Source organism: Podarcis gaigeae (genome assembly GCF_964106915.1).
Source record: "Podarcis gaigeae genome assembly, chromosome: 17".
Taxonomy (NCBI): domain Eukaryota; kingdom Metazoa; phylum Chordata; class Lepidosauria; order Squamata; family Lacertidae; genus Podarcis; species Podarcis gaigeae.
Window position 1 is genome coordinate 39,658,957 of NC_139694.1, and position 569,879 is coordinate 40,228,835.

At 46.6% G+C, this 569,879-nt stretch overlaps 17 protein-coding genes and 4 long non-coding RNA genes across 52 annotated transcripts in view; 10 read left to right on the forward strand and 11 right to left on the reverse strand.

The window, feature by feature from the left end:
• Window positions 1–3,613: 3,613 nt before the first annotated feature.
• On the forward strand, window positions 3,614–55,603 carry PPP1R3F (protein phosphatase 1 regulatory subunit 3F; the record flags this gene model as incomplete). Its single annotated transcript, XM_083718833.1, has 4 exons — window positions 3,614–4,653; window positions 32,567–32,622; window positions 36,810–36,886; window positions 47,431–55,603. 4 exons carry the CDS (start codon window positions 3,614–3,616, stop codon window positions 48,532–48,534), a joined length of 2,277 nt encoding a protein of 758 aa, XP_083574959.1. The 3' UTR covers window positions 48,535–55,603.
• A 4,312-nt stretch (window positions 55,604–59,915) lies between these two features.
• On the forward strand, window positions 59,916–82,620 carry GPR173 (G protein-coupled receptor 173). Of its 2 annotated transcripts, XM_083719541.1 has the most exons (3): window positions 74,709–74,939; window positions 75,058–75,652; window positions 78,747–82,620. In XM_083719541.1, exon 3 carries the CDS (start codon window positions 78,837–78,839, stop codon window positions 79,947–79,949), a length of 1,113 nt encoding a protein of 370 aa, XP_083575667.1. In that variant the 5' UTR covers window positions 74,709–74,939; window positions 75,058–75,652; window positions 78,747–78,836; the 3' UTR covers window positions 79,950–82,620. The 2 variants fall into 2 exon arrangements, with proteins under 2 accessions (XP_083575666.1, XP_083575667.1); XM_083719540.1 differs by lacking the exons at window positions 74,709–74,939; window positions 75,058–75,652 and adding an exon at window positions 59,916–60,210.
• A 7,661-nt stretch (window positions 82,621–90,281) lies between these two features.
• TSPYL2 (TSPY like 2) lies at window positions 90,282–95,932 on the forward strand. The gene is made up of 7 exons (XM_083719396.1): window positions 90,282–90,985; window positions 91,630–91,707; window positions 91,876–91,987; window positions 92,081–92,220; window positions 92,301–92,380; window positions 93,586–93,692; window positions 94,761–95,932. Exons 1-7 carry the CDS (start codon window positions 90,326–90,328, stop codon window positions 94,871–94,873), a joined length of 1,290 nt encoding a protein of 429 aa, XP_083575522.1. The 5' UTR covers window positions 90,282–90,325; the 3' UTR covers window positions 94,874–95,932.
• Window positions 95,933–97,124: 1,192 nt separating this feature from the next.
• Window positions 97,125–98,216, reverse strand: LOC310835378. The gene is made up of 2 exons (XR_014559616.1): window positions 98,124–98,216; window positions 97,125–98,035 (listed from the first exon to the last, which is right to left on the reverse strand). It is a non-coding gene; the product is annotated as an uncharacterized lncRNA (long non-coding RNA).
• Window positions 98,197–104,084, forward strand: HSD17B10 (hydroxysteroid 17-beta dehydrogenase 10). 2 transcript variants are annotated; one of them, XM_083719802.1, is made up of 5 exons: window positions 98,197–98,353; window positions 98,714–99,043; window positions 101,259–101,387; window positions 103,141–103,249; window positions 103,690–104,084. In XM_083719802.1, the coding sequence occupies exons 1-5, from the start codon at window positions 98,327–98,329 to the stop codon at window positions 103,878–103,880; spliced, it is 786 nt and encodes a 261-aa protein (XP_083575928.1). In that variant the 5' UTR covers window positions 98,197–98,326; the 3' UTR covers window positions 103,881–104,084. The 2 variants fall into 2 exon arrangements, with proteins under 2 accessions (XP_083575928.1, XP_083575929.1); XM_083719803.1 differs by having other exon boundaries at window positions 98,316–98,353; window positions 103,141–103,280; window positions 103,690–103,932.
• Window positions 104,085–105,344: 1,260 nt separating this feature from the next.
• RIBC1 (RIB43A domain with coiled-coils 1) lies at window positions 105,345–117,374 on the reverse strand. Of its 5 annotated transcripts, none has more exons than XM_083719482.1 (8): window positions 117,242–117,374; window positions 116,076–116,200; window positions 114,537–114,618; window positions 109,133–109,477; window positions 107,577–107,695; window positions 107,079–107,345; window positions 106,033–106,199; window positions 105,345–105,691 (listed from the first exon to the last, which is right to left on the reverse strand). In XM_083719482.1, exons 2-8 carry the CDS (start codon window positions 116,190–116,192, stop codon window positions 105,610–105,612), a joined length of 1,179 nt encoding a protein of 392 aa, XP_083575608.1. In that variant the 5' UTR covers window positions 116,193–116,200; window positions 117,242–117,374; the 3' UTR covers window positions 105,345–105,609. The 5 variants fall into 5 exon arrangements, with proteins under 5 accessions (XP_083575608.1, XP_083575609.1, XP_083575607.1 ...); XM_083719483.1 differs by having other exon boundaries at window positions 107,118–107,345; window positions 116,076–116,206; window positions 117,242–117,366; XM_083719481.1 differs by having other exon boundaries at window positions 116,076–116,206; window positions 117,242–117,366.
• An 88-nt stretch (window positions 117,375–117,462) lies between these two features.
• SMC1A (structural maintenance of chromosomes 1A) lies at window positions 117,463–152,537 on the forward strand. Its single transcript, XM_083718455.1, has 25 exons — window positions 117,463–117,763; window positions 118,544–118,732; window positions 119,166–119,278; window positions 120,508–120,711; window positions 121,986–122,224; window positions 129,579–129,837; window positions 131,164–131,304; window positions 135,955–136,037; window positions 136,248–136,455; window positions 136,563–136,748; window positions 137,165–137,344; window positions 137,914–138,060; window positions 142,106–142,243; window positions 142,565–142,681; window positions 144,523–144,629; window positions 144,748–144,889; window positions 145,023–145,168; window positions 145,550–145,703; window positions 145,795–145,905; window positions 147,089–147,236; window positions 147,349–147,503; window positions 149,113–149,264; window positions 149,470–149,539; window positions 149,664–149,774; window positions 151,951–152,537. The coding sequence occupies exons 1-25, from the start codon at window positions 117,655–117,657 to the stop codon at window positions 152,032–152,034; spliced, it is 3,693 nt and encodes a 1,230-aa protein (XP_083574581.1). The 5' UTR covers window positions 117,463–117,654; the 3' UTR covers window positions 152,035–152,537.
• Window positions 152,538–164,868: 12,331 nt separating this feature from the next.
• On the forward strand, window positions 164,869–330,096 carry IQSEC2 (IQ motif and Sec7 domain ArfGEF 2). 10 transcript variants are annotated; one of them, XM_083718311.1, is made up of 17 exons: window positions 165,025–165,672; window positions 189,504–189,533; window positions 239,987–240,082; window positions 290,992–291,286; window positions 292,477–292,875; window positions 294,622–295,496; window positions 301,971–302,132; window positions 302,432–302,554; window positions 305,434–305,600; window positions 309,555–309,694; window positions 309,802–309,927; window positions 310,598–310,697; window positions 311,056–311,217; window positions 320,476–320,649; window positions 324,582–324,631; window positions 325,084–326,175; window positions 326,324–330,096. In XM_083718311.1, exons 1-16 carry the CDS (start codon window positions 165,056–165,058, stop codon window positions 326,146–326,148), a joined length of 4,581 nt encoding a protein of 1,526 aa, XP_083574437.1. In that variant the 5' UTR covers window positions 165,025–165,055; the 3' UTR covers window positions 326,149–326,175; window positions 326,324–330,096. The 10 variants fall into 10 exon arrangements, with proteins under 10 accessions (XP_083574439.1, XP_083574437.1, XP_083574440.1 ...); XM_083718314.1 differs by having other exon boundaries at window positions 165,026–165,672; window positions 325,084–330,096; XM_083718320.1 differs by lacking the exon at window positions 325,084–326,175 and having other exon boundaries at window positions 165,030–165,672.
• Window positions 196,685–201,324, reverse strand: LOC310835304. Its single transcript, XR_014559530.1, has 2 exons — window positions 200,398–201,324; window positions 196,685–196,912 (listed from the first exon to the last, which is right to left on the reverse strand). It is a non-coding gene; the product is annotated as an uncharacterized lncRNA (long non-coding RNA).
• Window positions 330,097–330,546: 450 nt separating the features above from the next.
• LOC310834736 (dynamin-1-like protein) lies at window positions 330,547–364,574 on the reverse strand. 4 transcript variants are annotated; one of them, XR_014559350.1, is made up of 18 exons: window positions 364,389–364,574; window positions 364,052–364,187; window positions 359,140–359,290; window positions 358,061–358,107; window positions 354,461–354,532; window positions 354,275–354,361; window positions 351,315–351,477; window positions 350,911–351,031; window positions 350,564–350,695; window positions 350,066–350,272; window positions 349,838–349,958; window positions 343,924–344,079; window positions 333,545–333,634; window positions 333,347–333,445; window positions 333,064–333,254; window positions 332,465–332,574; window positions 331,756–331,915; window positions 330,547–331,437 (listed from the first exon to the last, which is right to left on the reverse strand). XR_014559350.1 is itself a non-coding variant. In XM_083718922.1 (18 exons), the coding sequence occupies exons 1-18, from the start codon at window positions 364,415–364,417 to the stop codon at window positions 331,381–331,383; spliced, it is 2,082 nt and encodes a 693-aa protein (XP_083575048.1). In that variant the 5' UTR covers window positions 364,418–364,569; the 3' UTR covers window positions 330,547–331,380. The 4 variants fall into 4 exon arrangements, 3 of the variants coding, with proteins under 3 accessions (XP_083575048.1, XP_083575049.1, XP_083575050.1); XM_083718922.1 differs by having other exon boundaries at window positions 333,111–333,254; window positions 364,389–364,569; XM_083718923.1 differs by having other exon boundaries at window positions 333,111–333,254; window positions 364,385–364,425.
• A 26,668-nt stretch (window positions 364,575–391,242) lies between these two features.
• On the forward strand, window positions 391,243–413,067 carry LOC310834825 (ceramide kinase-like). Of its 3 annotated transcripts, none has more exons than XM_083719226.1 (13): window positions 391,243–391,465; window positions 398,598–398,699; window positions 399,544–399,669; window positions 400,216–400,344; window positions 400,454–400,517; window positions 402,991–403,136; window positions 403,514–403,588; window positions 404,010–404,162; window positions 404,928–405,033; window positions 405,112–405,194; window positions 408,222–408,421; window positions 409,615–409,808; window positions 410,152–413,067. In XM_083719226.1, the coding sequence occupies exons 1-13, from the start codon at window positions 391,348–391,350 to the stop codon at window positions 410,240–410,242; spliced, it is 1,587 nt and encodes a 528-aa protein (XP_083575352.1). In that variant the 5' UTR covers window positions 391,243–391,347; the 3' UTR covers window positions 410,243–413,067. The 3 variants fall into 3 exon arrangements, with proteins under 3 accessions (XP_083575352.1, XP_083575354.1, XP_083575353.1); XM_083719228.1 differs by lacking the exon at window positions 391,243–391,465 and adding an exon at window positions 394,023–394,832; XM_083719227.1 differs by lacking the exon at window positions 391,243–391,465 and adding an exon at window positions 395,882–395,951.
• G6PD (glucose-6-phosphate dehydrogenase) lies at window positions 410,721–433,948 on the reverse strand. The gene is made up of 13 exons (XM_083719194.1): window positions 433,857–433,948; window positions 433,185–433,330; window positions 421,526–421,563; window positions 421,332–421,440; window positions 420,879–421,096; window positions 417,720–417,878; window positions 417,264–417,389; window positions 416,671–416,764; window positions 415,650–415,836; window positions 415,258–415,493; window positions 414,601–414,677; window positions 414,042–414,134; window positions 410,721–411,307 (listed from the first exon to the last, which is right to left on the reverse strand). The coding sequence occupies exons 1-13, from the start codon at window positions 433,915–433,917 to the stop codon at window positions 411,217–411,219; spliced, it is 1,635 nt and encodes a 544-aa protein (XP_083575320.1). The 5' UTR covers window positions 433,918–433,948; the 3' UTR covers window positions 410,721–411,216.
• Window positions 418,343–420,196, reverse strand: LOC310835320. The gene is made up of 2 exons (XR_014559548.1): window positions 418,786–420,196; window positions 418,343–418,748 (listed from the first exon to the last, which is right to left on the reverse strand). It is a non-coding gene; the product is annotated as an uncharacterized lncRNA (long non-coding RNA).
• Window positions 433,949–438,980: 5,032 nt separating the features above from the next.
• IKBKG (inhibitor of nuclear factor kappa B kinase regulatory subunit gamma) lies at window positions 438,981–456,424 on the forward strand. 8 transcript variants are annotated; one of them, XM_083719121.1, is made up of 15 exons: window positions 438,981–439,310; window positions 439,778–440,005; window positions 442,443–442,651; window positions 442,848–442,946; window positions 443,142–443,315; window positions 448,010–448,071; window positions 450,318–450,380; window positions 451,653–451,764; window positions 451,878–451,996; window positions 452,877–453,029; window positions 453,121–453,217; window positions 454,332–454,481; window positions 454,617–454,759; window positions 455,188–455,246; window positions 455,653–456,424. In XM_083719121.1, exons 2-15 carry the CDS (start codon window positions 439,822–439,824, stop codon window positions 455,808–455,810), a joined length of 1,782 nt encoding a protein of 593 aa, XP_083575247.1. In that variant the 5' UTR covers window positions 438,981–439,310; window positions 439,778–439,821; the 3' UTR covers window positions 455,811–456,424. The 8 variants fall into 8 exon arrangements, with proteins under 8 accessions (XP_083575247.1, XP_083575246.1, XP_083575244.1 ...); XM_083719120.1 differs by having other exon boundaries at window positions 439,811–440,005; XM_083719118.1 differs by having other exon boundaries at window positions 438,989–439,310; window positions 439,811–440,005; window positions 451,881–451,996.
• An 85-nt stretch (window positions 456,425–456,509) lies between these two features.
• LOC310834899 (selenide, water dikinase 2-like) lies at window positions 456,510–465,479 on the reverse strand. Its single transcript, XM_083719403.1, has 8 exons — window positions 465,179–465,479; window positions 463,923–464,026; window positions 463,669–463,776; window positions 462,704–462,858; window positions 461,580–461,670; window positions 460,236–460,335; window positions 457,337–457,549; window positions 456,510–457,242 (listed from the first exon to the last, which is right to left on the reverse strand). Exons 1-8 carry the CDS (start codon window positions 465,462–465,464, stop codon window positions 457,013–457,015), a joined length of 1,287 nt encoding a protein of 428 aa, XP_083575529.1. The 5' UTR covers window positions 465,465–465,479; the 3' UTR covers window positions 456,510–457,012.
• LOC310835291 lies at window positions 460,342–462,349 on the forward strand. The gene is made up of 2 exons (XR_014559515.1): window positions 460,342–461,121; window positions 462,026–462,349. It is a non-coding gene; the product is annotated as an uncharacterized lncRNA (long non-coding RNA).
• A 105-nt stretch (window positions 465,480–465,584) lies between the features above and the next one.
• Window positions 465,585–507,536, forward strand: SHFL (shiftless antiviral inhibitor of ribosomal frameshifting). Of its 4 annotated transcripts, XM_083719694.1 has the most exons (11): window positions 465,585–465,925; window positions 482,717–482,821; window positions 483,322–483,405; window positions 493,192–493,333; window positions 496,081–496,130; window positions 499,401–499,445; window positions 500,432–500,464; window positions 502,764–502,919; window positions 503,833–503,936; window positions 505,256–505,404; window positions 505,876–507,536. In XM_083719694.1, exons 4-11 carry the CDS (start codon window positions 493,264–493,266, stop codon window positions 506,082–506,084), a joined length of 816 nt encoding a protein of 271 aa, XP_083575820.1. In that variant the 5' UTR covers window positions 465,585–465,925; window positions 482,717–482,821; window positions 483,322–483,405; window positions 493,192–493,263; the 3' UTR covers window positions 506,085–507,536. The 4 variants fall into 4 exon arrangements, with proteins under 4 accessions (XP_083575820.1, XP_083575821.1, XP_083575818.1 ...); XM_083719695.1 differs by lacking the exon at window positions 465,585–465,925 and having other exon boundaries at window positions 480,550–482,821; window positions 493,192–493,236; XM_083719692.1 differs by lacking the exons at window positions 465,585–465,925; window positions 482,717–482,821; window positions 483,322–483,405 and adding an exon at window positions 485,177–485,331.
• A 1,189-nt stretch (window positions 507,537–508,725) lies between these two features.
• Window positions 508,726–534,301, reverse strand: ANGPTL6 (angiopoietin like 6). Its single transcript, XM_083719345.1, has 6 exons — window positions 533,819–534,301; window positions 519,486–520,053; window positions 517,213–517,378; window positions 514,651–514,841; window positions 513,309–513,579; window positions 508,726–512,148 (listed from the first exon to the last, which is right to left on the reverse strand). The coding sequence occupies exons 1-6, from the start codon at window positions 533,827–533,829 to the stop codon at window positions 511,955–511,957; spliced, it is 1,401 nt and encodes a 466-aa protein (XP_083575471.1). The 5' UTR covers window positions 533,830–534,301; the 3' UTR covers window positions 508,726–511,954.
• An 11,005-nt stretch (window positions 534,302–545,306) lies between these two features.
• Window positions 545,307–546,245, reverse strand: LOC310835456 (olfactory receptor 12D2-like; the record flags this gene model as incomplete). Its single annotated transcript, XM_083720088.1, has 1 exon — window positions 545,307–546,245. One exon carries the CDS (start codon window positions 546,243–546,245, stop codon window positions 545,307–545,309), a length of 939 nt encoding a protein of 312 aa, XP_083576214.1.
• A 9,597-nt stretch (window positions 546,246–555,842) lies between these two features.
• LOC310835457 (olfactory receptor 5C1-like) lies at window positions 555,843–556,778 on the reverse strand (the record flags this gene model as incomplete). Its single annotated transcript, XM_083720089.1, has 1 exon — window positions 555,843–556,778. One exon carries the CDS (start codon window positions 556,776–556,778, stop codon window positions 555,843–555,845), a length of 936 nt encoding a protein of 311 aa, XP_083576215.1.
• A 10,175-nt stretch (window positions 556,779–566,953) lies between these two features.
• The window catches only part of LOC310835023 (olfactory receptor 1f45-like), a 3,098-nt gene continuing 172 nt past the window's right edge, over window positions 566,954–569,879 (reverse strand). The window contains exons 1-2 of one of the 2 annotated variants that reach the window (XM_083719675.1): window positions 569,004–569,879; window positions 566,954–567,186 (exon numbers count right to left, since the gene is read on the reverse strand). The exon at window positions 569,004–569,879 is cut by the window's right edge and continues 172 nt beyond it. In XM_083719675.1, the coding sequence (XP_083575801.1) occupies window positions 569,017–569,879 (863 nt within the window). In that variant the 3' untranslated portion in view covers window positions 566,954–567,186; window positions 569,004–569,016. Of the gene's footprint in view, window positions 567,209–569,003 lie in introns of both variants that reach the window. The other variant, XM_083719676.1, reaches the window with a different exon arrangement.

Here is a 569,879-nt window from a genome sequence, read left to right on the forward strand (position 1 = left end):
TAAAGCACTGGGTGAATATGCTCCCATGGCAGAGATCCCGTGAGGAGCCTCACTGCAGCATTTTGCACCCGCTGGAGTTTATGTGACAGTTTCAAGGGCAGCCCTGCATAGAGCGAATTACAGTAGTCAAGCCTGGAGGTGACCGTCGCATGGCTCACTGTGGCCAGATCGGGGCGGGAAAAGTAAGGGACCAACTACTTGATGTGGTGAAGACCAAACTGCGGGAGGCAGTGGAAGACAGGAGAGCCTGGTGTGCTCTGGTCCAGGGGGTCACGAAGAGTCGGACTAAACAACAACAAATGGTATATTTCCAAGGTGTCCTTCATTAATCCTTTTAGCTCTCTGGACTCATTTCCTTCCAAATCTCCATATTCTCTCCTTTGAACACAAAGACATTTTCTATCAACAGAATGGCCCCCATCATTCCATAAGATATTGGCTTCAATCAGCATCTTGCTTTTTTTGCATGGAACACACTACCTTTATTATTTCCTGTATGGCAGTGTAACCACAAGATCACTTACTGCCTTCCTTGCTATTTCTATTAGCATATTTAAAGTTGAGAGTTATAATCTCTGTTGTGCAGATACAATCACATCTGGACTGTTTGATTTTTCAGCCTCCTAGCAGACACCTATTTTGTGCTTAGCCTCTTAGTTAGGTGGGTTGGATTTGTCCTTTTTATAAGCAAACAGTTTAAGTTCTTCTTTTATTGCTGTTCCTATATTTGGTTTTTATTTTATTTATTTATTTATATCCCATTTGATTGTAAAAAAGAAAACTCCTCTGAGCTGTTTATAATTTTCCTGTACCCTACTTTGTAAGTCGTTTGAGTCATTTTTGTGTAAAAGGCAATGAATAAACTTAATAAATGAATAAATAACTCTCACAAATAAGAAAATACCGGATTGATTCTCAATTTGCTTAGAGAATAATCAGTGAGATCTACTGCTGAGATTACTATCTAAACCTGATAGTGGCATAGCTGATATGTCTACTACATTTAGAATCTCAGTATTGCACCTTTCCTTGTTTCTGCATCTAGAACTTGTATCAGCATCTGCCACTAAATTTTCCCACTACCCAGATGCCCTCCACATTCTGCTCCTCTTGTTGATACAAGAAGTATTGTACAAGTAGATTATAAGCTATGCCTTATATTTCTGCCCATTTCCCAGGATACTCTGACCTTTGCTTCTGCAGCTTAGCAATGTTTCCTGCTCTCTTAAAAGATGCTTATCCATTCTCCCTTGCTGCTACATATTTTATGCCTAGAACTCCCTTCTTGAGTGCATACACCTCTCATATTTCAATTCTTGTTTTCGTGATACTTGTATTTAGAATCAACTCTCCTCCAATAAAACTAAGCCTATGTGGGAGCATGTGATGTCATTTGTTCACATTCATCCCTGGTTAAATTTATTTATTCCCCACAATCTTTCCTTCTGTTGTTGCCCCATCCACACTGGTTTACTATGTGTTTGCAGCCATTTGTACTCCCATTTAATTTGTATAGTCCACAAGACATTAACCATCCCCAGGCTCCAAACTGCTCCATTCAGGATCACAGGTTATTGTTTTGGTGATTTGGATGGGTGGGTCAATTGTTACTAGTCCTCTTTCCATGCCCTCTACTTCCCCAATTCTTTAATTTATATTCTGTCTGTGCTTGTAACTATTTTAAATACACTCCTAAGTAAAGCTATCAACATCCAGTAGCTCCCAAATATCTCTAGGTATGTGTATGTCCTAGTATTTTGGGGTCTTGCTTCACCATTGAAGATGAAGCTGGAAGCCACAACCCTAAAATGTTCCTCCTCTGTTATTCCAAGGATTTTGCTCTCCCCACCCCCAGTTATTTTTGTAAGTATTACATACTTTTAGGACGTACTAGTCCCAGAAGATAGATCCATCCCAGAATAGTGCTGAAAATATGCAAGATACTTCTACACACAAACTTTTGAATAGGTCTCTAATTAGTTATTGCTAGGAGAAAGATTTCCAAAGATTTCATATGCTAATCCCTATAAATTAAATATTTTGGCTACTGGGTTTTTACTTCCTCTTCAATAACAAAGATTATAAAACTGAATTGAAATTAAGTTACTTTTCTCCATCTTAATCTGAATAAACGGCCCTAAATAGCCTCCGCCCAGTATACCTGAAGGAGCGTCTCCACCCCCATTGTTCAGCCCGCACACTGAGGTCCAGCTCCGAGGGCCTTCTGGCAGTTCCCTCCCTGCAAGAAGTGAGTTTACAGGGAACCAGGCAGAGGGCCTTCTCGGTAGTGGCGCCCTCCCTGTGGAACACCCTCCCATCAGATGTCAAGGAAATGAGCAACTATCTGACTTTTAGAAGACATGTGAAGGCAGCCCTGTTTAGGGAAGTTTTTTAATGTTTGGTGTTTTATCATGTTTTTAATATTCTGTTGGGAGCTGCCCGGAGTGGCTGGGGAAACCCAGCCAGATGGGAGGGGTATAAATAAATTGCTGTTGTTGTTGTTATTATTATTATAAATAACTACAAATGCATTTTCAACTGTTCATCTTGAAAATACATTTGTTGCATAGTACTTAATTCCTATCAGCAAGGTTGCTGTCATTTTAGAAATGTGTGCTGAATCCTAGAATGTACCTGTCACATGAACAGTTGGGATGGAAGACTTCAGGTCAGCCTTACTGGAGAACTGGATCTGACAGCTTTGCTACCATGTACAGATTTTCGAAATTCTGAAAATTCAGTATTTTGGCTGCGCTGCATAGTGCGACAATAGAAATATATGCGTGTATGGAGGGCATATTGAGTTTAAAAATGTGATAATTCGTGGGCACTGGGTTGTATTCAACTAACCCCCTTTCCTCCCCTCCAATTCTGCTTCGGAGGGTTGGGGCGCCCCTGGAGAGGAGAGGGGGACACGTTCGCTTACTGGGGGCTAAGTGCTTGCCGGTGCAGCTGAGCCTCGGTTTCGGAGCTTAATGTTGGAGGACGTTTTCGGGTCGGGCCAGCTGCCAGGCACCATCTCCATCTCCGCGGCTTACGTGCCGGGCTGAAGAGGCCCGGGAAACCCGCGCCCTGCCCCGCCGGCCCCTTCCTCTCCATCACCGCTTCTTTCCGCGGCCATTTGCTCGCCAGCCGCGTCAAGGCGCACGGCGCGCGCGGCGGAGCGAAGGGACAGCGGCGCCCAGGACCCGCTCACGGCCGGCCGGCCGGCGGGCAAGGGGGACCCGCGGGCGGACGCCGCGCACCTGCCGCCGCGCCGCGCGCGCTGGGGCTTCCCTTCCTCGGGGCCGCCTGAGGAAGAAGGCGCCCTTTCTCCGCGCTTCGGCGCGCTCTGGAGCGGGGGCGCGGCGCGAAGAAGAGGCCCGCCGCCTGCCCTCCGGTCGCCGCGTCGCCGGCCTCCTCTCTTCAGAGGAACCTCTGCGTCCACGGCCGCCGCCTCGTCGCTTCTGAGGGAGGGAAGGAGAGCAAGGCCTGCCTCGCCGTTCCATTGGCGCCGGCGCCGCTCTGCCCGCCCGCCCGCGCGCCCCGCCCCCGCCTCCGTCCCGCCGCCGCCGCCGCCTGGGCGAGAGCAGCCGCTTCTGTCTGCGCCGCCGGCCTCCCTCCGCCGCTCGCCATGGCCCGCGCGGGGGCCGCCTCCTCCCCCGCGCCGCCGCCCCCGCTGCCCGCCTTGCCCCTGGCTCGGGAGGCGGCGGCGGCGGCCGAGGAGGAGGACGAGGAGGAGGAGGAGGAGGAAGACCCCCCGTCCCGGACCCTGGTGCCCCGCTCCTCCCCGGTGCCCAGGCCCCAGGCCGCCGGCGGGGGAAGCAGCTCCTCCTCGGGCGACGAGGACGAGGAGCAGCAGCAGCAGCAGCAGCCCGAGCTGCGCCAGCCCCCTCGCTTGCCAGGGCCTCTCTGCCCGCCGCCCGCGGGCCCGGCTGGCCCGCTCTCCCCGCATGGCCAAGGGCAGCAGCGTGTCCCCGCCACCGCTGCCATGGAGGAGCCCTCCCAGAATGCTGCAGGCCGGCACGTGCTGTTCGCTGATGCCCTGGGCCTGCCCTTGGCCCGCTGGCGGCGCTATCAGCCCTGGCCACCCCCATCTCCTGAATCGCCCCCTGAGGTGGTGCCCCCCTTGGCCTCTTCCCAGCCACCCTCCCCTCCTGCCCCCTACTTTCTGCCATCTTTTGTGTTGCAACCGGCGGGGCAAGGTGAGGAGGAGAAGCTGGGGCGCCTGCGCCAGGCCAAGGTGGAGCTGGAAGAGTTGCTGCCCCCAGAGCCAGGGGAGCCCCGGGTGTTGCGTGGCACCGTGCGGGTGCTCAACGTTTCTTACCACAAGGCTGTGCACGTGCGGGCCAGCCGAGACCGCTGGCAGAGTCACCGGGACTACCCTGCCCTCTATATTCCAGGGGGTTCACCAGACGGGGGCCTGACGGACCGCTTTGCTTTCCGCCTGGAATTTGGCGATGAGGATGAGGAAGAGGAAGAGGAAGGAGGGCCCCGGCTTGACTTTGTGGTGCGGTACCAGACCGAGGAGGGCATCTACTGGGCCAACAATGACGGCAGGAACTACAGTGTGGTACTGAAGGGGGCTGCACCTTCCCAGGGTGTGCCAAAGAGGTCTGGCAAAGAGGGCGAATCACGAAGACTCAAGAGCTGCATGAGGCCAATCAAAATCAGGTAATGCCCCTCAGTGTTCTATGTGCCCATTTCCAAAAGCTGTTGGCACCTGTACCCAATCCATGGCCTGGGGCTTTCTGCTCTCACATCCCTCATGAATCCACTAGATACTACTCTGCTCAAAAGAGGGGGTTGGAACCAAAGTTTCTTGCTTCCTTAGCCCAGTGAGAAATCGCTCAGCCCCTTTCAGGATAGAACGTCTTCCCCAGCAGTATTGTTTCCCAGTTTGCTTGGACCCTATGTGCAGTAACCTCTAATATTTGCGAATTGGAGATGCTCTTTTAGGTCACAAATTTCCTTTTGAAGAGAGGGACTAGCTACAGTTTTGTTTTTGTTTTTTGTTTTTTGCTAAAAGGAAACATAAAATATATGGTGTATTAATTTAAGCACTAAGTAGGCTTGTCTCAAAGGCTCTCCTCCTACCTCTGAACTGCTTTTAATGGGTCCCTTTTTCCTCTTTGTCTCTCACTTGTACCAATGATTCTTTAGTGAAATAAGGGCATCCCTAGGGGAGGTGCAAATAGTTGTCAGAGAAGGTGTCAGCTTGGTTTTGGCCCCTCCCAGATAATGCCTTAGGGTATTTTCACACATGGCCCTAAAAACACCATTGAGTTCATATTTTAATGTTAATGTGTAGAATGTGGAAGAGAACCATTTTAAGGCAAACATGTATACTAGTTACTGTTGGTTTTGCATACTGATTACAGAAAAGCAAAGTCTTTTCAAGGCAGTTCAGCACTTAGATGTGGCAGGCATGATCACTGCACACACTGGTGTTTGTCACTTGTAGATAACATACAGATGTTTAAAGTCATCTGTACAGATGTTTAATCGGTACACATTAATTTGTCAATCTTGGTTGGTCCATGTTTTTAGGCCTTGTTCTTGCTTTGATGTTAAATCTATGTGTGACTTATACCACTTCAGACTGAAGATGGAGGCTCATATGAACCATCACCACCCAACTGTTCTTCCCTGTACACATGTCATTGTTTGCTGATAACCCAAAATCTGCTACCTAAGGTGATCAGCCATTTGGTAGGCTGAAGCCAATTGCTTCACATAACAGATTTTGTTGGTATCATTAAGGGATACTGTAGTGACTTTTGAGTTATATTTTTAGTACCACTATACCAGAAGGGCATTGCTTGGATTTTACTGTAGGAAATGATGGTGTGTGCATGCACAGGTGTCGCCCCACTTACATGGGGTTACATTCCGGGTCCCCCCCCATAAGTGAAATCATGTAAAGTGGGAAGCAGTCTCTAAATGCCGATTTCCTCCTCTCCAGCTCTCTCTCCCATTCTCTCCAATCCAGACCAAAATATTTTGGGGCTGGAGGATGCATGAGAAAGTGGCTGTTGCTGTTGCGCTACCCCTCACGTTAGCTGTTAGGTGAGGAGGCTGAGCAGCGTAAACAAAGCCCCACTGCTGCTTCGGGTCTCTTTGGGGCTTCCTCCGCCCTCTCTGACATCCTCGTTGGGCTCTGGGGAGAGTCTCCTTGCAAGCCACAAGGACTTTCTAGCTCTCTCCTACCATTTTCCAGTGTGATTCTATTTATTTATTTATTTATTTATTTATTTATTTATTTATTTATTTCCTGGCACCGTGTGTATACACAGTTGCGCATGAGTAGAATGTGTGTAAGTGGGGAGATGCCTGTAACTTCAAGTTTAGCCTTTAGTGGCTTGTGTGAAAGCCAACTTACCTGAAGAACCCAGAGCCAGCACTACCCCACTTTGTTAAGTACTGTAACAAAGTAGACTATGACAGACATTGTGATCACCACCACTGCTAAGTATACAAACAGAATGATAAACAGTTCTGTGTTCCCCCTCCATTTCCTTCCTTTGTTGACTTAGTTTTCATGAAGAACCCAGAGAACTTCAGGTTTTTGTTTGTGGTAGACAGGCAGAAACTACTGAGGCATTTCAGGGCTACTGTCCATTTAATTACACGTTTCCTGTATTTCATTACTTCCCGTTGATCAACAGAAAGCAATAAAGCAGGACTTGCAAATGGGATACTTTATTAACATTAGACAGAACCTTTGCTGACTGGGACAGATTTGTGAGCAAATGTGGTGCAAGAATACTGTCCATGGGAAAGGCCATTGCAGGATATTAAAACATTGCATTAAATGTGATGTGTAGCCTTTGTCTTAATTCCGTTTTTAAGCTAATAATCAAAATTTTAATTGGACCAAAGGGCTCCAATCTGGAAGCAACCCCTCACACACTCTGATTCTCAAAAAAATAAAAAATAAAACCTTCCTACTACTATGTAACATTGATTTGGTCTGTGGTGTTTCAGAAGGCACTTCCACTTTGCCAAAGCCTTCAGACGCAGGATAGAGTAGCAAGCTGGAAGAAGATAGTGCTCTTGTACCTTTAATAGTTGTAGAGAAGAGGAGATTTCAGCAGATGTTCCTTGAATGACAAGCTATACCCGCTGAAATCACAGGAGTGTGAAAGTGTAGAATTCCTATCCTATTTTTTTCATTTGGCTCTGCTATAACAGGAGGAGGAAGAAGATGGCTGGTTAAGCAGATAGGGAAACCACAAGGGGTGGGGGAAGCAACAACTCTAGAATTGAAGTGACAGCCAGCCTGTTCCCTCAGTTGTGGGCCTGGAGAGGGAGCAAAACGCTCCCACTACAGGGGCCAAAAACAGTTCCCTTGACTTGAAGCAAGGTTTCTCTGTGAGTAACTATCTGCTCATGACTAAGGGTCTGCTCACAAGCAAGTCAAGGTAGCAGGGACTGGGTGTGACTGGCTGGGGAGAAGAACATGGGAGTAGCCAGATTTTTTTGCAGGCTTTTGTTAGGGCGGGACAGAACCTCAGTTAAGTATTTTTATTGATTTTTATTGATTGGTGGGCAGCTTCCCCCCCCCCTGGCTATGCCCATGGAGAAGAAGGGAGACCGAGCAAGACATTCTGCAACTAGAGAGAGGTGGAACCCCTTTCCTGCTGGCTCGGGCCAAAGAGGCTTCAACCATCTCCTTGCTCCCTCACATTGTCCTATTAGCACTTTGGGAACAGTACAGAAATGCAGAGGCTTCTTGGAAATCTTCAGGGTTATTGTGATGTGTGAGGTCTAACCATTTTGATCTGTTGTATGTTCCCCGGATAATGACAAGGGACTTGCCTATTATTATTTTTTTTGTCCTAGTTATATCTGGGAAAGCACAAGCAGTTGTTTTTCTTGCCTTGGGATAGGTTCAAAATGTTTGTGTTCCCTTGAGCTATGTCTTCTAAAAAGTGATGGTAATACCATGGTACCTCGGGTTACATACGCTTCAGGTTACATAGGCTTCAAGTTACAGACTCCGCTAACCCAGAAATAGTACCTCGGGTTAAGAACTTTGCTTCAGGATGAGAACAGAAATCATGCGGCGGTGGCAGCTGGAGGCCCTATTAGCTAAAGTGGTGCTTCAGGTTAAGAACAGTTTCAGGTTAAGAATGGACCCCCGGAACGAATTAAGTTCTTAACCCGAGGTACCGCTGTAATTAAATAATACTTATTTCTAAAAGTATGGAAAAGGATGAACATGTGGTATCCATCTTGAGCGTTAGGATAGAAGAAGTGATTATTTGTCCAAGTGGTATCTAGAAATACAGGATTTTGGTGACCACATAAAGCATGGGAGCTTGAAGAAGAAGAAGAAGAAGAAGAAGAAGAAGAAGAAGAAGAAGAAGAAGAAGAAGAAGAAGAAATTGATTAATTTTTGCATTTTATTCAGTGCTCGCATTATATGTGACATTTCACAAAGCATAAGGGTCCCTGCACTGAGGAGTTTTCAATCTGAAATTCAGTATAGGGGAAACAACAAGGGGAGGGAAGTGGAAGCATCTAACATGCCATTGTTTCAGTTGTACATGCTTTGACTTAGTTACAGAACTAAGGAATTGTGCCAAATGCTTCATGGAAAAGATAGATTTTGAGAATGAATTTAGGAGACATAAAAGGCCTCATACAGGTGTTCCGGGATGCAGGTCCAAGCATATGGGACAGGAAGGGAGAGTTTTGTTGTTGCAAGAATTTGTAGCAAGCACTTTGACTACTTTAAAAGCACTATGTGAAAGACTAACTTCTATTATTAAACATTTTAAAGCATTGGCAACTTGATTGATGTTTTGCATATCCCATTGGTATTTATGTAGTTGGCTTGGAGGGAAAGAGTGTTGAGATTATTGAGAGTAGGATGGATGAAGGGCAAGGGTTCATAATGTTTTCTTTTTATAATTACAAAAGTATTTTTCTTCTAATAAAATAAAAAACAAAATTATAAATATTTTTATCAAAATATTTAAAATGAATATTAAAATATGCATGTGCAGAGGGGAGAAGTAAAGACAAAATGCTTGAAACTTGTTTATTTGCAGCCTCAGGTGGAAGCATGTAATCTTTGTAGTCGCTTGACTCTACTGATGATAGTATATAAAGTGAGCAGATGGTATCAGTGGAAATCCCCACCACCCTTCACCTGTAGGATTGTATTCTATTTGTAACTTGCTTTCTCAGGTGATATTTCTTAACTAGGGCGGAAACGATCACAGAACCATGCTCTGTTCTGTGTCTCATGTTGTAGACTGAATCTGGGTGAAGACAGATAACATTTTAACAATGGTCACAGCAACCTCTTCACTAGCGGGGTGTAACTTACCTTAAGTGCAAATATACCATTAAGTTGAATGCTGGATTATTCTCCCTTCCCCTCATGCTTCAGGCAGCTATCTACTTTTCATGTTTTTATGTTCATCTTTCACATGGACTCTCCTTTCTTGGAGGTTTTTAAGCAGTGGTTGGAGGGGCATCAGCCATGGATGCTTTAGCTAAGATTCCTGCATTGCAGAGGATTGGACTAGATGACCCTTGGGGTCCCTTCTAACTCTGCAATTCTATGATTCTATTCCTCTCCCCACCTCCCAAATAATCTAACAACGTTTCAGATTTGCTCTGTAGATGAAGGAGAGGTTTATTGGTGAGGTCATGGACATTTGTTAATAATTTTCCCCTGTTGCAAACTAAAGTATTATGAAAACTTGCAGAACCATTTTTAAGTTTGTCTCAGGATGGAAAAATATACTTGTGTTTTGAGGCTTCTGTTTTTGAAGGCGCCTCAGAAGTGGAACGGCTTCCGCTGTGTGTTTTTCAATTTTCTCAATTGAATTTGCAGACAGCCTTTTGCACCTTGGTTTTTTAATGTTTTGGAACTCGAATGGTCTTCCAGAACAGATTATGTTCGAGAACCGAGGTACCGCTGTACCAGTTATCTTTGAAGGGGACAAACCAATGATTAATGCTCCTGTGCATGCCTCATTGAAATGAGCAGGGACTGCTTTTGATCAGCTCCCATTCATTTCAATGGGGCTTGGATCGAAAAAGCTTCTGTTGGATTATGTCTTAAAATTTCAAGCAAAGGGCAGGGACAAAACAATAGCAGCGCAGAAAGGCAGGCAGAGAGAGAAAAGCACGCACATCCATGAATTCTGCCAAACTCTGTAAGCATCTGAATCTCTTCCACATCCTCCCATTTTGTTGATAAGATAAGGATCAGTTTATCAGTCCCCACTTGCTTTGTTGGGTGTTCTGGGCCTTTTCTTGGAATTACTGTATGTTCAATTAAGTTACATAGCACCCAAACCCAGAGCTTGGGAATTTGTCATTATGATTGTATGGGCTTTGCACTAACAAGTAAAGAGCAAAACTCTGCAGCAGGGTAACCCCAGTTCTACAGCAAACAAAGCTGAATACTGAGACACGTATAAATTCTACAGAATTCCCATATATTTGCTTATTTGGCCAAAAGTATTCTGCTTCCGCTACATGGAAGGAAGAAGAATTTGGCAGGATACTGTCCTTTTCCCTGACAAGTACCGTATTTTTCGCCCTATGGGACACACTTTTTCCCCTCCAAAAATGAAGGGGAAATGTGTGTGCGTCCTATGGGGCGAATGCAGGCTTTCGCTGAAGCCTGGAGAGTGAGAGGGGTCGGTGTGCTTCCTAGGCTTGCAGATAGCAGCCTGCATCCCGAAGCCTGGGGTGAGCTGAGCAGCGCGCCCTGGGCTTCGGGCAGATATCTGCAAGCCTGGGGAGCCTGGCGGGAGTTCCCGCCGGGCTCCCAAGGCTTGCAGATAGCAGCCTGTTCTGGGGCCTGGGGTCGGGGGAAGCTCGGGCTTCCCCCACCCCAGCCCTGCGCCTGGGGGGAAAATATTTTTTTTTCTTTATTCCCCCCCCAAAAAAACACCTAGGTGCGCCCTATGGGCCGGTGCGCCCTATAGGGCGAAAAATACGGTAACTATTATTTCTCCCTATGGCTTTTGAGCTTTCATCAGACATTGGCAGCACAGCTTCAGGTTTCTATTTGCAGCGGTAAGGGTTAGAAACTTGATTTTAAAAAATAAAGCAGAGGTTTGGAAGATGCTGAATTCTGAGCTTTTCCTGCCTTTCTGTGCTATACCCATAGTTCACACATGGCTATAGGACATATGGAAGTTGTGTTTGATGATGCACTCTAGATAGCTGCACCTGTTGAGGAAGGCAGAAGTAGTTCAGTAACCCCTTAAATCTTGCTTTCCCTTGGGGATGCGTGAAACTACTGCTAACTAAGTTGGTCTTAATGCTTCAGAAAGATTTAAATGACAAGAGACTGGTAGTTTCTCCAGTAAAGCATTCAAGGTTTCAAAGACCCACATTAACTTGAATGTGGCAGTTAGTTTCTAAGAGATTGTTACTGAGGCTCAAGCATGCCTGGAAGCCATATTTTTTTCTGATCAGTAAACCCTGTCTACCCATCCCCCTTCCTAGACATTTAGAGTTGTGACTGAAATATATGCTGCACATGCAGTGTTAGAAACTCAGCTATATAAGCTAATCACCAAATGACACCTTAAACCAGTGGTTGGTCAGGGGTGCTGTCCCTCTTCCCCTCCCTCCTCTGATATCCTCTCATGGACCTACAGTGCCTTTGTCTTTAGGCAAAAGGCTGTCCACTTGCCCTGTTTTTTTCTACAGCTACATCCAAGTAAGGGTGGAGGGGTAGTATTGGAAGGGGCAGGCAACCTATAGAACTTTCGTTCTCCTTTGCATTTTTCCATTATGGGCCATTATGGATACACTTTGATGGAGTTCTTAGTCTGGGCATATAAAATCTAATTTATTTCTACTCTGTAAATTAATTAAAGGTAAAGGTAAAGATAAAGGACCCCTGACAGTTAAGTCCAGTCGCGAACGACTCTGGGGTTGCGGCGCTCATCTCGCTTTACTGGCCGGGGAGCCGACGTTTGTCCACAGACAGTTTTTCCGGGTCATGTGGCCAGCATGTCTAAGCCACTTCTGGTGAAACCAGAGCAGTGCATGGAAACGCCGTTTACCTTCCAGCTGGAGGGGTACCTGTTTACCTACTTGCGCTTAGATGTGCTTTCGAACTGCTAGGTTGGCAGGAGCTGGGACCGAGCAACAGGAGTTCACCCCATCGCAGGGATTCGAACCACCATCCTTCTGATCGGCAAGCCCTAGGCTCAGTGGTTTAGACCACAGCACCACCCGCCTCCCATAAATTAATTAGAAACCTGCAAATTCAAAAACTTGCAATGTTTTTTAATATAGAAGGCTAGATTCAACTAACTGGTTGTATTAGTGTTATGGAAACCTCACTTGGTCTAACATGCTGTCAGGGGCTCAGGAGCAGAGGCACAGGAGAGGGAGGAAATGGAGAGCGAGGGGGAGGAATCCGAAGGGAGTGTAGGCGGTGACAGTGATCAGAGGGATTCCATGAGCCTCTCCAGCGGATCGGAAGATTCACAGAAGGGAGCGCTGATGGCCAGGGCAAGGGGGGTGCCAAGGGGGAAACCCCAGAAGGAAGGGGCCAGCGGGGACTCCCAGAGCAGCAGTTGGAAATCAGGACTAGCTTCCCCACCAGAGCGCAGTGGGGGGGAGGAGTCCCAGGCATCGGGACCAGTGTTTTCACCACCAGCGAGAGGAGATGAGTCAGGATTGGCCACGCCTCCATCGGAGAGCGGGGAAACGGTCAAGAGGAAAGTTACCGGCTGGGCGCGGGCGCCAAGTTCAAATGTACAGGCGAGCGGCACAGCAGGTAGCCCAGATAGGGAGCCAGGTCCTAAAGCCCGCCGGAAGGAGGGGCAAGACTCAGGGGGGTCAGCGTCAGAAGAGTCCAGAAAGGAGGAGACCCCAGGGGGCAGAAGGACCCAGAGGAGGAAAGAACAACGGAAGAGGTGGAGTAAGGCTAGAGTCTTAAACTGGTGTCTAAGAGGCGGAGACTCAGATGGAGCTTCGCCGGTCTAGGTTCTAAGACGTAGAGTTGCACGCTGCGGTTTGGAAATGGAAACTAATCTTCAATAAAGACTTTTATACGTTATTACTGACTAGCGTTGGTCCTCTGTGAGCTGGGACCTGGAGGCAACTCTGACAGTAAGCTCCATCTCATTAAAAAAAAAAAAAACCTCGCAACGTGAGTGGACGCAGCAAGGGGCGAAGATTGGTGCTTCGCGAGCTCACGAAGGCAGGACAAGATGACTACCGAAGAACAAATAGCAACCCTGCGAAACGCAGTGACACAACTTAACGCGGAGATACTAGCAGCCAGGAAGAGGGAAGACGAAGCAGCTGCTGTCTGCCAGGATCTGCGAACCAGGTTGGAAGTGTTGACTAAACAGGGGCTACCGGGACCCAGACCAGAGGGGATTGGGCTGGGAAAGAGAGGAGGGAGCCTTGTGTCTCATTTCGATGGGAATCTGCAGCAGTATCCTAACTTCAGAGCAGACGTGGTTTTTGCCCTAGAGTTGCTGGAGAAGGACTTTAGAGATGAGCAGGAGAAAGTAGGCTTCATACTAACGCATCTCCACGGAGACGCTAAATCGTGGCTGCGGAATCTGTACCGGGATAAAGACCCAGCCCTCAAAAATGCGAAAGCCTTCCTTAAGGCGATGGATGCATGCTTTTTATCAGAGATTGATGTAGATATCGCCAGGAAAGAGATACGTGGATTGAAGCAAGGCAGAGCCACTGTAAGGCAATATCACTCCCGCTTTTTTGCTTTGGTCAACGCGCTGGGATGGGAAAAAGAGTCAGCTGCCGTCAGGGACCTGTTCTGGGAGGGGTTGAACGGGGCTGTGAAAGACGAAATTGCGAGGGGGGAGCGACCCCAAACCACTAAAGACGTGATCCAGAGAGCGCTGACGATTGGGGTGAGGCTGGAGGAACGTTCCTGGAGCAAGGACGAAGGGCGTTGGGGACGCACGCCAGCAAGAGCACCTCCTTTCTTTCCCAGGGAGACAGCGCGCGCTCAATCCACGCCCCCATTGGGAGGGGGAGAGGAGCCGATGGAGTTAGGTGGTGCCAAGGCTCAGTCAGCAGCCAGAGCCCTAACGCCGGGAGCAGTCAAACCGAAGCCTCCTAGAGGGAACAGGAAGTGTTACATCTGCGACAGTGCTCAGCACATGGCGAAAGAGTGTCCCCAGAGGATTCACAAGGACACTGCAGCCTCAGCGACAGTTACAGAAGTAGTTCAGCAGAGTGCACCACAGCAGGGAAACGACGAAGTCTGGCTGGAAGTGGAGCCACTGGGGCCCAGCCAGACAAGTCAGTGAAGCAGTCCCCAGGGATCTTACAGCCCACAGACCCCCTCTCACCCAAACCAGTGGTGCAACTCACGGCATCGCTTCAGCTGCCCACTGGACTCACCATGGAAGTCCCTATTACCATTGACTCTGGCAGCAATGCAGACTTTATAGGAGTGGATTTTCTCAAGCAACATAACGTAGCGCTCCTACTGGCCACGATGCCCCCTGAACGTCGTCACGGTAGACGGCAGAGAGCTACTGGGAGGACAAGTGCTGCAGCAAACACCGCCAATGGTGATGCGAATTGGAAATCACCGCGAAGTCATCAGCTTCAACGTCACCCACCTGTCGGACACGCCCATAGTGTTGGGCATGACTTGGCTGGACAGGCACAGCCCGGCATTAGCATGGTACCAGCGTCAACTGACCTTCGGCCCCTCCTACTGCGCAGAACACTGCATCCTCGCTAACCAAGAAGATGAGGGGCACGAGGATGGACCACAGCTGCACTTAGGCATGTTGCAAGCGGTACCCAACAAGTACAAAGAGTTTTTGGAGCTCTTCTGCGAGAAGGAAGCGGACAAGCTGCCTCCCCACAGGCCATACGACTGCAAGATTGACCTCCTGCCGGGGGCGACGCTGCCGACGGGGAAACTGTATTCCATGTCTGAGGATGAAATGCAGGAACTCAGGGAGTTCATAGATCACAACTTGAAGCGGGGATTCATCCGAGAATCCAAAGCAGTGGGGGGCAGTCCCGTGTTTTTTGTGAAGAAGCGGGACACGCCCCAAAAGAGGCTGGTAGTTGATTTCAGAATTTTGAATTCGAAAACCAAGCCCACAGCCTTCCCCATGCCCAAGATCGATGACCTGCTGGCGACGGTGAGGAAGGGTCACATCTTTACCAAGTTGGATCTACGCGGAGCGTACAATCTCATACGCGTGCGGGAGGGCGACGAGTGGAAGACGGCCATGTTTATGCCGCTAGGCACCTATGAATATAGAGTTATGCCTTTTGGATTACAAAATGGTTCCCACTGTTTTCAAGCCTTCATGCACCACGTCTTAGCGGGTCTCCTCTACAAGAAGTGCGTCTGCTTCCTGGACGACATCCTGATCTTCTCGGCGTCGCAGGAGGCCCACGAGAGAGATGTCAGGGAAGTCCTGCAGAGGCTGAGAGAGCACAGGCTTTATACCAAGCTGGAGAAGTGCCAGTTCGACATGACGGAGGTGGATTTCCTGGGCTACAAGCTGTCCGACAAGGGACTCGCCATGGACAGCGCCAAGGTCCGCTCGGTGCTGGACTGGAAAAGCCCGCGCAATCGGAAGGAGGTCCAGAAGTTTGTCGGCTTTGCCAACTTTTATCGCAAGTTTATCAAGGGTTTTGCTATGCAGACGGCGGCCATCACCGACACCCTCAGCTCCAAGAAGAAGAAGTTCATCTGGACGGAGCAGCCGGAGCAGTCCTTTCAGAAGCTCAAGCGTCTCTTCGCGTCCGAAGAACAACTACTACATGTGAACCCCAGCAAACCCATGAGGGTTGAGACGGATGCCTCAGACAGAGCCGTGGGGGCGGTCCTGTTGCAGCGAGACCACCAAGGGGACTGGAGGCCGTGCGCTTTCTACTCCAGGAAACTCAGCAAGTCGGAGCAGAACTACACCATCTTGGACAGATTGTTGCTGGCCATTCATGCAGCATTCAAGGCGTGGCAGCACTTCTTCATCGGAGCCAAACACACAGTGCAGGTCCGCACGGACCATAAGAACTTGGAGTACTGGCGCACGGCGAGGTTCCTAAACCAGAGACACATCCGCTGGGCAGAGTTCTTTGCAGATTTCGACTTCAGGATAGAATACATCCCGGGAGACAACAACATCATGGCGGATGCGCTATCCAGGAAGCCGCAGTATCTCGAGGAAGAGGCACCGGCGGTGGCCAAGCACATTTTCGCACCGAAAGCGTGGGCATGCGCCTCAGCTACGGTGGACCTGGACGCAGTACGTCGCGCGCTGCAGGCAGACTCCTTCGCACGAGCCAAGATGGAGGTGCGCAGCGGCACAGCGAAGGACGACGAGTTCCAGATACGCGACGGACTGCTCATCCACAAAGGGGCCCTCTACGTGCCGGGAGACGACCTCCGCGCGAGAGTACTGCAACAGTTACACGACACGCCCAGCGCTGGGCACTTCGGCAAAGAGAAGACGGTGGAATTAGTAGCCAGAGACTTTTGGTGGCCCAAGATGCGGGGAGAAGTCGCGGATTACGTCAATAGGTGCGACACCTGCCAAAGGACCAAGCCAGTACACAGGCCGCCGGCGGGACTGTTGGAACCGCTACAGACACCGCTCGAACCGTGGGAGAGGGTGGCCCTGGACTTTGTCACTGATCTGCCCAGCTCGAGGGGCAAAACAGCAGTACTCGTGGTAGTGGACTTGTTCACCAAGATGGCCCACTTCATTCCTTGCGCGAAGGTGGCCACAGCGGAGCAGACCGCCAAGCTGTTCATAGACCACGTGTTCAAGGTCCACGGCCTACCACGGTCTATCCTGTCCGACCGGGGGCGCCAGTTCATCTCCAGCTTCTGGCAGAAGCTGATGGGCATCCTGAACGTCAAGGTCAGCCTAGCGTCGGCAAGACACCCGCAGACCAACGGACAAGCGGAGAGGGTCAACGCCATCATGCAGCAGTACCTGAGATGCTACGCGAACCAGCAGCCCTCGACCTGGGTGGACTACCTACCACTTGCCGAGTTCGCCTACAACAACACGAAACACGTGTCCACGGGGGTGACACCGTTTTTCGCCAACAATGGGCAGCATCCCAGAAGCTTCCCGGGTTTAGAGAAAGTGAGGGAGGGGGAGCCGCAGGGAGCAGAGGCCTTGGCAGCAGAGTTACAGGAGGTCCACGAGCAACTCTGAAGGCAGTTAGAGCTAGCTAAACACGCGTACAAAATGCAAGCGGACAGACACAGGAGAGTTGGGGAGGACATCCGGGTGGGGGACTGGGTCTGGTTAGCAGCCCAGGCAGTGCCGGCCAGATCGTTAGCTAAGAAGAAGCTCGGGCACAAGCAGCTAGGCCCTTACCAAGTCGAGGCGCAGATCAACCCAGTGGCCTTCCGGTTGACACTCCCGGAGGGATCCAGAATGCACCCGGTCTTTCATAGATCGGTGCTCACGCCCTACAAAGCACCTCACAGGTTCCAGGCGCCAGGGACAGCTCCTAGCCCGCTCAGAGACGCACCCACGAAGGGGGGCTCGCCGAGGGCGGAGCCGCTCAACGAGGTCACAAAGATTTTGGACTCGAGATGGGGGGAAGAGGGGGTTGAATATCTCCTCGCCAGGGAAGGTACCCCGGCCAGCGCCAACAGCTGGGTACCGTACTATGCCGTGGAGGAGCACTACCTGAAAGACGAGTTCCACGCACTGTTCCTACACAGGCCCATGCCGGCAGATTATTTCGACGAATATCTTTTCACACCCACACTCTCAGCCAGCACGTTTCAGGGGTTCTCTTCAGCTGAGGACACGACACTAGAGACTAGCTCTCCAGAGGGATCGCTCTCGGGGTTTGGCACAGGGGGCTCCTATTGGTGGGAGGATCAACCTGAGGTGGGGTGGCGCAGAGAACTGCCGAGAGGGCCGTTGCACGCAGCATCACCCCAGGCGACAGGGGAAGAGGGGGTCATGGGCGAGTTGGGGGAAGATCCCGGGTTCGAACACACCGCCCAGAAGATGGAAGCGGAGGAGATCGCCGTCGACGAGACCATGGAGGACTTCCCGGACTTATCAGGCTGGCTGCACGCCACGGGGGACGAACTGTATCCTGCACTCACCCCCACAACACTGGAGCACCCAGAACCCGCACCTGAAGAGGGGGAGGGGGGAAGGGGGTGCTTCGAGGGGGGGATGGATGTCAGGGGCTCAGGAGCAGAGGCACAGGAGAGGGAGGAAATGGAGAGCGAGGGGGAGGAATCCGAGGGGAGCGTAGGCGGTGACAATGGTCAGAGGGATTCCATGAGCCTCTCCAGCGAATCGGAAGATTCACAGAAGGGAGCGCCGATGGCCAGGGCAAGGGGGGTGCCAAGGGGGAAACCCCAGAAGGAAGGGGCCAGCGGGGACTCCCAGAGCAGCAGTTGGAAATCAGGACCAGCTTCCCCACCAGAGCGCAGTGGGGGGGAGGAGTCCCAGGCATCGGGACCAGTGTTTTCACCACCAGCGAGAGGAGATGAGTCAGGATTGGCCACGCCTCCATCGGAGAGCGGGGAAACGGTCAAGAGGAAAGTTACCGGCTGGGCGCGCGCGCCAAGTTCAAATGTACAGGCGAGCGGCACAGCAGGTAGCCCGGATAGGGAGCCAGGTCCTAAAGCCCGCCGGAAGGAGGGGCAAGACTCAGGGGGGTCAGCGTCAGAAGAGTCCAGAAAGGAGGAGACCCCAGGGGGCAGAAGGACCCAGAGGAGGAAAGAACAACGGAAGAGGTGGAGTAAGGCTAGAGTCTTAAACTGGTGTCTAAGAGGCGGAGACTCAGATGGAGCTTCGCCGGTCTAGGTTCTAAGACGTAGAGTTGCACGCTGCGGTTTGGAAATGGAAACTAATCTTCAATAAAGACTTTTATACGTTATTACTGACTAGCGTTGGTCCTCTGTGAGCTGGGACCTGGAGGCAACTCTGACACATGCATAAGCCAGGTTACAGGCTGGGGATCCATTTAGATCTCATATAACTGTTACACTGGTTGCCAGTTCGTTTCTGGGCCCAATTCAAGGTGGGCATGTGACTGTTTTAAAGTTCTAAACAACTCAGACACCAAATAGCTGAAAGACTGCCTCCTTCCCTACAGACCCTCTCAGGTGTAAAGATCAGCAGAGGGGCTCCTCTTGGTAGTTCCTGTGCCCTCAGAAGTTTGGGGGTGGTGCTGATTTGGGAGACGACATTCTCTGTGGCAGCTCCTAGATTCTGGTCCTCCCTCCCCACAGAAATGTGTTTGGCATCTTAATTACACAAGGGATGAATGCCTAATATGCTCTTCTTTACCCTGACTTTTGGCATTTGAGTAGCATATTTTTAGGGCCCACCCTTCTGTGATTAAAAGTTGTTTTATACTGTTTTTAACACTGTGTTTTAATTTTGCAACCTGCCTTGGAACCTAGCATCTCACTTTCTGTGTAACCAACATAGTATAAACTCCATGGAATAAACTTAAATCTTAAGAAGAGCTACTTGTGAGTGTCACCTTCATGTACGAGGAATGTAATGTGTAAGACATAAATCCATGGATCTGCTTTGACAATTTTCATGAACTCTAAAGCTGATGTACCTTCAAGATGGCCTAAGTTGCTGCAGCAAATATCTAAAAGTTGCAGGTATACATATTACATTGTTTATGTTGAAGATACTTCTTTCTTGAATGAAAAAAAGCAGCCTGAAATAATATCTGTACAGGCCAACACCCAGAATTATCTCAGGCTTTATAACAGCCCCTAGAGGAAAGTATGGTCTCTAGCTTAAAGCAAGCAGTGTTTGGGCATCTGAATTCCTGAGTTCTGTTCCAAAACAAGAGAGAGTTCTACACAAGTTGTGACCTACCAAGTTTATCAGCCATTGGTGGTAACTTGCCCGGTGCTGGGTCCGCCCTGCCCCCCGGCTGTTCCAAGTGATCTGCAAAACCAGGAATTCCAATGAACCCCTGGAAATCTGCCATACTTGGTTGGTGGGTTGTATTTGATCTGTTTGTTGAAATGTATTTTGCAAAATCTGTGAATCTTGTCCCCCAGTTTGAGGAAGACTGAGAAGAGAAGGGGATGTAAACATTTAATCTGTGTCAAACTTACTTTTTCCATTGGGTAATAAGACGCAAGTTACTAACTTATCACTGCCACTCACACATGTCTGCTCTCACTGTCTAGAAATCCTCACAGACAGGCAGGTGACACATTTGTTCTTTACCTTGTCTGTGTTCCTGACCTCAACCTTTCTCCTCTGTCATCTTCAGAAAGGTTTTGATTCCCCAAGTGGTGATTTGCCACAGTTATTTGTCTACACCGGTGTGAGTGAAGCTCTTTGTTCATTCATATGAAACTCCTCCTACCCTAAGACCCTGTACAAAGTCTTTTCTCTAGATTCCTCTATCCAAGGATGGACTGTTATCTGCAAGAAGAAGAGCCTTAGCTGTCCATCCACATAGTCTTCACTTCCTAGAGAAGGTTGCTTGACTCAGTCTTTTCTGCACTTAGGGGGATAGTCCGCTTCAGAAGAAATTTGGGCTGCCAGGAAAAACTGCTTTATGCCTGTTGCTAAAGTGATCTTGTATTACTGAGTTTCAATTTTTTTTCTACCAATCGTTTTAATTATTACTGTGGCGGATCCATCTAACCACCCCCAATTTAAAGAGAGTGCACCCACCTCACTGTACGCCAGTTATACAAAGTTTTTCAATTTACCACAGACTATCATATGAGGGACTTGTGTGAGGGGAAACTTAATGATTTAGAGTCTCAGGCAGGAGTTGATCAAACAAACAGGAAAAGTTTATTAAACAAAGAGAAGTTTGTGAAACAAAATGGGTCAGGAAATGTGTTCTTTCAAGTAGAAGTTAACTTATTACTAAAATGAGGTAAAAAGATATCACAGGCTTAAACATAATACTATAGGCACAGCTCTTCTTCAGTTGCTAAAAACCAGGTAGATGTTCTAAAATACGTGGTAAGATGCTTAAATCAGTCTCTGTTGCTTAGCTATGACAGGTGGCTCCATGAAATATTTTTACAGTGGTGCCTCGCAAGACGAAATTAATTCGTTCCGCAAGTCTTTTCGTCTTGCGAGTTTTTCGTCTTGCGAAGCACGGTTTCCCATAGGAATGCATTAAAAATCAATTAATGCGTTCCTATGGAAACCGCCTTCAGACCAGGTCCGGGGACAGTCTGTCCTCCGACCTCTTCTGAAGGCCGGCGGGGGGCGAAAGTCTTTGTTTCCCCCCCGCCTGCCTTCCCAGGACAGCGGAGACTTCTCCGCTGTCCCGGGGCGATCTTAAAATGCTGGCAGGCGGCAGCGAAGCCTTCGCTGCCTTCCCCCAGCATTTTAAAAACCCCGGGACAGTGGAGGACTTCTCCGCTGTCCGGGGCAATCTTAAAATGCTGGCGGGCAGCAGCGCTGCCGCCCGCCAGCATTTTAAAATCGCCCCGGGACAGCGGAGGAATTCTCTGCTGTCCCGGGGCGATTTAAAAGCCCCCGGGAAGGCAGGCGGGGGGACAAAGACTTTTGCCCCCTGCCCGCCTTCAGAAGAGGTCCTGGACCTCTTCTGAAGGCCGGGGGGGGCAAAAGTCTTTGTCCCCCCTGCCTGCCTTCCCGGGAGAGCGGAGAAACGCAGCGCTGCGTTTCTCCGCTCTCCCGGGAAGGCAGGCATGGGGGAGCAAAGAGTTTTGCCCCCCGCCCGCCTTCAGAAGAGGTCCTGGACCTCTTCTGAAGGCGGGCGGGGGGCAAAAATCTTTGCTCCCCCCCGCCTGCCTTCAAAAGCCATCCGGGATAGCGGGAAGCGCTTCCCTGCTATCCCGGACTGCTTTTAAAATGCTGGCGGTGGGGAGCAAAGCGTTTCGGCCCCCGCCGGCCTTCCTGGACCTCTTCTGAAGGCCGGAGGGGGGGGGGAAGGCTTTGCTCCCCACGCTAGCATTTAAAAGAGGTCCCCGGAGATTTCCCTATGGGCTTTCTTCTTGCGAAGCAAGCCCATAGGGAAATTCGTTTTGCGAAGCGCCTCCAAAACGGAAAACCCTTTCGTCTAGCGGGTTTTTCGTCTTGCGAGGCGTTCGTCTTGCGGGGCACCACTGTATTATGACACAGCTTCCTTCACAGATTAATACGCTGCTTCATGAGTAAGAGGCACTTTTCCTCAGGTACCCGCTCACTTAACAATCCCACTCCTGAGGTATTCCAAAATGGTTTAACGGACCCGGGGGATTACCTCCCCCCTTGTTACTGGCTTGGGAGTCTTCTGTGCCTCGGAGAACTCTCCCCCCGCTAGACTGAGACCAGCTTCTGCCTCTCCCGGCTCCCTCAGCCCTCCCAGGACATGCCTGTCTGTATGTCTTTCCCAGACCCTCAAGATGGCCTCCCTAGCTAAGCTGCGAGGCTCTGTCCTCAGGGGAATGTTGACCCAAATCTGAGCCAGGTCTCCCTCAGTCCAAACCTATCCTACTCCCCCCTATCTTGCTGCCTAACTCTCATCTCAAATCCAGCCCTATCCGTCTCCCTCAGAAGCTGCCCCTTTCATTCTCCCTCCGAAAATGCTTTCCTCCCCGCTCTGTGGCGAGCTGCCTTGGTAGCCAGTCAGAGAGAGGCTCCAGCCCTCTGGTGGAATTTCAAGGGGACTGCATCACCAGACTCTGTCCGTCACAATTACTATTTTTGATTTTTTGATTTTATATTATTTTTGAGGCATTGAAGGGTTGAAGAATGAGGTAGAAATGTAGTAAATTATAAAATAATAACAAGAACTTCAGCTGTTTTAATCATCTGATGTGATTAATTGACCAAAGACTTTTCCATCGGTTAAAACTTTCGCAGGCCACTGCTCCTTTGGTTCCATAAACTCATTACCAGTGACCCCTACCTATAAAAAAACTATTCAGAATAGGAAGATAATGACAATTAATTGCACACTTGTTCAAAATCCAATTAAAACAACTTAGTTTAGTTAATTCAACAAAATTGATGAACTTGATGAACTCTGTTGATACCAACTTTTCAAAGTCTGATAGTCATTTACCGGTACACCTCTTTCCCCCCTTGCTGACGACTTGCTTCTTGGTTCCCCCCTAGGTAATCCAACCACCCTTCAGGTCGTGGTACTGCCCACTATGTGTTAAAACATGCCCCTGATTAACTGCAGCTAACTTCTGAAATAATGTTAATTGTTTTTAATGCAAATAATTTTAAAAAACCTCGGGTGGCAGAAACCATCTTAGAAGAGACATCTGTAGCATCACTTCTCTGACACACATGGGATGGTGCTTGCTATGGTACTTGCACGTTTTCCCATTTTATTGTTGTTGTTTAGTCGTTTAGTCGTGTCCGACTCTTTGTGACCCCCTGGACCAGAGCACGCCAGGCACTCCTGTCTTCCACTGCCTCACGCAGTTTGGTCAGACTCATGTTTGTGGCTTCGAGAACACTGTCCAACCATCTTGTCCTCTGTCGTCCCCTTCTCCTTGTGCCCTCCATCTTTTCTAGGGAGTCTTCTCTTCTCATGAGGTGGCCAAAGTATTGGAGCCTCAGCTTCAGGATCTGTCCTTCCAGTGAGCACTTAGGGCTGATTTCCTTCAGATTGGATACGTTTGATCTTCTTGCAGTCCATGGGACTCTCAAGAGTCTCCTCCAGCACCATAATTCAAAAGCATCAATTCTTTGGCGATCAGCCTTCTTTATGGTCCAGCTCTCCCTTCCATACATCCCTACTGGGAAAACCATAGCTTTTACTATACGGACCTTTGTTGGCAAGGTGATGTCTCTGCTTTTTAAGATGCTGTCTAGGATTGCCATCGCCTTTCTCCCAAGGAGCAGGCGTCTTTTAATTTCGTGACTGTTGTCACCATCTGCAGTGATCATGGAGCCCAAGAAAGTAAAATCTCTCACTGCCTCCATTTCTTCCCCTTCTATTTGCCAGGAGGTGCTGGGCCCAGTGGCCATGATCTTCGTTTTTTTGATGTTGAGCTTCAGACCATATTTTGCGCTCTCCTCTTTCACCCTCATTAAAAGGTTCTTTAATTCCTCATCACTTTCTGCCATCAAGGTTGTGTCATCTGCATATCTGAGGTTGTTGATATTTCTTCCGGCAATCTTAATTCCGGCTTGGGATTCATCCAGCCCAGCCTTTCGCATGATGAATTCTGCATATAAGTTAAATAAGCAGGGAGACAATATACAGCCTTGCCGTACTCCTTTCCCAATCAATTGTTCCATGTCCAGTTCTAACTGTAGCTTCTTGTCCCACATAGAGATTTCTCAGGAGACAGATGAGGTGATCAGACAATCCCATTTCTTTAAGAACTTGCCATAGTTTGCTGTGGTCGACACAGTCAAAGGCTTTTGCATAGTCAATGAAGCAGAAGTAGATCTATTTCTGGAACTCTCTAGCTTTCTCCATAATCCAGCACATGTTTGCAATTTGGTCTCTGGTTCCTCTGCCCCTTCGAAATCCAGCTTGCACTTCTGGGAGTTCTCCGTCCACATACTGCTTAAGCCTGCCTTGTAGAATTTTAAGCATAACCTAAAACTCACAAGATGAATTGTTTATTGTCCTGGTGACATCTCACAAGGGCAGGGCTTCCCTAGACTAGGCCTAGCTCAACGCTAGACAAACAAACAAACAAACAAAATGTGCCCCAGCTTATCTCATTTCACAGTACTCTCCCACCCATCTCACCATGTGATGATTCTGACTCCCAATGCATTTCTGCTTGTGTACATTTATTAACATTACTAACAACCCAAAAGTGCAGTAGCAGGGTATTACACCATACTATAGAGAGAGAAATGGTGACAACCCGGTCTAAACAAGGCATCCATATTTCCCAAGCTGCTGTGGATGGTGAATGCTGAGCATCTAAGTCCAAAGCATAAAATAAAATCCCACCAGATGACATAAAAGCATTATGTCATCTGGTGGGATCATTATGGGTCCTCCATCTCCCTGGAAACATTCAGTTTATGTGTGATTTTTTTCTGCAATAGCCAAAGTCCATGAGTTCTTAAGGCATTTATCAAACTCCATTATTAACAATTAAAAATGGACTGGCAAGTGGGTAGAGCTTGTACCATACAATTGCCTTCAAAGTATGGCATGTTTCTTTTCTTTGCCTCAAGCTGTTCTATTTGGATCCCTTCTGAAACTAGTAGGCAGTTCCTGAGCTTACTGCAGGAAAACAAAGCATTTTTATACCACTTTGAACTTGCAGTGAAAGCTGTATAAAAACAGGGCAAGTAAATACAGTCGTACCTTGAAAGTTGAATGGAATCCATTCCAGAGGTCCATTTGACTTCTAAAATGTTCGGAAACTAAAGCGCAGCTTCTGATTGGCTGCAGGAAGCTCCTGCAGCCAATCAGAAGCTGCGGAAGCCCTGCCGGACATTCAGCTTCCAAAAATAGTTCACAAACCGGAACAGTTACTTCTGGGTTTGCAGTGTTTGGGAGCCAAAATGTTTGAGAACTAAGCTGTTCGAAAACCAAGGTGCAACTGTAAGGAGAGAGAGAAAGAGACTGTTCTTCAAAGGATCTCAAAGGAAGGCATATTGGAATGTGCACGGAATCCTGTGATGCAAACCACCCTAGCAAACCCCAGAATAACAGTTTTTTTGTAAGAATTTGTGGATGCAGCAGGTATTATAGGTATCTGCTGGTTCTGGCACACCAAAACTCAACCAGACCTATTTTCCTGAAAGCAGGCCAGTCGGTCCAGCGAATATGAATTCAATTCCACTCCCCCCCCCAATGAAGTAGGATTTCCATGGACGTAGTGTGTATTGGGTGTTAGGAGAGGGGTAGTACTTCTGGCGGGGGACATATGGTGCTCCTGGGGAAGTTTGCCCACTTTTGTCCTCGCCCTGCACTCACCTGTGGCTCGTTGAAGCTCCCAGCACACATCAGCGGCTACACCCCAAGAATGGCTTCGACTGGCCGGCTATACCAGGTGAGGGTAACCAATGGGTCTCAAATTCTCATGAGCTAAGGACTTCTCCTGCATGTGAGGACAAGCTCTGGCAGATTGAGTGAACAAGAGCAATAGTGGGTCCAGTGGTCAAGAAGGCGATTTCTGCACGTGCTCTAGAGGGAAGTGAGGGCCAGATGGGGCTCATCAAACTGGGAAGGTAGTCCATCTAGGAGAAGGAAAACTCTGATCCTAAATGGTCTTGTTGTCTGGGCAGCCCTGGGCCTCTATACACACTGTCCAGGCTTGTGCCTCTGGGATGTCACTTTGTTGCTGCTGACGCAGTGGTTTGACTTCACCCCCGGAGGCACACTCCATTGTCTCTCAAGACAGATGAATATCAACAACTGTACCTTTTTGGTACATTCCACAGGTAGGGGTGGGGGTGGGTTTTAAGGACATTGCTGCAGGTTATTGCTCACTGAACTTCTCTTGCAATTAGTGAGATCATGCTCAAGAGATTATTTTAATAATCTGATTAAAAACAACTACACCACAATCACTGTTGGTTCAACAGACAAGATGGTACCAGAAGACTGGAAACCTGAATAGTTACTGCTTCAGCAGGCAGAGCCCACTGTAAGGTGGAGTGGAGGTGTCTGCAAGGTGAGGATGAAGAACAGTTTTTACAAAAATGGGTTTGGAAAACTTTACAGGGATATTAAATATTCTAGGGATTTAGTGACAGAAAGCCAGTGTGGTGTAGCCATTAGAGTGCTGGACTAAGTTTTGGAAGTCCAGGGTTCAAATCCACACTTTGCCATGAAGTTCACTAATTCGGCCAGTCACTGCCTCTCAATCTGGCTTACCTCACAGGGTTGTTGTAAGGATAAAATGGGGAAGAGGAGAACTATGCATTGCCACCTTGAGCTCCTTGGAGGATAAAGGTAAAGGTAAAGGGACCCCTGACCATTAGGTCCAGTCGTGGCCAACTCTGGGGTTGCGGTGCTCATCTCGCTTTATTGGCCGAGGGAGCCGGCGTGCAGCTTTCGGGTCATGTGGCCAGCATGACTAAGCCGCTTCTGGCGAACCAGAGCAGTGCACGGAAACGCCGTTTACCTTCCCACCAGAGTGGTACCTATTTATCTACTTGCACTTTGACGTGCTTTCAAACTGCTAGGTTGGCAGGAGCAGGGACCGAGCAACGGGAGCTCACCCCATCACGGGGATTCGAACCACCAACCTTCTCATCAGCAAGTCCTAGGCTCTGTGGTTTAACCCACAGCGCCACCCATGTCCCTCCTTGGAGGATAGGGGGGATATAAATTATATCCCCCCTCCTCCTCTTTCGCCTAAGGCTGCTGCTGTACTGAGTTGGGTCTTCTACCTTTGTGCCCCTAGGAAAGGATGTTGCCACTGCAGTTGTTCCCTGAGATGCTCCAATTTTCTGCTTTTGTCTGTGGAGACATTCTAGGAACTGGGGCCCTGGTCTGCTGCTTCCCCAGACAGATGAAACCATAGACTGCTTACACATTTCCACTCTCATGATCTAACGAGCAGAAACTGCCACAGCTGTTTAACTGAGCCCTTAAATCCTTCCCCTCCCACACCTTGCAGGTAGACAAAAACTGAAGGTCTTAACTGGTTTCTAAAGACACAACTTTTCATCCGATTGTTTGCTCAGATCACTCCCCCCATGTTGTACCACAAGCCCCTGCATGAAACTAGAGAGTACCATATGGGAGTAGACAGTTGAAATTAAGGCTCTGCTTTCACTTTTCTAAGAACTTGGTTTGGTTTCTGCAGCTGGGTTTTCAGAGTTTCATTTGCAGGTATTATGTACTGAGTTGAATAGGATCCAAACTGCAGCAGTCTGATTGGTCCTAGAACAATAGGATCCAAAATGCAGCAGTCTGATTGGTCCTAGAACAATAGGATTCAGAATGCAGCAGTCTGATTGGTCCTAGAACAATAGGATTCAGAATGCAGCAGTCTGATTGGTCCTAGAACAATAGGATTTAGAATGCAGCAGTCTGATTGGTCCTAAAACAATGCAGCAGTATGATTGGTTGGCAGGAACCACCCAATCATGCTCCAGATAGAAGTGAATCCACAACCGGATTGGCTTACAGTAGAATTCCGGAATTAGCCAATCATGTGCAGCCCATTGTGTAAATAATGTATATAAAGCAGATACTTTGAGAGGACTTTCATTCATTCCTCCTCACCACTATGAGCAGAATAAAGAGCATGAAATCACTTTGCAACTTTGAGTATATTTCACAGTTGATATGACAGTTAAAACAGTTTATAAAAATGCAGCGAAAGAAAGAGCAGAGAGTGAGGGGAGAACTTGTCTCCCCACTTTAAATATATTGCCATTGTGGACATTTTATGCCATGCTGTTTTGAGTGCTGCGTAGATCATATCCACAGGGCTGAGGGTAGGTTCCCTTTTCTATTGGCCTTTGAACTAAGCCTCATCCAGACAGGTGATTTGCATGCTTTTGGTCTGATGCTATTATGTTTTTATAGAGTTTGGAGTGTCCCAAGGATAGAAAGGAAGGGCCCAGTTCGATGTAGATGATGAGTGTGTATGTGTCTCCATGTACTGGTTTTACATTTAGAGCTGCTGCATGATTAATTAGGTCATCACGTGTTCCTAGTGTCCTCTTTGCTCAGGATTGGGATTGGCAATTACAACTCAACATGGTTATATGCTGCTGCCTTATGGAAATCTAAATATTGTGGGAAATGGTTTACCCATGGGACTTCTGGGAGAGACGAATGGTGATTCGGTTGTCTCTCTGTTAGCTGCAGTAGACAGAAGATAATTGCATGGTGATTGACACATAGTCTGGCTATTAAACCACTCTGGAGATGAGGGGTTAATGTCTTGGACAGGAGTTAGGACAAAATAGCAAGCTGAGTAGTAGTAGTAGTGGTGGTTGTGGTTGTTAATACCACACACATCTGGCTGGATTGCCCCAGCCACTCTGGGCGACTTCCAACACATAAAAACGTAATAAAACTATCAAGCATTAAAGACTTCCTGATGGAGTAATGCCATCATGCCCAAACGTCACATAATCCCCTTACAGGCTCTCTTTTTAAAACATCCTTGGGACAAAGAAACTGTAATGAGAGACACCCACCCACTGAGGAAAATCTACAATTTGAAAATCTGTGAGTACTACCTTCTGTTGTTGAGAAAATAGAAAGGAATCAAATTGTCAATGTGTCTAAAGCAATGTGGAAGGCTTGATTTATGCTGGATAAGGAAGATTTAAAGGAACAATAGGAATTCTTTACTCTTCTCTACTTCCAGTTGGCCACGTGACCCGGAAGTGTCTCTGGACAGCGCTGGCCCCCGGCCTCTAAAGTGAGAGGGGCACACAACCCTAGAGTCGGACACGACTGGCCCGTACGGGCAGGGGTACCTTTACCTTTACCTTACTTCCAGTTGGTGAAATTGAAAGTTAGGTGGCCATCATTAGCTGTGAAAAAGGAATCTTTTTGTTTTGAGATAATGCATCTGCAGCTGTGATTTTAAGGGGAAAACATTAAAGTGGATTGAGTGGCTAATAGAACATTTAAAAGCATCCTGTATGACAAAGGTACTTTTGGATCAACCAGTGACCATTGGTATTGTTAAATAGTTGATGGCTGAACAATTAAAAATGATCAGATCAATGTTTGATCAAGGTGAAGAAAATGAACCAGAGGAATATGAAGTAGAAAATGGAAATGGGGAATACCTCAGCACCGCCTCCCCCGGAATATCCAAAAAGAATTCACCAACACCACAAAGATAAAACTCTGCCACACCAAATTCAGGTACCTGGGGGTACAAATAACCAGAAACCTCAACAAACTAAATCTCCACAATTACAAGATCCTGTGGTGACAAATCAACAAAAACTTGAGGAAATGAAACAACACCAACTTAACTCTTAGAAAAAAATAGCCATGATCAAAATGATCTCCCTCCCAAAATTAACCTACTTATTCCAAACCCTCCCAATCTGGGTTCCCCCAACCCAACTCTGGAAGTGCAGAAGAAACTACACTAGTTTATTTTCTCACACAAAAAGCCAAGAATAAACCCCAAATACCTGCACCTTCCCTCCTCAGAAGGAGGATGGGGAATCCCCAGCATATTACATTGCCAACCAAGTATGCCACGTAATCCAATATATTCTAGAAGACAAGACGAAACAAAACAATGGGTCCACTTGGAGAGCGACATCGTCAAAAATACCCCCACAACAGCATACCCATTTCTCTAAAACAAACTAAAGAAAATCCAAAAAACATTCAACAGGTTCACACAGCAAACTCTCCCCAGCCCTACTAACTCCCCTGGCTCATCACCCACTATTCCAACATGCAGCACAAAACCTCCAGATAAAAACCTGGCAAACCAAAGGCCTACACTGTCTAAAAGACTTCTACAAAAACAACAAACCCATACCAACACAAGAAATACAAGACAAAGTAGGGGACACCCAAATACCCTGGCTAACACACCACCAACTACACGCCTTCTTAAACAATCCAGCAGTAAAAGCAGCAGCCACTAGGCCCTTGACCACCTTCAAAAACCTCCTGACAGCAGAGGGACACGGCAAAGGAATGGCATCTACAATATCCAAAATACTGCTCCAAAATCCCACAAACTTCCTTGACACAATCAAAGAACAATGGGAGCATGACATAGGCTATGAAATCAACCCCACCCAATGAACTGGAATGTGGTCTAAACCTCCCTTTAAATCCATCTCAGCCAAAAGAAGGGAACTCTGAAACTCACCTACAGATGGTACCTAACACCACAGAAACTGGTGCTAATATGCCCAGGAACCGCACCAAAATGTTGAAGAGGCTGCACCTCCACAGACCCATATCTCCACATGTGATGGAAATGCCCCCAAATCTAACCCTTCTAGGCATCAAACCTACAAGAGATATGCAAAATAACTAAACAGAATTCACCCCAGAACTGGCCCTACTGAACATTTTCCAAGATCATAATGACCACTCACATTATACAGAGCTTATAACCCACCTACTCTCAGCAGCCTGAAGCCTCAGTAGCCAAACACTGGAGAGTCCTGTCTGGAGTAAACATGGACCACTGGTACCAAATGGGAAACAGCCTTACTGGAAAAGCTAAGCAACAGACTGAAACTGACAGGGGGACAAATAGAAGAGGACTCTTTCACCCCAGTATGGCTTCCCTTTATCTCATACACAGCCCAACAAGACGACAACAAGAATCCAATCAATTTCGCTAATTTGACCCAACAAACCCTCCCCCCTCACTTCACAAATGCGAACAAATCTCAACAAACCATCCACGCCATGGACTCCTCCAATCCCTCTCATCCCTGATGCTATGATAGTATGATGGTTATGATACTCCCTCTGGAAGAAGATTGTGGGGGAAATAAAATGGAAGATCCTAGAGGAGGAGATTGGGATACTATCCTAGACATTAAAGGAAATGGAATACAGCAGGAGATGGAACTGAATATACAGAACTGGACACGAACTAGTGAATATATAATGGGGGTAGACAAATACTGGCCCACTGTGTGATCACAGAGGAGAGACTCTAAAATAGACATGGACAAAAGAATGTAGTATTACTTAATATGAAGTAATGGTGCTAGGAATTAATGGAGGTAAAGTTAAAAGAAAAAATATGGTTAAAATTTATAAATAGGAAACCTACCTTGGACTTTTCATAGGAAAAATAAATCAATCTTTCTGAGAATCCTTAGCCTAAAAGATAATTGTTAAATAGAAAATGGAGAAGATGGATGTTTATATGGACCAAAGGTTTTTAAGTAATCAGTTTTATTTTTTTAATAACCGGCAGATGGAAAATCAGAAGTTCTTCTTTTGTGTCTTTCCCCCTCTTCTTTTAAATTTTATTCTTCTTTCTCTCTCCTTCTCCTTTCTTTATTTTTATTCTCCTTTCCTTCCTTTCTTCTCTTTATACTTATTTGATTTGTATCTTCTGTAGTAATTTTACTGTATTATGGGAAAATCTTAATAAAATACCTTAAACAGGAAAAAAGGAAATGGTTTATCCATTTGTCTGTTTGTTCTCTATGCATTCAGACACCTCTTGAGAGATCATTGCTAGGCTTGGCATGAGGGTTCCAGAGATTGGGGTGGGGGGGACAGTCTTTGTCAGTGTTGGGACACTGGGTACCAAGATGGCAGACAGAAATGTCATTTTGGAATGACTTCACCCATTTGGGGGATATAAGTTCATCTGTCTCTCACAATATCATGCCAAAGTCAGCATAAAGGTTCCTGATGTGAGGTCAGTGAGTTTTATTGTTATTTGGATGGTGTACCATTTTGATTAAGATGGCAGACTAACACATGACTTTACCTGAATTTTGGCGTGACTCATAAATTACACAATCCATTTAAAAATCACAATATATTTTGGGTTTCTAAAAATTCCCAGGTAGTTCCAGAAGTTACCCACCAGTATATTAATAAAGTATGTTCACAAGAAAACTTTTAAAGCTACACTGAACTCAGGTTGCAGCACCAACGTTGCTCTAGTAAAATCAGTTATTTGTGTCATGTTGGTTCCCACTGGTTCTTGGGGCCAACTTAGCAATGGATGTAACTTAGAACTGCACTCACTTGTCTGTCTTCTTTCTCGTTACAGGTCAAGTGAAAATGAGCTGCGAATAGAGGACATAGCTCAGACAGTCTGCACTGAAGGTAAGTCTTCCCTGGATGTTTCTGGTCTGGCAATCTAAAGCAGGTCAGAAAATGGTGCTGGGAATGGGGTGTGCAACTCCATAGGATAAAAGGTAAAGGTAAAAAGGAAAGGACCTCTGGACGGTTAAGTCCAGTCAAAGGTGACTATGGGGTGCGCCGCTCATCTCGCTTCAGGCCGAGGGAGCCGGCATTTGTCGACAGGCAACTTTCCAGGTCATGTGGCCAGTATGACTAAACTGCTCCTGGTGCAACGGGACACTGTGACAGAAACCAGAGTGCACAGAAACGCTGTTTACCTTCCTGCTGCAGCTGTACCTCTTTACTTCCCCTGGTGTGCTTTCGAACTGCTAGGTTGGCAGGAGCTGGGACAGAGCAACAGGAGCTGTCTTGCGGATTCAAACTGCTGATCAGCAAGCCCAAGAGGCTCAGTGGTTTAGACCATAGGATATATAAAATTGCCTTGTTCTGAGTCACAGTATTGGTTCATCTAACCCAGTGCTGTCTACTCTGATTGGAAGCAGGTCCTTTCCCTTTCTTCTATCTATTATCTTTTTAACTAGAGATGCCAGACCTGGGATCTTCTGCAGTGAAGGCATGTGTTCTTACTCTGAGCTAAGGCCCCTGCCCATAAGAGAAGGAGATGGATGTGATCAGGTGAAGCACCATTATCTTGCTGCTTCTCCAGTTAATATTGTATTCTCTTGAAGCCACAAGTGGCATGCAGGCCATGAACAGAAGAAGCCTAGGTCAGACCCAGGTATCCCTCTCATTCATCATCCTGTCTGTAGACATTGGCCAGCCAGATACCACAGGGACATTCCCAAGCAGGGCTTGATGGCCATCATTACCTGTAGCCACCAGTGAGCCTTTCCTGCTTGTAATTATTTTTAATGCTGCGGATAATCAGTATAATTCAACTAGGTTTAACTCTGAGTAGACCTAACTTACTCATGCTCATTAATTTCAGTGGTCCTACTCTGAGTTTAATACCACCCAATATTGCTCTGGTTTCTCTTCAGTTTGTATAAATATTCTGAAATGGTCAGTCCTGCAGGTTAATTACATAATTTCCTGTCATATGGAAATATTTCCTTTCCTTGCAAACACGTTCAGTTCTCCTCAGTTACTTCAGTGTTAGTGTGTGGTTCCCCACCCTCCTTTACTCACTCCAACCTAACTTCTCTGTGGTGAATCCATTTTCTGGATATTTAAAGCACTTTGCACTGTCAGAGTTGCTGATATTGGATAGCTAAATAAAATAAAATAAAATAGAACACTTCACATATGCTGTCTTGGAACAAAAATCCCACAAGGTGTGCCAGTATTATGGTTCCATAGAGCTGAACTGTATTTTATACTTGACATGGGGCTGCTGCCAAAAATGGCAACCCTGTGTCAATGTTCTCCATGAAGCATAGGATCATTGTGTAGTGTCTTGACATCATCATTTCAATTCATTGGCTGCCCCAGTAGGGGTGAGAAAACACATGATGTTATCACAAGAATTCATAATATCGTAGAATTGTGGAGTTTGAAGGGACTTTGAGGGTCATCATGTCCAATCCTCTGCTATGCAGGAATCTCAGCTAAAACATCTGTAACAGATGGCCATCCAATCTCTGCTTAAAAACCTCCAAGGAAGGAGAGTCCACAATCTCCTGAGTGAATCTGTTCCACTGCTGAACAGCTCTTACTTCATGTAGAGAAATTCATGCAGAGGTACTGCTGGAGATGTCTAGAGTCTCCTGTTCTGAGACTAAGATAGTTAACAGTTTGAGCCTACTTAAAAAGCTCAGAGCTGAATTTGGGATTTTTGTGGTAGCCACTAGGTAAAGGTAAAGGTACCCCTGCCCATACGGGCCAGTCTTGACAGACTCTGGGGTTGTGCGCCCATCTCACTCAAGGGGCCAGGGGCCAGCGCTGTCCGGAGACACTTCCGGGTCACGTGGCCAGCGTGACATCGCTGCTCTGGCAAGCCAGAGCTGCACACGGAAACGCCGTTTACTTTCCCGCTGGTAAGCGGTCCCTATTTATCTGCTTGCACCCGGAGGTGCTTTCGAACTGCTAGGTTGGCAGGCGCTGGGACCGAGCAGCGGGAGCGCACCCCGCCGCAGGGATTCGAACCGCCGACCTTTCGATCGGCAAGTCCTAGGCGCTGAGGCTTTAACCCACAGCGCCACCTGCGTCCACTACTCTATGCTAATTCCCAAGGAATCAAATGCCACTACTCTATGCTAATTCCCAAGGAATCAAATGCTTAATATACATGAGAGATATTTATTGTATATCCAAACAGACATATATGACATTAACAGCTTTTTCTCTGAACTCCAAGTGATCCTTTAAATTTCTGGCTTGTGTATGCTGTCTCATTAAAGAGAAATTTTTAATCCTTCATTCACTGTTGGCTGTGGCCCTCAAACATCTTATTACTAGACTAGCCCTGTGGACGCTGATGGGACTCCTCCAAAGTGAGTGCCTGGAGGCTAGTAGCTATGATATAGTATCTGACTGGAGAACCTCTGGGAAATACTTAAGGTTTCCTATTTCTAGGCTCACATGTAGAGGGATTTTGTGTTATGCCATGCCCTTCATGGCAGCCACACCCCTGTGGCAAGCATTTTGTGAGCAGTGCCCATTGCATTTTCTCAACATTCAGAATGTGCCCATTGGTCCAAAAAGGACAGCAGTCCCTGATTTAAATATTTTACTTAAATGTTTTATTTCATTTTTTAATATGAATTTGTGTTCAAAGACCTTCTGGTATGGTACAGATTTTAAAAATCTACACCATGAAATAAATAGAAATGAGATTCTAGTGCAGTCTGTTAATCAAGTTATTGCCCAGCCCATTAATTGCATCTGTGCAAGGCCCATTGAACCAATTAATCTATTTAAAGAATTTATAAGCCACTCATTATTTAAAAATATCATGGCAGTGTACAATAAATCATTAAATACAAAGTTCAGACAATAAGGATACATTCAAACCAGCATGAGTAATTTCCAAAATGCTGCCCTAAAAAAGCCAGGGTGAATAAAAATGACTTAAGGAGGTACTTAAAAGAACCAGTGGCTGGCACTGCCCTCGTTTCCAGGGGGAGCTTAGTCCAAAGTTACCACAGCAAAAGATATGCCTCAGATCTAAACAAATTTTGGGGTGTGTTGCACCCATAAGAGGGCCTCACTTGATGACCTATGGGGTATGAGCAGGATGACATAGAATGATGTGAGGTTGTACAGCAGCAGCACGTGGCGGTTTATACCAAAGGCTCTGCTCTTGGGAAAGGCAAATTCTGTGAGAAGAAACACCAAATATTGGGACCTGCAAAGGGCAGACCCTGCATTCTCTCAGGAGCTTGTAGACTGAATAATTGAAAATAGATCATAACATTGTAAGCTGTATAATCATTGCCAGGGTGATGGCTCATCCCCTGCCCTCCAAGCTGCTGTTGCTCTTGCTTGTTTTCAGTTTTCATTTTAATAGAGATGTTCTGCCCTAGAGCAGTTCTAAGAAAAAGAGCAGTTCAAAAATTAAAAATCCATCCTTCCTTCTTTCATTATGACTGATGGAAACAAAATCAGAGTAAGAGGTGTGGCAGTATATGGTACCTTGTGAAACATCACTACATACACATAAAAAGCCACCACCTGGCTGCACAATGCGCTTTAGCTGGGTAACATGCAGTTTTATATTGGATTTACTTCCCTTATCTGATTAGCCTGATAGTCTAAATTTAATGAGGAAAAACTGGGGGCTGCCAGTTGGATGAGGAAGATATTACATGCATAATATACACACAAGTAGCTTCAAATCCATATTAAACTCCTGTGTGGATGAGCCCTAACATAGCTACGCCTCTGTAAATTGTTATACTTTTAAGTATGTCTTTGCAACCAAAAGGGCCAGAAACCTATGGGTTTTAAAAATATATAAATATAAAAGATGAAATTGTCAAGAAACTGAACTCTGTGCCCAGGAGCAAATTCTATACTCTCAGAAGTGTAGAAGTACCCAGATTGTGGCCAGCAGTTCTGAGGCTGGGAGTTGCACATATTACTGAAAAATGTTGCCTTGCCTTTCCTTTCCTTTCCTTTCCTTTCCTTTCCTTTCCTCTCCTCTCCTCTCCTCTCCTCTCCTCTCCTCTCCTCTCCTCTCCTCTCCTCTCCTCTCCTCTCCTCTGCAGAAAAGAAAACTGATAGAGGCTTGGCCAGTGAATCCCTAAACCTTCCTGTTCTGCAGCCCCCACTCTCAATGCCACAGGTAAGGAGTCACAAATCACTCTGGAGAGCCAATGCTCAAGTGCAGGGGTGGGGAACCTGTGACCCTCCAGATGTTGTTGCTGGACTTCAGTTCCCATTGGTCCCAGCCAGCATGGCTAAAGGACAGGGCTTGTGGAATTTGTGGTCAGGCTACATGTGGATGGCTGCAGGTTCCCCCTCCCTGTTCTAGCATTGGGCTGAGCCTTTGAGGAGCTTCCTTTCTGCTCCCTCCTCTTGATTAAAGCTTGTGTCCAGTTATTCAGATTCATTTACAGTTTGCTCTGTCCAAACTTATCTGCCAAGATAAGAAACAAGCTCCATGACTTATTCATCACTGCAACAGTGTTGTGAGTTGAAACCAGTAAATGCAGTAATACAGTGGTACCTTGGTTTTTCCGAATGTAATCTGTTCTGGAAGACCGTTTGAGTTTTCGAAACGTTCGAAAACCAAAAACTCAAAATGGTAGCCTCAAAACGGAAATCTCAATACGGAAAACTCAGTACGAAGGCCACATTTCCGGTTCAACTTCCGAGGCGTGTTCAAAAACCGAAGCATTTACTTCCAGGTTTACGGCGTTCGAGTTCCAAAATGTTTGTTAACGGAGATGTTAAAAAACTGAGGTACCACTGTACTTAAATACTAAATTCAATACAGTGGTACCTTGGGTTACATACGCTTCAGGTTACATATGCTTCAGGTTACAGACTCTGCTAACCCAGAAATAGTACCTCGGATTAAGAACTTTGCTTCAGGATGAGAACAGAAATTGTGCTCTGGCGGCGCGGTGGCAGTGGGAGGCCCCATTAGCTAAAGTGGTGCTTTAGGTTAAGAACAGTTTCAGGTTAAGAATGGACTCCAGAACGAATTAAGTACTTAACCCGAGGTACCACTGTATATTCTTCTTTATAACCAATGCGGTGATGTGCAGTTGAGGCTGAAGGCAAATGAAAGTCCAATTTGGAAGAGTCCTCTGTGTGGTCCTGTCCTGGTGGAAACGGGCTGGTTTGTAGCAGGTTTGTAGCAGAAGTGCGGTTTGGCTAGCTCTTAAAATGTTCCTAAGGACCTGCTTCTCCAGATACAGTGCTTAGTTCTTAAAGAGCACTATCACCTGCCTTGTGACAGTTACTGTTCCACTCATGCCATGTTGATGTTATCTTTGCATTTTGACAGTGCTAACATATCTAGCTAAAAAAATTTGATTTCCTCATTGGAATCCACACCTTCCTTTTCCATAATGTAATATTTTATTTATATACCTATTTTTACCTCACATTTTATCTTATCTTATATTTTGTTTGTTTGAAAGTTTCATATCCTACCTTTCAATCAAATGACCTACAAAACAGCTTATAACACATTAAAATTATACAACAATTACCTAGCAGCCTTTTTTATCTGTGGCTGCTGATGGAGCCCATAGTGGCCTTCGCCTTGTTTCTGGAGTTCCAGGCCAACTTTTCCTACAAATTGGCACAGATTAATCACATGTATAACAGAAGGACGGAAGAGGGAAGACATGGGAGAAGGCTCTCTGGCTTATTCCATATCATGCAAGTCTTGCTAAACCAGGGGTGGTGAGCTCTTGAGCCAGATGTGGCCCATAAAGTGATCTGCTGGCCCTCTGCCAAAACCATTGTGGGGGAAGTCCTCGTCTCCTTCTGGTGCAGTGCCATTACAACAGGAAAAAGCAAGGAGAACTAAGATTGGAGCTTTCCTCTGTTTTTCTACCTCATGTTGCTTGTCATCCGCACAGCAGTGCTGGGGTAGGAGGAGAAGAAAATCAAGGTGAAGGAGAGCCCTTTCCCCTTGGAATCACACTGGCAACGCTGCAGTGGGAAAAAACTGGCCCGGCTGTGTGTCTGCCCACCAACCACCTTGGCATGCAGCCTTGGGGGGGGGGGCAATCTTCAGCCCTTGGGCTGAAAAGGGTTAGTTGCCCCTAACTAGCCCATTCTAGTGCTAACTAGCCCATTCTGAATAAGTTGGAGTTTGTACAGTAAGTTGTTAATGTTTCTGAAAACAATATAAATAAATTACAGCTCCCCAAAAGGTCCCAGTGGCTGCTGCCAAGGCAAAAAGTGTAGGCACAACAGCAAACCAAAATAAAGTCCCTAAACCGGTTGTGGGAATACTGTTGTATATTTCTATGCTATAAGAAATGGGATGTGGGCATCTAGGACTTTAAAAAAAATTACATTTGTATTAATTACATAAAAAGGACATATGATATTTTTATATCCAGAATAATCAATTTTTCAGTATTTTGACATATATATAAAATATATTTAGTACCCTATTTGAAATATTAAACTTGTTGCTGGACATTTTCTTCAGGTTTAGCTCTATTCTGTTCAATAAAACAGGTCTAAGGTTACAGTTCTGCACATACTTACCTAAGGATAAATACCACTGAATTCATCAGGACTTATGTCTGAGTAAACATGCATAAGACTGCATTGTAAGTTTTATTTTAAAAAAGATTGGTAGTGTGTGCTTAGCTCTGGACACTTGAAGGACTGCCTCATGACCTGTCAGATTGTCATCAGGGCCTCTGAGGGGAGAGGACCTTTTCAGTGGCTGCCAACAGGCTTAGATTCTCTTGCCTGAGAGATCCACCTGCATTCCTCCCTCTTGACCTTGCAGATGGTAAGGACTCCTGTATTTCAGAAGCCCTTTAATAATATGGCAGGTTAAACTACCTGTTGTCTGTTGCCACTGGTATTTGTTGTGTGCTTGCTGCTTCTGTTTTAGGTGGTTACACTGCTCTCTTGTGTTTTAGTATTATAGAGAACTTAAAAAAAAATCTAGGTGTTTTGATTTTATTAGGTGCCTTGGTATTTTGCAGAGAAGGGTGAGAGAAAAATGCTTTTAAATTATTGGTTTTCAGCCAGTGAGCCATGGCACCCTGGGGTGACTTGAGGAACATTCAGGGGATCTCCAGGAGGGCATCCTTTCATTAACTTGCAACCCATACCTTCTTCCTGCATTGTCTCCCTCTCTTTCTTTCTGAGGAACATTCAGGGGAGCTGGCAGCTTTAACTTCCAGCCCATTATCTTCCCAAAATAAAACAGTAGCAAAAAATTGGGGAAAAACTTTTGCATGACTGTCTATCTTCTTAGTATCAAACTTTATTTTGGTCGCAAACCAGCATAAAATAAAGCATACAGATTTTTTATCTTCTTAAAATCTCTTCCCCCATCCAAAACCAAAAACCAAAAGTCCTTCCAGCTTCAGTAACCAACAGTTCCTTAGCTTTACAGGGAAGGCTTGAGAAATGCAAGAAAATAGCTAAGTAGCTTGATGGTGTGTGTGCTCTATAAGGAGGGTTTTAAAAATAACCCTGAAAGTGTGGAGTGTTTTCTGTGTTTCTCTCTCCTTCTACCCCCAACATCCCTCCCCCCTTCTTCTCTACTTCTCCCTTCAGGCAACCCCCCTCTGCCTTAACAGTCACCCAGCTTTATGGGGACAGGGAGAATTTTTATTTTTATGACTTCAAAAACTGGACAAATTGGGGGCCAAAGAGGACAGGGGACTCTGTGTCCCCAAAATGGGACTCTCCTGTAATTATAAGGGACAGGTGGCAATCCTACTTTAATGTGACCTCTGTGTTCCCCTTTATTTAATAGAATTATTTTTTTAAAGAGAAAGGGTTCTCTCATTATCGAGATCACTATTTTTAATAGGTTTAATCATTTTTATTAAATACAGAAGGCACATACCTGTATGAACACACACTCCCCTGAAACATAAATGAAGAAGATCACAGGAATACTTAAAACAATAACTGACAGCAGAGGTGGATAACCCCAGTATGGGGGCCTGATGAGCCACTCACAAGCACATGTCTTGTCCCCAAGATTCTACCATTTTTGGTAGTGGTGGCAAAAAGAAATAAATCACAGCATTGGGGAGGCCCAGGATTATTAAACTGCCCAGTCCAGCCCCTGATGGGAATACAAATTGTCTTCTCTTGAGTAATCAGATCAGTGCTTTGAACAGAGAGGGGCCTCTGTATATTGTCTGATATGCCTGGAGTGTGGGGTGGCCACACCCATGGCTGGCATGCAGTCCATGAGGAGGAGGAGAAGAAAAGGTTAGCCACCCCTGATTTAACAACAACAATCTTTATTACGGTCCAGAGACCCAACAAAACATTACAAATCAATACACAGCTCATACAGCCTACCTCCAGGTTAATCAAACATTTTGTTTAGAATATAGGGCTCATTTGTTCTTTCAACCACCGATAAAAACTTTGCCACTGCCAACGTTCTAGCTTTTGTCCAGTCTTCCAGTAGGAACCTGACATAGTGAGCCTCTGATTTTCCCAGGAAAGTCACCAGCAAGGGTAGTATCAGTTCAGCCCTGGCCTGCTCATACTTCGCACAATGCAACAAAATATGATTTATGGAATCGATGTCTTGAGCACACGAGTAAAGTCTGTTCTGATAGGGAACTCCTCTCAACCTACCATCCAGCACTGCAGAGGGGAAGAAATTTAGTCTGGCTTTGGTGAAAAGCCTTCGATACTTAGCTACTGTCAGGTTTTTGATGTAAGATGTTACCGTATTTTTCGCCCCATAGGACGCACTTTTTCCCCTCCAAAAATGAAGGGGAAATGTTTGTGCGTCCTATGGGGCGAATGCAGGCTTTCGCTGAGGCCTGGAGAGCGAGAGGCATCGGTGCGCACCGACCCCTCTCGCTCTCCAGGCTTCAGGAAGCTATCCGCAAGCCTTGCAAGCCCGGCGGGAGTTCCCACGGGCTCACAAGGCTTGCGGGCAGTAGCCTGCAGCCCCGGCGAGTGTCCGCAAGCCTCGCGCACCCGGCGGGAGGTTCCGCCGGGCGCGCGAGGCTTGGGGTGGCAGCCTGCCGCCCAAAGCATGCGGAGCCCTCCAGAGGGTGCCCCGTGCTTCGGACAGGTGTGCGCAAGGCTTGGGGCGGCAGCCGTGGCTGGGGGGGGAAAATAATTTTTTTTTATTCATTTTCCCCCCAAAAAACGAGGTGCGTCCTATAGGACGAAAAATACGGTAACTGAAAGACATACCCATATTGAACTCCTGCTGCCAGCGGACTACAGACTGCGTGTGATCGAGATCGCAAGTCACTGTGTGCATTGTCCCATAATCTTTGCTTTAAAACCTTTTGGGCGCCTTCATAACCCAGGTAATACAGTTGGGGGGGGGGGAGAGACCAATAGAGGTGGCTTTTTTAGTGATGGTTTTCTGCCATTTGCTGACAAATTCCTCATTGGTCAAATGTTGGTACAGACCCTTCCCTAGATTAAACACTGAAATCCTGAGCCAATGTTTTAGGGCAGCCCACCACGCTCTAGCTGAAATTGGGCATTCACCAGCTTCCAACAGAAGTACGGAGTTGGGGACCTGCAGCAGACATCGTATAAATTTTGCCTGAAAGCCATCTAGCTTTGGCAGGTCCCCATTATGCTAGACATTTGCTGCATACAGGAGTTGGGAAACGGGCTTTGCGTTGAAAACCCTTAAGGCTGCTGGAACATATTTGCCACCCCTTTGTGAAGAAGAATCTATGTATGGCTAGCTTTGTAATCTCCGCCTTTTGAAGGGAGGTTTGCCAATGGTGCTTCCAAGATCCTGTATGATGGAATGTGAGCCCTAGGTAACTGAAGTATTTTACCTGTTCAAGGTTATGGCCATCCAGCACCCATCTTTTCTTAACTGCAGTATACTTAATAACTAGACTCCATTATTTGGTTCACAATGATTAGATGCAGTAGGAAACTGATTTAAAGAAGCCATGACGTCATCACCAAAGCTGTGCATGGACACACACTGGCCGCCTGTGGGCAACATGCTAAGCCATGGTTTAACATTCTGGGAATAAACCTTGGTGCACCTTGTGCTCCCACATGCCTTCCTCCCTCTCTTCCACCACTGCAGCCACAAGGGGGTGTTTGGAAGCTTTTGCTTAAACTTCATAGCCATTTTCTCTCTTTTTCAAAATTTTATTTATGCATTTTCAAAATTTCAATACATACAACTTACAGTTATCTTTAATTATCCCATATCCCCTGACTTCCCCACCCATCCCTCCATGGCTTCCTATTTGTTTCTTGTTGAGCTGCATATTCTTTAATACCACCCAATTTAATTCTATACAATATTCTAATTGTTTTTAACTGCTGCTTATAGGTCTAGCCCTACATGGAAGTTTATTTGACTATTATATTTCTTTAAATATTCTCCAAAGTGTTTCCACTCCTCACTTATATGTGACTCATCTTGATTTCTTATCTTCCCTGTCATAATTGCTCACTCCACACATTCGATTAACTTATTTTGCCAGTCCTCTTTTGTAGGGATTCCTTTGTCCTTCCACTTTTGTGCATAGATTATTCTAGCTGCTGTAGCTGCGTAGAGAAAAAAACAAAGTTCCCTCTTAGGAATTTCACCATCTGTTATACCCAGTAGGAAAATCTCTATTCTGGGGGGAAATGTCAGCCTTAACATCTTTTTAAATTCTACATAAATCATTTCCCAATATTCTTTAGCTTGTTTACATGACCACCACATATGCATGAAGGTCCCCTGTATCTTTTGGCATTTCCAACATAGTTTTGATTATTTTTTATACATTGCTCAGAAACCCGTTCATAGCCATTTTCTCAACATGGTTGGTTCAGTTTTCTTTCCAGCAGCTTGCAAATGTTGTTCTTGTAGCAACCAGAATATTTTCTTACACCTGTTTTTCAGAGATTTATAACTGTCCAGTATGTTAAATAGCTCTGAATATCTATTTTTGTAGCACTCTCTTAATTCAAACCATCCACCAATTGGGATCCCTGTATTAATAAAAAATTCCAAACGTCCTCTTTCAATTTTACATTGCATATATGTTTCGCATTTCTATACATGAACTCTTTCTCCCATCACCCTCTCAATGCCATGCAAGATGATTTTTGAACACATTTTTGCCTCAGCCTTGAATTTTTTTCAGGGAATTAAGTTTCTATAAATGTTGTATCTTCTTTTATGAGAATTCAATAAATGCTGCATTTGGTAAAGGTAAAGGTAAAGGTACCCCTGCCCGTACGGGCCAGTCTTGACAGACTCTGGGGTTGTGCGCCCATCTCACTCAAGAGGCCAGGGGCCAGCGCTGTCCGGAGACACTTCCGGGTCACGTGGCCAGCGTGACATCGCTGCTCTGGCGAGCCAGAGCCGCACACGGAAACGCCGTTTACCTTCCTGCTGGTAAGCGGTCCCTATTTATCTACTTGCACCCGGAGGTGCTTTCGAACTGCTGGGTTGGCAGGCGCTGGGACCGAGCAGCGGGAGCGCACCCCGCCGCAGGGATTCGAACCGCCGACCTTTCGATCGGCAAGTCCTAGGCGCTGAGGCTTTAACCCACAGCGCCACCTGCGTCCCTGCTGCATTTGGAGATATTGATAAAAGGAGATAAACTTAAATGTCATATTTATTATTAAAGGACTATGGTTTTAAACATACCACCATGTACAATTCATTCAAACAATTTATACCTCACTCTTTAGAAGTTTTTCTGACAATTTTAGAACCAAAATTCCTCAAAAAGAAAAATAATATTCTTCCTAAATTTTAGAAGTATTGATTTGGTAAATCAAATACAATGGACTAGGGCAGCCTTACTCAACCTGTGAGTTTCCAGATGTTGTTGAACTACAACTCCCATCACCCCTAGCTAGCAAGGCCAGAGCTCAGGGATGATGGGAGTTGTAGTCCAACAACATCTGGGGATCCACAGGTTGAGAACCGCTGGACTAGGGGGAGCAAGGGACTTAACTGCAGCAAATCACAAATCTGCTCTGCAAGGCAACACTCTTCCTGCTTTGAATGGGAAACCCAGCCTGTCCCACACTTTCTCTGGAACAGTCCGGTTGGTAAGGCCAATGACTTCTCATCCTCCTAGGATTTCTGCTCTTGCCTTCCCCACATTCTCCTCCACTTTTCTTTTTTGTGTGGCAAATATTGTTTAATAACACTTGTACTAGCACTCAAAGTGCTCAGGGTGGTGTGCACCTGGACTATACCTCCAAACAGTCCTTCACTTGAGTGGCTGGCTCCACGTCTGGGAAACCATCCCTGGCCCATGCTGACTGGGGATCATTGGAGTTCTAGTTCAGCAACATCTGGAGGCCCACAGCTTGTCTAGTTCAATGGATATGCTCCATCCACTACACACTTCAAGTATATTTATCTGAGAGCCGATAAACTGAAACTCAATCCAGATAAGACAAAGGCACTGTCAGTAAGAGGTTCTCTAGACTGGATGGATGGGTGATCCCCTGCTCTGGACGGAGTTACACTCCCTCTGAAAGAGCAGGTACATAGCTCGGGGGTTCTGCTGGATCCTTTGCTGTCACTTGAGGCTCAGGGAGTCTCAGTGGTGCAGAGTGCCTTCCATCAGCTTCAGCTGGTGGCCTAGCTACGCCCCTATCTGGACAGGGATGACTCTGTTGCCTGCTTTGTTAACCTCTAGGTTAGATTACAGCAATGCATTATAGGTAGGGCTGCCTCTGAAGATTGTATATCTTTAGGTACCAGGCGAAAATGTTCCTCTTCAACCAAGCCTTTGACTGATTAATATTCTGCAGCTTTTTAAATGTGTTGGTGTTTTTTTTTTGAGGGGGGGAAGCTATTGGTTTGTTGTTTTCATTTTAATTATTTGTTTGTGCTTTTAACTTGTATTTTTATCTTGTGAACTGCCCTGAGATCGTTCGGTAAAGGGCTGTATATAAATCAAGTAAATAAATAAAATACGTCTGGATCCATTGCTGTTGCTTGAGGCCCAGGTGGCCTCAGTGGAACGGAGTGCTTTCCATCCGCTTCAAATGGTGGCCCTGCTGTGCCCCTTTCTGGACAGGGACAGCCTATGTTGTCTATGCTCCAGTAGTTTGTTATAGTTTCTGGGCCCAGTTCAAAGTGCTGGTTTTCCAGCAGCTCTGGATCACAGTACAGTGGTACCTCGGGTTAAGAACTTAATTTGTTCTGGAGGTCCGTTCTTAACCTGAAACTGTACTTAACCTGAAGCACCACTTTAGCTAATGGGGCCTCCTGCTGGTGCCGCGCCGCCGCTGCCCAATTTCTGTTCTCATCCTGAAGCAAAGTTCTTAACCCAAGGTACTATTTCTGGGCTAGCGGACTCTGTAACCTGAAGCGTATGTAACCCGAGTTACCACTGTACCTCAAGGACTGCCTCTCCCCATCAACGGAGGCCCTTCTTGGTGTGCCCCCTCCATGTGAGGTCTGGAGGGTGGCAACACAAGAAGGGGCCTTTTCTCTGGTGGCTCCTTGTTTGCAGAATGCTTTCTCCAGGAAGGCTCATCTCGTGCTTTCACTACATATCTTTAGGGGCTAGGCAAAAACATTTTTCTATAATCAGGCTTTTGGCTGATTAAACATTCTATGGTCTTTTAAATTTGATTGTGAGAGAGGGTTTATTGGTTTGTTTATGCTTTTGATATATTTTGCTTTCCAATTTTGTATTTTTATGTTGTGAACCACGCTGTGATCTTTGGATAAATGGCAGTATACAAATTTTAAAAACAACAACAGCCACAACAACAACATAATTACTGCCACTCCATGTTCCTTCTGGAAGAAGGTTAGGATGTAAATTTAATTAATAAATAAATGCAATAATAACTCAAAGGGGTTTTTTTTTACAATCAAGCAGTGTATAAATTTTATGAAATTGATAATACATAAATGATAATTTAGTAACAAATTAATTAATTAGAAAAATAGCCTCCTTAAAAACCAACTTGCCCATTTGCATTAGATACAAACTGGAAGGAAAATGTGGCCAAGTCCCAAGTGCTGGCAAAGTCCAGGCTCCCCAGTTGGAGAAGCAGCAAGGAACCCAGAACAGAGGGGGCAGCAAGTAGGCCACGGAAGGCCTGGTCGCTTGCCTCAGGGATGAGCTGCACATGTGAGAGAATGTGGGGAGTGGCATGAGGTGACTCTGCAACTCACCTGAGCCCAGGACCAGGAGGATTCTGGTCTGGTGCAAGTGTCCTCTGAGTGAGCAGCTGTGGTGGCAGAAGTGGCGCCTGATCCGCAGGGCTCCTGGCAGACATTTTGCCCTTACTTTCTTTTAGGTGTAAACTGTATCATTAGACTAAAACGCCATGAAGATTTCCCCCAATCTATGTTCATGAAACATTTTGCCAAGCAAATGTACTCGTGGAGTCCCTAGCCCTGGAACTGTTTGAGATTTGATTAATACAGTATCTGTTGGAACAATTGGTCTGGAGTTGAAAATGGAGGGTAGACAAGGTGGCTATTTTTCATTTTCTGGTCTGCAACTGCTTGCATAAAGTGTTCTACGCTGCAAAGTGTAATACACTGGTGGCATTTCTTAACATTTAGTATGAGCAAAAAAGAGACGTCCCTTGCAATCATGATGATGACCCTTGATGTTAGCAAGGTTTCCCAGCAGCTCCACAAATGGTTGTGTTTATTGCTTTGAATATAAAATCACATTCTGCCATTTTCTCTATGTATCTTTTCTTCTTCCTCACTTTACCTAGATTCCAGAACTCACAATCACCACCAACTCCCCAGAAAAGAAGGAACCTTCTAAAGACAATCTTGTGGATTTCACCGATTCCCCACAGGCACTTGCTTTCAAGGTCCATTCCTCATCTCATGAGGAGCTGAAAGTGCCCTGGGGCTTGGTACTGGGAACCGAAACCCTTCCCGTAGGGCAGTGGGATGTGCCTGAGTTCAGCAAGTGTGACCTCACTACAGAGGGCTCTTTCATGGAGGAATGCATGGAGGAGCAATTGAGAAGGTACCAAGATTTGCCCTACCGCTTGGAGGAAGATGCCATAGACCGGGAGCTGGAGCAGCTTTATCTGTCCCACCTGAGCCGGCTCCGAGCAGAGGAGCTCGGAGGAAGAGAGGAGTGGGCTGAGGAAGGTTCAGGCAATCCTAGCAGCCCTGCACCATCTCTCATTGCCTTGCGGCAGAGTGTCTTGACTGACCGTGACCTGATAGTCAACTGGACAGGCCCCGAGAGAGCACTGAACAGCTCCCTGGCAGAGGAGATCATGCTGCACTATGCCAAGCAGCGTGGTGATGACTCCAGGGACAGTGAGGAGGAAGGATGCACGCCAGGGTATGCAACAATGGCACCATCTGAGTTGGTAGGACCAGGTCGTGATAGTCCACCTGTCCTACTAGAAGGCTGCTTTCTAAACCACCTGGAAGAGGGAAATGTCCAACGTGGCTTATCTAAGGACTCTGACTCTTCTGTCAGCTTGAGAGTGGTGTCACCCAACACCTCACGACCTGCCACTCAGGAGGCCATGGTGATGCCTCTGGTAGTCCCAGCCCGGACACTAGTGCCCCTTCCACAGCGGCCCACAGATCTGCTGTCCAGCCCTCTTGGTGCCCATGGACAGAAAAAGAGTCAGGGCTTCTTGATAGGGCAAGGTAGCCTTTGGTTGGGTGAGGGGCTTAATGTCCACAAGCCTCCTGAAGCCAGGCCTGGTTCTCATAGTGAACTTGAAAAGATCTTGACACGGTCCCTGCGGTTTCTCAGCCTCTTTGTCTTCCTGCCTGTGGTCTTCAGCAGCTGCATGCCCCTCATAGCCATTATGCTTTACCTCCTCCTGGACTGGTTCTCATAGTTTGGCATCTCTCTCTATGAGGTGTTGGAAGGCCCATAAGAGGACTGTCTGTAGCTTGGCTCCATTCCTGTTTTCTTCTGAACAACAATGGTTTGACTGAGAGAAAGAGAGGACAAGTCAAGTCCTCCTGAGAAATCATGGCATGTCTTAGTTGCGGCTGCTTATAATTTTCCAAAGTTTAGTGCACTTTTCTTTTTGTTTTGTGAAATCATTTGAGGATGATTTTTAAATGCATTATTTACAACCACCCATGAGAAAATTCCGAGGGCTAGCTCTAAAAGATGGGCATGGTTGGACACCCCATGAGTAGCAAAGAGCCTCCCATCTCCACAACATATTGTTTTCCCTTGGCATGAAACTCCCAAGAAGGGCAAAAGTAATGTGAGAAAATTCTTGGGTTGCCCACCCCTGCCACTTGAAAGATAAAGGGACCAACTAAGGCTGCCTTGCCCAAAGGCCTGTCAAATGCTAGATCCATTACTGTGTGGTAATGTTTCTAATTTTTGTCAGATATGAATTTGCAGGAGGCATCTATTTGCAGGAGGAAAGCATTGCATTTTTCTTCCCTGGAAATAAATTTCCTTGTTGGGGTTGGCAGACTTTAATCTGAATTTTTAAGCCTTCTCCTTTATGGTGTTTGGCTTTCAAAGATTGAAATACTAAGCATACATACCTGGCAGGAGTAAGTCCCATTATTTAACAGGAGAAAGTATACAATTGCACTTTTATACTTAAGAGATGCACTATGAACAGGTTTCAACTTGTTCCTTGTTTTGTGGGGGGGGGGTTATTGAAAAGAGATAAAACTAGAGTCTTTGGAAAAAGGAAGAAGCATTCACATTTTTAAAGTCTAATTTAAATTTACCCATGTCAGATTTTTTTAAAGGGCCTTTTCTTATTTAAATCATTTTTAAAATGAATTCAGTGTCTGCTTACTCTGAGCATAATACTACAGAGTATGGCAACTAGATTTCTGGGCAGGCTAAATCTTGGAGGAATCATTGGTTAAGTACCATTCAGAGTCCTTTTAGTAGAAAATAATAATAATAATAATAATAATAATAATAATAATAATAATAATAATATTGTCCCTTTAAGCCTTGCCCTTGGCCACCCATATGTGAGAAAAGAAAATGGTGAATGGAGCAGAAATAAGCTAACTGCCTCAGTTTCTAGAATGCTTTTTTCAAGGGCTAAAAATAAAACAAACATACAATATATGAAGAAAATATTTGAGTTGAAGTTACTCCACTCTTGCTTAATCCTGAACCATAGAGGAAGTTTTTATGGCTCTTCCAGAAAGTATATATGCTTGGACTTTTGACAGATTATGGCACCCAGTACAGCAATTTTATTACTTCAGTTTAAAAATAACAAGAAAATGTCCAAACTTGCCCTCAAAAAAAACCCTAGAATATTTGTATTCTTGGGAGGGAGGAAGATTGTAAATATTATTTTTCAAAATACCTTAGCATAGTCCAGCAGGACATTCTCCTGTGCAAATGCCAGTGAAATTTAAAAAAGCTTTTGTATTCTTCTTTTTCATTTCACTGAAGTTTCTGCAGGTGAACCTGGATTGAGCCCTCAGTTCCCATAAACTGGCATTCCTTTTTTCAAAAAGGCAAACATCAAGATGCTTTCCATTCCAAACAAGATGGTAACCTTTTCGGTGTTCTGTCCACCAAACCCTTGCAGAATTCAGCTGCTGCCATTCCAGATGGCTAGTCTAAAAGGTGGTGCAGACACATTTCCTTCATGCCACAAGCCCGAGCCACACCCGTTTCTTAATGAGATCCTCCAGACTGCTGATTTAATCTCTGCTTTAAGGACTCCTTTCTGCTCATGGATCTACCCGTGCTTCTCTGCCACCAGCAGGGTCCAGTATAGAGGACTACAGGAAAGCTGCCCTAAACAAATGGCCCACTATTTATTTTTGTACCTGGTGGGAAATACTGACCTTTTCTACCATAGAGCTAACCCTAAAATAGAGAGTTTATTTATTAACCACTAGCAGTGCAAGTCCAGAGTGCTGGGGGTTGAAGATGAAAATAATTTATTATTGTATATCAGTGTATGTGTCTGCAGCAAAACAGTAGATTGAAAACACTGTCTTCATGTGCAATAGGCTAAACTGGCATTGAACCTGCCATGAAAAGACAAGCCACTTTCATGCTGCTAAACATGCTTCATTACTTCCTCTTGAATGTTGTACTCTCAACAGCTGCTGTGATGTAGTTTGTGAGGCCTTGTGGAGGAAGAGGGAGGTCTTTGTGTGGGTTCTGAGGCCACTTCCCTCTGCTGATCCAAACTTGGCCATGCTTTCTCATCCAATGGCAAATATTCTCATGTAGGGAATGTAGGTATTTTTGGAAGGTGGAATGTTGCTTGTGCTTCGTGAATGGAGATTGGAGTCCAGTCCTGATTTTACAGTCATCATTGGAAAAATCTGTATTCACCAAACAGAAGCTAAGTTCAGAATGTAACTAACAGCTACAGCGCTGTGTGTGTGTGTGTGTGTGTGTGTGTGCGCGCGCATATATATCTTTGTTGAATTGTCCAGTGGTTATGGTCTTTGTCCTTCCCAGGGGCGTAGGAAGGGGAGGCAGTGGGGGACGGTCTGCCCCAGGTGCCCTCACTGAGGGGGGTGACACTTGGCGCGCCACCCGCCTGCCCATGAGTCCCAAGCCTACCCCAAGCTGTTGGGGTGAGGCGGGGAGCTGCACCGCTTTGCCAGCAGCATTCCACCCTTCCCCCTTCATTTTGACAGCTTGGGGGAGGCTTGGGAGTAGCGGCCGGGCAGCGTGCCAAATGTCTGCCATGGGCAGCTCACTCTGCCCCCACAAGCGGTTTGCTCCGTCCCCAGCTGCAGGGCACACGCGCCGCTCTGGGCACCCAAGCGGCTATCCTGCGCCTGGGAGGGCACCCTCCGTGCCACGCCCCCCTCAGGAGCACACCTGCCCTAGGCAGCGTGGGCATATGCTCCACCACTAGTCCTTCCAACACTGGTTTCTCTCCTCCTTAGCCAATCTGTCTGCTTCCCCTAATGGAGACCTACAATATGTCTGAAGACACCAGTTCCCCTTCACAACAGTATTTGAAGTCTTTTGAGCCACCCACCTGGCTGTAATGCATGTGTCACTTCCATTCCACACATCTGCAGAAGCATTAGGTAAAGCCAGAGGCATTTCTGCAATGAGGCAAGGTGAGGTGGCTGCTTCAGGTGGCAGATTTTTGGGCAGCGTTGAGGGTTGTACAGTGGGAGGCAGACAGATTTGAGCTTATAGTGTATAATCCAACAGGTAGAACTCCACAGAAGGGTATCACTTCAGGAGAACTTCCCTGTGGAATGTTTCCCGTGTTAATTTATAGTGAGGGAGGAAGTACCTTTGAATTTTTCTGCATTAGACACCAAAACGTCTTGCAACTGTCTGGGTGAAAACTAAGGCTGGTTCTCATGTGACAGTGCAAAGCATGCTAGGCTGCCTCATTTTTTAAAACCATTTTTAGGCCAGGTTCTTACTCAGAACTGCATCTGGGTTGTTCCATTTTAGACTTCAGTTACATGTAGGACTTACATGATTGAATGCCCCTCTGTCTAAAACTGCACATAGAAAACTAGCACATAATAACATTTTTCCTTACATGCCAGTTTCCTTGTGCAGAGATTTTTAAAAAATTTGTTTGAAGAAATGCTTGGTTATAAATGTTCTCCCTTGCAGCCTGATGTAGGTGCAGCTTAGGGGCTGGTTTACTACCTCAGTAAGAACCTGGGTCTGAGTGTGTTAACAACAGCAAAAAAGTGTGGAATCAGCATTCATACATGGAACTGCTGCCTCACTTCACTTCTGCCAGTTCCCATGTGCTGTCTATAACCCCTCATCAACTAAGTAGTCACTTTCCAAGAGTCAGTGGTTTCTGCTCTCTGAACGGCATTAATAATAATCAACCCAGCAGGAACTGTATAAAGTTTCAGATAACCTTTACCATGCATATCAAGAATGCCCTGGAAAGTGTGCATATTAAAACAGGTTAACTTGTTATTAATAGGCACCCTTGTGCCTGTCTGTAATGTGTGAACAAGCTGTAACTGGCATTGACCTCTTCTGGATCCTTAAATGTACAGGTTAGAAACAACAAGCACAGAAAAGCAAGCCTCAAATTATTGAGGGAGGCAGTTCCTTCTGTGTGTGTTCAAGGGATCATTTCATCCTCACAACAACCCTCTGAAGGTAGAGGCCAGTACTTGCCCAAGGCCATCCAGTGAGTAGGGGTTAATTTGGGCTTCTCAAGTGGAAATCCAACAATAATAGATTCTTAAGATTTGGAAACGACCCCAAGGGTCATCTAGTTCAGCCCCCTGCAATGCAGGAATCTCAGCTGAAGCATCCATGACAGATGGCCATCCAACCTCTGCTTAAAACCCTCCAAGGCAGAAGAGTCCACCACCTCTTGTGGGAGTCTGTTCCACTGCCAAACAGCTCTTACTGTCATAAAGTTTTTTTCCAAATGTTAGTCACAATCTCCTTTCTTGTAACTTGAAGCCATTGCCTCGAGTCCTACCCACAAAAGCAGGAGAAAACAAGCATGCTCCCTTTTCCATGTGACAGATATTGGGAAATGGCTATCTCCTCTCAGTCTCCTCTTGCCCAGCCTAAACATACCCAACTCCCTCAACCATTCCTCATAAGGCTTTGTTTCCAGACCGCACGTTCCAGTTTGTCAACATCGTTCTTAAATTATGGTGCCCAGAATTGGACACAGCATTCCAGGTGTGGTCTGACCAAGGCAGAATAGAGTGGTACTATGACTTCCCTTGATTTGGACACTATACTTCTGTTGATACAGCCTAGAATAGCATTAGCTTTTTTTGCTGCTGCATCACACTGTTGCCTCATGTTAAGCTTGTGGTGCAGTAAGACCTCTAGATCCTTTTTGCATGCACTGCTAGTAAGTCCATCCTATATTTGTGCATCTGGTTCTTCCTGCCTAAGTGCAGAACCTTACATTTGTCCCTAATGAAATTCATTTTGTTAGCTTGCGCCCAGTTCTCCAGTCTGTTAAGGTCATTTTGAATTCTGATTTTGCCTTCTGCGGCACTAGCTACCCCTCCCAGTTTGGTGTTATCTGCAAATTTGAATTTGCAGATTTCAGTTCCTTATCCAAGTCATTTATAAGGATGTTGAACAACAACCAGCTCAGGACAGAACCCTATGGCACCCCACTTGTCACTTTTTTTCAGGATGACAACAGTATTACTGTTGCTTTGGCTCCCTTTGCTAGAAGAAAGTTTTCTCATCCAGCTAGGGAGAATAATGTGGTGACATAGAGATGGAAAAGGTACACACATACAACATGTTTCTGAAGGCACATGAAACTACCACCTTCTTGAAGCTAAGCGGATCTTAGGTCTGGTCAGTGGCTGGATGAGTGACCACCTGGAAATTACATCTATGCCCTTTTGGCTTCCATGGTGGAAGAAAGGTGGAGTATAAATGTAAGAAGATAATCAATCCATATTGGATGAGCTAGGAAGAACTGATAATATTTGTTGTCCCCTGTCAGTAGGATTGCAGGGAAGTGTGTCAGGGCCTGGATGTTGTGCTTATTTTGAGATGCGGCTCACACTAAGGCATTGTGAGAGCTGCTAGTCTGGTGGATGATAGTGTAAATTGGAAAGTCCAAATCTCACCTCAGCTACTATAATTAGTTATTAAATTCATATACCACCCTTCATCCATAGATCTCAGGGTGGTTCCCAATATAAAAATATAAGATTAAAAACACAAAATACCCAATAAAACAAAACACAGACACACAAACACATTACTGAGATTATATACATGAAGTTCTTTGAGCATGCAGAAAAGGCAGGATTTTAAAACTATGGCCCCAATCTATTTAAAACTAGTTGCCCTTATTGAAATTGAACCACAACTAACTTGACCCATTTATTTCCATGGGGCTTGCAAGTAACTAGTGAATTTAATCATGGTCTAAGTATTAAGAGCTAGAGCAATTGTGTATGCTGGGAAGACTAGTCCAAATCTCATTTTAGCTGTAAATTTGCTAGATGGCCTTAGGCAAGTCATAACCTCTCAACCTTAGCCCTCTATCTGGTATATGGGGATAATAATTTGGCCCTGCAAGGTTGTTGTAAGAATTGCTGAGATTATGTAAGCGATTACTTTAAACACCCATCTGAATGATTATATAAATACTACATTAAGATGAGGTATAAATAAAATTGTAATTATTTTCTTGGTTCTCAAATTTTATTGCAAAGCAAGACTGGCACTAATATTACCACGTTAGATAGTGTTCATTTGGCTTCTGGGTTGTTTTAAAATTGTTGTTAGGTTATACCTTTCTGCCAAGAGTCTGATCTAATAGGGTAAGAGGGTACTTTCCTGGTCACCTTGTGGCTGGTTTGTCAGTCTGTGCTGACTTCTTCCCATGGTGGAGCAATGAGTCCTGCACATCAGTCTGCCATTATTGTAAGTTGCCCGTTGCATATGTAAAATGTATTGTGAAGAGTTGCCCTCAATGTGTGAAAGCTAGCAATAGGTACTTACAGGACTGATTTGCTGTGATCAGATTCAATCCATGCAGTGAGAAAATGGTTGCACTGTTTGAATTAAGACTTAGAAATGAACTCTTGTTCATGGGTCCTTGAGCCTGAGCTAGCAGAAGACTCAAGAGAAGTGGCAATGTTATTGCCTCGAAACAGTGTTGCATAGTGACACACATTAATTGATAAAACCCCAGCATTCTTCCCTCAACTTTCCATCCCAGAGCCTTATTTCTTTCAAGTATTTTCTCAACCACAAACTTCTGCTGTGGGAGCAGATCTCTGTAGAGACCAAGAACATGGAGGATGGCTGGGTGTTGTTTTTTCTGTTGAGTACCTGTTGCCCTTTGTCACTAGCTATGGAGCAAAGGAAAGCATGGACCATGTTTTTTCAGGGGTGTGTGTGTGAGAGAGAGAGAGTGTGTGTGTGTGTGTGTACTGTATGTACATCAACTGAGCTGTGCCTGAATTGAAAGCACTAATAAAAACATCCTGACCACAGCATGTGTCTCTGGCAATTTTTTGGGTTCATATGGGTGTTTGCTGAACTGCCATCCGTACTGTGACCTTATGCAAGCTTCGGTGCCAACTTAAAGGCATACATTCTTCTTCAGGTAGAGGAGAAATGCTCCAGATTTGTAGCTGCTGCCTCCCTCACTGCCCTGTTTCCTTGCATCAGTGACCCAATTAGCAAGTTGGAGAGAAAGTATTATCTTCAAGAATGATAATAGATTTGCATTGAATTTATGCCAGTTTAACCAACATGAGTCTCTCATGAGACTTTTTTTGTTGCTAAAGATTCCCAGCCTCCCTCACAGGGCTAGAGTTCACTGGGGAAGACTGCCCAGTCAAGGTTTGAGAGTCTAGCATAGACATAAAGGAACATGTCTCCTGAAGTCAATGATGTTCTATCAGCCCAGTCATCTGTGCGTGAAAGTACCATGATGCTGTTTTAAATTGTACCTCTTATTGTCACCAAAATTGGGAGGACAAAGCCATTCTATCAACAGGTGTGGGGAACCTCACTGATATCAAAAAGCCATGGCAATCTATTGCCTGAGAGATTTCCATGCACATCCTTAAGAACATAAGATCCCTGCTGGGTCAGACCAAAAGCTGCCTATATACATTAGCTTAGAAACCTGTTTCCCACAGTGGGCAGAAACCCACAAGCAGGACATCAGGGCAACTTGTGTTCACCAGCAAGTGACCTTCATAAGTGTTCTGCCTCATACTGGCGGTAGTGCATAGCCACCAATAGCTCTATCCTCCATGGTATGATCCTGCTTTAAAGCCACCCATGTTGGCAGCCATCACTGCTACATCTTGTGGTATAAAAGTTTAGCACTTTGGAAGTTATTTTGAGCACCAGGAGTCAGTTACAGAATAAGTGAAACAATGTGGACAAGAGTGCCTTTGAGCATGTGTAGGGTGCTTTTATCAGTTTTATATGATGTAGAACTTGAACTTCCAAGTCAGTCCCTGTGGCTTTCAAATAGCATGTTTTGGCACCTGTCATTTCACTCTGAAAGAGGCTTCATCCACTCCAACTGAGACTAAAGAAGAAATCTTAAAACTAGCATTTTAGTGAGATTTTTTGTTTGATCTGTTTTCAAGAAAAAGCTGCAAGTATAGGAGAATTTTAGGGTGAGAGCTGTATAATCAGAGTGGAGGTCCTTCAATTTTATTGTACAGAAGACACCTGTTATGGTCTCCTGGTTCTTTGCAGCCCAGCATATTTTCTTACTTTGCAATAGGCCATTAGCAAACAGCAGCTCTTTAGACCAAATCCTGCTCCCTGACTGATGCCACCTGCTTCCTCCCAAAATTCCCAGTGGCACAGTTTAAGTGCTGAACTCGTGTCTGGTTCTGGTAATGAACTAAATCTGGGCCAGTCAACTGAAGTGCAGTATCTCTGGCTTATCTAGACAGAGCAAGCCCTTCTGGGTCAGAACATAGGCCTCTCCAGCTTCCGCTTTCCCACAGTAGTCAGCTAAAGGTTTCTGGAAAACCCACACTATAAACGCAATAGCTGTCTTTCACTGTTGTTCCCCAGAAATTGGACACTAATTATTCTTTCTGACAATTCAACATGGTAGTACCTGGATCCTCTTATTAACTCTGCTATTCCTGATGTTATAGAGGCTTTGTTGTCCTTTGCACACCAGGTAAAGATCATTTCTGTTAATCTTACTAAAATCTGAGAGAGATTTTATTCAGTGCTTCCCATTTTATTCATAATGTTACAGTAGTAATGCATTTTACCTTAACTGTCTTATTCTTGTTAGTAAACTAGAGAATATTTTATATTGAACAGTGGTATATACATTTATTAAATAAAAAAATTCCTAGCAGGATCAGCCAAAGACATCTCACTGCCTGAGGCAGGTCAGCAAACGGCTCCCCGCCATTACACACCCATGGCTAAAGTGCATAATACCCAAGGCCAGCTGAATTATTTCGGCACCTGATGCAGTCAAAATACTATATAATATTTGAATTTTTTTTTAGAGAGGTACATGTACAAATGTACATATAAAACCATAACAAATATGAAAAGAACATGTTGGCTGTATAAAACAAATTGTCAATAAATGGAAAGAGATCTACTGTTGTTAATTCTCATTATTGGAAGTAACCACATTGCTGCTTGGGATGCTGGTGGCCTAGGGGGACTAAGAGATTTAGTAATATAATTAATGAATGGAAACCATGTAACATCAAAATTATCCCATTTTGCTTTACCCTCAATAACTTGTGTATGTTGAGTCAAGGGTTCAAATTACACTATGTCCCAAATGTTTTGTACTATCCCTCCTTTGTGGACACAAAACCCCTCCTTCCAATGTCTAGCTGTAGCCAGTAACATCACTAATAATTCTCTATATACTCAGGTCCTGCTATCCAAACTCTGAATTCTCAGGAAATTGTTTGTTAGGTGAGCATTCGCATAACGGGGCAATGATTTCTAGTGGTTCCTATGGGGAAATTTCAAATGCATTCCCAAACACAGAATTCTGACCCCAAAATGGCAAAATCCCACTCCAACTAACCAACCAACCATCTAGGAAATCCTGTTGAAACCTTGCAAAAGGCAAAAAGGAAGGAATGCTTTCTTATTTGTCAGGTAGATCCCCCTCTCTCCCACCATGGTTTCTGGTGAAACAGCTGCTGCAGACCAGCAAAACACAAAAATAAAGGCTTAGTTAAGGCTGCTTGTTTGTTTACTGTACTACAGACAAGTCTGGCTGTTTGGATATTTCTATCTGGTGTACTAATTCTTGTGTTTGGATAAGTGACTAGGAGCGTTTGGATCTTGGTACCTGTGTGCATTGAATTCCATTATTATTACCACTTCCAATGGAGTGCTAGAATAAGATCTAAACAGAGGGTTTGGTTGGTAATTTCGCCAAATTAAAAAAACCAACCACGTTTGGACATTTTTCAGCTGTAGGGCAATCCCACCACATGTGAAGCACCCATCCTCTTTCACCGCACCCCCTATTATCTATTAACAAATTAAATAACTTAACGATGGGCTGCACTTTCCCGACACCCAGTCGCCTCACTCTGCCTCAAGGGGGGAATGAGGCTTGCGAGGGGCCGGGCTCCAGAGTGGATTGCGGCTCGGCTCAGTCCCACCTTTCTCCTTTGCCAAGTGCTTCTCTAGCCACCCCCCCCCCCCCGATGCACAACCCCCGTGTCGCTCGTGTGAGCTCGGCCTGGCGCCGTGTCATTTGAAGATCTTAATTGCAGAAGTTTTCACGAAGGTGCGCAGTCCAAGTGTCCCGGGTCACGGGGGGGCCGTGGAGAAGGGGGCTCGTGTGCGCGCGCGCGCGCAGCTCCGCTCCCACGCCCCCCCCCGATGATCTCCAGCCTGGAAAGAGGGGGGGCTGCGAAGAGAAGTCGGCGATCCGGGCGAGGCTGCCCGCTGCCTTACCCCGACCCCGTTCCCGCGCCCCCCCCCCCGGCCTTGGCGCGCTTGGTCTCTCCCATCAGCTGGTCCTGATGTAGTGAGGGGGGAAGAGCCCCCGCCCGCCAAACCCCTCCCTCCGCTGCCGGGGCCGAAGCCGTCCGGAAATCCCCGAGCCCGCTCCCTCCTCCGCCCGCCTCTCGGCGCCGGGCGCGCGCGCGCTTCCCGCTGCTGCCCATTGTCCTCCCGGCCGGCTCGTCCCGCGTCGCTTCCGCCGCCCCGCCGCCCGCCCGCCCGCCTCCCCGGGAGACCCCGGGCCCAGCCGTCTTCCGGCGGACGGGAGCGAGATGGCTTGAGTGGCGCGGCTGCTGGCCGGAGAACCGCCCGCCCGCCCGCCCGCCCGCGCCATGGACGGAGGCAGAGCAGAGCGCCGGGACCCGCCGGGACTGGCGGGGCAGAGCCGGCGCGGAGGTGGTGCGATCCAGCGCCTCGGCTTGCCCTGATGCCGCGCTCCGGGAGGAGTCTGGCGAGGTTCTGAGTTCTGCGGTCGGAATGGATCCGTCCGGATAATTCTTCTTCTTCTTCTTCCTCTTCTTCCTCTTCTTCGCGGCGTTCCAGCTGCCTGCTGCCTTTCGGGGTGGAAATGGACTGATCGGGGGGGGGGGGGTCTGGGGGGAGGGAGAGCTGGCAGCCTGATTGACTGGAGAGCGGCGGGGATTTCCGGGGGGCGGCGGGGGGAGATGAAGTAACCTTGGTCCAGACCTGGCAAACCGGGATCCATCCAGCCGGATGCCTCCTTCCGTCTCCGCCAAGCCGCCTCCCCAGCGAGGGCTGCCGCTGCTGCCCTTCTGCTAAGCCTCCACCCCACGGCGAGCAGCGGCCGAGGCTCCGATCTCCCTTCCCGGGCTGACTCCAGAGGACAATAGCGGGGCCAGGATCCGGGCCTGCCGGAAGAGAGCGAGCGGGAGGGGGCCACCCCTTCGCGATGACAGCCTCGCCATCCCCATCCCTGCCTGGCAGGAGGAAGCAGGACTGGCCCTGTCGCCAAGGCAACAGCTCCGGCATCCCCAGCCCGCCTCGCCGGATAGGGCGTGAGCCCTGAGCAACCCGGACGGGGAGGCGGATTGGGACGCGTCGCCCCGCCAGCTGCTTGAGGTGTCCTCTCCCCGCTGATTTCTCAGACCAGAGGAGCCAGGTGAGCAGGCCCGCCACCAGCACCCGCATGCTTCCCACGGGTGATGTAGGGCTGGGATCTGTGCCCCCCCCCCCAAGTCCAGTCCCTCTTCCCTGGCATTGCTTTGTCTGCTTAACTCTCCATCCATCCAGATACAAACACATATACCCTGCTGATCTCATTCATCTGGCTGCCTGTTAGTCACCATGGCAAGCCCCCTACTCTCCCTCTCCCCCCACCTCTGCCGCTTCTGAATTTGACTCTTGCTTTTCAGATGGAGCCACCACCTGTTTCATTTCTGCCTCTGTGTGTGTGTGTGTGTGTGTGTGGAGGTGGAGGGAGGGTGCTTTTAACACCCCATGTGCTCATGACCAAGCTGGGTGTGGGAGTCTTATTTCCATTTTGCAAGAGCTACAGGCACCCCACCTTCTCCTTGCCTGTTTGTTCCTTTTGTCTGCTCCGCCCTGTTGCTCCTGAACCCCCTCCTTCCATGGTAGCTCCCCCCCCCTGCTTATATGGAGCTCTTTGAAGATAGGCAAAGAGGTGGAGAAAAATCTTTAGCAGACGTAATGCTCAAGCAACCCCCCCCCCATTTGTTATTCAGGGAGCATTCATATATGAGAGGGTTGACCCTTTCTGTCAAGGGAGACCACTTTTGTAACAACCCAGCCTCCAACACAGCACCAGCTTTTTAATACTAATTTTCACCACTGAAATTTGCATCGAGTTTGTATCCAATGAGATACAAAAATATGGAGCAGATTATGGGCAGAGATTATGGGTCTCTTTGTTCCAACTCACCAGGCCTTCTCTCAGTTTGACAAGCAGTTAAGGGGCAACTCTTAGTTCATTTCGGTGGACTGTTCTGTAAATAAAAAGTACATTATTCCCAAATCTGGAGAAAAACTTTGATGTGGGGCTCACTTCCTTTTCTCCTCCCCCTACAGCAGGTACCTTGGTGTAAATTAGTAGTAAACTAATTGTAAATCAGAAGTATTTCAGTTGGAACCATTTGTTTCTAAATCCCTGTCACTTAATGTAAAATAGAATTGACTTTTAGACAAAAAGAACCATATTTCCTCTCACCCAAGTAGAAGCCAGATATAAAATCAGAGGTTATGGCATTTGAGGTTATGGGTCTGGTTTGTTTGCATTCAACTTTGTGCTAGTGCTGGTCAGGTGAAAATATGTTGTGAATGGTTTGAATTTCTGTTGGAGCCAATTTACTAATCCCAGTAATTGTGCTTGTGTGAATGCATAAACAGACACCTTGACAGCAAAATCAGACAGCAAACCTTTATACAAGTTACTTATTTAGGCCTCAAAGACTAAAAATAAAATAAAATGATCTAGTAACTTTAATGGGTATGTTTGCAAGGTAGATATTGTTACTAGTAAATTAGGAGGACATTACTTGAGACAATAAAGTTACCCTGGCTGAAGGTGATATAAATGAAATGTTATTTCACTGACGTCAGGGGTGCTTACTATCCCTGCCACTCTTCCTTTTGAAAGTAAGCAGTGAGCCAGGTATGAATCAAAAGTTTAGCAACTGAAATAATGATAGGATTTTTGTTTTACACTTTTGTGTAAAATCTTAGTAAATCAATTGTAAGGCTATAGTAACTCACTGGAGTCAATTGGTGTGATTTCCTAGAGTGAATCAGTTCAAATTTCTGAAAACTAAAAGGTGTCTAATCCCACTGTTGACTTAATTTTAATAATAATGAGTCAGTACACATGCGTGTGGAAAATTGGTGACAGAATATCCATATGTGTTTTAATGTGATATATTACCTGAATGAGTATTCATTGGATTGTGTGTAGCAAGTGTGTTTCACTGGAAGTGCTAGTTTGTCACTGTGTGTGTGAATGAATGTGTGTATGAGAGTTCTAATATAACAGAGGCAGGCTTGGCGATAATTTTCTGTGGTGTTGAATGGCTGTATTGTGCAGTCTTTATTAAGACTGTTTATTCAGAAATACCACTGACTGCAATGGGACTTGCCCTCTACTAAATAGGTTTAGGAGTTCAGTCTTTGTGCATGCTTGCCTGCCAGCATCTGAGTTTGAGGATGTGTTTGTGCATTGTCTGGGCCTGACTGAATACAGGTATCTGTGTCAAATCACACAGATGTGCATGACCATAGCGGGATCTTGATATTTTTGTGAATGGATGTGATTCCGTGGATAGTGTGTGCTTAGGTCTATAAGTATACTTATTCATAATTAATTTCCCATTATTTTCTCTTTATTTACTCATAAACCCTATGGACTAACTACGTTAGTGAGTTAGATGACACAAGACTCTTTGTTTCCTGCTTGCCCCCCCCCCCCCCGCCACCATCCCATGACTGTAAATGTGACTGTGTTTTCTCAATAAAGTGATATATCTTCCAATTAAATTGGACAGTGGTATGCACAGGTCAATCAGATAATGAACATCACTGAAATAATTTGTGTGTCTGGCAAGATATAAGTGCATTGTGCTAAGAAACAGATGGCCGTGAGACCCTTCCCTTATTCTTATCTGTAAGTTTTTACAGGCGTGCAGTTGTGGGCTTGTCAGGTTCTCTGTGGTTGTGTGTATGACTCAGTGAGCTATCATGCGTGTTGTCAAAATGTGTGTGTTCATGACAGTGTGTATGTGTATGTCCCCAAGCATATCTGCTGTGCATGTTGATTGTACTATGAGTGTGTCAGGATGTGCTACTTACCAGTGTTGGAGAGGAACTCCCTTCACAATTCCCACAATAAGCAGCAGGTGTCAGTCTTGGAGCAGCCTTTGCTTGGCTTGACACTGGCCCCACCTTCTTTGACAGGCCTCAGGCTGATGGTGTCATCTGTGTAGAGGGAGTCCTCAGATATACTGCTGAAATTCTGGCATATAAAATCAGGAAGCTAAAGGGGAGGCATATAGCCTAAGGATCAGCAACTGGCCTAAAATCCAGGCCCTTCAACTGCTCGGCTCCCCAGAGCCAGCCTACGGGCAGGAGAGGTGTGAAGACAGTGGTTGCTGTGGCTACAGGAGGAGGGTCCCTGGCGCACTTCATAGCCCTCAGTAGCCCTCATGTAAAGTGAGTTACTGAGCAGCAGTTTAATGAAGCCTTTACCACAAGCCAGAACTATCTATCTCCCCTCTGACATAAAGCCCATGTAATTCATATCAAAGATTGTGAGATCCTTGACATTTCCCTTAAAAGGATCTAAGGCAGCAGGTCTGAAAAAGAGTGCCAGTCAGAGCAGGCGGCACTTGGCAAGAGGGGCCAGTGGTCTGCTTTTTAACAAAGTGTTCATATGAAATGGAGTTGGTCCCCACCACCCAACAGCTTGAATTTAGTTGGAATGACCCAAGTGGAGACAGAGAAAGAGGCCTTTGTCACATGTGGAGAATATCTTTTTGATCCCTCTGGGCCACAAGTTGGATACAAAGCATGTAAAATCAATTTATTCATATGAACATTCACTGCTAGGGTTTGTAGGCCAGGTGAGGGGGAGGGAGAGAGAAGCACCATTGACACGTGTATGTATTTGTGCGTGCATATGTGGAAATTGTGTGTGCTCACAACTATTACAAGCAGGAGTGTGTAAGCCCACAGTGGATGCGCACAAGATAACCCACATGCTTTGTTTCCAAGTATACATTACATACACATTGTGTGTTTCTGGGTGTATATTTGTTTAGAAAGTACATGTGTGTGAGTTTGTGTATGTTCTGCTGAATCATAGAATCTGGAATTGTAGAGTTGGAGGGGCCCCCAAGGGTCATCTAGTCCAACCCCCTGCAGGACAGGAATCTCTACTGGACTCCCTCGGGAGGTGGTGGACTCTCCTTCCTTGGAGGGTTTTAAGCAGAGGTGGGATGGCCATCTGTCACAGATGCTTTAGCTGAGATTCCTGCATTGCAGGGGGTTGGACTAGATGAAACTTGGGGTCCCTTTCAATTCTGCAATTCTATGATCCATAACCGACGGCCCTCTAACCTCTGCTTGAAAACCTCCAATTAAGGATGGTACCTCACCTTCCAAGGGAGTCAGTCCCACTGCAGAACCACTCTTTCCCTTCCTGATGTTTAGCTGGAATCTCCTTTCGTGTAACTTGAAGCCATTGGTTCAAATCCTACCCTCCAGAGCAGGAGAAAACCAGCTTGTTCCATCTTCCATGTGGCAGCCCTTGAGCTATTGGAAGATGGCTATCATATCTAAGTCTCCTCTTGTCCAGGCTAAACGTATCCAGCAAACTCAACCGTTTCTCATACAACCTGGTTTCCTGGCTCTTGATTATCTTACTTGCTGTCCTCTGCACACATTCCAGTTTGTCGACATACTGTACTTCATTGTGGTGCAACATGTGCGTAAATTTTTGAATTGACAGAGTGACAATTTTCATAAATTTATGTATGTAAAATTGCATAAATACATTGTACGTCAGGTGTGGGGAACTTTTATCCCTTCAGATGTTGCTTAACTACATCTCCCATCAGCACCAGCAAGCATGGCAAATGGCATGGGATTTGTAGAGGACCACAATTGTATTGGAGAGCTGGAGGTTTGCTTCACCTGTTGTGCTTATTCATGTGGTGGGGGCACACACAGTATTATTACTCATTGCAATGTATTATATTGAGAGCTGGTATGTGCGTGTGTATCTTTCATTACATGGAAGAAAAACCTTTCAACATGAACAAAAATGGACAGGCTTAACACAGACTGGCTGGGCTGAGTGCTCTGCAGACGGCTGGAGCAATGGGCTACCCAGACCTACTGTTAAGATCTAGAAAGCCTTTGCCGAGCTATCTTGCTTAGTAGCAGGGGTAACTTGACCTGAGGGCTGTTGCTGAGGGAGGGAATTTTCTTGTTGTTGTTGTTGTTGTTGTTGTTGTTACATTTGTATACCGCCCTATACCTGCAGGTCTCAGGGTGGTTACAACATAAAAACACAAAAGAAAAACACAAAAGAAAAAAGAAAAATAACCCCAATAAACCCCCCCCCCCCACGTTTTAAAAGTGTGTTGGATGTCAATCAGCCAAAGGCCTGGTTAAAGAGGAACATTTTTGCCTGGCACCTAAAGATATATAATGAAGGCACCAGCCACATCTCCTGGGGAAGTAAGAAAAGACTTCTCCCAGACTGAGCTGGAGTTTCCCCACCTCCCTTTCCCCTTCAAAAGCAGTACCACTTCCTGAATATTGCCTGTAGTTGAGGCAGAGTAGCATCACCGTAGACAGGTGGGAAAAGGTTTCCCCACTGCCCAGGATAGCAACAGCTGAGTCACCTCACTATCTTTCCCTACACAATCTATTTTTTTCTTTAGAAGTGAATGGAGCCAGGGGTGTTAGGGGAGGGGTAGTACCTCTGGTGGGGGCCACATCATGCTCCTCCTGGGGTAGTTTATACACCATTGGTCTCCACCCTGCACTCAGCTCTCACCTATGGCTCCTTGAAGCTGTCAGCATGTGGCAGAAACTCTTTGGTTCTGGTTAAATCCCAGAAACTCTTTGGTTCTGGTTAAACCAGGTGAGGGTAGCCAATGGTCTCAAACCCTCAGTGAGTCAGGAACGTCCCCCTGTATGAGAAGACAAGCTCTGGTGGATCATGCAAATGAGTGATTCTGCACATTCTGTAGAGGGAAGGGGAGACAGATGGGGCTTGTCCACCCAGGAAAGGAGCCCACCTAGGAGTAGAAAAACTCTGGTCCTAAACCCATGCTGCCTTGTGAGATAGCTTTGGGAGAAGAAAAGGCTAAGGAGTGAACCCTACACAAATCTGGAGTTGATAAGATGCTTGGATGGTGCCTTGTACATCTCCTTCCATAGGTGCCAACTCTATAGGGTTGAGGTGTCTTCAGCCCCCCCCCCATGTCTGTTGGGATGGGGCTGAGCCCACCCAATCTTAAGGGGTCAGAGGAGGCTGAGTGCAGAGGTGCGCTCCATGCTTGGCCTCCTCCTGATACAACAGGCAGCCTCTGGTCCGGCTGCACCACCTTATTCCCTAAGTGATGCCCATCCCCTGTAGGGAAGACCCACATCAGTGCCTCTGCTGCTTGCCCAGTGCCATTCTCATGATGGAGTGGCCAGGATGGTCTGGAGCATCCCAGGGGCTTTTCACCAGGGCAATGGGAGGCCCACAAAGCCTCCTTCCTAGCAACGGGTCTCCCAATGGGTCCCCACCTCTGCTGCACCTCCTGATCCAGCCTCAGGAGCCAGGTGAGTGGGGACTGTGAGTCGCATCCTGCCTCCACCTTCTTTGCCGAGCTCACTTCCTCTGCAGGGCCAGCTGCAGTGAGGCCAAGGAGCCAAGAGCCCAGCAGTGTGCCAGGCCTCCCCCCAATGCAAGAGTCACACGTGTGAGGTTGTCATTGTGTGTGTGACACGCGAGATGAGCCCCCCCCCCCCAATGCTAGGCACAACTTGGCACCTCTGCCTCCTTCCAACAACTTTTGCAGCCAGGCTGCTGCCAAACGCTTTCCTTTCCTTTCCTTTGGACCACATCAGCAAGGCTGAGAAGGAGGTCTTGCCTTGGCTGCCCAGGACCTCCCTACACACTGCCCAGGCTTGCCCCCTGGACAGGTCACTTTGGTGCTGCCAACACAGTGCCTTGACTTCACCCCTAGAGGCACACTCCATTGTGTCTCAATACAGACTGATGCCAACAACAAGAATGGTTCCAATTCACTTTTTCTGGTGGGAGTTCAAAATGTGCCCCAGAAACACTCAGGGGACCAATTAAATGTTATGGTGTGTGTGTTTTTCTCACTGGAAAGGCAGATACTTGACAAGCATCTTACAATTTAAGAAGACTTCATCAGAGTAGGAACAGGGCAGCCGCCTGATACCAAGTCAAATCCGTGACTCATCTAGTCCATTATTGTCTACACTGACTGGCAGCAGCTCTCCAGGGTTTCAGGCAAGAGCCTCTCTCAGCCCAGCCGGGAGATGCCAAGCATAATGCATGTGCTCTACAACTGAGCTATGGCTATTCCCCCAAAGGCGTATCTGACTATGGGACTGAATGCTCCAGGGTATGCAGATGTGGCATTTCTGTGTGTCAGGGGGAAGCCAATGTTCCTAAGTGATAAGGACACTCACAGCAACTTTACAGAAGCAGGCAAATGCAGCCCACACTACTCCAACCCCCGTTCCTGACAGCTTCTCTGCCCTCTAGCACTTTCTTACTACTCTTCCCAGCCCCCACTACCACCGGAGGCAGACTGACTGCCAGGACAAGTGGCTGTTGGGCATGGTGCTGGTGGATTCTCTGGGACAGCTCAGTTGGTAGAGCATTAGATTTAGGGCTGTGGGTTCATGCCCCATGATGGGCAAATGATTCCTGCATTGCAAGGGGTTGGACTGGATGATCCTGGTGGTCCGTTCCAGCCCTACAATTCTATGATTCTACACCAGACCCTCAGCTTATCATCATCATCATTTTATTTCTATGCCATCTTTCCACAGTTAAAGCAATGCTCAAGGTGCCTTGCAATATGAAAAGATTTACATAATTTACAAATAAAGCAGTCATAAAAAAGCAAAGTAGTCATAAAAGTCATGCTGGCCACGTGACCTGGAAGCCGTACGCCGGCTCCCTCGGCCAATAAAGCGAGATGAGCACCGCAACCCCAGAGTCGGTCATGACTGGACCTAATGGTCAGGGGTCCCTTTACCTTTAGCTAGTCATAAAAATAAATAAAACACATTAAAAACTACATAACCAAACTGAAGAATTTCCACATAAAAATAAAGATACAAAAAGTTAATATCAGTAGTATCAGTTAATATCAGTAACAACAGCAAAAACTTCCAACAAAACTTCTCCCAAAATACTCCAGTCCTTGCTGGGCAGCAGCCACAGTCCTGATGAGGCCCACCAGGCCCCGCCTGGGCCAGGTGGAGAGAGGCAGGAACAGGGCCCTCAGGCACTCGGCAGGTGAGCTTAGAAGAGGAAGGGTAGGAAGAGGAAGCAGGAAGCCCCCCTTCTCTCACAGGCTCTCTCTGCTCCGTCTTATCATTTCAACCACGGACAGGCCAATTTTGTGACCTTGATAAAAAAACAGGCATTAGACGGACAATGGAGGAAATAGCCAAAGTGCTGCTGCTGCTCCTCCTTTCACTGGCTTGGTTTGGATATATTGGCTCTCTGTGTTGTGACCTGCTTTTCTCTCTTCACTGAAGATAAGGCAGAAGCACACTAGATCTGCCCCAAGTCCCAAGTGGCTGCCTCACCATATTTTATTGTTAATGCTTGTTTCTAATTTTTGCTTTTGTTTTTAAAACAAGACTTACTCCATGCCTATCCTCCATGTATGTTATACTTCCTCTAGTCTCACACCATATTTCTGATAAAGGACCATGGCTGCCCATCTTCAGCAATACTGCAGCACCAGGTGTCCCCAGAGCATCCCTGCTTCTTTTAATATTACTACTTCTTTTCGTGGCAGAACTCTTGTGCCCTTAAATCTGCAGAAATGTAGCAGCTGAAGCTTTCCCCCTTTGTGAGCCAGGAAATGTTTCACCAGTATATTTCTGCATGTCAGGCAGCTGTCAGGAGCCCTACCAGAAAACAACCACCGGAAGGCCATTGCTCCTCCTCCCCCCAACAAACCTTGACTCCCTCTCCAGTGGTCCAACTCTGGCCATGAAGCTGGCGGCAGCAGCACCTGCTACTCAGCCTTCCAGATCAAGCTGCTGGTATTTACCGTATTTTTCGCCCTATAGGACGCACTTTCCCCCCTCCTGTGGGGCGAATGCAGGCTTTCGCTGAAGCCTGGAGAGCGAGAGGGGTCGGTGCGCACCGACCCCTCTCGCTCTCCAGGCTTCGCGCAGCTCTCCGCAAGTTGCGGGAGCCGGGTGCTGGGCTCCCGCAGCTTGCGGTGAGTTGCCTGCATGCTGAAGCCTGGGCGCGCTGAGCTCAGCACGCCCAGGCTTCGCACAGCTCTCCACAAGGCATGGGAGCCCGGCGCCGGGCTCCCACGACTTGCGGAGAGTTGCCTGTTCTGGGGGCTGGGGTCGGGGGTCGGTGGAAGCTCGGGCTTCCCCCACCCCAGCCCCATGCCTGGGGGGGTAAATTTTTTTTCCTTTATTTCCCCCCCAAAAAAACTCTGTGTGCCTTATGGGACGGTGCGTCCTATAGGGCGAAAAATACGGTACTCACCTCCTTGGGCAGAGCAGACTTCAATTGGAAATAAGGCCATGCTTGTAACCCCCCTCTTCTCCCCAAGGAAAAATCACTGCCTGAACCTCTCCCCCTTCCCACTTTTACATATCCCTGAAAGCTGCTCTATGGTTTTTCCTGAGCTGGAGGGTTACATATTAGTAAAACATCTATTAACAGTTTGCTAATGTTTAATATCTCATATTTTACTTATATAATGGCTGTGACTCAAAATGCATAGCAACATTTACTATCTGGGCAGGCAGTTTTGGAAGGAAAGTCTGTGCTCTGGCATTTTGTGCAGAAACCAATCCTGGTACACAAACTACATTTGACATGAAATATGTCCTTTGCATCTAATGTCCCTGGATTTTTTAATTTAAAAATATGCAGATAGAACCAACTGGGAGGGGCTGATAATTAATGGGCCAGAGAAGGGGGAAATTTAAACCCTTTTCTTCCTTTGCTGGTCTCAAACAGAATTCATCTTTTAAAGTTAATATGTACTTAGGGTGGCGGCAAGGGATTCCCAACAAAGCAAATACCAGCTTTGGAAGAGGGACTTTTCTCAGGAACACATGTTTGTGGGGAGCATTATATTTTTCCATCTGATCCCATTAACCATTCCTTCCAGTTGATACTATTTGCTTTTTTAAAAAGGTGTCACATGTGGTTTGGCCCCTAGGGCATATATGAAGGGGACCAGTTAAAGGCAGTAGAGGCAGCGACTGTTTTAGGCGCATCTCATAGGTGTGTAACCATGCTCACGTGCATTGCACCGAACCCGGACGTGACTCCAAAACATTACAAAAAGGGGCAAGGTGGGGCAGGGGCGGAATGGAGTATTTGCAGGCTTTTTCAGTGATGTTTCCAATATACATGATTTCACTTAAATGGGTCCTGTACCTGATAGGGGATTGGAGCTGCCCTTCCTGCGCCCCCATCGCTGAGCTTGGGGTGCAACAGAGGCACCAAGGGAGCCAATGCTGTGCACCCACTGAGCCCAGTTGGAGCAAGGCTGGAGGGAGGAGGGCAATTTCACTCCACCACACCTGTCTGTAGCTAAGGGACAGGTTCTGATCTAGTTCTCATGGTGATGGTAAGCCTGTATCTGGATTATGCAACTTCTGACTATAGGTGGGGAACATGTGATGTCATGTTCTTCCACAGAAAAACAATTCCCCAGCATGTCAGGGAAGAGGCAAGAGCCATTTCCTGTGTCAACATTTTCCCTCTTTTAATAGAATCCTAGAATTGTAGAGTCGGAAGTAGGGCTGGGCGACGTATCAAGACATTGTACAAAATCAGCTCAAAGTCTACATCATGGTAATGGATTCATAATATTTGACATGGTGATATATTCCAAATCATGATGTGTATGTGTGCTATGTAAAAAACTGTGATGTGGTTAAAACCGTGAAGCCTGTTGTCGCTTCTCTCATAATTCCTGCCACCCCTGTTCCTCTGTACTGGATAATAACAGTTGCAACAATATATTAAAGGTAAGTAAAAATGTATCAGTTTTAGACTGCTAAGTAGTAGCAGTTGCCAAGACATTACCCCCATTTGCCTCTATAGTGGTACCTCAGGTTAAGTACTTAATTCGTTCCGGAGGTCCATTCTTAACCTGAAACTGTACTTAACCTGAAGCACCACTTTAGCTAATGGGGCCTCCTGCTGCTGCCGCGCTGCTGGAGCACGATTTCTGTTCTCATCCTGAAGCAAAGTTCTTAACCCGAGGTACTATTTCTGGGTTAGCGGAGTCTGTAACTTGAAGCGTATGTAACCTGAAGCGTATGTAACCCGAGGTACCACTGTATATAGTTATGATATACAGTCAAACTTCGGTTGTTGGATGTAATCCGTTCCGGAAGACTGTTCAGCTTCTGAAACGTTTGACAACCAAGGCTCGGCTTCCGCCTGGTTTCAAGAGCTTCCTGCACTCAAACGGAAGCTGCATCAGACGTTCAGCTTCCAAAAAACATTGAAAACCTGGAGCATTTACTTCTGGGTTTTCGACGTTTGGGAGCTAAAACGTTTGAAAACGGAACCATTCAGGAACCGACGTTTGACTGTATCAGTTTATCGCGATGCTTAACTGGGGATAAAAACCAGGCATTTCTCAGCCCTAGTTGGAAGGGACCCTGAGAGTCTTCTAGTCCAACCCTGCAATCCTCAACTAAAGCATCCATGTTGTATGGAAGAACATTCCGTCATGCCAGTCCCCACTTATAGTCTGAAGTGGCACAGCCCTATCATAGATTTCCCACTTCCGTGAGTAGAAACGTTTTTCTCTTTTTCTCTTTACTGGGCTGGTAGTTTGTTTGTATTATTGCCCCAAAGCCACATTTATGGCATTTGGAAAACACACGGGCTTGGGGCCTAACTCGGTTTTCACAAGACGCTAGAGCAATTCTGTTCCCACCAGGGATAGTGAGAGGAATGTGACTTCCACAGATTCCCCTCTTGTGCCCTTCAAAAATCTGCTCTGGGTGGGATTGAGGGATCTTGTGAAGCAGTATGAGATGAAGCACACTCTCCTTCTGCTGTCAGGTTCCTCCACTGAATCTCACCAGTCCCTAGGCATAACTCTTCCATTTATGGATGCCTAGTTAGGATCCTAAGTCAGTTTTGTCAGTCAAAGTACTAGATATGAGCAGATGGGTATGCCAGTGTGCCAGTCTGCCTGACAGTCTTCTATTTTCTAAACAGGAAGTCCTCCATCTTTGCCCCAGGTGAGGAAGAGGTCCCCTGGCTCTATTCTAATCTGTGCTGCAGCTTGAACCTTTATAGGTTTACTGAGTAAAATTGGGTTTACATCCACGTATGGATGGGACTGTTGTGTTAGTAATTCAAGGATATAACGGGGTGCATGCCATTGTATGGCACTGGGGGTTTGTAGGTTGTGTACACACTTGGGTGTTAGTAGTGTACATGGGTTGCACAGAAATGATTTTTCCATGTGAGCTTTTGGGCACTTTCATCCACACATGACCACTTCCAGTTTAAATCAGTCTTGATATTTCCTGCCTGCACTAGGGGGATGCATTCATTCTATGCATTGTTGACCCCTCTCCCCAATTACTACTTCCCTGACCTCCAGAAGTTCCAGAAACCTGAGGTGCATCATAGGCACATGCCCAGGTATTTCCTTTTTTTAAAAAAAAAATAGTTTTGTCCATGGATTAGCACAATAACAAATGTCCACCAAAGTTTTAAGCATTTTCCACAGTGGGCAAAATAGCCTATTTTAAACAACTGCTTTTGAAATGGTTTGTTTTTTTAAATTTTTTACCAGAGTCAACAGCCTTAGAAGGAATGCCTCTGTAGGGCAAACAATGGCCGGGCAGGTGGGGGGCACAGGTGCCTCTGATCTCCAAACACAAAAAGTTGTGGGGCAGCTCAGAGAAAAGCCTGCCTTGTCCCACCCTCCAGTCTCTGCTTCTCAATTTGTATTGTATTATTTTATGTACTGTGACTTTCCATTGTTTTATTGATTATAGTTTAGAAATTATTTATTATAATTGTTAAGAGTGGATTTCTGTTTAATTTTTATATGCTGATATTTAAGATTATTCTATACTATTTCAGTGGATTGTTGAATATTACTTTATTTTATGTAAGCTGCTTATTTTAAAGTTATGTTTTATTATCACATTTTTGTATTGGATTAGATTGTTATAAGGCCTACATTCTGTGTTTCTTCAGCTTGTAAACCGCCTTGGGTATAGAAAAATAGAAAGACGGTATACAAATTAAAAGTGATGATGATGATGATAAAAGTACATTCCACACATGGTCAAGTCAGGATGGGAAGACTGATTTTGGGGAGAAGGATTTAAATACAGTGTTTTTCTATTTCTTTCCTCTTTCCTCTTCTTCCTCTTGTACCTGCAAAGGCCATTTTATTTTTAATACAGCTGTTTTGTGCAAAGGCAGTTCTGCAACAAAACAGCTGTTTTTTAAATAAAAACAAATTATGGTGAGTTTGCCTTCGTCAACAATGGCTTGAGCTAGGCACACCGCATCCTTTCATTTATGCTGATGAAAACAAAATGACTATTTTGCGCTCAGGTGATGAGGGCTGTGGTGATAGATGGCACCAGCAAAACATCACCAAACCTATAAACCCAGTGTATCCAGTCTTAGGCAACATGCAATTTTATGTTGGAATTCCTTTCCATAGAACATTATCTGCAGATAGGGGAAATCAGAATTAAATGGGGTTGGGGTTTAGTGTTGACTGCTATGCAGATCAGGGATGCATCAAATCCACTTTAAACTGCTGTGTGTCGTCTTAATCTTTGGCGATCACTTGTAGCTGAGTAAGATTGTCTTCCATGAACATGGTCTTAACAGTTACAGATAGGTAGCCGTGTTGGTCTGCCATAGTCAAAACAAAAAAATTCCTTCCAGTAGCACCTTAAAGACCAACTAAGTTAGTTCTTGGTATGAGCTTTCGTGTGCATGCACACTTCTTCAGAAGTGTACATGCATGGTCTTAACAGTGAGTCCGTAAGTGGCTGTGGAGACCAATTCTGGATCCACACATCCTTCCACAGTGGGGACATAGGTTTCCGAGTGGGAGTTGATCATGGTGAGGATTTGCCAAACGTGCCTTCCTCTTAGCATGTTTCTCTTTTCATCCCGAGTTTGAGTGTCTTCAAAGTCCATGACACCTTTGGTGAAGGCTGTTCTCCAACTGGAGCACTTACAGGCCAGTGTTTCCCAGTTGTCGGTCTTTACGCTATATTTTTTTAGCTTTGCCTTGAGAGAGTCATTAAACCCCTTTTGTTGACCACCAACATTATGCTTTCCATTTTTAAATTCAGAATAGAGTAGTTGCTTTGGAAGATGATAATCAGGCATCCGCACAACATGACCAGTCCAATGAAGTTGATGTTGAACAATAATTGCTTCGGCACTGGTGATCTTTGCTTCTTCCAGTATACTGTCATTAGTTCGCTTGTCTTCCCAAGTGATTTGCAAAATAAAATTGAGATACCATTGATGGAATCTTTTGAGGAGTTTATCAGTGGTCCATGTTTCACAAGCATACAGTAAGGTTGGTAGTACACTAGCATTGTAAACAAGCATTTTTGTTTCCCTGTGAATGTCCCGGTCCTTAAACACCTGCAATTCAATCAGGAGAAAGCTGCACTCGCAGAGCTCAGGCAAGGCCCTTGTGGAAAGATAACTGCCCAGGTAGGAGAAGGGATCAACACTTTCCAGCGTTACACCATTGAGTTGGATTTGTGGCACTACAGAGGGGTTGTTTTCTGCCTGTTGGTGCAGCACTGTGGGTTTTTTGGGATGTTGAGCTTTTCGTAAGCTTCTGCTTACGTTATCTGCGATTGTTGCTGTAATATTATCATGGAGGAGCCGAATGATATTCACAAATTTATCTGGGCAGCCAATTTTCAGAAGCAAAATCCACAGGGCATTACAATTTACTGTGTCAAAGGCCTTAGTCAGGTCAATAAACACCATATACAGGGGGTTGGTTTTGTCCTCTGCATTTTTATTGAAGTTGAGCAGTGAAAATCATGTCCACTATCACTCTGGAAGGTCAAAAAGCATTTTGGGATTCAGGAAGGGTAGTCTTGGATATTGTTAGGAGATGGTTTGCTAAGATCCTTGCAAGAATTTTGCTGGCCGCAGCTAATAAAGAGATGCCTTGAAAGTTTCCACAATCTGTTCTGTCACCTTTTTTAAAAGAGATTGATAATTTTGGCATCCCTAAAATCTGCTGGGATCTCCTCTCTCTCCCAGATTTTTCCGATGAGCTTGTGAAGTTGTTGTGTAAGTTCAATTTCGCCCACTTTGAAGACTTCGGCAGGTATCCCTTTCTGGTCTGCTGGCTTTGATGTTTTTCATTTGGTTAATAGCTGTACAAAACTCGCCCAGATTTGGAGATACTGCTGTGTACACACACCCTTAAAGCAGGAGCAATTCTAAAAATTGAATTTTCTCTAGACAATTTGTAGGATCAAAATAAAGGAAAACAAAACTAAAGGTCGCCTTCAATTTCTATGAAAGCATATGAGAAATAATATGAATGAAACATGGAAGTGTCATAATTTCAGAAAAGTGCAAGCATGCTATTCAAGCCCATTTAAGAATGTAGTTGTCTAAAGTAGGTGTCTAAAAATAAGCAGGGATGGGGACTGACAAACCTCTCTGTGCAGGGGCTCATCACCACTAAATCCAATTTCTGATGGCCATGGCAATTGGAGCAGGCCCAGACCCCTCATCCGCCCAAGCACATGTGGAGGGATGTCATATAGGGAGTAGATTTGGGGCAAGGTGACAGGTGAGTTGTACACATGCACCTAAAGTTTTGCAAGGTCATTTCACTGACAGGGCTTCTGTACCCTGATTTGTATCGCCTGTCACGGCATAAGAGGGATAAGGGAAATCACATTCTCCTTTCCCTGGGATCCTTCAAGACACAGGTGCTCTCCTGGGCTTTGCACCTCGGAATAGTTTTAAGTATCAGAACTTTGTTGCAGTTTAGTAAAAGTGCTTGAACATTCTCCCACAGAACCACACTTTCCATGGTTCACTAAGGAGAGGAAACAACAGTGAAACCAGTCTACGTCTGCTGTGTAGAGATAGCTTATTTGTACCTTAGTATGATTGTTGACTGTATCCTGGTATTTTTGCATGAGTGTGTGAGAGAGTTGGATTTCCACCTGTTCATTTGCTGAGGTAACAGCTGACCTGTAGCAAGTGGCAGGTAATAGTGTTTATCATATTTTTCAAAAATAATAATATAAATATCACAATATATTTAGCACAATATCAAGAGAACGCTGAACATACGGATATTTCACATTAAAAAATCATGTATAATTTCTTTATTTATACAAATAAAGTTAAGGATAAGTAAATTAAGAAATAAGAAAGCTACATATTTACTTTTTACTTCCATTTTCTAATAGTCAGTACTGTAAAGGGGTTTCACCCTTTCACAAATCTGAGATTCTTCTTCTACAATCTCTAAGTCTCATTGTATCACTAAGTTTAAATAACTGTGCTAGTTGCAGAAACATCCTGTAACTAAAAGAGTTTCCCCCCAGTGTCCCCCCCCCCAAAAAAAATTCCCACTGAAAAGCTGGGTTGGTGGAGGGGAAGTCCTCAGAGCATCTTTACACATCTCTACTCATCTGGGCAACCCCAGAGGACTGGGTTCAAGTGCTTTAAGCACATCTGATCAGACATCTGGGGAAGGAGCGGAATGCTAAATTTATATTGGCCCCTTGGCAGGAAAATAGTGCATGACTGGTTTACCAAGCTGTTATTATTATTATTGTTGTTGTTGTTGTTATTACTCTGGTAAGTTACTACATACTACACAGCCACCTGTTTTTACTTGATGCCTGCTGTGGAGGGGAAGGGTGGCTAAGGAGAAAGTGTGTGTGTGGCTAGAGCATGAGACTCTTAATCTCAAGAACAAGGGTTCGAGCCCATGGCTGGGTGAAAGATTTCTGCACTTCAGGGGGTTGGACTAGATGATCCTCATGGTCTCTTCCAACTCTACAGTTCTGTGATATTTGTGTGTGTGTGTGTGTGTGTGTGTGTGTGTGTGTGTAAAATTCAACATCTACAAAATCTGCTTACTGATTTCACTAAGTATACATAGGATTGCTAGCTTTGTAAAATGAGCTTCTTCTGGTGAAAGACCTTATTGGGTAGGATAACAAGGTAGCAAAATTCTTAGGTGCACTGAGAGTGTAGTTACTATTGACTAACAAAATTGCTTTGTCATTTTGAGCTGAAATTGTCTTCATCCACAAACTGTAAACTCATCAACTATTTATATATATAAAAATTTAACTTGCAGTGCTAAATTTAGAAAGATTACTCTCTCCCAGGCAAGTGCAATAAACATGAGATCATTCTTAGAGCACTTTCCTTCTATGACTCTCTGACTGTTGTATGTGACTCAAAATGTACCAAGCAGCTTTGTAGAAACAATCTCTCCCTTGGCCTGTGTCAAAATTAAGCAAAGTTTTCCAAATCTGTGTATTTTTTCATATCAGTTTAACTGTCATGGCTTCTTCCAAAGAATCCTGGGAATTCTGTTAGGGATCCCAATTACACAGGTCTCCTCTTGATATGGCCTATGTGTGTGGACCTGCTAGAACTGGTGGCAATTTCTCTCCCCCCCCCCTTTGTCCCAGGCTTTTCATTTTGCATCACCACCAGCCCATAGAGAACATTGAAGTGACCATGACTTTGGGTCAATATTAAAAAATATTTGACTGACTGATTGACACTGGGTGTGTTTAATGAATTGTAGAATTGTGGAGTTGGAAGGGTCCCAGGGGTCATCTAGTCCAACCCCCTGCAATGCAGGAATCTCAACTAAAGTATCCATGACAGATGACCATCCAACCTCTTAAAAACCTACAAGGAGGGAAAGGTTACAATCTTTTGAGGGAGCCTCAGCTATGTGTTTTGAGGACTATTTGGCTCTTTGGAATAGTTGGCCATTTCACTCTAGACTGGTGGATGGGACTTGAGACTCTCCAACTCCCATCAGCTCCAGTGGTCAAGGAGGATGGGAGTTGGGACTAGCTACAGATGGAGGGGCACAGGTTCCCCATCACTTCCCTAGAGGGTGCTAACTACAGTCAAACCAACTTCAGCTGATATAACAGTATTACTATGCAAACAGTTGCCATAGTTCTTATCTTAATTATTCACAAAAGAGCCTTGTGAGTTAAGACACAATTCTTCTCAACTTATAGATGGAGACTGGGAAGACAGGGACTTGTCCCAAGACCATCAAATTGGGTGCTATCCCTGACATGTCCAAAGCTGGCTCAGTGAAGTAGGAAAAGGAAAAGGATTAATTATTTCTTGTCTAAGATGATGTGTTTCTCCAGATTGAGCGATGGCACATTGTCAGGAACCAGCTAGTTAGGAAATGAGTATTGTTTCATCTACCTCATAGGAGTGTTGTAACAATAAAGAGGAAGCTCATGTATGATAAGCTCCTCAAAGGGAGGGGAGGACAAGAACATAATATACATAACCAAGCAGGCAGACCAGTAAGCTGCTTACTGTAACAATTCAACATGAGCCCTCAAATCCACCACAGGGGGTGTTCTAGAGTTCACCTGGCTCTCTAGTTTGTGTAGACATCCCTCCACTTAGCCCGACAAAAATCCTTGTGTCAGTCATAGATGTTTGTCCTTTCCTTCCAGGAGGCGGGGCAAGGGAATCTCTCCTTTGAATTTCAAAACACCTGTAGTTATTTCAGAGAATTTGGGACAGGTTTGGGACCTCATATAGAACATAGTATTTAAAAAGAAAAAAAGGGAAAGGGAAAAAAGTTTGTGTTACTACCATGAACTAATGCTTCCTTACTCCCCTTTCCTCCAACCTTTTCCCCACAGACAATGCCCCCCTTTAGCACTGGGGTCATGGGCCATCACCGGGCACGTCGCCGCTGAGCCACTTCCCCCCTTTCCTTTCCCCACCTAAAGATGGCCAGTGCCAACGAGACTGAAGAAGCCCATGGCTCAGCGCCCCACGCAGCCTCCACCTATGCCAAGCTGCTGCTCTTGGGCCTCATCATCTGTGTGAGTCTGGCAGGGAACCTGTCCCTCTCGCTGCTGGTCTTGAAAGAGCGTGGCCTCCACAAAGCACCCTACTACTTCCTGCTGGACCTGTGCCTGGCTGATGTGATCCGCTCAGCTGTCTGCTTCCCCTTTGTCCTCGTCTCAATCCGCCACGGCTCTGCTTGGACTTACAGTGTGTTGAGCTGCAAGATTGTGGCTTTCATGGCTGTCCTCTTCTGTTTCCATGCTGCCTTCCTCCTCTTCTGCATCAGTGTCACACGCTACATGGCTGTGGCCCATCACCGCTTCTATGCTAAACGCATGACCTTCTGGACATGCGTGGCTGTCATATGCATGGTGTGGACTTTGTCCGTGGCCATGGCCTTCCCACCCGTCTTCGATGTTGGGACCTACAAGTTCATCCGTGAGGAGGACCAGTGCATCTTTGAGCACCGCTACTTCAAAGCCAATGACACCCTGGGCTTCATGCTCATGCTAGCTGTGCTGATCTTTGCAACCCACGTGGTTTACATCAAGCTCCTTCTCTTTGAGTACCGCCATCGCAAGATGAAGCCTGTCCAGATGGTCCCAGCTATCAGCCAAAACTGGACGTTCCATGGGCCGGGAGCCACTGGGCAAGCTGCAGCCAACTGGATTGCTGGCTTTGGCCGTGGCCCCATGCCTCCTACCTTGTTGGGCATCCGGCAGAATGCTCATGCTGCCAACCGGCGCTTGCTGGGCATGGAAGAATTCAAGGCTGAGAAGAGGCTAGGCAGGATGTTCTACGTCATCACTTTGCTCTTTTTGGTTCTCTGGTCACCCTACATTGTGGCCTGCTACTGGAGGGTATTTGTCAAAGCCTGTAGCATCCCCCACCGCTACCTCTCCACAGCTGTTTGGATGAGCTTTGCCCAAGCTGCTGTCAACCCCATAGTTTGCTTTGTACTCAACAAGGACCTCAAGAAGGGCTTGATCACCCACATTCCCTGCTGGAGGACAGAGCCTGAACTGCCCAGAGAGCCTTATTGTGTGATGTGAGGAGTGCCAAGGGTTGGCTAGAAGGCATCTGCCTGTGCCAAACTGAATTTGAGTTTCATTTCTTTCTTATTTATATATCACACAAGATGCCAAAAGATGGGTCGTTCTGCTTCCCCTGCAATTTTGGCCATGGTTCCCCAGAGTACTTGGTGTCACAATAGACTATGAGCGCTTCAGTTATCCCAGGGCGAAATATCCAAAACCACTCATTAACTACAATGAGATCAGAGCTGGATTCTGGTCTCAGCTCCCCTGGGGTAAATCCAAAGCTATACGATGACAGTAACTGGTCCCCAGTAGTGTTCCAGCCAGTGCTTAGAAAGGGTACAAAATATCCTGTGCATCATGGAGTTTTCCTCTTTTTATAGCCCACAAACTCTATCCAGTTGCTTCAGTCAGACACTGCAAAACTCCATAGAACCAACACCAGAAACTTCTGTGTCCATTATTTCAAAGTGTTTGATCTAGCAGCTCTAAAGGTGTGTCTGGCATCACTGAAAAGAGACCAGATTTTTGTATTTGGATCTCCCAGAGTGAAGCCAAAGCCATCCCACTCACTGGAGCAAAACCACTTCATGCTCAGCAGGGCTGATTTGGCTTTACAGCTGGAGGGTGTTGATGGAAGCAGGGCTCTGATGATGGAATCTGCTTCTGTAGAAGATTAACTCTCCCATTCAGTTATTCATTCCATCAATTAAATAAATTCCACACGGTCTCAGAGTCTGAGGCTAAGTTGAGGGGGGCCCCACAGGGACAGGAAGGCTAGAGGGGCGGGAGAGGAAAGGAGGCAGTAGACACAGCTGTTTAAGGGAATGCCATGGAGCTAGCCTTGACTTGGCTCCTTGTCGGTCAGAAGCTGTAACCAGGGAGCCTTGGAAACCCCACCTCAGTTGCCATGGCAGCAACCAATCCAAGGCCCTGCAGACCATGTCACCCTGGAACAATGCAAGCAGGAAGATGCGGGTGGGGTGTGGGGGAGGAGGAAGCCACCAAGAAATCCTAACGCATTCCCTGAAGAGTGGGAGAAGGCAGAGACATCAACATGCAAGGCAGACAGTGGAGAGCATCCAGGGCTGCAGAAAGGGTAGGGTAACCACAGGAGAATCATATGCAATGATGTCAATATGGCACATGCCCTGCTAAAATGGAAAGCAAAAACCCTACTGTTGCATGGCATATGTGCCACTATGCTCCCGCCACCCGTTTATTCTCACACATTCAGATCACACTGCACATTGCTTCCTCCTTGCCATGTCACATCATAGAACTGTTTGCACTGTTCTTGTGAGACAATACCAGATCATGTATGGAAAGCTCACCCTTCCCAGAGTTGCTGTCTCGTACCTCTGGGTTTATTCCAGTGGACAAGTTGTCTGTGCTTTGGGTCATTGACAGAAAGAGGACAAATAGCCCTATGGCTCAGAAAAAGGCCTGGTTGTTCTAGTGTCTCTAAGAAGGGAGTCAAGCCTCGAAAAAGGGGGTGTGGGAGGAAGTGTTGCCGTCTCTGAGAGAAGAGGGGTACACTGGGTAGAGTGAGTGGGAGAGAGAGGACTCCAGTTCTGGGTTGCAGTGGTTGGCTTGTTTATTTATCTATTTATTAAAGAAAAAGGGAAATGTGGGGGTTGGAACTCCTGGCTCTTTTTTCATCTGAACAGATGAATGGGGCCTGAAGTTTAAAGAATCTGGGAGTCCTGAACTTGCTGGGTTCACCCTTAGTTGTGATACCCATCGGTCCCATTTTGGCTTTATCCCTCAGGCAGGTACTCCCAAAATCCAAGAAAATGAATTACCAGACATATTGCTTGAGGAGTGAAGGTGGGGAGACATGGGACATCCTAATTCAATGGGACTTTTGTTAATGCTGAGGTGCTCCTCGTGGGATGGGGAGGGGAGGGGAGAAAGGATTCTTGAGGAAAGAGGTGGTTGAGAAATGAGGCCTAGAAGAAGCACTGCTGGGAGTAACGTCAGAGAAAAATGGAGGAGGATGAGTGGAGGGATAAGTCAGGGAAAGTATTAGGAGCAGAGCACAGTTTGGGAGGTGGGAGTAGGGATGGGAGGGTGGGGGCATCTCGAACCAGGTGAGGATGCAGGGATTGGGGCTGTCTCCCACTTGTTCCCCTTCAAAGGACCCAGATGCTGACTTTTGCCTCTGAAGACAAGACTGTTCGTCTTATCCTCCAGTCCTGCACCCACTGAACGGCCTTAAATCACTGGCCAGCATTATGGCCACCCTGCAGAAAACTGTATTTGAAAAAATATGGGAAATGAACACAGATTATTTCCAGGATGCTTTTTCTGGAAAGAGACTTGAAAGAAGTTGAGATGTTTTTGTTTTTAAAAAGGAAATCGAATAAAGAAATTGCAACTTTAGTGGGAGAGGGAGGGTTGGGTGGGGGGCACAGGACAGATGGATGGAGGTGTGTCCCCTGCAACATACGCTTCTGAACTTCTTTCAGATGGGGGCAGCTTGGGGGGGTGGGTAGGGAATGACTGGATTGAGGGGTGGAAATTGATTTTTGGGGTGGGGACTCTGTTCTATCCTGCCCCACCACCCCCTTTTTGTGTCAAATTGATTTCCATTCCCTCCTTTTTCTGGGGATTTTCTCATTTTCTTTTCCTTTCCTTTGTTTTTTTATATAAATATATAAAAAACATGGAATGAAATGCAAAATTCCTGGGTGATTCTTTTTGAGTCAGAAGCAAAAAAAAAAAAAAAAAAGTGAATACAAACATTCTGCTGAGGGCTAACATGACATGGAAGATCCACGATCAGAATTCCCAGCAGTGTTCTTAGGCTTATAGCAGCCCTGCATGTGTTATACTTTCCCCTGCATTGCACTACTTCTTTGATAGAAATTGCCCCCCCCCCAAGGTACTATTAGGTATGGAGGGAGAAAAGACAGGTATGTTGTGGGTACTTGCCCTCCCTTCCCCTGCTTCTAACAACTGGTGGGGGATGGGGGGTGTAATTTCCCTCAGGGGACCTGCACAGGAAAAATGCTTAATTCCTCTCTCCCTGTGCTGTGGCCCCAATTATGTTATGTGAGTTGAACCTGGAAAATATTATCACAGTTCTTGGAAACTTCATTTTTGACCAATGGAAAGTTAAAGAGCACGAGGATTATAGTTGCCACCTTTACTGTGTTCAGATGGTGCTTTTGAAAGAGCAGAATGCCTTTTCCAACAGTGAAAGTTCAAGACTGCAAAGTGAAAGTCTTCTTTTGTGCAGAGTGCCTTCCTCTATGATGGGAAGCACTTTAAAAACGTAGACAGAATGCCTTGGAGTATAAGCAGCGTGTCCCCTTCAGCTGTGGGGAAATAATGGAATCACCAATCTCACAATTTGGCCAGGATGAAATGTTGACAAATTGACAATCCTAATGGGAATTCTCAGCTGTAATCCCAGATGGGATTTAATGCAATAAACAACTTTGCACATGGGAGCCCACTTGCATCTGCTTTCAGTGTTAGGGCCCAATATAGGGGCAAATGATATTAACGCATTTGCATGTAGATGCACTGGCCAGTGAGACAAAAGATGTCTCTCACTCTTACTTTTCCCATACCTCCAATCTAGCCTTTATGATTCTGGATGCAACACAAAATTACCACTAGGAAGGCCTGAGCCCCAACTCTTAAATAATAAAAAATAATAAACCCATAATGGCAAAGGCAGCAAAAACTGAACATTTGAAAAGCTTTTGTAAATAAAAAGGTCTTGATCACCTGGCAGAAGCCATCTAAACCTGGCTGGCAATGATTTCTTAACGGGCCCAGCAACAGAGGCTCCACCACTAGCACAGCCCAACACTAGTAATAGGGGTGGTTAGTCTCTCTTCTACCCCGGAAGAGGCTTTGGCTGAGCCCTCCCCTCAGGCTCCTCAGCCACTCACTACTATTTGTCTGTGTCTCCCACTTGGCAACAAGTGGCGGAAGGGTGTAATAAAGAGGCAGGGCCAAGCCTCTCTTGCTGGTCCAAATGCACAAGAGGTGGCTAGGTGTGTGACAGGGAGAAAAGCCAGAGGAACAGGGTGGTATTGTTATAAAGGCTTTTGGCCCATGACTTGTGATTGCCTATCCCTAGTGTATAAATATGGTCTTCTCTAGAAAAGCTATTCTACATGGGCACTTCCATACTGCTATTTTTGATCACATGCCAGCAAATTCTAAATGTGCAATTACAGTCGAGTAGGGAATCTTATGCAACAAGTCCACTCCCCCAAAAGATTGGACATTTTGTGTTAAGTTGATGGGGAAATGCACTAGGATGAGCAGGATAACACTTGATGTAATGTCAAATGGGGATGAATGTTCACCTCACAAACAGAAGGTACACAGAAGAGCGACAACCTATAGCTGAGGGAACAAGGGTGTCTCACATCCCGTGGATCTCCTTAATATCTTTACTCAAACAGAGGCAGCCATGTTTCTTCTGGCACTTAAGCCCCAACTCTGAAAGCTAGAGTTGCTTTGCTGTACTGTACTTTGTTTTACCAACCCAATCAGGAAACACATGCTCTGGCAGATAGCCAGTTAAGCCAGTCCCAGAAAAGGTGCATTGCTTTTGTCTGGTCTCCAGAGCTGCTAGACTCCATCCTAACATGCTCTGCTCACATTCCACCAGATTTTCTCTGTCTGCCAACCTGACTCCATCCACAGCACCTATCTTGAAATAATAAGCTGGCTAACCTGACACAAAACAAAGAAAAGTTGACATGGAATTTAGAGAGACTGCAGTCATTCTTAAAATTTATTTATTTCCCAACCAACCAATCAAAATGTATATACAATTTGATAGTAAAGAAACCTCCAAGCAGTTTACCAAAATGTGTTGGTGCTGCACTATAAATGCAACAGGTTTCCCCACAACTGTAGGGACCTTGCCATCCCCTGCTGCATTTTGAGGTGACCAGGGAAAAGCTACAATGCTCTTAACTGTGTGGCATTTCAGAACTGCTGTATTGGTGAGAGGGATACGCCACTTTCCATTCTTGAGAAGGAAGGTAGGACATAAATGTAATTTAGCACAGGAAACTTGGTTTTTATTTCTTCTAACCTTGAAAAACCCCTCAAGGTATAAATAAAACCAGTAGCTTAAAATATTCATTATTTTTTAAAGTTACGAATTTAAATGCAGGTCAACTTTACATATCTGGGTCAGCCTGCTGAAACAGATTTTTTTTGGCAGGTGCCCCAAACAGTACAGCAAAGACACTTGCTTGATGTCAAGGTGCAAATTGTGGGGGGTGTTCATCATAGGAGAAAACATGCCAATGTAAGCCACGTTTTAGCAAAGACAAAAATATCTTTATAAAAAACATTATCAGCAGGAGAGGCTATTTGGACAATGGTGTGCTAAAGGAAGAAAAGGAGACTGCAGAGCTGAATGAATTCCTTGCATCTGGTTTGGAGTGTCAGCTTGCAGGATCTTGGAGCTCACCTTCACAGGAAGGGAGCCTGAGGATTTGAGGCAAACAGCAGCGACAAGAGATGAAATTCTAGTCCCTATGGGGAAAGGCTAATCTGAGGCCTATACCATCTGGTATCCTATTGGCTTGGCAGTCACCCACTTGGCTTTAAACTGCCTTAACCCGTTTCCTGTGTTCCCTAGGCAACCCCCCCCCCCATATTTTAATGTGAACATTTGTTTCAGGCAGGGATCAATATCACAATGACTTATCTTTAGGCAATTAGCATATGTAAATGAAAACTACCAACCACCAGGATAGCTGACAATTAATTTAGAGCCTGTACAGAAGACTTCTATTTCAGAGCTGCCTGGGCTTCAGTCGTGAGGAATCCCAGTTGACAAGGACAAAGCTTTGGTTGCACAACCTCCCTATCATCCAACTGCTTCTTTGGCTTTCCACAAATCAACCCTGGGAGAAGAATCCTTGCTTCCCAAAGCTGGACTATAGAATTGTAGAGCTGAAAGGGACCCAGGGGTCATGCTGCAATGCACCCATGGCAGACAGCCACCCAACCTCTGCTTAAAAGTCCGCAACCTCTCGTGGGAGGCTGTTCCACTGCTGAACAGCTCTTACTGTCAGAAAGTTTTTCTGAATGTTTAGTTGGAATATCCTTTCTTGTAACTTGAATCCATTGGTTCAAGTCCCATCCCCTGGACACTAGACTTCTGTTGATGCAGCCCAGAAGAGCATTAGCTTTTTTGGCTACTGCATCACCCTGTTGACTCATGTTAAGCTTGTGGTGCACTAAGACCCCTAGATCCTTTTCACATGTACTGCTAGTAAGCCAGGTGTCCTCCATCCTTTATTTGTGCATCTGGTTCTTCCTGAAGAACCTAACATTTGAGCTAATTTCCTGCAAGACATTGCAGAAATCTCATGAGATGCCACATAAATCTTCTGAGTTCACCAAGATCTTGCCAGAAATCAGGGCTGATGCCAGTGCTGCTTCTCTGTCAGTGCCAGAGGTGCCAGGGGCCCCACAGGGCACCACCTTAGGGACTTCTGCCTCATGGCCCTGGCAAGTGGATCACAGGTCTAAATTGTAAAAGTGCCATTCAAGAGTGCCATACAGCAAATATGCCACAGCCTCACAAGTTTTTGGATGGCATTACCTGGAAGCAGGTCAGGAATGTTGTGTGAGAGTGAAGCAGGAATGGAGACCTGTCTCTAGACCACAAGCCAAGCCTGTTGACGTCCTGCTCCTATCCAGGCATGGCACAAACTCAAACTGCCAAGGCACTCACCTACCCACCAAACGGTCAGCTATGATTCAGAAAGAACACTGACACCCCTAGATACTATCACTAGTCCCTGGCTTTTTTAGTGGAAGCTCTCTTTATACTGCCCTACAATTCTGTCTTCCCCCAACATTTAGCTTAAAAGGCCAAAGTTGTGCTGTGCCAGTTTCTGTGAGGGGCTGAGATGCAAATGAGGTACAGGAGTCTATTATTTTTAACATATTTAAGTATTGTCAGACAATGTTCTTCATCCAGCATAATGGAGTAGCCAGTACTTACTTCTAAGCTAGATGAAAAACAAATCTCTACATAGAAATTGTGGACAAATCCTAAAATGAGTTAAGGTGTGAAAAGGTTCACGTGAAATTACTACCAGTATTTGGATTTCAAAGGTAACCCTAATCGTTGAAAATGTAATCTACATTAAAAAGTAACTTATTCTCAGTTGTAGCTGAAAAGGCCATAATCAAGTTCTCCGTTTAACATATTATTTGCATGTACAGAATGACATTTTTGAGTGTCTCAAGTGCTTTGCATATTACCTCAGTAACTCCTTGGAGACACCACGATAAAATCTGAGGGCTCTGGGGGAGTCGGAAGGGACATTTTAAATGTGGTGAACTCACTCCTGCTCTTCTTGTCCTTGTTCTTTGCAACATAATACTTCCTTTACCACTAGAAGCAATCTCTAAGAGAAATAGCTTCCATCTTCTTCTCTACAGGTCCAGCACCCCCAACAGGCATACTATAAAATGAAAACCTGCTTCCATAGCCTGTGCTCACATTGCCACCTTGTGGAACCTGCTCCCACAGAAGCCTTCCTTTTCCTATTATGCCACTCCAGCTGCAACAAACTCTCTTCATTCCTTTTCTACACAAACATCACTGTAAGACTGCACCATACATGTACTCTTAGGGGAAAACTCTTTGCCACATAGGATATTTTCAGCTTCCTCAACAGGTGCCTTATTATACTACATTTATTTTTATTTCTAAGCCCAGGTAAAAAATGAAGGGCTATTCCAAAAATGCCTCTTGATCCTCTTCATCAAGTTGCCTCATCAGGACAGATTTTTCTTGCATTCAGACAGATACTGATCTCTGTTGCCAGGTACTGTCTCCTATCAGCAGTAGCTCTCCCGGTCCTCAGGAAAAACTATCTCACTGCTGCCTAAGATCCTTTTATCTGGAGTTGATGGAGATTTAATGCTATGACCCTAACCCTACTTACTGGAAGTAAGCACCATTGAATTGATTAGTACTTAAAGGTAAAGGTACCCCTGACCGTTAGGTCCAGTCACGGACAACTCTGGGATTGTGTGCTCATCTCACTCTATAGGCCGAGGGAGCCAGCGTTTATCCGCATACAGCCATGTGGACAGCATGACTAAGCCGCTTCTGGCGAACCAGAGCAGCGCACAGAAACGCCGTTTACCTTCCCACCAGAGCGGTACCTATTTATCTACTCACACTTTGACGTGCTTTCAAACTGCTATGTGGGCAGGAGCTGGGACCGAACAACGGGAGCTCACCCTGTTGTGGGGATTCGAACTGTCAACCTTCTGATCGGCAAGGCCTAGGCTCTGTGATTTAGACCACAGCGCCTTAGTTATGAGTAAAAAGGGATCACTCCTTTGTATTATTTTGTAATTTGTTTCTTAAAAGAATGACACCGGCATATATACTTGCACCAGGAATGTTCAGAATTATGAGATAATGCTGCCATTCTAGTGTATTATAGCACATATAGATGCAGCCGAGAGCATGCCATGCACTGCTTTTGTGTTCTGTCTACTGACCCAGAGAATAAACAGCAGTGAGGAACTGGAAGAAATTTCAGCCTTATTTTACGGTCACTCCCACTCAGTCCAAGTGTTCTACAAATTCCTGCCCTAAATCCAACTGAGTGTAAAAAAATCTTTTGGAAAGAGCCTCAGCACATTGGTGGAGCACATGCATTTGGTTTTAGATTCAATCCTTGCCACCTCCAGCAAGGGCATAGATCAGGGGTAGGCAACTTAAGGCCCATGGGCCGGATGCGGCCCAATCGCCTTCTCAATCTGGCCTGCTTTGGTCCGGGAATCAGCGTGTTTTTACATGAGTAGAATGTGTCCTTTTATTTAAAATGCATCTCTGGGTTATTTGTGGGGCAAAGGAATTAGTTTATCTTTCCCCCCCCAAAAAAAATATATATAGTCCAGCCCACCACAAGGTCTGAGGGATGGTGGACCGGCCCACGGCTGAAAAAGGTTGCTGACCCCTGGCATAGATGGTGAACACCTCTACATATGATCTGGGAGAACTACTGTGAGACGCCTGGGTAGCTCAGTTGCTTAGACTGTGGTGCTGATAATGGCAAAGTTGCAGGTTAATTCCCCATATGGGACAGCTGCATATTCTTGCATTGCAGAGGGTTGGACTAGAATCCTCCGGTTCCCTTCCAACTTTACAATTCTATGATCACTCTATGATCTATGACCACTAAACTACATGGGTATTTGTCTGTGACCCATTTTTTAGACCGAATCAGACAAGTATCACTGTAGTTTATTCTAACAATGGTTCTTCCAGATTCTGTGCAGAAGCGCTTTCCATGGATGTGCTCCCCCAAAGAGCCAAGGCTGTTCCTGAAAGAAATGTGTTTACACTCTACTGAGTTCCAGTGCAGCCTCCTCATGTCAGTTTCTGTCCTGGATACTGTCTTTTGTTTTCTTATGTCTTCTCCCTTTTATTTCCAAGTCTGGAAGGAACTGCAACATTCTGCCAGGGTTTCTGCCAATTGTTTTCTGCATCAGGCATCGAAATGTCCAGAAACTGCCTTCCTTCTGTCCTCCCAACCGGAAATGCAGTTCGTCACTTTCCCCTCTGCTCGGGGACACGACGCCCTTCCAGCACTTTGAGTTATATTTGCCCTTTTAATGTCCTTTCACGCATCCTGGAGAGGCCCTTTCCGAGCCCTTCGCAACCTCCCCCCCCCCGCACCTTATTATTATATTTCTATTAATTAGACCTGTAGACCTCCGGGCGCTCCACAGCAAAACATTCCGAAACCACCCGGTGCCGCCAGCAAGCGCGGCGGCCGCTTCCCTCCGAGGCCTTTCCGTCTCCCTCGCGCGGGGCTTCTGTGAGGCGGAGGGACATCGGGGACGCAAACCAAATGGCCTCTCGAGCCGGATCTCGAATTTCCCGCCCTCCGCCCGCGAAGGTCGCCTTTCGCGCGCCCTTCGGTTCCCGCCGCTTCTCTCGCGGGAACTCCGCCTCGCGTCCCTCGGAGCACAACCGCGCCCGATTAGCCCTGGTGCGCATGCGCCTCCCACGCCAGAGGGGAGAACCGAGATGCTTCGTACTTCGCCGGACATGGCCGAAACGCGGCCCGTAGAAAAGACCTCGCCGGGGATTGGGCGAGCGAAAGACTCGTTGACCTATCAGTGGGGCAGGCGGGAGGTGGGACCCCAGCCAGCCAGTCAGCTCCGGGGCCGGGCGCGTGAGGGGAAAGCGCTGTCGTCACTGGCCCGCCCCCGCTCGCCAGGGACCAACCAGCGGCAGCTGCGCAGGCTTCTCGCGCTCCGGCCGTTGGCGAAGCCCGTTTCTGGGACGCCCCTCCCCCCTTCCCGCTGGTCCCGGCGGTTGGGCTCGCGCGACGCCCCGGGAGCGAGCGGAGCCGGCCATGAGCGGCGAGGGCGGGGCCTGGGACCCGGCGGCCGCCAAGCAGCGGCGTCTGGACCCGGCGCGCCAGTCGCAGAAGGAAACCGAGGCCGCCCAGGCGCTGGCCGACATGACGGCCTGGAGCGGCGGGAGCCTCGGCGGCGCCGGCCGGCAGGGGGCGCGCGAGGCCGCCGCCGCGCCGGAGGACGCGGCCGGCCAGCAGGAGGCGCGCCAAGCTGCCGCCGCCCTCCTCCCCCCGAGCTCCCCCGCCGGGGACTCGGGCGCGGAAGGGACCCCGGGAGCCGCCGGCGACGAGGCCAAGGGCAGCCCCGGGGCGGGCGACGGCCGCGAGAGCCGGAGGAAGAGGAAGGAGGCCCGCGAGAGGCGGAGGCCCGTCGAGGCGGAGGATGAGTGCTCCATCATCTCGGTGGGGGAGGACGACGACGACGACGAGGAGGAGGAGGAGGAGGAAGGCGAGCCCGGAGGGAGGCCGCCGCCGCCGCGCAAAACGGAGCAGTACCTGGAAGCGCTGGAGGCCGTGCAGTTGGAGCTGGAGGCGGTGAACCAGCAGGCCGGTCGCGCCTTCGCCCAGCTCAAGGCCAAGTTCGGCCACATGCGCCGCCCGCACCTGGAGCGGAGAAACCTCATCATCCGAAATATCCCCGGCTTCTGGGTCACGGCCGTATCCTGCCGCCGGGAAGAATAAAAAGCAAAATGAGGATTGTGCTGTTTGTACTGGGTAGGGTGGGCAGGAGCGGGAGAAATCGGGGCTGGGCCGAAGGGGACATGGACGCGTTTGAAGCTGCCCTACGCTTAGTAGGGTGACTGCTCTGTCCAGCCCAAAGAGGACTGCCGAGGCTTCTCCGAGGTTTTAGGCAGACGGGTTTTGAAAGTTAAGGCCCTCTGTATCGCTGTCCCAGAGCCTTGGGAAAGCAGTTCTCTCTTGTTGGGCTATTATGGGCGCTGGATCTTGTCTTGGCCAGCAAGAAGCAAATTGCTTCCAGAGGCTTCAATAAGCCTTTCCGGATTTCCTCTTGTCCTTCTGCTTTGGCAGGAAATGACAAGCTTTAGCAGACTACTAGGAATTGCAATTTTATATGCAAATTTTCAGGAAAGTAGTTGAGTGGAGTTCGTTTTCTTGATGTGGCAAGACCCTTGAGGAAGAGAGTTCCTCAAAAATATATAGTTATCTCTTCCATATGATGGATGTGAGAAGTGCAGTCTCAGATTTTCCTGCTATTTATTAACTATATTTGCATATACCCCTTCCTACCAGAATCTTGGACTGCAGTATGTCGGTTTCCTTCCTTAACTTTAATTTTACAGTTTCTCAACCATCCCCAACTTTCAGCCATGATCAATGACCGGGATGAAGACACCCTGAGCTATATGACCAATCTGCAGGTGACTTCAGCAAAGCTGGTGCATGGGGGCATTGATAGATAGTCAAGTTATGGAGGGAAGGAATCCAATTGCAGCCTGGAAACCTGGGTTCTTTCTGTTTGAAGGACAGTGCCGTGGGTCAAAGGTTTCAGGCTAGCCTTATGATTCTGACATTCTTTGATATGCCAGGTTGAGGATTTCACCCATGCAAAATCAGGCTGCAAGATCAAGTTCTACTTCAACAGCAACCCCTACTTCCAGAATGAGGTCATTGTGAAGGAGTTCCAGTGTGGTTCATCTGGTATGCAGCAGGGACAATATTTATGGGAACAGAACCCCAGATATGATGTGCTGTTGCTCACATCTTCTCCATTTGTGTCTCCATCCTTTCCAGGAAGACTAGTGTCCCACTCTACACCTATCCGCTGGTGGCGTAGCCAGGATCCAATAGCACATGGCCGGAAGAATTTTGGCCGCAGTTTCTTCACTTGGTTCTGTGACCACAGCTTCCCAGCAGGGGACCGTATTGCCGAGGTGGATAGTATACCCTGTCCTAAATTGCTCCTTGCATCCTTATATCCACACTCTTTAAACTCTTTTCTGCTTTCTTATAGATAATTAAAGAGGACCTCTGGCCTAATCCGCTGCAGTACTACTTGATGGGGGAAGGTGGTGAAAATGGTGAAGAAGACAGGTGAGGATGATTTGGTTGGTTGTTTTGCTGGCCTTATTCCCACTGTGTTTTCCAGGGGGGAAATGAATTGGGAAAAGATTCCTATGCAAATAAGGGTAATTAGCATCTAAAATTGTCTGATGCCTGAGTGATCTAATTCAGTAAGTAAGCAAGGTTTATTGTACTAGCCAAAGGCCATGACAAACCATACAAACACTATCATGGAAAGAAATATCTGTATAACTATATAAAAAACAGCCACTTCCTGAACTATCAGAATAAAATGCAGATGCACACATAGATTGGGGACTCCACACAGAATCTAATTTACAGTGGTACCTCCGGTTATGAACTTAATCCATTCTTGAGGTCCGTTCGTAACCGGAAACCACTCGTAACATGAGGCACGCTTCCGCTAATGGCGCCTCCCGCTGCTGCTGCGCTGCCGGAGTGTGATTTCCGCTCGGATCCTGGGTCAAAGTTTGCAACAAGGGGCATCTACTTCCAGGTTAGCGGAGCACGTAACCCAAAGAATTTGTATGGGGGACGTTGACAACACTGTAGTGTTTTTATTATGTTTATTTTGTTTAGTAAACAGAAATGAAAACTTGGAAACTGCCAAGGTGGCCTAATATTTTTTTGCATCCATTTATAATTACTAATGAACATATGAAACAGAAAAGTAAAGTACTGATAATGGTTTCCTGTGAATGCACCAGTCCTACCTCCTTTACTCTTCCTTGCTAGCATATGACAGAAACAAGTCATGATCCCTGGCTTTTACATCAGAACCAGGTATCATGGGTTTATTTTACTCCAAACTGCTCATATTTTGTTTGAGTGAAACAAACCATGATCTCACGTTTGGACATAGTGCTAAGCCAGGGATTGTAGTTTGTTTCACTTCTGTGCTAGTACAGAGGAGTAAGGTAGAAGAGGTTGGTTACATGGCTCATGAATGATAAACCATTTAATTATGTTTTACCATGACATGCAGTCTGGGCCACTGGGTCTATTGGGTTGTGGTAGGAGTGGTTCTGTGGGCAAGAATAGAAAGCTGCTGTTGTGTGTGTATGTGAACTCTGTCAAGTTTTGTGGCAGCAGAAACTGCATGAAGTCGCAGGGAGGCTGACTTATGAAGAGAGGGATTTGTAATTTGTAGCTGGGAGGCCAGCTGAAAATGATGGATAAATGCTGACACATTCCCTCCTTCCCTTGATGTTTAGTGAGACAGAGAATGGTGATGACTTTGTGGTGATTGTAGATGATGATGGTGAAGAAGAGGATGCAACGGATGTGCATGAGATCATGGATGAGGAGGAGGGTGGGCGAGGTAAGTAGTGGTGGAATAGGGCTGCCCCCCCAAAAAATTGTGGCAGCTTCTGGACATCAAAGAGAGTATGCTAAATGAAAAATCGTCCTGGCAAGTCAGGGCTCGGGGCAGGGAGGAGGGAGATGTTGATCCAGAAGGGAATAATAATAATAATAATAATAATAATAATAATAATAATAATAATTTTTTATTTATACCCCGCCCTCCCCAGCCAAGGCCGGGCTCAGAGCGGCTTACAAGCAATAATAAAAACAAGATGAATGATTACAACTTAAAAACAAAAATAAAATACAACATTAAAATAATGGAACATTAAAATATTAAAATGTAGCCTCATCGCAGGAGGAGAAGGAAAAGAAAGAGAGAGAGAGAGAGAGAGAGAGAGAGGGAGGGAATCAAATTGGCTCCAAGCCAAAGGCCAGGCGGAACAACTCTGTCTTACAGGCCCTGCGGAAAGATTTCAGATCCTGCAGGGCCCTGGTCTCATGAGGCAGAGCGTTCCACCAGGCCGGAGCCAGAGTTGAAAAGGCCCTGGCTCTGGTTGAAGCCAATCTAACTTCTTTAGGGCCTGGGACCACTAGGGTGTTGTTATTTATGGACCTTGAGGCTCTCTGTGGGGCATACCAGGAGAGGCGGTCCCGTAGGTACGAGGGTCCTAGGCCGTGAAGGGCTTTAAAGGTCAAAAGCAGCACCTTAAATCTGACCCTGTACTCCACCGGGAGCCAGTGCAGCTTGAAAAGCACTGGGTGAATATGCTTCCATGGCAGAGACCCCGTGAGGAGCCTCGCTGCAGCATTCTGTACCTGCTGGAGTTTCTGGGACAGCTTCAAGGGCAGCCCCGCATAGAGCTAATTACAGTAGTCAAGCCTGGAGATGACCGTCACATGGATCACTGTGGCCAGGTCGGGGCGGGAAAGGTAAGGGAATAGATGGCAAGCTTACCTCAGAAGCCAGGGAATGGGATTGAGGAACAATGGAAAATCAGAAACGGGAAGAAAAGGGCAGGGCAGTTCTGGTTGGTAGGCTAGGATAAGAAGTATCTTGATGTATCCCACTTTGCTGATACAGGTGAAGCTGTGGAAGAGGTCCTGAGTGGCCAAGAAGAGGGTGTTACCGGTCCCAGCTCCTCTCTCCGTGAGGAGCCAGATGGGAAAGATTCTGAGGCAGAAGACGATGGCTAGATCATTATGGAAAGACTGTCTGGTTGGACTTCCTCATGGTGACCTCAGTGGCACTTTGACCAATTGCACTTGGACATGGCAGGATATGGTGGTGGGAAGTTTCAGGAGCAGTCACATTGGTTATTTTGTACCTTTATTTATTGCAGCGACTGCATTTCCCTTCCTGCCCTGGGAGTGTGTATGTTGCCACACACCAGCACTCCCCCATCCCCATTGTCTGATGCTTAGCATCTCTTCCTACCTGCCTGCATGGGGGCTATATGCATACTTGCCCTGTCCCCTGTTGGCTACTCAGGGTATAGCCTGCCCAGTGGCCTTTTCAAAACAGCTCAGGGTTCCTTTCTTCCATTCAGCATTATTACGCTGCTGACTTTCACACCTTCCCTGCACTTCTCCCTGTGAGGATTCTACTCATCCTGTAAACACTTCAGCTTTAGAATGCCCTCTATAGGCCAGTTAGTGCCTCCTGCAGTTGAAACATAGCCCTTACCCTGCTTCCTCCCCAAAGAGTAAGACCCAACATTTTTGGAAGTCTTCTGACAATAGTACTTTGCCAATTCTCAATGGGTTTAAAATGGTCCCTGCTGATTCAGATGCAGGCCTTGCACCTGAAGGCTTTGCCGAAGCAATAACAGCTCCCTAGTTGCACAATGTTCTGCTTGGGGTTGTTGTGTATGAGGGAAAAGAATGGCTGGCTGGGAGGAGGACTGAAGCGCTCTGCTTTTGTGCCCAGGGATTTCCCAAATGTTCTGGGGTACTGTGGTGGTGTGGGAATATTTCTTGCAGCAGCATGGCACTATAGACATGTATGTGATGTCACCCCACCCCTTAACTATGTATTTATGCATAGTTTCCTAGCAATGTTTCTAAAGCATCATACCTGGTTGGACCCCTTCCTTATCCTTATCCCCATGGAGGCTGCTCTATGCAATGCTACTGATATTTGTAGAAAGGCAACTGTTTTCCTTGGCTGAGTTTTTTGTATATTTCGTATCAGGACTTTGTACGTTTGTTTTTTTTACTACAAAAAAGGCACTTAATATACAGAGAGCTTTCCAACTTGGTATGCGGCTCCTTTCTTCCACCAATGCTTGTTGGAGGTCCACAGCCACAGCTATTCGCAGAAAATGTGTAGAACACAGTTATGTAAATAGGCATGTTCCATCTACATACTTCAGTCTGCACTATACATTAGAGTTCTTTGCAGTGCTTTCTTGAAAAGAGGAGTAGTGTTGAGCAGTAGGAGAGTGAATAAGTGTGGGAAGGTGATTGCTGAAATTTGAAAAATGGGCTGATAAGGTATTGGTTGTAAAAGCTGCACCTCAAAGGGGTGATGAGTGCAGGTTCAGCATGTCCAGCCACAATATTTTCAGAATAAGTCCCTAAAGAGCCCCCTCCACACTCATGGGACTTTGATTTAAGAACTTTAATAGGGAAATGTTGCCAGTGTGCAATGAAGTACTCTGGCTTACAAGAGAGGTTAAATAGAAGATAAAAATGTTTCTTTGTATGTGTTTGAAGCAAGAGGAAGAACAAGCAAGTCATAGATCCTCAGTATGGAGAAGACTGAGAAATCCTATTGGATAACAGAAGGCAGAACTGCTCAACACCTACTTTGCCTTAGTCTTCACCCAAAAGGAAGGCAGTGCCCAACCTGGTAATAACAGAATAAATGATAGAATAAATAAAGAAGGGAGCTGCAGCCTTAAAAAGGAAAAGAGGTGGTAAGGGAGCCTGATGAGCTGCACCCAAGGGTACGAAAGGAGCTTACAGAGCTCCTACAGAGCTTTTGTAATTGAGAATTCTTGCAGAGCAGGTGAGGTCCCTGCAGACTGGAGGCAGGCAAAAAGTGGAAGACAGACCCTGGTAACTACTGACCAGTCAAACTTGACTTTGATACCAGGAAAGGTCCTTGAACAGGGGAGCATTTGGAAAAGGATGCTGTAATACCCAAGAGCCAGCATGGTTTCTGAAAACAAGATATGCCAGATTAATCTCTTTTCTGTTTCTGAGTTACAAGCATGATGGCTATTTCTCAACAACTAAACTAAGATGTACAAACATTAAACTGCCAAATACCAGCAACACTGGCAGTTGTTAAAGCCTGTCAGTAGTGGAATCATGTTTTGGTTTATTAAGAGTGCATTGATGGGGGGGGGAGGCTTTTTTGCTTGCTGCTTCTTTTTAAATTGCATCCAATAAAGCATCTCAACGTGATTTCTCAATGCAGTACAAACCACATACAAAACTATTGCATACATAAAAGACTTTAAAAAATCAAATTCAGATACCGACTTGGAAAAAAATCTTCATTTAGAAGGTTCAGTTGAATGAGGAAAGTCTTCAGCAGGTGCCAAAAATGCAACAGACAGTGCCTAACCTATCTGATAAGCAAAGCGAAGTAGTTCCAGAGGCCTGGTTCTGACATCATGCAGAATGGAACTCCTGATGGGATGATATCTGCAGATTTTCTTCTGCAGAATGTAGTGATCAGCTGGATGTATAAGGGATAAACAATGTTTTGGGTAACCTGGTCACAAACTGTATGGACATTTGGTATACCAGCACCAATTCCTTGAACTTCGCTCAGTAGCTAATGCAGCCAGTGCAATGCTTTCAGTAGTGGCATAATATTATGGTGATATTCTGCCCAACTCTGCAGTTGAGCCATCTCATTTTGCACTAGTGGCACCTTCCAGGTCAAACTCAAGGGCAGCTCCACATAGAGCTCCACTTGCAGTAGTCCAATCTGGAAAGTAGTGCATGGGCGACAGACAGTGGCCAGGGCCAGTAGCTGTCTTGCCAAGGGTGGTAAAAGGTTGAGTCACAGAGGTCACCTGGGCCTCTAGCACCAGAGATGGATCCAGGAACAGCGCCCTCCCCCAACCTCCTGCCCAGATCCTAAACCCGCTTGTTCAGGGGGGGTTTGAAACCGTATAAAGTCAGCCCATCAGGCTGAGTTACTTTTAGACTAGCCATGCTACTTCTTAAGACGCAAGACATATTCGCGTGGAGATGCAGCCGCCTCCTTTTGCACTCTGAGTGGCTCGGCGCAGGAAGGAGGGGTCCTGCCTTTGTTTCTTTCTTAGAAGGTTGGAGTTCATTCTTGCTGGAGAACAATGGCTTGGCTACAAGGCAGCAACTTGAGCGACGGAATATTTCCTGGAAAAAATACGAGATGACTGGCAGTTTAGAAATCTTAACTCTTGTATTCCGAAACAAAAGCAATCCTCTCTCGGCCCCTCCTTACCCTTAGAGGAAGTGAGCAGCCTCCTCCCCGGCGGACACTCGGCCTTCCTCAGCCGCAGCTTCCCTCGCTCGCCCAGGTGACTCGGCCGCGCCAGCCCCGGACCCCCGCCCCCCCCCCGCGGCGGAAACAGGCGCCTCCTCGAAGGGCGGAAGCCGCGCGCAGCCCGCCCTCCCGGAGGCCCCTCCCCGGCGAAGGGGAGAAAGATGGCGGCGGCGCTGAGGAGCGTGAAGGTGAGGAGGCGGCGGCGGAGACCGGGCGGGGCGGGGCGGGCGCCCAACCCCGAGAGCGAGGCCGGGGCCGGGAGAGAAGCCGAGGGCAATGCTGGGGAAGCAGCTGCCGCGAGGGAGGCGCCACGAGGGAGCTTCTCCTGGGGGAGGAACGGGGTGGTCTTCCCTTTGCTTCCAACAGCTTTATGACTGCCCCCCGTCCCCCCCCCCCCGTGATGGGCACTGCTGGCCCCTTTTCCAAACCCAGGGAAGCCTGGGCAGCGCCGGGGGGGCCTGAGCCTGGAAGGCATCGAACACTTTAGAACCTCTCGGCGCTCCTGCTTCACCTGAAGGATATTTTCCTCTTTCTTCTCTTGCCTCCAGGGCATGGTTGGCCTGGTGACCGGTGGGGCTTCAGGCCTAGGCCGGGCCACGGCAGAGCGGCTGGTGCAACAGGGAGGCAGCGCTGTGCTTGTGGATCTGCCCAAGTCCGATGGGGAGAGCGTGGCCAAATCGCTGGGAGAGAGATGCATCTTTGCTCCGGCTGATGTAACATCAGAGTCAGATGTGAAGGCTGCCCTAGCACTGGCACGGGAAAAGTTTGGCCGCGTGGATGTGGCAGTGAACTGTGCTGGGATTGCAGTGGCTGTCAAGACCTATAATATTAAGAAGGACCTTCCTCACAACTTGGAAGACTTCCAGAGAGTTATTAATGTGAGCATTAAGAAAACCCTAGTCCACTCTTGTTATTGGTTTGTCATCAAGTGTTCTTGCTCCAACCATTTTCCTAACAATTCTTGCCTCACAAAAACAGCAAAAAAATTGAGATACCTTACTGAGCAAGTGGGATCTGTAACAAAATGTTTGTTGTGTGGAGTGTTCCTCTTCAAGGTGTCTGTCAGCCAGCCATACTCTGCTCCTTTTCAAGTTACAGTGGTACCTCCGGTTACATACGCTTTAGGTTACATATGCTTCAGGTTACAGACTCCGCTAACCCAGAAATAGTGCTTTAGGTTAAGAACTTTGCTTCAGGATGAGAACAGAAATCATGCTCCGGCGGTGCGGCGGCAGCGGGAGTCCCCATTAGCTAAAGTGGTGCTTCAGGTTAAGAACAGTTTCAGGTTAAGTATGGACCTCTGGAATGAATTAAGTACTTAACCCAAGGTACCACTGAACTCCTTTTCATCCTCCTTTTTCCATTTCCATTTCAACTCTCCCCCCACCCACTACTCCCTCAACTATTTCTCATAAGGTTTGGTTTGCAGACCCTTAATAATCTTGGTCACCCTTCTTTGCACCCAGTATTCTTAAATTGTGGTGCCCAGAACTGGACACAGGACTCTAGGTGTGGTCTGACCAAAGCAGAACAGAGTGGTACTATTACTGCCCTTGATCTGGACACTACTGTTGATGCAGCCTATAATAGCATTAGCTTTTTTGCTGCTGCATTCCCTTCTTACATCTCAGCTCCTCTGTAATAATAATAATAATAATAATAAATTTTATTTATATCCCACCCTGCCCAGCTCCTTTTGCAGCCACACTGGTTTCTTTTGGTGCCTCCCAATTTTCGTTCTTGTTGGAATTGTTAGCATTTGTGCCTATAGTTTACCTTTAAGAAACATCCAACCATTCAGACTCCCTGCTATTTGAGTATTTCTGACCATGTGATCTCATGGTGTTTTTGAAATCAGCCTTAAAGTCCAAAGTGCACATGTCTGACTGCACTCAGCTTTCCCTTGCCTTTGTATCATGAAACCAAGTAAATGATTGCTTCCTCCCAAGTTTCCTAGTACTTCCATTTCATCAGTCAGTTACTCCCTGTTGGTGAGGACAAGGTCCAAGATAGATGATCCTCTTGTTGCTGCTTCTACCTTCTGGGACATGAAATTGTAAGTGAGGCAGTGGAGGAATTTGTTACATTCTTGGCAGAGCTTGATATCCAACAGATATTGAGGTCTTCTATGACTATTATCTCTTTCTTTTTTGAATGTTTGGTAATCTGCTCTAGGAAGGAATCGTGCAAATCTTCAGTTTCGCTTGGAGGTCTATAGCACACCCACAATAAGGTTACTGTTGTTTCCCTCTCCTACAGTTTTTACTCATATAATCTTTTACATATAACACTATTCATCCCTTCCTGTTTGGTCTATTCCTTTTAAACAAGTTGTACCCCTCAGTTTCCACGTTCTAGTCAAGAGTCCGACCCCACCAGGTTTCAGTAATGTCCACTATATTGTATTAAGAACTCAAATACATTTTGCTTGTTTCCCATACTCTGTACTTTGGTATAGAGACAAGCAGAACAAGTCATTCCTTCCAGCTACTTCCTTCTTGTAGTTCCCTGCCCTTTAGCAGGTTTCTGTTGCAGGACCTCAGTTTCCTGCGCGTGAGTGAAGCTATTATCGCCATTGTCTTCCTGCCCCTCAGGATTTGGATTAAAGCTTTCCTGATCAGGTTCATGAGACTCTGAGCAAAGAGCTTCTTGCCAACCGCTATGAGGTGCCACCCATTTCTTGCCTGAAGTCCTTTCTCAAGGAAGCAGAGACCTTGCCTGACAACACCATGCATACAAGCCACTGTTTTATTTCCAGGATTTCCCTCTTTTCCTGGGCCATGACATTCAACAGGGAGTGATGGAAAAACCACCTGTGCTCCAAGGCCCTTCAGATTCCTGCCCAGATTATAATAGTCGCTTGCTGTATGTCAAAGGCTGTGTTGGGCAGTATTGTTTGTAACCCCATCAGAAGGAAGGATTGAGTTTAATATTAATATTTGACTTAATGATTTTGAGTGACAAGAGGGTGTTTGCTAGGCCCAGAGTTCTAATGTGATGAAGTAAAGGTGATGAATTTCACTATTGGTTTGAAAGGGGTAAGGAAGGGCCAAGCTTTGCGGTGCGTAACTTCCACCTCCCTGTGTTCCTCAGGTGAATATTGCTGGAACATTCAACGTAATCCGTCTGACTGCAGGTGAGATGGGACGGAATGAGCCTGACTCAGATGGGCACAGAGGGGTAATCATCAACACTGCCAGTGTGGCTGCCTTTGAGGGGCAGGTAAGTCTCAAGCCTCCCCTGCCAGCTGTATGAGACAAAGGGAATCCCCTGTCTTACAACACGAAAGAATCTGATCAACAAAAGGCAACGCGTGGGCTAATAATGTATTGGCAATATTTATTAAACACTACCAATTGTTTCTTAATTCATAAACAAAAGCCATATAATACGTGCAAGAAGTCACAGGAAGAACTGTTCTGTTTGCTGTTTGTTGTTGCTGTGCTTACAGCACCACCCGGCTCGTTCATTCTCAACCAAACTTTGATATAGATATGAACTGTGGAAAGGCTTTCTGCCTCAGCTTCAGTGTTTCTTTGTGGTTACACACCATTCTAAGCTTGTTGATGGAATATTTATTTGACTTCTGTTAGTTCATGACTTCTTGCACGTATTAGCCCACATGCTGCCTTTTGCTGATCACATCCACTGCCAGCTGGCCTGGTTGGCAACACCCAGCTGACACTACCTTAAAGCAGTATACACACAGGTGTCCTATGCTTAGTGCCATTCTTACAGAAGAGCGGGACCATAAAGGTCTTTGTTGGATTGCAACTCCCACCAGCCCCAGCCAGTATGGGCAGTGGTCAGGGAGTATGTCTGGAAGACCTGAAGTTCCCCACTTCTTCTGCACAACATCAGTAGAATAGTCTAGGGTTAATAATTGCTCTGCTTTGTCCCAGAAACATGGAGACTGTAAGTTACTGAGCAGAGGAAAACATCTTGTATCTCAAGCTCGATAAAACAGATCATCAACATATTAAAATTAATAATAATTCTATGCCACCCATGCTCCAAGTTGGGCAGATGTTTTATTGATAGGATTAGCACCAGGTACTCCCACTATGTGTGCCCCAGCTTCTACTGCACTGTACAAGGGATGCACCTGACAGACCACAATGCTTTGCTGGCATTTCTGGGAGCACTGTTGCCTTACTTGGGTTGTGTGTACATATGTGCCCGTTCTGAATGTGTAATGGCAGGGGAGTACAGTAAAATGGAATATTCATTTCATAAGGTTAAAAAAAAATCACAGGTTTGCTCTTGGTTCACAAGATGACAAGAGACTTTGTATTGAGAGGCAGGGTTTAGGCATCAAAGCTGAATTAACTCAAAGATGACCAGCCTCTAGCTTTGAGGCAGCCAGTGATTCAGAAAACTACTACCCAGCAGTAGAGAGAGTGAGAGACTTACAGGTTTGCCTATGAAACTCGGGCAGGCTTGTGTTCTGTCTTGTTCTCCTATACCACACTGGTCTGCAGACTAAAGGTGTGCCAAGGCTGAGGCAAGGGGCTATATATGTTTTTCAGCAAGGAATAGAGTAAGGATTGTCTTGTACCAAAGACACTGGCCATTGTTATGTTACCTTCAGAGTTTCCCCACAGCTTTATAAAAGGTAACATAACAATGGCCAATGTGCTCCTGGATGTTGCTGAACCATAACCCCCATCATCCCTGGCCATTGGCTGTGCATTCTGGGTGAGGCTGATAGGAGCTGTAATTCAGCAACATCTGGAGAGCCGAAGTTTCCCCACACTTGCTTAAAGGAGTTTGGATGGAGGGCTGGGAGGAAATTTCCCCCCAAACCTGTTTAAGGACTTCCAGTGACTTGCTTTCTACCCCCTCACCTTCCTATACCTCTGGCAGGCTTGTGGCAGTGCTATGCAATCTCCACACCCTCCACATATGCATTTCAGAGAACACTTGTGACTTTAAGAAAGGTTTAGAGCGCCATTGTTTTTTTTCCCCTCCCCAGGTTGGCCAGGCTGCCTATTCCGCTTCCAAAGGAGGCATTGTGGGAATGACACTGCCCATCGCTCGGGATCTTGCACCTTTGGGGATCCGAGTAGTTACCATTGCACCAGGTAGCACTCCTTCCTTGAATCTGGGCTTTGGGTAAGGAAGGTGCTCTTGGAGGGTGTTCAAGGCTGCAATGGCAGGATTGTATACTCCACAGAACTTGGTACAGAATTCATTAGTGGGTGTAGTGCTATCTGCATATGTTTATGCAAATTTGCTTTTCCATGTCTTATCCAGAATATCTTGCATATTTAGTCATAGGCATAGGGCTGTATGTGGCACTGAACTTCTGGAATCCTTATTGAACCACCTGTCACATTTCTGATTTCAGCAGGTGCTGACCATGCACTTTTGAACCTATCTTTGCAGCTGTAAGTCCTAGAAACTCATTTTAAAACAAAAACTAAGCTTCTTAGGAAGCTAAATTCTGCACCCCGCAATGCATTCTGTGCTCCAAAAGAACAGAGACTGGGGCAACCCTGAGTGTGCTTTTGTTTTTTTCCAGGTCTCTTTGCAACACCTCTTCTGGCATCACTTCCTGAGAAAGTGAGGACATTCCTGGCACGGCAGGTGCCCTTCCCAAGTCGTCTTGGTGCTCCGGAGGAGTATGCCCACCTGGTGCAATGCATAGTGGAGAACCCCATGCTCAATGGTGAGGTGATCCGGCTTGATGGGGCTATCCGAATGCAGCCCTGAACTGTAAGCTTGGCACTGGAAGAGCGAGAGGGTTTGCTTCCCCATCACAAGTCAGGGATTGTTTCTCTGCCCACTGGACCATAATCATGGTACTTTTGAATCTGCTGATGATTACAGCTGCCTCTGCTATGCTTCCTCAGCTGGAATCTAGGTCAGCAAAAGCAAATGATTGACATCTGGACTATAATAAATGAATTAATTGTATGCTCCTCTTCTCTTGCTGTATGAGTCTTCTCATCCCTTGCTAGTGGGACAATCTAGAAAACCCTAATAAGTCCCTGTTCCAAATTTGCAATGCAATCCAGGAGCCCTGTCTCTGTTTTACTACCAAAGACACCTGTGATTCTGTTTGGTGTTGATCTTCTTTGTCTCTTTTACTCAGTCTATGATGAGGATAACATGCATGTGCAACACACACACACAAATCTGAGAGTGAAGGAAAGCAAAGTCTTACTAAATCAAATTGTGCAAATAAAGTAGGCAACTTATTTCTAAAGCTTTCAAATTATTTAGAGCTCTTAGGGGGGAAATAGTAATAGTAGTGTGGAGTAGCAAAGCAAGTCAGGAAGTATGAAAGGAAGAGTGGTAGTTAGAGGGGAGTATGTTAGTGTGGGGCAGTGAAGTCCTATACCCTGGCTATGACCACGACCAGTTTATACTGCCTGTTCTCTGGTTTTTTAATTATAAAACTTGGATACCAGACTTCTGTAGCCAGGAAAAGCTGTGTATCATAAAATCATAGAGTTGGAAGAGACCACAAGGGCCATCGAGTCCAACCCCCTGCCAAGCAGGAAACACCATCAGATCACTCCTGACATATGGTTGTCAAGCCTCTGCTTAAAGACCTCCAAAGAAGGAGACTCCATCACACTCCTTGGCAGCAAATTCCACTGTCGAACAGCTCTTCTAGATCAAGGGAAGTAATAGTGCCACCGTATTCTGCTCTGGTCAGACCTCATCTGGAGTACTGTGTCCAGTTCTGGGCACCACAGTTCAAGAAGGACACTGACAAACTGGAACGTGTCCAGAGGAGGGCAACCAAAATGGTCAAAGGCCTGGAAACGATGCCTTATGAGGAACGGCTAAGGGAGCTGGGCATGTTTAGCCTGGAGAAGAGGAGGTTAAGGGGTGATATGATAGCGATGTTCAAATATATAAAAGGATGTCACACAGAGGAGGGAGAAAGCTTGTTTTCTGCTGCTCCAGAGAAGCGGACACGGAGCAATGGATCCAAACTACAAGAAAGAAGATTCCACCTAAACATTAGGAAGAACTTCCTGACAGTAAGAGCTGTTCGACAGCTGTTCGACTCTTTCAACTCTATGATTCTATGATTCTTACTGTCAGGAAGTTCTTCCTAATGTTTAGGTGGAATCTTCTTTCTTGTAGTTTAATTCTAATTCTAATTCTCTTCTCCGAGGACCCATTCACACATTAGGGAAGCCGATTCACTCTACACGGAACTTAACAATCATATGGTAAGACATTTATGCAAAGTAGCTTGCCATGTGGTTGAGCAACATTTTACACTGGTATAGACATCCACGTGGAGTGGTCTTCAGGCAATAACATGGAAACTATGGTCTAACAAACATCAGTTGCTTTGTCCTTGTAATTCTACATTACAGCCAGCAGATGACTCCCTTTGTAAATACTGAACAAAAAATACTTTACTGAACGCAAAGCCTTCATTCCAACCAGATTTGGAACTGGGTTTGTTATGCTTCAGTCAGCGGCTGCTAGTGTTAAACTGCAAGTGGTACTGGGCTGTGGGTACATTGGAGTAGACCTCTTTCTCCATATACTGTAAGCTGTAAAACAAAGAACAGAAGTGTGTTCAGTGGAAATGTTTGTCACTTCATTAGTGCCAAGGAAGAGTCAGCCTTGGCGTCTGTTTTCAGTAGCAGGACGTAACCTAGGAAGAAAAGATGAAAATGCCTCTGAATATGTGCCTAATGCATCTCCCTCACCTCTGGATCACAACAAAGAGTAGTAAGGATTAGGGGGAAGAAAGGCATTGAGCGTAGGTGGTGGTGCTTCTAGACAAAGCTCAGCCTGTCCTTCAGGGTACCTGCAATTCTCTACCTGAGGAGGCTGCCTCATTTCCACCTTCCGGGGGCAGGGAAGAACCTTTCATCCTTGGCCTACTCACTTTGACTTCTGTGCATCCGCCAGATCCTGGTTGTAGGCATCCAGGCTCTTCCTCAGCTGCTGGCGGAAATTCTGCTCCTGCTGCTCCATCTCCATGGCGGCACGGCCAGCCAACTCCCGCTGCCGGTCCCATTCAGCCTCCCTCTGCTGCTCTTCTTCCCGCAGCCTCTAATAGAGTGGGAGAGAATAGGCTCAGGCATAATGCGGCTGATAGAAGTGAAAACTGTTTCATCCCTGGGTAAAATCTCTACTCTTGCTACAAACTCACAAGCCACTGTTCTCTCAACCGTTACCTAACCCCCTCAAATGTTAATATGGAGTTGGTACTGTCCTCCCTTACAGGGCTGCTGTAAGGTGTTCTTGAGTTAATCAATGTAAAAGCTGAACTGTGATTTATATTTTGTATTTTGAACTGTGATTTATATTTTATATATAGAGAGAGAGGGAAACAGAACCTTTGTAACATTCCAGGATGGAAAGATAAAGACTGATCTTTCATCTGGGAAAGAAACACCATCCAAAATTTTGTAAACCCCCCCCCCCCAGCATAACAGAGGAATTCAACATAGAACCAAGTGGGGTGGGTGTGCACAGAACAAGGTCTGCTTGCACAACAGGACTTCCCATCTCCTTCCCCTGTGTGCCCCCTAAACCTACTTTGGGGGTTCCTCCAACTCTCCAGAGCAGATTTAGGGGGTGATGGGGTCCCACCGCATGTGCGGCCCTCATTCCATGCATGCAGTAACTTAGTTGAATCCCACAATAAGGAAAATGCTCTTAAAATGCATAGATAAGGGCTGTGCTTAGGCCAATGTACCTGCTGCTCTCTTCTCTCCTACATAATGGACCATTCTAATGCTTACAAGGGAAAGCATTCCATGTTACTTAGCTCCACTGTGCTCTGGACAGTGCCACCTAGTGTACACACACCTTGCATATTATGCAAAGACCTACCTACACATCTGTATTGCCCATGTCAGCACATTCCCACCATTTTCTGGACATCCTCTTAGTTGAATTAGTTACGAAGGAACTTGTGTAACTCACAAGCTTTCTTGCTGCTGCATCAGCTATGCCGCCACTTGCCTGCTTCTCCTTACACTGCTCCTGCTGTGCTTTCCGCACAGCCTCCACTTCTGCAGAGGTCATCCCCTTCCAGCGGTCCGTGATCACACGGTGTGGGCCCACAAGGCTTTTGGCGATGTCAGGGTTTTCTGTCAGGAGGTCACCTGTCAGGTGGTTGTAGATTTCTGCATAGTTATTATCCTGCTCACGCTGCTGGACCAGACGCTGCTGCTCAGCAACCTCTGCAGCCTGTTTTGGGAAAGGAGTAGATGGGGGTGCTGTTGCATCTAAAGCCTTGTGCTCATGTCTTTCTATCCCAGCCTTTCCCAACTTGGTACTCTCCACATGTGTTCACTACAACGTCCACTAGCCCTGGTCAGCATGCCCAGTGATCAGGGATGATGGAAGTTGGGAGTCCAAAACATCTGGAGGTTGAAGAACGATGCAGATGAATAGCTAATTAATATAAGAAGATGGTACCTGGGCTCGATTAAAGTCAGCTATTGCCATGGCTTTGGCCTTGCGACACTCTTCCTCCAAACGTGCCAGTTCCAGGGCTCGTAGGTCCAGCTCTATCCTCTTTTTGTCCTCCAGGCTGTCTACAAGGAAAGCAGGTGTTCTGGCATGCAGTCAAGCTATGTACACACACACCTGATCCTCCCATAAGGCAAAGTGAGGCAGTAGATTTGGAATGGCATAAGAGTAGCAGAATGGGAGACAGACACTAACTGTTTCAGTAGGGCTTGTGATGCTGGTAGTAAGTTAAGTGATGACTTCCTTCTCCAGTTCCAACAGTGGAAGACTGGTCAAGGAGAAACATGGTCACTGCTTACATTAGCACCTGTTGTTGACTAGACATGCCAGTGCTCTAACTTAACAGTGTACCACTGAGCTCAGAACATGAGAAGGCCATGTCAAAGCAGGTGATCAGCCCTATAGTAGGACAGGCAATTCCCAATCATTCCAAGATACTGCATGCACCAGCCTGCCCTGCTTCCTTGTGGTGCCAAAAATAGCACGGGGATCCGTGGTCGTATATGTGCCGATTGTGCCGGTCTGTGCTCACTTTTGAACAGTACTAGCACACACCTGGCCAAGAAACATACACCAGAGAGTTAGTTGGCTACTATGCCTCTATCTAGAGTAGGGGTTCTTAACATGGGACCCATGGATTGGCATCAGGGAGGGGGGGTCTGTGTCAGGCACAATAAAGATAAGAAAGAAAATGTTTCCAGTGCAATGAGATAAATTGTTCGCAAAATTGTGTGTGTGTGTTGATTTCTACCTACACCCTACAACATAGTAAATAAAGATGTTGTAAATAGGCAAGCAGGTTTCCCAGGACTGGGTGAAGATGAAAAGTGTTCACCCAAGCCTGGGAAAACTCCCGCCTCCAGCAGGACCACTGGGTCCAAGGGAGGCATTGTCGCCATCATGCAACAGCACCCAACCTGGCGGTAAGTGTCATTACATACCCACCGTGCCCTTATTTTTATTCAGTGCCCCCCCCCCACATTGCACCTGAGGCTGCTATCACCCCTCTGAATCGTTCCAGTGCCCCCCAGGGGTGGTATCACCCACTTTGGGAAAGACTGCTCTTAAAGATTCACCTCCAACTTATCAGTCCAGTTGGGTAAATCTTTTTTTTTTTAAAAAAAACAAAAATAGCAAAGTAAAGCATGGAAATGCTTGTAAAAAAGGCAGGAGAATTCTTTCATTTCCAACTTCTGAGTAATACAAACGGTCTTAAGAAGAGCTTAAGGGAAACAAATAAAGCTTGCAGTTCTACATTTTCACCCAGAACTGAGGCCAAGTACGTTGCAGGGAAACTGGGTGTGCAGAATGATTTCCTCCACCTGAGGCACTTGAGTGTCTTGGGCAGGGCCAATGCTGGGACTAGCTAGATGTTATTCTCCACATTCCTTTGTCAACCACAGCAGCTGCCTGGCCTCCTCCCACACAACACCAGCTTCGCACTCCTGTGTCCCCAAGCAAAGGATCTCGAGGGCATTTCACACACGCCATCCTGAACATACCAGCATATTTACGGTCAGCAAGGTCCTTCTCCCTTTCACTTCTCTGCTCCTCCAGGATGCGTTTGTTCTGCTCCTTTAGAAGTTTTTGCCGAGCGTTTGCATTCAGGTCCTCACCAGCAAAGCGCTGCATGCTAGAAGGGCCACAGCGAGGGTCATCATCACTCACGCGGGCTGGGTGGCCTTTGCGTGCCGCCCCTGGGTCATGGATGTCCCACTCCCGGCGCATGGAGGGCTGTTGCTCCCGCTCGCGAAAATCCAAGACAGCCTGGTGAAGCTGCTTTTTCCGTTGGCGCTCCTCTTCTTCCAGCATTTGTGCAATCTTGTCACACTGCACCCGATCTGCATCTGCATAAGAACAGCACAGGATGCTGTTAGTCGTTGCTGTCTGCCTCAAGAAAAAGAACTGACTGACAAACCTGGAGATATATAGGGAACAGACAAGGATGTCCATTATCACCATTATGGTTTACCGTATTGGCCCAAATATTAGACGCACCCGCAAATGAGACACACCTTTAAAATTCAAGGCTTATTTGCAGATGCAGGCCGCCTCCCGGCATTACCGCCTCCTGGCACTACCTCAGCAAGCCAGCACCAGGAGGAGGCTTGGGAGCGGCAGGCAAGCTGCGCGCCCTTGCCTCATGCTCCTGGGCTGCTTCCGGGGGGGGGGGGCCGTGCAGTAAGGTCGCAAATATAAGCCGCACTTTAACTTTTCATGGCCGGAATTTGGAAAAATACAATCGGCTTATATTCAGGCCAATACGGTATATTGATTTTGGAAATGTGCAGAAAGCAAAGAAATTGGAGTTCGAGTTGGGCATCAGATATACAAACTTAGGGCTTTTGCAGATGATGTGGTATTATTTGTTGATAATCCTTTGGATAAAATGAAGATAGTATTAAGGGAGATAAAACTATTTGGAGACCTGGTTCCTTTCTATATAAACAAAGACAAAACTGAAATCCTAGCAAAAAATCTGACACATCAAGAGAAAGAGGGTCCCGTCTTGGGAGGGACTGCTGTCTCCCCTCCTCTGAGGACTGCTGCTACCGCTACAGCAACAAAGAGGATAGCAGAGAGTTCTGCAGGGACCAGGTCCCTGGGCAGGCAGGCACAGTGGGAAGAGCTACTGCTCCAGTTGAGCATCAGCCTGCTGCTGGGGCAGCGTTACAAAGCCTGCTTGCCCTGCATTCCACCTACCTTGGGGACTGCCATCTCCCCCCACTCGGAGGACTCCTGCTGCTGCTGCTGCTGCTGAGAGGGGGGTGGATGGCTGCTGGGGCAGTTGCTGGGGGGGGGGGTCATCCCTTTGAGTGTCACACTTTGAGGGTGGGATGAAGGCGTGGGCCAGCCCCCTTGTGTTAAAGTCATCATTTTAATGGGGATGGGGTTTTTATTTGTATTGGGGTTGTTTTAAAGTGTTTTTACTTGTATTGTACTGTATTTTTTTCCAGTTGCTTATTTTGTTTTAAGGGGGGGGCAGGGCTGCCTGGGAGTGGGCCCAAGTTAACAGAATGGCTGGGGCAGGTTCCACTGGGTAGATGTACACCCAATCTCAGTGATCACTGATAGGAGGAGGAGTTATGCTAGGACCAGACCATGTCATTACTGGGGAGGCAGGTTTAGTCATTGTTTGAAGGCTATCCCTGCCTCTGGGTCAGGTCATGACCAGAAGGATACCGGAATCAACGAGGGAGATCCACATGACCTTAAGGTGTTGCTGTGCAATGCCAGGTCAATGATCCACAAGACTATGGCCATCCATGACTTGATCGTGGATAGAGGAATTGACTTTGCATTTGTAACAGAGACTTGGTTGGACATGGCAGGTGGGCCTGTTCCTGCCGCTGCTTGTCTGCCAGGTTTCTCATACAGACAGCAACCCAGGTCATGTGGGCGGGGAGGGGGGCTTGCAGTGATTTTTGGAAGTAATTAGCTGACACCAGGCATCCTATTGGGAAGACCCAGTTTTCTGAGTGCATGTTCTAGCCACAGACATGCCTTAGACCTGGTGTTCACCTCTGTGAAATGTGGGTGATTTGACACTAAGTAAAAGTGAAAAAATAGAAATGTCATGGTCGAATCACTTCCTGGTGCAACTAGACTTCTCTGCGAACCTTCCCTTCCGCAGGGAGGTAAGACTGATTTAGATGAACCCTGCCACTTAATGGATTTGAACAGGAGTGCTAGGGGATGTTTTATCCCATGTTGATGGCCTCTCAGCCATCTCAGCCTGGTGGCCCACTGGAATGCGGAGTTAATCAGGGCTATCGACTGTTTGGCTCTGAAGTGCTCTCTCCGATTACATGGAGCCTGGACAGCCCTGTGGTTTTCCCCAGAGCTGAGGGTGATGAAACAATCGTGGAGATGTCTAGAGTGCTGGTGGTGGAAACTCTTCTGAATCAGACCAAACACGGGTTAGAGCTCAACATATTTAGAACATCAGTTTGTGTAAATTTACCAAAACTTTACCAAAAATTTACCTGTGTGACACAGAATCAATTTGATGCACCATCAGAAAATCCAGTGTCATGTTAAAAGAAACACGCACTGAGTTCCAACATAGGAAGACAGTCATGTTCAGGCTACATTTCTGCAGGTATACCAAAATTGATGCCAGTGAGTTTAACACCTGACAGTACAATAATTCATCATTCAGATATTAACTATCTTGTTAGCTAAAAGCAGGCCCAAACTTTCCAATGAAATACTTATAAGTTTTATGTTGATTAAAATCATTCTTCATTTTAAATATTTTATTTTTTCCTGTTTTTTGTGTGTACTACAAATACAATATGTGCAGTGTGCATAGGAATTCATTCATATGTTTTTCCAAATATAGTCCAGCCCCTCACAAGGACTGAGGGATAGTGAACCGGCCCCCGGCTGAAAAAGGTTGAGGACCGCTGGTCTAGAGGGGCTGGGAACTGGGGGCACTGTTATACAGTGGTTCCGCTAGTACCTCCTGGGTCGTGCCCAGGAAGTGGTGTTAGGGGATGAATGTTCAGACTCCTGGGCTCTCACTTGTGAGGTCCCTCAGGGCTCTGTCCTCCCCCCCCCCCCATGCTTTTCATCATCTATATGAAAACGCTGGGAGAGATCATCAGGGAATTTGGGTGGGTGTTCACCAGTATGCAGATGTCAAGATACTGTCAGTGGCTCCTGGCTAGTTGCCCAGGAAAGTATAAAAACAAGGGAAAGTATCTAACAGTCCTTTTTTATTTCAATCTTTACAGAGAGAGGCTACCCAGCCTCTTGGATAATGGTGTTGTCCCAAGTGAATCTCCACACACCCCATCTCTCCCACTTCCTCATTCGTCAACATCATCACCTCTTCTCTGGGTGCTGCTACGTGTCCTCTGTCTTTGAGTTCTTTGCTCTCCTACCTGTAAGTCTCACCGGGTTCTGGGAGATGGAGGGTCTGGAATGTTTTCTAATGACAGCGTGTCAGCCAGGTGTTGCTCTGGCTCTCCCATGATTTCCCAACTTTCCCCCTCATCTGCCTCTGAGCTGCTACCTCCCTCAAACCCCTGTTGTAAATCGATACTGTCTTCCTCTTTCTCCTCCCTAGAAGGGTCAGGATAGGTAGGCGATCTCCACTATTCCTCCTTTTCCCAGTCCCTGACAGCAGATGATACCCAGCTCTACCTCTCTTTCAAATCAGAATAAGTGAAGGTGGTGAATGTCCTGTGTGAATGCCTGGAGGCAGTTGGAGGATGGATGGCAGCTAACAGATTGAATCCTGACAATACAGAAGTACTGTTTGGGGGGGCAGGGAGTGGGCGGGGGGATTCCTGGGTCCTGAATGGGGTAACTGTGCCCCTGAAGGGCCAGGTGTGTAGCCTGGGAGTCATTTTGGACTAACAACTGTCCATGGAGGCGTAGGTCAATTCTGTGTCCAGGGCAGCTGTCTACCACCCTACCTGCCTGCAGACTGTCTCGCCAGAGTGGTGCATATCCTGCTTGGACTACTGCAATGTGCTCTACATGGGGCTACCTTTGAAGGTGACCTGGAAACTACAACTAATCCAGAATGTGGCCGCCCTGACCATATAACACCAGTCCTGAAGGACCAACATTGCCTCCCAGTATGTTTCCAAGCATAATTCAAAGTGTTGGTGCTGATCTTTAAATTACAACTAATATAGAATGTGGCAGCTAGGCTGGTGACTGGGAGTGGCCACCAGGACCATATAACACTGGTCCTAAAGGATCTTCACTGGCTCCCAGTACGTTTCCAAGCAAAATTAAAAATATTGGTCCTGTATACCTGAAGGAGCGTCTCCACCCCCATCATTCAGCTTGGACACTGAGTTCCTCTGAGGGTCTTCTGCTGCTTCCCTCACTCCAAGAAGTAAAGTTACAGGGAACCAGGCAGAGGGCCTTCTCGGCAGTGGCACCCTCTCTGTGGAATGCCCTGTCATCTGTTGTTAAGGAAATGAACAACTATCTGACTTTTAGAAACCTCTGAAGGCAGCCCTGTATCAGGAGGTTTTGAATATTTGAGGTTTTACTATGTTTTTATATGTACTGTAAGCTGCCCAGTGTGGCAGTGGTATAAATAATAAAATGATGATGATGATTAAATGGACATTAGAGTGGAGAAAAGGGTGAAATATTGAGTATTGGGTTAACAAATAAAACACATCACTTTTTCAGAATAACTGTTAAAGTATGGAACAAGGTAAAACAAGACTTAGCAAGATGGGGAAGGATGAAAATCTCACTATTAGGAAGAGTTTCAGCTATTAAGACAAATGTATTACTGAATATGCTGTTTATAGTTTAGATTACAGTGGTACCTCGGGTTACATATGCTTCAGGTTACATACGCTTCAGGTTACAGACTCCGCTAATCCAGAAATAGTACCTTGGGTTAAGAACTTTGCTTCAGGGTGAGAACAGAAATCGTGCTCTGGCGGTGCAGCAGCAGCAGGAGGCCGCATTAGCTAAAGTGGTGCTTCAGGTTAAGAACAGTTTCAGATTAAGAACAGACATCCGGAATGAATTAAGTACTTAACCCAAGGTACCACTGTATACCGATTATTGGTAATGTGAGGTAATTCAAATAATGGCAAAGAGGGTTATCAAAATTTATCTGGCGGGGGAAAAACCAAGGATTAAATTTAAAATATTAACAGATCTTAAAGAAAGATGTAGTTTCAAGCTGCCAGATTTAAAATTAAACTATGAAGCTGCCTGTTTGATATGATCAAAAGAGTGGATATATTTTTAAAAATGCAAACCCTGCTGAGGTTGATGCATTTCATTCTGCCCGACCTCCTGCACTTTCTTTCATTTGAATTTAACTGTTGGGGAAACTGACTTGCTCATGCCCCAGACCAATGCCCGGAGACAAGTGAGATAAATGACCTCACAGAGAAATGGAGCAGAAACACTTACCGAAAGCTTCATCACGTCGTTTCTCTGCAATTTCTCTGAGTTTTCGCTCTTCCACCTGGGTCTTCAAACCTTCCACATCCACCTTAAAAGTGACATTACAAGTTAATTGCTGCATCGGATGTGGCTGTTTCAGAAGCAAACAGAATGCAGGATTTTGCATGCTGCCCTCTCAAATAAAGACAACAAAGATCATGCAGGAACCTGAAAGATGCAATGGCATAAGCTCTCCTATTTCATGTCAGCTAGTTTAGAATATAGCTTTGAAGCTGCTGACCAGAGCTATTTGGCTTCTATCTTTCTGTACCAGCTTTGCTGATTTCTGGTTCATTACTGGGCTCAAGTCAAAATGCTGTTTTTACATTTAAAGCCCCAAATGGCTTAGGATAAAGAAGGACCACCCGCTACCACATTAGTCTGCCTGTTCTCACAGCTCCTTTGGTAGGACCTGTTACATGTCCTACCACCAACTGATGCAACAGAATAGGGTTTGGTTTTACCTAATTTTCTGTTGCTTTTGGTTATTTTTTTATCTGCTATCCTGGCTTTTTGTGTGTGGTTATGCTTCAATATTTTTACTTGCTTTATTTTTTGCTGTAAGCTGCCTTCAGTGCCTCTGTCCCCTTTGCTATCAATTATCCTATCTTTCTAACAGATCTGATGCTTTTAAGGCTTAAGGTTTAAGCTTTTGGCCTGCATATATAGAATATACGACCATTGAGCATCTAGACCATGAAATATAGGTCTCCTGAGGAGTGATCAGGAGTAATCTATTACGTGAAACACTGAGATGAACACTTGTCATCTGTAAATGATGCCTGTAATAATGGAATTACAGAAAATGAACAGTCCTTGCTTTCACTCATAATACTTCAACCCCTGAAGTTGGAACCTTATTCACGAGATTTTTTGCTGAGAGTTTATTCTTGTATTTATGAATCACTTCCTATGAATCAATTATTTATTGCATTTATATCCCACCTCTTTCTCTAAGGAGCTCAAGGTGGTTCATGGTTCTCCCCCATCTCAACTAAGCCCCACAACAAACCTGTGAGTTAGGTTAGGCTAAGAGGCAGTGAGTAGCCAAGGTCCCTAAGTGAGCTTCATGGCCAAGTGGGGATTTGAACCAGTTCCTAGTCTGACACTAACCACTGTACCACACTGGCTCTCTCAAAGTGATTAATGTATAGTCCAGATGCCCTTAATATTTTTGGACTACAACTCCCATTATCTCCAGCCAGCATAGCAATTAGGGATGAAGGGAGTTGAAGTTCAAAACATCTAGAAGGCAGCATGTTAACTGCCCAAAGCCTAGCCCACATCCCCAATAAATGACCTCTTGCTGTGTCTCACTGAACAAGCTGACAAGCTGAAAGCTGAGTAAATTTAGAAAGGAGTGTTCAGGTTAAGATGTCTGTGCACAGGGATTACTTCCTACAGGTATCTCAGTTCTGAGGGATAGTTAAGGAGTCCTTCCCAGAACTTTGAAATCAAGGCAGTCCTCCTCCAAAAGCATGGCTCTATAAGCCCTCCATGTCTCACCCCCATCGTGCGATAGCGAGCATTAAAGATGCGGCTCTGTCTTTGCTTCTCCCGGTTCCTGCGGGCTTCAATGGCAGCTGCCTCTTTTATATCTGGCTGGATGTCCACTTTATACATCTTTGCACCTGTAACTGAGGAAGAGAGATTTAAGTTTTTAAGTTTTTAAAGCAGACCCAGCTCCATCCCATTGCTAACTAATCTTATCTGAGTGGTGGGAATAGATACCTAGGCCTGTCTCTCTATTCTGGAACAATTTGCAGATAGGTCTTGGGTAAGCATGGAATAAGCTTTTCTCCATCAGATCTGCCTAGTTCAGCGCTGGGAAACCTTTTCAGCCAGGCGGGCCAGATTATTATCTGTCCCCACCTCATGGACCAAGCTTGACAGGTGGGTTGCTCTGTCCACCTGTCAAAGTACTTGGGAAGCGTTTCCCAAGCGCACGGCAGTCAGCTAGTTGCGTTGAAACTTCAGTGCGAAGCACTTTGCAAGGCCTCTGCTCAGTGCTTCTCAAGCATTGAGCATATGACTGGCAAAGCTGATTGTGGCAGGGATTGCCTGCATGATCAAGTTCCCCATGGAAGACCATATCTCTACTTCCCACATTTTGTGGTTTGGAGGAAACCAGTGGCGTAGCGTGGGGGGTGCAGGGGGGGCTGGCCACACCGGGTGCAACATCTGGGGGTTAGGGTTAGGGGGCGCAAATCCACGGGTTAGGGGGTGCAAATTACTTGCCTTGCCCCGGGTGCTGACAACCCACACTACGCCACTGGAGGAAACAACCTTATAAGCCAGAGGTTTCCTAAAGGTGATCTGGTGATTGCTGTCTTCTCCAGTGTTCTAACACAAGACTGCCTTTATTTCAATCCCCCAACAAAGCAAAATGTTGAAAACAATTCACTTTCCCCTTCCTCCCTGGTGGGGAATGGAGGGACTATTTGGGGTCCACTTTAGGTACCAATAAGGGACGCGGGTGGCGGTGTGGTCTAAACCACTAAGCCTAGGGCTTGCTGATCGGAAGGTTGGCGATTTGATCCCAGAATGTCCTGCTTTTCCTTAGGATGTCTCTATTTTGATCAGTGAAGTGCTGGAGGGTATGCGGCGTGTGTGCGCATGTCATATCATATCAAGTCGCGCCCTGGACCTCCCAACCGCTGTCCCGCTCTCACCTTCTCCCTCCGGAAGTTTGCGGCCTCCTGGTTGCCATGCCAACAAGCCAGCCTGTTCTGAATTCCGCGTCGATTTATGCAAATTGAGAAGCGGAGGAACCTATCAGCCAAAAGAAAAGGGCCGGCAGGGCGGGAGCGCCCTGGGAAGAGGGAGGAGCCACGTATGCAAACCCCGACGGGCCACAGCGCCCTATCAGCTGCCGGCTTTCCGAAGGAGGCGGGACGCGCGGATTTGGAGCGGGCTGGGCGCCGAGTCCTCGCGAGGTTTCCGCGCTCGCGTTCTGGTGGTGGCGGAGGGGCCTGGCGAGGTCCGGCGCGGGGCCTTGAGGTTCTGGCCGGGGCGGCGTTGGCCCGTGTCCCTGCCGGGCCCGGAGATCCCTCGCGTCTCTGCCCCGCCCTCCCCCGCAGCCGAAATGGGCTTCCTCAAGCTGATCGAGATCGAGAATTTCAAATCGTACAAGGGGCGGCAAATCATCGGGCCCTTCCGGCGCTTCACGGCCATCATCGGGCCCAACGGATCCGGTGCGCGGGCGGGGCGGGGCGGCGGAGGAGCGGGGTCGGGGCTGGGCTGGGGCGGCGGCGGCGGCGGCGCCCTTCCGTCCCGCGAGGGGAAGGCCTGGCGAGTCGCCGTCCGGGGAGGGATGCCTCCGCCTTGGGGGCGCCAACTTGGCTCGCGCGTTTCTGTCAGCTGTGAAGGACTAGTCTCTCGGATACGCCGCTTTGAGAGAGTTTTTCACATTTGGGGCGAAATGTTGGGGGGTCGCTTTTTCTTTTGTCTGTTTGGAACCAGGTGTCGCCTGCTGACAGGCGCACCTGCAGGACCCCCCCCCCCCCCGTCATGCAGTTGCTGAGAAGACAAACCCGACCAACTGGGGTTTTTTCTTCAAAATAATGGTGCAGGTAGAGGGAAGGCATTAATGAGAAGCAACTTGGTTATGAAAGTTTGGGGTTTAAATAGCTGGGAAGGCACTCCCCCCAAACTGTGTGAAAATTGAGAAGGGACAGCGTTAAGCGGCAGGGCTGAGGACATTCTTAGTGGTGATATTTGTCAGGAAAGGGGAGTGCTTTTTTTTAGAGAGAGGTTCAAATCATGGGGTGCCCATCCCAGATCAGAAGAGGCATTCAAAGCAAGAAATAAATTTGTATATGCTCAGAGGCAATCTTCACAGGTTACAGGGTTGTGGCATGTGCTACAATGGTTTTAGGGCCCAGGAAGTGAAAGCTCATATGACACCCTGAGGGAAAGCCATATGGCACTTTTGCTAAAATGCATCATGGTTTATTTTGTTGTCCTCCATCCAGGCAAGTCAAACCTCATGGATGCCATCAGCTTTGTGCTTGGCGAGAAAACCAGCAATCTGAGAGTAAAGACGTTGCGAGACCTGATCCATGGAGCCCCTGTAGGGAAGCCAGCTGCCAATCGGGCATTTGTCAGCATGGTTTACTCTGAAGATGGTGCTGAAGATCGTACCTTTGCAAGGGTCATAGTAGGTGAGCTTTGGGGGCAGGGTGAGGAAATGGTTGGGTGTGTGTCCTGCTGTAGTATTGGAGTCTCTGGTAAGCAATGTTGCTGGGTGGCTTGAGCAAAGAAGCCTGGGCTACTCTGAAAGGGGTCATGTGGGGGGGATGTCCTGAAGTGAGTCCCATTGTGTTCAGCGGGGCTTATTTCCTTGAAAGTGTGAATAATAGTGCAGCCTTTAGAACTTATTTCTGAATCGCCTATCGGGCCTAAATCTGCTAGTGCATTCTTCCAAAGAAATCCCATCCTGCTTTTCACATTTACTTGTTTTCTGTGGATGTCCTTTGTAATACATTCTTCCAACCCTATTATCATCTTCAGAATTGGGGAGTAGGGTTGAGGAGCTTCTGGAACTTGGAAGTCTTGGGTTTCTAGTGTTGACTGAATGAGATGTCTGTCTTCTAGGAAGCTCATCAGAGTACAAAATAAACAATAAAGTGGTACAGCTGAGCGAATACAGTGAGGAGCTGGAGAAACTGGGCATTCTAATCAAAGCTAGGAACTTTCTAGTCTTCCAGGTAAGCCCTCCTCCCCCTTTATAATCTCCCCAAACAGACATGCTATAGTAGAACATACATTTATTGGCATTTTCCCACCCAGAGTCCACATTGACAGTCAAACATGAGCAGACTTTCTCGTAACACTTTCAGAGTTGCTGACACTTGAGCAAAGGTTCATTTAAGAACATAAGACCTGCAAGATCAGGTCAGTGGTCTAACTGACTCTGTGTCTTGTTCTCACAGTGGCCAATCAAATATCTTTGGGAAGCCCACAAGCAGGAATTAGGTGCAACAGTACACTTAATTGGGATTTCCAGCAACTGGTATTCAATGTTACACTACCTTCAGCAGGTAGTATACAGCCACCATGGCTAGTGGTTGTGCTTTGTGGGATATGGTATGGGCTCCACATGGATTCTGGGACGGGCTCATGTAATCCTACTAGGAGGAGAGCAGAGATGTGAGATTCAAGCTAATAGGATCCAGTGATGACCTTTAATTTAACAAATAATTATTTTAACAAACCTTTCTGCTGTGAGGAAGGGCTCTAGCTCTGCAGTGGAGCAGTACATACTTGTTGGTTGGTTGGTTGGTTTGTTAGTTACATTTATATACCACCTTTTCTCCAAGGAGCTCAAGGTGGCATACGTACTTCTCCTCCTTCCCATTTTATTTTCACAACAGCAACTTACCTGTGAGGTACGTTAGGCTGAGAGTGAGTAACAGGCCCATGTCTCTCAGTGAACTTCATGGCTGAGTGGGGAACCTGGTCTCCCAGGTTCTAGTTCAGCTCTCTAACCAACAGGTTCCTGTTCAGTTCACAGCATCTCAAGGTATGACTGGGAAGGACTCCTGTTTGAAACCCTGGAGACCCACTACTAGTCGGTGTAAACAGTGGATGACTCTGTCCAAGGCTGCTTCTTATCTTCCTATATTCCTCCTTCTAATAGTGCTATTCTAGTACTACCCTAAAGTACAAATGCAGACTCCATTGCCTCTAGCCTATTGTTTTGCCTCTAGCCTATTGAGGTGGGAAGCTGGCAGCAGTGTGGTTCTGAAAAGACAGATAAAAAAATCAGACCTACACAGGGTCTAGCTGTGCCACAGACTCCCACTGCTTGTGTCATTGGTGGCACCTGTGTCTCTGGTTTGTCACATATTATTCAATCCATGCCAGAAGAATGGAGATGACTAGATAAGATGAATCCCTTGGCTTGTTCTGATGCTGCCTGTTTTCACTGCCCCAGGGTGCGGTGGAGTCTATTGCCATGAAGAACCCCAAGGAGCGCACAGCACTCTTTGAGGAGATCAGTCGCTCGGGGGAGCTGGCTCAGGAGTATGACAAGCGCAAGAAGGAGATGGTCAAGGCAGAAGAAGATACTCAGTTCAATTACCATCGGAAAAAGAACATTGCCGCAGAGCGTAAGGAGGCTAAACAGGAGAAAGAAGAGGTAAAAACTGAAAGCTGCCATTGGTCTGTGCTTTCCTTATGGGTCCAGAATGTTGTCACACTATCCCTTGGCACTTCAGTCATGGAAACAATTTATTTTTCTGCAGTTTGAGTGGAAATCCAATCTGTTTTCGACCACCTTTTCCACATCCTTATTCTTCCTCGTTTCATCTCCTCAGCCACCAACACTGCCCTCAACTTCTGCTGATTTTTTAAAAAAATCCAGTTCCAAAAAGCAAAATCATTCCTTCCACTCCTCAGTCCCCTGGGCTCATAAAATGTCATGGTCAAAGTGGGCCAGTTCTGGTTATGATAATATCAACACCATCTCTTTCCCCCTATCTGGGTGAAGCTGCTTATTGGTCCTCAGTTGGGTGGGAGTTGCCTCTTAGGTACTGTATTGCTGTGATTGGTGGCATGGTTGTGCCTTCCATGTGTTCTGGCACCAGCACAACAGTTTAAGTGTGTGGGATTTCCCCATTCTAGCTCTAGGTGAGGTCTGTCATTTCTTTTGAGAATGGATAGGACCTGGCATGCCCTTCTTGCTATGTCTTCCTCTTTCTGTTATGAATCCTTAACCCTCAGTTCCCTGTTTTGTTATCTAAACAATTTTTTTGCCCATAAATATGACCTTATACTCACTTCCTTTTCCTGATTAAAATTCTAGTTTAAATAATAATAATTTTATTCTTTATACCCAGCCACTCTGAGGAATTGATCTTTTATTTTCAAGCATCTTCATTCTCCTCCCCTCCTTATTTTCTCTCCTTATCTCTTCTCTTTGTTTGATGCCTCATTCTTTTTGTCCTTCTGTGACATTATTTTCTACTTAAATATAAAATTGGCCTTACAGCTGTCTTCATCTTCCCCTCACCTCCTTTGGCTTCAGGGTGCCCTGCCTTATTACATTCATATTTTGCCCTCCTTGCTCTCCTTTTAAGTACTTTTTAAAAATACAGTACTTCTGAATTCCTAGATTCCCTGAGAGGGACTGCGTTTAGTGGGACACAATCCCAGGTAAGTAAAGATAGGATTGCAGCCTAACAGTGCAATCCTAACTATGTCTGTTGAGAAGTAAGTCCTGTTGAATTCAATGAGGCTTACTGCCTGGTTAAGTAGAGATAAAATTGAAGCCCAAAAAGTGTGGTGATGTTGCTGTTAAGGAAAGTGGGTTTAGTTTGAGACTCTGTTCAGTGCTTGGGATTAGAAGTCCTTTAGGCTTGCAGCATGCTTTGCCACAGCTTATGCCTTCTGTTCTCCTTTTTTGGGGGACAGGCAGATCGGTACCAGCGCCTGAAAGACGAGGTTGTGCGAGCTCAAGTCCAGCTGCAACTCTTCAAGTTGTACCACAATGAAGCTGAAATAGAAAAACTGAACAAGGAGCTGGGCTCCAAAAACAAAGAGATTGATAAGGATAAGAAGCGGATGGACAAAGTGGAGGATGAGCTCAAGGACAAGAAGAAGGAGCTGGGCAAAGTGATGAGAGAGCAGCAGCAAATCGAGAAGGAGATCAAGTAAGCTGATAGGTTTTAGTATAGTGGGAAGCAAAGAATCAGATTTCAGAATTCTGGGATCTACTATAAAAGCAAAACCTGGAGATTTGGTTCTACCAACCCAGATCCAATCACCATGAGGTCTCCTGCATATACAGAATCTGTGTTAACACAAATCAGGTGTACCAACAAACCCTAAAATTGTACCGGACAACTGGTCAATAGTTGCTTAGTTAACAATGTGGTTTTGCGTGTGGGGACTTTGAGGCTAAGGCCAGGGCTAACTAATCCCAAATAAAATCTTTCCTTGATATCCCTGTCCTAAAGCAAATTGATTTAGAGTGTTGTCAAAATTTTTATGTACAACAATAGATAGAAAGAATATCTCAAGCAAGATAATTTTAGTGATACTACAATTAATCTACTCCAGAGATCTTCAGACAGTGTTTGGGGAGAAACTTAGGGCTTCCTTGGAAGCTTATCAGGAGCACCTTGATAAGAAGAGCATTAATGCTGGATGCATTATCCCCAAATTATAGAACTGTTTTATCTACTTCTACAACAGGGGTGGAGAGACTGTGGCCTTCAGATGCTGCTGGACTTGAACTTTGATCACCTTTACCATTTGCTGTGCTTTCTTGGGCTGATGGGAGTTGTAGTCCAGGAACATCTGGAGGGCCACAAGTTTCCCCATCTTGACTTTATAGCATGCTGATCTAGAATTGGAGTTTGTCTTGGGCTTTCATGGAAACTGGGTATGCAGGACTGCCGCTAGGTCCCAGCTCACAGAGGACCAACGCCCAGTGGATATTATATACAAAAGTCTTTATTGAAGTTTAGTTTCCATTTCCAAGCTCTGGGCGCGCAGGCCCACGTCTTAACGCTAGACCGGCTAAGTCCCCTCTGACTCACTGCTCCACCCACACCAGTTTAAGATTCTAGCCTGGCTCCACCTCTTGCGCTGCTCTTTCCTGCGTTGGGTCCTTCTGCCCTCTGGGGTTCCCTCCTTCCTGGACTCCTCTGACGCGGAGCCTCCTGAGTCTTGCCCCTCCCTCCGGCGGGCTTTAGGACCTGGCTCCCTTCCCGGGCTCCCCGCTGTGCCGCGCTCCTGTACATTTGAACTTGGCGCGCGCGCCCAGCCGGTGACTTTCCTTCTGACCGTTTCCCCGCTTCCTGATGTGGGTGTTGCCAAACCTGACTCCTCTCCTCCCTCTGGTGGTGAGGACACTGGTCCCGACTCCTGGGACTCCCCCTCCCCACTGCGCTCTGGTGGAGACGCTGGCCCTGATCTCCAGCTGCTGTTCAGAGACTCCCCGCTGGCCCCTCCCTCTTGAGGTTTCTCCCTTGGAATCTCCCTTGCTCTGGCCACCGGCGCTCCCTTCTGTGAGTCCTCCGATTCGCTAGAGAGGCTTGTGGAATAACTCTGGCCACTGTCACTGCCTGCGCCCCCCTCGTACTCCTCCTCCTCACTCTCCATTTGCTCCCCCTCCTGTGTCTCTCCTTCTGAACCCCTGACATCCATCCCCCCCTCGAAGCCCCCCCTTCCCCCCTCCCCCTCTTCCGGTGCGGGTTCCGGGTGCTCCATTGTTGTAGGGGTGAGTCCAGGATACAGCTCGTCCCCTGAGGCTTGCAACCATCGAGATAAGTCCGGGAAGTCCCCCATGGGCTCGTCGACGACGACCTCCTCCGCTTCCATCTCCTGCGCGGTGTGCTCGAAATCTGCGCTCGACCCCAAATCACCCAAGAGCCCTCCTCCCCCTGTTGTTTGATGGGGGTCCACCTCCCAGGGCCCCTTCGGCATGTCTCTGCGCCAGCCCACCTCGGGTTGGTCCTCCCACCAATAAGATCCCCCCGTGCCAAAACCTGAAAGTGATCCCTCCGGAGAGCTGCCTCCCTGAGCCGAGTCCTCAGCTGACGAGAAACCCCGGAAAGTGCTGGCCGAGAGTGTGGGTGTGAACAAACAATCCTCGAAAAAGCCCGCCGGCATAGGCTTGTGCGGGAAAAGTGTGTGGAATTCTTCCTTGAGCAACTGCTCTTCCACTGCGTAATCCGGCACCCACCTGTTGGCGCTGGCCGGGGTGTCCTCCGTGGCGAGAAGATATTCAATCCCGTCCTCCCCCCACCTTGAGTCTAAAATCTCAGTGGCTTCATTAAGTGGCTCCCCTTTCGGCGACCCCCCTTTTTTGGGCGCTTCTCTGAGCGGGTCTGGCGCCTTCCCCGGTGCTTGAAACCTGTGGGGCTCTCTGTAGGGCGTGAGCACTGATCTATGAAAGACCGGGTGCCTTCTGGAACCCTCCGGGAGTGTCAACCGGAAGGCCACTGGGTTGATCTGCGCCTCTACTTGGTAAGGCCCTAGCTGCTTGTGCCCTAGTTTCTTCTTGGCTAACGATCTGGCTGGAACTGCTTGTGCTGCCAACCAGACCCAGTCTCCCACCTGGATGTCCTCCCCAACCCTCCTGTGTCGATCTGCCTGCACTTTGTAAGCCTGTTTTGCCAACTCTAACTGCCTCCTGAGCTGCTCGTGGATCTCCTGCAACTCCGCTGCCACTTCCTCTGCTCCCTGTGGCTCCCCCTCCCGCACTGTGTCCAGACCCGGGAAGGTTCTGGGATGCCTCCCGTAGTTGGCAAAAAATGGGGTCACCCCCGTGGACCCGTGCTTCGTGTTGTTGTAGGCAAACTCGGCCAACGGTAGATAGTCCACCCAGGTCGATGGCTGCTGGTTCGCGTAGCATCTCAGGTACTGCTGCATGATGGCGTTGACCCTTTCCGCCTGCCCGTTAGTTTGCGGGTGTCTCGCCGACGCCAGGCTGACCTTGACGTTCAGGAATCCCATCAGCTTTTGCCAGAAGTTGGAGATGAACTGGCGCCCCCGGTCGGACAAAATAGACCGTGGTAGGCCGTGCACCTTGAACACGTGGTCTATGAACATCTTAGCGGTCTGCTCGGCCGTGGCCACCTTCGCGCACGGAATGAAGTGGGCCATCTTGGTGAACAGGTCCACTACCACGAGCACTGCCGTCTTGCCCCTTGAGCTGGGTAGATCTGTGACAAAGTCCAGGGCTACCCTCTCCCACGGTACGAACGGTGTCTGTAGCGGTTCCAACAGGCCCGCCGGCGGCTGGTGCACAGGCTTAGCCCTTTGGCAGGTGTCGCACCTATTGACATAGTCCGCGACATCCCCCCGCATCTTAGGCCACCAAAAGTCTCTGGCTACTAAGTCCACCGTCTTCTCCTTGCCGAAGTGCCCCGCGCTGGGCGCGTCGTGCAGCTGTTGCAGGACCTTCGCGCGGAGGCTGTCTCCTGGTACGTAGAGGACTCCCTTGCGTAGGAGCAGGCCGTCTCGCACTTGGAATTCGTCGCCCCTCGCCTTGCCACTGCACACCTCCTCCATCTTGGCTCGGGCGAACGAGTCTGTTCGCAGCGCGCGGCGCACCGCGTCCAGGTCCACCGTGGCTGACGCGCATGCCCACGCCTGTGGTGTGAAAATGTGCTTGGCCGCCGCCGGTGCCTCTGCCTCCAGATACTGCGGTTTTCTGGACAGCGCGTCCGCCAAGACGTTGCTGTTTCCTGGGATGTACTCAATTCTGAAGTCGAAATCTGCAAAGAACTCCGCCCAGCGGATGTGTCGCTGGTTCAGGAACCTCGCCGTGCGCCAGTACTCCAAGTTCTTATGGTCTGTGCGGACCTGCACCGTGTGCTTGGCTCCGACGAGGAAGTGCCGCCACGCCTTGAAGGCTGCATGTATGGCCAGCAACTCCCTGTCCCAAATGGTGTAGTTCTGCTCCGCTTTGCTGAGTTTTCTGGAGTAGAAAGCGCACGGCCTCCAGTCCCCCTGGTGGTCTTGCTGCAACAGAACGGCTCCCACGGCCCTGTCTGAGGCGTCCGTCTCCACTCTCATGGGCCTGCTGGGATTTACGTGCAGTAGGTTCTCTTCGGAAGCGAAGAGCTGCTTGAGCTTCTGAAAGGACTGCTCTGCCTGCTCCGTCCAGATGAACCTCTTCTTCTTGGAACTGAGGGTGTCGGTGATGGCCGCTGTCTGCATGGCGAAACCCTTGATGAACTTGCGATAAAAGTTGGCAAAACCGACAAACCTCTGTACTTCCTTCCTATTGCGTGGGCTCTTCCAATCCAGTACTGCACGTACCTTGGCACCGTCCATAGCCAGTCCCTTGTCGGACAGTTTGTAGCCCAAGAAATCCACCTCCGTCTTGTCGAACTGGCACTTCTCCAGCTTGGCGTACAGCCTGTGCTCCCGCAGCCTCTGCAGAACTTCCCTAACATCTCTCTCGTGAGCCTCCGGCGATTCCGAGAAGATTAGGATGTCATCCAGGAAGCAGACGCACTTCTTGTAGAGGAGACCCGCCAAGACATGATGCATGAAGGCTTGAAAGCAGTGGGAACCATTTTTTAATCCAAAAGGCATAACTCTGTATTCATAAGTGCCCAGCGGCGTAAACATGGTTGTTTTCCACTCGTCGCCTTCCCGTACGCGAATGAGATTGTACGCTCCGCGCAGATCCAACTTGGTAAAGATGCGACCCTTCCTCACCGTCGCCAGCAGGTCATCGATCTTGGGCATAGGGAATGCTGAGGGCTTGGTCTTGAGGTTCAAGAAGCGGAAATCAACGACCAGCCTCTTTTGGGGCGTGTCCCGCTTCTTTACAAAGAACACGGGACTGCCTCCTGCCGCCTTGGACTCCCGGATGAATCCCCGCTTCAGGTTGTGATCTATGAACTCCCTGAGCTCTTGCAATTCATCCTCAGACATGGAGTACAGTTTCCCCGTCGGGAGCGTCGCCCCGGGCAGGAGGTCGATCTTGCAGTCGTAGGGTCTGTGGGGTGGCAGCTTATCCGCCTCTTTCTCGCAGAAGACCTCCAAAAACTCCTTGTATTTGTTAGGCACCGCTTGCAACATGCCCAAGTTCAGCTGTGGTCCATCCTCGTGCCCCTCATCTTCCAAGTCCGCCAGGATGCAGTGTTCTGCGCAGTAAGAGGAGCCGAAGGTCAGTTGCCGCTGGTACCAAGCTAATGCCGGGCTGTGCCTATCCAGCCAACTCATTCCCAACACTATGGGCGTGTCTGACAGGCGGGTGACGTTGAAGCTGATGACCTCACGGTGGTTTCCAATGCGCATCACCATTGGCGGCGTCTGCTGTAGCACTTGCCCTCCCAGTAGCTCCCTGCCGTCCACTGTGACGACTTTCAGAGGTACCGCCGCTGGCAGAAGGGCTATGCCATGTTGCTGGAGGAACTGCATGTCTATAAAATCTGCATTGCTCCCCGAGTCTACGGTGATGGGAATTTCCACCAGTAGCCCATTGGGGAGCTGAAGGGATGCGGTGAGCTGCACTACTGGTTTGGGTGGGAGGGGGTCGGTGGGCTGTAAGATCCCTGGGGATTGCTTCACTGACTTGTCTGGCTGGTCCCCAGAGACGCCATCTCCAGCCAGACAGTGGAGTTTTCCTGCTGCGACTCCCTCTGCTGAATTGCGTCTGTTACGGTCGCTGCGGCTGCAGTATGCTTGTGAAACCGCTGGGGACACTCTTTTGCCATATGCTGAGCACTGTCGCAGATGTAGCACTTCCTGGTTCCTCTAGGAGGCTTCATCTTGACTGCTCCCGGAGTTAGGGCTCCGACTGTGGAGTGAGCCTTAGCACCACCTATCTCCATCGGCTCCTCTCCCCCTCCCAGCGGAGGCATGGATCGAGCGCGCGCCGCCTCCTTGGGGAAGGGAGGCAGTCCTTTCGCTGGCGTGCGTCCCAAATGCCCTTCCTCCCTGCCCCAAGGGCGTCCTTCCAACCGAACCCCAATGGAGAGTGCCCGTTCCACCACTTCCTTGGTGGTTTGGGGTCTTCCCCCCCTTGCGATCTCATCTTTCACAGCTCCGCTCAACCCCTCCCAGAACAGGTCTCTGACGGCAGGCGATTCTTTCTCCCAGGCTAGTACATTCACCAATCCGAAAAAACGTGCATGATATTGCCTCACAGTGGCTTTACCTTGTCTTAGTCCGTGAATCTCCCTCCTAGCGATATCCACATCAATCTCAGATAAAAAACACGCATCCATCACTTTAATGAAGGCAGCCGCATTTTGGAGGGCTGGATCCTTGTCTCTCCATAGATTGCGCAGCCACGATTTTGCCTCCCCCCGCAAATGCGAAATAATAAATCCCACTTTCTCTCCCTCATTTTTAAAGTCTTTGTCAAGCAGCTGCAATGTATAAATCACATCTGCTCTGAAGTTAGGATACTCCTGCAGGTCCCCATTGAAGTGAGATACCAGGCTCCCTCCTCTGTTTCCCAGCCCAATCCCTTCTGGTCTGGTGGCTGGTAGCCTCTGTGTACTTAGCACTTCTAACCTGGTTCGCAGATCCTGGCAGGCAGCAGCTGCTTCCTGTTCTTTCTTTCTGGAAGCCGCAATTTCTGCAGTCAACTGCGTCACTGCGTTTTGCAAACTCGCTATCCTCTCTTCGGTAGTCATTTCCCTGTTTTTCGTGAGCTCGCGAAGCACCAATCTTCACCCCTCGCTGCTTTCCCGCACTCCACGAGGTTGCAAAATTGGTGAAAATAGAGAGGGGACTTACTGTCAGGACTGCCGCTAGGTCCCAGCTCACAGAGGACCAACGCCCAGTGGATATTATATACAAAAGTCTTTATTGAAGTTTAGTTTCCATTTCCAAGCTCTGGGCGCGCAGGCCCACGTCTTAACGCTAGACCGGCTAAGTCCCCTCTGACTCACTGCTCCACCCACACCAGTTTAAGATTCTAGCCTGGCTCCACCTCTTGCGCTGCTCTTTCCTGCGTTGGGTCCTTCTGCCCTCTGGGGTTCCCTCCTTCCTGGACTCCTCTGACGCGGAGCCTCCTGAGTCTTGCCCCTCCCTCCGGCGGGCTTTAGGACCTGGCTCCCTTCCCGGGCTCCCCGCTGTGCCGCGCTCCTGTACATTTGAACTTGGCGCGCGCGCCCAGCCGGTGACTTTCCTTCTGACCGTTTCCCCGCTTCCTGATGTGGGTGTTGCCAAACCTGACTCCTCTCCTCCCTCTGGTGGTGAGGACACTGGTCCCGACTCCTGGGACTCCCCCTCCCCACTGCGCTCTGGTGGAGACGCTGGCCCTGATCTCCAGCTGCTGTTCAGAGACTCCCCGCTGGCCCCTCCCTCTTGAGGTTTCTCCCTTGGAATCTCCCTTGCTCTGGCCACCGGCGCTCCCTTCTGTGAGTCCTCCGATTCGCCAGAGAGGCTTGTGGAATAACTCTGGCCACTGTCACTGCCTGCGCCCCCCTCGTACTCCTCCTCCTCACTCTCCATTTGCTCCCCCTCCTGTGTCTCTCCTTCTGAACCCCTGACAGCCATACATAACAAAAGCATGGTGTTTTGCAGGGAAAAGGATTCTGAGCTGAACCAGAAGCGCCCACAGTACATCAAGGCCAAGGAAAATACGTCCCACAAGATAAAAAAGCTGGAAGCTGCCAAGAAGTCCTTGCAGAATGCCCAGAAGCAGTATAAAAAGCGCAAGGGTGATATGGATGAGCTGGAGAAGGAGATGCTATCTGTGGAGAAGGCCCGGCAGGAGTTTGAGGAACGCATGGAAGAAGAGAGCCAGAGCCAAGGCCGGGACCTCACACTGGAGGAGAACCAGGTATGGTCAAGGGAGTAGCTGAGATGGGATCTGTGGCTCCAAACAGTGTTGGAAGGAGGAGACTGTTAGTTTGCCTTTCTTGGTGCAGAAAGTATTGATCTGATGTGTAGAGGTCTTTCCTATTCTAATTAATTCAAGAGGGTTCTGCAAGCTTCTCTGTGTGAAATAAACTGGTGCAAGCTGGAAGTTTCTAGCTGACACATAAGTGTCTATTCTATTCATGATGTTTGGGTTATTCCTTCAGAGAAGCTGAGTACAGCTGGCTTAAACTGGTCCTGTTATCTCTTTCTGTCAAGGTCATGCTGCCTATAATCAGAGGCCAGAAGGAGCTTGGGTTTCACTTTCTAGCTCTTTTCTTCTGGTCTGGTGTTCTGTATATAGTATGCTCAGTGTTAAGGTTTTAATCTTATTATAAGTTATTATAAATCTACTGCAACTAGATTCTTTATAGACAGTGCCAACCCTGAATGTATTGGATTTGTGACCGTTATGCCCATTTGCCTTCAGTAGCAGTAAAGCTTTGCTGGATGAAGTATTAATTGCCTCTGATCTATTTTTGAGGAATCCTGCAACGTGTTTAAGTTTTTACTCTGCTAACTATATGTTGGAATCTGCTCTGGATCAATATGAGTAGTATTCATGTCAGAGACTTCATGTGACTTTGGAAGATAGAAGGAGCTACCTTATACTGAACTCCTGCCCTAAGCAATTTTTAAAATATTTATGCAATTTATGTTCCACCCTGCTATAGCAAAAAATACTCATGGTGTCTAAAATGCAATATAGTCAAATAACAAAATAAATTGTATCAGTAAGTTAGAAGTGATTTAAAAGCAGCAGTTTTTTTTAAAAGCACATGAACTCATAGCTCCCACCCTCAATTCCTGCTGAAATAAAAATAGCATTTAAAGTAAGGTTATCAGACGTCTCCGTTTCCCAGATTTACAAATTAGTCCCCTGACAAAATCCATCTATTCAGTAGGAAGTTGAAAAGTGTCCCTGGATTCATTGAAAAAAATCTAGTAACCTTAATTTAAAGTGCACCTAAAAGAGGGCAATGAAGGGGCCAGGCATTCCTCTTGGGGGAAACTGAGAGAGAAAGTTCCCAGGTGGGTTTTTACAGGAAGAGGTGGTTCCATTTGAGAACAGACCTCCGGAATGAATTAAGTACTTAACCCGAGGTACCACTGTAAAAGGATTGTGGCCCAACTTACAATCCCGGGTAGCTGTTCTGGGGGAAGCTGTCCCAAAGGCAACCACCTCTGTGTCCTGGGCAACTGTCTCCAAAATGTTCCGCTCTCTTTGCTTCCTACTTTTATCAAACAGGTGAAGAAATACCACCGGCTGAAGGAAGAGGCCAGCAAGCGAGCAGCCACACTGGCCCAGGAGCTGGAGAAATTCAACCGTGACCAGAAGGCAGATCAGGACCGCCTTGATCTGGAGGAGAGGAAGAAAGTAGAAACTGAGGTGAGTTGTTTTCCCTGTTGGAACAGGCCTTCCCCATTTCTCTCCTATTTCCAGGACTTGGCCTGCATTGCCACCCACTCAGGAAGTGCATTGCCCCATCCTTTTAAGTAAAAACAGAAACTCACCTGCACCTAGAATAACTAGATTTTGTCCTGAATCTGCATGTTTATAACAGTTAGACAAACTGAGTGAAGTTGCTTAACTCCTATCTTACTTTGCATTTATCTTTTACTGATCAGCTTAGGTTTGCTCTGCTTCTGTGTTATGTGCTGTCGCTTTTTTATGCACCCCCACATAATTGCACCTAGTCCTCAAATTTTTGCATAAATGAGTTCTCCTACATTCCTTCCCATTCTCCCCATCACTTTTCCCGTCCTTTCCTTCCCTTTTCATCAGTCATCTGACTCCCCCACCCCTGCCTTTTTGTCATCCCATCGCCAAAAGCCGTGTCAAAGAAGAGAGAGGACTTTAAGCACAAAATGTGTGAGGAGCCATAACAGCAGCTTGTATATAGATAGGCATCATATATTGATTGAAACATTGGTGACCATATATTGCATCATATATTGCTTGAAACTGGTGACACTGTATTCCTAATTCCACAAGGCTTTATACAGCTGGATCTGATCCAGTTCCGTAGTACAGATCAAACTGGCCTTGAGCCTTTGGAAGGAGCCAGTAGTGGGAAAGGGAGCACAAGCTAGGGCTGGGCGATAAATCAATGAAATGTCCAAAACCGGTTTCAAGTCCATATTGTGATATCAGTTTCATAGTTTTTCACCTGGAAGTATATTGCGAATCATGGGGTGGGTGGGTGCTATGCAAAAATTACAATGTGGGAAAAGCCATGAAGCCACCAAGGCTCCTCTTGATTCCTGCATCCTGTTAACTGCTGGCTCAGCTCTCTTCTGCCTCCTGCAGGGGGCAGTGAATCGCAAGAGCAGGCGCTGGCAAAAAATCACAATGTGAGAAAAACCGTGAAGCCAGCCAATGCCTCTGTGTAGCTCCATCCTTATTTCAGGCATCATGATATCGGTATTTCATTTTATTTCACTTTTTATTTGAATACCAGCTTTCTGTATTGCTATACACAAGGCAGTTTACAGCAACAAAATATACAACAAAGAATACACACCTTCTAATTCTGTATTTTTCGCCCTATAGGACACACTTTTCCCCCTCCAAAAATGAAGGGGAAATGTGTGTGCGTCCTATGGGGCGAATGCAGGCTTTCGCTGAAGCCTGGTGCACACCGTCTCCTCTCGCTCTCCAGGCTTCAGGAAGCTATCCGCAAGCCGTGGAAGAGCTTCACGCAGCTCTCCCACGGCTTGTGGAGAGCTGCCTGTTCTGGGGTCTGGGGTCGGGGGAAGCTCGGGCTTCCCTCGCCTCAGCCCCGCGCCTGGGGGGGGGGAATAATTTTTTTCTTTATTTCCCCCCCCCCAAAAAAAATAGGTGCACCCTATGGGCCGAAAAATACGGTAATCTGATCCAATACAAAAAGTTATAATAAAACATAACTTTAAAATGGAACAACTTATATCCAAAAAGTAAAATTCAATCCATTAGATTGTAATCTGTTAGTAAAAGTAAATAATAGTAAATTAATCTATTAGAATAGTACACAATAAAATTAACTCTCAAAACATCATATCATGATGTTTAGCTGGTGATATATCACAATGTTGAAAACCAAATATTGTCCAGCCCTGATGTAAGTGCAGCCCTCTCCAAGATGGCAGCAGCAAGGCCAGCTCCACTGGGTTCTCCCATCTCCCACAAGCACCATTCTCCGTCCTGCCTTCCTTCAGGGAGAAGCCCTGGCTTTCTTCATGTGCTCCAGTGGCAGAAGGGGGAGTGGACCCAATGTCAGCCACTGACTGACTGAGTCCGGCAGCAAGAGTGTCAGTGGCACAGCCGTCTCCTAGACTGTTGGGCAGTGGAACCAGCCAAAGCAGGCAGTGCCTACAAAGTGAATGGTTTGCACAGGAATGGCTGGGAGACAGATACAAGGTGAAATGTATTGATTGTTGTGCTGCGAGAGGGAGGAAAGAGAACTGTTATTCCAGTTGGTGATGGGCAGGGAAGTTCAGCCTGTGGACTGCATCACCCTGCAGGGACTGCAGGGAAAGGGGTGGGATAATAATCATAGAGTTGGAAGGGACCCCCAGGGTACTCTAGTCCAATCCCCTTCACCTCATCCATGATAATAGCCATCCAGCCTCAGCTTAAAAACCTCCAAGGAAGGAGAGTCCACAACCTCCCCAGGGAGACCATTCCACTGTTGAACAGCTCTTGCTGTCCGAAAGTTCCAGATTGTCAGTATCCTTTTTAAATTGTGGCGCCCAGAACTGGACACAGTATTCCAGGTACGGTCTGATCAAGGCAGAATAGAGCGGGACCATTACCGTATTTACTCGAGTCTAATGTGCCATCGAATCTAATGCACACCTCAGTTGGCAAAACCTTGAAACAAAAAAAAAGTATTTGCTGGCGAATGTAATGCACGTAGACAAGAGGTGCACTCTTTGCAACAGACAAGCTGAAAGTTTTGAGGTGCTGCAGGCTTGGCAGGGGAGAGGAGCCAAGCAAGGCGGCAGGGCTGTGCAGATGACAGGGAGCTGTCCTCCTCCTCCTCCTCCTCCACCTGCAGTAGCTTCTTGAGGGGGGCACAGCTGTGCGCCCCTCAATGGAGCAGTTTAAAGGACCCCACACCTTGCCTCTGGCTCGCACTAGCCAGTGGCTAGGTGCAAGGTCCTTTAAACTGCTCCATTGAGGGGTGCACAGCTGAACACTCCTCAATGGAGAGATGGGATGGAGCCCACACCCTGATGCCGGCTAGCGCAAGCTGGCAGCAAAGTGTGTTTTTACTCAAGTCTAATGCACCATCGAATTCAATGTGCATCCAATTTTTCACAGCCTAATTTGGCAAAAAAAGGTGCACTTTAGACTCAAGTAAATATGGTACTTCCATTGTTCTGGACACTAGGCTTCTCTTGAGGTAGCCTAGAATAGCATTAGTTTTTTTTGCTGCTGCATCACACTGTTGACTCATGTTAAGATTGTGGTCCACCAAGACTCCAAGATCCTTTTCACATGTACTTCTGGCAAGTCAAGTGTCCCCCATCTCCAGGTAAAGGAGTTTGAATAGCTTACTCCATGACAGTGTGGGACACCTCCAGCCCCCAGGCCAATCTCAGGCCATTTCCCCCAAATTACACCCACTCAGCCATCAATTGACATCATGGTGATGTCAGCTGATGGGCAGGGAGACATGGTTTATTCCTGTCTTGGCTGCATGCCCTGTTCCTGGCAGGGAACAGGATTGTGCAGCCAAGGCAGTAGGGTTTAATATCCATGAGATCAAATCCTGCTCAAAAGCCCCTTTTGAAGCAGCTCATGTTGTTCTCCCATGGGCAAGTGGCAGCAGCAGTGGGAAAGAAAACACTTCACCACCAGCCAACTGCCTGCTTGCAGGAAAATCACATGAGTGCTGAAAGCAGTGCTTTTGGAACCCAGTGCTAAGCAGGATTGTTCTCCCTTCATGTGAGCTGACGCTAGATGATGTATCAATATATCACCCAGGACTGGTATGAGGGGCAGACTGTGATGGCGGCTTCACTCGGTATATTGCATGTGAAGCCACTGCTGCTCCTGAGTCCCTCTGCCCTGAGGGAAAAACAAGGTTTAGCTGGGTGCTGGAGGTAGAGGGACTCAGGAGTGGCGACAGTTTCACCACCGATATACCACTGAGTGAAGCTGCCATTGCACTCTGCCTGCATACTTCAGCGGTGAGGTGCAATACAGCTTGTTCCTCCCTCTGCTTGTTTAAACTGCTTGGCTGAGGAGCCTTCTGCTGCCGTTGCCATTTTACAGAGCCCCTGACCTTCCCCTGGCTGACACAAGTCAGCAGCGGGGTGGGAGCTCCTTTAAAGTGCTCCTGCTCCCCAGCTGAGGGAGCCCCAATCCTTCTCCTGCTGATGGGAATTTGGACGACACCAGGTCAGGGAAGACTGCTGTCAGAAGATCTTCTGAACTCTCTTAGGAATTAATTGGTTGAGCAAGTTCCCAGGAAAGAGGTATGTCAAGTCTTGGGAGACTTTTTACCCTTCAGCTGTTGCTGAACTACAACTCTCATCACCTTTTTTTGTTGGGGCTGATGCAGTTCTGGAGGGCCAAAAGTTCCCCACACCTGCTGTAAGGGAAGCTTGAAGGTTTGTATTTCCTGCTTCCATGAAACAAGTGGATTCCAGAGACGTACAGCCTTTCCATACCCAAGATCAATCTTTCACCCTTACTTGGAATGCAGGATATGCTTTTTATGTTTTCCTCTTCATATAACCAGAGTAGTTTGATCCTCCCACAGCTTTTTTACCTTGTCTCCCCTTTGCTCTCTGTCTGTCAGTCTCTTTATTTCCCTAGGAGAGGGCTTCATTGCCTCTTAGGTGATCTAGCTTAAGTAAGTGTTTGCAGATAACTAATTTAAGACCAATAGATTAAGCGACCTTGTCAGTTGGTAATGTTGCTTGTTAAAGTGGTTCTCATTCAAGGGGGTCGGAGACTGGCCTTTGGCATTGGTTGAATAGGGCCCTGGCTTTGAGCTAAGCTCCACTGGTGCTTGCTTACATTTGGCTTATTCATTTTGTTTTGTAGGCCAAGATAAAGCAGAAATTGCGGGAGATTGAAGAAAACCAAAAACGTATTGAGAAGCTGGAGGAGTACATTGCTACTAGCAAGTAAGGGCAAGGAAGGGGCCACGTGATATTGGGGGGGGGGGTGTGCCTTAGCAGACTCTGGTGGGGAAAGGATAAGGAAGCTGGGCTCTCTTTGGGGATTGCTTAGGAGGCCCACTCTACAAGTCATCATATTAGCCCCTCCCAGCACAGTGCAACCAAGCCTGATGCAGGCATGGAGTGATCAGGGAGTTCTTACTGCTCATTCTTTAGGCAGTCCTTGGAGGAGCAAAAGAAGCTGGAGGGGGAGCTGACGGAGGAGGTAGAGCTGGCCAAGCGCCGGATCGATGAGATTAACAAGGAGCTGAACCAGGTGATGGAGCAGCTGGGGGATGCTCGCATTGACCGGCAGGAGAACAGCCGGCAGCAGCGCAAGGCTGAGATCATGGAAAGCATCAAGCGCCTCTACCCTGGCTCTGTGGTAAGTGGAGAAGAACAATAGCAAGCTCCTCAAGGCAGAGGGTGGGTGGGGTAGAATTGGAGGCCAGGGCCCCTCCTTGCCTCATTCCATTTCCTTGTTTCCCACAGTACGGGCGCCTAATTGACCTCTGCCAGCCGACCCAGAAGAAATATCAGATCGCTGTAACCAAGGTCCTGGGCAAGAACATGGATGCCATCATCGTTGATTCAGAGAAGACTGGCCGGGACTGTATCCAGTACATTAAGGAGCAGCGAGGAGAGCCTGAGACCTTCCTGCCCCTTGACTACCTTGAGGTGAGGCCTAACAAGGCCTGGGCATGGTGGTGGATTACTGCAGAGATAGATAAATCTCCATGTTTGTGCTAGCCTGCCGATGATCAGGTGGTATCTTTTTTCCTACCCTGCCACCTGTTCAGCTCCCAACACTTTCTAAAGGTAGCTCCCTCAGACTGATTCTGAGGTAGGATTTGCACAGAGCTCTTGCCCAAGGGACTCGGTTTCCCCCCCTTTTGCTCCTTCCCATGTAGCCACCTCGCTTCAACGATAAGCTGCTTTTAAAACAAAGGTATACATGTAAAGTTATAACGGTGATGGGGAAGGACTGCCTCGACTTCAGTGGCTGGAGTAACTTTGAGTGATCTGCAGACTGACATAAGCTTGTCACTGTGCATCTTTGCCTCCCCCCGAGCCAAAACGCCTATATATTGCAGGTGAAACCGACAGACGAGAAGCTCCGCGAGCTGAAGGGAGCCAAGTTGGTGATTGACGTAATTCGCTACGAGCCGCCTCACATCAAGAAGGCCCTGCAGTATGCTTGTGGGAATGCCCTTGTGTGTGACAATGTGGAGGATGCCCGTCGCATTGCCTTTGGAGGGCACCAGCGTCACAAGGTCTGAGAAATCTTGCGAGCCGCTCTTAAGTTTCTTGCCTCTCAGCCTCCTCCAGAACTACAAACACAGTCCCACTCAAGATTCTACAGCAAGGAACCTTGAATTTCTGTTAACTGCATAGATGTATTACAGACTAAGAAAACGTGCTGGTATTTCCTTTATTTGGTTTCTGCTTTTTCTAAAAGGATACCAAAGCCCCAGCTTCTTGTTAATGAAAAGCTTCCTCTGGTCTCATCTTTGGTTTTGGAAAGTTTACCAAAGCTTGTTCATTCACAACTGTCTTTACAGCCAGGAGGGCTAGATACTTTTAATGAAAATTTAAAGATGAGATTTTACAGGATGCTAAATTGTGCACTCAGTTCCCAGTTTGGTGTTTGCACAGAACTGCAGAACACCCTTGGCCCTGTCTTTGCTGTAACTCAAAAAGTGCTGCTTCCTTCTGCATATTATGTACTGTAGCATATTGTTACTGTAGCCATCACTAGCCCTGGGTGACTGATAGCCAAGACCTGAGGTGGCTGCTGCTTCTTGGTGTGACTTGCTGTGTTCCCTTCTTCGTCCTTTTCCAGACTGTAGCCCTGGATGGGACCCTCTTCCAGAAGTCTGGGGTGATCTCAGGAGGTGCCAGTGACCTGAAAGCCAAGGCCAGGCGCTGGGATGAAAAGGCTGTGGACAAGCTGAAAGAGAAGAAAGAGAGGCTGACAGAGGAGCTAAAGGTTGGGATGGCTTTTAGTTGCCAAGTTCTGCTACAAGCTCTAGATAGCATCAATAGAGAAATGTTGACTGGGAAGAATTTGGGGCATCATTGAAGGTCCCAAGCTAAAAATGCGCCAAGGCTCATTTGGGATGCTCAGGGGGTCTAACAGGAATAGGGAGCACAACACCAAAAAAAAGGGACACTACAGTCCTACACACATAATTACAGGGTACCTATCCAATCTCAGCGATTTGGTCTCCATCAGAACTCATAGCAGTTCAGATAGAGACTGAGCTGACTGATGGAAGAACAAGGTGAGAAGTAATGGGGTGTTTTGCCAGGCAAGAGTGGGATGTTGAGGAGAACAAGACAAGAGGCGTCATTTTGGCTGAAGGGGTTGTGCTTAACAAGCTTTCCTTATGTTGCTCACCAGAAATCCTTCTTCCTAAAGCTCCTTCTTGTTTCTGGTTTTGTTGGATTTACTGGCTTTCCATGAATGCCTCTCCCCAAATGTGGATAATCTGGCAGTATTTAACTTGTTTATATTTTTAACAGGATTTATATACCACTTAATTGTAAATAAGACCTCTAAGCTGTTTACAAAGAATACAAAATACATATTAAAATTGTCAGCAAAAAGCAAAGTTAAAATCAAGTTTCAAGAAAATTAAAGTACAAATAAAATCAACAGTTAAAATATACAGTGTAAGCTAAAATTCCAGTTAAAATACTTGTTAACTTTTCATGGAGATACATCAAACCACTGAGCACTTTAAAAGCAGTAATTTTCAAGACTGGGAGAAGTGACAGTCAAGGCAGTGAGTACTTCCTTGTTCCTTACAAGTTTATGGTTTGGAAAGAGACTTTCAGACAGGAATTGAAAATGATTGAATGTTCCTCTCTACAAAAATGGCTCCCTGAATTTATAAAACTAGCACATAAAAGTGCAGTCTAGGCTATGGAAGGTTGTTTTCTGTCTGTAAAAGTATTCAGTTGTAAAAATGCCCAGTTGTAGTTTGAAGTGGAGCAACTCAGGCAGATGATTACCACCTCTTAGGCTGTCTTCCTCTATACCCTTCCTAAAAAGTAAGTCCCACTGAACTCATTGGGGACTTTGTGAAAACAGGCTTAGGATTACCGTATTTTTTGCCCTATAGGACACACTTTTTCCCCTCCAAAAATGAAGGGGAAATCTGTGTGCGTCCTATGGGGCGAATACAGGCTTTCGCTGAAGCTTGGGGAGCGAGAGGGGTCGGTGCGCACTGATCCCTCTCGCTCTCCAGGCTTCAGGAAGCTATCAGCAAGCCTGGGGAGCATGCGGGAGTTCCCGCAGGGCTCCCTAGGCTGCGGATAGCAGCCTGCCGCCCGGCGCGCGAGGTGCCCTAAAGCAGAGCGCCCCTTGCGCCGGGCAGACATTAGCCAGCCCCACAAGCTCAGGGAACAGCAGGGAGGCGCAGCGCCGCCATCCCACTGTTCCCCGACCTGGTTTTGGGGGAGAAATAAAGGGGGGAAAATTCCCTTTATTTCCGCCCCAAGAAACTAGGTGCGTCCTATGGGACAAAAAATACGGTATACTGCATGTGCATCACTGGCTGCATTTGCATGTGATATAACGTTTAGCATTACAAGGACGAGTCACAGTGAGCATCAGACTCATGCTCTCCCTGCTGCCGCCCCCATTATGACTGCAAGGAGTTCAGAAGCTTTTGCTTCTTTTACATTAACCACTGCTTATCTTGACATCCAAATCTGGGGAAAGTATGGTTAGTCTCATCCAACCAAGTGGAAACAAGCCAATTTCAAAACCAATTTACAAAGTTAAGATTAACTGCAGTTTAGTTCAAAGTAATGATACAAACTATGGTTAATCTAAAACAAAAGTGGAAGCTTCCATTCTCCCTTTGGCCATACTGGAGTAGGAAAGGTGGAAGCACTTGAGCTGTAACTCATCTACATAACATGAAACTACGTTTTAGCATGGCACGCAAACTGGGCCACTAGCTCTTCGCAATTGTGTGTGTTCAGTTAAATAATTTTTATTAATTTTCAATTACAAAAAATCCAATATATGCCATATTGTATCAGTGCCAATTCACAATTCCAATTCAAATATAATTAAAAAGCCAATTACATAATCATATTGTTTTTACTCCTGCATGCTAGATTTCAGGGTACGGCATTTTTGTTTTCATTCTGCTTCCGAAGGTTTGTTTAATCCAATTCCATTCAATCTTAATCACAATCCCTTACCCACAGCTACAATGTTTTTAACATTTATATTAAAACATTTAGTATTCGTATTAAAACATTTAGTGATTTATATTCCTGCAAGAAAAGTTCTGTAATCCTTAATAGTACCTGTGCATGAAGTTTGTTTTATATTTATATCAATTTACTTTGTCAATATTGTTTCTTCTTAGTGTCCTTCATGACCTGCACCGCTCAGCCACTTCTAGTCTTTCTCTCCCCCTTTGTCTCAAAAAGCAAGGCTGTTATTGCAATTCTGTCATATGCCGTATTTATTTCGTTACAAGAATAGAGATAGTCTGGCAAAGCGTCGACAAGCCTCTGGTTTCTCTCTCCTTTCATCTTTTCACAATAACGATCTGGTGTCCCACCAAAGCCTGGCAAGCCTTCAAAGACCCCTCTAAGGCAGCGATACAATGAAAAATAAATCCTTCCGAATGGTTCAAATCCATACCCATTTCATGTACAGTTCTATTTTGCATTGTCTTCCATTGACAAACTCCCATTTTCTTTAATCTTCTCCTGCCTTCCATTAATTTTTTAACAATCAGTGTGGGTTTGCCAAATCATTTATGTAGCAAACAAGATGTATATAAAAAGGGTAAAGACTCCCCCCCCCATACCGTCGTTTACAATGAAAGAAATTTTTCTTTCTATTTCAGATCTCTATGTCTTTCTAGCCATTTCATTTTAGCAGGTGATAATCTTGTCCCATCTATCCCAGCACGTGTCTGTAAATTAGTTCAAATTCTACTCTAATAAACAGAAGAACCTTTGCACCTTAATTGCTGTTGAAGGGTTATACTGATAAGCAAAGTACTTTGGCACTCAGCTCCTCCTGCCTCCTGGATTCCATGCTGGAGGGAGAAGCAGGTATCAAGGCAATCTGCAAGTGAAGCTCACTCTCCCCCCGCCCCCCCCCCGGTCCTGGGGGGAGTTTGCAAGGACAGTTACCCTCAAATGATCCTTGTTTACGCTTCGCTAACGATCTCCACTAACGTGGGAGTGGCATCCATTAAGGCAAACTGGAACCGAAAGCAGCAAGCATGTGTGTTCAGTATAATTTGTCTGCAATTACTCCCCCAATGGACACCTTAGTTACACAATTTGTATTACTGTTTTTCCTATGCTGGTGGACTGTCCCCATTGCTCATCAAGCATTTTTGGGATCATCAGGCATTTTTGGGAATAACTGACTTAAATTGATTCCTTCAGTCCTTAGCTAGGGGGTGCCATTGCGCAGTCAAGTTTACTTTTTAAAAAAAGATTTTCCAAACAAATAGTGATAGCTTTACTAGGGATGAAAAGCTATTCTGTGCATATGTGCCACACATGCATAACTTGGTTCCAGGTGTATCCATCATGAGACTTGTTCACCAAAATGATTGAAGTGGACACATTCCAGAGGAGCAGCTGTACTTAGTATATTTTAGCAAAACTGAAGAGCAGTGGTACAATAAATACTAACTAGCTTTCAGATGCAGTTGATGAAATAGACACTTGTCTACAGAGAAACATGCCTCAGCAAACTCTTTTTTTCTTCTTCTTGTATTACAGGGCACCATCATTTTTGCTTGAAATTACACTGTTCACGCAGTGCATAAATGCATCTTTTCAGGGGACTGGGTCTAGCTACCTGTCGGGGAGTTGTTTTCAGCTTTCTGAGACAGCATTGGAGCTCCTCCTTTATGCCTTATGAATTTATTCCTGGAATTTAGCTGCTTCACATTGGCTGCAGCATAACAACAAAATTGTTTTTTCATTCCATTTTTCTTTTTGCACCCGACTCCCCCTACATCTCCTTTTCTCATTTCCAGGAGCAAATGAAAGCCAAGCGGAAGGAGGCAGAGCTGCGCCAAGTCCAGTCCCAGGCCCATGGCTTGCAAATGCGTCTGAAATACTCCCAGAGTGACTTGGAGCAAACCAAGACCCGTCATCTTGCTCTCAATCTCCAGGTATGACGGCTTGTTGGGACCATGCATCCTTCAGGCCTCCAACTTCCAAGGTAGCTCTCTGAGTTTTATAGGGGATGCTACCTCTTGCCTTAGAGCTAAGGCAGTAGGTGCAGCAGAAGATGCTTGGGGATGTTCATTTGGAGGGCTGTCCTGCGCAACCATCAAAGACTACCAAGATTGGGCATGCAAGTTCACCCCTCTACTGGATATAAACACTGAAGCCCCAGTCTTGCCATGATCAATTTGCTTGAGAGAGATTCCTACCATCAGTCCCTCAGTTCCTTCTGAATTATATCCCTAATAGAATGCTATACCCAACAGGAAAAGTCCAAGCTGGAAAGTGAATTGGCCAACTTCGGGCCCCGCATCAATGACATCAAACGCATCATCCAGGGGAGGGAGCGTGAGATGAAGGAGCTCAAGGAGAAGATGAACCAGGTATGATGGATCAAGACAAAGGGCTAGACCTTGTTGTTAATGCTTGTTACTTTTATTTATTTACTTATTTATTTATTTATTTATCATTATTACTACTATTACTTTTATTATAAATTATTATTATATATTTCTATCCTACCCTCAATCCCAAAAGAGCCTAAGGTGGTTGTGTAACTTCTTAAGGAAAATCTATACAATGACTAATGTATCTGCAGCGGTCTTTGTCAACATAGTGCACCTGCAGGCTGCACTGATAAGATTTGTAGTCCCAAAACATCTGGGGAGCACAAGGTCAATATTGTCTGCTGAACAACTACATATCTAAGCAATATAAAAATCATCTCCACAAGAAGCTGCTGAATCTCAAACAACATCCAGTTTCCAAATGCCTCAGCAAAGAAAAAATCTTCAGCTCATGCCTAAATACAACATGGGGGACAAATGCCCTTATCTGAGGGAGGCAGTGTCCGCAGAGAATGCTCTGTTTTGGGTCACTGTCTTATGAGCTGTACTCATTTGTGATGCCACCAGCAGGGGCTTCCTGCATTTCTTAAAGCACAGTGAGTGGATTTCAAGACTAATAGGGCAATACCTTGGAATGGTCTTGTTGGCTCAAAGGTGGTGAGTGTTGCTTTTACGACCAATGACACAGTCTCACCTTACTGCCCTGCTTAAAAGGCTGAGAGCCACATTTTACATCAGCTGCAGCTTCCGGACCATTTTTAAGGGGAGCTCGATGTAGAGTGCATTACAGGAGTCACTAGTTAACACTCCCAAATCAGTCTCTTAAGCTTAAGCCAAGAAATAGTATTCTCTATGAAATTGAATATCAATATATGTATCAACAAAAGACTGAGTTAAGCATTTGAAAAATCCATTGAAATAAAACATTATAAGTTCATCTTAGATTGGGTAGTTCGCAAGTATCTGTGGCTTTGCACAAGGTTTTGTATTTTTCTTAGAAGATTGATATAGAATGTATAATTACTTTGGTAATTATTGTGTGTATATTAGTTGCCAACATGTTGCATGAGTCGTACTACTCCTACTCCTATACTAGGCTGAGCTAGCTGAAAGGGAGGTTCCAGAATGGGAACTAGCCTGGAAGGGGCAGGACAGAAAAGTCTGAGAAAGGGGGGTTATCAGAAGGCTACAGCAATGGCAGGTGTTGGGAAAAGAGTGAGGTAGGTGACCTGGTCTTGACATTCATCTTCTGTTCTGGTGGCTTTGAAGCTGTGTTCCAGGAACTCAGAAAGTGGAACACAGGTATGCCTAGTAATAAAAAAACTCTGGGTCTTAGAAATTTATCTGGATTCCTTATTCATGGATGACAAAAAGCTAGCCTGCCCACCAATACAGATCTTTTGCAAAGCACAAACTGGGCAGTGGCGTTCAGATGTCTTTTAGGGTGCACTGTTGGCTAATGTGGGGATTGGCCATAACTGTAGTAGACCACATGCATTGCCTACAGGAGGTTCCAAGTTCAATCTCTGGTCTCTTCAGTCAAAAGGACCAGGTATCAAATGCTGTGTAGGCTCTCAGACCCTGCAGAGCCACTTCTAAGCCACAGCCAGCCAGAATAGGCAGTAGTGGGCTAATATGAACAAATAGTCTGACCTAGGATAAGGCAGGCTGCTAGTATTGGAGCCCAGTCAGCCTTTCCAGCACAGGCTGCCTTGACTGTGTGCCCCAGAATCATCACACAGAGGCTGTGTGACATTCCAATCAGTGTGGAAAAAGTTTCCTGAATGTGGAAATTTGGTGTTAAAAAACCCACTCAAAACTACTCTGCTCCATCTCATCCTGCTCCTCTCACTTTAGTTTCTTCCCATCTTTGCCAGGTGGAAGATGAGGTATTTGAGGAGTTCTGCCGGGAGATTGGGGTAAGGAACATCAGGGAGTTTGAGGAAGAGAAGGTGAAACGCCAGAACGAGATTGCCAAGAAAAGGTAACCAGCCCAACTTTGTGCCCTCATGAAGTCTCCCAGGTTGAAGAATGCGGAAGCCGTGTGAATGCATGGATGGGTTTGGATCTGAGACCCAATTTTAACCAATGTCCCTCTGCAGGTTAGAGTTTGAAAACCAGAAGACCCGTCTGGGCATCCAGCTGGACTTTGAGAAGAACCAGCTGAAGGAGGATCAGGACAAAGTGCACATGTGGGAGCAGACGGTCAAGAAAGATGAAGCTGAGATAGAAAAACTCAAGAAGGTGCCAGGGTGGGCCGGTGGTGGCTAGGAGGGTTTGGTCCAGCAGTTACCTGTGGCTTGAAGGTGGGGAAGAAGGCAGTAGAGTCTATGGTCGAGCTCATAGTCTCTCTGTTTCTCTCTGCCCCCCACTTAAGGAGGAACAGCGGCACATGAAGATCATTGATGAGACCATGGCACAGCTGCAGGACCTGAAGAACCAGCACTTGGCCAAGAAATCTGAGGTGAACGACAAGAACCATGAGATGGAGGAGATTCGGAAGAAGCTGGGCGGGGCCAACAAGTGAGTCTTGGCTTTTGGGGGCAGAGGCTAGGGAATGTAGGAAGGGAGGACTTTGGAGGGATGCTTGATAACCTTTCCCCTTTCTCTAAGGTGGGAAGTTTGTAAAATGGCTGGAGGTGAATCCTGTGCTAGATCTGACCAAATACAGTAGCGTCCTCCTCCTAGGGGCAGCCAGCCAGAAGCCTCTGGGACAACTCCCCTATGGGTTGTCCCTAGCATCTAGTCCTTGGAGGTCCACTTTCTCTGGACAGGAAGGTTCTGTTTAACTGTTGTAGTTGATAGCTGTTGATGGCAAAAATGTCTCTATATTTCTCTTCTTTTTTTATTTGATTCAATTTAATATTTATACTAAATATTATCAATATTGACTTTTGCTCTCAGGGAGATGACTCACTTGCAGAAGGAAGTGACAGCCATTGAGACCAAGCTGGAGCAGAAGCGCAGTGACCGCCACAATCTGCTGCAAGCCTGCAAGATGCAGGACATCAAACTGCCCCTCTCTAAAGGCACCATGGATGATATCAGTCAGGAGGAGGTAAGCAGAGTCTCCCACGTATAGCAGAGGGTGGGTATGAGGCCCAAGCAGGAGAGTGAGATGGTTCTCTTTTGTTTTGATTCGGGTGCAGGGTGGCTCCCAGGGGGAGGAGGCAGCCAGCAGCTCACAGAGGACTTCCAACATGTATGCGCGAGAAGCTCTCATTGAGATTGATTACAGTGACCTCTCTGAGGACCTGAAGGTGAGCTTCCCCTTGGGTCTGCTCTTCCTGGGGAATAGCTGGGGGGGGGGGGAGGTGGCCTTTTGTCCCCAGGCTAGTGGCAAGTCCACAAAGCAAAAATATACATGTGTTCAGGTCACTTATATATTCTTTTACTTATTTAAAATATTTATGCCCTGTCATTCTGTCAAATGATCTACGAGGTGGCTTCAATCCAAAATAAAAGCTGCATTTAAAACCAGCATAATAACAGAACTGCAGGGCAGAATGAACATTAATAAATTAAAAATGAGTAAGAAAATGCTGGAACATTGTTTATTTGTTAGCTTCCCCCGATCCCTACAAAAACGTAAACCAAAAGCTTTAAAGTACTTCCACAAGTCCCTTAATGAGGAAGCCTGGGGAGTTGCTCTCAGGAAGGAATTCCAGATTCTAGGTGCACATAAATAACATCGGCAGCACTGGTAATGGGGGAATTCAAAGCAGCATCTTCAAAGTTGCATCTGAGTGAATGGGCTGGTTCACGTAGGTGACAGCCAGTGCCCAACCCCTTTAGGCCTTTACATTCCTGATTCTGCTTGATAGAGGGTTCTCCACTTGTCAATCTTCCCCTGATTCTTCAGGGATAAAATGGGGCTGTCTTCCCTATGTTCTTTGTCATTCACATGTCATCATCCCTTTTGTCTCCGCTGAACCATGGATGATCCATGTGCCTCATAAACGTAAGTTTGGAACTTCTGTTTAGAAATTATTATTTTTTTATCTTTTAACTTTGCAACCTGACTTTCTCTTTACCTGACCCTTTTGTTCTTAAAGAAGTCTTTAAGAAAATTGGAATCTGGAGTTGATTGTGTACTCTGACCTCTCAAGGATCGCTCCTGCATATGCCATAACAATTGTCCGTGCCATAGATTGAGTTAATGGGCAGGGGAAAGGGATCCTGATTGGACTGTGCCCCAGGGATGATGGCAGAGAGTTTGCTAGAAGGGCTTTTCTCTCCCATATAATTAGCCCCAAAGGTCCTGAGGATTCTCACCCCAGACTTCGGTTGGCTAGAGAGGGTAGTGGCATAGGTGCATCACTAAGGCAGATGCATCTGGGTTCTCTGGAAATTTCTGGGTTTGTGGGGGGGTGGGGATGATGACTATTAGAGTCTCTGGCTGCCTGAACCGCCTCCCATCATTCTCACCTACAGGATTCCCAGGCTGAAGATGAGATCAAGCAGGAGATGAACCAGCTGCAACAGAAGCTGAATGAGCAGCAGAGCATTTTGCAGCGGATTGCTGCTCCTAATATGAAGGCAATGGAGAAGCTGGAGAGTGTGCGGGACAAGTTCCAGGAGACCTCTGATGGTACTGGACCCCCCCTCCTGACCTCTCTTTAGAGTGCTGGGGGCCTGGGCCGAGGGCTTCTGCTGGAGGGCTGGGAAGACCCATGCTTACACTTCTTCCTTTGCTCTGGTAGAATTCGAGGCTGCCCGGAAACGTGCCAAGAAAGCCAAGCAGGCATTTGAACAGATAAAAAAGGAGCGCTTTGACCGCTTCAACTGCTGCTTTGAGTCAGTGGCCACCAACATCGATGAGATCTACAAAGCCCTGTCACGAAATAGCAGTGCCCAGGTGAGGACACCCCTGGCCTACCATGGACAGCTAACAATGTTATAAACGGTTCTTGTGTGTGATCCATGTTTTGACAAACATTAAAGCCAGGGAACCTAAATTCTGCGTCCGGTATGAATTGGATAAATGGAGGAAATTTGCACAGTGTCTTATTTTTATATTGTCCTTCCTGCTAATATTTACTCTTTAGCACCATTTATTCTGTGCTTTTTATTCATGTGGAGAGGCAATAAGCTATTCCCCTGCCTTCAGAGATCTCAGCAGGCAGCACCCACTTACATCCAAGCATATCTTCTGACCCATGGGAGCTAGCAACTTGCTGTTCTATCTTTTCTCATTTTTCAAACAATTTTAAATAGAGCAGGAAGTGAAATTCAACAGCTAGAGCCGCATTCAGCGCTTTTTATGTATCTCCACAGAATTGTACCATACAGACAGACAAATACTATGATGTTCAAATATTTTAGGGATTATTATGGGTGCCATGTCTTTAAAATTGGATGAACCCTATAAAGAGTGTGTGTGTTTTCCTCCCATGATCGACCAAAGGTTGTTTTATTGTAAATGGAAGCCAATTTACTACAAATTGGAAATCAAAATTCCATTAACCATGGAAATCAGATTTTGAGAGTTCACTGCCAACAGATTATAGAAATTGTGTTCATGCAAATTTGTTTTCTAGTTGCAAACAGAATTGTCTTCTAAAACATCAATCTAAACCCCAGAAGACTGATTACAGCCTAGCTACTGTTCTTTTTATTCATATGCAAAATATGCTATTTATTTATGTGTTGGGCTTTGAAATGCTCTCCCATATTGTCATCAGACAAATTGTACCAACTGGCATTCGCTTGAGCCTTCTAGTGCCATGCTTTGTGGAGTGAGGCTCCTGTGTGTGTATTCCATGTTGCAGGGGGAACTGTGCATGCTGCCTCAGTCAAAGCAGCTGCAGGAGCACACTTGTTTGTTGCTTGCTTGCTTGCCTGCCTGCTTGCTTGCTTTCTGAGTAGTGGGGGACCTAATAAAGCCCTCATTGCCCCTAAATAGATGATGGACTCTGTTGTCAGCCAGCTCCTCAGTGGTGGCTTTTTGCAACTATATTTGATTATTTTTAATAATGTGCCACGTTTCTTGGCTTGCTGAGTTATATTAGAAGTATCCAAATCAGTTTGAATTCCAGAATACTGTTGTTGCCCAGAAGCCTCTGAGGTAGCTCTCAACCCACCCCTCTTGGGTGTATCGACTAGCAAAGCCCTAATACATCCATCTTTCCATCTTCCCTTACAGAAGTTTATTTTCATAGGGTCTCGCTCTGTTTCATCATACTGTGAAATTGATCTGAGCAGCTGTCTTACAGCACATTAGATCATCAGTCCACTTAGCCCATCCATCACTGTCAATGCTGACTGGCAGTGGCTCTCCGATTTCAGAAAGCCTGGAATTTTCCCCAGCCCTGCCTGGAGATGCCAGGGGTTGACCTGGGAGTTTTTCAATGCAAAACATGTGCACTACCCCCTGAGCTCTGGCCTTCCCCATTAAAGATGGTTCTGAGGTATTGACCACTGGTGTGAAGATTTCTGATTGTCTCCCTTCATCTCTTTTTCTCTAGGCCTTCCTAGGCCCCGAGAACCCAGAGGAGCCTTACTTGGATGGCATAAACTACAATTGTGTAGCCCCTGGCAAGCGCTTCCGGCCCATGGACAACCTGTCTGGTGGGGAGAAGACAGTGGCAGCCTTAGCTCTACTTTTTGCCATCCACAGGTAAGGTCAGCCTTTTACTAAGGGGGCGGGGAGGGACACTGCACACTGCAAAGGTTCACAGTCTCATGTTCTCTCCAGCATCTGCAGTGGATGGGTAGGAAAGGCCTCTGCCAGAGACGCTGAAGAGCTGCTGGTCTTGGTGGACCAGCGGTCCATCTCTGTACAAGGTGGCTTCATATTGCTGGCTCTCTCTCTTTATCCACAGCTACAAACCTGCTCCATTTTTTGTCTTGGATGAGATCGATGCTGCTTTGGACAACACCAACATTGGGAAGGTTGGTATGAGGCTAAATCAGATGGGGCAGCTGGACATTACTGGATCAGATTTGAAGAAAAGCAAAGGGAGGGTTGGGCTGATCAGTTCTCCTTTTCACCCTTCTCCCTCTGGCATCCCCACAGGTGGCCAATTACATCAAGGAGCAATCTACGTGCAACTTCCAGGCCATTGTTATTTCCTTGAAGGAGGAATTCTACACCAAGGCCGAGAGTCTCATTGGTGTCTACCCTGAGGTATGGAAGTGTAACAGAGAATTATATTTCAGTGCTGCTGACACCTATCCACTGCCTGCCTGTATTAATGACAGTAATGTGTTTGTACCCCCCTCTGACATCCATTCCTTTTTAAACCTTGTACAATCTAGAGATACGAAGGCATCAAAATGAGGTGACCTTGCCATGAAGGAAGGTGAAATAGGGTTGGGCGATGTATGGATTTCAGATTGGGATATATCAGCAGCTAAATTCTGCGGTAGGGATGCAGGTGGCGCTGTGGGTTAAACCACAGAGGCTAGGGCTTGCCGATCAGAAGGTTGGCGATTCGAATCCCCGCGACGTGGTGAGCTCCCGTTGCTCGGTCCCAGCTCCTGCCAACCTAGCAGTTCGAAAGTACGTCAGAGTGCAAGTAGATAAATAGGTACCTCTCCAGCGGGAAGGTAAATGGCATTTCCATGCACTGCTCTGTTTCACCAGAAGCGGCTTAGTCATGCTGGCCACATGACCCGGAAGCTGTACGCCGGCTCCCTCGGCCAATAAAGCAAGATGAGCGCTGCAACCCCAGAGTTGTCCATGACTGGACCTAATGGTCAGAGGTCCCTTTACCTTTACCTTTTTAAATTCTGCGGTATACTGATACAGTTGTACCTCGGAAGTTGGAACAGAATCCATTCCGGAAGTCCATTTGACTTCCAAAACATTTGGAAACCAAGGTGCAGCTTCCTGCAGCCAATTGGAACCCACGGAACCTGCGTTGGATGTTCGGGTTCCGGAGAACGTTCGCAAACCGGAACATTCACTTCTGGGTTTGCAGCGTTTGGGAGCCAAAACGTTTGACTTGCAAGGCGTTCAGCTACTGAGGTACGACTGTATATCACAATGTCTGAAATGTATCTGGTCGCTTCTTCCTCCCCACCTTAGGGGAGGAAGAAGCAGTCAGACACATCACCCAGGCTTTCAGCTGAGCAAGCCCCTTTATGTACCACTCTGGCTCCACGCAAGCTGGAGGGTAGGGTCACAGGGGCTTCCTTAAACTGCTCAGCTGGGAGGTGGGAAGGCTCTCACCCCCCAGCTGAGCAAGGCCCAGTACTGCTCTGGCTCATCCATGCTGGAGTGTCTCAGGGGCTCCTTTAAACTGCTCAGGTCGGAGCAGAAAGCTTCCTGCCTCCCAGCTGAGTAAGTCCATCTGTCTGCATGTTTGCCTCCACACGAGCAAGCGGTCGCTCTCTTACTCCTGACCACCGCTGCCAGCACAGCAGAGACAGGCGGACTGTTCTGGCAGTGGCTGCGATGGGGACTGCGATGTGTTGCCAACTCAAAAACTCTGAAACCGGTATTGCAATCTGAACGTAGTATCAGTTTCAGACAATAAGTTGAAAAATCGCCCAGCTCTAGCCCAGAGAAGGGGGTGTTTGGGGCACCAGTAAAGGCAGCAGCTTAGGAGGCAAACACTTTTTGGGGAAATTCTCTGGCAGGCGCCTCCTTTCAGGGCCTGGGGGTGCTAGTCTGCATAGAAGCCCTCCAGGGAAGACTTCAGACATAAGTCTGTGGGGACAGTCAGGTTGCAGTTGCTCAGTGACAAGTGAAAGGTCGCTCTTTTTATGTGCTCAGAGGTGCTGTTATTTTATTACCTCATATCTGCTTTAGCTTTTTGTTTCAGAAGAGAGATTACCAAAAAATGGAGGGGTGATAACCAAATGGATGTTTGGAAATATTACAAAGTTTAAAAAGAAACAGAGGCGTACCTAGGATCCCTTGCACCCTTGGCAAGGGGGCTGTATTGGGGTGGGGAGGACGTTCCAATAAAAATCACTTTACTGCAATAGTCACATTAGAAATTACTACATTTTACACAAAAATCATACATAAATCATACATAAAATCATATGCTTCATAGTCTGATAGGTGGTTTTTGCAGGGGGTCCGTCTGGGCCTGTGCCCCCAGCAGGGGATGGTTTCACCAACCCCTAGATGCTCCTCTGAAAAGAAAGAAAAGGGTGGGATTAGAAGACTAAGATAACCTGCCGTACAGTTGGTTTCCCCACTCCCCTTCTCCTAAAAATCCTGCTCTCTCCTTGTCCAAGGACAAGAGTGACTCATGGGAGCCTGTTTGCCCTCAGGAGGGCTGCTCTGTTGGGGTGATCTATGAGAGTAAAGAAGCAGCTGTCACATGACTTTCCCTTTCCTCTCACAGCAAGGAGACTGTGTCATCAGCAAAGTCCTGACCTTTGACCTCACCAAGTATCCGGATGCCAATCCAAACCCTAATGAGCAGTAAAAGCAGAAGAAAGAAGCTGGACACCAAGGCTCACTGTTTTTTTTAAAAAACCTTCCTCCGTTGCTCCCCTTTCTGCCCTCCAAAGGCCTTAACTGTTGTCTGCCCTTTATTTATCCTACAGAATGTTTAGCGGGTTTGGGAAGGGGAAGTGTTGATGGACTGGGGTATTACTGATGACTGTAGGATAGCATTTTTGTGTGCTTAATAGCAGATTGTTCCTCCAACTGTAGCTGTAGAGCAACAACACCCTGTTTTTAAACTAAGAAGTCAGCATCTCTTATTGCTGGGGATGGGAAGAAAAAAGGAGGAATGTTGTTCCTCCCTTGTACCTTAATTTGCTTTTAAAACTCTTTATAGGACCAAAATCATGGTGGGTTCAGGAGGATTCCTCCTGTGCCAAGCTCTCACCTGTTAAGGTGTGGCTTCAGATCTTGCTTTTTTCTAGCCTGATATCATGTGTATATGTGTTTGTGTGTGATTGAAATTAAAAGATGTTACTTCCATCCTCTAGTAGTATTCTTGTAGCAGATCATGTGGGAGGGGAAGGTTAGTCAGGTTGGGATGGTGGTGGGAGAATGCACATTCATTCCTTCTATCAAGGTGTGCCAAGGTTGGGCCAGTGTCACCAAGCCTCTTGAACATTATTCTACACACACATCCCCACCCCATAAATCCTGGATCTTGCATGAGTGCTGACAAATATGTCAGGGATGGACGCAATTTACTAACAGGGTCCTTATGCATACAGTTCAGGGGAGGGTGTTTGGTTTTTTCCAAGGCAAAGACATATCTGATACCAATTTGTTGTTTGCTAGCAACTGAATTGCATTGTAATTTTGTAAGGGGCAGTCAAACTGTTATAATGACACTCCAGATGTTCTGATTTGACCTAGAGCCGTTGCTGGCCTTGATGGACCTGTTAATTCAAGGGATTATAATAAAAACCATGTATATGCCATTTCTTTAAAAAACCAAATCTTAAAATTCTGTGCCCAATCAAGCAAATTCTCTACCAATGAAAGCTGAATTCTACAGTACATATAGTTTGAGCTGCGTGTATCTATTTTTACATGATTCTGGATAGTTCTTCATAGAATTGTAGAGTTGGAAAGAACCCGAAGTATCATTTTGTCCAGAGCTTTCCAAACTTTTCATGTTGGTGACACACCTTTTAGACAAGCATCATTTCGTGACACAGTGATTCAGTTTTACTAGCAAAGCGGAGGTTCAACTAACCCCTTTTCAGTCCCAGGTGGAGCACAGGGAGCATTCGTGTGATATAGCTACACACTGCAGCCGATACACTAATGTGTCACGACACAGTTTGGAAAGCACTGATCTAGTCCCAACACCCTGCAATGCAGGAATTTCAACTAAAGTATCCATGATGGATGGTCATGCAGCCTCTGCTTAGAAACCTCCAAGGAAGGGGAGTCAACAACCACCTGTGGGAGTCTGTTCCACTGTCAAACAGCTCTTACTGCTGGAAAGTTCTTCCTGATGTTTAGTCGGAATCTCCTTTCTTGTAACTTGAAGCCATTGCCTTGAGTCCTGCCCTCCAGAGCAGGAGAAAACAAGTTTGTTCCCTCTTCCATGTGACAGCCTTTAAGATATTTAAAAATATATCTCCTCTCGGTCTCCACTTTTCCAGGCTAAAGATGCCCAGCTCCTTCAACCGCTCCTCATAAGGCTTGGTTTGCAGACCCTTGATCATTGTGATCTCCCTCCTTTGCACATGTTCCAGTTGTCAATATCCTTAAATTGTGACACCCACAACTGGACACAGTATTCCAGGTGTGGTCTGATCAAGGCAGACTATTTCCCTTGACCTGAACACTAGACTTCTGTTGATGAAGCCTAGAATAGCATTAGCTTTTTCCCCTGCTGCATCACACTGTTGACTCATGTTAAGCTTGTGGTCCACCAAGACCCCTAGATCTTTTTCACATGTACTTCTGGCAAGCCAGGTGTCCCCCATCTTATATTTGTGCAGCTGATTCTTCTTGCTCAAGTGTAGAACCTGACATTTGTCCCTTTTGAGATTCATTTTGTTCGTCTGGGCTCAGTTCTCCAATCTGTCAAGGTAATTTTGAATTCTGATTCTGTCTTCTGCAACATTAGCTACCTATTTAGCTTAATTGATCCTGACTGCTGATGATGGGAAGTTATGGGGCTCTGTGGCGCACGCCTTGCTTTGCACCACTGGAATGCTGTGGCTTTTATGAGCGGCACATTCTTCACTTGCATCTATCTAGTCATAGAGAATAGAAGATGCTCTTTTAAAAAATGAATAAACATTAAAATCCTTAGCTGAATTTTGCTCTTGGTACCATTGTGTGTGCTTCTGTAAAGAACTATATACATAGTTCTGGGTATTGCTCACCAACCTACTCTTGGATGCTTTAGTTGAGATTCCTGTGTTGTAGGGGGTTGGACTAGATGACCCTTGGGCTCCCTCTGCAATGCTATGATTCTACTCCAACTTGGTGCCTTCTAGATGCTTTGGACCACAACTCTTGTTGGCCAGGTGGGCTGGAGCTGACGGATGCTAGAGTCGAACATCATCAGTTGGAGAACTACAAAATTGTAGTTGCCCTATTTCCTCCTTTGGTCTAAAAACCACTTTGAAGTCACATTTTGAGGGAGCTACTGATCTAGAGCAGGGGGTGGGGAGCCTGTGGACCTCCAGATATTGGACTCCAGTTTCCATCAGCTCCAGCCAGCATGGCCAATGGTCAGAGTTGTAGTCCAGCAACACCTGGAGAAGCCTTGGGTTTCCTATTTCTGATCTATAGTGACACAAAAAGTAGGCACTTGGATAGGCTTATATTTTTAAAATTCCTTACTTAGTTAATATGGAAAGAATCAAGTTTCCAAGCTGAGGGGCTGAGCATGGAAACTCGTAGACAATGCTTGGTGACATCTCAGAAGCCAGAAGGGCAGCTGAGTTGGATCCTGGTGGGCAAGGAACGGGGCTTCAGTCCTTTCCCTCGCTCCTTCCCTTTCCCTAAACGGAAGCAAAGATCTAATCAGTGCTTTTCTTCTAGAAAAAAGGCGCCAGCATTGCATATCCTTGAGTACCCCCAGAAAACACACACGCAATGTAATTAATATTCTGCTGTTTCAATATTTGTCCTGAAATTTGAATATCTGATGTGACCAAACAACATTCTTTCAAAGGTGATACGTTCCTGTGGTGGCGGTGGCTGCTTTGCACAATTGTTTGCCTCATTTGACCACACTGCTGCTGCTGCTCAATCCAGCTGTCTGTGGTTTTGTTATGGAAGTTCATGACATCATGTGGGCTTATAGTATTGTGACATCAACAGGATCATAGATTGTTATAACCAATGGGATCAAAAGACAATAAAAGCAACAACAATAAATGGAAAAGGGCCAGGAATGGTTCAGAAAATGTTAATGGATTATCTCACTATCATCCCTGACCATTGCCTATGCTGGCTGGGACTGGAGGGGGGGGGTTGTAGCCCAAAATGTCTGAAGGGCACCAGGTTGGGGAAGACTATACATGAGTGTGAAAAACTGAGTACAGAAAGGACAAATCACACAATCCATTATCTTGGCTTAGCCCTAGGCTGGTTGAAGAATTTAGGTGGACTTGGTGCCCAATTTCCACTGAAAATATGGGTCCTATATGACATTAGATTGCCTTTATACTGCTAGGATAGTCTCCAAGCCAAGACTAGGTTCTGTTTTCCAGTGGCAACTAAGCCTTGGAGACCGTAGGGACTGAAGCCAACACATTCTAACTGAATAGATAATTGCTCACAAGGCCTTACTTTGTGGGTGTAGTTATGACCCTATCAAATGTTCCTGGGAACAGGTCAAAGGATGGTATTCAAAGCAGTTTGGTGAGTCTTGGAAGATAACACATGGGAGGCAATGTGAGGTGAGATCTCTACATACGACACAGGGCAGCTAGGAAGTAAGGCTCCTTTGCAGGAGTAATGGATTGCCTCAAGAAGAGTTTGCTGGTGTTGACTGTGAGAACAGAAACGGGTCCTGAGGATCGGTGACACTATGGGCACTTTGCAGCCTGCTGAAACTTAGCACCAGTGGAGTACACTTTGATGCCATAGAAACCACTGATGTCAACCCCGTGATTAAATGTTGGGGTTTTCTGTCAAGAAGATGGCAGGTGAGGGCAAAGCAGGCTTGCTCTATGCACTGCAGATTCTCCTACATCCCACAGAAAACCAGGAGTCATTTGCTTTTCACAGGCTTGGAGGACATTTTGTTCTGTCAAGGGTTGCCGTTTCCCATCAAGGGCTGCAGTCAAGGGCTGCACCTCCACTCCCACCCCCTTCAGCAGCATGAAATGAAGCCACGGACTGTCGTTTCCCCACTCCTGGCTGGGTCGACAGCGATACAGAGGCAGAACATCTGCTGTCTTATCTATGCTGAGACCTCTGGCTTTGTGGCTCTGCAGTGGGAGTGGTAATGAACCCTGGGGCTGGGCGGGCGGCATAGGAGCCGTGGGTGCTTCAGCCCTAACCCTAACCAATAATAAAATATTTGAGAGGGCCACCCCTCCCCCCAAGTTGATGGGCATTCCCATTCAAATGGTGTGCATGCATGGATTAAGCAGGGCAGGGCTTACCTGGCCTCTCACAATATTTTATTCAAGTTGGCACCCTTGGCAGATGGGAGAGGTGGGAGTGAGGAGCTATGGGTTTCTTCTATCCACCCACCCTCTGAATCCTTGTCATGGGGGAATTCTGGTGTGTGGCTTACAGTATTTGTACAGCAGAAGCAGGGAGGTGCCGGAAGCCCAGTGCATCTGGTCTGGTTCTCACCCAGGTGGGAAACCTGCCTGCAGATTGTATAGCATGGACTGCAGGTGATTTAATGCTGCATTTTAAAAAAGTCATTGTTCCTTAAAAAACCTCAGTAACTAGCAGAGTGGAGAGGAGGCCAGGCTGCAACAGCCCACATGTCGACTGACCTCCTCAATGAGACCCAAGGGCGTAGCGTGGGGGGTGCAGGGGGGGCCGGCCGCACCGGGCGCAACATCTGGGGGTTAGGGAAATCCATGGGTTAGGGGGCGCACATCCACGGGTTAGGGGGCGCAAATCCATGGGTTAGGGGGCGCAAACTACTTGCCTTGCCCCGGGTGCTGATAACCCACGCTACGCCACTGATGAGACCTGAACCCCAGTCAGCTGCAGGATAATTATAATGTTATATAGAATCCCTCCGCCCCATTTTCTTGCCTTCTTAATTTAATCCACATCCTTTTGCTTTATGGCTTCAGGGTTTTTGAACTGAGACAACAGCACTTTTGCCCGTGTAGCCAACTCATAAATATTTTTTACAGAACCACAAGGAGAGCCTGGGAGTCAAGAACTACTTGCTCCTATTAAGGAAATGAGGTGGGATTAATTAAAATAAGAGCTGGGTGGTGAGAAGAGGGAGAAGTCTGCATGTTGACACTTAGCTGGGCACAAATTCTGTCCCCTCACAGCACTTAGAGGGCATGGCAAGGAGATGCTCCTAGTGCAGGTTGCCCTGGAAACTTCTTGCTGCAGTTTTTTCAGGAAGCTTGTATTCTCTAAGGTTTGGAATGAGACGACTTGATGCCGCTTATGTCATGGAAGAGCTCAACCTGCACCCCCCCCCCCCAATAAAGGCAGCAAGAGGAATCTGCTGCCCTTGCTCTGTGCCTGCTTGGTGCTGGGAATCAACAACAGAAAGGCGGTGGCTGGTAGTAGCATTCAAGAAGAAGAAAGGTGACTTTTAAAATCCAGTGGGCTCAAATAGAAGTCCTCTCTGCCTCAATCTACTCTCTCTCTTTCTCTCTCTTATTTTGGGTGGGACTTGATTGTCTTGTGGCTTCCCACCCTTCTATTTTCGCACAGCTGATATTTTAAAAAATCTCCACGTTTCTTGTTTCCATAACAACAAAACTGCTCTGCTACTAAGTGGGCTCATTCCCCAAAGAAGGGGGATGGGGTGTGTGAGGGAATTTGACCTTTGGACACAATCAGAGGCAAGGCACAAAGTAGTTCTGGTACAGTGTTCAGGATGTCGTGGTCAAGGTATTTTGGTAACTAAGGTAGATGAGCCAAAGAGCAACCTCCTCTTCAGTAAGTTAGCACGGGTCCAAGTCACCAGCGAATTCTCCTGCAAAATCTCAGTTGAAGTGAATGAGAACTCTTCCTGCAGCTAAATTAATTTCAGTCTTGGGGCCTTTTCAGGAGAGCTTCTAGTACGGGGGGAATAACTGTGTGAGTCTGTTGCAGCAAAAATAACTTCAGAGTTTTGTGTCACCTTAAAGATGAACAAATTTATTATAGCAAAAGTTTATTGGACTCCAGTTCAATACAGCTATGCCATAATAATACTTGTTCATATTTAAGGTGTCACAAGATTTGGTGCAAGCAAGAGTTTTTGGTGGATTAGGCCCCTCAAGGCAGTCTTTCGGTCAGCCAGCTAGACTTCATGTCACCTAAGATGCTGCCTTGGCTCATCATAGACACCATCTTTTAATGTCTGTGTAATGGGTTTTTACACTTTGTAAATGGCTTGTCTGCCTTTTTTTAACATTAAGCAACACATACATTATTATTTTTAAAAATCTCCTTCTCTTTAAGGGCATTTGGCATCAAAGCCCACCAGAATCCTCCACCAGACTCTGTCTCCATTACTCATTGATTTATAGCAAGGGGTTCCAATCTTGGTGCAGTGTGTGTGTGTGTGTGTGTGCGCGCGTGCCTGCGTGCGCGCGCGCACACACACACACACACACACTGTGAGTGTACCTCCTGGTACTGATTATGGGTTAGCTAGGCCCTGAGTCATTGCAAAACCCCACTCACCTCCCTAGCCTGAGAATTTGGCTCCCTCTGAGCTCTGTTTTCCTCTCTTGCCATTTTTTTACTGTTTAACCATGACTGGTATGTGTGTATGTGAGTGCACATTGTTTAAGAAAAGGGTGGGGAGAGGCAGATCTTGGGCTTCATTAAAAAGGCAGTGGAATGCAGCTACATCTGACTCCTGGGGCAAAGTCCAACAGGTAGCTAAACATAATTTTGTTGTGAGAACTTTCTGATAGATTACTCCACATGTTGCTGTGTATCCATTTAAAGCACACAAACACCCTGAATCCTGGGAACTGTTGTATACCCATCACAGAGCTACAATTCCCAGCACCCTTAAGAAACTATTGTTCACCAGATTTTTCTTTGTTTCTTGGGGGGGGGAGGGTTATACACTTTGAATGTATAATATGCAGGCTGTCAGTGTCATTTACCTGTTGCACTTTAGAACCCCACATATTCTGGAACATCTAATTTTTTATCTTCTCCCCTCTTGCTAGAAAGAAATGCAGCCTTGCTAAAGAAACACTGGAAATATATAAACTTATGCAGAGGCTGTGCCTGAGCTACCACTGAGAGAAAGCTATGGGGGAAGTTGTCAACTCCATAGATGACTCTGGGGTTGTGGCGTTCATCTCACTTTCAGTCCAAGGGAGCTGGTGTTTGTCCGCAGACAGCTTTCTGGGTCATGTAGCCAGCAGGACTAAACCGCTTCTGGTGCAACAGAACACTGTGACAAGTGCCAGAGCACACAGAAACGCCATTTACCTTCCCGCGTAGTGGTACCTATTTATCTACTTGCACTGGTATGCTTTTGTACTGCTGGGTTGGCAGGAGCTGGGACAGAGCAATGAGAGCTCATCCTGTCGCAGGGATTCAAACCGCTGACCTTCTGATCAGCAAGCCCAAGGGGCTCAGTGGTGTAGACCACAGCACCACCCGCATCCCTACCATAAATAATAATTTATATATAGTATACAATATATGACTCCCTGCAATCTGAATTGCTGCACTCCACGCCGAAGTACATGGTGAAAACCAAGCCATAGTGATTATTGGGCCCATGGATCCTCAAAATACTGTGAGGCAGAGTTTTTAAATTATTATTATTATTATTATTATTATTATTATTATTATTATTATTATTTTGCAAGATGATCAAGGGTCTGGAAACCAAGCCTTATGCAGAATGGTCAAAGGAGTTGGGTATGTTTAGCCTGGAAAAGATATGATAGCCACCTTCAAATATCAAAAGGGCTATCACACAGAAGATGTTTTCTCCTGCTCTGGAGGGTGGGACTCAAACCAGTGGATTTGAGTTACAAGAAAGGAGATTCTGACTAAACAGCAGGAAGAACTTGGAGGTTTTTAAGCAGAGGTTGGATGACCGTCTGTCATGGATGCTTCAGTTAAGATTCCTGTATTGCCGGGGGCTGGACTAGATGACCCTCAGGGTCCCTTCCAACTCTACACTTTCATGATTCTTAGAGGATTATTTGTAACAGGAAAACTGATTTGCAGGGTTATTTTTAAAAAAACAAAACCCTGAGGTGTATTGGTGTGACTTGCTGCACTTTGCTTGCTCTGAGTTGCCGGCTGTGAGGCCAGTTTAGTTCGTGTGCTGCCAATGGTTTGTGCAAGCCTGCCTCTGAGAAGGGGCCCTAAGATAAGTGGCCCTGAGCTTGCAGGCACCATTGAGAACAGGAGGGTTATTGGTGAGCTTCTACTGCATTTCCGTGAACTGGAGCTGGGCACTTGTACCCCCACTCCACCCCTGGGTGATGGTGATCTATGTGAATTAGCGAAATAGAGTTGCCATTTGGATTTCCCATCTCAAGCAACAAAATGTCTGGCCCCACCTGCAGCCTCTCGTGCCGTAGCCCAAATTGCTTGCAATTTAGACCTGTGTGTTCATTTTCAGTGACTCTCCCAAACCACATTGTATTCTGCAGAGTATCCAGTGATGTCAATGCTGTGCAAAAATAAACTATAGATCTTTTAAATTGTTATTTTTAAGCTGAGCTCATTCATTAAGCATGCCCAGAGACCCCTCAGCAGGGCAAAGCCACCTTCTCTTTGCCAACAGGCCCTGCAGAATGCTAGTCTTGCTTCAGTTATCTCTGTTGCTGAAGCTCCTGTCCTATGTGCTCATCCCTTTGGGGATGCAGGGCAAACTGTAGGAAGGAGCTGGATAAATTTCCCAGTTCTTCCAGAGCTGGCAGAAGACTCTCACTGGCTCTCTTAGCATGCTCTTCCTTAGTGATGCACTAAAAAAAGCTGGTTCAGCTTGTCATTCAGGTCTGCATTTGTCTGGGAGATTACGTTTTTCCTGATGCTTCTTGGTGCTGCTGCACGAAAGCAGGGAACGCTGAGTGGGCTTTGATCCTGCTGTCTCCCTTGGGGATGGAGGGGAACATCTGTCTGGCTGCATTGACAAATCTGGGGGATCAAACTGGCAGCTTCAAATGGTTTCTCTTCTTGCCTACCTTATTTGATAGCAAAGGAACCAGAAGTCTTTGATTCTAGCAAAACTATGTTAGTTCTAATAAAGATTGCAATACCCAACCTGATTCCACTGTGTTTGCGCACTTCATCAGATCAGCTCACCAGTGGGGGTGGGGTGGGGGCTCCCCTGTGGATGAGACAAAAACTGCCAGCCCCCCCCCCAATCCCACATGCATTTCAAAAACCATATTTTCTGTGTTGGTTGGCATCCTTGCAGAATTCATGTGTTAGCTGGCTTATTCCATTATCCTGCTATTGAATTATTTCCAAAGTAGAACTTGGTATATGCAAACCTCCATTCATTTAAATGTTAATATGGTATGGGGGCGGGTTGCTGATCCTATTTATATTGTTCCCCTCTTTAACCTTCCTTCCTTGAATTGAATTTTAGTTTTGAAGGCTTCATGGGACAGGAGCCTATATTTTTCTTATGCTATAAAAGTTACATAAATGTAATCTCTGTGTGTGTGTGTGTGTGTGTGTGTGCGCGCGCGCGCGCACGCAATATTATTATATTAGAAGTTAATAGGGAGCTGTCTTATATCACAGCAGACCACTGGCCCTTCTAACACAATGTTGTTTATGCCAACAATTCCTAAACTCTTTCCCCCACAAACCACTTGAAAATTTATGAGGATTCTGACAAACCTCTTTGTTGTTTTTCTTCCTGCTGCAGCAAATGTATTGCACTGTGCTAGATGCTGCATGGTTTTTACATGCACACCACAGACCAACTGAATGAAACTCATGGACCACCAATGGTCTGTGGACCAGCCTGAGAACCTCTACAGTGACCGGTAGTAGCTCTCCAGAGGTTCAGATGGAAGTCTTTCCCAGCCATACCTGAAGATGTCCCAGGTCGAACCGGGGGGGCATTCTGCATGCACTGCCACTAAGCTGTGACCAAGGGAAGCCTGCTATCTGAGGGAGGCAAAACCCCTAACTGACAGTTCTCCTGCCTATTTTGCATTGGCCCGAAGACATAGAATCATAGAATCATAGAGTTGGAAGAGACCACAAGGGCCATCGAGTCCAACCCCCTGCCAAGCAGGAAACACCATCAGAGCACTCCTGACATATGGTTGTCAAGCCTCTGCTTCAAGACCTCCAAAGAAGGAGACTCCACCACACTCCTTGGCAGCAAATTCCACTGTCAAACAGCTCTTACTGTCAGGAAGTTCTTCCTAATGTTTAGGTGGAATCTTCTTTCTTGTAGTTTGGATCCATTGCTCCGTGTCCGCTTCTCTGGAGCAGCAGAAAACAACCTTTCTCCCTCCTCTATGTGACATCCTTTTATATATTTGAACATGGCTATCATATCACCCCTTAACCTCCTCTTCTCCAGGCTAAACATGCCCAGCTCCCTTAGCCGTTCCTCATAAGGCATCGTTTCCAGGCCTTTGACCATTTTGGTTGCCCTCCTCTGGACACGTTCCAGTTTGTCAGTGTCCTTCTTGAACTGTGGTGCCCAGAACTGGACACAGTACTCCAGGTGAGGTCTGACCAGAGCAGAATACAGTGGCACTATTACTTCCCTTGATCTAGATGCTATACTCCTAGTGATGCAGCCCAGAATTGCATTGGCTTTTTTAGCTGCCGCGTCACACTGTTGGCTCATGTCAAGTTTGTGGTCAACCAAGACTCCTAGATCCTTTTCACATGTACTGCTCTCAAGCCAGGTGTCACCCATCTTGTATTTGTGCCTCTTGGTTTTTTTGCCCAAGTGCAATACTTTACATTTCTCCCTATTAAAATTCATCTTGTTTGTTTTGGCCCAGTTCTCTAATCTGTCAAGGTCGTTTTGAAGTGTGATCCTGTCCTCTGGGGTGTTAGCCACCCCTCCCAGTTTGGTGTCATCTGCAAATTTGATCAGGATGCCCTTGAGTCCATCATCCAAGTCGTTGATAAATATGTTGAATAAGACCGGGCCCAAGACAGAACCCTGTGACATAAAACTTCCTACCTTCCCTTCCTACCTGGTGGAGGAAGCCTCATGTTCTTCCCACCCACCCCACCGAGTGTAAGGGCAAACACACCCTTGAAATGCCCCTGGAGAAGAAAGCTGTGCAGGGGGCAGAGGAAGATTTAGGCTGGGGAGAAGAGTTGAAACAATGCATTCCTGCTCTTTGCTGCTCAGCTCTTGCTGATACCCCCAGGAAGCAGCTTTTCTTCTCTCTCTCTCTCTCTCTCTCTCTCTCTCTCTCTCTCTCTCTCTCTTTTAAAGACTACTTGGGGTAGTGTTATCTATATTTGTGTGCATGCACACAGGACAGTTAAGCCTATGAGTTGGTGCCAGGAAGCTCAAATCTCACTTCAGCTGCAACCTAACTAGGTCCTGTGAGGTAAACAACGATTCTCTCAGACTTGAGTTTCCATCTTTGTTACTGGTCTATGTTACAAGTATGTTGGAGAGGATGTCTGTGACAAATGTATGTGAAGAACTTTGGACACCTAAAAGTTGCTGTATAAATGCTAAGTTATGAATTTATCTACCTATTCCTTTAGGTCTGCAATAAAGGTGTTATACATCTCAGCATTGTCTGAAAATTATTTATTGGCCTTTAGTTCTGCATCTATCATATGGGTGTTGCTGTGGAAATGGAAGGGGCACAACACACTAAACATACTCAGAACAAGGCCACTGCCCTGCCTTGTGTGAAAGGGACTAATGTGGCTCACAGCCACGTCCGCCCCATTTTTACAGACTGCCTCCTCTCTTCCATACTTAACTGTGTGCAGTACTGTATCCAAATGGTGGCCAAGCGCCACAGTCGCCTTTGACTGGACTTCACCGTCCAGGGCCCCTCTACCTTTTTACCTAGTGCACACATAAACTGGTGCTGAAAAGGCCTTCACGGATTATGAAGTGCATTGCGACGGGCAATGCAAACCTATATATGTCTATTCGTGAGTAAGCGCCGTTGCTTTCCGGGGCGCTTCTTCCCAAATAAAGGGGGTCTATCGCTGTGCCTTTGCAACTCGCGTCCTGCTGGAAGCGAGGGGCTCCTACTGCATCAGGGCTGCGTTTCAGCACCTGGGGCGTCCATTTAGGGGGGCAAGTCTAAAATTGCGCGATCATCTAAGACTGCGAAGCCTCACATGCCACCAGCCCCGTGGCAAAGAACCACATCCCCGAGCTGCTTCCTGAAGGCGCCGCGCGCGGGGCAGAGGGGCCTGGGGGAACTTGCTTGCCCGGAGCGCCCCAGCCGAACTCCGCGCAACCTCCCCCCCCTCCCGGGGCGCGCGCGGAGGGAGCAGGGGCAGCGGGAGCCCTTCCCGGCCGCTCGGGCCTCCTGCAGCGGCGGCGGCGGCGGCGGCGGGCCGGGCTGGGGTCGGCCAGGCCGGGACGCGCGGCGGCCGCCCTCCGGCTTCGCCCCTCCCGCGGGGCTGGAGCTCGCCCTGGGCTCGCCGGGCGGCGCGCTCGCTCGCTCGCTCGCTCGCTGGCTCGCAGTGCGCAGTGCCTCTGCAGCGGCGGCGGCGGCGGCGGCTCGTGGTCGCGCTCTTTCCGCGGGGCTCCCGCCGGAGGATGGTGTCCGTAGCCCGGCAGCCCTCGGCGGGCCGCGGGGCGGGTCCGTAGCTGGTGCGGGGTGGTGCCCTCTGCCGCGATCGGGAGCCGGAGGCGGCGGGCGCCGGGCGCCGCGCCAAGCGCCCGCGCGCCCCTCTTCCTCTCGCTCTCCATGGACGGGGGAGCGGGGGGCGGCCCGGGGGCGCCGGGCGCCGAGAGCCCCAACCGGGCCGTGGAGTACCTGCTGGAGCTCAACAACATCATCGAGAACCAGCAGAAGCTGCTGGAGACGCAGCGGCGCCGGATCGAGGAGCTGGAGGGGCAGCTGGAGCAGCTGAGCCAGGAGAACCGGGACCTGCGCGACGGCGAGAGGGACCGAGAGCGGCTCCGCGAGCGCGAGCGCGACGGGCAGTACCACCCCAAGGAGAGAGAGAGCCACTACCAGAACCGCGCCGACCGCGAGAGCCAGTACCAGAGCCGAGCGGACCGGGACGGGCAGAACCCCTATCCGAACCGGGACAAGGAGCGCGAGCTACAGCACTATGGAAACCGGGACGGCGGGCAGTACCCGAACCGGGAGAGCCACTACCGGGAAGCCTGCCAGCTGCACCGAGAGCGGCCCCCGCAGTGCCACCCCGCGCGCGAGAAGGAGCACGAGTACCCCCGGCCCCCCCGGGAGCGGGAGAGGGGGCAGCTGAGCCGGGGGGCGTCGCGGAGCTCCAGCCCGGGAGCCGGAGGGGGGCACAGCACCAGCGCCAGCACCAGCCCGGCCACCACGCTGCAGAGAAAGTAAGGAGCTGCTCGGCCCCCGGCAGCCCCGCCGGCCCCCAGGGCCACTCTCATTGCACAAGCAGCCGCTTGGGGAGGCCATAGGAATTGGTGGGTGCCGGGCAAGCAGTCATGGAGGCCGGCTCCCTTTATTGCATTGCAGGGGGTCCTGGGGTGCATTTTTGCTTTTTAGGATTGTGAAGTGTGGTGGTTTGGGGAGCATAGATATGTCCTGGGACTGCCCTCCTGAAACCGCTCTGCATTTCTCTGCTGCCTCTGATCTAGGCCTCGTGAGTCTTGTTGCAGTCACAGTTATTTCCCAACACCACCACATGCATCCCAATCTGCACCCATCCCTTGCTAGCCCAGCAGTGTCCATCCTTAGAGTTAGGTCTCATTCACCCTCCTTCTTGAACCCTCATTCCCTGTTGTGTGCACTGGACTCTGTCTGGGATCGCTCTCCCCTGCTTAGCCTGTCTGGAATGCCCATCAGTGCATTCCAGCCAGAACCATAGGTGTAGCCGAGGGGAGCTGGGGGTTCTGCTCCCCCCAACAAAAGCCTGCCCTGTAAGAAAAATCCAAGCTACGCCCATGACTGGAACCTGCTGACCCTATACTTGAGCTGGGTTTCTTCCCTTCCTGTTTTACACCAGCCTCAATTTCTTTGCTCCTTGCCAGCTTTTCCTTATTCCAGAATTCACCTCTCTGTACAGAGCAATACTGCTCTGTGCTACTGCCAGTAGATTTGCTGTGTTACTCTCACCTGCCACCCTGGGTCCTTTTCCTTCCACCATCCTTTAGGAGAATTGCTTTCCAGTTGCTCTGCAGGGGGGAGGGGTCTTATAACTGCAATGGACTGCTGAATGTGCTCTCCTGCCAGTCCGGCATCTTTCTCACTCTGTAATATACCAAATGGCTCTCCCCAGCCCACTTTTTGGGGATTTAACTGTGCAGTGGATCCTAACTTAATCTCAATGAAAAACTGGTTCTTTTGTATTTGTGCTCCTAGATGATTCCCTCCACATATTTCAGGACTCCCACCATTGCAAACACAAATTCAGGGCTAAAGTCCTACTTATATTTATTTGCGTAATTGCCCCCCCCCCCCAGCAAACTTCTGAATCCTAAGGTGAATTTCCTCTGTCCTGTGTAAGGGAAAAGAGCTGCCTCTGAAAGTGACAGGATTTTCCTGTTAATCCCAATAGCCAGTCTCTAACAGAGGGTCCCTTTAGAGGTTTGGCGTGATGTTAGGCAGGGCCTTTGGCTTCTGCTTAATAGGGATGTGCATGCGGTGTACATACACTAGGGATGGGGAACTTGAAACCCTTGAGATGCCCAGTCCCCATGCCAGAGTTCAGAATCGGTGGAAGTTGGAGTCTAGCAACATCTGGGGGGCACAGGTTTCCCATCCCTGATACACACACACATGTATAAAAGCCCCCTTCCCTCTAAGAACCAGCCCATTGGCATAGTTTTCACTAGTGGGGTGGTTGACAGGAAAGAGCTGCTGCTGCTTAGGACAGGGACTGGATCCTCCCAGCCCCCGGATCTTGCTGAAATGTGGCTTAAGGGTTGCATCCCCAAAAGTAGTGTTGCTACCGAGTGTACCATTGCTAGGATGAGCGGTGAGGGTCTGAACTGATGCTTGAGGGATGTGCATGTGTGGGTGTGAAATGATTTCGCATGGGTTGCCCAGTGTTATGTACTGAGTATTGAGTTCAGGGACTGAGAAAAGAATATTGGGGGGATGAGGTACCTGCTGATTTGTGGAGTGTGTAGGAACCATGCCTTCTAAGTGCCTAGGGGAGAAAGAGTAGGATTAAATGACTTGGAGTGACAAATATAGGAACCAGGACTGCTGGGTTCCTGGTACATCAACTCTGGAAGAGAACAGGATCCGTGTCCCCCTGCCCCCTTGGCTCACATCACCTTCTTGCTCCAAGAATAGGGAGATGGTGGTTCTCTCTGTGTTACTGGAGTTCAACTCCCCTCCCCAGCTAGCATGGCCAATTGTCAGGAATGATGGGGGAGTCAAAAAAATCTATGGCGAGCCACGGATTGCCCATCCCTGTTCCAGATGCACTTGGTAAGAACCATGTTGAAAGAATTGCACACTTGGCACCTGGGGCTTAAAAGTTTCCATCTGCTCCTCAGTGGTAAAGCACATTCTTTGTGTGCAGTCAGAGGACCCCAGGCACAACCTTTGGCAGGTCCAGGTCAGGCTGGGAAAGACCCCTTGGTGGAAACCTAGCTGCAGCTAGTCGGGGTCTGAGCTGGATAGACCAATGACAGTTTCCCACGTTAGCTTACGAAAATGCATGTCGTAACATATTTGATACTCTGTATGGTGTTATAAGGGGACGCAGGTGGCGCTGTGGGTTAAAGCCTCAGCACCTAGGACTTGCCGATTGAAAGGTCGGCGGTTCGAATCCCTGCGGCGGGGTGCGCTCCCGCTGCTCGGTCCCAGCGCCTGCCAACCTAGCAGTTCGAAAGCACCTCCGGGTGCAAGTAGATAAATAGGGACCGCTTACCAGCGGGAAGGTAAACGGCGTTTCCGTGTGCAGCTCTGGCTCGCCAGAGCAGCGATGTCACGCTGGCCACGTGACCCGGAAGTGTCTCCGGACAGCGCTGGCCCCTGGCCTCTTAAGTGAGATGGGCGCACAACCCCAGAGTCTGTCAAGACTGGCCCGTACGGGCAGGGGTACCTTTACCTTTACCTTATGGTGTTATAAGACTCTTTCTTGTCAACAGTCCTTACAATTGCCATGTAAGGTAGGTCAGAAGTATTTTTCATGTACTGAAGACTTGGGGGGAGGGGAGATTGAGAGAACTGACTTTCCTAAGGAGCCTGCAAAACAGGCGAGATTTGAAGCCAGCATTTCTCCGCCCTTTGAACATTGGTGCAGGAGTTGTTCTGAAGCAGACTGTTTGAAGAGGCACACCTGTTTATTTCAGCCCTCAGGCCCATGTCCTCTTTGCTAAGGCTCCCCCTCCTCTCTCCCCCTCCCCACATTGTTACTAGTGCATCTGATCTGCTCCAACAGCACCCCCTGCTTTGATGCTGATGCCTTCTGTTTGGGGGTATATGGGGGTGTTTGAACTAAATCACTGTACCTGGGAAGTTGATCTCCAGGACAGGATATGTTCTAGTTGCCCACGAGTTGTGGCTGAAGAGATTAGGATGCAGTTAGCCCTGAAAGCTTGGGGATCTGCTTTGGAAATGGCAGCAGGAGAGGCTGTGTGGGGTGGGAATTGACGAATCCAGCCGTGTGTTCTTTCTCTCTCCCTCCTCATCCCCGCCTCCTTCTCCTGGATAGAAATTAGCAAAGTGGTTTGATGCTGCAAATGACTTAAAACCAGCACAAATGTGTCTTGCCATTCCCACCCACTCACTACCGACACCAGGGAGGCGGTTTTTGAGAGCCTGGAGAGGTGGGTGGGTTCTCTGAGCCTCTTCTCCTTGCTGGTAAAAAAACCAGAAGTGGCTAGAGGCACCTGCTCTGGCCTACAGCCTTTACTCTGTTTTTTGCATTTGAGCTGGAAACTGAGCACCGCTCCCTTCACGCCCCTGCCTCTAAGGTCGCTAGTAGCTGGAGCTGGTGCAGCATAGTGGCTGAGTAGGATGTGTGATCTGTGTATCCAAAAGCCTTTAATTCAGTTCTCATCACTGAGTGGTCTTAAGCAAACTGTCATACCTCAGCCCTCCCTCTGTAATACGGGGATGATATTAACACTGGCCTACCTTAACAAGGTTGTTGTACAGAGTAGTGAGAGATGGTGTGCAAATGCTTTGATCACTCAACAAAGCAGTATAGGAATATACTTCTTTCCCGGCACTTGGAAGAGAGCAGTGGTCTTCCAATGCCGCCCATTTGTCAGCCCCAGAAGATGGTGGTAGCCCAGCCAATTTTTTCACCTCTTCCACCTGAGGGAGATTGGAAGGAAAAGTATTTTCCCATCAGTCCATCGCGGTTTGCTGCATGGGATGAAAACATGTGGTTGTTGAAAGCTTCTCTGGGATTGATTTTTCTCACTCCACTGCCAGCCATCAATTGGAAAAACGGTTGCGGTCCACTCTGGAGGCAATTGTAAGTCTGTGCTTGGGAAGCCAGGGAACTAACTGTTCTCGATATAAAGTCTGCCCTGCTTGTTTCTTAGCATAGGTGCATAAGCAGAGCTACAAAAGCCGTTTGTCTCATACTGTGAGACAGAAATGTCTAGGCATGTGAGTAAAAGCGAGAAGGGAGCAATAGCTAGCCTGCCCAATGGCCCCTCCCAATTGTGTGCATGGCTCATCAGATATTTCTGGGGAATGCTGAAGAGTATGTTTGCATTACGTAATTCTGGTGAGCTGCAGAACCACTAGCCCCAGAGTCAGTGCTGTGAGAGAGGCAGGGAGAGTTAGGAATGATTTAAGGCCAGATTTTCTGGGAGACTCTGGCCAGATCTCAGGCAAGGAGCCTACAGTTCTGGCTAGTGCTGCAGCTATGTTGATCTGCGTCAGTCTGTGGGATCTGCTCTGCACTCCCAACCACAGGTGCAGCAGGCTTCTGGCCAAAACTGGATGTTGGTAGCAGGTTGATGCTCTTCCTTGCACATCTCCCTTGTTCCCTTTCTTCTGTCCCTCTAGGTGAGAAGACAGTGTTGTGATGCAGACAAGATCATTCATTGATATTAGGATTGCAACTAATGTAATCAAGATGGCACCCTGACTCGCAGCATTCCTACAAATCAAGGTTAGGAACTGGTTGTCACATGATTGCCGTTCCTGTGAGGACCACCATGTGGCCAGCCAGACATATTTAAGTCTCAACAACAGGCTGGTGTGTAGGACCAGCTGCAGGTTGCTAAGAAAAGGGACAAGTTTCATATTGCACTAAATGTATTCCTGTTGCCAGGAGTGGCAGCCGTTCATTTAAAATAATAATAATAACTTTTTATTAGATTTCCAATATTTGCCCAATATTACCACACTTTTGCCAATTATACAGATTTGAATCAAAATAATTCAATTAATTCAAAATTTATACAATTTAATAAAAGTAGTTTCCTGCACTCCTTGATCAATGTTTTTGTCCAGTTCTTATATTGCTGCAGTTCATATTTTTCATTAACTTCTAATTACATTTCAGTTGGTATATTAATCATTAAGATAACGGCTGCATTTTTAATGATTACTATTCGTGTTATTATCTAACTTTTCATAGGATTTCAAATGAGGTGCTCTAATTATTTTCCTTTTCTCTGCCTGTGTCAGCCTCAATATGTCCAGTCCTTGGCCTTTGCTGCCCTCCAACTGCTGTTGTCTCTCATCTTAACTGGGGTGCGGCAATAATCCTGGAGAATTCTGAAAATATTTCACTAGCTCCCTCCCATTGTGCTCTCATCTTGCTCGGTGTTTTCGGACAGCAACATACTCCAACAGTCCACCTTTCTCACTACTCAGTCTCGAAGTTTCTACAGCCTGAGAAAGAGGGGTCCAACTTCTGCCACAGGGGATCTTGGAGTACTTCATTTTAATTAATAACCACCAACGTCTCTGTGCCTCACGTGTTTGCGGCCCCAAATTCCTTTCATCTTTACAACTGCATTTTGGCCAAAGTTCACTTGAGTTAGATCTCTTCTCTGTTGTTTTTAAGGGGGGATGGTAGAGAAGGTATCCACTCTAATTTCCAGCATTCCTTCCATCTCTTTAAACCACACACAGCTAACTGTTCTTTTAATCACAAGTTTTATTCCATACTGCAAACCAACCTCATTTTACATCTTTAAAATTTTGCGTCTGGAGAAGTTTGCCAAATAATTAATAAAGAAGCTCAAAGTAAACAGGAAACCAGAGGCTCCCCTCTCCGCCATCCACCGCCCACACCGAATAAAATCTTTTCTCAGTTGCAAAGCTCAGATCAATGCAGCTGGATAATTCCGCAGTTCTGATGACAATATCTTCTCTTGGAGTGTGTCTGACTTTAAAGCCAATTAGAAATGCAATTAACAGGAGAACCTCTGCTTCTTAATGCCGGCGTAGGAGGGTTTCACCAGGCAAAGTGCCTTTTGCACTCAGTGCCTCCCTGCCCCCTGCATTACATGCCAGAACGAGAGCCAGGTACTGAGACTGTGAGTGAAGCCTGCTCCACCCTTCCCTGGGAGGAATGTCCAAAAACGATTTACCCTCTATCATTCTTGTTTTCCTTCGCCTTTGATCCCTGCGGTGTCGTGGGGGGCTGCCTCCATTAAGGCAGATAGGCACCAGAAACCCCTTTGTACTGTATCCAGGGGAACTTACCCATCTCCTGACAACATTATGTTCTGTATATCCCCAGCTCTTGCCGATAGCAAACTATGACACTGAAGGGAGGAAGAAACAGGGATATCATAGACATGAGTAAGTGCTATACCATAGAAAAAGTGGATGTGTAGTGGCTGCTTTTGGCAGCAGTCACACCTGTAGCGTAATATCTAATGTGGCCTTAGGTGAGATCATGTCCCAGAAACCAATTGTAACATTAGGGAGGAATCTAGATTGTACTCTTACTTCATGCAGGGAGCCACATATATCAGAAGCAGTGTAAAAAACTGCACTTTTGTGCAGCTTCCGGAGAGGTAAGCACTGCTTGAATGCTACTGCTCTAGTGTACTCTGTCAGAATGATGTTCTGTCTGTTCTTCCTGAGAGATAGTGTCAGCCCTGTCTGCATCCATGGAAATATGCCACAGGTAACATTAACAACCCTCCCAGGCCTAGCAGCACTGTGTTCTGAGGGATCCAGGCAGAGGCTTCAGTGGTGTTTGCCAGGCCAAGAAGACCTTACAGAATGCCCCCTTTCCCCCTTCCTCTGCCCCCCTTCCCCAGCCATCACCATCATTGATTGCATTTCTATCCCACTTTTTTCTCCAGGGAGCTCAAAGTGGTGTAGATGGTTCTCCCCCTCCTCATTTAATCCCCACAACAACCCTGTGAGGTAGGTTAGGTTGAGATACAGTGACTGGCCCAAGGTCACCCAGTGAACTTCATGGTTGAGGGGGGATTTGAACTCTTGTCTTTCCCGGGTCCTAGTTCTAACCACTATACCACCCTGGCTATCAATAATTAATTTCTAAAAGTTCTGTGCCGGTTCAGTTTCCTAGATCAAGGAGGAAGAAAACAGGTGAATGTTGCTGAGTATATAGTCCTCAGCATGTAAATTCTGTGGCCTTTCTTAGTTATCTGCACAAGGGTCCTAACTAGGCTCTTTCACACATGCATGTTCACCCAGAGGTGGCTGGAGCATCAAGTGATGCTTTGCATGAATGAGTAAGCACAGACCAGACCCACAGAAAGAGCCATCCTCACACCTTGGAATTACCTTAAGCATAGTGCTTGTCTCTGGAGCCTTCTGGCTCACACTTGCAGATATGAGTGTGCTTTTTTGTTGGTAGGATCTTGCTGGGGTGTAGGAACTTTTCTCTTTGGCTCTTGGGGAGTTATCATTGCCTTCGCTTGTTGCAGAACTGTGGCAGGATAGTGCTTCACATACATTTCCCCAATGTTCTTACTGCCACTTGTCTCACAAACACAGACTCCAGTAGCTGCACATCAAAGCTTCCTCTAGGGCATTAGTATCGGGTTGCAGTGTAGGTCATTTCACCCTGTGCTGCAGCTCTGTGCATGAAGGCAGTGTTGCACACTCTTGGGAGCTTGCTCAGCAGCTGTTCCCCCATCTGTCTCTCCATCAAGCAGCTGCTTTCTGCATCTTAATAAAACAATACATCTCTTTGCAAACAGCCCCACCCTTTCCCAAACCACTTGGAGATAGTGCCTGCTTCTTTTAAAAACTTGTCTGTAGGTTTACCTGGAAATAAGTCCTACTGGTTTACTTCTGAGTAAGGAAGCGAAGCATGCATTGGAAATCATCTGAAAGAGAAAACCAGCCCTAAGGAGCTGTTTAGGAAGACTGGAGAAGAAATGTGGGTTGTCTCAAATTTGGGCCTCTTTTTTTAACACTTGAAATTATTCCAAGAGGGGGAAGCGGTGAGAGGAAAAGTCTGAGATTGAAGCTGTGTGGCAGGCAAAGAGGAGGATTACTGTGTGATGATAAGGGTTTGGGGCTTTTAAGTTGTACACAGGATCTTCATTTGAGTCAGGGCCCGCAGCCGAACTGTTTTCAGCAACAGGGCAGCCTTTGCAAATTGGGTGCCCTTCAGATGATTTGGACGGCAACTACCATCATCCCATCAGTTACTAATGGCTCTCTTTGTACAGCCCCAATGGGAAGACCCTTGAGGGGAAAGATTTGGTACTCTCCAGTTGGGGCAACTGCTAACATTAGAAGTTCTTATGTCCTGAGAGGTAAATTACAAGGCCTAGTTCTCATTGAGGTGGTGAACCTATTGGGACTGTCTCACTTCAGACTGTTGGTGTGGACTTGCATGATGGAATGACCCTCCACCCACACAGAAATTCTATTTATAAAATAAATCTGTCAAGGAGAAGGCTTCTAAGCTAGCTTTCGCTTTGACATGCCTGTTTTCTACGTGGAGGGATTTTTCGAAAATGACAAATAAATATGGAGCAGCATTTTATCAGTCCAGTTCAGCAGTCTAAAGTGGTACAGCCCAGACATTGATTTACCACTCCTAAGCTTAACACTCTCCAACACATAGCAGTAAGGATGCTCATTAAATTGTAAGTTTTCATATTTCATTTCAGGCAACAGTCCTCTTCTTTCTTCAGACATTCAGAAAGGTGCTTTCACTGAAAGCTTAACAATATATACATGTATTTAATAGAAAAAACTACTCTTGTGTAAGTTATTTTTACACTTCTTACAGGATTTGTAACATGGGTCATTTGCAAGAGGGTCCACAACTAGTCCAGGGGGGGCTGACAATATTTTTTCTGCTCATCAGGTGAGGTTCACTCATGAGCAGACTGTTAAAAGGGACAAGAGTAATTGCCTTAGCATTGGCGAGGTTTACAATATGATCCTAAGTGTGTTTTCTCAGAAGTCATCTCAGAAGTGCAGCCAAGTGTGTAGGTTTTGGTGTTAGTTAATATTTGTATGTAAAAGTTACTTTTAAGGATTTTATTTCTTTGCCCCATCAGCCCTGAAATCCATTCCCAGAGTGTTTCATCTAGGCAACATCCCAGTGCTGATGGCAAGTTCTCTTCTTGTACCTTTCAGAGCTTATCAAGACTTCCTTTTGTGCTACATTTCTAAGCCCTTTTAAGCTCTATGTTTGAGCCCCCCCCCCCAACCTGGCACTTTCCCCGAGGAAACCTGTATTTTACCACTGAATTGGAGCAAACAGCAGTTCATGGAAAACCCAATTGCTGTTTGCTCTGATTCAGCAGTAAAACATAAGTTTTCCCAGGGGGAAAGCTCTGGGACAAAAACAAAAAACAAAACCACATGCTGGGACATGGAGCTTTAAAGTGCGAAGTTATGCCTGGAAAGCATGGTGCAAAAGGAAGTCTTGATGAGTCCTCATACACAAACTGAGTATCAGCCCTTAGTTATAAATAAGGTTAAAGAGGTTGACATGGTCTAAATTCCATTGAGTAAGTGGGGCTTACTTCAGGCACATGGGTATAGGATTGTAATCTAAATTGATCTCTGCTTTTATGCTGTGAACTGCCCTGAATACTACAAATGAAGAGTGGATTACAATAATAATAATAATAATAATAATAATAATAATAATAATAATAATAATATATTGCATTGCCACTGAGCCGGAATTTGAGTGACTAGTGGAGTTATGGACAGGGTGAATAATCTGGGCTGCTGGAACCTCGCTGGCCTGGTTATCACTGGGGTGGTAAATCTGTGTCTGTGCTGGACCACTTTAGACTGCAGCTGGAGGCTCACTTAGTGGGATGGCCAATGGCCTCTGCAGCACCTGCTGCTCTTTCTCCAGGCCAAGGTCTCTTGCCAGCCCTGATTACAGGATCTTCCCTTGGAAGAATCCCCCCACCACTCCAAGGAAAGCGCAGACTTTGCCTCATCACCAAAGGCAAACATGAAATTATATGTTTTGTTAATAAAGCATAAGTAAACTAAGTAGGCATATAATTAGACACAGAAAATAATATGCAACAAATTTATCACATTTATATTTTCCTTGAAGGAAACCAAGGCAGTGCATATGCTTCCCTGCCCCCCATTTCATCCTCACAACTTTGTGAGGTAGGTTAGAGGATTAGCTACTTATACACCAACATTTAAAGCACATGACTTACTTCAAAGAATCCTGGGAACCGGTTTACCCCCAGAGCTATAATTCCCAGCACCCTCAATAATGTGCTTTGAATGTATGTTGTATATTCAGCCAGCATCACCCAGTGAACATCACAGCTAAATGAAGATTTAAACCTTGGTCTCTCCAGACCTAAACCGACACCCTAAGCCACTACACTGCACCTCACTGACAGCTGGCTTATCTTAAATTCAATTGTATTTGTAAGTGGTAAACTTACCTTGGCCTCAAATGCCTTTGCTAAAGCCAAAGTTTGGGTTCCTGTTTGTAGAAGAGTTAGCCTGCAATGGATGTGGTCAGCTCCATCCTTATTTCAGACATTGTGATATATCGATATATCACAATGTTTAGCTGGTGATACAGTATATCACGATCTTGGGAACCAGATATCGCCTGGCCCTATGGAAGAGGACCATGGCTGCTGATCCCACTGCTGAGTTTGTCATACCCACTGCCACTGTTCCCTGATCTCCGTGTGTTAAATGGGTTGTGGAATGTATAAAAAGAGCCTATTTGTGTCTACAACTGTATGTGTACAGAGCCTGCGTGTAGGGAAACCTGTGGCCCTCCAGCCACCATTGGACTTCAGTGCCTCTCAGCTTCAGCCAGTGTGGCCAGTGCTGGTGGGATGATGGGGGCTGAGATCCAGCAACAACTGGAAGGCGACAAGCTTCCCATCACTGGGGTGCATCTTCCACACACTCAGGAAGTCTGATTGTGCGTAGATGTGTTGCAGGGCCTTTTATGCTGAAGATAATGGAGTTCAGGGATTGGAGGTAGCAGATGCACCAACGTCAGCGGCAAGATCAGTGAGCCTGGTTCCCCTGCCACATTTTGAGTGTATGCATCTGTGTGGGTGGGAAATGTCTGAAGAGTGCATCTTTTTTTAAAAATATATATATATATTTCCATATGTAGTAATGTAATGAAACAAGTTAACTAAGACTAAGGAGCTGGCTGGTGATGAAAACAACAGCTGTATGGGACTGAGGTGGCAGGAAGTAGTCATACTAGATTACAATGTCCGGTTTTGTTGAGGTCAGCATAGCATTCCAAACCCTGACTTCTGAGGGAAAATGTGGTAGGATTTGTTGGCAGTTTCCTGTATGCCACATGTGACATTGTCAAGGGTGGCTTCTCGGTTTGAAGGCACTCCTTACATGGGAAACGATGCAGGTAGATTGCTTGGACTTCCTCTGTGTCTGCCCACTAGGATGGGGAACTGGTGGCCTTCAAGATGTTGTTGCTCTCAAACTCCCAGCAGCCTCAGCCAGCATGGTCAGTCCTCAGGGATGGTGGGAGCTGTGGTCCAGCTTCATCTGGAGGGCCACAGGTTCCTCATCCTTACAACTCATGCACTATCCAGGATGGAGTGTGTGTGTGCTTTTGTAACTGTTGCTGGCCAACTGCTGTATCCCATTCCCCTCCCTTGCTGCTGCTATGTGGTAGCTTTTGAATTCTCCCTGTCATTTTCAATCAGAGTGTATCTCTGTTGCAGCTGGATGACTGGCTGCGATGGGGACAGTAAGGTTTGATTTGCAGCAGGGGAGTGCTGGGCCGCAGCGGGATGGGACTGCGATGCGGTTGGCGGAGCCCCTGGTGTATACAGAGAGCAATCAACACTGACATGAGCAACCTTATAATAGCATCAACTGGCACCCCTTGGCTCCCATACATTCAACCACTTATACAAGTTAGACTCCTGTTTTCATACCAAATACACACTGAGAATATGGGGGAAGCCCACCTTTTCCAAGAAGACAACCTGGCTGTGGCTGATGGGAGTTGCCTTTGTCATTTATATACACAACCTCACTGTCATGCTGCACTTATAAGGTCTACAGCTTTCATACTTGTTCCTGGGCTGAGCTTGCTGTTAACACTGCTAGGATCAGTTTCTCACTCAGAACACTGGAGCTCTACCCTTCATGCACCTCGATTCATTCAGGCTTTATTGGCATAACTGAGATAAGGAAATCATAAAAGAGGAAAAAAAAACCCATCCATAAAACATTGGTAATCCAGACATTTTAAACACATAAAACATATAGAAGACTCAGTAACCACTATTAAGTACAATTAAGTAGTTTTAAAATTGCTTTTAAAATATTGGCTAAATATCCTGAAACAATTGCAGCAGTTTTGGGAATATCATCTCAACAGATATTGAATTACAAATTATTTGCAAGTACCGGTAGATACTTTGAGCATCAAATGTGTGAAGGAGCAGCCACTTCACAGGGCATGTTCTTAAGGATGTGTTACTGGGATCCAGTGTGCTAATCCTGATTTAGGGGGCCAGCTGGATTGGGAGCAACCTATTCAGGTGAATTTTCTCGTTTAGGAGGTGCTGGATCCAACCCTGACTCAGTTGGTGCACAGACTGGCAGCTTTGGGGACAGTGAATAAGGCTGTGACTTTTTAGGGAGGGTTTGACTATTGAACAGAGCTCCAGATTGGGCAGCTGGTTGACTGGCTCTGGGCACTATTTTTTTTTTTTAATCTACTCTATTATTTTTTTTAAGCAGCCAGTCCCCCTCTGTGACAGAGTTTGGAGGGTTGCCAGGAAACCCCAGTTTGCTGAGACCAAGATGCTGCTGCTTGCTCCCTGGGGCTGTGTGAAATGTCATCAGTTCTGACCAGCCTGATGAGTGCAGCTCCAACAGCCTGTACGTTTATGTATGTGTGTATTTGTTGTTTGCGGGCAGCCAAAGCCAGAAAGTCTGCTGCCTCCATCTAGCACAGAGGGTTAATTTAGCCCTTGCATATTACATCTATATTTGTCTCTCCCCCCTGCCCCCAACTGCGAGATATTCCTCATCCTGCAATGAGAGCTTTGAGAGAAAAGGACTGTTATCACACAAGAGCCCTCATCTGCCACTTTCAGGAGCAAAAACATTTTGATCGGTTGATTTGAGTTTAGCTATATGCTGCTTTTCCACAATTAGCTGTGCCCAAAGTGGCTTACAGCAAACATGGAAAACATTAGAAGACAAATATGCCATATACAGAGCATGTCGGTAAATTAAAAAATGACAAAAAGCAGCAATTTAACAAACAGCACAAATTCAATATTGCACACACACAAAACAATCTAAGTTTAAGTTTATAAAGCTAAACAAGAGTTAACTGGCAATCAAGTTCCTGGTAGTGTTCTTCTTGCATTCCATGGAGCCTGGCTTAAATACATACAGCTGCTCCCATATCCTTACTCCAGAGGAGGCTGACAGCAGCAAAAGGCAAATGGTGAGGGTGGCAAAGGTGGTCAGTCTCCCCCCCAGCTTCCTGGAAGTACCAATTGCTGGTGCAGGTCTGAATGCCTTATTTTGTCTACCTGGGTGTTGCAATCCTCCCTCTGCTTGAGCATGAAGGAAGCAGCAGAGTCCCAGGGAAAGGAAGGAAGAACAGGAGCCTATATTTGGAGGGGGGCAGGTGAGCCTTTATTTTTAGAGCCCATAACTGGCAATGCTGTGTTTTGTTTTCCTCCCCCGCTTCCTACACAGGGCACACTTTGTCAATTTTCTCCCTGACAGAGCCCCTAGCAGAGATCAGTGTCTGGCTGCATAATCAGCCCGTGGAGTGGAAGTGAACATGGCCCTTGGGGAACAGATAAGGCAGGCTGTAGCCTCGCGTGCCCTTTTTGGCACTGTTGCAGCATCCAGCAGATCATTGCAGCGCCAGGCCGGATCACTGGCTTCCCTGCCAGCACCCCCTTGTTCCTTAATGACATTTCCTACGCAGCTGCTCCCAAGGCAGATCTGGGTAAGGAGCTGCAGTTGAGTTCCCCTTGGTTAACAAGTTGGCGAGTTCTTTTTGCGTCCTTGTGGAGGCTGGAAGCCAGAAGCAGATGGTGCTGCTGGTATGTGTCAGGACGGCAGGCCTTTGCTGGGTAGTTGAGGGGGGCAGCGAGAGCTTCTTCCCCTGCCACTCCAGCACCTGTTCCTAGGAAATCAGCCTCCTGTAACCCCGTCAGTTGGGTCCAGAGACTCAGCAGGAGCAGCTTAGTGGCTCTTTCCATAAACAAGATCTGTGTGTGGATAAGGAGCAAGAGGAAGGCTTGGTACCACTTGCTGATTTCCTGATTTGGGATTCGGAGTGTCCATTAATTTGCTCCAAATCCAGGAGGAAAGCCCCTGCTATTCAGTTGTTGTCTTAGAAATTATTCTGTTCCCAAAAGAAACTGGCACAATTGTTCTTAGACTGAAAACCATCTCTCTGCCCTGCTCCTTTCTCTGTGTCATATATGAGGGGTGAGCTTTCAGACATGCTGCCCCTCCTCTGCGCCATCTGATGTGCCGTCCTCCGTCAAGAGCTGCACCAGCCTGTTCTGCTGGCTCAAAATAAGCCAAGGGGAAAAGAAAATAGTAAATGTGCTGTTTTAAACTTCTGTGGCTTGCAAGTTGATTAATCAAACCATTTTTGTGTGTGCAAGTAATTTGTCGGGAACTCCATAGTAAGTGTGGTGAAAGACCTAAGGGAGCAGGAAGGGCCCCCTGAAACAGGGCTGTTCTTCTGCTTGCCAGTAGAAGCTCTTGCACCTTAGGCCAAGAGCAGAATATTCTCCAATCAAAGGACTGGGGGTGGAGAAAGACAGACAGACAGACAGACAGACAGACAGACAACTATGTCACGTGACTTGTTTTGGTTCTTCAAATGAATCTTTGGTTCAAACTCAAACCTGCAGTCAGACAGAGGGAAAGGACCAAGTTAGATGGTAAGCAAGCGCCTCACTTTGCAGTGCAGCCAGCAAAGTCTTGTTTGGTGGGGCTGTTTTGCATTAGCCCAGGACTGCGAGTGAGAATCTCAGCTGCTGATGGGCTGCCTGCTAGCTCTTCTTCCTCCTCCTGCTTCTCTTGTGTGAAGCAAGCGTCAAAGAAGCCTCTGGGGCTGAAAGAAAACTGTCCTCCATCTGCTCAGAGGAACTGACTAGGCAGGGGCAGAGTGGATGGGGGCATTGTCTAGCTGCATCCCAAAGAAAGAGGAGACTGCCTGAATTATCCCATGTCACACAAAAATGCATCACCAAGGGCAACTGCTCCACAATAAGGAGTATAAACAAGCAAACAAATAAATTCAAGTAGTAGTCTTTTTCTTTACAGTCACTCATGTATTTGGTAGAAGCAACATCAACTCGTGAGTCAAAACCCAGATGCTGTTCTGCTACAATCAGCGTTTCTTCTCATAAAGGGGCTTAATCATTGAGCTGATAAGATAAAACAGAATTACAGTCAATCTCCATTGCCATACAGAATGGTTGAATTTCAGTGAGAATGCATTCATTATAGATTACCTGTTGTTCTTTAGTCGTTTAGTTGTGTCCGACTCTTTGTGACCCCCTGGACCAGAGCACGCCAGGCACTCCTGTCTTCCACTGCCTCCCGCAGTTTGGTCAAACTCATGCTGGTAGCTTTGAGAACACTGTCCAACCATCTTGTCCTCTGTCGTCCCCTTCTCCTTGTGCCCTCAATATTTCCCAGCATCCGGGCCTTTTCCAGGGAGTCTTCTCTTCTCATGAGGTGGCCAAAGTATTGGAGCCTCAGCTTCAGGATCTGTCCTTCCAGTGAGCACTTAGGGCTGATTTCCTTCAGAATGGAGAGGTTTGATCTTCTTGCAGTCCATGGGACTCTCAAGAGTCTCCTCCAGCACCAGAATTCAAAAGCATCAATTCTTCGGCGATCAGCCTTCTTTATGGTCCAGCTCTCACTTCCATACATCACTACTGGGAAAACCATAGCTTTTACTATACGGACCTTTGTTGGCAAGGTGATGTCTCTGCTTTTTAAGATGCTAGGATTATCATCACTTTTCTCCCAAGAAGCAGGCGTCTTTTAATTTTGTAATGTTGTCACCATCTGCAGTGATCATGGAGCCCAAGAAAGTATTGTAAATTCTCTCACTGCCTCCATTTCCTCCCCTTCTATTTGCCAGGAGGTGATGGGCCCAGTGGCCATGATCTTCATTTTTTTGATGTTGAGCTTCAAACCACATTTTGCACTCTCCTCTTTCACCCTCATTAAGAGGTTCTTTAGTTCCAAGTGATCCACCTGGAGCAGGAACCGGCAAGCCACTCCAGTATCCCTGCCAAGAAAACTCCATGGACAAAAACAACAGATTACCTCTACAATGAATCTAAACAATATACAATCAATAGTTTAGAAAAATGAGCAAATCTATAAAGATAGAACAAAATGAAAAAATTACTAATTTAATCATAAAAGGTATGTAGAACTAATACCAACCATCACTTGTATGGAAAACCAGGAGAACATCCCTGTCCCTATAGGCATATCTCCCAAGGGAAGAACAGAAAGAGGTTCTTCAGCCTTCTATTTGTTACCCTTCCTTGGGCAATGCTGACCGGGCTCACATATTTAAAGGTAAAGTAGGGAACTGCCCACAAGCTCAGCTGAAATCAATCAAACAAATCCTGGAAACTCTATGGATGAATTCAAACTCTGTGGAGCTAATGTAAATGTGTAAATATACTTGGATTCCATTTGGGCAAGTCGTCTGGTGATGTTACTCCCAGTCAACTGCGTCTAGCAATTCTGTTTTATTACAAAAAACCCAAAAATCATCACATGTATGAGTATGTTGAATAAAATGTTCCACTAATGGGGCTTTTTAATTTTACCTTGGATGTGCGAATGATGTTATAAGATGCGGGTTTTCAGCTGGCGAGACATGGCACCAATATATACCAAATGACAAACATTCTATCAAATAGATCACATTCTTGGTGCCTCAATTTGTAAATCCTGTAGATTTTTCAGCCAGTTTAATGATTATCCCATCCTGTGATAAACTCCTCAAAGCTGTTTTCTGTGCCTTAGACATATTGTTAAGGATTCCTTTAATTGAGAAATCTCCTGCAAAATGATGTTTTGCAAAGTCTGGATAGTGGGGTCCAGTACCGGTGGTGTGAAATGGGACTTCAGTCGAAAATGGCTGACCGTGTGAGAAGATTCATTCCCAAAATATGCCTTACGCTTTATTAAACTTAAAAGTTTATATAAATTCACTCACATCTGAAAAGAATTATATTGGGGGGTGGGGACAAACAAGAAGCCCAAGTTCAATACTTCAATTTCAATAGCCGAAAGTCGCCTGGAGAACAGATTTAGTACTGCTGCTTGCAGCAGGTCTTTGGCAGACAGGAGTGAAAGTTTATATTGTGAGGTGCTACTGCTCCACCCTTAAAGGCTCTTTGCCTTGTGCTACTATATCCCCACCCTGTGCGTTGTTTGTTGAGCTATCCCGTGGCCTAGCTCCAGATGATGTCTTAGCCTGGCTGAGTGTCTGGTGCTTCTGAGTAACCAGCTACTCAGTAACCTCTCTCTGAAGGAAACGTTTTCAGATCGTTTTCCATATGGTGGATGTTACTGGGATAAGAAAATTGAGGAGGGGGGATGATATCAGCCTGCAGTGAGTTTCACTTTTTATGTAAAGGGGAAAAAGTGTCTCTTCAGATTATTTTTTGTGGTTGGAGTGGGGTGGCATGAGACTTGCATAGGGGTGCAGTTCTCTTTCTCATCGACAACAAGGCGGGTTGTGACTTCTCTGTGCTGGTACACTGGCTTTGCAATTTAGCGTTGCATTGCCTGGTTAACCTCTGGGTCTCTTTGAGGGAGACTTGGCCAGCAAATTTCTAAAAGGAAAACTGCAGGCTCTCAATCAGACACACTGCCACACCCTGCCCCACTGTGGTGAAAATGTCTCTAAGCGCATGCATTAGAAGCTGATTGTGATTACTTGATGGCGATAAATGCTCTGCGCACAGCCAGAGGTTACTACTTCCCATTTCCACAACAGAGCCAAGGCACTAGACATAGGGTCTAATGCTATGCTCTAGTGAGTCCTGACTCAGCTTAAATTCTTACCTTTGTTCATAGCTGGAATAATTAGCTCTTTAATTTTCATGGCTTGGCTTTTGAGAGGCTGATTTTTTAAATAAAAAAAATGATGAAACTAGAAACAAATGTTCCCTGACCCTTTAAGAGCTCTAATATACTTGGGTTTCTTGTTTTTGGCAAATCGGTATGCATGTCTTCCCCTAACAATGCAGGGATTCAAAAACTTCACCCTCTGAACCTCTCTTGGAGGAGGCACATGACGAAGGGCCTCAGATGATGATTGCAGGGTCCAGAATGCGGGAAGGCATCCTTGAGGTATTGCGGTCCTGAGCTATTTAAGCCTTCATAGGTCAAAACCAGCACTTTGAATTGCACCTGGAAACTAACTGGCAGCCACTCCAGTTGGACCAGGATCAGTATAATATACCCAAACAGTCTTGTCCCAATGAGCAACCTGGCCACCGAATGCTGCACTAGCTTGAAGCTTCCAAACTGTCTACAGAGACAGCCCTACGTATAACACATTGCAGTAATCCAACCTAAAGGTTACCAGAGTTTTCATTAAGAAAGAGAAACCCCCTAATGGGATGAGATGTTAAAGGCCTGTGATCTCCCATTTTTTAAAAAAGCAAGTGGGTGAGGAGAGATGAATTGGATCAGGACTTCAGTATTAGGGAAAGGGTCTTCTACTACATTACTTCCCCAGTGTAAATCATGCCCAGGTTCCCTTGGCTTCACAGGAGAAACGCTGGGGAAAAGGTGTAGCAGTGGAAAGAGTTAATAGCCCTCAGCACTATAGCCTTGATCTGTTCTGCCTCCTTGGAAGCTGCTTTAATAAAAGTAAAAGAGATGGCAGATCCACTCCTGGATCTTATCAAGTTTGGTCCATACTCTCTTAACATTTCTCCAATGAAAATAGGGATCTCCTATTCTATTATTATTATTATTATTATTAATAATAATAATAACAATAACAATAATAATTTTATTTATACCATGCCTATCTGACTGGGTTGTCCCAGGCAGCTTCCAACATATATAAAAACATAATACAATATTTTAAAACTTCCCTATACAGGGTTGCCTTCAGATGTCTTCTAAAGGTTGTATTATCGCATAACTCCCATACCCTCAGATGAAAATAGTGATGTCCTACCATACACTTCAACATTTCTCCAATGGATGTTCTGAGGAAAAACGGGACATTCTGGGATCGAATCAGAAACAGACGGCTTCTGTAAATCTGGGATTGTCCCTGGAAAGTAGGGACCCTTGGAGGATCTATTAGACACCAGCCCTTTTTGGTGCAGTTGGGGGAAATGTACAGGCCGTCTTCCGTTGAAGTATGAAGTAAACCTTGCTCCCACCTTTCAGTTTTCTACCAGTTAGATGTACTGGGAAGGTTGATATGGCATTTGTCTTTATTTTGTTAAAATTATAACTATGTAAAAGTACAAGGCTACTTGTATTTAGGCTTTTAATAATGATAGCTGAACTTCTCAGAGCTTGATTTGGTACCAGTTTGGTATTTGTCAGCTTTATCTGAGCATTCTGAAAGCACTTGTCTTTTTTCAGAGAGTTCTTTCCCAGATTATAACACTGTCACATGCAGATGTATGTACAGTGGTACCTCAGGTTACATATGCTTCAGGTTACACACTCCGCTAACCCTGAAATAGTGCTTCAGGTTAAGAACTTTGCTTCAGGATAAGAACAGAAATTGGACTCTGGCGGCGCGGCAGCAGCAGGAGGCCCCATTAGCTAAAGTGGTGCTTCAGGTTAAGAACAGTTTCAGGTTAAGAACGGACCTCCGGAATGAATTAAGTACTTAACCTGAGGTACCACTGTATTGGTTTCACCTGCCCTGCATCCAGCCCATAGTACCAGCCATTGTGAAGAGCACTTGGAAATTCAACCCCTTGCCCCAGCCCTGCCCCAATGCCAAACACATGCAAGAACAAGAGAGGTGGGGAACCTGTTGCTGGATTACAACTCCCATCATCTCTGACTACATTGTCTGAGGCTAATGGGAGCTGGAATTCAACAATATCTGGAGGGCCACAACTAAGGCTTTTTTTCCAGGTGAAACTCGCTGGAACTCAGTTTTGGCACCTCCACTGCCGTTATAAGAGCACAAGGGTGAGCTCATAGTGAGCTCCAACTCTTATTTCCCCCCCTAGAAAAATAGCACAGGCCACAAATTCCCTGGGTTGAGATCTGGACGGGATGAGACACTGACTGTATATGCTGAAATTGCAAGAAATAATCAAGACACTTGATTGAGCACAACAGAGAAAAAAGCAAGTGGAAGGCTGCTTGATTGGGTAGTCTGTGACCATGAAATTCACAGCAATCAACTTGCGTTTCATTGACAGTAAGCAGTTATTATTAAATAATTATTATTTACTCGGAATGTGTGCCTGCAAATCAACTGGCTTTGGAGCTTGAGTAGCTGTATGCAACTAGTCAAACCCAGAGTAAGTAGAGCCACTGAAATCGAGGAACTTCTGTTATTCATGTCCATTAATTTCAGTGGGTCTTGCTCAAAGTATTGAATGCAACCAGGTGAGGGTTTCATTATGGGTGGTAGGATATGCACATTTGCCCATGGGTGCCTGCTTTGCTGAATGTTGACCACACAGAATCAGAAATTTGGAGCTGGAAATGCGCAGTGCTCCAAGTTGGGCAAATTTGCTGAACCAACTAATGACATCACTAGCTTTTCCTTTCCACAGTGGCTAAAATCTGACCCCCACTTCTTAACCTTACATGAGTAACTTTAGTCCGTACTCCCTTAAGGTAAAGGTAAAGGACCCCTGGACGGTTAAGTCCAGTCAAAGGCAACTATGGGGTGTGGCACTCATCTCGCTTCAGGCTGAGGGAGCCGGCGTTTGTCCACAGACAGCTTTCTGGGTCATGTGGCCAGCAGGACTAAACTGCTTCTCGTGCAACAGGACACCATGGCAAGTGCCAGAGCGCACAGAAATGCCATTTACCTTCCCGCCGGAGCGGTACCTATTTATCTACTTGCGCTGGCGAGCTTTCAAATTGCTAGGTTGGCAGAAGCTGGGACAGAGCAACAGGAGCTCACCCCGTCACACAGATTTGAACTGCTGACTTTCTGATCAGCAAGCCCAAGAGGTCAGTAGTTTAGACCACAGCGCCACCGGTGTCCCTAGGTACAGGCACTGGTGGAGGAAGGGGGGGAGCACACTGCCCCTGGCAGCACAATCCCAGTGGGGTGCCATCGCGGCTGCCCCTCTCTGTGCTGGGCGCCATGCCCTGCAGGCGGCATGCCCCGCCCCCAGGACATGCGCCAGCCCTGCCCCCGCCTGCCCTCCGCCCCCTGGTGCTGGAGCATGAAGCTCTGCCACTGGGCACAGGCCCATTCGAGAGGAGAGTGAAAAGGTTATGCACCATAATATGGTACTTCTCCCATGGAGGTTCCTTTGTGTGCCACTGACTCCTAATTCCCATATAACATTTATCACTTTGCCAGTTCTATAAAGATACTCTATTGACCCAAATGTGTTTGGTTTGCTGGTAAAAATATACTCCTCTTACACCTCTTAATGGCTGCTGGAGTCATCAGGTAGGCCAGAAGTCCAGGCAGCAGAGGGATCACACATTAGGATTTTGAGGTGAAGGAACCATGGAATTAAAGTAGCTACGGATTGGGATTGGGTGTAGAGAATGAGGTTGTGCCAAAATTTCAAGTTCAGTTATGTAGCAAAATTTCCATGGAGCTATTTTTTAAAAACTGTTTCTTGAGGTGTGGGGAGGACATGACATTTCCCCCCAAAATATCATTATTTTTTGGTGTGATTACCTTCTACTGTGAAATTGTGATCCTTTCCCCCCACCCTTGACAAACTGTACGATGCATGGCAGTTGCCTTTTTGAAGGAGGCGAAATGTTTGCCTCTGTGTACAAAACAGGGGCCTGTGTGTGTGTGTGTGCGGCGTTTGTGTGTGTGGTTTCACAGAAACAGTGGCCTAGCGTGGGGAGGGGCTGGGGAAGCCATGCCCCCCGGCACACTTTTTTGAGGGGGCACAACCAGGTGTCCCCACAACAGGCTCCGTCATCGAAGCTGGAGCCAGAGAGAGAGAGAGAGGTTGCAGCCTTCTGGGCTGGGAGGGGGGCAGTGATGCCTCCCTCTCCTTATGGCCCGCGAAGGGACACCTGCGTGGGCCCCACCCCTGGGCCAGCCGGGGGGGCGGGGAGGGTGCTGCCACCACCAGCCACCAAGGAGGGAGGAAGAGGGCATCTCCCAGGGGCAGAAGTGTGTGTGGGGGGGAGCCTGTGGCAGCATCACTGCCCCCCTCCTCCGCTAGGCTCTGGCTCAGGCGTGCGCCCCCCCTGCCGCTTTGCCAGGCTGGGATCCAGCAGTCTGACCCAGGGCCGGATTTAGGTTTGATGAGGCCCTAAGGAGCTCCTGAAGGCAATGGGGCCCTTTATGTGTCCAGCTGTCCTTTGTCAACAACAATTGTCACTGTTTTTTGTGTTGAATATATGCTATATGGTAATTTATGGACCTAAAGCCATTTGCACGTAACCAAACATGTATTTTATCAAAATAATTGTTGAACTGAATACAAGTAAGAAGAAGTATATAAATAGTGATTGGGGGGGCCACAAGAGAGTGGGGCCCTAAGCTATGGCTTGTTTAGCTTATACGTAAATCCGGCACCTTTCAGAGCCAGGCAGGGCTGCCAGGCAGCATGTGTGCCTTTCAGATCAGCCCCATCAGTGACGAGGGCAGGGCTGGTGCAGGCTCCCTCCGCACACCAATGTGCCCCGGTGCTCTGCACCCCAGTGTGCCTGCCCCAGGTGCTGGTAGCACATGCTATGCTGCTGCTAAGAAAACCACAACCAACTTTTTCCAGCTCATTACGGATGGGCTTTGAGGGGAAGCTGCAGAAGTTGGTTATCCCCATTATTCACCCCTAATCTGTTCCAAAAGGACTCCAATTTTATTATTTAAATAATAGTAGTTATATTTATGCATTTTCAAATTTAAAGTTGCACACATTTATAAACATGGATTTATGTATCCAGTCTGTATGGGCTCCCCAATCTATCCTTCAGTGACATTCTAGTTCATATTCTTCGGATTTCTGCATCCCCAATAGACTTTCCACCCTTTTTCTTCCTCTCTATTCATTTACAGTATCTTGTCCTTTGCTGGTCCTAAGTTCATCCCACCTGGAAAGTAACTTTTAAAATATTTTCCAAAACAATTCTTCTCACTCCTTATTTTTTCCTTGTCCCAGTTTCTTATTTTGGCCATTAAACCTGCTAATTCCACACATTCTATTAGTTTATGCAACCATTGGTCCTTTGTCGGAGTTGCCTCCTCCTTCCAGTACTTTGCATAAACTATTCTTGAGCCGCTAACAAAATAGATTTTAAACGTTCTCTGGAATCTCTTCCCCTATTATTGCTAAAAGGAAGGCTTCTGGCTTCTTAGGAAAAGTGAGTAATTTTTTTTTTAAATTTCTCATAAACCATTCCCCAAAATTTCTTTGCCAGAAGGACTCCAATTTTAATATTAAAGAAAAACAGACCCACTCCCACCCCAGCAAATCCACCTTTGTCGTTGTGTGTCTCCTTGAAGTCTGGGTGTGACCATTTTCTAATACAAAACTCTTTTCTTCTGAACCCTCACCCTCACCCTCACCCTCACCCTCACCACAACACTTTACCTTCACGGTGACCTGAATCATAATCTTGCACTGACCATTTTTGTCTCTTTGTTTTGCAGGTCGGATGGGGAAAATTCAAGAACTGTCAGGTCAGTTGCACTGTTTCTTTTAAGAAAAAGAAAAACATATTCCCTATCTCCCCTCCCCCACCTTTCCCTCTCTTCCCGTTATGTCCACCCACCCACCCTTACTGCTCCCATCCCACCCAGAGACCTTCGTGGTTTCTTATGTGTGGTCTCCCTGGATAAATTTCTGAGTTTGGGTCTCTTCCTCCATGGAGAAAGAGTTAATACCTGGATGTGGCTTGGACTGAACACACACTTGTGGGAACCAATGGACAGGGCAGAGAAAGGCGCCCTTGCCCAGCGAGAGGGGTGGCATTTCCTTAGATCACAGATAGAATGGCACACAGCAGGATGCGGAATGGCTAAGGGAGCATGCTTTGATTTAAATCAGATTCCTGTAGTCTTAAAATACCAGGCACTGATGTATTACTTCTTGAGTAAGGTTAATAATAATGAAAACAATGCTATTGATAATAATATACCCATTATTAGTAAAACATATAAATACTCAACAAGCACCTATTGCTTTTCATTGAACAAGTAAATAACCTTGATCTCTGCCCACTGGCTTAGGAATTAAAGCAGACATGATGCATGGAAAATGAAGGAGGGATAAGAGATGATGATGATGATGATGATGATGATGATGATGATGATGATTATTATTATTATTATACCCCACCCATCTGGCTGGGTTTCCCCAGCCACTCTGGGTGGCTTAAAGCATATCTAAAAACATAGGAAAAACATCAAGTGTTAAAAACCTCCCAATGCAGAGATCAAGGAGATAGTCCTGGCCGGGGGGTACAGTTTGTAATCCAGCAAACCAAACACAAGCTGCCACCCATATATTAGGTGCTCAGTCAGGTGCTTGACAATTGCTGTTTTTATACTTTCCTAGGCAAATCAAGAAACACAGTAAATTCAGTGAGGCCCTGGGAGGCCCCTGTGGTTTTGGCAAGACCTGGGCAAGAGAGCTACAGTGCCCCTTCCCCCCAATACACATATCTCTGAGAAGCCTGGTATGGGCGGCAAGAGGGTGGTTGCAGCAGTGCTGGACTGGCCAGCCTGGGATTTACTGCTCCTTTCCCAGCACTATCAGGGATTGCCGCCGCTGCCACAGTCTTGGGGCGGGGAGTGCAGAAAATAAGTACAGAAAATAAAAAGGGAGGCCTAGGCTGGCCCAACTCTGTAGAGAAGGAACTGTTGCTTTTCCTCTGTGCCACTGCCAGCCTGTCTCTGCCACATGCTCTGTCTCCTTGGGGTGTTGCTCAGTTCTATTTGGCTGATTTCCCCCATGTGCCCCATGCCAGGCCACCAGGGCATGTACTGTGTGCAAGAGGAAATCATGCCCAAGGGATACTGTGGCATCATCAGGGTCCTGAGAGATGCAGGGTATCCGTGGTTTGTTTTGGGAGCTCTGGCTGGCCATAGGCCCTCTGGTCAGCGCATGGGCCCAGTCAGATGCTCCACTATGCTAACCAACGAAGCTGGGCTTTGTATGGCGGATGGACTGTGTTCAGCTTTGTGGGCCACATGTTGTGTGGGCTTGGACCATCTCTTGGGTGGAGGGTAGAGTGGCATGGTTGTATCTCTGGCATAGGCAGTGGGAAATTTTCTATTCAGTGCAATCTAGCCCAGTTAAAAAATGACATGGAACGAAGCAACTTGGGGCTCTGACATGTGTGGGGTGCAAAGCACTCATCTGTTTTAGTCCCAGTTGTAGAACAGGTGAGTGGGAAGTAGCTGGTGACTATGACAGAGCTAAGAAAAGATTATAACATGTAGCCTTTACCTCTTGTTCCCATTCAAAAGCTGCCATTGGGCCACAAGATCTTTTTAAAAATTTGTTTCATTTATTACATTTCTACCCCGTCTAAGTAACGTGGAATTGGCCTACATAGATTTCCTGCAGCTTCCTCATTTTGTCCTCACAACACCCCTATGAAATAGATTAGACTGAAAAATAGCCCTTGGGGCAAGCCACCCCAAGAACTCTGTGGCTAATTGGTGGGCTGAAGCCAGGATCTCTATCCGCTACACCCCTCTGCCATGTTGGGCTGCTTTACCTTTGCATCATTAAGGGCAACCCCTTTTTGCCTGGGCTTGGTCACCCCTGATATGGTCACATTCAGTTGCAAATTGGATGTGCCAGGAAAGTGGCATTGGTCCTGGGATCTGTGTTGTCTCCTCCTGTAGCAAAAATATTAGGAATGCTGACTCCAACTCCCGGGTACTAGAGACCAAGATGGCAGAGGGGAGAGGAAGAGGGAAGCACAATATGCAGAATAGGAATGCTGTGGTCTGTGGGCATCCCACAGTCTCTCACTGTTATTTGCACTTCCAGTGACATGGAATTTGTTTTTACCATAAAGGTGGGGTTGCCATATTTCAAAAAGTGAAAATCCAGACACAAATGTTGTTGAGCTTTTCTTGGCAAAGTAACATTCTCCCCATGGTTTTCAGATTATGTCTATATTTTCCCAGCTGCAGATTGGCCTTGTAAGAGCTATTTTGTGTTGGCTATTTTGCTGACAAAAGGGTCAGCTACAGGTGGATTTCTGCACAACAGTGACAATTGCAGTTGTGAGTCTCTCAAAATACTGTGGACAACCTTTTGAGCCCTTAGTATGGAAGCAAAATGGTCTTCCTGTACTCAAAATACCAAGATCAGATTCTTCACTTTGCTGCTGACTTAGTCATGCGGATAACTTCATCACTCTAATACTATATCTGCACTTTGGGAGTGTGGGAGTCTCTATATATCGAGACTGTCAGTTCTTTGGGGCAAAGACTGTGCTTCGTTGTGTATCTTGTGTCACTTCTCCCACAGTATCTGAGGTCCCTGATTGGTGAGGCTCTCCCAAGTAGTTGAACGACGAATAGTATTAATGAATAAACTGGTAAGCTTTCAACTGTTCTCTTGTAAAAGCAAAATACACCTGGAAAGTCTAGTGCCAAGGTATATACAGATATTGATACAGATAAAATCAACTATATCCACACTAAAATGTGTGTGTTGTGTTCATGCATGCACACGAGCAGTAATTACTTTCTGATTTAACTAGGGAAAATATTTCTTTCTATTCCAAGCTTAGTTAAGGGAATTAAATCCTATGGATTGGAGCCAGGGCAGGGAAGTTACTGCTTGAGTGCTTGGCTTCTGTTGTCAACTTTTAGGATGTGCCTGAGTTGTGTTCCTATTTCCTCCATGAAGTTGGATGAGCAGCTGGGTAGGGGTGGGGCAAAGTTGTGGGTGGGAAGTAAAGCCAAGATGACTTGAGACTGCTTTCTTTAGGGAGTAAAATGACGACTGTTCTGTCCCCAGAGTTCTCCACTTCAGAGTCCTAAAGCACTTCATGGGTAAGAGCTAGCAGCAAGGAAACCTCCCTGGTTTTTCTTTAATTATATTTAGGGTGTGCTCAAATATAATATTCTTCCCTTGGGGAGGCTTACTGTGATTAACGTTTAGGAATTGCTCCTGGTAAGAATTAGGATTATGTATTTTAATTTCTGGTCATTGGGAATGGTGCCTGGTAAGTTGAGGAAGCCAGATTTCCAGATTTTCCAGCAGCTGCTAGGAATAGAGGGCTTCAGGAGCAGTTGTAAGGCATGGGTGTCTAAGCTTTTTGGCCCCGGGGGCTCCATGCCAGTTGTGAACATGGCCACCAAAAGCTGGTACCTTCACACACACATCTCCCATACACCAAAGCATGTGCATATGTACACAACATATTCTGGGAATACACATACATTGTATGGGTTTATCTACACCACATACTTTAAATCTGGCTTAATAGTCATTCCCAAGAACTGAGGGAATTGCAACTGGGGGGAGAGGGCAGGGATGGATGGGGCTATGCTAGACAACTCTGACAGAATCCCCAGCTCCTTTACCAAATTCCAGTTCCCAGGATTCTTTGGGAGTAGGCCATGACTGCTAAAAGTCGTATAAAATAAATTTAGCGCAGCTAGACTCTTAACAACTGTGAGTCTTGTAAAGAAGTCCCTGCCCCCCCAAACTCCACAATACTTACTAGCCTGCAAAAATACTTATTAGCCTGCTGGGGGCTAGCTGAGGAGATGGAGAGCTATGTCCCCATTGCAGCTGCTGTTTGTAATACTGTGCTGGTGTGGAAGCTGAGGCTTCCCTCTTCTGGCAGCCCTTTTGGCTTCTGTGCTTGAAGAGGGACAGAGCATTCTCACTCACATCCATAGAACTCAGTGGAGTCACCTGCATGAAGTTCTTTATCGCCTGTGGCAACTGGACAAGTGCTTAAATACAAGGCTGGTACAAAATTTCTATGTGGGAGGTGAGAGATAATTCAACCCTGACAGTGGAGAACTTGCCCAAAGCTACACCTTTCATGGCTAACCTCCTAAATAAAGTCAGGTTGAAGTCTAACCTCCTAATAAAGGCAGAATATCACCAACCTGTTGCTCCACTATTGAACGAATTGCTCTGGTTGCCAGTTACCTACTGGGATAAATTCAAGGTGCTGGTTTTGGTGTATACTTCTTCTTCTTCTTCTTTAGCGATCACTTGTAGCCGAGTAAGATTGTCTTCCATAAACACAGTTTTAACAATGGGTCCATAAGTGACTGTGGGGGCCAGTTCTGGATTCACACGTCCTTCCACAGTGGGGACATTGGAGGGGAGTTGATCACAGTGTGGATTTGCCAAACGTGCCTTCCTCTTAGCATGTTTCTCTCTTTCATCCTGAGTTTGAGTGTCTTCAAAGCCCATGACACCTTTGGTCAAGGCTGTTCTCCAACTGGAGCACTCGCAGGCCAGTGTTTCCCAGTTGTCAGTGTTTATACTACATTTTTTTAGATTTGCCTTGAGACAGTCTTTGAACCCCTTTTGTTGACCACCAGCATTACGCTTTCCATTTTTAAGTTCGTAATAGAGTAGTTGCTTTGGAAGACAATCATTAGGCATTCGAATAACATGACCAGTCCAACGAAGTTGGCTGTTGAAGAATCATTTCTTCAACACTGGTGATCTTTGCTTCCTCCAGTACACTGATATTAGTTTGCCTGTCTTCCCAAGTGATGTGTAAATTTTTTCAGAGACACTGTTGATGGAATCTTTCGAGGAGCTGGAGCTGGCATTTATAAGTGGTCCATGTTTCACAAGCATATAGTAAGGTTGGTAGTACAATAGCTTTGTAAACAAGCATTTTGGTTTCCCTGTGAATGTCCCAATCCTCAAACACTCTGCACTTCAACTGGGAGAAAGCCACACTTGCAGAGCTCAGGCGATGCTGGATTTTGACATCAATGTTGCCCCTTGTGGAAAGATAACTGCCTAGGTAGGAGAAGTGATCAACATTTTCCAATGTTTGTTGGTGCAGCACTTTGGTTTTTTGGATGTTGAGTGATAGGCCAAGCTTTTCGTAAGCTTCTGTAAAGATATTTAGGATGGTTTGGAAATCATCCTCTGAGCGTGTGCACACTATGTTGTCATCAGCATACTGAAGCTCTATGACAGAAGTTACGGTAACCTTACTCTTTGCTTTCAGCCTGCTCAGATTGAAGAGCTTTCTTTCCATCTGTTCGATATATGATATCTACTCCGGTGGGGAGTTTCCCTTTGACAAAGTGTAGGATCATGGCAATGAAAATAATGAACAGAGTTGGGGCACCTGATCCCACTGTGAATGGTTATCTACGATTGTTATCTGCGATTGTTGTGGTCATATTATCATGGAGGAGCTGAATGATGTTCACAAATTTATCTGGGCAGCCAATTTTCAGAAGGACAGTCCACAGGGCATTACAGCCATACGCAGAACCAGGATACCTGAAAGAGAATCTCATCCTGCATATGTCCAGGCCTTCACTGTGCTCTTCAGGTGAAGGCCTCCTGCAGGTACCATGTTATCAGGAGGTCCATTGTGCACAATGTAGGAATCAGACCTTTAGTGTTGTGGCACCTGCCCTTTGGAATTCCCTCTCCTTGAACATTAGACAGGCTCTGTCTCTGTTGTCTTTTAGGCACCTTTAAAACTTTCTGGATGGTCAAATGGCAACTGTTGCAATCCATGTGTAGTTTGTAGCTCCCCCCAACCCCCCCGTAACTTTTCAGATCCAAATGTTCCAGCGTTTTATTTAAATCCTCTTTTCTTTGTGCTGCAGTGCTAGGGTGTCCTGGCAGTGTGCCAACTTAAATTCACTTCTTGACAGGGCTTTTTTCAGCTGGAACTTGCTGGAACTGAGTTCCGGCACCTCTCAGGTGGGCGCCATTGCCATTATGAGAGAACAAGGGAGGTGTTCCTGGTGAGTTCTGGCACCTCTTTTTATAGAAAATAGCTCTGCTTCTTGGTGTTGTGGCCACTCCCATGTACTTCCTGTTGGTGTAATTTGGTGGAAATGAGCAAAGGTTTAGCATATCTTTATACTTTAGAAAAGTGGGGAGAGAAGTTTGCCCTTGGGCGCCATGGAACAGTGCTGCCGGGAGAGCAGGCTCTCTCTCTTTTGCTACTGGACTGACTGGCATTTGGTGGAGCTGGCTGGTGGTGGTGGCAAGTAGGTGCATGCATGTACGTGAGCGGAGTAAGGAGTAAGTGAGGACAGTGGTTATTTCCCCCTTTCCTTCTGCATTCGCTCTTGGGGCTGCAAATACATCTTTCGCCAACTGTGGGGTAAAGGGAAGGAAGAGGACTAGCAAGAAAGGGGAGAGTGACTCCTGAGGGAGCAAGAGGCTCCAGTGGCATCCGGAGTAAAGAGAGACATCCACAGCCCTCTTACGTTTTTGGTGGCAGCTGTTGGTGGTGAGTAGGCGACCTGATTCCTGATTGTATTCCCTGCCCTAAAAGTCAGGATCTCTCTGGAGTCTCCACCTCTTGCTTTTAATATTTGTGTGTCTCTTTTTCTTCCTTAAACAACAAGTTTACACATAAGCAGAGTTTTATAGGGAGAGCCAGATGCCCTGGAGTCATAGTGCAACTAACTTCTGCTGATTTAAAAAGGGGGGGTTGAGGGCAGCTGGGGGGGGACTGGAAGTGTCAAAGGGGGCCAGTGTGGAGTCAATAAGGTGGGAGGACTGAAGGACATTTTTTAAATGGGCAAAGCAGCAGACAGTCTAGAACAGGTCTGCACAACATTTGGCCCGTGGGCCACTTGCAGCCCACCAAAGAATTTCAGGCAACCCATGAAAAATGCAGAGGATGTAAAAGAAAGTAAAGATGTAATGAGTGCTTTGTCTCTCCCCCACTTAAGCCACCTTCCACTAGTCACTACTGTGCCCGTCATGCAACTTGGTGAATGGGTTGCCACTGTGCACTCCCTGTTTGTCACATGACCAGCGACAACCAAACATTGTCAGTCTGTCTCTAGTGATTTTCATCAGGGAAAAGGTGGACGCCATTCTTCTAATCTGGATCCCTTATGGCTACTTTCTGTAAAGAAAAAGACACAGGGAATCCCAAGCATAAGATTCAGACATGCCATTAAAATACCATCTAACCCTCTTTTCCATCTCCGTCTCCTTTGTTTGTAGGGAATGTGGCAAAAAGTGTTGGGACTGCAGTTATGGCAGGGGAGGTATCCCTTCACATCTTGCTCTGTAATGTTTTATTGACAGCAGGATTACAAATTGCTCCCCTCGTGCTGCATTGGTCCACTGAGCTGTTTCCATCTTTGGTTGCTTTATTGCAATGCTGCAGTCAGCCCATGTCCCAATGCGACAGCAGGCGAGCATGAATGGATTGACACATTGCTACATCTCACAGGAAGAAAAGTTCAGGTGATGTGGCAGAGCATTGTGGGAAAACTGCAATGTGGCAGGACCGTATTTTCATAGGGTGTGCTAAAGAAAAGGCAGATTTTTCATCCTTATCTGCTGCAGAAAATGGTGTGAGAATGCTGTGCTGTCCACGCCACATCCCATAATGTGCCATTGTTTGGCATGCTGCTTTCTAAAAAGGTAAATCTTATGCAGATCGTACCTCATTAAAGAAATGAAAAACATTCTATGATTCTATGATTTCTGTAGTTAGTCTGTTTTGCTAGGTATTTTATGGGAGCAATTCTACAAATTGAAATGTTACTCTAAAGGAGCAACAGCTACCTCAGAGCCCAAAATTCTGCATTGAGAAACCACAGAGCACTGCAATGCCTCCGCACAGCTCCTGTTCACAATCCACAGCTCTGGCACAAAAGGGTTTGTGCTGATGAACTCCCCTTATGGGTTACGTTTCCCATACCGCCACCCTTGGTGGAACACATAGTCTGCTGCCTCACCTTTGGCTCATAACAGACCTGCTTTTGATTATGACTGGGCATCACTGCTAAGCAAGAACAATCCTTCTGATCTCTCCAATAGCACAGTGGAAGTTTGATGGCAGACGAGCTTTTCTATAGGGCTGTTGTATCATGGCAGCAGTAGGGTAATATGGTGACTACTCTGGAACGGTGTGATATGACTTGTTTGGCCTGATGTTCTTTCTGATGAATTTGTGGGAAAGCCGGGGAAAGCATTTTGTGCTGTGATGGTGTTCGGTGAGAACACTGCTGTACAATGTGACTTTACTGCAGAGCAGGAAGCTCTGGGGTGATTCCTGGTGTTGGTGCTCAAAGGATTGAGCCCAGTACACTGAGGCAGGAGGAGAAAGGAATCAGTTTGTCTTGGCTGTTGCTGCACCAACACCCACTGAGTGCCAGCAGAACATGTTTGAACAGCAGTTTAATGGGCTGCCAACACGCCCAGGCCGGCTTCATTAGCTAAAAGCCTGTCCTTGCTGGGAGCTTTGCCAAAGTTTAGCAGGCGTTTGGCAGACCACATCCCCGCAGGGGTCGGAGGCAGTGTCTCTGGATAGCTGGGACCAGAGTTGGAGCTTCCCAGTGGTGCATGGATGGTGGCAAAATCCAGCAAGGCCAGTAAACGGCTCCAGCCTAGTGGTAAGGCCTTAGGCCATATTGGATACCCTCATCTGCCCTTACTGACTGCTTTCCCATCCCTCCGGAAGATGAGCAAGGAGAAGTGGGGCATTGGGTCACAGAGATCTTAGTACTGTCCACACTAACAGGGCCTCAGGGTTTCAGGCAGGGGACATTCCCAGCCCTGCCTGGAGATGCTGGGCTTGAGCCTGGGACCTTCTGCATGCAGAGCAGATGCCCTGCCCTTGAGCTGCAGCCCTTCCCAGCCGTGAAGGAACTATTGTGGGACTGTATCAGTGGCATGCTTTGGGGGCAGGACCAGTGTTTTGACATGCAGAGCCGACATGGGTGTTGCTCCTGATGGAGGAGCGCAAAATGCAGCCCTCACCCCATTCTCCCCTTCATTCTTCTTTGTGCCTTCCTCCTCCTTGGCATGGCCCTCAGCTCCTTGCTCTCTCCAGCACCCCATATTTTGTATATACAGTGGTACCTCGGGTTAAGTACGTAATTCGTTCCGGAGGTCCGTACTTAACCTGAAACTGCTCTTAACCTGAAGCACCACTTTAGCTAATGGGGCCTCCTGCTGTTGCTGCGCCGCCGGTGCCCGATTTCTGTTCTCAATCTGAAGCAAAGTTCTTAACCTGAAGCACTATTTCTGGGTTAGCGGAGTGTGTAACCTGAAGCGTATGTAACCTGAGGTACCACTGTATTAGTGTGTGAGAGGTGGTGGTGGGGAAGTGCTGAAGTTTCTCCCAAGGACATACCATTCCTGTGACGCTTGCTGGGGGAGGGGAGGGAGCTGTTTCCAGCACCTTGCTATCACCGTCCCCCCCCCCCACCTGCTGTCAGCAATGCAGAGCCCCAAGGAGCTGCCTTCACATGCCACTGTCTCCGCGGCAGAATTGGTGGCTGCGACTGACTGGGGAGACAAGAAGCTCTTGGTTGTTTAGGAGAGAAGTGGGGTCTTGCCACCAGCCACATATTTCACTCCAAATAGGGACCTCTCTTCCCGCCCCCCCCATTTTTTAAAAACGTCATCACTCCAAACTCAGGGGCCCATCTTGTCATAGTTGGGGGGGATTGAGAGCTGGGAGCCAGGACTCCCTGGATTGCACCCTCAGTCAGAAGCGCGGCTGGTGTTGCTAAGTGAGCTCTTTGGCATGCCAACCGCAAGGCTAATGTAGCGGCAGGTTGCTAGGATATATTCAGGGTGGAGGGGAGGGGGTGTTGGGAGATGACAGTTCGGAGGAGGGGGAGTGACAGCATGCAGGGCCGCTGCCAGGAAGTGTTGCCACAGCAACCAGAAGCATACACAGCACCAACTTCCCAACAGCTGTTTCCATGGTAAGGACCATATTTCTGCCTCCGGTGGCAAAGATCAGCCCCACTCCACCCTGGTGTGGGGGCAACTGATGTTACAGGACGCCCTCAGCCAGGCCCGAGATGCACCTGTTTCTGGGGAGGAGCACATGACTGTTGAATGTGACTATTTGGAATGCCAAACTTAATCCTGCAATTATGACCAAGAACTGCAAGAGATTCAGAGAAGCCTGAGCAGGGTTTTATGGCAGGGAATGCACCTTTTCCCTCTCAACAGCTCTTGGGGAAAAAACAGCAAGCTTTTGAATAAGCACGATCTGAGCAAGGTAAAGGGTGTTCCACCCCCTGGAGACAGATTGCCCTCTCTGCTTGGTGTTGCCATTTCCCTGCTCCATCGCTCCCCCCTCCCCCCCAAGGGCCGACTTCTGTTACGTTAGCTCTAAAATAAGTACACATATCACAGAAATGGAAGGCCTCCCTGTCTCCGGGCTGTTAAAAAAAGCAAAACAAGAAGTTGCCCCATATTAGGGAAGGGAGCTTGCCATGTTTGCTCTGTTCCAGTTGCTTAGCCTCTCTGGGAGTTCCCACTCTGTACCCCAAGCTTTTCAGCTGAACCTGCCTATCCTACAGCCTCCCCCCCCCACTCCGCTCCATAAATAGGAAGGCAAGACTGAATCTAAGGTACCTGTGCAGTGGCCAATTAGCACTGATTGTGGGTTGCCAGCTGCCCATCAGGGTGGCAGAAGACTCCATGCTGGCATCTGAAAGGGCATGGCTCTTCCAGGATAGCTAGACTGCTGGGGAGATGCATGCTCTTGGCTCCTGCCTAAGCTCTGCTTCACTTCTTGCTGCTCCTCGGTCTTCTCTTCTCTTCTCTTCCCTGGCTCCCAAACTTTCACCTGCCTGGTTGCACATCAAGAGATAGCAGCAGCGGCGGCAGCAGCAATGATGTTTCCTAAAAAGGACAGGTAGGAAGCAGGTGTTTGAATGGGTGCCAAGCTGAGTAAAGCCATGGAGACCCTACAGTAATGGATTCTTAGATACAAATGGAGCTGGCAGCAGGGAGTTCTCTTAAGGTGGAAGGCAGGCAAACTGAGGTTTTGCTGCAGAATATCCCACATTCAGCAAATTCTAGTAAGCCACAGTCAGAGAGCGGTTACATAAACAAGGTGTCCCGTGCCAGAGGTGCCTGTTCCATTCAAGGAGTATTGCAGTGAAGTGGTCCAGACGAGAAAAGATGAGCTGCAGGAAGCCACCCACTCCAACTGTCACCTGGTGGAAGATCCCTGTGCCCCCTTTGCATCGGGTTCGGCAGAAGCATCAAATCACCCAAAGGCAGGGGCCAAACTGGTTAGCAAGGCAACTGGGAAAGGCAAGGCAGGTTAGCTAACAGAAGTGGGTACAAGTGGGACCAAACTCAGAGGAAGCATATAGCAGAAAAAGATGGAAGAGCCACGAGCAATGAAATGTGTGTGTCTTCGTTGAACAGAAGCCTAGTTTTCACTGAGGTAATAAAAGCTAATTCTGGACTGTACCATTAAAAACTGCAGGTAGAGGAGGCTAACATGATGGAATTCTTCTCTGTGGAACAATGTACCCTGCATGTGACACACTGGTTAAGGGGAGTCCGTGGTTGTTTGCTTGCTTGCTTGATTGTATAGTGGAACATATAGTGGTGCGGCAATAAAACTGCTAGCATATTTGCAGGGTCTAGTATGGTTTCAAATTGGATGAGGGGCCATGTGTTGCAGGGGGTTGGACTAGATGACCCTCAGGGTGACTTCCACCGCCTTGCCCCATGATTGCGGGGCCCAGGGCCATATGACATCACTATGCCCCATGGGATGTGCACATGCCACCACAGAACTTTTTGGGGGGGTCCAGCCCCTTCATTGAAAATGTTGGGGGGGCCTCAGCCCTCACAGACCTGCAGAGATGGCACCCCTGTGATTTGACAAGAAAGGAAAATTTATATAGGTGCAGGAAGGTGAGGAATAGAAGCAGCTAAGGAGCCATTGAGCTGCTTAGGCCCAAGAAGGCCCTTGATTTCCACAGAGTCAGACTTTACCTCAATGCCAGGTAGTCTACAGGTTGAGCTCACTCCACTATCCAGGTGCTGGTCCAAGACCAGCACAGCCTCTCTTGACTCAGACAGTATTTTACTCCAAATCTCTTAATGTCCACCCTTCCCCATGGCTTCATGTAAATTTCAAACAGCAATATAAACCTGTGTAGCCAAGCTATGTCATAAGGCCAAACTATGGTGACTCAGTGCTATTGTCTGGACATGATCCTGCACGTGGGAACAGTACCACAAAATTACGGTGCCCTCCATCTCCCAAACCATGGAATCAGTCAAGAGCATGGGTAGGCAAACTAAGGCCCAGGGGCCGGATCGGGCCCAATCGCCTTCTAAATCCGGCCTACGGACAGTCCGGGAATCAGCGTGTTTTTACATGAGTAGAATGTGTGCTTTTATTTAAAATGCATCTCTGTGTTATTTGTGGGGCATAGGAATTCGTTCATCCCCCCCCCAATATAGTCCAGTCCCCCACAAGGTCTGAGGGACAGTGGACCAGCTCCCTGCTGAAAAAGTTGGCTGACCCTTTGGTCAAGAATGATGCTGTGGTCAATGGTGCCAAAAGCTGCTGAGAGTTCAAAGAGGATCAACAAAGTTGTATTCCCCTGGTCTTTTCCCCATACCTTTCTCAGTAAAGATCTTCAATCATGGCAACCAAGGCTAATTTGGTCCCAAATCCAGACCTGAACCTAGACTGGCATGGATCTTGTAATCAAGTTTCTTCCAAGAGCATCTAAAGCTCAGTGAACACCACTAACAATCACCTTCCCTGAAAAGGGGATGTTAGTATTGGGCTGGTAGTTGCTTAAAACCTCTGGGTCCCATGTGGGTTTCCTGAGGAGTGGGCACTCTCACTTCTCTTTCAAGGCATAAGGCCCTGCCCCATCTGCACCCGGGCACCCTCCCCTCCTTTCTCCTAGCTGCCTGAAATAGGATGTGGTTGGGGGCATGTAGTAGGCCCATTGTCCAAAGCATCTTGCGGAGATCCTCTGGGTTCACTCTGCACCAACAGCTGATGAAGTGAGCAGTTGGGGCTGCAGGATGTAGGGTTTCATGGGACGTTGGGAGAGTGCTTTCCCCCAATAATAGAAGGATTTTGAGTCTCCAGGTGGGCTGTGGGAGTCTCTGAAGGACAGCAGAATGTGTGTGTGTGTGCCAAAATCAGGGTGATGGCCACTTCCTAGAATCTTTTTAATGATAGTATCCTCTCATTTCCCCTCAAATGTTCCAAAATCTGATTCATCGCAACCCAGTTAAATAATTCAACTGAATATTTGAGAGTTGTACATTGAACACTGGGATATCTCTCCGGAATAAAATAAGTGCACACAAGCATCTTTGTACAAGCTGTGTGTGCACATGTGTGTGTGCACAGGCACATCCACTACAAAGTTGGGAGTGCTCAGGATTGCTCTATACACAACATGACTTCAAAGTGCCCACAGTAGCTAAATCAGGTTAAATGTCCACAGAAGGTCTGAATTTGCATAATTCATTCATTTAAATTACATAATTTGAGGGTTGTGGAATAACTGTTGCCATATCGCTTGCTTGCAGGGCTTCTTAGTGAAAAGTAAAGGTATAAATATTTGTATAGGACTAGCAGAAGGTGAGTTTTTCAAGCGTGAGATTGGGGTACCCTGTGAGGAACAAATCTGGATAGGGAAATGCAGACAAGAGTAGGGGATATTGGTTGGGGTTGGGGGTTGGGTTTTTTGAGCCCTGGTTTCTATGGAGATGAGAGGCTGGTGCCCTCCAAAGTCAGCATCATTTCTAAAATAATCCTGCCTGCTCCCCACTCCCCCCAGCTTGTTTCCTGGTTTTAATTAGTAGCTAGTGTGTGAGTCACAGAGAACTGGAGGGAAAGGGTGTAATCAGGGGAGACAATGGGTCTGGGGCGCTCCCTCCTCACACAGAGCCTGAGTACGTGAGGGGGTGTGCAAGTGGGTGCGACATCCGACATCAAGCCAATGTCGTGGTGGAATATGGGAAGTGTGTGAGTGTGGTGCATGCGTGCACGTGGGTGTAGCCAAGGGGGGGGGAGCAGGGGGACAGCTTCCACCCTAAATCAATCAAAATCAGTACAAGTCAATACAAATCTGAGAGCCTGCCCCCCCCCCGGAAAAGCCTGCCCTCCCCTAACAAAACTCCTGGCTACACCCATGTGCATGGACCTCTGGGGGGATGAGAGTGTAGTACATGCAGGGGAGAGAGAAAAAGGTTGCTATTGTCTTTCATAGAATCATAGAATTGTAGAGTTGGAAGGGACCCCAAGTCCAAGCCCTGCAATGCAAGAATATCAACTGAAACATGATTGGCAGATGGCCATCCAACCTCTGCTTTAAAAGCTCCAACGAAGGAGAGTTCATTGCCTCCCAAGGGAGTCGGCTCCACTGTTCAGCAGCTCTTACTGTCAGAAAGTTCTTCCTGATGTTTAGTCAAAATCTCATTTCTTCTAACTTGAAGCCATTGCTTCAGGTCCTACCCTCTGGAGCAGGAGAAAACAAGCTTGGTCCATCTTCCATGTGAGAGCCCATTTGATATTTGAAGATGACTGTCATATCTCACCTGTCTCCTCTTTTCTAGGCTACACATACCCAGCTCCCTCAACAGTTCCTTATAAGGCTTGGTTTACAGATCCTTGCTCATCTTGGTTGCTCTCTTCCATACATCTCTCAGATTGTGAATATCTTTCTTAAATTGTGGTGCCCAGAACTGGACACAGTATACCAGGTGTGGTCTGATCAAGGCAGATTAGAGTGGTACTATTATTTCCCTTGACCTGGACACTAGAGTTCTGTTGATGCAGCCTAAAATAGCATTAGCCTTTTTTGATGCTGCATCACACTGTTGCCTCATGCTAAGTCTGTGGTCCACTAAGATCTCTAGGCACTTTCCACATGTACTACTGGAAAGCCAGGTGTCCCTCATCTTATATTTGTGCAGCTGGTTGTTCAATGTGTCCCTATTGAAATCCATCGTGTTATCTTGGGCCCAGTTCTCCAACCTGTTACGGTCATATTGAATACGGATTTTGTCTTCTGCGGTATTAGCTACCACTCCCAGTTTGGTGTCACCTGCAAATTTGATTAGTATCCCCTCAAATTCATTCATCTAACTCATTTATAAATATGTTGAACAACAATGAGCCCAGGACAGAACTCTGAGGCAGGACCCCACTTGTCTCTTTCTTCCAGGATGATGAGGAACTCTTTGAGTTAGCTACAAATCCATCTAACAGTTACCTCGTCCAGGCCACATTTTACCAGCCTTGCTGAAATCAAGATACACTAAGTCCACAGCATTCTACTGATCCACCAAGCTTGTAACTTATCAAAAAAATAAATGAGATTCGACTAGCATGATTTGTTTTGAAGAAACCCATGCTGGGTCTTAGTGATCACAGAATCCTTTTCTAAGTGCTCACAAGCCAACTGTTGAATTATCTGTTCTAGGACCTTTTGTGGTATTGACAGCAAGCTGACCAGTCTTTATTTACCTGGGTCTTCTTTGTCCCTCTTTTTGAATATGAGGACAATATTTGCCAACTTCCAGGCTGCAGGGACCTCACCTGTTCTCCACAAATTCTCTGAAGCTCCTTTAGTACCCTTGGAAGCAGCTCATCAAGCTCTGGAGATTTGAATTCATTTAAAGTAGCCTGGTGTTCCCTTTCCACCTCTTCTCCTATCTTGGGCTGTAGCTCCCTCCTTATATCATTTATTCTGTTATCACCAGGTTGGGAACTGTTTTCCTTTTGGATGAAGACAGAGGCAAAGTAGGTTTGATCAGTTACTCCTTCTGTCTGTCGCTCAAAGCATTTCTCCATCTTCTCCATGCAGAGGACCTGTTACTTGCTTGCTCTTTCTCTTGCTTTGAACATAGCCAAAGAAAGCTTTTTGTTCTTTTGAACCTTTGGCCTGCCAGACCTTCACCCTGCAGCTGTTGGCTACTCATGTATACTCCTCCTTTGTGATTTCCCCTTTCTTCCATTTATTATACATAGCCTTCTTAACTCTCAGTTCATCTGTAAGCTCCTTATCTTACTTTTCTTTCTTGTTGAAACTGTCTGCCTTTGAGCCTTCAATATTTCACCTATCTGAAACTTCCATCCATCTTGGACTCCCTTCTCTTTGAGTAGGTATGACTATGGGATCTTACTTAGTAGAATCATAGAATCATAGAGTTGGAAGAGACCACAAGGGCCATCGAGTCCAACCCCCTGCCAAGCAGGAACAGCATCAGAGCACTCCTGACATATGGTTGTCAAGCCTCTGCTTAAAGACCTCCAAAGAAGGAGACTCCACCACACTCCTTGGCAGCAAATTCCACTGTCGAACAGCTCTTACTGTCAGGAAGTTTTTCCTAATGTTTAGGTGGAATCTTCTTTCTTGTAGTTTGGATCCATTGCTCCGTGTCCGCTTCTCTGGAGCAGCAGAAAACAACCTTTCTCCCTCCTCTATGTGACATCCTTTTATATATTTGAACATGGCTATCATATCACCCCTTAACCTCCTCTTCTCCAGGCTAAACATGCCCAGCTCCCTTAGCCGTTCCTCATAAGGCATCGTTTCCAGGCCTTTGACCATTTGGGTTGCCCTCCTCTGGACACGTTCCAGTTTGTCAGTGTCCTTCTTGAACTGTGGTGCCCAGAACTGGACACAGTACTCCAGGTGAGGTCTGACCAGAGCAGAATACAGTGGCACTATTACCTCCCTTGATCTAGATGCTATACTCCTATTGATGCAGCCCAGAATTGCATTGGCTTTTTTAGCTGCCGCGTCACACTGTTGGCTCATGTCAAGTTTGTGATCAACCAAGACTCCTTTTCACATGTACTGCTCTCAAGCCAGGTGTCACCCATCTTGTATTTGTGCCTCTCATTTTTTTTGCCCAAGTGCAATACTTTACATTTCTCCCTGTTAAAATTCATCTTGTTTGTTTTGGCCCAGTTCTCTAATCTGTCAAGGTCGTTTTGAAGTGTGATCCTGTCCTCTGGGGTGTTAGCCACCCCTCCCAGTTTGGTGTCATCTGCAAATTTGATCAGGATGCCCTTGAGTCCATCATCCAAGTCGTTGATAAAGATGTTGAATAAGACCAGGCCCAAGACAGAACCCTGTGGCACCCCACTAGTCACTCTTCTCCAGGATGAAGAGGAACCATTGATGAGCACCCTTTGGGTTCAGTCAGTCAGCCAGTTACAAATCCACTGAGTGGTAGCATAGTCAAGACCGCATTTTACCAGCTTCTTTACAAGAATATCATGGGGCACCTTGTCAAATGCCTTGCTGAAATCAAGGTAGGCTACATCCACTGCATTCCCTTCATCTACCAGGCTTGTAATTCTGTCAAAAAATGAGATCAGGTTCGTCTGACATGACTTATTTTTCAGAAATCCATGCTGACTATTGGTGATCACAGCATTCCTTTCTAGGTGCTCACAGACTGTTTGCTTAATGATCTGTTCCAGAATCTTCCCTGGTATTGATGTCAGACTGACTGGGCGGTAGGGAAACATTTGCCTTCCTCCAGTCTGCCGGGACTTCGCCTGTTCTCCAGGAATTCTCAAAGATGACTGCCAGTGGTTCTGAGATCACATCTGCCAGTTCTTTTAATACTCGTGGATGCAGTTCATCTGGCCCTGGAAACTTGAATACATCTAAACTAGCCAAGTATTCTTGTACTATCTCCTTAGTTATTCTGGGCTGTGTTTCCTCTGCTGAATCATTGGCTCCAAATTCTTCAGGTCGGGCATTGTTTTCTTTATCAGAGAAGACTGAGGCAAAGAAGGCTTTCAGGAGTTCAGCCCTTTCTGTGTAGCCTGTTTGCATTTCACCATCTTCTCCTCTGAGTGACCCCACAGTTTCTTTGTTCTTCCTTTTGCTACGAACATACCCATAAAAGCCTTTTTTGTTGCTTTTAACCTCACTAGCAAGCCTGAGTTCATTCTGTGCTTTAGCTTTTCTGACTTTGTGTCTACACGTGCTGGCTATTTGTTTGAATTCCTCTTTGGTGGTTTCCCCCCTTTTCCATTTTTTGTTACCATCCTTTTTTAATCTTAATTCAGTTAAAAATTCTTTAGATAGCCATCCTGGCTTCTGTAGGCACCTTCCATGTTTCTGTCTCATTGGTATTGCCTGAAGTTGTGCTTTTACTATCTCCCTCTTAACAAACTCCCAGCCATCATGAACTCCCTTTCCTTTTAGTGTTACTGTCCATGGGATCTCACCCAGCACTTCCCTAAGTTTTATGAAGTCTTCTTTCTTAAAGTCAAGAAATTGAGTCCTAGTATGCTTGGCTGCTCCTTTCCGCTGTATAGTAAACTTCAGAAGAGCATGATCACTCGCGCCTAATGATCCTTCCACTTCTACCCCACTAACCAGGTCATCAACATTGGTTAGGACCAGATCTAAAATTGCTGTTCCTCTTGTTGCTTCTCCCACTTTCTGGACAATGAAGTTGTCTGCAAGGCCAGTGGGGAATCTGTTTGACCTTATACTCTTGGCTGAGTTTGACATCTAACAAATATCCGGGTAATTGAAGTCCCCCATTACTACTATCTCCCTTCCTTTTGCATGCTTGGCCATCTGTTCCGGGAAGGCATCATCTATGTCCTCCGTTTGGCTTGGGGATCTATAGTAAACTCCCACAATGAGGTCACTGTTATTCTTCTCTCCCTTAATTTTGACCCAAATGCTCTCACTTTGGCTTTGAGGTTCTAAATCTTGGATCTCTTCACAGGTATACACATCCCTGACATATAACGCCACTCCTCCTCCTTTCTTGTCTGGTCTGTTTCTCTGAAATAGATTGTAGTAGTTCTTTAAGCTTTTTGAAATCAGCCTTCTTAAAGTCCAAAGTGCATGTCTGACTACACTCAGCTTTCCCTTGGCTTAGTTTCCAGTTGGGACACGAGATGATTGCTACATGTTGTTATTTGCTTTCTCCAGCACATGATCTTGGAGGCTCTGTCCAGCTTGTCATGGCTGTTGCCCTTCATGTGAGGACCACATTTCACTCTGAAGGTACATAGTTCAGTAGCTGAGCACAGGCCGTGCATGCCAACAGGCCCAGGTTCAATCTTTGACATCCCTGTCTTGAAGGATTTTAGTGAGCAGGGCAGAGTCTGGAAACCCACCTGCCGAAGAAGATAATACTGAGCTGGGTAATTGACTCAGTATGAAGATGTACATTTTGCAAATGCCAGATAAATTACATGTGCATCTTCCTAATAAAGCTGATGTACATGTAATCTTTTAAAAGTGGTGTTTATTTATGCATCTTAAGTTGTGTAGCTTCACAATATTCACAGCAGTCTTTAGTGAGCATGATTTTGCCTAGACTTGTGTAAGAGTGTGTATCTTTGATTATATTATATTATATGTGTATGTGTTGTGACATATTTTGTGTATTTTTAAATGTGTCATATTCTGTATTGGCTTGCTTGCCTGAGGTGGGTGTTTTTGCGCAGGCGTGCTCAGAATTCACCAGTGAACCTCATCACTACAACATCTCTGGGGAAATGGGTGGATCAGGTTTCTCTATAGGGATGGCAAAATGGACCTGGAGAAAAGTTGCTGTACATTTTAAACACATATTAAGTCATCAGGTTAAATCCTATGAACTGGCTCTATGCCTCTGTTTGCAGAAGGACTGCCAGTTATGGTAAAACTGTGTCATTTCTGACACTTCAAGGTTTCATGCAAATTTGCCCATGCATAACCTCACGCCTTGGCAGGAATCATCAGGGATAGCTGCATTAGCTTGCTCCTGTTGGCTGCACAAGGGCTTGACCCTGGGACCACGGACTGATCTGGAACTTGGTTTGCTCAGAGCCTGCTTTAGATACAGAGGGATACACAACACCAGAAGCCATGATTGGCAGGCAGTATATAAAGATTCTTGATCAGCCAGTCATGGTACAAGTACAGGAAGCCTGGTCTTTTGCCCTTGCCCAGTCAAGAGAAGTATATTCTAGCTGCTGCATTTCAGCCCAATTCCAGCTGTTGACATCAGGGCCCTGGGTTGGAGGACACACTCCCTGGGTCTGGATTGAGGTATAGCTGTGCACAAGCTTCAGTCTGGCTCTGCACTAACAAATGGTATGCAGTATTATATTGAGCAAGAGCAAATAATGAAACCCAACTTCACTGGGGAAACGTGAGTGGTTTAATGGACCCTTGTGGTGGCAGGAGAGGAAGGGGGGCTGTAGTTGTTGACGAACACAAGAAAGCATGTGCTAATGGCAGTTTTTTTCTTTAACATTAAGAGAGGTTTCTCCCATCTCCACATTTTCTCTGCTCTCCTAATTCCTCTATAATGCTGGGGTTTGTGAAAATCTGAGCATTCCCCTATGTGAGTCGGTTGAGACCTTACTTTTCAGGGCTAGCCTACATAAACGGTTGTGGACAATGAGCAGCATGCTTGCATACTAAGCATTAATATGAGAGGAGCTGCTTAAGAAAAATAGCAGCAGTGACTTCAAGGGGGGTGGGAGGAATGACTGTTCAATGTGTCCAGCTCAGTGAAGTTGCCACTGAAGTTGCTCCAGTAACATGAATGCAATTGAGAAAAGAGGATTATAAATCTTATAAATTGTTATAAGGGGAAAAAACCCTGCTCTTTTCCCCTTATAAGGTACCCAAGTGCCCATATAGAGTCCTCTTTTTAGGTTCTCTGTCGGTAGGAGAAAATAACAGAGGCCAACCAGAGAATATTGAGAAGCAAGGCAGCTAGTAAGCCTGATCTATGTTAAAGCTGTTGCAGTAGGGTGCTCCCCACACACACACACGAGGGGGGGGGGAGACCTCGACCACAGGCACACAAGCCCTTATATAAACTTTTTAAATTCCCCACCTTCAAACTCCAGACCACCCCCAGAAACATCATACATACCCTACATCACAGAAGGGGTGGTCTAAAACAGAATCCTGAGTGTGTTGTTTATCTCCTGTCTGGCAAGTTATCTGGATTGCATTATCTGAGTTTTGGCCACTCTTTTGTTATTACTACTACGTAATTCCTGAATCTAGGTCACAGGACACGGCCTCACACCCTGTTCATATCTTGAATGTGCCCTTAAGACAGGATTTGTGAGGAAAGACAATGGGGAAGTTTCCCACTTTGACCTTGAAGAGAAATATTTGAGGTCAGTTTGTTCAGGACCTTTTCTGTGGGATTCAGACATGTGGTTCATATATACAGTTAGGAACTATATATATATATATATATGACCTTAAATTTCTTATAACAAAATCAACCTGGGCCAGGTCCATCCCTTGGTGGCAAATTGAACTAAAATAAATGATTGCTTAATAGGGGGCTGAGCACAGCCATTGGGGTTCTTGCGGGACACTTCTCCTGGGGTCATGTCAGAGCTGAGCCTGCAATGATAGCCTTGGGGTTACATTCTGCTGACCATGCTTACTGAGCTTTGTTGTGGGTGCTTGTTAGGCTGAAAGAAAGAGAATGGGAGGCTGCCTGCTTCTCACCCATTTAACACAGCTGAATCTCCCTTCCTCAGCATACTCATGGCCACTGGCAGCAAAGGAACTTTTGCTACCTGATTTGGAGCCCCCCACCAGCTAGGGCCAAATCTCTCTGAGTAATTGAAACCCACCAAGGCCTAACTTTATGGATCCATCCCCTCCATGGTGCTGCCAGAAACAGCTCACTTTGCTATGCTGCATGGTGGGGCTGAACAGCACTTGTGTACAGACCTCTCTCTGCAGCCAGGGATATCCTACACATTTCAGGAAATTGCAGTTGCTCCCTTCTTGGCTGCGCTCTCTCTCTCTCTCTCTCTCTCTCTCTCTCTCTCTCTCTCTGTGTGTGTGTGTGTGTGTGTGTGTGTGTGTGAGAGAGAGAGAGAGAGAGAGAGAGAGAGAGATTTGATTCTTCACTATTTTTAGGTAAGGGCAGGGGTCTCTCTACTGAAGATGACGCTTTCCTTTCTTGCCTCTTCCTAAAATTTGTGCCTCACTGCCCTCAGTCATATGCACATGGACAAACTTTGCAAATAAGATACAAATAGCTGGGGCAAGTTGCAGTACAGTGGTACCTCGGGTTAAGAACTTAATTCGTTCTGGAGGTCTGTTCTTAACCTGAAACTGTTCTTAACCTGAAGCACCACTTTAGCTAATGGGGACTCCCACTGCCTCCGTGCCACTGCTGCATGATTTCTGTTCTCATCCTGAAGCAAGGTTCTTAACCCGAGGTAATATTTCTGGGTTAGTGGAGTCTGTAACCTGAAGCGTATGTAACCCAAGGTACCACTGTACTAGGCATTTCTCACTCAAGTTGCATCTAAATCCGTTTTCTTCTCATTTTTCACTTTTATCACTCATGAAAAAAGAGCTTCCTATTTCTAGGCTGTAGAAACTCAAGTTTTGTTACCAACAGCCAAATGGTGAGTTGTGATAACAAAGATGTTGGCTGTCAAAAGCTGTTACTGGTTTGGTTTTTTTTTTGCCAGTACCGTACTGTGCCTTCACCCAATGAATGAGACACGGGTATAACAGCCATGTGATTATACAAGATGCAGCTTTTACATTAAAATAACCTACAGGATACAGAGTTGAGTGGAAATCTCTACCACATACAGGACCCATTTAATAATTCCTTAAGATACATCCTTGGGAAGAAAGAGAGCAATTTTGGCTTTTGCACCTATGCTATAATAGGGAACAAAAATATTCTGACATAGAAATACATGGATGGTCATTAATATTTTTTTATCCATTTATATAAAAAATATGAATATACCACCCATTATACAAAATATCAGGCATGCAACAAAATTTACAAAAGAGATAAAATACCATTAGAAACAATACAGAGTGATCATAAAAATGATTGGCATATCCTAAGATCTGAAACCATTGAATAGGCCTGTCAACATGAAGAAGGCTTCAGGAGTCTCCCGAAGGTTAGAAGTGAGGGTGCCTGATGCCTCTGCTGGAAAAGCATTCTACTGCATGGTGCCAGTGGGCAGCTGAAGTCATTTGGGCTTCTGAAACATGGGGGACAACTAACAGGGTTCGGAAGATCTCAGTGATTGAGCTGGCATCCAAGGGCTCAAGCAGTCCTTAAGATAACTTGGGCCCAAGTTCTTCAGGGCTTTGCATAGCAACACAAGAACTTTGGGGCTGTCCCAGGAGCATGCAGCTTATTGAATGGAATGCTCCTTTGATGGCTGCATATGATGCATCATAGAGAAAAATTTCCATGCAATTCACTTGTAGACTCCAAAACAGGCGTTAGCAAACTTTTTCAGCAGGGGGACGGTCCAGTCTCCCTCAGACCTTGGGGGGGGGCAGACTATATTCTTTTGTGGGGAGGAAATGAAAGAATTCCTATGCCCCACAAATAACCCAGAGATGCATTTTAAATAAAAGGACACATTCTACTCATGTAAAAACACACTGATTCCTGGACTGTCCACGGGCCGGATCCGGCCCCTGGGCCTTAGTTTGCCTACCCATGCTCCAAAACATAACTTTATTGCTAACCTCTTTATTGCTAAATTTCCTAAACTTTTCTTAAAATATGCTAAAGATGCAGGATGGCAATGGCTTTGCTGAACAAACTATGCAATGGAAACCCCAATGACATTCTTACTGGTGAGGTCTGTTTTGTTCTTGATCGATGTTGAATGTAATGTTGGACACCATCCCAGAGCAGTTGATGCATCTGGGTCTCTCTGACCTAAACTACTGCACAGCTAGATATCAAGCTTTGAACTATGCTGAAAAGGAAGAGGGGGAAGATTAATATCATGCACATGAATTCTCCCTGTTCATGCATTCATATAATAATACATTGGCAACACTTGAGCCACAGGTAAGGCTCTGAATTTTCATAAATTGCTCCCGTACAAATGGCCTAATAATACTGATTCTGAATGCAAAATGTAAAATGGTAGGGAGAGCTATAAGATGTGCTGATGTGCTCTGGATTAGTTCCTGCAAAATAAATGTATAAAAATATCTAGTGGATAAAATAAAGCATGGGCATAAACCAACTGCTCCCTGCCAGTAGGGACCCCCACAAGCATTCTCCTGAACCGCTGTTCTATTGAGCCTTACCTTCCTCTCTATCAACCCCCATCCAAGTAGGCAGAAGTCCACTAGATGGGTACAAATTGGATGTGCAGGGCCCTGCAGAGTGGGATGATTTTAAATCAGCAAGGTAATAAGGGCTGATTTGATCAGTGATTTAATTCCAACCTCAGACTTCACATATTCAGACCCTATTTTAGCGGGACATCACGCATTTCAGAAGCCCACCCCAATTTCTGATTGGCTCTGTGAATGTCCCGCTTTCCCCCACTTAGCCGGTGGTGGCAACTGGCACAAACATATTTTTTTGCAAGCAGAACCAGGAAGTCTGCACCTTTTCCTATCTCTCTGAGGTGCCTGCATGGTGCTCATCATCCACCACAGAGGCTGCTACCTCGACTTCTCCAAGTGTTGGCCGGGCTGGTGCCCAGCAAGCTGCCCATGAACAGGGGGGAAAGACTCCCTGAGGGGGTTTCTGCTGGGACTTCCTTAGCGAGTCTCTCTCTCCCTCTCCCCTTCCCGGCTTTGGGGTCTGTCATATACTCTGCATACCTCAGTGCTAGGATCCTCACCCCACCCAAGTGTATTACCCGTTGATTGCAATTAAGCGGACTTTATTTTGCAATATTAGAAAGATCTAAGAAAAGAAAGAGCTTGCTAATAAAAAGGATCCCCTAAGCTCTCTCAGTCCTAATTAAAAGTTCTTTGTCTAAGGCCAATGGGCATTTGGAGAGCTAGTGTGGAGATTAACCAAATGGGTACCTTAGAATGTAAGTTAAAACACACTGCTCTTGAGTAAGGTCATGGGGAAAACCCCTCTCCATTTTCGGGTGCGTGCGTGTGCGGGTGCCCGAAGCGCCGCGTCTCTCCCAGGAGAGAGCCCCTGCAGTGTGGTGCCCAATGCTCCCCACCTGCCCTAGCTACGCCTCTGGGTGTGTCCCGTTTTATACATCTTGAAATCTTAGCAGGCTGAAGAATCCCTAGTAAAGAAAGTGGGAGGAAAGAGTGGAGGAAATGGCTGAAGCACTTGGCACCCCACTTCCCCCCTAAAAGCTTTGCTCCTTTCCTTTGATCACCACACCCCTTGGATTTTCATATTGTATTTCTTTTTGCCATTGTGCAACCCCCAAACCCAGGAGATAATTATACATCCTTTAGAAGGCATCTGAAGGCAGCCCTGTATAGGGAAATTTTTAAATGTTTAATGCTTTATTATGTTTTTAATGTTGGAAGCTGCCCAGAGTATAAATAATAAAATTATTGCTGTTGTTGTGTATTATTATTGAATAGGATGTCCCTATTTTCCTTGGAGAAATGTTGGAGGGTATGCATGTTTCCTGAAAAAACCATGCATACTAATTGGTAGCTTTAACAATTAAAACATGTCTGTTTGTAACTGAGCCTGTACACTACTCAGTAGCATAATCTGAAACGTCTTGTAGTGCAACCTCATGCCTTTTGCGCTAGAGAATTTTTATTTGCTTAGGGGAGCAATTGTGAAAATAAGGATTTCTTTAGTGACATAGAGCAGGGTTATTAAGAGAGCGTTCCACATTATCAGTGGTGGCTGGCTACAGGGCAGCACACCTAGCTGGGGCTCAGTTGAGAGACTTGTGTCCATGCAACTAGGTTTGTTAGTGCAATGGTGTAAAATGACTGTTGAAAATAGCTAAGCAAAACAGGAATGAAAGGCTCCAACAAAGGAGGAAGTGGGACATTGAGACCAATTACTGAAAGACCAAAAGCTCTTTAACAAGGTGCAAGCTTTTGTGCATGGGGAAGACTGAGTGTGGTGAACATTGACAGATCATGGGATTGTACCAGGTCCTTCATCATTTTTAATAGCACACTGCCCAGAAAAGCTGCTGTTCTGGAAATGGCTCCTTTAGGTGGCTTGTGTTGCTCCAGTACAAAAAGCCAAGTCAGACAACCAAGCTGCCTCCAAGTGTCATCTGTATCAATCACCTAAATGATGAGAAAGAAAGAAAGAAAGAAAGAAAGAAAGAAAGAAGGAAGGAAGGAAGGAAGGAAGGAAGGAAGGAAGGAAGGAAGGAAAGAAAGAAAGAAAGAAAGAAAGATTGACTTCTGAAGTGCAAAAAGGGAACTAAAGCAATTGCCTGGGCTCAGTGTCTGCAATACATTTGCAAAGTCAATCTTGTCAGAAGATCCCAATCTGATCCTTGTGGCAAATTAGAGTTACCTGCAGATGACCTGTCAGAAAAGATTTTGATACTTGTAAGAAAAGTGGTTCTGCTTATCTCTGTCTTTTTCTTTCTGGCCATCAAATATAATTTGCACAGGCATGTTTGGCTAGGCAGGCTAGTAAAAAATGTCCATAGGCTAGCAACTTTTTTTGGACTTAATTTTCAAGACTAGTAACATTATCATGCCATTCTCACTGTATTCAGTTTTACGCCCACAGACATCATCTGCATAATAGACTATAAATGCCATACTTCACTCATTTCTCCATCTCCAAAACGCACACTTTATGTTCTTGCATAATGGGTGCATCCATCATGGACATCTTTCTGTGCAGCTCTTGTTCATTTGCAATGCCGTTTTATGCATGAGTACTTCCAAGTAGACTGTATGCAACAGGGTCTCCAAGACCTGCCTAGGAGCCCCTCTCGTGGAATCTACACATGCTTATTTTTGTACACACATGTGCAGACATGCATTTGAATGCCAAGCTATTTATTCACCAACAGCTCCATTTCAAAAGCCAGCTCAGGTTGCTTAGTAACAATGTTATAGTTTGCTGCTCGCTTACAAAGCTTCATGTACTTTAAAAGTGAGGGAATTAATAGCTGAGGACATTCTAAACCTTGCGTTGCCTGTCTTAAAAACACGTTTTTAAAACCCGTCTTCCAAAGCAAGGAAGCACAACATTCCAACATAGCAAATACTTTGCCTGGATGGCCATTTTGCACAAGAAATATAAAGTGCCCCCTTCAGACATGCCATTTAGAAAGAGCCAGGAGCAGGCCTGAGTTTATTACATCTGACTATTCTTTAGAAGCAACTATACATGTACAGTATCTGGCAAACTTGCCAGTTCACAAACTGAATGGCAATTGTTACATGCACTAGGAATGCATAGGAAAGAGTTGTTGTGAAGAGGGGGGAGGGGTGGGGGTGGTTTCAGCTCTTGCATTGCCTTTCTCCTGTCCTTAACCCTTCCTGCCTACCTCGATTCTGCCCCTTCCCTGTCCATCATCCACTCACGCTGTCAGCACCCACACTCTGTTGTCTTCACTCCCACCTCATCTCCGTGCAGTAGCATTATTCATCTTTGAAATGTTCAGTGCACAACAGCTCAGAGTATGACAAAAGGGACAGTGTTGGGAACTGGCTATTATAGAGGATGTATAGAGCTATTTTGCAAAACGCTTGACCATCTTTGTATTTACCCTCACACCAAGATCATTGCTGTTCTCATTTTACAGATGGGGAACTGAGTCTGGCAGAGAGTGACTTGCCCACGGCCATACATAAAGGCCATAGCAGTCGGGCTCACAAGATTCAGCATCCGCTGGGCACACTTAAGCCTCTTGTTTTGTGTCCTGTTCTTAGTGGATCCCGTGAGAGCAGCCCTTCCTCTTCTGCCTGATCTTCTTCCAAATATTCAAAAACTCTCAACAGATCCCCCTTTAATCTGTCCTCTGGGCTAAACATGCCAGTTTCCTCCAGCCTTTCCTCCTGCGATTTGTCTTCTAGACATTTGTCAACCTCACATCTCTTCTCTGAATCCTTTCCAGTTGATCAGCATCCCTTTTGAATTGTGATGCTGAGAAATGAACACTGTTCTTCAAAGGAGATCTTACCTGAGCCCAACTTTGAGCTACTTCCTGAGATTCGGATACATACAATTTTTGCTTCAGTATTATTCTGTGGACTTGTGCACCTTCCTGTTCATTGGTCTAAAGTTACCTTTGCAAAAACAAGTTAACCTAATTGTTTCTGTTGGGAATATTTGATCAGAATGGTGTGTGATTTTACTGATTAATGTTCAAAATTGTGAGGTTTGGGCTATGCAGCATACTTGTCTCCTTTTCATATTGTCCCCTGGTTCAAAATGGTTTGGTAGACTTTAGAAATATATATTTTAATCTAGTAAAATGTGTTCCACACCCGTAGCCCTAGTTATTTTGAAGTGTTAAATTACCAGGGAAAGGTACCCTATCCTAAAAGGCTTACAACTTTCAGGATGTATTAGAGCAGTGGTTCCCAATTAGCTAATTACTGAGGACCCCCTATTTTTCAAAAGCAAGCCACAGACCCCCCCTACTTTTGAAAATTTTGATAACTCTATGGTAGTTACCTCTGCAAAGCATTTTTTAAAACATAATGTTAGGTAGCTCCTAATAAGTAAAGGATTTTAGGTATACTAAAAAAGCAGACTAGGGCTGAGCAGTATCTGGTTTTTAACATTGTGATATATCAGCAGCTAAACATTGCAATGTAGGGACGCGGGCAGCACTGTGGTCTAAACCACTGAGCCTAGGGCTTGTCGATTGGAAGGTTGGCGGTTTGAATCCCTGCAACGGGGTGAGCTCCCGTTGCTCGGTCCCAACTCCTGCCAACCTAGCAGTTCGAAAGCATGCCAGTTCAAGTAGATAAATAGGTACCACTATGGCAGGAAGGTAAACAGTGTTTCTGTGCGCTGCTCTGGTTTCGCCAGAAGCGGCTTAGTCATGCTGGCCACATGACCTGGAAAAACTGTCTGTGGATTAATGTCAGCTCCCTCGGCCAGTAAAGCGAGATGGGCGCCATAACCCCAGAGTCGTTCACGACTGGTCTTAACTGTCAGGGGTCCTTTACCTTTACCTTTTAAACACTGCAATATATATATCACAATGTCTGAAATCAGGCATGGGGATGCGGGAAGGAGCAGCCACAGAGATCGGATGGGTGGGGGAGAGGAAGTGGAGTCACCTCCACCACATGGTTTGAGTGGGAAGGGATGGGGGTGCATCAACCCACCATCTGTGGGGCAGCCAGCTGTGACAGCCAGCAAAGATGCACATCCACTGTGGCTGCTGCTGCTTTCCTGCTGACTGAGAAAAGCTGCTCTGCCCCAGTGCCAGGGGAAGTGAGGGCAATCAGCTGCCCTGGTCTCCCTCATCAGCGTGAGAGAAGGCAGCTCAGATCAGCAGGTTGAGATCATCGTGCGATATCAGCGGTGCCTTGGAATTGATTGCCCTGCTCTCCCTTGTGCCAAGAGTGATATATTGCTGCGTGTTGTCAAAATTGTTATTGCGGTGTGATTTCAAAACCAGTTTTGCCCAATATATTGAAAAATTGCACAGCGCTAAAACAGAACATAAAATTTGTGACATTACCATGGAAAATGACAAAAAAAATTGTTGGGGGGAGGCAAGGGATGGGGCCTCAGGCTCCCTGGCTGCATTCCATGGATCCCCGGGGGTCCCTGGACCCCTAATTGAGAACCACTGTATTAGGGAATATTTCCCCCTCTATAATCCTTCTTAGTTGTTCATATGGTCAAGTGAGATTTTGCTTCAAGTCTTATCTATGCGAGGAGCCCTGAGAAGGAGAGTACAGAAGGAGGCCCTGTCTCTGCTGGCATCACAGCTAGGGAATGCTCTCCTTAGAGAGCTTCATATTGAGTCCTTCCCTTGCTTTGAGAATGTTAGATAAAACTCACCTGTTCCGCCTGGGATTTGATGTGTCTTGAGAAGGTTTGAGTGTTGTTGCTCTTAACTTGGGCGGGGGATAGAATTGGTTCTTTGAATTGTTTTATTATGATGATTGTTGTTTTGTAATTTGTAATTTTATTGTGGTTCTACATTGCTTCAATTATTTGTGGAGAAGTGACTAATAAATGTAGTCAGTCAGTAAATAAACTGCTTTCTGCAAAAAACAACAGTATCTAGTTGTCAAAAATATCAGCAAATTCCAGATGAATTGAACTTGACTTTGAAGTCACCAACCATACACAGTGCCATAGCTTTTGAAGTGGCTTTTTTCCTGCCCATACGACAAGTGTTTCACTTTTCTTTTCTTTTTCTTTTGAGACTGTCCCCCCAATTCTACACATCCCCAGGGTGTTGGGATACACATATACACACGCCCAACCTCAGACTAATCATCTGGTGGGCAAATGAATAGATTTCTGGATGCAGCAGCATACACACTTCTTCTGTTGTTGCACATGAGAATCTGTGTATCGGGGCAAATGGACAATAAACATGACAAGTGGGACTGTTAACCAAATGTTGGCATGTGGAGGGCTGCTGCTCAGGGTTCCGTTTCCCCTTCCCTTTGTCAGTCAGCATTCCCTGTCTACTGAGTACACCTAGTCCTCATTGGGCTGCTTTTGGGGTCACTACTTAGAATTAGTTTCGTAAATATTTTTCTTTCTTTCTGCAAATCTTGGACTTCCATTTTATGCATTTTGCCAACCCAAGGACTTGCTCATGCAAAAGTGTTTGCTCCCCTACTGTTTACAGTTTTCCCTGTCCCAATGGCTAGCATTCTGTAGTAACTGAGCATGCTCAGTCCTCCTTGGACCACTCTCAGTTCCATCCCTTAGTGTAAGACAGGAAAGGACCTATCCAGATGGTGACATGGTTCTCGCTTTACTTCTTTGATCTATGCGTCTGTTACAAAGAAAAACTGTATTTTGCAAACTTCAGGATTACCCCAGTATCTGCCTCTTGTGCGTGGCTGTTGCTGTTTTCACTGCATAACCGACAGCACTCAAATAACATACCGGTAATCAGAATATAGCATATGACACACAGCCCAAGGGCTGCTATCGGCAACATTTGACACCCCCCAAGCCCCGGTGCTGCCTTCCCAAAACTGGGTAAGAAAGGTGCTGGGCTTTGGGATGGAGGTGTGTGTGGGGGGGGAGCTCTCACAGGGCCCTAGAGTCCTTCAACCTCCTTTCTAAAGCCTAGTTAGCATTTCCCCTGCTTTGGGAAGAAGTGGGAGGGCTCTAGGACCTGGCCAGAGCCTTGCACCTCCTTCCCAAAGCCCAATGCCTCATTTATCTGTCTATGGGAAGGCAGCATAAGAGCTGTGTGGGTGTCAAATCCCACCAGAATGGCAAGGCAGTGTGTGGCCTGAGGGTTCTGTGTCAAAATACTCTTGTGTTCTGCTTAGTATGGAAAGTTGGACTGCCCTGGCATATGAGATAATGATTTATGTGGAAGAGCTGCTGTTCCCTTCTCTGCACCTTTGAAGCCCACTGTCTTGTGATGCAGCAGAGCCTACCTGAAAGAGAGAGAGAGAGAGAGACCACCTGTCCTCAGGCTACTGCTTGTTTACTAGAATGGCAGATCATTCCTAAGGTCTCAGCACTCATGACCACCACCATCAAAGTGTTTCAGAAAGCACTGATCTACAGTTAGAGAGCTGGGCCTTAAGGACAGACTCTCCAAGTGTCCCTATTTTCCAGGGACAACTCTGATTTGGAGAAGCCTTCCCAGATTCTGATTTGATCCCAGAATGTCCCGCTTTTCCTTAGGATGTCTCTATTTTCATCAGAGAAATGTACTTTAATCACCCCCCATGTCCCTCCAATCCAGGCATAGGCAAACTCCCCCCCGCCCCGATGTTTGGGACTACAATTCCCATTATTCCTAGCCAACAGGACCAGTGGTCAGGGAAGATGGGAATTGTATTCCTAAACATCTGGGGGGGGCAGAGTTTGCCTATACCTGCTCTATTCATTGTAAAAAGCAACATAGGCTTTTGAACAACCCTTCCCTACATTGGCTCCCAGTACGTTTCTGAGCACAATTCAAAGTGCTGGTGCTGACCTTTAAAGCCCTAAACGGCCTCGGCCCAGTATACCTGAAGGAGCGTCTCCACCCCCATCGTTCTGCCCGGACGCTGAGGTCCAGCACCAAGGGCCTTTAGGTGGTTCCCTCACTGCGAGAAGCAAAGCTATAGGGAACCAGGCAGAGGGCCTTCTCGGTAGTGGCGCCCACCCTGTGGAACGCCCTTCCAGCAGATGTCAAAGCAATAAATAACTACCTGACATTCAGAAGACATCTTAAGGCAGCCCTGTTCAGGGAAGTTTTTAATCTGTGATATTTTAGTGTATTTTTTGGTTTCTATGGAAGCCGCCCAGAGTGGCTGGGGAGGCCCAGCCAGATGGGCGGGGTACAAATAATAATAAAATAAATAAATAAATAAATAAATAAATAAATAAATATAAATAAATAAATATTATTCCCTTATTACTCACCTCAGCACCAAAACACAGGCAAATGGGAGAACATTGCATTTTACAAGAGGGCAGCAGAGAAGGAAGAGAATTTGCCTTGTTTTGCCGTCCCCGTCCGTCCCCCTCCCCCGCTGAAGCAGCTGACTGAAGGAGGGAGTCCGTTGGGAATGAGTGTGGCCCAACTTGGAAAGCTGTAAGCAAGGGTTGGCATTGAGATTGGCATGGCAGGGCATCTGCTGAGGGCCCACTGGCAAGAGCCCCCAGTGATGAGGTAGACTCATGGAAAAGGAGGGTGTCTTCCCAAAACCCTCCCAAACCTGGAGCCAACACTGCTTCTGGGAACCAGCTGAATCTTTGCTCTGCCAGTTGCCTTTCCCTCAAACTCCCTTCTCAAGAGGAAAGGTCGGCACCCCTGACATGGATGTTGCTGACGGTTGTTCCACTTGCTTTAGCCTGTGATTCACCCTCCTATAGTGTATACACCTGGCAAAGCAGACATTTGTGTGATCATCAGGAGAGCCTTCTTGGAACTGACCAAGGGCCTGTCTGGTCCAGCATTCTGTTCCCACAGTGACCAAGCAGGTTCTTTGGGAAGCCTGCTAGCAGGCTATGAGGACACAAAAGCATTTTCTACTGGAGACAGCATTTTGGTGCCATGGCTAGTAACCATTGATAGTGGTATCCTTCATTAATTTCTCCACTCCCCACTTTAAAGCAATCCAAATTGGTGGCCATCACTAGATTTTGTGGGAATGAATTCCATAGTTCAACTATATGCTGTATGAAAGAGTAGTTTCTTTTGTGTGTCCCCATTCAGTGACATTGGATGCCCCAACTTCTAGCATTCTGAGAGAGGGAGAAAAACTTACTTGTATCCCATTTTTCCCCACAAGGGATGGTGTGTATGTGGGGGTACATGGAAGCCATTTGCTGTAAATTTCATGTAGAAAATTAATCTTGTGTGAAGCAGCCCTCAAGGACAGGATTCTGGGCAAAAGCATTGGATCTGGTCCAATATGTTTGCTTGTATACTTTCTCTATCTATTGCCTCTGGGTATTCAAATGATATTTAAGTAAATTAATTAATGACAGTATGTTAGCTTTAAAAAAGCAACCCTGAGACTATCATGTGCTGTAACTTTTTTAAAAAAGAACAGTAAGGAAAGCATTTAAAATCATTAAAAGCACAAATGTAACATATGCAGGTAAATAAATGCTGCAAAATATATTGTGCTTTTAAAAAAGCATATGTGCTAGTAAACGGTATAAAGCAAAGTATTTGAGAGATGCTCAGTATAAACTATATGTTTGTGTTTAAGCAGTATTAATTATCCAATGTTCGTTCTAAAATTGGCTGCCTGCAAGAGCAAAAATAGCTGTGGATTCCATGAGTATTCCGGTTATATAATGAAAATTCTACTTGTGCAATAGTGGGTGTGCCTGTATTCAAAGCAGGTTTAAATTTTGCGACAGCCTTGCAAATAAGCCTGCAAAAGTTAATTTCCCACAGAAATATTTCCTAGCCTGCTTGTCCAGACGTGTCTATTGACTTACATAAGACTAGAGCCTCTGCATCAGGCCAGTGGCCCATGTAATCCAGCATCTTGCTCTCCCAGTGGCCAACCAGATGCCTCTGGGAAGCCTGCCAGCCTCCCTCTGGGGAGCACAACAAGGGCTCTCCCATCCTGTGGGTTCCAGCAAGCGGTCTTCAGAAGCGTAGTGCCTCTGACTGTAGAGGCAGATTGCAGCTATCGTGGCTAGTGAGAGTGAACACTGATAGCCTTCCTGTCCATGAATTCGGCTAACCCCCTTTTAGATCTCTCTAGGTTGCCTCTTCTGGAAGTGAATTCCATAGTTTAACTTTGCACTGTGTGAAGACGGACTTCCTTTTGTCTGTCCTGATTCTTATAACGTTCAGTTTCTTTGACTATTCAAGAGTTCTAGTATTATGAGTGAGGAGAGAAGAAAAATCTCTATCCATTTTCTCTATGCCATGCACATTTTTATGCTCTTCTCTCATGACGCCTCTCGCTCGCCTTTTTTCTAGAGCTAAAAAGCCTCCAAGTGCTGTAATTGGAAGGGTTTCTCCTATGGACTGGCATCTGACCACCGAAGAGTCCATTTGCAGCTCCCCCTGCCCACTCAGCTTGAATAGGGGCTGGAATCTGGACGGCATCATGAGCTGCCAGCACTCAGACGTGAATAGGGAGCAACTACAGGCTGGTATCTAAAACCATCAGCCAGCCCCAGGGTCCATCTGCAGCTTTATCTTTTTTTTTAAAAAAAGATGAAATCAGCCATCAGCTTGCAATGACTGTCCATTTTTATGAAGGTGCCATGCTGTAAAAATTATGTAAGTGGGACCTACAACAAAATGTTGCAGTGCAGGATTCCAGCCAGTCAGACATGTCCTCTTCCAGGATTATTTTATTCCACACTTACTTACTTTGCCAAACATTTATTAGGCATTACAAATATAGGCCATCATAAAACATCTATATATAATTTTTTTAAAATACATACAAATAGCCATGTAAAAATATGTAGTAATGAGAAATTCATTAGAGTTTCTTCCCGCTAAATAGTGCCATTCACCACTCTGAGAACTACTATTGATAAAAACTCAGCCACCATGCAGTTACTACCGGGTTAACGTCAGACAGATAGAACCTGATGTTTTCATTGTGCCGTGATGTTTGTTGTTGTTGTTTAGTCGTTTAGTCGTGTCTGCCTCTTTGTGACCCCCTGGACCAGAGCACGCCAGGCCCTCCTGTCTTCCACCGCCTCCCGCAGTTTGGTCAAACTCATGCTGGTAGCTTCGAGAACACTGTCCCACCATCTCGTCCTCTGTCATCCCCTTCTCCTTGTGTCCTCCATCTTTCCCATCATCAGGGTCTTTTTCAGGGAGTCTTCTCTTCTCATGAGGTGGCCAAAGTCTTGGAGCCTCAGCTTCAGGATCTGTCCTTCCAGTGAGCACTCAGGGCTGATTTCCTTCAGAATGGAGAGGTTTGATCTTCTTGCAGTCCATGGGACTCTCAAGAGTCTCCTCCAGCGCCAGAATTCAAAAGCATCAATTCTTCGGCGATCAGCCTTCTTTATGGTCCAGCTCTCCCTTCCATACATCCCTACTGGGAAAACCATAGCTTTTACTATACGGACCTTTGTTGGCAAGGTGATGTCTCTGCTTTTTAAGATGCTGTCTAGGTTTGTCATTGCTTTTCTCCCAAGAAGCAGGCATCTTTTAATTTCGTGGCTGCTGTCACCATCTGCAGGGATCATGGAGCCCAATAAAGTAAAATCTCTCACGGCCTCCATTTCTTCCCCTTCTATTTGCCAGAAGGTGATGGGACCAGTGGCCATGGTCTTCGTTTTTGTGATGTTGAGCTTCAGACCATATTTTGTGCTCTCCTCTTTCACCCTCATTAAAAGGTTCTGTAATTCCTCCTCACTTTCTGCCATCAAGGTTGTGTCATCTGCATATCTGAGGTTGTTGATATTTCTTCCAGCAATCTTAATTCCGGCTAGGGATTCATCCAGCCCAGCCTTTCGCATGATGAATTCTGCATATAAGTTAAATAAGCAGGGAGACAATATACAGCCTTGTCGTACTCCTTAGCCAATTTTGTTCCATATCCAGTTCTAACTGTAGCTTCTTGTCCCACATAGAGATTTCTCAGGAGACAGATTTGGTGATCAGGCACTCCCATTTCTTTAAGAACTTGCCATAGTTTGCTGTGGTCGACACAGTCGAAGGCTTTTGCATAGTCAATGAAGCAGAAGTAGATGTCTTTCTGGAACTCTCTAGCTTTCTCCATAATCCAGCGCATGTTTGCAATTTGGTCTCTGGTTCCTCTGCCTCTTCTAAATCCAGCTTGCACTTCTGGGAGTTCTCGGTCCACATACTGCTTGAGCCTTCCTTGTACAATTTTAAGTATACGTGATTTTAAGCCGTGATGTTAGACTACCCAAAAATGGGATAGTATGCGTTTGCGTAGCTCTTTGTGCAGCGGTCAGTAGAAAAGAATATGTTCTATTGTATCCAGCACATTCAAAAAACATCTGCAATGTTTATTGTTTCTGGGGATGTTTAAATATCTGCCCTTGACAAAAGCTGAGGCGAAAACGTTCAGTTGAGCTAACATAAAGGCCTTGTGTTGGACTGGAATTATTTATTTTGAAATATAAGTGACCCTGTTATCTGTTGTATTTATACCATTAAACTTGGGGGAGCAAATTTTATTTACAGCTGATTTGATGTTTTGTTTTTCAAATGTCCCTTAATCTGGTTTGAATATTACGATAAATGCATTGCTAACTTGAATTATACAAGAGTTCCAAGTCAATATCAATAGATCTGATTTTGCTATGTAAGCATTGGAACCATTTGGATTTATAAGAGTCCTTAAGTAAGTCAGAAAGCAGACTCAAGGGCTGGCAATGAGAATGACAATGCAAGCAGTGTTTTCCAGTGCTAGCCCACACCCAATATTCCATCGTGTGTATACCTAGTTCCGCACACATCGTCTCATACTTGATTGAACTTGAGAGTCCCAGGATACGTCTCAAGAAACTTGAGTGTATCTTATCTAAATCACTATTGTATGCTTGTATCCATATTGGGATCCCAAAAAGTAGGTGGGATGACACTTTAGCTTGAAAACTTTGAATAGCAGCTAGTATAAATTGGTTACCTTTCTGAAAATAAAAGCGAGTTGCTGCTGAAGAGGTACACTTTGCCTGCTTTATAGCACTTGTGTGATGGTTTGACCAACCTGAGTTGCTCTGGAATAAAATTCTGAGATATCTGTGCATCTTCACTTGCTTCATTACACACATATTTTCTGCCCCCAACCCAACCATCATCCAGCATTCATGCCTCTGAGCATACTCGGTCCTCACTGAGCAGTTTTTAGGTTCTCCCCTCTGAATCCCCACCCTCACAAGACTTTTTTTTACTTCCACAAACTTTGGGGTTCCCTCACTCTGCTGATACCACCCTCTTGCGTGCAGATGATGCCCTTGTCAGCTGCCTGAGGATCCACTCTCTCAGAATACCAGCCATGATGGCTGTGCTTTACCCTCACGGCTGAAAGCGGCGTTCCTCTGAATGCAGTTGCTGGGAGTCTCTAGTAGCGAGAGCCCTGTTACACTCAGATCCTCCCTGCGGGCTTTCCATAGGCATCTGGTTGGCCACTGAGAACAGGATGCTGGCCTGTAGTGGGCCATTGGCCTGATCCAGGAGGGCTCTTCTTATGATCATCTGAATGAGTTTGATGCTAGTATACAAAACATCACCTCACTTTCTGGTGGCCCCACTTTCTGTTTCTTCTCTGAACCCGTCTGCTTATAGTTCATTTTTACATAAATTGTGAAACGCTGCTACCTCCCAATGTAACGTTCACCTTTGGCCAGTCTCCATTGGGCCACTGAGGCTGGGGGATCCTCTTCCCAGGCTCTTGTGGGGCGGTGTGAGGAGGCACCTCTCTTTGGGCAGCAGGGGGAGGAAAGTTCAGAGACCAGAGGCAGCAGCTGCAGCTGCCCTGAGGACTCTCAAGGAGAGGAGGCTGAGGGAACACTCCACATGGGAGGGTGTTCAAAAAGTGTTATGGGGCTGCTGGCTGTGTAGGCAAGGGGTAACACAACTAGGCTTCTGAGCCCCACAAGAGTGCCACAGAAAGAGTGTAGTTGGTCAAGGGATCTGTGGACTCAAAAAGGTTGAAAACCTCTGGTGTACAAGGTAGAAGGTTGGACTAGGGCCTGAGAGACCTGGGTCTGCAAATACCTACTCCAGTCATGACACTTACTGGGTGACTTCAAGCTTATCACTTTCTCTGGGCCTTACCTGTCTCACAGGGTTGTTGTGAGATAAAAATTAGATGGGAGAGTATTATTATGAGAATGATGTGTGCGATAGAAAGGGGTTAAAGATACCAGTTGTAGGGAGGGAGGGAGGGAGGGAGGGAGGTGAGTCGAGACTTGGCAGAGTCAAAGGGAATGTATGGTTTTATTATGGTTTGTTGGAAAAGAATATGTAAGGAAAACAATAAAAAATTACTTTTAAAAAAAAGAAAATTAGATGGGAGGGGAGAGACCTTTGTCCATGACCCTGAGTACCTTGGAGAAGGTGGGGAATAAGTGTAGTGAATAAATAAATAAATAACCAGTCTCCGGCACCCTATGCTTGCACTAATATTTCACACTTTTTTGAAAAAAAAACACCTGAGAGTTTTCTTTTTTATTTTGGCTGGTGGTGGCAGAAGTTGCACATCCCCCAACTGTACATCTGTGGCGTGGGAGCTACCTCCATTCTACCTAATTCTAGACGTTTCAGGAATCCTGTCACTCTCTGGTGCACCTGGACACTGAGAAATGCAGAAATGGCCCCCTGGAAATTTCTTCCTTTCTATAGAGGTTTTTCCAAACATGAGAATTCATGAGAATTACCAAAAGTAGCTCAAGAGGTGGTGTGTGTGTGTGTGTGTGTGTGTGTGTGCGCGCGCGCGCTCCAGGCTCATAACCTCTTGTGCAGGTGACGGCAGGTCCTCCTCTCGTGATTCTCCCCGCAGCTTGCACAGTTCCCTCCTTCTCGTCGAGGCAGCCGTGGTCTGTGCACTGCTTGAGTGTGCTGCTGTACTCGGTGCACCTCCTCCCTGTCAGATCCAGAGTCATCGGTGAGGTCTTCATGGTGGACCCTTGGTTGGGGTGACAGGCTCAGCTGTGCCTCTTGCGTCGACCTCTCGGCAGTTTCTGTTGCCAGGGCCTCCTCCAGGGCGACCTGGAACGTTAGGTCCTTCTTAGCGTAGAGGCGCCGTTGCAGCTTCTCATCCTTCAGGCCGACGAGGCGGTCACGAAGCATGTTCTCCAATTCTGAGAAGTTGCAGAACCGGGCAGCTTGGCAGAGAGAAGTCACAAACCCAGTTATGGTTTCCCCAGGGGCTTGCCGCTTTGCGTAGAAGGCATTTCGACGAGCCACCACTGAGGGCTGCGGCGAAAAGTGCCCCTTCAGCCGTTCCATTATTGTTTTGTATGGAACAGTAGCGACGTCTTCAGGCGCAAGGAGAGCCCGGGCGATTTCAAACGTCTCCTCTCCGCAGACGCTGAAGAATATCGCCCTCTTCTTGGCGTCTTCTGCATTGGTGACCCCTTTGGCTTCTAGGAGGAAGGTGAAACGGGAGGCGTACGCTTCCCAGTCTCCAGATGCTGGGTTGAACGGCGAGAAGCTGCTGTCGGTTGCCATTCTGAGTTCCTTGGGTCCCGGGGCTGAAGCCTGGATACACGGTGCGAGGCAGCGGTGCGGCAGGTGGCGGTGCTGCGGTGCTGTGTGTGGCAGTCAGCTCAGCGGGATCCCACCTTCGTCGCCAGTGAAATATACTCAGAGTCGCAAAGTGATTTCATGCTCTTTATTCAGCTCATAGTGGTGAGGAGGGAATGAAAGTCCCCTCAAAGTATCTGCTTTATATACATTATTTACACAATGGGCTGCACATGATTGGCTAATTCCGGAATTCTACTGTAAGCCAATCAGGTTGTGGATTCACTTCTATCTGGAGCTGGATTGGGTGGCTCCTGCCGACCAATCATACTGCTGCATTGTTCTAGGACCAATCAGACTGCTGCATTCTGAATCCTATTGTTCTAGGACCAATCAGACTGCTGCATTTTGGATCCTATTGTTCTAGGACCAATCAGACTGCTGCAGTTTGGATCCTATTCAACTCAGTACATAACAGTGTTTAAATATCAGGCTGGTGGAGAAGCAGGGGTTCATTTCAGTAGCTCACTTTTGGTTTTTTACTTTTCTGTATATAGTTGCTTGTGCGGAATATTCAGAAGCATTGCAGGCAACCCTGCCACTCATGCCTAACAAGTAACATCAATTGTGTTTGATTTTTTTTGGGGGGGGTCAGCCGATGTAATATAAGGTACAACAGTCTTCACTGTTCTGCTTCTAGTTGACTTTCAAAATATGTCTTTCCTGGTCTTAGCAACTTGAGGAGGGGTTGGCTCCGTGCCCTTGCATACCGTCAACCTTCACACACACCTCTGAAATCACCTGAATGCTCCTACAGCCAATGGCTCTGTGACAATTCAGGATCTTTTAGAGCCAATGCTGCCTCAGTCCCTAAAAAGAGCCACTCCTAGGCTCTGGGCTCATTTCCAACATAACGGAGGACAAACCTGAAGTACACAGTCGACCTGACCATATGGCTCCTGCTACCTCCAGCATATTGAAACCTGTAACTCAATTGTAAAGTCTTGCTAGGGCACTGAAGCTGTGCCAACTGGCTCTCTGTTGCCGTGACTCTCATAATTAAGGTTGCCAGATGCTGCTCCAAATTGAGCTCCTATGCTTTTAAGAGCTGCATTGCAGGGAGAGGCGGATTCTCTCATTCTTTACGCTGCTGCAGTAAAAGAAGACGAAGCAGCTACCGAATCTCTCTGTGTGATGCTGCAATTATTAAAGGGAGCATCCTGCAGGACTAGGTGCTGACAACTCTGCTTCTATTTATAAATGATAAACTGAAGCAGATCAATAATCGTAAGGCATCTTGTAAAAACTAAGACTGCAAATCCAGATCTGGTATTGCAGAGTCAGTCTGGAGGATGCTCCACAGCACTCTTTTTTTAGTGCCTCAGATCCACACAACTACATCTTAGGATAGGTGCAGATGCAGTGAGGAGGGTGCTGTGTCTGTCTCTTCAGGGCAAACATAATTTTTCTGTACCTGCTTCTGGCATATTAATGAGCATGTGTCTCCTTTGGGAGACTGTTGTGAGGCTAAATTTAGGAAGGGCAGGAGGCAAATGTAATTATAGTGTGTCTGTGTTAACATTCTTATGTTAATGAATGTATCACCTTAATACTTTGCATAAGTGTATCAAAATGCGACAGACATGGGACCATTGGTGCTGGTGGCATGTCCTGATCTGTGGTGTTACAGTGGGGGTGGGGTGGGGGGAGGTGACGGCAACTACAGAGCAGCCTCTGCTCACATAAACCAAGATTAATGCTACACAGAGGGCAACAGGATGTTGGCAACACTTGGAAGAAATACAGGCTGGCATTTTGGTGCCAACAGCATTATGTGGTTGCGCAAAAACAACAACAAAAACCCTTGCATGCAAGAGGAGCCCTGATCCCACAGTAAAGACCTGTCTGAAAGCACCAAGAGTCCAACAGCGAATAAGCCAGGCTTCAGTCTATTGATCTAAATGGCCTAATCCTAAACCCAGTTATCTGAGAGTGGTAGGCCCCACCAAGCACAACAGGGCTTACTTCTGAGCAATATGCATAGCATTGCTCTGTAAATGCACAGTATCTCTTGTTGCTCTACTCTGACTACCTTCGTAAACAAATCAGCATTGAGATAACACCTTCCTTGGCTCATACTGAGCGTTTGCTGGGCATTTATGGGTGCCAGATGCATGCTAGGTGCTGCACAAAGCATACATGTGATGCAATCCCTGTGCATGGGGGAGAGACCAAGGTTTGAGCAACATGCTCCGGAAGGGGATAGGAGAAGGTCAGGAGACAAATAAGAGATGATGTGATGACCAAAACTGTGAGCTGCAAGTCCCCAAGTTCCTTGTTGGAATCTCACCTCTGTAATTCTGTCACCAAGAAGGCAGCTTTAGGCAAGCACCTGTTTGTATGTGCCCCTCCCATCACAGGGTCAGTACAACCATTTTATGCTTGTAAGGGGGGGGGGGTGTCTTGTGACTATAGCTATGCCAAGGAGAAGGACTTGTTCTCTGAAGAAAATTGTGGCTTGCATGTGTGGAAGCGGAAGAAAAGTGAATCAAAGTATTATATTCCCAGAACAGCTGCATGAATGTGCTCCCCACCCGCCTCCTTAGTCTGGCTCTCCATCTGCCTGGTTGCGCCCTTGGTTTCCCCTTGGTTGGGGGAGCTATGGCCTTCAGCTGCACTCCATCACCCTGGACAATTGCGCATGCTGCCTGGGGCTGATGGGAGCTGGTGCCTCAGGACATTGGAAGGGCACAGGTTCCCTGTCTTTGACATAAGGAGAGCCAGCCCTTGTGGGATGAATGACCAGAGTTCACACTTACAGCGGACTGAGGGCTCATCCCTGGGACTTGCCTCAGTCTTGATGCTCAACCCTGGGCTAGGTAAAGTAGTGAGTACTTTCAAGAGTGTACAGAGTGCCTGTTGCTGCTAAGCAAAATCAGCTGGGGTTAGAACTAGAGGAGCTCCAAAGCTGCAGCTGCCTAGGTGAAGCCAAGGAAATGTGAACAGCAAGAGTCTAGTGGTCGGGGTGTTTCTGTGCAGTAAACACTGCCCTCTAGTGCGTATTCCCTCAAAGGATGGGAACGCTGTGCTGAATGAAGCAAGGTGGTCATTTGCTTTCCCCCCTTTGGGATCAAAGGGCACTGAGCATTCCTAAGCAGAGATGGGGAGACTGAGAGTCCTGCCTCCCCGTGCAAAGGACAAGACACCGCTTCCTTCTCAAAGGTGGGTCCTCACCACCTCTACACCAGCCCTCGCCAATCTGGTGCTCTTCAAGATGTTGTTGGACTGCAATTTCCATCAGCTCCAGCCAACGCACCATCATGGGGTGTTCTGTGCTGGTAGGAATTGTAGTCAAACAAACAACGGGAGGCCACCAGGTTGACAAAGACTGCTCCATATCTTCTTTTCCTAGCAAAATAATATAGGTGGTTTGTAGCATTTCACTCAGTTTTTAAAATACATATTTGTATATGTTTTTGAACTGTGAACTGGGTCAGAATTGGCCTGAATATAAGCCTCACTTTCCCCCCAAATTCCAACGGTGAATGGTTAAAAGTGCGGCTTAAATTCGCAACCTTACAAAAATGGGCTTTTATGATATCGCTGCTGAAACAGACATACAGTAAAACGGAACAAAAAAATGTTTCATTGCCGAATTGCGAGCTTGAGGCTGTTCATTAACCATTTATGGGTGTGAGTGTCTGCAGAATTGTAGCAACTGAATAGAAATTTGTGATTTTAGCAATTGTACGGTAACTTTTGCTTGCAAGTTCAAAGGCTTAAATTGGCTCAGAGTTACAATTCCACCAACCTCAGCGATTTTCAGCCTGTAACCCTATTTTAAGGGAGCGGCTTATATTCTGGGATTGTCCTTTTTTTCTCCCCCCCCCCCCTTTGAATTTTACAGGTGCGACTTATTTGCAGGTGCGGCTTATATTCAAGCCAATATGATATGTCCTGATCTGTGCATTTATTTGGGACATGCAGATCAGATTGGTTTGTATTGGAATTCATGTAGACTGAATTTCTCAAACATCTTCCTTCCATCCCCTAACCTCCAATGTAGAGGCAAAGAAAACACCAGGTATGTTCAAGTTGTGCTCAGTGAATTCATGGTTATGAAAATGCCAAATGAACTGTCATTGCTCTGTGGTCTGTTACACCCTGACAAAAGAAATTGAAAGTGATAGTAATCAAGACCACAAATTCTTCCCTATGAGCCAGGAAGCAGCTTTGTACATGTACATAGAACAAATACACATACTTTCTAATTGCATGCCATCTCACCCCTTAGATCAGAAGTTCTCAAACTTTTTTCTCTGGGCCAGATTAAAAATTTGCTTGTGCCACACTGATTTTTTAAATTGATAATAAGTACTTCGGAAAACAAGGTACGCGGGTGGCGCTGTGGGTAAAACCTCAGCGCCTAGGACTTGCCGATCGCATGGTCGGCGGTTCGAATCCCCGCGGCGGGGTACGCTCCCGTCGTTCGGTCCCAGCGCCTGCCAACCTAGCAGTTCGAAAGCACCCCCAGGTGCAAGTAGATAAATAGGGACCGCTTCTAGCGGGAAGGTAAACAGCGTTCCGTGTGCTGCGCTGGCTCGCCAGATGCAGCTTGTCACGCTGGCCACGTGACCCGGAAGTGTCTGCGGACAGCGCTGGCTCCCGACCTATAGAGTGAGATGAGCGCACAACCCTAGAGTCTGGCAAGACTGGCCCATACGGGCAGGGGTACCTTTACCTTACTTTGGAAAACAAAAAGAAACAACTCTTAGCAGTGCTTGATATACAACCTAGAACACAACTACTTTATAATATGATCAGGGGACATCCAGAAAGTGTTAAAAATGCAGCTACATAAGAACATGAATCATTCCCAAAATATAATAATGATTGTCCTTGAATCTTCCCACCACACTTACCATCCGCTCCTGCTAGCAGCTAGAATAATATGATGCGCCACAGCCTTGGAGAACCACTGCCCTAGATGTTAAAATATTTGGAACTGAATAACTGGTGTACATTAAAACACTTTGAGATGTAATTGAGATCTTTCCTGCTGACCAAAAGAGACCCCCATATTTTACTATGAGTGGCTTGATACAAGCTAGTAAAGCAAAACCTCAGCCTCTCACAATGGATAGGATTGGGAAACCTTATTACTGAGTGGGTGGGATGGTTGTATACTGTGTATGTGTGCATGTGCATACACAGATTTGCCTATTTACGACTTTGGTCCTTGTAAACAAAACAACAGAGTAGATGCATCAGGTAAAAATAACAGTTAAGCGGGAGGGAATGATATAACTCTCAGATCACATGGGCAGAGGGGGGGGAGTATGTTACTTGCCATTAGTTATGCTATGTGCACGAAGCAATTGGTGTTGTCAGTACTTGCAAAGAATCTAGCAAAGGCGAATTCTGTTCTTAAGTTTATCTAGATTGGGTAATAGTGGAGAGCTAGGATGAGAGGTATGATGGTAAATTATTAAGTGCAGGAGCTCAATAGGACAGCCCTCATAGCCGTGGCTCCAAGAAGAGGCAAAGAGTGCAGGCAGCTGAGGTTCAGCTTGTAAAACATAGTGGGCATTAGGAAAAATTCTTCAGCCAGCTGAAATGCAATCTTTAGCTTTTAATTACAAAAGGAAATGAAAGCAGTGTCAGCCTCTGCTAGATTTCCTCCCTCATTCTTTGACTTCCTCTATTCTAAGCTGTTAAATCAAAAAACAAATACACTTGAAAGCCTCCTTATCACCTCATTCACTTGCCAGAAAAGAAGGCTTTGATACTTTGGTGCTCAGGCCGATAATCTTCCTGCTCTTAAAAGTCATGGAGCTGCACTCTGTCCCCCATTCTGATTCCATTACACCACTGGCCTATATTACTCCCCCCCCCCCCACACTTTCTGGAATAGGAATCAGTTTTAACTGATGAGGGGTGGGGTTGCCAGCTTTTCAATCTGCCTCTGCTGCTGTACCTTTAACAGTCACTAAATTTGCGCATCCGCATATTGCAAAAAAGTTCTCTTGTTGATTTCTGCGGATCAAGCAAGCCAGATTTTTGTGTTGGCAATGCTGAGCTGGAGAAGACAGAAGTTCTTATTTCTGTGCCTTTCTTGGTTCCCTTCCTACCACAGGTTGTGGATAGGTTTTCTGAGCAAGTTCAAACAGTGATAGAAAGAGAAACTGACAAACGAGTGGCATGTGTCAGTTGATGTATTTGGGGGTGTTTCTTTTCTATACAAATGGCCACAGTATGAATTACTGTAAGCTGGGAAGGTACAGGGGTGTTTGGACTCTTTGATGGGCTGTGGCTGCATTCACTAACACCCATTGCCAAGGTGCCAACTTGAACAAATTTTTTTTGGGGGGGGGCAGGTAAGCCCAGCCCTGCATAACTGATCACATGATGCGGTGCACGCACACCATTTGCATGGCAATACCCATCACCTTTGGGAGGTCCCAGTCCCCTCAAATATTTTATGGGGGGGGCAAAGACCCCTTGGCCCCTAGGAGTTGGCTCCTATGCCCATTGCAATGGGGGCAGGGAAATAGCAGGTTCCAAGTCCTTTCATTCTTGTTTGGTTTCTCCTGCTGTTTTGCTAAATTGTAGCGATTTGCGGGTGGCACTGTGGGTTAAACCACAGAGCCTAGGACTTGCCGATCAGAAGGTCAGCGGTTCGAATTCCCGCGACGGGGTGAGCTCCCGTTGCTCAGTCCCAGTTCCTGCCAAGCTAGCAGTTTGAAAACACGTCAAAGTGCAAGTAGATAAATAGGTACCACTCCGGCGGGAAGGTAAACGGCGTTTCTGTGCGCTGCTCTGGTTCGCCAGAAGCGGCTTAGTCATGCTGGCCACATGACCCAGAAGCTGTACACCGGCTCCCTTGGCCAGTAAAGGAAGATGAGTGCCACAACCCCAGAGTTGGCCACGACTGGATTTACCTTTACCTAGCGATTTGCTGCTGGGTCAAGCATTACACTTCCCGTATTATTTTATGTACTTTTCTCTTTTGATGAGTCTGTTCATTTCAAACAAAATTGCTATAGGCTGAAAAATGATTTTCTAAAATGGTCTAATGAGATTGAGTACTGTAGTTCCTTCAGAGGGAAGCGCCGTCTGGGTCACTTTGCGTCTCTTCCCCCTCCGCCCGCACCAGCTCCACACCAGCTCTCAAAGATCCTGCCAACAAACAACCAGCATTTAACATGTTAACTCAAATGCTCTCCCTCCCCCCCCCCCCCGCTGCCCAGCCCGGGATTTCCGTGGAAGGCGGTCAGCTGACGGAGGGGGAGAAAAGGAAGAGCGACGCCTCGCTTCTGGGGGGAGATCACCGCCCCCCCCCCCCGCTGGAAGAAGTGGGTGTGTTGCGCGTGGAAGGAGAGAAGTTTGCGGGAAGAGGAGAGGAGGAGGCGGAGATGGAGCGCGACGTGTGAGTGGAGCTGGGGGGGGGGGCGGGGACTCTGCCCCGGAATACCTGCAAAAGGGAGAAAGGAGCGGGGAGGCAGAGGAGGGCGAGGCTGCTCGGGGCCGGCCACTTTCCGGGGGGCTGGCAGAGGGTAGTGCCCCCCCCCCCGAGCGTGCATGATGCGCTGGCTTGGTGCTTCCCCCAGAAATGCGGGGCTTCTCTCCAGGCCAGGAGTCGCGGCGCTGCTTCTTCGCAGAAACCGGGAGCGGGGAAAGGGCGGATCCATGGAGCTCTTTCAAAGCCCAAACACGAAACAGGAAAGCAAGGCAGGAAGAAGAAGAAGAATACAATTACTTTATTAATGAGCTTCTAAACCCCTGTCTCAAGGCAGTTGGCTGGGGAGGATCAGGCCTCTTGCAGCCGTCTGCTAAGCAGAGGACTTTCTCTCCTGGGGCTTGTTGGCCCGGCCTGCTGGAATCGCAACCCCTCCCTCTTTCTTCATGGCTGATTCAAGTGTCCCATGGCAGGGCTTTTTTCTTGAATTCCTGTTGAGAGCCATGTACAGACCCCACCCCCACCCCCGCCTATTTCCCCATCCTTCTCATTCCCTCGCTTGAGTTCTTCAGTGTTTTATAATGTGCAGTAAAATATGTACACAGGAAGCAAAACTTATTTATGTTGTTTGTCCCGGGTGTTCTTAACTCTGTGCCTGTGGAGGAAGTAGTGGTAGAAAGAGAAAAGAGAAGACTGGTTGGGAAATAAAGTGACTGGAGCAGGAGCAGGGACTGGTTTTGTGCAGAAGCAGCATGTCTCTGGACAAAGAACGGAAGACCCATCCTTTCAAGTTTTTGTTTGCAAGCAGCAGGAGCAGTGGCATAGCAGGGGTTGCTGGTGTCCAGGGCAGGGCAAATGTTGTGCCCCCCGGGGACTGGGCAGCTGGGGTGGCTCCGGAAGACGGCAGGAGCTCAGCAGGGAGCCTGCTGTGGGGGCGCCTGGTTGCACCCGTCTCATAATTTTGTGCCCGGGGCCACCGGCCCCTAGCCCCCCTCCCACTACGCCGCTGAGCCACACTTGGAATCAAGAGCAGCAGGTTAGTCATAGGGTTGCCATATTTGGAAGAGCAAAATGAGGATGCTATGACGGCCATTCAAAGCAAATAAATGCAATTTGTCTCAAATTTTACCCCTGAAAAAGAGGACGTGTCCTGGAAAAAGAGGACAAGCCTAGGACAGGCCCGGGTCTTGTTCAGAAAGAAAGTGCTTAGGACCTCTAAGTCCCTTTACTTCTCCTGTCAGTGACTGGGCACTCAGGCCTGCCTTGAAGTCTCACATCTTGGGCTTTGCTTTGTAATCTGCACTGTGTCAGGACTGGTTGGGGTTACTGAGTGTTGAGGCGAAGACAGTCTGGACATGCTCAGTGGCACATATGTTACTTTTGCCCTGGCAAGCCACTCCTTGAGATGACTCAATAGGAGGGTCAAAGCCTGCCTGCTCCAAAGGGGGAGGCGTGGAAGTGGGACTGCATCTTCCAGGGTGGGGTAACTTTTGCACCCTGTTGCAGCATTTCCTATAGGCGTCAAGAGCAGCCATTTCTTATCTGGGAGAAAGTAAAGGTGTGCTGGGGAAAGGGGTTGCTGTGCCTTCTGCTCACAGCCTTTGCCAGTTGTATACCCTTTTATTTTGTATCTGGGGACTTTAGTGGGTGCCACTGAGAACCAACGCTATCCTGATCACCCACCCTTTTACATGCTTAATCATAGCCACTCTGGAATTCCAGGTTTTGGAGGGGTGGGGAATGCAATAGAGAGCCCAGAAAGAGGCTTTTAGACAATTAGGCAGATATTCCAGGACTGAAATCTGGGGCTGAAAACAGGATATGAGGCAAAGTCTTGCTTAGGATGAAACAGCACAAAACATGTTGAAATGGACCCGCCTTGAGCTCTGGTGGCAGCTGCCCTTCCCTCCCAACTTTTCTCCTTTACCTGCTTCCTCATCTGGGGTGGGGTGGGGTGGGGGGTGTTAATCTTCACCCGTTTCTCCAAGTTGGTTGCCTCCTCCATGTTTTGATGAGAAAACAACAGGGCTTTTGAGGGGAGGGGGGAGGGGCTATTATAGGAAGAAATGTGGACCCGGGTTTCTCATCCTCTTCAGTGTCACTCTCTTGAGGGGAGGGTGGTTGGGAGAGGCAGAAACTTGCTGCTCTCATCCTGATCCCTCTGGGTTGCCTCTCTTTGCTCTGAGCTCTGCAGTCCCAAGGGTCCTTCCTGCTCCTCCTGTGCAGCTTCCCTAGCAGATCCTTCCTTCTGACCTTATGTGACCCAGGCAGCTCAGTGTGCATGCTTACCCACATGTGCATACTCTCCAGTCTTCCCTGCCTCCCATCAGGTACACCCCCAAGTGCTCACCTTCGGAGCCTTTCAAGTGAGACTTGCTTTTGCCCCAGAAGCTTCCCCTCCTGCAGCTGGAGGGGAAGGGGGAAACTAAGAGAGGCGGGGGATTGGCAGAGACCCACAAGGCTGCCAAGAGAGTTCCATGCCATGTTGCACATGCAGCTGTAGTCAACCAAAGACCTGCACATCAGTTTTCCTGGAGGGTGAAGGACCCCTTCGAAACATCCCTCCATGTGTATTGCAGCCTAGCCCTGCTGACGCTTCACCCTCAGCCCTGGTGCCCTGCACTTCTGACCAGGATCCCTCTGCTCCACTCCTCCTGAGGAACAAGTACCTCAGCTTGCTGTCAGCATTGTTGGCTCTCTCTAGGCTAGTTCCCTGCTTTTTCTGTCTCGCCTACTGTAGCTTTTGTCTCCTTGATCCCTGAATACCTCCCCACCCAAGTGCTTTCTTGCTCTTTCATGCCAGGCGGCCCTCAGTTCTGTGACCCGCCAAGTGTTCTGCTGCCTGTCTCTTCCTGCACCTGTAGCTGCTCTGGCCTCTAATCCTTGTCCCCAGGGAACTGCTGCTCTCTGTTTCTCTTTCTCTTTCCCTCCCTCTCCCCCCCTTTCCATGGCCCAGTGTGTGGCTGAGTCTCTTCGTTTGGCCAGGGGGTGTTGCTATGTTTTTTTCTGTTTGTTCAGTGCTGTCCTTCTTTTTCTTGACTTTGTGTTTTTTCTTCTCTTCCTTCCCCTCTCTCTGCCCATCCATCCACCCACTTCTTCTGGCACATTCCTTCCATCTGTGTCCACACATATCTCTTCCTTCATTTATTTCCCTACACACATCTCCCTTCCTCTCTCTGTCTCTCTCTCTCTCTGTTGCTCCGTCTCTCTGCTGCCTCCTATAGGTCGTCCACGTGTCCCACTCTGCACCAGTACTGCTGTTCTGCTCAGTCGCTTCTCCACTCGCAGCTAGCTTCCCCTGCCAGGCACACAGGCTGCAGGTAAGCCACTCACACCCACTACCCGCAACTTGCTCACTCCAAGCCATTCCCATGTCTCAACATGCTATGCTTATCCACAAAATCCAGCATTTCCCAGACTTCCTGGTTCCCATGACAGCCCTGAGGGTGGGGTTGCTTGTAGCTCCCTAGGATGTAGAAGGCTGGGGGGGGGGTCATAGCACAGTGGTGGAGCCCCTGCTTGGTATGCAGCAGCTCCCAGGCCCTGGCATTTCCAGGTAGGGCTGGAAATGCCAACTTCCTGGCCACTTTAGACAATCCTAAGCTTGATGGGCCAATGCTGTTGCTCAGTACAAGGCAGCTTCCTTTGTTCTTAACATCAGGCGGAATGGGCTGGATTTCTGGGGTCTTTCCCCAGCAATAGCAGAATGTTCTGGTCACCAAGTGGGAAAAGAGCCAAGATTATGGGGGTACTGCTCTCAGCTGTAGATAGTTCCTTCAGCTGCAGCGAAGTGAGATGCCTTTGGTAGTTCCCCTCTTCTGCTCTGCTGTCACTGCTGCCAGGGGGCTCTGGAGGCTGGCCTTAGGCCCACAGGGAGTTAGCAGGTGCCCAACAAGACAATTGGTGTTGGCCTTGTGAACCTGTGGGGCTTTTGTCCCCATAAAAGGAAATACTGGATTTCATTTCCTCCATGCTTGCAACATCCCTTTGCATTTGCCTTACCTGTGTTTCTCAAACTTGGGTCCCCAGCTGTTGTTGGACTAAAACTCCCATCATCCCTAGCAAGCAGGACCAGTGGTCAGGGATGGTGGAAGTTGTAGTTCAACAATAGCTGACGACCCAAGTTTGAGAAACACTGCACCCCTGCCGCAGCTCACTCCACCCTAGACCCTGCTGATCTCCGTTAACATCTTAACACAAACTACCTTCTCCCTCACATCACGCTGCAGCCTCAGGTTACAAAATAAGGACACTCTCATCTCTGTTTATGCCATGGAGATAAATAAGCTGGGGTGTGGGCCCATTTTGTGCTCTGGGGCTAGTTTTGACAAGGGGGCTTCAGCTCACGCAGAGACTGTGTGTGTGTGGACGCATGCAAGTGTTTGCAAGAGCCTAGAGCAAGTGTGTCAGACAGAAGCTGTGTGAGCAAGACTGAATGTGCAAATGAGTGATCATAAAATGACAGGGTCCTTAGCGAGCGTGTTGAGGAGTTTCAGCAAGCCTGCCCAGAGCTGCTGTCTCTCTGTCTGTCTTTTTTTCTTTTGCTGATCTTCAACAGCAGTTTGATATACAGACATTAAGTAGATGTAACTTTTCCTTGTATGGAGATAAGAAGAGACGGCCAGCTTTTGAACTGTCCCCCTTCTTGCTGTGGCTTGATCTGCAGCAATTAGCATGGCAGGTGGGAACATGGATCTCTGTGCCATGAGAAACGCCACCTGCTAAATCCTGGAGTTCAAAGTGAAACCACAAAGAGATAAGTTGGGGGCTGGGTAGATGGGGGAATGTTTCACGTACTTAATGTCTACCTGTTAGACTGCTGTGAAAAGCAGAGGTTCCCTGCCAGAAAAGAAATTGGCAGCGTTATGACTTTTTGTGGGGGCAGGTGTAACTCTTGAACAATTCTACTTCCTACATCCGTAACAATTTCTCTGTATCAAATAGCCATAGCTAAATGCAAAAGAGGACAGGCTCCTACAGCTATCACTGTTTAGAAGACGGGATTCCAGCAGGTGCTGAAATTGCCTTTTCTACACAACTCTGATGGGTGCAAGGGTCCCCTCTTCTCTGGCCTTTGGCCATGCTGATAGGAAAGCTGCCTTTTCCACGTAACTTTAAGGGGGAAGAAGATCCATGTCCTCCTTTTTACACATCACAGCTAGCAGAGCTTTCCTGGTTGCTAACACCCTCCCCCCCCCCCCCCCCGGTGCTTTTAACAGCTGTGTGACAAAGGAGAGATTCAGCTTTCTTCACCTGCTGAATTTCTATTTATCATACAACTATTAATTATACAATAGCTGGGCAAGCAAAAGTAATAGAGGAATAGAAACAGACAGCTCATGTGCATACCGAGTGGTTGTGACGTACTCTGTGCATACATCTGCCAGACCTGCAGAGTTTGTGGCCCATCACAGCCTTTAATGAGAGCTCCACCTCTCTTTTAAATCAGAACCACTGAAGGCGGTGAAGGACCTGTGTGAGTATCTGGAGGTGGTTGGTGGATGGATGGCGGCTAACAGATTGAGGTTGAATCCTGACAAGACAGAAGTACTGTTTTGGGGGGACAGAGGGCGGGCAGGTGTGGAGGCCTCCCTGGCCCTGAATGGGGTAACTGTGCCCCTGAAGGACCAGGTGTGCAGCCTGGGAGTCATTCTGGACTCGCAGCTGTCCAGGTCAATTCTGTGTCCAGGGCAGCTGTCTATTAGCTCCATCTGGTACACTGGCTGAGACCCTACCTGCCCGCAGACTGTCTTGCCAGACCTTTAAAGCCCTAAACGGCCTCAGTCCTATATACTTGAAGGAGCATCTCCACCCCCATTGTTCAGCCCGGACACTGAGATCCAGCTCCAAGGGCCTTCTGGCGGTGCCTGCTCTGCAAGAAGTGAAGTTACAGGGAACCAGGCAAAGGTCCTTCTTGGTAGTGGTGCCTGCCCTATGGAACAACCTCCCATCAGATGTCAAGGAGATAATTATACAACCTTTAGAAGACATCTGAAGGCAGCCCTGTATAGGGAAGCTTTTTAATCTTTAATGTTTTATTATGTTTTTATATATGTTGGAGTCAGATGGGAGGGGTACAAATTTTATCATCATCATCATTATTATTACATATATCTCACTATGGCTGATAATCCTTATGAGGCTCTAAACAATGTCTTTTGAGCCCCCATGTATGCCAAGTGGTCCACATTCATGCAGAGCTGGTCTAAACTGTAGGCTTGTTTGGACATAATACATGTATTTTGGTCCTTGTTCATAGTGCTTCACCTCCCCAGTATGAGCTAAGATAGAGAAACTTAATGACTGAACCAGCACAGATGACTAGTAACAATTCCCGTCATTTCAGCAACTTTTCATGTTTCTTTGCAAGATAGTCTATCTCAGGAAAGGCAGTAGTGCTTGTTTTGGGGCAAAAAAAGTTTTGTGAAAACTACCCTAACGTCATATGTAAATATGGTGATGATTGTAAGTTTTGTGATGGAGAATCTGTGGCCCTCTAGATGTCTCTAGGCTATAGCTCCCGTCATTTCTGTTTACTGGCTATGCTGGCTGAGGCTGATGGGAACTCAAGTTCAACAACTTCTAGAAGGCCACAGATTAACCACTCCAGGTGTACAGGAAAATTCAGCACTGCACATGAATTACAATTGCCAAACACAACTGTACAATTCATTTCACTTGTGTTCACGTGGACAAGGCAGTGCTAATTGCTTCTGCATTTTTTAAGCAGTTGGCTTAACCATGCAGTTCAGTTAAGTTATGTATATGGCTTTATGTATTCTGTTTCTGCTACACAGAAGGTATCCCAGGTCTCTCTGCGTTCTAGAGAGGAAAGAATCATTTTTATAATAATAATAATTATTATTATTATTATTATTATTATTATTATTATTATTAATACCCCGCCCATCTGGCTGGGTCTCCCCAGCCACTCTGGGCGGCTTCCATAGAAACCAAAAATACAGTAAAATATCACACGTTAAAAACTTCCCTGAACAGGGCTGCCTTAAGATGTCTTCTGAATGTCAGGTAGTTGTTTATCGCTTTGACATCTTGTGGGAGGGCATTCCACAGGGCGGGCGCCACTACTGAGAAGGCCCTCTGCCTGGTTCCCTGTAGCTTTGCTTCTCGCAATGAGGGAACCGCCAGAAGGCCCTCGGCGCTGGACCTCAGTGTCCGGACAGAATGATGGGGGTGGAGACGCTCCTTCAGGTATACTGGACCGAGGCCGTTTAGGGCTTTAAAGGTCAGCACCAACACTTTGAAGTGTGCTCGGAAACGTACTGGGAGCCAATGTAGGTCTTTCAAGACCGGTGTTATATGGTCTCGGCGGCCGCCCCCAGTCACCAGTCTAGCTGCCGCATTCTGGATTAGTTGTAGTTTCCGGGTCACCTTCAAAGGTAGCCCCACATAGAGTGCATTGCAGTAGTCCAAGCGGGAGATAACCAGAGCATGCCCCACTCTGGCGAGACAGTCCACAGGCAGATAGGGTCTCAGCCTACGTACCAGATGGAGCTGGTAAACAGCTGCCCTGGACACTGATTTGACCTGTGCCTCCATGGACAGCTGTGAGTCCAAAATGACTCCCAGGCTGTGCCCCTGGTCCTTCAGGGGCACAGTTACCCCATTCAGGACCAGGGAATCTTCCACACCTACCCGCCTCCTATCCCCCAAAAACAGTACTTCTGTCTTGTCAGGATTCAACCTCAATCTGTTAGCCGCCATCCATCCTCCAACCGCCTCCAGACACTCACACAGGACCTTCACCGCACTTATGGTGGACAGAGGATAGCATTCTCATAGGCAAGTCTGTGGCCCTCCAGATGTTCTTGGACTACAACTCCAGATGTTCTTGGACTACAACTCCTTGACCATTAGCCAGGCTGACTGGGGCTGATGGAGTCCAAGTACACCTGGAGGGCCACAGGTTCCCCATTCTTGGTTTAGGAATAGAGAGTTGAACCAGACCTTCTGAGAGGCAAAGTGAGTTGGCTGCTTCAGGTGGGAGGGGCCACTGGCTCAGCAGTAAGAGCAAGTGCAGAAGTTCTCTGGTTCAGACCCTGTCATCTCCAGTTGAGCAACCTCAAGTTGCAAGGCTTGAAAGAACTGGCAAGCCACTGAGAACTGGAGAAGATCACACCGAGCTGGATGGACCCAGTGGTCTGACTCGGTATGGCAGCTGCGTATGCTTATATGAATTCCATTAAGGGCTGCAGAGCCCTTGGGCAGGAAAGTGTCCCAAGATTGTTCCCATGTCAGTATGTGGACAAGAATGCCCAGGGGCGAGTGGGGGCAGCTCCAACGCCAAAGTGGCTTGGGCTGATCCTGCTTTGTAAAGCTCTTTTCTCATCTTAACCTTCAAGTTAAATTACCATTCATTTAGCCTTCGTTTTATGAACAAACACTTATATAAAACACAGGGGATTATGGGAGCTGCAGTGCAGGGAAACTCTGGGGTGCTATTGAATGTCTTGTCTGTCACAGGATTGTGGAGTAAAGGTTGAGACTTTTTGTCCCTAAGCCATAATCAATTTGTGTAAGATGACACGCTGGACGTGGTAATATTTGGTGCAGACAGAATCATGGGATCAGTTTCCACAGAGTTCATGTATCCAAGAAACAGTCAAGCATTATGAGCATTCACAAACTTTTGTCTTGATTTGGCTCCAGCTACTATTTGGAACAAAAATTGCAAATACAGTAAATTATGAGGAAAATGCAGGGCCTGGTAACTCTGGGATACCATTGCCTTGACTTGACCATACAAGGTTGTGTAGTGGAGTTTTGAATATGATTCTCCCTCACTCACTTTCTGAGTAGAATGTCTTACACAAAATTTTAAAAGGACAGTATCAAAAGAATAGTGCAGAAGAGAGTCACCAGCTTTATTTTTCTGGCAGGGGCTCCTGTGTTGTCTGACATTCATTGGGTGAAGCTTTCTCCCATCGCTGCATCTGCCTGCCAATAAAAAATTCACCTGCTGAATTTCTGTTTCTTGTGCTGCTAGGAGGAAAAAATAAACGGCAGCCTGATCTATGTTCACTGATGCCCAGAAATAACCCTGTGGAAGGACTCAGGACTGCTTGCCTTTGCTCTTGTGAACAGAATGAGAGGAGTGGGGAGAGGAGAGAATGAATGAATAAATGGATGGATGATAATGAATATTAATAAGACAGTGTAAACAAAGTGTGATGGTGCAGTAGTATTTGAATGAATCGTGTAAGAGAAAAGTGGAATTAAGTTGGCAGGCAGGATAGTTAAACGAGGATTTATTTTGGGTTGTCAGGCTGCAACCCAGAAATCCATGCTGTACCCTTAAGCAAGGCAACCGGTTCCTTTCCCTGTCCTGTGTCACACACTTGGAGGCTAGGTTCATTACAATATTGGGGGAGGGCAAGAGAACTGAGGGGGGAAGTGGCAGAAGAAAACACAGCTGTGTCCACCCCCCATTTCCTCTGTTGCATTAAAGGTACAATGCAGAGTTCCAGGATGTGACCTGGAGTCAGCAGTCAGCTTGGTCAGGGATGATGACAGTTGTAGTATAACACCATTTGGAGGATGAAGAATGATGGAAGAATTGTAGGTGCATTCTCTTTTGTGACTTGGAGAATTCTGTTAAAGAAATAGGGCTTTTTCCGGGTTTTGGTTTAGCAATCTTTAAATGGGTTGTGGGGAGAAATGAAAAGCCAAAGGTTTGTTAAGTTTCCCTGCTTGCCTTCCAGCTTGAAAGATGCATCACATCACCATCTCCACTCCAGCCATCACCCTGCTGTCCCCCCCCCCCCGGCAATGGAGGGTTTGTCTGCAGGATTATAATCCTTCTCTGTCTGTCTGTCTGTCTGTCTGTCTGTCTGTCCCCTTCCCATTTTCTAGGGATGATGACGAGGCTGAGGACGTCCACCAGTTTTGTTGCCCTGCCTCTGAGTGCAGCAGCCCCTCCTCTAGGTAACCTGGAGGGGGTGCCACCATCCCCCTTCCACGTCTTGCACTTCTAACCTGGACCCTGAGACCTCACTACACCAGCTTCAAACCCTGCCCCCCCCCGCACCCCAGCGATGGGCTCAGAGGCCGTTCCAGAGACACCCTTTCCCTCCTGCGTAGATCAAAGGAGGGCTTCATGGCAAACAGTTCCTGCCTTTACTCAGCTTTGAAGCAGGCAGGTTCATCTCATTTGTCATCTCTGAGTTTGGTCTTTGCAGTCTCTGTTCTCTTGCTCTTTGCATCCTTTTGTATTTTGATATTTTGGTTCTTTGGTTGTGTGAGCTTTCTTACTAGCTCCTATGCCCTTAATAATCAGCCCAGCATACAGAAATTTAGCAGGGGAAGTATTTGTCATCTCCATGACAAAGGGGGGGGGGGAATGTCACTTAAAAAAATTATTTGCAACAAGAGCAGGGGCCGTAAACAATAGCAACAAAAGTACTTCTCCATTTGAACTTGTCTATCAACCACCACAACGGGGGGGGGGGGTGTTGCTTTGACCTCTACTTTTGTGTCAGTGACACTCCCTCACTGTTCCAGACTTTGGTTTTGAGCTTTGAATTGGCTTTTTGAAACCCCAGATTGCCAACATTTCTGCAACTGACCCTGTCTTAAACAGCTACCTGATAGGCAGAAACATACCGGGGACTCCTACATTTCTCTCTGGTGGGGGCTGCTTGCAGGAGCCTGGCTGATACAAAGGTGGCAACCCAGTTTCACTCTAGCTTCCCCCCCCCCCTTTCTGGTCATCTTTAACCCTCTTAGGTTTTGGTGTAGCTAATCTCTACTGTCCATATCTTGACTTTAGATCTCCTTTTATCACTCAAACTTGCTTCTGCCATTCTCTTGTAACATTGCTAAAGAAAGAAAGAAAAGAGGACATGCTCCTGCTGCCAACGCTTCCCAGTGGCCATGCTTGCTTTGCTTCCTAAATCTAGACATGGTTGAGTTGCCAGTTTCTACAGTGCCCCTTCTCTGCCTCTAACAGCAGCTGGCAGGCAGAAGTTAAGCTGGTGAGACTTTTCTTGGTGGGGGTAAGGAGACGGGAAAAGCTTCACTTACTATTTATGGCTGGCATAAAAGGCACTGGAGCAGGGCTGTTTCAAAAGCTGGCAACCCTACTGATTTGTGAGGGAGTTGGCTGTGCTAAGGGGCTTGGTCCCAGAGGAGGCAGCGATGGCCACCAACTTGGATGGCCTTCAAAGAGGATTGGACAAATGCATGGAGGAGGAGAAGGCTGTCAGTGGCCACTCGCCTCTGTGACTTTGCTCTGCGTCCACAGCTGGAGGCAGAGAGGCTTCTGAATATCAGTTGCTGGAAACCACAGGAAGGGAGAGTTGCCCTTGGGCTCGTTTCCCACATGCATCTCGTTGGCCAGTGTGAGAACAGAAGGCAGGACTAGATGAGCCATTGGTCCCTCTTGTGTCTTACTGGTGTGGAAGGTGCCTTTCACAGTCCTTAAGGGGCTGCATAGGAGGCTGACACTTGAAGGACAGAGTCTTGCTTTGAAAATGAAGCTGGATAGAATTTTATTTGACCTTTAACCTGTAACTAAATCTTGAGTTGACCTTTCAGCTCCTGTGTCATTTTTGACGCCCTTTGTAAAAGCTGACCTGTATTCTGATGTTTAGTATTTGTTGTTGGTTGTTTGGTCTGTAAGAAACATGGTTCAGGCACCAATCCTGACCACACTTCATTCATTCAAGAAAGTGCTCATTTACTTGGGGGATGGGACAGGTTCTGAACTCATAATTTCACTTTCTTCAGTGTGTCCTTGCATCATGGCTGTGGTGGTCTTCTAATCTCTTCACACATTACATTTTAAAATTGTGAAAAGCAAATGTTACAGCTGCTGCATCAGGCAGGCACACTGGGAGGCTCTGGCTCTGGCTTCCTGCTGAGTCTACGCTGTACACTTTTACTGCCACATAATGGGGAGACTGCCCCACCCCTAGTCTTGTCTCTGGAACGGACTCTGCCAAATATCCCTAACCTCCCCCAACCTTTTGCTCCAATCTCAGTTTACACATTTTTCTATGCAGACGCATAAGCCTTAAATATTACCCCCCCCTTTTCTGCTTTTTCACCACCCCCACGGGGAAGAGCATTTCCAAACAACCTTTGCTGCGCCTCTCAACTCTAAATACAGTTCTTGCACTGGCCTCTAGGGGTCCCCCTACATGCACCTTTTCTGCCTGCCGCTGCTCCGTCTCAGCCTTCCTTGCAATTTCAGGATGCTACCCGAAAGAACATGGAAACCAACCAAAAAGAAAACCCTCTTTGGAATCAGCTTCAATTGTTTGTTCCCTGTGGGACTCTGTCCAAACTGGGCACCAGCCTCTACCCTGCAAGACTATGTGCCCTTGGGACCATCTCTCTTTTCCTTTCTCTCTGTTTCTCCTTCCGGGCTTCAGGACCTGCTAGCCAACCCCCCAGGGAGCCACCCGGGAAGCAGCAGCTCTCTGCTTAATCAAGCAAACTTCCGGCGTCACAGACCCTGGGTGTGGGCCGGGAATCCTGGACACTGGAGGATTTTGCAGGCTGTGAAGTGTGCAGACTCTGCCTTCTTGTGCTGTGGGAGGGGGCACTCTCTGTTTTGCTTGTGCTGTCTCCTGGGTTGGCACCATGCATAAGATCTTGTATTCCCATCTGGGCCACCTGTGGATTTCATTGGAAGAAATAAATGGCTAGGTGGAGGCAGGGCAGGCGAAGAAAGCTCACGGGGTATTATCTACAAGGAGACGTTTTGCCAAATCTGCTCTACTACTGCTGAGATTTTGATACTCAGTGTGAGAAATGTTTCCGACTTTCCCCATCTTGTCAATGTGAAAAATGAGTGTGCAAGTGGTGGAGTGTTGGCTGAGCCAGGGCCACGTGTGTGCAAGTTCCACTCGTGGTTCCTGGAGTGTCCACAAGAGAAAGCTGTGTTAATGGCACATGCATTCTCCAGTTCAGTGAATTAGACAAACTGGTGGCTGGGGTGGTGGGACATATAGAATTCTGCCTGATAATAATCCCTGTGTGCTTTTCTGGGGGAAAGTGTCTTCAAGGGATGGCCTCTGGTGCAGACATCTGGGGAAAGTCAGTGACAAGGCCCAGGCTTTGCCTGCCAAAGGTCCCAGGTTCTTTCCATTTAAATGGATTTGGGTGGCAACTGTGGCGTTGCGTCCTTTTTTGGTGCCCAGGGTACACGCGCACGGGCAGGGCAAGCAGGGCTTTCGCCGCCAGCGGTGCCAGGCACGCATGCGCAGGGCACAGAGGGTTCACGGAGAGCTCACACACCAGCTCAGCCCTGGCTGCTGAAGGAGGAGGAGGAGCCCGATTGGCCAACGCAGCCCTTGGTGAGCAAATCCCCCCCCCCCCCCGATTCAGCAAAGGGACTGGGGACGCGGTGGACTCTGGGACGTCAGGCAGGGCAGACTGGTGATCCCTGTGGGGGGGGCACCTGGCTCACACCCCCTAAAAATTGTGTGTCTGGGGCTGTGCCCCCCCGGGGTCCCACACTAGCCCCTGGGTGGCAGGGCTGTGAAATACCTTTGCCTGAGTGATGAGCCTTTGAGCCTCCAGGTGCTGCTGGACGTTGCTCCCATCAGCTCCAGCCAGCATGGCCAATGGTCAGGGTTGATGGGAGCTGTAGTCCAGCAGCATCAAGGAGTCTATGGGTTTCCCATTCCTGGAGTAGACTGAGCTTCTTGATGGACCACTGGCTTGACCAAACCAGGTTCATGCATACATCTGTTCTCCTACACATCAATGGTTGGGCAGAGCGGCTTTTTCAAAGGCAGCAGCCACCTCTCCTTTGTGCAAAGGACTCTGGGAAAGCCATGACTTTAATCCGATTCTGCCGCTGGGGCAAAGCAAAGAGGTAAGCAGTAGTAGTTTAATCCTCATTGGTGTGGCAGTGTGAATTACAGCTGCTGTTTGCAAAGTAGGTGCTGATTCCTGTGTTACCATGGCAACATGCTTACCATCACAAAAATTGGCGTGTGGTGGGGAGGGATCTACATTTCTGCACAGCTGGGAAAGTACAATCATGGTTAGTTCCCGTGCCAGCACTTTACCTTCATCTTGGTAGTTCAACCACATGGAAGCACGTTATTTGATGACAACTGTGTCACCGTCGTAATATATGAATCAGGTGACCAGAAAGCTCAGATTATGCTTTTGGACTCCAGAGAACTGCTACAGCTGAGCATCCACAGAACACGACAGTTCTGTGTAGGAAATAATGTGTGATGATAGCACATGTCTACATTTTGCTGTGCTATGGCAAAATACATGTGTCCTGTGGTCATGTGGGATATTCTTACATGTGGCTTGCATGTTATTTCCTGCATGGACTTGATTTCTGTTTTCTGGAATTCATCATGTTTGAAGCAGTCCTGACCCTACACAGAGTCTGTACATTTGCATCTTAATTGGCTTGCTCTGCTATATGTTGACTGTACAGTGTTTGTGCCTTTTCCTAGCTGGGTTTTGTAAAACAAAACAAAAAACAAGATCTACTTTTTTCTTGCTGCCCTAAAACCCCAATCTATTAACTATGGTTAAGTACAGTAAACGAGAGCAGGTCATGGGACCTTGCACTTCTTGACCCCCCTCATCTGGCCGTCTTATTCATAGTTATTTCTGCATTGACTGTAAAAATGGCTGTCCCTAACTAAGGTTTCTGCCTTAAACAGAGTTTGCCTACTAGTTTCAAATGCTGATTAAGATGGGAACTCTGGTTTGCATTATCCATGGTTAATGCTGCTGTGATAAGGGTGTGAGCCCAGTCTTGATCTCCCAATAGTCATGATATCAGGAATGATATCCCTGTCCCTGCTCTCTATCACATACTAACACTCAAAACTACATGTTATGAGGAATTTATGGCTTCTGCAATTCTACATCTCCACAATAAAAATTCATTAAGCAAGAAGCAGGACATGTCATCATACTGAATATTCCCACTCCCTTGGAAGTATTACAGGGGACACAATGGATGGAGATGTTCATCTACAACAGCATTCCTCATAAGGTGAAGGCTAAAAAAGAGGTTTGCTTGCTCATACAAAACCGTTAACGAGGTGGGGCAGAAGAAAAAAGCATTGGGCTCTGTGCTGGGTGAAGAAGCAGTTCCATTCAAATGCTCCTTATTTCTACCCACTTGACCAATATGTTTTTACACACACACACACATACTGCCCACAACCATGGGGGCTAGATGCTTGCTTGTTTATTTTTTTAAATGAAAGCTCAGATTCTCAGGATTCCACCAGTATTGGATTCTGGTAAGCCATAAAGTGCGTTCTGCTGTGCAACTGCGGGCCTTGGCACATTTTAAAAACCACTTTCCCCTTCCACAGAACTATGGCAATCTTCTGCAAATTGTTGAAACTGCACTGAACTCCTCCCCACCCTCCTGTACCATTGGTGTGAATAAGGAATGTAGCTAGCACTACCTGCCATACAGCAGCTGTGCAAAACAGGAGCAAACTTGATGAGTTGCACCATTTCAGGTGTGCCGCACCAGTTTACAAGTATGCAAAATGGGTGTGTTCTGCAATGAGGTTTCTTCATGTTAACCTGCCTTTGTCCTCATTCCCCTCCCTTGCCCCTGAGGGTTTTCCTACTCCCTGTTGGATCTTGAGTGCACAGTATGAGACTTTGCACTGCTCCTACATGCAAAACAAGCGTGCCTTGCACACCAAGGGAAGGCTGTGTCTTATGAAGCGGCCATAATTACTTTAACACACTGACCAGTTGCTTGGTCCCAGACTAGCTGAATAGCCATTAGCCAGCCAGTTATGAAAATGGGCTTGGACATACTGTATTGTGCAAACAGGTGCTGCTGGGGGGAGAGACTGGGGAGGAAAGCTCCTCTCCTGCCCCTGCCCCCACCTGCCTGTGGAGCATGCCAGGAATACATGCTGACCCCCCTCTGGGGCAATTCCCTCCCACCACCTGTTTTGGTCCCCTTTGCTCAGCTCCTCAGTTTCCCTGCCAGGTATAGGCTGTCCCATATTGATGTGTGCTGCTTGAAGAAGCCCATTGCTCCATGTCTTCCCACCCCAACTTGTTTCTGTAAATAAGAAACAAAAGAGGCTTTATAACAAATACTCTTGTGTACAAAAATGATTTTGGTCAATAAATCTAAGGCTTCTGTCTTCTCTGAACCAAACAATAAAGAAAAGAACAATTAAATGGATCCTGCAGACTGCTGTTGCCTCTCCTCCCTTCTTCTCTCAAATCTCGCATTCTCTGCAAGGCTGAGTCGGAGCTGGGCTGCTGCTTCTGAGACATTTGGTAGGGGGGGAGCTGGAGGATCGGAAGGCAGGGACTGTACTAAAGGAGGGGAATGGAGCAGGTGGCTTCCCTCTGTTTTGCTGTCCCAAAGCTACTTTTCCACAGGCTTTTATTTTTGCCCTTATTAGGGAGCGGGTAGCAGCTTCCTGTCCAAATGTTAGCTTCTTCATATTTCTCTCCCCTCCCCAGTGCCACGTTTGGGGCTTTGAACAGATCTCTTCACCTGCATTTGTGGGGCATCTCCTGGACTACTTTGTCACAGAACTATAGGTGTATAAAATATAAACTGGTAACCACAGCGTGTCCATCTAAGCCCATGATCTCAGTAGACAGAGAGAGAGAGATGGCAATAAAAACTTCTGCTTTATTCTAGAGGTAGCATTTGAGGGCTGGGTGAGGGTTATCTTTATATGCCTAGTACATTTTGGGAAGGTACAGTCATTGCATTCATTTAGACCAGGGATTCAAAAATACTTCCTTACGGCTTTTCTGCACGATAAGTTTTTTGCCACATAAATGTGACTTTCATTTCTCACTTGTTGCGGGCATGTGGGAAGAGGAGTTGACTATTCCATATGAACTGCATCCACAAGAGAGAAGCCTCAGAATTGGCCAAAAATATTGCACCATTTCAGTATAAGAAAAAGCATGCAACGGGGAGCAACTTTCAATCAAGACAAGTGGCCAGTAACTGTTGACTTATCTAGCTCATTATCTAAAACCCATAATTCAGGAAAATATATTTTTCCAATGTCAAATTCTGCTGACAACAGGACACAGCCAAATATGCTTAGGGGGCGTGGTGCTGGTCCCCCCCTGCCCATTTCATTGTAATCCTTATAGCATGTGACAGGGAGATGCAAAGACTAATGTGTCATGTCAGAATGTTAAATGCAGATTAAACCTTCATACACCAAAGATTGGTCTACGGCAGGTGTAAGTTTAATACATCTTGGTTACTTATGGTGGTTTCCCTGTGCTGGCTGTTGTTGGATCTCATTGATTGCATGCTGTACAGTTATAATTAGCAATGTTTGCACTCTCGCCAGACCCCTATCTAGGAACATCCATAGGGCACCAGGTGGGGGCTACCTTAGGGACACAGCAGCCGCCGGTTTTGAGAGTGGGGTGCACAAGTGACATGGAAACCCCTGCTCACCGAAGCTGCAGCTGGGAGCATCCTCAATGGGCTGTACTCCACTCATTCAGACAGGCCACTTGGATGAGCAAGTGGGATCCCCATCTGAACCAGCTCTGAATCCTCAGAGAGATTGCCCAGGGCCACAGAGCATGTCCTGAACTCTTGGTCCTCCAGACCAACTTCATTGGTGGATTCATATCTGTCTGAATTTTAGATTGGAGCATTCTGGAAGAAGAAGGACAGGCTGATGCCAAAGAGCCAATTATGAGTTCAGTCCCAGGCCAGGATCTCATGCCACGAAATGCCTTTGTATGAAATTGGGTTTTACTGTGAGGCAGAGATTTGGCAGGCAAAGCAGCGGCTGCATGGGCAAGGTGGAGCTGGATTGCCCCACAGCCTTGGTATGTTCCTGTGTTGCTTTTGTTCTCCCAGCAGTTGAGCCCTGAAATACACTTTGCTCTGTAGGAGGCAGTGTGTGGGGTAGAAGAGAAATGGTTGGTCCCCTGAGCTCTGCAAAGCGAAATATCTCTAGGGGTGTGTGCTTACCTCCCACCCAGGGGTCCTTTGCTGCTGAGCCACTTCCACAGTTTACTATAGGTAAGCACATACTAAGTTTTTGGAGCTGAGACATTTTTCAGACTTTGTCCAAGCAAGTCTGGATGGTGGATTGTTTGGCTGGCAGAAATCTCCTGGGATCAGATATCAAAGGAAAGGGAGAGGTAAGAAGGTTTGCGAAAGGGTTGTCTCCCATTTGACATTCGCTACCCACCAGTCAATTTTACATTGGTTGGAAGGAGATGAAGTAAACTGGGGAGACGGGATTCATGGCTTCCCTAGCAATCCACCCTATGCAGAAGCATCTGTGGTCATGGGGCTGCAGCCAGGCAGCCCTCCATCGTGCCTCTCAGCCCAGTTCCAGTGGAGAAACACTCCTCTCCCACACCATTGTTCTTTACTTTTTAATTGCCATTTGTGCATGATTAAGTGCTTGCAGCCCCCACCCTCAGACCCAGGCTTCTTCCAGTCCCAGCCACGAAGAGATGTCAGTAAGGACGGGGCTCCTGTATTGCTTCAGGAATGGCGCAGAACCAGAGTTGGCGTAGATGCAGCTTGCCAGGAGAAAACCTCCCCCAGCTGAGATTCTACAGAAAGTTGGAAGGTGCAGGAATTCTACACACACATCCTCCAGCATCTCTTTTTCTTGAGTCTCTCCCCAGGTTTAAAGCTGCATACAGCACCACATACACGTGTGACTGTTCCCTTGGAGAAGCCGGCAACCCCAACCCACTCCAGCTCCAGGGGGCCATCTGCTTTCCTGACTTCGTGATGCCTGCAGCTGGGGTTGCAATATTTCTTTCTATGGCCAGGCTTCTGTGCCATTAAGAGCTGCTAGACATCCAGAATTCTAACACTTGCAACTTTCTGCACCGCTGTCTCAATATGCCTGGCAAAGCTGTACCTATTAGACGTCTGTCTGTTGAGCAGCTCTTGGATGCCCTGCTGGGAAGATGAAAACTGGCAGCTTTGCTCCAGTTCTTGTAAATATTTCCTCACAACAGCGAGAACCTAACTCGCTGGAAATTCTATGTTAACACCTGACTGTGTTCTCTTCTTTAGATTTGCTCACTGCTGCATCTGGATGAGATCACCAAGCTGCCTGTTCATTGTTATTATTGTTTAATTGTACATATCTTAAACTTACCCAGCATTCAGCTTGCATCTTTGCAGGCTTAACACTAGATGGCAGCAAAATTTGAGTTCTGATCTGCCTTCCTCCTACTTGGGGGCACTTCGGGGATTGCATGGCGGTCCACCCCGCCCCCCGCCCTGCTCCAGTGGTTAAGGCAAGGCCAGTGTGGTTTCAGGGAGAGATGGGCAAATGCGGGTGCTGAGGAGTGGGGTTGGGGTGAGCAGAGACTCAGCTTTTTCTCGGGTGGGGCTGGAAATTGGACTTTTGAATCCTGGCTTTTGTTCACAATGTTGGGCAGTGAGCTTGTGGTTCAATCACGGAGACACAGACTCAGGACTTCTTCTCTCTGCCCCAGGATTCAGTGTATTCACTCTGTTGGATTTTGCTCTTATTAAGTGCAAAGTAACACATGAGTTGGATGTTGCTCAGTGGGTCATCTAGTTGAACCCCTACCTTTTCTACCAAGTTAAAGTGCGTCACCCAGGGGTGACCGATTCTAAAGAAGTGGCAGGTTTGGCCCCTCTAATTCTGCTTCTAGAAAATTGGAAGAGAGAGTTGGTTGAGGGAGGAGCTTGTGCCAGTGCTCCCTTATGCTGTTCTCAGAGTTGGAAATCACTGTGTTTAAATAATTGTGCAACCCAGAACTTTGGACTCCAAAATAGGTACACACACACACACAGAGAGAGAGAGCGGAAATACAACTATACACAGGTATTCATAATTTGCCGTTCTGATTTCAGTTGAGAATATTTGAAATCAAATGCTTTATACTTTTTGGCATCACTTGACATTGTTTTGTTTTCAGTAGCCATCAAATATGAAATCTCTTCAGCTGTTATTTCTCAGATACTAAGTACTATTATATGTCAACTAACAAATTTTATTAAAATATCAACTGTCAAATATTAAATATTGAAATAAAATAGCACAGACAGCCAAGTCCACAAATCAAATATTCAGAGACTATCCTTTGAATATGCAGGATTGAAATTCACAGAGGATAATATATAGAGGAATGTTGGGAGCAAATTGATTTCAGCTCTAGTGTTCTTCATCCTGAAACACAGACCAGGTCACACATCACATGAAATCTGTTTAAAATAAACTGTGATTATCATAGAATCGTAGAGTTGGAAGGGACCCTCAGGGTCATCTAGTTCGGCCCCCTGCAATGCAGGAATCTCAACTCAAGCATCCATGACAGGTGGCCACCCAACCTCTGCTTAAACACCTCCAAGGAAGGGGAGTCAACAACCTCCTGTGGGAGTCTGTTCCACTGTCAAACAGCTCTTACTGCTGGAAAGTTCTTCCTGATGTTTAGTCGGAATCTCCTTTCTTGTAACTTGAAGCCATTGCCTTGAGTCCTACCCTCCAGAGCAGGAGAAAACAAGCTTCTTCCCTCTTGTGTGACAGCCTTTAAGATATTTGAAGATGGCTATCATATCTCCTCCTAGTCTCCTCTTTGCTAGGTTAAACATTCCCAACTCCCTCAACCATTCCTCATAAGGCTTGGTTTCCAGACCCTAGATCATCCTGTTTGCCCTTCTCTGCACATGTTCCATCTTGTCAATATCCTCCTTAAATTGCACTGCCCAGAACTGGACACAGGACTCCAGGTGTGTTCTGACCAAGGCAGAAGAGAGTGCAGTGGCGTGTGGTCCGTGGACTAGGGAGACGAGGCTAGTCCCCTAAATGTTCCCCTGGCACCTCCTTCCCAAAGCCTGGAAAGCTGCTGCCTGGCCTGGGGAGGGAGGCATGATGCTCCCACATGCAACATCACACCTGTGTCACGCCCCACCCCATCACCTTACAAGCTGGTGCCTCCGATCCTAAGCGTTCCCCTATGAAAAATTTCACAGCACACCACTGATAGAGCAGGACTTTTAATTCCCTTGATCTGGAAACTAGGCTTCTCTTGATGAAGCCTAGAATAGCATTATCTTTTTTGTTGGTGCATCACACTTTCGACTCATGTTCAGCTTGTGGTCCACCAAGACCCCTAGATACTTTTCACATGTACTACTGGCAAGCCAGGTGCCCCCCATCTTATATTTGTGCAGCTGGTTATTCCTTCCTATGTGAAGAACCTTACATTTGTCCCTCTTGAAATTCATTGTGTTAGTTTGGGCCCAGTTCTTCAATCAGTTCTGGAATCTCGATTCTGCATTTTGTAGCATTCGCTACCCCTCCCAGTTCGGTGTCATTAGCAAATTTGATGACCATCCCCTCAATTCCTGCATCCAAGTCATTTATAAAGACGAACAGCAATGGCCCCAGGCCCCACCTGTCACTTTTTCCAGGAAGATTAGGAACCGTTAGTGAGCACCCAATTTGTCCATCACATGATATTTCAGTTTGAAATAAACAGCGGTTTTAATGTGAATGAGCAGCATGCTGTTGCACATAGCTCAACAGTTCCCTCAGTGCTCCTGTGCTGTCGCTGCTCCATGGCCTGACTTGTGGTGTCATCTAAACCTGGGCTCATGATTTGTTTTCTTAAAACAAAACATGAGAAGTGAGTCAAAGAACAAGCATTGGTTACTTTGAAGGAAATAAACCACACGTGCTTCTGGGGACATCGGGAGGGCTATCCTCGTTTTTGTGACAGATAGGTAGCCGTGTTGGTCTGCCATAGTCAAAACAAAAAAAATTCCTTCCAGTAGCACCTTAAAGACCAACTAAGTTAGTTCTTGGTATGAGCTTTCGTGTGCATGCACACTTCTTCAGATACACACGACATTCCTCTGGCCCCAGGCTCAGACTGGTGTGCATGCACACGAAAGCTCATGCCAAGAACTAACTTAGTTGGTCTTTAAGGTGCTACTGGAAGGAATTTTTTTTGTTTTGACTCGTTTTTGTGATGTCTAAAGGAGGCTCCCACAGCTCCCTGCTGTGATGTGGCTGGAGCAGACCCAGGTCCTCTACCAATGTGTGTAGCACCATCACTGCTCGTTCACCCCTCAGTGATAATTCTGTTTTTATTTTTATTTTTAATGGATTTATAGTTTGCCTTCCCATGACAGGTTACAATATAATGTAACAATGCAATGAAGATCTGAATGGAGCTGGGGAGGGTTAGCATCTTCTTCCTGCTCTTAAATTCCATGCTGCAGGTGGGCAGATGCAGGGCAGGGAGAAAGGGGGAGGTGATTGCCCTGATCTAGCCCCACTCCTCAGCTGGCATTTCAGGGGCTGCCCTTTGGCATTTTGACCCACTTCCCACAGCCCTGGTTATAAAAAGACCGGGGGGGGGGGATGCAGCTCTGCTGTTGCCAAGCAACGCTGCCCTGTGACTGCAGAAGGGAGCAAGCCGGCCCTGTGCGTCTGCAGGGATCCTCTGCCCTCCTGCCGAGGTTGGAGGGAGCGGGGCAGCACTCAGGACCCCGGCAGGTAGAGCCTTTCTTTCTGTATGGGCAGCCATGCCACCTGAAGGTGGGTTTGCAATGCTAGACTTGCCGACACCCATGCCCAGTCTTTGCCAGCACATATGGAGGCAGCTGCCCCCCCACTGCTTTGAGGGCTGCTTCTCACTTGGCATTTTATACTTGGATACAGAAACCAGGTACAAAATTATGCTTGCTTGGTAGCTCCTGGCAACAATACCCATACAGTTAAGGAATTGCTTTTCTTGATCAAACACTTGGCATTTTGCAAAGAATTAAGCCTCAGCTTCAGTGTCTTTTGCTAAGAAAAGTGGGTATTTAAACACATACATGATATTTGCAGCTGAATTAAGGTAGTTATTTTGTAACTGGGTCCAAATGAAAGAGACGTCCAGTCTAAATTGCACCTTAATTTAATTGTTTACATTTGTAGCCTTCCCAGACCCAATAGCTTGGGGTGTGTTAATAATAATAATAATAATTTTTTATTTATACCCCGCCCTCCACAGCCAAGGCCGGGCTCAGAGCGGCTTACAAGCAATAATAAAAACAAGATGAATGATTACAACTTAAAAACAAAAATAAAATACAACATTAAAATAATGGAACATTAAAATATTAAAATGTAGCCTCATCGCAGGAGGAGAAGGAAAAGAAAAAAGAAAGAGAGGGAGGGAGGGAATAAAATTGGCTCCAAGCCAAAGGCCAGGCAGAACAACTCTGTCTTACAGGCCCTGCGGAAAAAAATCAGATCCTGCAGGGCCCTGGTCTCATGAGGCAGAGAGTTCCACCAGGCCGGAGCCAGAGTTGAAAAGGCCCTGGCTCTGGTTGAAGCCAATCTAACTTCTTTAGGGCCTGGGACCACTAGGGTGTTGTTATTTATGGACCTTGAGGCTCTCCGTGGGGCATACCGGGAGAGGCGGTCCCGTAGGTACGAGGGTCCTAGGCCGTGAAGGGCTTTAAAGGTCAAAAGCAGCACCTTAAATCTGACCCTGTACTCCACCGGGAGCCAGTGCAGCTTGAAAAGCACTGGGTGAATTTGCTCCCATGGCAGAGACCCCGTGAGGAGCCTCGCTGCAGCATTCTGTACCCGCTGGAGTTTCTGGGACAGCTTCAAGGGCAGCCCCGCATAGAGCGAATTACAGTAGTCAAGCCTGGAGATGACCGTCGCATGGATCACTGTGGCCAGGTCGGGGCGGGAAAGGTAAGGGACCAACTGCTTGATGCAGCAAAGGTGGAAAAATGTTGTCTTGGCTGTTGCTGTAACCTGCGCCTCCATGGAAAGGGAGGCGTCAAGGATTACACCCAAACTCTTAACGGAAGGCAATGGCACTAATTGGGTCCCCGCAAGAGAAGGGAGTTGGTCCCTCATCCCTATGCCATCCCGACCCAGCCAGAGGACCTCTGTCGTCGAAGGATTTAGTTTCAATCGGCTCCCACGAAACCACCCAGCCACAGCTTCCAAGCATCTGGTCAGTGTGTCCGGGGCCGAGTCGGTGTGGCCATCCATCAGCAGATAGAGCTGAGTGTCATCAGCATATTGGTGACAGCCCAGCCCAAAGCTCCGGATAATAATAATAATAATAATAATAATAATAATAATAATAATAATAATGAAAATAATGAATTTTATTTATATCCCACCCTCCGCAGCCGAAGCTGGGCTCAGGGGGGCTAACAACAATCAAAATAATCCAACATTCTAAAAACATTCTTTATAAAATTAATTAAAATCAAATTAAAATCAAATTGATGGCAACCATTAAGCAAAATTCTGTGCAGATTGCCAGAGGAGGGGGTCAGGCTGCGCCCTGACCAAAGGCCTGGTGGAACAGCTCTGTCTTGCAGGCCCTGCGGAAAGATGTCAGGTCCCACAGGGCTCTAGTCTCTTGTGATAGATCGTTCCACCAGGTTGGAGCTGCGGCCAAGAAAGCCCTGGCTCTAGTTGAGGCCAGCCTAACCTCTCTGGGGCCTGGGATCTTCAGGATGTTTTTATTTGCAGACCGTAAATTTCTCTGTGGGACATACCAGGAGAGGCGGTCCCGTAGGTATGAGGGTCCTAGGCCGTATAGGGCTTTAAAGGTTAAAACCAGCACCTTAAACCTGATCCTGTACTCCACTGGGAGCCAGTGCAGCTGGTGTAGCACCGGGTGAATGTGATCTTGCAGCGAAGACCCCATAAGGAGTCTCGCTGCGGCATTCTGCACCCGCTGGAGTTTCTGGATCAGTCTCAAGGGCAGCCCCACGTAGAGCGAGTTACAATAATCCAGTCTGGAGGTGACTGTCGCGTGGATCACAGTGGCTAGGTCCGGGCGAGAGAGATAAGGAGCCAACTGTTTGGCTTGGCAGAGATGAAAAAATGCCGCCTTTGCTATAGCTGTAATCTGCGCCTCCATAGAGAGGGAGGTATCGAAGATTACACCCAAACTGTTAACGGACGGTGCTGGCACTAATTGCACCCCTGCAAGAGATGGGAGTTGCCCCCTCAATCCCATATCGCTCCGTCCCAGCCAGAGGACCTCTGTATTCGAAGGATTTAACTTCAACAGGCTTCCACGTAACCATCCAGCCACAGCTTCCAAACATCTGATCAGTGTGTCTGGGGCCGAGTCAGGATGGCCGTCCATCAACAGATGAGTTGGGTGTCATCGGCATACTGATGGCAACCCAGCCCAAAACTCCAGACAAGCTGGGCGAGGGGGCGCATAAAGATGTTAAAAAGCATAGGGGAGAGAATCGCACCCTGAGGCACTCCACACACCAAGGAGTGGCGTGATGACAATTCCCCCCCATGCGCCACCCTCTGTCCCTGACCAGAGAGAAACGAGCGCAGCCATTGAAGGACTGTGCCCTGGATCCCCACGTCGGCAAGGCGGTGGTCCAGGAGTTCATGATCGACCATGTCGAAGGCTGCTGACAGGTCTAGAAGAATCAGCAGCCCCGACCCGCCTCGATCCAGCTGCCTGCGGAGATCATCTGTTAGGGCGACCAGAGCTGTCTCGGTCCCATGACCAGCGCGGAAGCTGGACTGGAATGGATCGGGAGCCGATGTTTCCTCCAGAAACCTACCAAGCTGTTCAGCAACCGCTCTCTCAATTACCTTACCCAGTTATGGAAGATTTGAAACTGGGCGGTAATTGGATAGGTCTAAGGGATCTAATGAAGTTTTCTTTAAGAGTGGACACACCACTGCTTCCTTCAGTTCCCCTGGGAATGTCCCCGTGTCAAGGGACAAATTGATAATTTCAACCAGGGGGGTCCGCGCAACATCTGGACATGCTCTAATCAGCCAAGACTGGCACGGATCAAGGAGGCAGGTGGTGGACCTACCAACTTGGAGGAATCTATCCACATCAGTAGGGAGTATCCGATCAAAATGGTCCAACACTGGACCTGAAGTCAGTCGAGGGGCCTCCAGTTCAGTCACTGTATCTAAATTGGCAGGGAGGTCATGGCGGAGCAACAGGACATGTGTTAGATAATATTTTAAAATGCTCACCGTATGGATTTGACTAGGCAAGCTTAAGGGCATATTCCCGATTTAGTTTAGATGTATTGATGGTATTATTTATTAATCAATTTAATTAATTTCTATGAATTCTGAACTGCCCTTTGCCAAAGGGATCCCAGGGTGATTCTGCAGATCTGCACAATTAAAACATCAGCACATGTAATAAAATCAATCAATCAAAACATTAAATTCTAAAATTAAAGTCAAATAAAATTATTCCGTTTAAAACAATCCAGACAATTATTTCATAGTAGTGGAGGTAATTTCTTATGTATGCTGCTGGACACACACAATGATTGATTGATTGATTGATTGATTGATAGGTTTGTTTGTTGCTCTATTGTTCCTAATTCTATATCCCGCCTTTCCTCCAAAGAGCTCAAGATGGCGTCAGTGGTTCTCCCACCTACCCCCATTTCTCCCTCATAGCAACCCTGTGAGTTAAGTTAATCTGAGAGGCAGTAGCTGGCCCAAAGTCACCCAGTGCGTTTAATGGCTGAGTGGGGATTTGAACCCAGGCCTCCCAGGCCTCCCAGGTCCCAGTCCATCACCCTCTTTTAGGCCTCTAGAGGTCATCACCAGCTCTTTCAGCGGAGCTCTAAAGGCAATAGAAAGTCAGTTCATATACTGACTTCCACGTCTGCATATTCAGCTACAGTTTTGATATGCATGTGCTTAATACAGAAGCCCAATCAGTTGCCCATGTTTGATTGATTGACTAATTGAGTGGATATTTTTATCATTGTTATTTGTTGCTAAATTTATTTGTTGCTAAATTTATCCTTCACCAATGGGTCCTAGGGCAGGTTATAACTATTTTTAAAAAAATTAAAACCCGGAGTTTAAAAAGTTAAAACCAATGACAGTCACAGGAAGAGAGTAGGTCTTGAAAACACACATCTCAGGGGTCAAAGACCAGGGGGACTGGATTCTGCACTTACTCCAAGGAGCTCAAGAGCAGCTTGCTTCTATCTTTATGATTACTACTACTATCATTGTATCTATGTAAATGGAAGTTTACAAAGAACAGGTATGACAAGAGGGTTGCACTCTAAAACATTTCCCAGGAAACAACAGACATAGGAAGGAAATGGAGGTAAGGATGAGTATACTTCAAGGACTAGCGGGGTATCTAAGTATTTTACAGGGCCTGATCCATATTGCTTTAGCAGCGGGGATTCATAGATTCATAGAATTGTAGAATTGGAAGGGGCCACGAGGGTCATCTAGTCCAACCCTCTGCAATGCAGGAATCTCACCCAATGTGGGGATCAAACTCATGACCCTGAGATCAAGAGCCTCCTGCTGTAACAACTGAGCTATCTCAATTCCCATCTTCCAAATGGCAGGGATAATGACTTGCCACAACACATCCATGACAGAAGTGGGACTTGGACTATTTCCCACACCATGCTCCTTTTCATTCTGGCATGCCCCCAGGCTGAGAGAGGGGAACATTTACAAGGAAGCAGGGGAAGCAAAAACTCTCAGCTCTGCGGGAAAGAGTGTATGGCTGGCATGCCTACACCACAAATATGCATCTGTCTTCTACAGTTTAACTGACACAACTTCCTCCAAGGAATCCTGGGAACTGTGGGTTGCTAAGAATTCTGCATGTGAGACCTTCACCAAACAACACTTCCCAGGAGTTCCTGAGGTGAAAGAATCATCATTAATTCACTTCAAATCAGTAAGCCAGAGGTGCTGTTTTGCATCCAGCTTTGCTGAGAGTTTATTCCTCAGCTTTTTTCTTCCAAAGGACAACCTTAGGAGTAAATAAGGTATCTGTGTGGATATACAGTATTGCACAGTCTCTACACCACGGTCAGATGGGTCTCAGGATGGGGAAGACGCACATTGGCAGTGTGAACTGCTTTACAGGGGCTGCTCCTGGAGCTGAAGACATTTTTTGAAGCATTGTGCAATTTAAAGAAAAAGATTCGTATGAAGGTGAGCCAGGCCATGGAAGTTGCCCATCCACACTGAACGCCCTGGACCACAGGGCCCCCGGTCCTAGTCTTCCCCAGCATGGAGAGATGCATTGCAGTGCTATTTAAATTGCAGTAATTATTTCTGCCAGTCTGTCTACATATCTACCTCTATTTTCCATTTAAATTATAGTAAAAAGATTCTTTTGTTTAACAAAATGTATATGGTGTATGTTTGTATGTTTAAAGCCGGCACTGAAAAGCGAACAGGGAGGCACCTGCCCGATGTCAACAAGCAGGGAGTTGTTACAAAGTACAGGTGCTGCCACATTAAAATATCACAACTATAATTAGTATAATAGTTGTATTATTCTTATATTTTAATTTAAATAGAAATACAATACATCTTCTTGGGGAAGACTGTGACCAGGTGGCTTATTTGCTTGCTCAGTCTCCTGTCCAGGTGATAACTATTAGTGATCAACTTCAAGGCCTTTGCTCTCACTTCTTAAAAGTATTTTTGAACCTGATACAAGGCCACCCTACCAAATGCCCATTTTCTTTGCATGGGGAAATAGCAATAGCTGTTCCCCTTTTTAGAGAGGCAGCAGCACCTTTTTGACATCTGCAAACCATTAAAGCAGCCACCACCCACATTTCAGACCTATTTGCATGTTTAGCAACCAAAATTGCTCACAGCCAGAAAAGAGAGGGAAACAAAACCCTCAGAGTTTCATGTGTAGGCAGTCAGGTCTATTGAAGAAAACTTTGCTGCATGTCATTTCAGGCATGAAGGATTGGTGTGAGAGGCATGGCAAGATCCATAGAAATAATAATAATAATAATAATAATAATAATAATAATAATAATAATAATGCATTGTACATATATGAACATTTCTTCTATATCTGAGACCTTAGAATTCTTATAACAGCCCCACATTGGAGTCATGTCAGATGATGGGGCATTTAATAAATGTCCATGATGAGACAAGATTGTTCCATGAGCCAGGGGTTTCCCACCCCTCATAGTAAAAAATCAATCAATCAATCAATCAATCAATCAATCACACAAAGTGTTTCACATACTTCCATTAATAAACTTTGAGCACCACTTTAGCAACCAGTATTGCCATCTCCATCTTGCAGGTAGTGACTTTGTAGCAGAGAATAAGAACATAAGAGCCCTGCTGAATCGGACGAAAGGCAGATCTAATCCAGCAGATCTTGTTTCTCACAGCCAGATGCCCATTGAAAGTCCACAGCCAATACCCCTCTTCTGCGCTTGTTCTCCAGCAACTGATGTTGAGGAGCATGATTCCTTTGCTGTGGCTTGTGGCTCACACAAATAAAGAGTCTCTCTCTCTCTCTCTCTCTCTCTCTCTCTCTCTCCAGGAGAGTTATAATGCAGGATAGCACCCTACACCCCCAATTACTTTTCTCCTAGCTGATCCCACTTTCAATACAGGAGATAATTTCTATAAGATTTGTATACTGAGAGCCCCCTCTCCATATCCATTTTCTCAACATGGGGGCCAATTATTGAGAGTAGAGAAGATAAAGGAAAGGGGTGGCAGCGGGGTTGGAGATAGCTTGGTTTATGTTATCTATCATATATTCATATGCTATCATATGTTCACAAATCAGTAAAAATTAAATTGAGTTATTGTTTTTTAAAGCCACTGACTGAAGAAAACGGTTGGCATTACAGAGTTCAGTCTGGCTGGGCTTCTTGCTCTGGTTCAGTATGAGGTGAACATGAGATGGATGCTGTTAACTGCTGCAGGAAGGCTGGAATTCAGGAAAAGCCAGTTGGAAACCAGCTGTCTGCTCTGTGTTGCAGGACCCTGGGGAGTTTGGCTGCAGCGTGAGCGTGCATCGAGTGTACGTGCTGGCGCGGGAGGTGGGGGGGCACACAGCTCCCTCCCTTGGCTGGCAGAGTCGCCATTCAGGACAGCAGGTGCTGTGGGGTGTCTCTGGTCGCCGCTCACTCAAACAGGGCTGGAAATCTGGGGGAACAGCTGAGGCTCTAGAGAGCCCAAACGTGGCAGCAAAGGGCTCTGGGAGCTCAGCTCTGCACAGTGAATTTGAGGGGGGGGATTTCTACTGCCAAGGACTCTGAGCGTTGGTGTGGACTGAACGACTGGAACTTGGTTGCATTACGCCTGCTGGGACCTTAATGGGGGGGGCAGCATGCAAATGATTTATCCTGACACAGCCAAGGAAAGACAACCTTCACTCCTCTCATGCCACCACAAGTAGTTTGCTCCCTGTGACTCGGCATCTGCCCCCGTCCTGGACGCTGGATGTGGCGGTACTGCATCTCGGTGCGGACCCTGAGGTATCTATCCTTCCCAGCATCTTGGCATGAGTCATGGGGAAAGAGGGCAGCACCAGGTTAGAAGAAACGAAGTGGGTCTTCGCTGAGATGCGATCAGGAGGGGGCGGGATTGAGCATACTGGGACTCTGCAACAGATACTGGGATTAGTTTGGAAGATATGGGGACACATTGCATTCTGTCTGCTTTGCCCACAGATGGAACCTAAAATGCATTATTTGGTTTGTTGCCTATCTAGCCTGTTCTGTTCCTGGGACTAGGGAATAGCACTTGACACCCCATTCATCTTCCCAATGTCACTAGGAAGGAGGTTGCTCTTGTTCCCATTTTGCAGACTAGGGGCTGGCACTAGAGAGCTAGAGGCTGGCTCATGGCCCAACCAGAAGAGTGGTCTCTGGGGCTGCTCAAAGTTTATGCTGTGTGTCTGCTTCTCACCCATCCCATTCCAGAGGCAGCTGCCCTTCCACATTGGATTCTGCTTGGGCTAAGGCAGCCTTACCATTAAGTTAAATCTAGGTCTGTCAGGGTGCAGATTCTGGATGGTATGAAAGGTGTTAGAGAGAGAGGCAGGCAGGCAGGTGTAACCTCTGGAAGGCACAACCCACCAGGAAATGGTCCTCTGCACGTTTCAGAGATGGCAGTGATAAGGGGATGGTGGTGCTGGCACTGATGGAGAAAGCCGCTGGCTCTCATCTTTTCTGTGGCAAGAGGTAGTGACTATGGCCCCTATGGTTGAAGGGTGTGAAAGGAGGCCAAGCCAAACACTGAGAACAGGTCCTGCCAAGGAGGACACAGTGACTCAGGAAGAGAATAACTGCCTGGGGCATGTGTTGTTTGTTCTTCAACTATGACAGGAATGCACACTGGCAGGGCACAGTGCTTGGTGTCTACTGGTTCGACAGGCTACTCCAGTCCCTGCAGGGGGCACTCCTAGGGTGGCCTCTAAGCAGAGGTGGCCCCATCATGAGGCCAGGCATGGTGGTGATTTGGGGTGTCATTAAGGGCTAGAAGACAAGGCAGAGCTGATCCCGCAGGTTCCCCAATGAAATTAATGGGAGCCATGCATGAGAACTTCATGACAGCTTGACTTGAGGTTCACAAGAGGGGATGCCATTTAGATTTTAGGCCTCAGTACCAAAATGTCCTGGGCTGGCGCTGGAGGCTCATGAAGCTGGTCAAATGAGCCAGCTGTTGCATGACACTCCTGGTGATGATTGGGAAGAATGTATAAGGAACTAGGCTGTGTAACGACTTTGTAGTCAAGGGAATTGGGTGGCAGGGGGAGATCTGAAGAGGAAATTGAAAGAGGAAGTTGCCAGATGGGATCAGAACACTTGGGTGGGGCGTCTCAGTTGGAAACCCCTCCCCCTCCCCCACTACAAGGGACATGCTGAACTGAAGACTGCAACAAAGCCATGTCCTTGTTGCAGGGGAGACGAAGGCAGTGGAATGATTAGCAAGTAACTTCCTGCTATATCTGTGTTGGTTGGTGTTAGACAAAGAAGTTTGGGAAGCAACTGCAGTTTCCAGGACTAGCAAGAGCAGGGGGAAGTTACAACAGCAGCTGTTCCAGGCCTAAAGATCAGGCCCAGGCTGAGAGGCTGCTATAGCAAGGAAGGGACTAAAGCCTGGGGCAGAAGAGGTGCTCTGCCAGGCTGGAAGGGGGATGTGAGACTTTGATGCACACCTTTCAACTGGATGGGGGCCATTCCCTATGAATCATGAGTGAGAGGAGCACCTGCACACCCAGGTCCTGAGCGCAGCTACTTCTGGGTTATGCTGCAGATCATGGGGGTTGGGAGCACTGGGTGGGCTGGAAGCAATGAAAGACAGGCTTGTGCTGCGTCCCATCTGCACACACACAGAGACCCTCCAAGTGTCCCTATTCCTTAGGGTGTACCTATTTTCATTAGAGAAATGTTGGAGGGTATGGAGTTAGCCAACCTGCAAGCCGTCTGAAGGCAAACCTGTATTAGGAATGTTTTTTTTAAATGTTTGATGTTTTATTATGTTTTTATATATGTTGGAAGCTGCCCAGAGTGGCTGGGGCAACCCAGTAAGATGTGTGTGGTATAAATAGTAAAATTATCATGATGGAATGGGAAGTCACTATTTTTGTCAGAGAAATGTTGGAGGGTATGCACTGGGTGGGTTGGAAGCAATGTTCAGGCTTGTGCTGCTTCCCATCTGCACACACACCCATCCTGCATGCCCCCCCCCCCACATTCACCTCCCACTCCCTTTGGCAACCATTCCCCTTTAAAATAAGATGTGCAGTAGCTTCAGGGAGGTTGCCGTGTTGGTCTGACACAGCAGAAATATATATAAAAAATAAATAAAAATGTCCAGTAGCACCTTAGAGACCAACTAAGTTTGTTCTTGGTATGAGCTTCCGTGTGCATGCACACTTCTTCAGATACCAGATATTTCGTGCCTGCACACGAAAGCTCATACCAAGAACAAACTTAGTTGGTCTCTAAGGTGCTACTGGACATTTTTACTGTATTTATTTATTTTATATATTTCTACACAGTAGCTTGTGTAATTTCAAGCCGCTGCTAGGCCACTCCTGCCTAGCAGGACCCTGGCTGTAGTTGTTTAGGATTGCAGCTGTGGCAGCCCAGGGCTTGGTAGTTTCAGTTGACAAGGATAACAGCTATAAGTGAGATGGATGGGTCTAAGATTGTGGTGGTGGTTGCTGCCAGTTTTATGTTCACAGGTTTCCAGTGCAGCAGGCTAGGGCTGCAGGAAGCTGAAGTTGGGAGTCCCTCACGTTTTATCTTTTTGCACTGTGACTGTTCTCAAAAATGGAGTGTCTCTGCTTGTTTGATTGCTTTTTATGAAGTCAACCCTGAGATGGGAGCCCTGGCTTCAGTGGGAAGATTTAAGTAATCAAATGAGGGAAAGAGATGTTGGGGGAGGTGTGGTGTCAGGTGGGGCCTCTTGCTGCAGCTGCTCAATCCCAGGTAGCCTTACCAGGAGTCCCTGGGCAGTAGATTCAGGTTATGCCTGAAGACAGCAGAGTGAGAGGTAGCCAGCTGTGATCCATGAGGTTGGTAACTTCTCTCACAGAAGGAACAGGAAAGGAAGTTTCAGTAGGGCTTGTGCCAGAGGATTTCCCAGTGAATTTCAAGTGGGGGTGGGGGGTTCACTTTTGTCAAAACTGGCCCACCAATTTGGCTATATTCGATTTCATTGGGAGGGGCAAAGTTCCAAGGTATGTTTAGTTATAACTGAGGCTAAGGGTGTGTGTGGCACAGTGAATTTTAAGAGCAGTGGTTGTGGTTACTTCTGTTTATCTCTTAACTATAACAATATCATCAAGACAAAACAAGCAGGCACCACATTTTTAAAGCAAATGCTTATCAAACACACAGGACTATTTAATTGTGTATAACAGTAGTCACTCAGAGTGCACAACCTGCAAATTGGTCAAAGACATCAGTGCTCCAGAAGATCAATTGCATGTGTCTAAAACACTGGAGAAGTGAAAAGTTCCCTTTTTGAAGCAGCATGCCTATTGAGCAAAATACCTAAGAGTGAGAAGGCACAGCTGGCATGGAGGGGTGCTTCTCTAGCCCCATAGCCAGCCTTATCATGAGGGTTCAGGGTGGATAACATCAACTTTCCCAACATGAGAGGTCACCCTTATTCCCATTTTACAGGAATGGGAACTGAGGTAGAAAGGGGGCCACTTGCCCAAGCAGGGATGCCAACTTGAATAAAATATTGGGGGGACCCAGGTATGTCCTGCCCCGCATAATTATATGATGTGGTGCACACGCAACATTTGAATGGCACTGCCTATCAACTTTTTTGGGGGGGTCTGGCTCCCTCAAATATTATATTAGGGGGTGAAGGGACCTCAGCCCCTATGAGTTGGCTCCCATGTGCCCAAGGCTACCATACTGAATTGGGATTTGAATTCAGGAATTCCAAGTCTGAGGTGCCAGCTCCTGAACTGTGTTGCCTCCCAGAGGCTCAACAGCTGCCCCATCCCTCTTAGTCGCCATTCCTTTTCCAGACCTGGGGATGGGTTCCCACTTTTTAAAAGAATGACTTTGTTTCTGCAGCTTTTTAACAGTAGCCTAAAACTCAAAAATGGGACCTGGGTGGCGCTGTGGGTTAAACCACAGAGCCTAGGGCTTGCCAATCAGAAGGTCAGCGGTTCGAATCCCCACGACAGGGTGAGCTCCCGTTGTTCGGTCCCTGCTCCTGCCAACCTAGCAGCTCGAAAGCACGTCAAAGTGCAAGTAGATTAACAGGTACCACTCCGGCAGGAAGGTAAACAGTGTTTCCATGCACTGCTCTGGTTTGCCAGAAGCGGCTTAGTCATGCTGGCCACATGACCTGGAAGCTCCCTCGGCCAGTAAAGAGAGATGAGCGCCGCAACCCCAGAGTTGGCCACGACTGGACCTAATGGTCAGGGGTCCCTTTACCTTTACCTTTAAAACTCAAAAATATAGCAGCTTGATGTTTTTGCTGGCAAAGAAAAGCTTCTCCTGATAATTTTTTGTATGCCAGGCTGCTCTGAAGCCCCCCCCCCACATTATGTCTCCAACAGCTGCATATTGGGAAGCATTTCACATGCTAAATTTGTCTCTCCTGTAACCATTAAAGGCAGAGGTGCTCTGACAGGGGGGAAAAAGATAGCAACTCAGCTCCCTAATACACTATTTCTGCTCGCAGAGCTGGAGACAGAACTGTTGAAGATCAAGACACAGAACCTTTATCTTCTTTGCAGTGGACCACCTGGCAGCAAAGGAGAGCTTGAAGTCTGTAATCACAACAAACATCGAGCAGTTATTGTGAGCTGTAGCTGGCCTGCTCTGCTCTGAGCACACCTGGTTTTAGTACCTGGGCCGCTGTCCCAACTCCAGGAAAAGGCTCTAGGTTAAAGGCTGCTCTGCACAATGCGATGGGACGTCATGACGTTGCAGCATGGCACATGCACACTGGGCACCCACAGTGTGGGGCCCAAGTCAGCGCTGCTGGTAGAGAGAGAGTTTTGGCATGCGGGGGCACTCAGTCATGTGAGCCCCCATCTGCAAGCGAAAGTGGAGCAGGCCAGGTTTACCAGCTGAGTCTGAACCAGCTCTCTGCTGCTTGCTGTGTCTGTCATAGTTTATGGTGAATAGGGCAGCCACTTCTGCATTATCAAAAAGATACCACAGATGGGGGAGAAAAGAGAGTGCAGATGTGAATAAAATATGAATATGCTAATATTTATGTATAGATACAAATGTAAAAATAATTACTATCAGAACATAAGAGTGTGGGATAAGAGCAAAGGACCATCTAGTCCAGCCCTCTGTTCTCAAAGAACTGCCATCCTACAATGCATCCCTCCCTGCTGGAGAAGACTGTGGCTACTGTGACCAGGTAACCTCTGTGCCTGCTAAGGCTGCCGCCACCCATGTGCTCTCTGTTGCATGGGTCTTTATCTTTAAAATAGCCCTTCAAAAAGAGGATGCCTTCCAATTAAGGACTGTTCTCTATAAAGTAGAACATATCGTCACTTCAGTAGTGAAAACAAATGAACACTATTCATTCTTGTGGGAGAAAAACAGGGTCTAGTAGTTTTGAGCAAAGGAAGCGGTTTGGGACCAGAACTTGTGGGTTTGTTCCATAGTTAAGACAGATACTAGGAGTTTGTTAGGCTGTGCCAATGTGAGAGTAATTGTGCATGCAGTGTTTGTAAGAGAGAGAAACTTTGGGCTATTTATAGTGTGGGTGTGACAGATGACATGGCCTTTGTGTTTTGCGTGCTGGGTGTGGAAATTCTGGATTGTGGGTGACTCTTTGGGGGCTGTTCTCCTTGGCCAGTGGTTAATCCTATTCAATCATGTCAGATGAGTTTAGCAAGTGCTCACCCAATTAATAAGATGCTAGACTGAAGCAAACCTTCCCCTGCACAAACTGCTCAAGCAGGAATGTCCTACAGCTAGTGACCAATGGCCCTTCCTGTTCTGTATCCTGATCAGCAAGGAGGAGAAGGACCACCCCACACACCTTGTGACCTGATCTGTAGCTGCTGCCTTATGTGAATCATAACACAAGGATTCTGTTGGGTAAGCAAAAGGAGTTCCTTTTGAACACACCAAGCTGAGGGTGGCAGGAAGAGAGGTACAAATTAAGAGTTGCAACCAAAGGTGGTTTAAAGTGACTTTTTGGAAGATGCGGCAGGTCCTGCCTGGGGGGGGGGGGTCGGTTCTTATCTCTCTAGTGAGTCTATCTCTCTTTTCACACATGTTTATATTGACTTTAACAACTTGGCTTAATCCCAAGGTTTTGGTGGGATTTCAGTTGACCTGCAGTTTGATACAAAGAAATTAATGTCCTTCTCTAGCCTGTCTTAGTTCAGTGTAAGGATGTCCCCTAGGATTATTGGTATATGAAAACATTAGTTATTGCTTGTGGTTTAGCTCTGTGACTTTACAGAGGGAAAAAGCATAAGTTGAGGTTCAGTGACACAAGAAGCCAGACTCTTGTTTCATTTGTGGCATGGCGGAAATCGGAATAACTTTTGAGCAGCATTTTGAGCACATCAAACCATTAAACTGTCATTAATGTGATGAGAGAACCAGGTCAGTACTGCATGTGCAAAGCATTTTGAATTCTCAAAGTATTTGATCAGTGTGAAATTAATGGTAAGTCACAGAGCTCAGCATGGAAGAGCATAAAGCCCTTGTTGGATCAAACCAGAGGTCCATCTAGTAAACCTTTTTCTAACATGTCCAGCCCAACCCCTTTAGGAAGTCCATAAACAGGACATGAGGGAGGCATCTCTCTCTCATTGTTTGTCACCCAGCAACCTGGTGGTGCACTGCCGTAAGTGTTGGGTATTCTGTATTTAGTAGAGGTTGATATGCCCAACTGCCATAAATGTATCCCATGTTTCTGTCAGATCTGTGCATTATTTAATAAATTGCAAGGTGTTATGTTTCTGGTTCTGCACCTTGAATATATGTCTGTGGTTCTCAAACTGTTTTCTCTGGGCCACACTTTCAGGATAAAAATTTGCTTGCCTTACACCATTTTTTTTTATTGATAAGGGAAATACATTGGGAAACTCCTGGCAGGGCTTGATTTATAACACAGAACACAACTACCGTACTTTGTTGTATGATCATGGGACATCTAGAAAGTATAAACCAACGCAGCTACGTCAGAACATGAATCATTCACATAATAAGGTAAAGGTATATATAATTATAAAGGAGACTCTCACTTAAGCAGTGCTTTTTTCTGGAGGTACTCTGCTTTTGCTGGGTAAATATATTAGGTCTAATTTGAGACAAACAAACTCTCATCTCCTCATCAACACAAATAAGCCCTTTTCTTTTCTGATCTTTCATATTTGTCAGAGTTGAAAATTCCTGTTTGCAACAGTATGTCATGGTGAACTGTAGAAGAATAGGCAAAGCCCTCTCTTCAAACGGCAATTCTGGGTTTGAGGATTGTCCTCAGTATCACTTGATGCTTTTGCTCTCATTTTGAAAAAAATATAAATCCATATTCTAAAAAATATATATTTTGATACTATGTGTTCAATGTTTTAATTTGTTGGAAGCTGCCCAGAATGGTTGAGACAACTCAGTCAGATGGGTGACAGACAGACAGACAGACAGACAGACAGACAAACAAACAAACAAACAAACAAACAATTTGTCCTTGAATCGTCCTGCCACGCTTGTCATCCTCTCCTACCACACCAGTGTGACGTGCCACATCCTTTGAGAACCACTGATATAGATTTTGATGCTTTATTGGAATATACAGTGGAGTACATTCAGTGAGGTGTCTTTGCATTGACTCTCCTGACAATAGCACAGTTTGTGCCTTTTATATTTTGTTGCACATATTGTTGATGCATCAGTGAAATATGCAGCTTTAGATATTTGTGTGTGTGGTTTGTTAGTAAGACTCTGCTGATGGTTGAGTCAATGTGTGTGTTTTTTAATGTTACCATGTGTCTGTCACAAGGCATGTGCCTGCCTGTGCTCGTGAACATGTGTCAGTGTTTGTATTGGCACTGGTATGGGGGGTGAGGATAATATCCCTAGACACACCAGGACTGACTAACCCCGACATGTGCTCACTCCCATAGCCAATGTGACTTGAGAGGAGTAGTGATTATAATCTCGACTCCAGCAGCAATTGGAATGGCAAGAAGAGTTAATTGGCATTGAAATGTTATTTATTGAGCAGCATAACACCCCCCCTCTCTTTTCTGGAGCCTTTCTGTGAGATAGCTATTTTGGAGCTGTTGCCATGGCAATAGGCAGGCATGCAACAATTATGGCGACTCCAAATTGCTGTTCTATTTAGGGGTGACATTTGGGAGGGGGCTCTACAGCCAGGTAACGTCTGCTAAAATAGAGAACTAAAAAAACCAGCACCCTGCGTTTTGACTCCAGGATCCCCTTCTTAAGGTGGTCGACCTTGAGCTTAGGCATAAAAAGCAGGAGACTTGGCTCCCAGCTTCCACTCAATTGCTTTCTCTTCCACATGCTGGGAAACTGTAGGTGGGAGTGGAAGTTCCCTTCACCTCCTGCTTTTCTCAAGGGGCAATTGGATCTGCAGCCTCTGCACTGGCCGCAAATCCAGGGTTTCCCAACCTCCCCTCTCATATGTCAACTGCTTTGTGTGTGCAGGAATGGTGTGTGTGTGTGTGTGTGTGTGTGTGTGTGTGTGTGTGTGACATAAAGTGTCTACTTCATGGACAAGCTACAGCCTCATCTGTATTGCAGAAATAAATGAGGAATTTGTTCAGAGAGAATTCTCTCCCTTTGCTCACAGAAACGTGCTTATCCTCCCATAGTCCAGCCCCAAGTGGGAGGGGTGTCTCTGTACTTCTGGGCCACTCTTTCCACAAATCCAGGCTGCACACCCTCCCTTTTAAAGCTTTTGAGCATCTCGACTCCCATAACATCACTATGGCGATGATGGTACCCATCCTCTTCCTTGCAGCAGCCATAGCAACCTAGCATCTCATCCCCTCCACTCATCCCCATGGCAACCACATCCAAGGCCTGCTCTGCTTCATCAATAATTTCCTAGCTGTGTTGCTGTTGTTGTCAGTTGTTTGAGGATGGGGAGCAAGGTGGGAGGGCAGTTGCAGTTCAGCCACAGAAAAGAAGGAAAGATATAGTCTGTCTGCATTACATGCAAGTGGGGTGGAAGGGGGGTGTGAAGACAGAGGGGAGTGCAGTAGTTTGAGGGTTCACTCTGCCCAGTGTTTATATATTTGCATAAGATTGGAGAGAGCATTGCTTGTACATGAACATTTTATCTTTGCAGGTTATTTTACAGTTTATGTTTTTGAAATTTGTGTGTTGGATGTGTGTTATGGCACACTTGCATGCTCCAGGATTTATTTATAGTCTTGTAAGACTGGATAGATGGGGCAATGCTCAAAAGGGGCTCACAACAGGAAAATATGTTTTTCAACAACCCAATCCTATCTATGTCTTCTGAGAAGTAAGTCCCACTGAACTCAATGGGGCTTGCTCCCAAGTAAGTATGTATAGGATTGCAGCTTCCATCTGATAAACTGTATATTGTCAATGATTAATAATATGGTCTGAGGGTTGTAGGAGTGATAGCTTAGGTGTTTGTGTTGTAAACATGGGTAAATGCAATATTGATCTGAATGTTTTTATCACTTTGTATATGTATGTACATAAACAATTATATAGGCACTGCTATTTGACCCACCCCCAATACTTGTAACTGCCTCTCAGTGTTTCTTTGCTCACATGTATGAACAGTATGCAGTCTGGCTTATGTTCATGCTTCTCTGTGTGTGCATGGGAATGACTGAAGGCTTGTGAGTCTTAGAGAGTTTTCTGAGTTGTTTTCGTGCTGCTTCCTCATTGTGTGTGTGTGTGTAAGTAGGTAAGGTTCCATACTCACAAAGACACACAAGATTTGGGCCAGGAGTGGACCTATTTGAGTGTTTTTTATAGTAGCACCCACAGCTAAAGAGTACATACATAGAATATCAGGTTTGTTAATTTTCCCCCAGTATTTTGAGTTCATCTCATGTAACCACATAAATAAGTGCATGTTAACTGTGTGATTAGGCAGTTTATTCAGGACAAACAGAGGACAGTATTTCTTCATGTGACACTTAACCAGCTTGTGGAAATTATTGTTACAAGACATGGTGATGGTTAGTAGCTTATGTTTCTTCCCCACTGTAATAGCTATGCTTTGTTCATTCACTTATGGGGCAACATTGTCATCAAATTGTAGTTCTCTGTGTGTGCATATTTTAATGGATATTTAATTTTTTAAGAAGATCCTAAAATACATGTGTTCAGGTGATTTGACCCTTCCCTGCTTATGCAGCTATGTCATGTCTGCTTAGGTGGATTGACAATAACAGGATGTAGAAATGTAAAAGAATGCTACACCCCCATAAAATGTGGGGTTGCAATTCCTCATGTAATTTACAGCAGGAGAGTGATGAGTGGGCAGCACTAGGACTTATCAGCCTGTCTTGGGAGTATACGGAGATTAGATCTGTCAATGACAATAAGCCATGAAGGGTACATGGAACCTCCAATATCCTGGAATATTTAATATTACATGTTGAGTTAAACAAATGAAGTGTACTTGCCACCTGACCGGGTGGGCGCGTGGGGACATTTTAGTCATGGAACATTTTACCTTTATTTTATTTTGCTTTCGAGCCAGCTGCTGAAGAAGGAAGGAGCATGGCCACCCCCCCTTTATCTAAGCCTTGAAAATAAAAACAATAAATTTTGTGCACTGTAGATGACTAGATAGCATTTGTGTAGGGCTCTGCCGCCTGTTTCCACTACACAACCCTCCCTGACACAACCCTCCCACAACCCTCCTCAAGCCCCACCACAGTTACCAGAATGTTTGATTTCAGCAGCTGGAAGTCGTGAGTCAGGGGAGGGCAGTTACCTTTTCATTTTCTGCTTGTGGACTTTCTGCAGAGGCAAATGGGCTGACTGCTGCTGGAAACAAGGATGCTGGTCTAGTTGGCTCTGTGGTCTGGATTGGACTAGACTCTTCTCAGCAGGATTGTTTCCTTGGCATAGTATTCCAGATTATTTCTTTTCCACACCCCCACCCCAAAATTGAAGCTTGTCAGGCTACCTTTTCAACCCTCTCCCCATCATCTCCCTGGTGTGAATAAGGTGAATGAGGAAGGGAAAGTGATCTCAGCACATAGTCTTGGCTTGGAAGGTTACCTGTTGAAGTATATGACCTATGACCTCCAACTTACCATTTTGCCAAAAATGTTGCCATGATTTGAGAATTAAACCGTGCCCTATCTGAGGGTGCTCCTTCACCCCAGACATTTTGGTGCTTGAGGAAGACAACCTAAATGGCAACTTCTCCTTCACACACTCATTCACAGGGAGTGCATTCTCCATTTTCCCCCTTCTGGGGAATTAATCCCGCACAAGAACAAGTGTTGTGCAAATGCACTGTCAGGGGCTTCCTGCAGGGCAGGGGATGTGCCCCATGGTCAGATATGTCTGCCTGCTACTTTTTTTGGGTCTCAAAATTTGCCACCTGAGACCGCTGTTGACCATATCTCCCCCCCCCCCAATTAGCTGCTCATGTATCTTCCCCCTCCCATCACCACTTGCTTTCTACAGTTGGCAATAGGATAGCAGTTTAAGGCCTGAATACCACAGAGCTGTATGACAGGCAAAAATTCAGCAGGTGCAGTGTCTCCCAATGAAACAAGATGTAACAAAACAAAGCTTAAGACTGCTAAAGAGAGCTGCAGTTCGGGATGCTTGGGCTATACTTTTCCTTGGTAAGATTGCCATCTTCTTTGTGCCTCTCCCTTTTGTAGCAGCCTGACAGGTAAAAAATTAGCATGCAGAGCTTTTCCTGCACTAGGAGAAAACATCAATCTGCTGCTTTTCTGTGCTTTAAGCTTCTGTCAAAAGAGGGGCCATTCAAAAACTGAAAAGATGGGACAAGCCATTTCCAGGTTTGAGAAGAGAGGGTGGGCTGAATAACAATTGTTACAAACAGCTGACTAGATCAATAAATTAGACATGTATGTCAAATTCACATACTGACTTCCTTAATAATATTGGCGCCTGTTCTGTCTCAATACAAAGGAAGCGGTTTAGGGGCATTTTAGTTTGAAAGCTGAGTAAAGGGAAGCATGATAGAGGTACCGTATTTTTTGCTCTATAAGACGCACCGGACCACAAGACGCACCTAGTTTTTGGAGGAGGAAAACAAGGGAAAAAAATATTCTGAATCTCAGAAGCCAGAACAGCAAGAGGGATTGCTGCGCAGTGAAAGCAGCAATCCCTCTTGCTGTTCTGGCTTCTGGGATAGCTGCGCAGCCTGCATTCGCTCCATAAGATGCACACACATTTCCCCTTACTTTTTAGGAGGGAAAAAGTGAGTCTTACAGAGCAAAAAATATGGTATATTAAATTTAGCGGAGAAAGTAAAGACTAGAGTCATCCAGTGGAGCTGGCCAGATTTAGGGAGACCAAAGGATGTGCTTCTTCTCATCATCCATTGCTCAACCGTGCAACTGGCTACCAGAAGATGTAGTGAGGACCTTGAAGGAATTTAGACACATTCTTGAAGGATAAGGCTATCAGTAGCTACTAGGTATGATGGCTATGTATTATTTCTGGTAACAAAGGCAGTATGCCTTTGGGTACCAGTTGCTGGTGAGGTGGGAAGCAGAAGAGTGTGCTATAGGCTCTTGTCTGGCTTGTGGTCCTGGTTAGCCAATGTGGTAAACAGGATGCTATCTGTACTAGAAAGGCCATTGGTCTGATGATCCAGTGCAGCTTTCTTAAGCTATTACAGTGGAGAAGCCTATATTTCTGGAAGATGTCCCTGTGGATGTGCAAAGTGAATTTTTAAACCACCAGGCCTTTGGCTGATTAACATCCAGAACCCCTTAAATGTGTTGTGGGAGGGGGTGGGGTTATTGGTTTGATTTTGTTCTTGCTTTTGTTATATATTTTGTGCTTTTTTAATCTTGTACTTTTATGCTGGGAACCGCCCTGAATGAAGGACGGTATACAAATTTAATTAATTAATCATCATAATCTTCCAGCATTGCAAGGATGGCACAGCGGGTTAAGGGACCTGGCAGCCACCAGCTAGACAGGCGGGCATTTATTCTTTTTTAGAACTTTGTCCTAGCTGAGCATAAAAAAACTAGGGGTTTTTAATGCCCAGCCGGAATCCTCATCCCAAGGAAAGAGAAGAGAGCGAACCAAGGGGGGGGTCACCAAATGCCGAAGCGCGGAGTTGAAGGGAATCCCGGCAGCCGCGCGGGGCTCCTTCGCCCCCCGGAAGCGGGGCCCGCCCGTCTGGGGTCCGGGGAGGCGGCGCCCCTCGGGCCGGCAAGGAGGGCGGGCCTGGCGGCGCAGGCTCCTCCTCGGCTCGGCGCGCCGCACGCAGGCAGGCAGGGATGGAGGAGCCGCGGCGGCGGCGGCGGCGGCGCTGCTCGGGGGCTCCGAGGAACCGCGGCGGCGGCGGCTGAGACCCCGCGGCGCTTCCCCGCCCGCCCGCCTGTCCGGCCATGTGGTGCCTGCAATGCTCGTCCGAGCGCCGCCCGGGGCAGCTGCAGCACAAGCTCCTGCGCGGGTGAGTGCGCCCCCCCGGCACCCCCCCGGCCTCCGCCTCGCCCGGGCTGCGCGGTGCTGAACTAGCGCGGGGAATATTGCAGCCGGCGGAGAAATGCCGCCACCTCCCCCCCCCCAAATGTCAGTCCTCTTCGTCAGGGAACTCCCCGCTCCCCATCTGCTTTTTCTTTAGCGGATTAAATGTTGCGCGGGGGGGGGGGGTTCTCCGACACCCCATTGGGTGATGCCCACCCATCCAGGAAATACCCCTTTCGTAGCCTCTCACATCCTCCCCCCTCACAATTTGTCAGATTTAAAAATGTCTTAAATTATCTTAGAAGGAAACCTTTCTGATGTCTCATACGGGTCTCCCACATAATTTCTCCTTACCATCCCTCCCCCATTTATTCTGCAGGAATCCCCTTATCCCTTCCTTACCAGTAGCAGGAGCCACACGCCCCAAAGATGCCCCTTGCCCCCCTGCACTCAGTGGCCAACCCCCACCGCTGTGCCCATCATCTGTTTGGAACAGCCTTCCTTCTTTCCTCCGGATTTCCCTTGGGTTTCTCAGCAGACAAAGGAACATTGAGACTATTGCTGGGGGGCTGCCCAGCAACCTCAGCCTGCCCTTGGCCAGCCCCCACCTGCCTGCCCCTCTGCCATCAGGCCTGGTTGCCGCCCCCCCCCCCCCGTCTCCGTGTCACCCTGGTAGAACTCTGCAGGAGGGTGGATGGGGCAGACCCACACTGAACTGGCTCCTCCTGTTGCTGCCTCTGGATCCATCTCCTTGCCTTCTGCCTTGGCAATCCCAGCAGGAACAGTGAAAGGTCAAGGTAAAGGTACCCCTCTCCGTCCGGGCCAGCCTTGCCAGACTCTAGGGTTGTGCGCTCATCTCACTCTATAGGTCGGGAGCCAGCGCTGTCCGCAGACACTTCTGGGTCACGTGGCCAGCGTGATGAAGCTGCTCTGGCGAGCCAGCGCAGCACACGGAACGCCGTTTACCTGGAAGTTACCTTATACTGAATCAAACCCTGGCCCCACCTTACTTGTAGTGACTCTCTGGAGTTTCAGACAACCGAGGATCTTTCCCAGCCCTTTCTGGAGATGCTAAGGATTGAAGCTTTTTCTCAGCCAAGGTTTGGTTTAGTGTCTCATGAGAACCAAGGCGGTGCAGTAGTGGTTAACATGTTGGACTACGACCAGAGGGACCAGGGTTCAAATCCTTACCCAGGCATGAAGTTCATTGGCTTTGTCTTGAGCCAAGACACTGTCTCTCAGTCTAGCCTACCTCACAAGGTTACTGTGAAGATGAAATGAAGAGGGGGAGAGCCACTTGTGCCCCCTTGAGCTGCTTGGAGGAAAGGTGGGATATAAAAGTAATAACAAAAACATCAATCAGTCCCTCAACTCTCCACAGGTCAGGTCTTTGAATGCCTTTTGCAAATATCCACAGGGGCCCTTTCCATGTCTTTTTAGCTCCATTTCTGGGCTTGGCCTCCCTTTGGCCTTTGGCTCAGGCTAGCTTGTGATGTGGGCCTCCCTCCTTTTAGTTAGCTAATATTAATTGTATGAGCAAATTGGTTCCAAGATATAAGGAAGAATTTTTGAAGACCTCACACCTGGATGAGAGGCTCCAGAGAGGGGCAGCAAGGCTTTGCTGAGGCTCCTCAGCCTCCCAGCTAACAGCTGACATGCAGGAGAGCCTCACCTCCACTGAGGAAGCCCCCTTGTTGCTCCAGGTCACCCGAGAGGGGCAAACTGCTCAGCTGAAGTGGGGGGCAGCTGTGTGCCACCAGCCCCCCGACAGAGGCGGCCTCTGGTTCCCTCTTGGGGCTCTGGGGTGGGTCTTCTGAGGAAGGTGCATTCCAGCACCTTTTTGTGTAGAAAAAAAGCACTGAGTAGTGGGGACATTTTAAAATGTCCCTGTCCACATGACTGAACTTTGCTGACTACAGACTTTCCTCATGGTTGCAGTGTAATCCCCCACCCTTAATCTGGTGACAAATGTGGTGGTCATACTTGTAAGAAGAGTGCATGTACAAGTATGCCAAAATTTAGCAGAAATACAGTGGGAAAAATCAGGATGTGGGTTTGGGTGTGGCTTCCTAAAAAGCCTAACCTTCATAAGGGGATGGGAAAACAATCTAGTCCTCATGTTGGTGAAGATTTGACAGTTTCTGTTTATATTTTGACTATGTATTTTGTGTTTTTATATTGTAATTTAATTTTACCTGCGGGTATAGGGCAGTATAATAATAATAATAATAATATTAATAATAATAATAATAATTGTTGTTATTGTTATTACTATTATTACCGGGTAATAGCATCCTTGAAGTGTGTTGGGAGTGCTTGCTGAAATCAGAAACCAGAGGCGTGGTTGAATATAAATCCCAGGAGTGACATTACAGCTCCTATATAGTCCTTTGCCCCTCCCCTAGCAAAAACAGTATAAATTTAGACACAGGAGTAAAATTACAGCTTTTGATGTTCAAGAGTTTGAGTTATATTGGCAAAGAATATGTGTAGCCCTTCTCATAAGTATTATTATTATTTATTAAATTTGTATACTGTCCTTCATCCTAAGATCTCAACATAAAAATACAAAATGCGAACACAAAATACATAATATGTAATCGAACAAAAACAAACCAAATAACTACCCTCTTAGAAACACATTTTAAAAGCCATAGAATGTTAATCACAGCTAAAGGCCTGGTTATAGAGAAACCTTTTTCCTGGTGCCTAAAGATATGTAATGAAGGCCCCACGTGAACCTCCCTGGTGAGAGCCTTCCACAAATGGGGAGCCACTGCAGAGGAGGCCCCTTCTCATGTTGCCACCCCCTGGACTTCTCATGGAGGAGGCACACGAAGAAGGGCCTCAGGTAATGATCACAAGGTCCAGGTCAGTTCATATGGAGAGAGGCAGTCTTTGAGGTATAGCAGCCCCAAGCTGATTTATAGGTCATAACCAGAACTTTGAATTGGGCCCACAAGCTAATTGATATCCAGTGCAGTTGGGCCAGGATTGGTGTAATATGTTCAAACCATTTTGCCCCCAGGGAGCAATCTAACTGCCGAATTCTGCACCAGCTGAAGCTTCCAAATCATCTTCAGGGTACTGACCTACATCTAATTCATTGCAGTAATTCAGCCTAGAGGTTACCAGAGCATAGACAACAAAAGTTAGGCTATCCCTGTCCAGATAGGGGCACAGCTGGGCCACCAGCCAAAGCTGATGGAAGGCAAACTGTTCTCTCTCTCTCTCTCTCTTTCTTTCTTCAAAACAAACTTTGCTTGTTTCTTTTAATTATATTTAATTATATTTTTAAATAAATGAAAACCTAGTGTTCTACAAGAAATTCAAATAATTCAAATAAAATATTGGAAACTGAGATTATATATGCAAAATAAATAAAAACTTTAGTGAGGAATTGTTTTGGCAAAGCCTCTGAGCAGTTTTAACCTAGCTCCGCTTTTGCCCCTCTTCAGCAGTTGTGCCTGACTTCAGAGGAGAGGGGTTGTCTTTGTGATCATTTGTTTTTCACTCTATTTGTCTGAGGCAGCTGCTTCACAGTTACAGAATGCAATCCCGGCATCCACTGACAAGACACCTGTTGCAAGAAGATCTCCTTTTCCCAGCATGCAAGCCACAATTCTGGGGAAGCGGGATAAAATGCAATTTTATCCATCCCCAGCAAATGCACCTGTAGCAGGTGTAGAATGCAACGTGGAATTTGATTGCTTAAATGTCACCTTGCATTTCTTACTACTTTGCTTAAAGACCCAATGTCCTATTACATCATTTTGTTTCCCAACATCATTTTTAAAAGTCTTGAGAAGTTTGAATGTTTCCTGTTTTATAATGGATATCTCATGCAATATAACGAAAAAGGTGAACCCCACAAGGCTGCCTTGCAGCGGAGCATGGGCGTAGCCAAGGGGGGGGGCAGGGGGCAGCTGTCCCCCTAGATCAAGTAAAACAATAGAAATACTTAACTAACTGACCAATCACATCCGTTCTGCCCCCCTAGCAAAAGTCCCAGCTCCTCCAACAAAAGTCCTGCCCCTCCCCACAGAAATTCTGGCTCTGCCCCTGCAGCAGAGAGCCCCATATTAAGGTACACTTCTTTATTACCATTTTTTCAAATAGCAGCAAATATTCAGTTGCCCCCCCTCCCGAACCATACACTATTTGGGGTAAAGTGGGTTCTGGATCTAGGGTGGCAAAATAAAATAGGGGTTTTATTGCTGTCTGGAATGGCTCTAAGAGAGACCATGTGATTTGGGAAGGGCAGCACTGGCAAGAGTTTATAAATTCCAGCATGGCACCCTGTTAGCGGGTGTGATCGGAAGCTCAAGGAGGGGCAGTAAGGGGAGCCAAGATGCTGTTCCCCCCTCCGCTGCATCCCTTAGCAGTAGAACAAGGAAGTCGACCCGACAAAAGGCATTCCATCTCATCTCCAAGGGGAATTGTCATGCCTGGAGACCATCCATATGGAATTTCAACTCTCAGCAAGATGCAGCCGCTTCCAGGGTGGGAGCTGCAGCAGCTGATGTCTCTCAGCCCCATAACATTTGAAGACAAGGAAGTAAAGGAACGTTCTGTTTTTGGTTGGGAACCTTTGCGGGGTGGGGGAGAAAAGGAAGCATATTTAAAGGACCAGAGGATGGAAATCCCTTTAGCTGGGATGCAGCCCGAAAATCTGGTAGAAAAGAGTGTGACTTGAATATGTTGAAATGTGAAGGTGTATTGAGGCAGGATGTGCTGGACCCTGGTGCTAATGACAAGGAAGTGTCTTTTCTTTCTCCGGCTTTGACCAGGAGAAGACAGAAAAGGGCTCTGCTGAGATTTGAACTTGCAGCTGCCCAGCGTACCAGAGTTCCAAGCTTCTGTTTCAGCTGGTGACAAAGGCTTAACAAGGAGGGAGAGAGGAGCGCTTGCCTCTACCGCTTTCTGTTCTGTTCCTTGGTCTCTGGCAGTGGCCAAGCTCACCATTGTTTGAGGGTCAGGATGGAGGCTGTGGTGTTACATTGCCTGCTGGCACCTTGTACATTCTCTTTGGTTTCCACGATGGTATGTGTTTTTTACCTTCTCTGTAGTATATTTTGCTCTGTACTCTCTTTGTTGGACACTTACTATCATTCCTCTAGATTTCTTGGGAGTTTGTGGGGCTTTTTTTTTTAGTATTTGTGCATTATTTTTACGAAACAAAGCAATATTGTTCATATTGCAAAACTTATATCATTTTGTTTTTAAAAGCATTCTCTCTCTGTGTGTGTTTATCAAAATGATGTCCAGTGGAACCTTAGTTCTTGAACTTAATCCATTCCGGAAGTCCGTTTGACTCCTGAAACCATTCGAAAACCAAGCCACAGCTTCTGATTGGCTGCAAAGGCTTCCTGCACTCAAGCGAAAACTGCTGTTCCTTCTGGGTTTTTGGCGTTCAGGAGCTGATTTGTTCATCAACTAAGCCGTTTGAGAACCAAGGTACCACTGTATGTAGCACACCTACCACAGGAACACATTTTTTTTCTTTTGAGCAACATTGGACTGTTAACCCACACTCTTGTGATTTTCTAAGGTGCTACATGTCCATTGTCCTGTTTCCTCACAATGGTCAATGAATCTTGTGCAACACTTTCTCTAACCCCCCCCCCCAGTCTGTTGTATGTCCAGGAAAGCTTTTCTTGATAATGCTGGCACATCATGCTTGTAATTATTTATTGCATATGATGCTTGCTGCTGAGCTTTCTGATAGCATACTGCATGCTTCACAGGGTTTTCACAATGACAGTTGTGCATATTTCCCGTGAATCTCAATCTCTCTCTCTCTCTCTCTCTCTCTCTCTCTCTCTCTCTCTCTCTCTCCTCAAGCCACACCTCATTCACCAGGGTTCAGTTAGTGAATGCAAAATCTGGACTAAATTCATTCTCTGGTAATCTCTCGGTCTCTGCTTTTCTCCACCCCCCATCTGGCACGTATATTCTTTATGCTCTCTAGCCTCTCAAGACTTAAGAAGACCTCAGGGAGCAATTTGGCCTCTTCTTATGTATTTTCTCTCTCCCTCTCTCTGTGGAATCAGCTAACCCATTATTCTCATATGAGCTGGAGACCTGGCAGATATAATAATGCCTGTGTGTGGCAGAAAGCAGTTGTGGGTAAAGGGGGCCCTTGGTGAGTGTGTGTCAGTTTGAGGCCCCTCATAGCGGCTGGCTGTGGGCTGCCCACCCTTTGTGGCTAGGACTTAATAGGACCCCAACTGGGCTGCTCCCTTGGATGCTGGTTGATGACTATCAAAGAAAATAGTGGAAGGGCATTACAAGAAAACTGTCCTTTTACGGCCTTTCTCCTGAATATCTTTTAAGTCTGGAAATGGGAAGGGCCAGAAATATAATTAAAGAACTAATCTGGGACATAGAATTCCAAAATGATTGTAACCGATCTTCTAAAATCTATAAATCTCTACATGAACCTCATCCCACAAATTACTTAAGTGCAGTGGATAACCCTATATATCATTGGGGTTTTTCCAGAGCCCGTTTTAATGTTCTCCCTTTAATAATAATAATAATAATAATAATAATAATAATAATAATAATAATAATTTTATACCCCGCCCATCTGGCTGGGCTTCCCCAGCCACTCTGGGCAGCTTCCAACAAGATATTAAAATACAGTAATGCATCAAACATTAAAAGCTTCCCTAAGTACTGCCCTCAGTACTAGGCTATATGTACTATGTGTGTGTTATATGTATATGTGTGTCCTTTGCCACCCAAGGCTTCGTTAATTAAAAATGAAGATGCAATGTTGGAACAGGAACAATTTCACCAGATGCATGTCTGCTTCTAAAACAGAATATGTGTGTAAGCTCTGCAATGTAAAACAAACAAACAACCCAACTAAAGTCCTTTTTAAAGGAAAGGAAGGATAAAAAAGTAGTAGTACTCAAAGTACTATTTATTTAAAAAAGATACTCAAAGCATTTGTACTTGTTTTCTCATTGTGGCTATGTAGATATACTGTGTGTGTGTGTGTGTGTGTATGTGTGTGTGTGCGCGCGCGCACACACACACACACACACACACATTCTGCAGGTGGCCTTATCAAATTCACCATTTGATGGGAGATCAGAATTATATATAATAATAATAATATTTTTTTATTTATACCCCACCCTCCCCAGCCAAGGCCGGGCTCAGAGCGGCTTACAAGCAATAATAAAAACAAGATGAATGATTACAACTTAAAAACAAAAATAAAACACAACAATTAAAATAATGGAACATTAAAATATTAAAATGTAGCCTCATCGCAGGAGGAGAAGGAACAGAAGGGGAAAAAAGAGAGGGGGGGAGGGAGGGAATCAAATTGGCTCCAAGCCAAAGGCCAGGCGGAACAACTCTGTCTTACAGGCCCTGCGGAAAGAAATCAGATCCTGCAGGGCCCTGGTCTCATGAGGCAGAGCGTTCCACCAGGCCGGAGCCAGTGTTGAAAAGGCCCTGGCTCTGGTTGAAGCCAATCTAACTTCTTTAGGGCCTGGGACCACTAGGGTGTTGTTATTTATGGACCTTGAGGCTCTCCGTGGGGCATACCGGGAGAGGCGGTCCCGTAGGTACGAGGGTCCTAGGCCGTGAAGGGCTTTAAAGGTCAAAAGCAGCACCTTAAATCTGACCCTGTACTCCACCGGGAGCCAGTGCAGCTTGAAAAGCACTGGGTGAATATGCTCCCATGGCAGAGACCCCGTGAGGAGCCTTGCTGCAGCATTCTGTGCCCGCTGGAGTTTCTGGGACAGCTTCAAGGGCAGCCCCGCATAGAGCGAATTACAGTAGTCAAGTCTGGAGATGACCGTCGCATGGATCACTGTGGCCAGGTCGGGGCGGGAAAGATAAGGGACCAACTGCTTGATGCGGCGAAGGTGGAAAAATGTCGCCTTGGCTGTTGCTGTAACTTGCGCCTCCACGGAAAGGGAGGCGTCAAGGATTACACCCAAACTCTTAACGGAAGGCAGTGGCACTAATTGGGTCCCCGCAAGAGAAGGGAGTTGGTCCCTCATCCCCATGCCATCCCGACCTAGCCATAGGACCTCTGTCTTCAAAGGATTTAGTTTCAATCAGCTCCCACGAAACCATCCAGCCACAGCTTCCAAGCATCTGGTCAGTGTGTTCGGGGCCGAGTCAGTGTGGCCATCCATCAGCAGATAGAGCTGAGTGTCATCAGCATATTGGTGACAGCCCAGCCCAAAGCTCCGGATAATCTGGGCAAGGGGGCGCATAAAGATGTTAAAATGCATCGGGGAGAGATTTGCGCCCTGCGGCACTCCACACACCAAGGAGTGGCGCGACAACATTTCCCTCCCTAGTGCCACCCTCTGTCCCCGACCAGAGATAAAAGAGCACAACCAGTTACGGGCTATGCCCTGTATCCCCACATCTGCGAGGCGGTGGTCCAGAAGATCATAATCGACCATGTCAAAGGCTGCTGACAAATCTAAAAGGATCAGCAGTCCTGACCGGCCTCGATCCAGTTGTCTACGGAGAATTGAGCTAGGCACTCTTGCTGTGCTCACCCTTTCCTGGCCTTGCCTACCATTTGTATATTAGAGGCTCCATTAGCACTTGGCCCTTCCCATGTGGAGCTTCACCCTCGTGGATCTGTTTCGTGCCGTCCAGAAATGGCAAACTCAAGGCAGCCTATGCTGCATGGAACAGACACATGCAGGAGCCTATGGAAATTCCAGCTCCTTCATCCAAATAGCAGGCAAGGCAGCACACGGAGCAGCACATGTGAACATTTGCCTATAGCTAAGATTATCTTGTGAGCTGATGGGGTCCATGAGCTTCCCCAGAACTAGAGGTAGCAACCCATCTTGATTATTGCAACGCAACACAGGTAACAATGCTATTTTTAAAATTTATTAGAATGTGATTGTACAAATGTCATTATGGGCGCCTAGTGGGTAGGGCCTATGATTAAGTTCCTGCAGAAGGTCAGTGTTAGGAGAATTCAGAATGGGAACTCACCCATCCCATAAAAGTTTATATATCAGACTCCCAACATTTAAGAAGACTGCTTGGGAGCCAAATGGCCAACTTCTGCTTCTCAAAACAAAAACAGATGCAGCATGGGAGATCAGACATTGCATCACCTGACTATTCTCTCCCCCCCCCCCCCTTTTTAGGTCAGAAGCAGCCTGGGGTAGTAGAGGGGCTCTAGCTTTGATTGGATCTGTGATGCTGCGGGTGTTTAACCCTTTCCCCTTATGTTGCTTCCTGGATCTAAATCACCTTGAAGCTGCTATTAGCCCCACTAGGAAAAGAGTATAGGCCTGGTGGCCCAGCAGAGATAATAGCAGCTTCGTGGTGCATGTTTTCTGTCTATCAGGGAAATTACGTGACTGTGTGGCTAGCAGGCAAAGGTTCATCCCTTTCACCACCAGCACTTCTACAGTGGTGATAATATTGGCAGCTGATTGAATTGGCTAGTTTAGGATAATGGGACGAAAGAACCACAGATGGGGTGCAGTGACTATGGTGTGTTTCCCCCCCCCCACTCTTTGTCAATGGAGCTGCCAAGTCTTGATCTTGGTGTGTCAAGCCCTCCCCCCCCCCCCCCCGCAGCTCAGGGATGAGAGGGATGAGCCTCTGTTGGCTCCTGGAGCTGCCGGTTCTCTCTCTCAGCGAAACTGCTGTGCAGAGCTATTGTTCGGATTTTAAAGGGCAATCAGAGGGGAGTAAATGCATTTTAAAATCCAACTTGGTGGTTTTGATAAGAGACCAGATCAGCCAACAGCATTTAAATAATGCCATTTTAAAAAAGGATCTGAGGCAAAATAGGAAAGGAACTATATTGCACGATTCCATGGCATAGCTCCCTTTCTGCTTCCTCTGCTCCCTTTTTAAATGGGCAGCTAGCTGCCAGCCAGGACTACTCCTGCCACTCTCTCTCTCTCTGACAGTGCTGGGGCTGCAGGCTGGCACCACAGAGGTCGCCATTTCAGAGGTGGGTCAGGGCAGCCAGATAAATGTGGCTGCCTGAGGCAAAAGACAAGATGGCATCCCTGCCCTGCCTGCCCTCCAACAACCACTGCATATAAAGAAAGCCAGACCAGCAATTGCATCTGACTTTGATACTGGCAGTGGGGCAGCATTCTCCCCTGCACCTGGAGGCAGCAGGCGAGCTTAGGTGGCTCAGCATTTGTCGTGTGAGCAGATGCCTCACTCTGCCTCCTGGTAAGGTCGGCCTTGGATATAGGAAGAAAGCAAGGCACCCAGAGGCCCTTCTCAAACCTAGCATGGCTTCTCTTCCTTCCCAGTCTTCCACAGTGTTTGTTGAATCTCTCTTCCTTTTTTCTTCAGCGTGGAAGGAGACCCGCCTGGAAGTGAGGCAGGCACTATTATAGTGGACAGCCTGGGCAGTCAGCCTCCATATCGTTGTACCCCTGAGGTGACCAAGATTGAGCACTACGATTTGGCACCCTCTTCATCGTCCTCCTCTGTCTGTCACACTCCATCACCAGGCATTCCGTGGGCTCAGCGTGCTCGGCTCCAGCCAGCCAGTGTGGCGCTGAGAAAGCAGGAAGAGGAAGCCAGCAAGCGTTCCAAGGCAATGTCAGACAGCTATGAGCTCTCGACAGACCTCCAGGACAAAAAGGTAAGCGGTGTCTTCAGCGTGCACATTTTATAAGGCCAGGAACCCCAACTAGAGCAAGAAGCGTTCCAAGGCAGTCTCCATGATATGGGCCAGATGATTTCAGAAATGAGAGCCAGAGGCCCACTGAGGCCAACTAGACCAGCTTCTACTGCCATTCTCACTTGGCACAGTGCAGTCAGGAAAGCTGAGGCCATTGCAAGCCTTGGCTCTTCTCGTAGGCCTCCAGGTGTTGCTGGAATATACAGTGGTGCCTCGCAAGACGAAATTAATTCGTTCCGCAAGTTTTTTCTTCTTGCGAGTTTTTCGTCTTGCGAAGCACGGTTTCCCATAGGAATGCATTGAAAATCAATTAATGTGTTCCTATGGAGACCGCTTGCCGGGCTGGCAGTGCGGAGAAGGGCTTTTCTCCCCACCGCAAGCCTTCAGGACAGGTACGGGAACAGAGGGGAAGGCGCGCAGTGCTTCTCTGTTCCCGGGGCTTGCGGTGGGAGGAGGGTTTTTCCTCCCCACGCCAACATTCAGAACAGCATTCTGAAAGTTGGCGGTGGGAAGGAAAACCATCCTCCCACCGCAAGTCTTCAGGACAGCCATCCGAAGGCTGGCGGCGGGAGGAGGTCTCTCCGCCCCACCGCCAGCCTTCGGAGGAGGTCTGAGGACAGTGGGGAAGACGCGCTGCGCTTCCCCGCTGTCCCGGAGATTTCCCTATGGGCTTTCGTCTTGCGAAGGAAGCCCATAGGGAAATTCGTTTTGCGAAGCACCTCCAAAACGGAAAACCCTTTCGTCTAGCGGGTTTGCCGTCTTGCGAGGCGTTCGTCTTGCGGGGCACCACTGTATCGCCCATTATCCCTGGCCATTGGCATGCTGGCTGGGGCCAGCTGGATTTGGAGTCCAACAATATCTGGAGGGCCACAGGTTCCCCATCCCTAGACAAGAGATGGCCCAGGAGTCTGACTCAGCAGGAGGCTGATTCATATGTTCTAGGGGATGAAAGTGAAAGTGCTGTCCTTTGCTGTGGCATCTTGCCCATGGTCCTCTAGAATCCTGCCCCCTCCTTTGCTGATGAGGTCTCTCCCAAGCTGCCCATCTCTCTTTTCCATAGAACTCATTGTTTAATCCAAATTATTTCCCCCACTCCCTTGCCTAAATCCCTGCGCTCACCACCACCACTGTTCCTCTGTTGCCTACTGCAGGTGGAGATGCTGGAGCGGAAGTATGGGGGCTATTTCCTGAGCCGACGAGCAGCTCGCACCATCCAAACAGCCTTTCGCCAGTATCGCATGAACAAGAAGTTTGAGCGTCTGCGAAGCTCGGCGTCTGAGAGCCGCATGTCCCGGCGCATTATCCTCTCCAACATGCGAATGCAGTACTCTTTTGAGGAGTTCGACAAGGCCCAGAATGCCCCTTACTTTGAAGGCAAGCCAGCCTCACTGGATGAGGGGACCATGGCTGGTGCTCGACCTCATCTGCTGGACCATGGCCTACCCTACGGTGGCTCCTGTCGAGCTGGCTTGGATGGCAGCTCCCTGCATTCCTCTTCTGGAGGCTTTTGCAATGACATCACTGAGCTAGAGGACTCCTTCTCCAAGCAGGTAGGCTATGCCAAACTGTACGCCACCCTTGCCTTTTCCTTTGCCCAGCGAAGACCTTTCAACAACCCCTTTGGCTGTTCTCTTGGTTCCTTTGCTTAGTCATGACCTCAAGCTCCCCCTCCCTGCCCCATGGACTTTCTTCAGCCCTTCACAAATCCCCTCTGTTGCCCTACCACCATTGTGAATTCAGCTTCCCGGGATCCAATAATAAGTTTTAAACAAATCTGGTGGCTTCCATTTACGTGAAAGGTGATTCTAACTAAACATCAGGGAAAACTTTCTGTTTGACAGTGAGACAGGCTCCCTTGGAAGGTGGTAGGTTCTCCTTCACTGGAGGTTTTTATGCAGAGGTGGCCACTGATGCTTTAGTTCAGTTTCCTGCATTGCAGGAGGTTGGACTAGATGGCCCTTGGGGTCCCTTCCAACTCTACAATTCCAAACGCACTGGGTGCCAGCACTGGGGGTACCTGTTTTTTATCAGGGCATAACCAAAGCTCTTCTCAGATTTCATTGAAAGGAAAAAGAGAGGTACCAGGAAAGACATGCAGGTGGTATAGCCACTGGTCTTCAACTGTTGGGTCGGGCCCCCTAATGTGTTGTGGCCTGACCTAAGGTTGGTCACAACTACCACCCTGCAAAGATTAAGAAATGGGTCCCCAAATGCATGTTTGGGGTAAAAGAGGATTCTGGGTGTGTAAGGAGTGAATCTGCTCTGAACTTCTTGGGTTCTCTTGGATTGTAACTCTGAAAGCAGGCTTTGGTCGCTTGCTAGTTTGGGTTAATTTTATTAGGAAGTCATTAGGAAGTCATTAAAGTTATTAGGAAGTCAAAAGCAGGATACGACTCCAAAAAGGTATCCTAAGAAAAAACCCCAATGCAAAATCGGTAGAGGATGCAACTAATATTTAAACACTTACATTTTCTGTGCTGGTGTTTTCTTTCTGCTTTAATACTGTTGCTTCCCAATGTTTTCTGCAATATCCTTCATTTTTTTTTAGATCTGATTTGCGGTGTGGTGTTGATATTGGAGGATGATTTAACCATTTGCCTGTTCACTATGGAACAGCACTATTAAGGATGTCCAGGTCTATTTGCCTTCGATTAAAACTCTCCTCCTTGCACTTTTTGCATCTCAGTACAGCTGGGGGAATTAGTGAAGAATTTCCTCTTACTTAGTTAGCTTCTGTTCCCTGAAAAAGGGAAGGGGCTTTAATTATTGGTTTCTTTTCATGTTGTTTTTCTTTTATACATTATAGTAGGTTCATGGCCAAAGCCATTATCCAGCATTGCTGGATAATATGATGCTGTATTAAACACTTCTGTAGAACTCACATTTTAATTCCTTTTCCCTCCCATGGCATAGAAAGCAGTCCCTCAGCAGTGCTCAAAGGTTCTGGCGTGGTAGAGCCCCAAACTGCAGCCTGCATATGAAATTGTGTATTGTGTTTCCTTTGTTGTCTTTAACTGATTTTGATAAATGGATAAACTTCTATTTTTCTACAATACTACATGTCCTGTGCGATGATAGAATACTGCACTTGGCCTCCTGCAATTGTAGCATGCTTTGTAAAAGATTATTCAAAGTGTGATTTGATTTTCGAATAGATGCTTAATTTGTATAGTGCACAGAAGGTGGATTTCCTTGACGCAACAATTTTTGGTTCCATTCCTTCCCCTCCCCCATTTTCTTCTTATAAAGCCCTTATAATCCCTCCTGGCTAACTTCCCTTCTGTGCCTTCCAACAGGTGAAGTCTTTGGCAGAGTCGATTGACGAAGCGTTGAACTGCCACCCACTGGGACAGGAGGGAGGGGCTGGCGGACCTTCCTTGGAAAAGAGTGAGTCCAAGGAGCAGCAGGGGGACAGTGCTGCCACCTCGTTCAGTGATGTAACGCTGTACCTGGATGAAGGAGCTCCCACGTCGCCCATCTCTCTGGAGCGCCCACCCAGCACTGACCCACCTGAGCCCACCACCGTGCCAATCCCACCACCACCACGGCCAGAGTACTGGGGTGGGCCACAGCGAGAGGACAGCCGCGAGAACGGTGGCAGCCGACGCAGCACGCCTTGTATGGAATGCAGGGACTATCGATTACGTGGGGCCCATCTCCCGTTGCTCACCATCGAGCCTCCCAGCGACAGCTCGGTGGATCTAAGTGACCGCTCCGATCGAGGTTCTCTCAATAGGGGTCTCATATTTGAGCAAGATGGTTGCAGTCCCCATGGCACCCTCAAGCACGCTGGCGGACCCACCCGTTCCCCACACCCACACCGGCATTATCACCCTGAACAAAACCAGCCACCCCCACCTCTGCCAATACCTCCCCCTCAAGTCCCTGGGCGCCTGCCCCCACCTCCGCCGCCGGACAACTCTGATGGGGACAACGACAGCCTCAACAGCACCACCAACTCCAACGAGACCATCAACTGCAGCTCGGGCTCCTCCTCCCGCGACAGCCTGCGCGACCCTCCCCCGCCTGCCCCAGCTGCCTCCTCAGCTCCCGGGGGGCCCTGCAAACAGACCTACCAGCGGGAGACGCGGCACAGCTGGGACTCTCCTGCCTTCAACAACGATGTTGTGCAGCGTCGCCAATACCGCATCGGCCTCAATCTCTTCAACAAGTATGAGATGCTTGGGTGGAGTCATGGGGAGGGGCCCATGGACGTTTCAGTAGTAGAAGGATAGCCATTTTGTAGGGAAGCGTTGGGCCTTACAAGGAAGCAGTGGGCTTCTTACGGAGAAGGCTCTGTTGGGCCTATTTCCCCCTGCTCTACAGCTCTGTCTCCCGCACTCTTTCCACACAATTCTCTCTTCAACTAGAGCTGAAGGTCTGAGGCCAGCTGGAGGACATGAGAGAAAGCATGAGGGAAAGCGGCGGCAGCGGTGGTACTACCCCGCATGTCAGCTGTTAGGTGGGCAGGCGGAGCAGCCTAAACAAAACCCTGCTGTGCCTCCGGTCTCTCTGGGGCTTCCTCTGCCTTCACAGACATCCTCTTCAGGCTCCGGGGAGGGTCTCCTCATGAGCCATGAGGACTCTCCAGCTCTTTCCCACCATTCCTGGTATTATTCTATTTATTCCCCCCCCCCCCCCCCCCGGTGCTGCAGGTATATGCAGCCAAACACGAGTAGAATGCGTGCAAGTGGAGGAGCGATGCCTGTGCCCAAAGTGGCCTGTGGGCAGCTTGCAAGCAGGACCTGCCATCAACAGTGCTTTCTCCCCACTTGTGATTCCCAGCAACTGATATTCGGAGGCTTGTTGCCTCAGACAGTTGAGGTAGAACAAAGCCACCATGACTAGTAGCCATGGATAGCCCTTTCCTTCACGAGCAACTCTTCCCCTGAGCTGACCCACACCCTGAGCAAGCAGGGCGTACAGCCAGGCAGTGGGGGAAATGACCAGATCGCTGGATATTCTGTTTCACCCTGGGGGGGGGGGTGTTGTGGGGTTGCTCAAGCACATCATTTACTGTGGGGCATCAACAATTTCTCAGTACTTCCTAGTTGCCATGGTTTTTGTTCCACCCCTTCCCCTCTGGCTTCCCCTTGTTGTGTTTTGCCAAAATAATAACCGGAAGAAACTTAAGATGCAAATGTGAACAGATAGGCTCACACTGAATAACTCCTACTGATCATGTGGTTTGGGGTTTCCTGCTTGCAGAATTTGGATGTTTGAGGAGAACAGTGTGCATGGACTTGACAATAATAACTTCGATGAAATTGCTGGGCAATCACAATGTGCAAGCATCAAGATGGCACAGTTCCTCTAACTGAGGATGGTTTCTCTTTGTGTGTTGTCTCCCCTCCTTCCAGGCTCAGCTAACAGGCTGAACCCAAACAATATTTGGCAGAAACAGGCAGTTGAAGGAGGAGAGAGACTGATTAGTTGCTGCTGACTTTTGGACTGCCAGGCCAGGTGCTTGAATATTGGTAGAGAGGCCCAGGCAGAAAATTTGGGGTCAGTTTTAGAGACTGGGAAGTTCAGGTGCTGAAATCCGGTTGAAATTCCCGTTTTGCAAAAATCTTACGTTGTAACTATGAGCCACCTCCCCATGAAACCTCATTCCTCAGGAAGGTTACAGCTTTTGCTCCATTTTGTCTATTTCTGCCTAGCATTACCCTCCCTTTTTTATTGGCCATGTTTCTGTGCCTTTATTTATTCACCTTAATGCTTTTATATGCTGGTTTTCCTCACAAATTGGTTTCCATTTATTAACAAAACAATATTTTTAAAATGCCCCATCATAATAATGCAATTTAAACACCAGTAATTAAATGATGGCAATCAATGTGGAAGAAATAATCAAAGTAAACACTGCCTTCAAAGGCACAAGAAAGGCTGGAGCCATTGTTGCTTCTAAGGTTGGGAGGGAGTTCCATAATTGAGGTGCCACCATAGAGAAGGCCTTGCTGCAGGTCTCCACACTGAACTGCACTCCGTGGTGGAGCTGCAAGCAGGACCCCTCCTGTTGATCTCATGGTGCTGGGCAGAGGTGCTCCACCAAATAACAGGCTGACATGCAGAAATGTAAGCAGGTGAAACTTTCCCCACCTCTTGTCATGGAACTAAGTGATGGGGAAAACTTCCACGTGCTTAAATTTCTGCATGTCAGGCTGTTATTAAAGCACTTATAACACAGCCAGTAGCAAGGGGGCAGCCTAATAGCCTGCCTGTGCCCCCCTTGGTCCTAGCCCACTTCCCTTCCACCTATCCCAACTGGTTGATAGCTCCCTGCAGTGCACACTGGTCTTCTGGGCCAAGGAAGGGGGCGGGGAAGGCTCAGATCTTGGCTTCCTGTTGCTCTTGGTAATTTAATTGCTACTGAGCAAGACAGCATCTGTTCCACTGGCAGGAGGCAGGCTCTTCAGGGCTGGGAGGCAGCCATCACAACATATTAACCAGCTGGAGTCATGACTCACGTTGAATCCTTGGGGCAAAGTGCCAAGCGGAGGGAGCTGCGTTCCCTCCCTCCCTCCCTGGGAGACAAACCCTGCTCATTTGCAGATGGTTTGCCTGGCAGAAGAGGGATTAGAATGAGGCCCACTCAATATGCTTTGGTACTGGAAACAGAAAACCCAGAGTAGTAACACCCCCTCCCCCATTAGTCGAGCTAGATTGCTGTCCATCAGGGCGTTCTCTGCTGGGAGCCCCATTGTAATGAGCAGGAACTTCTCATGTGACTGCCCTGTCAAGTCAAATCCAGTTGCCTCCTCCCACTTTGCTGCTCAGAATCATGGCTCAGAATTTGCTGCGTTGGCATGAGTGCCAGAGCTTGCTTCATGGGACTTGCCACTGCAGGTGCTCATTTCTGGAGAGATCTGCACCGTGGTCTAATATCATCCAGTGGGGGCATCTGCTCTCCAGCACATCTAGAGCAACTTTTGTGCCGTATCAATACCTCATAATTAACACTTCCCTCATTGCTTATGCTGTTAGGGAAATACTGGTAAACCAAAATGAGGCTGAGAAAAACTGTTCTCTTTGGGACCCAGATGTTAAGTTGTATCCCAAAACACAAACAGGCCCCATGACCTCTTTTTGCCTCTTTTCCATATTTATTGGGGTGTGGGGAGACATGGTTGATGGGGAACAGTATGGCCTACATCTTGTGGCCACTGGAAGAATTCAGTACTGAAACTTGAACCTAAGCATGTGACAGAAAAAGATGGTGGACAGTGCCATTTCAGACTGCAGGAGAGGAAATTTTGGTTTTTAAAAACCAATTCTCTGTTAAAACTCCCTGAAAATGGTTCTTGTTTACTTAAAGAGAAATGATGCGTGTTTCATGAGGGAACATTCAAAAATGGTACCTCCTATATGTACCTCCTAAAGACTGTATGTAGTACAGTCTAGTCTATCGCCTCATTCTGCTGCATCTGTAGACCAGGTCCCAGCCAGCTGAGAGTTTTTAAGACCAACTTTGTGACTTACTTAATTTGCACCCACCCCTGCACCAAAGTTGGCCTTAGCCTTTTCACGCTTTTGCTGCCAGAGGCAAAGTTAGTGCCCCAAATCAACTAAATCACATTCAGTCTCCTTCCTCCACTGTGGGGGATTGGGTTGAACATTTTCTTTAAGGAAAAGGGGAGCATTATGTGACTCCATGGTAGGAGTTAGCCATGGTCTGTAGAAATGGCAGCCCAGCTATCAGGATCAGCAAGGACTCAAACTTAGAGCCTCTTGGTCTATGCAAGGTGGAAGGAAAAGGGGCATAGTTTTCCACCAAGCCAAGTGGTGTTCAAAGCTGCATGCTCCACTGTTGGAGCTAAGTGGTCCCCACGGTGATTATCCATTACCAGGTCTTGGCCATGGGGCAACGTGCTGTAGGAATGTGATGTTAGCCTCTTCCAGCAATCTGGGGTGTCTGCTGCTGCAAATGTTTCTTACCTGCATTGACCCTGGAACAGACAGCTCCTGTCAAGGGGGTGGAAATGTAACCATTGTCTTCACAATGTGGTTTCCTTGATACTTGCGTATCAGCTGTTGAATTAAGCGAGAACACATTTCCTGGCATTCAACTAAGTTTCATTCAGTGTAGACCCATTGAAATTAAAGAAGATAACTCATTTAGGTCTGTCAATTTCCATATGTCTACTCTGAATAAAACCTAGTTAACACCACGCATTCTGTCCTTATCCTTGGGAGCAGGTGAGATGTATTTAAGGGTGCTAGTGAAGCAGAAGACCACCTGAGAGTTGCTTCCCATGATTTTGTGCAACATCAGTAAGGACCCTGGGCTGCATCTCTCAGATTTTGTGGTGCTGTCTCTTGGAACAAGGAAACAGCTTGCACCAGCCTAGTTTGCAGATGTATTTACTGGGTCATTTATAATAGCCATCGTTTAACTTATACCAGCCTTGGGCTTGTGCACATAACCAAATGGCAATGTGAAGGCTGAAGTGGAATCAAATGGAGAAAAGAGCCGTTAAGTAGTCTGCAAAAGCTGTTGACTAAAAGCAGTAAATACAAGACACATTAGTCGTCTTCCCTCACCTGTTTCCGTCCTCACCCCACTCCAGATAAGCGCAAATAGAAACCATACCAGGCTGGGTCCTTTCTGCAGTCCTGTCCTCTGCCTGGAACATGTGGGTTTAGGTCCCCTAGCAAAGCTCCCCCACCCCACCCGGACCCGGATATCTTCTTCTGAGGCTCTCCTTTGTGTGCCTCTTCCTCAAGAGGTCCAGAGGGTGGCAACATGAGAACGGGGCCTTCTCTGTAGTGGTTCCCCGTCTGTGGAATGCTCTCCCCAGGGAAGTTCGCCTGGCTCCTTCAATACACACCTTTAGGCGCCAGGCAAAAATGTTCCTTTTTAACCAGGCCTCTGGTTGATCTGTTTGACATCCTATACCTTTTAAAAATGTGGCTCTTTTCGGTGGGGGGGGTGTTATTGGGTTGTTGTTTTTATTCTGATTACCGTATTCTTCCTTCTATAACACGCAGATTTTTTCTTCTAAAAAGGAAGGGGAAATGTCTGTGCGTGTTATAGAGCGAATGTGTGGTCCCTGGAGCCGAAAAATCATGCAAAAATCAAATCGCGGCGCTGCACGCTGCACGGAGAAGCGAAAGAGAAAGCGGCTGCTTTCCTGCATTCTGCCTCAGGGTCTTACTGCCCACCCTCCTCTGTTTCGTTGCTGTGTTTGCTGAAACGGAACAAAGAGCAGGGAAAGCCCCTCCCCTCCAGGCAAGCTCCGGTGCTGCTGGGGGAGAGGGAGAGAGAGGGGGGAAGGGAGAGAGAGAGAGAGGGGGGAGGGGGAGGGAGAGAGAGAGAGAGAGAGATGGCTGGCTTGGGTGGGGGGAAACTTTTGCCTTTCTTTCCTCCCTCCCGTTAAATCCCTCTCCTGCATTCTTAGCCAGCTGCTTCTCTGCACACCCCTCTAATGTCCCTTCTTTGTTTTTCCTTCGCTCCCCACTTAAAATGTGGTTACAAAGCATGGATCCTCAGGATCTTTGCATTGGGTCACCCCAAATTCACCATCAGATCACATAGCATGTCCATGGCTACAGCCTGCACCAAAAAAATCACGCACCCACTGTTGTCTGGGGCTGCAATGGTGCAAAAATGTGGTTAAAAAGCATGGATCCACAGGAATTCTCAGGATTTTGGCATTGGGTCAGCCCAAATTCACCATCAGATCACATAGCATGTCCATGGCTACAGCCTGCCCCCCCCCAAATCACATACCCACTGTTGCCTGGGGCTGCAATGGTGCAAAAACGTGGTTACAAACCATGGATCCACATGGATCCTCAGGATCTTTGCATTGGGTCAGCCCAAATTCACCATCAGAGCACATAGCATGTCCATGGCTACAGCCTGCCCCCCAAAAATCACGCACCCACTGTTGTCTGGGGCTGCAATGGTGCAAAAATGTGGTTAAAAAGCATGGATCCACAGGAATTCTCAGGATTTTGGCATTGGGTCACCCCAAATTCACCATCAGATCACATAGCATGTCCATGGCTACAGCCTGCCCCCCCAAATCACATACCCACTGTTGCCTGGGGCTGCAATGGTGCAAAAACATGGTTACAAACCATGGATCCACATGGATCTTCAGGATCTTTGCATTGGGTCAGCCCAAATTCACCATCAGAGCACATAGCATGTCCATGGCTACAGCCTGCCCCCCCAAAATCACGCACCCACTGTTGCCTGGGGCTGCAATGGTGCAAAAACGTGGTTACAAACCATGGATGCACAGGGATTCTCAGGATTTTTGCATTGGGTCAGCCCAAATTCACCATCAGATCACATGTCTGTGGCCACAGCATGAAGCACAAAAATGATACATCCACTGTTTCATTCAGAATGTTTTTTCCCTTGTTTTCCTCCTCTAAAAACGATGTGCGTGTTATGGTCAGGTGCGTGTTATAGAGCGAAAAATACGGTATATATGTTGTGATCTTTTCTGTGAACTGCCCTGAGACCTTCAGGTATAGGGCGGTATATAAACTATGATGGTGGTGGTGATGGTGATGGTGATGGTGATGATGATGAAATAGGTGTTCTGCCCTGTATAACTGAGCTGGGGGAAGTGAGCTCCAGGTGAAAATGGTTCCAGTTGTGCATAAAGGCTCCTTCTCATCCCACCGGCAGGAAACCAGAGAAGGGAATCCAGTATTTGATTGAGAGAGGCTTCCTGTCAGACACACCGGTTGGCGTGGCACGCTTTATCCTGGAGCGGAAAGGGCTGAGCCGGCAGATGATTGGTGAATTTCTTGGCAACCGGCAGAAGCAGTTCAACCGGGACGTACTGGAGTAAGGAGTTCTGCTTGATTCCTTCCCCCTCCCCCTCACCACAGTTTTAACTTTTATAGTTCATCCTGTTCCCCAAGGCTCACAGTACTTACTGTTGTTACATTTTTAAAAGAGAGAGAAGTGGTAGAAACACAGTAAGCAACCTTACACAAAGTCATAAGCCATCTCTCTAGCAATGGTGCTCCAGGGTTTGGGACAGGAATCCCTAGATGCTGGGGATTGACACATGTCAGGCCAACATATCTCCCCCCCCCCCCTTGCTGCTGTGTGTCACTGTCCTGTCTTCTCTTGCCTTCCAGTTGTGTGGTAGACGAGATGGACTTCTCCAACATGGACTTGGATGATGCCTTGCGAAAGTTCCAGTCTCACATTCGGGTGCAAGGCGAGGCACAGAAAGTGGAGCGCCTCGTTGAGGCCTTCAGGTAAGTTGGAGGTGCCGCCATCTTTCCAAGGTTTCCTTCTTGACCTAGTCTAGAGCAGCACAACTCCATCCTTTGGCTCTCACCATGTTGGCTACTGGGAGTCCAACACCCCACCTGGTGAGTACCAGGTTGAGGAAGCCTGGCCTAGAGATCGAGCCATGGGCAATGAGGAGCGTGTGGTTCTGTCCCAGAATATCTTTGGTTAATCACTGCAGTAAGAGTGAGGTTGTACTGTGATGCTACAACATATAGTGCCTGAATTATCCTGGACCAAGGGGCATGTAAATAATTTTTTTACTGTTAGCAACGATTCCTATATATATTTAGATGGAACACTGAATTTGTTTTTGTTGAAATAAACTATGAGCAAGAGGAAAAACACTAGAGTTTGAAGGATAGCTAAATAAACCATTCAACACTTAAATGGGCAGGTTTATGTGCTGACTCTGGTATATAAATTTTGACTTATGTGGAGCTGGAGTAAGTTTCTAGCTCAATTAGATCCCTTTCTACAGCGTTTAAAAGCTGTTGTTTTGATTGGTCATATATGCGCATACATCTCCGTTAGCATGTATCCCACCCACTCCATCCATCTGCTGCAAGAAAGAGCGGACAGGGAATATATGTGTGGCTGTACATGCGTATATGAGTCTGACAAAGCAGCACATAGTGGGCAGGCACAGGCAAGAGGTCCCCTCTTTCACCCCATTGTCTGTTAAGACTGCAGAGCATTGGCCAAAGTGGGTAGGCTGTAAATCTGACTGAGTAGTATTTAAGGACTTGACCCTGGATTCTAATACCACCTTTTCAAACTGTGAACTCTGTCCTGCAAATCCATATTTTTTGTCTAACTTAAAAGTTGCATGCAATTGATGGTAACTTAACCAATCTGTCACTTGATCTTTTACCTCTCATTACTGTTTCAATTGATATTCCTCCCTGGTAACAGATAGCAAGTCTCTATATGTATTCCAATTTGTCTCTGTGTTAATTTTTTTCCGTGCCAGAGCTTCCATTGGTGACAACCACATTGGTGTTTTTCTTTCTAATAGGTTTTTGTATTTTCCCCATACCCTATAAAGATTTTTTTCTGATTATATGATTTGAGAAGCTCTTATATATTCTAGCCTTCCTGTACCACAGGCACTCACGCTATCCCAATTTTAGGTCATGCCCTTCCAGATCCAGCAAATAACTGTCCTTTAGTAAAATCCATTATTTCAACCAACATAAACATGATGTGTCAGAATACAATTGTAAGTCAGGCAGGGCGAAACCACCTCTCTCTTTGTTATCAATCATAATCTTATGTTTTATCCTGGGTTTTCTCCCCTTCCAAATAAACTTAGATAGATCTTTCTGCCATTCCTTAAAGTTTCATGTATCATTGACTATAGGGACTGTTTGAAATAGAAATAGCATCTTTGCAAATCACGGACCTGTCCCTAGTAATCACAACACAAACTGAACTGTGGATAAGCCCTAAGTAACTGAATTTGGTACCCATTGAAAAATGGGACAGATTAGTTGTGACTTAAGTCCCATTTATTTCATTGGAAACCAAGTGCAACTAACTCAGTCTGGATCCAACCTATGTCTCTAAATTGATTAATCAGTGAATTACCTGCTCATAGTTACCGTATTTTTCGCCCTATAGGACACACTTTTTCCCCTCCAAAAATGAAGGGGAAATCTGTGTGCGTCCTATGGGGCGAATACAGGCTTTCGCTGAAGCTTGGAGAGTGAGAGGGGTCGGTGCGCACTGACCCCTCTCGCTCTCCAGGCTTCAGGAAGCTATCAGCAAGCCTGGGGAGCCCGCGGGAGTTCCCGCAGGGCTCCCCAGGCTGCGGATAGCAGCCTGCCGCCCAGCGCGTGAGGCGCCCTGAAGCAGAGCGCCCTGCGCGCCGGGCAGACATTAGCCAGCCCCACAAGCTTGGGGGACAGCGGGGAGGCGCAGCGCCGCCATCCCGCTGTTCCCTGACCTGGTTGGGGGGGGGAATAAAGGAAATTTCCCCCCCTTTATTTCCCCCCCAAAAAACTAGGTGCGTCCTATGGGACGGAGCATCCTATGGGACAAAAAATATGGTACATATATTAGCCTGTTACAAAACATTTGTAATATGAGTTTTTGAATTGTGATATTGAAGAGAATGTGAGAGAACTTGTGTTTGAATAAAGAAAAGCTACTGTCAATTGTTAGAAGAAAAGGCCATATTTTTCTTTTTTTGTTCCATATTATAGTAATGCACCAGCACCAAAACAACCTCAAAAAACAAAGAATGTCTTTTAATTTTCAGCTTCATCGATTTTAAAATTGGGCTCCACCAGTAAATCAGCTTAATCCTTTGGTAATGAATCTGTTGATTAATCCAGCTTAGAGTGTGCAACCCTGCTATTTATATGACTAGAAGGCTGCCTGTAAATGAATGTAGTAGCTGTGAGTTGTATTCTTCCATAATGGGATGTGGAATTTTCATATATATTTATAATTTGAAAATAGAATAAGAGAGCCAGTGAACCCCTTTAATTTTAGAACTTCCTGCCTCAGTATGAATTATACTTTCTTTCTTTTTTTACTATTTTTAATTTAGAACCCAGAATGGTTAGATAATGGCTTTTACTTTCAGTCCTCTAAAACCCCCCTCTACACCATACATGTGAAGTAGTATCCCACTTGTAGGATCCTGGGACCCCCATATCCCTCACAGAGCTCAGTTTCCAGAGTTCACTGGGAAGGGGATTGACGGTTAAACCCCAAGGAAACCACACACCTTCAGCAGCAAAATCTCTTGAGCTGCTTCTGACTCTTCGCATCCTCTGGCCGTTTGTGCTGATGGTTGCTTTCTTTTCGCCTTGACTTCTACCGCATTTCGTTTCAGCCAGCGCTACTGTGTGTGCAATGCCCCCTTGGTGCGCCAGTTCCGGAATCCAGACACTATCTTCATCTTGGCTTTTGCCATCATCCTTCTTAATACCGACATGTACAGCCCCAGTGTCAAGGCGGAGAGGAAGATGAAGCTGGATGACTTCATCAAAAATTTGCGAGGTAAGCAAGAACAGCACTCAAATGATCCTTTCTGGCGTTGTCTCTTACACTTGGCTCCTCATGATCACATGGTTGGAATCCCAAAGGAGTCCCCTACTTCCCTGGGAGTTCAGGGAAAGCACAAAATGTGTCAAGCATAAAATGCAGCTTCCCAAAAGCCGTGTGTGTGTGTGTGCATATGTGTGTTTTAAACCCAACAGGTTTCTTGCCATTGTGGCTAAAAAGGCAGCTTGCAGGTGCATGAACAATGCCTGCTAAAATCTCAGAAGCCAGAAAGAGATCTGTAGCATACATTCCAAGTGTCCCTATTTTCCAGGGACAGGAAAATCCCAGAAGTCATCCCAGTTTCATTTCACCACTGGCAGGAAGTGAACTCTTTGGAGACTATACCTGGCACAGGACAACCCCTTTATCTCCAGGTCAGCTTCCTGCAAGCCACTGGCAGGCTGGTTTGCCGGCTGGGAACGCCAACTTGGAAGGGATTTTTCCTTTGTTTGTTTGCTCCTTACCCTCTTTCTGCTCCCTTCCGCTACTCCTACCGGGTTCTCATTTTCTCCCAGCTCCATAGAGCTCTGCTTTCCCTCCTCCCGGCATCCATATTCTGGGCCCTTTGTTCTTTGTTTTTCGGCCTACGGCAGGGGTCAGCAAACCTATCGCGCCTTGGGCTGGTGTCTCCAGCGTCGATCGTGCGGAGGGCAGGGGAGCGTGTGCCCATACGCGTGCGCACACGCTATTTGCCTTGCACTTCCAGGTCGGAAAAGCACTGGAAATAGCTTGTGCGCATGTGCACGGGCTTCCTCCAACCTGAACGTGCACCGGAAATAACGCTTGCGTATGTGCACAAGCTATTTCTGGTGCTCCTCTGACCCGAAAGTGGGCAGCTGCACAGCGCAGCGTCGGCAAGAGCGGGTGGCGGGGTTCACGTGGGCCGGATAAACGAGTCTCTCAGGCCTTATCCTGCCCACGGGCCTTAGTTTGGGGACCCCTAGCCTACAGCCTGGAAGGCTTCTGGATGTTCTGGGGAAAACGCTTGAACAGGCAGAAAGGCATTTCTCAAGAGGAATCTTGTTTTGGGAGATGGATCTTTCTGCAGACTCATCAGAGGAGTCACTGGGCGCCTGTGCTAAGGGGCCCTGGGGTTTGTCCTGACTCCCGCAGCAGCAGCGAGTCCCTCAGCTGTGCAGGTGTTGGGGCCCTGAAAGGCCAGTTCCAGCACTCCCAGGAAAGGGGGGAAGGGACCCCTTGCAGGATGGCCCTTGTTTGCTCTTGAAGGGCTGGCCTCTCTGGGACAGACTCCGGACCCCCCTGCAGCCCCACAGCCTTCCTCCGCCTGCCACGGGGCCTCAGGGCCCCTTCAGCAGGGGCAGCAGCAGCAGGAGAAGGGCCTCAGGAGAGCAGGCATGGCTCCAGCAGGGCTGCGAACCATCTGGCCAGATGCACAGGAGAAGAGAAGGAGGGCTGACCCCTCTCCTTCCCTCTCAGACTCCATCCATCCCCTCATGCTACTGTCAGGAGGGGAACTCTGCAATCCGCTGCACCTGTTGTTCCTGACTCTTCTCTCCCTAGACTGACAGTGATGGGCTACAAAAATAATGATGGCGGTGATGACCAAACAGTGATTGGTTACTTCAGCAGAACAGCCACCACCCTCCTATTGAAATGAGAAGAAAGCACAACCTAAGTTAAAGTGCATCTTGCTAGTGTGCCTTGCGGTATTTTTAAGGCATAGAAAATGAGGGTGTACAGGAGGGCCAGGAATGGATGGAGGGAAGGAAGCAAGCTTTATTCTTTATTGTTTGTGCCGTCTTACTTTTTTGCAGCACCACAGATATAATAATCCTCAGGATTTAGCTCACTCAACTTCTGACCCTGTAAGTCCACATGCTGTGTCTTGGCATAGATGTTTTCTATAATTCCATTTCTACCCTTCATTTTCAGTAGAGTAGGGCACGCTTGGGACAGGTGGGCAACCTCACAAGCCCTGTGATTTTCTAAGCCAATACTGACCTAATTATGTTGGTTATCTGGGTATTCAATTCATTTCCTCATGAGTGAAAGCTCTTTACTAATATGTCAGTCTCAGGTAAACCCAGTTCCCCCCCTTGATTCCACTCATCAGCTTTATAATTCTAACAAGAAGTCTTCATTAGTATTTCAGAAAGGACCCAGGATCTGGAAGATCGTTAATTAAGGCTGAAGACAGATAATTGTTTTTTCAGAGTCCTGAAAGCAATCGGAAAGGATTGCTACTTGTGATGCGAATGTCCAGGAATTAGGTATATGATCTGTACTGGGAGGGCTTGCACGTGCCACAAAGGAAGACGTTCGTAGTCTGGGAGTCCTCCTCAGGTGGAATTCAGCAGCATGCTAAGGAGATCATTCCATCAGCAGAAGGATGTTTGCTTGCCAGACAAAATGTCTCCCCTCTACTCCCCCTGCACCCTGTTCTGGGGGTTCTCCCAACCCTCCTGAGCAGATCTGAGGAGGGAGGAGGGGGGCGAAGTGCCATTGCACTAGCGGGAGTCCTTGTGCTGGCTTCTGCTGGTGCAACAACTTAACTGAATCCAGCCCTTGTCACTGAAGTCTCAAGTGGTTTCTATGGCTAAAAGTGATTGTCCCCAGTGATTGTGCCCAGTGTAAAAGTGATTGTGCCCAGTAACTCAAAGCAGGGTTTTTAGTGTGGCTGTTCCTGTTCTGTGGAAGAGCATTCCTGTTGAGAGACAACAAATGCCTAGTTAGCTGCACTTTCTGAAAACAACTGAAGACACTTTTGTTCTAACGTGCTTTCCTTAGCTGGATAAATGGGTCTTTACCATGGATGTCAGCTTTCTGTGGTTTTGTTTTCATTTTAAATGTATTTGCTGTTTTTGTGTTTTTAATTGTTCTTAATTTCATTTATTGTACATTACCATGATATGGTTTAGAAAACGATTAATAAATCACTAATAGTAACAGACCCCATCATGGAACTGAAACCGCCTTGGTCCTGCTGGTCGATGATCTCCTGTGGCCTAGGGACAGAGTTGAAAGCTGTTTCCTGGTTCTGCTGGATCTCTTAGCAGCTTTTGATACCAGTGACCATGGTATCCTTCTGGACCATCTAGGGGATTTGGGAGCTGGGGGCACAATTATGCAGTAGTTCCATTCCACCCTCTGGGGCCATGTCCAGAAAGTGGTGTTGGGGGATGACTGTTCAGACCCCTGGGCTGTCACTTGCAAGGTGCTTCAGGGCTCCATCCTCACCCTAATGCTTTTCAACATCTATGTGAAGCCTCTGGGAGAGATCATATGTGTTTCACAAGCATTCCATATTGCTTTTACTAAAAAGAGATCCAAGGTTTGCTGTTGGCTTATTAAACCTGGCATGTTAGGGTGAAATAAACCACAATCCTTTATTCAGTCATAATGCTAACCTTCCTGGTTTGTTTACGCCCCTTGTGCAAATGAAAGACCAAAGCAGTAGTGATCAGGCTGTGTGCACCAGCAGATGTAAGCCTGACTAGTAGTAGCATTAGATAAGTTACAGATAGGTAGCCGTGTTGGTCTGCCATAGTCAAAACAAAAAAAATTCCTTCCAGTAGCACCTTAAAGACCAACTAAGTTAGTTCTTGGTATGAGCTTTCGTGTGCATGCACACTTCTTCAGATACACTTCTTCAGATATCTGAAGAAGTGTGCATGCACACGAAAGCTCATACCAAGAACTAACTTAGTTGGTCTTTAAGGTGCTACTGGAAGGAATTTTTTTTGTTTTAGCATTAAATAAGTCATTCATTCCTCCAACCTCTGTCTTCAGTAATGAAATAATATTATTAGCTTACTTTGTTGCAAAGACTCATGGGAATAACCTATGGAAAGCACTTCACAGAGCTGCTTTTGCTTTTGAGAGTGACTAAATCTGGCCTAGTCTTTTCCTGCAGCCTATGGACTTGCTCTTTTGTTGTTGCTTCACCAGGGGTAGATAATGGCGAGGACATTCCCCGTGACCTGCTGGTAGGGATTTACCAGAGAATTCAGAGTCGGGAGCTGCGCACCAATGATGACCACGTATCTCAGGTCCAAGCAGTGGAGCGAATGATTGTGGGCAAAAAGCCGGTGAGTGGGAAGAGGCTGTCTGAGGAGATGGATTTGAGTTTACTGAAGGTTTCTGCCTCTCTTTTTGGCTCCACTCCTAACATTTTCTGTCTGTCTGTCCCACCCAGGTTCTCTCTTTGCCCCACAGGCGCCTGGTTTGCTGCTGCCAGCTGTATGAGGTCCCTGACCCCAACCGGCCACAGAGGCTTGGGCTGCACCAGAGGGAGGTCTTCCTGTTCAACGATTTGTTAGTGGTAAGGTCAGGGCAGGGAGCTAAGACCAGGTTTTGGTGGTGGAGGGAGGGTTAGAGGATGGAGTTGCTTGTTTGGAGCAGATTTGGCTGCCTCACCATGCACCTGCTTTGACATGCCTGGGTGAAGTTGGACCTTGTGGACATTGTCACAAAAATCTTCAAGATTTCTTGGAAGAAGCTATGACTGCTGAGCTGTGCTTTATACTTGCCTGCCTGTCTGCTGCCTCCTGGTTCTCTCCCGCAGTGCTTTGGTGATGCCACATGGCCATTGCCACGAGGTAATAGGCTGTCTCAATGCAGGAGACTGACTAATTAAAAAAATGTTTTTGTCAGTAGCACCACATAGTAAAGAAAAGGACTCTGTGGATAAATTAAATTAATGAATCTGTTTTAAACATCCATGCCACATTCCATCCAAGCTTCTTCTGAGCTCCCACTCTGCTCTGAAAACATCCATAGGAAAATACCTTATGGGTTGAACAGACAATAAGAGCAAATAAGTTCTTAACTTGTAGGTTAGACTGTTGCAACTCAGGAAAGAAGCAGGTTTCAGCCAATTGGGTGACTGTAATTCTGAGCAGTGTGCTTGGGTTAGTGAACAGTTAGCTCACTGCTCTCTCTACTCCTCATCGATCCTTTGCTTTCCCACTGCATCTCCTCACACCATTTAGGTGACAAAGATATTCCAGAAGAAGAAGATCCTTGTGACCTACAGTTTCCGCCAGAGCTTCCCTCTTGTTGAGATGCAGTTGCAGCTCTTCCAGAATTCATGTGAGTTTCTCTTAACCATAGGTCATGATACAGGAGCCTAGAAGCCTGGTTGTTGCACCAACCCAGGGCTCAACCAGCACAACATACTATCAGCTCTCCCAGATCAGCATCTTTTCTCCATTCTCTCCGTGATTAGTTCCCTGAGCTCTTCTCAGTGATCCACACTGATGTTGTGCCTTCAGCCCCATACCCATTGTGGACCTCATGCCTCATGCCTTTGTCTGGAGACATTCTGGTTCCCCATCTTGGAGCAAACCCTTTGTCTGGGCTCAGCTCTGTGTTGCCAGTTACCCACATTGAAGGGGAGGGTGAGTAGTGGGGCCCACAGTCACCCAGCATCTCACTCTCTGCCACCCAGATTACCAGTTCGGGATTAAACTGCTCTCAGCTGTTCCTGGTGGGGAGAGGAAAGTCCTGATCATCTTCAATGCCCCCAGCCTGCAGGATCGGTTGCGCTTCACCAGTGACTTGCGGGAATCCATTGCTGAAGTGCAAGAGATGGAGAAGTACCGTGTGGAATGTGAGTGATGGGTGGGGATTGTTGAAGGACAGGAGGGGGGACATGGATAGGAAGGGAGGCAGCGGGTGGGATAATGGATGAGGGTTGTTGATGGCATCATTGGGGCAGCATCCAGCAGCCAGAGTGGACTGGAAGACATTCAGGGAATAGGATGACTTCTCCCACTGGGCTAGATAGGCAGGGCCTTTGAGTCTTTTGCCTCCTCTTCCAGGGGCCACCCTCCAGTTCTGCCCTACTTCTGGTCAAGTTAGCAGGTTCTTTTTTTCTCTGTGAGGAAAACAATTCCTTTGTTGTTTCTCTTTTGCCTTAATTCTTGCTTCTTCTGTGTTGTTCATTGTCTGTAGGAGTTGGCTGAGACCAGGTTTTGTTTTGTTTTGTTTTTGGTGTCATGGCTGCTGAGCCATGGTTCATTGATATTCTGCCACTCCCACTGCAGCCCCCTATGGGTGAGGGGCAGGATCCTGAGGGTTCTCTTTTGAAAGTCCCCAGACACAGGGAATATTTCATATTGCCTTCTCCAGGTGTCATGAATGGGGTCCTCAGCAGTGCTCAGTCCACACACCTTTCTGAGGTTTTCCCCAGGAAAAGGGAATTTCCTAAATTTATGTCATGGATAATAATATATATTTCTAAGGAAATTAAAGGCTCTATACACAGGTCTAGGGGTCATAAGAGAACCAGATCCCAATCTAGAAGGCATTCTACACATAAGTACAAATGCAAGCACCTACCTAAGAGACAGAGAGACGCGGGTGGCGCTGTGGGTTAAACCACAGAGCCTAGGACTTGCCAATCAGAAGGTCGGCGGTTCGAATCCCCATGACAGGGTGAGCTTCCGTTGCTCAGTCCCTGCTCCTGCCAACCTAGCAGTTTGAAAGCATGTCAAAGTGCAAGTAGATCAATAGGTACCGCTCCAGCGGGAAGGTAAATGGCATTTCCGTGTGCTTCTCTGGTTCGCCAGAAGCGGCTTAGTCATGCTGGCCACATGACCCGGAAGCTGTATGCCGGCTCCCTCGGCCAGTAAAGCAAGATGAGCGCTGCAACCCCAGAGTCATTTGCAACTGGACCTAACGGTCAGGGGTCCTTACCTAAGAGACATGAAGGGGGCAGATCTCACAGGTCTCAAAGCCCATGTTTTCTGCCATGGGGTTTTTCCTCTGATGTGTACACTCCTGCATTCACAAAGAGATTAAAGACTCCCTTCCTCATAGCAAACACAGAAGGGAGATCTAAAAGTCATAAAAATGAGGAGATCCCACAGATTTCCATCAAATAGCCTATTTCCTCTTTTAAGCTTCTCCAGGAGTTTTTCTCAAGGCTGCTTCTGCCAAAAGTGTCAAAGAAGGAGTTGGAATCTGCACCTGAATTCCCCCCCCCCCAAGCCCTTTCTTGGCAAAAGCCAGCCAGATTTTTCAGCTTACTGAGGAACAGCCTGTTGAACCCTCAGCCTGCTCCCTGGCTACAGGTGTTAAATATTTTTTCCTTCTGCCAAAACAGCTACAGTGCTTTTTCTATAAGCCTTCAGTTGTGTTGCAAGACTGAGTGGGATTTTCCCAGTAAGTTGTTCTAGCTTTCCTTTTCATTATTCCACCCATCACTAATTCCCTCAGGGTTTTTTTTAATGAGATTCAAAAGCCCCCCCCCCCAATTGGGTAACTTGTTTGTTTTGTAAAAATTATGTATGACTTGAGTGTAAGAACAAAAAAGCTCAAAGCAGTTTACAAAATGAAGGGGAGGCCCCTGTTCCATGTGGAGGCATTTACAAGCACAATTGTAAATAGTCTGAAATGATGATATTTATTTAATTACCTCATGAGGATATTTAGGAGTTCCCTAGAGGAATTACCCTGCTGGATGAAATGACAAGATGGATGTCAGGGAAGAGTTAGAAGTTTCCAGTTTCTCAGAGGGAGAAAGCATTCCCCAAGGGGGGAAGGAGAGCAGTGAAGCTAATAGAAGGGAGCAAGAGGAACAAGAGGGAGGGACCGGCTGTTCCCAGGAAAGGCCAGGGTTCAGGAGGGGAGATACAGGCCAGCTCTAGCCAGGAGGGTAGGAAAAAGGGCGGGAAAGCGAAGGGAAGGGCGCCTTCGCCATTTTGAGAGTGGCTGGTCACGGAGAAGCAGAGCTCAGAAGGGATCTGAAAGAAGTGACTCTGAGGAAGAATAGTTAAGAACCGTTTATAAGATTGTTTTGTTAATACGCAATAAAAAGTTTTATAAAAGAACAAGAAGTGTTTGTGTGGTGATCTGAAGAGGACAACGACCAGGCCTGACAGAATACCTTCTGCTCTGTGCCTCTTCACTATAAGTAAGAAGGAGAAGCCAAAATGGAGGGAGCTGAGGCGCCAGTTGGGCAAGGAGAAACCCCAGCGCTCCAGCTAACATTACAGGACTTATGGCAACAGAACTTGCAGTTGAAAAGTCAAGTCGACGTACTATCAGCAGCACTGGGAGAACATAGAACCATGCTGCAAGCGACGTGGGGAGATAGAGTGAGTAAAACATTTACTATACGTCCACGTAGCTTCAAGGGAGAAAGCTCTGGCTTTCAAGACAGAAATTTCTTACATAATTGAGATAAAGGATAAAGAATTTCAATCGGAGCAAGAGAAGGTTGCTTATGTGATTAATTTCAGGGAAGGGAGGGCTAAGGACTGTGTTATACCCCTAATATCTCGGAGGGATGCCGCCCTAGGAAATCTACAAATGTTTCTGCAGTATCTAGACACGATTTTCTTAGACCCTGTGCATGAAATAACCACAGCTAGGCAGCTGCTGAGAATGAGACAAGGAAAGGACACTGTGAGAGTTTATTGGTCCAACTTTAGTTTGCTGGTGCAGAAATGAAAATGGGATCTGAATTCCCCAACAGTTGCAGCCCTTTTTAGGGAAGGACTGAATAATGAGATTTTAGACCAATTGGCCCAAATGCCAGAACCTAGTTCCTTGGACTCTCTGGTCCGAACGTGCCTGCAATTGAGCCTACGCGTGGAACGGAGGGCTAGTGAAAAGAAGGAACAATGGAGACCGCGATGGCGGGAAAACAATATTATCGAAAGTACAGAGAGCAGAGCGGGCAACGCGCCAGGACAAGAGCGGCCAGAGCCCATGGAATTGGGGACAGCCAGACCCCTCCCAGTTACTACCTCTTCCATGGTAAGAGGAAATGCAGGGAGAACAAGAGACATGAGGCGTTGCTTTGTCTGTGGAAAACCAGGGCATCTGGCACGACAATGTCGCAATCGTAAAGGATGGGAGTCTCTATCTGGAGCAGACATGGGAGAAGACAATTGCCCGAAGGAACTGCATCAGGGAAACGAAGGTCCCCGGCTGGAAATGGGAGCTTGCAGCTGGGTGGAGGAACAATAGAAGGCTCTCACGCAGAACCACCTATTCCAGGACTAACGGTGAAGGTGCAACTACAACTACCCAATGGACATAGGATCCAGGTAGAGGCGCTGTTAGACTCAGGAGTGTCAGCAGATTTCATAGACCAGAAATTTGTACAGGAACACAAAATTGCTTTGTTACCTTTGAATTTCCCACTAAGAGTGAAAACAATCGACGGCAGACCGCTAATGTCAGGAGAAGTGACTTACAAGACTCCACCAATGAGAATGGATATGTCATCACTCAGAGACCAGGGCATTTCATGTGACCAAACTAGCTGGGCACCCGATAGTCCTGGGCATGAGTTGGCTCAATCGTCACAATCCAGTGATTGCCTGGCATCAAAGGTCTTTGGTTTTTGGTTCGATCTATTGTATGACACATTGTTTGGGGCAAAAGGGGAAAATCTTGGTGAAAGTAATGGGAACAGAGGTGGAAGGGAAGTTGATGGGGAATGAAAGTGAGATTCCGTCACAATATATTGCTTATTGGGATGTTTTTTGTGAAAAAGAAGCGGATAAACTTCCACCACATAGGCCCTATGATTGCAAGATAGATCTAGTCCCTGGGGCACAGTTGCCACCAAGCAAGATATATGCCATGTCGGAAGTAGAATCTGCAGCATTGAGGGAGTTCCTGCAAAAGAATTTGCAGAGAGGTTTTATTAGAGAGTCCACGGCCTCGGGGGGTGCTCCCGTCTTTTTTGTCAAAAAGAAAGGGGAGGAAGGGGCACTGAGATTAGTATGTGACTTCAGAATCCTTAATAGCCAAATGAAGCCTCGCGTGTGCCCACTGCCACGTATAGATGACCTCTTAGAGAGAGTAAGGTCAGCCAAAGTCTTCACCAAGCTTGATCTACGAGGAACATATAATCTGATAAGGGTCAGAGAAGGGGATGAGTGGAAAACCAGTTTTTGTACTAAGTATGGTGCATTTGAATTCTTGGTAATGCCTTTTGGCTTGCAAAATGGCTCAGGGGTATTTCAAACCTTCATCAATCACGTCTTGGCAGGTATACTGGATCAGTTCTGTGTCTCTTATTTAGATGACCTCTTAATATATAGTGAAAGTATGGAAGAACATGTAAAACATGTCACGCAGGTGTTAGAGAGATTGAGGACCAACAGGTTATATGTGAAGTTAGAAAAGTGTAAGTTCCACACACAAAATGTGGAGTTCCTGGGATATTGCATTTCCCACAAAGGGGTGCACATGGACCCCAGTAAAGTTCAGGCAGTGGTGGAATGGGAGGCACCTAAAACTAAGAAAGATCTACAGAGGTTTTTAGGATTTGCTAATTTCTATTGTAAATTCATAGGTAATTACTCCAAAATCACAACGCCACTGACTGATTGTCTAAGAGGCAAGGGGACATTCAGATGGTCTGAGGAAGCAGAGAAGGCCTTTGACAAATTAAAGGCGGTGTTTGCTTCAGAAAAATATCTTATGCACCTAGATCCAAGTAAACGTATGAAGGTAGAAACTGACGCCTCTGATAGGGCTATTGGGGCCATTCTGCTGCAACAGGACAAGGAAGGGGACTGGAGACCCTGTGCTTTCTACTCTAGAAAGTTAAATCAATCAGAACAAAACTACACCATATTTGATAAGGAACTTTTAGCTGTGCATGCTGCCTTTAAAGTGTGGAGACATTTTTTGGAAGGGGCATCACATCAGGTGGTGGTACAAACAGATCATAAGAATTTAGAGTATTGGAGAACTGCTAGACAGCTAAACCAAAGGCAAATTAGGTGGGCGGAGTTTTTTGCTGGGTTTAATTTTAGGATTGAGTACATACCTGGGCATCAAAACGATTGTGCAGATGCGCTATCGCGCAAACCTGAGTATATGGAAGGGGAAGCACCTCCCAAGTTGCGAGAAATGCTGAGATTGGGTCAGTGGGGGTGTGCAGCCGTAGTAGTGGACGGCAGGGAATTCCAGCGATTGACAGTAACAGATGAGTTTGCACAAAAGAAAATGGAGGAACTGAGAAAAGGTAGAGGGGAAGAGGAAAGTTTCAAGGAAAAAGGTGGATTGTTGTACAGGAAAGGGGTGCTGTATGTACCTGCAGGTGAATTAAGAGGTAAAGTGTTGAGGCAACATCATGATAACCCGACTGCAGGACATTTTGGTAGAGAAAAGACCCTGTATCAGATCACACGGCAGTTCTGGTGGCCAAAGTTGAGGGAGGAGGTAACGCAATATGTAAAAGGTTGTGAAGTATGTCAACGAGCCAAGGCACCCAGAGCAGCTCCTGCAGGGTTGTTACAACCTATGCCCACGCCGGGAAGGCCTTGGGATGTGGTGTCTATGGATTTTATAACTGATTTACCGTCATCGCATAGGCAAACAGTGATCTTTGTGGTGGTTGACATGCTAACCAAGATGGCACATTTCATACCATGTGCCAAAATTCCGACCGCGCAGGAAACTGCAAAGATGTTTTTAGATAATATTTTTAGGTTGCATGGTATGCCATCACAAATCATTTCAGATAGAGGGGCCCAATTTACATCACAATTTTGGAGGAGGTTAATGCAGTTACTAGATGTGGAGCTAAGGCTCACGTTGGCGAGACACCCGCAAACCAATGGGGAAGCTGAAAGAACGAATGCAACACTGCAACAATATCTGAGGTGTTATGCTGGTTATCAGCAGAGCGGGTGGTTAGAGAAGTTGAGTCTAGCGGAGTTTGCGTATAATAATGCAATGCATGTATCTACGGGCAGAGCCCCATTTGTGGCAAACTATGGCTTGCACCCAAGGGCATTCCCAGGTCAAGAGAAGCAGTTAGCAGTACCAGCAGCAGAACAAATGATAGAGGAGTTGAGGTGCATTCATGAGATATTGAAAATGGATTTGGAAGAAGCTAAAGAGGCTTACAAGAGAGCTGCAGACAGGCACCGGCGAGTTGGGGAAGAAATCCAAGTAGGGAGCTGGGTATGGCTGTCTACCAAGGGACTACCAATACGAGGGAGGTGTAAAAAGCTAGAACCAAAATTTTCTTCAAGAAATTTTTGAAGAGACAGATAGCGAGGAAGAAGAGTTCATAGGGTTCGGTCCTTCAGAAACAGAGGAGAGCGAGGAGGAGGAAGGGGGGCTTAGGGGAGGGGGTGATGTCAGGGAAGAGTTAGAAGTTTCCAGTTTCTCAGAGGGAGAAAGCTTTCCCCAAGGGGGGAGGGAGAGCAGTGAAGCTAATAGAAGGGAGCAAGAGGAACAAGAGGGAGGGACCAGCTGTTCCCAGGAAAGGCCAGGGTTCAGTTGGGGAGATACAGGCCAGCTCTAGCCAGGAGGGTAGGAAAAAGGGCGGGAAAGCGAAGGGAAGGGCGCCTTCGCCATTTTGAGAGTGGCTGGTCACGGAGAAGCAGAGCTCAGAAGGGATCTGAAAGAAGTGACTCTGAGGAATAATAGTTAAGAACCGTTTATAAGATTGTTTTGTTAATACGCAATAAAAAGTTTTATAAAAGAACAAGAAGCGTTTGTGTGGTGATCTGAAGAGGACAACGACCAGGCCTGACAATGAGCTTGTCATTTTTCGAGTTTCAAGAGGCTTCTTCCTTAACTATTAAATATATATAGTTGCCTCTCTTTTCACAGCTTTCAACTCATTGTCTTAGGCAACCCCTGAAATACACTCCATGTCGTTTTCTGTACAGTATGTGTAACTTGGCTATGGCTTGTGCATGAGGGTAGATACAACCTCAATATGCTAGTCTGTTTTTTTCTGCCTACATGTTGACAGTTCAGTTAAATAAAGTGTACATTATTAATGCAAAATAAATTTTCCTCATTCCTTTCTTTGACAGATAGTTCCTTTGGAGAGTTTTGAAGATTTTTTAAATAGAATGAAGGACAAGAAGATGCTTTCCTCCTTCTGTTGCCTAATTAAGAGGAGCAGCAACTCCCAAGCTTTGTTGTAGTCCAGTACATCCTTTCAAATGGTAGTTCCAGTATGGGGATGGCTGGCACTGCATTGGCCCCCATGGCATGGCAGGATCCTGCCACTGTGCAGAGGTTGAGAAGCTTATCTAGTTAGAGAAGCTGGTACTAAAACATTCAGGAGTATTGTTAGCTGAATGTACTGGTGTATATTAGGCAAGTTCTTTCTCCTTTTTATAGCTCCATTTTAGCTCAGGTCTCCAAGGTTTCCAGATCTGCTGAATCTGTTGGTACATGGATCTTCTCAGTTAGGGTCCAGTGTTCCATCCTCACCCAGACCTCTTCCACCTGACTGCTTGGAGGCTGAAAGGATCTGGTTGACCTCACTGGATTCTACTGGCTTCCAGAAGGGCATCAACCAAATGTATTTACTGCACTACCTGGAAGTCTTACCTGTCGGTGTTCCTGGTCTGGGGTGGGTCCTCTCTCGCATGACATTCATGATTATCTTCCATTTCTTCAGGAAGGGATAAATAAGGGACTTAGCACCATCAAAAGACAAGTGGCCTCCCTTAGCAGTGTTTTTTTCTTGTCTGGATAGGGATCTGTTGTCTTCCCATCTGATGTTTAAATGTTTCCTCAGGGGGGTTATTTGTCCTGCATCCTGGTCATATATCGATTCCTTTCTTGGAATTTAAATTGGGTCCTTACAGCTTTCATGAGTCTGCCTTTTGACCCCTTAGTTCCTAATCCAATTTTTTTAACGTTGAAAATTGTTTTCCTAGTAGCCATTACTTTGGCTCATTGGGTTTCAGAGTTGGGGGCCTTGTCCTCTGATCCACAGCTCAGCACTTTTCATCACAATAATTTGTGTTATGTCCAGACTCTTCTTCCATGTCCAGATTTAATTCAGATTTTCAGAGAAACCAAGAAGTGGTGCTTCATTCCTTATATCCCCTTCATTCTCTTTTGGAGTGTGAATTCACATATTTTTGCTGTCTTGGTTTGAATGAGAGTGTTGTGCTATGTAATTTCCAAATGCACACTGTGTCTGTTTTGGCATAGCTTTTTGTGCTGGGCATCGTCACCATGGCTGTGCTTATCTTGCGGGGGGTGGGATGACATTATCAACTCTGCCAGTTAGTTCTGGGGGGCAGGAGGGCTCCTCCCCTGGAAGAGGAGGCAAAAGATTTGAAAGGCCCTGCCTATCCAGTCCAGTGGGAAGAGTCATCTTACTCACTGAATATCCTTCAATCCATTCTTCAAACAGAAATTCACGGGAAGCACCACTCAAATAATTCAAATAATTGTGAGGCTGCTAGGCTAGCCTGAATTGAGGTTTGTAATAAGCCAAGGGGGTGAGAAGAGGGTTTGAGAGCAGAACTGTGTGCATTACACAATACTTAAGTGATTCTAGTCCTTATTGCTATGGAAATGGATATGAAAATGGGTAATAATAATAATTAATACCCCACCCATCTGGCTGGCTTTCCCCAGCCACTCTGGGCAGCTTACAGAATATATAAAACATAAAAAACATCAAACATTAAAAACCTCCCAATACAGGGCTGCCTTCAGATGCCTTCTAAAAGTTGTATAGTTCTTTATCTCCTTGACATCTGAAGGGAGGGTTTTCCACAGGGAAGGCGCCACCTTTGTGATTTTCCATTTCTTATACATGCTCTTCTTACATCTCAGCCCATCTGTAAGCTGCTTATGCAGCCACACCAGTTTCTTTAGATGCCTCCCACTGTTCAGGGATGATGGGTATTGTAGTTCAACAACATTTCAAGGGCTGCTGGTTCTCTTCCCCTGTTTCAGATAAAACCCTGCAAATGTTTCATGATTTTTGTTTATTATTTCCAAGCATCACTTGTAAACTCCTTTGGTGTAAACTGGAAGCAAGTCCTGTTTGTCGGGGAGGGCTGAGAAGCACCCAGCAGAATGGCCCCCAAATCTCACTGCCTCTCTCTTTTTCTTCTACACACAGCGGAGCTGGAGAAGCAAAAAGGAGTGATGCGCCCCAATGCCTCCCCCTCATCTGGGCCCAAGGATGCCGTGAATGGGACCCTGACTCGCAGTAGCCTGGAGGATGCCTACACTGTGGGAGAAGGGCTGAAGCGGAGTGCCCTCAGCAGCTCCCTTCGGGACCTCTCTGACGCTGGTGAGGGGCTGGGGGTCAGGACCTTCCATGGCTCCAGGAGGAGAGCCTAGAGGGCTTCAGGCTGGGATGAAGATAAGGAAGGAATTTCTGGGTTTACGCTGATGAGAACTTTAAAAGAAACATCACTAGATTCCACAGGAAATTAAATTTGTGACAGGTCTTGGGATTTTTCTAGCATGCCAGGCTTTGCCAGGCATCCTTGAGGGCCTCCTAAGGTAGACCATTGCATGACATCACTGACCGCCCCGCCCCCAGTGTGTTAGAGGCCTTTGCATGCCTCTAGTAAAGCTTCGTGAGCCATTTTGGGTTCCTTTTTTGTAGATCCCAGACTTTGGGCCACTTCATACCAGTTTTCTGGTAGGGCATTTTTCTAGACTACCACTTCAGGGTTTATATGTGGCAGTTGCTTATTTGAATGAAGAAGTAAAATCCCTACGTGTAGGAAAATGGCAGGCCATGGAGAAGTCTAGGCTGAACCTTCTCCTTGGCATGCTAGTTTTTATTTGCTGATGTCGACCAGACAGTGCCACTTGCAATGCACTGGAGCAGGGGGTTACCAGAAAAGCCTTTGACACTGAAGACACGCTGTCTTTCTTTTTTTTTATAATAATTTTTATTGGTTTTCCAACACAAATAAAAAACAAAACAACACACTCACATAAACAAACGAAAACATATAAACATGTATAATTTCAAAAACGTTTTTTTCATAACCTTACTTCTCGGACTTCCCCTTGCCTCCCCTTTTCTGCATCCTTGTTTTAAAAATTTTTTCAGCAACTATTCAGACCAATTAATTAATTACTTATTTTCTTTTTAAACTTCTTCTAACGCTTAATCAGTTACAGCTGTAATTCTATATTTTCCTTTCCCCTGACATTTTAGCATTCTTCAATTTTACAACAATTTTTAAGATATGCTTTAAATTTCTTCCAATCTTCTTCCACCGTCTCTTTTTCTTGGTCACGGATTCTGCTGGTCATCTCCGCTAGTCCCATATAGTCGATCACCTTTGTCTGCCATTCTTCCAGTGTGGGTAGTTCTTGTGTCTTCCAATACTTTGCTAAGAGGATCCTTGCTGCTGTGGTAGCATACATAAAAAACGTCCTATCCTTCTTTGATACCAATTGGCCGACCATGCCCAGGAGAAATGCCTCTGGTTTCTTATGAAAAGTACATTTAAGTACCTTCTTAATTTCATTATAAATCATTTCCCAGAAGGCTTTAATCTTCGGGCAGGTCCACCAAAGGTGGTAAAAGGTTCCTTCAGTTTCATTACATTTCCAGCATTTATTATTGGGCAAATGATAGATTTTTGCGAGCTTGGTTGGGGTCATGTACCACCTGTAAATCATTTTCATAATATTTTCTCTTAAGGCATTACATGCCGTAAATTTTATACCGGTGGTCCATAACTGTTCCCAATCCGCAAACATAATGTCATGACCAATGTCTTGTGCCCACTTAATCATGGCTGATTTAACTGTCTCATCCAATGTATTCCATTTCAACAGCAAGTCGTACATTCTTGATAAGTTCTTAGTATTGGATTCTAACAGCTCTGTTTCTAGTTTTGATCTCTCCATCTGGAAGCCAATTTTCCTGTCTTGTTTGAACACCTCCATTATTTGATGATAATGAAGCCAATCTCGTACTTTAGACTTTATTTTCTCAAAACTCTGTAATTTAATTTTTCCACTCTCTTGCTCTAGGATTTCACAGTATTTTGGCCATTTGGATTCCATATTAGGTTTTTTCACTTCCTTGGCTTCTATTGGTGACAACCACCTAGGGGTTTTATTTTCCAACAAATCCTTATATCGAATCCAAACACTATATAATGCTTTCCTGACAATATGGTTTTTAAATCCTTTGTGAATTTTTACCTTGTCATACCATATATATGCATGCCAACCGAATCTATTATCAAATCCTTCCAAATCCAAAATGTCTGTATTCTCAAGAAGTAGCCAGTCTTTCAACCAGCAGAAAGCTGCCGATTCATAGTACAGTCTTAAGTCCGGCAGGGCAAACCCCCCCTCTATCTTTTGCATCAGTTAATATCTTAAATTTTATTCTGGGCTTTTTGCCCTGCCAGACAAATTTAGATATATCTTTCTGCCACTTCTTGAAACAGTCCACTTTGTCCACAATCTGTAATGTCTGAAACAAAAATAGCATTCTAGGCAATACATTCATCTTAATTACAGCAATTCGACCTAACAAGGAAAGTTTCAAATTTGACCATATTTCTAGATCTTTCTTTACCTCTGTCCAACATTTGTCATCTTTAAATAAATTCACAATCTTAGATGTCATATTAATCCCCAAATATTTCACTTTTTTTGCCACCATTAATCCAGTTTCACTTTGAAACCTCTCTTTTTCATCATTTGTTAAGTTCTTCTCCAAGACTTTAGTTTTTTGCTTATTCAACTTGAATCCTGCTACCTGACCAAAAACTTGAATTAGTTCTAAAACTCTTTTCGTACTAGTGTCTGGCTGTTGTAAAGTCAATACTAGGTCATCTGCAAAGGCCCTCAGTTTATATTGTTTAGCTCCGACCTGAATTCCTTCAACCAGCTGGTCCCCCCTAATCATATTTAACAAAACCTCCAAGACGGATATAAAAAGTAGTGGGGATATTGGGCACCCCTGTCGTGTCCCTTTTTCTATGGGAAATTCTTCGGTAACCACATTATTTACAATTAACTTTGCTTTTTGTTCAGAATATATTGCACCTATACCGTTTTCAAACCTTTGGCCTACCCCCATCCCATGGAGATTCTTCTTCATAAAACTCCAAGAAATATTATCAAAGGCTTTCTCCGCATCCACAAATATAAGTACCGCCTTCGTATTAATATTAACTTCTAACAATTCTATAATGTCAATTATGTTTCTTACGTTATCTGACATATGTCTCCCTGGGAGAAAGTCAGCCTGGTCCTTATGAATCTCCTGACACGCTGTCTTTCACATAGATGTTTTGGTGGCATCCAGATTTTTTTTAAAAAGCTCAGTTCTTCTCAAACTTTGCTTTTGGTTCCACTCCAGAAATCAGCCCATCTCTAGAATGTAATTATTGTGGCTCCCTCTACTGGCTAAAAAGAACATGTAACGTATGGATAATGTTTCATCCACCATGATTTTAATTCTAATCCACACATCTGACTAAAAAACACTGAGGCCCGGGATTTGGGATTCGTAGTGTTGATTGGGTGGCTGCTGTTTGCTGGTGACTCCGTGCTTTTGGTGAATGGATGTGTGTCTCTGTCGCTTTTTGGAGCCAACCTGATTGTGAGGAAGGGGGCTTGTTGAGCATTCTTATTTGTTCACCGGGAGATTATTGCTTAATGCTGCCTATCCCATCTTGAGAGGTTAGATGACATTGCATCAAAGCAAAGTGCTACCCCACACATTTTCCTATCACTTCCCTTACTGCTAAAGTCTGAACTTTTCAGGAAATGGGTTTGTTGCACAAGACCTCTCACTTAGCTATAATTGCGCAGCTCAAATGCTGTGGTCTGTGACTGAATCTCACCTAAAATATCAGCTTGGAAGTGCCTGAAGAAACCCAACGTGTGTGTGTGTGTGTGTGTGTGTGTGTGTGTTAAAAGGGGGGCAGGACACTGCCGAGGGCATACACAGAGCAGAAGAGGCCCCCTGCTTCCTATAGGCCCGAAAGACCATGGCCACCCTGCATCTGACTGAAGTGGAAGAGGGGCAGGAGACTCTCTCTGTATTTTAGGTCCTGTCTTCTGCTAACTCTTCCTCTGCTCTATTGCTGTGCTTTGTGGGATTGGGTTGCGGGATGGCTGGGGGCTCTTGGCCTGGGCTCCCCTTTTTCCCTCCCCTCCAAAGTGGGAGTGTTGGCTGTAAGGGAGGGGGAGGGTGGAGATCAGGTCTCGCTAACCCCTGCTCTGTTGCAGGCAAGCGGGGCCGCCGTAACAGCGTGGGATCCTTGGACAGCACAATTGAAGTAAGTGGGCTGAAGGAGGAGGAGGAGGAGGAGGAGGAGGAGGAGGAGGAGGAAAGGGAGCCAGAGATTGAGGGTGGGGAGGGACACAGGTGGAGTTTCCCCAAGCCTTCCCACTCTCTGCCTTGCAGCCTCTCTCTTCTCTCTTTCGCTCTCTCTTTCGCATTTACTTCCACTCTTAGCAGAGGAAGACACAGAGGTTTAAGGGATGTGGGAAGTCATTTCTTTGGTGCAGAAGAGTTGGCGGACTCGTCCCAGTCTGAATTACTTTTAGTTAAAGCCAGCCCTTCTTCAGGCAGGCAGAAAAGTATGGCCATCTTTGAGTATCAAGTCCTAGCCCCATAGGTGTGGGGGAATTATAGGAGCCAGTTGTCTAACACCCCATCTTTCTCTCTCTGTGTGTCTCCCTTTCTCCTTTCTGCTTCCTCTCCCTCCACCCACCTACATCCCTTCAGGGGTCTATTATTAGCAGCCCACGCCCCCACCAGAGAGTGCCACCGCCTCCCCCTCCCGAGGAGTACAAGCCCCAGCCTCGGCCCCCCTCAAACTCCTCGTCTTTCCTGGGCTCCCTTTTCGGCAGCAAGCGTGGGAAGGGCCCCTTTCAGACGCCCCCTGGCCAGGCCTCCGCCTCCTCCTCCTCGGCCTCCTCCTCTCACCACCACCACCCTCATCACAGCCACCCCTCCCTCCCGGACGGCAGCCAGTCCAAGCTGCAGGCTCTCCACGCCCAGTACTGCCACGGCCCCTCGGCCCAGCCCCCTCCTCCCTACCCCCAGCAGCCCCCTCCTCCCCAGCAGCCGGCCCCACCCCCGCCCCCACTGGCCCTGCCCTCCAACCCCCTGCCTCCCCAGGTCCAGCGCTACCACCACTCCCAGCAGCCCCCGCTCTCCGCCCCACCACAGAAGCAGGCCGTCCCAGCTTTCCCCACCCCACAGCCCCACCACCACTACACCCTCGGCCGGCCCGTCCAGCAGAAACGCGCCCACCAGATGGCGGCTGCTGCTGCCGCCGCCTCCCAGCACCCCCCTTTCCTCCATGGGCGCCAGCCCACCTCACCGCTGCCCCTTTACAGCCCTGCCCCCCAGCATGCCCTGGCCCACACTTACCCACAGCAGCTGCATCAGTCGGGGGTCAGTGGGCAGCACACCCTGCATAGGCCCCAGGCCCCAAAGCACTTTATCTTCAGCCACCACCCTGCCCAGCTCATGCAGCGGCCGCCTCCGCCCCCCAGCATGGGGCCCTACCCTGGACACCACGGCCACCCTGCGCACCCAGCTCAGCAGCACCACGGCCAGCCTCCCATGCCCCCTCCCCATTCCCCCATCCCCCCACACCCTTCCTACCCACCCCTCCCGCCTCCGTCCCCTCACACGCCCCTCAGTCCCCACTCTCCAGCTGCCCCTACCTCCCCCCTGCCCCAGCACATCTCCATGCACCAGGGGGTCCCTCAAGCCATGCCCTCCCAAGGGCCCCCCAACCCGAAACAGAAGCCGGTGAACAGAATCAGCACCGTCGTGTGAGGAACACTGCCACCACGGAGTTGATAGGTTATAAATATATAAATATCGGAGCTCGGGGCTTCTCCCATCACAGCTGTGAGGTGGTCAGGAGGGGTGGGGGCCAGTGGGTGTCTAGACCTTTTTGGCCATTCCCCTTCTTCCTCCCCACTCCATACCCCCTCCCTCTTTTTCCTAGGATCAGAACTGAGAGAGGCCATCCTTCCAACCAATGCCTCGGAAAGGAAGAAATTGGGATCTGCAATCCCACTCGTGGCCTGAGGGTGGCGCCACTTAGCACTTGGGCTTCTCTGTTCCCTTCGTGTCACCCCTCCCCTTTTCTGGTCAGAAAATGGGGTGTCTGAGGACTATGCGGCAACTTTTCAGAGACGTTGAAAACATGAGGTGCGAGAGGGGAAAACTCTTCTGCATTTGTGCAGCCATTGTGATCTGTTGCCACGCAGAGTGTTTCCCCTTGGACTCTTCCCTAAATGTGCTACAGATGGAGATGGTATGGTGTATGTATACCTCATTCATGCAAACAGCATGCGAAGCAGTAAAACTGTTTCTGGGTGGTCTAAAAAACCAGGTGCCAGGGCGGATTCCAGCCTCTCTTCCCTGATTCGCTGGCTGTGTGTGCGGGGGGGGGGGGGGAAGGATCTGACAGTGCAGTTTCCCCTTGCAGTTCAATGTGGAACAGTCCAGGAACAGTTTAATTGCACCATCTGCTGTTTTTGTGCAAAGCAAGTCAGACATGCTAGTGCCAGGGACAACTTGTGCAGTGTGGCAGTTTTGAAGGCATAAGAATAAGCTGTAGAGTGGAACTTGCACTTTTGCACGATCCCACTCTCTCGAATGACTGATACTTCTTTTGCTCCTGGCGTTGGACTGTGAACCAGCATTTGCCCACCTGCACCAAGTCTCCGTGAAATGTTAGCCAAGTAGCAGGCAGCCCCCCATGGCTGCCTCCCGTGTGTCTTGTTTACATAGCAGGTGGCCATTTATCAGACCTGCCCGAAGAGCATTGCTTTCAGCTCGGATGACCGAAGGAGAAACTCTTGCTCCCCACTCCCCGCCTAACTTGAAATATCTGTCTGCTCCAGTTTTTAATAGCAGCTGTGAATGAACGGTAGCAGATGGCCAGAGCAGCAAATTAAAGGTGGGTATGTTCCAGAGCAGGGTTTCCCAAACCTGGGTCTCCAGGTGTTGTTGGACCACAACTTCCATCATTCCTAGCTAGCAGGCCCAGAAAATAGGGATGATGGGAGTTGTAGTCCAATAATGGCTGGCGACCCAAGTTTGGTAAACCCTGTTCTAGACCAACAGTTCTGTTTGCAGCCAATTCCTCACTTGGGATTTGATGCCACAAAAGGCTAAGCAAGCTTTGCTACTGTATTTGAACTCTCGATTGAGTGTTTAAAGGAACTGGCTGAGGCCCAGTTCACACAACCTAGGAACTGCTTCTCTGCCACTTCTTTCAGGCTGCCCTGATAAGCATTGTGATGATGAGTCTGCTGGAGAAGCTGCTACTGCCCTACTCCCAGCCACCGTTAGGTGGGCCATACACACGCAGCCAGGCCAATGGTTCTTCTACCCCAACAGCAGTTCTGAAAGCTGTCTCTAGCGTACTTACTTTTTAAAAAGCAATGTTCAGACCATCTAAAGCACTATTTCCATTAGTTTCTCAGGGCTCAGCCCTGAACATCCCCAGTCAATTGAAGATGGGAATGTAGTAACTCTCAGCTATACAAAGAGGGGCAAAAATAGTTACCAGTCTCTCTCCTGGGCTTGACTTAAGCATGTAGTAGTTGCATGGAAGAGAAGCCTTACTCTATGCCAACAGAGTGTGGCACTTTTTTCTTTTTTTGCAGGTGGGAGCAATGCCTCCCTTGCCCAGGTGTTCCTGTTTGTGTCCCCCTTGCCTACCAAGCAGCGGGGGGGGGGGGGGGCGCGGAGAGAAGTCTCAACAAGGCAGGGCAGCTGCAGGCAGATCCCTTGCGTCCCAGTGAAAGGCACTGCAAGCGCCTCGTTGCGCTCTGTGGCCCAGTGTGTCCTGGCACGGGGCCTGCAGGTTGCTTCTCTCCCCTCACTCTCCCCAAGCCTTTTAATGTTTTGCTGCCTGGATGCTTCCAGCATGCTTTCTCCCCACCCCTGCTTGGTGGCATCTGTGGTGGTCGCCAGGGGTTTTATCTTTCTGAAGGATAGTTTTTCATAGTTTTATAAAGTAGCTTTTTCCACTTCTCTGCCTGTTGGCTTGTTCTGTAGGAGGGAATGGAGACGGGGCTTTGGTCTCCTTGGCATTTTGCAGAAAGGAGGCTCTCCTTTTTAGTTTGCACAGAGTTTATGAGTTTCTGCTGTTTACAAGGAAGGAAGGAAGGAAGGAAGGAAGGAAGGAAGGAAGGAAGATAATATGTAGAGCAGGGCAGATCATCAGTATTTTGGGGGAACCTGGGAAGGAATCTGTCTTGCCCTCTCAGTTCTTATTCACAAAGGGCTATTCTTACTCCCTTCCCACCCCTATCAAGGGGTTTGCACTGAAAACATTTTAAAAGGGTGGGGGGTGTTATATATTCTTTGGATATATTCCCTCACTGAACTGCATAGAGAGGAATATAGGAGTGGAGGGTGGGGTGTAATTGTCTCCTCCCGCCCAGTTTGTTCTTTTATCCTAGAGTGTTTCTCTGCCTACCAATAGGGGAGAGACACTACCACCTGCCACACACACTGGTTCCTTGGGAGCTTAGATGCACTTTAACCCCCTACTTCCTCATTCCTTTGCTTCTAGAAAAAAGGTGGGATCCGGTTTTTCCTGTCCCAAACCAAGCTAATGGGGCCCATTCATGCCTCACCTTTCCTCTCACTCTCCCTTCCCCAAAGACATTACCTTGAGCCACTACCCTCCCCAGTCTAGTCCGTGTGGAGACAGGACTCCGGGCAAAGGGATATGGAGGTAGGCTCAAGGGTGCCAGAGGATGATTTCAAAACATAAAAGTTACAGTGCCTCGTCTGTATATTTTTAAGGAGATGCTATGAATGTTGGTGGAAGAAATTATTTTACATTTTAAAGTGGTGCTTCTGATAGTAGAAGCACACTATTTTTCTAAATAGAAAAGTGGAGGCCCAGCCAGAGTAGTGACGGGCAATGGCTGACCCTCTCTGAAGGCGGCTCTTCTTTCTGCAGTGTGTGAGCAGAAGGACCCGGCTTCAGAGGCAGCAAAAGCTGGAACCTTACAGGAACCAGAATTATTTAATAAACCTAATTGTTGCTGCACACGACACGTGAGTTTCCTCAAGTCATGCCAGTGTGCCACATCAACGTTTTAGGAATAACTGCTCAACAAAAGCAAGCAGGATTTCTGGCCTCTAGCTCTTTGGAGGATGGGGGAAAATAATCAGAGGACCAGTTAATGGAGGGTTTTAGGAGGCTCACTGACTCTCAGCCTCCATTCCTCAGCTTCTCCATCCTCCTCCGCTAATTGACTCCACAGCCTTGAAGGAACTCAGGAGTCCTGCCTGTAGGTGGTGGTAGTTTTCACCCTGCTGTGGTTGCTCCCAGTTCCATCCTGCGGGGTCTGGGCTCCCTTCTCCTTCCTTCCCTCCCCCCATTCTCCATATCAGATCTTCCCACCCTTTGCCCTCCCCCCAGCATGCACTTTATCCCTACCCTGCACTGCACTTCCTGTGTTGGGTTTGTTGCTGTACAGAGATTCCTGTGTATATACTATATATTATAAATAGCAACCTCTTAAGAGAGGAGGGGGTGGGTGGGCTCCAGCCCATGTATTTTCTGCAGCATGGGCCACTCTCTGCCCTTTCTCCCAGAATTCATGGCTGGAAGACTCCAAACTGACTGCAATTTTTTTTCTTTTTGTTTCTTGCTGTCTCCCACCCCCTCACCTCTGGTCCACTTTGTACATAAGAAACTGTATATTTGATGCTTCATAAATTGACCAAATGTCCTTGCTGTGTGAAGGAAGATGTCTTGTGTGTTATTTTAAGATTACTGGGCATTTTGGGGGGAGGGATTGGAAACAGAGTGTTGGTCCTGCAGCAGAGTTCCTCCTTGTTCCATAAACCAGCCTAGTGCTCTCTGGAGCTGGTAGTGTTTTCCCACCTGGTGTATACCGTTTCAGAGTGTAGAGGAGATGTACATAATTCACAAGAGCCTGCCAGAAACAGCAGGCTTTCTCCAAAGCTGTACATTTAGCATAAATTCAGTAAGACAGGTAGCCATAGAGTACTGACTGCTGCTAGAGGGCAAGTCACCTTTTGTTTAACCTTTCTAATCCTTGTGACTAGAAATAAGCTATGTGAGTGTTGAGACTTTCAGTCTTTTGTCTTAATTTAGAACTCATTTTTAATCAAGCTCTTTCTTCTCAGCCTCTTTGCACACCATACATACAAATAAAAACCATCAGCACATTTGTAACAGTACACAAGTTTATTCCAGGAAACTAGCAGGCGAAGCCTGGGTCCTACGTGGCTCAGAGGTGCATGCAAAGTTGGGGTTGTGTAGAAGTTGTGCCGCCCCTTTCCTGCCAACTAGGACTGGGATAGTGCCCCCAAATGTGTGGCACTATTGCACACAACTCCTGGGAAAAGGTAAGGCTAGATCTCCTCTTATCATCATCTGCTCTGCAACAGTTGATGTCCCACCTCTATAGTTGTGAGCGTCTTCAAAGCTACCTGTGCCCATTTCTCTGCCTAGCCAGCATCAACCACTTTCACGGCAGTAATGAAGAATAAAGACATTCAGCAGCAGATCCACATACACACCACTGCCTGCTTAGTGCTGAGGCAGACACACATAAACAAATGGCTTCACTTCATATTTTTAGCAAATGCACCAACATTTGGGGATGGAAGAAAGCTCTCCTGCACTTAGGACAAAAGCTGCCAAGAATGTAGACTGGCCAAACCAGCAATGACTCAAGGATACAGCTGTGGAGAGAAGGAATTCAAAATGTGGACAAAAACAGTAATTTAATACCCACTGGACTAGCAAGGCTGGAAAAGCATGAATGACCGACGAGGCAGTGGATGAGGACCAGGCTTCAGTTCAGCACAGAGATGCTGGCTCCATAGTGCCAAATGCTTAACTAGACAGGCTCTTGCTCTGGGCCAGAACCAAAGAGGGCTCAAGACCTCTCCGCTCCAACTGGGAAACAGCACCAGAAGGCTCAGAAATGAAGGCTGGCATGGCTCTGGGTGAATGGTACTCAGTGGATTGGAGCCATCAGAAGCAGTGGGTTCCCCTCACCAGAGCTGAGTCTCACGGATTTCTGAGATAGTTTGGCTGGCTTTTTGCAATGCCTATAAGAGAAGAAAAGACCTTGCTGAGTGATTAATAGATGTTCTAATGCCATCTTTCAACCCAAACGGGCTGGGCTTTCAAGGTAGTGGAGCCAGAGCATGGACGCTAGTCTGACTCTGAAGGCAAGGGGACTTGCCGCAGGGTTTCATTTGTAAAGAGTCAGTTCTCCTGGATATCGGCTTTTAGAAGTTTTCAAAAGTCAGAGAAGCAGTGCAGTTCTTTCAGTATTTGGGAAACCTAAAAGAAACTGCTGCTGAGCCAGAGAGAACTTTCCCCATCTCCTGTCAGTCCAAGGAGCCTTGCCCTCCTCCCCTCACCTTGAGCATATTGGCAGCCTCATTGCGCTGCTGAGCCATGTCCTCGGATTCTGTCAGCAACGTGTCGAGGAGCTGTGGCTTGTACAACTGGCCCACGAGTTCACTCTGAAGGTGGTCTTTGACGTAGTTCACCAGGAAGTGCATCACTGTTTTGGGGACACTACAGGGGGGAAATAAAATATATTTTGTTATAAAGCTTGTGAGATCTTGCAGACATCCGAGGCTTACCTTGCTGGGCCACAATTCCCTTCTTGCCCCAACCTTACCTCCCCTGCTGGCCCTACAGGGCTAGGTAGATCCATCACCTCTTTAGGTGACACCCTGGACCAACAGCTGCTACTTACCCAATTACATCATTTATTATTCAAAAAGTATTGAGCTGTGAACTGGTTGCAATAGTCACTTCTGTAGAAGTCGGAATATTTTAGTAATTCTGAGTAACGAAGAGGATGGGAATCTTTAATTTACCCACATACACAAAGATCATGAAGAAATCCAAATCTACAGTGTACATATGAAGGACACAGACATCTTGTGCTTTCTCCCAGTACTTTGCATGCTCCTTTCTCAACTCCTAAGGAATCCTCCCCCTCCCCCAAGTAGGGAACATTCACTTTGTACAAAAGAATCCCAAACCCAGATGCTCTCACAACTGGACACATCTGGCCCATGTGTGCCCATGCCAAATCCCTTGCCAACTTGAGGTTACCTGTCTTGTATGCTTTTGCGCACAATGAGGAAATAGGACTTGATAAGACGGCGGATGACCTCGCAGTCTCGCTGTTCACGTTGGCTCAGTTTGCGTGTAGCAGGCATGGGCTAGGGAAAGTCAGGGAAGACTACTGTGAGAGGAAATTGCCAGAGGTGGTGGTGATAGCAGAGCTGGTGGAACAGTTTCTACGCACTTGGCCAAGATCAGTGAGACAAGATATGGCATATTGCATGGGGTGGGCAGAGAACAGGTAATCTGTACAGGCAACTCCCAAATTATGTGAGGGTTACATTGCAGGCCTCCCTGCATGTAACCGAAACTGTGTATATTGGGAGCACCCTGGAGGAGCAGTGGGGGCAGCTGAGCTGCTCAACAATCCCCACTGTCCCTCCAGTTCGCAAGAGCTTGGGGGGCAGCGGGGCTTGCTTAGCTGACATGCGAGTAAGCAGCTGCTGTGCTACCCCACACATCAGCTGTTGGGCCAGACGACCTCAACAAGGCCCCACTGGACCCTCCCCAGAACCCAAAGAGGATGTCCTCAAGCCAGTAATGTCCTCTTTTCAATTAATGTTCTTGCCTCTAGGTCACCAACCCACCTCTCCACCTCACCAACCCTGTACTTCCAGGTTCCCGCACAGCTGACCGTGTCTAGCAGGTTGACTGCATGGGACCGACTAGGGCTGGAATAGACTGAGGTCTGTGAGGACCCCTTGGGTCTGTCATCTGCACTAGGTTCTTCCGCTTTTTCACTTTTCCATCGCCGGGCACCATCTGGAACAGATTCAGTCTGAGAAGGGAATAAATGTGAGAGTGGGCTGTGGGGTTATTCTTAGGGCAGGCATCAAGGCAGTAGAAAGGGTGGTAGTGGTTGGGTCATACCTTAGAACTGCTCACTGAGGCAGAAACGAGAGCTGTGTCTATGAAGTCTGGGTGCTTGGTGTTAATGTAGGCCAGTTCAATTGCAACCAGATTGTGCACCTAGGAGAAAAGGCATTGGCTGTTGGAACATTTGGCCCCAAATGTGGAACAGGAACCAGCTTCCACTCCTCCATTCTCTGAAGAAACAACCATCATTACCATCTCATTTGTGATGGGCAGCCTCCTGCGAAGGACTCCTGTCACCACCTCCACAATCGCCTCATGCAACTTAGGGAAACGCAACAGCTCCTGAGAAAGGGGTGAGGAGGAATTGAGAGAAGCATTTGGACATTATTTATTTTTTAAAGACCTACCTTTTGGCTCTACAATTTGTTTGCCAATGAAGCTTACAAAGACACCAATTGAAATACCATTGTACTGCTAATACACACAAAAGATACATAAAAAAACAAGCACAGCACAGGATATAATAAGGAAAAATCTTTATAAAAAGCATTTCCCATAAATAGTCAAACTTTGTTCGCTCCCCAGCCATTGGAATTCAGACTATAAGCTTATGGAAGGCAGGAACCTGACTTTTGTTTATTTTGCACCATCAGCTCATGCAAAGCAACATGAACCAACAACAACTTGTAGGAAAAGTTTTTAAAAACTGCATTACTTATTTGCATCATTGTATGCTGAAAGAATGATTTTATGGCAAAACCATCAACAATATGGGAAGAAAGACAATGTTATGAGGCCAGCTTCTCACTTATTTCAGTACTTCCAGCATAATCCAGAATCAGAGCCGGAAGGGACCCAAGGGTCATCTAGTCCAACCCCCTGCAATGCAGAAATCACAGCTAAAGCATCCATGACAGATGGCCATCCACCAAGGAAGGAGAGTCCACAACCTCCCAAATGAGACTGTTCCACTGTCAAACAGCTCTTGCTGTCACAAAGTTCTTCCTTATGTTTAGCTGGAATCTCCTTTCTAGTAACTTGAAGCCAGTGGTTCCAGTCCTACCTTCCAGAGCAGGAAAAAACAAGCTTGTTCCCTCTTCCATGTGACAGCCCTTAAGGTATTTGAAGATGGCTATCATATTTCCTCTGTCTCCTCTTTTCCAGGCTAAACATACCCAGCTCCTTCAACTGTTCCTCATAAGGCTTGGTTTCCAGACCCTTGATCATCTTTGTTGCCATCCAAGAAGCTTGTCAACATCCTCCTTAAACTGTGGTGCCCAGAATTGGACACAGAATTCCAGGTGTGGTCTGACCAAGGCAGAATAGAGTAGTACCATTACTTCCCTTGATGTTGACACTATACTGCCTGGAATTGGTTAGAGCATGGTGCTGATAATGTCAAGGTTGCAGGTTTGAGCCCCAAATGGGACAACTGCATATTCCCACATTGCAGAGTGTTCTACTAGATGACCCTAAGGGTCCCTTCCAGCTCCACAGCTCTATCATTCTATGATGCGTTTTAGAGTAGCATTAGCTTTTTTTACTGCTGCATCACACTGTTGACTCATGTTAGCTTGTGGTCCACCAAGACCCATAGATCCTTTCACATGTACTTCTGGCAAGCCAAGTGTCCCTCATCTGCAGATTTGATAAGCATCCCCTCAATTCCTTCACTCAAGTCATTAAAAAAGATATTGAACAACGATGGGCCCAGGACAGAACCCTGTGGCACCCCACTTGTCTTTTCCCCCCAGGATGAAGAGGAACCATTAATGAGTACTCTTTGGGTTCGGTCTGCCAACCAGCTACAAATCCACCAGTTACCTCATTCACTTCACATTCTACCAGCTTGCTTGCAAGAATATCATGGGGGAACTTTGTAAAAAGTCTTACTGAAATCAATATACACTATGTCCATAACATTCCTCTGATCAACCAAGCTTACTCTATCAAAAAAAAAAAAAAAAAAAAAAAAAAAAAAAGAGAGAAAAAATAGGTTTGTCTGACTGTGAAATGACTTATTTTTTGAAAACTCCATGCTGGGTCTTAGTAATCACAGCATCTTTTTCTAAGTGCTCACAGACCAAATGTTGAATTATCTGTTCTAGGACCTGTCCTGGTATTGATGTCAAGCTCACCAGTTGGTAGTTACCTGGGTCTTCTTTTCTTCCCTTTTGAAGATGGGGACAACATTTGCCCACCTCCAGTCTGCAGGGACCTCACCTGTTCTCCACAAATTCTCTGAGGCTCTGAGATTACACCCACAAGCTACTTTAGTACCCTTGGATTCAGCTCATCAGGCCCTGGAGATTCAAATTCATTTAAAGTAGCTAGGTGTTCACTTACTACCTCTTTTCCTATCTTGGAACATAGCCCTCCCCTTACATTATTTATTCTCTTAACACCAGGTTAGGCATCACTTTCCTTTTGGGTGAAGGCAGAGGAAAAGTAGGTGTCAAATAGTTAGTTCTGCCTTTGCTTTGTCACCTAATAGCATTACTCTGTCTTCGTTACTCCATGTAGAGGACCTTCCACTTACTTGTTCTTTCTCTGCTTTGGACATAGCTAAAGAAACCTTTATTATTTTTTAACCTCTCTTGCAAGCCTGAGTTCATCAGAGCTTTAGCCAGCCTGACCTGTACCCTGCAACTGTTGCTTACTCATGTATACTCCTCCTCCTCCTTTGTGATTCCCCTTTCTTCCATTTCCTATACATGGCCTTCTTAACTCCCAAGCTCATCTCTCCATTTAGAAACTCACATGCAACTTGGACTCCCTTCTCTTTGTGTATTTCTGGCCAAGGAATCTCACTCAATTCTTCCTTCAATTTTTTGAAATTGGTTTTCTTAAAGTCCAGAGTGCATGTCCGACTACACCTAGCTTTCCTTTCCTCTGTATCGTGAAACCCAGAAGGACATGATCCATTCCTCCCAAGTTGATTGATATGCACCCAGTTTGAGCATTTACAAAGAATGAAAATGCTAAAGGTCTCTAAACCCCACAAAATATTGTTAAGACCTGGAAGGTAACCAAGTGGGTGCCACTTACCAGTCACGTGTCTGAAAATGTGTGTTCAAAGCAGGACTTGCTGCATTACTCTGGGTAAACTTCTAAACAAATCATTAGAAGATTTACTTATACTGTACCTTTGAACCAAAGTTGTCACTCCAAAGTTGCTCATGATTACAATCCACACATAAAGTGATAATATATTAGGGATGGTGGAGGTGTTTACTTTTACAGCCACGGCCCAGTATACCTCAAGCAGCGTCTCCACCCCCATGGTTCAGCCCGGACACTCAGGTCCAGCTTCGAGGGTCTTCTGGTGGTTCCCTCACTGCAAGAAGCGAAGTTACAGGGAACCAGGCAGAGGGCCTTCTTGGTTGTGGCGCCCGCCCTGTGGAACGCCCTCCCATCAGATGTCAAATAAATAAACAACTACTGTATCTGATGTTTAGAAGACATCTGAAGGCAGCCCTGTTTAGGGAAGTTTTTAATGACTGATGTTTTAATGTATTTTTAATATTTTGCTGGAAGTTGTCCAGCATGGCTGGGAAAACCCAGCCAGATGGGCAGGGATTTATAAATAATAATAATAATAATTTTTAGGGGGGTATTATTCTCCTTGTGAGGTAAGACTCAAAGTGATTTTGAGATAGTCATGTACCCATAGAGATTTCAAAGTATTAGAGGCTTCCCCCCCCCCCGCCTCTTCTTATGATGTTATTAGTGGCACCTTCTTAATGCACTCCATTGTACAGTGGTACCTCCGGTTGCAGATGAGATCTGCTCCGGAGCTCTGGTCAGGTCCCGAGGTTTCTACAACCAAAGGGACCGCTTCTGCGCATGCATGCGATGCAGTAGAATGCTTCTGCACATGCATGCATGGCAAAACCCGGAAAAATACTTCTGGGTTTGCCGCGTACGTATCCCTAAGGATACATAACCGGAGGTGAACGTAAGTAGAGTGTCCGGAAACTGCCATCGGAAGAACAGGTGGCGGAAGGGCTCCAGGAGGATAGAAGAGACTCAGCAGCAGAAGAAGGAACCAGTAGGGGGGGAGCAGGAGCTGCAAGGGACAGGAAGTCGGAGGGGAGGCTCTGGGACACTTCCAGTGAGAACAGTGAGGAGGTATCAAGGCCCCCTTTAGCGACCCCCACCCCTCGCCGGAAGCTGTCACGCAGGGAATCTAGGAGACGCGTTTCCGTTAAGCAGCTTTTATGCTGGAAGCGTTTCCGAAAGCGCCCACTGTCGGATTCTACCAGTGACTGACGGAGCCATGTCCAAGGGCTCCGCTCAAGGCAGAGCTTTGCTACGTTAAGCAAACTCCGAGGGACTAACCCTTTTACGCACAAGTAGCTCATTGTCCCCTCACAGCAATCCGACAGTCCCTGAAAGCGCTTGTGCAAGGAGAGGCATCATGAGCAATCCAGCCGGAGCCGGAGAAGGGGGAGCAGCTGCAGCCGTTCCAAGCCTGGAAGAAAGGTACAGGATGTTGGAGGTTCAGTTAGCCCTGCAAATGGCTAGGCTTGAGGAGAGGAGGGCTCACGATGCAGAGAAGGGAAAAGCCACCCAAGTCTCAAGGAAGGTGCCGGGACTGGTGCAGAAATTTGGGGGTGATCCCAGGAACTATCAAGCCTTTAGGACAGAAATGCAATATGCCCTTAATCTGCAGTTTGATGATTTTCCTGATGAGGAATCGAGGGTGGCGTTTGTGATTGGCCATCTAGAAAAAGGGGCGAGAGACTGGGTGAGACCCCTGATGGCAGCCAATAACGAGGTCCTAAAGGACACAAGGAAGTTTTTTCGCGCCATGGATCTGATTTTCTCCAGTGAGATTGAGCAGGGAGTGGCGCGCAGACAGTTAATGGCATGTAAGCAAGGGAACCGATCTGTCCGTGAGTACTGGACTGAGTTCACCATGTTGATCCATAAATTAAGTTGGGATTTGTCTGCGGAACCGATACAAATGCTGTTCGAAGAAGGATTATCTTCGGCAGTAAAAGATGAACTTTCCCGGGCGCCCAGGGCGGAGTCTATGGACCAGCTGACTAAATCCGCGCTGGCCATAGGAGCACGCCAGGAGGCCAGAGCCTTGGAGAAGCGGGAAGGGAAAGAGGAGCGTTGGAGGGATTTCCGCATTCCAGAGATTCCAGAGCAGCCTTCCCAGCCAGCAGAGCCGATGGAAATCGGAACAGCGCGCGCGCGCGCAGTTTCAAACCCCAGCGAAGGGCGGAAGAAGGAGGGGAAAGGCGCCAAGAAATGTTTTCTCTGCCAACAGCCAGGTCACTTTGCCAGGGTTTGTCCGCAAAGAAAGGAATGGCAAGGAATGGCGGGAGCTGTTGGGGAGGAGGCGGAGGGAGCTAAGGAGTCAGTAAAAGCCAACGCCTGGCTGCAACCATCGGGGCACAGCAGCCAGGCCAAGGATCAGTGAATGTGCCCACGCCGGAACCACCAAGACCAGCGCTAGTAATAGAGGTGTTGCTAGAACTGGCAAACGGACACCCGCTAAAGGTTAAGGCGCTATTGGACTCAGGCAGCTCCTGCAACTTTATGAGTAAGGAGTTTGCAGCCGCACACCAGATACAAACCATCCCTTTAAAAAATCCTCTGCAGGTGACCACGATTGATGGGAGGGCGCTGTTGGGAGGAGAAGTTAACCAGCAGACTGTCCCCATGACAATGAGGGTGGCAAGACACACGGAACTGATAGCGTTTAATATAGCCACCTTGGGAGGAGCGCCCATCATTTTGGGGACGAGCTGGCTAGCGCTGCATGATCCGCTCGTGGGATGGCATCAGAGAGTGGTTTCCTTTGGGTCAGCGCATTGTATGGGACACTGCACGGAAAAGGGGGGCCAAGTAGGTACCCAGGCCACGTTAGCAAAGATAGAAGCAACAGATCAAGGAAGGGTACCACGACAATATGCAGATTTGGCCAACGTCTTCAGCGAAAGGGAAGCAAATAAACTGCCCCCGCACAGACCCTTTGACTGCCAAATCAACTTACTCCCAGGAGCACAATTGCCAGTGGGCAAGGTGTATGCAATGTCAGACGGGGAGATGAAGGAGTTAAGGGAGTTTATTGACAAAAACCTCAAGCGTGGGTTCATCAGAGAGTCACGAGCGGTGGGGGGTAGCCCAGTGTTCTTTGTGGACAAAAAAAATACAGATAAACCGAGATTGGTTGTGGACTTCCGGGCCCTGAACGCAGTGTCCGAACCCGTGACTTTCCCCATGCCCAGAATCGATGACATTCTGACCCGGGTGAGAAAAGGGAAAATTTTTACCAAGCTGGACCTGAGGGGGGCGTATAACCTGATACGTATGAGAAAGGGAGATGAGTGGAAAACCACTATGTTCACCCCCTTGGGGGCCTTTGAGTACTGCGTTATGCCTTTCGGCCTCCAGGGGGGGTTGGACGTTTTTCAATCATTCATGAATCACGTCCTAGGACCATTGCTTTACAAGAACTGCGCTGCGTTCTTAGATGACGTACTAGTGTACTCAGAGGATGAAGAGCAGCATGTGCGAGATGTACGAGAGGTACTGAGCAAACTGCAAGAAAACCAGCTGTGGGTGAAACTGGAGAAGTGTCAGTTTCACACCAGAGAGGTGGAATTCCTAGGGTACCGGTTGTCAGACAAGGGGCTGGCCATGGATCCTAGCAAGGTGCAAGCGGTACTGGAATGGAGACCACCGAAAACTAAGAAAGATGTGCAAAGGTTTTTGGGGTTCGGAAACTTCTATCGGAAGTTCATCAAGAACTTTGCCCACTTAACGGCCCCCATCATGGATTGTCTCAGCAGTAAGAAGAAATTTGTCTGGACGGAAGAAGCGCAGCGAGCATTCGAAAGTTTAAAGAGGGCGTTTGCTTCGGAAGAACAACTCTTACATGTGGATCTGCAGCAGCCGATGAGAGTGGAAACCGACGCGTCTGACAGAGCGGTGGGCGCCGTACTCCTCCAGCCGGGACAGGATACGTCAGAATGGAGACCGTGTGCCTTCTTCTCGAGGAAGTTGAACAAATCCGAGAGGAACTATACCGTGTACGACAGGGAATTACTCCCCATCCATGAAGCGTTCAAGAGATGGCGACACCTGTTGATCGGGGCGCAACACAAGGTTCAAGTGAGGACAGACCACAAAAATCTAGAATACTGGAGGACAGCCCGAGTACTGAACCAGAGACAAGTAAGATGGGCGCAAGAGTTCTCCAAGTTCAATTTTGAAATTTGCTACGTGCCGGGGGCAGAGAATGTCAGAGCGGACGCTCTCTCCAGAAAACCTGAGTACTTAGAGGGGGAAGGAGCGGCGGAAGAAAGACATATCATCCCTGAGGACCACTGGGTTTGTGGGGCGGCATTGGTGGGGCAAAGAGAACTGGTAGAGGGTAATGAGATCGATGAATATGCCCAAGAAAAGCTTAGGGAACTCAGGGAGACAGGTGAGAACACAGGGGGGTTTGAGGAAAAGAACGGAAAACTATATTACAAAGGGGCACTCTACATACCAGATGGGGAACTAAGAGGGCAGGTGCTCAAACAATTGCATGACAGCCCCACAGCAGGGCACTTCGGACAGCACAAGACCATGTGGTTGGTTACCAGGGAGTTTTGGTGGCCCAAGGTGAGGGAAGACGTGCGGGAGTATGTCCGGGGATGCGACAGGTGCCAAAGAGCAAATGGAGAGAGGTTGGCACCAGCAGGGTTATTAGAACCCTTACCCACCCCAGAAAGGCCATGGGAGATGGTATCCATAGATTTCATGACCGATCTACCGAAATCCAAAGGGAAAACAGCGGTCATGGTGGTAGTAGATCTACTAACTAAGATGTGCCATTTTATAGCTTGTTCACATGCAGTCACAGCGGAAGAAACCGCAAGGTTGTTTGTAAAGCATATTTTCAGGTTGCATGGCGCCCCCTTGAGGGTTTTGAGCGACAGAGGGAAACAATTTACTTCCAGGTTCTGGAGGAAGCTAATGAGCTTGCTGCATGTGGAGGTAAGTTTTTCCACCGCCAGGCACCCAGAAACAAATGGGCAAGCAGAAAGGGCAAACGGGGTTTTGCAACAATATCTGAGGTGTTATGTAAAAGACAGAGAAACTGATTGGGTAGATAAGTTACCTCTGGCAGAATTTGCCTACAACAACGCGGAAAACGTGTCCACAGGGATGAGTCCCTTTCTGGCCAATTATGGGTGTCACCCTCGAGCATTCCCAGGAGAAGGAGGGGAGAACTGGAGTGTACCGGCGGCGGAACACTTTGTGGAAGAAATGGAAGCAATCCACCGGCAGCTCCAACTCAACTTGGAGAAAGCCAAAGAAGAATATAAGAAACAAGCAGACAGAAATAGGAGGGAAGGTGAAACCATAAGGGTGGGAAACCGGGTGTGGCTATCCACCCAAGGACTGCCGCTTAAGGGAGGGTGTAAGAAATTGAGACCCAAACGGTTGGGACCCTTTGAGGTCATACAACAGGTTAACTCAGTAGCATTCAAACTCAGATTGCCCAGTCACATGAAATTGCACCCAGTATTTCACAGATCATTATTGTCACCGTACCGAGAGGGACGGGAGTGGGGGGAACGTGAGAGGGGGGTCACCCAAACACCTGTCATAGAAGAGAGAGAACGCAACATGGAAGTGGCAGGAATCATTGATTCCAGGTGGAAGGGGAATCGGGTGGAATACTTGGTAGAATGGGAGGGGGAGGAAGAGTCAGAAAACACGTGGGTGCCGGCAGAAGTAGTCCACGACGAGGTTTTGATAGAAACGTTCCATCAGCGTTTCCCAAGAAAACCGCAGCCGGTGGAGCGATTTAGGAGGGAATACTTCGGGACCACTGATGAGGAAGGGGTGTTTGAAGGGTTCCCAGAGTCAGGGGGTGAGGAGGCGGCATACTCCGACGAAGAAGAGGAAGACGGAGAAGGAAATGGAAGGCAGTGGCTAGAAGTGTTTGAATCCTCTGAGGACGAGGAGAGTTCCTTCTGAGGCTTTCCAGCCTCACCGCCTGTAGAAGAGGAGGCGGGAGGGGGTGGAGGGGGGCCTGGAGGGGAGGTGGATGTCAGGAAACTGCCATCGGAAGAACAGGTGGCGGAAGGGCTCCAGGAGGATAGAAGAGACTCAGCAGCAGAAGAAGGAACCAGTAGGGGGGGAGCAGGAGCTGCAAGGGACAGGAAGTCGGAGGGGAGGCTCTGGGACACTTCCAGTGAGAACAGTGAGGAGGTATCAAGGCCCCCTTTAGCGACCCCCACCCCTCGCCGGAAGCAGGGAATCTAGGAGACGCGTTTCCGTTAAGCAGCTTTTATGCTGGAAGCGTTTCCGAAAGCGCCCACTGTCGGATTCTACCAGTGACTGACGGAGCCATGTCCAAGGGCTCCGCTCAAGGCAGAGCTTTGCTACGTTAAGCAAACTCCGAGGGACTAACCCTTTTACGCACAAGTAGCTCATTGTCCCCTCACATAGAGGTACCATTGTATTTGTCTACAATTGACCAGTTGAAATAAGGTCATCAGCAGGCTACGAAGGCCTCTCCTGGAGGCTGCTTAGGCCTTGGGCACTACCACCCAGGCAGCAACCTACAAAAAAGCAATGATTGCCATAGCAACTGGCCTGGCTCTGGCAAGCACCTCTTCCCTCCTCTTCAGCTCAGTCAGCAGGGTAATAAAAGACAAAGCAGGAATCCTAAGGTGTGGAGGTAGAAGAAGGAAATTGGGGCAAGTTGCTCAAAAGGGGCATCTGGGAGTGGGCTCAGCCAATGATCTTTCTGAACTGAAGCTCAGCAGGGCTTCCAGAGTTAAGGAAGGGTGTGGAGAAAGGAGATGCAGGCTGCAATTTTCTCTTTCTTTGCAATACATACAAACTATTCCAGTTACAGAATGGGCTTGAGCAAAATATTCCCAATTCTAGCAAGAGCCATGTAGGGCAAGGCTCTGTTTCTTCTGTTTGAAGTGCAGCAATTTAAAGCTGTAGAGCAAGATTTAGCCAGCAGGGCAGCTCATGAGCTGCTCCACTATTACACAGTAGGACATCTTGACAGGTGGTGGGGCTGCTACCTGTCTATCACCTGATATCATCAGGACACCAGGTGACCCAACTTCGAAGTTGATCCCAGCGGGGCTTTCCGCAAGCGCCAGTCATGACTGCGTGCCAAGCAGCAATGGGGAGTGCACTTTAGAGTTCTCAGTTGTTTCTTTGCGGTTGTAATTACCTGCCTCTCACATGATGTCCACACATGAGGCGTGGGGCAGGTGGCTGTGGTTTAGGGGAAGACAGCCTCTGGAAAATTAGGACCTGCTGGCTAGAAATTTCTCAGTGCTGCTTTAGAAGGCCAAAAGTATTTGGAAATGAGCACAGTTCTTTGTGAGATCATCGAGCTCTTTGGAAATGCAAAGGTCACTTACAGTTGGCAGGAGAGCCTTTGTGAAGCAAATGTTTTACACAGACGCCCCATGGAGTTAATGGTGTTTACTTTCATGTAATGCATGCACAGGCCCTGTTTTAATCTGTAGAATCACAAATGCCTGCAATAAACCTCTGATGGTTCAAAAGGCCAAACAAATGGAGTTCTGGAACCCTTCTAACCACCCATGCTATTGGGAATAGCCCTAGTGTCAGGAAAGCCATACCTGCGTGTTGTAGGTGGAGCAGTGCTGGATGATGCGCTGCAGCTCCTCGTGCACCAGCTCCACACAGCGAAGGCTTGGCTCCTCCAGGCGCTTGATCTGACGCTTCACAAGTAGCTCAAAGGAGACTTCCGGGACAAAGAGGGCTGGACGGGGTCCCTGCAGGGTGGAGAAACCCCATCAGTATAAGCTGCTACCCAGGGTTGGGCAGGAAGCTGACCAGCTAAGGCATGAGAGGCCAGAAAGGGTCATGATTTGAGCCCACCAATGCCTAGTTATGGGTTGCCACAGGCAGCATCTCCCAAAAAGTCATATTCAGCTGAAGGGTATTTCTGCCTTAGAAGGGCTCTGCTAGTTCTACTGGCATTTATATTTTCCAAAGGAATTGTAATCACTGGCTTCTTTGTCCCAGCATGCCTTGCAACAACCAGAAACCTTTTTTTGCACCAAGAACCCAATAACTTTTACTCAGAAACGACTCTCACTGCATTCAAACGGAGTCAGCCCAAAATAAATTTGCAGAAGAATCACAGCTCAGTTCTGCAAAAACTCCCCTTCATTTCATTTTTGGACATTACAAATGGCAGACGGGACTTCCAGCATCCACAGCAACATTGGTCTCTCTTCCTTCCTCTTCTTAAAGTACTTAACATCCAGCCTGAAGAGAGCTCTGGTCAACTTAAAAGGTTACACATTGCTTCAAGATTTTTGGTTGGGACTAATAAAGCTGGTTTTACTTTATCATCATCATCATCATCATCATCATCATCATCACCATCTCTCCCTTCGCCTTAATGTCCCAGGGTGTGTTATAACAATTTAAAATACAACACTGAAAACAGTTTAAAAGCTTAACAGTTACAAAAAAGAATGCAATCACAAAAGGGTGGGTCCTGAAAAATACAGCTCAGGTGTCAAATGCCAGGGCAAAGAGCTCCATCTCCAGCATTTGCCAGCAGCTGTAGAATGAAGATGCCAGATGCTCCTCTGTGGGGCAGGGAGTTCCACAACTTAGGGGCTGCCACAGAGAAGGCCCTCTCCCAGGCCACAAACACAGAAGCTGTTAACTATCAACTGCTCCACCAATCTTTTTTTGGGGGGGGGCAATTGTTTTTATTGGTTTTCCAAATTATTACAAACCGTTACCAAATTGATTCAATTTAATACTATTTCCAAAACCAGTTTCCCGCTCTCCTTACAAGATATGTCTAAGATAGACCCCCATTGCTGCGTTCTCAGTCTCTAGTTGATATCACTCCATAGCTGCCAATAATATTTTCCATCAGCTGCCCTTTTACAACCCTGCAAACAGCAAATAGATCAAATAAACCTTAGTATAGATATTCAATAATGGCATGAGTGGTATTTCAGTAAGTTCTTATTTCCAGATTTCGGTGTGGTTTTTCAGCTTGGATCTTCTCTCAGCCTTGTTCAAATCAGTTCTTTCCCTGCTTAGCTGATTAATTGCAGCTCCTCTGGCTCTGCTCACACTACTCAAGGTCAAACGTTTTCTTCGCACAGATAACAGAGTCAAACTGCAGCATGAAGTAGCTCTTGAGGAGAAAAACGTTCTGGAAGCAGCCTGGCCATTGATTTTCAATACAGTGGTACCTTGGTTTACAAACTTAATCCGTTCCAGACTTCCGGAGGCGGCGCAAAATAGCAATGGCGGTCCTCTTTACCTGGTGAAGAGGGGCTCCGCGAAAAAGGGTCGTCCGCTACGGCAAAGCGGAGACCCGTTAAGAAAAACCGCAGGCAGAGCGAGCCTGCGGCCGTGGGACTCGGCGGGCGCCCAAAGCCCCCCCGGAAACGAAGAAGGGGCTCCAGAAGTCTGTTCTTAAACAGAAACCGTTCTTAAATCGAGGTGCACTTTCCCTAATGAGGCCTCCCGCCACTGGTGCCCTTCCACCATCTGGTTTCCATTTGTAGACCAAGGTAAAGTTCGCAAACCGGAACACTACTTCTGGTTTTGCGGAATTTGTAAACCGAATTGTTTGTAAATAAGACTGTTCTTAAACTGAGGTACCACTCTATTGCGATGCCATATAAACATATCTTTTTCTGTACAGATGTACCTATTATGATATGTGCCACTATGTCAAGCTGCGTCCCATTTGATTCAGTCTCTTCGCTGCCTCCATACCTTCCATCATAGCAGGGCCAGCTGTGAATTTTCTTAGTCTAAAAAGTTGTAAATCACAGTAGCTGCATTTCTTCCTCCCGCAACACCGAACACCGACAAAAGATGGTCATCAATATCACCCAGCCACTCCTTGGTAGAAGAGGGGCAGGCATAGCAGCACCTGTCAGGGAGGAGTGGTGGAGGCCCCATCCCAGGAAGCTTCCAGTCGGGGCAGGTAGTAGCTGCTGGGGGAGGAGCTCAGCTTTGAGGGAGCACCTTCCATGATCTCCATATACTTCTGTAAATTCTAACAAAAGGACTGAAAGAAGCTCTCCTGTGTGTCTGGTTTCACCCAGCAGTTAACCATGTGAGCTGTCCAGTGGCTTCCTCATGACAATACCTTTCCCAATACTTTATCCAATTCTCCTGTTTTCCTCTGCAAAGCAGTCTTTTATCAAACATCACATGCCTCTTATTCTCATTATTCAGAAGAGGGCAGAGAGAGCCAGATGCAAAAATCATAACAAAACATGAAGTCATCTCTCCTCCTTTTCCGTTCACAACTTCTGCAAAAACATCAAAATGCCATTCAAATACCTTTAAATGTTCCAATTTTTTAGGTGGCTGATTTAGTCTCAGCTTATTTGCATATGTTGCACAGAGAGCGCTTCATAGTTTGTCCAATTAGCCAGATTAGGGAGGAATCTTTTCAAAAATCATGTTGGTAGCGGAGGCTTCTTCTTTGGCAGCGGGCTCACGCCCCCCCACCCCCCCTCTGCCTTCGGAAGGAGAAACAGGGTCAACGGATGCTCCAGCAATCTTGAGACTGAAGAGGGTCTGTAAGGAAGGAGGCGGTCTTTCAAGTATTGGGGGTCTAAGTTGTTCAACATTATAAGAACTAAGATGAGCACTTGAACTGGGCCCAGAAATGAACTCTCAACCAGTGCAGCCATTTGCGGCACACGGCACTAGTCCTAGAATTGCCCAAGGGCAGAAGCCAAGGGGGCTTGGCCTGTGAAATAAATAAATAAATAGTGGAAGGGTGATGGATCACTCAAACATAAAAACCAGGCTTCGATTAGAAGAGGTGTGGCTTCCAGTAGGAGCCAGAAGTATACATTCAGGTTTACAAAGCCTTATTTATTAGAAGCATACAAGTCAGTAGAGCATGAGACTCGGAATCTCAGGGCTGTGGGTTCGAGCTCCACTTTGGGCAAAAGATTCCTGCATTGCAGGGGATGGACTAGATGACCCTCATAGTACCTTCCATCTCAACAATTATATGATTCTATAAGTGGGGATTGTAAGAAAATGTTGCCATGTATCCATATAAGTGCTCTTGTTCAGGGATTCAGGCATCTGCCCTCACCACCCACCTTTTTTTTAAAAAAAAATTATATTTATGTCTGTGTCTCTTTATATATGCAAACCTTAGGAAAGTGGATAACCCCCCCCCCCTTTCTTTCTCAGTGGCTCTATTTTGGCTGCAAAACCATCAACACTTATGACCCGAGTTAACAGGAGGAGCAGAAGGCCACCTTGACATGGGCAAAAGACTGGGTTTTTATAGGTATGCCGAAAGAAGGAGGAAATGCTCCAGTTATTACATAACTTTAGATTTGGGGGGTAGGAGAAAGAGCATAGGGACGCAGGTGGCGCTGTGGTCTAAACCACTGAGCCTTGGGCTTGCCGATCAGAAGGTTGGTGGTTTGAATCCCTGCGACAGGGTGAGCTCCGAATGCTCTGTCTCAGTTCCTGCCAACCTAGCAGTTCAAAAGCATGCCCAAAAGTGCAAGTAGATTAATAGGTACCGCTCCAGTGGGAAGGTAACTGGTGTTTCTGTGCACTGCTCTGGTGTTGGTGTTCCATTGCACCAGAAGTGGCTTAGTCATGCTGGCCACATAGAATCATAGAGTTGGAAGAGACCACAAGGGCCATCGAGTCCAACCCCCTGCCAAGCAGGAAACACCATCAGAGCACTCCTGACATATGGTTGTCAAGCCTCTGCTTGAAGACCTCCAAAGAAGGAGACTCCACCACACTCCTTGGCAGCAAATTCCACTGTCGAACAGCTCTTACTGTCAGGAAGTTCTTCCTAATGTTTAGGTGGAATCTTCTTTCTTGTAGTTTGGATCCATTGCTCCGTGTCTGCTTCTCTGGAGCAGCAGAAATCAACCTTTCTCCCTCCTCTATGTGACATCCTTTTATATATTTGAACATGGCTATCATATCACCCCTTAACCTCCTCTTCTCCAGGCTAAACATGCCCAGCTCCCTTAGCCGTTCCTCATAAGGCATCGTTTCCAGGCCTTTGACCATTTTGGTTGCCCTCCTCTGGACACGTTCCAGTTTGTCAGTGTCCTTCTTGAACTGTGGTGCCCAACACTGGACACAGTACTCCAGGTGAGGTCTGACCAGAGCAGAATACAGTGGCACTATTACTTCCCTTGATCTAGATGCTATACTCCTAGTGATGCAGCCCAGAATTGCATTGGCTTTTTTAGCTGCCGCGTCACACTGTTGGCTCATGTCAAGTTTGTGGTCAACCAAGACTCCTAGATCCTTTTCACATGTACTGCTCTCAAGCCTGGTGTCAACCATCTTGTATGACCCAGAAAAACTGCGGAGCAGACAAACGCCGGCTCCCTCGGCCTGTAAAGCAAGATGGGCATTGCAACCCCAGAGTCGTTTGCGACTGGACTTAACTGTCAGGGGTCCCTTTACCTTTACCTTAAGAAAGAGCATAGGTTCTTGCACCAATAGGTCAAAGTATCCTTACAGCATTGTCTGGAGAGGATACGTTTCATTACAGCAAGGAGTTACTCTGCAATTTGGACAGGCGGTTACTACAGCAACTTCTGGGAAGATAGGTTGTCATGGCACAATCAAGTACGGAAGAGGGTTGCTCTGCAAATGAATGACTACAAGAAAAAGAGGGATTTTCTACAAGTCTGGATCCCTTAGCTGAAGCACAAAGAAGAGAGTAGATGCTGTAGAAGAATGGCATGGACATATTGCAACAAGCTAGACTAAAAGGGTGGATTAAAAAAAGCCCCATAATTGTTGCTTTATTCTGGGATCCCAGCTCTGTATCAGAAGTGCCAAATTGAGACACACACCTCATCATTTACCTCTGGAATATCAGGAACATCTACCACAGGATGATGCAGCCTCCACCCACTCAGCATACTTTGACAACACATTTTGGCTGGCTCAAGACTGCCCCCACCCAAAATCAAACTAGCAAGAGAGCCTTCCCCTCTACACACGAATGGGGAGTCATCCCAAATCACAGACATGTAGCATGCACATAGCGCTTTAGGTGAAGTGTTCCTGTGCCTCATTCCTCCCTAGAAGGCTGCAGTCTGGGCCAATATCATCATCCCTTTCTTAAGAGACTGCCCGAGGGCATGTGTGTAGCGAGGCTGAGAGAGTAGCTTGCCTCAGGCCACCTGCCAAGTTAACGGCAGAGGTGAGATTTGAATTGAACTCAAGTACATAAGAGCCCTGGTGTATCCCAGTAAAGGCCCATCTTTTCCAGCACCCTGTTCTGTGACCAACCAGATTCCTGTGCTGGGAGCCAAACAAGCAGAGTATGAGAATGACTGCCCTCTCCCGACTCCCAGTTTGTCGTTGGGCCACTAGGCAATGCAAGCTCTCTTAGGCAACGTGCCTCCCAATTTATTTTGGGAGTTCTAGATGGCATAGGATGATGGGAGAGAGAGAACAAGCTGAAAGCAGAGGCCAATGGGTGAATGGCCTCAGAGGCATCCCAACTCCACAATGGTGGCTTACGGTGGCATTTCGGATGGCTGTCAAGATATCCAGCATTGTAAGTCCAGCCAGAGGATCAATGGACTCCAGGGTGCGACCAAACGTCTCATGGAAAATGTAGCACATCCGGGCCCCTCCGCACCTGACAGGGAGGAAGAGTAGGTCAGCTTCAGAGTGCACAATCCCCCTTATTGATCCACATTGTGAGGCTCCTCCCCAGTCCCAGCCCTGCCAAGAGAGGTCACTCACAACTCAGATGTCTCAATGTTGCGTGCCGTGCCCTCAATTGTGTTGCAGTACTCGGTGGCAAATTTGGTGATGATCTGAAGCAAGGTGGCGTTCTTGTCCTCAATGGGCTGCCCATAGCTCTGTAGCACAGACTGGTACTGGGCTGTCAGCACATTCACCCGGGTCTTTAATTCAGGCAGGCAGTCACGAATATGGTGCATCAGCAGCCTTGAAGGCAGGGAGGAGAAGGAAATAAAGCAGCATTCTCAGTAGTTGCTGACCCGGATGACCAGTCTCGCCTAGACTTTCAAGGTTTCTAGCCCTCAAGGTTGTAGAAACTGACTTTCTGAAGCACCAGATGCATCAACAAAAGGTTCCAGTGTTCAGAGCATGGAGCCTTCTGCACGCAAACAGATAAGCCAGATACCTGCACCAGATCCTGGCCAGCCCCTTCCTGCTCACTCAGTCCCTCCCAACATCCAGCTCCTTTATAACCGCTGTGCCTTGGCACCCCCTCACCTATTGAGCGTCTTAGCCAGGTGACGTGTGCCATTTCGGTTGGCAAGCGATGGGTACTTCTTCTGCAGGAAGCCCTGCTCGTCTTGGAGGGACTCAGTGATGCTCTTGTTGCTGTTGATATCATGTTGACTCCTAGTAGAGGAAGCAGGGAGATCATAGCAACAAACTAACCTACACAAGTTGGAGTGATGTCTTGCAGCAAGCGTCTCTTCCCCCAGCCATGCCACCCAAGACAATAGATAATACATCCTTCAAGAATGTCCTGCCCTACTGGAAGAGGGGTTCTGCCCTCAGACACTCCAAATCAGAGCCAGATCCCATATTCCCTCTTATCCAGCACTACTGACCTGTTGACCACCCCAATGATGCCCAGCTTGACAGGAATAACCCGACCCATTAGCACATCCATGGCATCTGTCCCAGCATCCATCAGGTCCAGCTTGGTGATCACAGCCAGTGTCCTTCGCCCTGCACAGGATCAGCACAGGATGAAAGCTTGCTCCTTCCTTTATTCCCTCTGCCCCACCCTAGTCTGCACATTCCTTGCTCCACCCCCCTCCTTTCCCTACACATGCATCCTCTCAGTTTCTATCACTATTGGTCTGCCCCAGTTCTCTCACCCCATTCCAACATGTGCAGCAACTTAGCTCCACCATCCTGTTGCTCTTCATGGGGACCAAGCCCCAACCTCCTGACTGACCACCAACACATGCTCCTATTAAACTGAGGCACACGACAACACATGCCATACCGTCAGGGTCAACATCACGTGCCAGCTTTAGTGCCTCTGACGTGGCCATGTCTGTATTGGCAGCTGTCACAGCCAGGATCAAGCAGTTTGGGTTGGAGATGTAGGAGAGGATCATGTCCCGTACTTGAACCTCAATATCGTCGGGCTGATCCCCAACGGGCACCTGCAGTATACAAAGGAGAGACTAGAAATTGCTACAAGACTAAGGAAGACACCCACAAAAGGTCACACTCCAGGTTCTCTTTCCAGCTTGGTATCATAATGCAACAAGCACTGGAGTGAAGTTTACACAGTTGCCTCCAACTGTGTTTCCACCCTGAGAGAGGAAAAGCCAGATCAAAGATTTCTTACTGGAAGAAAGGAAGCCAAGCCTCATAGGAAGGAAGAAATCAGGGAAAGGAGGCCTGGGCTCACCTAGCCATGGCCCCACGAAGCTGGCCCATTACGTTCACAATTACATACACAAATGATGAAGCTGAATGGAGCTGGGCATGTACTCTTGACTTCAAGAAGGCCAATTTAAAAAGCTTAAGGAGCCACTGGATGAGAACCCATGGTCAAATGTACCAAAAGAGAAGGGAGTCCAAGGTGGATGAGAGTTTCTTAAATGTGAAATATTGAAGGTCCAAATGCAAACAATTCCAACAAAAAAGATGGTCCAACATGCCAGACTAATCTCATTTCACTTTTTTATAAATGTTACAGCTTGGTGGATCAAGGAATGCTGTGGACTTAGTGTAGGGTTGCCATATTTCAAAAAGTAAAAACCAGGACACCCCAAAAGAGCTGTTTTTAGACAAGCCCCCAAAGTTGTGGAGCCCCCAAAACATGATTTTTTGATAGATTTGTCTAAGATCCAGGACAAAGCATGACATTTCGGAAATTCTCCCCAGACGTCAATTCCACCTTTGAAATCCCAGGAATGTTCAGGAAAATCCAGACGTATGGCAGCCCTAACTTAGTGTGTCTTGATTTCAGTAAGGCTTTTGACAAAGACCCCCATTATATTCTTCCACAGAAGCTGGTGAAATGTAGACTGCATGAGATAACCATTAGGTAGATTTGTAGCTGGTTGACTGACCAAACCCAAAGAGTGCTCATGAATAGTTAGTTCCTGGAAAACATGGACAAGTGCGGTGCTGCCACAGCATTCTGTCCTGGGCCCGTTGTTTAAATGACTTGAGACGAAAGAATTGAGGGGTCGGTGTCCTCCCACGACAGGGTGTTTAATCTCCACTCCTGCTGATAAGTAGTTGGTAGGTTCAGTTGAGCTGGAGCTAATTAAGGCTTTCTCCGAGACTTTCCAAAACTTTCTCTAAGACTTTTAACTCAAGCCCTTAACTCAAGCTTTGTGAATATAATAGCTGCCAAATGACAGAGATAAAATACTGCAGCTGATAAAAGCTAATAAAAGACTGATAAAAATAATAAAAACCGCATCAACTGATGCGGAGCTCAAGTCGATGCTACCACTAATGGCGCCATCTTGGAGCTCATGTGAGGGGGATGCTAATCAAATTTGTAGATGACACGGAACTGGGAGGGGTAGCTAATGGCACAGAAGACAGAATTGGGATTTGAGATGAGCTTAACAGGTTGGAGAATTAGGCCCAAACTAACACAGTGAATTTCACAACTGTCATGTTCTGCACCAAGACAGAAAGAACCAGCTGCACAAATATAAGATTGCGGGGGGGGGGGGGCACCTAGCTTGCCAGTGGTACATGTGAAAAGGATCTAGGGGTCTTGGTAGACCATACATGAGTCAACAGAGTGATGCAGTAGCAAGAAAAGTGAATGCTATTCTGGGCTGCATTAACAGAAGTATAATGTCCAGCTCAAGGGAAGTCATAGTCTTGCTCTATTCTGCCTTGGTCAGATCACACCTGGAGTCCTGTATCCAGTTCTGGACCCCACAGTTTAAAGATATTGACAAGCGGGAACTAGCGTGGAGGAGGGCAACCAAGATGATCAAGGGCCTGGAAACCAAGCCTTATGAAGAACAGTTGAGGGAATTGGGTATGTTTGGTAAAGGAAGACTGAGAGGAGATATGATAGTCATCTTCCAATATCTAAAGGGTCATCACAAGTAAGATGGAGCAAGCTTGCTTTCTCCTGCTGTGGAGGGTAGGACTCGAACCAATGGATTCAAGTTACAAGAGAAAATATTCCGACTAAACATCAGGAAGAACTTTCTGACAGTAAGAGCTGTTCAACAGTGGATTCTATGAAGTTAAGTGTGTGCACCAACTGTAGCCTTCATTTTCACCTATTTCCTTGCATTGATCTTCTGCTTCCCCCTTCTCTCCTGCTCTTGATCCCCCCTCACTTGTAAATAAACCTCCTGCATTTCAACTGAGTTACTTTCATGTGCAGCATGTATTTCTTTCCCAGATGTGCAGCGTTCACAGCTCACTGTGCCAATTGCCAGCTGCTCCCCTTTCCCCAACCCCCTTAATTTTCTGTCCTTTGCACTCAGGTGGCAGCTTGTACAGGAGCGGAAAGCCCCTCTGGGCAGGTTGCCACTACTGCTCAAAACACAGAAAACGAAGGTGGTTGGGGAAGCCAGCATCACCTCTTTTCCCCTTCCTGATCTGGTTATTGTTTTGAACTGTATACCATATGCAACAACAGCAATGCAGTTTCTGCAGGATTCTTTGCTATAAGAAATAGGGATGACTCTTCCGTGTGTGTACAACAATTCTCAGGATGCAATTGTCTAATTCATGTCAGGTGTCAAAATGCCTCAGGCCTGCCCTCAGGGAAAGGAGGGGCTGATGTAAAGGGGAAGCACCCTATCAAAATTTCTCCCTGCAGATGCAACCGCCTCGTCAAGTCTGCACACTTGATTCTAAGGCTAGAAATCCCATACTCATTGCCAATTGCAATTTCCACTGTTAGCATTGCTGAGGAAGTGGACAGCACCTCCTCACTTGCCCACTTTCTCCAACGCCTCTCACCTTGGTGATTCCTGGAAGGTCAACTAGTGTCAAGTTGAGTACATGTGGGGAGTAGATCTTCAAGTACAGGGGCTCTGGGCTGATTCCCTGCATGCATTAAAAAAAAATCAGTTAAAGAAAGATCATATGGCAGCTCAAAGAACAGGGTTCTCACCAGAGTGGGGAGAAGCTCAGAAAAGCCAGTACCTTATTGGTCCCAGTGGTCCGCTCCGTCTCGATTTCAATCTCCTGTCGAATCTCGCTGAAGTCAGTGAAAGTCTGGGGGGAAAGATAGGGACCAAGAGAGCTGGCTGTTGCCAGTCTCACCCCGGTAAGCTTCCAACAAAAAGAACAAGGCCAAATCCAAAAGATAGAATCTGGAACATTGGTAAAAAGGAAATTTGGCTACAAATTTTGGAGTGAAAAAAGGGAATCCATTCCGGAACTAGTTAAAACTAGTGGGAGAAATCTGACTGAGGAGGGCAAAGGAAAATAATGAAGAGCCTGCTACGAATGTATAAAATGGGGGGGGGGGCAGAAAACAGAGACAGACAGTACTAAATAATACTAGAGAACAGCAATGAAACTGGGGCTTAAATATCATTAATTCCAAGTAAAAGGCTGATAGAGAAGATACCCCCAACCCCCTATAATAATGTGGAAAATCCAGCAATAAGAGTAACAAATATTAAAAAGTATGGGAGAAAGGAAAGATAACTGCTAGAATGTAATAACCTTCTCCCCTCCTATGCACGTTTCTGCTTTTATGTCTAAAGAGGACACACAGAACTCAGAAGACAGACTTGTGTCAAGGAGGAAATATAACAGTATTTTTTTAAAAAAGAAGAGAAGGCCTAATATTTATTATTTATTTGATACCCTGTGTTTTCAGGAGCAAGACAACCCCCTATCTCCCCTCTCCATTCATATATAAAGGGGGAAAGGTAGACATTTAAATTACAGAATCTGGAAAATACTTGTGTGCAAGCAGGAAAACAGGAGGGAAAGGGAGGACAGTAAATAGAATTAGCAAATAATTTACAAACTGGACTTTAAAAAGAACAATAATATCCTAATAAGTGGTGGTTTTATTCATGTTGGAGTGCCCCAAACTTCACCTAATGAGAAAGTTAGGAGTAAAAATCTACAACAACTTAGACAAAACAACAGCTGCACTCAAAGACAAGGGATAATATCCATAGCAACAGAACTGTAATAGAGTAAAGAAATAAATTAACAAAAATCAAAGATGACTGGTGACTAACACCAGGGGATAATGACGCTACGGCAGACTTAATAGAAAGAAGGAAAAGGCAAGTGAGATGACAACACAGAAAAAACACCCACCCCAGGACAAGCAAAAAGGGGGTCCTTGCAGGAAGGAGAAGTTAACATCGCAGAAATCCAAATCATTTATGAGAAAATATATAAAAGACTTTGGAGAACTAGTAGAACATCAACAAAAGGACGTAGACGAAGGAGAGAAGATAGGTACAGATGGAGAGGAGCAATAAATTATTTACGACTATATTAGCAAATAGGCTTTCAAAAGTGTTGAACGAGTTGATCCAGGATCAAGCAGGATTTCTACCAGAGAGGCAATTGAAAAATAACATAAGGAACATTAGAAATATAATAGAATATTTGGAGGTACATAACGAAAAACAGGCTTCCCTGATCTTCCTTAGCACAGAAAAGCATTTGACAATATCTCCTAGGCATTTATGAGTGTTTAAAAAGAATGGAAGGTGACACCTTCTTAAGAGGCATTATATAATGAACAATGGGCAAAGATAAACAATATCATCTCAGAGAAATGCAACATCAAAAAAGGACCAAGACAAGGGTGTCCATTCTCTCCGTTATTATTTATCCTTACCTTTGAAATTTTATTGTAAAATATTAGCAATAAAGTCAAACCTCGGTTTTTGAAGGTATTGGCTGCCAAACATTTCGGAAGCTGAACGCTGAAAACCCGAAAGTGAACGCTTCCCTTTTTGAACGTGCCTCAGAAGTCCAATGGCTTCTGAGGCACGTTTCTCCATTTTCCCCATTGAACTTGCTAACAGCCCTTTGATCCTCGGTTTTCAAATGTTTCAGAAGTCAAATGGACCTCCAGAACAGATTACGTTCAAAAATTGAGGTTCCACTGTAATGATAAAATTAGGGGAGTGGAAGTGGGCAAACAAAATGATAAAACAATAGCTTTTGTGGATGATATTGTCTCAACCCTGGAACAACCTCTAGAAGTTATACTAGAATTATTAAAGGAGATAACTGAATTTGGAAAATAGGTGAGTTTTAAAAGCCAAATATTAGTTAAAAACATGGATAACCAAGTTAAAATGAAATTAGGGGAAATTATTGGCTGGAAAATAGATAAAAAAGAAGTATCAAAAAAGTGTGGGTATCAACAAACCATCATAACATCTATAAGAATAACTATATGAAAACTTGGGGGGGGGGGGAATTTTAATAGAAGATTTAGATATATGGGGCAGAATAATTATGATCTTACTAGCATGTGTTTCGCTGTAAAATACTACGCATTGATGATATGATAAAACAGAAAAGCAAATAAACAAATATAAAAAACAGAAAGGAAGTGAGAATGGAGAGGAGGAAGAAGAAAAAGAAGAAATTGGGCTTTTTGCTCAATACGTCACTGAGCAGAAAATCACAACATTCGGGAAATGGCCCTTCTTAAGATAATTTCTAGAATTCTTTATTGTGGTTTATTATTTACAAAACACATACTCTGGACGAGAAAGCATGGCAAATAAAAAAAATTAAGGTTTTGGTTTTTTAAAAAATAGGATGCAATATGTAGAAGAGTCATTCAAGAACTGCATGCAAAAAGGGAAGTCAATACTAACAAACAAGATTTTAAACTAGGTCAGAAATGGAAAGATCCTGCCATTCCTTACTGCTTCAAACTTAGACAAAAAATACATATCGTGTGTGTGTGTGTGTGTGTGTGTGTGTGTGTGTGTGTGAAATTCTCCCATCCATAAAGAGGTTGACTAGCTGCAAGCTCAGTCTCTAGCTTAACAGCCTCCAGTCCTTTCCCTTTTGAGGCACTCTGAAGTCCTGAACTCTTTGGACAAAAAACAGAGAAGGAAACACCGGATGAGTAAAGTTGACAGGCTGGTAGGGAATAACTGGTAGGGAATAACTGCCTCTTTCCCTCAACAGGGACATTACAGCTCCATTTAAAACATGAATGAGGAACCTATGTCCCTCCAGATGTTGCTGGACTCCACCTCCCATCAGCCCCAGTCCACATGGCCAGTGGTCAGGGATGAAGGGAGCTGTACTCCAATAAAGATCTACCTGGAGTGCCAGGAATTCCCTATCCCTGGTTTAAAATAAGGAGGAAACAAGGTGGTGGAGCAAGGCAAGTCTGTCTGAAGGGCTGCAACATCCTCTTTTCCTTCCCCATCCTATGCCTTGTGGCATGCTGCAAGAGGAACTGCTCTTCCTCCTTGAGAGTTGTCCCAATTGCTGCATCTTGTCTGCACTTCATGGAATGGAGAGTCTTGTGTCATTCACTTGCAGAGCATGAGAGAAGAGGACCTGCCATTAGAAATCACCTGTGTCTTTTTCACAGCGATTGCCCCCGTGCCTCAAACCCTGTTCCCCCGTGATTTGGGGGAGGGGAGAAAAAATTGAGATTGGCCCTGGGAGGAGAGTCCTCTGTTAGCCTGCAGCATTTGCACTTTTGTCACAAGGCAGCTGTCTGTCCTGCCTAGGGGACTGGACCTGCTCTGACCACCGCTGCAGCCCTTTACACCACTCATGCCGTACCTTGTGCTTGCAGTGCAGGAAGGTGGCCCACTCATCAGCCTGGACTCCTGAAAACAAAGAAAACCAGAAAAAAGAATGTCAGGGAACCTCTTTGGTATCCATCCCTCTCATGGAAGGATGCCAACTGAAATAAAATATGGGGGGCTTATAAGCCCCACCCCACATAATCACAAGACAGAGAAAACACAGACCATTTGAATGGCAATGGCTATTAACGAGGGGGGCTCAAATATTTTATTGGGGGTCGAAGGGACCTCAGCCCCTAGGAGTTGGCTCCTATGCTCATGAGATGGAATACTACATTGCAAAAACACTTCCCAACAGCCAAAGGCAGGCTACTCCACCCACCATGCTGGCTTTGGGAAACAGACAAGCCTTTGCCTTCTAGAAGAAACAAATCCAAACCAACCCTAGTTCTTCTCCCAATTCCCATTCCAATGATCAATCTTGCAAATGGTTGTCTCAAACACAGGGCACTCATCCCCCACTTCCTCTTGCACTCCTCTCTCACTCAGGACATTCTGCCTAAAACTCTCCACTTAGAAGCCTTGCCCCCAAACTCCCAGGTGTGGGCTTGATGGCTGGCGCTACTCAGGGAGGGGATAGCAACCTGCTCTTTCTCAGTTATGTGCTTGGTTTAATTTCCACTAATTTTTTTTGCCATGGTCAACTCCTAATAGTCACAACAGAGTTGAGCTCAAATTCAGCCTTTGTTTGGGTCTCTGTCAGAGACAACCCCCAATCCACACATCTTAGGCATCCTGCCTTTAGCAAAAGCCAACATCTCCAGCAGCTATCCCCAGAAAACAGTCTATAAAGTGTAAGCAGTGACAAGCAATGCAGCATTGCCAGGAGCTGACCTTCTCAACCCTTTAGTGAAATCCCTAAGTTTCAATAGTTTTCAAGGAAAAAGAACTAGTTCTCCTCTAGACTGGAGGAAAATAACAGTTTGGATAACTTTCAGTAGGACTGGACCCACTAGCCACATGCACGATCCAACACTCCCCTCTCAGAACCAAAGCCAAGCCCCAGGCATCCCCTGGTGGGATGAGGACCCAAATGCCCTGCTCTTGTCTTACCGCTTTCTCCACTGGCTGTCCGCCTTCTCTCCTCTAGTGTTGGGACATGCACCAGTTGCAGGATGAGAGGCCGGCGTGTGACAATGCCAGAGCCACGAGGCAAGAAGTCCCGGCCTACAATGCTCTCCAGCACAGAGCTCTTCCCACTGCTCTGTGGAGACAGGCAGTGTTAGAAGCAGAGGATGCAAAGTAGTAATAAGATGCAATGTTCTAGCCTGTGTACTGGTTCAGAGAAAGAAGACTGTACTGCATAACATAAAGCATTCCTGGTGTTCTTGAAAGCTACGACATAGATCACCTCAAGGTACCATATCCATCTTATATGAATAGAACAGGTGGAGGGGACACAGTTCCAACCAACATTTTCTTCAGCTCTTGCTCTTGTACCGAATGGCAGCTTGAACTACAGACATTAGCAGGTAAGAATGTTTGTTTCCATCCCTTGAAAACGCCAGCCTACTAGTTTAAACAACAACTTACAGTATTCTGTGAAAGGAACAGGACAGACCACTTTTTAAGGTAAGATGGCAACCCTAATTAACACTTATCTTGGGACCCCTGAAAACAGTGCAGTTGTGGCAGGGTGAACATTTGAGAATCTTAGAAGAATTCTTCATCAAACAAAAGTTGCCAGAATCCTAAGAGAAGCCATGGCAATTAAACAAGGATAATAAAAAAAACCAGTATTAGCTACCACTATAATGGGATGGCTTTTTATTTCAAAATCCAGAGATAATATAAAGAAAATTGAGATAGAAATCAACCGAGTTGCATCTATTACATCCCACAGAAGGGGACACTGCTTTCATGGCACTGCTGAAATGATAGGCTATTTTTAACTCTGTGCTTTTCTGTATCTATCCATCCCTCTCTCCCAGGATTGACAAGGCAAGCCTTACCATTGGAAACAGCGAGCTGGCAGTTTGGGAAGCATTAATAAATGATCAGTTAGTTATTCTGATCATTTTGTTACTGAGAGATGAAGGGGAGGAAATTGCCAAATAGATTTCTCCACCTTGGGCTGGCCCTAGCAGATCCACCTGTTTTAAGAAAGCCCCACAAGTGAGTTAAATGTGGAATGTAACCATTAGCAGATCCTTCCATTTTCATCAGACAGGCACTGATGCCTCTACAAAAATTCCTTAGGATTAATTTGCTGTCAGTAGAACTGGAGGCTTCCACACTACACTGCGAAAGCCACTGCATCAGGACTGAAAACAGCCCTGCCAAAAATCCATATAATGCAGTAGCTTGATTTCCAACACAGTCAACTGTGTTTCTAGCAAGTCCACTAGCTGGTCACACATGTAATACCCACCCACCCACCCCTTCCAGGGTACTCAAAGACAGAACGGCTCAGAGCCTGGAAGTTGAGCTTGACTACCGTGACAATGAGCCGTTACCATAGCCTTGTAACAGGGCTTATGCATTCCGTGAAGCAATGCTTTCTTTTAGCTGTTCCTACAGCCTACTGCCCCTTCATGGATCACTGCCTTGCCGTGGCGAAGGGGCTTGAAGAACTCAGAGAAGCTATGAACTATGCCGAGCAGGGCACCCAAGATGAACAGGTCATAGTGGAGAGTTTTGACCAAACGTGATCCACCTGGAGGAGGAACCGGCAAGCCACTCCAGTATCCCTGCCAAGAAAACTCCATGGACAAAGACAACAGGCATATAAAAGATATGACGCTGGAAGATGAGCCCCTCAGGTCGGAAGGCGTCCAACATGCTACTGGGGAAGAGCGGAGGGCAAGTACAAGTAGATCCAGAGCTGATGAAGCGGCTGGGCCAAAGCCGAAAGGACACTCAGTTGCGGATATGCCTGGAAGCGAAAGGAAAGTCCAATGCTGTAAAGAAAAATATTGCATAGGAACCTGGAATGTAAGAACCATGAACCTGGGTAAGTTGGAGGTGGTCAAAAATGAGATGGCAAGAATAAATATTGACATCCTGGGCATCAGTGAACTAAAATGGACAGGAATGGGTGAATTCAGTTCGGATGACCATCATATCTACTACTGTGGGCAAGAAACCCGTAAAAGAAATGGAGTGGCCCTCATAGTCAACAAAAGAGTGGCGAAGACTGCACTGGGATGCAATCTCAAAAATGATAGAATGATCTTGATACGAATCCAAGGCAGACCTTTTAACATCACAGTAATCCAGGTTTATGCACCAACTACTTGTGCTGAAGAAACTGAAATTGACCAATTCTATGAAGACTTACAAGACCTTATAGAAGTGACACCAAAGAAGGATGTTCTTCTCATTATAGGGGATTGGAATGCTAAAGTAGGGAGTCAAGAGATAAAAGGAACAACTGGCAAGTTTGGCCTTGGAGATCAAAACGAAGCAGGGCAAAGGCTAATAGAGTTCTGTCAAGAGAACAAGCTGGTCATCACAAACACGCTTTTCCAACAACACAAGAGACGACTCTACACATGGACATCACCAGATGGGCAGCATCGAAATCAGATTGATTATATTCTCTGCAGCCAAAGATGGAGAAGCTCTATACAGTCAGCAAAAACAAGACCTGGAGCTGACTGTGGCTCAGATCATCAGCTTCTTATAGCAAAATTCAAGCTTAAACTGAAGAAAGTAGGAAAAACCACTGGGCCGGTAAGATACAATCTAAGTCAAATCCCTTATGAATACACAGTGGAAGTGAGGAACAGGTTTAAGGATTTAGATTTGGTGGACAGAATGCCTGAAGAACTATGGATGGAGGCTCGTAACATTATACAGGAGGCAGCAACGAAAACCATCCCAATGAAAAGGAAATGCAAGAAAGCAAAGTGGCTGTCCAATGAGGCCTTACAAATAGCGGGGGAGAGAAGGCAAGCAAAATGTGAGGGAGATAGAGAAAGATACAGGAAATTGAATGCTGATTTCCAAAAAAATAGCAAGGAGAAATAAGAAGGCCTTCTTAAACGAGCAATGCAAAGAAATAGAGGAAAACAACAGAATGGGAAGAACCAGAGATCTGTTCAAGAAAATTGGAGATATGAAAGGAACATTTCATACAAAGATTTCCATAAAAAAGGACAAAAGTGGAAAGGACCTAACAGAAGCAGAAGACATCAAGAAGAGGTGGCAAGAATACACAGAGGAATTATACCAGAAAGAAATGGATGTCTCCTATACCCCAGGTAGTGTGGTTGCTGACCTTGAGCCAGACATCCTGGAAAGTGAAGTCAAATGGGCCTTAGAAAGCACTGCAAATAACAAGGCCAGTGGAAGTGATGGTATTCCAGCTGAACTATTTAAAATTTTAAAAGATGATGCTGTTAAGGTGCTACACTCAATATGCCAGCAAGTTTGGAAAACTCAGCAGTGGCCAGAAGATTGGAGAAGATCAGTCTACATCCCAATCCCAAAGAAGGGCAGTGCCAAAGAATGCTCCAACTACCGCACAATTGCACTCATTTCACACGCTAGCAAGGTTATGCTTAAAATTCTACAAGGAAGGCTCAAGCAGTATGTGGACCGAGAACTCCCAGAAGTGCAAGCTGGATTTAGAAGAGGCAGAGGAACCAGAGACCAAATTGCAAACATGCGCTGGATTATGGAGAAAGCTAGAGAGTTCCAGAAAGACATCTACTTCTGCTTCATTGACTATGCAAAAGCCTTCGACTGTGTCGACCACAGCAAACTATGGCAAGTTCTTAAAGAAATGGGAGTGCCTGATCACCAAATCTGTCTCCTGAGAAATCTCTATGTGGGACAAGACGCTACAGTTAGAACTGGATATGGAACAACTGATTGGTTCAAAATTGGGAAAGGAGTACGACAAGGCTGTATTTTGTCTCCCTGCTTATTTAACTTATATGCAGAATTCATCATGCGAAAGGCTGGGCTGGATGAATCCCTAGCCGGAATTAAGATTGCTGGAAGAAATATCAACAACCTCAGATATGCAGATGACACAACCTTGATGGCAGAAAGTGAGGAGGAATTAAAGAACCTTTTAATGAGGGTGAAAGAGGAGAGCGCAAAATATGGTCTGAAGCTCAACATCAAAAAAACGAAGACCATGGCCACTGGTCCCATCACCTCCTGGCAAATAGAAGGGGAAGAAATGGAGGTAGTGAGAGATTTTACTTTCTTGGGCTCAATGATCACTGCAGATGGTGACAGCAGCCACGAAATTAAAAGACGCCTGCTTCTTGGGAGAAGGGCAATGACAGGCCTAGACAGCATCTTGAGAAGTAGAGACATCACCTTGCCAACAAAGGTTCGTATAGTTAAAGCTATGGTTTTCCCAGTAGTGATGTATGGAAGTGAGAGCTGGACCATAAAGAAGGATGATCGCCGAATAATTGATGCTTTTGAATTCTGGTGCTGGAGGAGACTCTTGAGCGTCCCATGGACTGCAAGGAGATCAAACCTCTCCATACTGAAGGAAATCAACCCTGAGTGCTCACTGGAAGGACAGATTGTGAAGCTGAGGCTCCAGTACTTTGGCCACCTCATGAGAAGAGAAGACTCCCTGGAGAAGACCCTGATGTTGGGAAAGATGGAGGGCACAAGGAGAAGGGGGCGACAGAGGACGAGATGGTTGGATAGTTTTCGAGGTTACCAGCAGGAGTTTGACCAAACTGCGGGAGGCAGTGGAGGACAGAGGTGCCTGGCGTTCTCTGGTCCATGGGGTCACGAAGAGTCGGACACGACTAAACGACTAAACAACAACAACAACAACAGCCTCCTGATTTCACTGGGGAAACCCAGCCACATGGGTGGGGTATAATACATTCATTCATTCATTCATTCATTCATTCATTTTTCTCCACACTTTTCATACATAATTGCATAACCCTTTTCCCTGCCCCACCCATTAGTGGCCGGGCAGCAGGGTCAGGAGGCGGCTGGGCTGCGCGGGGAGCGGAGGCAGCAGCAGGCGGGTTCTCACCTGGGAACCAACTACCGCGATCTGGGGCAGCTGGATGACTTCGGCTCCCACCGTGTTGAAGATCTCTTGCAGCTTGTTGATGACGGGGATGAGAGTCTCCATGGCGACGGAGGCGCCGAGGGAAAGGGGCTCCTCCCTGCGAAGAAAGGAAACGGGGAGCCGGCGGAACTCCCCGCCACCCGGCTCCGCTCTCCGCGCTCGCTCGCTCCTTCCCGGGCGCCCCCTCCCTCGCCCCGCGGGGAGTCCCTCTGCGCCCGGCGGCCCCGCTTCGCCCGCCCCGACCTTTGCCTCTATTGGCCGGCATTTTTAGCACCGCCTCTCTCTACAGGCTACCTACGTGTCTCTCAAGCGAAAGGTCGGCTCCATTGGCGGCGAGATTGACGGCGGGGCGGGACTACAGCTTCATTGGCCGGCTTGAGCACCAATCGACTGAAAGGGTTTTTCAAAAGCCCGACCATAGAGAAAGCTTCAGCGGGGCAGACCGGCCTCCGGCAACCGGAGGAGGACCTTCTGGAAGGCGGGGCCTGACGCCTCGCCCGGAAACGCGGCCGGCGGAGCCGCTGCTGCGGCGATTTCCCTCCGCCCGAGAAGCGGGGAGCGGGGGCGGGGGTCCCCTAGGCGAGGGAGGCGCCTCTCACCGAGAGCCCCTTTTCCCGCAGAAGCTCAAGGCGGGGTGGGGGGGGGAGAGGCCAAACTCAGAAACGGGTCACATTCAGCTTCATGAGACGCTCCTGAGTCGTCATATGATGTGTGAGAGAAAATCCTTTCTCCGCCGTTTTCTTCACTCCCTTCTGGCTTCTGCCCCCGTCTGTTCTCACCTCATTTCTAAACCGAAAAGTCCCGGCATGTTTTAAGCCCGCGACTGCTTCCCGGTCCCGATCCCCTTGTCCCTCGAGCTCCGCTGGCATGAGGGAGAGTTCTTGAAGGTGGTCTGCCGCTGGTTTTTAACCCCAGTCCAACTAGTTCATATTGTAAGATCTGGTTCCCTCACACCGGCAGGGCTGTAATTTACAAGGATGCAACTATGGACATGGGTTCTGGAAGCGGGTTGTCATGGAGATTGGTAGTATTGTTGGCAAACAAGTCAGGCTATCAATTTTTGATGGAGCCGATGCTGAACTTCTCAACAATTAATTCTATATGGGTTGGTTGCTGCTCATCTAGTGATCTCTCATGGGTGGAAGGTTGCATCTTGTTATTCTGTGGATTCTATGGTTTTAAACAGTCATTCAGCCATTTCTGAAAAACTGATTCACAAAATACATGCTGCTTGGGAGGATGCTGACCCCTCCGACTTGCTTCTTCTTGGGGGCAGTTACTGATTTATATGACCAAACAATCTCTTTTTTGGCGCATTCCCAATAAATTTGTTTTTTTTAAAAAGTAATATTTATTAAGAGTTTAAAGATTACAGAAATAAAAAAATGTTAAACAAAGCAAAACAATACAATACAACACATGAAAAACAAAAAACACTACTTAAGAAACAGGAACAAAAAACAGAAACAATTAAAAACACATCCAATATTTCCATATCTTATCTTTCATTTACTTGTTTCATCGACCTCCTCACCCCTCCCTTTTTTGTATTCTAGTTCAGTTAGCTATTTCAGCAAATCCTTTCCATCTTTCTCAGTTTTTGTCCTATAATTTATCTTAACACAATCTAACCTTACTTTTTCCCCTTTGGCCCATTAACAATCTATTTTTACTTAGTTCTTTATAACATTTCTGCTAAAGCCATATAACTTCATTCCAGCATCCTTCTAACATTCATTAATTTTACAGTGTTTCTGTAAATAGTCTTTAAATTTTTTCCAATCTTCTTCCACCGACTCTTCTCCCTGGTCTCGGATTCTGCCAGTCATTTCCGCCAATTGTATGTAGTCCATCAATTTCATCTGCCATTCTTCCCGGGTGGGTAAATCTTGTGTCTTCCAATGCTTTGCGATAAGTATTCTGGCTGCTCCCCTTCATGGATCACTGCCTTGCCGTGGCGAAGGGGCTTGAAGAACTCAGAGAAGCTATGAACTATGCCGAGCAGGGCACCCAAGATGAACAGGTCATAGTGGAGAGTTTTGACCAAACGTGATCCACCTGGAGGAGGAACCGGCAAGCCACTCCAGTATCCCTGCCAAGAAAACTCCATGGACAAAGACAACAGGCATATAAAAGATATGACGCTGGAAGATGAGCCCCTCAGGTCGGAAGGCGTCCAACATGCTACTGGGGAAGAGCGGAGGGCAAGTACAAGTAGATCCAGAGCTGATGAAGCGGCTGGGCCAAAGCCGAAAGGACACTCAGTTGCGGATATGCCTGGAAGCGAAAGGAAAGTCCAATGCTGTAAAGAAAAATATTGCATAGGAACCTGGAATGTAAGAACCATGAACCTGGGTAAGTTGGAGGTGGTCAAAAATGAGATGGCAAGAATAAATATTGACATCCTGGGCATCAGTGAACTAAAATGGACAGGAATGGGTGAATTCAGTTCGGATGACCATCATATCTACTACTGTGGGCAAGAAACCCGTAAAAGAAATGGAGTGGCCCTCATAGTCAACAAAAGAGTGGCGAAGACTGCACTGGGATGCAATCTCAAAAATGATAGAATGATCTTGATACGAATCCAAGGCAGACCTTTTAACATCACAGTAATCCAGGTTTATGCACCAACTACTTGTGCTGAAGAAACTGAAATTGACCAATTCTATGAAGACTTACAAGACCTTATAGAAGTGACACCAAAGAAGGATGTTCTTCTCATTATAGGGGATTGGAATGCTAAAGTAGGGAGTCAAGAGATAAAAGGAACAACTGGCAAGTTTGGCCTTGGAGATCAAAACGAAGCAGGGCAAAGGCTAATAGAGTTCTGTCAAGAGAACAAGCTGGTCATCACAAACACGCTTTTCCAACAACACAAGAGACGACTCTACACATGGACATCACCAGATGGGCAGCATCGAAATCAGATTGATTATATTCTCTGCAGCCAAAGATGGAGAAGCTCTATACAGTCAGCAAAAACAAGACCTGGAGCTGACTGTGGCTCAGATCATCAGCTTCTTATAGCAAAATTCAAGCTTAAACTGAAGAAAGTAGGAAAAACCACTGGGCCGGTAAGATACAATCTAAGTCAAATCCCTTATGAATACACAGTGGAAGTGAGGAACAGGTTTAAGGATTTAGATTTGGTGGACAGAGTGCCTGAAGAACTATGGATGGAGGCTCGTAACATTATACAGGAGGCAGCAACGAAAACCATCCCAATGAAAAGGAAATGCAAGAAAGCAAAGTGGCTGTCCAATGAGGCCTTACAAATAGCGGGGGAGAGAAGGCAAGCAAAATGCGAGGGAGATGGTGAAAGATACGGGAAATTGAATGCAGATTTCCAAAGAATAGCAAGGAGAGACAAGAAGACCTTCTTAAACGAGCAATGCAAAGAAATAGAGGAAAGCAATAGAATGGGAAGAACCAGAGATCTGTTCAAGAAAATTGGAGATATGAAAGGAACATTTCATACAAAGATTTCCATAAAAAAAGTACAGTGGTGCCTCGCTAGACGAAATTAATCCGTTCCGCGATTCTCTTCGTCTAGCGGTTTTTTCGTCTTGCGAAGCAAGCCCATTGACAGCTTAGCGGATTAGTGCTAGAGCTGTCAAGCGGCTTCCAGCGATCAGCTGTTAAGCGGCTTATCAGCGGAACAGCTGATAAGCGGCTTAGCAGCTTAGGAAAAGGGCGAAAAAAGCAAAAAAAAAACCGCCGGGGGACACAAGATTTTTTCGTCTTGTGAAGCATCCCCATAGGGAAATTCGTTTTGCGAAGCGCCTCCAAAACGGAAAAACCCTTTCGTCTAGCGGGTTTTTCGTCTTGCGAGGCGTTCGTCTTGCGGGGCACCACTGTACAAAAGTGGAAAGGACCTAACAGAAGCAGAAGACATCAAGAAGAGGTGGCAAGAATACACAGAGGAATTATACCAGAAAGAAATGGATGTCCCATATACCCCAGGTAGTGTGGTTGCTGACCTTGAGCCAGACATCCTGGAGAGTGAAGTCAAATGGGCCTTAGAAAGCACTGCAAATATTTATTGGAGAACACTGATGTCCTGGATCTGGAAGGGTTTGACAATGCGTTTGGGTGGCATGCATATTTGTGGTATGACAAGGCCAAAGTGCACAAATTGTTTAAAAACCATATTGTCAGAAGAGCAATTTGGAGGGTCTGGATAAAATACAAAGACTTATTGGAGAGTAAAACTCCGAGGTGGCTCTCACCGGTGGAGGCCAAGGCACGTAAGAGACCCAACATGGAGGCCCACTGGCCTAAATATTGGGAAATAATTGAAAAAAATGGAGACAATTGGAGGTTGCTAAGTTTGGAGAAATTGAAAACTAAGGTACGAGATTGGTTGCACTATGCGCAAATTCAAGAGGTATTTAAAATAGATAAAAAAGTTGGATTCCAGGTGGAAAAATCGAAACTAGAGACTGAATTGTTAGAGCCAAAAAGTAAACTACTTTCGAGAATGTATAACTTGCTGCTTAAGTGGAATACACAGGATGAGACAGTCAAATCCGCTATGATAAAATGGGCTCAGGATGTGAGGCATAACATTATGTTTGCAGACTGGGAAAGGTTATGGAACACCGGTTTGAAATTCACGGCATGTACTGCCTTGAAGGAAAATATTATGAAAATGGTATACCGGTGGTACATGACCCCAGTCAAGTTAGCCAAGATATATCATCTGTCTGACAACAAATGTTGGAAATGTGGAGAGGCGGAAGGGACATTCTTTCATCTCTGGTGGACCTGCCCGAAAGTGAAGGCCTTCTGGGAAATGATCCATAATGAACTTAAAAAGGTATTGAGATTTACCTTACCTAAAAAACCAGAGGCCTTCCTTCTGGGCATGGTGGACCAGAGAGTGCTTAAGAAGGACAGAACCTTTTTTATGTATGCTACCACAGCAGCAAGGATCCTGATTGCAAAATACTGGAAGACACAAGATTTACCCACGCTGGAGGAATGGCAATCGCAGTTGATGGACTACATGGAATTGGCCGAAATGACTGGCAGAATCCGAGACGCGGGAGAAGAAACAACTGAGGAGGATTGGGAAAAGTTTAAGGACTATTTGAAAAAACACTATAAGCTGTATGAATGTTAAAAAAAAATGCACCTTTCAGGAAATTCTAGCTTCAGCAAATGTAAGTTATTGGAATGAAAATTAAGACACAAGAATTCAGAGGTAAAATAATGAAATAACTTTATTGTGTTTAATATAAAACATATAAGAATTGAGCGACAGTAAAATTGAAAATAGGGAACATGATAAAATGGAAGTTACAGGGTTCGGAGGATGTGGGGAAGTCCTATAGGTTAGATGGAAAAAGAATATGGAAATTTGTTATTTATATTTCTCTCTCTTATAACCATTCTTTATTCTTTTTTCTGTATTTCTGTACTTTTAAAAAAAGCAATAAAAAAATGTTATAAAAAAAAAATCTCTGGAAAAAAAAAAAGAGAAAGCACTGCAAATAACAAGGCCAGTGGAAGTGATGGTATTCCAGCTGAACTATTTAAAATTTTAAAAGATGATGCTGTTAAGGTGCTACACTCAATATGCCAGCAAGTTTGGAAAACTCAGCAGTGGCCAGAAGATTGGAGAAGATCAGTCTACATCCCAATCCCAAAGAAGGGCAGTGCCAAAGAATGCTCCAACTACCGCACAATTGCACTCATTTCACACGCTAGCAAGGTTATGCTTAAAATTCTACAAGGAAGGCTCAAGCAGTATGTGGACCGAGAACTCCCAGAAGTGCAAGCTGGATTTAGAAGAGGCAGAGGAACCAGAGACCAAATTGCAAACATGCGCTGGATTATGGAGAAAGCTAGAGAGTTCCAGAAAGACATCTACTTCTGCTTCATTGACTATGCAAAAGCCTTTGACTGTGTCGACCACGGCAAACTATGGCAAGTTCTTAAAGAAATAGGAGTGCCTGATCACCAAATCTGTCTCCTGAGAAATCTCTATGTGGGACAAGAAGCTACAGTTAGAACTGGATATGGAACAACTGATTGGTTCAAAATTGGCTAAGGAGTACGACAAGGCTGTATTTTGTCTCCCTGCTTATTTAACTTATATGCAGAATTCATCATGCGAAAGGCTGGGCTGGATGAATCCCTAGCTGGAATTAAGATTGCTGGAAGAAATATCAACAACCTCAGATATGCAGATGACACAACCTTGATGGCAGAAAGTGAGGAGGAATTAAAGAACCTTTTAATGAGGGTGAAAGAGGAGAGCGCAAAATATGGTCTGAAGCTCAACATCAAAAAAACGAAGATCATGGCCACTGGTCCCATCACCTCCTGGCAAATAGAAGGGGAAGAAATGGAGGTAGTGAGAGATTTTACTTTCTTGGGCTCAATGATCACTGCAGATGGTGACAGCAGCCACGAAATTAAAAGACGCCTGCTTCTTGGGAGAAGGGCAATGACAGGCCTAGACAGCATCTTGAGAAGTAGAGACATCACCTTGCCAACAAAGGTTCGTATAGTTAAAGCTATGGTTTTCCCAGTAGTGATGTATGGAAGTGAGAGCTGGACCATAAAGAAGGATGATCGCCGAAGAATTGATGCTTTTGAATTCTGGTGCTGGAGGAGACTCTTGAGAGTCCCATGGACTGCAAGAAGATCAAACCTCTCCATACTGAAGGAAATCAACCCTGAGTGCTCACTGGAAGGACAGATTGTGAAGCTGAGGCTCCAGTACTTTGGCCACCTCATGAGAAGAGAAGACTCCCTGGAGAAAACCCTGATGTTGGGAAAGATGGAGGGCACAAGGAGAAGGGGACGCCAGAGGACGAGATGGTTGGATAGTGTTTTTGAGGTTACCAGCAGGAGTTTGACCAAACTGCGGGAGGCAGTGGAGGACAGAGGTGCCTGGCGTTCTCTGGTCCATGGGATCACGAAGAGTCGGACACGACTAAACGACTAAACAACAACAACAACATTCTTGCTGCTGTTGTAGCATACATAAATAAAGTTCTATCCTTCTTTGGCACCAATTGGCCGACCATGCCCAGGAGAAAGGCCTCTGGTTCCTTCAGGAAGGTATACATTCTCACTAAATTTGAGTTTGACAACTTTCCTGATTATTTGATATGTTTGGTATAAATATGAATTTTGTATTCCATTATAGAATATATTTTACATCACTCAAACTTTTATATGCTTTCTATGATTGTAATTCTTCCTGCTCATGTGACTGCTTTGATTATTACTTTTAGCTTGCTGAATAAAAATAAAAGAAAACAGCAGCTGAGTACTCTGCTGTAGTTTCCTGGTACTCCCTTTCAGTACTTCTAAAATATATTGGTAGAGGGTGGATGAAACCCTTATTCTTCCAGCAGTAATGCCACCTCCTCTAACCAGTACTTAGCATATCAGGAACTTTATCTGGAAGTCTGAAGACTTGTTAATCCAGAAGAGGTGCCTCAGGAATTGGGGAGGGGGGGTTCCCCACTAATTATTTGGGGAAATGAAAAGTATGCACATTAGAGCTGTGGGAGTAAATGGGAAAACCAGGATTAAATATGACATTTGTAAATGGAATTACTGAGTAGTAATCAGTTGCACAGGGTGATGTATACCCTGGGGCTTGACCCTGATGTTGTAAGCAGAGGCTATGATGTGGAAACATAGGGAATCTGGTGGTTTGTGTTTTTGGAAATAATACCTGAGACTCCCAAGGAGGAAAAAGTAATTGCCAAGCAGATAAGTGAGGCATTCAGAGAGTGCTTGAGGCACAAAGAAGTGATCCTCCAAAGGCAAGGAAGGTATTTACTGTGGACTTCCTTGTTTTTGCATTTGACAATTCTGGTTTCAAATCTATGAAGCCTCACGCATGTCAGACACTCCAATGCTCATACACTTACAAAACAATTCCTCTACCTTTCATTCATTTGTTCACACCCACCCACCCACCCACCCTGGTTTTCCCTGACAGGGACTCAAGTAGTGATGTTAAATTCTCGAGAATAATTCTGATTAATGAGAATATTATTGAATCTTCATTTAAAATATAATTCACCATTCTAAGGTGATGGCACCAGTAATTGTCATGTTAAGGTTTGGTATACGGAAACTCAGTAGTTAAATCATATTTTATTCTTCAATTAGAACATGTACATATATGATAATATATTTCAGTATGTCAATTTCTGGTAAATAGCACCTTGTACCATTGAATGGCACTGCAAAAACTAGTTACTGGCACTAAATAAAAATCTAGAAACATCAACTGTTTAAATCAAGGCCACCTCATATGTTGTTACACGTAATTGTATAGGCCTAGGTACTTTAAGGGTACAGTGGTACCTCTGGTTATGAACTTAATTCGTTCCGAAGGTCCGTTCTTAACCTGAAACCGTTCTTAACCTGAGGTACCACTTTAGCTAATGGGGCCTCCCGCTGCCGCTGCTCCACCAGCACGCGATTTCTGTTCTCATCCTGGGGCAAAGTTCTTAACCCGAGGTACTACTTCCAAGTTTGCAGGGTTTGTGTTTGTAACCCGAGGTGTTTGTGACCATTTTTTTGCTCTTCAAAATATGGCAACCCTAATTTGCCCCCACCTAAAAGAAATCCTGGCTACACCCATGGCAGGTGGTCATAGCAACAGTGCCAGTTTGTTGATATAATCAAGGAACAATTACCATGTACTAAGCAACTTATCATTCTTACCCTGCCCATTTATCATCATGCTGCTGCGTTGATTCAAACCTGTAATTTCCCATATATGGGTAAAACCAAGATCGTGAAGTGAGGGCCTCCCCCCATTTTCCACCTGGCAGCTATTTTCATTCTGGCAGTGGCTGTCAAAAAAGAGACCATGGAATATTGGGGTTAAGATCCCCCCAAAGAACCAAAAATTTGAGCCATGGATCCATGTTTATAACCAATTATGATGGAGATTTCAGGATTTATTTATTTGGCTAGCTAGCCAAAATGGTGCACAAGTGTTTTTGCACCATTTGTTCCCCACCGGGATGGGGCTTTACAAACCATTGAAACAATGGAGAGACAAGGAAGCAGTCATTTTTGTTTCCTCTTCTTGGCAGGCCTATTCACACAACATGTGCATGGTTGGTCCTTAATGCAGGAGCCGGGAAGCTGTGACCCTCCAGACATTGGAAGCCAACTCCCATCATCAGCCCCAGGAAGCAGGGATGAGGGAAGCTGGAGGCCAACAACAACAACTCACAACAACTACTGCCGTTTTGTTCCCACAATGTTCGTCCCTAGACACTGTAACATTAGAGGATGAATTGCTTGTGTGGATCAGCTGTCTTGGGTTTAAGTTCATATATGAGACATGCTAAAACAAAGGAAAGACTGTAATTCTGTGAGCAGGGTCTGCATTGTTTTAGAAAACGTTAGAAAACATTAGACTGTTTTATTATGATTAATTCTTTGTTGGTCTTCTATTTTCTTTCAGTTTCCTTTTAATTTAAAATGTATTGCCTCTCGTAACACTTTTTAGGGAGTTACTGAATTAAGATATCTATCCGTCTCTCTATCTACAAGTAACATTTAAAATTGCCAATTATGGAGATCACAAGTGAAATTTGTTGTATCTCTTTTTAAAGTTGTAAATAACAACTTCAGCTCTGACCAGTGAGAGGGCTAAAAACCAGTATTATTGCCAGGGACAGTCTCACTCATTACATCCAAAGACTTGTTGGTCGAAAGGTAAATAAACTGGATTTCGCCGCTCACGTTTTTTCATTTCTCTTAGTTTTCCCTTGGGTTTTCTAGTCATCAGGTGTATCTGATTTTCTTGATTCTCTTTAAAATCTTCTTCTTGGTATTTTTATGAGTTTTCAATCTAAATTTGGCTAAGACACAAGAGGGAAGATGGCCGCCGAACTAGCTGCAGAGTTCTGGAGGTTAGCTGAGGCAAGTTCATAAACTTGTTTTTTAAATAGGCTCGACACCGAGCCAACTTTTGACACTCTTTTTTAATATACTTTAACTCCTCCAGAGTAGTTAAATAGTTCTAATTAGTTCTTTTAGCTTGTTTCCAAAAGAAGCCCTCCTTGTTATCTTAATGTCCGGAGGGTTTACTCCTCACGCTGCCGCTCTCCTCAAGTCTGTTCGATAATAAGGAAAACGGGTGACAGCTAATTTATTACCAACCCCGTGTTATGCTCTGAACTATAAGCTATCATTACAAACAGCTATCCCAAATCTTGCCTCAAATTTGGACTTTAGTCTACAGTTGGGTGGAGTCTCTGACTTCCTAAGAGACTTCCTAAGAGACAAGTTTTTGAAATAGGAAGAATAACCCCTGACTGGTAACAAGATTTACAAATGGTACTTACTAGAAAGAAACGTAGGGACCTGGGGATAGTGACAAGCCCATTGTTCCAGGAGTGCCTTGAGAAACAGAGTAAAATCACGCAATACTTTTCACATACAAGGGACAACGAGAATGGAAATGGAAATGAGCAAAAGATGGCTGAGATGATTGAGTTGAAGCAGGATGAGGCCCTTCTCTTTTCCTCTGCTGCTCAAGATCACTCAACTTTTCCTAGAGGAATACAGGACTCGGAGAATAACAACCAAAATAGAAATACAATGAGCCTGGCCCATGAAATAGTCTTGGCTGAGATATTATCTTCAGAGTTACAGGAAGAAACCCGAAACTCCCAGAAAACCCAGACTTCATCTATGGGCTCCCAGACGGAAAACAATGACTGCTATTCTCAGGACTGGCTGCTCTCTATAAATCTGGATCTGGCAGCTATGAAAAAATATTTAACAATAACAAATGGGTTGCTCCTGACACTAGTGGAAAATTATTCCCTCCAAGCTAAAGGCTCAGAATTTCATGGTGCTGATCCACCAACCATCCCTCAAGAGCCAGAACATATAAAGCAACCAGCAACCAGTAAGTGCACACAAGGATCATCAGCGGAAAATCATTTACACCAAGGAAAGGACATAGGGTTGTATGTCTCTGTCCCCAAAACTGAATCTTCTACTCAAGTAAATCAAAAGAAGCGAGGTATCAGCAAGAGATCCCATAAGAAGAAAGCTGAAACTAAAAAGAAAAGTAAGAACATAAAAACTGCAAGGAAATCTGTCATAAACCGACGTGCATGTAAAGTATGTTGGAAAAGACTATATAAGCTGATTCCAACAAAATCAAAAACAAACTCTAACAAACCTGCTACACATGGCAGCAGAGAGAATAACAGTGTGGATCCAGAAAAAAAGATCCAGCTGAAGTCTTTGAAAGAAACACCATTGCTGCCTAACAAAACAAGTGAGGAAACGAAATCACTACTCGGGTGCTCTATGCTGAAACCTCAAGGATCCACAAATATTAAAGAAGACTCACCCCATACCATTGATTATGGCAGATCTCAAGATGAGCCAGTAGCAGGGCAAGATCTGTCCCAGGATAAAGGATGGAAACTGATACTGGCAGATAGGAAGTTGGCTTTTCTAAACTACCCGAAGCCAAAGGGCTTCCTTACACAGAAAGAACGCTCGGTGCATTTTGTGAATACTTTAGATGATATGCTGCCAGGGAAAATAAGATTAAATGACATTACCTCAGTAGATTTCATATTCTATAATGGATACTCTCTGCGAGTGATTGCCTCCTTCAAAGATCAAAACTTGGCCAAATATATATATAGATCAAGACACTTGCTGTTAAAGAAAAGGATAACGGTAACAAGATATTTTGAAAACAGCACATGTTTGAATTTGCTTCCTGATGATATTACGACAGCTGAGATAAGATTCACTTGTAAATCAAAGGAGGAGAGAGGACACTCAAAAGACAAACTGGAATATATTGAGCAAGGGCCCTTGAAACTAAGACAGGAGATGAGACTGCCTAATGAGGGGACTGATAACTTCTATCCAGAAGAAAAGGCATTAATAAATCAGTTTGGATTGTTGCCTTTCCTTGCCCAATCTGAGATCTTGGGAAGATTGGAGACCCTTAGAAATAAGCTAACAGAGATGAATGTTCAGGAAAAAGCAAGAGAGAAAGATCCGGCAACAGACCATTTAAAGAAAGAGAACCTCTCTGAAAAAGCCAAGATAGACCCCATGAAGGACTACTCCTATAATACCTCTGCAACTGCAGAGATAAACCTGTTAACAACAGATCTAACACAGTGCGCAAGGGACAGTAATAAACTACCATCTAAGAAGGAAACCATCCCTATGGCAACCATGAAAGACTACTTTTACAATACCTCTGCAGTTGCAGAGATAAACCTGATAGCAACAGATCTAACACAGTGCGTAAGGGACAGTAATAAATTACCATCTAAGAAGGAAACCATCCCTATGACAACCACAACGTGCTCTTGGACCAGCATGAGATATCTGGATGAGGACGAACTTGGTACTAGACAAATAGAACACCTCAAGGTAGATTCGCCAAAAAAAGGAGTACTGATCACTAATGTTAGCACGTTGCACCCTTCAATCGATTCCATTGAGTACTTGGGCGATAATACATCTATGGACATTGCCAAAATGAACGAAACTCAATCAATAGACAAAAAGATAGGCCCTAAAAATCTTTTAAAGGCAAATTGACTAAGATCAACTTTTGGCAAGACAACGTGCAACCTTACCTTGCTAACTTGGAATATTGCAGGTTGGCAAAAGAGGGCTTCTGACCAATCCTTTACTAAATATATTCAGAGACATGACATTGTGTTTCTCCAGGAGACCTGGAGCACAAGCGAAGTGGAGTTAAATGGCTTTTCTGCATTCTCCCTCCCAGGTCTTTTAAGTACTAGAGGGGGGCGAGTTAAAGGTGGGTTAGTTACTTTAATCTCAACAAGGCTAAGGGCCATATTTAAAAAACTAGACCCACTAGACCATCTGGCCACAGCTGTGCAGGTACAGTGGAGAACCCACAGCTTGCTGCTGATTAACGTATACCTACCCCCACAAAGAGAGAAAAGACTGATAAGAAATACCTGGGCTCAGTTAGAACAGTATCTTGACAAACTATCAAATCAATTTCCTGATGCCTCTGTAGTGGTGGCTGGCGACCTAAATGCCAGAACTGGACAATCTGATGAGGCTTTGTATGCCCATTTCCATGAAACAGCCCCCATTATAGAGGAAGCCCACTCAATACCAGCTAGAATCTCAAAGGATAAAGGCTGTAATTATGCTGGCTTATGCCTATTACACTTGGTCAATAAGTTGGACTTGGTTATACTGAATGGCCGTACTGAGGGGGAGAAGGTCGGAGAATTCACATTTATATCTAACAATGGCGCCTCCACAATTGATTATATAATCGTGTCGTATGATCTTCAAAACAAAGTTCTGGAATGCAAAGTGGAGGAGCGCTTAGACAGTGACCATCTGCCATTAAGTGCACTTGTAGTTGCGGGAAAGGATTTATCCTGCGCTGAGAAAATCGAATATTCGAGCCCTACAGCTTTGGAGCTCAGATATTCTCGTATTAGATGGACAGATGAACTGCATAAGGAAATTTCAAGTAGGCTATGCTCAAAGGAATTCCTCACTAAGAGAGATAACCTTATAACTTCCTCAAGCCATGAATTAAAAATAAATTTATTTCAGGAGTTAATTTCACTCCTTCAAGATTCCCTGAAGGAAAAAAGGAACAGGTCAAATAGGCAATCCTCAGTATATAAAAACTCCAAACCCTGGTTTGATCAAGAATGCCAGGACATGAAGCTAAACTTACTGAAAAAATACAAGAATTATAGATCTGCCAATTTACCCCAACTCCCCACGGTCTGGTTTGAAGATAAACGAAATTATAAAATCCTGATTAAAAACAAAAAACTCCTGGCACAGAAAAGAGAATGGAAATGCCTAATAGATGCATCCAGAGAGAGAGACTCGGCCACCTTCTGGAGAATGGTAGCGAATGGAGTGCGATCTACCTCCTCAGAAGTGGAGTATACTATACCTGCAGGGACTTGGGAGGCATTTTTCCAATCACTATATTCAGCTCTGCCTTTGACACAGCCACTAACACAGTGTGCGGCAGGTGATGAGTGGCCTCCGGTGTCGGTTGCGGAAGTCAGGAGGCTTATTCAGGCACTCAAATACAGAAAAGCCCCGGGAGCAGATAATATCTCCCCTGAGCTTCTCAAAGCCAATATTGACTGGTGGGCCCCAGTCCTTGCCACCCTATTCACCAGCATAGATCAAACAGCAATAATACCAGAGGACTGGGGATTGGCAATCATCGTTCCCATATTCAAGAAAGGCTGTAAACTTGATCCAGCCAATTACAGACCAATCAGTCTCTTAAGCATTATTAGCAAACTTTACGCAACTCACTTACGTGAAAAGTTTGCGGACTGGCTGGAATGGGAACACATCCTTAAGGAAGCCCAGGCTGGTTTCAGGGCACATAGATCAACTTTAGACCAAGGACTGGTATTGCAACATCTAGTGGAGAAATACACCTCAAAGAAAGGAGGCTCCCTCTATGTAGCCTTTATAGATTTCAAATCAGCTTTTGATTTGATACCCCGGCACAGACTTTGGGAAAAATTAAGTGCCACAAACATCGACAGACGTCTTTTGCTTCTTATCCGTAGACTACATGAAAATACTCGGATCCGTGTTAGATGTGACCGTTATGGGAACCTATCAAAGGAAATCCAAAGTTTCCATGGTGTCAAGCAAGGCTGTGTTCTTGCCCCTATTCTATTTAATTTCTACATAAATTCCTTAGTCAGAAAGATGGAGGATGCAAGTACTCATCCCCCAAACCTAAATAATATACCAATTCCAGTCCTTTTGTACGCAGATGATGCGGCACTTATTTCCTTCTCTTGTGTGGGTCTAAGAAAACTTTTACGAGCTCTTACAGAGTATTGCGAAGCTGAACACCTAATAATAAATTACACTAAATCAAAAATTATGGTGTTCTCCAAGAGAAAACTCCGACATAAATGGAAAATTAATAACCAACCTATTGAGCAAGTAACATCCTTTAGATATCTTGGAATAATCTTTGATGAGAAGGGATCCTGGTGCCATCAGATTAAGAATTCCATTGCAAATGCGCAAAGATCCTCCAGAGCTATCATAAGATTCTTCTATAGAAAAGGAGGTCAATATGTTCCTGCTGCCTCCCAGGTCTTTGTCGCAAAAATACTTCCACAACTGATGTATGGCACCCAGATATTTAATTGTCAAAAACTCAAGTCCCTGGAATCTGTACAAACTAAATTTTACCGCTCCCTACTAGGGTTACCTACCTGTGTTTCCAACACAGCCATTAGGCTGGAGGTAGGTCAACTCCCTATCAATGCCAGGATATGGATCCTGAAGATTCACTTCTGGCTAAAACTCATATTTTTCCCAGTGGGAGTGGCTCCATTGACTCTATTAGACCCGTTCCAGTCTAAATGGAGATTGTTGCTCTATGAAAAATTGAAGGGCCTGGGGCTTTCCCCACAAGAACTTATAGCCTCAGGTTTTGAAAAGGCTAAAAGGATGGTGAGCCAGCGAATAGGAGATGTAGAGCTCCAGGACCATATGAGCAAGATAGATAAATATCCAGCCATCCAAGATTATGGAAAAGGGTTCAATCTAACACCATATTTGCTGGATTTACAAATCGCAAAATACAGGCGGGCGTTTACCCTTACCAGATTTGATGTACTGCCATCTGCCTTACTAAAGGGCAGATACGTGGGCAAACCCTATGCTGAACGAGTCTGCCCATGTGGTCTGAAAGAGGTGGAAACGGTTTCACATGTGTTGCTACACTGCGACCTCTATGGGGATATCAGGTCACTGTTTATTTCCCCTATCGTTCAGAAATTTCCAGGTCGATCTGAATCTCAGCGGCTGAAAATCCTACTAGGAGATAAAAACCCAGAAGTAACACTGAAAGTGGCCAAATTTTCTGCGGCTGCGATCAAGCGGAGGGCATTAGCTGTAAAAAAGTAAAAGACTTGACCCCTGGACAAGCCCCTTCATTTTTTAAGTCTATACATACATTGTAGTGCGTGTGTGCGTGTATGTGTGGTGTGTGTGTGTGCATATGTGTATTGCTTTTATGTATAATTTTACAATTTTTAATTGACACCATTACTCCCCTTGTAAATTATCGTTGTTGTTTTTTCTGGTCTATGACCGTAATAAATTAATTCATTCATTCATTCAAATTTGGCTAAGCTTTCTTTTGGGGGCTTTCTCAATGTCCATCATCTGCCCACAATTTACTCTCCCTGTTTTATTATGATTCTTTGTTGGTCTTCTATTTTCTTTCCGTTTCCTTTTAATTTAAAATGTATTGCCTCTCCTAACACATTTTAGGGAGTTACTGAAGTAAGTTATCTATCTATCTATCTATCTATCTATCTATCTATCTATCTATCTGTATATCTAAAAGCAACATTTAAAATTGTCAATTATGGAGATTACAAGTGAAAATTTGTTGTATCTCTTTTTAAAGTTGTAAATAGCAACTTCAGCTCTGACCAGTGAGAGGGCTTAAAACCAGTATTATTGCCAGGGACAGTCTCACTCACTAGAATCTGGCTCGCTCCTTCCACCACCTGTTGGTCACATAAAGGACACATTAAAAAGTCCCTTGGCGCATTAATACAGTGGATACAAATGGGTTTGTTTTCAACATAGGATCATTGCGCATGGGTGAGAAAGTAGTACCGGCTCCACTCTCTAATAACAGGGTTGCTGGGGGGGGGGGCAGTAAGCCCTGCCCTACATATTCACATGACATGGCACACAATTAAATGGCAATGCCCATGGACTTGGGGTGGGTATTTCCCGGCCCCTTCAATTTTTTTTTTGGGGGGGGGGCTTAAGAGGAGTTAACTTCTAAGCCAGGGTATGTATCATTCCTGGATCGATGTCTTTGTTTGCTTGGCTATGTGTAGCACCTGCTGTGCCTTGTAATGGCATTTTGCCCCTGTATCACACTGATCTGAGCATTAAAGATTTTGGTAGACATTGCAGCCTGAGTTTGAATTCTTCTTTGAGTGGGAGCCAGGAAACTCTCCTCCACAGTGTGCTTTTTTGGAGGTTCTCCTTATGGGAGGGACCCCAAGGGCCCCCAAATGGATAGCCTATCGCTTTAAGAAAATGCTAAGAAACTGTTTTATCTATCTATCTATCTATCTATCTATCTATCTATCTATCTATCTATAAGCAACATTTAAAATTGCCAATTATGAAGATCACAAATGAAAATTTGTTGTATCTCTTTTTAAAGTTGTAAATAACAACTTCAGCTCTGACCAGTGAGAGGGCTAAAACCACCATTATTGCCAGGGACAGTCAGTGGCGGAGGAAGCCGCTCGGGCGCATGGGGTGCGAGCTACCCATAGGGGAGAAAACATTAGGCACTTTATAATTAATATAAAAACCCTCTCCATAATTTCGTTTCTCTGCATTTACCTGTTGAATGTGCAAACTGACTCCATTGAGGGAAAACAATATTGCATTTGAAGCGTGGTAAAAGTCCCTTCTGTGGTGTCCATTCACCAGTGAAACGTATTGCTGGGCGTTGCAGTGATCTGGTGATGAATATTTGTGTGTGTACCAGTCCTTAAAGCAAACTACAAAACTAAATACTTGTGTCTGCGCTAGTCATTTCTGAAACGGTCTTCAAGGATCGCCCCACTTCCAGCGCATGGCAGTAATCTCACTCTGGAGGTTACCAGAGCATGGATAACAGGGGCAAGACTATCCTGGTTCAGGAACATAAATGGCTGGTGAGAAGCGCTCTTGGGTCTTTTTACAAAAGCACAAACCCAGGTTGCAGCACGTGTGCCTTCAAGAGGGAGCTGCAAGCAGCTTTATGATGAGTGTAAGGTAAAGGTAAAGGGACCCCTGACCATTAGGTCCAGTCGTGTCCGACTCTGGGGTTGCGGCACTCATCTCGCTTTATTGGCCGGGGGGGGGGCCGGCGTACAGCTTCTGGGTCATGTGGCCAACATGACTAAGCCGCTTGTGGAGAACCAGCGCATGGAAACGCCGTTTACCTTCCCGCCGGAGCGGTACCTGTTGATCTACTTGCACTTTGATGTCTTTTTGAACTGCTAGGTTGGCAGGAGCAGGGACCGAGCAACGGGAGCTCACCTCATCGCTGGGATTCCAACCGCTGACCTTCTGATCAGCAAGTCCTAGGCACCACCCACGTCCCTATGCTGAGTGTACCTTACGACAAATGCCAAACAGAAATTCAACAGGTGAAGCTTTCACCAGAATGCAAAGGTGGTGACAGAGTTGAGCAAATTTTGCTTGCTGTTTAAAAGTAGGAGCCCTGCCAGAAAGAAAGAAAAAAGGCAAATCTTCCTATATAAATGGGACTTCAAGACCACGGCATCCATTTTGTTTTTTTGTTTTGTTTTTAATCATATTTTATTAGATTTTACAAAAGTTAACAACCAATCACAAAAACAACAAACAACACAAAATACACACAGAAAAACAAAAAAAGAAAAACACAAAAAAGAGGGTCGGAGGATCCAACATGGCGGCGAAGGTAGTTTCCGAGTAATTTCGCTTACCCTTATCAGAGTTTTTAAGTGGTTTTAAGTGGTTTTTATCCTCCCTTGTTTTTATCCGTGAGTTTTAATGATCTGCTGGCTGTGCTGGCTGTCTTTTAGTATTTTTTAGTATCCCGCTGCTTGTGTTATCTTTGTTTTTCTTTTTATCTGGGTTGCTCTGACGCCGGACTTGCCGCCATGGCTGCCGCCGCCTCCCTAACTGGGAGAGATAAGTGAAAGGTTCTCCTGGGCATAAATCCTCTGCCCTGTCGACCAGCTCTTTCCTTTAGCTTTTAGTTTATTGCATACTACGAAGTGAATTTTGCCTGACTGCTGGAACCGAGCTGTCTCGAAAATCCTAGGAACAAGGAAGAGGGGAAGGAAGAGGCTTGAACTAACTGCCTTACTGTGAGTAATTTTATGGCACCACTCTCCTGGAAGTGGTAGTATTCTTGTGAGGAAGACTAAAGGATTTAAGGAGCTCCCCAGCACAGTGCCCACGACGGTTCTCCTGCAAAATTGACTTATGGGTCATGGAAAACGTCCAAGAGACTCTGACGAGGCATTATCCTCTCCGAGGCCTAAGCAATTAAGAAAGGGTTCACCTAAAGGAGGGAGAGGCCCCGAGGAATGTACCTACTCAATAGCAACTCAAAATCGTTTCGATCCTCTAACTGCCCTTGAAACAACATCAGAAGATGAGGCCCCTGAGACGTTACAAATTGGAAACGCTAACGGTAACACAAATGGGGATGGTCCCTATCCGAAGGAGGAGTTGGTAGCCGAATCGGTCTGCACAGGATGTGAGCAACTCCATCTAATAATTAGAACTCTAAACTGTATATTTAAGAGAATTGACGGCCTATCCTCCCAGCTGCATAGCCTTCAGCAAAAACTGGATGACCAGCCGGCACAGACAGCCCAAGATGGGGCAGTAGATGTTCCATTGCGCCGACAGGAAGCTCCACCAAACACTGATTGTATGAAGAACTGCAAATACAATCTCAACCCCGCACTGAATCGCCAATCCCTGACTCTACATCCAAGGAAGATTTCCCTAACCTTCCGGGAAAGGGACCTAAGTTGGACAAAGAAATTTTAACATAAAGAACACTCTCTTTCAAATTAATATCCTTCCAAATCTTATTTTCCTTACTTCCACCCGCCTTCCTTTCTTGTATTCCACTTTATAAATTAATTCAGCAAAATCATTTAATATTCAAATTCATCCTTTGTCCTTCCCTTTATACTCTTATTTATCTTAATCATCAGAACCCCTTCATTTCATTTACAATGCCCTTAGCATTCATAAATTTTACAATATTTTTGTAGGTAAACTTTAAACTTCTTCCAATCCTCTTCCACCTGTTCTTCTCCTTGATCTCGGATTCTGCCGGTCATTTCTGCCAGTTCCATATAGTCTATTACTTGCATCTGCCATTCTTCCAAGGTGGGTAGGTCTTGTGTCTTCCAGTGCTTTGCGATGAGTATTCTTGCTACTGCTGTGGCATGCATTAAAAAGGTTCTATCCTTCTTTGGCACCAATTGACCGACCATGCCCAGGAGAAAGGCCTCTGGTTTCTTTAGAAAAGTATACTTGAATACTTTTTTCAGTTCATTATAGATCATTTCCCAGAAAGCCTTAATCCTTGGGCAGGCCCACCAAAGGTGGAAGAATGTTCCTTCCATTTCTTTACATTTCCAACATTTATTATCGGGCAAATGATAGATTTTTGCTAGCTTGACTGGGGTCATGTACCACCTGTAAATCATTTTCATAATATTCTCTCTTAAGGCATTACATGCCGTAAATTTCATACCGGTGGTCCACAACCGTTCCCAGTCAGCAAACATAATATTATGACCAATATCTTGTGCCCATTTTATCATAGCAGATTTAACCGTTTCGTCCTCAGTATTCCATTTCAACAGCAAATTATACATTCTCGACAATACCTTAACACTGGGTTCTAACAATTCTGTTTCCAACTTCGATTTTTCCACCTGGAAACCATTTTTCCTGTCCGAATTATAGGCCTCTCTTACTTGGAAATAATGTAGCCAGTCATGCACCTTATCTTTAAGTTTCTCATAACTCTTTCAGTTTGTTTCCCTCCTGTTCCAGAATTTCCCAATATTTTGGCCAATTCGATCCCATATTAGATTTTTTCAAGGCCTTAGCCTCCATAGGTGAGAGCCACCTTGGGGTTTTATTCTCCTCAAGACCACGGCATCCGTTTTGGCTCCTCTGCCACTTGGCCCCCTCCTCTTCCTCACTGCCAGCTATTAGCTGCTTTCCCCCGGTGGCAAGAGAGACAGAGAGACGCAGCAACAGAGATGGGGAACCTGTGTCTCTCCCGATGCTGCAAGGACTACAACTCCCATTATCCCTGACCCTCGGCCATGCTGGATGGGGCTGGAGGGAACTGGAGTCCAGCAACACCTGGAGAAACACTATGATAAAGATTTTGCTGGTGTTTGTGTAATTGATCAATATGGTAAACCGGCTCAAATATATTTAATCAGTTAACACATGCAGACTATAAAGTAAAGTACAATGGATAATTTATTAGAGCATCAGATTCTATGTACTTTGTCTTATATCAAGGCAGTCCCAGGCTTGGCTGCTTCTCAGCACCCAAGATTTATCAATGTCCAATAGTATGTCCAGAACACAAAGCAACATCTTGGCTCTAAGGATGGCATGTTCAGCGCCTCCTCTGACATCAGTAGCCCACGGGCAAGTCCAGAGTCCAGCCAAGACTATGGGGAAGCTTCCTGTTGCCACCATCTGTCAAGCTGAGGCATCTAATCATAGCCTGCCTTTTTATCAAGGCTTATATTTTGATCAGGGCCTGTATTTTAAAATGAGCTTAAAGATTTTCAAATGTTTTATGCCAGGCAGAAGACCAGCTGCCTAAGTACTTTGGCAAGATGTTTATCCTCCTGGACAAGGGGGCCCCCTGATTTATAGCAGAAAACAATTCTCAAAGTCGTAAAAAGGGAATTACAGGCTGAGAGCAAAGGTTACACTGACCCTACATATTACAGAATATAAAAAAGGCTGAGAAAAACATAATTAAGAGTTGGTAAATAGTAAAATAAAACCATGTGCCTCTCATTAAACTTGAGCCATATTTTCCTAAGGTTAAAAGGCCAAGAGCAAATGGAAAAGCAGCTGGCTTGGCTGGAGAAGGGGGGTGTAAACAGAAGAAGAGGTTTCTTCCTATTTTATTTTGAGGCTGTAAATTGTTCCTTCCTTTTTACTTTGAGAAGGTTTATTCTTCTAAAAAGCTATCTATGATAATGTATGAAATATATTGGCTTAAATGTAATTATGCAAAGGATTTAGAAACTAAGAAATGTTAAATCCTTATGCTAGATTCTTATTTCATATAGTTGGAAGAGACCACAGGGGCCATCAGCCCAGCCCCCTGCCAGACAGGAAACGCCATCGAGCACTCCTGACATATGGTTGTCGGGCCTTTGTTTAAAGACCTCCAAAAGAAGGAGATCTTTCAATGATGATGTGAACTCAAGATCCTTGACATCTGTTTAAGATAAAAATTTAAAACTATTATCCATCTGTTTTGGAGGGCAATAGGGCAAGGAGGGCAAGAGGTGAGCTGGTAATTAAGGTTCCTTGTTGAGACAAATGTAAGATAAATGACTACTTATTTGTCATTTATAGATAGAAGAATATATAGCTTTTATTTCCCATAAAAGGCAATAGGAAATGGGTGTATCTTTTGTGATTGGTTCTAGCAAACAGCCAATAGGAATTTCAACCAGGCTGATTGGACAGAGGCAGCCACAGGAGGAGCAAGGGGGCTGGATTAAGGAAATATAAGTGCTGGCCATAATGGCAGGAGGCCAGGCCAGAGCTTGGTAACCATATACCACTGTGCCTCTCATTTATTTGTCTGACAAATAAATTATTATTTTAATTTCTCTATTGCTGTGTTGAATATTTCATTCCAGCTAAGCGTTAACCACAAGCAGGGTGCTACAAAGCCACAGGAGGCCCAAACAGGTCCATAATTTCCACCACCAAGCAGAGATGCTCCAGGAAGGAGCTGACAGACACACGCAGAATCCAGGCTTCATCTGCTCTCCATTGACTGCAAAAAAATAATATATATATATATATTGTATAGATTGAAACATAAAACGCCAACACTTGCACTACACTTAACAGCCCAATGAACATGCCACTCCTTCTGCCAATACAGTGGTACCTCGGGTTACATATGCTTCAGGTTACATATCCTTCAGGTTACAGACCGCTAACCCAGAAATAGTGCTTCAGGTTAAGAACTTTGTTTCAGGATAAGAACAGAAATCGGGCTCCGGCGGCGCAGCTGCAGCAGGAGGCCCCATTAGCTAAAGTGGTGCATCAGGTTAAGAACAGTTTCAGGTTAAGAACAAACCTCTGGAACGAATTAAGTACTTAACCTGAGGTACTACTGTATCCTCATTCTATTCCAGTCCTTGAGCTTCCCTTTTACTCTTGGCAGACTCTGGGCACCTGGTCCAATACATTTTGAGGCCAGAAAATATACTGTCTCAATTAATTTATTCTTATCAGAGGACCAACTGAATGCAAAGGACTCAACAGAGAGGAAGAGAGGAATTATTCTTATTATCCTCCTCCTCCTCACTATCATCAGCATGTGTAGCACTTTGCAGAAAATACGAGGGGACAGATGTCTGCCCTGACAGGTTTAGTTAGAGGCCTGGCTGCTGTAGTGTCCCTGCTCCAAGGGCTTCATGGGAAAGGTGATGGGAGGAAGGACTTGCAGGAAATAAGCGAGGAGGGTGCCCAGAGGGGTTCTGAGAGGGGGTACCAGCCATATGGGGCACCAGGGAGGAAAAGGCAGAGTTGTTTCGGGGAACCGGAGACATCTAGAGGTTGAGGAGCAGAGCTCACAGGCAGAGATGTCTCGGGATACAAGAATGCTGTCCTAAGGATGGGAGAGCATGACCACAAAGGGCTCTGAAGGCAAGAACAAGGCGTTTGTGATACATCCGAGGGATGAGCATCATGTTATCGGAGTGGTGTGAGAGATTTTGGTAGTTAAGTCAGCAAGGGGAGACAACAGATGGTCGGGGTGCAGAAGGGCCCCAGCTCAGTGGGAGAGCAGCCACTTTGCATGCAGATGGTCAATCCCTGGTAGGTCTGGGAGCTACGCCTGTCTGTCCACCTGAAAAAGTGCAGAAGGCCCTGTGCTAAATGGATGGTAGGTAGATTCCCACGTCCCCAGGAAGTTGTCCTGTGTGCAGAAGCACACTGATCCAAACACAGGTCTTGCTCAGCACACCTCTTTATTTTACTTGCACCCCACTCTTCCTCCAGGTTATGTGCAAAACAACCCTGCACGAATAAGGTCACACCAAAATAGAAAAAATAGGCTATTACATATAGTTGAAATACACACGAATTCAAATGTTCATCTAATTAAATGAAAAAATTGTTTTCTGTAATTCACATTTCAGAACTACCAATGGTGAATGACACAATGTCCAGTAATGTAACTGGATCAAAAAAATCATGATTCATTACTTATACTGGCAATATCACAGCTTGACTTTTTATTTTTTAGATTTTTTAAAATGTAGGTTGTAAAACTGGTTCTTACATAGGAATTTACAGTTTGTGGAGAATATTCTCCGGAGAAATTTCTAGCAGAGAATATTCTTGAGAATATTTTCATTCTCGAGAATATTCTCCGGAGAATAGTCTCACCTCACACCACTAGACTCAAGGCAGCCTACACATTCCTTTCAGGAGTTTAGTTGTCAGATTTCCGCAAGAGTCTAGCCACTGGGGAGCAGAAGGCTAAGCCCCCAATTCCCAGCCTTCTTACTGATTTGCTGCCAAAACATAGTGCCATACTAATGTTCCATGCCAGCCCAAGCTCCACAAGTGGTGCAAGATTCCAGGGGTTGCAGGTGTGCTTCCCAGGGTCTGCGTTCCCTTTTGGGACAGTGAGGCACAGCAGAGACTGTAGGGCCTTTGTGATACATGGCTTTACAGTGGTGCCCTGGTTCCCAAACACCAAAAACCTGGAAGTAAGTTGTTCCAGTTTTCCAACATTTTTTGGAAGCTGAACATCTGATGTGACTGTCAGCTATTGTTTCTGGGGCGCCTGCACCAGTCAGAAGCTGCGCCTTGGTTTTCAAACATTTCAGAAGTCAAATGGACTTCCGGAACAGATTAAGTTTGGTGCCTTTGTTTTTGTTATTTATTTTGCATTTTTTTTTCTGAGGCTTTTTCCGTTAATTTGTTTTTGTGATTGTGTGGAACCCAGTTCAGCTACTGATTGATTGATTGTGTGACTGCAGAAATGGATAAAAGCCCCCCATGCAAACAATGACTATCATCAGTGCAGGTAAGGAAAAAAATTAATTTTAATCTCTATCATCTATAATACTGTCTTATTTGTTTTATAGTACAGTACATTCAATGATTATTGCTTTCATTTTATGGATCAATGGCCTTGTTAGATAGTAAAATTCATGTTTAATTGCTGTTTTAGGGGTTGTTTTTAAAAGCCTGGAACTGATTAATCCGTTTTGCATTACTTTCTGTGGGAAAGGGCACCTTGGTTTTGGAACATTTTGGTTTTGGAACGGACTTCCGGAATGGGTTAAGTTTGAGAACCAAGGTACCACTGTATTTACACATAAATACAGCCTGCAACTAGATGGAGGGATTGCAGAACATTAATAATAATAAGAATAATAATTTATTTATTCCCCTACCCATCTGGCTGGGCTTCCCCACCTATGAGGGTCTGGCTTCCCCCTTAAGGGGGGGGTGCAAAGGACAGCAAAAAGCCATCATCTGTGTCTCTTAGTTGCAGCCTGCCATTCCCAGCTCACCTGGAGTTCCGCCCCTCCTTCTCCTTGCTGCAGACTCCAAGGACATCTCTCCAGCCTATGAAACCTGAAACCTGGCCTTTCGCTGCCCACTAGCACCCCATCAAAGCAGGGGTCCCAGTACCCCATGCCTGGCAGTCTTGCCCTCTGATGGTTTCCTTGAAGGTTCCTGCCTTAAATCCATACTTAATCTACAATTGGCCAGGTTTATTGACTTCTTATCAGCCATTGTTGTTAGGAGGATCAGTTCTCAAATCCAGCCTTCTTCTCTCCTACTTCCCCAGCAAAAAAACAGCAATGAACAAATCTCTTAAACTTTTATCATTTGTTTAATCAATGAAAGGAACAATAAAAAAAACAGATTTGAAGCACATTCCTTTCCTTAAAGAATTCTGGACACTCTAGTTGTAATTCTCAGCAACCATTAATAAACTGCAGTGCACATTATTCTTGGGGGGGGGGGATAATGTGCTTAAAACGTGCTTTGCAAGTACAGAGGCGTAGCGTGGGTTGTCAGCACCTGGGGCAAGGCAAGTAATTTGCACCCCCTAACCCGTGGATTTGCGCCCCCTAACCCCCAGATGTTGCGCCCAGTGCGGCCAGCCCCCCCTGCACCCCCCACGCTACGCCACTGTGCAAGTATAGTGGGTACACAGACACCCCACCCCAGAAAAAGGAGAGGACATAGGAGGAGGAGAGCTGCTTATGAAGAGGTTCCTTCCTGGCACTGAAAATATTTTGCCTTATAGTTAGTAAGAGGTCCGTGCACACAGTACATCCTTTACATCAGGGATGGGCAACTTGTATCTGTTAAGGACTGTATATGGCTGAAACCTATCTATTTGTTCTCAAGCAGCTGGATTGAGGATCTCTGACCATGGTTGGATCCAGGGCTTTTTTGCAGCTGGAACTTGAAGGAACTCAGTTCTGGCCCCTCTCAGGTGAGCACCACTGTCATTCTAAGAGAATGAAGGATGTGTTCATGGTGAGTTCTGGCACCTCTTTTTCTTGGTTGTCTCTGCCTTGAGTCACCAAAGTAGGCTATCCTCTTTGTCCAATCCAGGATCTTTATTTACACTAGAGATTATAATCAGAATCAATATCAGCTCATCTCTACAAAGGAACCCAAGCAGTTGCGATCGGTAGCGATCATTCCGGAATGCCAGTGAAAGCAGCTGGGGAGCAAGGGGGGTTGCTGGCAATATCCCAGAGAAGAAAGGGCTGTTGCAGGAGCCAGCTCCTAGGGCCGAAGGGGCTTCATTCCCCCCCCCCCGCAATAAAATATTGGAGGGGGCTGTCCCCCCCCCAAGTTGATGGGCATTGCCATTCAAATGGTGTGCGCGCACCATGTCATGTAGTTGCTTATGCAGGACGGGGCATACCTTGCCCGCCCCCCCCCCCATATTTTAATAAGTTGGCACCCCTGTCCCGCAGCTGTTTTCCAACACCCTCAGGCCGCTTTGCAAGCTCGGCCTCAACCAAGGACCAACTCTCTGTACTACCTGGGAAGGAAACTGCAGGCAGTTCGAGCTGAGATGCAAAGATCCTCAGCAGATGGCCGAGTGGGGGCCATGGCCCACGAGGCCGGGGAAGGGCTCTTTGCCCTCCCGTGGAAAGCAGTGGCTTTACCTCTGGCCAGGGCCCAGGGAAGAATGGTGCTGGCGATCCTGGGGCCCCGCGGAGAGACTGTTCCCACGGGCCGGGAGGGCCGGCGAAGGCTGGGCGGGTTCCCGGGCTCCCCGCCCCGGGGAGGCGCCCTAGCCGGCCGGCGACAGGTAAAGGCCCAGGCCGTCGGGCGGCGGCGCCAGAGGAGGGCCGGCTCTGCCCCGAGGAGAGCGAGCGGAGCGCGCCATGCGGGAGACTTTCCTGCGCTGCCCTCTGCGCACGGCGGCCGGGCGGGTCCTGGTGTCTCTGCCGCCGGGCGGGGAGTTCCTGCTGGGCACGCCGGAGCTGGTGGGCCGGACGAGCGGTGAGTGTCTTCGCGGAATCCTGGCCTGGCATCCCGGGGGGCATCGCGGCTTTGGCGCGGGCGCCTCTTGCCAAGACTGGGCCGCTGGTCGGGGGTCTTGGTTCTTCAGGTTTCCATCGGGGTTTGAGAGGCGCCAGGTCTCTCTCTCTTCCTTAACACCCTATATCTGAAGCAGAACACACACCTTCACCCCCAAATTCTGACGCTGGTTTTCTCCCCACAAAGCTACAGGTCCCGGAATCCAGGGGCGCGGGGGGCGCATGTGCTTTAAGGAGATGCTGTGCATGCAGCCCAAGGCTGCGATCTTGTATACACTCTGGAGGGAGTAATCTCAACTGCATTTATGGGATTTACTTCTGAGTAGATTTACACAGGCTTGCTCTATCCAGTGTACTTGCCACTTTGTAAAGGTGAACGTTGGTAGTATTCCATAATTATGGCCTTTCCGGGGACTCTTGTTTGCTTTAAAATCACTTTCAATGCTGAAAACAACGGGTAGGAACTCCACTGTGTGACAGTTGCCTGGGGGGAGGAGCAGTGTCGGATTTACTGTAAGCTATACAAGCTATAGCTTGGGGCCCCCCAAAAATGTCAAGGGAAAAACAACTGGATGTACATTTCCAAAATATAATGGCTTTAGATACCTATTAGGTATCCATAAATTACTATATAGCATATATTCAACACAAAAAGAGTGACAATTGTTGTTGACAAAGGACAGCTGGACATCTAAAGGGCTCCATTGCCTTCAGGAGCTCCTTAGGGCCGCATCAAACCTAAATCCAGCCCTGGGGGTTGGGGGGTGGTTCTGTAGCCGAAGTCTGGCAGGAACATTTCCCACACCTGCAGAGAAAAGATGTGACATTGTTGACAAGGCTGCCCCATTTTAGGAACAGAGGATCCTGCCTTGTATCATGCCAGACTCTTTGTCCATCCAGCCCAGTTGTGCCTCCTCTGACTGGCAGTGGCTCTCTGGGGTCTCAGACAGAAAGGTATTTCCTATCATTTACTACCTGCTTAAACTGCAGGGAAGGAAACCTGGGACCTTCGGCTTGTACTCTGCCCCTGGGCTGCACTCTCTTCCACCGGCAGACTTTGCTTCTCCCTCTTCCCCCAGTTGCATGGCAATAACTTCAGGGTTTGCCACATGCATATTCCCAGGGATAAGTAACCGGAGATGCTCATAAGTAGAGGCCCCGCAGTACTAATTATTTTTATGTTTTATTAAGGGTAATGCTGTTCCATCCTCTGAATGCAGTTAGTCTTGGTTAATATTTGCCCTACCTTTCCGGGTAAACAAGACAAATTATCTCTCCACTCTTAGCACCAGAATAGTTTCCTCACTGAGGTTAATCATTTAACACAGGTGGATGTGGAAAGAATGCATGCAGACTTAGAGAATCACTAAAGGAACACAGGGCCAGAGGTGTGTGTGAGTAACTCCTATTTCCAGGGTTCATGTTGAGAGTGCTGTTTTGTTTTACAGCCAAAACAGCACGAACCATGCATGAGACAGGTGTCAGTAGACATGGGGAGGATGGGACAATGTGAAGTTTATAGAAGTACGAAAACAATAAGAAACAAATAGAAAAAAGCAGTAAGGACCCCCAACAGCCCAGTGAGAACTGAGCTCCTTAGTGGCCATGGATTGCAGTCCAACTTGCAAGTGTATATGTGCAAATGTGTGGGAAATCAAGAGGACATTGAATGGAAGAGGTGGAATCCTGAACAGGGAGCACTCCACACACCCCAACATTTTGTTTTAGGTCTCACTCATACTTCCCTTTTTGAAAAGTCTTGTATGTATGTGTTTGCAATGTGAGAGTGAAAAGCCCTTTTATACTGAGGAGTGAAAATTCATTTCAGTGGGGCTTGAGCAGTGGTGGTTTTGTTTTATAAAGGAGTAAATCCAGTTGTCACCTGCATGCATATTGTATTTCATTGCTTATTATGTTTGTCAATAGATCCCTTTGTGTGGGATCCCTTTGTGTGCATGCTCTCTGGTGTGACCCTCATGCTTTCTCACAACTATCCTCTAGGGCAGGATAGAAGTAATAATACTGAGAATTTTATAGAGAACACTTTAAGATTTCAAAGTGTGTTTGTTTCACCAGCCCTGTAAGGCAGGTCAATATTATTCCCACCTTGCAGATATAGAGGTGGCTGAGAAACTGAGAAAAAATCGGTTTACTTAGTACTATCTAGAGAGTTTGTGTAGCAGATCTTGGTCTATATAAAAAAGTATCTACTATAGCTTATGAACTTTCTCTGCAGATGTAAAGATTAAAGGTAAAGGTAAAGGGACCCCTGACCATTAGGTCCAGTCGTAGCCAACTCTGGGGTTGAGGCGCTCATCTCGCTTTATTGGCCGAGGGAGCCGGTGTACAGCTTCTGGGTCATGTGGCCAGCATGACTAAGCCGCTTCTGGCAAACCAGAGCAGCGCACGGAAACGCTGTTTACCTTCCCGCTGGAGTGGTACCTGTTGATCTACTTGCACTTTGAGGTGCTTTCCAACTGCTAGGTTGGCAGGAGCAGGGACCGAGCAACGGGAGCTCACCCTGTTTTGGGGATTAAAACCACCGACCTTCTGATCGGCAAGCCCTAGGCTCAGTGGTTTAACCCACAGCGCCACCCGCGTCCCTATGTAAAGATTATTTAGCTTTAATTTTTTTTATTTATGGAGGATAGGGTTATGGACAGCTGTCATGATAGCTGAATACAGTCCCCATGTACAGAGTGTAGCAGGCGGGTAGGCAGCCTTCCCTGTCCTGATGCCCTCTAGTTGTTGTTGGACTACAACTCCCATCATCCTTGACCCTTGGTCAGGCAGAATGGGGCCAACATCTGGAGGATGCCAGGTTGGAGGAGAAGGCCACAGTCAAGGGTCAGTTGTTTCTTTCTTGCTCTGCAGTCTGCTTGTGAACTTCCAAGGCTGGGCACTGTTAGAGAGCTGGAATAGATCAACCCTTAAGTTTGATCTGTATTATATAGTTGTTATATATTTGGATGGGGAAGATGGATAGAAGGCTTCCAGGAGGTGAAACATCCATCTAAGCCATGTATAAACGGCCTGTTCCTCCTTAGTGGCATTTTGCTTTCAGGCTATGATTCTAAACTAGTTTCAGAATCAGAACAATGCATGCAATTGGAAGCTCTTGCAGAATAAGAAAACATTTTCTATCCTGTGTTGCAATTTTGTTTGTCCTCCGCTTCCCACCTTTGCGGAAGCTTTGCTCTAGGGTGGCTGAAGAACAAGCTGCAGGGTTCACTGCAGGAATTGCAGGGTCGGATTACTGCAGCATGGCTTTCACTAAAGGTCATGCTAGCCTCCTGGCAGGAATTTTTATTCACATCTGAGTGAAACAGGTCAGTTTACTAGCATACAAAGGTCATTCAACTCACCTAACAAGGCTTGGAAGTTGGAATAGCTAGTTCCTCTCACTGTTGCTGGTATTCTTGCTATCCAGCAAGAAATCAGGACTGTTGGCATCCTTTGATCTTAACATTTCCCCTGTCCCTCCATTCTTAAGCAAGTGGCATCTGATTAGAAGATTGAACTGAAGAGGAACATTGTTTGTGAAAGAGCCAAGTGAGGTGGAATTGGGGTTAGCTCAGTGCTGCAAGTGATGGGGCCAGGGCTGATGGCTTCCTGAAGGACCCCTAGATGTTCCCATTGACTCCTATGGGGAAATGAAATGCTGCATATGTCAGCTGTTGCATTGAAGGGACCAGGTCTTCACAGACGGACCTCTTGGAAGTTCTCAGTGACACTGTGTGGTTCCTATGGGCCCCCTCATTCTCTCAACCTGTCCCTTATATTTTGTTAGCCTTGAATCAGTAATAAAGTGCTCCCAGATGTATGTGGGTACTGAATCTCACAAACTTGTATACCGCATTATGACATTTATGATAATCTCACAGTATTTTGGGAGTTACACGTACTTACAGTTCAAAAACACATAATTATGAACAGTGCTTTTTTCTAAAAAAATGTTTAGGGGTACTCTCATTTTCCTACTCATATTGAAATACTGCCCCTCAATGAGGCCAAACTTAGATTCACAAAATGTTTAGGAGTATGCGTACCCCTGCGTCTCCCCCGAAAAAAGCACTGATTATGAAAGTGAAGTATGAAACATGCATTTCATCTTGTTGGAAAATGGCGTGTGACTAGGCCAAGCTTGGAAATCTGGACAGTTGAGGTCATTAGTGCTTCTTTGTGAGAAGATCATATTATATCTGCGTTACAGGAGGAGAATACCTGTCTTTTGAGTAATACCTGCCTAGAGTCTAATGAATAAATATTGGTCCTCTTTTTGGTGCCCTCAGTGAAGCTGAGTGCAAGTCAGCTTACACAACCATTTGGGTGTGTAGCAGCCATGGGAGGGGGGCTTTGTCTTTCAGCTGCTTCAGTCTGGAATGAGCTAATCATGCACCACAAGGCAGTCATGCAAGGATCTCACTCACAAGAAGGGCATGATGGAGGTAACTCATCTTTTGTCTCTGACATACAGAAACATGCCAGTAAAATGAAAGATCAATTTTTATTCACCAAGAATAACAGCCCTCAGTAAGCCAAACCTCCATGAACCTGTAAAATCCTCTTAAAAAGTTACCCGTGCTCGTAGTCACTCCTATCATGACTCTCTGAGTGAGTGCTTGTCCTGCGGAGCCAGGCAGGATGGGGCAAGGGGAGCAGGAATCAGAGGAGGAGGATTCAGAGCAGGGGGGGGGTGGCTGTAGACAGCTTGGGCAGGGATCAGAATGAGGGCCCTATCCCGGAGTTGCCAGATGTCCCAGAAGAGGACATCTCTCCTTCGCCTCCAGAGACTCAGCCAGCTAATCAGTAGAGCCATCTGGGTCTGGGGTGGAGGAGGAGTCAGAGGGATGGACAAGAGTCCTATAGCCAGCTTCCCTCCCCCCAGCCCCTTAGAAGTGTTAAGTTGCAGAGTCAATCTTCTTTTCATTTGGCACAAGAACCGTGTGAGTGACAGGCTCTGCCTTGCTCCTTTAAAAGTTGAGCAGACAAGGTGGTCAGGTGTTGGGTCAACTGTATTCTCGTGTCTGCTAAGGTACCCCTGGCCTCAGGGGTGTTCCTAAGAGGTGGCCCGCTCTTTGCCCATCTCTGCGCTTTGCCTTAGCTGCAGGGCTTCTGCCTGCCAGCCGTTTTGGCTGCCTGGGCCTCTTCTTAGCATTCAGCTCTCTGCTGTTCCTTTTATCAGAAGAAGGAGTGCACTAAGCTGATGCTAGGAAGAGGCAGGCCTTCTTTCTACGGGGAAAGTGCTGCCGTGGACCTGGACCTGGGTTGACTTGAAAGCATGTTGGTTGTGCATGCGCTTCCCTTCCCTTGAGGCTGGTGCAGATGCCCTGGTGCAGAAGTGTAGGAAACGGGGGGGGGGGGGTTGGTTTTGGATGCTTGCCATTATGGGTGAGAGCTGGTGCTCAGAGGATGTGTCTCCTGACCATTCATATATATGTGGCTTTCTCGGTCACATCAGCTTCCTCTGCAGCAAAGACGTCATCGGTGCCACAACTGGTTATTCTAGTTGACCCCCTAGGGACTGTATAGGGTCTGAAAAGGTCCGGTTTGTTCAGTGCTTCATGGGTCTTGGACCAGAATTTTACTGGCCTGACCAGAGTTTTAAATTTCCTGGCCAGCTGAACTGGGAGCTATTAAAAGCCGGAAAAAACAAGTGTCTGTGGCCTGATGGCTTGGCAGCTCTCCGTCCTGCTGTTGCTGATTTTTTACCTGCCTTCAAGTGTCAAGGCTGGCCTGAGGTGAAGGACAGAATGGCCTCTACTATTCCAAGTACAGAAGCAGATTGGATTGAGGGTTCAAGGTTATTTCAAAACTTGTGATCAGGGGTGTCAACTTGAATAAAATATTGGGGAGACCAGGTAAGCCATGTCCCGCATAATAAATCACAAGACGCAGCACACATGCACCATTTGAAAGACAATGCCCATCAACTGGGGGGCTTCAGATATTTTATTGGGGGGGGGGAAGGACCTCACCTTGGCCCCTAGCAGTTGGTTCCTATGCTTGTGATGGGACAGCATCCTCTTTAGGGCAACAGACTGGCATTACTACTACTACTACTACTGTTTTATTTTATGTTCAGTTTCATATATAGAAGGGGGAAAAGGGAGGGGGGGAGAATACAAAATAGATAAAGCTGTAAAAATTAAAAAAATATATCCAGGCCTAAAAACAAGAACATATTTCAAACAGAACAAATTGAAGTCATAAAGTTTCAAGTAACACAACTGGGTTTACATTATCTAGAACGTTTCTGCTCCAATAAATTCTAAACACACGCCATTTTTTACACACAAAATGTTACCTGGCCAACTGCCTTCTCACCATACACACAATATCCCAGATGTTAATTATCCTATCTCAGTCATTTTCTTCCAATTAGAACAGGCTTCCTCAACCTTGGCCCTCCAGATGTTTTGAGACTACAATTCCCATCAACCCTGACCACTAATCCTGCTAGCTAGGGATCATGGGAGTTGTAGGCCAAAAACATCTGGAGGATCGAGGTTGAGGAAGCCTGAATTAGAGAACATAGTATATTTCTGTCAGCCATCAATAAATGCTGAGCTAATTCCCCACTGTGTGCCAGTACTGTACCTTTAATATAACTGAGTAACACCCATCTAGTGCATGCAGGGCAGCCTGTATGGCCCACACATCTGTCCTGCAGCTCCTTCTGCCTGGAGGAGCATCCTCCTCCTCTCCCTCTGCATGGTTTCTGGATTGGACTCTCAGAGGGAAAGGGCAAATAAATGAGCAGAGGTGGTGAGCAGGGGGCCCCAGCATCCAGGAGCCAGTATACAGTCCTGGCATTCCTCCTGACAAGGGTGTTCTAACCTCCTCTCCCCCAGTGTGAAGAAGGACAACAAGGAGAACTGTGAAGTGCTTTGCAATGGCCAGCCAAGACCCAGGAGAGTAAGTGGGCAGTTGAGTCATACAGCACAGGAACTTTGCATATCTGCAATCAAGAGCCCTTTGCTTGCAGTCTGGTTCTGAAAGAGAGTGAGAGAAGGTGGAGTCAAGGGTTTCTAACCCATCAGCACTTGCTCAGCACCTGCGCCCTCTGAATAATGGATCTCCCCTCTCCCCAGGTCAGGGATTCTGCATTCCAGTCCAGGAGATGGTTGCTGCAAGGCTTGGTGCTACCAGGGATGGAGAGGAGGATCCTCCAGAGGCTGAAAGCTGTTTCACAGGTGAGCAGGATAGAACAAAGCAGGAAGCTTCATAGGAACCTGTATGGGCAGTTTTATGCTACAGAACATGGCATGCAGCCTCAAAAGTCAAATATGAAAGTTACTGTAAATCTTGGGTGGAAGGTCCAAACAGTAGAGCTCACTTCTGGGGGTACAATACCTTTGGTGGCATTCGGAATAAGGTTGGATGGACATCAGTCAGGGATTCTTTATGTGGGACATACTATTTCTGGTGATGAGCTATTGGACTAAGATGGGCCTTTTGCCACCTTTCCTCCCCTGTGTGCTCCCCAAATTGGCTCGCTGGGTTTTAGCGCTGTGCTTAGTTCCTCCCCAGATGTCCTATTGCTCTCTTCCTAGTTCCATGGTACAGTGAATTTTATAACTGCTATGAACTCCTGACCACCTGATCATTGATTTAAATTTAAGTTTCTAGTCTTTACGGCTGTAAAGGGGGGGGGGGCAGTTATATTTCTGCCACATAGAAGAGGGTGGAGCCTTGATTAACCATAGAAATAGAACTTCTTTACTCTAGGCATCTTCCTGGTTCTACTGTTTCCAGTCCTTGACTCTCAGTCCTGTCAGGGAGGAGGATTGAGAGGTAATCTCAATAGCCACCCTCTTTCTTCAGACTGTGAGCAGGAATTATACAACTATGTATACATAGGGAAGTAAATGTATATACTATTTCTAATGTGTAATTAATGCCCCAGGCCATCTCCTGTATGCTCCACACCTTTTAAGGGTTGGGCCACAGGAGGCCTCTCCCTCTTGGCTTCTCAAGATCCCACACCAGCCCTCTTGTCCATCAGTCTTTCTCACTTCCTCTTTCCCCTTCTTCCAGTTTTCTTTGTGCAGCGGGAGAAGCAAGAGTGTTGGCGCCTGGGGATGCTGGAGTTCACTGCCCCTCCCAAGTCTCAGCTGGCAGTACGCTGGGTCAATGCCCTACAGAGCTGGATCCATCACCACGGTCAGTTCTCAGGTGGCAGTGGAAAGGGCTGGTAAAGATGGTGCTTTCCTTTTGGACGGAAGCCTTCAGAGACAGGCCATGGTTGCCATGACAGAGGAAGGTTGCCCCTGAGAGCAGGGCTTAGTTTTCAAGAGGAGAGAGACAGCAAGGCCCTCCCAGTGTGTGTGTTTGCTGGGGACTGTGGTAAGTAAGTAGCAATGGAAGGTGGGCTTTCTTCATGAGCTTGAAGGCACTCATGATGGCTATTTCAGCTAGTTCAAGGCTGGACTCTGGTTTGGATTATTAAGTTTTGACAGTGACTTTAAATCAAGTCTCCACCCCTCTCATGTATGGACACTGAGCAAAATGATAGCTAAATGGGACCCCATGCTCAGAAGTGATGTACCTCTGAATACTACTTTTTTGAGGGTGGGAGGCAACATTGGGGAGGACAGTTTTTTCATGACTTGAATGTGTGCTTCACAGAGGAAGCTGATTGATGCTTGACTAGATGGGCCTTTGGTCTCATCCAAGAAAGTTCTGATGTTTTTTGTCCCTCTGCTTCAGGAGTTACACGGCCCAAGAGCCTCCTTGTCTTCATTAACCCGGTTGGGGGACGCGGGCGAGCAGTGGAAATCTACCAGGGTCAGGTGGCCCCACTCTTCACTCTTGCCGGGATCCATGTTCAAGTTCTGGGTAAGTCCCATTTCTCTTGACCATCACTCTCCTGCTCTCTCTGACACGGGCCTCTTCCCCATTCCCATTCCCAGTGACATGACCTCTGACCTTTTCTGCACCTTCCCAGAGACCTGCCATGCCAACGAGGCTCGTGACTACATCCTGCAGCAAGACCTCAGTGACTTTGATGGGTAAGGACTAGCCAGCATCTAGGATGGCCACTTTTGCATCACCAAAAAAGAGGACAAAGGAGAACATATATGTTAATTTATACGTATTGATTTAAATAGAAATATCAAGGGAAGACTGTGACCTGGTGATCTGTTTGCCTGTTCAATCTGCTATCTAGCTACTAAATGCCCTCCCCATTAGCATTCTTTATATTGCCAGACTTGGAATGGAGTGCTCTTCAAATTGAGGACTTTCCTCTGTAAAAAAGGACATATTGTCACCTTACCTGCATCTATGTTCCCTGCTGTCTTGATGACCCTCAGCATCCTGCTTTGAGACCCCACTAGAAGTCCACCGACATTGTGTGCTCAGATCAATCTAGGGCATAAATTCTATGGAATCCAGAGCAATCTGCTACAAGTGGACACCAGGAGTCCTGCAGAAAAGTGCTTGCAGGCCTCGTGATGGGTCAGACTGGGCCGTGGCTGTGTTTCTGGGGTGTGTCTGTAGCTGTGGTGGGCCCCAACAGAGGCCCCACAGCAGAGGGGGAGGTCCTGGCCCAGTCGCTGCTGCGGCGCTGAAGAGCGGAGGCCAAACAGCGCACACAACATGACACAACCATGATATTTTTTCAAATATTCTACAAAATATTTCCATTCTTCAAGTTTTTTCCTATTCTGTTCTTTAATTCTCACAGTCTAGCCCTCTCAGCACATTCCATTATTTTCATAAGCCATTCTTCTTTCCAGTTTTGTTCATGGACTATTCTTGCTGCCATCGTAACATACATAAACAAATTAAACAATTCCTTCAGAAGCTCTGATCCAATTAAACCTAACAGAAAGGCCTCAGGTTTATTGGAAATCATCACTTTAAACATTAAAAAAAACTCATTATACTTCATTTCCCAATAACCTTTCGCCTTTCTGCAGGTCCACCACATATGAAAAAAGTTCCACCCAACATTTTACACTTCCAAAAGGTACTTGTTTTACTCTTATACATTTTTGCAATCTTATACGGTGTTAAGTACCATCTATACATCATCTTCATGTCATTCTTTTTTAATGTATAATAGACTGTAAATTTTAATTTAACTTTCCAGAGCTTCTTCCAAGTGGCAAATTCTATATTATAGCCCTGGTCTCTTGCCTATTGTATCATAACTACCGTATTTTTCGCTCTATAACACGCACCTGACCATAACACTCACGTAGTTTTTAGAGGAGGAAAACAAGAAAAAAAAATCTGAATCAAATGTTGTACTAAACTATTTAATAAACAATCAGTATATCAGAATCATATTACAACCATGTAAAGTGAACAGCAGTCAACAGTGGCATTAAGAAACATCATCACTGTCATTAACAAATGAAGAGAGAATTTAGCTGCAGTCTGTGAGATGGGGCTTACCTGTACCTGCCCCCCCAATATTTTATTGAAGTTGGAAGAGGGAGGGAGGGAAGGAAGGAAGAGAGATGGAGAGCTCACATTTGTCCTAGGCAAAGCAGCCAACTCCTATGGGCCTAGGTGCCTTCACCCCCCATTAAATATTTGAGGGAGTCATCCCCCACCCCCATTGTGGTATGTGAGGTGGGGCTTACCTGGCCGCCCCCCAATATTTTTTGAAGTTAGAAGAGGGAGGGAGGGAGAGAGGGAAGGAAGGAAGAGAGGGGGGAGCTCACATTTGTGCAGCTGCCTTGCCTCGCTGGAACCGGAGCAAAAAAGAGGAGGAGGAGACGCAGGGGCAGGAGCCTTGTAAGTCGCTTTGCTTGAATTTACCAGTGAGGTGCTGGGGGAGGGACCGAAGGGGATGCCCTCTTTCTCCCTCCTTCCGGCTTATTGTAAAGAAAGCAGAGTAAGCAGCTCTCCCTTTCCTTGAATTACAGTCAGCCCATCAGACTATAAAGTCACCTCGCCAAAAAGCCATAGAGCAGGCAGACACGCTGCGTGCACCTCTTGTTTGAAAGAGTGCTGAGCAGAGTGTCAGCAGCTCTTGCCGGCTTCCCAGCGAGCCGGAGGAAGGGAGGTTGCTTTCCTTCTCCCGCCTCGCCGAAAAGCCAGCAAGAGCGGCTCCTCCCGCCTGCACTCACTCCATAATGCGCACACACATTTCCCTTTACCTTTTTTTTGGGGGGGGGGAGTGCGTGTTATGGAGCGAAAAATACGGTACTTTAACCATTTTGTCCATTTTGTCCTTTCCATTCCAGAAGTATTCTATACATTTTCAAAATTAACTTCTCATATTTGTCTAACAAATTCATATCAAACTCTGTTCTACAGTAAGAAAACCCATTCACCAAGTCCTTTACAAGTACTTCATTCACTTGGTAATATTTAAAACAGTCAGATACCCATTCCCGAATACAATCTATTTTTTTTGTAACGTGATACATTTCCCCCCATATTTAATCCCATCATGGACCTTTTCACTTGGGAACCACAAGGGAGGTTCTCTCAGTGCCTAATGTAATCTACCTCATTTCTCCACAGACTGGTGAGTGTGGGGGGCGATGGCACCTTTAATGAGCTAATGCACGCCTTGATTAACCGGACACAGCAAAAAGCCGGGGGATCAGAGAATGACATTGATGCAGAACTCTTGTCCCCAAGGCTTCGTATTGGCATCATACCCGCAGGTGAGTATATGGGCCCTGGGTTCTTGAGAGAAAGAGTGTTTGGGATTGAGGACCTGCAAGGTAGCAAGCACCTGTGGGCACCCAGTGCTTTCAGATGGTCCTCTTAGTGCCTGCCAGGCCACTGTGAGAACAGGATACTTCAATACGACAGGCCTTGGGTCTGATCCAGCAGGCCTCTTACGTTCTTCAGATTTGGCCCTGCTCATCTGAAGATGCAGGAAAAAGCAAGGTGCATGTCCAGGGGTTTTTGTTGCAGCCAGGTAATGTCATAATAACTATTTAAATAATAATAATTTATTATTTGTACCCCGCCCATTTTGACTGGGTTGCCCCAGCCAGTCTGGGTAGTAATCTGTTGCTCTCCATTTCTACCTCAGGTTCTACAGACTGCATCTGTTTTGCAACTGTGGGAACAAACGACCCCATCACCTCTGCTCTGCACATTGTTATAGGTACTGATTTTCCCTTTCCTACCCATTTATTCCATGGCTCATGGCATTCAACTCTTGAGAGGATGGAGTATTGACATATCTCAGCTGGGAACTTTGCAAGGCTGGGTTGGGGAAGCAAATCCTCCCTGGTTTGAGGAACCCCCCCACCCCCCACTAAAGTAAAAAAGTTGGGAGGCCAACTGATAGATGAGCAGGGTTAGCACAGAAGATAAGGACATCCTTTTGGAGGCCTTTGCAAATGATACTGTAGATCTTGGCTATTGTGTTCCAGTAATTGCTGAGGAATGCAAACAGAGATTTGTACCTTGGTAAATATAGATGCTACTTCTTTTTCTGATGGAAAATTTGTAGCAGAACACAATACTGGGTGGTGGAACTTATATATAATCTGGAACCTTAGTGCCCTTTTTCTGTTTTCTAGGGGACAGCCAACCTATGGATGTCTGCAGCATTTGGCACAATGGAAACCTTCTTCGTTATTCAGTCTCACTGGTTGGCTATGGCTTCTATGGTGATGTAGTGAGCACCAGTGAGAAGTACCGTTGGATGGGCCCGATGCGCTACACCTATGCCGGTATGCAGGGGAAGGAACCCACTGTGATAAGCTGAACAGTGATGCCCAACTGACAAAGGGAGCATGCACACTGAATATCTGGACCAGCCCACTAAAATCCTCTTTCCTAGGCTTGACAGGGCTCTCTGGCTTGGGGCAGGGGACAAGGATAGGTACATTTTCTCTTTATAGTTGTACTTATTGGTTTTCCCATAGTAGTTTGCACAGCCTTCCGTTGGCATGAAGAGTGGCAGGAGAACCATTGCCGAGACAAGGAAGCTACCCAGAAGCGGCAGCCTCATAATTTAGAGTGAAGAATTGGCCTAGCCAGAGGAGCAGCATGGGAAGGAGGAAGGCGGCCGGAAGTGGCAGCCAGCTAACCTGGTAATCTGCCCCTGGTCCAGATGAGGCAGTGGTGGCAGCACCAGAAGATTTCAGGCTGGCCAGCCAGCACTTCCAGCCTCCTTCCTTTGCTCCTCCTCTTGCCAGACCAACTCTTCCTCCCACTCGGCTGTGGTGGCAGCATGAGGTGGGAAGGTAAGAGGTTCGTTTGGGGAGGAGGATGTGGGGTTTGGCAAGGTCTAGGGGGAGTGAGGGTGGGAGGATTGGTGACAACCAAGGAGGTGGGGGAAGGCAGGGTTGGCAAGCAAAGCAAGCCAGAGCACAGTCCTTGGTATTTAAATAAAAGCTGAGATTGTTAGGATTATGTATCAGTTATTAGAATCTGCTCTGAAGTGCTGCAGGCTGTCAGTCAATTGAAAACAACCCTCTCCCTGTTCTCTCCAGGAGCCAAGGCACTGCTAAGGAACTGCAGCTATGAAGGCACCGTGGAATTCCAAGTGGCCAGAACGGAGGAGGCAAACCCAAGGGACCAAACACGCTGCCGCTCTGGGTAGGTGGAAGTTTGACAGTTGGCTTTACAATAAAGAGTAAGGCTGGGATCAGAAGTGACACCACCCCTCTCTTTCAGGTGTGTGGTCTGTTCAGAGTCTAGCAAACAGTTACCGGCTGGGACAGAGGAAGAAAACCTTTCAGAACCGGAGCAGCACATAGGTGAGAGAACTAGACATTGAGACTGATACTCAGCCGACTGGCTGGGGCTAGATCTGGCTCAGTTCCTTCATATCCTTTCCTGTAAGCTGAAGCTGCTCCAGGGTCTGGGCATAGAAGCCACGTGCCCTGGATCCTACTTTATTTTTAAAATTCAGCTGCACCCTCTTGTAACAGAACCATATATGGGTGTGACATGCAAATGTGAGACAATGATCTGATTATATGCATAAATTCCATAGGATTGAACAGATTAGAAATTCTAACTTTACTGTCACATGTTTTTAAGCAGAATTCAGTACTTCAGTACCCTGAGCCTGGCCTTGGCTGGGGAGGGCGGGGTATAAATAAAAAATTATTATTATTATTATTATTACTTCTTTGTCCCCGTCCCCCCATTTTAAATGTATGAACAGCATCTACAGAGGCCTCAGAAACAAGAGAGACATTTGCCCTGATCCAGCACGCTTCCAAGAGTGGGCACGTATCATGTGTGAATGTGTATGTTGCCTCTATTGGAACAGGCTCTGTCCATCTCGAGACACATCCATGGTTGCCGCTAGTTGTATGCAACTAGAGCTGGCTTTGGAATTTTCCTGAGAATATCCACTTACCTTTTAAAAATATTTTTTAAAAACAGGTTTCTTCTCCTTATAACTGCAAAGTATATAAAACAATTTACATAGTGCTTTTAAATATTCAAGGCACTTCACTTACTCAGGTGTTGCCAGCCTTTTTGGGCTTGTGGGCACATTTGCAAAATAGAGAAACCACACACATACCACTAATAAGCACACACTGCAAACTATTCTATGGGATACCTAATTTTTTTGAAGATGGGGGGGGGGGAGAGACCCTGCAGGTGCCAGGAATGGCCTATGAACGGTGTATTCAGGGGCTGCCAGTATATCAGTTGCAGGTGTACATATGCAAAATATTTATACCCACTTTTTATCCAGAAAGGTTCCTAGAACAGCATCCAGATAAATAAAAAACAGTATACAGTGGTACCTCGGGTTACATACGCTTCAGGTTACATACACTTCAGGTTACAGACTCTGCTAACCCAGAAATTGTACCTCGGGTTAAGAACTTTGCTTCAGGATGAGAACAGAAATCGTGCTCCGGCAGCAGCGGGAGGCCCCATTAGCTAAAGTGGTGCTTCAGGTTAACAGTTTCAGGTTAAGAACGGACCTCCGGAATGAATTAAGTACTTAACCCGAGGTACCACTGTACTAAGCTATGCCAGCTCTTTGCATTTTCAAAGTGCACAAGCAGTGACTGCTCAAGAATTACACGCTAGAAAGATGCCTGAATATGAAAAATGCAGCACTAGAAAATGTGCACATAAGCATAACTGCAACAGTGAGGCTTTCAAGTTAAAAAAAAAGTTGGCTTTGCTGAGTATAGAGTTTTGCATTTTTTTCCTGTTTTGGAATATGCAGACACCAGGTGATGCCCCAAGCCCCATGTCTCGCTGCAGTGGCCAGATCTGATTCAAGAAAGTGTTCTTTTTCATCTTGCATCTGAGCAGAAAGCTTTAGCATAGCTACATTTCCCACTTCTTAACCCAGAAGCTGCGCATGCCCAGGAACTGTCTGCCATGCCAATGTCAAAAACCCAAAGCCTTTTTCTCATAAAAGGAATGTCATGGCAAAATGCATATGGCATTCTATTCCTGATTCATATCTCATCTCAACCACAAATTTGTCGGGTGGCCTTAAGCAAGCTGCCATCTCCTGCATTCATGCATCCTACTTACAGCAGGGAAGACTAGTTCTGGCCTACTTTACAAAATTGTAAAAATTACTAAGCTAATGAATGTATAAAGCACTGTGGATCCTAAAGTACTATAGAGGTGCTATTATTACACACAGAATAGTCTTCTAGGGCTGTGTAGCCACCCTGTTAATTTCCAGGCTCAGGTGTCACAGCACTGTGAGGCAAGGAATGGCCAGAGTGAGGAATCAACTCTTTATTGTCAAAAGTACACTTACAATTTAGGGAAAGGCAGGTCTATCAGTCCTACATCTCTCAGCTATTCCTAGGTGTGCACCCAATGAGGCAGTTGGCACAACAGAGAAGCTCCACCCCCAACCTCAGTTTATGGATCTTCCCCACCTGAGCTGCACATAGGCAGGTGAAGACTCTACCTGCAGGCAACCTGTTTCTGCTTCTCCCTCTTCAATCCTCTCCTGGTGCTGGGAGCCAGTGGAGCAGGAGGAGGAGGTGTGGAAGCCCTGGACTCTACACTAGCCTAACCTCCCTCTCCTCTTGCAACTGTTCTACGTTCTCCGTTCCTGCAGCTCCTGCTGCCTCTGCCTCTCTGCCTCCCTCAGATCCCATCTTCCGAGTCAGTCTCCAACACCCCTTCCTCTGGTGTGTACTCATCAGAATCCAGCCAGTCCCTCACATCAGAATAGACTATATAGACCCTGCACTGGCCACCTCACTTGCAACAACCACTTAGAGGTTTTCTCTACAATCAAGCAGTGTATGAATTTTATGAAACCAAAAACATGTCTTCTATTTCATTGGGAGACCTCAAAAGCAAACCAGTAACTCCCACCCAGATTGTCATCTCCCTGTTCCTGCAAATGCAGTGGCACTGAATTAAACTGGTTTGAGATGCTTGCCTTTGTTTGGGGGCAGAATGTGGTAGAGAAACACAGAAGGGAATCCCTAGGTCTGAGCAAAGTTTGCAACCTCAAATAGGAATTAATTGCCTGCTCTAGACTAATGGGCATTGTTGCTGTCTTTAATCTCCCACCATCAGGATTTACTGAGCCAGGGCTTAGCCCTGGAAATAGCTTTTAAATGCCAGTGCTTGGCTGTAGCACATGGGAAGTTGTATTGAAGGAGGGAGTTCCTCACCTTCACTTCCACATAACAAATTGCTGCTGCCACAGGGCTGTCAGGAGTCTTGCACCCTAGAAAAAACATTTTTCAAACAGGCTGTCCAAGCAGCTGCTTTGTCTCAGCTAAAGCTGCCCAGCATAACCTCTCTCTTCTTCCACCTCCCCCCCCCAGATGGCGAATGGCAGCAGGTTCAGGGTCGTTTCCTGGCTGTCAACTTGACCTCCATGAGCAGTGCCTGCCCCAAGAGCCCGGAGGGACTCTCCCCCTGTGCTCACCTGGCTGACGGTACAGCAGACCTCATCCTGGTGCACGAATGCTCAGCACTCTCCTTCTTGCGACACTTGACTCGGCACACCAATGGCTCAGACCAGGTATGGAGAAAGCCTCTGCCTTCCCTGCACTTGTCTCCCCACAGAGCTGGGGGCAGAACCTAAAAGGCCAGGCCTCGTTCTGACAACCGCAATTCTGCCCATGTGGATGCAGTTACAACTATGAAAACTCAAATATTCATGAAACTCAGCACCCTGTACAACAGGCATATATTTATTCCTGCTCCAGAACTGAAGTCCCCTGTTTGACACTGGAGGTCAACTCTTTATTTTAGAATTTGAACATCTTTTGAGGCAAAGTCTGAAGCCCCTGGTGGAGGGTTGAAGTGGTAGGGGGGGTACAGATAGGGGCTTGAACACATTAAACTGGCAGTTGGAAATCCTGTTGGAATATAACCTGAACACAGGAGACTTTTCTGGGCAACTACATTGTCCTGTCTTAAGCAAAATGGGAAGAACTATGCCGTCAGATGCAGGGGACACCTTTCCTTAACAGCCCCTCTGACGATTTCTTTCATCTTGGGCCCCTGGGCCCTCCTCTCTTTAGTTAACAAAGAGCATCCTCCATGCATTTAAATGGTGAGGCCACGGAGGCTTAGAGTGGGGCTCTGCTCTCGTGGCACCACTGCCCAACTTAGGTTGGTAAACACACAGGATTGGGCCTTTTCCATGGTGGCACAAAGGCTTTGGATCATCTTCATCCGAAAGGTATGCTTGGTCCCTTTCCATCTATTGCTAGGGGATGGTGAAAGCTAGTTTTCTTCTGGGCTTCTAAAAGTGGCTGAATTGTTCCGGTCATGATACTCCTTCTTCTGGTATTTTATTCCACTGCAGTGCCTTGAATTGACACGATTGTGTTTTCTTACATATTCTGCATGTAACTCTGGGGGCTCCCAGGTCAAAAGGCAGTATTTTAAATAAGGGGAGGAGCCACAGTTCTCCTTCAGAGCATGTGCTTTTGCATGAAGAGCAGCCGAGGAAATGCAAAAAGCATATTGGGTATTAAGAGTTGCAAAATGCCACCTGCCTAAGTTCTTGGACAGGCTACTACTGCTAGTCTGCCTTGGGCTAAAAGGACCACTGCTCTGACAGTAGAAGGCAGCTTCATACAGAGCTTTGCTTAAAGCCACAAGTGCTTGAGTTAGAGCTGGAGAGGTTAAGACTCCTTCTGGTAATGCTATGAGCTTCAGAGATCAGAGGGTTTAAAAAAACCACACCTTAAATGTGCTTTTCAGTTTGACCTGCCTTTTGTGAGTGTGTACCGGGTCCGGGCTATTCGTTTCACCTCAAAAGTGGAAGACCATAAGGATGGAGAACCAGTTGTACGACGACGCAAGGGGCTGTGTGGGGGGCAGTGTCAGGAAGAACCACCCACCAGCTGCTGGACCTGCGATGGTGAGACCCTGCAACATACCGACATCAGCGTCAGGTAGGTTGTCTGGATAGTTGTGGCAAATATTCTTCTGCTGTACTTCAGGGGCACGGGTGTTAGTAGAGCAATCTACAGACAACACTTAGACGCTTGTGAAAGAGACTTTAGTGCCACACAGACATAGCCAGAAGTATCAGAGCAACAGCATGTGATCAGAACTGGGACTGGCAGGTTAAGAATCAGTAAAAAGCTTACTGTGGCCCTTCCACAAAGTGTAGCCTAGTCAAGCACAGGCATGGAAGTTGCCAAAGATGCTTAGGGAACTGGACAGCTGTTATACAGCAGTCTTCCTTCTATCAGGTAGTGCTGCTAATGACTCTCTCTGCCTTTCTCTCCACAGAGTCCATGGGAGGCTCATCCATCTCTTTGCCCGTGGCATCGAACAGGCACCCTGTAGGCTTCCTGCTGATCCCAGAGAAGGTCAAAGCTAAATGACAGCACAGCCTGTGACTGCTGCTAAGAATCTACAAGGCCATGAACACTGAGGAGCCACTGCCTGAGCATTGTTGGGGAATAAATTCCAGACTGGTATCTCAGGACCTGTGAGTAACAGTGCAGCTCCAGAGAAAACTGTAACCAGACGCTGCTGCTCCACGTTCAGATTTGCAGAAGTGCCACCTCACACCTGCCATTTTAGGGTGCTGACCCTAGAGAGGAACAGCCCATGGTGCTCTGCCTGCTATGCAGATACCAAATCCCAGTGTCTTCCTGGTCCTCATCACACTGGAAATCAGTTGGCAGAATAAATTAATATCCAGCTCAGCAGTGCAGAACCTGTGGGCCAAATTTAGTCTGCAAGGCTACTTCCCCCAAACCACCCCTCCCTGCCCATTTGTTCATAGACAGAAGTAGTTTTTGAGCCCCCCCTCAAGACTAAAGCCACTTGAAATAAATGCAAGGACAACGGTCTCCTTGTAACAACTTCCATTTACATACCAGAATCATATATAAAACTCAGAAGCAGTTTGAACAGGAATGTAACAAGTAATGCAGCAAAAGCAGAGCTAGTGCAATTGAAAGAGCAGCTTGTGTAGTTGGAGCAGAGGGCAAGGGTTTAAGAAGACCCCCTGCTGCCTCCTGCACCACCACAGACTTCCCCCATAGAAAGGAGCAGAAGTTGAAATGGGACACCTGGCCCAGCTGCAGCCAGCAGTCTAAGAAGGAGCAAAACTAAAGAGGCAGAGCCCACAGTAGAGAAGATGACTAGGCCCACACCTAAGCGCAGTGGATGCTGGAGGAGTGCACTGGTGTCCAGGGCGAGCAGGTGGTCCTAGGACAAAAACCACCATTTTTCAGGTGTAGGCAGCAGCAGTTGGGGCAGATATCCCTTTGCCCAGCCTGGTCAGCTTGGCTTCTGCAGCGAAGAGCAGCTGTCACCCCTTCATACAAGCTACCCAGTTGGAGGTCACAGCTTGTGAGGATTGACCCAGCGGTAGGTGCCTTCATACTGGAACCCCACCTTCTTCATCAGCTCATCTGCCTCTGCGGGGCCACGGCTAGAAGGGAAAAAGGCTCCCCGTTAGTAATTCTGGTTGCAGCCAATAGTGAAACCATCTTAATGCTTTAGAGTGAAGTATACTCTGTGGATATGAGCTGAATTTGTAATGTAAAATTTTTTCTAAGTTGGTTTTGATGCTGTATGGATGAATGCATAGAAGACTTAACATATACAGTGGTACCTCCGGTTACGGATGGGATCTATTCCAGAGGTCTGGCCGGATCCCGAGGTTTTTGCAACTGGAGAGACTGCTTCTGTGCAAGCACGTGGGGAAAAACCCCAGAAATATACTTCTGGGTTTGCCACTTACGTATCCCGAAGTTTACGTAACCCAAGGGATACGTAAGCGGAGGTACGACTGTATACATGTATTGTCTTGGAAGACACTTTGTGTTTGGTAGTTGTTTTTACAATTTTCAATGCAGTTGGTTTAAAAAAAAGTAATGCTGGATGCAGTTGTTTCCTACTCAAGGCTTTTTACATCTATAGGCCAAATGCAATTGTCTCCGTCCCTGAAACAGCATAGCAGCAGCATTGATTATGATCAAAAGCTGATCAGAATCCTGTGGTCCCCCCCCGCCATTTTCAGACATTTATGTATTGTATATAAGTACTAAATACTACCCCTCTTTGCTGATTTCTGGGTATCATACTAACTTAGATTAGCACCCCACATCAACTATAAACATGCACTCAAAACACAGGTAAGTGTAGAAGTGCAGATGGAAGCTCCCTTTCCCAATGTACTAATTAACTGAGCCAAGATGCCTGGAATTCTGCCATTGTCTCTACCATTGGACCAGCTCTCCTCCCAGGCCACTGTGCAGTTCCCACCATCTGGGTATCACTGGCGATCCAAGAAAGTTCACGATACACTACAATAATCACATTGGAGAATATATTTTCCGCTCAGTTCTGCTCAATTTGTAGGGTGGACAGTACCATAAGGCCATTCCCAGAGCCCCCACCGCACCCCACTACCCAAAGCCCAGTAAGCAAGGAAAGCCTGCTGGGGGTGCAAAAGCGAGGGGAGAATAAATAAATGGACAGTAGGGAATGGTGGGGGTTCCCCACTCTTTATTTATTTATTCCTCCTCCCGTGTAAAGTTGTGGTAGTGTAAGTAAAGTGAATGTAAGTTGCAGGCCCACTGTTTCTATTAACCAAATAAAATTAATTTGGTCAAATCTTAACACAAACTGGATTAATTTTAATCAAGTTCATATATAATAAAAGAGCATATAAAAACACAAGCTCTGAGACCCTTAACACAATTTGAAAAATTTATTCAGCATAATGGGTAGAGGGGGAAAAGGATTAGTTTCTAAATAGTACCTTATAATGCTTAATGTAACTTAAAGACCTACGGAACCCCTTAAAAAGATAGGGGAACTATATATTGGCACACAAATTCTTTCCAAGGATTGGAATAAAATATGGGTGTTGTGACCCATATTGTGAGGGGTATCACACTCCTTGCAAATGTCAAAAATGTTTTGTTTTGTGTTACCTGATTGTTGGAGGAGTTGCAATGAACTTGGTACATTTATGTTGGAAATGTAAATTGATGCAAGGTTTTTGGAATTTAATTTTGAGAGAAATGATTAATATTACTAACTAAACTATTGTTGTCCAAAAGTAACATTACTGAATATTTTTGATGATACTGATGTAGATATATTGTCAAAAGAATTGGTCTTATATGTTGTTGGCGGCTCGAATAATAATTGCAACTCAACGGAAAACAGTCCAAAACCTTACACTGGATTCTGTTATCACTCATTCTGGAATGTGGCCATGATGGAGGAAATTATGCATCACTTGAGATTTCAGCAGGGAATAGAACCTCCAGACACTTTTAATATGATTTTGCCTTCTATACAGTAAAAACATGGTATTCAAGATGACCCTCGTCACAAACCTGGCAAATCTGGAACTAGATTGATAACACTAATAGTTTTCACTTAGACTCTGTTATCTTAACCCAAAATGTGCAACTGTCCTCATTCTACATATCTATTATACAGTTTTGTTCTCCATGTTTTAATTTTCACATGTTGTTACAATTGTTCTGTCTGTTTTATATACATATAAGACAAAGTGTTTTTAAAACAATTTTTTTTACCAAAAAAAGAGAGAAAGCCTGAGGGCCATGGCCAAGCCCATTAAGGAGGAGGGGGCAGGAAAGGGGTTTGGGGGCCCATATGCAGTGTTCGAAACACCCATTGTTCTAGGCACATTTTGCAACAGGGAATTTCGTTAGCGTGAGCAGTTTCTGAGCTCTGGGCGCAGTACTGTGCCTGAGATTTCAGATTAAAACTGCAGAGTGGAAGGAAAGGAGGACATTTTTCTGCCTCCCCACTTCCAGCTACTCTCTTAAGGACTGGAGAGGACACCCTGTGAGGGGGGTGGGCAGGGGAAGGACCAGACCATGTAAAACATGAACACAATATTTTAGCTGCAGTTCATTCATTTGCAGCTTTGCATTCTTGTTATAAATAAAAAAATGTGCCTAGACATTCCGTTGTTGCGCCCATAACCAAGGTTTAAGGTGCCATTTAGCTCCTAGCCTTCATGTCTGAGTTTCTAACACTGCCCTTGTGCACATGTTGACAGCCATCACCAAGATCTCCCCTTGAAACCTCAGAGTGATGGGCCAACCATAGAGCCTGCTTTTAAAAGAAATGACTGCCATACGTATTTAAGCTCACCCCACTATCTCTCCCAAACTCACCTGCCGTAGCAATAGGGAATTGGTTTGGTTTTCTCTGCCTCAGTCTTATGGAGCAGCGGAGTGAAAATTCGCCAGGCCTCACGCAGCTCATCACTGTGGGGAGGAGGAAAGTGCTGCATTGGGTTACTGAACTCTGTAGAAGTTATCTACCTTAAACTGCAGTAATAGTTCAAGTATTTTTCAGTCATCATGTCTTGTGCCAGAGGTGGGAAACCCGGTCCAGGGGCCTCATTAGATTTGGCAGGGGTCCTCATTTGGCACATGAGGTCCTCTTACTCAAACCATTTTCACTTGTCCCACATATGTAATGTCAGCTGTGAGGCAGATAAAGGAGTAGCTCCAAACAGAGCTCAAAGTGGACTCCTGCTGATTCCTTAGCAAGTCGTGCCTGCAGACAGCAAGTTCCACTTTGCCTGCTTGCAAATGGACAACACAGGGGAAATGCCCATTTGCACCTGTGGATCGAATGCAAACCGTGCCTGCCAGCAGACAAAGCAGGGCTCACGTGGATCCCCCCAATATTTTATTCAAGTTGGTACCCCTGGGTGCCAGCATGTACCTGCGCACAAAATGCATCTGACTCCCACAGAAAACATCCAAGATGAGGCGCTCATAAGCATCTGGGAGCTTCACATCCTGTAGAAAGGAGAGAGGAGCAAGAGGTTGAATGTGCTGTGTACCACGATGTACCTCCATTTTTTGAGAGGGTGCCTTCTATTCCTTGTAACTGTCACTGGAAGGAAAGAATTTGAGAAGCAGGCAGGACACTTCCTGAGCAGAACACTGCAATGCTAAGAAACCTGGGAATCTAAAGCGCTGATCCCATATGTCTGTCTTCAACATAGTGGCTGCCACACAAATCAATACACTTGCATGTCTGAAAATGTGCCAGCAACAGTCTCACTTTCCAGAAGGCAGAGATGGTGGGTGACAGCCGCACCCCTCAAGCCTCCAGACCCTTGTGGTCCCTGACAAGCTGAACACTTCTACCCCTCCCCCGCCACTACTGCTCATCTCCTCCTGCTACCAATCCACACACGGTCATGCTTCTGCTCAAAATAAAGAAACAAAAATTCCGCAAGGTCTCCAATAGGTCTGCCATGCACCTTTTTAACAACTGTGGAAAGGAAGCCTCTTTTACAAAATTGTTATTAGTCAAGCACAGAATTTGGGAGTTTCCTTAGCCTATAAAGAGAGAAACTCTTGGTAATGGTACCTTGTAGCGGTTGCCATAGGTGAGGTCCAGCTCAGATTCTTCTGGGTTGAAGAACATGCCCGGCTTCTTGGTCATCATCTTGGTATAGACGGCCTCATTGGGCTGAACACGAATCACCAGTTCATTGCGCTTGCACTGGCGCTGGAAGATGTCGCCCGGCACCTCCCGGAATTGTAGTCGCACCTCAGCCTTGCGCTCATTCAGTGCCTTGCCACAGCGCAAGATAAATGGTACTCCTGGGAGAAACAGGTTCAAGAGGGAAAGAGACAGAGACAAGTTGGGACTCTGATCCCTGTTATCTCCCCCACCAGTAGGCCTGGCACCCCAAATCAAGGATGTCCAGGCGTTGGTCTTTTACCCCTCCCTCTTTCCCTCCCTCCTACTGTACCTACCATCCCACCGTTCGTTGTCCACGTAGAGCACAGCGGCAGCAAAGGTAGGGGTGGTGGAGCCAGCTGGGACTGTGGGGTCATCCAGGTAGCCCTTCTGAGCCTCCCCTTTGCCAGAGGGATCTCCCACATACTGACCAAGCACCACATTCTCAGGCTTCACCTCTGAGATACACTTTAAAACCTTCACCTGGCAGAAAGACATGAACACCGTCTGAGATCCTCACAAACTACCAAGAGTGATCTGAAAAGGGTGCGGGGGGTGTGAGTGACTGGGGGGACTTAAAAGCTAAGAACTCAGTATTAACATAAACCACTTATTTCTTGGCAATTTCAAGGTAACAAGTTTCAGAATTAATCTCCTACGTGGAAATGGCAGCTGTTAATGTGCCACAGACATTTCTCCGGTGGGCACTGGGTTCCTGTGGCATGTACACATGGCAAGACATACGTGCACCAACCATTCATGACTGAGTCCCCTGCCTGAGCACCATTTCCCACCTAGAAGTGACAACCACACAGAAAATTAATCTTGGCTGAAAATGCTCTTATGAGTACTAGGAAAGGATAGAAATCCTGTGCCGCAAAATAACTAGCCTAGTTCTGAGAGCCAAGGGTGCTCAGCCACTATGGGGCACCAGTGTCTCCACTCAGGACTTGTGAGCAACACCTTTTCTATTTTTATTTTCTTCTTGTGATCTAAGAGGATTTATATACCACTTCATCCTCATCATCAATGACCCAAAGCAGCGATAAACAGTTTAAAAATCAATACAGTAGATGTGTCTGAGTAGGCTTGCCTAAGCAGACAAGTTTATAGTAGGTGTCAAAAACAGCACAACCAATAGGCCTGCCTAATGTTAATTCTGAAGAGAGTGGACCTTCCCAAGGCAAGCAGGCAATTCATTTCCAGTTGAAGGAAGACAGACACAGAAATAATAACTTGCTCAAGGACATCCAGATCAGAAGTGCTGGGTCCAAATTCTAGTTCCCATCCGATACTCAGTCCTAGACATGCTCCTACCTTCTCATCACGCACATCATTGGAGTTGGTAGAGGTTGGTTTCTCCATGGCAACCAGGCAAAGCATCTGGAGCAAATGATTCTGCATTACATCCCTGCAGAGGTGGCAGAAGGAATCAGTATTAGCTACAGGAACAGTACTGAAATCCCCAGTCATGCCCCTCTCAATCATCACCATCCCTATTGGCTTCCTGCTTCTGTTTCTGGTGGCCTGATGCAGCCTAACTGCGAGGTTTCCTTGTATATCTGCACAGAAGCAGCGTCTTGAAAGCAAATGGGGTGACTGGAACTGGGACCCTGACAGGCATGAGGATCAGCAGAAAAACCCATGTGGCTGTCCCCTGAAGCAAGGCAGCCTGTGCACAATAAATTTGACAGGAGCACAAAAATCATAGAAAGCTGGGTTAGGTGGAGAATTTCAAAGCCAAACTATGTTTTATCTGGGCAGATATGGGGTTTCTGCTTCATCTGTCATCTGAGTGAATTACAACTCTGTGGAATTTTAATGCCACATCTGCTGACCACTGTAGAGGTTTGCACACCTCAAACACACCAAGTAAATGATTCCCTCGCCCTGTCCCCCCACTCTCTCACCGGATAATACCAAACTCATCAAAGTAGCCACCCCGTCCCTCAGTGCCAAATGGCTCTTTGAAGGTCAGAATGACACAGGCAATGTTGTCACGGTTCCAGATGGGGCTGAAGATCCGGTTTCCAAATCTGCAAATGAAGGGGGAAATGACCTGAGACTCAGGCTGAGGCTGCAGGGCAGAGATGCCCCAGCTGAGCAGCAGAACAGAAGGGCTCCACCAAACACTACTCCAATGGAGACCACCCTGCCCCTAATCCACTTGAGAAGGTGCTTTATTGGCACAAATTTGAAGAGACTTTTGAAGCACATGAAGGCATGTGCCTGAAGACAAGCCTGAAGGCATTTGTCAGAGGACTGAACAAAAAGTGCTTGCTTGAGCCCAGGCAGTTGCTGCCGAGGTCCCATGTATACCCACTACCACAGCCTTTGAATGCTGTCCCCCAAACTCCTTGTTTTACCTGAGCACCATCAGGTTTTGCACCATCTCCTTGCCCAGGTAGTGGTCAATGCGGTAGATCTGGTCTTCACTGAAAAGTGTGGAGATGTGATTCGACAACTTGTCAGAGCTTTCCAAGTCCTTGCCAAAAGGCTTCTCCACAATGACACGGTTCCAGCCCCTGGAGAATTGGGAAGCAGAAGATGGCAAAGGCCAGTTTTAAATGTGGGGGGTTACAAGCTGGTGTGGGGGTGTGAATCTCAGTGAGTCCTAGAGCCCTCTCCTCATACTGCACATGCACATACACCCCCTCCTGAAAAGATACGTGAATCAAGCAGATTTTCATAGGTGTGAATTATGTTTCTTTGCAATATTTATTCCATTTTTACCGGCCTTCATGAGGTTCAAGGTGTTTTGCAGAGCTCTGAAATCCTACACCAGGATAACCACAAGTCTTGCTCAGCTCTTCTCCAGTTTCCAAGGTCACCAGTCACAGCTGATGCATTTTCAGCCATACATTTTCAATCCATTTCCCCCCACCAGATTATTTCCTCCTGCCAAATGTTTTCATTAGTTTTCAATACAGCAAAATATAGATTCAACCAGCATAACTTGTATAACCAATGGGTAAGGAATGTATGCACATTTTACAGTACTCCTCCAATTTATTTAAAAATAAACGTTAAAAGCACAGAATCTCCAGATATCACAGCCCACTTCAGTGATGTGTTCAACAGTCCTGCCTTTAGCAGTTCTCCACAGCAGGCCTTCCACCACCAATTCTCAAACTGCCACTTTGAGATGTTTTACAAATTGGTTTTGAGGCACATGAATATCAGCTCCCAGGAGTGGCTCCCTTGTGAGAGCAGTGCACAGAAGCCTACTTCTGGGAAGTATACTGGCCAGTACCATAAGCTGGGATTTCGGCAGCTCCAAGACATGCCCCTCTGTTTCTTTCCAGAGTGCACTTCTTCCATGTTACACAAGCTGCTGAATGCATGTGAGGGATCTGCATTCACACAGATCAGGTATAAATCAGCTCTGAGCTGCCCTCCATAAGAGAATGAACCACCTGCTCAAGAATGAACTGGTTTAGGGGTTCCAGCTTCAGCTCCAGGGAAGATGACAAATTAACGTGATTGCTCTGACCTCCTTCCTCCCCATTTTAGCAACTTGAAGCCATCCATGAGTAATTACCGGTAATTACTCCAATAATTAAAAGCATAAGAGCAAATGAAAACTGCTGATAAGCTACTACTTTGAAGTGAAAGCCAGAGCTATAAATCTACCTACAAAGGAAGAGAAGCAAGCTTCTAGAATCGCTTCAAAGTCATCTTACTCCTCAAAAGAAGACTGTGAATATCAATAGGGGATTTTAAAGCAATAAATTACATTTAGAACTCTTGTTATAGATACAGTGTAGAAGGCAGTGAGAACGAATATAGGGCTAATCTTCTAATTAGCTATAAGTCAAGTTTTATGATTGATTATTGCTGTATTAAAAAACTTAACAAAGATATTACATGCATGGAATAATAAAGAAATGAGATAGATGTTTTGTTGAAATATGACATCCTTTTATAAAATACTTTACTGATAACCCTGAAGCATGGCAACTACTGAAATCACAGACTGGACTTTGACAAACTGATCCATCCTGGAGGGGAGAGGAGTGAGTTGGGATTTTGCTTTGTAGCCATTTCTCTTCTCCTGTAATTGTTATATAATGGAAGTAAATAAAACTATTTTTATTTGTTTTTTAAAAAAGAAGAAGAATGACCTGGTTCAAAACAAAGGGCAGCCTGGAAGTTCTGGCTCTTGCTCAAGAGAGTAAGCGAAGAAAAAGAAGAGAGAGTCAGAGAAGCCAATGGCATCCTTTGGGCAGCGATGCCAATGAATCAGAGGCCGGCGACCAGGGCGCTCTGCACTGCACTGAATGAAGGGCTGGGGGTGGCAGGCTTGCCTGCTATCTCCTGCCGAGGCCAGGAACGGCTCACACCTTCCATGACAGCAACTCCTGCCTCGTCTTCATCGAAGCTGGACTGACATTTAGGGCTATTTTTACATGCATCACGTGATGGCAAACCTGGAGCTTGCCACTGACTGTGTGCTCAAGGGGGAACAAGCCACAGCCAGTAGCTGTTTCCTGGGGACTACCTGTGCTAGTAAACCAGTGGCAGAGGTAGCAGATTCCTGAAGCACTCTCTTCATCCCACTGCCACCATCTGTGCCATGGAGAAAGATCACTGCTGTGCTCACTCCTTGCTCTTTTAATTACAGTGGTACCTCGGGTTACATGCGCTTCAGGTTACAGACTCCGCTAACCCAGAAACAGTACCTTGGGTTAAGAACTTTGCTTTAGGATGAGAACAGAAATCGTGCAGCAGCAGCAGCAGGAGGCCCCATTAGCTAAAGTGGTGCTTCAGGTTAAGAACAGTTTCAGGTTAAGAACGGATCTCCGGAATGAATTAAGTATGTAACCAGAGGTACCACTATCTGTTCTTGGACAAGAAAATGGACAAGAAAGGGTTAATTTAGGTGTGTTTGTCCTGCACCTGCAGCTGCTCCTGAGTGAGTGAGCAAACTTGTGTGAGTGAGTCAGAGAGTGACCAAACAGAAAATGAAGTAAAAATACCCTTGTGTTTCTAGAAAGGTAGCTCCCACCCTTTGGCTAGAACCTAACGTGCTGGACTGCTGCAGGGAGCAAGTGTGGCTGGAAAGACCTTTTTTCACTTTTGCCATAGGCCGTCTGTTGGGAATTAACAGCATAGTAGGATTACTATACGCTACAACTGTATGTAACTGCTAAGCTGAGGAACTGCATTATACCTGTCCGTTAAAGAACTGACCCTACTCAAATTGTCCAACGTTTTTCTTTGACACCTCTATTCTGGGTTTTCCATTTGCATAATCTGGTGGCATGTCATTGGGTACTCTGCACATGCCCCAACACGCGCTCTCCCTACCTGCCCACCTGCCACCCCATATAACAGGATCAGGAGAGCCAGCAGAAGCCTTTCCCCACATGACTGGAAGGGGCCCCCTGCAGCTCCTCCAGACGGCCACCAAGGGAGGGAGAACTCCAGCCAGACACGGCCTCCTCTGCCTGAGCAAACTTGCCCCAGTGCCCTCCTGCTAGCCCTGCCCCCACCCTGATTCCCTGCCAGGCCCCAAGTCTTACACAGTGCTCATGCAGCTCTCCCGGATGTTGCCAGTGACGTCTGCATAGACACTTGGCGGAAGGGCCAGGTAGAAGAGGCGGTTTGCCTTCTGGCCATTGTGAAGGCTATTCAGGTGAGCATTCAGACCTTGGAAAGAGGCCCGGTCGTCATACTTTCCTGAGACATAGGAGTTGCGGGCAAAGAAGTCGTTTAATTTCTGTTCTTCTTCAGGGGTGGCCTGGAATGATATATAGATCTGTTATGCTGCAAGGAGGAGGGCTGCCTGTACACCCCCAATCTTTACATCCTAAGAATGTTTCAAATTGCCCAAGACAGGAGCCGTTTCCCACCAGCCAGCCAGGCAGAAGAGATCAGCTTATTAGCAATCCCTCCTAGCGGCAAATGCAACAAACTTAAGCATGTGAAGAAGTCCTGTGGGCTGAGGAGGCAGCAGGTGAGGAGGAAAGTCTCACCTTGAGGTGGGGCTGGCTCTGTTTGCGGATGTCGGCAACAGTGAGCTGGGACCGGGCATAACCCACCACGTAAGTGTCATCAGGAAGCAGCCCATCGCGGTACAGCCACCTGCATGGGAAATCAGAACAGTCCCAATTCAAAGGGGCAGCCACATGGCAGAAGGAAGGCAAAGCCTCAGGGGCAGTTAACTTACCAGACGGTTGGATAGATCTTCTTCTTGGCTAGATCACCCTGCAATTATGAAACAGACGGGGGGGGGGAGTCATCATTATCAGAGAAAGCATAAGATAAAGAATGTGTGCAGAGGCAAAGGCCGAGGGGTGGCATGTATGGGGCTGGAACTCAAGTGACTCAGAACAGAAAAGTCCCTGTTCAAATCCCTGCTTCCCAAGAGCCAGCCTGCTCTTTTGAGCTGGGCTGAGACTGGGCTCCAGAGAGAGAGAGGAACAGCCTTCCTTCCAAATCCCCATGCACATGACAAGTGGTCTGACTGAAGTATATGGTCATGTAAACACACTGATAATAATCACCAATTAATTTCTGCTGGTATATCTGTGGTCATCAGTCAATAACTGAGGAAAGAAGAGTTAACCAGCCGTAAGATGCAGGTTCTTCCTGCCTTTCCTAAATCACAGGAAGGAGACAACTCCAGTCTTGCACTGCAGTTAGCGCAGGATGCACTGCACCACCACACTGCAATCTCTCATAGTTCCCTGCTCCCAAAGCATTGGCACTGGGGTTGGTAAGGGGAAGGGCAAAAGGCAGCCCATCTCTGCCCTCGTATCTTTTCTGAAGACCTGACCATACTTTATAGAACCAGATTTGGGGGACATTCAGGCTTGGCAGGGGGTGGACTCGATGGCCCTTGTGGTCTCTTCCAACTCTATGATTCTATGATTCTAAGTGTAGGAGGTTGGCACCAAAAGCTACAGCTTGGCCTTCTACTGCCAAACCCCTCCCTGACACGACTGCTCACTCCTTCCTCCAGCCTGAGCTCCTCCCTGTGCCTGGCAGTGCCACGCTGCATGAAACACCCCTGGCAGTCGCCTTTGTCCTTCCATCACATGGCAGGCAGCAAGCTTTGTTACCATTGGCAGAAAGCCCGGCTGCAAACCTGCCTAGTCATGCAGCATTAGCCCAATGGGTGCCCATGCCTGTGGGCTTTTGCTCCAGCCCCTCATGTTTGAGGAGCATGTTTGAGTCAGCAGCCGATCAGCTATCTGGTTGCTAAGCAGCAGAACACCCTGCGTGCCACCTCAAAGACTAACACCTTTATGCAGGGCGAGTCCTTCAAAAGAGGCCCCCTGGACACAGAGTACACATGTTCCATGGAGCCTCTTTCAAAAGACTCACCCTGTACATCCAGTCAGGTCAGACATGTCCAATGAAGGGAACTGTAGTCCATCAAAGGCTACGCCAGAGTAAATCTGTCAGTCTTTAAGGGGCCACAAGAGAAATTTGGGTTTTTTTTCTGCTACCAGAGACTAACACTTGCTCACATTCATCCACTATGAATCTTGCACCTCCTCCCCTCCCTCTTTTTCTTCTTTCTACTGTTAAAATAGCACAGATGATTTACTTGTTTCAGGGATTTTATATGCCACCCTTCAGAATATTTATCCCAAGGTGTTAGGAGGAGGAGGAGACAATTCTGCTTTCCAGGTCAGAAAATAGTGAAAAGTTCTGTGACATATCCCAGCAACCCCCCCCCCCAAAGCAAACAAAATCCCCTGGAACAACCCAAAATGCAACTCAGATTACCAGGATCATAATGTTTCCGGGAAAGAGAAAGGCATAAAACCTGGTGTTGAGCGTCAGAGCCTCTGGCCTGCACGGGGCCCAAGGAGAAAATACCTGGCTCCTCCTCCAATCTGCCCAGGAGGTTCTCTGAGGTGGGCCACTGTTGAGGCTGTGAAGATTTACGGCATTCTTGGTGGTGGCCTTTAAAGATCAAATTTTTAAAACTGGGTGGTATACAACTAAGTTTTACTCAGAGTTGATCTATTAAAATTAATGACCCTAACATAGTCAAATTTATTACTTTCAATGGGCCTACTCTGAGTAAAACTTACCTGACTTCACTCTTTCTACTCAGGTAGGCTTTTGTCCTGCAAGATGGTTCAAATTTCTGCTGCTGTACTGTTTGATATTGCTGGTAGCTAACATAAATGCTGGGACGAGGGTGGCGCTGTGGGTTAAACCACAGAGCCTAGGACTTGCCGATCAGAAGGTTTGCAGTTCGAATCCCAACGACGGGGTGAGCTCCCATTGCTCGGTCCCTGCTCCTGCCAACCTAGCAGTTCGAAAGCACCTCAAAGTGCAAGTAGATAAATAGGTACCGCTCCAGCAGGAAGGTAAACAGCGTTTCTGTGCGCTGCTCTGGTTCGCCAGAAGTGGCTTAGTCCTGCTGGCCACATGACCTGGAAGTTGTACGCCAGCTCCCTCGGCCAATAAAGCGAGATGAGCGCCGCAACCCCAGAGTCGGTCACAACTGGACCTAATGGTCAGGGGTCCTTTTACCTTTAACATAAATGCCAAGCATTTTTTTTAAAAAAAACCTGCTAATGTTTTATTAATGTCTTTATTGATTTTCTTTTTATGTGAAACACTTTGAGAGATTTGTATTAGCCTGATAAGCATTAGGAATAAATATATAAGCAATAAAAACAATTAAATAGGTCTGTTGCCCATTATGTGCCCTCCTAAGAGATTCTCAAGGGTTCTCTAGAGATTGATTTTTATAAATCCAGGTGCCTTCTGACCCAGAAACTCCCCTCCTAAACCCAGGTGTCCTTATTCAGAGGTGAGGGGAATGCTGAAATGTTGTTTTGACAAGCTGCATGGCAGGGCCAGCCGCACCCCCAAACTTTTTTTTGCTCTATTGTGTGCACAACGTTTTAATCTCTCACTGTACAGGAGTCCAAGCCCGCCCTAATCTTTCAGCAAGAGGACTATGGCTTTCTCCTGCCCTGAGAAGAGGTTTGCCTGTTGCAAAACACAAAACCTTTGTGAGGAGCCCTGGGGCGGCTCCCTGGGCATGTTGGGCATGTCAGCAAAGGTCTGGGCGCCCAGCCCTGCCTCCAGGCATCACACCAGCATTCCTGGCTTCTCTGGTCTTCAGCTCAATAAGCACGAGCAGAAGTATGTGAGAAAAGAAAGGTTCCTCAATGAAACTGCCAGGTGGCACAGAATAAGGCACATCTCTGCCCAACCCAAAAGGTTTTCCAGTCCCAGAGGTGGGATAGGCATCCTTTGTGTCCCCCAGTCCTGATTTAACATTTTAATGCATTTATTTTCAAGTATTTCTATATACTGCTTTTCATCAGAAAAGATTGCAAAGCAGCTTACAAAGATCTGGCTGTAGAAAGCTCTGCAGCACTGGGCGACGTCTGCCATACCACCAGGTTTAGAATAAAGAACTGGATGACCGCTTGCTTACATAGTCCGAGGGCACCTCAGCTCCTGGCAACCAGCACCCCCTGGCCAACCCCAGAGGCACCATTTGCCTGAAGAACTTGTAGCCAGGGCTGCTGTCTTCACAATTCACCATTCACCAGGCACGTTCCACACCTGCTCAAACATGAGCAAGCCAAGATTTCTGGCTGCTTGCTTTGTACCTGAGCTAGTCTGTGAGAAGTAGAGAAACCTCTCTCAGTTTTCCTGGCCTGAGCCCTGCAGAGCTTGCATCAGAAAGACTGTCTGGGCTGCTTGGGCGTTGGGTGACAAGCAGAGGAGGTGGATGTGAAACTCTGAGGGAGCCGCCTCCCCACCCACCCACCAGAGCCGCCTGGTGGGAGCAAAGAGGAGCTGTGCGCTTATGATTACTAGGGCAGGCAAGAGGGAACCCGTAATGGCAAAGGGAACCCCACAGTGGTGGAGGTTGCGCTGGGGTTCCCCGCAGCAGCAGAGGGCTTTGCCATGCCTCCCTGCAGCGGCAGAGCGTGTGCCATGCTTCCCCGCAGCAGCCAAACTAATTGCATATTAGTTTGTGCTTTTTGGAAAAAAAGAAAGCAAGCGCTGCTGCATTAGAGATGGCAATTAGCCATTCTTTTTTGAGCCTGTAACCCAGGTTCCAGGAGTATTTTGGCTCCTAGTTTTTATACCTCAGTTTGTAACACTGTGGACATGAGAGGGCATCAGAGGTGGGAGGGACAGAGGCCGGTGCTGCCACAACACACCTGACCACCATTCAAGTCTCACCTGGGTGCCATGGTGCACTGGTTGGAAACCACCGAAGTAGGTTAGCAGTGCTTAGCAGTAACAGATTGCCCCATCAATAGTACAATACAGACTCCTCTCCCCCCTCCCCCGCCCTGGATCCCCAAACATCTATCCCCAGACCTTTCTTAAGCCACAAGGCATTCCAGATTCACATGGCTTCTTTTCGTTTTGGCCACAAAGTACAATGCCCCAGTGCTGCTGCTACAAGTGCCAGTGACCTACAGAAGCCCTCGCTTTCCCTGGGCTAGAAGCTCCTTATCTAATGCAAACACTACTAAGTCAACTACCTGCTGTGACCTGGGCCAAAAAGGTGTGAAACATCCAGGACACATGAGGTTTGCAACTGGATGGAGTGTGGGCACACAACTTTCTTTCTATGTGTACTTGCTGCCTACACAGGTCAGGTGATCTTTTTATTGCCTTTGCTAAGAACCTCCTGAGCTGGTGCCAGGAGCTTAGCCTGCAAGTCTTCCTGCCTCTCCCTTGTGAGCTAGCTACTAGGGCTGCAAGCTCTAATCAGCTTAATTTCTACTTAAGAGGTGGAGCCGATTCTAATGTGCAGCTCTGAAAATTGAATGCACACTTGCTTATTTCATTATTTATTTGCTATCTGGTTCTCATTTCTTACCAGCGTTGAGAATACAGTGGTACCTTGGGTTAAGAACTTAATTCGTTCTGGAGGTCCGTTCTTAACTTGAAACTGTTCTTAACCTGAAGCACCACTTTAGCTAATGGGACCTCCTGATGCTGCCATGCTGACAGAGCACAATTTCTGTTCTCATCCTGAAGCAAAGTTCTTAACCCGAGGTACTATTTCTGGGTTAGCGGAGTCTGTAACCTGAAGCGTTTGTAACCTGAAGCGTATGTAACCCGAGGTACCACTGTACCCTGATATTCTGCCATCAGCTTTGGCTGGTGGCCCAGATGCATACCTTTCTGGACAGGGATAGCCTGGGTTCCGTTGTCTATGCTCTGGTAAACTCTAGGTTAGATTACTGCAATTTGTTATACATGGGCCTGCCTCAGAAGACAGTTCGGAAACTTCTGCTGGTGCGGAATTAAGTCTCCAGTTTGCTCACTGGGGCAAGGCAGTTCAAGCATATCACACCAATCCTGGCCCAAATGCACTGGCTGCCCATTAGTTTCTGGGCCTATTTCAAAGTGCTGGTTTTGACCTTTAAAAGCCCTTCAACAGCTCAGGACCACAATACCTCAAGAACTGCCTCTCCCCCTATGAACTGACCCAGACCCAGCAATCGTCAATTGAGGCCCTTCTCTGTGTGGCTCCTCCATGAAAAGTCTGGAGGGTGGCAATGTGAGAACAGGCCTTTTCTGCGGTGGCTCCCCACTTGTGGGGTGCTCTCGCTAAGGAGGCCCATCTGGCCCCTTTGTCACATATCTTTAGGCACAAGGCGAAAACATTCCTCTTCTCCCAGACCTGTGGCTAATCTATGGCCTCTTAAATGCTTTTGGGGGGAGGGGGATTATTGGCTTTTTGTTTAGTTATTATGTAGTGTGTTCTGTACTTTATGTTGTAAACAGTCCTGTGATTGCCTCATGAAGGGCAGTATAAAAATTAAATAAAGAAATAATACAAGAAATCAACTCAGAAGGATTTCTCCCTCTAACAATGAGTCTTAGTTTTGGATGATTAGATTGTAGGCGCCTGTCTCATACATTGATATTTCTTAACAGACAGCTATGTTATGCTTTAGGTAATATGCAAATTTAATTATTATTTAATTGACTAAACAAAGAGACACTTGATCAACTAAAATTTTGTTAAAGCTGCTAACAGGCTTAGTGGTTACAAGTTACAGACATCAAATCTGCAATTCTCATCTAATTCTGTTTCCAGGCCTCAGCTTTCTCACCTGAAGCACTTATAAAACTTTGTTCACCATGCTTTCCCTGTCCTTAACCTTAAAAGCAAAGGGCAGCTACCATTTGACCCCCCCCCCCCCCCGTGTTGCCGGACTGCAATACTCATTTCCTTGGCTTCCAGCGGTGCTGACAGAGACTAGTGGGAGTTGGGGACCCAGAGATGGAAGCTCCAGGTGAGTCACCTCTGCTTTAAAGTCTAGAGAGGGAAAGAATAAGCACTAATCTTGGTGAGTATTTAGACAAGCTACTTACTGTAGAGGTTGTGTATGGTGTGGAACCCTCACTTTTGTGCCACAAAGCCTGATTCTGTCACAGGCATTTAGAACTGGCTTGGTATTCCAACCAATACACCTTATATACACCAATACACTTTGGCTGCAATCCTAACCAGACTTTCCACAGAGCAACCCCCATTTAATTCAACAGGTTTTGCTTTTGAATAGACACAGGAAGTGTAAGCTACCAGAACACAGCAACTCCAGGGAGGAAAGGTAGTAACAAGCAATACTTCCGTGTACATTTTATTCTTCCCTGCAGTTCAGGGCTTCTGCTCTGCATTGGCAGGTCCAGTTCAAGCCCAGGCATCTCCAGGCAAGGCTGGCAGAGGCCCCCACCGTCAACCCGGCAGAGTTGCTGCGAGTTAGTGTAGAGATAGACAAGGATGAGTCAGAAGGAACCAATGATGTGATTCAGTACAGGGCAGCCTCCTATTTGCCCGGTAATGTCCCTCGTTTAATTGCATGGCCACTGCCTTGCACAATGGCCTAAAAGATCTCAGTCATTCACAGTTCTTCTTGAGGTGATATATACCTGTGTCTAAAGTACACCACTTCACCAGGCAAGGTGAAGCAGCAACCCTGCGGGTGCCCCCACCCATGCCCCCTGCCGCCTCCGCTACTGCCATTGGCGCAGAGTTCCAGTGAGATCCTATGAGATCACTGTTTGCAACCTACATTAAAGCATCAAATAAAACAATCCAGAATAAAACATCACTGAAGAAAGTCTGGAACACCTTAAAAGCACCACAATTAACGGAAAACTAAAATATTATTGTAAGATTTCAAAACAAAACATTACTAAAGGAAGTCAAATACGAAGTGCACATTTAAAACAGCATAATTATCAAGAGAATAAAATAGTATAATAAGCATAGAACATATCTGCTGCTGTCGCTGCCCATCTTCTCAGCTGTGGAAGCTGAGGCTGGATGTCCTGGGTCTGCTCTGAGAGGCAGCCAAGATGGTCTCTGGCCTCTTCAGAAGCTTCTGCTTTTGTGGCGAAGTCAGTCTGGGCCACATGTGAAAAGGCCTGCAAGGCAGAGGGCAGGTCTTCCCAGACTCACAGCCAAGGCGGTCTGGCTGAAATCTCACAAGCCCTCGTCAGAACCCATGGTCATCACCACTGCATAACCGAGATAAGGCATGCTGCAGCAGGAGGAGGAGCATGGTGGGCAGCACATCCCGCTTTGACTCAAGTAGCGCTTCAGATGGCAGAACACCAGGAAGAACTGAGCTCCACAAACCTGCATTTAGAAAACTATATTATAGTCTTGTCTTCTCCCGGAAGCACTAATTTTCTCTACGTAGGGACTGTATGTGAGTACGTGTGTACAGTTTTTGTAGTATATGCACTCCTCTCAACCAGCTATATGTTTACTACCTCACTGGGAACGAAGGCAAAATCCTTGCTATGAATGGCAGCAGCAGGACAAGAGCCCTTAAAAACATGACGTGCTTTATCACACTGTCATTTTCTGTGACTAAGATTCTGAGCGGCAGTTGCTGTTTAGATGCAATTCTAATCTCCCAATCCTGCTAGTCTTTACAAATTAGTAGTGACCAAAAGGCAAGGCCTCATTTTTCCAAAACACCTGTTGTTTGTTGGCGATCATTCCTTTGAATCAGCTAGCTAGTTGCCCGCAATAGCCTTAACACCACTGGGGGAAAGCTGGCATCTGGAACTACCCTAACTAACACTCAGGTGCATCCAGATGGTTCATTCTTGGGGAGTGAGTGTGCCAAATATGTGCTTTCAGACCAAACACCGGCTTGCTGCTCAACCACATGCCTGACAGGAACAGGCTAGACTGGCCACGTTGTGTCTACGATCCACAAGGCTAACAACAGAGGTGTCCTGGTAGAAACCGTTTCTGTTTTTCCCAAGAACGCTGTCTGTCCTTTCAATTATATATTATGGCTCCAAACTGGTAGCGTTTTCATTCACTGAGAATAAGCAAGAAAGGAAGACTGGTACCTCCCCACATACCAGAAGGCTCACTTCCCTCTTTTACCTACGGAGAGCACCACACCTTGTTGCCCAGTGACTCAGCAAAAGCTGGAGCTTCTCCTTTTGCTAAGCTGTGCTCCCTGCGCGGCTCCTTCTCTCTGCTGTGTGATGAACTGCAACCGTGCAGAAGGCGGCCCAAGTGGTCTCAGGCCAACCCACTCCAGAATGGAAAACAGGAAAGAGACACAAGGAACAGAGATCCAAGAAAAAAGCAGGAGGAAATCATTTTGGCAGCACCATGCAATTCACCAAAGTACAGGCATGATTTGTATTTATGGCAGAAGGCCCCAAAATGCCATGAATGTGCCTGAGGCCAGAAAAAGCACAGGCACCTTTATTTTAACCAGAGGAAGAAATATAAAAGAGATACAGTCATACCTCGGGTTAAAGTAGCTTCAGGTTGAGCGTTTTCAGGGTGTGTTCCGCAGCGACCCAGAAGTAATGGAACGGGTTACTTCCGGGTTTCGCCGCTTGTGCACGTGCAGACGCTCAAAACGACGTCACGCGCATATGCAGATGTGGGTTGCATTCTGCTCAGGATGCCAACGGGGCTCCGGAACGGATCCCGTTCGCATCCAGAGGTACCGCTGTATTACCACAGAGGTACCACTGTGGGTCTTATGAAAGCATCTTTTATCCTCCAAACATTCCCGTTTAGCATCACTCCCTCTCATCTTTGGACAGTCCTCTTCATTAAACAGTTATAATGTAACACATTTGTGAATTAAATGCCCTTAAACATGGGCAGAGTGCATTTCCTGCTGCTGCTGCTGCTGCACTGCTGAGGAAATGCAGCTTATTCCAATGGAACTGAAGACTGGGGCTTCATTCCAGGGTAGACAGAGGGCTCCTTTAAACCTCTGTGCCTCTCTTTGTAAATTGAAAGGGTCCACATCTCCCTTGCCACTATTCCCAGAACAAAATGGACCTTTAACAGCAACTAACAAGTATAGCTTATGTTGGTATTCCTGAAACACTGTTGACAGTACCCTTATGACAGCACCCCATTATCTTGCTGCACCCACTCATTTTCTTTCTTATTTATTTATTTCAAAACCATTTTATATTTTTAAGAAAAAAGTCAAAGTGGTTTACAGTATCTTGTGTGTGTGTCATCTTAAACATGAAAGGAAACAAAGATACAAGGTAGGATATGACTCAGGAGTAACAACGTAAGAACCATCTGCGGAATCAGGCCAATGGCCTGTGCAGTCCAGCCTCCTCTTCACTCGGGGCAGCCAGATGCCTGTGGGAAACCGCAAGCAGGATCTGAGCACAAGAGCAACTCTCCTCCTGCGTCTTCCAGAAGCCGGCATTCGGAAGCTCATTGCCATCAATAGCCTAATTGGTCTAATCTTCTTTCCAAGCCATCTAAGCTGGTGGCTATCGCTGCCTCTTATGGGAGTCAAAGTTAAAGCGAAACTATGAAAAGAAGCACTTAATTTTTTTCTGTCCTGGATCTTTCAACACTCAGCTTCGCTGGACGTCCCCAAGTCTAGTGTTTCCCCTTTCTCCAGGCTACACATAATTTTATGAACTTACTTCCCTTTTGTCTAAACTAAGAAGCCCCAAATGTTGTAACCTTTCCTCAGAGAGGAGTTGCTCCAGCCCTTTGATCATTTTGATTGCTCTTTTCTGAACCTTTTCCAGCTCCACTATATCCCTTTTTTGCTGAAGCAACCAGAACAATACACAGTATTTCAAATGTGGTCACACAACAAAGTATATTTACAGGGATTAAGTTTTGTGAGTGTAGTAGGTTTGATACTCACTGAAATTGCTCCCCAGCAAAACAATCCCTTGCATAGGCAGGGAATGTTTTGCAATTATAGCAAGGGGACAGAATGGTGAACAAGCCAATGGTGAGGAGCCAAACCACTTTAGGCTGATCTTTCCAAGCACTGGATTACCAACACATTGCTAAATCCATGCAATGCCAGGATTAGCCACCTACCCCTTCAAGCATGCTCACATACTCCTGAAGGGATGCTGATTACACACCACACGGTAATTGCTGTGCAGAGTTATACAACAGCTTCCCAGCGCAAGGTGGCACTTATACAAGGGGCAGGAAGAGAAGCCAGTGGCTGCTTCAGGGCAGCGTGACTGAAGCACCTGTTTTTGGTATTTGGGCCACACCAGCATCCTGTCACCAGGCACAAACCTTGTGTGGCTATGAGTCACAGCTCTGGAAGGGAAGATGCTAGACTGGGTCAAAAGGGGATGGGGGAGCAGAGCAAAGTGGGATCACAGCAGAGCTACTGCTGTGATGGGAAACAGCTGGTGGCTCAGTGGTGGAGTAATGAAAAATGCAAGAGATGACCCTCTGGAGTTCCAGGCTGATCCAACGGACTAAGGAAACGTGAATGCTCCTAACACAATCCAGTTCCCTTTTCAACAGAAAGCTTCTACTGAGGCATAGTAATACACGGCATGGGATATGGGATTCCCACCCACTGAAAAAAACCATCTGTGTCAAATTCTGCCCCCATAATATGTGGGTTCAATTAATGAAATGATTTTAGAATGTTGTATCATTTTACTGTTGTTAGCCGCTCTGAGCCCGGCTTCAGCTGGGGAGGGCAGGATATAAATAAAATTATTATTATTATTATTATTATTATTATTATTATTATTATTATTACTACTACTACTACCGATGTAATTGGGTGGTGCCAGCAAGAAAATGTGCAACATTATGTCAGAACAGAAGACATTTTTAGGTCACACAAAATTTCTCCCCAACATGAAAGTTTTGAGGAAGAAAAAAAGAAGAAGAGAGGATGAAGAAACAGATGCCTGTGTGTATTGTGATGTAAACACTTGCATCCTGCTTTTAAACACTAGTTAGAATAAAAGTTAAGTTACATTCTGTGGCAACTTTTTCTCAGTGCTGGAGTACCCTCCATCTCTATTGGTTTTACTGGTCTACTGATTTATTTCTATTGTTTTAACCTCAAAGTTCTATTCTCAGACTCCTTTAGAAGGAAGGTGAGATACAAATTTAATGAATGAATGAATAGCTTAGAGTGCTATAAACAAAAAAGCCTCTCAAATACAATTATAACAATACATTATTTCTTTATCATTATGTTCCTCCAAGAAGCGCAAGGTGGTCACATTGCTCCCCCTCCCCTTATGAAGACCAGTCACAGGATAGATTTGGGAAACCCACCCCCATGCCCTGGGCATATGGCCAATGGAATGGAGGGCCAGCACCACTCACCTGTTCCATACCTGTGTGTACCTTTGCCATTTCCCATGCCCATTGCACAGCCATCTAGATTCTCCCTCCCTGGAGATCAGGCCGGCCACGCTGGAAATTTTTGTCCCAGTTTTGGTTTTATTTATTTCATAAAATTTATATACTGCTAGATGACAAGACAAGACCTCAAAATATAAAGATCCTAAAATAGAACAATGCCTATAGGTCCGCAGTGGTCCAAAGGAAAAAAACTCACCGAAGCCCCCAAGATGATGAAGATGTGGGTGTCTGACTTTTGGAAGTCATTCCCTTTGCACAGCTCTTCACGAAGCATCCCACAGATGTCTGTCCGAGACAGCTTCTCCAGTGGCTGATGATGGCTCATGGTGGCAGCCTTGTCTCCTGAGGAGAAAAGGTGTCTGTCAAAGGCGGCTCCTCCCACCTTCTTCCTGACCCGCTCCCCTCCGGCAGGTGTTGCTCAGGTGAGCAGTTCCTCCACCTCTGTGGGCTGCTGGGCGGGGGTGGCTCTGGGGCATTTCAAGCATTCTTGTCTTCCAATGCAAACACGGACAACATACTAACTTCCTGAATATCACCTTGGGTTCTCTCCCGCTCCTCAGGTCCAAGACGAGGAGCCGAAGACCCGAGGAGGGCGGCAGAGCAAAAGACGCGGGGCCAAAGGGAAGAAGACCCACGCAGGGCTGCCAGGAAAACACGGCCTGGCAGCGCCTCGAACCCGGGAATGAGAGGCCGAGCACATTCACACGGGCGGAGGCGGCGAAGCGGCTGCCAGACCGAGGCTGCCCTCGGGAGTCGGGGGCTGCCTGCCTCGCCTCGCCTCGCTCGCTCCTCCGCGCCCCGCGGCCTCCGCCCGGGATGCTGCCGCCCGGCCCCCGCCCGGCCCCCGGCGCCCCTCGCCCGCTCCTACCTGCTCGCAGTGCCGGCGAAGCCCCGAGGCGCTCCTCGCTCACGCTGGCGCGGCTGCCCATGGCCCGCCCGGCCCGCCCTCGCCCCTCCCGGCCCGCCAGCGCCGCCCCTTTCTCCGGAAGGGAGAATCCGCCGCCGCTGGCCAGGAGGGGGAAAGCCGAGACGGGACAACCTCCCGTTGATCCTCCCGTCGGAAAGGCTGGGCTCGACATGGGCGGAGCAGATCAGTATTGATTTTTATTGATTTAGGGGAGCAGCTGCCCTCGCCCCCCTCCCCGGCTACGCCCATGCATCTCTATACCGGCTGCTTGGCAGCCAGAAATTCCCAAACTCTACAAGTTGTTTGGCAGCAGGCAGAAATTCTACAGGTTTTATTTCACGCTTGCAGCAAGAGTTGCACCTTTCCGTCGTACCACTAATCAGTGCTATTTTTGCAGAAAAAGAGGCGCTGGAACTCACCGCGAACGCCTCCCTCTTTCTCTTAGAATAGCAATGGAACCCACCTGAGAAGGGCCAGAAGTGAGTTCTAGCAAGTTTCCCCTGGGAAAAAGCCCTGCCAGAACTCAAAGCAGAGGAGCTGGGCCAGAAGGAAAAGGTTGCAGCCTTATCTTTTGAAAACACCCTGGCCTCCTTCCAGATACAGGCTGGTATTTTGACATACTTCCTGCTGATATGCACCTATGAGTTGAAATGCACATGGCACCCATAGTCTAGCTGCTTGTTCATTTATTGTTTTCTTTTATATCCCACCTTTTCACTATAGAGCTCAAGGTGGCATACATGGCTTTTCCCCCTCCAACAATCCCGTGAGGTACATTAGGTTGAGAGATCAGGAGTGCCAACTTGGCCTGTGACTGTGGGTGCCCGGGGCCGTGGGTGCCATGCATGGCCCTGGCACCAAAATTCATGGGGAATTTTGTGTTCAGAGGCCCAGGGAGTTGTCACCTATCTGAGAGATGCTAACTGGCCCACGATTAATCAGAAAGCTTCATAGCTGAGCAAGGAGCCCGAGTCTGCCTGGCCTACTAGGCCTGCCAATGGGCTCTGTATCCCTATATTGAGCTCCAAGTCATACAACTGAATTCATTAATTTTATCCCTAGTGAACCACTAGGGATAAAAAGTTAAAATAACCACAAGATGATAGAAACATAGAATTTTAGGGTCTGAAGGGACCTTGGAAATCATTGAGACGAAGCCCCTGCTCAGTACAGTCGTACCTTGGTTCTTGAACAGAAAGCGTTCTGGGAGTCCGTTTGACTCCCGTAACTGTTCGAAAACCAAGGCGTGGCTCCCGATTGGCTGCAGGAGTGTCCTGCAGCCAATCGGAAGCTGCGCTGGACATTCAGCTTCTGAAAATTGTTCAAAAACTGGAACACTCACTTCTGGGTTTTGATCGTTCGGGAGCCAAGGCGTTTGAGATCCAAGGTACAACTCTAGATTCAGGTAGGTAGCCGTGTTGGTCTGACGCAGTTGAAATAAATAATTTTTTAAAAAAATTATCTAGTAGCACCTTAGAGACCAACTAAGTTTGTTCTGGGTACAGTAGTACCTTGGGTTACAGACGCTTCAGGTTACAGTCTCAGCTAACCCAGAAATAGTACCTTGGGTTAAGAACTTTGCTTCAGGATGAGAACAGAAATCGTGCAGCAGTGGTGCAGCGGCAGCAGGAGGCCCCATTAGCTAAAGTGGTGCTTCAGGTTAAGAACAGTTTCAGATTAAGAACAGACCTCCGGAACGAATTAAGTTCTTAATCCGAGGTACTACTGTATAAGCTTTCGTGGGCATGCACACTTCTTCAGGTATCTGAAGCTTATACCCAGACAGAGCAAACTTAGTTGGTCTCTAAGGTGCTACTGGACAATTTTTATTTTTTATTTTTTAATTTCAGGGTACAACTCTATAAGAATCTTGTAACCCCAGTATCCCTGGCAGATGGCCATCCCATCTTTGCTGAAATAGCTCCAGGAAAGGAGAGCCCACAACCTCTTCAGGCAGTCTGCTCCATGGATAAACAACTTTGACCATTAGGCAATTTCTCTTAATAGCCTAAATCTGCTTCCTTACAATTTTCTTCCATTTGCTCTAATCTGGCTCTCTGGAGCAACAGAGAACAATTCAACTCCGTTTTCTACATAAAAGCTATTCAGATCTTTGAAGATAGCTACCGCATCTCTCCTTAACCTGCTGTTACAAGCTTTGGGTGTTAGGGTTTGTGGGTGCAAGGCACCCGTAATTTTTAGAGTGAGTAAATGCTAGAAATTAATAAATGATTGAAGACTTCTGCTGGGTGCCAGACGAAATTTAGCCGTGTTAAGATGAAAGCTGATTCAGTTTCCTAGCCAGGAATCCAACTATGTTTGATAAGGATTGAAGCCTTAATGTGCAAACTATTTTATTTAACCTCATAATAATACCCTTTTGAGATCACCGGATGTAATGTTTCTTGGCGCTCTATAAGGAGTGGTGGGTGAATTTTGTATTTACTGCAATACAGTATGTAGCATTTTTTAACCCCCAGAGGAATGAATATGGGAAGAAGTAATTAATATGGGAAGAAGTAAAGGTAACAGAGACGTAATTGGGGTAGGATTTAAATATGTTGCCGGCCTGGAGGCATCCCAAATGTGTGAGGTATGCATGGGATAGGCCTTTTTACTTGGCATGATAATATATGCAGTTGGCTTACCTACCCAGCATTACATGTACACCAGACATGGCTGTATATATCTTAGTTGTGAGTTTGACCAGCTTGATCACTGTGAATGAAAAATCTGTGCTTTTGGCTCTCCAACTGCTGTTAGACTCCCATAATCCCTTACCACAGGTGCTGGTTCTCCAGCGGTGGGCACACGATGTCACCATGCTGTATGGTGTGTGCATGTGACATCACATGCTGCGGGATGTGCTGACGTTGCACGCACACGCCCCACAACATGGTGGCGTCATGTGCACGCACCCCTGCGGCGTACACAACCCCAGCATGCACGGTTGCAGAGCCAAGCCAGCACACCTCTGCTGGCTGGGGCTGATGAAAGTTCTAGTTCATCATCCCTGGACTCAAGAATGCTGACATTTGTTGGAGTGCCTGTGGGTGGTTCTCTAGGAGGGTAATTCATAGTGGAGTGAAACAACAGTTTTGGATAAATTCCAAAATCCAGAGCAGAGCAATTATGTTTATTAGGCCAACAGGAATGTCATAAAATAGTGAGCTAGCTGAGTCTTTTTAGACCTAATAAATTATTTCACTTTCATCATGATGTTATTGTTTGCCATGTGTGGTGTTGAAGCCAGATTTCCTCAGGTGGTGCAGAGGCTGTGAACATATTACAATTTACTCTGGTCTGCTCCCATTGCACATGCATGAAAAAGGTTGTGTAAAAAAGTTAGTGTAGAAAAGTTTGCATAAAAAAGGTTGTGTAACAAGAAAAATGGAGATAGACATAAACACTTTCAGTTTCTTTTCTCTCCAGTGAAAACCATTTCCTCCAAGCTACCCTTTGCCTCTGTTCTATCACTATCCCCTCATGGGAGGAGGGGCTCCCAATCCCCTGCTGTCAAGCTCAGAGTAACTGCTTTGTTAATCACCTAATACTGTACAGAGCTTTCCAAACTTTTAATGTTGGTGACACACTTTTTAGACATGCATCATTTTGTGGCACAGTGATTCAGTTTTACTAGCAAACTGGAGGTTAAACTAACCCATTTCCAGCCCCAGGAGGAGCACAGGGAGCATTCGTGTGACACACCTACACACTGCAGCTGACACACTAACGTGTCACAACACAGTTTGGAAAGCTCTGTTCTATTTACTTTATCCTAAACCTGGGGAAAGGACTGTACAGTAGTTCAGTGGTAGAGCATTAAAACCTATTGGAAAGTAAGAACACACAATTGGGATTCAATATGACCTTAACAGATTGGAGAACTAGACCCAAACTAACACAAGGAATTTCAATGTAAGGTTCTGCAATTAGGTAGGAAGAATCAGCTGCACAAATATAAGATGGGGCACAGTTGGCTTGCCAGTAGTACATGTGATCTAGGGGTCTTAGTAGACCACAAGCTTAACATGAGTCAACAGTGTGGTGCAGCAACAGGAAAAGTGAATGCTATTCTAGGCTGCATCAACCAAAGTATAGTGTTCAGATCAAGGGAAATAATAGTACCACTCTATTCTGCCATGGTCAGACCACATGTGGAATACTGTGTCCAGTTCTGGGCACCACAATTTAAGAATGATATTGTCAAGCTGGAACATATGTAGAGGAGGGCAACGAGGATGATCAAGGGTCTGGAAACCAAGCCTTATGAGGAATGGTTGAGGGGGTTGGAGATATTTAGCCTGGACAAGAGGAGACTGAGATGAGATATGATAGTTATCTTCCAAAGATGGAACAAACTTGTTTTCTCCTGCTCCAGAGGGTAGGACTCGAACCAATGGCTTCAAGTTACAAGAAAGGAGATTCTGACTAAACATCAGGAAGAGCTTTCAGACAGTAAGAGCTGTTTGACATTGAACGAGACTCCCACAAGAGCTGATGGATTTTGCTTCCTTGGCATTTTTAAAGCAGAGGTTGGGTGGCCACCTGTCATGGATGCTTTAGTTGAGATTCCTGCATTGCAGGGGGTAGGACTAGATGACCCCGGGGGTCCCTTCCAACTCTACAGTTCTGATTCTATGAAATCAACAGGATTTTCCTTTGAGAAAACATAGTTAGGATTGGACTATAAAGCTGGAATCCTAAACTTGGGGAAAGGACTGTTGAGCACTTCAGTGGCAGAGCACCTTTTTGCACACAAAAAAACCCTGGTTCAATTTCCCGCATCTTCAGGTAGGTCTGGGATTGTTCCCCATTTGAAAATCTGGAGAGCTGTAGACTGTAGTGATGGCCCAATGGTCAGACTGGCATATGGCAACTTCTGATGCTCCTAACATGCTCACTAGGAAGCAATTGCGCAGTGACACATCTGAATAAAACATGCTTAGGGCTGCACTGTAACAGCCCAGAGGTTTCCCATGTTTGCTCAGAAAGACATCCGAGTTCAATGGGGCTTATTATGCAGGCTAAGCGCGCCGGAAGTCCCGGCAGGGCAGCCCACGTCACTTCCGCCCTGCCCCTCTCCTCCCGGCATCCCTTTCGAAGAGGCAAAGCAAACGGCGAACCCGGAAGGAGGAAGCGGCGCCGGGCGGACGAAGCGGGCTCCGAAGCTGAGGCGCGGCCCCCCTCCGCCGCCGCCCCGGGCTCGCGCCGCTGCTCAAGCCCCGGAGGGTGAACCCGGCCCCCGAAAGAGGCCCGAGGCCTCCGGTGGCCCCGGAGCGGGCGGCCGGCCTGCGGAGCCCCTGGCGGCGCCGGTCTCTCCCGCCCGCCCCTCCCCGTCGCCCAGGCTGCTCTCCCGGGGAGGACTTCAGGTCATCCAGCAAGCTGGGGGGCGAGGCGGAGACTTGAAGCCAGGTCTGCTGCGTCCCGCCCCCCCCCGCCCCCATTCGCGCTCACTCTTTGAAACTCAGGAATCCGATTTTCTCTCCCCCACCTGAAAGGCTGCTTCTCTCTATGGCAGGAGATTTTGCCCTATTTCTAACTATGATAAGCCCAGGCCTGGGCAGCAACATTTTGCGGGTTGGTTTGATTAAATGCTGCTCTATTGTAAAATGAAAATAAAACAAATCTTTCCATATAGAATGCCATAATGTCAAGAAAGAAGTGTTCTAGCGTAGCCTTTTCCCTGACATACTGATTTTCTGCGTGCAGGGAATGCTTTTGTTTGTTTGTTTGTATATATGGAGAAGCATTCAGTTGTATGTGCCTCCACCTACAATGTAAAGTGGTACAGCCCAGCTATAGGCAGCTTATCCCAACACTTCTTTTATCTCCAGCTGATGACCTGTAGCTCAATAGATTTCTGTATTTGCTTTTTAAAGGTTTCCGTCTTGACCATTCTTTCCACTCCCCAGAACCTATCTGAATGAGTACAGCCCAAGGGGGCTGGAGTTGTGACATGGTACAACCAGGCGGATGCCCGGGTAATGACTGCGGCATGATGGGCGATGATTCCTCTCTGGGCAAAGCCGCCGCCATTCACCTTCCAGCTGAGCTGGCAGGTCATGAGGTTGTGCAGCACTTTCTGGCTGAGAACAGAGATCTCAAAGGTGAGGACCTGGTGAGCTGAGTTGGGCATGCAGCTCTGGGTAGAAAATAATCAGTTGGATTGTTGAAATGTTCACCTTTTTAATTCCAGCACTCAGTTTGAACTCTGCATGATTTCCACCATGAGTGTTTCTGTGACTGGGTGCTGTCAGAGTAGGTGGCTCACTTGTTGTTGTTTAGCCGTTTAGTCGTGTCCAACTCTTCGTGACCCCCTGGACCAGAGCAGGCCAGGCCCTCCTGTCTTCTACTGCCTCCCACAGTTTGGTCAGATTCATGTTTGTAGCTTCGAGAACACTGTCCAACCATCTTGTCCTCTGTTGTCCCCTTCTCCTTGTGCCCTCAATCTTTCCCAACATCAGGGTCTTTTCCAGGGAGTCTTCTCTTCTCATGAGGTGGCCAAAGTAATTCTAGTGAGGTGGCTCACTAGAACTGTGTAAATCAGAGTTCTGCAACTTAGTGTCCTCCTGATACTTTGGACCTGAACGCCCATCATTCTTAACTATTGGCTATGCTGGCAAGGGCTAATGGGAGTTGTAATCCACCTTCTCAAGGGTACCATGTTTGAAAACACTAGTTTAGATTGATCAGATTCTATATTCTCACTTTTGTTAACTTCAGTAGCGCCAGATACATTTGTGAAGTAAAACTCTCAAAAACCTATCTGAATGAGTACAGCCCAAGGGGGCTGGAGTTGTGACATGTAAATTTGTGAAGTAAAATGGAATTTGACTCCTGGGAGTGATGTGATAGGTTCAAACTGATATAGCTAAAGTTTGTTCAGCTTCTTTATTTCATTTCAATACTGGCCAGTAACCAAAATTCTCTGGGCTGTTTACAATAAGATATATATCGTATTTTTCGCCCCATAGGACACACTTTTTCCCCTCCAAAAATGAAGGGGAAGTGTGTGTGCGTCCTATGGGGCGAATGCAGGCTTTCGCTGAAGCCTGGAGAGCGAGAGGGGTCGGTGCGCACCGACCCCTCTCACTCTCCAGGCTTCGCGCAGATCTCCGCAAGCCGTAGGAGCCCGCGGCTTGCGGAGAGTTGCCTGCATGCCGAAGGCTGGGCGCGCTGAGCTGGGCCTGATGGGAGTTAAGAGTCCAACAACACTCAGAGAGGGTACATATTCCCCATCCCTTCTCTGAGTAGTTGCTGTTTTTCCATGCCAGAAAAGGACTTATTCATGCATTTTGTTTTAAGGTCCAGGTTTAATTTCATTAGAGATTCCAAAAGGTCCTCCATCCCTAAAACCATTTTGGGATATGCAGGAATATCTTTGTAGCTCTTACTTTCCTAGCATTGGTGGTAAAATGTGGAAGAGAAGAGGGGTTTCAGCCACCTTTGGTAGAATCAGTGTCTATAGCGCAGGGACAAACGAGTAAAGTGGGTGGGTGTTAAATCACAACTGATTTGCAGCTGGCAGTAGAAGTATATTAACGCTGATTTTGCTGTGGAACTGGCCTATGAAATACTGTTTATAAAAACAGAAAATAAAAAGCAAGCTAAAAGCAGTGGCTTTTGAATCTAAAGTAATTGAAATCTTGCATACCTAAATTACGGCTGTCTGTTCTTTTTTAATAATGTTTTTATTTATTTTCATGGTACAGAAGATAAATTTTGAGAAAACAATTGTTACAACAGTAAACAACAAATAACTTGTCCTGACAAAATTACAGACTTTAATCATGCCATGTGCTGAAGTTTCATTTGATTACTCTAAGAGATCACATCACATTTTCACATAAGTGCTGGGTGGATTCCTGCCACAGTCTGAACAATTTATGTATTCAATAAATTCTAACCCTTCAGTTCAAAAATATCCTGAGCAAATTTACTTCAGATTGACTTCTTAGTTCTTAGAATGACAGAATAGGTTATTATATACCACTAAAACAGAGAACAGAGAATTCTAGGAGTGTAGACTCTTTTTGCAGAACGGAAGTAAGCAATGGCTTGGTTTACATGTAATGCTATGTAAGCCAAATCACAGTTTAACACAGGTGAGCAAACTCTTCCACTGCTTTGCTCCTCCGTTATTTTGTTGATGCATTGCACCAAAGCCATTGTTTGGCTTACTATGTTTTCCAAACTTGGGCTCTTGGTTTAGCTTTCCCAAGCAAACCACAAGCTGTCAGCCAAATATGCAATTCTATGATTCTGTGTTTCTAACCGTAGGAGAAACCTTAGCTCGGCTCACCTCAGCAGCAAAATGACTGGAGAGGAGCAAAGCAGTCATAGTCTGCAGGCCCTTGGCTTGCTTGCACAAAGCCATGGTGTGGCTCAGCATTGCATGTGAACAAGGGCTTTGACAGAAGGCACACCCTTCCTTATGCATCTTCATTCAGTCCCATAAGCAGACGGAATGGAATGATTCCTTTCCTCGTGGAGAAGCAGGCACATTGATCCCACAAACATCTCTTGTCTCTGTTCTGCTGGTAGAAGCTATCCGACAAAGTAACCACATGCTGCGGGAGCGCTACAAGGAGTTCCTGCAATTCCAGGCTTCCCACAAGGAGGAGAAGGAGTTCCTCATGCTCAAGTTCCAGGAAGCCCGACTTGTGGTGGAAAAGCTGCACTTAGAACGCACAGGGCTGAAAAAGCAGTTGGAGCAGGCTGTCCAGGAACTGGAGCGACTGAAGGAGCAACTGGTAAGAGGGAGGGCTGAAGTGTTGAGGTGGGGGCGGGCTCCCTTCAATGCCTCTATCCCATGCTTCTGTTTAAGGGCAGCTCCTCTGACAAAGAAGCTGTGTGTGTTGACATCATGGACAGAGGAGAACCAGGAAAAGCAGTGAAACAATTTTAGTTATTTTATGTGTATCAGATTTTTTGCTTTCCTGCTCACAGACAGTATCTCAGCCATTTCCCAAAGAGAAAGAGACCTCTGGAGCACAAGAGGAGCCAGACACTGTAACCCTTACTCAAGGAGAAGCTGTACTTGCTCTGGTAAGGAGAAGCATTGTGTAGCTAGGTAAGTGGGTGTAGTCTGAGCTTGTCCCAAAGAAATAATACACCTATCAAAGCTACACACACACACACTTATCTTGTAGATTGTGCTGGGCGGGTTGGACATTGGATCATAATGGTTGATGTGTTGTAAATTTTCAGTCGTGGTTATGCACTTTCCTCTCCCTTTTCCAGGTCCCTGAGATGCCACAGCAGAAAAAGGAGAGGCTGGAGGAGGATTTGAAGGAGCTCCAGGAGGCCAACCAGGTCTTGCAGAAAGACAAGCTGGCATTGCAGGCTGAGATCTGTGCACTGCAACAAGCAGTGAAGGGCACCTCGCCCACAGAAAAGCCTGCAGTAAAGATGAAGGTGAGAGTTGGTGGGGGAAACATGTGAAAGGGTCACGGGTAGGCAATGGAGACAAGGCTCCTATGGAGTTTAGAATAGGGGTGTAACTGTTTGCCTGCAATCCTTCTGTTCTCACCCCCTTCTTAGGGTCTTTCAACATTGAGAATTGGGCAGTTGAGGCTTAACAAAGATAGATTGAAAATAAATTTTATTGTATAAAAAGGAAATTAGCATACTTATTAATGTTGTTGAACAGAATCAATAAACAATATATTGATGGTAGGCTAAGTTTAAAGCCACTACAAATAGTAAGAACTATTTGTCTTCAAAAAGCATGCCTCGGAACACATGAAAAACCAGGATGCAGTGCCTAATTAGGTCAGCCTAATAGTGAAGGGAGAAAGATGTTTGGCTGAATGAAGGGAAGGGGATGATCTGGCTCAAGGGGTGAAGGTGGTAAGAGCAGGGAAAGGGATACTCGTGAGAGCTTTTAGAAAGGGAAGGGGACGTTGTCAAGAGGAGGAAATGAGTTTGGACCGTGATTAAGTGAAGCTCTGGGGAAGGTTTTAAAGTATGAATTGAAAGTGGATGGGGGACTTTGGGGCAATGGCTGAGAGTAAAGATTCCATTCTTGCAGTGGGTGGCTATGGGAAGGAGAATGAGATTCTGAGGAGAAAAAGCAACACAAGAAGAAAAGAGCAGTGCAAGGGGATGAAGGAAAGTACAGTGGTACCTGGGTTTACAAACTTAATCCGTTCCGGACGTTCTTAAACCAAAACTGTTCTTAAACTGAGGCGCGCTTTCCTTAATGAGACCTGCTGCTGCCAGTGCCCTTCCACCATTTGGCTTCCGTTCTTAGACCGAGATAAAGTTATCAAACCAAGACACTTATTTCCAGTTTTGCAGAGTTTGTAAACCAAATTGTTCTTAAACTGGACTGTTCTTAAACCGAGGTACCGCTGTAGATCTCTCCAAGAAACAGGGATCTGATTGGGCTCAAAAGCAGGAAATAGGAGAAGAGTAAAGAGTAAAGGTTTGGCCAGCTGATGGCTTTCTGAGAGGAAGGGGGACAGTCTTTGTCCTTAGTTCTGTGAGGTGGCTGATTGATGTATTGGAGTTGAGGAAGAAGAAGGGCAGACAAAAGTCTACAGGAGAGTTCCTGGACAGGAAAATGATGTCCCTTTGGGATCCAAAAGATTCCTTAGCAACAAGGAATCTTTTGGATCCCAAAGGGACATCCCAAAGGTGAAAAGCATTTCCTTTTAAAACTCGTTGGCCTTAAAAAAACGAAGAAGAAGAGTGGCAGTGATTGGGAACGAAGTTTTTTAAATGGTGATAACCAGGAAGTGGTCTTCCTAAACTTTGGAGAATTGGCTTCCAAAAATGCATTCTTCTTCTGCTGTGCCAAGTGAAGGAGAGATGGGTAGCATAGCTCTTGGGCTCTTCTGGCAGAAGCCTCAGGCTATTGAAACCTCTTGATTTTAAATATTAATTCATTTTCCATACCACCCTACATCTGACTATCACTGGACAGTTTACAATATAAGAACATAGAAATACCTTCAATAGTAACAAATAAACTACCCCCCCCCCCAGGTTAAAAGGCCTTGGATTTTTAATTTTCCAAAAGGAGAAGGCAAATGTTTTCGCCTGGTGCCAAAAGATACGTAACAAAAGTGTCAGGTGAGCCTCCCTGGGAGAGCATCCCGCAAGCAGGAGCCACCACCGAAAAGGCCCACTTTTGTGTTTCTACTCTCAGGACCCCTCATGGAGGAGGCACATGAAGTTCATATGGGGAGAGTCAGTCCTTGAGGTATTGCGGTCCTAAGCCATTTAAGGCTTTATAGGTCAAAAACAGCAATTGGAATCGGGCCCGGAAACTAATTGGCAGCCAGTGCACTTGGGGCGTGATTGGAGTTACCGTATTGGCCTGAATACAGTGGTGCCTCGCAAGACGAAATTAATCCGTTCCGTGAGGCTCTTCGTCTAGCGGTTTTTTCATCTTGCGAAGCAAGCCCATTGACAGCTTAGCGGATTAGCGCTATTAGCAGTTTAACGGCTTATCAGCTTAGCGGATCAGCTGATAAGCGGCTTAGGTGCTTAGAAATAGGGGGGAACCCGCAGGAACTCGCAAGACATTTTCGTCTTGCGAAGCAACTCCATAGGGAAATTTGTTTTGCGAAGCGCCTCCAAAACGGAAAACCCTTTCGTCTAGCGGGTTTTCCGTCTTGCGAGGCGTTCGTCTTGCGGGGCACCACTGTATAAGCCGCACCCGCAAATAAGCTGTTAGGCCTGGTCGTTGTCCTCTTCAGATCACCACACAAACACTTCTTGTTCTTTTATAACTTTTTATTGCGTATTAACAAAACAATCTTATAAACGGTTCTTAACTATTATTCCTCAGAGTCACTTCTTTCAGATCCCTTCTGAGCCCTGCTTCTCCGTGACCAGCCACTCTCAAAATGGCGAAGGCGCCTTTCCCTTCGCTTTCCCGCCCTTTTTCCTACCCTCCTGGCTAGAGCTGGCCTGTATCTCCCCTCCTGAACCCTGGCCTTTCCTGGGAACAGCCGGTCCCTCCCTCTTGTTCCTCTTGCTCCCTTCTATTAGCTTCACTGCTCTCCTTCCCCCCTTGGGGAATGCTTTCTCCCTCGGATAAACTGGAAACTTCTAACTCTTCCCTGACATAAGCCACACCTTTAAAATTCAAAAAATAAAAAAGGCAATACCCAAATATAAGCCGCCCTCTTAAAATTCTGTAGGCACTCACATCTGTTCCGTTTTACCAGATGTCTCTTTCAGCAGCCATCCTAGAATCATAGAATCATAGAGTTGGAAGAGACCACAAGGGCCATCGAGTCCAACCCCCTGCCAAGCAGGAAACACCATCAGAGCACTCCTGACATATGGTTGTCAAGCCTCTGCTTAAAGACCTCCAAAGAAGGAGACTCCACCACACTCCTTGGCAGCAAATTCCACTGTCGAACAGCTCTTACTGTCAGGAAGTTCTTCCTAATGTTTAGGTGGAATCTTCTTTCTTGTAGTTTGGATCCATTGCTCCGTGTCTGCTTCTCTGGAGCAGCAGAAAACAACCTTTCTCCCTCCTCTATGTGACATCCTTTTATATATTTGAACATGGCTATCATATCACCCCTTAACCTCCTCTTCTCCAGGCTAAACATGCCCAGCTCCCTTAGCCGTTCCTCATAAGGCATCGTTTCCAGGCCTTTGACCATTTTGGTTGCCCTCCTCTGGACACGTTCATAAAAGCCAATTTTCATAAGGTCGCAAGTTTAAACCGCACTCTAACTTTTCATGGTTGGAAATTGAAAAAAAAGTGTGGCTTATATTCGGGCCAATATGGTATATACTTAAACCTTCTTGCCCCAGCGAGCAACCTGGGTGCTGAATTCTACACCACTTGAAGTTTCCAAATTGTCTGCAGATTATTATAAACTCTAATAATCTAGTTTACTAGAGCAAGACAACCAAAGTTAGGATAGTGACCTGAAACACAGGCCCAAATGAGGGTCTGAGTGAGTGATTTGATGCAGGGAAATATACTGGAAGACATCCATGTCCCTGCACTGACATCTGCATGCAGATCTAACGGTAAGTCCAGTTGTGGCAGAAACTTCTGCTGCCCCAGTGGGAATCCACAATTACCAAGCTCAAAGTCAGCGGTCAGCAAACTTTTTCAGCAGGGGGCCGGTCCACCGTCCCTCAGACCTTGTGGGGGGCCGGACTATACTATGTGGGGGGGGGGGAAATGAACTAATTCCTATGCCCCCGAGATACATTTTAAATAAAAGCACACATTCTACTCATGTAAAAGCACCAGGCAGGCCCCACAAATAACCCAGAGATGCATTTTAAATAAAAGGACACATTCTACTCCTGTAAAAACACACTGATTCCTGGATCGTCCACGGATTTAGAAGGCGACTGGGCCGGATCCAGCCCCCAGGCCTTATCCATGCTCTAAGTCCACGTGACGTCCTGACACAATGGATACAGCAGCAGAGAAGCTCCAGGACCACCCACAGCATAAGAACTGTGGCTACTTGTCCACTTGTTTAGCAATCAAACAGATGTCAGTTAGGCACATCCTCTCCTTCCACCAGCACTGTCCTGGTAGGGATGCAGGTGGGCCACCAGCTGAAGCTGATGGAAAGCCCTCTGCACCACCAAGTCCACCTGAGCCCCAGGCGACAGCAAAGGATCCAGAAGCTGTACCCCCAAGCTGCATCCCTGCTCCTTCTGAGGAGTGCGACCCCATCAAGAGCAGGCCACCTCCCAGCCATCTGGTCTAGGGAACCGCCCTCTAACAGTGCCACAGTCTGATCTGGATTGAGCTTCAGTTTGATTAGCTATTGTGGGGTGAGAGAAGAAAGAATTGGCATTTTAGGTGATCATTTCTTGGCTTAACACTAACAGGAGTCTGGTGAAAAGTACAACTGATAAGGGAGGAAGGCAAAGATTTACAGTGAAGGGAATGGCAATCAGTGCAGTTAGCAGGACACATTGCAACTTAGCTTGCTTATATATGCCTTGTGAGAGTTACAATAAAGGAATCTCTGTTCTTGTCTCTCCCAGCCAAAACAAAAAAAAAGCCTTCTCAGATACAGGCTATCATTCTTAAAGCAAAATCTGGATTTTGGGGTGTTCCATAGCATATTGAATCTGGTAAAGATTAACTTATCTGGTTACCTTTCCAGGAGAATGGAGTTGCAGAAGAACAACCTGTGGAATTGGAATCCTTGCAGGGCTCAGGGGCCAGGTAAGAGCCCCCTAGCATGGAGAGACCAAGAGAATGGTCCCTGGGAAGCCAGACCATATGTGCACCTATTTATTTTATGTTATCAAATTTATAATAACAGACCTATACACTGCCTTTTAGTCAAGTGGCCCAGGTAGTTACAATAAAATATTAAAAACATTACAAAATAACTAATACCGAAAATAGCCAAAGGAGCACATTTGAAAAATCAGCATAATCTCATATAATAATAATAATTATTATTTTTTATTTATACCCCGCCCTCCCCAGCCAAGGCCGGGCTCAGAGCGGCTTACAAGCAATAATAAAAACAAGATGAATGATTACAAACTTAAAAACAAAAATAAAACACAACAATTAAAATAATGGAACATTAAAATATTAAAATGTAGCCTCATCCCAGGAGGAGAAGGAAAAGAAGGGGAAAAAAGAGAGAGGGGGGGGGAGGGAATCAAACTGGCTCCAAGCCAAAGGCCAGGCGGAACAACTCTGTCTTACAGGCCCTGCGGAAAGAAATCAGATCCTGCAGGGCCCTGGTCTCATGAGGCAGAGCGTTCCACCAGGCCGGAGCCAGAGTTGAAAAGGCCCTGGCTCTGGTCGAAGCCAATCTAACTTCCTTAGGGCCCGGGACCACTAGGGTGTTGTTATTTATGGACCTTGAGGCTCTCCGTGGGGCATATCAGGAGAGGCGGTCCCGGAGGTACGAGGGTCCTAGGCCGTGAAGGGCTTTAAAGGTCAAAAGCAGCACCTTAAATCTGACCCTGTACTCCACCGGGAGCCAGTGCAGCTTGAAAAGCACTGGGTGAATTTGCTCCCATGGCAGAGACCCCGTGAGGAGCCTCGCTGCAGCATTCTGTACCCGCTGGAGTTTCTGGGACAGCTTCAAGGGCAGCCCCGCGTAGAGCGAATTACAGTAGTCAAGCCTGGAGATGACCGTCGCATGGATCACTGTGGCCAGGTCGGGGCGGGAAAGGTAAGGGACCAACTGCTTGATGCGGCGAAGGTGGAAAAATGTCGCCTTGGCTGTTGCTGTAACCTGCGCCTCCATGGAAAGGGAGGCGTCAAGGATTACACCCAAACTCTTAACGGAAGGCAATGGCACTAATTGGGCCCCCGCAAGAGAAGGGAGTTGGTCCCTCATCCCCATGCCATCCCGACCTAGCCATAGCCATATGAACCCGAATAAAACAGATCAACAAACGTTTAAAGGTCTGGGTAAATAAAAAGGTGTTTCTGGCACTAGGCTAAGACAACAAGATAATGCCTGCCAGGCAAGCCTTTCTAGGGATAGCGCCTCCAAAGCAGGCTGCCAGCCCAGGGTCTTTTCCCCAGTAAACATCTGTAATGTCTTAGAATGGTTGGGGGAACCTGGAGAGGCACCTGGTGATCTCATGGGATGCTCCTGTTTATATGCCTGGAGTTCATTTCAGGATGCTTCCAGGTTGCAGGCTTTTGTCTAGTGGTACACAGTACCCATTACTGACTGTTAGATAAGAAAAAATGAAAGAAGCAAGGTACACCAGGTACAGTGGAACCTCAGTTGTTGAACGTAATCCATCCTGGAGGATCGTTCGACTTACAAGATGTTCAACAACTGAGGCACAATTGCTGGTCAGCAATTTCCTTTTAAAAAATGGAGAAACACGTCTTGGAAGCCATTCAACTTCCGAGGCGTGTTTGAAATCAAAGCATTCACTTCCGGGTTGTCAGTGTTCAGGTTCCAAATTGTTCAGCTTCTGAAGCGTTCAGCAACTGACGTTCCACTATAGAATTAAGTCACCTAGGCAGTTCAGACTGAAACCCAGCATAGTTGTACTTTTGTACCAATAACCTATTGCAGAGCTTTCCAGACTTTTCATGCTGGTGACACACTTTTTAGACATGCATCATTTCGTGACACAGTAATTCAGTTTTACTAGCAAACCAGAGGTTAAACTAACCCCTTTCCAGCCCTGGGAGGAGCGTGGGGAATGCTCGTGTGACACACACTGCAGCCGACAGTGATCACAGCCGAATGTGATTGCCAGCCTTAGTCTCAGAAATCTCATTCTGCACAAAACTCTGGAGTTACCAAAGCCCAGCTTGGCATATGACTAAATGTCAAAGCCAAGACATAGTGGGCTGGTGTTCTGTGGCTAGAGATTTGAGAGTGTTTGCAACTGGCTGAGAGTTGATGCTGCAAATTAGGTTGTGTGGGTTGTTTTTTTTTTGCAAACTCTCAGTGCATTACCTTTCTTTCTTTACAGAAATAGTTCTGGTCAGGACCAGGCTGAAGAGCTATGCAAGAGGCTGAAGGAGGTAGAGGATGAGTAAGTTCATGATAATATGCTTATACTTTCTCAGGTATGTCCAGCCAGGCAGGCAGAATGTTGGAAGACATCTAGGGAGTGAAACTTACAGATGATGTTGGCAGGTAGTGTGTTTTGAGGAGGGGAGAGCCCATAAAGGAGATGTTCATGAATCCAGCTGTTAGTACAATGAGAGGAAGTCACAGCTGGGGCTATGCAAAAGTCATTTGGCAGGATTTGATCCAGGGAAGCCTCCTTCCACTGAATGAGGCCAAGTGCCCGCCATTTATGTGGCCTGGTCCCTGAAGCAGGTGGGAGGAGTAACTCAATATTGGTTAATCCCTGCCATTTAAGGAGAATGGGCAGAATCCATGTGGCCAGGAAATTGAGGATGGGAGGGTAAAATGGTTACTTCTGAGCCAGAAGCCACTGCAAAGTTATTAGCAATTACTGAGGTGGTAAACTTGCATTTGAGCTGCACCAGCTCACACTGCATGTATGGATTTCATATAATGAAATGCTCATTATATGAACCTACCGTCAGGAAGAGGACTTGGCTAGAATTTCTCTTTGTGATACATTATTTTCTCTGTGCTGTTCATTTATGGAGGAGTGTGCATTCTTGAGTCCCCACCTATAGTGTGAGGTGGTGCAACCGAGACCCAGGATTATTACCTCAGTGAGGAAAATATTTTAGAGCAGGGCTGCTGGAATCTCTGGCCTCCCAGGGGTTGTTGGATTACAGTTCCCATCATCCCTGATCATTGGCTTTGCTGGCTGGAGCTGTTGGGAGTCAAACAATACTTTGAGGGATAAAGGTTTCCCATCAGTGCTTCAGAGTGCGTGTGCATTAACAGAATCATCAGGTCATGACAGAATCATACTTTCCCCCTCCTCCCCAACCTTGTGTAAGGACTGTCAGTGGAAGCATGAAGACAATAGCAATTTAAATCTTGGGGGCTGAAGAATGGCAGGTGAAAGGGTAGCAAATGTATAGTATTTGCAACACCCAAAGCAATGGAAGGTTTTGGAGTATGGAGTGTTGAGGGGGATGCTACTATCCCTCAGAATATTGAGCATTATTGGGTATATCCTAGGATGAATGTCCTATCCACAAACAACCCCTCCTCCCCCAGTGTAGCTTTGGTAGATCATAACTAGTATATTTTGGACAGGACACAAAGGGTTTGCTACTGAGTGATGGAACCTGTAGTGGCTAGTACTGAAGTAGAGTAGAGGACATGCTATCTTGTGAAGTTCAACAGCTGCACATTTTATCATTCCCACCCCCAGGAGTTCAGCCCTTCGTCAAGAGCTGGCATCAGCCAGAGAGGAGCTCGTGCGTCTGGCAGCATGGGAGCACGAGACCCAGCAGCAGCTACAAACACTGAGCAAGCAGTTGGAGGTGAATTGTCACTCTAGCATGAAAATCTTGTTCCCACAAGCTTCAGAGGTTCCTGTCTGTCCCACTTCACAGGTACTGACTGACCTGTGATCTGTCTCCCACTCTCATTACAGCAGGCGGGGGAGGACAAGGCCTCAGTAAAGGCTCAGGTGACTTCCTTGTTGGGGGAGTTGCAGGAGAGCCAAAGTCGCCTGGAAACCTGCACACAGGAAAAGAAGGAGCTGGAGGAGAGGTGAGTCACGCAGGAGACTTGTGTGGTCAGGCTGTGTGGTTGGCAAGTGGGTGGAGGGAGGCCTTTTGGCCTGCAGTGATGCAGACATTATGAAACAATGAGCTGGGCCTGCTCTGTGGGACAGGGAGATTGGCTCCACTGTCCTTCCCCTCCAAGCATACTAACCTCAAACTGGAAGAGATCATGTGATGTCCTTTGTGCAGCAGGGGTCTGGATGTGTCCTGTACCTGGCGCCCTAAATCTGGAACAGCCACATTTGCTTGATTAGCTCATGCCTCTGTGAAAAACACTAGGTGTTTTGAATACCAAAATCAAGACCCAGTCTCAGAAAAATATAGGAGACAGCTTTGATCCATTAGAACTGGCAGTCCATTAGAGTGGAAGCCTTTTTTTTTTTCTTCCAGTGGTTAGGTGTCAAACCAAAAAGCAAGTTGGGAACTGCTGCTGGCCTTCCATGTGCTTTCTCACAGTGTATGGGATCACAAAAATAATGACAAAAAAATGTTGAAGAGCTGGGGACGCTTCTTTGATATTTTCACCTCTGTCACTTGCCTTGGTGAAGAGGTCGGCAGGTTGCTTCTTCAGGAATGCAAGCAGCTATGATGGAAAGGTCAGAGAGAACCCCACCCTCAGTTACATGCACATCCTCAACAGTGGCCCACTTTCCATGTGAAGCCACAGAAGAGGATGACAGCACCGAGTGTTACGATGAAGAAGATTCAAGGAGTTGCGTAGAAAACCTATTGAATCAAACAATGCTGGATCTAGTGCTGTCATGGTACATATTTTCTGGGGTGAAAAGGCAAGGGTAATTCTGTCTACCCAGGAAATCTTGGCTAGCAGGTAAAGAGCTGTATTTGTCTTTTCTGCTGTGCTACAGGGTCCGTGCAGCTGGCGAAAGACTCCAGCATCTTGAAAAGGAGGCTGAAGCCCGCACCAAACAGCACAGTGTGCAAGTCGATCAGTTGCGCCTGCAGGTGCAAAATCTAGAAAGCGCCTTGCGAGTGGAGCGGCAGAGCGCCACAGAGGAAAAGTGAGTGAGAGGATGGGAGAGCCAAGAGCCTGGGGGATTTAGCCCTGTGGCAAGTACCTATAAACTGATCTATTCCCTCTCTCCTCTATAGGAGAAAATTAGCTCAGCTGCAGGTGGCCTATCACCAGCTCTTCCAGGAGTATGACTCTCATATCAAAGCCAGTCTAGAAAATGAGAAGTGGAGCCAGGTGGGAGAAATGATGCTTTGTAATGAAAACCTTAATTCTATAAAGGGTCCCTTTTCCACTTTGTCTTGGTGGGGGCAGGGAGTTAGATTGAGATGTCATGCTTCATTTTTCCTCTAGCAACATGCAGCACCTGATACTTTTTAGAGCTGCCCCATTTCTTCCAACCCATCAGAGTTCCGGTTTTCTCATTTTTCCTGGCATTTGTAAAGCATTTGCCCCCCATTCCTGTGTTGGGGTGGCTAATACATGACCACAGACCATATCTAGTCCCTTAAAATAAGTTTAATAATAATGACGGTTCCCATGTGTCCCATGCCAAAAGTGGCTTTAGGGCCCCCAGCCCCTCAAATCTGTCCCTTAAAAAAAATACACTATACTGATAATTCCTGTTTATCATTTGCAATAAAGAAATTTGTGCCCAAAGCTGGTTTCAATTCTTAAAAAATACTGACAATTCCTATGTTCTGATGCCAAAAGCGCCCCAATTGCTTTTTTAAACTTGAAAAAGAAAACAGGTGGCAAGCCCCATGTCAAATGATCATCGTACTCTTATTAAATTTAGTAATAATGAGTGACAAAAATGGTTTAAAATGGGTGTCATTTATTGAGGGATCTTTTGGAAGGCTTACCTTCTTTTGCAACAACTTTACACTTCAGCCTTGGCTCCTAGAGGGTTGGTCATTGTGGCCCTGGGCCTGAAAAACTTTAGCCACCCTTGTTCTATATAGTTTAAAAAGGTCTGGAAGGGGCAGTATTTTATTTGATAAAATAGTAATAAAAATAATTTCCTAGTTGTATGGCTTGTGGCGGAGTGGGTTCTCCAGGTACAAAAACAAAAAGGTATGTGTGTATATATTGTGTTTATGTATCAGTCACACTAAAGTCAGAAAGAAATTTACAGTACTTCCAAAGTAACTATAGTGGTCTGTTGTACTAAATATAAATGCATACCCTTTGTATACCTTTTTTAAGAGTAATCCCAACAAACTTAATAGACTTTAGTTATGTTAAAAATCAAAACAGGGCAGTCTTAGCCTGATTTAATTAATTTAGAACCGTTGGCATGCAGTCCCCAGCAGAAAGTTGCCTGCAGTGAACTCTGTCCCCTCCTCAGGGTTTGGATGTGCGGGCTGCTGAATTGTCTGAGCAATTACAGCAGGCTGAAGAGGCTCTGGTGGCCAAGCAGGAACTGATTGACAAGCTGAAGGAGGAGGCTGAGCAGCACAAGGCTATCATGGAGACTGTGCCAGTGCTCAAGGCACAGGTGAGTAGGGAATTAAGTTTGCCATGAGGAAGTAGCCATGCTGGAAAAGGGATTGGTGTGTATGTTTATGGCAACCTGGGGAACGTGAGTAGTGAAGTAAGAGGTAAAGTAGCTGTCACCCTACTTTTTATTCAGGCTGATATCTACAAGACAGACTTCTTGGCAGAGCGTCATGCTCGGGAAAAACTACATGAACAGCGAGAGGCCCTGCTGGAGCAAGTTGCTCAACTGCAGAGAGATTATGAAAAGCTGCAAGCAGAATCTGAGGGAGTCAGACGGTGAGTAGGGGATGGATGAAAACACTGACACACCTAGAATGTAGTAGTTTGTCCACATCAGCTGTGGTGTTGGTATCTGTGTTAAGCTTCTTTTGATTTTGGGCAAGGTATGAAAGTGGTCTGTAGCCAAAGGCAACAAACCTTATACAGTGGTACCTTGGGTTAAGTACTTAATTCGTTCCGGAGGTTTGTACTTAACCTGAAGCACCACTTTAGCTAATGGGGCCTCCTCCTGCCGCCGTGCCACCAGAGAACGATTTCTGTTCTCATCCTGAAGCAAAGTTCTTAACCTGAGGTACTATTTCTGGGTTAGCGGAGTCTAACCTGAAGCGTCTGTAACCCGAGGTACCATTGTACGTCTTTCACTTTTCCTGGGAAAGGGTTAGTATTACAAATAAACTGAATTGTGGTTATCTCTCCCTAAACAGTTCTCTGATGGAAGAGATGAGGAATCGCCATTCAGAAATGCGGCCACAACCTCAGCCAGGTGTGTTTTAGTGTTACTTATCCTTAAGAGAAAAAAAATCAGTTCACACACAAGCATACTTCTTATGTTATTTCTAATCAATTTGGCTTGTTTTAAGAATTCCTTTAAAAAAACCAAAAACTTTATTGCCTGCCTTTATTTATTGCTGGTTAACCATTCTGGCATCTTGAACCTGCTGTCATCTTTCCACAAGTGTGGCATATATTCCTCCTAAGCATCTAGTATTGTGGTTTTTAAATATACTCCAAGCATCCTGAAGAGATTTGTCCCTCTTGATTCCCTCTTCTGCTTTCTTGAAGGAACTTACAGCTATGAGAACAAATGTGAAGTGTTGTCATCATTGCTAGCATGAGGGAGTAAATATACTGGTGCATGCAGATTGACTGTACTTTTCTTGTCCTTCCAGGTTTCCTGAGGGGTCCTGCCCCATTCCACCCCCAGCTTCTAACAGTGAGAAGACAAAGCCTTGCTGAAGAACCGATTGAGTTCTCTTGTCCCAAGTGCCAGTACAGGGCTCCAGACATGGACACTCTACAAATCCACGTCATGGACTGTATCCAGTGACACTGATTGAGGAAGGGAATGAGTGTTCCATTCTGTGGTATCATTTTGTTGCCTTAAGCCAAACCAGCAGTACAGCTAAGAGTTTACCTTGGAGCAAAGATCATTGACTTTTTCCTCCCTACCTGTATGTCATTAACTTTTTTCCTTCTATGAAAATGGTAAAGCCTGCTGCTGTCCTCCTTCAAAGCCTGGCTACCATAGCCATGGGGTTTTCACTGTTTTAGGTTTGTGTGAAATAATGTGTTTGATCTACTGTATGTCAAGAGGATTCAGCCACCCCTTTAACATAACAAACAATACATATCTCGGTAGCTCTTTTAAGGGTGCTCCTCCATGAAGACTGCTCATTCTTGCTTTCTCTAAGTGCCTCCCAAGATACAGGAAGAATCCTCCAAGCTACATACCCTAACTGTGCCTTACACATCTCCTTAGCCAAGCTGTGATGAGGAAGCCCATGCAATAGAGAAAGAGAATAGTTTATTTCTTTTGCTTTCCAAGAGGTATGCCCAGTTGAAACTGCTTATTGGGGTTAGTTACCAGTATTTCTACAGTATGAAGAGTCACCATACGACTCCAACTTTCTCTAAAGTCAATTAAAGTAAAGTTCAAGATCAGCAATGACTTTTCTACTTATACCCGGCATATTCCCTCCTCTGTTAACAGTGTGTAAGTACTTCACCCTTCCAAATACCACAATAGTTGTAGAAATCAACTTTATTAACTCAATCACCAATAATTTACAACCCAAGGAACAATCCATGAAGCTGAGCTTGGTGCTGCTCCTCCAGGTTTCCTCTGCTCCTCCAAGCCCATGATTGGGTTTTAACGGAGGTGCTTCATAATGAGAGGAGAGACCCCTGGCCCAACCAAATGGCTTTTTAAGTCACCCACCCTCCTTTTGGACCAGCTGCTCAGTCTGACCAAAAGCTGGGAGAGCTCAATAACAAGCAGAACTATTCCAATAAATAATTCAAGTTACCATCTTCTCCAAAATCAAGAGTGTCCGCAATTTACCTGCTTGGAGGAAATGACTTTAAAATTGATCACATCAGATGACAGGAAGGAACCAGCCACCAACTGATAGAGAGTGTTCTGAGGAACATTTTGCTGTAGAAGGTAACTGCACACTGATCCAAAGGCTCAGGTGCTACCCTTTTCAATCCCAGAACCTACAGTGGATAAAAGAAAACTATTTTGCCACCTCATGATGCAGCTTCAGGGCTGGCACTGGAATTATTATCCTGAGGGGAGGCACTGGCCCCACGGGGTGTCACTTCAATGATACGGGGTTTGTCAATGATGCGAGCGGTCTGGTTGCCCTTCTCCACAATGCCAATGATCCAGGCTTGGTGTCCTTCTCCATATTTGGGAGATTTGATCTCTGCGCAGAAGCGAGCAGCCTGCTCTCGGGGTAAACAGATCAGCAGCCCACCTGCCATGTAAGAGAGCAAGTTACAGGTCACTTACAGCTTTAAATTCCCTTCAACCCCACCTTCAGCTCCTGTAGCGCAGGCTATCGATCTTACCAGATGTCTCGGGGGATGTTCCTTGTAGTAGCCGTGACCGGTTGCCACAAGCTTTGCTAATAGCAGCCATTTTGGCAAGGATAGGCAGATTGTGGATGACAAATGACACCTCACTGCGCTGCTGTTTGGCCAAATTCTGTGCATGACCCAGAATACCAAAGCCTGTAATATCTGTAGCAGCATGGGCATTGAAAGTATGCATCAAGCTGGCAGCTGAAAGACCAAGAGCATGAACATTTAAAAGCAGAAGTAATGGCAAAGTAGTCACAATTGCTGCTAGCAATCTCCAGACAACCACTGTCTAGCCTATACCTAATACAGCAAGAACCCATCACTACTTCATCAGGAGGCAGCTTCTGAAGGGTAGTAGCAACATTATGTGTTCAGCAGGGATGCAGTAACCTTTGGCTTTACATATACGATGTGCATTAATTCTTCATTAATACCTGCCCATCACAGTATGGGGACATCGGGTCCACTCAGGTCCTAGAGCCTCATGTCTAAGAGGATGGAAATCTTTTCAGCCCAAGGACTGCACTCCCTTACAAGCCACTTTCCAGGGAAAACACTTTTTTGGAGTAATGCCATAACATTATATATCAGTGGAAAGATAATTTAATGAAGAATGTAATGCAATAACTTTTATGAAGGATTATTTATTACAACAGCAGTCATAAAGAAGAAATGTGAAATATAGAAAAAGTGAGATATACAAAAATTCTCACCACGTCAGTTAATAGTTGGGTAACCTTTAGCTTTAATTATGGCCTTACACTTTCCTGTGGAGTAAAACAAGTTTTTTAGTTCTGCAGCTGTAATAATGTGAAACCAAGATTGAATTATTGCCTCCATTTATTGGGTTTTCTTGCTGGGTTGCTTCTGACTAACAAGTTTCTTTAGTTGGCTCCATAGATTTTCGACTGGGTTAAGGTCTGGGTTATGTAATATTGGGCATTTACATTCCCTTTAATAATGCAAATTATGCCCACACCTTTTGCTGTCATACAGCCCCAGATCATAACACTTAACTAGGTGTTTCATGGTACTTGCAATTCAAGTAGAATGGAAATCTCTGATTCTTCTCATGTATTTCATGCCATCACTACCAAAAGCAAGGAGATTTGGGTCTCATCCCTCCAAATAGCACTGTCCCATTGTTCTGCTGTCCAGTTAACATGGGTTTTAGCCCAGTTTGATCTTTTCAACCTTTGTTTGAGATAACAATGGCTTTTTCCTTGGAATTCTAGCATTTAGACCGTATTCCTGCAGTTCTTGCACTCAACTTCACATTACATTGCACCATATCATCTTGTATATACCCAGATGATTTTATTCTGTCCCATATACACAGTCTCTCAATTCTTCCATTGTCACCTGCTGTTGTGCACCTTTTCCTGCCTTTTCCAGTCTGATTTTGTAGTGATTGAATCTCCTTATACCTCTTCAAAAATTTAGCAATGCCACCTTTGGTTAAGTTTCCACCAATTTTTCTTCTAATTTCTTCATAATTGTAGCCTTGTTCACTTAATAGTACTATTTTACTAAATGAAAGAACAAAAAAAACACACACACAACAAAACAACAGAAAAACAACCAGCTTGATAACATCAATAGCTGAATCCTACTGTGACCTGATTGAATCATTGCCCAAACAAGTTGACACCTGATTGGCTCTCTAAACACTCATGCTCATTTGCTACATTCAAATGAAGGATAGCTACTGCATATCAACCTAAGCAAGCTGTGCTTCCTTTTTCTGATTATTTGGCTATATCTTTTGACAGATAATTGAACAAACTTTGTTGCATTACATTCTTCATTAAATTATCTTTCCATTGATATATAATTTTATGGTATTACTAAAAAAAAGAAGAAGTTGTGTTAGGAGCCATCAAACCTCGGAAATACACGTTTTCCAAAATGTTTCCACAATTTGGGCCACTAGTGTACACCCAGTTCTGTCTGAAGAAAACAACAGTTTGTTCTTTCACTGGGTAAGGAGAGGGGAAAGGAGGCTTCCAGCAAGAATCCCCAATTCAGCTCAGACCAGCATCTCTGCAAACCACACCTACCAGCCTGTCACACTGGGAACTAGCCTACTTTAAGCAAGCAGAACCTAGTCTTTTAAGTTGCTGCTGCTGCTGGTTTCCCAGCTACTTTCATAATCGTCAACTGCAGAGGCAGTGGAGCTGAGCTGGGGCTTGCTGCAGAATTGAAACATAGTGATAGCTGCTACGCCTGCTCTTGTGAGTCGCTTGCTGCTTCTGTAGGAGGCACCGGAAGCACTAAGAAGCACACGGGTTTTCTCAAATTCACGATGTTTGCCAGGTAACATTTTTTGAACGTTATCGTGATGTGGACTTCCTAATCGATTTTGAACGATATATTGAAAAATCACCCAGGTCTAATCTGCACACATATCTGCAGACGGAATCTTAAATCACCTGAGCTTTATTACTTTCATCCCAATGGTAGCTTTTTGTGATGAGAAATACTAATCAACTGATACGTAAAAAAATAAAAATTATTCTTGTACATAAAACAAGACATTCCATATTTCAACACATTTTCTCCTTTAAAGATGAAGTTTAGAAGAATTCAGAAGGTCCTGGGACTCGAATGTCCCAAGAACCTGAGAAGTACACGGGCAGACTTTCAAGATTTATTTTGAATATTTCTATCCCACCTTCTGCCTCAATCAGAGTAACTCTAGGTGGACCATGTGTTTTCCAAAACAATCAAAAACCTTTGTGTTCTAGATGACATGTAGGAGGTCTCCAGTACAACTATAGGTATAGTATCCTGGTTTTTTAAAATAATAATAATTGCATTTGCTGCCACAGTGGTGTCAATCCTTTGCCTTATAAATGAAGAACAAGTCAAAACCCCCACCCCATACCTGTCCTGTTCAACATGGCCATACTGAACATGGCTTCCTGATATGCCAGTTCAACATCTTCTCTGGAGACCACCAGCTTAATTTTATTCCACCGTTCTGGCTGAAATGGAAAAGTAGTATGTTAAGAAATTGTTTTGAGGCTGCATTTCTCACTAACAAATTCAGGGGTCTCAAGTTAGTATAATGCAACATGTCTATAATAGCACCATCTCCTTGATCAGGAAGCCTCTTGACCTTGGGATGTGCTTAGGGAATCTACTCCTTGTATTGGGCCAGAGAGAGGAAGATGGAGGGTGCTGATTGCCCTGTTGTCCAGCAGCATCCCTGATCTAGCTGGCAGATGTAGTCTTGGGGATACTAAAATGATAATCTTGAGGGATTTCAAGATCCACGTGGAGGCTGCTATCAGGCCAGCTCGAAACTTTGTGGCCTCCCTGACAACCATGGATCCCTCTCAGTTATCAGTCCAACACACCAGGTGTGACACACCCCATGTGATCTTTGCCCCCAAGTGATATGAGGGATAGAGTGAAGATAGAGGGAATACAATGCATTCCCATGTCATGGTCAGACCATTATCAGGTTAAGTTTAGACTCACGGTGGCATTTCTCCCTGTAAGGGTGGTGAGCCAATTCAGGTAGCCTGTCCTCAAAGACTGATGAAATCAGGTTCCTGAATGCTCTGTGATTTTCCATGGACAAAGCTGGTGACCCTGTCAATGTCCTGGTCTTGCTTTTGAAACAGGTGGTTTTTGTACATCCACACTGGCATTTTGTAGCCCAAGCAGCTCCTTGGTACTCTGAGGAGATCCGGATTATGAAACAAGCTGGACAAAGACTGGAGTGCAAGTGGTGCATGTCTCATTCTGAAGCTGACCAAACACTGGTAAAAACACACGATTGTGCCTACTATGTGGCAGTGTGAGCTGCAAAACAGGCTCTCTTTGCAGCTTGCATTGTCTCCTCTGGTAGCTAGCCAGTGGAGTTATTTCAGATGGTCTGGAGGTTACTGACTCCCAGTGTGGAGAAGCATTCGAAGACCCCTGTGACCAACTGGCTATGCACTTTGAGGATAAAGTCATTCAACTTTGGTGTGATATCGACTCTCCATTTGTTGAAAGTACCCAGTGCCACTATTGAGAATATTTTGTGGGATCACTTTCACCTTAAGCAAGGAGCTCATCTGGACAAGGTGCTGGGGCAAGGAATGCATCCAACCACATGCCCCTTGTTCCTCCTAGCTTATTAAAACTATGCATACAAGAGGATCCCCTGCAGATAGATAGATAGATAGATAGAGGAATACAAATGGATGCGCAAGGTTTCCCACAGATGAGCACTTACATTATCTAGCCACTGATGAGCATTTACAGCCACTTGAGTCCCCAATGGTTTAGTCAGCACAAGAACATCCCCTGGAACAGCACTGTCTGGCCTAAAATCATAAGAAACAGGAGCTCACACTCAGACCTACTTGTTTATGTTTAGCAGTTATAGCCTGTCCATAACAGAGTTCTTAAAGAGTTCTTAGTGTGGTGTCTAAACCTGGGTCCAAAGTTTATCTCCCCAAGTCAGGAACAAGAGACAGCTTTCCAATAGACTGGGAGAGGGGAAACCACCTTGTCCTAGCAGGCAAAATCTTTAGTTCCCTCTGCCCTACAGGCCAACTTTGAATGGTGTATGGTCCAGCCAACCTGTCAAAATTACCCTGTGGGGATGGGAGGAGACAGTGACTAAGCAGAATTGAACTAAACTGATACTCAGGAGTTCAATTTTATTTTATGTCACAGGATCTAGCTGCATCTCTTCCTGCAACACACATAATGACAAATGTGACAGCAAGTGTGCAGCAAGTGGCCATAGTTTGGGGGGAAATGGCCTGGGAGACCAAATATGACCTCTGGTTCCTCATCCTTGCTGCCGACCATGACAACCTTCAACCCTGTTAAGTCTGAAAGAGCTGAAAGAGACAACACCACCCAGCAATTCCACCAAGTCTCAGTAATGTAATGCCAGGTCAGCTGCTGCCTCAACCATCAAATCATGGCTGAGGAAGCATTAATATGGTCCCAAAATAAACTTGCATACAGGCAGCTTACAAAGCCAGTACTGGTTATCTGAATCACAGACTGGATCATTTGTCTTCAGAGCATTATGTATATTACTATAGTCTCATCTTCCACATGACTTTATGATCACTGTGACAGCCGAAGCAGCAATATTGTTAGTCCTGGAATAGTTAAGAGGATGTGCCAGCCCCCAACCCTACTGTTTTTGCTCTAAAGTGGAATGGGCAATCCCTAGCTCAACTCTACCATTTCATTATTTGATTCAGTGATCCCAATGTCTAGCAAGCATCCTCTAAACCTTTCAGCTGTTAAGATTGCAACACAATTACCTCTCTTGTAAATACATCTATGGCATGCATTTTCAAATCAGGTCTCTCCCAATGAGATGCATTTACTCACATGATGAACTCATTGGGCTGGCATACAACTGTTGCAACTCCTCCAACAATAATCCAAGGATTCAGGACAGTCTGCCCACCAGTTACTGAGGTGCCACCATCTTCTGCTGCATCCCGAAAGCCCTTGATTATCAGTGGCATTATTTTCTCCCGCTCCTGGGTGAAGGATAAAATAAAGGATTCAGAAAATCAAGACTGATGTGGAAAGCCGGGTCAGGGATACTAAGGACTGTTTCCTACCTGTATGTTTCACGGAAAGGCAGGGTCTATAAAGCACTTACTCTGTGAAGTGTCATGCAATCACATTTCAAGCACCAAACAAAGCCATTGTTAAGGAAGCTAAACTATAGGTTTTTATGATGCCCAAGTAGATAAGCAAATATTTGGAAATGGCCAGCCATTGTTTGGTGTGATAAATGAGCCTACAAGTCACCATCTCTGGTGAATATCAAAGAAACAAGACTGCCAATGGAAAACCTAAATAAAGCATGGTTTGACCTTTTTGTCTGGAAGCCAGAATTATGGTCAACACAAACTACAGTTTGACATGTCTGAACTAGGTTTCTGATCTTATTCCTTGCAAATAATCATTCACTTAAATCCTACTTTAACTGGCAGTGGCTCTCCTAAGTATCAGGCAGGGATAATACACATCACCTATTACCCAATTATTTATCTGGGGCTGCCAGGGATTGAACCTTAGACCTCTGACAAGCGAGGCATGTGCTCTATAATTTATTTGCCTTAAAATGTTCAGAGGTATCTATTTCCAGGCCGTAGCCAGGCTGAAACAAACCAAAGCTCTGCAGGTGAAGCCAGACAAAGAAGTTCCTTTTTTGAAATCCACTTGTGCCATAATTACCTACCATAATTATGTCAAAAAAATTATACATTAAAATATTCATTTTCCCTATTATTTAAGTAAAATGTATTTCTAGAGACAAAATTATCCATTATACTTCTCACCTCTTCAGTCATTTTCTGGCTTACACTCAGAAGCATAAGCATGTTGTCACATTCTGTGATGCCCATGGCGTAGAGGTCACTCAGCACGTTAGCACAGGCAATGCGGCCCTAGACCAGACACATGCAGCAAAAGATATAGAATGAGGAAGATGACACACAAGGCAACTGTCCTCATGAACTGTCTCACATCACAAATGTACCATGTTCCATTACAAACATGGCTAATTCTTTTTTATCCAGTCAAGCCTGCTCACCATCATATACGGGTCCTCCACTAGTGGATAAAAGAAGTCTGTGGTCTGTACAAGGGAGAGACCCCCATGCCTCAATGGGATCACACAGGAGTCCATTCCGATGCCTGTGGAGAGAAGGGACCCCAAGCACATCAGCACCTTTAGAAGTGTTCCCACCCCAAACACCTACTTGTTTTAGGTCAATGACCTCTGTGATCTCTGACCACTGGTCCTGTTAGCTAGGGATGATGGGAGTTGTAGTCCCAAAACATCTGGAGGGTCAAGTTTGGCCATCACTGTTTTAGGTAGTCAGAACAGCCCTATCTTCAGCCCAGGTCTACAAATGCAGCCAAATGAGGAATAATGTCCTAGAGTCCAAAGACTGAGATAAACAACTACCTGACATTCAGAAGACATCTTAAGGCAGCCCTGTTCAGGGAAGTTTTTAATGTATGACATCTTAGTGTATTTTTGGTCTTTGTGGAAGCCGCCCAGAGTGGCTGGGGTACAAATAAATTATTATTATTATTATTATTATTACAGTAGTACCTTGGTTCTTGAACTTAATCTGTTCCGGAAGTCCATTCCAAAACCAAGGCGTGCTCTCCCATAGAAAGTAATGCAAAATGGATTAATCGGTTCCAGGCTGTTGAAAAACTACCCCTAAAACGCTTCTCCCCACTGCCCCAATCAGCATGATCTTTCAAGATCGATCTCTCTCTCAGGTCAAAGCAACTTCTCCCCACTGCCCCAATCAGTGCAATCTCTCTAAAAATGGAAGTGCAACACTAAAATATTTCCAGAGCTGGAACGCTCACTTCTGGGTTTGCAACGTTCGGGTTCTAAGTTGTTGAAGTAGGCTGTTCGTGAACCAAGGTACCACTGTAGAATGGACTTTTGTACGGAAGGAATTATACAGTACTTGTAATTGAATACTTAAGTGGTCTTAAGTGTTTAACGCTGACTCCACATTATATTGTTGCAATCTTTGAAATAATTCTGCAAGACGTATCAGCGTTAATTACATGTGATTTTTTTGGAGTGGGGGAGGCAAATTCAGCCTAGAGCTTCTGGTGAAGGTTAGATTTTTAAAACGTTAAGAAAACGACATATTCGAGTAGAAAAACAGAACGGGGGGGGGGAGGTCTACGGAGGGCCGGAGCCTTTCTCCCGCATCAGCAAGCTACCCCGCTGCAGGATACGGGGCATTGATTTAAACGGAGAAAATCCGAAAAACGCCTCCCACCCCGGCCTCCCCCTCGCGCGCCCAGCCTCACCGAGGGTCCGGGGGGCCCCGCCGACGGCAGCCGCCTCCCCGGCGCCCGCCTCTCCCGCGCGGGCCCCGCCGAGTCCCTCCAGGAGCCTGAGCAGCGTCTCCTGAGGGACTTTGCAGCCTCAGCCGCGCAGCTCCCCGTAGCTGGTGAGCCGCCAGCCCGGGCTGAGCCCCAGCGCCTCGGGCTCGAAGGGCCGGTAGCCCGGCGGGCCCAGGGGGCTGGGGGCGGCCGCCGCCGCCGCGGCCAGAGAAGGAAGGCCGGCCGAGGGGGAGCCTGCCAGCGCCGCCATGACGCCTTGCCGAGGGAGAGGGCGGCCGTTGGGCGGGCTGAGGAGAAAGGGCGGGAACACCCGGCGGCCTCTCGGAGCTCTCGCGAGGGCCGCACTCCCGCGCAGGCGCCCCGCCGCTCTGCTGCCGCCGCCTCTTCTGAAATGTCTCCCCCGGCCAGCTCCACATCTTGTAAAGCCCCCTCTCTCCTCAGGCCTCCGACGCGGGAGGCGCGCCTGCCAGATGGCACCGAGCGTGAGCCCAGCCGCCTCACACCCCCCCCTATTGGAGTTCCCAAAGGGACGCGCCCAGTGCCCGAAAATTAAGACTTGGGTGGGGAGGTGGCTGCTGTTCTCATGTCCTGTTACACATTGAGTTGGCTACAATAGGACACGATGCTGGATGTGAAAGGCCTTTGGTCTGTTCCAACAGGGCTCTTCTGGGTACATAAATTGCATAGCCACTGAGTAGCACATAAATAAGGGTAAGTTCTACCTCAGTGGCAGAGCATCTGCTTTGCATGAATAGGTGAAAGTTTTTGGATAATACTGGTTGGCATCTGTCTGTCTCAGGAGACAGTGGAAGAAGTCAGACTCTTGTAAGGTTGCAGCTCCTGTATTATTGTTGTTTAGTCTTTAGTCGTGTCCGACTCTTTGTGACCCCCATGGACCAGAGCACGCCAGGCACTCCTGTCTTCCACTGCCTCATGTTCATAGCTTCGAGAACACTGTCCCACCATCTCATCCTCTGTCATCCCCTTCTCCTTGTGCCCTCCATCTTTCCCAACATCAGGGTCTTTTCCAGGCAGTCTTCTCTTCTCATGAGGTGGCCAAAGTACTGGAGCCTCAGCTTCAGGATCTGTCCTTCCAGTGAGCACTCAGGGTTGATTTCCTTCAGTATGGAGAGGTTTGATCTCCTTGCAGTCCATGGGACTCTCAAGAGTCTCCTTCAGCACCAGAATTCAAAAGCATCAATTCTTCGGCGATCAGCCTTCTTTCTGGTCCAGCTCTCACTTCCATACATCACTACTTGGAAAACCATAGCTTTAACTATATGGACCTAAACTAACTAAACTCCATGGACAAAGACAACAGCTCCTGTATAGTTGTAGAGAATGATATGGGAGATACATGTTTTGTTGTGTCACCGGAAATCGCCCCCCCCCCCCATTTACACATGTACCGCATAAGCACACACACACCTACACGCATCTCCCCTCTCTGACCTGAGAGATGTCCCTCTAGAGGGTCATCCCTTAAAAGCCTTCCGTAAATAAGGAAGCGCTAGACTGACAGCCGTCCGCCATAAGCGCTCCGCTTCGCCCCATTTTACTGAGAATAGACCGGGCGCCTGAACTCTAGGTCAACCAGCGGCCGCATCAACCAATCACCATTGCCGAACAGCGCCCCTGGTGGCGGCTACGCTGGTACTGCAGCCGGCATTCACTGCGTCCCTGTTTGACACCTCACTGATACAACGTTTCCGAGTTCAGTCAACCATGACTGATCCAATCAAGACCTTGTTACATTGTTTCCTGAACTTGGAGCCGGTTTAAACTTCAAAGTCTTTCACCGTTTTATATTTACTAAAAATCAGCCGTACGTCGGATTTCCATCGGACCACTTTTATTCCACTACACGTAACAAGGACTATCAAAGGGGGGTGATTTGGGACTGAGTGGCCATAATCCCTTCACCGAGCAGTCATGTACTCTGCGACCTTTTCCCCCTGACAGGACAACCTTGATAGCCCTCGTGATGGGCCCAGACACAGGTCTATCGGGGATACAATAACTTGCATATCTCAGTGTATTCCGCACGGACTCTCACAAAGGACAGTAACCGGATTCCCCTCAGGGGGCAGGAAACTTCGCCCTTTTCCTTTGTTTTTCAGGGTGACTCATGATGGGAGGGGAGAGGAAGCTCTGGCCAGGTGTCAGGACACTCGGATTACCTGCGAAGCCCCTCCTCAACTCCTCCTAATTCTAATGTAATCATGATGTAAATATGATGTAATTCTGGGGGTGTAGTTTGGGGGATTAGCAACTAATAAAAGTTAGGGTCATCCTTTGTTCGGGGCTTCCATCTTGTTTCACCTCGTGGACGGTGGGAGCCCTGTCGCGACAGTCTTTTTTCCTAAATAAAGACCAAGCCTCCTGGCTGCTGTTTTGCTCTGACTTGCCCTGGTCGGTGTCTTGTTTGTCCAAGAGAGCCCTCGGATTTTTCCCGTAACAGTTTTTGGCGACCGTGCTCAGGGACACTTGGTTCTCCTGCAGAGGTGAGAGGGGAGATAGAGGGGATCGGGCGCCACTGGGCAACCTTAGCCCAGGGATCCTTTTTTCCCTCTCCCTGCCTCCTCTTTGCGGGCGGTAATCAACCGTCACCAGAAGCCCGACCAGGGAGAGCAAAGGCGAGGTAAAAGCCGGCTAAAAGAAAAGGATCCCGGGATCTGCGGGGGACATCTTCGAACGTGAGTATGGTTTGAAGTAAAACACATTGGGAGGCGGGTGGAGAAGCAGCGTCCTCACGACAGCCAGACTTTCCTTCTTTCATTTCTGACGTTCCCTCTCGGGGTCGGCCAGGAACGTCTTACCTCTATTCTTTTCTCCCCCGATTCTCCCCTTTCGGAAGGTGGCCAGGGAGGTCGCGGAACTTTACTGTCTGACGTTCCCTCTCGGGGTCGTCCAGGAACGTCAAATCCTTTCCCTTCTCTCCCCCCAATTTCTTACGCGGGACATAACCGGGGAAATTGTGGTACTTTTACTGTTTTCCGACGTTCCCTCTCGGGGTCGTCCAGGAACGTCTTAATCTCTCTATCCCTTTTCTCCCCCGTTTTCCGTCTTGGCATTAAGTCTGGGAAAGCGTGGCTCTTTACTGTTTTCTCTGACGTCCCTCTTTCGGAGTCGTCCAGAGGGGTCCATCCAAGCCTTTTCTCTCTCTCACTCTCTCCTTTCTTGTCTAAAATGCAAACGAAGCCGCCCCTCCTGCCTGGCGACCTTTGTTAGGGATGACCCGGGTACGTGAGAATGCAAGGTCGTTTGTTTCCTTTCCAAACTATCGTTTTTCTCGGACCTTGATCTGGCATTGCACTGCGCAAGCGTCCAGTAGGGGTTCTGAATTTAGTCTCAAAGACTAGGTAGGAGGCTGTCGTGGAGGGTAGAAGGGGTGGCTCACAAATTGGGACCCCACACTAGGACCAGTTGTGTAAGTAGTACTGCAGTGGAAATTTAGGAGTTGTGTTTATAAATCGGGTAGAGAGAAGGACCCGTGAGTTCAAGGCTGATGTTTTAAAGTATAGATGATAAGTCAGTTACAGTTAATGGTAGAAAGGATTAAAATCAATAGGAATAAGCTGAGGTACCTAAATGACTGAGAAAAAAAAATATATACTATTTTTTTCTATTTCCCTTTTCGTGTGTGTGTGCGTGTGTCCCCTTGTCTGTCTATTTTCCCTTCGTAGTATACATCGCTAGTGAACCCCATTTCCGTAGAACAGAGCAATGGGAGCCAACGTTTCTCAACACTCTGACTGGACTCCTCCTAGCGAAAAGGCTTCATAGAAGCCTTTTCGCTCCGGGAAGGACTCCGATACCCCTCTGCAATTTGTCCTTCTCAACTGGAAGGAACTGAGAGGGAGAAAGGGACTCTCAAAGTCCAAACTGAGAGATCTCTGTAACATCTCGTGGGTCGCTTTTACCCACCACCTGGAACCATCCTCCCAATGGCCGCCTCATGGTTCCTTTAATCTCATAAAAATGCAAGCACTTAAGTCTTATTTGGCTGACGAGAAACCCCAACAAGTATATTACCTAAATGTCTTCGTTGAAGCCCGTGAATTATTTCAACGGCAGCAAGCGCAAATTGCCCGTCAGATGGCAGTTCTGAAACCAACTAGACCCCCTCCATATGACGAGATTAGAGCCCAGGAGGAACAATTGGATAGGACCCTCGTCCCATTCTACTACCCCGAACCACAAACTCCCCGATTGCCAGGACCCGGGGCAGGAGACAGGACAGGATCCGGTGGAGGGGGCGCGGGACCGAGGGAAAACGCAACAGATCCAACTGCCGTTACCCCTCCCAAGGTATGGGACTAGGACAACGCGTAGTGGACCCACCCGCTGCTGCCCCTTTTCAAAATATACCGGGTGTCTCACCACTTAACCCTTCCTCAAGTACTCCCACCGCGGGAGAAGACCAAGTAGGCTTAGAACTGGGACCCCTCCTCAATGGACAACTTCTAAACGGAGAAAGAGAGGGACCTGTCTCCAGCAGAACTAGAAACAGGGATAATCTGCAGAATGGAGAAATAGAAGGTGCTTTCCCTCTGCGTGCGTTACCTATACCTCCAGCCAGGGCAGGAGACCCACCACGCATGGTCTTTACTCATCAGCCCTTCCTTACCTCGGACTTGATGAATTGGTCCGACAAGATGCCCTCCTTAAGAGACGACCCCGACAAATGCCACCGCCAGGTGGCCACTATTTTCTCTACTCACAATCCTACTTGGGCAGATGTTCATATGTTGCTTGGGGCCCTTTTTAATGAAGCAGAGAAGCGAGAAATATTGGCAAAAGCGGGGGAAGCTCTAACGCGAGAAGGCTATCAACCAAATCGCCCCGCCTCGATGACCCCACTGACCGCCCAGACGATACTTAATGATCCAGACTGGGACTACAACACTGACAATGGCATATGGGGTTTGAAAATTTTCAAAAAGGCCATCTTAGATGGAATAAAAGCTGCTGGTCAGCGAACCGTGAACTGGACAAAGGTCCAGGCCGTCCTTCAAGGGCCAGAAGAACACCCGTCCGATTATTACTCCCGTCTAGTCTCTGCTATCAAGACCTGGGGTGGGATAGACCCGGAAAGTCCCCAGCATGAGGTCATAGTCAAAGGCTTCTTCAAAGACCAGGCAACGGCAGATATAAGGAAAGCCCTAAACTCTCACCTGGGGTACGACGGAAAGACTATAACCGAAATCCTTTCCATCGCCAAGTCAGTCTTTAACTCTAGGGACGAGCGGAGAAAGAAAGATCAGAAACCCGACTCGCCGCGAGTTTTAGCTTATGCGGGAGGGGTTTCCCCGTACAAGGACAAAAGTAAACAAAGAGGACCTGACCCCTGGGACAACCGCATTTGCTATAAATGCGAGGAAATAGGACATGTAAGGAGATTTTGCCCCCTCCTGACTGACACTGGAAGACCAGAATACAGAGACCAAAAAACGTACAGAACAAATTATCGAGACTCTAGCTACCCCAGGTCCAGAGAATCAGACCCCTCATATGGATATATTCCACCTACGACTCAGCCGCCACATCGGGAGGGTCCACCACTTCCACAACCAAGATCTAGGAATCCCACTCAAAACCCTATAAATCCCTTCAAATCGGCAAATCGCAACACTAGTCCAGCTCATGAGATGGTGATGGACGAGTATCAATCACATTGACAATTAGAAGCAGATCCCGCCTCCTTCTCCTTTCTTTGTCCCATTTTACAACTGTCATCTTCCGACCCAATTTGCACAATGCAAATCGATGGACAGTCCTACGATTGTCTTTTAGATACGGGGGCTACCTACTCCACCCTCACAAATAGCCATCTGACCCCCGGGGAAGACACCAGGACCGTAATGGGACTGGATGGAATCCCTCGGAACTGTCCCCTTTCCCGACCTGCGAAGGTTTCTGTTGGACCGCTATCCGTTAAACATACTTTCTTGTTGACTTCTAGCCCCGTCAACCTATTGGGGAGGGATCTGCTCTGTAAATTAAACGCCACCATACAATGTGGCCAAGAAGGGATTTATCTACATATGCCGAATGAATCCATCTTTAGTTTCCAAGGAGTCTTACAGGAAGCCCGCAACACCACAATTGACCTTCCGCCCGAATTGTTAGACAATGTCTCCCCTTCCTTATGGGGAACCGAGTCAACCTCCGTGGGGCTCTTAAGGTCCGCAGTCCCAGTCAAAATTAACTACAGAAAGGATCTACCTTTCCCTTGCACAAAGCAATATCCCCTTCCTCCAGACGCAATAGACGGACTAACCCCAATGATTGATGAATTCCTGAGAATGGGAGTTTTAGTACCATGCGCCTCTCCCTGCAACACCCCTCTTCTTCCCGTCAAAAAGCCTAACACAAACCCCGTCAAATGGCGGCTGGTCCAGGATCTCAGACTCGTTAATTCTTTCGTCATCCCCCGCCACGCGGTAGTTGCTAACCCACACCACCTCCTAAGCACCATTCCGGAAGGAACTGTGGTGTATTCTGTCATAGACCTATGCTCCGCTTTCTTCAGCATTCCTGTAGACCCAGAAAGCCAATTCCTATTTGCCTTCACCTGGCAGACAGGGCAGTTAACGTGGACCCGACTGCCCCAAGGATATGTAGAATCCCCAGCGATATTTTCATCAATATTACACCAAGACTTATCGGACGTGACTCTACCGGGGGGCTCAGCTCTCAGACTTTATGTTGATGATATTTTACTCTGTTCTCGGAACCTAGAATCTTGCAAGAACGACACTATAACTCTCCTAAATATATTAGCACAAAAGGGACACAAAGTATCCCCAAAAAAGGTACAATACTGCAAAAGGGAAGTGAAATATCTTGGCCACATCTTAGGAGAGGGCACTCGAGCACTAACCACGGACCGAATTGAGGCTATAACCAAATTACCCTTACCAAAAACAAAAAGGCAACTCCGGGGTTTCATTGGAATGAGTGGATTCTGCCGAGCATGGATTCCGCGCTACGGGGAATTCACCCGCCCCCTCACAGCAATGACACACGACAATGCCCCAGATCAACTACAGTGGTCTGCGGAGGCGCTTGAAGCCTTTGAATCTATTAAGAAAGAGCTGCGGTCCTCTCCTGCCCTTGGACTTCCGGATTATAGACTACCCTTTTCCTTATTCGTACACGAGAATAAAGGAGTAGCTTCAGGCGTCCATACACAACCCTTCCAAGGGAGGAATAGACCTGTCGCTTATTACAGCCTTCAACTAGACACGACCGTATTAGGAAACGTAGGATGCCTTAGGGCCGTAGCAGCCGCAGCCCTACTCCTAGAAAAGGCACAAGAAACTGTCCTGGGACATGATCTAACAGTTAACGTTCCACATGCCGTTGCAACCCTCCTTAGCTTGCAAGGGTGTCAACGCTTTACAATACAACGTTTAAATCGATATGAGGCCATTCTCCTCAGCCCATCTAATGTCACCATAAAAAGAGTCAATTCACTGAATCCTGCAACCCTCCTGCCTCTTCCCGATGATGGCACCCCACACCATGACTGTTCCCAGATAGTCCGCCATGTGGAAAAACCTCGGGAAGATCTCGATTACCTCCCTCTAACAGAGCCTGATCTCATTTTGTATACGGACGGGAGCTCCAAGGTTGTGGGAGGTGAACGGAAGAGTGGATATGCTATAGTAACCGATAGCGAAATCCTAGAAGCGCGACCAGTCCATCCCAAATTCAGTGCACAAGCGGCTGAACTTATTGCTTTGATTAGAGCTTGTGAACTAGGGGCGGGACAACGCATCACCATTTACACAGATTCGAAGTACTGTTTTGGGTTGGTGCATGCTACCGGACAAATCTGGTTACAAAGGGGTTTCTTGACCACTGCAGGCACTCAAATTGCACATGCATCCCTAGTGCAACGTCTCATGAATTCTATCCATCTCCCTGAGGCAATTGCAGTGATACATTGCAAGGCACACACAAAAGGCAAAGACCCAGTGTCAACAGGGAACAGACGCGCCGATAGTACAGCACAGGAAGCCGCCCTTCAACCCCTCTCTACCGATAATGAGTTCCAGAGACCACAAGTCCTATCAGATATAAATTACTCTGAAATGTACAAAACCGCAACCCCAGATGAAATTGAAAAATGGCAAGAACAGGGAGCTCGCTTAGAAAATGGGGTCTGGTATTTCCCAGATAAAAGACTCATAATGCCTAGGCTATGGGTACCTAAACATCTAAGAGTTCTACACCAACGTACCCACTGGGGAAGAGAGAAACTTATCGACACAATACAACGCTGCTGGTACGCCTCGGGTCTTGCCCTTGCCGCTAAAGCCGCTGTCAAAAATTGTCATACTTGTCAGAGTTTTAATCCAAAGCATACCGCCAGATGCCCACCAGGGGCCAGACCATGGGCTTTCGTACCATTCGAAAGCCTTCAAATAGATTTCATAGATTTACCTCCCTGCCAAGGTTACAAGCATGCTTTGGTAATCATTGATCAGTTGACGGGGTGGGTAGAATGCTTCCCTACTCGCAAAACAACTGCACACATCGTAGCAAAGATTTTAATACAAGAAATCATACCCCGTTTCGGAGTCCCTAGGCATATAGACAGTGACAGAGGCTCACATTTCACGTCAGACATAATCCAGCAAGTAGCCAGCGCCCTCGGAGTCAAATGGAAATTACATACCCCATACCACCCTCCTTCCTCCGGACAGGTCGAAAGAATGAACCAGCAACTTAAAACACAGCTGGGAAAACTTTGCAAAGACTCTGGCATCAAATGGGTCAATGCCCTTCCACTAGTTCTGCATAATTTGAGAGCATGTCCCCGCGGAAACCTCAAAATATCCCCTTATGAATTACTATTCGGACGACCTTCCCCAGTATACAACACCCAATTTCCCACATCAGAATTAGAAGTGGGCGAATCAGAATTGACTAACTACGTAATACAGCTGCAAAAACAACTCACTCTTATCCACAAATATGCAGCCTCAAGTCAAAACATTCCTTTAGATGAAAATGTCCACCCATACCAACCAGGGGACTGGATACTGGCAAAAACCTACCATAAGATACCCCTACGGCCCACCTGGGAGGGTCCTTACCAAGTGCTTTTAACCACTCCAACTTCCGTTAAGGTAGCTGAAAAGACGGCCTGGTTGCATCACACCCGCTGCAAACCCGCTTCGGCACCTGAACCTACCACTGACAACTCACCCTACAGCGTCCCAGGCCGGCCAGCAGACGACGACACAGATACAGAAGACGACCAACAGACCGGACCAGATCGGGGCACGAATCGAGCCCAACAGACCGGACCAGATCGGGGCACGAATCGAGCCCAACAGACCGGACCAGATCGGGGCACGAATCAAGCCCAACAGACCGGACCAGATCGGGGCACGAATCGGGCCCAACAGACCGGACCTGACCAACCACCCACACAGACCCATTGGACTTCAGAGATAACCACAACATCCGACCAGAACAACCAACCCCCAATTCGCCTCAAACTACGCAGAACAAACATCCCCGTTTGACAGCTCCATCTGACAGCTCCATTTGACAGCTCCGTTTGACAGCTCCGTCTGACAGCTCCATCTGACAGCTCCATCTGACAGCTCCATTTGACAGCTCCGTTTGACAGCTCCGTCTGACAGCTCCATCTGACAGCTCCATCTGACAGCTCCATTTGACAGCTCCGTTTGACAGCTCCATCTGACAGCTCCATTTGACAGCTCCGTCTGACAGCTCCATCTGACAGCTACGTTCGACAGCTCAACCTGCCATCGCCATGACAACCACGATACCCGCCTTCCTCGTCCTTTTCATTACCTCTGCCCTTTCTCAACAATCCATAAGCTCTCACCCCTCGTGCCCCGGATTACAAATGGAATACAAATATCTAGACTTTGGGATTGTCGATATGGTAAAGGCAGGGACGCCAGACCGCCTAGGGGATTTTGACTTCTGCTTACCCGAAACCCGTCTGCTCCTTCGACATTCCATACTACCCGTCCTCTCTACTCACCAAACTTGGGAACTTTTTATCCGCTCACCCACCTACACGCCACTTGGCAAACTCATCCTCACCAAAGATGGCTCTTGGGATAGAGCCCACTGCTTCAATGGTTCCTATGTACTCTTTTCCGATGGTACCCCTGAACAAACTCTCAACTGGACACTTCTAGACAATGGTGGCGGTGAATCAGTCTATACTGACAAAAATCATCCCACAGACCATCTAATTCACGGCTTTTATTGTCAACGAGTGGATTCCGCTCCCCGCAAAACTACAGGGAGTTTGCCTCCGAAGGTACTGCTGCGTCTGGGATATCGGACTCGCCTCCGATTGGGACGGGAAAGCGTACCTCGAAGGCTGGCACCACTCAATTACACCTCCAGCAGAATGGGACACTACCGGACCCCAAAGGTGTGGAGGTCTCACCACGAATCTCACCTACCTACTCCGCCAAGACCCCCTTCATCCCGCGGGTACCGCACCTCGGCAAAGGGGGGAACTGTCAGTATCTGAAAACACCAACAATAATGACTTTTTGTCCACTTGGCATTCCAACACCTATGTGAAATTAATCTCTCAAATTGCAAAACAAACAACAACCAAGGAGTGCTGGATCTGTGCCAATGCTCCCGCACACCTTCACAGTGGCATACCATTTCTAGGAGTACCTCTCACCCTGCAACAACATCTCTCAGCTGACGTGCAGTCCTGGAACCTGACTGCTGTGAACTTGACCCACCAGTACATCTACCTAACTGGACCTACTACAGGCGACCTTTGCCGGAAGTTCAGCGGGAACGACAAAATTATCGGCGAGAGCAACTGTAAGTACACTATTGACATTACTTTAAATGGCAAAATTACCCTATGGCACCAAGGCGACCCCTCCATCCACCCCACCTTAATGTCTGCATGGAAACACGTTATGACCTTACCCAACTCCTGGAGTCCCTCCCCTGTCACCCAGTGCTTCTTCCGCACTTTTCTCACCGGCCGCATAGACTCATGCCTACAAGGGTTATTCTGGGTCTGTGGCCACCGCGGCTATGTATGGGCCAGCCCCCACTCCCGTGGTACATGTTATCTCGGCCTGATCTTGCCCGGAGTCCGGGTCACCCAGGATTTACCTCCCGGAAGAAGGCGCAATAGGAGGGCAAAGGACTTGTCACAACTCTCTGATGTAGCAGCCAATAGCGAAACTTATGGCCGGGCTCTCTTTCCTGCGTATGGAGCCGGTTCCAACCACGTTGACATCCTTAAATTAACGGACATCCTATTAAATTTCATGGAGGAATCCAATGCGGCTACTCAATCTATCCTGACGGAGTTGACAGAGGTCAGACAGACTGCGATACAGAACCGTCTTGCTTTGGACTACGTTCTTGCCTCGACCGGAGGCGTTTGTGCTCTCGTCGGAACCGAATGCTGCACACACGTGTCCGACCAAACCCTCAATATTACTGGACATCTTAACAACATTCATAAACTGACGGAAGGGCTTAAAGATATCCAACATGAAGGACTGTCAGATGCCCAGTTGTGGAGCTGGCTGCCTGGGTCGGGGTGGATAAAGCAACTCCTAGGAAACGGACTCCTAATCCTCATAACTGTAACCATTTGCGTTGCTGTCTCCTGCTGCGCAATCCACTGCTTCCCGATGTGCTGTCAGACGTGTGGCTCTTGCCTTCCGACACATCTCCCGCGATCAGCTACGGCCCACAGACTGCCGGCCCCAAGAACCCAAGCGACTCCCATGGAAATGGGACCCCTGAAGAACTTCCGGAATCTGGATCCTAGGTATGACATGTCAGACTTTTATTGATCATGCGGAGAGAAGGATTGCACGGTTTCCAACCTCCACAATCTTATCTCCGAAGGGGGGAACTGTCACCGGAAATCGCCCCCCCCTCATTTACACATGTACCGCATAAGCACACACACACCTACACGCATCTCCCCTCTCTGACCTGAGAGATGTCCCTCTAGAGCAGTGTTTCCCAACCTTGTGCCTCCAGATGTTTTTGGCCTACAACTCCCATCATCCCTGACCACTGGTCTTGCTAGCTAGGGATGATGGGAGTTGTAGGCCAAAAACATCTGGAGGCACAAGGTTGGGAAACACTGCTCTAGAGGGTCATCCCTTAAAAGCCTTCCGTAAATAAGGAAGCGCTAGACTGACAGCCGTCCGCCATAAGCGCTCCGCTTCGCCCCATTTTACTGAGAATAGACCGGGCGCCTGAACTCTAGGTCAACCAGCGGCCGCATCAACCAATCACCATTGCCGAACAGCGCCCCTGGTGGCGGCTACACTGGTACTGCAGCCGGCATTCACTGCGTCCCTGTTTGACACCTCACTGATACAACGTTTCCGAGTTCAGTCAACCATGACTGATCCAATCAAGACCTTGTTACATTGTTTCCTGAACTTGGAGCCGGTTTAAACTTCAAAGTCTTTCACCGTTTTATATTTACTAAAAATCAGCCGTACGTCGGATTTCCATCGGACCACTTTTATTCCACTACACGTAACAAGGACTATCAAAGGGGGGTGATTTGGGACTGAGTGGCCATAATCCCTTCACCGAGCAGTCACGTACTCTGCGACCTTTTCCCCCTGACAGGACAACCTTGATAGCCCTCGTGATGGGCCCAGACACAGGTCTATCGGGGATACAATAACTTGCATATCTCAGTGTATTCCGCACGGACTCTCACAAAGGACAGTAACCGGATTCCCCTCAGGGGGCAGGAAACTTCGCCCTTTTCCTTTGTTTTTCAGGGTGACTCATGATGGGAGGGGAGAGGAAGCTCTGGCCAGGTGTCAGGACACTCGGATTACCTGCGAAGCCCCTCCTCAACTCCTCCTAATTCTAATGTAATCATGATGTAAATATGATGTAATTCTGGGGGTGTAGTTTGGGGGATTAGCAACTAATAAAAGTTAGGGTCATCCTTTGTTCGGGGCTTCCATCTTGTTTCACCTCGTGGACGGTGGGAGCCCTGTCGCGACAGTCTTTTTTCCTAAATAAAGACCAAGCCTCCTGGCTGCTGTTTTGCTCTGACTTGCCCTGGTCGGTGTCTTGTTTGTCCAAGAGAGCCCTCGGATTTTTCCCGTAACAGTTGCAACTGGGACAGATGAAGGCATCCTGTTGTGCTGCTACAGATTCACCATGGCATTTCTCTCTGCACCCCTCTAGGCCTTGCAGATTTATATTGCCACCTCCTAAGCCCCTCTGGTACCAGTGTCCAGCACGCCGATGGAGAAACAAGCTGCAGTCTAGTGCTGGAGGCAGAGGGACTCAGGAGCGGTATCAGTTTCACCCCTGATAAACCCCTGAGTGAAACCACCATCGGGATCTGCCTCTCATACTGGCAGAGGGAGAAACAAGTTGTATACATTTTGTTCCTCCTTCACTTCCTTAACCTGCTTGGCTGAAGAGCGTGCCACTGACCTCGCTTCAGCCAAGCAGTTTTACGGAGCCCCCAACCCGCCACTGGTTGCCATCCTAGAATCATAGAATCATAGAGTTGGAAGAGACCACAAGGGCCATCAAGTCCAACCCCCTGCCAAGCAGGAAACACCATCAGAGCACTCCTGACATATGGTTGTCAAGCCTCTGCTTAAAGACCTCCAAAGAAGGAGACTCCACCACACTCCTTGGCAGCAAATTCCACTGTCGAACAGCTCTTACTGTCAGGAAGTTCTTCCTAATGTTTAGGTGGAATCTTCTTTCTTGTAGTTTGGATCCATTGCTCCGTGTCCGCTTCTCTGGAGCAGCAGAAAACAACCTTTCTCCCTCCTCTATGTGACATCCTTTTATATATTTGAACATGGCTATCATATCACCCCTTAACCTCCTCTTCTCCAGGCTAAACATGCCCAGCTCCCTTAGCCGTTCCTCATAAGGCATCGTTTCCAGGCCTTTGACCATTTTGGTTGCCCTCCTCTGGACACGTTCCAGTTTGTCCGTGTCCTTCTTGAACTGTGGTGCCCAGAACTGGACACAGTACTCCAGGTGAGGTCTGACCAGAGCAGAATACAGTGGCACTATTACTTCCCTTGATCTAGATGCTATACTCCTATTGATGCAGCCCAGAATTGCATTGGCTTTTTTAGCTGCCGCGTCACACTGTTGGCTCATGTCAAGTTTGTGGTCAACCAAGACTCCTGCCCCCCAGCTGAGCCTCGCCAGTCCCCCTCACCTGTCAAGGCAGTGGCATAGGCTGTTTTGGTTGCCACCACTGCCTTGGCACAGGCGGGGGGAGGCATGAGTGGGCTACCTCTTCCTCCCAGGAGGGAGAGGCAGCCCACTTGCCCCCCCCCCGCCATGTCAAGGCAGTGGGTGAGTTAGACATGCGAACGCAGCATTCAAGTGCCTGCCTCATATGCCACTGCTTTGACACTGGCTCCTTTCCAACATCGTAATATACCTCCATATTAGGGTGTTTAGCTGGTGGTATATTACAATGTTCAAAAGCAGTTATGGCCCAGCCCTACACTCCTCCCAGCGGTCATTCTTCCTCTGGTCACTGCTATAGATACACAACTTGACCATCTGTCTCCAAGCACTGCGGTCATCTGCAAGGGATTCCCACAAGGTGGGGTTGATGTTGTCAGCATTCATGTTATGTTTGCAGACATTTTTGTAACACAGAGTTGGTCTGCCAATGGGCCTGGTGCCTGAAGCCAGCTTTCCCTGGGGAGCATGTCCTTGGGGGTCCTGCCAGCTGTGCCAATACCCACATAACTGATCACATGACATGGCACACACACACCATTTCCATCAACTTGGGGGGCAGCCCCCTTAAACTTTTTATTGGGGGGAGCGAAGGGACCTCGGCCCCTAGGCTCCTATGGGTCCTGCCATCTTCCATTCTGTGGACATGACCAAGTCAGTGTAGATGTTGCTGAGATGGGGGAGTGAACAGGCTGGAAATGTGGATTTGGGAGAGCACATCTTTGTTTGAAAAACTGTCCTGCCATGAGATACCCAAAATCTTCCTGACACAGTGCATGCACAAGGCATTGAGGTGTTACTCCTGATGATTGTAAGTTGCCCATGACTCACTTCTATCACATTTTCCCGTACCCTTTTGGAGAGATGGGCTATTGCTGTAGCTGCCTTGCCAATACACTGGTCTAGCTCAGCACTGATGAAGAGGCTGCTAATGGAGAGGAACCCAGTTCAACAAAATTATCTACCACCTCAGATGTGGAGTGCTGGTGCTGTCTTGACCTAAGTTACTGTAAGGCTGATGGTGAGACCAAATTCCCTGCAGGCTTGGGCAAAACAGTTGATGGGTCTCTGTAGAGCTGCCTCTGTGTGTGCTGTCAAGGCTGCGTCATCTGTAAACAATATCTCTCAGATAAGAACCTGCCACACTTTAGTCTTGGCATGGAACTGTGCTAGGTTGAACAGAACCCAGTTGTTCCTTGAATGGTGTACACACCATTTTCAGTCAAGCTGAAGGCATAGGACATCAACAGCGACAATAATATGGCAAAAAGAGTTGGGGTGAGAACACAGCCCTGTTTCATAGCATTTTTTATAGGGAGGGCATCTGAGGATGAGCTGTCATATTGGACAGTGCCACGCATGCTCTTGTGGAAGGACACAATCCTCTTGTGAAGCTTAGGTGGGCAACCTATCTTGTTGAGCAGTGTGACGAGTCCTTTTCAGCTGATGAGATCAAAGGCCTTCATCAGATCTATGAAGGCAATGTATGAAAGGGTGTCTCTGCTCTTGGCATTTCTCCTGCAGCTGACACAGCGAGAAGATCAGGTCAACTGTTGCCCTTTGAGCTCTAAAACCATATTGTGACACAGGATAGATCCTGCCAGCAAGTGACTGATTTGTTGAGAACTACATGGGTTGTACAGCCATGATGGTCACCTTTGTTCTTGCAGAGGGTCATGATGCTTTAGTAGGGCATGTCTTGTGCCATGGGACCTTATTCCCAACACTGTGGCGGTGTGTGATGAGGGAGGATTTAAAAGTAGCTTTCTGTTGGGATTCTGTCCTGTCCTGGGACTTTACTGCATGCCTGAGATTTGATGGCATTCTTCAGCTCCCCGAGAGTGGGGGAGCACCTTGCTCTTCCAAGACAGGATACTGTCGACTGCTGTGTCAGAGACCATGTTTCTCTGCAAGGACAGTTATTGGTAGTGCTCTGCCCATTGCTTCATCTGCTTGCTGCAGTCTATGATGATCTCTCCAGACATGGTTTTCAGCAGTGCAGTTTTTTTGGACAATTGGTCCAAAGGCTTTTTTCACTGTACATTTTGCAAGTGTTGCCGGTGTTAGCAGCAAGTTGAATGCTCAGACACAGCTTTAGCCAGTAGTCAGCACATTGTCTGGCAATCTGCTGGGCATCACTCCTTCCCTTTCTCACTGTAGCAAGTATCTTTTCATAGTGCACAAACTTGGAGTTCACAAAAGCCTAACACCTTTGTAGCAATAGCAGGCTCCATGTCCTTTATACAGTACTGGCCTTTTGGAGCTATGGAGGTAAGGCTCCGCTTGTGCTGAGGCCACAGCTTGCCAAGGAGCCTTGCACCCACGCTCCATGAACTTGTGGCCTCTTGGCAAGTAGACAGGGTTTCCCCCCCTGACCTTTAGTCCTTACATATGATCTGTTTACCAGACAGAACGCTTGGCTAAAGCATAACAAGGAACACAGACACAATCCACTTTCACAACGCCTATGGGAAACACCTGCTAATGCTCAGAATGTGTTTAGATGGAATATATTAAAGTTCAGAGTGGTTTCACTACCTCTTTTTCCAACTGTATTTTATCCAATAAAAAGAGGCTCCACAAGGCTGGCTTTTCAGCTTGCTCCTGCACAGCTCACTTGCATCCAACCTTTTGTCGCCTTCGTTATTCCTACACCAAGTCCACAGGTAAGGATAGCATCAAAGCAAGCCAATTAGTGTATATCAAAGCAAGTAAATATAAACACATATGAGCTCATTGCTACAACAACTACCAGTTAACGTTGGAATTATATTGACTACCAAGATGGCATTAGAAAAGCTTCTGGAACAGTTCACTTTTGGTTCAACACACTTGTGATCCTCTAAGACCTTATGGAAGAACTATTGAGCAAGCCTGCAGTACATCACAATGCAGACATTGCAGGAATTAATACAGACCATTCCAGCCATACTAATCCTGACTCAGACTGGCAGTAAATCTCCACGCTCTAAAGCAAACAAAACAAAAACCGTTATTTGATATTACTAAAGAATTTTAGACAAGCAATCCGATGGCTTGCAACCTGTGTGGAGGAGGAAGGACATCCATCCCCCAGAAGCTCAGCCATCAAATTATACGGTATATACTGTTTTAAATGTTTCATGCAAATGGGGCCGTATTATTTTGTGGAAACTGAAAATTTGTTAAGGGGGAATAATTGAGGGTGTCAAAATACGGACATTATCAGGTTTTGATTTTCATCTTTATTATCTACAGAACAGTGACATTTGAACTGCGTGCTGGAACATGTCAGTGGATAGAGAGAGAGGGATAGGAAGGAAGGAAGGAAGAAAGGAAGGAAGGAAGATAAAGTTCCTAAAGGTAAGAGTTGTTAAACCATGGAACAGATTGCCTTGGTAGGTGGTGGGCTCTACTTTACTGGAGGTATTTAAGCAAAGGCATCAGAATGGCCAGCTCTCAGGGATGCTGTAGTTGCATCCTGCACTGCAAAGCCTACATTGAGCAGGGAGGTTTGTCTTGAGGACCTCCATGCTGTAGAACAGCAACAATTGACAAAAGATAGACATAATACAGTGGTACCTTGGTTTTCAAATGCCTTGCTAGTCAAACGCTTTGGTTCCCAAATGCCGAACCCGGAATTGTTCTGGTTTTCGAATGTTTTTCGGAAGCCGAGCATCCGGTGTGGCTGTTGGCTATTGTTTCCAGGGCGCCTGCACCAATCCGAAGCTGCGCATCGGTATTCAAACATTTCAGAAGTCAAAAGGACTTCCGGAACAGATTAAGTTTGGCACTTTTGTTTTTGCTATTTATTTTGCGTTTTTGTTTTTGAGGCTTTTTCCGTTAATTTGTGTTTTGTGTAGAACCCAGTTCAGCTACTGATTGATTGATTGACTGCGGAAATGGATAAAAGCCCCACATCCAAACAATGAATATCACCAGTGTAGGTAAGAAAAAAAACCCTAATTTTAAGTTTTATCATCTACAATACTGTCTTATTTAATTTATAGTATATTACATTGATTATTGCTTTCATTTTATGGATCAATGGTCTCGTTAGATAGTAAAATTCATGTTAAATTGCTGTTTTAGGGGTTGTTTTTAAAAGTCTGGAACGGATTAATCCATTTTGCATTACTTTCTATGGGAAAGTGTGCCTTGGTTTTGGAACGCTTTGGTTTTGGAATGGATTTCTGGAATGGATTAAGTCTGAGAATCAAGGTAGAAACAGGAAGAAACACTATGGATGGAATAATTGCCACACACAGAAAGGAGAGTTTGAATGCTTCATCTGTAGGTGCAGAAATAATTAAACATGTCATTATGCATGGAAGTCATTAAAACTGCAGCTGCCATACAAAGGATTGGTATTTGGACTGGAGCGTAATTGAAATTTATAAGAGTTCGGAACACAGAAACGTCATCAAACCATTAATTCTAGTATGTGGGGGGCCACCTAATTGTATAATTTGGCATCTCAATGATTAGTATTATTAATTGTATAATAATTTGGCATTATAATGAGGCTATTACTGGATTGTTGTAATTGAAAACTAATAAAAATTATTTTCAAAGTTTTAGTAAAATTCTACCTCTCCAAGGCAGCTAACAATATACAATGCATCATGTACACTATAACAAAATGCAGTGGTACCTTGGGTTAAGTACTTAATTCGTTCCAGAGGTCCTTTCTTAACCTTAACTGTTCTTAACATGGGGCCTCCTGCTGCTGCTGCACAATTTCTGTTCTCACCCTGAAGCAAAGTTCTTAACCTGAGGTACTATTTCTGGGTTAGTGGAGTATGTAACCTGAAGCGTATGTAACCTGAAGCATATGTAACCCGAGGTACCACTGTAAGCCAGTTAAAAGGCAAAGTGGGAGATAAAACACCATACTAGATTAACCAAATCAATTTTTAAATGCTCACTGCAGTCCTAGACACATTTTCATGGGAGTAAGGTCCACTGAAACCAATGTGACTTACTTTTGAGTAGATATGCATGATTCTAATAGCCAATGAAAAATAATTAAATAGAAGGATGACTCAACCTCCTCCTTTTCCTCTGTGTGTGATAAAACTTGGAATTTTGACTGAAGGGCAATTAATATTTTGTTTTGCGTAGGGTGAATTAAAAATAAAATAAAGCCCCAGGATGCTATTGTGAACAGCATGTTGTGTTAGGACCAGAGAGACCCAAGTTCAAATTCTGATGGAGCCTTCATGAAACTCAGTGACAGCTATCTCTCCGCCTAGCCTACCTCATAGGGTAGTTTGGGCGATAAATGGGGTATGGAGGGGAGTCAGAACAAGGTGTGATGTCCGAAGCTCCTGGGCCTAAGAGTGGGTTAACAAATGTAATCAGTGTATTCAAGAAACAATACAGGAATTGATAATCGTATGGGGGGGGGGGGAGCTGAGGGTGCGAAGCAGAAGAAACGAAGCCTAATTGCTCGCAAGTTTCGGCGCCGGAAGAGACGCGACTTCGCCAGTCGCGCGAAGCACAAAAACTCAACAGGTAGCAGACATCCCAGTGCGGAGCTGCGGGGGCCAGGAGGGAAGCTGCCCCTGTTGAATGTTGGGGCGCCGAGGAGAGGAGCTGCAGCCCGCCCTCCTTCGCGGCGAGTGGCAGCGGGGCAGCTGGCCTCCTCAACTCAAGAAACGCGCTCTGCTGGCGACGGGGAAGCGGGCAGCTCCGGCCCGGCTGCGCGGCGGGCGCGGCGCAGAGCGAAAGTGAAAGCGGCGGCGGCGGCGCGCTGGGCTGGGCTGGGCTGGGCTTTGCGCGCCGCGCTTCGCCCTCCTCGCCATCCCGGGCGGGCAGAGCCCCCCGCCTCTCGCCGCGCGATGCACCGGGCAAGGCAGGACGAGGTGGAGGTAGGCAGGCGTCGCCCTGCGCGGCCCCCCAAGGAGGGAGGGAGGGAGGGAGAAGAAACACCCCCGCCGGCTCCGAGGGCAGAGCCAAGGGCCCTCGCCGCCCGCCCTTAGCAGCCCACAAGGCAGGCATGAAGAAGCAACCATCCTCTGGTCGTGTGCAGAGACGCGCTGCCTTCCAGGCTGGAGGCTCCATTTAGCTGCAGGGGCAGAGGACGACGGACTCGGAGAAGCAGCCCAGAACTAGCCCCTTTCTTAATCTGTCGTGCTGGCAAGTTCTATACACTGTAATCTAATACGTAGTTTAAGGGGCCAGACTTCTCGTGACGGGACTGCATCTGTTCTCCATTTTTGTGCTACCACCATGAATGAGTAAATGTGCCAGTGCTTCCTTACATTTCCAACATAGGTCACTTTTATCATGTGCCATTAAGTATTGGAATTGTTTGGAATAAAAACATTTTTGGGAGAATATTCATTTTTATTACTGAGATTCTCCCCATTAATAATAATTGCATTCTGCCCCATATATCTAGATCTGTGGCTGGTGGCTAATATATATGTTTAAAAAATGAGAGAGAGAGAGAGAGAACATCAAGTAATACTGAGGAAAATCCTAGTTGTGATCCAGAATCACCATTCAAATAGCGTGCTAGAGAAGACTTGTTTAATTTGACACCGAGCAAACCTCCCAAAAAGGTAGTTTGTGGACAATATGTGGCTAGCTGTCTGAGCCCCAGTTTTACATGGGCTGGAGATGAAAACATCTCTCAGCCTATGTGTTTGATCTGTGGTGGGAAGCTTTCAGATTCCAATGTTGCCCCAAACAAGATGAAAAGACATCAGTTGTCAAGACATGGAAATCTGGCAAACAATAATGTTCAATATTTTGAACTGCTTTTGGAACAGCAGAAATGCCAACGTTCATGTTTCTAAAAATGGTTAAAAGTATCAGTTAAGATGCAAATTATATCTTGCGAGATGGCGGAATTGAAGGCTCAGCAAACAAAATCACACATAATAGTTTCCACTCTTGCTTCCACTTCTGCTTCTGGGCTTCTTTGTGCCACAGACTCTCCCTGCTCACTAAACCCTGTTGCCCCTTCAGTTTTGGATACCTCCTCCTCCCAGTCTTCTCCCTCTGACCACTCATTATTTTCCCACCACTACTCCCCAGGCTCTCAGCTGATGCCTCCCACAATTCCTCTGTGTCCAGCCAGTCCATGACATCAAGTAAAAGAAGAGCAAGGTGCTACATATCAAAAGTTTAGTATTTGAGGCCTTGACTAAATACAGCCTCCAAAGCAGAAATTTGCTTGTGCTCCAGGTTATAGTTACCGGTATATGTAATTCCTTGGAGGTTGGGGGAATAGTTGTGTTACTGTCACCACAAAAATAGCAAAGGTTGTTGTGGCACCTTAAAGACTAGCAAATATATTGTGATGTAAGTGTTCATGGGACAGAGCTCACTTTATTAAAAGTGTTGTCTTAATCAGAATCTAGAACAGTACAAAACTTTAAGAAATACAGGTCTAAATCACAAATTACAGCTACTTCCCTTCTCCATCTTGTCAGTACTCAGTTGAAAAGTTTACACCCATCTCCATGGTGCTGCCTCTGCTTGTCATTATTGATTGTCAATAGTTAGCATAAGCCATAATTAAAACTCATTTCAAAAGATGATTTCTGGTGTGAAAGCTGAGTCACAAACTTTATGTGCCAGTTCAGACAGCATGCCTAACCATAGTTAAACTTCATTAATCCAGGTGCTCTTGGAGGAAACTGATTTTCTAGATCCATTTCAGTCTGGGTTTAGGCCCAGTTTTCACACAGAAACTGCTTTGGTCGCCCTGTTGAGAGAGAGACAGGGAAAATGTGTCCCTGTTAATTCTCCTCTACCTCTCAGTGGCTTTTGATACCATTGACCATGGTATCCTTCTGGAGTGGCTGTCTGAGTTAGGGGTGGGTGGCACGGCTTTGTGGTGGTTCAGGTCCTACTTAGATGGTGATTCCCTGAGGGTGTTGCTTGGGGAATGCTTTTCAGCTCTGCAGAACCTTCAAGGTGGGGTTCTGCAGGGCTCAGTCCTATCCCCCATGTTGTTTAACATCTACATGAAACTGCTGGGTGGGGTTATCCAGAGGTTTGGAGTATGTTGTCAGCAGTATGCGGATGACACTCACCTCTACTTTTCCTTTACATCCGCAGGGGAGGCAGTGGAAGTGCTGGACCAGTAACTTGCCTCGGTAATGAACTGGATGAGAGCCAACAAACTGAAGCTCAATCCAGATCAGACTGTGGCACTGTTAGTGGGTGGCTGGGAGGTTGCCTGCTCTTGATGGGGTTACACTTGCTGGATCCAAGAATTGAAAGGGACTGAGGCATACAGCATAACACCACCTTCCAACCTTAAGCTGTCTAAGCCAGAGGTCGGCAACCTAAGGCTCATGGGCCGTTTCTGGCCCATGAGCTTCCTGGAACCGGCTCATGGCCATTCCGTGGATCGGCATGGGGATTCTGTGCTCCCCCCGCGGCACCATTTTTTTTCTTGCCGTGGGGACTGACTTCCCGGTCGGTAGAGTGCTGGAAATAGTGTGCGCATGGGTTCTCCTCTGTCCTGGAAGTGCGCTGGAAATAGCTTGAGCGCACGCATGGGTGTGCATGCTCCGGCCCACTAAGAGGTCTGCCAGTGAGTGGACTGACCTGGCCTCAAAAAACGTTGCTGACCCATGGTCTAAGCTAAGGTTACCAATTTTTTTTCAGTGAATCTGGGGACACTTTTCAACTTCCTACTAAATAGATGGATTTTGTCAGGGGACTGATTTGTAAATCGGCAAATGGGGACATCTAATAACCTTAGCCTAAGCCAATGTGTGAACACCTTTGCATAAAGACATCCTTGCCCTGTCAGTGTCCCCTGGTCTGTACACATGCAGAAATGAAAGGACGTTGTGCTGATGTGAACAACACAAGGAAGAAAGAGCTCTGAAATGCATAAAACATAACCCCAGCAACTTCACCGCTGTCTAAGGCAGTGCGAGTACACCCTGAGTCAGACCGTGAGTCAGTCACTGACTGGCAGCAGCTCTCCAGGGTCTCAGGCCCTGGTGATGCTGAAGATGGACCTAGAGACCCCGTGCCTTCAGCTCATGTGCTCTGCCACAGAGCTACAGCCCTCCAAGCAGCTTGGTTATAGCCTGGAGGAAGTAATGCATCCCTCCCCTGCTCAGATTATTGTTGTATTGAGGACAGGACTGCGTGTTTCCCAAGCACAGACTAGGCACTTAGTGGTAAAATAAGAGAGAAGGCATTCAACCCCTTCCCACACCTATCATTTCTCCCTTCTTCCCAGGCACCTGCCTACCCCCCTCCAAATAGTGATTATTTTTGTCTTTGAATAAGGAGATCCTGCTAAGGGAACAATATCTAGGGTGGTGGGAGAGAAGTTGTGAGCAGGGGAGGATTAGCCATCCCCCTCCTTGCTGAGTCTGCTCTGTGAGTGCTCCTCTGTTAATATTATAAGGTTAGGAATCACATCTTTGCCTCATAACAAGTAGGCCTGCCCTCATAAATTTAAAATTGCAATGTATTTGCAACACAAACACATGATTTCAGGGACAGGAGAGAAATGGCAAAACCTCTGCTTTCACTATGTTATAAGAAAAAGCGGCTCTTTTTCCCTTATGGGGTACCCAAGAGCCCATATAGAGTCCTTAAGTGGGTGCCTTATCAGTAGGAGAAAATAACAGAGGCCAACCAGAGTATATTGAGAAGCAAAGCCTGATCTTTTATTAAACTGTTGGAACAGGCTCCCCCACTCACCCCACACAGGAGGGAGAAGGAACCCAGAACAATGGTGTGTAAGTCCTTATATAGACTTTCGAAATTGCCCACTCTGTAGCTCAAGACCACCCCCAAAAACATCATACATACATCACAGAAGGAAGCAGTCTCCTGCAGAAATACATCACAGGAGGCGGTCTACAGCAGAAATCCTGTCTGCCAGGATACCTGACAATGGTCACTGATTGCTTTAACTGGGCAGCCTGGCCATTCTTTTGTGATGGTAAATACTTTTTAATTCCTGTATCCAGGTCACAGGCTCACCCTATTCATACACAAATCCACCCTTAAGACAGGTAAGCAAAAGACAATGGAGAGGCTTTCTCATTTCTTCCTCCTTGCAGAGAAATATTTGAGGTCAATTTGGGAGAGTCAAAATGACTTCAGGACTGCTCTCCTGTACTATTTCAGACACATGGTTTATATACTTATGTATGTGTTTGCCTTGTACATTTATGAATTTTTATTTTATATTTGGGACCTTAGAATTCTTATAACAACTACCAGCATTGCCAACCAGTTTTTGAGCAACAGTGCTGGGAAAACAGTCACCAATGACAACTTTTCAGTCGCTTTAGCTTTTTATTGCTGTGCAGCTGACTGAGGGGTGCTGATCATATAACTTTGAAAGCTCATGTGTTAGCAACAACAAATTATGAATGTTTGGAATGCAAAACTACTGTTTGACCATGTTTATTAGCTGTATGGAGTTGTTAACAGAGAAATCTGAAGGCTCCCTTGGACAAAAAACAAGGACACCAGCCAGGAATACCAGAGCAAACAGCAGCCAGTAGGCTTGGTCTTTATTGAAGACTGTTGCCACAGGACTCCCACCTGTCACCAGGTGAAACAAGATGGAAGCCCCAAACAAAAGAGAACCCAAACTTTTATTAGCTGCTAATCCCCATGTTACACCCCCAAACTACATCACTAATACATCATGGTTACATCATGAAAGGGGAGGTCTGGTGGCAGTAATCTGAGCATCCTGGACCCTGCCCCATTCCTCCCCTTGCCCTCCACCACACACCCATCAAGTGAAGCAAAAGAGATATTTACATTTCCCTGTTTCCCAGCCAAGTTAATCACACCCTTGTGTCTTCATCTGGGTTTGTTATTTCTGGAATGGCTACCTGTCTGGCACTCGGGTATCAGGATGCCAGGAATTATCCCTCAGGCAGAGGCAGTGGCGGAGCTTCCGAGGGTGGGGTGCGCCACCTGCGGCGGTGGGGTGCCCAGAGTAGGCGGGGGGGGGAGGGGAGCCACAATGGAACCCTGGGGATTGCGCTGCCAGGGGCGGTGTGCTCTCCCCGCACTCTTCTTCCTCTGCCAGTGGGCAGAGGGGCTGCTGAGTAGCTGAGCTCACATGTCTATATGAATTTCTGAAGTTTTCCCAGTGAGCCAGTACATAGATACATTGATCAGTGAATTGTTACATTTGGTATTGTGCAGCAGAGGCCCTTTGAATAGATAGGAAGAAACTGTGATGAAGTGTTTTGTGGGGACAAATCACAAAAGTCACAAAAGTGATTATGCTGATTTTGGCAGTGGGCTGCATGTGCATGATATCTGCTGGAGCCCCCCCCCCATAAATTCCTGCCACAGAGTGTTCAGCTGTTCAGATACCTGCAAGCAGAAAAGGTCGGCTCACTGGCTTCTTTCACACACAATGCTAAATGGCAGCCATGGAGAATCCATTATTTGGAAGCAAGGCTGTTATAGAAAAAGGGGGTTTGGCTTTTACAGTCCGGCTTTCCCTTTAAGGGACCAAGTATCCCTAAGTTCATTATCAGTCGAGAAGATAGTATGAAGAGAGGAACCAATTGAAAGCAAGGATGTTTAAGTGCAGTGAATGTATCTGCAGAAAAGGAATAGAGCCTCAGCATGACATCCCTCCGTACGCAATGCAGTCTGGTCTGCCACATGTTCTGTTTCTAAGAGCTTCAGCAAACTGTGAGCAATTTTCCTCTGCTGTTGCATGAGGGTGGTGTCATGGAGACTCTTGAGGTCATGTTTATCTTGTGCAAACTGAAGGCATGGGGGCAAAGGTAGGAGGAGTATCCCTTGTGCAATGCTGACGCAATCTCAAACAAAGTTGCCCTCGCTTGCCAGCAGGGCTGCCTGCCTAGTGATAAGGTTCGCCTGGTGCCTTCATTACATACCTTCAGGTGCCAGGCGAAAATATTTATCTTTAACCAGGCATTCATCTTATTAACATTCTAGGGCCTTTTAAATGTGTTTGTGGGAGCAGGGTTGTTGGCTTGTTTTTGTTTTGTTATTTATTTTGTATTGTCATTTTGTATTTTTATTTGTGAACCGCCCTGTGATATTCAGATGAAGGGTGGCAAGCCGTCTGTTAGGGTGTGTGTGTGTGAGTGTATCTGTCTACTATCAGGTTTCCAGTACAGCAGTGGAGCCCCAAGGGGGGCAGGGCGTAGAGGGCACCTGCCTGCGTGCCACAGTTCAGGGTAGGAGAGGGGCAGGGAAGCTGCTGCCCACTCCCTCCCTGCTCTCTGCCACTGGGTCAGGCCTGACTCGGCAATGGAGGCAGAGCTGCTGGGGACGGGCGCGCCTTGCTGGGGCGTGACCCGGTAGTGGAGCTACTGCAGCCGGGCGCAAGGTGCCTCGCAGCCAAGGAGGGTGGGTAACAGCATTGCTGCTGCTGTCCATCGCTGGGTCAGACCTGGTATCAATGTCAAGCTCACTGGTCGGTAGTTACCTGGGTCTTCTCCCCAACCCCCTTTTGAAGATGGGGACAACATTTGCCCTCCTCTAGTCTGCAGGAACCTCACCTGTTCTCCAAAAATTCTCAAATCATAGACAAAGGCTCTGAGATTACATCCGCAAGCTCCTTTAGTACCCTTGGATGCAGCTCACCAGGCCCTGGAGATTCAAATTCATTTAAAGTACCGTATTTTTCGCTCTATAAGATGCACTTTTCCCCTCCTAAAAAGTAAGGTACGTCTTATGGAGTGAATGCAGGCTGCGCAGCTATCGCTGAAGCCAGGATCAGTGCGCACCGATCCCTCTTGCTCTCCTGGCTTCAGGGATACCCACGCAAAGCCTCTTCAGGGCAATGGGAGGAACACTCCCCCTCCCCTGAAGAGGTTTGGCACGGCTATCCCTGAAGCTGTGGAGAGGCGCTGTGCAGCTCTTCCCTCTCTGCGCAGAGCCCCTTCAGCGAAGCGGGAGGAGAAACGGAGCCCCTGCGCAGAGAGGGAGAGAATATTGTTCTCCTCCTCTAAAACTAGGTGCGTCTTATGGTTGGGTGCGTCTTATAGAGCGAAAAATACGGTAGCTAGGTGTTCACTTACTACCTCTTTTCCTATCTTGGGCCATAGCCCTCCCCTTACATTATTTATTCTGTTAACACCAGGTTTGGCATCACTTTCCTTTTGGGTGAAGGCAGAGGCAAAGTAGGTGTCGAATAGTTAGTTCTGCCTTCGCTTTGTCACTTAATAGCATTACTCCGTCTTCGTTACTCCATGTAGAGGACCTTCCACTTGCTTGTTCTTCCTCTGCTTCGGACATAGCTAAAGAAACCTTTATTATTTTTTAACCTCTCTTTCAAGCCTGAGTTCATCAGAGCTTTAGCCAGCCTGACTTTCACCCTGCAACTGTTGATTACTCATGTATACTTCTCCTTTGTGATTTCCCCTTTCTTCCATTTCCTATACATGGCCTTCTTAACTCTCAGCTCATCTGTCAGCCCCTTATGCAGCTACATCAATTTCCTTAGATGCCTCTCAATTTGCTTTTGGGCCTTCATTATTTCTCCACTAAAGATGTGGGAGTGGGGTTTGCAACTGCCACAGCCTGGGATGAAAGTGTTAAATGACGCACACACACAACTGTTTGTTTGTTTCAAACCTGATGTGATTGTTAAAGTTGGGTTTTGTGTCACGTCTAGCTTAGCCCCAATGAAAGGAGCGGACTTTAGAAACAACCCTGGCTAAGCTATGCAAGCTTTTTCTTTTTCTCCCTTGACCAACTGACTAACTGATCTTACACTTCCGGTGCAGCTGGAGAAAAGTGTTCGTCGACTGCGAGAGAAATTTTATGGGAAGGTGAGCATCAAAACGGCTACGGTGCTGATGAGGCAGTTCTGCAACAATCATGAGCTCGCTTGTAGTCGCATCATTCTCTGCAAAAATGAGCTGGAAGGTGAGTCAGCCATTCGTGCTGGTCAGAACCACTGCATTGTATGGGAGAAGGGGGAGGCATCTCCATATTGCAGCTGGGGAGTCTGAGAGTGCTTAGAACCATAGAACCATAGAGTTGGAAGGGAACCCAAGGGTCATCTAGTCCAGTCCTCTGCAATGCAGGAATTTCAACTAAGGCATCCATAACACATGACCAAACTGTGGGAAATTACAGTCAAATATAACTAGAAAGCATAGGGCTAGTTAATGAATGAAAGGGTTAAGATCATAGAACTGTGTTCCTAGACTCAGTTAGGTCACGCCCCTCACCTAGAAGCGTGGAAATTAAGTTTCTTCCTGGGTTCATTCTCTTTCACCATGTGAACTCACCGAGATAGGACATGGCTGAACTTGCTCACTACAAGGTCAGACTGTGAGCTCAGAGCTATTTCACTATATTTTGTAAACCCAATATTCTCTACCTGTGTATTTCTTGCTGTGGCATGGAATAATACATGAACCTGACCTTTGGATTTCTGTAAGTAAAGCCTTTAAACTTGCTAATGGTGTGCTCTGGTCATTGCAAGAGGCGAGGGGAAGTGCTGCAAGCAGCTAGAACAGGATATTAAAAAGGTCTAACAGCCTATATTCCTCACACTTCACTGTGCTGCATGATTCAGTGTTTTTAAATTCTGCTGAGGGCTCTGTACTGCTGGAGAGTGCATGTAGCCCTGCGCTTTGGATCTAGGGATCCAGCCAAGTCCTTTATTAATTAACACAAATGATCTATATCTACTTTTGTCCCCATATACCCAGCCACACACCCAACCTCTGTTCCCTTCATCCATGACGCCTGGGATTGATGGGAGTCCAACAACATCTGGACAGATCTCCTATACCCTGGGCTGCAGGCTGCAGTGTTAAAGTACTAGGTTAGGCAAGGTTTTGTGTAACTACAAAAAGCACAAGTTGATGCCTGCCTGAACAGGTTGCCCAGCCTACTACTACTAGGACATTCCTTCCATGCAAGACCCATATAAAATAGTAGAATTATAGAGCTGGAAGGGACAACAAGAGTCATCTAGTCCCACTCCCTGCAATGCAGGAATCTCAAAGTATTCATGACAGAAGGTTGTCCAACCTCTGCTTAAAAACCTTTAATGAAGGAGAGTCTACCACCTTCCAAAGGAGACAATTCTACTGTCGAAAAGCTCTTACCTACAGAAAGTTCTTCTGTTTAGTCAGAATCTCCTTCCTTATATCTTGAAGCCATTGGTTCAAGTCCTGCTCTCCAGAGCAGGAGAAAACGAGCTTGCTCCATCTTCCATGTGGCAGCCCTATTGGAAGTTCTTCTACTGTTACCCTGCAGAAGAGGGCAGGCATGTGAACGAGGGCAGCCCAGCAGCTGCAGCACATCTGACTGGCACTCCAAGAAGTACCTTCACAGTACATATACAACCGCCATCTTGTAGAGCACAATATATTGATGAAGCTTGCTAATGTCAAAGGAGACTGATGTATGGGTGGCCAAAAGAAAAAGTAGAAGGAATGAATGAAGATTGTTCTGCCATTGGACAAGACAATCCTTAAAACAGTTTATCATTTATTTAAACAATGTCTATACCGCTTAACTGCAGTCGTCTCTAATTGGTGTATAAGAAATACAATACAGAAAAGGTAGAAGTTCCTCTGGTCTCTCGCTGCACCAGAAAAATCAAGATACCTACCCACATGACACTCCCAGAAGCTCCGTTCATATACTATGAAAAAGAATGAAAGTTTATTGTTTTCCCCACATGCCTATTTCCTCCCCTGTGTCTCCCCACTTCTCATTCCCCACCCCAGCCCCATACTGCCCATAACAAAGATGTCTCAAACTGAACAGAACTGACCTTCCTGACTTTATGATTTGAAATTCAGAGACACTGAATGTACTTTTTATTCATGAAAATCTGTTAATAAAAGCAAAAAGAAAAGAAAAGGTAAATGTTCAAATAGTAAAATCAGACTTCAGTTACAGTGCCTGCTGGAATAAAGAAGTCTTCAGTGGGCATTCAGCAGGAGGCAGAGGCTGTCTGGCCTCAACTGGAAAGAAGTTCCATAAAATTGGGTCTACAGTACTAAACGCACAGCTCCAGGTGGATCTGAGTCATGGGGGACCAGTAACCGTGACTCCCTCAAAAACCTCAGTGGCTGGACAGCAATATAAGGGATTAGGCGTCCTGGATCTGAGGTGTTAGTGGCCCTGTAAATTAAGACCAGAACCTTGAACCTCACCTGAGCCACTATAAACTTTTGAGCACCTGAGCTAAGTGCTGGCAATAATCTGTCCCCATTCACCTTTTGCACCAGCTAGAGCAGGGCGTGTTTTACTAGAAAAAGAGGCGCCAGAACTTGTTTTTAGGGGAGCACCCACCCAAAGTTGTTGTTGAGCTTTTTTGTGCTTTCTGCACCATCAACACCGCAAAATAAACCCGCCTCTGATGCACAGCTGCGAGCTGCACAACCCCAAGGAAGAGGCGCAACACTAAAGCCCTGAGCTGGAGTCTCTAGGCCAGACCCACACAGAGTGCATTGCAGCAGTCGATTAGAACAAAGGGTACAAGTCGATGTAAACTGACTTGTGTTTTATACAGCTCCCTCTCCTCTGGTCACAGAATGCTTTCAATTCCTAGCGTCAGCACATTTACATTTCACAGTTTGAGACCTCCTTCCTAACAGCAACTCACATTCAGCCTGCTCTAACTTTGTGGTGTTGCTGTTTTTTAGATACGGACCCAGAAGATGGAGAGAGCCTCGATGATGATCCTGTGGCTTTGGTAATTCTCTGTCTGTTTATCTTAGGCAGAGGTGAAAAGCTGGGAAAAGGTAGATGAAGAGTAAGGAGTCAGAAGCTACTTTTAAGGGGCATTTATAGATACTGAAATGTTAAACAAATGAAGCTCTTATTAACCCAACAGCTGTGCTATCCTAATTTAACAACTCCACTCGCCAGCTAAAGCAGCTGAGGGTGGCCAATGGGTCTTCCCATCAGTGAGTTAGGGACGAGACCAACAGTGGGTTCCACAGTTAAGAAGGCAGTTTGCTGTAGAGGAAAGTGAGGGGCAGGTGGGAAACGTCAACCCATCTCAGAGAAGCAGAACACTGCTCCTAAGCCTCTGCTGCCTTGTGGTTATACTCATTTGTAAGAAAGCCTTCAGGAGTAAACCCCGAGGAAACATCCATACCTGCTGCCTTGTGGAACATCACTGGGAGAAGAAAAGGCTAAGGAGTAAACCCAACACAAATCTGCAATGGAATCCCTAAGACTGTTGGGTGCATTTTGTACGCCTCCTTCTGGCAACTCATGCAGTCAGGCTGGTGCCATATGTCTTGCTCTGTTTTCATTTGAACCACATCAGCAAGGCCAAGGGGGGGGGGGGGCTCTTGTCGTCTGGGCAGCCCAGGGGCTCTGTACATACTGCCCTGGCTTGCACCCTAGAGAGGTCAAAAGTGCTCCTAACTCATCAAAGAAATGTAGGAAGCAGCAGTTACGAGTTATCAGTCTCCACAACCACAGCAGGTGCAGTACTTCTCTAGCAGCTTGACTTCACCCTTGGAAGAAAGATGCCTTCTTGAGACAGACAAACACCAACAAAATGGGTCCAATTATCCATGGTCCAGTTATGACCTAAATACATAAGTCTGCAGATAAATATTAATTACGCAAGATAATAAAACATTTCTAAGTCTTTAAGGTGAGGTTTGACTGAGATTTTGAACATTCACTTAGGAATGCTGATATTAAATTGAATTTCAGTCAGTCACTGTGCAGTACTTTGAATAGTTGTCAGCAGCACAAAATTCCAAGAAACTAGGAAGTTCTGGTGCAAAACATTTCAACTACATTTTCCTATTCTGCTGTTTGTATTAAATATTGTCACCTGTCCCAGACACTCAGGATGAGACAGACTATAAATCTTACTAAACAAATAACCCAAATACAGTGATCTCTCATACTCTAAGCATAATTCCCAAAACTCACCTACTGAGTCCCCGCCAAGAGAATAATATTAAAGGGGGCAAACTCACCTCACTCAGCATCTTGGGTGCCTTTTTAATGCCATTTCCTTAATTCTTTTTTGGCCTCCAAAACTGGGCCTGGTGATTTCTGCCTGGAGATGCAGAGGGCTATGACTCCTTTTAAAAAAAATTACTTATCATTTTCATTTTTTAACAAAATTAAACTAAACCATTTTAAGTCCATACATAAAGCTTTATCATCAACTTCCTTTCCCCCCCATCCATGGTTCGTTTTATTATCTCATTTTTCCAATTTGATGTCAAAATATTCCTTGCTGCTGGATTTATTCTAATACTCCTAATGTTTTTAATATGTTTACAATAGTTTTTCAAATATTCAACATATCTTTTCCAATCTTCTTTGTATTTTTTTAATCCTTATCTATGCATCAGATTAGCCATTTCTAGATAGATAATTTATTACGGTCAAAGATCAGCTCACATAACATAACACAATAAAAACAGCGTTCATAAAGATAAAATATACAATTGGAGCAGATTGCAGCTCATGAGTCAAAATTGAGATATATACATACACCCGTACAACTGAGATTTGGGCTACCATAAAAAATTGACCCTGAGGCGCCCCAAAGGGCGACTTCAGCATTTCCCTAGTAAGCTATTTTATTCTAGAGGATGATCTGTGCCTACAAATCTGGGCGCAGAATCTGGCTACCAGCCAGGTCATCTTGTGATCTTTGCCTAAGAGGAGAGAATTAAGTTTAGATTTGTCTGAAAGATCGGCGAGCCTCTTCAGCAAAGGATCAATGGTTGTCTCTACGAATCTCAACATAAAAAGGACATCTAAAAAATATATGTTTGGGGCTTCCTATTTCCCCTAATGGGCAGGCGCAAAGTCTCTTCTATAGGAGCCTTCCAGAACCGGTGAGGACAAGGACAAGCTTCTAGCTAGAGTGAAAGCCCTCTTGCGTTTCTGGATGTGAGGAAATAGAGATATGTTGCTGGAGTGGCTACGTATCTTCAGTTTCCTATGATTTTATTATCGTACAGTCCTGTTGTCTCTCTATGTCCATGATTCTTTTAGCCATTTCTATGTATTCTATCAGTTTTGTCTGCCATTCTTCCTTTGTTGGTATCGTGCCCTACCTCCATTTCCCAGAAGTTCTTTGTTATTTTGCAAATCCACCACATATGATAAAAGCAGAGGACCATGACTCCGAGGAGACCTGGAAGGAACGGAGGGCAGGAAAGGGAGCAGGGGGAAATGCTCCAGTCAGAGGTCCCATTTGCTCCCCCCCCCCATTTAAAGCCGTATCCTGCTTTAAACAGTCATGGCTTGCCCAAAAGAATCCTGGGAAGTGCCGTTTGTTCCGGGTGCTGAGAGTTGTTCAGAAGCCCCTCTTCCCCTCCCAGAGCTGCAGTCCCGGAGTTCCTGGGAAGGGGGCTGCCTGTTAAACCAGCCTGGAAATTGTAGATTGGTGAGGAGAATAAGGGCTGCCTATGTGTATGATTCTGCTTGAAGTGTATAGTGCAGATGGGGCACAGAACAGGACCTCTCCTCTCACTGGGGTGCTCAGTTCCCCACCAGTAAGGAAGAGCCTCCCATCTGGCTCCTAAGTTTTCACAGAATCATAAATGTGGAGAAAAACTCAAAGGTCATCTAGTTCAACCTGCTAATGCAGGAAAGTCATCGACTGCAGCAACAGATTTGAGGCACCACTGATTATATGTTTGTGTTTATCATTTTTCTCACCATGAAAACCTCCCTCGTTCTCTTAGAATGGCAATGGCGCCCACCTGAGAGGTCCCAGAATGGAGTTTCAGCAAGTTCCAGTTGAAAAAAAGCCCTGCCTGGGAAAATGATGGATCATATAGTTACTGTGACATGAATTCTGAGCTGTTTGTTATTTAAGAATTAACTGCACTTTCAGTCTTCCTGATCAATAGTCTTTTGTCACTTTCAGAAGTGTGTATGTCACCTAGATATGTATTGTGCTTCTTATTTTATGGGTCCAGTTCTTCCTGCTGCCTGGTAGCCACTTTCAACACTTTTCTTCTTGTTGTAGAGAGTGGTGGATAAACTGGAACAAGAAGAGGAGCAGAAGAAACAGGTGATTGGGGAAGGAGGAGTGTATTTTGTTGGGCAGAGCCGCACGGGTAGGTCTTAACTGACTTGGCAAACCCTTTTTGAACTGCTTTTTGACAGGTGATGGGAATAGTGAGAATACTCTCAGAATACTTCTGGGCTGTGTGCAGTTCAGGTAAATTAGGGTCTCCCACTAGAGAGACCATTAAAATTTCCTTTTTCTGAGCTGCTTGTATAACATGACTAAGACAAGCCAGCCAGGTTAGTTGCCGCTGATGCTAGTAAGAACAAGAAGCAGAAAGATCTAAACGGGTAGGCACAATCCTGCCAGCGAACCAAATGGGAAATGTGCAGGAGAACCTTCCAGAGGATGGCACCCAAAGAGGGAAACGACAGCATTTGGATTTTTCACAGGCACCAACATATCTTGAGCCATCCTTTTGTGTCACAATGATACCAGCAGCTCAATCTCACATTTGTCTGCCAGCCACTAGTCTTGTCCCTGAATTCCTAACCGCATTAATAAAATATCAAAAGAGAAAGCAGTGAAGGTCTTATTCCATATTCTATTCACTTCCAATAGCTGGGGCGAGACACACAATTGAGTTGCACCCTGATCTTAGGTGGTTCATTCCAATGTCATGTCTTTCTTTTACTTACATCTTCTTTAATTCTTTTAAAAAGAAGAGAACGCCAGGAGAGGACCAGGTGCAAAGCAGGAATAAACTCTTAAAAATTCAGTGGATGTCACTTTCTTAGGTTTGTATGTGTGCATATGCAGAGTATGTTGTCTGTATGCATGTGTGCAAAATATGTTGTGTGCACAAGTGCTGTGTTTTTAAATCTGGTCCTAATTTTATAGGACGACCAGAGAAAAACCTCAGGAGTTAGAAACAGCATGTAGCATTTGAAAAGGATATGCTCAGTGAATGTTTTTGTGTTCAAACAATGTGTACTGGGTTATATTGATTGAATAATGTTGTGCATCCTAGTTTATTTTTTTCCTTGCAGAAACGAAATGACAAGAGTGATGAGAAAATAAAGGTGAGAATAGGTCCAGGGCTGGACTGCTGTGGTCACTGGGGCAAAACCATTGGGGGTGGAATAAGGAAAATAAGGGAAAGATCGGAGAAAAAAAAGAGAATCCACCATACTGATGTGCCGTTAAGTCATAATTAAAACTTTATTACATTGGTACGGAGCGTTAAACCAATCAACAGCTGCCATCATTCCTGACCATTGGTCATGTTGGCTGGGACTCATGAGAATTGGAGTCTGTTACAGAGAATTGGGAAGGTTAATGTTAAATTGTTAGAAAATGCTCAAAATGTTGGCATTCCAAGACCTCAGTCCTTCCTATGTTCCTGCATTCCTTAATGAGCAACCAAGGTTGACCTTTGTAGTTAAGAAAATAAGGTCCACATGCGTTGGGCCGGTGACATTTTGGGACATCCCCATGGTCAGCATGGCAGCCATGAAGTCCTGAGCCACCCCACAGCCAGTCACGTTGGCATGGATGTGGGAGTCCTCAACCCTGCCTCTAAAACCAGCTCTGTCAGCAAAGGCAGGGAGACTGCTGGGCAGCGAGGCGGGTGGTAAACCAGCAGAATGGCAGGAAGAGCGGTGGCAGCCAGTGGCCCAGGAAGCACCTGAGGAGGAAGGGGACTTTGAACCAGATTCAGACTGGTGGGGCAGAAAGGAATCATCAGCAGAGAGTGAAGGCGAAGGGGAGAGGCTTGAGGTGGCCACAGGCGCAGAGAGAGAAGGAGCAGGGGCTGTGTCTCCTGCTCTGCAATACAGTATTGATTCTTCCCCTCCCCCATTCTCAGCACAGGAATGAAGTTGAGAAAAGGCTGGAACAATTAAGAAAAGTTGAGTCACAGTGAAAAAAATGCAAGGAGGGAGGTATAAATAAAGGGAAGAAAGTGGCAGGAACTTTAGCTTCTGCAACTGACTTGCTTAACTGTTGGATGTACCACCTGCTGTCTCCTTGGCACAGCAATCAAGTCAATTCCTGCCAAGCCATGCCCCTTTCTGTTACAGTGTTGAACCGCAGACGGGAGGGCTGCCTGACACAGAATCCCTAATCTATCCTGATTGCCCAGTGCCAGGAACACACACACTAGATCCTCCTGAGCCTGGAGAGAGAGATGGAGTCTCTACAGAACACAGCAACTCCTCCTCCCCAGCCCTCAGGTCTGCCCTGTTGTTCACTGAGTACCCAGGTGGGCACAGCTGGGTGAGACCAACTCCACCCTGCTCAGCCACCCAGGCCAGATCAGCCTCCATGTCCATCATCAGATCATGGATGAGGGAGGTCTTACTCAGAGCCAAACCAAAATTCAACAGCAGCAGCTGCAGACCCAAGGGCTGACTGATAGGACAACCGAAATTCCCCGGACTGAAGCAGGGGCTGGCACACGGCACAGTCGCTAACTGCTTGTACCGTGTGCCCCTTACCTGGTCTGCCCCACCTCCCACACCATACGTTCCCCTACCCAGAACCACTGTGGTTGACCCCCTGCTCTCCCCACTTATCTTCCTCCCAAACACATCTCCCCTTCCTCAATAAAAACAGCCACCTGCCCCCAAATCAGAAACAGTTAAAGCAATTAAAACATTTAAACCAATTGTAGCTGTCAGCCCTGCCTCTGCTTTGCAGCTGGTGCTACAGCCAGGAGATGCTGATAGGCTGCAGGTGCAGAGGCCACCAGATCGCGGCTGCTCCCATCTGATGCAAGGCTAGCCAGGAGGGAAGGGGAAACTGCTGGTGGTGAGGGCACGGAAGTCTCTCTTTCTCTCCTGTTCACCTTCTTGCCACAACCAGCAGACCCTTGGTTCTTGGACTTTCCTTTTGCCCCAAGCTTTCTAGACACAGGTCCACACTTTAAAGTTCTGTGTTTGAGTGTTTTCCTTGCAAAAACCTGCCCTTTAATGCTGAATCAGAACAAATGGCAATTCGGGTTTTCTGCAGATTGCAGTTTGCTCAATTCAGTGGTAAATAGCGAGTTTTTGTGGGGAAAGTGTTGCCGGGGTGGGGGGTGGGGAAGCACACTTGCACACAGTGCTTTACAGACTGGACATGTGCCTAGAAACATGTCACAAAAGGAAGTCTGGATCAGCCCCTTGTTTCTCCCTCAGTGCTGGTCAACATACACCCAGGCCCATCCACTAGGAACAGGGCCACAGTAGCTTTCTTCTTCATCGTCGTCTTCTGACCAGTTGCTCAAGTTGGACAGGTGTGAGGGAAGCGGGTTTGCCCTTGGCCACGAAGGAATTTCCTGGCCCTTGGAGGACCACCCAGGAGATCACACTCACACGCTTCATGTTTATTCTTCCCCAGGAGGTTGCTCAGCAGCTGAAGTGCTTGCCTCTGACGCAGAAGAACCTGCGCATGTTTGACAATGCTGAAAAGAACCACATCCCACCTGAAGACCGTCAGTTTTCCTGCCAGCCCTGTGACAGTATGTGGTGGCGTCGAGTCCCAAAGAGAAAACAGGTGTGTATGCATGACCATGTGTCGTGGATCATCTGCCTCAAAGGGTCAAACTGATGGCCAGGTACAACCACTGAGGTAGCTCAACTAAAAGGGAGATGGGTGTTTTCTCAGGATATTAACCCTTCTTTACCCTCACTTCTCCCATTCCTCCCTCTTTTGTCTCCATTTCTTTGCCTAAATTTAAAAGGAAAAATAAAGGTATGTGTGAAAATCCTTTGGCCCACAGGCCAAATGCACCTCACAGCTTCCTCTCCTTATTCTGTCCCTGCACAGCAGTTAGGCTTGAAAAAGGGCTTCCAGTGGTGCTAATGAAGGGTTTTTCAGCCTAATTGCTAGGGTGTGTGTGTGTGTGTATGTGTGTCACACCCTGGTTAACCCTCCCCTTCCAATGCGCTGACTTCTGATGACAATCCCCACACCCAGTAATTGGGGTTGGAAAAATAAAAGAAGTTACATTGGCTCCTTATTCCTATGCCAGACAGAACCTATTTTCAGAGGTGTTGCAACTGAGATAATCACCTTCCCCCAAAATTGTCCCTTGTGTGGTGAGTGGGTTAAAACTGGGTCTTCCACCAAATCCATATACAGAATGGATAGTGTCTCTATGGAGGTGTTTTTTGAGGGAGGGGAGTGAAAGTGGAGCATGGACAAAGAGTGGGGGGCTGAACTCTATATGTGTTTTCTTCTACTTTTCGCTCCAAGACCACTGCTCCCAGCCACCACCACTCCCCGCAACCAGAAATAAAGCACCTGCAATCAAGGGTGCAACAGTATTGGAGCCACACCTCATATGGGCAGCTTGCTCTATAGAGGACTTCAGCAGGACTTGAACTGAGTTTGCAGCCATTTCATTTTGTGGTTCATTGCTGGAGTTTGGGTGCCTTTTTAGCTTCTCATTTGATGCCCTCCACAGGTGTCCCGTTGTCACCTGTGTGGGAACAAGTATGACCCAGTGCCTGAAGACAAAATGTGGGGTACAGCAGAGTTCACTTGCCCCTTGTGTGGACGCACCTTCAGGTGAGCAGCACGGACTGAATGACTCAAGCGTGTAGGACAGAAGGGGACTTCAGTATCTACATTGGTTTTCCATTGTTCCAGAGGGCAGGACTGGAACCAACAGTTTCATGTTAGAATTTAGACTATAAACATTAGGATTATTTTCTTGATTGTACCAGCTGTTGGACATTGAAACATCAGACTGTCTCAGAAGGTGGTGGGCTCACCTTCACTAGAGGATTTTAAGCAGAGGCTGGATGGCCCCCTGTTATGAATGGCATAGCAGTGGAATTCCCACATTAGCAGGGGATTGGACATGGACTGCATACACACTATACCTTTAAAGCGCACTCAAATCCCTTCCTTCCCCTCAAAGAATTCTGGGCACTGTGGTTTCCTAAGGGTTGCTAGGAATTGTAATTGAGGGAGGTAAACTACAGTGGCCTGAATTCTTTGAGGGAAAGGAAGGGCTTTGGGCTTTCAAGGTATAGTTTGCACGCAGCCACTGTCTCAGGAGTAAGATCCATTCAACACAGTGTGACTCTTCTGCATGTGTAAGCATAAGACTGGGCTCTAGGATTGGGACCGGCTGGTGAAGGGTGGGCAATAAATTTAATAAGTAATAATAAATAGCTTTTACCACAGTCAGCAATCTTGTTTGGCATATAACTAAGGATATTGAGACAAGTCATCTTGTTATTCTATTTGACCTTCCTTTCTTTAATTGATCTCTCACTTATTGGTCAGAAAAGATTGGCTGATATTTATTCAGAGGGTAAACCTCTTGGTCCCTTCAAAATCTACCATTCTATGATTCTAATATGGGTTTAACAAAAATATTAGTATGCCCTGAGGGCTGGGAATCTTCAGAGCCTAAATCTTCAACTAAAGGGAGCAAACAAAACAGTTTGCCAGTTGAAAAGGCTCTGAGTTTCTTTCCTGAGTTAGCCTGAAACAGGCGTTGCCTTTTGTGGCAGAGGGGGGTACAGTTTGTCCTGTGGGATTCTGCTGTCTGTTTTTAGGAGGGTGCTTCTTCCAAATCATTGGTATTATTTGTTCTGGTGTTGCTTCACCCAAAGGAAATTAAACGTGATAGTGCTCTACCCTAGAATGCTTGGCACTGGGAGAAGTGGGGTTTCTGATGTGCAGTATTGATATTTTGAGCTAGGTTGATTCCTTATTGCTTGGTATAATTTTCTGCGCAGTGTAATGGTCTTCCTGAGAGCTCCACAAAATAAAATGGCAAAAAATTAGTTTAAAAATGAGGTATATCAGAACATGACAGAAAATAAGTAAATGTATCAATAAATAAAGGCACTCCCTCCATCTCTTGACTGCAGTGGTTCGGCCCAGATGGGGACCCCGTCTCCCTGCTACAGTTGCCACAGCCCTGTTCTCCCGAGTTTTATCATCCCACCTCGCAAGAAGCTGGGACCAAGAAGCAGGCAGCAGCATTCGTGTTTTGCAGAGGATTGCTACAACCGAAGAGGTGGGGCTGAATGTGCAATGAATAGGCATTGTGCCATGGGGTGTCCCTTCCCTGCTAGGTGGCCACCATGTGTTGTTGACTTGCCATGCCAAGTGGCATCTGGTCCCAGTTTGCAGAAATGGGACCAGAGTAGAAAGACGTTGGAGCAAAATTCCAGGCATATTATTTGGCAGAGAGGAAAAAGTGCCTTCCTGTGTTTGCCCTTTTCCTGTGGCTCTACAAAATGTGCTTCATGTTCATGAGAGACAATGTGCTGACTATTTCTCTGGAGTATTGGAACTTTTCCCATACTGCTGCCATGATCAGCACAGAAGGAATGTTAGCTGGGGGAGGGGGGAGGGGTAGAGCTTGACTGCCTTCTAGAAAGTGTGGAAACAAGGGAGTGTAGGAAGGCGAGTTCATGTGTGGCTGGTCCAGCAAAACAGATAATTCACTTTCATCCCTGGGTCGTGTCCTCCTGTCCCCTTACAGAGCCCCATATACCAGGAACTCACTGTGTGCATCCCCAAAGCCGCCTCAAGAACAGCTTGCCCAAAGTCATCTGCCCCAGCCAAGAGCATGATAGTACTGGCTCCACGGTGGCCACCTGCTTAAGTCAAGGCAGCTTGGCATTCTGTGACATCAATGAGCTCATCCTGGAAGACCTGAAGGAAGAGGAGGCTGGTGAGAGCAGCAATTAACCCCCTGGATGTCTGGAGCGGGAATGGATGGGAGATGAATGCCAGGTTGCAAACTAGCGAGCATGGCTGGGAAGGGGGTCTTTTTTCTTCCTCAAGCTGAACAGTTCCAATGATGCACATGAATTCACCATTCTGGGCTTCTCTTTGGCTCTGCACTTTGTCTTATCTTCTCAGTGTGGCTTTTCTTTGCTTTTGTTGTCAGTCTTATTTCTTTTCTGGAGAGCTCATCTTCTAGATGTATCTTAGCCATAGATTTAAACTGGTTTTAATAGTCATCTTCTCTCCTCAATTCTCACCACCCTCACCCACTACAATTCCTAGGATCCTTTGGGAAAACTAGTAAAGAAAACTAGAACTGTGTGGATGTGTTCCATCTTATGTCCAATCAGCCCTCCTTGACATCTCCCATTGGAGCCAGTTGTCTGTGGAACTTGTCAATGTCCTAGCTTCCAGTGGTTAAACTGACCTTAAAAGAACTAAGAGGCTTTTCAAAGATTACGCTTCTGTCCTGTTCATCATGATCTTTTACCAGCTCTTTGAACTTTCATATGCAGTTGGCATGAGAGGATCATGTTTGTGTGTTCTGGTGGGAAAACTACTACTGGTCTTGTCAGTAGTTTCCATTAGCTCAGAGGTGGTTAACCTGTAGCACTATTGTTCCATCAGCTCCAGCAACATTGAAAATAACCATGGCTGATGGGAGTTGTGGTTCAGCAGTATCTCAGAATGAGGTCCCCATTCCTGTATCAGGTGGAGTCATGATTAGAAAGAATGCATGCTGCTTCAAGCTCTAGGAAAACTCTCCAAACCCAGCAAGACATGGAGGAGGCCAAGTTTCTTTTTATTATGTTGCTACAGCTTTAGGAACTAAAGTGTAGGTGGCGGAGATTGAAATTTTCCATACTGTACTAGTAAGGTGTCTTTCCTCAGGGAGGTTGCAGAAAGAATGGGAACATTGCAGCTTGATCTTTCAAGCAGTGCTCTCTGCCTCCTAGAGCTTGTGTGGCTAGAAATTAAAAGGGTCAGGGATGTAGAAGTTGGAGGAGCCTGGTTGGGGTAGCTGTGCTCTGTTAACAGTCCTGTTCAGAGAACCCAGTTCCCTTCCCATTGAGCATGTAGAAAAGGCAGTTTTATGTGAATCTTTCTTAATTGTTATAAAAACTGTATTGTTGTAAACCACTTTGGGAAACCTTTTTAGGGCTGAAAGGCAATATAGCAATGTTTTACCAAATAAGGTAATCTGTGCAGGATTTGTGATATTAGCATTGATCTTGGAAAAACAAATCAGTACAGGGTGCTGTATCTTAATCTCCAATTTGAAAGGTTTCAGATCTATCTACAACACACTGTCTCATGTTTATGGGCAAATGTTTTCTATCATGTATGTAGATATTATTTCTTGCCCTGGTGCATTAAAAAAGTGGGTGCAATTAAAATTATGTTTTCTCCCCCACCATTGAAATGTTGCCTGATTTCTACCTGTATAAAAATGATCAAAAGACTGGTCTGTGAATTGTTTCTGGGATAGCTCAGTCAGTAGAACATCAGACTCTTAATCTCAGGCTCGTGGGTTCAAGCCCCACGATGGCCAAAGGATTGCTGCATTGCAGGAGGTTGGGCTAAATGACCCTCATGGTCCCTTCCAACTCTCTGCAGTTCTAAAAAAAAGACTGGTCTGTGCTGGGAAGACCCACATGGGGCAGTGCCCAGAAGCACAGTCCTTTAATCACAGACTACATAAACACTCACCCATTTGTAGCACAATTTTTTCCCCCAATAACAAAAAGTTTTTCTCAATATTTAACATGTTGCTCTCAATCTATAGCCTGCCATCTACAAGGATGGGAGTAGTTACTTGATATGTGCTTGAAAACTCTGACCCTCTATTAGGTTATCCACATCTTTTCCTTCCTCCATGTGCCCCAGATGAATACTCGGTCCCATTGATTCTAGAATAAAATGTCAGCAGATCATTTTAAAAAACCCATGTTTCTAAACTTTCTAAACTTTCTTAGAACTAGGACAGTAGCTCAGCACTAGAGGACATGCTTTGGACGTCAAAGGTCCCAAATTCAATTTGTGGCATTTCCAATAAGAAGAGTCAGGTGATGTGCAAGATCCCTACCTTTGACCCATGGGAGCTGCTGCCAAACACTAGTCAATTGAAGAGGTACAAAATGAGAAAGTATAGACAAGGGTCTGGATGCACACAGTTCAGACAGGGACCAAAGAAACTTAAATCCATACCCATTTCCTCCAAACCCCTTTCTGAAAATGTGATTGACATTTTAACCATATTTTAGATGCATATGTGTGCTGCAGCTGAGGTTATATGATGGCAGCAGGGCTATGTATGTGCAACCCCAGCAGCTAGCTCAGGAGGGAGCTGTATCTGTAGCACCTACTTGTGCACATCATCCAGTTAGGAATAAGCTGCAGAAGCGAGGAGTCGCACACAGATGGCTCATCCCTTGATGGAGTGATTAAGAGTACAGTGGTACCTTGGTTCTCAAACTTAATCCGTTCCGGAAGTCAGTTCCAACACCAAAGTGTTCCAAAACCAAGGTGTGCTTGCTTTCCCATAGAAAGTAACGCAAAATGGATTAATCAATTCCAGACTTTTAAAAACAACCCCTAGAAGAGCAATTTAACGTGAATTTTACTATATAATGAGACCATTGATCCATCAAATGAAAGCAATAAACAATGTCCTGCAGTCACACAATCAGTAGCTGAACTGGGTTCCACACAGTCACAAAAACAAAACAAAAAGCCACAAAAATGCAAAATAAGTACCAAAAACAGACAGACCTCAGCGTAGCACTCTGTAAGGAGACAATGAGACCACTTCAGAGCAATTATGGAATAACTGCATTCAGAAGAACTAAAGTCTCAGGTTGTTTGGAGTCTTAAATTCTTGTTTTTCATGTAGGGATACAACACACCGATAGAGGAAGCAGCATTGCAAAGCGAGGTGGTGGTGGTTGTATTTAAAAAAAACACACCACAAGAGTCATTCAAATGCCCTGAAAAGGCAGCCTTAGTCTTCTGAAGAGGGAGGATCTATGGTATGCTTTACACTAAACAGCAAGCTCTACATTAAATTTAACATCAACGAAAGGCAAAATATACACGGAAAACAAAGCAACACAAACCCTTAAACCTCCTGCAGAATAAAACGACCCCTTTGTCTGGTAAGAAAAGGCTTTGGTGAAAGAGTCTCATTCTGTGCAAGGGGGAGGGGGAAGTAACCCCGGAAAAAACGAGGGTGAGGAAGAGGAGAAAGTACGCAAGCATTTTCAAGAGGGGAGGGAATCCATACATCGATCCACGGTCCCAGGGCCTTGGATGGGCAGCAGGCTGCGAAGATCTGGCTGGGGGTGGAGGGGAATCAGGCTGGGAGATTGGACAAGGAGATCAACAAAGACTCCGCCAGCGTGTTTGGGAGTTTGCAGGATGGATGGATGGATAAAAGAGGGTTACTGAACTCAATTGGAAGTCGTGCCAGACATTCGGCTTCCAAAAATCTTCAAAAACCGGAACATTCACTTCCGGTTTTCAATCGTTCGAGGGCCTGAATGTTTGAGTTTCAAGGCGTTCGGCTTCCAAGGTTCCACTGTGTCCAGGAGGCTGGGTTTGTGTGCCTTGTCAAAGGACATTCAAAACCTGGAAGAACTCTGCTAGTAGTCAAAAAAAGTATACTCAACCAATCTGAAAGAATAGACTCGCATACTTTATTTTTAGGGCAGATTGTGGACTTCCTTGCCAGAGAATTTCAAATTTAAGTCAACAAAATAGGTTTATGCAAAATAAATACATTTGGCTTCATTTATGGGATTTGTATAATATAGTGTGAGTTCTAATTAATGCCTAATTATTGTTATGTTTTGCTGTTTCCTTTACATTGAAATGAATGTAAGTTATGTAGCTTACATAAACAGTTGTCAGTTACACAAGTTATGCACCTTAAGCTGAATAATGGACAGCAAGATAAATAACATAATATTTGGCAGAAACAGAACTATAGTGGAACAGAAACAGTGCTGGTTGTGTCAAATCCAGATTGGAGTGGAAATCTTGGCTTTCTTTCACCGCTAGCTCTACTGTGCCTCAGGTTTCCATCTCTGAAAAAAGGATGAGGAGGCCCTTTCCTGAAGTCTTTTCCAATCAGAATAGATCACCAGGAACTGTGCTACCTCTAGAGTTTATAGCATGAATGGGGAGCCTCTTACCAGGACTTTACCATCAGGCCCAGCTCCTCACTTTCTCGCTCTGCCACCTTCACATAGCAATTGGGCATATAGTGGTACCTCGGGTTACATACGCTTCAGGTTACAGACTCCGCTAACCCAGAAATAGTATCTTGGGTTAAGAACTTTGCTTCAGGATGAGAACAGAAATTACGTAGCAGTGGCGCGGCGGCAGCAGGAGGCCCCATTAGTTAAAGTGGTGCTTCAGGTTAAGAACAGTTTCAGGCTAAGAACGGACCTCCAGAACGAATTAAGTTCTTAACCAGAGGTACCACAGTATACAAACGTCCGTTTTTTAAAGCTGAATCAGAACAAATGGCAATTTGGGTTTTTTGGTGATTCCCGTTTGCACAGACTCGGCAGTAGAGTGTGGGTTTTTGCAGGGAAAGCATTAGGGCAACCAAAAACGAAAAAGTGCTTGGACCCAGAGCTTTAAAGTACACACTTGTGCCAAGAAACACGGCACAGAAGTCTGGATGAGCCCAGAGTCTGCTACAGCAGTGCTAATGACGCTTCTGTTAGGATTATGAAAGTGGCAATCCTTAAATTGCTGCAGTGTTGTTTTCTAGCACGGGGTGTTTCAGCCTCTGCAAGAGTAACCAGTTCCACAATGTGGGGGGGGGGGGGGAGGAGTATACAGCAGCATGTAACAAACCACATAATCCTGGATAGTTAAGAAACCATAGTTTGAACACACTGTCATTTGCAAAGTTTGCACACAGAAACCAACTGTGCTTCTAATTAGGGGAACTGAAGTTTTTTATTTCCTTTTTTGGCATGTGATGGGGAGAATGCAACCCCCAAGGCTTCACATGTCACAACAAACTGGATTGTTACACCTGGATTGTAGAGAGTGAAGATGATGCAGTCCTATAAACCTCCACTCATTGACTCATGTGTGGCTTACTCCCAGGTACGTAAGTATAAAGCTGCAGGTTTAAAACATGTGTTGTCAGTAACATGTGTTTCTAGATGAGTGCTTGCAGGCCATTCAGGTACCAAAGGTTTCTGGCAACAAGCTGTTTTGTTTACAGTATTTGTTTGTTTTTAACTTCACTGGATTTCCTCCAAAATCGACAAATCCAAATTTAATGAGGTGGAAAGTTCAGGCTAGCATTTTGATGCCACTTATGTGGACACTGTGAAAAACTTGTAGGTGTAAGAAGGCCCCACCTAGAAGCACCCACTGAAAAGAACAAAAACCTCCCCCCATATGCTAATTCTCTCTTCAATTTTGCTGAATACCCCCTTCGCTTTAGGAATTTGATTTCCAATTTTTTTTAAGGTGCTGACTGTTAATTGTTTAACGTGCTGCATGTAGATTTAAAACGTCATTTGGCACCTTCATTAATTATTTTCAGTTATTTTTTAAAGGGAAAAATGTTCTTTTAAAATCTGGGCAACTGCTCAGGGAATGCCACAAGTCCCCGCCCCCCCATTAGCATAGTGCACCCGCAGTTTCTACAGGTCACTGGTACTAGAAGGAGCTTTGCTTTGAGAAGGAGGCTGTACGTCTGACTGAGAACATGGCAAGTGAGCTTTCAGAGCTCAGTGACTCCTGTTTTTAAATATCTAGACCTGCCCTTGGTATGCGTCCTTTCTTACTCCTAGGCACAGAAATCAGGTGCCTTGTGGAGACCGGATCATCATGACCACCTTGCGGAGTGAGTAGGCACCGCCACGAAACTCTGCCCAGTAGACCCCGTCCTGATAACGGCTTCGGTAGTGCCCTCCTTTGTACCAGACACCATTAAGGTTGGAGTGGGCACACATATTGTACCACCAACCACCTTTCTGGAAGTGGGCACAGTTGCCTGTGGGAAAAGAAGAGGGGTGGGGAATAGATAATTTATCATCAAACCATGGGCATGGCCAGGATTTTTTTTTGGGGGGAGGGCAGAACCTCAGCTATGTATTTCTATTGATTTTTTGGGGGGGCAGCTGTGCCTATGAATCAAATCCTGAAATCAGATGCTGTTAGAATAGAGATGGGGAACTTCCAACTTCTGTCAGCTCCTGGCAACATGGCCAGTGGAGAGGGAGGATGAGAGAGGTCATCCAGCAACATAAGGACGGCCACAAGTTCCCCTCTCCCACAGAATTTGGCAACCAGGTTGCTCACTGGGACAAGATGGTTTGAGCATACTACACCAATCCTGTCCTGATTGCACTGTCGGCTAATTAGTTTCCAGGTCCAATTCAAAGTGCTGCTTTTGAGCTAGAAAGTCTTAAATGGCTCAGAACCACAATACTTCCAGGACCACATCTCTCCATATGAACTGACTCAAACCATGCAATCATCGTCCGAGGCTCTTCTTAGTGTGCCTCCGTGAGAGGTCTGGACTTCATAGATGGATTCCATACAGTGCTATTAAGGGTTCTGCCCTTTGTTAGCCAGGTGTCTGCTTAATACAGGAGCTAGCATAAGCAGACAAAGTTCTCTTGATGGCTGGGAATCTCTCTCCAGCCTCAGAATGCAGCATCCATCAGTCTAGGAAGGTGGCACCCTCCAGCTGGTGGGATCAGAAGAGAAACAGTTTAGAGCCACTATTTCAGTTCTGAATACTGTGGGCAAATGAGACAGAGTTTGGAGCTGTGAGCTGTGAGGTAAAGCTCCTTGGAGTGCAGAATATCATGCTCTCGGAATCTGATACAAGAGAAACAGGTCTAATAGCTACTACAGTATAGGAATAATGATTTGCTTCCACAACCGCTTTGCTTGCATACTGTATTTTTTGTCTACCTCTTCTCTATACTTTCAGACACAGCAGCTGAGCGCCCAGGCAGGCACGTCTGGGGGTCGGGGCATGGAGGGTGACATGAGGAGGACGCAGCATGGCAGGCAGGCACCCTTCCAATCAGTCCGGATCGATGATAAAAAAGCATAAAAGTGATAGAAAGATGAGGAACAAACAACACCTTCCTCCCCAGCTCTTGGTGTCCTCTTTTAGCCATCTCCCTTCTCCATCCTTACCTGAGTAAGCATCATGGTCACGGTCGAGGGTGCTGAACTGTCGGCCATTATGCCAGGAGAGGGAATCACCAGCGTTGCCTTGATAGCGCCCCAGCCGCAACCGGTAGAAATCTTTCTCAGGTTCTAGGGCAAAGGTGCTGTATTCTGCGTATGCCTGTCGCCCACTCCAGTCTTCCATGGTAACCCTCAGCACGTAGGAGCCCTGGCGAGTCAGCCAGTGAATGAACTCGAGACCCAGCCAGTGTTCTCCTTCCAAGTTCCCAAAACCATTCTGAAGGTGGAGCAGGGCAGGGGGAAACACAGCAAGTAAGATGTTAGCAGGTGGGCACTGGCTGTAGGGGAACAGTTGGTGCTAGCCATAGGGTAGAAGAGTGAGCTAATACTCCCACTTCCTTCCCAGGCCACTTTGGGGCCTGTGGCACACTGAGCTCTCTTGCAAGATATGTGGCATCCTTTTGCAGCAGGAAATCAGCAAAGCATACCTACACCATGCTAGCTCAATGCCCAAAGTCAGCTGCCATGTGTGGTGATGACCCGAGTCCAGCAGCAAGACATGAGAGTCAGAGGCTGCAGAGTCTCCCGCTAAGGAACGAGATCCCGTGCAGGGCTCTGACTCTGCTACTGGAGACCAGGAGACAACTGAGGCTCCATGTTGGAGCCAGATTCAACCCATACCTCTGGAGTAATGGAAAAAGAGAGAAGGAAACCCTGAGGAAAATCTAGGAAGCTTTCACCCCTTAATACAGAGGTCTCCTGATAAGAGCATTCTATGGTCCACTTTGCCAGCAATTCCCCCAAAGGTCACATATTTTTATCTTAAGACTAGACACACACACACACAATGCAAGAATGGGATTGCCATGTGACTGAACAAACATAGCTGCCCTCATTATCACATCTATTTGGGCCTTAGCTCATGTTTTCAGTCCATTACTTAAGGTGTTTTTGCCTCCATCTGACTAAGTGGGCATAGCACAGCAGGTGGCAGAGTAACCCTTGCTTTGTGTCAAGACCAGATTCATAGGTGTGCTGCTGCAAACCTTTTGCATATCAGGAATTCCTATCCCCAAATATTTCCTACAAATTCAACTTGGGGCAACTAAACTGAAGGCTGAATACCCATGAAAGAGCAGTATATCTGAAGCTGGCCTCTGGTATCACCTATCACCTGTGACTCTGATTTCAGCCTATAAGTCCCAGATCCACCATGAGCCTCCAGATCTCTGACTCTAACCCCATAGGTCCACCTTTTCCCCTTGCCCAGCTTTCCTCACAAGCTTGGACCCCTTCATCTCCTTGCTCTCCCCTTCATGTGGCACCTGGAGCCACATCCTCAACACACCTTGTAGTGCTGCCAGGTGATAAAGAAGTTGACCGACCCATCCTGCCGTCGCTGGATGACGGTCCAACCACCCCCATCATACTCCTGGTCACACCAGGTCTGGATGATTCCCCGGGCACCAGTTGGTTGTAGCATGGTGATGCCGCTGGTCTGCCCATTCTGTTGAGCTGCTTGACAGTCACGCCATGGCCCTGTGCCAGGAAGAGAAAAACTAATGAACAGGGACCGAATAACACGGTGTGATGAACAAAGTAAAGGTAAAGGGACCCCTGACCGTTAGGTCCAGTCGCAAATGACTTGGGGGTTGCGGTGCTCATCTCGCTTTATTGGCCGAGGGAGCCGGCGTACAGCTTCCAGGTCATGTGGCCAGCATGACTAAGCCGCTTCTGGCAAACCAGAGCAGTGCACAGAAACGCCGTTTACCTTCCCGCCGGAGTGGTACCTATTTATTTATTTGCACTTTGATGTGCTTTTGAACTGCTAGGTTGGCAGGAGCAGGGACCAAGCAATGGGAGCTCATCCCATTGCAGGGATTCAAACCACTGTCCTTCTGATTGGCAAGCCCTAGGCTCAGTGGTTTAGACCACAGCGCCACCCGCATGTTCACCTGTGATGAACAAAGTAGGGGCAGCTAATTACAGGGACTAGTTTGGAGGTTATCATTGAGTTCTGTAGCACAGATAGGGTGATGCCCTGTCTCACTTGGATGGCCTTTTTGGGTATTTCCAGATGGGATCTGTGCTTCTCATGCATGCAAGTTTTTTTTTCAGTGTCCACACAACAGTGTTGGCATAAAAATGCCACCCCATATGTAAAACGGAAAAGGAAAAACCTATTGCCAGAAACCTATTTGTGATATCACAACACTGAGCTCCTATTTAGAAGCACTCTCGGTCAGAGCTAATCTACCTCACATGTTTATTGTAACATAAAACATTTCATAAAGGATAAGAGAAACAAAGCAGGGGAAATGCACATTTTATTGGCCAAATTTGGGTTGGTGAAGGGCTGTGCAAACTTTTGAGTTTCATAGAATTATTCATCAGGCAAATGCCTCAGGGGTCTTCTAAACACCAGTGGGAAAATAAAAGCTTTCTACCTGAGCTTACCTGAGGTATATTATTATGTATTAGTAGAAGATATATTAGTAGAATCTCAGGCGCTTCATTTAGTAAATGTACATGAGAGCATTGCAGGGCTCCTATGCAGGTCCCAGTTATTTAAATGCACACCACAAGTCCCAACAGATTTGTGCCTCCAGCATTAGTCGGCCACAGGCCATAGGAAGGTCAGACCTAGGGGCAGGCATACTGTGATATACATACCTTTTGGTTTTGCCCACCAGTAAGAGATACAACTGCCTCTATCTATCTGCCTTGCAGTAGCTAATGGTATGTGTAGGAATAACGGATGATGACAGGAGGCTGGATGCAGGTGACCTGTGCACAGGCAAGCTGCCAGCTAGCTCTGCCGAAGCTCCTTTTATTGGCACAATATGCAAAACCAGACAGATACATTTTGGACTGTGACCTTTACACATCTTCCAGTCCTGAGATCGAAGGGTGGTACAGGTTATTCTGGCACCTGTTTCCACCGCGCCACTTTCCCCTTGCACAATGTTTAATCGAAAGAGACAAAGGTCACAGACAGGGCATGGCAGACTACTAAGAGAGCAAAAGGTTAGATAGAGGGCATGATGTTCAGAAAGCTGCGGTTTGACTGAGGGCGGAAATGTGCTCCACACCCAGCGATCATTCCTTCAGTATGCAAATTTATGACAATAAATCAGTGGCCCTCCACTAGCAATTGCTCTTTGAAGTTCACTCAAATGTCAATACTAGGCCAGGGGACTGGAGGATCCCAACTTAAGAAGGCGGTGGTTTTGCTTGTGTATGCCACACCAGTCCTCAGGGAAGGAGCAGGAGGTCCCCATGACATAAATGGGAGGAAAGCGGAGAAATGAGATATCATTCATAGGCTACCCTATCATGGAGTGTATAGCTTGTCACATTTCCCAAAGGAAAATAGGTACTTTGGATTTGTTTCAGATGTTAGACCATTCGAATAACCATCAATTGAGTAATTGTTAGGTTGATGGTTTGCTAAGAGCCCAGGATGATCAGTTAAATGTTTCATCAGGGACAGCAGATAGCAATGGAATAATCACAGTGGTAGCTGGCAGTCACTTTCCTGTTTTAAGAAGGTAATGCCAGCAGAATTTGGGATGCTAACACCCCAAAGATATTTGGGGAGGTAAGATAAACAGAAGCACTTGCCATTTGAGTTTTGGGGAGACATTAGACCTATAGCCCCCGCAGGTAAGAAAGTAGCACAATAGAGAGAAAGCTGGCAAAAACGTGTCTGCCTGACCTCTTGGGTTCTCTGTGCAGGGAGCTCTTATAGAGAGGAACGTTAATCCACTATCCACAGGAGTGGTTTTACCACCTCATTGGTTCTTTGTGTGAACTAGGCTTCATGGCGGCAGAGGTTGGTGCTGTTGGCATTTGCCCTGCACAGACTCTGCCCTGCTGCTTCCTAATAGACTTGCTCTCTCTTTCTGACCTGTGGATTTGGTGGGCACGACAGCAGGCGGCTGAAGAGTGCCGCCCTGTGGCACTGCCGCCTTGTGTGGTCGGTCTCTCTGGATGTCATTGACGGCATCAAAATGGACCCTGCTCTCATTGGCGATGCTTGCAGGGTTGTGAGGCACCACTGGCACCAGGGGGGGCTGTGGAGAGAAAGGAGAAATAAAAAGGTAAAGGTAAAGGTACCCCTGCCCGTACGGGCCAGTCTTGACAGACTCTGGGGTTGTGCGCCCATCTCACTTAAGAGGCCGGGGGCCAGCGCTGTCCGGAGACACTTCCGGGTCACGTGGCCAGCGTGACAAAGCTGCATCTGGCGAGCCAGAGCTGCACACGGAAATGCCGTTTACCTTCCCGCTGGTAAGCGGTCCCTATTTATCTACTTGCACCCGGAGGTGCTTTCGAACTGCTAGGTTGGCAGGCGCTGGGACCGAGCAGTGGGAGCGCACCCCGCCGCAGGGATTCGAACCGCCGACCTTTCAATCGGCAAGTTCTAGGCGCTGAGGCTTTAACCCACAGCGCCACCTGCGTCCCCTGAAAGGAGAAATAGCTCACCCTAAAAACATAGGAGAACTAAAAGAGTATAGTTCGAGTGCAGCATCATTTAGTTCAAGGGCAGCAGGGGATTTAGAGCACGTTCAAGTGGCTCTTAAAGGCACAGGAGTACAACCAGAAAATAAGGTGGCAGTTCTAAGTGTGATAAATATGCTTCCAGGAAACCCAAAAGCTAGACTAGGACCGACTGCATTTTGTCCTAACTCCCCTAGAGCCATTTTTTAAAATTAACAACATTTATAGACCACTTAATCCTATTTTTTAATCAAGAAAACTTCAACAGCTGAGGTTAACTAAAATATTTATCAAAAATGCTGATGAAATCAGCAAACTTTAAAAACAAGTAGATATAACAAAATTATAAAAATAGAGACAAAATCAAAAGAATTTTTAAAAACATACATAATAAAAGCACATAATAGAAGTCTTGGTAGGCCTACCAAAAGGAAAGGCATTTCTATCAGGCAATCAGAAGCATTGCAGGGATGGTTTCTGCTTGCTGTTAACAGGCAGGGAGTTTTGCAGCATGAGCAATGCTGCCACGTTAAAAGACGGATTCCTTGTAAGGGCAGAACGAAAATTCCATAGACTGAAGTGGTCGTGGGCAAGTGAGGGGGGAGATGGGCAAATAGCAGCGACACAAAAAGGGTTCTCCCAGTGCTCATTGCCCACGTTGGAAAAGGTTGTAAAGAAGGAATTAGTAAAAAGGATTAACGTCCTTTTTCTATCAGGGCTCTTGTGCTGTCAACAGTTGCTGGACATGTAGAAATGGAGCAACCATTTGCAGACATAGAAATAAAGTGGTGGGAAACTTTACCTCCAATAAGCTGCTGAAAAATCAGGTTGTGTGGGAGGGCCACCATAGTGTTTTTCTATGCAGGGTTTAATTTGAACCAGGGCTCAGGCTCAGAAACCTTTTTGAACTGGGCGCAGTCATGGGGCAAAAAGAGATTGGCTCTGAGCATCAACCAAATACTTCCATTTTTCAGTAAATTAGGGATGGGAACTTGTAGTACTGCAGGTGTTGGACTATAACTCCCATGACCACTGGCCATTCTGAGGTTCATGGGAGTTGGAGTCCAGCAACAACTGAGAGTCAAAGGTTGCTTAGCGCTCTTTGCCTTCAGGCTGCAGATGGGGCTCACATGCCGGAATACTCCTCCATTCAAAAACAAGCATGGAAAATTAGCATGTATGGGAAGAAGCTATGCTGGAACTCTTTTCCCTAACATGCTTGTTTTGTACACTGATTTGTTATTTTTTATTATTATTATTATTATTATTATTATTATTATTATTATTATTATTACTACTATTATGGCTAAAGCAGCATTCTGCCATGTGAGTTTTAACATACAATTTGAAGCGGTACACTCAGCAAAAGTACCGTACCAGACCAGGTACACCTAGGATTAGAGGACAGAGCTTTCCGGAGGGAGAGTGTAGCGTGGGGCCTAGCTATGGTTTAGAAAACATCAGCTCCTGTCTTCCTGGCACTGCTGTTGTCACATCCCTTTCCTTTCCCAGGGTCAGCATCAGCACCAGGTATCCTTGGGCAGCTTCCAGGACTCCACCATCGCTGAAGTCTGCCCTAGTCCTTCCTTATTTATGTTTTCAGGCACAGCAGGCCAAGTAGCACCAGAAGACTGGCTCTAGCGACCCTCCCATTTCTGTCTCCCAGTTCAGTTTGAGCAGTACCTGTGGGCTCCCCCGGCCACTGGCTCCTTGCTGGCAGTCTCTCTCCAGTTGGCTGATGAGGGCACTCTGGTTGTTGACCAGGGCAGCCAGGGCATGGTACTTCCCTTCCAGCTGGCGATAACTGGCCGCCACGCGCAAGGCCTCGGCAGAGGCGTTGGCCACCCTCCCTTCAAGCTGTGAGGTCTGCACTGGCCGCTCTCGTCGCTGGAGGATCTCATGAAGCAGCTGAGTGTACAGCTGGGTGACACGAGCATTGATGTTGCGGCTTTCCTTGCGCAGGGCCTTGACTTCACTCACCACGGCCCCGTCCACCTCCACTAGGCGGCGCAGCTCCTCCATCTGGGCCTGCTGATGGTGCAGCTGATCACGCAGCTCGGCCACCTCAGAGCGATTGAGGCCCGGAGGCTCCGGGGGAAGGCGCACGCTGCTCCAGCACACGGCCCCCGTGAACTTCTGCTGTGGCAAGATGAAGGTGTAGGTGCACTTCGGCCCCGTCAGTGGTTCGACACCTGACAGGCCTGACCTGGCCAGACTCAGCACCACCACCACCAAGTACTGAGGCTCCATGCTATTAGAAGAAAGGCAGGTGTAAGAATTTGAAGATGTCATAAATAAAACAAATGTTCAGAAGTGCACAAGATAAACAGACCCAAAAGTACATAAACCGCATGACTGAAATAGTACAGGGGAGCAATCCTGATCTTGACTCTTAATGATCCCAAATATTTCCTGTACAGAAGGAAATATTTGGGAAAAACCTATCCCAATAGTTATTTTCACTCGTGAGTCAAAAGGGCAGAGTTTGTTTATGAATAGGGGAGGTCTGGGACCATGGTTTCAGAAACTAGGGTAGCAACAATATGTTATTTAGCAGCAGCAGCAGCAGCAGCAACTTGTTCTTTTGGTGGTAGGGCAATATTCATTTCCATTTTTAAAATTTTTTTAATGGTATTGTGAAAGAGGGATACTTAGCTATATCAATCTGGTCTTTGATTTGATGAGTGTGGGTGACCCTGGAGGTTTCTATAACTGCTGTGACAACCACACATTTCCCTGGCCAAAAAACCCCCACAGCAACAATGAAATACTGAGATTATGATAAAGTGCTCTTGTGCAAGGCCTCTACATTATTGTTTTAAATCAGATGAACGTGCACACTCTGATTACAGACCCTGAGGTAATTTGTCTCATTTACTGAAATAATAGCTTCTTGAAATATGGATATTGAAATTCAGTTATTCCCTCTGAGGTGTAGGTGGGTTCAGGCATGACCCAAGACCAAGATTCAGCTCAAAAAGGATTTATTGGAACATCAGGAACAAGAAGAACAAGAATGACAAAAGGGGCACTTGGCAAAACGCAAACACCACCTGTGATAGGTCACCTTAATGCTGCAATTAGCAAATCACAACACTGGCCCCATCTCTGAAGGGATTGGCAGCCTGCCAGCTACTAACAATGTCATTGGAGGGTTTTAGAATCCTCTCCCTTTTTGTTATGCAGATGAAGCTCCTGAGCTCCAGGAGGCCGGAAGGCCTGCATTGCATGCATACATAACACCCTCAGCATGTGACAACTGGTGGAAAGAGGAATCTTTGGTTTGTCATTGGGACCCACCAGAAACAAAATGGTTGTGCTCAGGTGAGGAGAAGATGGTGTGTCATGTTGCAAGTTATGGGACTGTCTATTGTAATGGCATTATGGTGCCATAGTACCACATAGTACTTTCCTTTCATGAAAGCACTTTAGCCATAATTAAAATATCAGCATAAATAAAGAGTGTCATAAAGTGGTAGGCATCCAGGAGTGTTCCCTGGGGAGTGAAGTCAAACTGTTGGAGAGTCACAGTGTCTGCTGTGGCTGTAGAGACATGGTTTACTGCAGTGGGTGCAGATGAAGGCATCTGGTTGTGCTGCTGCAGATGCACCTCTGTGTTTCTTTTCTCTGTGCTCCTCCCAGTGTTCATTCCTCCTCTGATCACTGCTATGGATGCATGACCAGACTGTCTCCAGGCACTGCAGTCCAGTCGTCTGCAAGGGATTCGCACACAACAGGGTTGATGTTGCCAGCTGGGAATGTGGACTTGGAAGAGCACATCTTTGTTCAACACTCTTCTGCTATGTGATGCCTAAAATCTTCCTGACACAGCTCATGTGGAAGGAATTGAGGCATCACTCCTGGGGAGTGTAAGTTGCCCACAACTCACTTTCATAAGGCAGCGTACTCAACATACAAGCCAGGTAGACCTTTGATATGGATTGGCATAAATGGCACCACATTCCCCCAAACCCTTTTGGATAGGTGAGCCATTGTCATAGCTGCCTTACCAATAGGCTTGTCCACCTCAGCGTCATTGCTGGTTATGGTTGAACCCAGGCAGAAAAAATTGTCCACCACTTCAAGTGTGTGGGCACCAATGCATGGAGTGCCAGCGATATCCTGACCAAAGATGTAAGGCTGAACTCCCTGCAGACTTGAGCAAAAGAGTTGATGAGTTTCTGCAGAGCTTCCTTTGAGTGTACTGTCAAGACTGCGTTATCTGCAAACAGCATTTCTCAGACCCAGCACACTTTTGTCTTGGCATGGAGACATGCCAGGTTGAACAGACCCCAGTTGCACACCATCTTCAGATGCACTGAAGGCATAGGACAGCAATAGGGAGAAGGTGTCTGAGAATGAACTGTCATACTGGATGTTCTCGTGCAAGAACATGATCAGATTGTGGAGATTATCTAGTTGAGCAGTGTGACGTCCTTTCTAGCTGACAATGTCAAAGGCCTTCATCAGGTCTATTAAGGCAATATACACGGGTGTCTCAGCTGTCAGCATTTCTCCTGCAGCCAGCACAGTGAGAAAAGCACATTGACTGTTGACATCTAAGCTCTAAAGCCGCATTGTAACTCAAGATGGACCCAGTGAGCGAGTAACTGTAATCGGTTGAGAACTATGTGAGCAAAGATGTTTCCTACAGTACTCAGCAACAAGATTCCATGTTGTTACAGTCATGTCGGTCACCTTTGTTCATGTAGAGCAGGGGTCAGCAACCTTTTTCAGCCCCGGGCCGGTCCACCGTCCTCTGACCATGTGGTGGGCCGGACTATATTTTGGGGGAAAAAAGAACAAATTCCTATGCCCCACAAATAACCCAGAGATGCATTTTAAATAAAAGGACACATTCTACTCATGTAAAAGCGTGCTGATTCCTGGACCATCCGCAGGCCGGATTGAGAAGGCGATTGGGCCACATCCGGCCCCCGGGCCTTAGATTGCCTACCCCTGCTGTAGAGTGTCACGATGCATGTTTTGTGGCATGGAATCTTGTTCCCAACGCTGCAAGAGGAGCCTGCGGAGGTGTGTCATGAGGAGGAATTGAAACCGGCTTCCAGCACTTCTGTTTGGATTCCATCCTGTCCTGGGCCTGAGCATTGATGGCATTTTTCAGCTCACTGGGGGGAAACACCTCTATTTCTTCCAAGACAGACAGAGTCTGGATACTGTTGACTGCTGTGTCAGATACCATGTTTCCCTGCAAGTACCATTCTTGATAGTGCTCTGCCCATTGCTTCATCTTCTTGCTGAGGTCTGTGATGATCTCTCCAGAAAAGGTTTTCAGCAGTGCAATTTTACCAACTGTTGGTCCAAAGGCTTTCTTCGTGCCTTCATACATTTTGTTTTGCTGGTGTCAGCAGCAAGTTGGGTGCTCTGACACAGCTTTAGTCAGTAGTCATGGGCACATTGTCTGGCAATCGACTGAGCATCACTCTTGCCTTTCTGAGTGCAGCAAGTCTCTTCTTGCAGGGTGCAAACTTGTAGTTCACAGGAACTCACCACAAATATTACAATTAATGTATGCTAAGCTGTGATAGGTCCACTTTCCCAATATGTCAGGGCCCATTTAAAATGTTGGAAGAGTAATACTAAAAGCATCTATGTCACTGGAGATTAAACTAGTCTCCCACTATTAAAAAATAAAAAGCCTTTCTGCATGAGAAAAGACAGAACCAGCATAAGGAAAATACAGGATGCAATGGCTGGATGATACTCCATAAAAGATGAACACCCCATTACTGCTATTCCCCATCATTCATCCCTATTTGGTCTATCTGTGTCACCAACTCAATAGCCTATCAGACACTATTCTTTGCCTTATTTTTTTTGTGTTTATTTCAGTGGAGCCTAGTCATGTCAACTGGCCCTTGCAGCTTCCATTATTTTGGACAGGGACCATGTTTTTGGGTGGTTCCATTGTTTCAAAAGGGAATTTATTGCAGTAGATGACAGCTTCATACACTGAAATGAATATTCCCACTGAAATGAAGAGAATCAGTCTACTTTCCTTCCCCAAAGCAAGTGAATATTGTCACTGTGGGTCTGGATCAGCCTTTCTCAACCTTGTGTTCCCAGATGGTGCTGGACTACAGTTCCCATTATGTACAGCCATACAGCCAGCAAGGGCAGCAATCAGGGATGGTGGGAGTGGTAGTCCAACAACATATGGGATCTCAAGGTTGAGAAAGGCTGGTCTAGAGTGAGTAGCTTTTACAAGTTTTGTTTTATTTTCATAATAGCAGGTGGTGCCCCCGGACGTTCACGTGGGTGGTGGGCTGCTAGAGATGCTGCTGCGGTGGGAGACTAGCGCCCCCCCATGCTCACCACGTGGGTAGCGGGTGGCTAGGGATGCTTGCTGTGCGGGCGGCTAGCCCCACTCCTGTGGGCTGGTTAGCCCCGCCTCTGTGCCGCTCCAGGTGCCATGGCAGGTAGCTCTGCCCCTGAGTCCCCCTCAGAGTGGGGCAAGCCAAATAGCAAAATGGGAGATTGAGAAGAACTTTCAGCTGTTTCCTTCCCGTCCTCCCCTTCCCCTCCTTTGTCTACAAACAAAGTAAATAAAGTAGATAGAGATTTTAATGGGGTGTGTGTGCTGCGTTGTTGCTCCGAATTTACGGGATCGGATCTAAAGGCCTTGTGCTTCAATGCCAACAGCCGTTGCCAATATGCACTGGGAAATGGATCCAGTTTGGCTCAGGAAAGTCCATTAAAGTCACCACCACTGAGACAGGCAGTTATATACTTCCTGCTTCTTGGCTGCTGCCTTGCAGTTCCCATTAATGGATCTGGAATTCCACAGTAGGGATGGGATGTAGCACAAGACAGTTCAGTTGGAGGCACATGAAAGTTCTTTTTAAAGAGAGTTGAAAGTGGTTTGGAATAAGTTTTACTTCATACAGGGAACACACGAACTCTTCCCCCCCCCCCCATGCATGATGCAGCCACTAGTCAAACCTGCAAAATCTGTTTATTGGAGATGAAAGTTGGGCATGCAAAGCATCACAAGCAATGATCCCTCTATCAAACTGCCTTCAGCTCAGTGGAAACACTTGTGCCCAACCTTCCAGGAAAATGAGAGAATGGAGAAGAGCCTTCATCCTCAGAAACAGTCAAGTATTGCCTCAGAAACCAAACTAACCCCTCTCTGCTCCATAGGGCATGATTCTGAGAGGCTCCTCATCTTTCTTATAATCCATCCATCACCCAGACTACTTTTGGTTCAAGTTCACCATCTTCCTTGTTTGGGTAGCTGGCTGAAAATAATCCTTAAAAGGATTATTTAAAAGTAGTATAGAAGGCAATGTCAGCAAATCTTCTATACAACAGCCAAAGGTTCACGAGCCTCCAACCTCTTCTTTCTCCTGTCCACCCTATATCCTGTATATACCCAAAGTACTTCCACTCAGACCCTCCTCTTCCTTACCCCATAGCCTAGTCTATACTCCATAGGACAGAATTCTCCATCAAGCCTGAACGCCTAAGGGTCAAGTCACATTCATCATGGGACATTCAAGAAATCTAGCCAATTAGGTGAAATAAATTATTCAGAGGACAGTTGTTCAGTTCTGGAAGAGAAACAGGGAGTAGCTTGTGTCTTCCTTCACAACTGTCCCCCTTAGAATCATGGGTGTAGCCAGGACTTTTGTTTGGGGCGGGGGCAGAACCAACATGGGCAGTTAGTTAAGTATTTCTATTGTTTTACTTGATCTAGGGAGGCAGCCCCCCCCCAGCTATGCCCATGCTTGGAATGCACTAGATTCGCAGGAAAGGAAGTCTGGATCCTCCACAACAACCAAAGGTGAAGGCCAAGATTGTTACACCTCCTCATGTTGCACCTCCCCATGTGTTTCAGAAAGCTCATCAACCTCTTTACTGGTAAATAAATATTAAAGGGGCACATATACATTTTGATGTGTGTATATGTGTGTGCGCGCATGCTCACACATGCACGCACACACTCCTTAATTTAAAAAACTCCACAGAGAGGAATAAAAGTATGTTGGGAGATCTTTTGGGGAGTCAGTAAGTGTCTTCTATGGCTGGCTTTCTCCTGGTTCAGAATTAAGCATGCAGATAACCAGACAGAACCAGTTTTTCATTCATTGCATTGAATGCATTAAAGGCTCTTAAACCAGCCCCACAGCTCTTAGACCCATATATCTGTCTCTGAAACTGAGTAGCTGAGCTTTCCATAGAGACAATAAAAATACTGCATGTGAAGGTTCATGATTTTACAAATACCAATGATTAAAATATACATTTCCTTGTGCTTTTGCACAATTCCCATACATGGATGCTATTAATCTGTGAGAGAATTCAGAAGGAAAATCAAACACCTGCTACATGGCTCGGTCAACATTTGTGTTTGTAGCTGACAACAAAGCTGACATAGACCTCATGTGTGATGATGCAACACTTTACTAAAATGGTTTGCTGCCTGCCAGTGCTGTGAAATGTTCTGTGAGCAAGCCAGGACAAACACAGAGTGGGGCTTCACTCTAACCAACTCCAGGCAGAGTCTAGGGAGGGATCAAGAGCATAGATTTAGTTAGAGCAGTGTCTCCCTGAGGCTTGAGGGGAGGGATGTTGAAGAGAGCAAGCGCTTGCCCGCCTGGTTACAGATGGCGCCTCTTTCCTGTGTAAACACAGGGTCCATTCCCAGGCTCCCTGGGCAGCGCCATATGGGGCTTATCACTGCTCTTAGCCTCCTCATCACCCCTGACCCTGTTCTCATGTCAGACGTCAAGAGGAGAAAGGGAGATTCAAATAGTAAAATGCAAATGGTACCAATGGATGGTTCTCTGCAGAGGGGAAATTCCATTCTCTAGACGTGGCCTCCTTCAGGCAACTTGACTGAGGGGGATTACTTGCCATCTTGCCTTTGACCAGATTTCTATATGCCACCACCTTTCTATGCCAGAAGAGTATCTGGCTGGCATAGAAATGTGATCAAAGGCAAAAGGCAATCCCCAGCCAAGTTGCCCAAGAGGCCGCGTCTACACATAAGCGCTATTTCAGACTTCTGTTTGTGCTGCAGTTTCTAGGCACAGATTTGGGACTTTCAGGCAGGGGTCCAAGTAGTTTCCCTTTGTCCTGCCACTTTCCCTGGGAAACACTGTTTGTTCCGATCCAGCGGTAAAGAATAGATTTTCCTGGAGAAAACGGAGGACAAAGGGGAAGCTTCTTGTACCCATGCTGGAACGTCCCAAACCCTTGCTTAGAAACTGTAGCACAAATGGAAGTCTCAAAGTTACTTCAACATAGGAATTGTGGGGAAATTCCATTTTGGTCACATTTAAGGTGGAACCTTTTAAATTTGTGCATTCTGAAACAACATGAGAACACAAACACAGCCATCCTTCAAAATTCCAATTTTTCTTGATTTTATAATGCAGTTCTCCAGCCATGTAATGTTTACAAAAATGCACACACTGGCTAGTGGGAGAGTGATGCATGGTAGTCACACAACCGAGGAGGAGGAGGAGGAGGAGGAGGAGGAGGTGGCCGACAAGTGCAGGAGGTGGATCCAGCTACCCAGAGTCTGACACCCTGAGGCAACTGCCTCACCTACCCTCGTCTGGTCTGAAGGGGCCCAAAATAGTTAGACTCTAAGAAGAAAGAGAACCCTAAAGCATGACCTTTTATAGTTGCTGCTTTCAGGTTTTCAAACTTAGTCACAAGAAACATGAAAGCTGATATTCTCAGCCAGGGGTCAGCAACTTTTTTCAGCCGTTTGGTGGGCCGGACTATATTTTGGAAAAAAAAAATGAACGAACTCCTATGCCTGACAAATAACCCAGTAAAAAGGTAAAGGGACCCCTGACCATTAGGTCCAGTCGTGACCGACTCTGGGGTTGTAGTGCTCATCTCGCTTTATTGGCCCAGGGAGCCGGCGTACAGCTTCCAGGTCATGTGGCCAGCATGACTAAGCCACTTCTGGTGAACCACAGCAATGCACGGAAACGCTGTTTACCTTCCTGCCAGAGCAGTACCTATTTATATACTTGCACTTTGATGTGCTTTTGAACTGCTAGGTTGGCAGGAGCAGGGACCGAGCAACAGGAGCTCACTCCGTCGCGGGGATTCAAACTGCCGACCTTCTCATCGGCAAGTCCTAGGCTCTGTGGTTTAACCCACGGCGCCCCCCCGTCCCTATAAAATAACCCAGAGATGCATTTTAAATAAAAGCACACATTCCTGGACCGTCTGTGGGCCAGATTGAGAAGGCGATTGGGCCGTATCTGGCCCCAGGGCCTTAGGTTGCCTACCCCTGTTCTCAGCAATCTGAATTCCAACAGTGAATTCAAAAGAAGAAAAGAGCATCTCCTCCAGCCCATTTACATTTTTAAAATGCAGAAATAAAAACAATTCCATAAAGCATGTGTTTCATGATCATGATTTAGATATTAATAGGATTGCTTAGCATGTGATAGAAATCAAGGGATTACTGCCCCAAGGCTTTTCTGATTTGTTAATCAGCACCTCCCAAGTCACCTTCTCTGCACAAATAGTTCTCTGGACTCTGACCAGAGTGCTCCTGAGCATCTGTAGATTTTTTAAAATAAATATTTTAAAAGTCATATTATAGTGCAGGCTTCCTCAACCTTGGCCCTCCAGATGTTTTGAGACTACAGTTCCCATCATCCCTGACCACTGGTCTTGCTACCTAGGGATCATGGGAGTTGTAGGCCAAAAACATCTGGAGGGCCAAGGTTGAGGAAGCCTGTTATAGTGCTACTGAACATGCACATTGTGCTTTCCCATGTGAAGTGAACCTGCTTCTTGATTGTTTTTTATGAAAATATTATGCAAAGTAGGAAAATATGTAATGCAAAGCACACTTCTCCCTTTGATGCAACTGTAACATTAAACTTTCTGGGTGGAAACTGTAGACATAATCCAGGACAGCTGGCTCTCTGAATTTTGGATTACTCGTTGAAATACCTCCCATTTCAGTCCCCTCAAATATTTTATCCCCATAACGTGATCTTGGCCTTTGGAGTTGGCTCCTGTGTTCCATTTGTGGCATGAAGTGGCAGGATCTTTCAGATCTACTATATTCCAATTTCTAAACAGAGATTTGGCCAACTATCGCCCAGTCTCAAATTTACCATTCTTGGGCAAGATGATTGAGCGGGTGGTTGCCAAACAACTCCAAGCACGCCTGGAGGATGCGGACCCTTTGGATCCCTTCCAATCGGGATTCAGGCCTCACCATGGGACTGAAACTGCCTTGGTCGTGCTGGTTGATGATCTCCGGCAGGCTAGGGACAAAGGTGAGAGCTGTTTCCTAGTTCTGCTGGATCTCTCAGTGGCCTTTGACACCATCGACCATAACATCCTTCTGGACCGTCTAGAGGGGCTGGGAGCTGGGGGCACTGTTATACGGTGGTTCCGCTCCTTTCTCCTGGGCCGTGTCCAGAAAGTGGTGGTGGGGGATGAGTGTTCACTCGTGGGGTGCCTCAGGGTTCCGTCCTCTCCCATGCTTTTTAATATCTATATGAAGCCGCTGGGAGAGATCATCATGGGGTTTGGGCTGGGTGTTCATCAGTATGCAGATGACACCCAGCTCTACCTCTCCTTTAAATCAGAACCAGTGAAGGCGGTGAAGGTCCTGTGTGAGTGTCTGGAGGCTGTTGGAGGATGGATGGCGGCTAACAGATTGAGGTTGAATCCTGACAAGACAGAAGTACTGTTTTTGGGGGACAGTGGGCGGGCGGGTGTGGGGGATTCCCTGGTCCTGAATGGGGTAACTGTGCCCCTGAAGGACCAGGGGCACAGCCTGGGAGTCATTTTGGACTCACAGCTGTCCATGGAGGCGCAGGTTAATTCTGTGTCCAGGGCAGCTGTCTACCAGCTCCACCTGGTACGCAGGCTAAGACCCTACCTGCCCGCGGACTGTCTCACCAGAGTGGTGCATGCTCTAGTTATCTCCCACTTGGACTACTGCAATGCGCTCTGCGTGGGGCTACCTTTGAAGGTGACCCGGAAACTGCAATTAATCCAGAATGCAGCAGCTAGACTGGTGACTAGAAGTGGCCGCTGGGACCACATAACACCGGTTCTGAGAGATCTGCATTGGCTCCCAGTACGTTTCGGAGCACAGTTAAAAGTGTTGGTTCTGACCTTTAAAGCCCTAAACGGCCTTGGTCCTGTATACCTGAAGGAGCGTCTCCATCCCATCGTTTAGCCCGGACACTGAGATCCATCGCTGAGGGCCTTCTGGCGGTTCCCTCATTGCGAGAAGTAAGGTTACAGGGAATCAGGCAGAGGGCCTTCTTGGTAGTGGCGCCTGCCCTGTGGAAAAGCCCTCCCAGCAGATGTCAAAGCAATAAACAACTATTTTACTTTTAAAAGACAACTGAAGGCAGCCCTCTTTAGGGAAGTTTTTAATGTCTGATGCTGTACTGTTGTTAATATTCAGTTGGAAGCCGCCCAGAGTGGCTGGGGAAACCCAGCCAGCTGGGCGGGGTATAAATAATAAATTATTATTACTATTATTACTACTATTATTATTATTATTATTTCACCTTAGACATATTATTTCACCTTAGACATCAGTATGGCCTGACTCAGGGATGTATAACACAGTTGGGATACTGTCTTCATTATTCACAAGTATCACTCCTCTCCCTGCCTCCCCACACTCCAAAAAAAACATTCAAGCGGAATCCAGGAATCCTAAAATACACATTTGCTCTCTTGCTCTCAGACACAGAACTGAGCTGAAGGGAAAGAAATAAAAATACACCCATTAATAAGTAACTTTGTTCTAAATATAGATGAGAACTGGAAACTTTTCTGGATTGCCTGGCTTCTGTGTAACTTGGAACTGCGCATTCTCCCAGTCCAATCAAATATATCATTGGCCTTACCTGGCTGCTTATTGCGTCCGGCTGCTTCAGACAGAACTCAAAGAAGCCAGTCCCTTCTTTCAAATCAACCCATTTCAACTCACATTCTTTCCAGAGCCAGGAACTCCCAAAGTCCTGGCTCTCTGTCTTCCTTGCTCGCCAGGCCCTCATCGTGCCTTGCAAATCAGACATCATCCCAGTGCCAGAAAAAAGTGTTAAATTCTCTGAGCTGCACACTTCAGCCCATCAGAATATGACATCCAACTTCCTCTTATGGCAGTTTTAGTTGTGTACTACTATTAATAAAGAATTAAATGCACGAGGTGTGATCTCCTCCATCTACCCCTTTGCCCTCTCACGGTACTACAATGATCCAGCAAGATGGCGAAGCAAGTGCCGGGGGGGGGGGCAGCTTGCTGCATGACAGCACATGTGACAGCCTTGATGAGGGCGTGGGTGCTACTTCAAAATGCATGGACAGCTCCTGCAGGTGACATATGCAGGGCAGCCACTTGTTCCACACCTTCCTAGAATCATAGAATCATAGAGTTGGAAGAGACCACAAGGGCCATCGAGTCCAACCCCCTGCCAAGCTGGAAACACCATCAGAGCACTCCTGACATATGGTTGTCAAGCCTCTGCTTAAAGACCTCTAAAGAAGGAGACTCCACCACACTCCTTGGCAGCAAATTCCACTGTCAAACAGCTCTTACTGTCAGGAAGTTCTTCCTAATGTTTAGGTGGAATCTTCTTTCTTGTAGTTTGGATCCATTGCTCCGTGTCCGCTTCTCTGGAGCAGCAGAAAACAACCTTTCTCCCTCCTCTATGTGACATCCTTTTATATATTTGAACATGGCTATCATATCACCCCTTAACCTCCTCTTCTCCAGGCTAAACATGCCCAGCTCCCTTAGCCGTTCCTCATAAGGCATCGTTTCCAGGGCTTTGACCATTTTGGTTGCCCTCCTCTGGACACGTTCCAGTTTGTCAGTGTCCTTCTTGAACTGTGGTGCCCAGAACTGGACACAGTACTCCAGGTGAGGTCTGACCAGAGCAGAATACAGTAGCACTATTACTTCCCTTGATCTAGATGCTATACTCCTATTGATGCAGCCCAGAATTGCATTGGCATTCCTCCTACATGAGGCACTACAAATCAGTGGTGTAGTGGGTGGGGCACAGTGGCGGTTGTCCCAGGTGCAAAATTGTTAGGGGTGCAAAATGTCAACACCCAGTACAGCTACGAGCTTCCATCACTGGGCTCAATTGAAAACAGCTTCTCCACGAAAACCTGAAAGTGACCTCTCCAAGCAATGGAAAGACTCTTTTCTTATCTCTGCGGCTCCAATCTCCTAGGTGACAGAGACACTGTTAAGCAGTTGAATGCTCGGCATGGCCCCGGGTGCTGGAAACCCAAGCTACACCATTGCTACAAGCTAGGCACTTATGCACCAGTGGAGGCCTTCTTCTGGAGAAGAATGCTCCTGACCTGGCCTAACACTGCAGCCTGCAGCCCAGGTATAGGGGACCCCCCTTGATGTTGAGTCCATCCATCCCAGGCACCACAACCACATCGTCAAGGACGATGGAGCAACAACATCTGTAGGGTCTTCAGAAGGTACTGTCCAAAGCATAAAAGGCCAGAATCTTGGTGTGCAATGCTATCTAAAAAGTGTTAACTGCAGCACCAGGAAACTGAACATGCTGGAATGGGTAATTACTGACACACTTACACCCAATGAATTGTAAGTGAGTCTTACTGACTGCAGTTTTGTGCCTTCCACACAATTTGGAAGCATTTCCTGCTAACAGTATCATTGAACTGGCTTCTCCTGAGCTTATTTACTTGGGCAGGGGGAGCTTTCCCATGATCCAAGAAGCTTTATCTTACTGGCTACTTGATGTTTATACTGGCTGAGCAGAACAGCTAACACTTCTCCTACCAAAGGGGCCTCAGCAACAGAGGAGCTATCAAAGCTATCTTCAGCACAAGTTGGTGGGTATATTAAAGCAAAAAGGTGAGAGCAGTTTAGTTCCCATTGCTTTCACAATGGACCCTCTCTCCTCCCATTCAAATCTCTAAATAATTGTACTGTGTATAACCATAATAATGTCAGAGAAGAGAGAATTTTAGTACCCTTTGCATACTAGAATTCGTTCTTCCATGACAAAAGTAAAAGTTCTGTCTTCTCTGCTATCTGGTCACCCTAGCAAATTAAGACTCAAAACATGGCAGCAAGCTGTGGGAGCTGTTGTGGGACCTTGAGTGAACCCCAATATTTTTCTCCTGTTAACCATATGCTGTACTAGGTTTAAAAACACAACACAACTTTGCTGTTTCTGTTTGTGTGCACCCAAGGGTTGTTTAAATACATCTCCATCAGCAGCAGTGGAACAAGCCAATCTGGCGCCTGGCGCAGGACGCTTCGCAAGGCCTCCGAGGAGTCTGCCTGCCTCCCCCACAGCTGAGCGGGAGGCAGCGGGTGGACCGTTTGGGGCAGCACAGAGCCTGCGGGCGCCCAAACCACTGTGTCACTCCCAGGAGAGACGTGTGGCTCGGGTGCTCTGCAGGCCCCGCAGTAAGTGCCACTCAGCATTTTGTCACCCCCCTCAGTGGTGACACCTGGGGTAAACCACCCCCGCCCCCTTCCATCGTATCAACACCTCTGTGTGTTTACACCTTGGCTGGAGAGGTGGCTAGAAAGAATTAGGACTCCAGTTGGAATAAAGCTGGTTTGAGAAACAACACATCTAACAGTAGTGTCCTACAACAAAGTACAAGATAAGTAGGCATTCTGGGTAGGGGAACATGTGGATTCCGGCAACAGCTGCAGATTCTACTCCCATCAGTCCCAGCTAGCAGAACAAGGTGGTCAAGGGTTTGTAGTCCAGTATCATGTGGAAGGCCACAGGTTCCCTATTGCTGTGTTGCTGTGTTAAGGGTATAAAGACTACCAGGAAAGCAAACTGCCCACAGTGAAATGTGAGAACAGTTTCTATATCTAGACACTTGGACATCTCATGCATGATTTCCTCCCACTTCAGATCTTACACCAGAATCACATAAAATGTTTCCCCTCTTTCTGGTGAACACTGAAAGCCACTTTCAAGATCCATACTAAACATTAGGGAAAAAATTGAGATTGCGCTTACCTGTAATTCATAGGGCTTCAGGTTTCCAAAGTTGAGCTTTTCTGTGAACCTCCTTAAGGGTGTGGAGGGTCTCTGCTTAAGCTTGTCAGTTATCCAGCAGCAGATTACAAAAAGGGTGGGAATGCAGATCTCCTTTAAGAAGAAGAAAAGAGCAAATGGGGAAATCCAGCTGCTCCATCTACTCCAATCAGCACATCCTTCCCACACTAGGCAGTGCCTAGCAAACCAAGTCTTTCCCTCCCCAGGAGGCTAAGCAGCCTCCTGGGATGGGAATATCATTCTTGACCTTATAATCAAGAGCTGTAAATATTTACTTCTTGCTCCTTCCAGATGCTTGTTCAGGCCCTGTCCCTGCTGAGAGGAGCTGCACGCATGCTCTTTCGCTGGCTCTCTGTGTACACATCTGTGTCTCTCTTTCACTCCGCTTCTTCAGTTGAGAAACTGGAGTTTGGCAGCAACAACTTTCCAGGTCTCGTGAGCAGCTTCCCCTCCCAGCTCCTGCCTGCGCAATGGAATAGTCCCTTCTAAAGAGGAGGTGTGGCACATCTTATGGACAAGAGTTTTATTGGCACTTGGAGCATCTGGGCCTGGCTCCACCAAATTTACCCACAACTTGTCTGCAAAGCAGTTCTCCAAAACAGTTGTTTTAGCTTAAGGATAGGAAGCTGTTTTTTTAAAAAACAAAACTATCCTGGTGCACATAGTTAAGAATGTGTGCTGTGCATCAGGAAGCCCCTGATCCAACAACCCCCAACTCACTAGGAGGCAGAACAGATAGTGTACGATCAGATCTCACTACACTTCATTTATCTTGAAAAATTAAGCTGGGAGGGAATGAATTAGGGGCCTCAGCATTGTCCTCCCATTCTCTCCCCCACAAAATTTCCTTGATTTTTCTTGCCCCTCTAAAGCTCTCTCCATAATCTGTGGCCCTCCACATGATGATCAACTCCTGTCATCCTAAATTGGCATCGTCAGGGATGAGGGAAATTGTAGTCCAGAAACACAGGGCACAAGCCTGCCGTACTCCACTGTTTATGCCCTATCTATAGAACGAGAAATAGGAGGAGACACATATTGCAAGGTTCCTGTGGGGTTGCCTTGTTTCCCCCCTGTGGCAATGCTTTTATTCATAGACAGACAGACAGCAGAGGTGGAATTAGGGAGGCTACTGGTGGAGGAACGCAGGAGCAGGTGGGGGGAGCACACCTCCCCCCGCCCCATTGGGGAGGGGGTACCATCGCTGCTGCCCCCCGGACATGTGCTGTGCACCCCCACCGTGCCAGGTGCCATGCCCCTGCAGGTAGCGCACCACGCCCCCAGGATGCACGCCAGGCCCCATGGGCAACATGCCATGCCCTATGGCACGTGCCATGCCCCCGGGACATGCGCCTGTCGTGCCCCCGCCTGCTCTCTGTCCCCGGTGCTGGAGCATGCAGCTTCACCACTGAGGGAGGCACGACTGGTTCTGTCACACTGTGCACTGAGCCTAGAGGGGCCACATGGCACCACAACTATGACTTAGAAAATTAGCACAATGGAGAGTGAGAGGCAGGGAGGCACTGAATTTTGGCCTTGCAGCTGAAATTTTAAAGACCAAATCCCACCCTTTCAAGTGCCTACTTGGTATACCCAGGGTAGCTAGGAATTTAGGAACTGACGTTTCTTGTAGCACTGAAAAAGTGGTGGGAGAAAATTAACATGCTAAATTTCTCTGGAACTGGATGCAGTTACAGAAACAGGAGCAGAGCCCAGCAACCCTTGGCTATGGAAGTGAACCACCTTAGAGTACGAAGCAGAGAAAGGCAACCTGTGGCCCTCCAGATGTTGTGGGGACTAGAACTCCCATCAACCCTTACCAGTGGCTGTGTTGACTGGGCCTGGTGGGAACTGGGAATCCAGCAACATCTAGAGGGCCACAGGCTCCCCTTCTCGAATATTGTATAAAGATGTTTTGCATATTACTAGTCCTGTGTCTGTTACAGTTATTAATTCACAACTGCACCTGAGGATGCTTTAATAAGGCTGAAACAGCCCATTAGCAGATGTGTGTGTCAGTGTTATTCATAATACCCTGCCAATAATACAGTAATTTTAAAGTCTGGAAAATCAAAGGCATATTACTAGCACTGGGAGCTTTCCAGGAGACCCTGTGGTTAACTTTTCAAAACTGCCATCCCTAGAACATTTTAAGTGCCAAAAAGGAGCAAAAAAAGGGCTTCTGGTGGAGTTGTAAATCAACCAATGATAGATTCCTCAGCTGTTTCCACTTAGATGAAACCTAATGAGAATGGCTCTACGTTTTATATGATAGTCATATATGCTGCAGGACATTGCTGTTTCTGTTGGGAAATAACTACGGAATACCAACTATTCCTGGAGTCCCACATGTGTGGGAAACTGCAAAAGAAAAATGGCTGACTGCCTGAATTGAAAATGTGTGGGCCTTGGCTCTAGTCAAAAAAGCCCCCCCCCACTGGAATATATCATATTGGTCCGAATATAAGCCACCCCCCCCCCAAATTTCGACCATGAAAAGTTAAAGTGCAGCTTAAAATTGTGACCTTACAAAAATTGGCTTTTATTATATCACTACTGAAACAGAACATTATGGTAAAACAGAACGGGTGTGAGTGCCTGCGGATTTTTAAGGGAGCTGCTTATATTTGGGTATTGCCCTTTTTTCTCCCCTACCCCCTTTAATTTTAAAGGTGTGGCTTATATTCAGGTGCAACTTATATTTGGGGCAATACGATATTTAGCGTTTGCAAAGCATGGGGGAAAATGGTTCTTAGGCTCCCACTCTCTGAAAAAGGCTCTACCACTCTCAGAGTCATTGGACCACAACCTTAAGCAAGTTTAAATGCTTTACTTGGTAATCAGAGGTCTCACTCGTGCTTTGTTAAATGCTACAGCAGAAACAACACAGGTAATATAGTGTTGGTTGCAAAATAGCCAAGTGTTCAAGGGTGAGAAAGGAGTCATAATGTTAAGAAAAGGACCAAAACTCAGCAGTGGAACACACTCCTTATATGAGGGAAGCAGAAACATCAGCACATCAGGTGCTGTTGGAGTCCAGCTCCCATCAGGATCAAGGTACATGGGGAGGAGAGCTTAACAGGTTCCACACCAATGGGTCCTGCTAAAAATCCCTGCCACCTTCCCCCAAAGCCCTTGGAGGGAAGCTTCCTTTGGCGCCTCCTCAGCAGGACAGAAATGAATAAATCTTCTCCCTTGTTATGTACTGAGTTGAATAGGATCCAAAATACAGCAGTCTGATTGGTCCTAGAACAATAGGATCCAAAATGCAGCAGTCTGATTGGTCCTAGAACAATGCAGCAGTATGATTGGTCGGCAGGAGCCACCCAATCCAGCTCCAGATAGAAGTGAATCCACAACCTGATTGGCCTACAGGAGAATTCCAGAATTAGCCAATCACGTGCAGCCCATTGTGTAAATAATGTATATAAAGCAGATACTTTGAGGGGACTTTCATTCCCTCCTCAGCACTATGAGCTCAATAAAGAGCATGAAATTGCTTTGCGACTCTGAGTATATTTCATCCCTCCAACCTGCAGTCTTGATCCTGCTTATACTAAATGGCAAAAAATGCACACGAAATGTATTCATGCATTTTATGCCACATGTAGCTTGGCCCACAGATTCCGTTGTTTTATCTCCACTTAAAGCAGGATCGGGTACTGGTGGCCTCCCAGAAATAGCTGGCCTCAGCCAGGACAGTGTAATTACCTGGAGGCAGAGTCCCTTATCCAATGCCAGGGCCAGTGCAGGGTCAGGCAAACAGCAGCCCACGTGGTCAGATGGTTCAGGGGTCAGGGAATCCAATGATCATGAAGTCAAGGGTCAAGATGAGCAGGAAGCAGCGAGGCAGGACCAGGAACTACAAGGGTTGCTACCAGCATCTGACTCAGCATTCCTTGCAAGGAGTCAAAAGCCTTCTGCTGCCCCTGCCCCCATCGCCACACATTCTTTTTCTGCAACAGTCTATGTAATGGTTCAGCTACCGAAGCTTTCTGGGGTAAGAACGAATGATAAAAGTTAATAAGTCCCAGGAATGACTGCAACTCCATCTTGTTCTGTGGTCGTGGTGCCTTGATGATGGCCTTAACCTTAGCATCTGTGGGGTGGATGCCTGATGCATCAATTTTAAACCCCAAGAAATCCACAGTTGGCACCCCAAAGCTGCATTTTTCCTTTCTTAGTTGCAACCCCACCTCCTTGACTTTGAGCAACACTGCACGGACATGCGCAACCAGTTCCTGTGGGTCTTTTCCAGCAATCAAAACGTCATCAAAAAATGGCAAGACCCCCGGCAGACCTCTTAACAGGCGTTCCATGAGCCCTTGAAAAATCCCTGGGGCCACACAAACTCCAAATTGTAATCTGTTAACTCTGAACGCCCCTTTATGTGTGACAATAGTCTGTGCTTCCGCTGATTGTGGGGTTACTGGCAGCTGTTGGTAAGCTTGTGCCAGGTCAATTTTGGCGAACACCTTGCCCCCAGCCAGTTTAGCCAACAGATGTGATACGACTGGAATGGGGTATGAGTTTCCCCTGAGTGCCTTATTGATAGTACATTTGTAATCAGCACAGATCCTGACTTCCCCATTTGCTTTAAGGGGCGTGACGATTGGAGTCTCCCACTTAGCGGAGTCCACGGGTGAGAGAACTCCCTGCTTGACCAATTTATCCAGCTCTGCTTCGATCTTGGGTTGCAGTGCAAATGGCACTCGCCTTGGTTTGAGTTGGATTGGGGCCACCCCAGGGTCCAATTCGAAGTCAACTGGGGGCCCTTTATAACGACCCAGTTTTCCATTAAAGAGACCAGCAAATTCTTTGCATAATGCCTCGCTCATCTCAGGGCAGGTTTGGATTGAATTAAGCCCTGATATACTCAGTCCCAGGGCGGGGAACCAGTCAGTGCCCAGGAGACTGGGGCGACTGCCCTTCGCAATCACCAGTTTGAGTACCGCCTGTTTGTCCCGGAACTGTACTCTCACGGCACACATTCCCATGACATGGATGCGGCCCGCTGAGTATGACTGCAAAGTTGCCGGGAAGGGCTCCAGAGGGGGCAACTTACCCCTGGGGAAGAATGTCCTCGCGGTCTGGTCTGACACGATAGTGAATCCAGATCCGGAGTCCACCTCCATGTCGCACAGCTGACCCCCAATCTTCACCTTGACGTGTGCCTTGCCTTGCGCTGGAAACTGCACGACCCTCCCGTTGATCTCCGTTACGTAGTGGCAGTCCTGTGGAACATGGGTTGCTGTGGGCGATCTGCGATGCTCCAGTCTAGGTGCTCCTGTCGCTCCCAACGCCGCCGATCTACAGACCCTGGCGATGTGACCTGTCTTTCCGCACGTCCGGCACATAGCATCCTGGAAACGACAACTCTTCCGCTCATGGTTTCCGCCACAACCAGGGCACCTGCCTCGGTGATCTTTGTGCACTATGCAGGCCTGACGCACTGACTCGACCCCACAGACTGGGCTCTGGCTCGAAGTAGCCTCTAGCTCGTCCATGGCATGCGCAACTTCTATCTGTGGCTTAGGGGCCCTGCGACTGGCATCAAGCTCCTCTCTTTCATAATTCTCCGTGGCGGTGGCCTCCTTCAAGGCTGAAGCAAGGGTAACCTCTTCTTTAGCCACAATGCGTCTTCTGGCTTTCTTGCTGCTCAGACCACCGATAAACCGATCCAGGAGAGTCTCTTCCAGATCTTGGAAGTCACAGTGCTGAGCGAGCTTCCGCAGTTCAGCTAGAAATGCAGATACAGACTCCCCAGCACGCTGCTGCCTCTTATGAAACTCCATCCGCCGGGCCATCTTGGTCTCAGTAGGCGCTAAATGGCTTGTTAGGCAGGCAAGAATATCTTTGAGAGATGTCTCACTTAGCTTCGCTGGAGCAAGCAATGCCTTGGCCAGCGTGAAGATCTCAGGCCCACAGTAGCTCAGGAATGTGGCCCTTCTTTTGCTGGCATCAGTGATCCCTTGAGCCTCCGCGAAGAACTCGAAGCGTTCGACATAGTCTTCCCACGTGTGGGGCTCTCATGGCTGGAAGGGCTCCAATACCCTTGGACTCTCCATTGTCCTGTGGGCAGGGTCGTCTTCTCAGCTGGCCAGTGAGTCTTGTTTTAGCTTCAATCCGGACTCTGAGGCAGGGCTGCGTTAACCGCTCCTCAGCATTCCGGATCCCATCCTCGTCGCCAGTTGTTGTGACGTGGGGTTTGTGATTTCAGCTCTCTTGACATAATATGCTGGAGACAGTTCTCTAGTAACACTTCTTTATTAAAGCAAACAAGACTAAGACTTGAGGAGGGGAGAGCTACATTTATAGGGACAGGGAACTAACTAGAAAAGATACATTTTGGAGGGAACAATATCAGGCAATCACAGTCCTGCCTTTTGGAGGAAACCAATAAGACAGAGGATCCAAATACAGCAGCTTAAATGAACCAATAGTAGATGTACCCTCTGGAACCAAAAGGCAGTTACTTTACCCTATTGCAATACAGACAATAATAATACAGATATAAAATCCTTTGACTCAATACACAACAGCCTCCATCTTGAAACAACCCTGAGCTCCTGGCTTGGCCACTGAGCCTCCCGGACTCACCTGGTATTTTACTGGGGTGACATAACCTTTGATGTACCTATACACAGCCTTGGGAGCCTGCAAGGTGCCAGATCCTTAGAATAAAGTCATGTTCCCAAGGCCACCAGATTCAGCCAGGTCTGGACAGGGCCATCTTAAGCATATCCGGTGCCGTGGTGCAAAGATCCCTCTGGTGCCCCCCCTCCCCGTTTCCCAGAGTTGCCGACCTTTTTTAGGGAGGACGGCACTGCCAGCGACATGCCTAGCTTTGCGGGGCTGGATGAGGCAGGCAGCAGCTGGAGGGCAGAGCCTCTGGCAGGGAGAAGGCGGAGGCTGGATGCGGTGGCTCAGCTGGCTGCTTCGTGCCATGGTGGCCACGGCAGGCAGAGGCTGCAGGCGTGACGCTGCTTTGGCGTGGCATGGCGGAGGTGGGTGAGGGCGGAGAGCTGATGCTGGGAGGCGCCGCATTCAGCCTCTGCCTCTTCCCTGGCACCCTCCAGAACTTGGTGCCCTGCACCACTAGCCTCTATGAGTAAGATGCCCCTGGGTCTGGACAAAAGCCATTCAGCCTGTGGTTAAACTCTTCATTTGTCTAGGGGAGGAAAGAACAGCATCATGGACTCTCCCCAGGTTCCACGTTTTCGCTTGCCACAGCTCCAGAAGTGGGAATTTGGCTTGAGGGGAAGGCCACACACCCCTCAGGTGATGAGTCACCCAACATACACGTCAGACTGTGGCTCTTTGCAGATCATGGTTCAGCATTAAATACCCAGGAGGCAAGACAAGAACACAAACACACAGAGGTGTAATGAGTATCCCTTTTCAGTGCTAGATTTCAACACAACAGCGGCATCATATTGCCCTACACATACGTCTAATGGTCCAGTGTGTCTGGCTGTTAACCAGAAGGTTGGTGGTTCAAGTCCACGCAGGTATGGCTATGGGCAGGATTCCTGCGCTGCATACCATCATACCCCCCCCCCCGCCATTTCTCCTATGTCTCAGCTCCCAGCTCTTGTCTAAACCTTACACAGATACCATATTTCACCACATAAACGTCACATTTTATATGCCGATTTTTATTATAAAAAAGGGATGTGTGACCATTATGCGGTGAATTATGGTTACACTCCAGCCAGCAGCAGCCGTGAGAGCCAGGGCCAAGCCTATTGTGACCAACTGCGGCTGTAAAACTTCTGAATTAGCTGCCTGGACAAAAAGTACTGTTTTAAGGCTGAAAACAAAAAGCAATTTGAAACGGGGTGCCTCTTCCGTGCATGCAGCTCACATTCTCCATGCATCCTGCACAAAACAAGCAAGCAACTCATGGCAAAGCAAATTCCCCATAACACCACAAAGAAGCAAACCAACCCCAAAGGAAGCAAATTCACTAGAAACCCCAAACCAAGAAAAACTACTGTGCTAAGTTTCTTGGTTTTTGGGTTTCTGGTGATTTTGCTTCCTTTTCATTGGTTTTGCATATTTTGTGGTTTTGCTTCGTTTTTGGATTTCTAGTGAATTTGCTTATATCAAAATAATAGCATTTAGGGTAAAGGTTGGAGTTGGGTTAGAGTAAGAGTTAGGCTTAGGGCAAGTGCTAGGGCTGGGTTTAGATTTAGAGTGAGGTGGAGGGTTACGCTTTCGTTAGGATTAGGGCTACAGTTAGATCTTGGTTTTGGTTCTGATTCACTGGAATCAGCCCCAAAGCAGCAAATTAGATAGAAATAAAAAACCTAAGCAGAACAACCAAAAACAAACAAAACAACCAGAAATGAAAAAACCAATTGAAAAGAAGAAAAAACTAGCTGAATGCAGAAAAGAAGCAAAACCTAGCAGAAACTAGCAGAACCACAATAACCCACCCAAAGTATGGTAAATTCACCAGTAACACGTATATTAAGCAAAACCACCAAGAACAAAGAAAGAAACACCAAAGATGCAAAAAAGAATTGAAAAGAATCAAAATCAGCTGAAACGCACCAAACAAATGACCAGAAACTTCCCAGAGAAGCAAATTCACTAGAAAGACAAAAACTTGGAATACCACCAAAAATATTGCAAAGCATAAAAAACTCAAAAAACAAAAAGAAGCAGAATCACCAGATATAGACCTATATATTGTATATTTACCAGATATACAAAAACTAAACAAAACCAAGCAAAATAAAGCTTCAAATTACAAGAAAGGAGATTCTGACTAAACACCAGGAAGAACTTTCTGACTTTCTGTTGGACAGTGGGGTGGACTTCCTTGGGAGGTGGAGGACTTCCTTCGTTGGTGGGTTTTAAGCAGAGGTTGGGTGGCCACCTGTCAGGGATGTTTTATTTGAGATTCCTGCATTGCACGGGGCTGGACTAGATCAGTGTTTCCCAACCGGTGTTCCGCGGCACACTAGTGTGCCGCGAGACGTTGCCTGGTGTGCCGTGGGAGGGAGGCGGGCGAGTCGGGCGGCGAGAGGCGGGGCGGCAGCGGCGAGCACACGTGGGGTGGCGAGCGAGCGAGCTCCCACATCCCATCGCCGCTCGCTTCGGCCGGCCAGCCCGTGCTCCGCGCTGGTGTCGGCAAGCCTTGCGCACCCTTTTGAGGACGCCCCGTGCTCGGCGCTGGTGTTGGCCAGCCTTGCGCACCCGGGGGATCTCCCCCCCCGTGAGCGCAAGGCTTGCGGGTGGAAGCCGGCAGCACGGAGCACGGGGCGCCCTTCGGAGGACGCCCCGTGCTCCGCGCTGGTGTTGGCCAGCCTTGCGCACCTGGGGGACCTCCCCCCGAGAGCGCAAGGCTTGCGGGCGGCAGCTGGCAGCGCGGAGCACGGGGCGCCCTTCGGAGGACGCTCCGCGCTGGTGTCGGCCAGCCTTGCGCACCCGGGGGATCTCCCCCCAGGAGGGCAAGGCTTGCGGGCGGAAGCCGGCAGCACGGAGCATGGGGCGCCCTTCGGAGGACGCCCCGTGCTCCGCGCTGGTGTTGGCAAGTCTTGCGCACCGGGGGATCTCCCCCCGGGAGCGCAAGGCTTGCGGGCGGCAGCACGGAGCACGGGGCGCCCTTCGGAGGCCGCCCCGTGCTCCGCGCTGGTGTTGGCCAGCCTTGCGCACCCGGGGGATCTCCCCCCAGGAGCGCAAGGCTTGCGGGCGGCAGCTGGCAGCGCGGAGCACGGGGCGCCCTTCGGAGGCCGCCCGTGCTCCGCGCTGGTGTTGGCCAGCCTTGCGCACCCGGGGGATCTCCCCCCAGGAGCGCAAGGCTTGCGCTGGCAGCCGAAGGGCGCCCCGTGCTCCGCGCTCGTGTTGGCAAGCCTTGCGCACCGGGGGGCGCGTGGGGCGCCCTGAAACAGAGGGTTCCCCATGCTGCTGACTGTAGCCTGCCGCCCGACGCGCGGGGCGCCCTGAAGCAGAGCGCCCCTCGCGCCGGGCAGACATGGGCCAGCCCCACAAGCTCGGGGGACAGCGGGGAGGCGCAGCACCGCCATCCCACTGTTCCCCGACCTGGTTTTTTTTTGGGGGGGAAATAAAGGGGAAAAAATTTCCTTTATTTCCCCCCCCCAAAAAAAGTAGGTGCGTCCTATGGGACGGAGCGTCCTATGGGACGAAAAATACGGTACTTACTATTTCATAATAAAGTAATTATAAAATACTTTCTTTGTGTTTATTTGATGCCTATTAAAGAGAGTTACTTTATATATAGTCAATATAGGCACAGAGTTAATTTTTTAAACATTTTCTAATGGTGGTGTGCCTCGAGATTTTTTTCATGAAACAAGTGTGCCTTTGCCCAAAAAAGGTTGGGAAACACTGGACTAGATGACCCTCAGGATCCCTTCCAACTCTCCAATTTTATGATTCGATGGTGTACTTCCTGCCCCAACCCACATTTCATTACATATTTTCCTCCATACTGCCAAGGAATAAGTCAATGATTGCTCTCAGGGTGTTGTTAGCACTGGGATCTCAGAGGGATATGTTCCCAGTACATTTCTTTGGAGAGTTTACTTTATTGCCATATTGGTCAGGCTTTCTCAACTCAGAGGTCCTTCAAATGCCTTGGTGCCGGGGGCAGGGGCGGATGATGAGAATGTGAAGTTTATGTTCAGAAGGGACTTTATGTTTGGTAATGGTTTTCATTTCCATTTCCAAAAAAGCAATAATAACAACAAGAAAGAGAAAAGATCAAAACAATAAAGAAATTAAGGATATGAGGAGAGAGGATGGAGTGGTAGTACTCTAAAAACAGCACTATAATTCCAGACAATAGTTCTTCATAAGTATACTATCCAAGAATGTTTCCCCATAGAAATCATGAGGAGAGAGTGACTGCTAGCCATGTTCCTTTACTTTAATGCATCCAGTAGATGACAAAGTGTCAAAAAGCTGTCCTTCATTTTTGGATAGTGCAGAGTTTGGATATATTTTGTTAGCTTTTCCTTTCAAGCAATAGTCCAGATCTGCAGGGATCAGAAGGGATTGCTTGTGTCTGGACAGATGCCCAAGTTTCTTTTGCTGTTATTTATAATCTATTACATTTCTCTAACACCCTTCATCCAAATTTCACAGGGCTGTTTCCAGTATAGAAACACAAAAACACATACCATAATAACAAAGAAAAACAATAACACCCCCTACACCCACACACCACTTAAACCTGGGCATGTGTCATTGTTGCGGTATTGCGGTGGGACAGAAGCATGCTAATGTGGATTGTAGCACAATTGGTAGGAAAGCTTGGGAAACCTGGAATAATGTGTTCCTCTGTGTGTCAACATGAATCACCAAGGGTTCATCAAGAGTGGGATGGAGGACCTAGGATTCTATCAGATGAAAGGGAAACCGATTTGCTTCAGGGCCACCATATTTACAGTACATGGCGTTCTGGCACTTACACTCTTTACTGTCTTTGAGAACAGGATCTCCTGCATATAGCCCTTCTCAAAGCAGCCTTGACCTCCTTGTTGCGTAGGGTGTAGATCAACGGGTTCAAAACAGGTGTGACTGCTGTATACAACACAGTCACAGCCCTGTCTGTGTCCAGAGAACCCTCTGAGTGTGGCCGTAGATACATAGCTCCAGCACAGCAGTAATGGAGGGCCACTACAGTGAGGTGAGCCCCACAGGTGGAGAAGGCACGTTGGAGACCTTTTGCTGAGCGCATGGCCACCACTGCCCTTAGAATGAGAGCATAGGATGTCAGAGTTAAGGCAAAGCAACCCATGATGATGGAGCCAGTGACCCCAGCTAACAAGGCCTCGTTGAGCCAGGTGTCTGAGCAGGAGAGTGCCAGGAGTGGAGATATATCACAGAAGAAGTGCTCCACCTTGTTGTCTCGACAGAAGGAGAGCCGGGACATCATGATGGCATGGAGGAGTGAGTGGAAGAAGCCAGCTGTCCACACCAAGGCAGCTAGAGTCCAGCACAACTGGCGATTCATCAGGACAGGGTAGTGGAGTGGATGGCAGATGGCCAAATAACGGTCGTAGCCCATGATGGACAACAGCATAGCTTCAGTGCTGCCTAGAAAATGGAAGAAGAACATCTGGGCAATGCACCCTGCATAGGGAATACGATTCCTATGGGAGGCTAGCCCCACAAACATCTTCGGGACGGTGGTGGAGAAGTAAAAGATGTCAATGAAGGCCAGATTGCCAATGAAGAAGTACATGGGTGTCTGGAGCTGCAGGTCCCAGAAGGTGACTCCTGCCACCACCAGGTTTCCAGAGATGTTGGCTAAGTATAGGAGCAGAAAAAGACCAAAGAGGAAGCCATGAAAATTATGGGCATCTGACACACCGATCAGGATGAATTCAGTGACTGATGTCCCGTTCTGCATCAGCCTGATGAATTTAGAAAGAAGGGATGAAAATTGCTGCAGGTGAAAAGAAAGAAAATCACCAAGACATTCTGGAAAATGAGAGTTACCTTAGCTTCTGTGAGTTACCTAGAAATTGCTGTAAACCCAATCTTATAAGGCATTTACATTACACCATGATCTGCTCTCTCAATGATACAATTTGGTTCTCATCACTCTGTCTTCTGCTTCCTGGCCATTAGCAATTATTATTATTTTATTCCTACCCTATTTAGTCGATGCAGCTTACCCCCCCCAATTATTATATTTATTTTTGCATGGATGCTCCAAAGAATCAATTCAGCTATTGGGTTTAAATAAATAAACAGACATGTCAAAAGTTCTACTAAGACTGTAATTCCAACCCAGTGTGCAGAGAAGATCCTCTTACATCTCATCCGGGAGTCATGAGCCTTTGCATGAGTATTTTGTCCTTTGATGTTGATATTCTTCCCCTCAGATGGGGGCAATTTGGTGTACAATTTCAGTGATGTATCTTTCCCTGATGCCCTATCTGCATCCATTGCTATCGCAGGAGGTTGTGAAGGAGCTCCCATGGCAGTTCAAGCTTCAAGGCCCCCCAAGATGTAGGTCCACCACTGGGTAGAGGTTGGGCTAGCTGGCCCTTGTGGACCCTTCCAACCCTACAATACCATGATGCTGTGATTCTGTGATTCTTTCAACTGTCCAGCCTCCCCTCCTGACTGGTCAACACCTTCCTCTACTGCTAGGGAATCTCACCACACCATGGATGAGGTGTGGCAGGGAGCTGTTATGGGACTGTCTCCCCTTCCCATGGCTTCTCAAGGCCACAAAATGGAGCCCTGTCCTCCCTCTCAGGCCCCTCCTTGCTGGCAGCTCCCTCTGCAGCCTTTTCCTCATTTGACAGCAACTGCAGCTGCAACCTTGAGCCATTTGGGACCACAGGGCTCACAGCATCTGACCCCTCTTCTTTCTCAGATGGGCGCAAGAGTGCTGACTCTCATTTCTGCTCACTATATGTACAGTAATTTCCTCTTTATAGCTTTGATTCAGGGCTCAGTGAAAGGTCAAAGAACACCTGAGACAGGAACATTGTTGATGCTCTGCAGATGTGGACCTGATCAGTCCCTTGGATGGGTGGGTCCCTGGGAGCCCCACAAAGCAGCAGAAAATAATAAATTGTTATTTTTAAATATTAAATATAAATAAAGGAGCAGAAGGTTCAAGTTATATTTTTACCAAACTATGGAGTGAAAATGTGACTTAGAAGCCACTGTACCAGCTGACCTGGTAGGATGTGGGTCTTCTTCTCCCCTGGATAAGAAAAGGTCTTTCAAATGCTGAAGGTGCTGTGCTTTCTTCGCAGTGGCAGAGCAGAAACTGGGAGCAGACATCAGCTCAGGGACTTGTAACTTGCTTACAGCTGAGGTGAAAGGGAACTATTTCTTAACTGGTTGGCTGTGGTGCCATAGGCCTTTGGAGAACAAATATACACACGAGAACTTCCTCAGGAGGAGGAGGCCACATCTTCCAATTGAATGGAAGAGCTAATAAGCCACTAGAGTGGTAACCCCAAAACACCCCAGGAAGCTCAGAACAGGAAATGTTGGGGAAATGGATTGGGGGAAGTTGGGGAATGGAATGGAGTGGCTGGAATCATGGACAAAAGTACTCCACACTGCAATCTTAATTTTATTTATTTTAAAGTTTGTTTTTTTTCCTCCCAGGGTCAATAAACTGGTATTCAGCAGTGGAGTCAAACATGGCTGTTGTGGCCAGCAGACACGGACAGCCTTATGCTCTGTGGATATGTCTAATCTTCATTTAAAGCCATCCAAGTTGGTGGCCATTGCTGTTCTCCTGCGGGAGCAAATTCCAAAGCTTAACTGTGTGAAGAAACGTGCACAAAATTGCCAAAAAAGAGAACGAAAGAGGACACTAATTTACATAAAATTTACATGAAATGTGCATATGGTGATTAATGTATAGACACACAAGTAGCAGTAATGGATTGGATGCCCCTGTACACCCAGAATTGTCTTTTGCAGGGGGGGGGTCATCTAGGATAACCCCCAGAACAGTGTGTGGGTTATTCTTCCATCTGTCAAGCTGCAATGCTTGTGCTGATGGAACATTAATTCCACCTAACTGCTATACAGTGGTACCTTGGGTTAAGTACTTAATTCGTTCTGGAGGTCCGTTCTTAACCTGAAACTGTTCTTAACCTGAAGCACCACTTTAGCTAATGGGGCCTCCTGCTGCCACTGTGCTGCCAGAGCACGATTTCTGTTCTCATCCTGAAGCAAAGTTCTTAACCCGAGGTACTATTTCTGGGTTAGCGGAGTCTGTAACCTGAAGCGCATGTAACGCGAGGTACCACTGTAATTTAAAAAGAAACCCAATGCTTCTCATCATAGTGGAGAAGGCATCAGATGACTTTTTTGCCAGCTCCATCAAGGCAACTTCTAGGCCTTCTTCCTGTTTTCCTGTTTTCTGGTTCCATATCTTTAAAGCAGACTTGGACTCAACAGTCCTCACAGAGAGGACAACTCCAAACAGAGGACTCTTCCTTATAAAGCTGGACACATGGTCACCCTAGGCCAGTGGTGGCGACCTATGGCACATGTGCCAGAGGGGGCACTCAGAGCCCTCCCTGTGGGCACACGCGCTGTCACCCCAGCACAGAGCCGGAAGAAGGCAAGGGTGGCGCGTCAAGTCCTCAGCTCAACTTGGACAGCCGGAGTGCCACGGGCACGGCGGGTCGGTGCAGGAAACTGTGTGGCAGGAGAGGGATGTGATGCCTGTCAGGGCACCGACTCTCCAAAATGGAGGGGACAACTAGTCTTTGGCCCGAATTCATTGTGCCCAACTGCTCGGAGGCTTCTGGAGCATATTGTGGTGATTAGTATTTTGTGTAAGCCGGTTGCAAAATAGCACTGGCAATGATTATGGTGGGCCCTCAGATTCAGATGCTGCTGCAAGGTTGAGGCCAGTTGGGGCTGGGCAAGGGAGAAGGACTAGCAGGTGGGGCAGCCCCCACGGCCATATCAGGAAATGGTGGTGAGGTGAGGGGGGCACCACTCTGCAAGCACTCAGAGGGCCATGCCAAGAACGCTTGCTTGCTTGCTTGGGCTGGAGGTTAAAAGCGGGGAATCCTTAAAGTGTGGAATTCTCTGCCAAATAATTTTAAGTCAATGAAAGCACTTGGGATTGGTTTTCTTACTTGGTTTGGATCATCTTAATGCAAACTTCTACCTTTCAATAAAAAGTTGTTTGTATCATTGAAAGCTCTGTTGTGTTTTTAAGACAAAAGATGTTAATGTATGAGTTGTTTTTTCTAAACTAAAACCTCAGTATTCAGGTTAAATTGCCAGGTTGGCGCTTTGTGATAAATAAGTGGGTTTTGGGTTGCAGTTTGGGCACCCAGTCTCTAAAAGGTTCGCCATCTCTGTCCTAGGTGCCTGGTCACAAGTGGAGGAAAGCCCAGAAGCAATTATGTCGTAAACTGACCTGTGATCTTCGGATAAAGGCCGGTATGTAAAATAATTATCATCATCACAGCAGCTCATTTCTCCTTGAATGTGCTTTGTTTTTCCTATCCTAGGCCCCATTGTGCTCATTAGCAACCATTGCAGCTCAGGGCATTGTTATAAGTGACTGTCTCTGTGGATTATTTATTCCTGTTGCGTCAGCTTCTTCTAGTTCTGGGACTGCATTCTCCTGGTGCAGAAAGTGTGGTGGAGTAGTTTCAGATCTTGTCTAATTAATGGAAGGCCAAAGACGATAACTTTTTTAATTAGATCTTTTCCCAGCTGACCTTCTTTCATTTCTGTTCACTGCCATTGCTTCCCCTCTCTGCTGAAGTTCTGGCGCTGTGTTAAACAGACCCCTTGGTGGTGGGTGAGCTGGGTGGGCACCCAGCATGCTGAATTGAGGGATTCCTGAGCTCAGTGGCTGTGCTTCTTAATGTTCTGTCTAGAGTGAGTGAGGGTGTCAAAAGGCAGGTGTGTCCAGGAGCTTTTTCTTCAAGGTTCTACAAGTTGTTTGGGTGCTAACTACAAAAATGATCATCCTTCAACTAGCTTTAAAGTACGTCTCCACTTTGATGACATTTGTTTTAGGCAAATGTTTTACTTTAAGGCAATGTTACCAAGTACTTCAAATACAGTTCACACTGAACTAAAACAGTTGTTATGTTCCAGCGATAGCGCATAAAATCAAAATTGTGTATCATCAAAACACACTCTCCCTGCACCTCAAAACATTGTTCCAAAGTAAGTATAATGTCAGGTGGGACTGCCAACGTTTCCCCCCCTACAATGCCAGCCCCCCATTATTATTATTATTATTAGCCAAGTGCATAAAGCTGAATTCACACAAGTTAAATCCACACAAGTTAAATGTGCATAAGTTGTAAGTTGACTCTACAGTAGACCCACAAGTTCTGCACATTTAACTTGTGTGAATTCACCTTTTCACACTTGGCATTAAAAAAATGGAAAGGGGGTGGAAAGGAGGTCTGGGGTTTTTGTGTGTCTGACAGTTCTTCCTGCCATAGAAGCTGACTCCTAGGGGCCAAGGTCCCTTCACAACCCCCCTAAATTATTTGAGGAGGCTGAGCCCCCCCCCCAAGTTGATGGGCATTGCCATTCAAACAGTGTGCATGCATGGCAGCATTTGATTGATTATGTGGGGCAGGGCTTACCTGCCCCCCATATTTTATTCAAGTTGGCACCCCTGCCACCCGCCATTGCATCCAATGTTTTGACCAGGCATAGACAAAGTCGGTCCTCCAGATGTTTTGGGACTACAACTCCCATCATCCCTAGCTAACAGGACCAGTGGTCAGGGATGATGGGAATTGTAGTCCTAAAACATCTGGAGGGCTGCATTTGCCTATGCCTGGTTTTGACTATATGTGATTCTGGCTTGGGCACAATCCCTGGAATGTAACCCCCTTGTAAATTTCAGGCTTACTGTACTATAAACACTGTAAGTACTATATATGGTACATGATAATAAAATCAAGCTGCAAGCTGGAAGAGGTCAACTGGATACCTTTTAAAATTTATAACTTTTCTTTATTATTTTTTAAGATAAAAAATGGGCATTATGAAAATAAAGATTGCTTACCAAAAGACAGGAATGGTGACAATTATTAAATGCGGAGTAAGGCATTTGTTAGGCTTGGTCACATTGTTACTACAGTTCTATATTCTGGGGGCAATGGCAGTTTTCAAAGTTATGAAAAAGCAGCAAGGGAAGAAGACTGAAGAAACAGCTAATGTAGCCTGGGAGCCGATGGATACTGTCTCTTTCTCCTGCCACCCTAGCAGTTCGAAAGCACATCAAAGTGCAAGTAGATAAATAGGTACCACTCCGGCGGGAAGGTAAACGGCGTTTCTGTGTGCTGCTCTGGTTTCGCCAGAAGTGGCTTAGTCATGCTGGCTACATGACCCGGAAGCTGTACGCCGGCTCCCTCGGCCAGTAAAGCGAAATGAGCGCCGCAACCTCAGAGTCATTCGCAACTGGACTTAACTGCCAGGGGTCCTTTACCTTTTTACCACTCCAGTAGAGGACCTCCTCCTTGTAGCTGAAGAGGGAGTGTTGATGGTCTGGGAAGAGAGCTTGCAGCAGAAGCCGTTTCACCAACATAATAAAGAATATAGGACAACTCCCTGAGCCTACAGTTTTTTCTGAGAGCCATCCTTTGAAAGCCATCCAACCCACTTGACAGGGACTTCACGGGATCCTAGAATAGGAGCACTGAAATCAGAGGCTGCTCACTCTGGGCCCTTTTCATAGGCAGAAAACATGGAGCTTGCAGGTCCTTTTGCAATGCCACACAAGCCATGCAACTTGGAAAAGTGTGAATTTCAAAGGGCAGCTGTCTTTTGGCTTGTGTGTTGTTTCGGAAAGTGTATTTTGAAATTTTGTCTTTACATGCAAACAAACAAATATCCTATTCTTTTTATTTAAAAACCCCCAGTATTTCAGATCTGGCATGGTGTTTACTTCCCAGTGTTGAATACAATTAGTGATGACCAGTAAGTTTTTTTAAAAAATGTACCTTATCATTTTGTAAGTCAAATATTACCTTTGCTTCTTTTCTAATTCCATGATCTGATATTTCAAAAACTTGATTTGTTGTTGTTTAGTCGTGTCCGACTCTTCGTGACCCCTTGGACCAGAGCATGCCAGGCACTTCTGTCTTCCACTGCCTCCTGCAGTTTGGTCAAACTCATGCTGGTAGCTTTGAGAACACTATCCAACCATCTTGTCCTCTGTCATCCCCTTCTCCTTGTGGCCTCCATCTTTCCCAACATCAGGGTCTTTTCCAGGGAGTCTTCTCTTCTCATGAGGTCGCCAAAGTCTTGGAGCCTCAGCTTTAGGATCTATCCTTCCTGTGAGCACTCAGGGCTGATTTCCTTCAGAATGGAGAGGTTTGATCTTCTTGCAGTCCATGGGACTCTCCAGAGTCTCCTCCAGCACCAGAATTCAAAAGCATAAATTCTTCAGCAATCAGCCTTCTTTATGGTCCAGCTCTCACTTCCATACATCACTACTGGGAAAACCATAGATTTAAGTATATGGACCTTTGTTGGCAAGGTGATGTCTCTGCTTTTTAAGATGCTGTCTAGGTTTGTCATTGCTTTTCTCCCAAAAACTTGATATAGACACCTTAAAGCAAGGATGGGGAGTCCTTGATCTGCCAAATGTTGTTGGACTGCCTCTCCCAGGGGATGATGGGAACTGAAGTCCAAGACCTTCTAGAGGGCAACTGGTTCCCTGCCTTAAGGCATTCCCACTACATATGCCAATATACACCTTGTGTTAATGTTCAGTGTTATAAATTGTTCACATCTGTCTGTATTGAGAGACAAAGGAGGAGTGCACCTTAGGGGTGAGGTCAAGCTGTTGGAGAGTTACAGTGCTTGCTGTGGCCATAGAGACCGAGACAAGAGAAACATGTTTTGTTGCAGGTGGGGCAGACAATGGCATCCGGTTTCACTGTTACAGATGCGCTATGGCGTTTCTTCTCTCTGTGCTCCTCCCAGCAGTCACTCCTGGTCTTCTTCTGGTCAGTACTGAGGATATAAAACCTGTCTCCAAGCATTGCGGTCATCTGCAAGGGAATCCCATACAATGGGGTTGATGTTGCCAGTCTTCATGTCACATTTGCAGACATCTTCGTTGCACAGAGTTGGTCTGTCAACAGGCTTGGTGTCTGAAGATAGCTCCTCGCAGAGCACATCGTTTGGGATCCTACCAACTTCTGTTCTGTGGGCATGTCGAAGCCAGCATAGATGTCACTGGGACAGGAGTACAAACATGCTGGGAATGTAGACTTTGGAGAAGACATCTTTCTTTGGGACTGTCCTGCCAGGTAATGTTACAAATAAATGAGTGGAATTCAACCTTGCACTATGTTGATTGTTCTGTCTGCATAAGTGCATTAGCTTGGCAGGTGGAACAATCTGCCTCCCCTCCTCATGTGTGCTGTTTTGTGGGTTCTCCTGACGCCCCAAGCCAATTTGGGGGTTGCGGGAGGAGAAGATCTCCATTGCACAAGTGGAAGTCCTTGCACAGGGCTTCTGCTGATGGTGTTCATGAGGTGAATCCTGCCCATTAAGTGGTTGTTGTTATTTTAAAAACTTTCTACTGTTTGTGTTACTGTTTTCCCTTCATGACTTTGCTCTGTTACCTGATTACATTGGTGTTTAAAATAATTCTCAGATAATAATAATAATAATAATAATAATAATAATAATAATAATAATTTATTATTTATACCCCGCCCATCTGGCTGAGTTTCCCTAGCCACTCTGGGCAGCTTCCAGTCAAGTGTTAAAAACAATACAGCATTAAATATTAAAAACTTCCCTAAACAGGGCTGCCTTCAGATGTCTTTTAAAGAGAAGATAGCTGCTTATTTCCTTCACATCTGAATGGAGGGAGTTCCACAGGGCGGGTGCCACCACCGAGAAGGCCCTTTGCCTGGTTCCCTGTAACCTCACTTCTCGCAATGAGGGAACCGCCAGAAGGCCCTCAGCACTGGATCTCAGTGTCCGGGCAGAACAATGGGGGTGGAGACGCTCCTTCAGGTATACTGGACCGAGGCCGTTTAGGGCTTTAAAGGTCAGCATCAACACTTTTAATTCTGCTCTGAAACGTACTGGGAGCCAATGCAGATCTCTCAGAACCAGTGTTATGTGGTCCTGGCGGCCACTCCCAGTCACCAGTCTAGCTGCCGCATTCTGGATTAGTTGCAGTTTCTGGCTCACTTTCAAAGGTAGCCCCACATAGAGCACATTGCAGTAGTCCAAGCAGGAGATAACTAGAGCATGCACCACTCTGGCAAGACAGTCCATTCAGGACCAGGGAGTCCCCCACCCCCACCCCCGCCCACCCCCTGTCCCCCCAAAACAGTACTTCTGTCTTGTCAGGATTCAACCTCAATCTGTTAGCCACCATCCATCCTCCAACTGCTTCCAGGTGGTCCTCCAGGAAGGTCCTCACTCAGGACCTTCACCGCCTTCACTGGTTCTGATTTAACAGAGAGGTAGAGCTGGGTATCATCTGCATACTGATGAACACCCAGCCCAAACCCCCTGATGATCTCTCCCAGCAGCTTCATATAGATATTAAATAGCATGGGGGAGAGGACGGAACCCTGAGGCACCCCACAAGTGAGAACCCAGGGGTCTGAACACTCATCCCCCAACACCGCTTTCTGTATAATAGTGCCCCCAGATCCCAGCCCCTCTAGACGGTCCAGAAGGATGTTATGGTTGATGGTGTCAAAGGCCACTGAGAGATCCAGCAGAACTAGGAAACAGCTCTCACCTTCATCCCTAGCCCGCCAGAGATCATTGACCAGTGCGACCAAGGCGGTTTCAATCCCATGGTGAGGCCTGAATCCAGATTGGAAGGGATCCAAATGGTCCGCATCCTCCAGGCATGCTTGGAGTTGTTCAGCAACCATCCGCTCAATCACCTTGCCCAAGAATGGAAGATTTGAGACTGGGCGATAGTTGGCCATAATGGCCGAGTCTAAAGATGTTTTTTTATGAAGCGGTTTAATGACCGCCTCTTTCAGTGGGTCTGGGAAGGCTCCCTCACGGAGGGAAGCATTCACCACCCCACGGAGCCCATCGCCCAGTCCTTCCCGGCTAGCTTTTATCAGCCAGGATGGGCAAGGATCAAGAAGACAGGTGGTTGGTTTCACTCCTACAAGCAGCCTGTCCACATCCTTGGAGGTTTAGGATGATTCTAGTAAGATGTCATGCGTTTTTGTCATCATCTATCTCTGCCCCTCTCTTGATTAGAAAACAAAAATGTTGCTCTTTCTGACAATTCTCTCGAAGTATTGACTTGACCAGTTATCCCAAGTGTCTTACATGTAGATTCTAGAATATGATGGTGACAGATAGTGATGAACACTGAACAGCAAATAAGATGAGATTTTAAAGTAAGAGAAAACTTAGCAGAAGAAATCCAAGGATATCAATTGGAGGTAGTCTGAATAATTTTGGACTACGGCTCGCATGATCGGACATGCATGCAGGACTTTTTCCTGGATCTTACGTCCTCAGCTCAAGAACACCAAGTCCAGCGGCTCCATTTGCCTAGCCTCCTCCTGGCAGCCCGCTTGACCTCAGTATTACGGAGACTGTAGATGCCAGGATTGAGGGTAGGGATTACCACCGTGTAAAAGACAGAAGCCATCTTGTCGGTCTGTGGTGCATACGTGCCACCAGGCCGTAGGTACATGAAAATAAGAGTTCCATACAGCACCCCCACAGCCGTCAGATGGGACCCACAGGTGGATATGACTCTCCTTGACCCTGCTCGCCCCACACTGCAGAGGATCATGCCATAGGAAGTGAGGATGGCTGCAAGAGTGCTGCTCTGGATGGTTCCACAGACCACATAAAGCAGCAGCTGGTTGAGGTCTGTATTTGCACAGGCCAAAGCCAGCACTGGAGGGATGTCACAAAAGAAGTGGTCCAAAGTATTAGCATTGCAGAAGGGCAGGCAGAATGCCATGCCGGAGTGGATGGCTCCAGAGGTCACACCAGCTGTGCAGGACACTGCCACTAGGAGGCGACAAAGGCGCTGTGGCATGGCTGCTCCATAGTGCAGAGGGCGGCAGATGGCTGCATAACGATCATAAGCCATAGCAGCCAAGAGGCAACACTCAGCATCAGAAGCAGCTGCGAAGAAGAACATCTGGAGGGCACAGGCGGGGAGTGGGATAGTGTCATGTCCTTTCAGAAGGCCGAGGAGCAACTTGGGGGCCACGGTGCAGCAGGAGCACAGGTCCATCAGGGCCAGGTGGCTCAGGAAATAGTACATGGGAGAGTGCAAGGATTGCTCAGCCCTGATGAGGACGGCCAGAAACAGGTTCCCGGCCAGGCCAAGGAGATAGATGGGCAGGAAGAAGCTGAAGAGAAGGAGCTGAAGGTCACGCTGGGAAGTGAAGCCCAGGAGGACAAACTCTGTCACCACAGTGCCATTGTGATGAGCCATTGGATCTGTTGGAGGGAGAAACGACTTTGAATCCTTTCCTCCACACATTCAGTCAAGAAAGCAGACCCAGCCTTCTTTTTATTAATGATAAATAAATAACAATTAATTATTATTTTATTGCTCAACCCTACATGCTCAGACATTCCTCAAGGAGGATGCCCCATTCTCTTCCACTAAGAGTAAATAGAAGCTCATAGCCCTGGGCATGATTTACCACTGAGCTGTTCAGAACCACAGCCTTCATTCAGCCATGAAAGATAGAGATAGAGAGACCAGATGACCATTGTTTCAGCTCCAATATTCAGAGGAAGGGAGTGTATGGGGCGTTAGGTAGTATCTCTGGTGGAGGACACATGGTGCTCCTTCTGGAGTAGTTTGTCCGCCTTTGGTCCCTACCCTGCACTCAGCTCTCACCTGTGGCTCCTAGAAGCTTTCAGCATGCAACAGTAGCTGCACCCCAGAAATGGTGTTGACTGGCTGGCTAAAGCAGGTCAGAGGAGCCAATAGGTCTCAAACCCTCAGTGTGTTAGGGACTTCCCCTGCATATGAAGACAGGCTCCAGCAGATTGAGTGGACGATACTGAAAGTGGGTCCAATGGTTAAGAAGGCAGTTTCTGCACATGCTGTAGAGGGAAGTGAGGGACAGGTGGTGCTTGTCAATCTAAGAAGGTACTCCACCGAGGAGAATGAAAACTCTGATCCTAAACCTTTGCTGCCTTGCAGGACATCTTCAGAAGAAGGAAAGGCTAAGGAGTAAACACTACACAAATCCGGAGTGGAGTCCCTGAGACTGTTGGGTGGCACTTTGTACGCCTCTTTCCAACAACTCCTGCAGCCAAGCTGGTGCCAAATGTATTGCTCTGCTTTCCTTTGGAGCACATCAGCAAGGCTGAGGGGGTCTTGTCTGGGCAGCCCAGGACCTCCATGCACACTGCCAGGGATTTTTCCCCAGCTGGAACTCAGTTCCAGCACCTCTCAGGTGGGTGCCATTGGCATTATAAGAGAACAAGGGAGGCGTTCATGGTGAGTTCCAGCACCTCTTCCCCCAGAAAAACAGAACTGCACACTGCCCTTGTGTCCTAGGAGGTCACTTCAGAGTTGCTACCACAGTGGTTTGACGTCAAACCCAGAGGTGCACTCTGTTGTTTCTCAGGACAGACAGATACCAGCAATTCAGAGGAAAGCAGGAACTCCTCATGCCCACCAGATGGTGATGGAACACTTATCGTGGAGAGCATGGAGAGTGGAATTGTCATGGACATGGACACACAAACATACAGGATTGAATCCAGTGCTAGTCCTTCTCAGAGTAGACCCGTTGAAATTACTAAACTTAAGGTAGTCATGCTTATTATTATTATTATTAGAATTTATATTCTCTCCAATATCCAGAGTGCTCAAGGTGGTTCACAGAACAAAATCAAAATATAAAACCATAAAATATATAATCAAAATAAAAACAACAACCCAATAATGCCCCCTCATTAACTGAATGGGTATTAAATACAACCCACAATCACCATAGCTTTACTCAGCTCTACACGGTATCCATTGTCTACATAACTTTTTTAAAAAAGAAGCTCCCCAAGGAATTCACAGTCTAAAGGCAGGGAAGAAAAGGGAAGGGAGGAATGGGAGATAAAAGAATAACAAGGGGTATTTAAGGTTCATGCCAGTTGGGAATGTCAGGCAATAGGTTGACACTCTATGGGAGAGGCATGCTTTGAGGAGGTATTTAAAAGAGGAAGCAGAGGTGGCAGCTCAGAGGTATCTGGAGCTATCAAGGGAGAAGGAGTGGAGAGACAGCAGGAGGCTTTGGGGGGGTGCAAGGCAGTAGAGTTGGAGGAATGAAGATGTGGGGGGAGTAATTGAAGGTCAAAAGAGAAGGATGAGAGTAAATTCTTTGAAGAAAAGGACAAAGAATTTGTACTGGATGCAGGAAAGCTTGGGAGGTGAGAGGAGCAACTTGAGCAGAGGTCCCTGAGGGTGGAGAACCTGTGGCCCGACAGATTTTGATGAACTCCAACCCCTATTATCCCTTACCATTAACCCTTCTGCTGGGAGTTGGAGCTCAGCAACATCTGGAGAGTACCAGGTTGGTGAAGGCTCCCATAGATAATAAAAGTTTCCCTATCCAAGTGCCTGATACAAGTCCAAAAACATCTGGAGGGTCACACCCTTGGAGGAAAGCCAAGACTCAGAAGTGCTTTTAATAGGCTCTGGAATCTTATAAGGTAGAACTGGATGTGGTTAAGTTTAGAGTCAGGAACTGGTCACTACAAATGTTGATCTGATATCTCTGTTCCTACAACATGCCAGTTCATTCCCTTCAGCTGCCCCCACAGAGCTGTCTTCCTCAACTGGTGGATGTTGCTGGACTACAGCCCCCATAATCCCTCACCATTGGCCATTCAGACTAGGTCTTCTGGGAGCCTGAGCCACAAAACAGCTGGAGAGACCCTTACCAAAGATCAGAACAGGCCTAGATTCCGTTATTTAGTTCCCAGTTCCCATCATACCTGTGCAGAAAGAGAACGTGGTGTGTCTTTGTTAGTTCTTGTGTGATGCAGCCCAGGCTGCTTTTTTAAAAAGCTTTCTTATGCTGTTCTGGAAGTCATGATTTGCCTCAACCTTTTTCCCGTGGGAGAGAGAAGATGATCTAATGCTCCTTTCCCTTGGTGCAACTCCCTGAAAAAGACCCCTTTGGGGACAATTGTAGTTTCTTTAGCTAGTTCTGGTGTCTCTGCACTCAGAGGGACTTGTTATCCAGCCCAGAAGCCTTTGCCTTTCCAGCTGATGATTATTCTCCCACTAATTAAAAAAAATGTACAGGATTGATTAATAAAAATAAAATAAAATTAGTTTGCAAGTTCTTGCAGATTAACTCTATGTCCAGAGTGGCTGTCTACCAGGTCCATCAGGTATGCAGGCTGAAAACCTACCTGCCTGTGCACTGTCTCACCAGAGTGGTTCTTGCTCTGGTTATCTCCTGCTTGGACCACTGCAATGAGCTCTATGTGGGGCTACCTTTGAAGGTGACTCAGAACTACAACTAATCCAGAATGTGATAGCAGGGAGTGGCCACCGAGACCATATAACTCTGTTCCCGTAGGTGCCAGCTCCCTGGGGACCACAAAATGGCCCATAAAGGGGCTGGGTACCCACAAAATTTGGTGCCAGGGCCATGCACACTGCCTGGCACCCATGGCCCCAGGCATCCATGGTTACAGAGCCAAGCTGGCACTCCTGACTGGTCCTAAAGGATGCACACTGGCTCCTGGTGCGTTTCTGAGCACAATTCAAAGTGTTGCTACTGGCCTTTAAAGCCATAAATGACCGACCATATGGTCGGCCAATTGGTGTCAAAGAAGGATAGGACTTTTTTCATGTATGCTACAACAGCAGCAAGAATACTTATTGCAAAGTATTGGAAGACAGAAGAACTACCCACCGTGGAAGAATGGCAGATGAAAGTTATAGACTATATGGGACTGGCAGAGATGACGGGCAGAATCCGAGAACAGGGGAAAGAGACTGCGGAAGAAGATTGGAAGAAATTTAAAGATTATCTTAAGAAATATTGTAAAATCATTGAATGTTAAGATGATGCTGATTCTGAAATTAAGGGGTTGCTAGCTGTAATCATTATGCAATATGGAAAGAATTGTTAAGAAGTTTAATCTAAACTAAGGGAAGGATTTGTTGAAGACAAACTAATTAGAGAATGGAATGCAGTAAGGAGAGGTATGAGGAGGTCGGGAAAGTTATTTTCACGAATATAAGGGAATGAAATTATACATGTGATTTTTGTTTGTTTTTATTTTTTATTTTCTTTTTTATCCTTTTTGTGTCTTTTTTGTGTGATTTTTGTGTTTTATAAAACTTGTGAAAATGTTAATAAATATCTCATAAAAAAAAAAGCCATAAATGACCTTGGCCCAGTAAACCTGAAGGAGCGTCTTTGCCCCCTCATCCAGCTCGGGTCCAGAGGTCCAGCTCTGAGGGCCTTCTGGCAGTTCCCTCGCTGCAGGAAGTGGAACAGGGAACCAGGCAGAGGGCCTTCTTGGTAGTGGCACCTGCCCTGTGGAATGCTCTCCCACCAGATGTCAAGGAGACAAACAATTATACAACTGTAATTCTATTACAAAAATGGGAGTTGTGGAAAAGAAATCCAAAATTCATGGCGTGTTATTTAATTAAAGAAAAGTTCATGAAAATGCAATTTTGATGGTATTTAACCCCTTCAAAATTGGCTAAAATAAAAGTTACAACCCCCTTCATGGATCACTGCCTTGCTGTGGTGAAGGGGCTTGAATAATTCAGAGAAGCTATGAGCTATGCCGTGCAGGGCCACCCAAGATGGAGGACAAGTACAAGTAGATCCAGAGCTGATGAAGCGGCTGGGCTAAAGCTGAAAGGAGGTTCAGTTGTGAATATGCCTGGAAGCGAAAGAAAAGTCCAGTGCTGTAAAGAAAAATATTGCATAGGAACCTGGAATGTAAGAACTATGAATCTTGGTAAGTTGGATGTGGTAAAAAATGAGATGGCAAGAATAAATATTGACATCCTGGGCATGAGTGAACTAAAATGGATGGGAATGGGCGAATTCAGTTCAGATGACCATCATATCTACTACTGTGGGCAAGAATTCCGTAAAAGAAATGGAGTGGCCCTCATAGTCAACAAAAGAGTAGCGAAGGCTGTACTGGGATGCAATCTCAAAAATGATAGAATGATCTTGATACGAATCCAAGGCAGACCTTTTAACATCAAAGTAATCCAAGTTTATGCACAAACTACTGGTGCTGAAGAAACTGAAATTGACCAATTTTATGAAGACTTACAACACCTTATAGAAGTGACACCAAAGAAGGATGTTCTTCTCATTATAGGGGACTGGAATGCTAAAGTAGGGAACAACTGGCAATTTTGGCCTTGGAGTTCAAAATGAAGCAGGGCAAAGGCTAATAGAGTTCTGCCAAGAGAACAAGCTGGTCATCACAAACACTCTTTCCTAACAACACAAGAGACGACTCTACACGTGGACATCACCAGATGGGCAGCATCAAAATCAGATTGATTATATTCTCTGCAGCCAAAGATGGAGAAGCTCTATACAGTCAGCAAAAACAAGACCTGGAGCTGACTGTGGCTCAGATTATCAGCTTCTTATAGCAAAATTCCAGCTTAAACTGAAGAAAGTAGGAAAAACCACTGGGCCGGTAAGATACAATCTAAACCAAATCCCTTATGAATACACAGTGGAAGTGAGGAACAGCTTTAAGGATTTAGATTTGCTGGACAGAGTGCCTGAAAAACTATGGATGGAGGCTCGTAACATTATACAGGAGGCAGCAACGAAAACCATCCCAATGAAAAGGAAATGCAAGAAAGCAAAGTGGCTGTCCAATGAGGCCTTACAAATAGCGGGGGAGAGAAGGCAAGCAAAATGCGAGGGAGATAGTGAAAGATACAGGAAACTGAATGCAGATTTCCAAAGAATAGCAAGGAGAGACAAGAAGGCCTTCTTAAACGAGCAATGCAAAGAAATATAGGAAAACAATAGAATGGGGAAAACCAGAGATGTGTTCAAGAAAATTGGAGATGTGAAAGGAACATTTCGTACAAAGATTACCATAATGAAGGACAAAAGTGGTAAGGACCTAACAGAAGCAGAAGACATCAAGAAGAGGTGGCAAGAATACACAGAGGAATTATACCAGAAAGATATGGATGTCTCATACACCCCAGGTAGTGTGGTTGCTGACCTTGAGCCAGACATCCTGGAGAGTGAAGTCAAATGGGCCTTAGAAAGCACTGCTAATAACAAGGCCAGTGGAAGTGATGGTATTCCAGCTGAACTATTTACAATTTTAAAAGATGATGCTGTTAAGGTGCTACACTCAATATGCCAGCAAGTTTGGAAAACCCAGCAGTGGCCAGAGGATTGGCGATCAGTCTACATCCCAATCCCAAAGAAGGGCAGTGCCAAAGAATGCTCCAACTACTGCACAATTGCACTCATTTCACACGCTAGCAAGGTTATGCTTAAAATTCTACAAGGAAGGCTCAAGCAGTATGTGGACCGAGAACTCCCAGAAGTGCAAGCTGGATTTCAAAGGGGCAGAGAAACCAGAGACCAAATTGCAAACATGCACTGGATTATGGAGAAAGCTAGAGAGTTCCAGAAAGACATCTACTTCTGCTTCATTGACTATGCAAAAGCCTTTGACTGTGTCGACCACGGCAAACTATGGCAAGTTCTTAAAGAAATGGGAATGCCTGATCACTTCATCTGTCTCCTGAGAAATCTCTATGTGGGACAAGAAGCTACAGGTAGAACTGGATATGGAACAACTGATTGGTTCAAAATTGGGAAAGGAGTACGACAAGGCTGTATATTATCTCCCTGCTTATTTAACTTATATGCAGAATTCATCATGCGAAAGGCTGGGCTGGATGAATCCCTAACCAGAATTAAGATTGCCAGAAGAAATATCAACAACCTCAGATATGCAGATGACACAACCTTGATGGCAGAAAGTGAGGAGGAATTACAGAACCTTTTAATGAGGGTGAAAGAGGAGAACGCAAAATATGGTCTGAAGCTCAACATCAAAAAAACGAAGATCATGGCCACTGGGCCCATCACCTTCTGGCAAATAGAAGGGGAAGAAATGGAGGCAGTGAGAGATTTTACTTTCTTGGGCTCAATGATCACTGCAGATGGTGACAGCAGCCACGAAATTAAAAGACGCCTGCATCTTGGGAGAAAAGCAATGACAAACCTAGACAGCATCTTAAAAAGCAGAGACATCACCTTGCCAACAAAGGTCCGAATAGTTAAGCTATGGTTTTCCCAGTAGTGATGTATGGAAGTGAGAGCTGGACCATAAAGAAGGCTGATTGTCAAAGAATTGATGCTTTTGAATTCTGGTGCTGGAGGAGACTCTTGAGAGTCCCATGGACTGCAAGAAGATCCAACCTATCCATTCTGAAGGAAATCAGCCCTGAGTGCTCACTGGAAGGACAGATCATGAAGCTGAGGCTCCAAGACTTTGGCCACCTCATGAGAAGAGAAGACTCCCTGGAAAAGACCCTAATGTTGGGAAAGATGGAGGGCACAAGGAGAAGGGGACGACAGAGGACGAGATGGTTGGATAGTGTTCTCAAAGCTACCAGCATGAGTTTGACCAAACTGCAGGAGGCAGTGGAAGACAGAAGTGCCTTGTGTGCTCTGGTCCATGGGGTCATGAAGAGTCGGACATGACTAAACGACTAAACAACAACAAAAAGTTACAACAATAAATGTTGGAGATGCAAATCCCATAAAGGAACTTTCTTCCACATGTGGTGGACGTGCCCAGAAATTTAAAAAATCTGGGACACGGTTTTCAAAGAGTTAAAAAAAGTATTAAAATTAACATTCAATAGAAAACTGGAAGCATTCCTGCTAGGGATTCTAACAAATAACATTCCATATGAAAGAAGAAGAATATTTCTCTATGCAGCAACCGCAGGTAGAGTATTAGTGGCAAAGTATTGGAAGAGCGAGACTATCCTTTCAAGAGAGGAATGGCAACTAAAACTTTGCGAGTATTTGGAACTTGCAAAAATGACAGAATCAATAAGAAATAAGTCAGCAAATAATGTTTAAAAAGAGTGGGAATGCTTCAGTAATTACTTAAGGAAACAAGGTTCCGCCTCTGAGATTTGGTTGTTTTTGGAATAACTCCGTAAATAGGGATACATCGCTCCTTCATACCAAGATGAGGAGAAAACATTAAATGCAGGGGTGGGGGGAATTAGTAAGATGAAAGTCCACCACATCACAATAATTAAAATAGGTAAAGAGATTCAATCCATATGGAAAGGTATCATATATGAGAAATGCTATGATAGGACTGAATCATATTGAATTGTATCTAACAAAAGATACTTATTTAATCTTTTTTAAAAAATTGTTATTGTCTTTGTTTTTTCCCCCGTTTCTTCTTTCTTTTTTATATATGTTGAGATGTAAGGTTTCAAAGTCTGATATTATTTGATTTAGAAGTTAGCAATGTATGTATTTGTTATCTATGTATTTATTTGTATATTTTAAAAAGCTGAACAAAACAAAAAACAAAATTATACGACTTGACTTCCAGTTTGAGCCACCATGGTCAACAGCAGTTCCCACGATAGCAGAGGCTGGGCGTTCAGCCAATTAAGGATAATCTGCGAGTAATTATCCTTGCAAGCCCCTCCTCCCCTGGTTGTGGGGCTGAGCTCACACTCGCAGATCATCCGATACCTGCTTTTCACTTCTACAATGCGGGGGCAGAGGATGCTGAATGCATAGCACTGCACGTATCGGTAACTCTCCAACGCAGTCACTATGAGCAGCAGTTCCTCTGTTTTTCAAAATAGATATGAATTTGGACTTAAGAAACAGGCATGTTCTGGAAGGAGATAAGATAACCTGCTAAATGAATCAGCCACTGAGTGCCAAGGTCTCGATCTGGAGAGGACTACCATCGTACAGTGGTACCTCACGTTACAAACGCTTTGGGTTACAAACGCTTCAGGTTACAGACTCCGCTAACCCGGAAGTAGTACCTCGGGTTAAGAACTTTGCTTCAGGATGAGAACAGATATCGTGCAGCAATGATGCAGCGGCAGCAGGAGGCCCCATTAGCTAAAGTGGTGCTTCAGGTTAAGAACAGTTTCAGGTTAAGAACGGACCTCCAGAATGAATTAAGTTCTTAACCAGAGGTACCAGTGTAACTGGATTGGAAGGTGGGTGGAGGGAAGCCTTTGTTTCGTCTCTATATATGCACTATGTGTTTTTATGATTTGGTAACCCTTCACCGAAGAAAGGAAAATAATTTCTAATGGAATATAATTGTCAATGGATTGCAACTATTAATGATATGCGAGAGGGAATCAACAAAAACTTCATAATTTGTACGGACTAATTGAAAGAATGGAACTGTGTAGAATATGGGATGTTTTGTATACCCCCCTAATGAGGACTCTGACTTTGATTTATTACGGCTCGGGAGAGATACCAGCTTGTTAAAGGACGGTAAGAGATCGAAGAGAAATGCTGGAAGTCTGCCTGGAGCAAAGGCTAGATGCCAAAGAAAGATGGCGGAGAAGATTGCACAGTAAGAAATAAGTTCTCCGAGTGGTGGTGGTGGTGGTGGTGGTGGGATGCCAGGAACAGGAAAGGAAAGACAAACATTAAAATGTATTCCACACAGAAAGTTACAAGATATAAACCCCTCTGGCAAACTAACAGATATGGAGCAGTTAAACATGAATGAAAGCCATTATGTCAATGGCTGCTAAAATAAAGGATTAACATTGGAACTGTATTACTTGGATTAAATAAGAATGGAAGCAGGAAGAAGGAATAACAACAACATCTCCCCAAATCAGAACACGGGAAGTCACCCAAAAATGTTTAATTTCATATGGAATAATTTGCTCTTTTAATTGTATTATGATTTGGTATTGTATTTGTGGCTCATATTGGATTATTATTAATGAAAAATTATTATAAAAAACAAAACAATTATACAACTGTCTGTAGACATCTGAAGTCAGGCCTGTATTCAGGGGTGGGGGAAGGGGGTGCGGTAGGTGCGGGTCGCCCTGGGTGTCACCACTGAGGGGGGTGACAAAATGCCGGGTGACACTCACCACCTGCAGCCACGCATCTCTCCTGGAAGTGAGGCGGTGGCTTGGGCGCATGCAGGCTCCATGCTGCCCAGATAGTCCACCCACTGCCTCCCCCCCCCCCAGCTGTAGGACGGCTGAGTGGGAGGAGGCAGGCAGACTCCGGAGGCCCCATGGTGTGCCCCGCCCCATGGATGGCTTGCCCCACCCCCACCCCGCCCCAGGCGCTCAAGCGGCTTCCTCCACCACTGCCTGTATTGGGAAGCTTTCAATGTCTGATGTATTGTGTGTTCTTTAATTCTCTGCTGGAAGCCACCCAGAGCCAAGTATTATTATTATTATTATTATTATTAGTAGTAGTAGTAGTAGTAGTAGTAGTAGTAGTAGTAGTATTTTAGTACCCAGACAAACCTTTGGAGGAAGTAGTAGAGTGGTCACTTAAGGGTCGCCAAAAAAGAGGACACACACACAGAGATTTGCATAAAAAATTATATTCTGTATATGCAAATTTAGAAAATATTACCATAATTTAAACAGAAGTACAATGCACCTCACCCAAGTGGGGCAAATGTTGACAAATGAACTGCGTGACTTCCCAATCTGTTGTTCAGGTTCTCATTGCTGAAGGACAACTTCAATACCTCTGTGCTCTTTTCTCAGTCTTTGTCTTCAAAGCAGACTTAAGGAAGACAGGGCTTGAAACAGGGAACACCTTCAGACTGATGGCTGTTTTCTTATAGCCCTTCAAAATAGAAGACTGTCCTCTGTAAAGTAAGATGCATGGTCACCCTAGGAGGAAGTTAAGTTTTGCAAAAACCTGGCTTGGCATTAAGACATGCATCTAGTTATATATATTTAGATGGCAATCCAGTCAGATGGGCAAGGATAATAATAATAATAATAATAATAATAATAATAATAATAATAATAATAATAATAATAATAATAATAGGAATTAACTATGACTGACTGCTTGACTAGTTTCTCTGAATTGCCCAATGCCAGTTTCCACTCTGGCAAGGTGGAAGAAGCCTTTAATCACTGACAGGCTCTCATCTAAAGGGAAAAAATAGAGGAAAGTAATTGAAACAACCCCCATTCAATGGAAGGAGAACCCAGCATTAGGGCGATTTAGAGAATCATCTGAGGGGCAAATTGGAGGCTACCCCCCACTCCCTGTGCACACCAGCAGGAAACAACAGAACAGGCTTGCAAACTTGCAGACTTGCAAACAGAAGCCTTTCATTTGGTGTTAGAAACCTTTGCTGAATGAAATGTACTTGTGACTAGACCTTATTGAAGGATCCTGCCTATGGGGAAGCCGATTCCTTCATAATATTGCAGTTTAGTCTTGTATTTTGATTGTATGCAATGCTTCAGTGGTTCTGACCTTGAGTCAAATCTGTTTTATCTGTAGGGTGGTTACTTAAACATTGCCAAAAATGAAGACGCGATACAGCCTAGATTTGCATAAAATTTGCTGGCACATATTAAATTTGCATAATTCTTACAATTCAAATAAAAATGCAATACATTTCACCATAGTGGGGAAGACAGTGTTTGTTTGTTTGTTATTATGGCAAAACAGCCAGCATATTAGAGGGAAGACAGTGAGCAGATACCCAGTGTGCCTCTTCAGTCTGCTGTCCTGATGTTACTAAGTGCAGATAGACAAAGCTCTCCATTATTATGGTTTTGTAACATTAATATGGACTTGGACAGGACACCCCTTCAAATAGAGGACTGTCCTCTGCAAAGTAGGAGACATGGCCAGCCTCCTGATAGCAGAGCTTCATGTGTGAATGTGCCACTGCATTATTCTTACAATTATAATCAATATGCCATAGTTATGCACTGAATGGCTGGACAGTCGGCCATTCAGTATGTCAGCCTAAGAAGTGGCATCTCTTGGCATGGAAAATTCAAAAGACAACAAAGGGCTGACCCATAGAAGAGGGAGCAAGCTTGTTTTCTCCTGCTCCGGAGGGTGAGACGTGAACCAATGGCTTCAAGTTGCAAGAAAGGAGATTCCAACTAAACATCAGGAAGATCTTTCTGACAGTCAGAGCTGTTTGACAGTAGAACGGTCTCCCTTGGGAGATGGTGGACTCTCCTTCCTTGGAGATTTCTAAGCAGAGGTTGGATGGTCTTCTGTCATGGATGCTTTAGTAGAGATTCCTGCATTGCAGGGGGTCAGACTAGATCAGTGTTTCCTAACCTTGTGCCTCCAGCTGTTTTTGAACTACAACTCCCATCATCCCTGGCTAGCAAGACCAGTGGCAAGGGATGATGGGAATTGTAGTCCAAAACCAGCTGGAGGCACAAGGTTGGGAAACACTGGACTAGATGACCCTTGGGGGCCCTTCCAACACTACGATTCTGTGATTCTGTGACATAGAAACCCTTGGATCCACATGAAAACCATTATCTCTCTTTTCACCAGTTATTCTCATCAACACTTCCTGTGTGAAATGCTGATCATAAGGATTCTACATTGATACCACACGAAGGCAGAAACCATCCCCATTCATCAGAGGCATTCACAAAATACAGGCTTACATCCTTTAGGAGTTTAGTTGACTTTGCTTCCAAAAAGCTTCCTCAGGGCTTCCTTCATCTTGTCATTTCTCAGAGTGTAGATGAAGGGGTTCAGCATGGGTGTAACCACAGTGTACATGATGGCAGCCAGTGTATCCTTCTCAGCTGAGAAGCTGGATGAGGGCTGGAAGTATACCCAGATGACAGTGCCATAAAATAGGGTCACCACAGCCAGGTGGGATCCACAGGTGGAGAAGGCTTTCCACTTTCCCTCTTTAGATGGAACCCTCAACACAGCTATCAGGATGCGTGTATATGACAGGACAATGAATGCTAGAGCTCCATTAACAATCAGAGCTCCTTCTGTGTGCACTACCAGAGTGTTCAGATAGGTGTTTGAGCAAGAGATTTTCAGCAACGGGAAGACATCACAAAAGAAGTGAGGCACTTGATTGGAGGCACAGAAAGAGAGGTGGGATGTTAGAAGGGTGTGCAGGAGAGCATGGAGGTGAGAGGTCAGCCAGGAGGCAGCCACCATTAGTAGGCAGGTCCTGTTGCTCATCACTGTAGAATAATGCAGAGGCCGACAGATGGCCACATAGCGGTCCAGTGCCATGGATGCCAAGAGAAAGCTGTCACTGATGCCAAAAGCAATGAAGAAGTACATCTGTGCCAGGCACCCACCATATGAGATCTTCCTCACTCCCGAGACTGTATTGGCCAGCATCTTGGGCACGATGGTTGTTGTGAAACAGATGTCCACAAAGGAGAGGTTGCTGAGGAAGAAGTACATGGGAGTATGGAGGAGGTGGCTATCCAACCTTATGGCCAGTACAATAGTCAGATTTCCCAGCACTGTGATGATGTATATAATCAGGAAGGTAGTGAAGAACAACA

What these genes read in the sequence shown, in the direction of transcription:
- G6PD (XM_083719194.1), bottom strand. Translation starts at nt 433,917, where the DNA reads ATGGGCAGCCGCGCCAGCGTGAGCGAGGAGCGCCTCGGGGCTTCGCCG. An exon ending in GATGAGTTTGGTATTATCCG is followed by an intron (nt 416,765 to 417,263) that starts GTGAGAGAGTGG and finishes CCACCTCTGCAG; the next exon opens with GGATGTAATGCAGAATCATT. An exon ending in ATGATGTGCGTGATGAGAAG is followed by an intron (nt 415,837 to 416,670) that starts GTAGGAGCATGT and finishes TCTTTCTGCCAG; the next exon opens with GTGAAGGTTTTAAAGTGTAT.
- IKBKG (XM_083719121.1), top strand. Translation starts at nt 439,822, where the DNA reads ATGAGTACAGCCCAAGGGGGCTGGAGTTGTGACATGGTACAACCAGGC. An exon ending in CTGAAGGAGGTAGAGGATGA is followed by an intron (nt 450,381 to 451,652) that starts GTAAGTTCATGA and finishes TCCCACCCCCAG; the next exon opens with GAGTTCAGCCCTTCGTCAAG. An exon ending in TGCCAGTGCTCAAGGCACAG is followed by an intron (nt 454,482 to 454,616) that starts GTGAGTAGGGAA and finishes CTTTTTATTCAG; the next exon opens with GCTGATATCTACAAGACAGA.
- HSD17B10 (XM_083719802.1), top strand. Translation starts at nt 98,327, where the DNA reads ATGGCGGCGGCGCTGAGGAGCGTGAAG. An exon ending in CGGCGCTGAGGAGCGTGAAG is followed by an intron (nt 98,354 to 98,713) that starts GTGAGGAGGCGG and finishes TCTTGCCTCCAG; the next exon opens with GGCATGGTTGGCCTGGTGAC. An exon ending in AGTAGTTACCATTGCACCAG is followed by an intron (nt 103,250 to 103,689) that starts GTAGCACTCCTT and finishes GTTTTTTTCCAG; the next exon opens with GTCTCTTTGCAACACCTCTT.
- TSPYL2 (XM_083719396.1), top strand. Translation starts at nt 90,326, where the DNA reads ATGAGCGGCGAGGGCGGGGCCTGGGACCCGGCGGCCGCCAAGCAGCGG. An exon ending in GCTATATGACCAATCTGCAG is followed by an intron (nt 91,708 to 91,875) that starts GTGACTTCAGCA and finishes TTGATATGCCAG; the next exon opens with GTTGAGGATTTCACCCATGC. An exon ending in GTTCCAGTGTGGTTCATCTG is followed by an intron (nt 91,988 to 92,080) that starts GTATGCAGCAGG and finishes CATCCTTTCCAG; the next exon opens with GAAGACTAGTGTCCCACTCT.
- LOC310834736 (XM_083718922.1), bottom strand. Translation starts at nt 364,417, where the DNA reads ATGGAGCCGACCTTTCGCTTGAGAGACAC. An exon ending in CCTCAGTGAGCAGTTCTAAG is followed by an intron (nt 333,255 to 333,346) that starts GTATGACCCAAC and finishes TTCCCTTCTCAG; the next exon opens with ACTGAATCTGTTCCAGATGG. An exon ending in CGCAAAAGCATACAAGACAG is followed by an intron (nt 331,916 to 332,464) that starts GTAACCTCAAGT and finishes TCCCCCCTGTAG; the next exon opens with TGTCCCCAAAACAGTGATGC.
- GPR173 (XM_083719540.1), top strand. Translation starts at nt 78,837, where the DNA reads ATGGCCAGTGCCAACGAGACTGAAGAAGCCCATGGCTCAGCGCCCCAC.
- ANGPTL6 (XM_083719345.1), bottom strand. An exon ending in CGTGCCCACCAAATCCACAG is followed by an intron (nt 514,842 to 517,212) that starts GTCAGAAAGAGA and finishes TTCCTGGCACAG; the next exon opens with GGCCATGGCGTGACTGTCAA. An exon ending in TCACCTGGCAGCACTACAAG is followed by an intron (nt 513,580 to 514,650) that starts GTGTGTTGAGGA and finishes CTCCACCTTCAG; the next exon opens with AATGGTTTTGGGAACTTGGA.
- IQSEC2 (XM_083718311.1), top strand. Translation starts at nt 165,056, where the DNA reads ATGGACGGGGGAGCGGGGGGCGGCCCGGGGGCGCCGGGCGCCGAGAGC. An exon ending in GCCACCACGCTGCAGAGAAA is followed by an intron (nt 165,673 to 189,503) that starts GTAAGGAGCTGC and finishes TTTGTTTTGCAG; the next exon opens with GTCGGATGGGGAAAATTCAA. An exon ending in CCTTGGACAGCACAATTGAA is followed by an intron (nt 324,632 to 325,083) that starts GTAAGTGGGCTG and finishes ACATCCCTTCAG; the next exon opens with GGGTCTATTATTAGCAGCCC.
- SMC1A (XM_083718455.1), top strand. Translation starts at nt 117,655, where the DNA reads ATGGGCTTCCTCAAGCTGATCGAGATCGAGAATTTCAAATCGTACAAG. An exon ending in GGAACTTTCTAGTCTTCCAG is followed by an intron (nt 119,279 to 120,507) that starts GTAAGCCCTCCT and finishes TCACTGCCCCAG; the next exon opens with GGTGCGGTGGAGTCTATTGC. An exon ending in GAGGGCACCAGCGTCACAAG is followed by an intron (nt 137,345 to 137,913) that starts GTCTGAGAAATC and finishes GTCCTTTTCCAG; the next exon opens with ACTGTAGCCCTGGATGGGAC.
- SHFL (XM_083719692.1), top strand. Translation starts at nt 485,302, where the DNA reads ATGCACCGGGCAAGGCAGGACGAGGTGGAG. An exon ending in AAGAGGAGCAGAAGAAACAG is followed by an intron (nt 499,446 to 500,431) that starts GTGATTGGGGAA and finishes TTTTCCTTGCAG; the next exon opens with AAACGAAATGACAAGAGTGA. An exon ending in AGAGTGATGAGAAAATAAAG is followed by an intron (nt 500,465 to 502,763) that starts GTGAGAATAGGT and finishes ATTCTTCCCCAG; the next exon opens with GAGGTTGCTCAGCAGCTGAA.
- LOC310834825 (XM_083719226.1), top strand. Translation starts at nt 391,348, where the DNA reads ATGCGGGAGACTTTCCTGCGCTGCCCTCTGCGCACGGCGGCCGGGCGG. An exon ending in GATGCGCTACACCTATGCCG is followed by an intron (nt 404,163 to 404,927) that starts GTATGCAGGGGA and finishes TGTTCTCTCCAG; the next exon opens with GAGCCAAGGCACTGCTAAGG. An exon ending in CAAACACGCTGCCGCTCTGG is followed by an intron (nt 405,034 to 405,111) that starts GTAGGTGGAAGT and finishes CCTCTCTTTCAG; the next exon opens with GTGTGTGGTCTGTTCAGAGT.
- RIBC1 (XM_083719482.1), bottom strand. Translation starts at nt 116,192, where the DNA reads ATGTATAAAGTGGACATCCAGCCAGATATAAAAGAGGCAGCTGCCATT. An exon ending in CTCGCTATCGCACGATGGGG is followed by an intron (nt 114,619 to 116,075) that starts GTGAGACATGGA and finishes GTCACTTTTAAG; the next exon opens with GTGGATGTGGAAGGTTTGAA. An exon ending in CTGACTTTAATCGAGCCCAG is followed by an intron (nt 107,346 to 107,576) that starts GTACCATCTTCT and finishes TTCCCAAAACAG; the next exon opens with GCTGCAGAGGTTGCTGAGCA.